This window comes from Oncorhynchus masou, chromosome 23, assembly GCF_036934945.1.
Source record: "Oncorhynchus masou masou isolate Uvic2021 chromosome 23, UVic_Omas_1.1, whole genome shotgun sequence".
Taxonomy (NCBI): Eukaryota; Metazoa; Chordata; class Actinopteri; order Salmoniformes; family Salmonidae; genus Oncorhynchus; species Oncorhynchus masou.
In genome coordinates, this window is record NC_088234.1 from 56,066,606 (window position 1) to 56,594,105 (window position 527,500).

A 527,500-nucleotide genomic window follows, 5' to 3' on the forward strand; every position below is an offset into this window, starting at 1 on the left:
TGTACATGTTACCAGGTCAAAATTCCTGACCTACGGTTTGCAATGCTCCCACATAGGTACATAGAGACTGCGAAAGAGCCCTGTTGCTTCAGGCTATTCGGCGAATGGAAAATGGAAAATTTAGGGGACACGGTGTCCAAGTATGCTACACGTAACTATGTGTGTGGAAATTCTTTAATCACAGGTGATACATTTAACTTGTTTAGTACAGTCAGTTTGTAACCCCGTTCACTACTTGTAGCTGGATAGTCCATTTGTTTGTGTTGTTGGTCTTGGCTAGCTTAATGTTCTGGTCGGTAACTAGCTAGCACTCACGTGGCTGCTATCACCATCATGAACAGGGGCATGAGGGAAGCCCTACAATATAATGTTTCCTAAGTAGTGAGAACGCTTCGGAGCAGGCAATATTGAAAAGTCATCTTTAGACATGTTGTACTTTTTAAAATAGTTATTGAATGACTAAAATAAGCAGACAACAAGAAAATTGCATTTGAAAAAGGTCACGTTTTTGCTGTGAGGCAATGGGGTAACCTACTGAAGGTAAACACAGGTTGTTAACCCCACAGGTGGGTAAGGCCTTCAATGTTCTATCTAATATTGACTGGGACTATTGCAGGTGTTTGAAAAATTCACAATTCTCCAACTAGTCCCCCTCCAGACCAACCCCCAGTCACACTCACGTACTTTGTGCCCCCTAAGATATTTGGGGTTTATGACGTCCCTGTGGTAAGTGTTTGGTGTTATGACGGTGACCGTTACAGCTGGGTTTTAGATGATAAGAGGCAACAGTGTGGAACTGGGCTACAACAGCCTGTTCTGAGAGCTTCATGTTGAGCTCAACATGTAATGGTGGGACACAGAATTGAGTACCGCTACTGTTTGTATTATTTTAAAGATGCATATAGCACTACCAAGCTATAGTTGGAATGAACCTACAGTATTAAATCTGAAATAAATCTGTTTTGCTTTGGGCTGTGCTATAGTGTAGGGTGACACTCTGTCCAAGGTTGAGGTTGCTTCCTCCAATTATCCTCATGTTGTTCTTTATTTGTCCACTAACTTGCATTGATGGATTAGGCTTAGGGATTTCATATGACATTCTATGGTCTCACCTTGATTTTCAAAGTGAAAATATGCTTTCAAATGTGCTTTCAAACCATACACAAATGTTTTGCGGCAGCCATTTGAAGGAAGGTAAAGTAATCTGGCCCTCAAACCATCACGGTCACCTAATAAGCCCCAGTTTACAATTGGCTCATTCATCCCCCTCCTCTCCCCTGTAACTATTCCCCAGGTCGTTGCTGCAAATGAGAAAGTGTTCTCAGTCAATTTACCTGGTAAAATGACAGATAAATTAAAAATAATCCACTTTCTATTACAATTAAAGGGGAGAGAACGTGACAAAAATAAGTATGATTCAGGTGAACCCACTCACTCTCTATAGTCATTAAAATATTCAGAATGTTGAATGGCCATAGGTTTCATAGACTTTCTTGACACTGTGAGTGATGGTGATTGTATCCATGTCCGACATCGTAAGGGTCACATGCTATAGACTTCCTGAACAAGCTAAGTAGAACTGTGGATTGTAATTCCCACTACACCTTTCCAACAAATGAAAATCGTTGAGTCAATTCTTAGTGATTTACCAATTTGGCTTCATGTTGATTCCATTATGTTTTATTGTGAGGTTTTGCTCCTTCCACTTTTAAAATCAGTGCATGGTTTGCAGCTTGCTGAATGAAAATGTAGGAAATTGATTAGATGTTCACAGATCAATAAGATGTGAATTGTGAATCAAGAAAATGTGCTGAATACCATTTATGACGGATGGGACCCCTGAAAGGGGGAACAATGCTCTGTGATTATGCACATGCAGACTAAAGTGTCTGCTAGGATGTGACAAGCAGAATGAGTGGACTGAAAATCAAGTAAATTCATACGATTATTCCATCAAGTACCAAACAAAGATCAAACGCTATATAGCCTCAACACATGGTTAAAGCTATAATTTTATATTGTGAATGATCAGTCCATGCATAGCTCTGTTTTTTTATTTGAGAGTGTTTCCATTTCTCCAGCTCGGTTCCTCAGATTTCTACCAAAACAGTGGCGGGGAGTTCGCTTTGTTATTGTTTCAACAGATAATTCCCCCTTTAAAGTTTTGTGAGCACAATGTTTAATGCACCCATAGAGAAAGTGTGCCTGACAGTCAGTCAGTATTCAGACATGAATCATACCGACTTGTGATCAGTGTTTGAATGGGACTCCCATCCCATAGTAGCGCTCTAATAGTGCCCTAGACTGTATGTCTGGGTGTGTTCCCAGCTCTGCTTCATGTCACACATTATTATTAACCCCCGGGCAGGCCTTTGATAGCTGGGGCTACTGTCCTATAGAAGGCCCTTACAATCAGAGCCCCCATAGAAAACAGAGAGGTCCTGCAGAAAGGGAACTCTCTGAAGCTCACGAAAGCTGCTTGTATGCTAACGGGAATGACATGGAAAAGGATCAGAGAGAGAGAGAGAGAGAGAGAGAGAGAGAGAGAGAGAGAGAGATGAGAAGTAGAGGGGGAAAACAGTAGTGAGTGAAAGAGAAAGTATGGTAAGTAGAGATGGAGAGGAGGAGAAGTGTCAGAGAGAGACTGAGTCAGTAGGGCACTGTCACTATGATGGAAGCGAGAGGACACTGTCACTATGATGGAAAGCGAGAGGACACTGTCACTATAATGGAAAGCGTGAGGGCACTGTCGCTATGATGGAAAGCGAGAGGGCACTGTCGCTATGATGGAAAGTGAAAAGGGCACTGTCGCTATGATGGAAAGCGAGAGAGCACTGTCGCTATGATGGAAAGCGAGAGAGCACTGTCGCTATGATGGAAAGCGAGAGGGCACTGTCGCTATGATGGAAAGCAGGAGGGCACTGTCGCTATGATGGAAAGCGAGAGAGCACTGTCGCTATGATGGAAAGCGAGAGGGCACTGTCGCTATGATGGAAAGCGAGAGGGCACTGTCGCTATGATGGAAAGCGAGAGGGCACTGTCGCTATGATGGAAAGCGAGAGAGCACTGTCGCTATGATGGAAAGCGAGAGAGCACTGTCGCTATGATGGAAAGCGAGAGGGCACTGTTGCTATGATGGAAAGCGAGAGGGCACTGTCGCTATGATGGAAAGCGGGAGAGCTCAGACAGAAAGGAGAGGAAAGGATATGTATGGAGAGAGGTTGGAGAGAGAAACAAAGACAGACACAGAGATGGATCAGAGCAGCTTTGGTTTAGTATTCTGGTCCAACAGTGAAATTCAATAACTCATATCTCATATTTACAAATTATGCCGAGGACATACAGCAGCTATCCCTTGCCTATGAAGGAATAATTATTTTTCTAAAAATACATGCCTACCAAATTGGATGCCCTCCACAAAATGAATGTACTGCTCAGCGAGCATTCTGAAAGGGACTTTCATTGTCACAATAAGGTGATGTTATTAATATTTTGTATACCCTGTATACTTTAGAAAATTAGATACATGGTTTTTCTTTTTAATCTACAGTAACATACAGAGTTTGAGTCAGAAGTTTACATAGACTTAGGTTGGAGTCATTAAAACTAGTTTTTCAGCCACTCCACACATTTCTTGTTAACAAACTATAGTTTTGGCAAGTCAGTTCGGACATCTACTTTGTGCATGACACAAGTAATTTTTCCAACAATTGTTTACAGACAGACTATTTCACTTATAATTCATTGTATCACAATTCCAGTGGGTCAGAAGTTTACATACACTAAGTTGACTGTACCTTTAAACAGCTTGGACAATTCCAGAAAATGATGTCATGGCTTTAGAAGCTTATGATAGGCTAATTGACATAAATTGAGTCAATTGGAGGTGTACCTGTGGATGTATTTCAAGGCCTACCTTCAAACTCAGTGCCTCTTCACTTGACATCATGGGAAAATCAAAAGAAATTAACCAAGACCTCAGAAAAAAAATGTGTAGACCTCCACAAGTCTGGTTCATCCTTGGGAGCAATTTACAAATACCTGAAGGTACCACGTTCATCTGTACAAACAATAATACACAAGTATAAACACCATGGGACCACACAGCTGTCCTACCGCTCAGGAAGGAGACACATTCTGTCTCCTAGAGATGAACATACTTTGGTCTGAAAAGTGCAAATCAATCCCAGAACAACAACAAAGGACCTTGTGAAGATGCTGAAGGAAACAGGTACAAAAGTATTATTCATCCACAGTAAAACGAGACCTATATTGACATAACCTGAAAGGCCACTCAGCAAGGAAGAATCCACTGCTCCAAAACCGCCAGACTACGGTTTGCAACTGCACATGAGGACAAGGATTGTACTTTTTGGAGAAATGTCCTCTGGTCTGATGAAACAAAAATAGAACTGTTTGGACATAATGACCATCATTAGGTTTGGAGGAAAAAGGGGAATGCTTGTAAGCCGAAGAACACCATCCCAACCGTGAAGCACGGAGGTGGCATCATCATGTTGTGGGGGTGATTTGCTGCAGGAGGGCCTGGTGCACTTCACAAAATAGATTGCGTCATAAGGAAGGGAAATTTTATCAATATATTGAAGCAACAGCTCAAGACATCAGTCAGGAAGTTAAAGCTTGGTCGCAAATGGGTCTTCCAAATGGACAATGACCCCAAGCATACTTCCAAAGTTGTGGCAAAATCGTTTGAAGACAACAAAGTCAAGGTACTGGAGTGGCCATCACAAAGCCCTGCCCTCAATCCTATAGAAAATGTGTGGGCAGAACTGAAAAAGTATGTGCAAGCAAGGAGGTATACAAACCTTACTCAGTTACACCAGCTTTGTTAAGAGCAATGGGCCAAAATTCACCCAACTTATTGTGGGAAGCTTGTGGTAGGCTACCCAAAACGTTTGACCCAAGTTAAGCAATTTAAAGGCAATGCTACCAAATACTAATTGAGTGTATGTAAACTTCTGACTCACTGGGAATGTGATGAAAGAAATAAAATCTAAAATATATCATTCTCTCTACTTTTATTCTGACATTTCACATTCTTAAAATAAAGTGGTGATCCTAACTGACCTAAGACAGGGAATTTTTACTATGATTAAATGTCCGGAATTGTGAAAAACTGAGTTTAAATGTATTTGGCTAAGGTGTATGTAAACTTCCGACTTCAACTATACAGAAGGATGCAACTGGCATACATATTCTCTCTCAGCCACAGACGTAAATATTTAGCGGCACACAACTTTTATGATTGTATACCTTAGTAAAATAGGATGACATATGATAGTGATTTTACCTCATAAATATAATATATGCTAATTATGTGATCATATGCACTGATTGACAATGAACATATACTGCTTTGCCTCACTATACTCTGATGATTCTATGAAGAGTGTGTTCTTGTGCCTAGATGTGAGTAGTGCTGAGCATATTCTCATCACAACCAAAGTTCAAACATGGCTAACATGCTGACCACACCGCTTGCATCGTGTGCTGGAGCATTGCAAAATAAATTTACACATACATGTTTTTCAATCATTGCACCCATAGAGCTTGCGTGCGCCAACGAGTGTCTGCATTGCCAGGCGTTAAAATAGATGTCAGTTCCTTTTGTGATGCTGAACGCAGTGCAAGTCCTGCCTCTCCCATCTCCTCATTGGCTTATAGAAGCAGATACCCACGTGCCGTCTCCTCATTGGTTGTCCCCACGTGGGTGATTAAAATATATGAACTGAGGTCGGTCAATCGTGGTAATACATCTATGAAAGTTGATGCCAATCGCCATATAAAATCCAAAGAAGACAAAGCCTGGAAGTAGGAGAGATGACTAAAAACGATTCGGTTGGCCGTTTTATGTGTGGATTAATTGTCGGAGTAGAGGACCTTGTGCATTTCAGGTAAAATAACAACTCAACGTTTATATCCCAGGACAAATTAGCTAACAACAGCAAGCTAGCTAAATAGAACACATTAGCTAGCAACTGCAAGCTAGCTAGCTAAATTGCCATACATGTTTAATGCTTTTCGATCTGTCCCCAAATGAATATAATTGGTTCAGAATTTGTTTTGATATTTCAACCTGATTGTCGTGATCGCGTTTGGTGTGGGGGGACAAAATCTATATGTGCACGATGGCGCATGCGCTCGTCCGGTTTGGGTATGGTGTTAGAGGAAATTATGTTTACCATTACAGTGGCAATGCCATATTACCCTCTATTTTACAGATGAATGAGTATCATGAAATCCACCAGGATGACACTATAAAAGAGTATTGAAGGAGGGTAAGCTCCTGACCTTTGTTGTGAGGTTACAGACAGTGGGTCATATTTGTGTCCATACACAAACACAATACTCCACAACCCCGAAAGAAAGCCTGGACTCTGTTGCACAATGACAAGAGTGTGTGGAAAGCCACTGGTCCAACACTTTTGCCTCTGACCAAATGACCTGCCATAGCAATGGTGGGCATGGGTGTAAAATTGGAAAAGTGTGAAATTGAAGGATGATGGGCTCACAACCTAATTTTCAGCTCTAGAGTGGGAAGGGGGGATGGTCAATTATCTTTCTTAAGGCAAGGGGAACCTCAATTTAAAGACTAAGTACTTTCTACCATGTAATCTGATAGACAATAACTACTGATTATTATGATACACCTATTATTTATTACAAATGCAGCTGCAGCAATCAATATCTTTTTTGCATCTTTTTTTGGGGTGTAGTTTTTTATAAATTGGTTTAATATTTGTCCTTGTTCTATTGTACTTTCTTTCTTTGTTTTTGTGTTTATTTCTTTCTGGTATCGCTTTCTTAAATATCTACAAGCATACCCACAGGATTTACCTAAAATCTAGGGACTATCTGAGCACATGGTGAAGTGCTCACTCCAAAGGGCTCAGACACACCAATAGCGTTTTCTGGCCACTTAAAACCTCTGTAGGTAATTTGTGAACCGAGTGCACACCGATTATCACCAATGTCCGTTTCACCATCATGTTGCTGATTAATGTTGCAGTGTATCATTGTCATATTCTCTGAAATTACAGAAAATGTGATAATTATAATATTTGGAAATTGTTTAGTTGTGGTCCCTAAAACACAGCGCGCTGAACTATTGGCAGATGAACGCTAACGTTAGACCGTATTTGTTGCAATGTGTGCGAGCCTTAAAATATACATCGCTCAATGACCTGAAGAGTCAGCCCACATACAGCACTGCACTGTCTCAACATGTCACACCCGCGCACGCGCACGCACACGCATGATGATGACGATGATGATGATACGGTGTTTATCAGAAATGATATTTAGATTATATAATTAAACCATGGCTATACATTAATTTTGTCTCATTGTCAAATGAATATAGACGTTCTGAATTTAAATATGGCGGTGGGGCTGGGCAACAGTCTACGCTGGATAAATAAGTAGGGCGAGAGAGCCCATTCCCCAAGTCTCTGACAGTATTTATAATTGGTTTACACATTCCACTGCGGATTAACATTCACTTCTTGTTTGTGTTTTAATCAATCAATTAAAACATTTGGTTTGGCTTCCTGTCTTGCACATGCTCGTGTCAAACCACACTTAATCATATCTACTGTAAATAGATCGTTTTATTTCAACGGATTCATGTACTAAACACTAAATTATTGGAAACAAGGTTGTGAGTGCCTTGGACACTGCAGCTTTGTTATTATGTTCACACAAAAAATACATTTGAAAATATGAATAGGATGGTAATTACAGGATAGTAATTCAACGCACAATACGTGTCATTCCTCGCATAATTTTATCACTGTATCAAATGTTTCATCCACTAGAAATCATTGCATTCCACACAGAGCTCCTGGAATGATCAATGAATTCTCCATAAAACAACGGTTGTGCCACCTGCTGGCACGTCATTGTCCTCCTGGCCAATCACACTAATGTACCCGGAGAGACACTTCCCGTGCGCTCCTGGAGATTCCACAGCCTTCCGTAATTAGTGCCCGGTCCTTGGCGGGTACGCTGACCCGCGAACCGACAGACTACAGTTAAGCAAGGCGCGAGCGGCAAGGCTGGGCACACTGTCGGAGGGCTTCAACGACTTTGTTTGGACTGACCTATGAAACTGTGGCGAACTGTGGACTGCGTCCTTATGCCAAATATATCGTCCTCGGCTTTATCCGTCAATTAATACCGTTGTTTGTAAGAGGTAAGTACACGTGTGTGAGTAATATTACAACGTGTGTTTTGTAAAAAATATTTTATTTTATTAGGTTATATACTTTTTTTCTTGGTCACGGTTTCTTGAATTTCTTTCTAATAACGTTATATGCATAACGTTAGTTGTACGCAGTTTCACCATTATATTGCTGATTAATGTTGCAGTGTACCATTGTCATATTCTCTGAAATTACAGAAAATGTGATAATTATAATATTTGGAAATTGTTTAGTTGTGTCATTTGCTGTTACACACCTTTTCTATAGTGTCTACGTTCTAATATCGCTCTTTTCTAAGTTCGAGAAAGCAAGCGCTAGCGCATATAGCTATAGCTTTTATTTTAATGTGCTGACGTTACACCCCAGCATCCTCTACTGCAAACTGGCCCCTGAAAATAAATGAAAAAATGTTGCTGCCTCGCTTCATCATTTAATTTCCTTCTATTCGTGCATGATAGTTATGTGCATTGTTAGAGAAATGGAATTGAATTGTGCCCTTACATGGCATGTGGCAGCTTTCATGTATTGTGGTTACTGTTTATTTACTATGTCCAAAAATGGAAAGGCAAAGGAATGTTGCTTTTTTTACTTGAGGGTACTTTGACGTAGTGTCAGATAATGTCAAGCTTTATAGCATTGGTAACAAACTATGTAATCTACAGCCACCCCAGTGGTAACTATCTTATTCAAGCTTTATATAGGTTGTTTAAAGATATTTTTACATTATTCCAAGCCAGATGTTTCACTCATATGTTTAGAGGCTTAAATCATATCTGCTTGCCATTATTTGGGAATTGTTGCATGATATACAAACTGTCAGCTATACCTGGAAAGTGTTTGAGAAAATATGTATTTACATGCAGAGACTGAGCCAGTTGACTGAATATTAGAGGTACAGGTTTTGTGGTTTGGTATTTGTTACAGTTGCTATACTGTAGGTAAAGTGGCTTTGGCCTATAGATGGAAGGTGCCATGGGAATGTTGCGACAGCCTGAGATGATCATTGTTGACTAGATACAGATTCTACCCCAGATAATGTGATATAACCAAAGATTTTTGGTCTCCATTACTGGTCGTTACAGGAAAGCCCAACATTTTTTGTTTTCAATTTGGCCAAAGTGGTATCTTATAAATGTCCATGTCCAGTTGCAGGTGGTTTGTTTGAATTTAGTCACCAACCTATCTCCATCAATAAGATAATATTTGAAATAGGCAAGATGGTGGCGTATACATTGTTGGATTACTTCATGGAGCATTTTCAAAAATTCAAATTACCGCCTGCAACTGGACACAGACATATATATATAAGGTAGTTCTTTCGGGGTGGCAGGTAGCCTAGTCGTTAGAGTGAGCTGACAAGGTAAAAATCTGTTGTTCTGCCACTGAACAAGGCAGTTAACCCACTGTTCCCCTGTAGGCCGTCATTGTAAATGAGAATTTGTTCTAAACTGACCTGCCTAGTTAAATAAAGGTTAAATAAATAAGAAAGTATCACAAAATATCTATAGCGGCGGTTTGTATGGGGCTTTCCTGTAACGTCCAGTAATAGACACCAACAATCTTTGGTTATACACTCTAAAAAGAAAAGGTTCCTGGAGTATCCTTTAGGGGTTCTTCAAATTGAAACTGTTGGGGAACCCCTATAGTTCTTCAAAGAACCCTTTAAAAGGGTTGTTCAAAGAACCTTTTGTAATGGATCCTCGAAGAACCTTTTGGGGTTAATTATGGACATACCGTGTCCATAATGTAAAGTCCTTTGGGATATTAATTGAAGAGTTAAGGGAGGAGGATGGTAAATGTGATCTACATAACATACCAATACCAATTCACATACCTTTGTATGCCTCCTTGTCTGTATACCTGCAGAGAGACACAAAGGTGAGCAGTTCAATCATCTGCACCCAATACAGCTAGCCTTCAACATATTCTTATAGCCTACATATTCTTACCTCTATGTTAATTGATTGAATTGTGTCCATTCTATGTTTTAGAAAGTTTTGCATAAATATGAAAAGATAGATGCTATCATCATAAAACAATGTCAATTTAGATCATACAAGGGACTAACAAACCTTACCTTAAATTGAAGAGATCTTTACATTTTTCAGTTAAGTGCTGTCCTTTCATATTCAAATCGAAATATTTCAGTTGGGCAGTTAGGTTCCTGCAAGAACCCCCACCAACTAAGGAATTTCCTCGATAAACCCCACCTCCTATGGGGTTCTTGGAAGAACCTTTTGGGTGCCATTTTCAGTGCCAAGAACCCTAAGGTTTTTCAAAGAACTTTGAGGATTTTAGAAGAACCCTTGTTGAACCCCTCATTTTTAGTGTATCACATTATCTGGTGTACAATGTGTAGCTAATTTCTGACATGTTTTCATGGTGTGGTACTGAAGGATATACTGTACAATGGGTGGGTTTAATCCTGGATGCTGATTGGTTAAAACCATGTTCCAGCCAGTGTCTATTCCAGAAGATAGCACCGGCTAAGGCAATGAGGTTGAAATGCTTACTTACTGTTCCATCTCATTGCGTAATCCACGGTCTCATCATCCCAACCAGGCAATTTATAAACTTGATCTCCACTGTAAGAAAGCATATAGACATTCTCCTCTTTCTTTTGGTTTTCAACAGCAGAGATTTGTATAAACCTCGCTATCTGTCTCTCCAACATTTGCAACATTGTTTCAATATTGAAATCTCCAGCTGGCCCATAGTAATAAACATGTCGGGAGTTGGGATGAGACAGACAGGCAACTTCTTTCAGCCAGTCGAAATCATGAATCAGCTTCATTTTTATGTATATAGACAAGGAAATGTCAATAGAAATACAGGTCAAACAAAACAAAATGCAGATAGTTTGCTGTTTTTCCAGCAAACTGGGAGGGGGGGGTGGCTTGTGGTGGCTATTCAGCAGCCTGATGGTCTTGGGGTAGAAGCTATTGGCCAGTCTGAAAGCTTCTGTAGAACACTATGAGGGCCCTCGAGGACAAGCAGGATAATGCCCTCGAAGCCCATGTTTGGAGGATATATTGGCATGTTTTGGTCATTATCACTTAAATAATACACCCTTTGATGGCCTTAGTGGGGCTGGTTAGCCAATTGTTGCTCAGACAAAACTGCATTGCTGTTCTTGCTGTAAAGGTGAACTTTTCAATGCATTATAGTGAAAATATTTCAGTCCTTGACCTACTTCATTGTAACCATACAGGTTCATTGTACTGTATATTGGCACAATTGTTGCATTTATTTGTGTTTTCCTGAGGAAATATGAGGGAGTGTGAAGGTCTCAAACTACTTTCCTTCACAATTGCATTTTTGTTACAATTCCTAAACCACACAGGCGTATCTTGAGGAAAGGTCTCATTCATGTTCCAATTATTTTATGGTACATTGCAGTAGGAAGCTCTGTCTAATTTTAGAGCAGCAGTTATGGGCGTACTGCAGTCAGATGGCCAGACGCATCATCTATTTCACTCATTGAGCTTAATTAGTCTTCATCTTTATGTTAAATCCACTGTAATCCACTTTCCCAGGACTTCAGAACAGACCAGGACAGAGTGGCTATATTTAGACAGGCCACCACTCAATCCATGCCACTGCTTTTGTTTGTGACATCTCTTTTCAGATAGAAAATCTAAGGGCAATCTTGCTTTGTTGGAAAACTCCTCAGCTATTGGGGATATTGCTTTTGAGCACTTTGATACAATTTCCAGGTAAGGGCAAAAGCATTCTGGGAAATTTAGATGGAATGGTTCAATGGGAAGAGAAAAGAGGCGGTTAGGTTGAAATACCTGTGAAGTATTGGAGAAGGTGTTGAAAGTCTGTGCAGATCATTCCTTTATTGTAAACACATGTATCAAGTATGAAGGTAAGACCCAGATGCAGACAACATCAAATTAACCTCTTTGGGGCCACCTGGCCAACATCCGGGGAAATTGCAGAGCGCGAAATTCTAAATACAAAATACGTAACATTAAACATTCATGAAAATACAAGTGTTATACATCAGTTAAAAACTCAACTTCTTGTTCATCCAGACGCTTTGTCAGATTTCAAAAAGGCTTTACGGTGAAAGCATACCATGCGATTATCTGAGGACAGCACCCCGCATACAAAAGCGTTAAAACATTTTCCAAACAAGCAGAGGCGACACGAAAGTCAGAAATAGCGATAAAATAAATCATTCATATCCCCAAAAGGTCAGTTTAGTTGGCACGCTTGATTTAGTAATCCACCGGTTTCCCTCATTCAAAATGCATACAAATGAATCCCGAAAGTTACCAATAAACTTTGTCCAAACAAGTCAAACAACGTTTCTAATCACTCCTCAGGTAGACTAATATGTAAATACAATATGAAATTTAAGACGGAGAATAGTATGTTCATTACTGGAGATAAATAACAAAGTGCGCACCCTCACCGACGCGCACCACAATACTACAGCCAAAATGGGAGACACCTAGAAAAACTACAAATTCTAGCAAATTTTTCAAAAAACAAGCCTGAAACTCTATCTAAAGTCTGTTGACATGTATTGGAAGTCCTAGGAACTGCAATCTGGGAGGTATTCCTTTGATATTCCCATAGACAGCCATTATAATGAGTGGTGAACTAAAAAAAAAAAATCCCGGATTGATTCTCCTCGGATTTTCATCTGCTATATCAGTTCTGTTATACTCACAGACATTCTTTTAATAGTTTTGGAAACTTGTGTTTTCTATCCAATACTACCAACTATATGCATATCCTAGCTTCTGGGCCTGAGTAACAGGCAGTTTATTTTGGGCACCTCAGTCATCCAAACTTCTGAATACTGCCCCCTTCCCCGAAGAAGTTAACAATGGTTTAATAATCCAACAGGGGCAGGCAATAGACAGGTCAAGTCAGGCAGAGGTTTGTAAACCAGAGGTGGGGCAATGGTACCGGACGGCAGGCAGGCTCAGTGTCAGGGTAGACAGAATGGCCAGGCAGGCGGGCTCAGAGTCAGGACATGCAAGGGTCAAAACCAGGAGGGTGAGAAAAAGAGAGACTGGGAAAAGCAGGAGCTCAGACACAAAAACACTAGTCGACATGACAAATAAGATGAACTGGCAACAGACAAACTGAGAACACAGGTATAAATACACAGGGGATAATGGGGAAGATGGGCGACACCTGGAGGGGGGAGACAATCACAATGACAGGTGAAACAGATCAGAGTGTGACAGTACCCCCCTCCCCTCCTCAAGGGGTGCCACCTGGTGTCCTACCTGGGCGCATACCTGGTTGACCGGGGTGCTGGTGGTGGAAGTCGGCGATGAGGGCTGGGTCCAGGATGTCTCTAGCAGGGATCCAGCACCTCTCCTCCGGGCCATAACCTTCCCCAGTCAACCAGGTACTGGAACCCCCTGCCCCAACTCCCCCCTGCAGGTTTCGGGTGGAGAGCCATACACTCTGCGTGGAGCAGGGGTCCGGTGGCAATCCGCTTGTCGCCTATACCTGGAAGTGGTCTTCAGATTGGCCCGGGCTCTCTTCCAGGAACGGCGATAGTATTGGATGAACATCTGGGCAGAGGGATTGCTGACTTCCTCCTCTTGCTCGGGTGAGAGCAGAAGCTGATATCCCAAGGAACACTCGAATGGCGAGAGACCCGTGACAGAGCAAGGAAGGGTGTTGCTGACGCCAGGCAGTAGGGTTGGCGGAGACGAGGCAGTAAAGAGTCGTCTCTAAGTCCTGGTTAGCTCGCTCCGACTGGCCATTGGACTGGGGGTGGAATCCGGAGGACATGCTGGCCGACAACCCAACCGGGACGAGAACCGGAAGACCTCCTTGGCCGAGGGTACTTTGGAGAGAGGAATGAAGTGGCGGCTTTGAAAAACAGGTCGACCACAGTCAGGATGGCAGTGTTGCCCTCAGACGGGTGGAGACCTGTGACGATATCCAGGGATATATGGGACCAGGGACGTTGAGGGACAGGCAGTGGTTGGAGAAGACCAGCCAGAGTTTGCCGAGGAGTCTTGTTCTGTGCGCAGACAATGCAGGCGGCGACAAATGCGAGAACATCCCGAACCATAGTGGGACACCAAAACTTTTGACGCACGAAGGCCAGGGTCCGACGAGAGCCCGGTTGACAGGCAAGCCTGGAGGAATGGGCCCATTCCAGGATCACGGAGCGGACAGCATCAGGCACAAACATCCGGTTATCGCCCCCCCAGGGGTCGGCTGGGATCGCTGCACCTCTCTGACCTGTTTCCCTATATCCCAGCTGAGTGCCGTCGCCAGGCACGAGGTGGGAAGCATGGTCTCGGGCTCTGGGGTGGTAACCGTGGGGTTATAGCGGCGAGACAGGGCATCCGACGTTCTTGGACCCTGGCTAGTAGGAGAGGGAAAGCTGAACCAGGTAAACAGCAGGGCCCATCTCTCTTGCCTGGAGTTGAGGCGCTTGGCAGTGCGGAGATACTCCAGGTTTTCGTGGTCGGTCCACACAATGAACGGATGTTCCACCCCTTCCTAGCTGGGGCCTCCGTATCCTCCAACACCATCTTCACCGCGAGATGCTCCCAATTCCCCACATCGTAGTTCCTCTCAGTGGCGTTGAGGTGGTGGGAATAGAAGGCGCAGGGATGCAGCTTAAGGTCCAGGGCAGAACGTTGGGACAGAACACCCACCATACCGACATTTCCGAAGCATCGGCCTCCACCACGACCTGAGGGGAAGGGTCAGGATGAACCAAAATAGGAGCAGTGGTGAAGCGGTGTTTAAGGTCAGCGGCAGAGGACCACGTGAATGGAACCTTGGTATAGTAGAGGTGAGTGCAGACAGGGGAAGGCAAGGGTCCTGTAACCCCGGATAAAGTGTGATATAAGTTGGCTAACCACAGGAAGCATTCCAGCTGCTACCTGGATGTAGGCTGAGGCCAATCCACCACCGCTCTCACCTTCTCGGGATCCATCTGGACACTTCCAGCAGAGATGATGTAGCCCAGAAAGGGAATGGTAGAACGATGGAACTGGCACTTTTCCGGCTGGAGAACCTGTCGGAGGTGGAGCACATGTTCTTGGTGGGAGCGGGAGAAGACGAGGATGTCAATGTAGATGAAGATGAACCGGTTCAGCATGTCACAGAAAATATCATTCACCAGAGCTTGGAACATGGCAGGGGCGTCGGTGAGGCCAAAGGGTGTTGATCAGATATTCGTAGTGGCCGCTTGCCGTGTTGAAGGCAGTCTTCCACTTGTCCCCCTCTAGTATCCGCACCAGATTGTAGGCGTTTTGTAGAAAACAATGGCCCCCTGGAGCGTCTCTAAGACCGAGGAAATGTGTGGTAGAAGATAACAGTTCTTCACAGTAATGTGATTGAGTCCCCGGTAGTCAATGCATGGCGCAGGGTCTTGTCCTTTTTCGCCACGAAGAAGAAACTTGCACCAGCGGGAGAGAAAGCGGAGCGGATAAATCATATTTCTAGGGATTCCTCAATGTAGGTCTTCATAGCCTTGGTCTCTGGTCCTGACAGAGAGTACCGCCGGGGCGGCGTGGTGCAAGGGAGAAGGTCAATCCTGCAGTCATAGGGGCGGTGCGGCGGAAGGGAAGTGGCCCGGGACTTGCTGAACACCTCCCGGAGGTCCTGGTACTCTACGGGACTGGCGGAGAGGTTCGGAGCAACTTCCGAACACCCAGGAAGACGTCCCGGGGCAGGTTGTGCCGACTTCAGACAATGGGCATGGCAGAATGGGCGTCGACCATGATAGCACACGTAGACCAGTTCAGTTGAGGAGGGGATTGTGTTGCTGGAGCCAGGAGAATCCCAAGACCACGAGAATCTGGGGGGACTTGATGAGCAGGAATTGAATGGTCTCACTGTGATTCCCTGACACACGCAGGTTGATGGGAGTGGTGATATAGGTGACCCGACCTATAGAGCGTCCAACCAGCACTCTAACATCCATGGGAATGGAGAGGGGCTGAGTGGGGATGTTCAGCTCGGAAGCCAGTGTAGCGTCCAAAAAGCTCTCATCGCCCCCAGAGTCAATGAGGACCCAGAGAGATGTTGACTGGTTTCCCCACAACAGAAGACATAAAAAGGGGTGCGAGTAAGGGAAGCAGAAAAGTTCTCCATATGGCCCACCAGAGTTCTCACTCCTACCGGTGAGCCTGGTCTTTTACCGGGCAAGAGGACACAAAATGACCAAAAGTCCCGCAATACAGACAGCTCCTTGTGTTGTTCCTGCGTTGCCATTCCGCTGGCGAGAGCCCAGGAAACCTTGGGTGCTCTCAGCAACGGGACCATCGGGGACTTCCGGGATGACTCTGGGGCGAGGTGGAATCCCTGGACGCAAAATCAAATTTCCTCTCCATCCGTCGTTCTCACAATTGGCCATCGATGCAGATGGTCAGAGTGATGAGGGAGTCGAGATCAGTGGGTAACTCCCGAGCAGCAAGCTCGTCCTTAACCTCCTCCGAGACGCCGTGCAGACTCACGCACATGGCCGGCTGTTGCTCCCATATAGGAGGGTTGAAGCTCGAAAATTAGGACACACTAAGCTAAAAACGCCTAACAGGTGCTCTGCTCTCCATTAAAGCGTTCCGGGGGATGTAAATGGGGTTCCCAGGAATCTGGAGTGGCCGGTGGAGCGGCGCTGCTAACCGCAGAGTTACTGAGTGGCGGTGGGGGTACCACTGTGGCAGGCTGCCCCCCAGACAGCAGCATGTCCAACGCCCATTCATGGCGCTCAGCCCATGTTTGGACCCCCTCCATAAGACATTGAAGAAATTCCTTGTGCCAAGCAATGGATGCTCCTTGGGAGGAGATGACATTGCGCAGCTGGCCCAGGTCTGCTGGGTCAGTCATGGCCAGTTCATACTATCAGGTATGAAGGTAAGACCCAGATGCAGACAACGTCGAATTAACAATGGTTTAATAATCCAAGAGGGGCAGGCAATAGACAGATCAAGGCAAGCAGGGGATCAGTAAACCAGAGGTGGGGCAATGGTACCGGACGACAGGCAGGCTCAAGGTAGGTAGAGGTCAATAATCCAGAGGTGGGGCAAAGGTACAGGTCAACATGCAGGCTCAGGGGAAGGCAGGCGGGCTCAGAGTCAGGACAGACAAGGGTCAAAACCAGGAGGACGAAAAAAAGAGAGACTGGGAAAAGCAGGAGCTGAGACACAAAAATGCTGGTTGACTTGACAAACAAGACGAACTGGCAACAGACCAACTGAGAACACAGGTATAAATACACAGGGGATAATGGGGAAGATGGGCGACACCTGGAGGGGGGAGGATACAATCACAATGACAGGTGAAACAGATCAGGGTGTGACAACATGGTTGGTGGTTCATCAACGTAGTAGCAAAATGCTCAAATCAAATTTATTTATATAGCCCTTCGTACATCAGCTGATATCTCACAGTGCTGTACAGAAACCCAGCCTAAAACCCCAAACAGCAAGCATTGCAGGTGTAGAAGCACGGTGGTTAGGAAAAACTCCCTAGAAAGGCCAAAACCTAGGAAGAAACCTAGAGAGGAACCAGGCTATGTGGGGTGGCCAGTCCTCTTCTGGCTGTGCCGGGTAGAGATTATAACAGAACATGGCCAAGCTGTTCAAATGTTCATAAATGACCAGCATGGTCGAATAATAATAAGGTAGAACAGTTGAAACTGGAGCAGCAGCACGGCCAGGTGGACTGGGGACAGCAAGGAGTCATCATGTCAGGTAGTCTTGGGGCATGGTCCTAGGGCTCAGGTCCTCCGAGAGAGAGAAAGAAAGAATTAGAGAGAGCATATGTGGGGTGGCCAGTCCTCTTCCGGCTGTGCCGGGTGGAGATTATAACAGAACATGGCCAAGATGTTCAAATGTTCATAAATGACCAGCATGGTCGAATAATAATAAGGTAGAACAGTTGAAACTGGAGCAGCAGCACGGACTGGGGACAGCAAGGAGTCATCATGTCAGGTAGTCCTGGGGCATGGTCCTAGGGCTCAGGTCCTCCGAGAGAGAGAAGGAGAGAATTAGAGAACGCACACTTAGATTCACACAGGACACCGAATTGGACAGGAGAAGTACTCCAGATATAACAAACTGACCCCAGCCCCCCGACACATAAACTACTGCAGCATAAATACTGGAGGCTGAGACAAGAGGGGTCAGGAGACACTGTGGCCCCACCCGAGGACACCCCCGGACAGGGCCAAACAGGAAGGATATAACCCCACCCACTTTGCCAAAGCACAGCCCCCACACCACTAGAGGGATATCTTCCAACACCAACTTACCATCCTGAGACAAAGTAGAGTATAGCCCGCAAAGATCTCTGCCATGGCACAACCCAAGGGGGGGTGCCAACCCAGACAGGATGACCACATCAGTGAATCAACCCACTCAGGTGACGCACCCCTTCCAGGGACGGCATGAGAGAGCCCCAGTAAGCCAGTGACTCAGCCCCTGTAATAGGGTTAGAGGCAGAGAATCCCAGTGGAAAGAGGGGAACCGGCCAGGCAGAGACAGCAAGGGTGGTTCGTTGCTCCAGAGCCTTTCCGTTCACATTCCCACTCCTGGGCCAGACTACACTCAATCATATGACCCACTGAAGAGATGAGTCTTCAGTAAAGACTTAAAGCTTGAGACCGAGTTTGCGTCTCTGACATGGGTAGGCAGACCGTTCCATAAAAATGGAGCTCTATAGGAGAAAGCCCTGCCTCCAGCTGTTTGCTTAGAAATTCTAGGGACAATTAGGAGGCCTGCGCCTTGTGACCGTAGCGTACGTGTAGGTATGTACGGCAGGACCAAATCAGAAAGATAGGTAGGAGCAAGCCCATGTAATGCTTTGTAGGTTAGCAGTAAAACCTTGAAATCAGCCCTTGCTTTGACAGGAAGCCAGTGTAGGGAGGCTAGCACTGGAGTAATATGATCAATTTTTTTGGTTCTAGTCAGGATTCTAGCAGCCGTATTTAGCACTAACTGAAGTTTATTTAGTGCTTTATCCGGGTAGCAGGAAAGTAGAGCATTGCAGTAGTCTAACCTAGAAGTGACAAAAGCATGGATTAATTTTTCTGCATCATTTTTGGACAGAAAGTTTCTGATTTTTGCAATGTTACGTAGATGGAAAACAGCTGTCCTTGAAATCGTCTTGATATGTTCTTCAAAAGAGAGATCAGGGTCCAGAGTAACGCCGAGGTCCTTCACAGTTTTATTTGAGACGACTGTACAACCATTAAGATTAATTGTCAGATTCAACAGAAGATCTCTTTGTTTCTTAGGACCTAGAACAAGCATCTCTGTTTTGTCCGAGTTTAAAAGTAGAAAGTTTGCAGCCATCCACTTCCTTATGTCCGAAACACATGCTTCTAGCAAGGGCAATTTTGGGGCTTCACCATGTTTCATTGAAATGTACAGCTGTGTGTCATCCCCATAGCAGTGAAAGTTAACATTATGTTTTCGAATAACATCCCCAAGAGGTAAAATATATAGTGAAAACAATAGTGGTCCTAAAACGGAACCTTGAGGAACACCGAAATTGACAGTTGATTTGTCAGAGGACAAACCATTCACAGAGACAAACTGATATCTTTCCGACAGATAAGATCTAAACCAGGCCAGAACTTGTCCGTGTAGACCAATTTGGGTTTCCAATCTCTCCAAAAGAATGTGGTGATCGATGGTATCAAAAGCAGCACTAAGGTCTAGGAGCACGAGGACAGATGCAGAGCCTCGGTCCGATGCCATTAAAATGTCATTTACCACCTTCACAAGTGCCGTCTCAGTGCTATGATGGGGTCTAAAACCAGACTGAAGCATTTTGTATACATTGTTTGTCTTCAGGAAGGCAGTGAGTTGCTGCGCAACAGCCTTTTCTAAGATTTTTGAGAGGAATGGAAGATTCGATATAGGCCGATAGTTTTTTATATTTTCTGGGTCAAGGTTTGGCTTTTTCAAGAGAGGCTTTATTACTGCCACTTTTAGTGAGTTTGGTACACATCCGGTGGATAGAAAGCCGTTTATTATGTTCAACATAGGAGGGCCAAGCACAGGAAGCAGCTCTTTCAGTAGTTTAGTTGGAATAGGGTCCAGTATGCAGCTTGAAGGTTTAGAGGCCATGATTATTTTCATCATTGTGTCAAGCGATATAGTACTAAAACACTTGAGCGTCTCTCTTGATCCTAGGTCCAGGCAGAGTTGTGCAGACTCAGGACAACTGAGCTTTGAAGGAATACGCAGATTAGAAGATTAGTCTGTAATTTGCTTTCTAATAATCATCATTTTTTCCTCAAAGAAGTTCATGAATTTATCACTGCTAAAGTGAAAGTCATCCTCTCTTGGGGAATGCTGCTTTTTAGTTAGCTTTGCGACAGTATCAAAAAGGAATTTCGGATTGTTCTTATTTTCCTCAATTAAGTTAGAAAAATAGGATGATCAAGCAGCAGTAAGGGCTCTTCGGTACTGCACGGTACTGTCTTTCCAAGCTAGATGGAAGACTTCCAGTTTGGTGTGGCGCCATTTCCGTTCCAATTTTCTGGAATCTTGCTTCAGAGCTCGGGTATTTTCTGTGTACCAGGGAGCTAGTTTCTTATGAGAAAGGTTTTTAGTTTTTAGGGGTGCAACTGCATCTAGGGTATTGCGCAAGGTTAAATTGAGTTCCTCAGTTAGGTGGTTAACTGATTTTTGTCCTCTGGTGTCATTGGGTAGACAGAGGGAATCTGGAAGGACATCAAGGAATCTTTGTGTTGTCTGTGAATTTATAGCACGACTTTTGATGTTCCTTGGTTGGGGTCTGAGCAGATTATTTGTTGCAATTGCAAACGTAATAAAATGGTGGTCCGATAGTCCAGGATTATGAGGAAAAACATTAAGATCCACAACATTAATCCATGGGACAAAACTAGGTCCAGCGTATGACTGTGACAGTGAGTGGGTCCAGAGACATGTTGGACAAAACCCACTGAGTCGATGATGGCTCCGAAAGCCCTTTGGAGTGGGTCTGTGGACTTTTCCATGTGAATATTAAAGTCACCAAAGATTAGAATATTATCTGCTATGACTACAAGGTCCGATAGGAATTCAGGGAACTCAGTGAGGAACGCTGTATATGGCCCAGGAGGCCTGTAAACAGTAGCTATAAAAAGTGATTGAGTAGGCTGCATAGATTTCATGACTAGAAGCTCAAGAGACGAAAACGTCATTTTTTTTTGTAAATTGAAATTTGCTATCGTAAATGTTAGCAACACCTCCGCCTTTGCGGGATGCACGGGGGATATGGTCACTAGTGTAGCCAGGAGGTGAGGCCTCATTTAACACAGTAAATTCATCAGGCTTAAGCCATGTTTCAGTCAGGCCAATCACATCAAGATTATGATCAGTGATTAGTTCAATGACTATAATTGCCTTTGAAGTAAGGGATCTAACATTAAGTAGCCCTATTTTGAGATGTGAGGTATCATGATCTCTTTCAATAATGACAGGAATGGAGGTGGTCTTTATCCTAGTGAGATTGCTAAGGCGAACACCGCCATGTTTAGTTTTGCCCAACCTAGGTCGAGGCACAGACACGGTCTCAATGGTGATAGCTGCCTGGCCTGCACCCTATTTCATTGTGGAGCTAGAGGAGTTAGAGCCCTGTCTATGTTGGTAGATAAGATGAGAGCACCCCTCCAGCTTGGATGGAGTCCGTCACTCCTCAGCAGGTCAGGCTTGGTCCTGTTTGTGGGTGAGTCCCAGAAAGAGGGCCAATTATCTACAAATTCTAACTTTTGGGAGGGGCAGAAAACAGTTTTCAACCAGCGATTGAGTTGTGAGACTCTGCTGTAGAGCTCATCACTCCCCCTAACTGGGAGGGGGCCAGAGACAATTACTCGATGCCGACACATCTTTCTAGCTGATTTACACGCAGAAGCTATGTTGCGCTTGGTGATCTCTGACTGTTTCATCCTAACATCGTTGGTGCCGACGTGGATAACAATATCTCTATACTCTCTACACTCGCCAGTTTTAGCTTTAGCCAGCACCATCTTCAGATTCGCCTTAACGTCGGTAGTCCTGCCCCCCGGTAAACAGTGTATAATCGCTGGATGATTCGTTTTAAGTCTAATACTGCGGGTAATGGAGTCGCCAATGACTAGTGTTTTCAATTTGTCAGAGCTAATGGTGGGAAGCTTCGGCGTCTCAGACCCCGTAACGGGAGGAGTAGAGACCAGAGAAGGCTCGCCCTCTGACTCCGACTCGCTGCTTAATGGGGAAAACCGGTTGAAAGTTTCTGTCGGCTGAATGAGCAACACCGGTTGAGCGTTCCTACAGCATTTCCTTCCAGAAACCGTGAGAAAGTTGTCCGGCTGCGGGGACTGTGCCAGGGGATTTATATTACTATCTGTACTTACTGGTGGCACAGACGCTGTTTCATCCTTTCCTACACTGAAATTACCCTTGCCTAACGATTGCGTCTGAAGCCGGGCTTGTAGCACAGCTATCCTCGCCGCAAGGCGAGTACAGTGACTGCAATTAGAAGGCATCATGTTAATGTTACTACTTAGCTTCGGCTGTTGGAGGTCCTGACGAATCGTGTCCAGATAAAGCGTCCGGAGTGAAAAAGTTGGGGGGGGATATATATATATATATATATATATATATATATATATATATATATGGGGATATATATATATATATATATATATATATATAATTAAAAAGTAAAAACCGTAAAGTTGTCAGGTAGCAAAATAGCTTGGCAACAAAACGCACAGCACAGCAACTCGAAAACAGGTCTGCAAGTTGTGACCGGAAATGACGTGGCAAGGATCCACCCATGCAATCGATATGAAAGATCCGGCAGATAGCATAGTATGGTGGCAGGTATCCTAGCAGTTATAGTGCTGGGCCTTTAACCGAATGGTCGCTAGTTTGAATCCCAGAGCTGACATGGTGAAACAGCTTTTGATGTTCCTTGAACAAGACACTTAACCCAAATTGTGCCACGGTTGCCATTGATAATGGCTGACCCCGGCTGTGACTCCACTCTCGGGGAGTTGGAATATGCAAAAAATAAATGTAAAATATAATCACCCACCTAAATGTTATTCCATGAAAGTCTATAAAAATATCCCTGTTGGCATAGTGGATGAAATCAGTATTAACTGACTGACTAGCAAATATCCCTACTTTTTAAAAACTGGTCTATGGTATATTGCCTGTTGTAAAACAATGATCAATCTGGTGTACAGTACCCTTTTCTTTACAGAGTCTCAGTAGTGTACTTAGACCCCGAGGGCATGATTGTAGCGAGGCCTTGTGAGGTGACTGGCTGCTGTCTGTGCTGTTTCTGCTCATGCTCTCACAAGGCCTGCTTAGCTTCACAGAAACTGGGAAAATAGACATTGCATCCAGTAGCATGTCGTTCCCCTCCCATATCCCAAACACATTTCAAAACACACAGCCTAGCTATGTCTGCAGCCGATGTATGGGCTGCATTTAAAAAGAGCAATGATTACAATGGAGTTTAATGCACAGTTTTACTGCATCATTAACAACTTCAGACAATGAAAGGCCTCCTATAGTCAGGGGCATTCAGTGTAGGCTATAGTTGATTGGACTATTGATTAGTTAATTAAATTGTTTTAGTAGTTGCAAAGTGCTCATCATTCATTGACCTTTACCTCCAGGATGTGACTTGGTGTGAAGTGTACCCTGGGCTTATAGTTAAGTGCTTTTATGAGAGCAGTTAAAGGAGCTTATTTTTTGTATTGGCATATTGTACTGTATCTACAGTTGGCTACTTAGAGATCCCCGACCAAAGTCAGATAATGAAAAGTGTTCAATGGGCAGATTTTTGGGAAAATGGGAAAATGCATTATGGTAAGAGAGTGGACATCATCAATCAGGACATTTTATAGCCAATGTTTTCCTTCAGTTGAAATCCCCACATTTCTTTGAGAACAGCACATCCAAAACAGCACATTGGATGTGCTGTTTTAACTGTAATGGAGACACTCCACAGTGCTAGTATTCATATTTCTATATTTATCAAATGTAAGTGTTGAGGACTGGTCCCTTCAGGCAGCTCTTCTGTGCTGATGCCTTTCTCTGATAGTGCGAGTCGAGGGAATGTTGATTCATGGTTAATATACTGTATGGAGCCCTTTTTGTGCCTGCTCTGTCTCTTCTATGTACATAAATCAATAAGGCCAAGCTGTCCATCATTTTGTGAGGAAGAGAGCAAGAGAGGTGTAGAAGGAAAGAGATAGAAAGGGAGAAAGGGAAATAGGGAGTGAGTGAGGGACAGAGAGAGGGAGTAAAAATAAGTGAGAGAGGGGGAGGGATAGACAGACAGACCTGCTGTACCCTGGCCTTATATGACAGCCTGTTAATCCAAGGCAGCCTCCACTCCAGTCAAGGCGAGTCTAGGGCCAGGCAGCTCCACTCCAGGCATGGCGAGTCCAGGGCCAGGCAGCTGTGTGTGGAGGGACAGGGTACAGTGAGAGGGTGGAAATTAAAGGGATAGAGTTAGTGGAACAGACAGAGAAGGAGCGCGAGGTGGTGAGAGCAGCAGAGGGACAAAGCAAAAACACTGACAAACTCTCAATTACAGTGATTTGCTACTGTGTTTTCATCAAACAAGCAGCTGACTGTATTAGACGGTTTGTTTATTATTCCGAGCTAATGTACTGGCTCACAATACTGATATGATAAAATATTACTTTCCAAAGGAAACTTCAATAGGTTGTTTCTTTTACTTCTTTGTGGCATACTAGTCAGTCATATTGTTTTGGCTTTTTTTACTCCAAACAATTGTTGCATACAATTCTTTTCTCTGGGTATATTTCCAAGTAGGAATAGCAAAGTTTATTTTCCGAACGTCTCCAATATTTCCTTTGTGAGATGTACTGTAGCGTAAGCAACTAATTTGATCAGAATGTGCGGAAGATAAAACGGTGAAAAACCATGTTGTGTGTCAATCCATGGGTTTCCCATTTGGGTTGTCTTTTCTCCTTGATTAAATAAACACCCAGTGTTAATCAGGCTGCCCACACACCCTCGTGTCTCACACAATAGAACCATCTAGAACACACATCTACTGCTTTGTGAGTCATCAGCTTAGAGGGAGTCAAGCTACAAAGGAAACCAGTGACAAATGGAATTCTAAGGTAATGAGCTTTAAATTTATTGAATTGTTCCCCACAGTGAAATCGGGGCAGGGACTGTGGGTCTGTCTCAGTCCGTTTGTTCGTACGTTAGTCACACGCGATATCTCAGACAACACTGGCCCGATTTTTACAAAACTTGGGTGAATGATGTGTCTTTCCATAGTGATCCGGCATTTTACACTGATTGGTCAAATGGTGGCGCTATAACAAGAGATGAAAATCAAACTTTGAAAGGTCATGCTCCTCACCCCATTTGACCTAAAGTCATGGAATTCGGTACATAGGTCCCTCTTCTCACAAGGAACAAATTTGCCTTAGGGAACCAGAAGGTCCGCCATGATGGATTTACCGCCATTTTGAATTTTGTGGAAACACTTCTGGCACTGAATGACTATGTGGCATTTATGGACAAAGGTCTCAGCGAAATATTTTCCAGACTAGTACCTAAAACAACATGGCCACTATTGACCAATAAATATTCACATGGGTGTGGTCTGGCACATAAATAAATATAAATTAGTCAATGATATTGGTATTGCAACACAATTTGGTACACATGTTGCAAACACTGTCAAGACTCAGCATATGCAAGAACATTCATATTGACCAAACAGTGGCACTATAACGGGCACATGTTTATATATTTTGATCTGTTTGACTGAGTGTGAAACTTGGCACACATGCTGAGGGATGTGAGTCGAGCTAACCCACACGATATCTCAGAGATAACTGGCACAAATTTGACGAAACTTGGGTGAATGATGCATCTGGCCATAGAAATCCATCATTTACAAAATGACATTGATTGGCCCAAAGGGGGCGCTGTATTATTCGTAGGGGACAACATGTTTACTGTTGTCTTGTATGTTATTTCGAGTAACGTTTAAAAAAATGAAAATTAACTGTAGCTTATAATTCAGAGTTTTCAGTTTATTAGATGTTGAATTATTCCACAAGACTACATTAAATGTAAAATCATTAGGTTTTTGTCAAACGAATCCAGGAGAATCTGTAGTAGAGTTTCTTTCAATTAAGCTGTGGCATATTCAATTTGAAACATGTCTCCTGCTTGTTTTCCTTGTTGCCTAGCTGTGTTTGTTTCTCTTCACCTCTCTGGTTCTTTGATGACACAACTCATCAACCACGTCTTCAGCATGTCAAACATCATTTCAGACTGCTAGAATGCATACCTGAATTACATTTTCTTCACAAGTTTTCGCATTCAATTTTTTAAAAATTGTCTAGTGAGGTGAAGTGTTTTGTTGATAGACACTGATTCATTTATGCACCTTCTGCACCAGACATTTCCTAATATCTGTCTTGTCATGTTTTTTGTGGAGGAAGAAAGTAAATGTCCAGAGAAGGAAATATGCACAATATTGGATTAGTCCACAGAGCATTTGATCACTACTAGGGTTGCAAAGGGAGGGTATATTACTGGAAACTTTCTAAGGTTACCAGTAAACTACCAGAATTTGGGTATCTTTCCGGGATTTTAAGCGATTTATCTCAAGACATCTAGTGCAACTTTTGCGTAATTCAGATTATCACAGGTGTATGTAATTATTTCTGGCCTTCTCTCTGGCCTTGTCACATGCAAAACACATAAAATAGACAAAAAATAGAATGAAAAGGCTGTAAAACATTATCCTAAATATAAACCATGAACTAAGTGAATATCATTGGTGTTTAATATGCGGTTTTAACCATGAAATATATTTAATTTTAATTTTATACACTTTTATTTATTTTACTATAACAGTATGTATTTGTTGTTAAACTGGTGGCAGTTGTGAACAAATCAGTAGTTGGATGAGTTGCAGAGGTAACTGAAAATAATGCTTGTTGATTAGATGTTTTTTTTCATTAATTAGGCTGTTTTCTCTTGAACCGTATTGTCTGTCTATTAGAAACTCATGGATAATATGAATACAGATATAAAAACATGAATGCCATGTATGAATAAAAAAACAAACAAGTTATTTAAGAATAAATAAGCAAAATTACGATAGATGGCCATATATTTTCTGTTAATTACCAAAATTACTGAAGATTCCAGTAACTTTGGTAAATTACCAGTAGCTTTGCAACCCTAATCATTACTATTCCTCTCAAAGGCTGCACAGTTTGTCTTGTCAAAGCCTCCATCGTACCTACCAGTAAGAGATAAGAGATATAGACAGTCTGTAATATGCTCTCACTCCTTATGTCATGACGTCAGTGATATTCAGTTCGGAAAGTTGTAGTTTTAGAAAGATGCGCGAGTTTTCAACTTGGAATTTTGATTTGGATGACTGTTCAAAACGATTTTCCCAGTCAGAGCGAGTTTTTTTATTTTTTGAATTCCCATTTGTTTTGAACACTGCAGTTTGTATTGTTCTCCCGTTCTGTTCTCTCTGGGAGCACAAACCAACACCTGTTTAGAAACATCACCGTGGCTATGTGTGATTGATACATGCATGTCTATCAGTGCTACCAGGAGAGAGAGAGAGCCCTCTGGCCAACTCCTGGGAAGTACATTAAACAGGGAGAACTGTACCAACTAGCCTGGGGGCTTGGGAGATGCATTCACTTTTCACAAAGAAACAGCCGTATTGGGAGCATTGCACATGAACATATGGAACTAGTTTCCTTCTCGTCATTGTAGCTAGCTATAAAGAAACCACTGGGGTTAAATGTTCTATTGTTAGATAGACAACCTACTATGTAAAGACGGAATGTATGTTTCCCGGATATATGATGACACATTGTACAGCAGAAGGCCACCTATGATTTCTATGACATTTTACAGCTACAAATCAATAGAACAGGATTAGTAGAATGCAGATTTATTATCCACTTGTATTGGGAGACAAACAGTGGAGCTCAGTCTCTGTGTACATTCCCACGGTTGCCCCTGGTTATTCCAATACAAGTCGGTCGATGAGCGGCCAATGATAAATCAATTGGCTTTCCCTGAATTACTGCAAGATTAGATGTTCTTTTTACAACCCCCATCAGATGTTACAAATGCAAAATTATCCTGATTTGGGAGAATCTATTGGTATCAGTCTGTCTTGTGCATAGGGTTGCAAAGCAGTTATTTTGATAATTAACAGAAAATCTAAGGCAATCTATCATCATTTTGGTAACTCATACTTGAATAACTTAATACAAAAAAAAAAATATATATATATATATATATATATATATAGTATTCATTTTTAAATCTGTGTCCATATTTTCCACAAGTTTCTAGTAGATAGATCATATGGTTCAAGAGAAAATAGCCTAATTAATGAAAAAAGCATCTGCAACTTGTCCAACTATTGACTGTTTTGCAACTGCCACCATGTTGATGCCAAAACATTGACAACAAATAAATAGACATGGTCAAATAAATACAACTGTATAAAATAAATATAAAATATATTTTATGCTGAAACCCTCATATTAAACACCAATGGTATTCACTAAATTGATGGTTTATATTTAGGATAATGTTTTACAACTTTGTCATTCTATTTTTTATTAGAAAATCATTATTTAATTATTTCTTATATTTTACATATGATAAGGTCAGAGAGAGGGCCAGGGATAATTACAGACACCTGTGATCATCTAAAAAAACCAAAAGGGCCATGAGATTACATAAAAACCTTGAAAGATACAAAAATTCTGGTATTTACTGGTACATTTTGAAAGTTTCCAGTAATACACCCTTCCTTTGCAACCCTCCTTGTGCACAATCACATTTCCTTTTCTTTATTCTTTCACCTCTTGACTGCCAGATCATAAAAACATTTAACACACCCAGGGAATTGTCAGCGCTCCACAAATATTGTGATCCTACGATGCTGAAGGAAATTCTGAGCAAAGATTCTGAGCAATAATTAGGATCTGAATTTGCTGAAGTGGAATCTTTGGATTGGACACAGTCCCCGAACAAGAAGGAATTAAATGGTTTGGCAAGGCTCCAGCCAGTGTATTTATGGCAGACATTCACTGGCAGACAGAAGTAAATAGTTTATTGCTTTGATGCTCTCTTGTTTTTAAAAGTAATCATAATCTGAGCTCACTGCATTTCTTTATACAACATGGACACACACTGAATGGAGTAAATGCAAATTACTATCATTCAGCCAAAACATAGAGCATACACATAAATACCACATTTAATTTTAAGCAACTTTCACCACCCTACATAAAAGCTGACAGTATTAGAATCTACAAAAATATCATTGCTTAATTTCTTGTGTCATAAAGGTAACATAGAAACACAGTTTTGAATATGAACTGTAGCTGACCTACAGTAGTTTGCCATGTAGATCAAGTTAATTGTAAAGAGCTTGTTTACAGCAAGCTTATACTTCAGAGTTTTTGTCAAAAGAACCCAGAAGAATCCGTTGCGGTTTCCCTCGCTAAGTCATTGCTTGGTTTGTTTCTCTTCACATCCCTGGTTCTTTGATGACACACCTCATCAACCACATCTTCAACATGTCAAACATAATTTCAGGCACTGCTAGAATGCATACCTAAATTACATTTCCTTCAGAAGTTTTCAACTTCAGACGTTGTTTTAGGGTGAAGTGTTTTGTTGATTGACACTAATTAACTTATGCACCTTCTGCACCACACATTCTCATTTCTTGTTCATGTTTTTTTGTGGATGAAGAAAATAAATGTCCCCGGAAGGAAAGATGCACAATATTGGAATTGTCCGTACGACGGCTGCACAGTTTGTGTTGCCAGAGCCTCCACAGTCTATACCATTCAGGGATAATAGTTATAGACACTGTGATGGTTACTCCTTGTGTCCTTATGTCACCAACCTACATAACAGCTGGCAGTATTAGAATCTACAAAAATATAATTGCTTAATTTCTTATGTCCAATGTTGTTTATAGGATTAGTTTGTCTTCCAAGAACTAGCTCTTGATAATTTGGTCCAGATCTGCATTGCCCTATCATCTAAAAACTGCTCCTCACAGGCTCCATCTTTAGTGCTTCAAAGTCTGCCTTCCAGGATGCAATCATCTGGCCTATGTAAGTACTTACAGTACATCAGTCAATCCCTTAACTGCTGCAAAGTGTCAGGGGAGTCGGACGTCTTTGTGACCCTGTTGCTGCTCCTCTGACGTTTATTATTTACTTATAAAGATATCATGATATTATGTGATGTAATTAATAAATAACGAAAGCCTATTTAGAGCTTGAGGGAGCAGCTACGAGTCTGAGTCATTTCCCTGTCTTCTTCGTAAAGACTCATTGAGCCCAGGCAGGTCTGTTTCTAATAACCGAGAACTCCAGCCTTACATCATAATCAGGAGATATCTGGCTTTATTTACATAGTTCCTAATCAAGTGTTGGGACCACCTTTTTTGGGGTGTGTTTCATGGCTTTGGTATTGTTAATGTGAAAAATAAAAGGCCCAGATGCATGTGGTTAGGGTTCAGTCAGGTGTTTAATTGTCTGCTCGCCTCGGATGGAAAATCCTTAACTATTAAACGGTACACTTAATCAGTGCCAAGAAGACAGAACCTACAGTTGGCTTTCAAGAGCCAGCCATTAACCAAATTCCTCGATTAACCCTCACCTTCACACATATTGTGTTTGGTCATCTAGCTGATGAAGCCAATCCATTTCCCCGTGTCAAAAAAACATGTAATGAAAAGAGAAATCTTTCACAATGCCCAACACTTGGCAGCATTCTGAGTAGTGCATAACCAAAATACTGTCCTCTGAAAAGGCAGTCACTTCAAAATGTTGTTTGTATCTTGGTACACTGCCCAGGTAGCCAGAATGGGCCTTCTTTTTTGTTTCCTTTGATTAATATACAGTGGCAAGAAAAATTATGTGAACCCTTTGGAATTACCCAGATTTCTGCATAAATTGGTCACAACAATAGACAAACGTGGTGTGCTTAAACTAATAACACACACATTATTGTATTTTTCTTGTCTATATTGAATACATACATTAAACATTCACAGTGTAGGTTGGAAAAAGTATGTGAACCCCAGGAGAATGACTTCTCCAAAAGCTAATTGGAGTCAGGAGTCAGCTAACCTGGAGTTCAATCAATGAGACGAAATTTGAGATGTTGGTTAGAGCTGCCTTGCCTAATAAAAAACACTCACAAAATGTTAGTTTGCTATTCACAAGAATCATTGCCTGATGTGAACCATGCCTCTGTAACGCTTCTCGTCAGTGGAAGGAGAGGAGGACCAAAATGCAGCGTGGTAAGTGTTCATCATGTTTTTAATAGAACAAACTGAACACTACACAAAATAATAACAAAGAGAAAACGAAACAGTTCTGCCAGGTGAACAGACACTAAACTGAAATTAACCACCCACAAAACACAATGGAAAACAGGCTACCTAAATAGGGTTCTCAATCAAGGACAATGATTGACAGCTGCCTCTGACTGAGAACCATACCACACGAAGCAAGAATGGTGTTCATGGGAGGACACCACGGAAGAAGCCACTGCTGTCAAAAAAAAACATTGCTGCACGTCTGAAGTTTTCAAAAGTGCAACGGGATGTTCCACAAAGCTACTGGCAAAATATTCTGTGGACAGATTAAACTACAGTTAAGTTGTTTGGAAGGAACACAAAACACTATCTGAGGAGAAAAAAAGTTACAGCACACCAACATCAAAACCTCATCCCAACTGTAAAGTATGGTGGTAGGAGCATCATGGTTTAGAGCTACTTTGCTGCCTCAGGGCCCGTTTAGCTTGATATCATTGACAGAAAAAATGAAGTCCCAAGTTTATCAAGACATTTTGTGTAAGAATGTTAGGCAATCTGTCCGCAAATTGAAGCTCAACAGAAGTTGGGTGATGCAACAGGATAACGACCCAAAACACAGAAGTAAATCAACAACAGAATGGCTTCAACAGAAGAAAATACACCTTCTGGAGTGGCCCAGTCAGAGTCCTGACCTCAAGCCGATTGAGATGCTGTGGCAGGACCTCAAGAGATGAGTTCACACCAGACATCCCAAGAATATTGCTGATCTGAAACAGTTTTGAAAAGAGGAATGGTCCAAAATTTCTCCTGACTATTGTACAGGTCTGATCCGCAACTACAGAAAACATTTGGTTGAGGTTTTTGCTGCTAAAGGAGGGTCAACCGGTTATTTAATCCAAAGGTTCATATACTTTTCCCACCCTGCATTTTGAATGTTTACATGGTGTGTTCATTAAAGACATGAAAACATATCATTGTTTGTGTGTTATTAGTTTAAGCAAACTGTGTTTTTATGTTGTTGTGACCTAGATGAAGATCAGATTAAATTTTATGACCAATTTATGCAGAAATCCAGGTATTTCCAAAGGGTTCACATACTTTTTCTTGCCACTGCAGAACAAATATAAACATGGTTTGTATTGATTGCTTTTCTGAAAATAGCCAACTCGTTCATGTCTGTTATTGGACCCTGTCATCGTGTTTAAGTGGTGGTTAAGTCTTTGTGCTCACACTCAATGAGTCCATCAGTCAGTGGGTGTGACTTGCAAAACGTAAACATGACACAGGCCGTGTCTGAACAGCGGGCTCGGTTGATTCCTGCACCAAACACATCCATCATGACGACATATGCAAATTATCCTAGCGTACTAGGTCTGACATCGGTACCCTTCCTCTAGCCTGTTCATAAGTCTTGTCAGAACACAAGCTGAATAAAACAAGCAAGCATACACTTTTTTAGCCAGTTTTCTTCATCAGCATTAAAGGTTATAAATTGTCCCCAAACATGATAATAAGCTTAATCATGAAAGGTTGATTTTCAGTTTACAACCATCATCATCATCATTATGGCTCTTAAAAAGCCAGAGAACTGTAGCTTAACCTTTCACAGTCCTATCAACTCAAGTGCTAAAGAGCCCTGGTCTGGGTCAATGTAACTTCAATGCAACAAAATGGAAAGTTAATTTAGAGTCGGTCCTGTGACAGCTTAGCAAACAACAGAGATCATATTCATGAGCAAACTTAGATGTTTAAGCTCTTGGTAAACTTTAAATTCCCATTTTTTCTGGGAAGCAAAGTTTGTTCGATACATTTTGGTGGATTCATACAGTCAACACATTCAATATTTATTTTATTTTATGCACCCTATGGTTATACAAGTCAACGCTTCTTTACACTTTTCCTGCATGCATAGCTGGGGGCTTTTCTAATTTTCGGACTGATGTTATGTCTGGCATGGATGGGACAAAAGTAATTTTCCTCCATCACAGGCTCTCTGTTTGCTTACATTGGGCATAATGAACCATTAATACACTGCTGTCGCCTGCAGACCGCAGTCATTTTGAGAAGAATTAGCTCTTGGAGAGACAGGGCAGATACAGAAAAACTAAGAGTCAAGGCATATAAGAGTTTCCATATACCCTGTGCCACAAGACACTGGTCATTTTAGTTAAGATGGGCATTTGTCTTAATGTGGGATACATACAGTGGGGCAAAAAAGAATTTAGTCAGCCACCAATTGTGCAAGTTCTCCCACTTACAAATATGAGAGTGGCCTGTAATTTTCATCATAGGTACACTTCAACTATGACAGACAAAATTAGAAAAAAAAATCCAGAAAATCACATTGTAGGATTTTTGATTAATTCATTTGCAAATTATGGTGGAAAATAAGTATTTGGTCAATAACAAAAGTTTATCTCAATACTTTATTATATACCCTTTGTTGGCAATGACAGAGATAAAACATTTTCTGTAAGTCTCCACAAGGTTTTCACACACTGTTGCTGGTATTTTGGAGACTTACAGAAAATGTTTTATCTCTGTCATTGCCAACAAAGGGTATATAATAAAGTATTGAGATAAACTTTTGTTATTGACCAAATACTTATTTTCCACCATAATTTGCAAATACATTCATTAAAAATCCTACAATGTGATTCTGTGTTTTTTTTTTCATTTTGTATGTCATAGTTGAAGTGTACCTATGATGAAAATTACAGGCCTCTCTCATCTTTTTAAGTGGGAGAACTTGCACAATTGGTGGCTGACTAAATACTTTTTTGCCCCACTGCATATTCATTTATGCCTGTTTATTTACAGTGTAGTATACTTGTGATTGTAAGGGGGCATTATTTGCAGACCCTAACCAGTAGGTCCAAGCCCAAAGGCGTCATACACCTTAGTAGTGATTGCCATATTTGGTGTCTTTCTCACTATGTTATACTTTGTTGGTTATACATGTGGATGAAAGTGAGGGGGCCCATTCCAACCAGCTTGAAAGAGCTTGCCCCTGACCAGAACAACACAATATTAGAGCTAGTCTTAAAGCCCTCTCTCCCTGTAGGGCCCAGTCTGTCTCTGTTCCCTCTGTGAATTCTCTTTATTAAGTCCTCATCACTGCTGACTCTCCCATCTCCAGTTGACAGGGTTCAGCTGTTCTTTCCCTCTCAGTTGACCCAGTGAAAACAGCCTGCTTAATTAGTATTAGAAGGGCCTCAACTATCTGTCACATCTGAGAGTCAATGCTGTTGGTTTAAGGTGTTGGTTTAAGGATCTGTGAGTATCTATATACTTGCGTGTCACTGAATGTGACATTGTGACAAGTTATTGAAAAAAATAAGTCTTCTAAAGGGTTTTAGTTAGGAGTGGTGTAAAGGAATCATTCTTATCTTTCTCAGTCAGGTAAGTTTGAAATGTTTAAATAGATGCCGTTCTTGATTGAAGGCGGTACCACTTGCTGCTAATCCCTTGTACAGTACAGTATATCCTTCTGTACTTTTTACTTAGTAAGCGTTTACGTAGCCACTGTTGCCACAGGTCTTCAATAATGTTTTTTAGGATCTAACAGTCTGACATATTCTTTGACGAAGACTTTGTAAAGACAACCAACAAAACTTTCAATATTTCTGTTATCTTTTCATCTTCTCTCAGTTTATACAATTTGTGTTGTTTGATGTTAAAGGTCTGGGAGCATAAGAAAGATATTGCATTGGAACATCAACTTTTTGTTCTTGTCAACACTGCATGTCTAAATGAAATACAAATACACTTTTAAAAGCAAAATAAAAAGCCCTAATATGCTGTTCCCATGATATCAGAATATTGACTTTGAATCCTACATGGCAATAATGATATGTGCGAAAGTCTCAGCAGAGATGATTTGAAAACACAAACACTTCCCACTAGTGAATGTGCCTTACTATGGAAAACGTATATGGGAAGGAGTTAACTAATAAGTCCTTCGGATGCCGTGAGAAAATATTGCTTGAGGATGGTTTTGTAGTGAAGTGTTTGTTTTAGTGACATACTATTTAAAGGGCCCCAAATGTCATCCTTCGACTGTCCTCCATGCTGTTTGATTCCTCTCTCAACCTCTGACCTTTTTTCCCCAGTTTTCCATTTCACAAGAAAACCTCCACAGCGTCTTACACAGCCTTTAAAGATCTGCAGTAGAAATAGTATGTCTCTGAGTCTTTTGATTGACTCTGCTAAAATACTTAAAGGGCAACTGCACTGCCTGATTTGGCCTCATTTTAGATTTGGTTCATTAAGAAAAGCCAGCGGCCATTACTGAATTCAAACATGAGTTGGTTTCGGGGTGTGGTTTGATGTGGGTGTCTCTTGTGTGTGTTCACAGGTGGGAAGAGTTAGTCGAATTATTTAGCCAATTAGCTTCAGCCGGCTGGTGTGCGACCGTAGCAAAATTTGTTTGACTGTGGATAGCCTGTCTCTGGGGATAGTTAAAGGCTGTCAATAAATTACACAATGTAAATGGAACAATATTTTAATGTTGCACATCTTTTAGTTGTCTCATTAAATTCTTTCAATATTTGCATATGAATTTCTATTTTTGGGGGGGAGGTTTCTGGTTTTTAAGTCATTGAAATTGGAGCTATTGACCTTTTAAAATATTGTCTCATGTACATTGTGTAATTTACTGATGGTCCCTAACCAGCCCCGTAGGGATATGGAATGTCAAACTAAATTTACCATGGGCATTACGATCGAGTTGTGTGCAGCTGCGCCCCGAATTGATGGTTACTTTGGTGTTGCCAGCTGTGGGCATGTGGGCAGGTTTGAAATGAACCCAAACCACAGAAAACAGTTAGGATATCCTTCATTCCGTGACATACCATTTTTTCCTATCATCTCACAAACCTCCGTTTTGGACGAGACTGACTTTATGATCAAAGTTATCCTATTTACACTTGGTGGTCAATTTTTACACTAGAATAAATGTTTCTTGTGGATATACAGTGCATTCAGAAAAGTATTCTGACTCCTTTTTCCACATTTTGTTGTTACAGCCTTATTAAAAAAAATCATTAATCTACACACAATACCCCATAATAACAAAGCGAAATCAGGTTTTTAGGAATATATATATATATATATAAATGAGGTATTTACGTAAGTATTCAGGCCACTTGCTATGAGACTCGAAATTGAGCTCAGGTGCAGCCTGTTTCTATTTATCATCCTTGAGATGTTCCCATCCATTTGATTGGAGTCCACCTGTGGTAAATTCAATTGATTGGACATGATGTGGAAAGGCACACACCTGTCAATATGAGATCCCACTGTTGACAGTGCATGTCAGAACAAAAACCAAGCCACGAGGTTGAAGGAATTGTCCGTAGAGCTCCGAGACAGGATTGTGTCGAGGTATAGAACGGTACCAATTTTTTTTTGCAGCATTGAAGGTCCCCAAGAACACAGTGGTCTCCATCATTCTTAGACTCTTCCTAGAGCTGGCTGCCCGTCCAAAGCAATCGGGGGAGAAGGGCCTTGGTCAGGGAAGTGACCAAGAACCCAATGGTCACTCTGACAGAGCTCCAAAGTTCCTCTGTGGAGATGGGAGAGACTTGCAGAAGGACAACAATCTCTGCAGCACTCCACCGATCAGACTTTTATGGTAGAGTGGCCAGACGGAAGCCACTCCTCAGTAAAAGGCACATGACAGGCCGCTTGGAGTTTGCTAAAAGGCACATAAAGACTCTCAAACCATGAGAAACAAGATTCTCTGGTCTAATGAAATCAAGATTGAATTCTTTGGCCTGAATGCCAAGCGTCACGTCTGGAGGAAACCTGGCACCATCCCTATGGTGAAGCATGGTGGAGGCAGCATCATGCTGTGGGGATGTTTTTCAGCAGCAGGGACTTGGGGACTAGTCAGAATGGAAGGAAAGATGAACGGAGCAAAGTTCAGAGAGATCCTTGAAGAAAATCTGCTCTAGATTGCTCAAGACCCAGACTGGGGCGAAGGTTCACCTTCCAACAAGACAATGACCCGAAGCTAACAGCCAAGAGAACGCAGGAGTGGCTTTTGGTGTGCCAAGCTCATGGTGTCATACCCAAGAAGACTCAAGGCTGTAATTGCTGCCAAATGTGCTTCAACAAAGTACTGAGTAAAGGGTCTGAATACTGATATTTCATTTTTTTTATACATTATTTGCATATTTTCCCCAAAATACAGTTTTTGCTTTCTCATTATGAGGTATTATGTATAGACTGATGAGGGGGGGAAACTATTTAATACATTTTAGAATAAGGCTGTAACGTAACAAAATGTCAAAAAGGTAAAGGGGTCTGAATACTTTCCGAATGCACTGTACATAGACTATTATCGATACAGGAAGTTGCATTTTAGGGGTAGTTGGTCTTTAAACACTTGCTCTGTTGGCATTGGCGCAGCAACAATTGCTTAATTATCTTTGAGAATTTAGAACAGGTTCTGTCTCCGTTGGGTCATGGATATTGGCATGTGGGACATTTTTAAGAGTTCTATTCAACCCTTGAAATAACTGAAATTGGAGTAGAAATGACCCATGCTCTGATATTCAATATTATTCCTTTTATTTGCTGCATGGTGCTGAGATGAAAGGAGTGGTGTAAAAAAAAGCAATATCCCCCTCACCCCTGCCCTCCCCTGCACCCCACCCTATATCACCTCTGCTGTAGCTTCCCCTCAGACAGTCACATATGGATGAGAGAGCATGGATCTCTGCACACACACACACAGTGATTCAGCTAGGAACTCTGTTGGAATGTTGGGTGCTGTGAAGCAGTGATGATGAACGCCTTGATGACAGTTGGCTCAATGGAGCATGCCGTCAGGATTATTAATTAAGTGTCAAAGGAGCTCGACTGAGCTGTGTTCAATTACCCACCACAGATATCATATTATAAGCTACATCAGTTATCACATATTACTTTTCATTTTATCCATCCCTTTGTAGGATGTGTTGGTATAAGTGTGAGGTAGTTTGAAAGTTAACTCCAAATACCAGAGCAAAATCAATGGTCTGTCTGGTCTATTTTACTTGAATAATTTTATGCACCCTAGCCAGTGCTTGGATTTCATTGGGGCAAAGAAAGTGTGGTTGTTCAGTCAAAATCTCAAAAGCGTAAATAGTTCTTGCTTTTATCTCTTTTTATTGCCACCTTGATCATTCACCTGTATTTCCCTGAGCTCCCGGCTCTCACAACAGGATATAGTCTGTTTCTTTTTAAACTTAGCCTCACAAATGGCTTGTGTAAGATTAAAAAAAGGCTAAAACGCAACAGTACCTCAAAGCGTCTCGGTCCTGTGCCGTGTCTATATGCCCCCCTCCTTTCATGGTATTATCTAATAATGACGAGTAGGTCCATGTAGCACGGCAAGGTTAATGAGATACTGTAGACTACATGTTCTGCTTAGTTATTCATGGATACAGTAACACTAAACTTGACACCCAGTGTCATATCACTTTATGACACAGTCATAACTATGTCATAATATAAAAGCCAACACTAAAAGCTGACATAACTTGTCATAACCTATCATAATATGGTCATAGAACTGTCATGACTCATATATTTACACTTGTTGTGGCATATATTGCATTATTTTATGGCTGGTTATGACACCTACAGTGGGGCAAAAAAGTATTTAGTCAGCCACCAATTGTGAAAGTTCTCCCACTTAAAAAGATGAGAGAGGCCTGTAATTTTCATCATAGGTACACTTCAACTATGACAGACAAAATGAGAAAAAAAATCCAGAAAATCACATTGTAGGATTTTTTATGAATTTAATTAGCAAATTATGGTGGAAAATAAGTGTTTGGTCAATAACAAAAGTTTATCTCAATACTTTGTTATATACCCTTTGTTGGCAATGACAGAGGTCAAACGTTTTCTGTAAGTCTTCACAAATCAAATTTATTTATATAGTCCTTCGTACATCAGCTGATATCTCAAAGTGCTGTACAGAAACCCAGCCTAAAACCCCAAACAGCAAGCAATGCAGGTGTAGAAGCACGGTGGCTAGGAAAAACTCCCTAGAAAGGCCAAAACCTAGGAAGAAACCTAGAGAGGAACCAGGCTATGTGGGGTGGCCAGTCCTCTTCTGACTGTGCCGGGTGGAGATTATAACAGAACAAGGCCAAGATGTTCAAATGTTCATAAAATGACCAGCATGGTCCAATAATAATAAGGCAGAACAGTTGAAACTGGAGCAGCAGCACGGCCAGGTGGACTGGGGACAGCAAGGAGTCATCATGTCAGGTAGTCCTGAGGCATGGTCCTAGGGCTCAGGTCCTCCGAGAGAGAGAAAGAAAGAGAGAATTAGAGAGAGCACACTTAAATTCACACAGGACACCGAATAAGACAGGAGAAGTACTCCAGATATAACAAACTGACCCTAGCCCCCCGACACATAAACTACTGCAGCATAAATACTGGAGGCTGAGACAGGAGGGGTCAGGGGACACTGTGGCCCCATCTGAGGACACCCCCGGATAGGGCCAAACAGTAAGGATATAACCTCACCCACTTTGCCAAAGCACAGCCCCCACACCACTAGAGGGATATCTTCAACCACTAACTTACCATCCTGAGACAATGCTGAGTATAGCCCACAAAGATCTCCGCCACGGCACAACCCAAGGCGGGGCGCCAACCCAGACAGGATGACCACATCAGTGACTCAACCCACTCAGGTGACGCACCCCTCCAAGGGACGGTATGAGAGAGCCCCAGTAAGCCAGTGTCTCAGCCCCTGCAATAGGGTTAGAGGCAGAGAATCCCAGTGGAAAGAGGGGAACCGGCCAGGCAGAGACAGCAAGGGCGGTTCGTTGCTCCAGAGCCTTTCCGTTCACCTTCCCACTCCTGGGCCAGACTACACTCAATCATAGTCTTCAGTAAAGACTTAAAGGTTGAGACCAAGTTTGCGTCCCTGACATGGGTAGGCAGACCGTTCCATAAAAATGGAGCTCTATAGGAGAAAGCCCTGCCTCCAGCTGTTTGCTTAGAAATTCTAGGGACAATTAGGAGGCCTGCGTCTTGTGACCGTAGCGTACATGTAGGTATGTACGGCAGGACCAAATCAGAGAGATAGGTAGGAGCAAGACCATGTAATGCTTTGTAGGTTAGCAGTAAAAACCTTGAAATCAGCGCTTGCTTTGACAGGAAGCCAGTGTAGGGAGGCTAGCACTGGAGTAATATGATCCATTGTTTGGGTTCTAGTCAGGATTCTAGCAGCCGTATTTAGCACTAACTGAAGTTTATTTAGTGCTTTATCCGGGTACCCGGAAAGTAGAGCATTGCAGTAGTCTAACCTAGAAGTGACAAAAGCATGGATACATTTTTCTGCATCATTTTTGGACGGAAAGTTTCTGATTTTTGCAATGTTACGTAGATGGAAAAAAGCTGTCCTTGAAATGGTCTTGATATGTTCTTCAAAAGAGAGATCAGGGTCCAGAGTAACGCCGAGGTCCTTCACAGTTTTATTTGAGACGACTGTACAACCATTAAGATTAATTGTCAGATTCAACAGAAGATCTCTTTGTTTCTTGGGACCTAGAACAAGCATCTCTGTTTTGTCTGAGTTTAAAAGTAGAAAGTTTGCAGCCATCCACTTCCTTATGTCTGAAACACATGCTTCTAGCGATGGCAATTTTGGGGCTTCACCATGTTTCATTGAAATGTACAGCTGTGTGTCATCCACATAGCAGTGAAAGTTAACATTATGTTTTCGAATGACATCCCCAAGAGGTAAAATATATAGTGAAAACAATAGTGGTCCTGAAACGGAATCTTGAGGAACACCGAAATTGACAGTTGATTTGTCAGAGGACAAACCATTCACAGAGACAAACTGATATCTTTCCGACAGATAAGATCTAAACCAGGCCAGAACTTGTCCGTGTAGACCAATTTGGGTTTCCAATCTCTCCAAAAGAATGTGGTGATCGATGGTATCAAAAGCAGCACTAAGGTCTAGGATCATGAGGACAGATGCAGAGCCTCAATCTGATGCCATTAAAAGGTCATTTACCACCTTCACAAGTGCAGTCTCAGTGCTATGATGGGGTCTAAAACCAGACGGAAGCATTTCGTATACATTGTTTGTCTTCAGGAAGGCAGTGAGTTGCTGCGCAACAGCCTTTTCTAAAAATTTTGAGAGGAATGGAAGATTCGATATAGGCCGATAGTTTTTTATATTTTCTGGGTCAAGGTTTGGCTTTTTCAAGAGAGGCTTTATTACTGCCACTTTTAGTGAGTTTGGTACACATCCGGTGGATAGAGAGCCATTTATTATGTTCAACATAGGAGGGCCAAGCACAGGAAGCAGCTCTTTCAGTAGTTTAGTTGGAATAGGGTCCAGTATGCAGCTTGAAGGTTTAGAGGCCATGATTATTTTATTCATTGTGTCAAGAGATATAGTACTAAAACACTTGAGCGTCTCTCTTGATCCTAGGTCCTGGTAGAGTTGTGCACACAAGGTTTGCACACACTGTTGCTGGTATTTTGGCCCATTCCTACATGCAGATCTCCTCTAGAGCAGTGATGTTTTGGGGTTGTTGCTGGGCAACACAGACTTTCAACTCCCTCCAAAGATTTTCTATGGGGTTGAGATCTGGAGACTGGCTAGGCCACACCAGGACCTTGAAATGCTTCTTACAAAGCCACTCCTTCATTGCCCGGGCGGTGTGTTTGGGATCATTGTCATGCTGAAAGACCCAGCCACGTTTCATCTTCAATGCCTTTGCTGATGGAAGGAGGTTTTCACTCAAAATCTCACGATACATGGCCCCATTCATTCTTTCCTTTACACGGATCAGTCGTCCTGGTCCCTTTGAAGAAAAACAGCCCCATCATAATTTGCAAATGAATTAATCAAAAATCCTACAATGTGATTTTCTGGATTTTTTTTCTCTAATTTTGTCTGTCATAGTTGAAGTGTACCTATGATGAAAATTACAGGCCTCTCTCATCTTTTTAAGTAGGAGAACTTGCACAATTGGTGGCTGACTAAATACTTTTTTGCCCCACTGTACATAAGAGTGCACAAACATTGTCTGATCTGTTTATTAGGCCTACAAAAATGGGAGACACAAATATAATATGATGTCCGTCTAACCTGGAGAAGGAAATTACTGTTGAAATACAAAAAAAGTGGCACTGACCCAATGATAAAGACAGTGAATATGCACCATATGGCCGATGTTCTCCACTAGAGCTAATAATACTTTTTGCTGAAATTGAGAATTTTGATAACTAAAAGACAGATTGGAGTCTTTTTATTGTCTACTCCTTACAGCAATAGCCATTTGTTTTCCAAACTGTTTTTCAGCAATTGTATTTTTAAATATTGCGATATGCCTGGCTGGGTCTCTTAATTTTTTTATTTTTTATTTAACCTTTATTTCACTAGGCAAATCAGTTAAGAACAAATTCTTATTTACAATGACAGCCTACCAAAAGGCAAAAGGCCTCCCGCGGGGATGGGGGCTGGGATTTAAAAAATAAAATTAAAATTAAAAAATAGGACAAAACACTCTGCTTATCACAAGCAGTTGCAACTTAACCATAATCTATTTGGTATTTGCCACGTTTTCTGCCCAAATTGTGGGCCCTTCCGACTGTGGCCAAATCATGCTTTCTGGTGTAGTAGCCTATTTGTAATAATTTTTTTAGATTTCTGTATAGACAGGATATCCCTGTTTCGAATTGAACGAATCATAATAAATTGTTTTACATAGGCCCGCCCCAGCCTTTCCGCTTCTTCCAGCCAGCCCTTCCGGGTTAAGAAACACAGCTAGCTAGTTAGCTAACACAGCTAGCTAGCTAGCACAACACTTGGGACATTGTTTGCCACTAACATCATAAATATGGAGCATAAATCATCACAAACATTTTCAAAATGTCCTCTGTTTTAGTAGACGCTCTTATCCAGAGTGACTTACAGGAGCAATTCGGGTGAAGTGCCTTGCTCAAGGGCACATTGAATGATTTTTCACCTAGACAGCTTGGGGATACTGCTAGGCTACCTGACACCCATGTAGTCTAGCTACTGCCCATGTAGTCTGTACTGCCCATGTTTATTCTGGAAAGTTTCCTCTGCCCCCGAGTACGAAGTTCCCTAAACATCACCATAGGCTGGCCCAAAAAGATCAGCAAGTATGACCAACAAAACCAAAAAAGATATGAATCCTCTTTCATCAAGTCATCCTACAATTTCTATCTAATGTAACATTTACTAATGTAAAGATAAAGAAAAGAGAGGGCATGTAAAAAGTAATTTTTCTCAGCATGTTATAAGGCATGAAGCAAACGTAGAGGTGTTGACTCAGTGAAGATCTAAAGTGAAGTTGTCTTTTATCTCTCGCTGTACCCTGGTGCAGGGAACAATTCCTGTTCAGCCTCAGAGAAGCATGATTCTGGTTCTTATTCTGGATAGCTCAACTCCTGTAAATACGGAAAGGGCATTTGGATGTCTATGGGACCGTTTTCCAATCATAACATTGTAAAACACTCACAGTGGGATATGAGTTTTCCCAACTTGAGACTCTAGGGAGGATGAATGACCTGTCGAACTAGGGTGTCCCTTAATTAAAATGTTATTCACACAGTATGTCATCGCTAAGTTGATATGTTCATTTCAGTTAATGATTTGTAATGAAAAGGTCTACTTGCCAGCCAGTGCATATGTGACACGTCTCGTATATCAGTGGTTGACGGCTGGCTTGGGTCTCTCTGAGCTGTTCTGCTGTCTATTGTCATCCACATAACCCTCTTGCAGGTACTATCTTCTTCATCCTCTCTGCATCCTACAGCAGGAGAAGTGGAGAGAAGAGAGAGAGGGGAAAAAGAGGTACCTGTCATGCTAGGGGTCATGATGTATGCGCTGAAAGGCGAGTGGGCAGGCATCGACCACAGACACCCACACGGGCTTAAGTTAAACCACCTCTGCCACTACTTCTTGCAGTACATAAGTTTCCATTTACCATTCCATAGACATTAACTTCCTAAACCAGACTATACATGTATAGTCTTGAGTCTCTCGCTCTCTCGCACTCTCTATCTCTCAATTCAATTTAAGGGCTTTATTGGCATGGGAAACATATGTTTACATTGACAACGCAAGTGAAATAGATAATAAACAAAAGTGAAGTAAACAATAAAAAATGAACAGTAAACATTACACCTACAAAAGTGTAAAAAAAATAAAGACATTTCAAATGTCATATTATGTCAATATACAGCATTGTAATGATGTGCAAATAGTTAAAGTATAAAAGGGAAAATAAATAAACATAAATATACAGTTGCTTGCGAAAGTATTCACCCCCCTTGGCATTTTTCCTATTTTGTGGGGGTTTGTATTTGATTTACACAACATGCCTACCACTTTGAAGATGATAAATATTTTCTTTTGTGAAACAAACAAGAAATAAGACAAAAAGCAGAAAACTTGAGCGTGCATAAAAATCCCCTGCCTCGTGGTGTAATCATAACAACAGTCAGGAACTCAAGTCCTTTTGTTCACCTGACCTAGAATTCCTTACGATCAAATGCCGACCGCATTACCTACCAAGAGAATTCTCTTCGACTATAATCACAGCTGTGTATATCTCCCCCCAAGTAGACACCTTGACGGCCCTGAAAGAACTTCACTGGACTCTATGTAAAACTGGAAACCATACTGTATATCCTGAGGCTGCATTTATTGTACCTGGGGATTTTAACAAAGCTAATCTGAAAACAAGGCTCCCTAAATTTTATCAGCATATCGAATGCGCGACTCGAGCTGGCAGCATTCTGGATTATTGCTACTCTAACTTCCGCGACGCATACAAAGCCCTCCACCACCCTCCTTTCAGAAAATCTGACCACGACTCAATTTTTTTGCTCCTAGCTTATAGACAGACACTAAAACAGGAAATGCCCGTGCTTAGGTCTTTTCAACACTGGTCTGACCAATCAGATCCCGTGCTTCAAGATTGCTTCGAATCACGTGGACTGGGATATGTTCCGGATAGCCTCAGACAACAAAATTGCTGACTCGGTGAGTGAGTTTATTAGCAAGTGCATTGGTGATGTTGTGACTAATAAAACCTTCCCCAACCAGAAACCGTAGATTGATGGCAGCATTTGCGCAAAACTGAAAGTGCGAACCACTGCTTTTAATCATGGCAAGGCTACCGGAAACATGACCGAATACAAACAGTGTAGCTATTCCCGCCGCAAGGCAATCAAACAAGCTAAGCGTCAGTAGAGGGACAAAGTAGAGTCGCAATTCAACGGCTCAGACACGAGACGTATGTTGCAGGGTCTACAGTCAATCACGGATTACAATCAGGAAGCCAGCCCTGTTGCAGACACCGACGTCTTGCTCCCAGACAAATTAAACAACTTCTTTGCTCACTTTGAGGACAATACAGTGCCACTGCCGCGGCCACAATCAAAACCTGTGGGCTCTCCTTCACCATGGCCAACGTGAGTAAAACATTTAAACGTGTTAACCCTCGCAAGCCTGCCGGCCCAGACGGCATCCCTAGCCGAGTCCTCAGAGCATGCGCAGACAGGCTGGCTGGTGTGTTTACGGTCAAATTCATTCAATCCCTACCCCAGTCTGCTGTGCCCACATGCTTCAAGAGGGTCACCATTGTTCCTGATCCCAAAAAACTAAGGTAACTGAGCTAAATGACTATCACTTCTGTCATGAAGTGCTTTGAGAGACTAGTCAAGGATCATATCACCTCCACCCTACAGAGACCCATTCCAATTTGCTTACCGCCCCAATAGGTCCACAGACGACGCAATCGCAATCACACTGCACACTGCCCTAAACCATCTGGACAAGAGGAATACCTATGTAAGAATGTTGTTCATCGACTACTGCTCAGCACTTAACATCATACTCTCCTCCAAGCTCGTCATCAAGCTTGAGACCCTGGGTCTCGACCCCGTCCTGTGCAACTGTGTCCTGAACTTTCTGACGGGCCGCCCCCAGGTGGTGAGGGTAGGAAATCACATCTCCAACCCGCTGATCCTCAACAATGGGTCCTCACAAGGGTGCATTCTCAGCCCTCTCCTGTACTCCCTGTTCACCCATGACTGCGTGGCCATACACGCCTCCAACTCAATCATCAAGTTTGCAGACAGCATTACAGTGGTAGGCTTGGTTAACAACAACGATGAGACGGCCTACAGGGAGGAGGTGAGGGCCCTCGGAGTGTGGTGTCAGGAAAATAACCTCACTCTCAAAGTCAACAAAACAAAGGAGATGATTGTGTACTTCAGGAAACAGCAGAGGGAGCACTCCCCAGCCACATCGATGGGACAGTAGTGGAGAAGGTGGAAAGTTTTAAGTTCCTCGGCGTACACATCACGGACAAACTGAAATGGTCCACCTACACAGACAGCGTGGTGAAGAAGGCGCAATAGCGCCTCTTCAACCTCAGGAGGCTGAAGAAATGTGGCTTGTCACCGAAAACACTCACAAACTTTTACAGATGCACAATCGAGAGCATCCTGTCGGGCTGTATCACCACAACCATAAGGCTCTCCAGAGGGTAGTGCGGTCCGGGGGCAAACTACCTGCCCTCCAGGACACCTACATCACCCGATGTCACAGGAATGCCAAAAAGATCATCAAGGACAACAACCACCCGAGCCACTGCCTTTTCACCCCACTATCAACCAGAAGGCGAGGTCACTACAGGTGCATCAAAGTTGGGACCGAGAGACTGAAAAACAGCTTCTTTCTCAAAGCCATCAGACTGTTCAACAGCCATCACTAACATTGAGTGGCTGCTGACAACATACTGACTCAAATCTCTAGCCGCTTTAATAATAAAAAATTGGATGTAATAAATGTATCACTTGTCACTTTAAACAATGTCACTATATATAATGTTTACATACCCTACATTACTCATCTCATATGTATATATTGTACTATACCATCTACTGCATCTTGCCATTGCCGCACGGCCATCGCTCATCCATATATTTATATGTACATATTCTTATTCATTCCTTTACACTTGTGTGTATAAGATAGTTGTGAAATTGTTAGATTACTTGTTAGATATTACTGCATGGTCAGGACTAAAAGCACAAGCATTTCGCTACACTCGCATTAACATCTGCTAACTATGTGTATGTGACCAATAAAATTTGATTTGATTTGAAGGTTTTCATTTTGAGCCCTGACCCATACAGAAAGATGCTTGAGTGCTGCGATAAAAAGTAGGCTATAGGCTATAGATTCTTAATTCCCATCCTAATTCAGAAGAAATGTATAATTGGTGACATTATAAAGAGATAAAAGCACATTTGATTACTATGCACTTCTTACTCATTACGTTTGTACAAATAGACAACTTTCAATCAATCATTCACTGGTGTGTCATCACTATGATTTTGGAGCTGTATAGGACTGAGGCCATCACTTCTCTCCCAGTCATCGCCAACCAGCTCTCCGGACTTTCGAAGACAAGGTCATATGCACCCTCCCATATAGCATTCTTGTCTTCCTCCACAACCACTGCTCTAAAACCTGTGGCTGTTGCCTTGTGGATTTGGTAACTTCATCCAGCACAGCCTTTAGCGGTGACACAACAGTCAGAATTGGAGTCTCTTTTCCTAGCTACTTGAAGACTAGAACTAGCTTGTTGGAAAATTAGGCTTTTCCCAAAGCCTGTTGGCAAGACTGCCATTACATCCTCCCCTCGCACAAATGATCAAAATGGTGAAAAACAAAAAATGGTTGGTCGTTACTATGTGGCATCTCCTTTTCAGAAAGCTCCATCAGAGTTTTCTAACTTTAGCTACTGGCTTGTTTACTTATCTCTGGTGGGGGGGGCGTAGGAAATTGACGTGGATGCGTGAGGGACATTGCACATGCAGATAGCGTGCATAAGAAGACCAATCAAAACATTTGGTCAAATTCTGAGTGAATATCTAATTTTACACAACCTCCTGTCCAGACCAGTGAGTCACAGCTCTTCTTCACATTTACATTTACTTCACTGTGTAGTCACTAGTCACGTGGGTTGTGCCAGCCAGGCTAATACTTTACAAACGTTCTGCCTATGGACCTTCCTCATTAGAATTCGTATAGTGGTTGAAATTAGGCCTGTCAAACAAATAAAATAATTAATCAAGTTAATGGTATGAGTTCATTGTGATTAATCACAATTTTTTAATTTGCTCACATTTGGCCCTAAATATGAAAAAAATCTCAAAAGCAGTGCATTGAGTTATAGGCATACTATGTTTTGATTGTAAGAGAAAGAAACACAAAATAATCTGTATCAGAATGTTTTTAATGGAATTTTCACCATAAACAACACAACAGTCATCACTATAAGGGATAGTGTAGGGCATTTATTATTGTAAAGGAATTATTCCTAAGTTGTTTTGTTATGGGATGCTAAGTCTATCCTCCAATGGTCAGCACTGTCATACTAAGGATCTTGGCTAGGCAGCAACCACATTCAAGTTCTTCATTTTACAGCCCAGTCCTACAGTTCTATATTAAAAGTGTAATGAGAAAAGGTTCCGGTTGGTTTTTGAATTGAAAAATGATATCCCCTACAATCTGTCTCACTCGGTCTCTTTCTCCATTTTCTGTATTAAAGTAGAGTATTTTGGGACTGCAGGACCCAATATCAAGATTTATACTTAGCTTTCATTCCCTGCCAAGGAGATAATTTGTAATCTATTGACCTGAGCTGAGTGAGGCCAGCCAGATAAACATTAGGAGCGTGTGTAACTTCAGCATTATGCTTATGAGTTATTTCCCATTCTTCCCTTGCCTGGCTACCCATCCACATCTCTCCGGCCAACTGATGTTTCTTCTCCACCATGATGCTGGATTTGCCTCATTCCACTACAATTACTAGAATGCGAACACATTCTAAATGTTCCAATTGGTCCCTGAAACTGATGGGTTGGGCCAGAGCCGGCCTACACGATGACGTCATCAACTTTGATACTCTGATTGTTTGTACCTGTTAAAGATTATCCAATCGCTGATGAATTTGTTCTTGTGCAAACAATGCCCCTCACTTTGAAGTTCAGAGTGAGTCGTTAGGCATCCTCTTCCTTCAGATGATGTGGGAAGAGGTTGAAGTCGTGAAGTCTGATGTGATGGTTGCATTTTTATCTCAGTGGCTGGTGACTATTGCTGACTGTCATATCCACCTCCTGGCAGTATATACCACTATGATACTTGACTTTTATACACTGTCAATTATTCCTTCAGTGTCAGTTTCATACAGGGCAAGGTCAGTAAACACACCTATGAACATGCTTTAAGCCCACTCCACGGTTACTGCCTTAGCCAGAAGGGAGGATTTCACCTTTGGAACACCCAGTAGAATTCAAGTGTAAATGAATCCTCTGTAAAGATTTGGAAATGCAGTTAACATTTAACATCCAATTCATGAAGAACAACCCACTGGGCACACACTGGTTGAATCAATGTTGTTTCCTCATCATTTAAATAACATTTTGTTGAACTAAAGTGGAATAGACATTGAATTTATGTCTGTGCCCAGTGGGAAGTTGAAAGTGGAGGAGCTCTCCATCGTGCCTTCTAACCAAGCACTTTCAAATCCTTCAGTGCATCAACCAAGCAGTGTTCCTAACTGCATTTTGTATTGTAAATGTTTATGTACAGTGTTAGGCTTTGAGAACATGTATTATATCCCTGTCCATCTGTGGAACCTGCACTGCTATCCTTCCTTCAAATAGCCTCCAAGTAATCCCTAAGGATAGGTTCATTTTCTTTTAACATTCAACATTTGGCCCTAAATTGACTGTGACAGTGGAGACAGTGGGTTTGTTTGACCTTCCTCAAGATAAAGAGCTTTAGAAAACAGAATAAAGATGTATGCCTCACTTTGGCTAACACTCAAAGTATCTCCTTAGCTCTCTTTGAAGGATTATGTAAAGTAACACTTTCAAGGATTATATTGATATTAGATTATTAAAGGTATTCACTCAGATATTAGCATGCTCTCTAATAATGGGTAAATGGGATTTTGCTAGAGTTCTGATTATTCATGTTGTTTATGAAGTTCATCATGAGGGCATCAGAGAGTAAATAAAGTTTATTAACATGGACTGACAGCAACATCATTTACCGGATTTTCACTGCAAATGTTATATTTCAGTAACATCATTCATTTGTATCATTCATGAATATGCCAGGACTCAGTATGTCTCTGTGGCTAAGGAAAGAAGGAGTCTATCTGCCTTGGAAAATGATCCTGACATGTCTCATGTCAGCTGGAGAACCATTGCACCTGCATTTCAATAGAAGCCCAGTACAATTTCAGCAGAGGGTGGGACTTGACTGACACAGGTTCAAATATCCCACATTGATATTCCCTTCTCAGTTAAAAGCAGTCTAATTAAACTGCATGCCAAACTGTAAGGGTGGCCTGGTCAATATCGTAGTGCTTATTTGCTGTCACAAAAGCCATTGATAAAAGCTCTCTGATTCTTGCCCACACAATTCAGAGACAGGCTTATAAGTGGATGGATAGTTTTAAATTCATGTCTGTTGTGTTTATGTTACATTATGAAACATGGCTGTGACTTCAAGACCGCTAGCACCACTTTCTCTGTCATGAGGTTTATATAGTCGCTCCTTGAAGTAAACAGAAGAGGAGACTGATGTGGGATGCTACACATGGCTGAGTGTTGTATATGGGTTTTCCGTATGGCTGTTGTATCCTTATGTGGAGACCATTACTCATGGAATTAACATCTAAGTGATGAAAACATTAACTCATAGGATGTACTGTAGCCTACATTATAACATGTTATTTTCAGAGATGTGACTGTTTTTTCTTGAGCGGATAATTTGTAGTCTGCAAATTGACTGCAATAAGCCCAAAACAAAAATGATATTTGACTAAAACAATCATTTCAAACCTTGCTTACGATCACATATGCAATATCTCTCTATTATGCTTGGGAATACTTTGGAACAGATTTCCAAAATTAAAATCCTTGGAGCTGGTTGGCTGGTGGTTTTACAGTCTTTATGTCTTTTAATAATAATAATACAATTGCTTGTGGGCCGCCAGTTGGGGAACCCTATTATAGAGTAGAATAGCTTTTGGTCAGTGAGACTGACAGTTATGTAATTTGGATTAGAGAAAGTGATTCAATTCACACAATCATTCAAGGTGAGTGATCAAACATAATTGGATTGTAACTGATTCTATATTCCCTTACAGGACCCAGAAGGGTCTGTGGCATGCTAAGTAGGTCTTATCTGTGCAAACAGATCGGTTTAACCCACTGAGTTCCAGGCAGTCCGTGTCATGACTATAGAGATGACCATGGGTTTCTCTGGAAACAGGGGTCTTCATTCCCCACCATCAGCCACACTCTCATCCCCGACTCACCCCCTCTCACACATTCCTCTATGCGGTAGCACAGCTGGACAGAATATACACCTCAGTACGCCATCACTTCACCATAATGAGGTATTTATTAGACATGCACTAAGCCCTGACTTACCTTGGTTATTACCTATCAACGAATCAAGTAAGCATCGTTGTAGGTGGTTTAACACATATGTAAAATGTGGGTGTTATCTTGTCTTAAAAGCTTTTAGTTAGGAGATATCCAATACCATGTGTGCCCTTGTTGTTGTCATGAAGGTTTCAGGTTTGAGGCCCTTTTTTATGTCACATTGGACCTCAGACCTCTTAAAGTGGAACAGTCAACGTTTTGACTACTTTGCAGATATGAACAAACAGACAATCATAATATCAGTCAAAAATATAAAATTCTCAGTTTATGCTTCAAAACCAACTTTATAAGAGGTTTTAAGAGTAGGTTCTATTTGATGCAAAATCCCATGATGTACAGTAAGGCAATAGATGGATGCAGTTCAATGCATGAATCATATAATTTACCAATACATTTCTTGGTAGTCCCAAAAAATATTGCAGGTTGTAAATCACAGCTGGCCTGGTACATTGTTTGCTTCCTGCATTCAGGATGCACTGTTTCAGTTTCAATGACTCAATACTTTGAACAAAAACGGACAACTGTAACTCAGGCTGGAAATGTCAATACAATCAAATTAGCAAGGGCAATGATCACAAGTCAGTCATAACATGGCTAATAGGCTAGCGCACATGTCAGACACAAGACCCGTGGGTCGAATAGGACACACAAGCGATTATAAAGGAGTCAGCAGTTGAGTCATCTACTTTATGAAATTGCAGCCTGATGCCCTGGCATCAGTGCATTCAACTTCAATTGTGCCACTTTTGTGTGTCCCCTTTACAGCAAGCAGAGGAAGTCCTAGCTAGGCTACTAAAATGTTGTAGACTGGCTTTGGTTTTTAAAGCTTGACCATGAATACCCAAAAAACTAAACCTGCAACAAAACACCATGCAAAGGAGAAACATGTAGGCCTATTACAGCAACATCTGAGCAACAGCCTTGCCTGGCTACTTGCTACTCAACTACAAAGGCTTAGTTGTCAATCAAATGTATTATTTAGCTCTTTTCTGTTTTAATACATTAAAATGCTATATATGTACATACTGTAAATGGACATTATAAAGGGTCATATTTAAAAAAATACATTTAAAAAATGGCACGTTTGGGTAGCAGTTGCATGTAAAAAATAAATAAATATGCTATATCTGGCCCGGCGAATTAATTGTTTTTTCAGTGCACTGATTGAGTTTGACACCCCTGGGCTAGCGTTTCTATTGATCTAACTAGCTATTTATTTAGCAAGCTAAAAACGCAGAGCCTAACGTTAGCTAACAAGCTGCTGAGCGACTTTTTCCCCTCATATCATTTTTCTTTGGGTACAGCTAGAGATGCTGCAGGTGTCATTTAGTTAGCTAGTAATAAATGTGAATCGCTAACATATCTCTTAGTTGTCAATCAAATGTATCAAATGCATCCATCAAATGAGCAGGCAGGCAAGTTCCCATTCAGTTGTCAAAACGTGGTTTGGGACGAGCATGCATTGGCACAATTTGGCAGGCAAACTGCAGAAGGACGATGTGCATAGACAACTGAGGGAGAGAGTGATTACCTTTTTATGGTTGTTTGATCAATTGGATTGTGAAGTTCCAAAATGTCAGAGGACTCCCGTGGTGTTTGCATATTTGCAGAATATTCAGGTGAGTTTTGTGGAATTTTTCTACTGCATGTTAACACACAGTGCAGTTTAAAGTTAATTATTACAGGCCCATGTGGCAAATGGCTTATTTGCAAATAGGCCTACTGTAGCTCTGATTGGCTATGGTGCACCGGTCTGTGTAGACACCAGTCCTGGACAGGACAGATGTTTTTATTCGGTTTTATTTACTGCAATGTCTATTAATTGTCCAAACGCACGTCCGTTTCCTACTCTATATTGCTATTGAGTTTTCACAAATGCCTTGCTATACGTCATTCCGAAACATTCTATGAATTTCTGAAAATGTGAAAATTAACATATCTAGGTGCTCACTTGTACTCGCTTGTATATGAAAATATTTTAATAAGATTGAATGTTGATAAAATGCTGTCAGTTCCACTTTAAATCACTGTGAGCCCAATGTTTGACACTGCAAATGGTAGGTCCCAAAACATGTGGTTTCATACAGTTTTTCTCCCTCCAGGGTAAGATGAAGACAAACAGTCAGTGAAATGGGTTATCAACGTGGTATCAGCCAGTATATGTGCAGAGCAGATTGAAGTTATACCCTAGTTGGGCAAGATAAGACTACTCTTTAAAAAAGGAATGCCTGAGCTTACATAAATACGACCCAGCTTGTGAATTCTCCTCTAGCTGTGTGCTGAGAGAGAGGAATATGGGCTCGCTGAAGCTTAATTAAAACCAAGGTTGTGTCCTGTAGATGTTACGCTCCCCCGAACTGTCAACTGAATTCGACAGGCCGTCTGGCTAGAGCACAGACAGACAGCCACTGTAGCTTATATTTCGAGCAAGGGTAGCTGTGTGTTACATATGTTATGAAAATAATGAATGAAACTAATGAGATAATGTCAAGAGGACTATGGACATGTCCCGTTTAGTTCATTTAATGTTAATGACCAATACTCCCTGAGAACCCTTTCGATGATAATTCGGACCAATTATAAATACTTAAGCTTAAATAAGTTATTCTTATAACCTTACTATGACCTTATTATGACGTGAATTCACCCACCCACGCGCACACACACTCACAGGCACTTACACACAAACACATGCTCACATGGACACACCTCACACACACATGCACACTTAGATTAGCAATGGCCTATTGTGTTAGAAAGTCTCATGTCAGATGATTTCCATTTCTCATTATGGAGGAAAAGTCATCCTATTCATGCTTCACGCATATTAAGAGTCACATTAGCCTTTCTCTTCAGATTAAGGAAGGAAGCTGGGAACATGTTCATTGTCTCATTTTAACTCCATATCCTTTTTATGGCAATCATACGAATGTCTTTGAATACTCAGCCAAAAGCTGCCTATAATTAGCTAAGTGAGGTCACTGATCTTAAAATGAAATACCATGTCTTGTTGGAATGCACTAACTGTAAAAAGACTGTTTTTGGGGAGAATGAGAATTGGTCATACAGTATGTCAATAGACAACCAATTCATGGTTACAAAGTAAGTGGAAAATATTTAGCTACATACAGAATTTGTGTTGATGATGATGTTTGTCAATACAGAAGCTATTCCTTTTTATTATCACTAATATGCAGCAATATTGATCTATTGATCTAGCCCATCGTTCAAGTGCAACATGCGATGAAAGGACCTTCCAATACAATCAGCACAGGAAATTAATTGTTTTACATCTGCTGTAGTACTGTTACTATAATACTGTAGTCAGCTACCTGTATAGAAATCCTATCTGTGCTTCTAATAAGGTCCCATCCAGCTTGTCATTGGCCCATTCTCATTGAGTGTCTCCCGCAACAGACCCTTTCTTTAGCAAAGATGTTTTAGTCTTGGAACTCATTCATGACCAGTGGTATTTTTTTATGGGTTGATAGGGGGTTCATATTTTCTCTTAACTAGAAGACTTATTTAATCAGATGTCATAAATTCTTTCTCCTTTGTTTGCATATCAAGCAATGCAGAGCAAGTATCAGTAGGTGTCACGCTGTATAAATCATTGGATTCAGGCACAGGAATTCGTAATGGGGGGGGGGGGGGGCGAAGCCCTAAGGCATGGGGACGAAGCCCAAAACAAACACCTGTACGAAAACACAGGAATGTAACCCCAACATAATGAGCGAGATAAAGCCTCTAATAAATACACGGGACGAGACCTGCAATACACTACACGGTACGAGATCCGTAATAGAAAATGCACAACAATACACAGGACATGACCCGTAATAACAAGGGCACAATACACGCAGCACGAAAGACGAAAACACAAAGCACAGGTACTCACAAACCAGCTGACATGGGTACAATAACCAACAAAACAATGGTGAACAGAGGGCACATATATACAATTACTAATCAGGGGAATTGGAATCAGGTGTGTGTAATGAGACAGTTCGGGGATGCCTAGGGTCCGGTGACATAGACCCCCGGAACTGGTGCACGGGAGTCAGTGACAGTAGGTCTATGAAGAGACTGTTTGTTTGACATATGCAACCCAGTGGGCAATGGAAGCCATTTGAAGTGAGCTTCTCGTGGACCTGTGAAAGGTTCAACGAATTGTGTGAGGGGTAGAAATGTACGGATTTCTCCATTCCCTCCGGCCATTGCGTTCAGCAGTTCAATGACGAGACATGTCTCAGTCCCTGGAGCAAAAACTTTGTGCTATACAGGATCACAAGTACAGAACATCAATAAGCTGCTCCCAAACATTTTAAAACAGCATCAGGAAATTGAGTCTATCATAGTTCATGTGGGATTCAATTACATTATGAAGGGCAGCTCAGAACAGCTCAAGATGGATTTTAAAGAACTGATTGGGTCACTGCTTGACACCAACAAACGCCCTATAATATCTGTCCCTCTACCCTCCCTAAATCGTGGCATTGAACGTTTCAGCAGACTTTTAGCCCTCCATAACTGGCTACGAGACTACTGCACCTCTGTGGGTATAACATTTATTGACAATTTTGCTTCCTTCTGGAGACAAAGCTCGTTTTATAATTACGATGGTATCCACCCAAATCATTTGGGTTCCTGGATCCTTTCACAGCGACAATGATTTATATAATGGCCTTAAGCCCAGCTCAGTTAATCCCTTCCATTGTGTTGATCAGTTGTCATAATGTTTCAGCAAATGTACATTATCCCAGGGGTGTTGGAAGACACAATGTAAGTAACCTAATTTTTGTCCCTCTAAATGCCCTGAATGTCTCTGCTGACCCCACTGCTATTGTATACAGTAATCATGTGCCTATAAACAAGAGTTATACTTTTAGCACTCAGGTGGTGTGTCATAGTAGGAAGTCCACTGTGTGCAGCTCACCCTGCACTAACATAAATAACATGAGCATGTCTACTTCTGCTAAGCTTCCCAGTAATGACAACAATCAAGCATCCCAGAAAAGTGCTAAAAATAGCCCACATTGACATTTGTAGCCTAAGAAACAAGGTTCATGAGTCAATAACTTGCTAGTAACAGATGATATTCATATTCTGACTATCTCTGATACAGTGGTAGCAATACATGGTAATAACATCTACAGAAAATACAGAAATGCCAATGAGGGCGGTGTTGCGGTCTATATTAAAAAACACATTTCTGCAAATGTTATAGATAATCTCATGTTAAATACTGTTGAAGTAATATGGCTAGGTTCATCTGCCTGACCTAAATCCATTCTTGTGGGAAGCTGCTATAAACCACCAAGTGCTAACAGTCTGTATCTGGATAATATGTGTGAAATGCTTGATAATGTACAGTATGTGATATTAACAGAGAGGTATATTTTCTGTAACCAGTGCCTGCAACCTGGTTCAGGTTATCAGTCAACCTACCAGGGTAGTTACAAACAGCACAGGAATTAAATCATCAACATGTATTGATCACATCTTTCCTAATGTGGCAGAAATTTGCTTTAAAGCAGTATCCAACGCAAATTTATAAAATTGCTTATTCCAGTTACTAATAAGCATGCACCCATTAAGAAAATGACTGTAAAAACTGTTAAATTCCATTGGATTGATGAGGAATTGAAAAATTGTATGGTTGAGAGGTATGAGGAAAAAAGGTATGGCAATATGTCTGGCAGCACAATCGATTGGCAAACATAGATTGAGAAATCATGTGACTAAATCTAATAACAAAAAGAAGAAGACACTATACTATGAAACAAAGATAAATTATATATAGAATGATAGTTAAAGTCTTTGGAGCACCTTAAATTACATTTTGGGCACAAAGGCAAACTCAGCTCCATCATTCATTGAGTCAGATTGCTCATTTATCACAAAACCTACTGATATTGCCAATACTTTAATTGCTTTTAATTGGCAAGATTTGTAAACTTAGGCATGACATGCCAGCAACAAACGCTGACACTACACATCGAAGTATATCTGACGAAATTATGAAAAACAATCATTGTAACGTAATGTGAGTGTGGAAGAGGTGAAAAAATTATTGTTGTCTGTCAACAACGACAAGCCAACTTGGATGGAAAATTATTGAGGATAGAAGCGTACGATATTGCCACTCCTATTTGCCATATCTTCAATTTAAGCCTACTAGAAAGTGTGTGCCCTCATGCCTTGAGGGAAGCAAAAGTCATTCCGCTACCGAAGAATAGTAAAGCCCCCTTTAGGGGCTCAAATAGCAGAGCCAACTTTTGGAAAAAAATTGTGTTTGACCAGATACAATTCTATTTTACAGTAAACAAATTGACAACAGACTTTCAACACGCTTATAGTGAAGTACATTCAACAAGCACTTACACAAATGACTGATTATTGGCAGAGAGAAATTGATGATAAAAAGATTTTGGGGGCTGTTTTGTTAGATTTCAGTGTGGCTTTTGACATTATCGATCATAGTCTGCTGCTGGAAAAACGTATATGTGTTATACACCCCCTGCTATATTGTGGATAAAGAGTGACCTGTATAACAGAACACAGAGGGTGTTCTTTAATGGAAGCCTCTCCAACATAATTCAGGTAGAATAAGGAATTCCCCAGGGCAGCTGTCTAGGCCCCATACTTTTTTCAATCTTCACTAACGACATGCTTGAGTAAAGCCAGTGTGTCTATGTATGCAGATGACTCAACACTATACACGTCACTCAACAAAGAGCTGTAGTTAGTTTCAGAATGGGTGGCAAGGAATAAGTTAGTCCTAAATATTAGTCCTAAGCTAAAAGCATTGTATTTGGGACAAATCATTCACTAAACCCTAAACTTCAACTAACTATTGTAATGAATCATGTGGAAATTATTGCTTGGAGTAACCCTGGATTGTAAACTGTCATGGTCAAAACATATTGATACAACAGTAGCTAAGATGGGGAGAATCCATAATCTATCCATAATATAGCGCTTCTCTGCCTTATCACCATTATCAACAAGGCAGGTCCTACAGGCCCTAGTTTTGTCGCACCTGGACTACTGTTCAGTTGTGTGGTCAGATGCCACAAAGAGGGACTTAGGGAAATTGCAATTGGCTCAGAACAGGGCAGCACGGCTGGCCCTTGGATGTACTCAGAGAGCTAACATGAATATTTTGCATGTCAATCTCTGCTGTCTCAAAGTGGAGGAGAGTTTGACTTCATCACTACAATGTACTTGTGAGAAGTGTTGACATGTTGAATGTACCAAGCTGTCTTTTTGAACTACTAGCACACAGCTTGGACACAGTCTCTTCACAGTCCCCAAGTCCAGAACAGACTACACATTACTACATAGAGCCATGACTACATGGAACTCTGTTCCACATCGAGTAACTCATGCAAGCAGTAATATTAGATTTAAAAAACGGATCAAAATATAACTTATGGAATAGAGACACAAACCCAGGCACAGACACACAATACATATACACACACGATTATATATGCACTATACACACATTTACACATGGATTTTGTGATGTAGATATGTGGTAGTAGAGTTGTGGCCTGAGGGCACACACTTAATGTGTTGTGAAATCTGTTGTGAATGTATTGTAATGTTTTTAAAATTGTATAACTACCTTAATTTTGCTTCCTTGGCAGCAGCTTATGGGGATCCATAACAAATACAAATACAGATAGGCGTGATGTAATCAGATGAATTGAGTCTTCTGAGAGCTGATTTACGTAGTGACCCAAAGAATGTCTACAGTCACTACTGAGCCTGTATCTCAGCTTTAACGGCAAATCAACTCCAGCACATATCTGAAAGGCATCAAAGATTTTTTTGCCTTCTAAAGGTGACGGAGAGACATTTTTCTGTAGGTCCAGTCCTTTTTTAGGGACTTTTGTTATTGTATTTCAACACAGTATTCCAAGGTTCTCTGTTCAGTTCATGAGGTGTATTGTTAATGGGTTATAACCCTTTTAGGTTCTATATAGCCTCTTAATTCTATGAGTGTACAGTAGTTTCAACAAGGACTGATCCAAACTTCAATTTCGTCTCTCTCTTTCTCTCTCTCTCTCTCTCTTGCTCTCTCTCTTGCTCTCTTTCTTCTTTCCTCCCCCTCTCCCTCCCTCCTGCCCCCCCTCTCCTCCAGACACCATGACCCAGTTGGAGGATAAGCACTCACAAGTGGACGGCACAGATACTAAAATGGACGTCATAGACGCTGAAATGCACTCCACTGAAAGGTGACTTCCAGCCACTTCACCTTCCCAAACTTTTGGTGAGTAAACTGAATCCTTCACAGCTCTGTGGACGGATAAGAGACACATGTTCCTTCCCCCTGCCTGTCGCTGTCTACTTGTTTTCTCATAAAGACCTTACTGTATATAATGGTAATCATAGAAAGACTTTATGTTCCAACTGAGGAGAGCTGTCTTCAGCTGAATCAATCATCTTTTTCATGTTTTTGTCGTTGTTTTCTGCCGGCCCACACTCTTAAATGGCAGTCAGCTGACTAGGCCTAAACCTCTCTTGCTTTAAACTTGCAGTATTGATTGGCTGGCCCCAGTAGAATTGTGTTTTCATCTGGGTGAGAAACATGCCTGGGAAAAATCTTTATTTCTTAATTAAGACGCAGTCTCATCATACACCGTTTCATTCCCTTTTTTTAGAATGACAAAAAATATACATCATCATCAATTTGAGATTGCCTCCATCTGGAGAATAGGCCTTTATGACATACAGACCCCCTGTTGTGTGTGAGTGTGTCAGACGAAGGGGATACACACCCCTACTGTGTGTCAGACAAGGGGCATGTGGTGATAGATATTGATCGGTGATCAGATGCATTAATGTGGACTGTTTCTCACACTGGGTCAATGTGGGATTGTGCGTGAATGTGCATGTGTGTTCATGCTTGTGGGTGTGTGTGGGGGGGGGGGGGTTTGTACATGTCTGTAAGTGTGATTGTACTTTTCACTTGCTCCCCTCAGAAATCAATTCATGGAGAATGGAGAGATTCCAGACCATGTGGCATTCAGATTTTTTATTTTTTTTAATTATTTTACCCCCTTTTTCGTGATATCCAATTGCTGGTAGTTACTGTCTTGTCTCATCGCTACAACTCCCGCACAGACTCGGGAGAGGCGAAGGTCGAGAGCCATGCGTCCTCCGAAACACAACCCAACCAGGCCGCAATACTTCATAACACAGCACGCATCCAACCCAGAAGCCAGCCGCACCAATGTGTCAGAGGACACACCATACACCTAGCGACCTGGCCAGTGTGCACTGCGCCCGGCCCACCACTGGAGTAGCTAGTGCGTGATGAGACAAGGATATCCCTGCCGGCCAAACCCTCCCTAACCCGGATGACGCTAGGCCAATTGTGTGCCGCTCCATGGGCCTCTCAGTCGCGGCCGGCTGCAACAGAGCCTGGGCTTGAAGCCAGAGTCTCTGGTGGCACAGCTAGCACTGTGATGCAGTGCCTTAGACCACTGAGTCTCTGATGGCACAGCTAGCACTGTGATGCAGTGCCTTAGACCACTGAGTCTCTGGTGGCAAAGCTAGCACTGTGATGCAGTGCCTTAGACCACTGAGTCTCTGGTGGCACAGCTATCACTGTGATGCAGTGCCTTAGACCACTAAGTCTCTGGTGGCACAGCTAGCACTGTGATGCAGTGCCTTAGACCACTGAGTCTCTGGTGGCACAGCTAGCACTGTGATGCAGTGCCTTAGACCACTGAGTCTCTGGTGGCACAGCTAGCACTGTGATGCAGTGCCTTAGACCACTGAGTCTCTGGTGGCACAGCTAGCACTGTGATGCAGTGCCTTAGACCATTGCGCCACCTGGGAGGCCTAAAGTCCGATTTTTAAGGATTGCGACCTACGTAGAAAGGCTAGTTACGTGACTCATGTTCAACATTGTTCAATCAACTGGTGTCCTTCAAAATAGCCTCCAGATATAGTTTATTTATATGATTATGCATTGGCTCAGATTTGTGTCAGACACTGACCTATGGGTTGATATAAGTGCAACCCCCTACCACACAATATCATTCGGACTTGATTGACATTGGCAATATACTCCCAAATATTTTGTGCTTACCTAACCACTCAAATGGTGGCCTAAATTGATGATGGACGTCTGTCAGTTCAATGAAAACAAAAAGAGAAGGGCCATTCAGTTTTATATGAAGACTTTTCCATCCATACTGACAGAGATGAGTTTCAATTGTATTTCAACAGAGGCTTGCAGGGCCTTGGCTATTTGAGGCAATGTTCTGTACGCTAAACAAGATTGACTTCATGATCGATAGAACAGGCCTTACATCAGGCCAAAATAATTGTTTCAAGCTCTGCTGGGGTATACATGGGCTCTCCAATCTGCCTGGTTATAAATCCGATAGAACTGTGTCAACATCCGTTTGTGAAACTGAGGTAGCAATATTCACCAAGTGATGTAATTAAACAGTTTTTGTCATTTCATTTTTGTGAATATAATTACTTGTCCAGAATAATGCCTGGAGTCCACTCATTGTTTGGATCTCAGCGGTGTCTCCTATTAAAGTAACTGTTTCCATATTTCTATGAAATATGACCTAAAATGAATTACAATATGAGTGAAATAGTTTTCCTTCCAAAAATAGGTATTTCAAGTATTTTAAAAAGCATCTTTCCTGTGTTATAATGGTGTGGGCATACCCCAACAACAGACTGGTGTGGACATATACTGGTCATTAAAAATAGTCATGCATTTTGAGCACTAATTGGCAAGCTCAGCCAATGAGCCAACATAACATCATGTTCTATGAGGAAATAGCAAGCATTTTTGAAACGGTCTGTTTGAAATACATGTTTTGGGTGGGGGTTTTGAAGTGTTTTTCTCCAATTTATGCTTTGGCCACAAATACGAGTATAGGACGAGTCAACAACAGTATTTGGGTATAAGTTAATGGAATATTAACTCAGCGGCGTGGTATACTGTATGGTTATAGTATCTCATGTCAACCCATGTTATATTCTTCATTTTAGTCTGTAGTAACCAGTAGAAACCGGGTCTCATTCCGGATAATAAGGTTGGGGACAAACAGGGGCTGTATGAAAGGTTAATATGAGGACTCAGTGTTGAGATAATTGGAACCGCTGAGACATCATTAAAATGGGTCTTGCATATTAGAAATGATGAAGGTTAGGTTAGGTGACTTTGTTTTGATCTGGTTCTGGAATCTGATAAAGCTGTTTTATATCGTTGTTTTTCATACAAACAGAATAAACTAGTCATGATTATTTTATAAATGTTGTGTTCTTTGCTGGGTTGTTGGTCACGGGTCTGTACGTGTGTGCTTTTGGTATTCAGATGCAGTCTTGAACCGCATTCATTTGCAACTCTTAAATATTCACTATGCTGCCTACAGTAGATTTTGGTTCAATGATGTTTTCCAATGTGATTCTTTTTTATACACCAATTAAGTATGCAATGATGAGTGACAGGGCAGATTATTGGGGAACAACAAAGCCACAAGGCTGTAGACATGTCGGTCGATCAGAACACAGATTTTTCTAAACCTATTTTTTAATGATTGTTATGGACTCAGTGTTTTGCTGTGTACTGCATTATGAGTTACTGTTAAAATTGCAGGCATTGATTGTCTGTTTATAACCTAAAAAAACATCCCCTCCTCCTCCTCGAAGGAACACTTATTACGATCCGTCCTCGCAGCCCAGGAGGGGTATTTTTCATGCATGACAAGACTGCAAAAGTACTCACCTCAAGGAATGTTGCCATCGTCTTGGTAAAATCTTAAGGTGGCATTAGTTCTTATGGAGGTACAAATTAAAACTTAGCCATACTGTTGTATTCCAAGCGTTCCTGTCTCTCTTCCCTTCAGGGCATCTATAGACTCTGTCATGATCAATAGATGTAGAATTTGAGCCAGTTTGCCATATCAGGAAACATTTTCCTGCAGCAACTAGACATGTGAATTATTATGTGGCCTATAATTAATGGACATTTTTGTAAGGGTTGATACATTTTTCATATGGGAAAATCAAGTCTGAAATTTTAATGTGGAAATTACAAACTTCAGAAAACTTTAACCTCAAATACACTATAATGTTCTAAATGTCCCGCATTGCATGAAAGTTCTCCTGCAACAGGGTGATCAAATTAAGATCCTACATCTGTATATCATGACTGCCATTAATTAAGACCAATGGGTAGAGGATGGCAGAACATGACAATGAGAGATGAAGGGTATAGAGGAGTAAGGGAGCCAGAAGCCCACGGTGTGAGTCTACCCTTGATTACTTTTTAATTGGCTACTTGTAAATGCCCCAGGGCTGTTGTCACCAGACAAAGTAACTGGCAAGGCAAAGTGATTTGAATTCCATGTCAGTCTTGGGAGTGGATAAGGGAACTGGCAGGTATACAGAAGTGGGTGAAGACACATTCTGTCAATCCCCTAGTCAGTGGAGCTGCTATGTTCTGAATAACTCAATCTGGGACCTTTTAAAAAGACAGATAGTGGCGCTATCATTTCCCTTCAGTTATTCAGTTAATCTGCCCAATCAAATAGAGATTTCAAAAATACTATTAGCCCTACAGCCATGATTTATGTTCCTCACAAATGAAAACTTATCGCCGTACTACATTGCATTCGGAAAGTACTTAGACCCCTTGACTTTTCCACATTTTGTTAATTAAGTTACAGCCTTATTCTAAAATAGATGAAATTGTTTTTTTCCCCTCATCAATCTACTCACAATACCCTATAATGGCAAAACAAAAACCTTTAAAAAATATCACATTTAAGGATTCTGTTACGGTTTTCTTCCTGGGAAGGAGAGGAGGACCAAAATGCAGCGTGGTTATGGTTGAACATCTTTAATAAAGATGATAACGTGAACAATATACATATACAAAACAAGAACACATGGGGAAAAAACTGGTGCAAAACACAGAGACAGGAAACAATCACCCACGAAATATCCAAAGAATATGGCCGCCTAAATATGGTTCCCAATCAGAGACAACGATAAACACCTGCCTCTGATTGAGAACCACTCTAGGCAACCATAGACTTACCTAGAATACTACACTGAACACAACCCCATCAATCTACAAAACCCCTAGACAAGACAAACACATAATCACCCATGTCACACCCTGGCCTAACCAAAATAATAAAGAAAACACAGAATACTAAGGCCAGGGCGTGACAGATTCAGACCCTTTGCTCAGTATTTCATTGAAAAACCTTTGGCAGCATTTACAGTCTTGAGTCTTCTTGGGTATGACGCTACAAGCTTGGCACACATGTATTTGGAGAGTTTCCCCAATTCCAATTCTTCTCTGCAGATTATGTCAAGCTCTCTCAGGTTGCATGGGGAGACTAGGCTATTTTCAGGTCTCTCCAGCGATGTTTGATAGGGTTCAAGTCCAGTATTTGGCTGGGCCACTCAAGGACATTCAGAGACTTGTCCCGAAGCCACTCCTGTGTTGTCTTGGCTGTGTGCTTAGGGTAGTTGTCTAGGCTGTGTGCTTAGTGTAGAGGTCCTGAGTGCTCTGGAGCAGGTTTTCATCAAGGATCTCTCTGTACTTAGCTCTGTTCATCTGTCCTTTGATCCTGACTAGTGTCCCAGTCCCTGCTGCTGAAAAACATCCCCACAGCATGATGCTGCCACCACCATGCTTCACTGTAGGGATGATGCCAGGTTTCCTCCAGACGGGACGCTTGGCATTCAGGCTGAAGAGTTCAATCTTGGTTTCACCAGACCAGAGGATCTTGTTTCTCATGGTCTGAGTGTCCTTTTGGTGCCTTTTGGCAAACTCCAAGAGGAGTTTCTTCCGACTAGCCACTCTACCATGAAGGCCTGCTTGGTGGAGGGTTGCAGAGATGGTTGTCCTTCTGGAAGGTTCTCCCACCTCCACGAAGGCACTCTGGAGCTATGTCAGAGTGACCGTCAGGTTCTTGGTCACCTCCCTGATCAAGGCCCTTCTTCCCCTATTGCTCAGTTTGGACGGGCGGCCAGCTGTAGGAAGTTTTGGTGGTTCCAAACTTCTTCCATTTAAGAATGAAGGACGTCACTGTGTTCTTGGGGACCTTCAATGCTGCAGGCATTTTTTGGTATCCTTTCCCTGATCTGTTCCTTGACACAATCCTGTCTCAGACCTCTACGGACAATTCCTTAGACCTCATGGCCTGGTTTTTGCTCTGACATGCACTGTCAACTGTGGGACCTTGTATAGACAGGTGTGTGCCTTTCCAAATAATTTCCAATTGATATAATATACCACAGGTGGACTCCAATCAAGTTCTAGAAACATCTCAACGGTGGTCATTGGAAACAGTGTGCACCTGAGCTCAATTTCGAGTCTCGTAGCAAAGGGTCTGAATACTCATCTACACTACCGTTCAAAAGTTTGGGGTCACTTCGAAATGTCCTTGTTTTTGAATGAAAAATCACATTTTTTGTCCATTAAAATAACATCAAATTGATCAGAAATACAGTGTAGACATTGTTAATGTTGTAATTGACTGTTGTAGCTGGAAACAGCTGATTTTTATTGAAATATCTCCATAGGCGTACAGAGGCCCATTATCAGCAACAATCACTCTTGTGTTCCAATGGCACGTTGTGTTAGCTAATCGAAGTCTATCATTTTAAAGGCTTATTGATCATTAGAAAACCCTTTTGCAATTATGTTAGCAGAGCTGAAAACTGTTGTGCTGATTAAATGAGCAATTAAACTGGCCTTCTTTAGACTAGTTGAGTATTTAGACACTAATGTACTTGTCGTCTTCCTCAGTTGTGCAACGGGGCCTCCCACTCCTCTTCCTATTCTGATGAGAGCCAGTTTGCGCTGTTCTGTGAAGGGAGTAGTACTCAGTGTTGAACGAGATCTTCTGTTTATTGGCAATTTCTCGCATGGAATAGCCTTCATTTCTCAGAGCAAGAATAGACTGACGAGTTACAAGCATCATGAAACCACTGGTGAAAATCAGTTTTTTGGACCTAACTTGTTTAACACTTTTTTCATGTGGTTTCATCTTCCACAGACTCCATGAAATGATGATCTCGTCCTAAATATTTGGTCTAATTATTTGTTTTGTGTGTAGTTATCTAGAAACAAGGGTAGCTCAACTTACCCCTTTGGCTCAACTTACCCCTCTCTCCGCCTATTTGTTCTACCCAGTCTTCAGTACAAGATTGAATTTGAACTTTGTTACTTCAGGGCAACCAGGTTTTGTTTCATGTGCTCTATTTCAAGAACGCACAGTTCCCTTCCTGCTTGAGACCGTGTCCAAGTAATCTGTGTCTCTAGAAGTGGATTTTTTGGTGGGTTTCTTTAAATTCATAAATCCCTTTAACATTCCAGCAAAAGTAGCACCAAGAAATTCCTCATTGTGAAACCACTTCATTACTGTAACGGCTTTCCTCTTCCTCTTCTGAGGAGGAGTAGCAAGGATCGGACCAATATGCAGCGTGGTAAGTGTTCATCTTGGTTTTTAATAAGAATAATGAACACTGAACAAAACAATAAATGACAACTTGAAAAACCGAAACAGTTTCGTGTGGAACAAAACACTGACACGGAAAATAATCACCCACAACTCAAAAGTGAAACCAGGCTACCTAAGTATGGTTCTCAATCAGGGACAACGATTGACAGGTGCCTCTGATTGAGAACCATACCAGGCCAAACACAGAAATCCCAAATCATAGAAAAAAGAACATAGACAACCCACCCAACTCACACCCTGACCATACTTAAAACAAAGACATAACAAAAGAATTAAGGTCAGAACGTGACAATTACTGGAATATGAAAGCTTTTCTATGATCTCTTTCAGGACTACTCTTCTTAGAATGTTAATATGTAGCCTACATTAACCTTTTCTGATATCACTCTTTTATTGACCAGAACGTTAAAATATGTAATCTTATATTTTCCCAATTTACATGTATGTATGCGTACATTCATGAGGATTATCGTAAAGTCTCCTGTGATCTACTATTCATATTACATGCATTATGCAACTTCAAGGTGACTGATCTGAGACAATACCATGAATGACATGGCAAGGTCATTACCAGAGGATTAACAGACATTACTTTGACGAAAACCCAACCACTATGGTAGCTTACTAAAAATGGGGTGTATCTATTATCACATGTCACAAATGTAGGCCTACTTGCTCGTTGTCTTTTACTTTGAAGAAAATTACAATTGGAACATTGAGAGAAGGTTTCAGTGTCTGTGGCAGGCCATCAATTTACTGTCTCAAAGGAAAACAAAAGAGCTGTCATAGTTCACACCCACAATGGAAATCTTGTTTGGCCCTCAACATAAATAACCCCCAGTGTTCTTTAAAGAGTTGTTTGAAAGGGTTGAATCTATTTCAGAAGATTGGCTTCCGATACCATCTTCTCTGTGTCATCTCTTGACTGAGTCATTTTAGGGCGGTCATTTTCTTCATCCCAATAGAGTATCCATGGGAAAACCTGCCAATAAATGCTGGATCTTAAAGTGATGAATGATGATACATTACATGTACAAGCCCATGGACTGTAAAGGGATTTTTATCAAATCAAAAGGATTTTCTTGAGTGCTATAATCTTTGTAGCGCTTGATTCCGTTAAAGCATGTTTTATTCCAAAAGCCACCCAGACAGACATGCCCAAATACTTTGAATCACTATGCAAATGTTGAGTCCTAACTATTTGGTAATTAATGGTTCTGGTTCTGGTTCTGTTGAGTGTTTGGCAGTGTGATTAATACAGGGAACTTCATGTTTCTACTCTTGGCTTCAGATGGACAGCATTCTGGTAAATTGTACATCTCTGCTCCTGACACCGTTCATCTCTTTTGTCATCTCTCTGTCTCTCTCTCTCTCTCTCTCTCTCTCTCTGTCTATCTCACTCGCTCTCTCTTTCTCATTCCCTCTCCCTCTCTCTCATTCATTTTGTGTGGTATGTCATTTAGAAGACATAGGTTGCAGCTGGTATGTGTGTGGTATAATTCACTGATATGACGCCTGGCGGTGAGATAAAGATTGTTTGAGGAGAGGACAGAAACAGAACAGGACATTTCTCATCCTGACTACTGAGTCTGTACTGTTCTGTACTCAGCTGAACGGTATGTCTCAGTAATTGCTACAGAAAAAATAATGATAAAGATACTAAAGCAAGACACAGGAAGTTGCACGTTCCGTGGTGAATATGAATGTTATTTTATCCAACTATATCATACTGTAGATACATTTGTAGACTTACTAGACTATCACCAGATAAACTACAAGATTAGAGGAGAGGTTAACATCTGTCATCCATTGCCATCCAACCATCCTATGATGCTAACTGACACAACATTTCTCATTTTGCAGTGTCTCTGTCCAAGTGAATGTTTTTCCATTTGGGGGCTGAAATCTGAAGATCTTGAATTGATGATTCTGGCTTTAATTAGTATAGCCTGTTTTAGTGATCTCAATAATTCTTTACATGCTATGCTAATCTGGGCCAGAACCAGCAATGCTTTGGGATGGACAAATTCACCAGACTCTTTACGATGTGCCTACAATGTTTTCATTTTGTAAATGTAGTTTTTTTATGGCTAAATGCTCAAATACGAATGACTGGATAGATAAAGTCCACCTGCTAACCTCTGCTTTTGGTTTTGTAAGGTAAAGATATCACTTAAAAATCTGTGGGTAAACTCCCTATATTTTCTATACATTATTTATGCGTTAGGTGGGTAAACGCCTATCCATTACACCACTAATAGGTGGGTAAACGCCTATCCATTACACCACTAATAGGTGGGAAAACGCCTATCCACTACACCACTAATAGGTGGGAAAACGCCTATCCACTACACCACTGATAGGTGGGAAAACGCCTATCCACTACACCACTGATAGGTGGGTAAACTCCTATCCATTACACCACTGATAGGTGGGAAAACGCCTATCCACTACACCACTGATAGGTGGGAAAACGCCTATCCACTACACCACTGATAGGTGGGTAAACTCCTATCCACTACACCACTGATAGGTGGGAAAACGCCTATCCACTACACCACTGATAGGTGGGTAAACTCCTATCCACTACACCACTGATAGGTGGGTAAACTCCTATCCACTACACCACTGATAGGTGGGTAAACTCCTATCCATTACACCACTAATAGGTGGGAAAACGCCTATCCATTACACCACTGATAGGTGGGTAAACGCCTATCCATTACACCACTGATAGGTGGGTAAACTCCTATCCACTACACCACTGATAGGTGGGTAAACTCCTATCCACTACACCACTGATAGGTGGGTAAACTCCTATCCACTACACCACTGATAGGTGGGTAAACTCCTATCCACTACACCACTGATAGGTGGGTAAACTCCTATCCACTGCACCACTGATAGGTGGGTAAACTCCTATCCACTACACCACTGATAGGTGGGTAAACTCCTATCCATTACACCACTGATATGTGGGTAAACTCCTATCCACTACACCACTGATAGGTGGGTAAACTCCTATCCACTACACCACTGATAGGTGGGTAAACTCCTATCCACTACACCACTGATAGGTGGGTAAACCCCTATCCACTACACCACTGATAGGTGGGTAAACTCCTATCCACTACACCACTGATTGTATCGTTATTGATTTGTTACAGATAGCACCATGTAATGTGTGAAACTATCAGTGTGTCATTCAGGACAAACATGTGGTTACTGTGGGGGACCGCTTTGGCATCAACTACATGGTCAGTGTAAATTTCGGTATCCTCATCACTATCTACCGTTACCAGTTATGGCAGGAGTCATTTTCTCCCCTAGCTTTCTCGATTTGCTTCTGTCTCTGTGAGGGCAACAACGGCAAGTAAAAGTATTGATGACTAAATCTAGACTCCCCACTAGTGGAGGCTGGTGGGAGAAGCTATAGGTGGATGGGCTCATTAAAAAATATATATATTTCACCTTTATTTAGCCAGGTAGGCAAGATGAGAACAAGTTCTCATTTACAACTGCGACTTGGCCAAGAATACAGCAAAGCAGTTTGACACATACAACAACACAGAGTTACACATGGAATAAACAAAACATACAGTCAATAATACAGTTGAAGAAAATCTATATGCAGTGTGTGCAAATGAGGTAAGAAAAGGGAAGTAAGGCAATAAATAAGCAATAAATAGTAATTACAATATATCAATTAGACACTAGAGTGACTGATGTGCAGAAGAGGAATGTGCAAGTAGAGATACAGTAATGGCTGGAATGTTATAAATAGGAGGGAGTCAAACATGTATTTTCCATATGTTTGATGTGTTTGATACCGTTCCATTAATTCTATTCCAGCCATTACAATGAGCCGTCCTCCTATAGCTGCACCCACCAGCCTACTCTGCTCCCCACTATAGTGCATTCTCGATTAACCCAGAGGTCACAGAGCGGTGTGGATCCTTTGGACAGGTAATTTAACAGTATGCCTCCCCTTTAACAAAGTCATTATCTCCTTTAAGATCCTCTGACCTTGAGGGGTGAAATAGTGAGCACAACTCATGATTTAGTGTTTTCCTTACAGTGTATAATTAAAACCAGTCAGGGTGCTGAGCACAGAAAATGGTGTGATCAACATGCTACATTCTATTCTAGAGGTATTCACAGCAGTTTCTCATGTGTTGTGTTTGGAGATCTATTGCTGCACAGGGTCCTGTGTTCCCTGTTGTCTTATAATATTATCTGCATGACATCGCCATTTGTACTGTATCAGCTCGTGCCAATGGCGATTCCCTTCCATCATGTCAATGATGTGTTGATATTGATGCATACTGTTTGTTGAACTCTTTGACTGTATCCTTTCTTTTTTAAACTCTAGCCAAGTTTTGTTTTGGTCAGTCCGTGTTGCTGTTGCTACAGTATATCCATGCATGATACTGTCCATATGCAATGCGGGTTCTCTGATAATCCTGAACTTCAACCTTTAAAGCTCCTGTAGTGTTGCAGACTGGAGCCTCTCAGCTGTATTCATGAGGCACAGTGTGTTCAGTCACTGGGTCACTGGGGACTGGCTTTCTGGCTTGGCCCTTAAGTGGCAGGGGAGTAAACGGCAGAGGTGTCTGACTCTGCAGGCGTTTGGCTCGAACCTCTCAACCTCCTCCCACCCTCTTATCTCTCTGGCGTAGGCAAGGGATATCAAAGGACCTGTATGGTGCCTTAGGCTGTATGTTTATCCCATGCAGAAGGGAAGGGGGATAGTTACATAATCGCTACTGCCAGTGAAATAATGTAATGATAGTGCACATTCATTACCTTTGAGGTTATTAGTTCTGGTGTTTTTCTATTCTAATCTAGTGTAGTATATAGAGTGAAATATCAGTGTGATAATACACACAACTTTGATATAGCGTTTATAAACTCAGCAAAAAAAGAAATGTCCTCTCACTGTCAACTGCGTGTATTTTCAGCCAACTTAACATGTGTAAATATTTGTATGAACATAACAGGATTCAACAACTGAGACAGAAACTGAACAAGTTCCACAGACATGTGACTAACATAAATGGAATAATGTGTCCCTGAACAAATTTGGGGTCAAAATCAAAAGTAACAGTCAATATCTGGTGTGGCCACCAGCTGCATTAAGCACCTCAGTGCATCTCCTCCTCGTGGACTGCACCAGATTTGCCAGTTCTTGCTGTGAGATGTTACCCCACCCTTCCACCAAGGCACCTGCAAGTTCCCGGACATTTCTGGGGGGAATGGCCCTAGCGCTCAGCCTCCGATCCAACAGGTCCCAGACGTGCCCAATAGGATTGAGATTCAGGCTCTTCGCTGGCCATGGCAGAACACTGACATTCCTGTCTTGCAGGCAATCACGCACAGAACGAGCAGTATGGCTGGTGGTATTGTCATGCTGGAGGGTCATGTCAGGATGAGCCTGCAGGAAGGGTACCACATGAGGGAGGAGGATGTCTTCCCTGTAACGCACAGCGTTGAGATTGCCTGCAATGACAACAAGCTCAGTCCAATGATGCCTTGACACACCGCCCCAGACCATGACGGACCCTCCACCTCCAAATCGATACCGCTACAGAGTACAGGCCTCGGTGTAACTCTCATTCCTTTGACGATAAACGTGAATCCTATCATCACCCCTGGTGAGACAAAAACGCGACTCATCAGTGAAGAGCACTTTTTGCCAGTCCTGTCTGGTCCAGCGACGGTGGGTTTGTGCCCATAGGCGACGTTGTTGTCGGTGATGTCTGGTGAGGACCTGCCTTACAACAGGCCTACAAGCCCTCAGTCCAGCCTCTCTCAGCCTATTGTGGACAGTCTGAGCACTGATGGAGGATTGTGCGTTCCTGGTGTAACTCAGGCAGTTGTTGTTGCCATCCTGTACCTGTCCTGCAGGTCTGATATTTGGATGGACCGATCCTGTGCAGGTGTTGTTACACGTGGTCTGCCACTGCGAGGACGATCAGCTTTCCGTCCATCTCCCAGTAGCGCTGTCTTAGGCGTCTCACAGTACGGACATTGATATGTATTGCCCTGGCCAAATCTGCAGTCCTTATGCCTCCTGGGAGCATGCCTAAGGCACGTTCACACAGATGAGCAGGGACACTAGGCGTTTTTCAGAGTCAGTAGAAAGGCCTCTTTAGTGTCCTAAGTTTTCATAACTGTTACCTTAATTGCCTACCGTCTGTAAGCTGTTAGTGTCTTAACGACCATTCCACAGGTGCATGTTCATTAATTGTTTATGGTTCATTGAACAAGCATGGGAAACAGTGTTTAAACCCTTTACAATGAAGATCTGTGAAGTTATTTGGATTTTTATGAATTATCTTTGAAAGACAGGGTCATGAAAAAGGGATGTTTCTTTTTTTGCTGAGTGCTATTATTTGTTGATGAATGTTTCTGACTTTGTAGCTGACCATAATTAACTTGCCTGTTTAATATGATATTCGTCTTCTTCAACTGTGTTCAAATGCTTAATACGGTCTATTAGAGGGGGAGCTTTGCTCTACAGAAGGCTATTGATTCCATTACTGCGTTCCCCGTACATCAGCTTTGTCCTAATAAAGTTAACGCTCTCAATTATCTCTCTCCGCTGAGGCTTTGTTCTGTCTTGATCTTGTCTCTACTCAATCACCCCGTCAATGAAAATGATGTCCAATTATGTCAGGTAATTACATTAGCTTGTCTTGGGGAGAAATCAAATTATGTTCACTTTTTCCTCCTGCTGTCCATTGCTTATGTTACCTCTGCATGTGTTTATGACATGCCATTGTAAGTATTCTTTCTTACTTCGGCAAGTCTTTTTATGTTTGGCACTTTGTAATACTGTATCTGTGCCCTATTCAAATTCCGCCAACCTTTGTGACCTAATTTAACCTTGAGGAAAGTGCACTCGGATGCATGTTGTTAACCAACATAACAAATCTTATAGCTATGGCGGAGGGAGCTAGGCGAGCAAGGCGTCCTAAGGTCACCTTATCACATTGTTATATCCCAGAGCACCAGACTTCTCTCATTTAGCTCAATTACTGATTACAGTATGGGGAAAGTGATATGGCTGCTCTGCTGTGTGGTCATGCTTTATAAGGAGGTGTGTAGCTCTCTCACCATGCACTGATACGCACAGGGTTTGAATTTCCCTGTTTTGCAACATTGCCAGAAGCAGAATAAATAAACGAACAAATGTAGGTTTTCGCATTTCATTTGGACAAATTCAAGACTGACCACAGTCCATGAGAGCTCATTTGGAGTCTCACTCATTTGTTAGCGTGTCAAGAAAAATAAACACAGAATATCAGTTACTAAAGACAGAATTTTTGTTTAACCCTTACTGTGTACGCTATGTGTGTAATTGTAATGCAAGTCTTGTGTGCTTTGCAGTTAAACGCTGTTGGAAAAAATTGTCTTTTGAAGTTATATCTGTTGCATTTTTTTGCTGGAGGATACCGTAACGATGCCTCTCCAGGCAGGTGAGGTTCAATATCTCACGCCATTGGTTTTCGTGTGTGTGTGTGTGTGTGTGTGTGTGTGTGTGTGTGTGTGTGTGTGTGTGTGTGTGTGTGTGTGTGTGTGTGTGTGTGTGTGTGTGTGTGTGTGTGTGTGTGTGTGTGTGTACGTGTGTGTACGTGTATGAGTGTGTGCGTGCAGGAGTACATTCTTGGAGCAGAATATCCAAGTAAACCAATCTGATTTTAATGAGTCCTAACATTACAGGGTGTTTTCTTGTTCATTTCTCAGCAAATTCAGACTTTGTTGCCTTGTGTTCGTCAGCTAACTATTGGAGTGATTTGTGAGGTGGAATAACACTAACAGCCATTTTCTCTGTGAATTATTGAAGCCAAGAATACTACCCTGTGCTGCAATTCATGACAGTCCATTGATTTGGCTCTTTTTTATTTGGATAAAAAAAGGTATTCAAATATATAGGTATGTTTTATTCCCCATGGGATCCTTTTCAATTCCATTTTTCACTGCAGACTTTTTACATTTGTGTCTCTGAGCACTTAGCAAAATGCAAAGACTAGACCCAGCTACATCTCCCAGACCCAGACAGTAGTCAAGACCAGCTCCCCAGTGAAAATACTATTTCTTTAGATATATTCTGCAGACTGATGCCTGTGCCGGCCCTCTTGCTGCAGTCAATGATGTGCTAAACAGGGATTATGTGCATCATCAAACATGGCTCCTATTTTGCATATATTTAACATTTATTTTTATACTAACTACAGACAAAGCTATCTCAATGATAATAGAAGAGATTATGCAGGCAGACCTGAATATTTATCCATCCTAAGTAGTGTCATTGGGACAAAAGATAACCATCCTTTTTACCCTTGAATTTCAGTTCACACAGAGTCAATGAATGCACATATTTAGAAAATGCTACTCAGATTGTTGGGATTATTTCTTATCACATTGGATTTCATGAGAGTTGCTAAGATCCCTGTCTTTCAGACATATTTTATGGTGCATCTATGGCAAGTTTTTTATCTCTTCTCTCCATTACCTTGAGGAATGACAGGGAGTTTAAAAAAGGAAGGATCATTATCACACACCTATCCCTGTCCTTCATCCTCTTTCTCTCTCTGTCTCTCTCCCTCTCTCTCTCCAGTCTCTCTCTCTCTGTGTCCTCTGCCATGGTATGTTTTATAGGGGCAAGAATAACCCCTACACACAGTTGGCAGCCTACCATCAGCATTATGGTGGAGGTATATTTGCTATTGGTCAGCATAAAATCCTGTTGAGTCTAGTGTCCCACTGTATGTCATTGGTCAAGGCTATGGGTGTGTAAAGGCAATGTGTAATGAGAGAGGTTAGAGATGGTGGTTTTTGACTTATGCAGGTTGGCTATGGGGACAAGGTTACTGTAATGTAAGGAGAGAAATGGATCCCTGGACTTCAAAATAGACCTTGGTCACCTTTTCCTTAGTTATACTGGGGAAATGCTTTTACTATTGGAATATGAGACTGTGTATTATTGATATCAAGCCCTATGACATTGTACTGTATCATCCCTGCAAACCACTAAACTGAACCACTGAACTCGTTATTTCTTGGATTCCACTTGGAAATGTGTTTCTGTATGAATAATAGAAAATAATTAATAAACTTAATCACACACAACAGCAAATGCTGCTCTCCGTGCACATAGTAATTTCCCCAACTTCCCGTCAATGAAACGACCACGTGGCTAAAAATAATTAATCTTCTCCAGAATTCTAGTATTGGTCTGTTTATTTTTTATCTTCAAAATATTTCCTTCACTAGCTACGTTTCCATCCAATTGGCAACAGACTTTCATGTGAATACTCTAAAATCTACATAAAAACAGTCCCACCAGAGATGTGTTTCCATCAAATTGACTTGTTGGGGATGAAATGCTGTGCGTGATGAGGTAGTGCACATGAAATGACCTTTTACAGTTAAATTCGTACCAAATAAAAAATACAATTTAAATGGGTTTCTGTAGCATTTTCAACTCTACTGATGGTTTCCTCACACAAAAAAGCATTATATAGCGAGTGTGCCCATTCTGGCATTGGCACATGCGCTCTAGCCAATAGCTCACAGATACAGTGTGGGTATAGCCTACATGATGAGATTATTGTGGACAAAAAAGCAAGATTTTATTTGGGTAGCTAAGCTTCGATGATTATGTTACCATTATAAGACCCTTGATATTTATCGGAAAGGAGCATCAAGCTCATCACCATGCACTTCCACCGCCCTGTGAAGTTCATCATAACTTATATCTGTTTATTTGTAAAAAAAAAAAAATACAAAATTAAAAATGTACACTCCCTTTTTTCCCCAATTTTGTGATTTTGATCTTGTCTCTTTGCTGCAACTCCCCAACAGGCTTGGGAGAGGCAAAGGTCAAGTTATGCGTCCTCCGAAACATGACCCGCCAAGACACGCTTCTTAACACCTGCCCGCTTAATCCGGAAGCCAGCATCACCAATGTATTGAAGGAAACACTGTTCAACTGATGACCGAAGTCAGCTTGCAGGTGCCTGGCCCACCACAAGGAGTCGCTAGAGCACGATGAGCCAAGTAAAGCCCCCCCGGCCAAGCCCTCCCCTAACCGGGACTACGCTAGGCCAATTGTGCACTGCTTCATGGGACTCCTGGTCACAATCCTGTCTCGGAGCTCTACGGACAATTCCCTCGACCTCATAGCTTGGTTTTTGCTCTGACATTCACTATCAACTGTGGGACCTTATATAGACAGGTGTGTGCCTTTCCAACTCATGTCCAATCAATTAAATATACCACAGGTGGACTCCAATCAGGTTGTAGAACCTCTCAAGGATGATCAACGGAAACAGGATGTACCTGAGCTCAATTTCAAGTCTCATAGCAAAGGTCTGAATACTTATGTAAATAAGGTATTTCTGTTTTTGCTTCTTCATTATGGGCAATTGTGTGTAGATTGATCAGGATTTTCTTTTAAATAAGGCTGTAACGTAAACAAAATGGGGAAAAAATTAAGGGTTCTGATTACTTTCTGAAGGCACTGTACTTTGATCTGATTACAGCATTGCATGTTAAAAGGCATGAACACTGTTGTGATGTCAATTAGTTTAATTGCCTAACATTGTACCCAAGTTGATCTACAGCACATGGTGGTGTGCTTGTCCCTGTGAAGATACAAAAGGTGATATGAATGACACATTTATCACATTAAATCAATGCATATGAACATTATCGTCGTTATACACATTAGTCTCCAGCTGACCTAATCAAATGCTCAGCATGAGATAAATCCAATATTCACAGTTGGTCCTCAATCTAATGGTTGGAACAACTTCTGAAATGTTTTTCCTCCAACCAGCCTCAGCCCATGTAGTAAATTATTACTAAATGCAAAATCATGTTGCTGTAAGTGTGAAATTACCTTGTGCATTACCATATGCAATATCTAGTACATTACTGTAGCAAATCATGGGGTTAGTCATGGAGAACAGTCAAATCATGCAGGTGCTTTGCACATGCTGAACCCCAACACACTACTGGCTACACCAAAATAGCGTGTTGGTGTTGGTAAAGTTACACTGTGCCAAGTGAAGAGATGTGGCCGCTACACTGATAGTGTTACTGGTTTGCTAATCATAATGAATAAAACAACCCTTTAAGTTAAATACTTACCCAGTATCCCTGCAGCTCTCTCCTCTCGCTCTCTCTTTCTCGTTGGTATTTGGTATTTTATTAGGATCCCTATTAGCTGTTGCAATAGCAGTGGCTACTCTTCCTGGGGTATGCACACAACATGAAACATGACATAATACAGAACCTTAACAGACAAGAACAGCTCAAGGACAGAACCTCTCTCTCGCGCTCTCTCTCTGGGTGAATGAGGAGTCTGAAAAACTCCTGTGTCAGCATCTCTGAAGAAGAAACAACAACATTCTGTTTTTTTAACGCCATGCAGGATAGAGCAGAGAGGCAAAGGAAGTGTAGATGCTGTTTGTCAGACTTCCTGGTTTGGAAGCAGACTGATCAATATGCATAGTTGTAGGGTCCTGTAGCACAGCGGGTAGCCAGGCCTACACCCCATATTAGTTATAGGTGCTCCTTGTACATAATTTGATCCCATATAGTACATGACATGCTAACAAAGCCATAATACCAGCCTGGGCCAAAAATAGCCAATCATTTGTTTGTTCCCAAACCACACGTGTCACGTGCAATAGGCCTAATCATTAAATTCACGTGGAGGATGTGGAAAAGTGGAGCAGCTGAACAGCCGTAAAATGTGTCCTTAGAAAGCATCTCCAGGTCAGGAATCTGACTTCCCTAGGGTTGCATGGGTAATTTATGGTCCACAACAGTAAATGTCGAACACGTCCGTATTTCAATAGGCGAGGAGAGCGGTGATAAATTGCTTACTGTTGCCTCACCTCCCACAGTTTGAGACATATTTCACCCTTACATGAAACACTATCTGAGGCTCTCATCAACAGCTTAAATCCATGTTCAGTTCACCCTGATTTACTAATGAAACAACATGGAGAAGGGCCATGGTAACCAATAACACAGTGAATCCATTGTTGTTGTTTCCATCTCTGAACATTGTAGAAAATCAGAGGTATTTGGCACAGTGATATCACAGTTTTTTTCCTCCATTTGTCATTTGCTGTTTTAGAGATTAGGATGATCTCTTTTGAGAGTATTAGCTACCTTTATAGATTTTCGCTTTAAGAAAATGGCTTTCAAAGGTAATATAATTATTTAAGTCTGGTCCCCAGAAATGGTGTGTTGTCTGTAATTTAAATGAGACTATTGAGTCTATTTTATCTACATTCTTTGTAATGGTCTCACATTTCTAGAATATTATGTGTGTTGAAACTGTCACAGAGTCACAATGATAGCCTATGAACTTGGGATCATTCACAATGTTTCAGAGAAACATAGTTTCTGGGAAAACCAGAACAAAAATGATGCGTAATTGCGTCAGATACTAGATAAAGCTCTCAGACAAGATGTAAAGAGAAAGATACTAATGCGACTTGCAAAGTCTCCACCAGTGGAGGCTCCTCAGAGGAGAAAGGGGAGGACGATCCTCCTCAGTGAATAAAAAAAAATAATTGTGAAACATTTAAAAAGTTATCATTTTTTGAAAAAAACTACTAAATATAATGACGTCACTAAAAAATTGATTACAACATTATTTTGCAATGAAGGTCGACAGTAGGCTCAACAGCACTCTGTAGGGCAGCACCATTGTGTAGCCGGAGGACAGCTAGCTTCCATCCTCCTCTGAGTACATTGACTTCAAAACAAAACCTAGGAGGCTCGTGATTCTCACCCCCCTCCATAGATTTACACAGTAATTATGACAACTTCCAGAGGACATCCTCCTACCTATCAGAACTCTTGCAGCATGAATTTACATGTCCACCCAATCAAAGGATTAGAGAATGAATCTATACTGTTAAAGTTCATATTAGCAAATCAGTCAATTTAAATAAATTCAATAGGCCCTAATCTATGGATTTCACATGACTGGGCAGGGGCCTGGGAGGGCATAGGCCCATCCACTGGGAGCCAGGACCTAGCCAATCAGAATGTGTTTGTCCCCACAAAAGGGCTTTATTACTGACAGAAATACTTTTGAGTTCCATCAGTTGCCCGGGTGGCTGGTCTCAGATGATCCTGCAGGTGAAGAAGCCAGATGTGGAGGTCCTAGGCTGGCATGGTTACATGTGGTCTGCGGTTGTGTGGCCGGTTGGACGTACAGCCAAATTCTCTTAAACGGTGTTGGAGGTGGCTTATGGTAGAGAAATGAACATTATATTCTCTGGCAACAGCTCTGGAGGACATTCCTGCAGTCATCATTCCAATTGCACGCTCCCTCAAAACCTGAGACATCTGTGGCATTGTGTTGTGTGACAAAACTGCACATTTTACAGTGGCCTTTAATTGTCCCCAGCGAAAGGTGTAATGATCATGCTGTTTAATCAGCTTCTTGATATGCCACACCAGTCAGCTATATGGATTGTCTAGGCAAAGGATACATGCTCACTGTAATGAAATTTGTGCACAACATTTGAGAGAAATAAGCTTTTTGTGGTGAGTAGTTGACTCAAAGAGAGAGAAAGACAATAGTTTAATAGTTTTGAACAAATTGTTGTCTTCAAAAATTAAGGAAGAGAGAGAGAGAGAGCCTACTCAAACACCCGGACCTGCCTTGTTGATAGTGCTGTTAAGAAGGTAGAGCAGCACTTTATTATGGACATACTTCTCCCCATCTAGCTATTGTTGTGTCAATATGTTTTGACCATGACAGTTTACAATCCAGGGTTACTCCAAGCAGTTTAGACACCTCAACTTGCTCAATTTCCACATTATTTATTACAAGATTTAGTTGAGGTTCAGGGTTTAGTGAGTGATTTGTCCCAAATGCTATGCTTTTAGTTTTATAAATATTTAGGACTAACTTATTCCTTGCCACCCACTATGAAACTAACTGAAACTCTTTGTTAAGTGGTTAGTGGCTAGAGCATTGGGCCAGTAACCGAAAGGATGCTGGCTCGAATCAACGAGCTGATAAGGTCGTTCTGCTCCTGAACAAGCCAGTTAACCCACCGTTCCCCGGTAGGCCGTCAATGTAAATAGGAATTGGTTCTTAACTGACTTTCCTAGTAAAATTAAAAGTGTTGCAGTAATTTCAGTCGCTGTAGTAGCTGGCATGTATTGTGTTGAGTCATCTGCATACATAGACACTGGCTTTACTCATGTTGTTAGTAAAGATAGAATGTTTCAATGGCTGTCACCTTGATCACTCAAATGTCTCTTGACCTGTGTACACCAACTTTGTAAACGTTCATTCATAGGCTAGGTTGTAGCAACCTCATGATGGTTATAGGGTAAATGTTTGTATCATGTAGTAGCCTAAACCTATCAATGTTACATTGAACTGGGTGAATGGAATATGAATGAGATTCATCCAATATACTGTAATGGAAATAAGGCCATGCTCATAGACACAAATATTACCCTCCCTCATCTTAAACGCACTGACCATTTACATTTTACATTTAAGTCATTTAGCAGACGCTCTTATCCAGAGCGACTTACAAATTGGTGAATTCACCTTCTGACATCCAGTGGAACAGCCACTTTAAAATAGTGCATCTAAATCATTAAGGGGGGGTGAGAAGGATTACTTATCCTATCCTAGGTATTCCTTGAAGAGGTGGGGTTTCAGGTGTCTCCGGGAGGTGGTGATTGACTCCGCTGTCCTGGCGTCGTGAGGGAGTTTGTTCCACCATTGGGGGCCAGAGCAGCGAACAGTTTTGACTGGGCTGAGCGGGAACTGTACTTCCTCAATGGTAGGGAGGCGAGCAGGCCAGAGGTGGATGAACGCAGTGCCCTTGCTTGGGTGTAGGGCCTGATCAGAGCCTGGAGGTACTGCGGTGCCGTTCCCCTCACAGCTCCGTAGGCAAGCACCATGGTCTTGTAGTGGATGCGAGCTTCAACTGGAAGCCAGTGGAGAGAGCGGAGGAGCGGGGTGACGTGAGAGAACTTGGGAAGGTTGAACACCAGACGGGCTGCGGCGTTCTGGATGAGTTGTAGGGGTTTAATGGCACAGGCAGGGAGCCCAGCCAACAGCGAGTTGCAGTAATCCAGACGGGAGATGACAAGTGCCTGGATTAGGACCTGCGCCGCTTCCTGTGTGAGGCAGGGTCGTACTCTGCGGATGTTGTAGAGCATGAACCTACAGGAACGGGCCACCGCCATGATGTTGGTTGAGAACGACAGGGTGTTGTCCAGGATCACGCCAAGGTTCTTAGCGCTCTGGGAGGAGGACACAATGGAGTTGTCAACCGTGATGGCGAGATCATGGAACAGGCAGTCCTTCCCCGGGAGGAAGAGCAGCTCCGTCTTGCCGAGGTTCAGCTTGAGGTGGTGATCCGTCATCCACACTGATATGTCTGCCAGACATGCAGAGATGCGATTCGCCACCTGGTCATCAGAAGGGGGAAAGGAGAAGATTAATTGTGTGTCGTCTGCATAGCAATGATAGGAGAGACCATGTGAGGTTATGACAGAGCCAAGTGACTTGGTGTATAGCGAGAATAGGAGAGGGCCTAGAACAGAGCCCTGGGGGACACCAGTGGTGAGAGCTCGTGGCGAGGAAACAGATTCTCGCCACGCCACCTGGTAGGAGCGACCTGTCAGGTAGGACGCAATCCAAGCGTGGGCCGCGCCGGAGATGCCCAACTCGGAGAGGGTGGAGAGGAGGATCTGATGGTTCACAGTATCGAAGGCAGCCGATAGGTCTAGAAGGATGAGAGCAGAGGAGAGAGAGTTAGCTTTAGCAGTGCAGAGCGCCTCCGTGATACAGAGAAGAGCAGTCTCAGTTGAATGACTAGTCTTGAAACCTGACTGATTTGGATCAAGAAGGTCATTCTGAGAGAGATAGCGGGAGAGCTGGCCAAGGACGGCACGTTCAAGAGTTTTGGAGAGAAAAGAAAGAAGGGATACTGGTCTGTAGTTGTTGACATCGGAGGGATCGAGTGTAGGTTTTTTCAGAAGGGGTGCAACTCTCGCTCTCTTGAAGAGGGAAGGGACGTAGCCAGCGGTCAGGGATGAGTTGATGAGGGAGGTGAGGTAAGGGAGAAGGTCTCCGGAAATGGTCTGGAGAAGAGAGGAGGGGATAGGGTCAAGCGGGCAGGTTGTTGGGCGGCCGGCCGTCACAAGAAGCGAGATTTCATCTGGAGAGAGAGGGGAGAAAGAGGTCAGAGCACAGGGTAGGGCAGTGTGAGCAGAACCAGCGGTGTCGTTTGACTTAGCAAACGAGGATCGGATGTCGTCGACCTTCTTTTCAAAATGGTTGACGAAGTCATCTGCAGAGAGGGAGGAGGGGGGGAGGAGGATTCAGGAGGGAGGAGAAGGTGGCAAAGAGCTTCCTAGGGTTAGAGGCAGATGCTTGGAATTTAGAGTGGTAGAAAGTGGCTTTAGCAGCAGAGACAGAGGAGGAAAATGTAGAGAGGAGGGAGTGAAAGGATGCCAGGTCCGCAGGGAGGCGAGTTTTCCTCCATTTCCGCTCGGCTGCCCGGAGCTCTGTTCTGTGAGCTCGCAATGAGTCATCGAGCCATGGAGCGGGAGGGGAGGACCGAGCCGGCCTGGAGGATAGGGGACATAGAGAGTCAAAGGATGCAGAAAGGGAAGAGAGGAGGGTTGAGGAGGCAGAATCAGGAGATAGGTTGGAGAAGGTATGAGCAGAGGGAAGAGATGATAGGATGGAAGAGGAGAGAGTAGCGGGGGAGAGAGAGCGAAGGTTGGGACGGCGCGATACCATCCGAGTAGGGGCAGTGTGGGAAGTGTTGGATGAGAGCGAGAGGGAAAAGGATACAAGGTAGTGGTCGGAGACTTGGAGGGGAGTTGCAATGAGGTTAGTGGAAGAACAGCATCTAGTAAAGATGAGGTCGAGCGTATTGCCTGCCTTGTGAGTAGGGGGAAGGTGAGAGGGTGAGGTCAAAAGAGGAGAGGAGTGGAAAGAAGGAGGCAGAGAGGAATGAGTCAAAGGTAGACGTGGGGAGGTTAAAGTCGCCCAGGACTGTGAGAGGTGAGCCGTCCTCAGGAAAGGAGCTTATCAAGGCATCAAGCTCATTGATGAACTCTCCGAGGGAACCTGGAGGGCGATAAATGATAAGGATGTTAAGCTTGAAAGGGCTGGTAACTGTGACAGCATGGAATTCAAAGGAGGCGATAGACAGATGGGTAAGGGGAGAGAGAGAGAATGACCACTTGGGAGAGATGAGGATCCCGGTGCCAACACCCCGCTGACCAGAAGCTCTCGGGGTGTGCGAGAACACGTGGGCGGACGAAGAGAGAGCAGTAGGAGTAGCAGTGTTATCTGTGGTGATCCATGTTTCCGTCAGTGCCAAGAAGTCGAGGGACTGGAGGGAGGCATAGGCTGAGATGAACTCTGCCTTGTTGGCCGCAGATCGGCAGTTCCAGAGGCTACCGGAGACCTGGAACTCCACGTGGGTCGTGCGCGCTGGGACCACCAGATTAGGGTGGCCGCGGCCACGCGGTGTGGAGCGTTTGTATGGTCTGTGCAGAGAGGAGAGAACAGGGATAGATAGACACATAGTTGACAGGCTACAGAGGAGGCTACGCTAATGCAAAGGAGATTGGAATGACAAGTGGACTACACGTCTCGAATGTTCAGAAAGTTAAGCTTACGTAGCAAGAATCTTATTGACTAAAATGATTGAAATGATACAGTACTGCTGGAGTAGGCTAGCTGGTAGTGGCTGCGATGTTGACACTACACTAATCAAGTCGTTCCGTCGAGTGTAATAGTTTCTACAGTGCTGCTATTCGGGGCTAGCTGGCTAGCTAGCAGGTTAATTGCGTTACGTTACCTTAAAAGAACGACAATAGCTGGCTAGCTAACCTAGAAAATCGCTCTAGGCTACACAATTGTCTTAGATACAAAGACGGCTATGTAGCTAGCTAGCTACGATCAAACAAATCAAACCGTTGTACTGTAATAGTTTCTACAGTGCTGCTATTCGGGGCTAGCTGGCTAGCTACGTTAAAAGAACGACAATAGCTGGCCAGCTAACCTAGAAAATCGCTCTAGACTACACAATTGTCTTAGATACAAAGACGGCTATGTAGCTGGCTAGCTACGATCAAACAAATCAAACCGTTGTACTGTAATGAAGTGAAATGAAAATGTGATACTACCTGTGGAGCGACGCGGAATGTTGACCGGGTAGTTGAAGTTCAATTCGGTAGAGGTTGGCTAGCTGTTGGCTAGCTGGCTAGCAGCATCTCCTACGTTAAGGACGACAAGTAGCTGGCTAGCTAACCTCGGTAAATTAAGATAATCACTCTAAGTCTACACACTCTAAACTACACAATTATCTTGGATACGAAGACAACTATGTAGCTAGCTGACACTACGCTAATCGAGTCGTTCAGTTGAGTGTAATAGTTTCTACAGTGCTGGTGGACAGTGGAAGTTAGCTAGCTGCTTAGCTAGCTGCTGGGCAGATACGTTAGGACGACGAAATACGATAATTATGCAATTATCTTTGATACAAAGACGGCTATGTAGCTAGCTAAGAAGAAATTGCTTAGATTAGACAAATCAAACCGTTGTACTATAATGAAATGTAATGAAAAGTTATACTACCTGCGGACCGAAGTGTAGATGCGACCGCTCGCTCCAACCCGCGACCGCTCGCTCCAACCCGCACCACCTCCTAAACGGGAACTTTCTCCAAGTTTCAGGAAAGTCTATGGGCCAAATGTCCCCTGCCCTTCCAAAATTCAAAAGATTTGAGCACCTATGAAATTGTGATTTGTCCAAATGATAAATTAAAATAAAATCTGCATACCAGAGCTAACATCCTTGTTAGTCATCACATTCCACAGTCCGTTGACAGATGCTACTACCATTTATGTTATGTACGTATGTCCAGAGAGATCAATAGTGTCACAGTGTCAAGGAGGTGCAACTGCTGCTCGCAATGGTTGTTATTTAGTAATTCTAAGACAGTCACACTGCTTAATCATATGGAAGCCCTGTGCAACCCCAGCATGACTAGAACAGTAGTGTTGTTGTCATTGTTATTGGCATGAATCTTCTGGTAGATTGCTGTAGTAATTATAACTGAAAGGCTTCGGTCCCACTGATGTCACCCTGCATTTATATCCTCTTACCTGCCACAACAGATTTTCTTTAAAGTAGATCTTTATTTTTCTTATTTGTAACTTCTGATAATAATCTCATAATTAATAACATGGTATTAAGAACACACTCTTAGTTTGACTGGCTATTTTAGTTTTTTGCTTTCTTGCATTATTTGGATAAATGTCCAAAACAATGAGCTAAATGGATAACTTTTACACAATGTTTGGCTATTATTTACACCGATGAGTGCTGGACTGTGTCCTCTTGTTTTGAGGAATTTCAAATAACAGTGAAGGTCTACCTACCCATGTCTATCTATGTCTACTTATGTCTACCTATGTCTATCTATGTCTACCTATGTCTACTTATGTCTACCTACGTATGTCTACCTATGTCTACCTATGTCTACTTATGTCTACCTATGTCTACCTATGTATAATTATGTCTACCTATGTTTACCTTTGTCTGCTTATGTCTACCTATGTTTACCTACACTCGCATTAACATCTGCTAACCAAATTTGATTTGTCACGTACACATGGTTAGCAGATGTTGATGCGAGTGTAGCGAAATGCTTGTGCTTCTAGTTCCGACAATGCAGTAATAACCAACAAGTAATCTAACCTAACAATTCCACAACTACTACCTTATACACACAAGTGTAGAGGGATAAAAGAATATGTACATAAAGATATATGAATGAGTGATGGTTCAGAACGGCATAGGCAAGATGCAGTAGATGGTATAGAGTACAGTATACACATATGAGATGAGTAATGTAGGGTATATAAACATAAAGTGGCATAGGTTAAAGTGGCTAGTGATACATGTATTACATAGAGATGGCAAGATGCAGTAGATGCAGCAAGATGCAGCAGTTTAAATGAGTACATTATATACAGTGGGGCAAAAAAGTATTTAGTCAGCCACCAATTGTGCAAGTTCTCCCACATAAAAAGATGAGAGGCCTGTAATTTTCATCATAGGTACACTTCAACTATGACAGACAAAATGAGAGAGAAAAAATCCAGAAAATCACATTGTAGGATTTTTTTATGAATTTATTAGCAAATTATGGTGGAAAATAGAAGTTTGTGAGTGCTTTTGGTGACGACTAATTTCTTCAGTCTCCTGAGGTTGAAGAGGCACTGCTGCGCCTTCTTCACATCTGTGTGGGTGGACCAATTCTCCACTACTGTCCCGTTGATGAGGATAGCGGGGTGCTCCCTCTGCTGTTTCCTCAAGTCCACAATCATCTCCTTTGTTTTGTTGACGTTGAGTGTGAGGTTATTTTCCTGACACCACACTCCGAAGGCCCTCACCTTCTCCCTGTAGGCCGTCTCGTCCTTGTTGGTAATCAAGCCTACCACTGTAGTGTCGTCCTCAAACTTGATGATTGAGTTGGAGGCGTGCATGGCCACGCAGTCGTGTGTGAACAGGGAGTACAGGATAGGGCTCAGAACGCACCCTTGTGGGGCCCCAGTGTTGAGGATCAGCGGGGTGGAGATGTTATCTACCCTCACCACCTGGGGGCTGCCCGTCAGGAAGTCCAGTAACCTGTTGCACAGGGCGGGTCCGAGACAAAGGGTCTCGAGCTTGATGACGAGTTTGGAGGGTACTATGGTGTTAAATGCTGAGCTGTAGTCGATGAACAGCATTCTCACGTAGGTATTCCTCTAGTCCAAATGGGTTAGGGCCGTGTGCAGTGTGGTTGCGATTGCATCGTCTGTGGACGTATTGGGGCGGTAATCAAATTGGAGTGGGTCTAGGGTGTCAGGTAGGGTGGAGGTGATATGGTTCTTGACTAGTCTTCCAAAGCACTTCATGATGACGGAAGTGAGTGCTATGGGGCGGTAGTTGTTTAGCTCAGTTACCTTAGCTTTCTTGGGAACAGGAACAATGGTGGCCCTCTTGAAGCATGTCGGAACAGCAGACTGGTATAAGGATTTATTGAATATGTCCGCAAACACACCAGCCAGCTGGTCTGCGCATGCTCTGAGGACGCGGCTGGGGATGCCGTCTGGGCCTGCAGCCTTGCGAGGGTTAACACGTTTAAATGTTTTACTCACGTCGGCTGCAGTGAAGGAGAGCACGCAGGTTTTGGTAGCGGGCCGTGTCAGCTTTGTCCTCAAAGCGAACAAAAAAAGTGATTTAGTCTGTCTGGGAGCAAGACATCTTGCGTCTTCTTATGTCTACTTATGCATACCTATGTCTACCTATCTCTACCTATGTCTCATATGTCTACCTATGGCTACCAGTTAAATGTTTGGACACACCTACTCATTCAAAGGTTTTTTATTTATTTTTACTATTTTATAGTGAAGACCTCAAAACTATGAAATAACACATGTACTAACCATGTAGTAACCAAAAAAGTGTTAAGCAAATCAAAATATATTTGAGATTTGAGATTCTTCAAAGTAGCCACCCTTTGCCTTGATGACAGCTTTGCGCGCTCTTGGCATTCTCTCAACCAGCTTCACCTGGAATGCTTTTCCAACCGTCTTGAAGGAGTTCCCACATATGCTGAGCACTTGTTGGCTGCTTTTCCTTCACTCTGCAGTCCAAGTCATCCCAAACCATCTCAATTGGGTTGAGGAAGCCAATTGATTGTGGAAACCAGGTCATTTGATGCAGCACTCCATCACTCTCATTTTAGGTTAAATAGCCTTTGCACAGCCTGGATGTGTGTTGGGTTTTTGTCCTGTTGAAAAACAAATGATAGTTCCACTAAGCGCAAACCAGATGGGATGGCGTATTTCTGCAGAATGCTGTGGTAGCCAGGCTGGTTAAGTGTGCCTTGAATTGAAATTCAAAATAAATCACTGACAGTGTCTCCAGCAAAACACACACTCCGGTTACTTCCTTTGCAAACTTCCCATGAACTCTAGAAGTCGCAGAGACAGTACAGTCCACATCTTTATACACACCACCTCATACAGTACACAGCCCTTAAAACATACCAGCCATTCCTTATTGTAAAGTCACTTACAATGCAGAAAGGAGATAGCACCTCTAAGTCGAATGGGTAAAAATTTATACAGAAAACATCAATCAACACTTTAACTTATCATTTATATTGCTCACTGGAGTCATAAGTTAGCATCATTTTTGACTGAGGAGGACAGTGCATTCAGTCAGCTGGAACTACCTGTAATGAGATAATTGAGAGAAATGATGGTAAAGCAGAGCAGGATGCCAGGCAGTCACAGCCAATTTAACCAGGATTTAACTAGCACCCAGGCTGCATTCCCTGGGTTTCTCCCCCTCTCTATCCTACACCACTCCCCTACTCTCTATTCTGTCCTTTTCATTTCTACACTTTGAGTGTGTAGTGTTGTACCCACTACACCTCTTATCTCCCTCTTTTTCTAACACGAATCCCCTCAAACTATTGACTCTATTTTCTCTCTCTCTCTCTCTCTCTCTCTCACACATGCTTTACTTGATCTGTGTTTGGACTCATTCCCTATTTCCAACCTCACATATCGACTTATATAACACAAGGCAAGTCATGTTCTATCTAGACTTTTTTCTACTGTATGCCTATTGCTAAATTAGTACAATGTTGCCCTGTGCCTTCAAATTCCTTTTCAAAAGTCAATTTGGAGAAAATGGAACTTTGGTCCTCTGGGAGGTTTAGAGAACGCATGACTGAGTGAAAGTGATGATCTGGATTTTGTAACTGTCATATGGCATGAGATTGGTATGCTTCCACATCTTTTCAATGACAGACACTTCTGTTTAACCCATTGAGATTCACAGCACTGACTCATCAATAATGTAGGTCAGTTGTGTATAGGACCATTCTTAGTAGCAGCACAACAAAAGTGCAATGCCAAGCTGTTGAAGATATCTTAGGACATTTCTTCTATGGTTTTTGTCACAGTAATGTTCCATCCATGTCATCATTTATGTGATGCATGATGATCAACCTTAGCTCCTTAAGTGCAAAGAGGCCTTAAGTATTTAATTGCAGTACAGTATTGCATTTCTCCAAAAACAGTCTCGCTATCCATCACACAAGCTCCAAGGTAGAAATGATTTATTATCGCTCTAGAAATTACACTACATGATCAAAGGTATATGGACATCTGCTCGTCGAACATCTCATTCCAAAATCATGGGCATTAATATGGAGTTGGGACCCCTTTGCTGCTATAACAGCCTGCTATAACAGCCTCCAATCTTTTGGGCACATGAATGTACACTACCGTTCAAAAGTTTTGGGTCACTTTGAAATGTCCACTGTTTTTGAAAGAAAAGCAAATGTTTTGTCCATTAAAATAACATCAAATTGATCAGAAATACAGTGTAGACAGTGTTAATGTTGTGAATGACTATTGTAGCTGGAAACGGCTGTTTTTTAATGGAATATCTACATAGATGTACAGAGGCCCATTATCAGCAACCATCACTGTTCCAATGGCACGTTGTGTTAGCTAATCCAAGATTATCATTCTAAAAGGCTAATTGATCATCAGAAAACTCTTTTGCATTTATGTTAGCACTGCTGAAAACTGTTGTGCTGATTTAAGGAGCAATAATACTGGCCTTCTTTAGACTAGTTGAGTATCTTGAGTATCAGCATTTGTGGGTTCGATTACAGGCTCAAAATGCCCAGAAACAAATAACTTTCTTTTGAAACTCGTCAGTCTATTCTTGTTCTGAGTAATGAAGGCTATTTCATGTGAGAAATTGCCAAGAAACTGAAGATCTCATACAACGCTGTCTACTACTCCCTTCACAGAACAGTGCAAACTGGCCATAACCAGAATAGAACGAGGAGTGGGAGGCCCCAGTGCACAACTGAGCAAGAGGACAAGTACATTAGAGTGTCTAGTTTGAGAAGCAGATGCCTCACAAGTCCTCAACTGGCAAATTCACTAAATAGTACCCGCAAAACACCAGTCTCAACGTCAACAGTGAAGAGGTGACTCCGGGATGCTGGCCTTCTAGGCAGAGTTGCAAAGAAAAAGCCATATCTCAGACTGGCCAATAAAAATAAAAGATTAAGATGGGTAAAAGAACACATTGGACTGAGGAAGATTGGAAAAAACAGTTATGGGCAGACAAATCTAAGTTTTAGGTGTACGTATCACAAAAGAAGAACATTTGAAAAGATCCTGGAGGAGTGCTTGACGCCATCTGTCAAAAATGGTGGAAGCAATGTGATGGTCTGGGGGTGCTTTGATGGTGGTAAAGTGGGAGATTTGTACAGGGTTAGAGGGATCTTGAAGAAGGAAGGCTATCACTCAATTTTGCAACGCCATGCCATACCCTGTGGACGGTGCTTAATTGGAGCCAATTTCCTCCTACAACAGGACAATGACGCAAAGCATAGCTCCAAACAATGCATGAACTATTTAGGGAAGAAGCAATCAGCTGGTATCCTGTCTATAATGGAGTGGCCAGCACAGTCACTGGATCTCAACCCTATTGGGCTGTTGTGGGAGCAGCTTGACCGTATGGTAGAAGTGCCCATCAAGCCAATCCAACATGTGTGAGGTGCTTCAGGAAGCATGGAGTGAAATCTCTTCAGATTACCTCAACAAATTGACAACTAGAATGCCAAAGGTCTGCAAGGCTGTAATTGCTGCAAATTAAGGATTCTTTGACGAAAGAAAAGTTTGAAGGACACAATTATTATTTCAATTAAAAATCATTATTTATAACCTTGTCAACGTCTGGACTATATTTTCTATTCATTTTGCAACTCATGTTTTCATGGAAAACAAGGACATTTCTGAGTGACCCCAAACTTTTGATTGGTAGAGTATATCATTAATTTAAAAGACCAAAAATGGATGTAGCAACCAAGGATTTTACCCACTATGCAAAAACTGGTTGAATCAAATCAAATCTTAATTCAAATCAAATCAAATCTTAATTCAAATCAAATCTAAATGTATTAGTCACATGCGCCGAGTACAACAGCCTTACAGTGAAATGCTTACCTATGAGCCGCTAACCAAAAAATACAGATAAGAATAAGAAATAAAAGTAACAAGTAATTAAAGAGCAGCAGTAAAATAACAATAGCGAGACTCTATACAGAGGGGTACCGGTACAGAGTCAATGTGCGGGGCCACTGGTTAGTTGAGGTAATATGTACATGTAGGTGGAGTTATTAAAGTGATTATACATAGATGATAACAGAGAGTAGCAGCGGTGTAAGGGGGTAATGCAAAAAAGTCTGGGTAGCCATTTGATTAGATGTTCAGGAGTCTTATGGCTTGGGGGTAGAAGCTGTTTAGAAGCCTCTTGGACCTAGACTTAGCGCTCTGGTACCGCTAGCCGTGCGGTGGCAGAGATAACAGTCAATGACTAGGGTGGCTTGAGTCTTTGACAATTTTTAGGGCCTTCCTCTGACACCGCCTGGTATAGAGGTCCTGGATGGCAGGAAGATTGGCCCCAGTGACGTACTGGGTCGTTTGCACTACCCGCTGTAGTGCCTTGCGGTCGGAGGCCGAGCAGTTGCCATACCAGGCAGTGATGCATCCAGTCAGGATGTTCTCGATGGTGCAGCTATAGAACCTTTGAGGATTTGTGGACCCATGCCAAATCTTTTCAGTCTCCTGAGGGGGAACAGGTTTTGCCATGCCCTCTTCATGACTGTCTTGGTGTGCTTGGACCTTGATAGTTTGTTGGTGATTGTAACGGTCTTCTTCCTCCTCTGACGAGGAGTAGTAGGAAGGATCGGAGGACCAATGCGCAGTGTGGTAAGTGTTCATGATACTTTTAATAGAACACAGAAAAATACAAAATAACAACGTGAAATAACAAAAACCGAAACAGACACAGGAACACAGACACAGAAAATAATCACCCACAAATCAAGGGTGAAAACAGGCTGCCTAAGTATGGTTCTCAGTCAGGGACAACGATTGACAGCTGCCTCTGATTGAGAACCATACCAGGCCAAACACAGAAATACCAACTCATAGAAAAACAAACAGACAACCCACCCAACTCACACCCTGACCATACTAAAACAAAGACATAACAAAAGAACTAAGGTCAGAACGTGACTGTGATGTGGACACCAAGGAACTTGAAGCTCTCAACCTGCTCCACTGCAGCCCTGTGGATGAGAATGGAGGTGTGCTCTGTCCTCCTTTTCCCTAGCCCACAATCATCTCCTTTGTCTTGATCAAGTTGAGGGAGAGTTTGTTGTCCTGGCACCACACGGCCAGGTCTCTGACCTCCTCCCTATAGGCTGTCTCGTTGTTGTCTGTGATCAGGACTACCATTGTTGTGTCATCTGCAAACTCAATGATGGTGTTTGAGTCGTGCCTGGCCGTGCAGTCACGAGTGAACAGAGAGTACAGGAGGGGACTGATCACACACCCTTGAGTGTCCCCTAAGTTGAGGATCAGCGTGGCAGATGTGTTGTTACCTACCCTTACCACCTGGGCGCGGCCCGTCAGGAAGTGCAGGATCCAGTTGCAGGGGAAGTGTTGAGTCCCAGGGTCCTTAGCTTATTGATGAGCTTTGAGGGCACTATTGTGTTGAACGTTGAGCTGTAGTCAATGAATAGCATTCTCACATAGGTGTTCCCTTTGTCCAGGTGGGAACGGGCAGTGTGGAGTGTAATAGCGATTGCGTCATCTGTGGATCTGTTGGGGCGTTATGCAAATTGGAGTGGGTCTAGGGTTACTGTGATAATGGTGTGATGTGAGCCATTACGAGCCTTTCATAGCACTTCATGGCTACAGACGTGAGTGCTACAGTTCAGTAGTAATTTAGGCAGGTTACCTTAGTGGTCTTGGGCACAGGCACTATGGTGGTCTGTTTAGAACATGTTGGTATTACTGACTCGGACAGGGAGAGGTTGAAAATGTCAGTGAAGACACTTGCCAGTTGGTCAATGCATGCTCGCAGTATATACGTCGTGGCAATCCATCTGGCCCTGCGGCCTTGTGAATGTTGACCTGTTTAAAGGTCTTACTCACATCAGTTACAGAGAGCGTGATCACACAGTCTTCCGAAACAGCTGCTCACATGCATGTTTCAGTGTTATTTGCCTCGAAGCATAGAAGTAGTTTAGCTCGTCTGGTAGGCTCGTGTAACTGGGCAGCTCTCGGCTGTGCTTCCCTTTGTAGTCTGTAATGGTTTGCAAGCCTCCAACATCCGACTAGCGTCAGAGCCAGTGTAGTACGATTTGATCTTAGTCCTGTATTGACGCTTTGCCTGTTTGATGGTTCGTCGGAGGGCATAGCGGGATTTCTTCTAAGCTTCCGGGTTAGAGACCCGCTCCTTGAAAGCGGCAGCACTAGCCTTTAGCTCGGTGAGGATGTTGCCTGTAATCCATGGCTTCTGGTTGGGGTATGTATGTACAGGCACTGTGGGGGCGATGTCATCGATGCACTTATTGATGAAGCCAAAGGCTGATGTGGTGTACTCCTCAATGCCATACTTACGTGATTGGAGCATAACATATAAACTTCATGTCACAATATTGCTTCTCTGACAGGGTCATAATTTGAAATTGATTGCAGGTGAACATAGACAGACTAATGGGTGTTTTAGAATGTCCAAGGCTGTAATAGCATGAATGACAATGAAAGGGTAAATTATAAGAAAACTTATCAGCTCAGTAAATTGCTTTTATTGCATGTGATGAAGCCGATGACTGATGTGGTGTACTCCTCAATGACATCGGAGGAGTCCGGGAACATATTCCAGTCAATGCTAGCAAAACAGTCTTGTAGCTTATCAATTGTGTCATGGCATCTGTGTCGCGTACTGCTGCTCATTTTGTTCACCGGTTCCAGAGGTCAACGTCACTGGCACTGGCACTCTAGGCTGCATTGAATGGTGTCGTTACACGCACCTGGTTCTAATTCCTCACTGATTGTGTTTGTATAAATGTGCCCTTTGTTTCCCCATTATTATAAATAAATATTTACCTTTATTTAACTAGGCAAGTCAGTTAAGAACAAATTCTTATTTTCAATGATGGCCTATGAACAGTGGGTTAACTGCCTTGTTCAGGGGCAGAAGGCCAGATTTTTACCTCGTTAGCTCAGAGGATTTGATCTTGCAACCTTTTGGTTGCTAGTCCAATGCTCTAACCGCTAGACTACCTGCCGCACCATAGGGCTGTCCGTTGGTTGTGTGAGTACCTATGCGTTGTCTATTACGGTCTCGTCCCATGTCGTTCAACAAGGTTTACCCTCGCTTTTTTGTTTGAGCACATCCCAGTGTTTTGTATACATGTTTGTTTTAGGTGTATTAACAACCCAGTTTTGTAGATTTCATGTTGAATTCAGGTTAGTTGACAACTCAACCAAATGTATATCAAAGGTAGACATTGATCTGACGTCTGTGCCCAGTGGTTAACTGTAATGAGGCCTGTGTAATTAAGATCTGCTTCCTGAATGTTAGGAGGAGACACTCTGCCACATGCAATTTGGCTAATTTAATCTTTTTCCCGGTTGTTATTTTTGATCTAATGTGCCCTCTTCAGGATATTGCATCAATGTTGTGTCATATGCAGGTAGCTTGGAGGGAACCGAAAGGTTGCTGGATCCAATCCCCGAGCTGAAAAGGTAAAAATCTGTTATTCTGCCCCCGAGCAAGGCAATTAACCCACTGTTCCCCGGGTGCCGTGGATGTCGATTATGGCAGCCTTCTGCACCTCTCTGATTCAGAGGGGTTGCGTTAAATGCGGAAGACACATTTCAGTTGAATGCATTCAGTTGTACAATAGACTACGTATCCCCCTTTTTCATATGAAAGCACCATTTTGCTTCTGATCAGTTTAGAGAATCTTTTGACCATCATTATAATTAAAAAACAGAAGGTCATGCAGAAATGTCCAGATATGTGGGCCTCAGCCAAGTTCAAAGTCCATGTGAAATCTAAGCAAACAGCATGAGCACTATTTTTTCACAGACCTCAAAGCAGGCAGAACCTCACAAATGAGAGACATGCGTGGAGGGTGACTTATTGGATTGCAAAGAGAAGAAGTAAATTTCATAATATAATGAGGTCATTTCGAGTGAGCATTGAGAGGGCAGCTATACATTTGATCCAGAATTGAGTAGAATTGAGATCCAACTCCTTCAGGATGTTTATGGTTCAATTTCAGATTGCGCTGGAGCTTTAGATATGAAGCTGGTATGGATTGTTCTGCATTATTTCAACCAAGTGTTCAACCATACTGACTTGTTGATATTGATTGTTTTATAAACGTCATTTTAATGGACTGCCTGGTGGTTGAGTTTCCTCTCCTCTCTTTCTCTCTAGATACTTACTTACATGATTGGAACATAACATATAAACTTCTCTGACAGGGTCGTAATTTCAAATTGATTGCAAGTGAACATAGACAGACTAATGGGTGTTTTATAATGTCCAAGGCTGAAATAGCATGAATGACAATAAAGGTGAAAGGGTCAATTTTAAGAAAACTTGTCAGCTCAGTAAATTGCTTTTATTGCACGTGAAGGACAGTTCACAGGAGGACAGTTAAGTAAGATCAATGAAAGAAAAAATCTCTTTTAACTGGTGCTTCATGCTCTCTCTTTTTCTGAAATGATTTTCTGAATGGATAAAAGGACAAATTGCATCTATTATTACAGTGTTATGAGTCTTTGTGAAACCAGGACAAAATGCCACTCTGGCACTTCACAGTACCATTTGTCAGAAACAAGGAACAATATGTTTTTGAACAAGCTCAAGTAACACAATTACAACACTTGGACCTATTGAAGTGATTATTGACACTGCTGAATGCTTGATGAGTGACATTAGATTTTGTTTGATGATTAATCTAACGTTAGATTCCAGGTGTACAGTTGTCAGTGACTCAAGAGATTCTCCCTTGGGCTGTTTAAGCCACATTCACCTATTAAAAACAATACAAAGCAAGTAGTGGGGAACCTATAAGTAGGGCCTGACATTGTATTTTTATTTTCAGACAAACTGCATCTCTGCATGTTATCATTTCCTCTGTTAGCCAGGTCCTGGCTGCATGAAGAGTTGACTGTGTACATTTTTCATATAGCTTATGCTGTGATTGGCACAAAATAGTGTGGGGTAACAAAATGATCCCTCAAGTCCCCAAAGCCTGAAGGCTCGTCCATCAAGAAGTGTTCACTGAAGCCCAATCTGTGTGCGCAGTGCTGTGCCAAGCATAGCAAGGGCATTTCACATTACTGTTACCTTGGCCTTAAGATTTACACATGAGACATAACTGTGACCTCACAAGGGGGGAAGACCCCCAACACGGCCAGAACTTCTTGATGATTACAGTTTATGATGCACAAAGGCCATTTAAGCCATTTTGTGCACACGAGTGGTGCAGCAGTCTAAGGCACTGCATCTCAGTGCAAGAGGCGTCACTGTAGTCCATGGTTCAAATCCAAGGCTGCATCACATCCGGCCGTGATTGGGAGTCCCGTAGGGCGGCACACAATTTGCCAAGCGTCATCCAGGTTTGGCTGGGGTAGGCCGTCATTGTAAATAAGAATTTGTTCTTAACTGACTTGCCTAGAGATTAAATTAATGAAACGTTTTTAAAAAGTATAGTAACTTATAGCCCATAGGTGAGCCTGACTCATCAATAGGTATTGGAAGCTGTAGAAGAATCGAAGAAGAATGAATGAGCATCTGATTTATCTGCTGTGCTTTACTGAGCTGGATGAGGATGATGCTCATTAATATAAATTAGAATGTATAAGCGCAGCACTCGCTGCATCTATATTGCATTCCTCTAGTGGAATGTACTGTTTTGGACTGAGTGAGGGTTGATTTTCCCAGTGGGATTCATTTAATGCTAACTTTCTGTTTTGGGTTGTTTTCCCATGGTGTATATTTATTTTTTCTGCCACTGCAAAAACTCAGCTGATCAGTATGTTGTCTGGCACAGCGAGTGTTGCAGTAAAAATTCAGTGAGTTGATGAGCCGAGATGAAAGTTGTGTTCACTACTGACCATCAAAAAGCAGGATGGAATAGTGCTGTACTCTACTCTATGTCATTTTGTTTTAGGATGGAATTATAATTTGAAAGGTTTTAATTCCTTTCAAATGACTCACTGTAACCCCCAATGATTGCAGTGTACAGTAGCAGGAAGCCAAGTCAAGGGCGTGAGCAACCTTTCGATAGACATTTTGGCTATATTTTTCCTCATGAGTTTCTTCCCCATCCTATTCTAGTTGTCGCACCTTAGGGTACATTTATAAAGGAAGTTAAGGCTGAATTATTCATTTGCTGCTATGAATAGACAAGAACACTGCCATTGAAAAAGACAGCAGCAAACTATTTTAACTTCCTAAGTGGTCTTCTCGCTATCTCTCTCTGTCTCACCCTCTCTCACTGTCTTATTCTGTCCCTTGCTCCCTTAGAATCTCTCTCTGTTTCTCTCTTTATAAGTTTCCCCTTTCCTTTGATATTAAACAAAGACACTGAATATAGGTTTCAAACCTCTCTGATATTACTGTGGAGATTGATTCGGGTCGCATGCTGTCTGTTAGGGGAAAGAAGGGCTGGCTATGTAAAGTAGCATTGATTAGATGTGACTGACCAGTGATTACTTTAATCAGGCCTCTGATCCAGCTGTAGGTTATGCCCAGTTCAATCTGTCCCCTCACTGTACCACAGCTGTAGGTTACGCCCAGTTCAAACTGTCCCCTCACTGTACCACAGCTGTAGGTTATGCCCAGTTCAAACTGTCCCCTCACTGTACCACAGCTGTAGGTTATGTCCAGTTCAAACTGTCCCCTCACTGTACCACCAGCTGTAGGTTATGCCCAGTTCAATCTGTCCCCTCACTGTACCACAGCTGTAGGTTACGCCCAGTTCAATCTGTCCCCTCACTGTACCACAGCTGTAGGTTATGCCCAGTTCAATCTGTCCCCTCACTGTACCACAGCTGTAGGTTATGCCCAGTTCAATCTGTCCCCTCACTGTACCACCAGCTGTAAATTATGCCCAGTTCAATCTGTCCCCTCACTGTACCACAGCTGTAGGTTATGCCCAGTTCAATCTGACCCCTCTCTGTACCACAGCTGTAGGTTACACCCAGTTCAATCTGTCCCCTCACTGTACCACAGCTGTAGGTTACGCCCAGTTTAATCTGTCCCCTCTCTGTACCACAGCTGTAGGTTATGCCCAGTTTAATCTGGCCCCTCACTGTACCACAGCTGTAGGTTATGCCCAGTTCAATCTGACCCCTCACTGTACCACAGCTGTAGGTTATGCCCAGTTCAATCTGTCCCCTCTCTGTACCACAGCTGTAGGTTATGCCCAGTTCAATCTGTCCCCTCTCTGTACCACAGCTGTAAGTTATGCCCAGTTCAATCTGACCCCTCACTGTACCACAGCTGTAGGTTATGCCCAGTTCAATCTGTCCCCTCTCTGTACCACAGTTGTAGGTTACACCCAGTTCAATCTGTCCCCTCTCTGTACCACATTCTTTATTTGTTGTCCATTGGCTCCTCAGTACTCCAATATTATGACTGTCCTCCTTACCTCACTCCTTAAACAACCCGTCAGGACAAGACCGATAAAGAGGGATAGTAGTGTTCTCTCACAGCTTTGTATATACAATGTATCTGGACGTAGCAGGGTTTATCATTTGGGGAGGGTGTTTAGTTTACATTCCCCAACTGCTGTTTCTCTGGGCTTTTTATAGTACAGAGGACAACCTTGGTGTCACGCTGTCACTCTTCCTGACTGTCTGGCAGTTATAAATATCAGGTTCCATCTGAGGGATGAGCAATGAGTCTGAATGCTATTAAGTGTAAAGAACATGGAGGGTAAGGTCACCTTCATAAAGCTGGCCTCAGTAGACACACCAGACATGATCTGCCTAGCTAGGAGATATGGTGATAAAACATATGCATTCTTAATTTGACTTGATTTACCCTATGCTGTTGATTTTGAGCAGCTGTTGAAGTGAATTGGGTGATTCTTGATACATTTATGTTGTGCTTTCAGTATTTCAAAAACAGGAGGTGCATATTATGCAGTCCTAGTTATGACCTTGGACATTTTTCATGATCACCGAGCAGATCCTGTGTCCGAGCAGTCCAAACGAGAATCATATTTCTCAAGGGGACAAAGATCAAGAATGCTCATGATGCCATGATTCTAAAACAGCTTGTTTTACATAGTCATTTCCATCATTTAGGGTGGTTATTGGACAGCCCTGATAGAATAGGGCAGTTGGGTATGAAACGTGTATGACTGGTAACTTTGAAATGGAATCCACTTGAATGTAACACCTCCTTCCATGAGCCATTATGGTGGCCCTTGCGGACCCGTGGAGATAGTGTCTATTAGAGTACATTGTGGGCATTACATAAAAAACACAATGACTGAAGTATTTATGGTTTTATCTCTCCTGGGATTCATTGGGTATTGCATCTAGTCCCTCCCAGGAAATGAAAAGAGAAAGACGGAGGAAAAACTCAGAGAAGTAATGTCTGATGTTTGCTCGGTGTTCACTCACTAGTCTCAGCACTCGATTTTTACCTGACAGATCGATACAGATTGGTGGTTTTTACAGAGGACCCTGTCATGATTGACAGGACCTTTCCGATGAACCTGCTCCTCATCCACAACGGACTTGAGAGGAAACACAGGTTCCTCACAGTTAGTTTTGAGACTGGTGCAATGGAAGTGCATCAGATTCTCTCTGAAATGTAAAGGTTGATTTGACATAAGGTTGAAGGAACTTTACAACTCAGGACTTCAAAACTCAGAAAGCCTACAGCTATTGTCTAATTTTAACTCCAGAGAAGAGAGGACAAAAACAAGCATCTCACCTGCTTTTTTTACTATAATGCTTAAAATTGAAGGGAGATTGTTGTGACAAGTTGACGACTTTGAGGTTTTTCATAAATGTTCCTTTTCTAAACTCAGCGAGATGATGATTGTGATATGCATTTTGGAACTTGCTACCACACCATTGTCACCATTGGCCTGGTCATATTTCTAGCTAAACAACTCACAGCTAATTAACATTTACCTCATTCAGAGTGGCAGTCACAACAAATCATTGAAATATATCACATAAACTATGCAAACAGGGGAGGGGACATTTATGTACTTTTCTGACAGATCCCGGATGTGGGTTTAAAATAAATTCTAAGTACATAAAACACCTAAGGTCAAGTGAATAGCCATGTCTCTTCTTAGATCAGCTGAGTGTTTCAATGGCCACTGTAAAGGGGTTACTGATTAACTAAATACCTTGAGCTCTGTTTAGAATAATGTAATCGCGCTAGCACTGTCGCCGCTGTGCACACATCAAGAAAAACATATGCTGGCTGCTCATTGATATATGTCAGTTCCATGGTAATACAGATTTTATTTGTCAAGTGTGTTTCCCGGACTCGCTGGTGATGCTGGATTAAATGTGACTTCTACCTCTGTCCGCCCAGATGTTTAGCTTTAGCACTTTGATGTCAGTTGGGTAAGAAACAGAAGGTACAAGGGCAGTATTCATGAAGGTGAATGGGGACATTATTTGAAAGCACTGATGTCATTTAACCTAGTTAGGATAATGTGCTACATAGAAATTCCAGTATTTTCTAATAATTTAAATGCCCTCAGGTAAAAAGGCATCATTGTTATTTTTTTAAACTGCAATAATTGCTGAATTGTTTGCCCATTTAAACAAATACCTAGACGGATCTTTGAAGTGATCTGCGTACTAAAGAGTTCAGGAAGAAAGGAATGACGTTTTCCTGTGTATTTGGTTTCTCTGAGAGACCACTCGCCCTCGCTTTGTTTGCCACCCCAGCAGTTTGGTCCAAAGCAGGGGAAACTAACTGACTTGTTTTGACTCAGATGTTTTTATGTGCCTTTGGGATAGACCTGAGGAGAGAAGTATAACTTATTATCAGTGTCTTTAGAAATAATTTAAAGAAACAGTGTGTGTGGGTGGTGATGAATTAGAGGAACTATGATAGATAATGAAAATACAAAACACATGAAGTGTGCAATTATATATTTATTTATTTTCTCTACAAAATGATCACAATTAAATCTTGTGTTTATTGATTGATGTTATTCAAGCAGCAAAGTAGTGTTATTTTCCTAGGTAACCTTATTTTCTCTGAAGATATCCCAAATAACTGGAAGCAATCTGCTGCCTTGGTAATCTGATCAAAGATCCTGGAGGTTGAATCAATTTGCCACAACACCAATTTAACTCTTATCTTGCCGATTGTTGTGTTGAAACACTTCTGTCTTTGATTTGGTATGACGAGTTTCATCAAAGCTAAAGTCTAATTATAGGGACTCTGAGTAATTGTCGGCCTCATTACCAAAATGTTATTGTTTGTTGCTTATTTTAAGTTGCTGTGTTTATACCAATTACGACCTCCATGCAAGACTTGATATGCCATCATCATGCTTCGTGTCCTCCTGTTTGTGTGAGAAATTATTCGTCACACTTGATTCACTAAAATCTTGGAGCTTTCCACGCCCCTGTTGACATTGGAGCTAGATTAGAAGATATACAAAGGACTGTTGTTGCCCTCAGTACATCATAGTGTTGGTTCTTGGGCGTGTCCAATATCTGTACAAACACTTCACAAAACAAGCATTTGGAATAAATGAACCCAATACAAATACTGTGGAGTAGAGCTCATCTTAAACACTCATGTTTCACAGTCTGCGTGTCTACTAGGAGATCATATCAGTGTGGTCATGACGAATTGGTGCAAGGAACTTTCATTCCAGGCGGAGGTCACTCTGGGACATGGGTGGGGAAGCAGAGAATAATTGTATAATGGCTTTGGTCTTCCCGCCAGGGGATTTAGTGTTTCTCCCACACTCTCCAGACACTTATCAGTACATAATGTATGAGACAGAGATAAACACGGAGAAGTAAAAGATAAGTCATAATCAGATTTTTATTTTGGGAGGGGGTACCAAATGGCTACTGCTCTCGACTCCTTGGTGCTGCAGGGATTGCCAAACCGCCTGAGCATTTACAGTCTACCATGTTTACCTACTGATCTCGTCATTGAGTAATACACTCACTCTGAAGGCTGTTTAAAAAAGTTTAAGGGCCACCTTGATCGGTTGTGACGTCTGAAAACATTGACTCAAGAGGGGCTCTTAAGGAGAAAACGGTGCTGTTGATAAAGAGGGAAGCGGTTTAGGGCAGACTTCCAGAGAACCTTCAACCTGTGCCAGACTGCTGGGGGCATATAAGTCATTTATTTTACTAGAGTTGGAGACCAACTTTTACGCTTTTGGATCAACTACCGTGAAGGGAAAAATACACATTGGGTACAGTATGAGGGGTCTGGCGGGCAACTGGCTATGTGGTTGCGGTGTTGTAGCCTACAGAAATTCTGAAATGGTATTTAACCCTTAGAAAATTGTCACAGTGGTGAGTGTAACACATATGACACAGTGTTAAATGAATAAAGGGTGTTAAAAAGTTATGACTACAAGCTCAACCTGCGGGCTTCCTGGCTAAACTGTATGTTTTTATAGATGGCGTGAGAGCCACCTCATTTTACGTACATTACCTCTGACCAGACACTACATTACTATAAGCACCAAGATGAAAATACATAGATTTAACACTTACAGAACATGTCTCTGGGTTCTGGCCTGCTGTGTGGTTCTCCTCACACTATGTGGCTATGTATTAGGCTACTACTCATATTGTATATTAGCAGTACCACTGACCCAGTAGAGATGAAGACTTTTCCCTCTCATCATGGCGCCATGCTGTGACAACAGTCAAGAGGAGTCATTACTCTCCATCCTCGTAATGTCTTCATAGCAGGACCGTACGGTCTCTATTCCACCACTTATACTCCCCGCACGCCAAGGCACCAACAAACTCTTATTGTTCTGTACGCTAGTAATGAGAGTTGCTAACTGGAAAATGAGCTCAGGCCTTGTTCCTGATGCTAACTAACAAGACTCTCTACTGGCTATTCTCCTATCACTGTCGGGAACAGTGAAAGACAGAACACGCAACACTGTGTCTGGCAGCTCTGGCAGGGCAGCAATCGGTAAGGTTAATCTATCACTCGCCTGTCCCCATTGGCATTCAAGGCCCATTAGCTTGTGAGCACCCAATGAAACATACAGTTGTAAGTGATAAAACAACTTGCTGTGCTGTAGGACTGCTAGGCAATTGGATGTGTATAAATTGTAACGCTTTTGTTCGGGTTTCAACTGTAGGTTTGGAGAAAGGCATGAAATAGCATTTTGAAATAAGTCTTTACCCTGGGTGGTAATCTATAAGAAATGTTGTCTCACCCACAGACCTTTCTATTTGGCTTCTAATCCTTTGTTTTTAGTGATTTTGTAATGTATAGCCTCTTATGCTGTTTCCTTCAAAGCCTCTTAGCAATCTGTGACTTCTGTGTGAGCTCATGGTGTCACTGCATGCATTCATACTTTATTTGTTTTGAACATTCAATTAAAGAACAGCTACTATAAATAAGATCACACACCCGTATCAAAACATCTAAAGAGCACATATTAATATTGTAAGAGGCAAACAAACAAACCAAAGTGAAAGCAGCAGTGTTGACTATGTACTCAAAGTAAGAGAGAAGCAAGTAATTCAAGGACACTAAGCTGTCTCGCTCTGTGATTCACAGTAAAATGCAGGGATCCTGTAAGCCAAGTCTCTGCCAATACAGAGATGACTTTCACCTGTTTTTTTTCTACTATGAGGCCTTACTGAGTGTCCAATACATAGTCTGTTACATCTGGACATAATTGTACCTCCGAGTTAGTACTCTTCCCAAGTGGTCCCAAGTGGGTCCTTTGTATACTTGGCATGTGTGAATAGGATTGGAATGCGACAGACCGTCTGGTACACTGCATGCATGCTTGTGTGTGTGCAGGTGGAGGGTATAAACTATTATAAGCTGGGACCTCACGATACGATACTATCATGATACTTAGGGGCCGATGCGATATGTATTGCGATTCTCACAATATGTTTGGAACATCAAATCGCAATAAAATCACAGTATCGAATCAAAATACATATTGATACATATTGATACATATAGATACATATAGATACATATGTATTTTGATTCAATACTGTGATTTTATTGCGATTCGATGTTCCAAACATATTGCTCACCATATGTCTGCTGCAGAGGGACAAGAGAGAACCATGAGAAAATGAGTTTTGATCAGTCATGGAAATAAAAGTGTTGAAACAAATTTGCTCCCTATTTAAAAAGAAGATGGAGAACAAGCTATGAAGGAAAATACTGGAGTTTTGGTGCAGGTACAGCCAACTAGCGCAAAAATAATATTGCGATTTTGTCAAAACGATACAATACGATATAGATTTTTTTTCCCCATCACTACTAGAAGCATACTTTTTGTGTGGCATGGTGACAAAATTGGGGCCATGCTCATTATGAAAAGGTCAACTGAAAATAAGAGATTGATTCATGGGTAGACAGATGTGACTAGCAGGCACCTTTACAGAAGGTAATCATATAGGGCTATATTTGGCTGTTCAGGAGGAAGCAGTGACTGAGATGATACAACAGGATACACCCTGGCCAACTGCAGCCGTGTGTGTGTAGATGAGAATTTATCTTAGTTACATTTTACGACTTTAAAGTTTAGGTTCACACTTATTTTAAGCATAACCCTGTCATAACAGCTGACATAACTCATCATAACCTGTCATAACATTGTCATAACACTGTTATGACACTTATTTAGACACGTTGTGACATATTGTGATATTTTATTTCCTCGGTATGACACCTACATAAGAGTGTCAAAACCCACTGAATCTGGTTTGTCCATACCGTTGAAGATAGTTTAATAAATACTATACATTAACCCTATAATAGGCCAAGTTATAAAAAACCTTTATCCATTTCTTTGGTCTAAAAAATTATCCTACACATTGAATTCGCATTTCAAATTGCATTGCATGTCCAAGCCATGGACATTGTCTACCAAATAAGATTAGCCTACCTTTTAGCTGCTGATATGGCCTGTATAGGGACTTTGCCACATACAATAATATTAATAATACTATTTATTCATATTTGGGGGTTGCTTATATTTGTCCTATTTTGTGAATAATTGTAAACGTAAACAAACAAACAGGCAAATATCAGTAACGGATTTAGCTCCACGGCCGACAGAGGAAAGTGGTCAAATAAAATCAATAATCAGTCTTATATAACAACATGGTGTTTCTCAACTAGCTTCCTACGGTCACTGGCGTCTTTATTTTCATGGGAATCGCACATAATGAGTCCAAACTTTTCATTGAATCTGGAGAAAATATATGTAAACAGTTTTGCTGCTCCCAAAGGTGATATTTTTTTTAAATAAAACATTGGTGATAGGATACTGATGAATTAGGCTACTGTGCACCTCCTCTGGCAAAATGTATGTCATAACCAACTTCCTTACCGCGAAGGCCAGCTTTTGGAGGGTCTAAAATATCCGAAGACAAGGCTAAACTTCTCTGCTGTTTTGATCCCTTCTCTACCACATTGTGGCAGCGTGACGCGCACCCGTGCACATGCGCAGATACTCCATGTGACTGTGTGAGTGAAAAGTGTTGCGTCGCACTCATCGAAATATCTACGTGATGTTTGTTGCAACGTCATCTCGCTGAGTCTACCTTTAGCATCAGCCTAAAATAGATCCCCATACAGTAAGTCCTAAAAACAACAACTATTGTAGACCAATAGCCTTCTCTTAACATTCTGCATGAGCCTTACTTAAAACCTTTAGAAATAGTTGTATTGTATTCCAGCCAAGTTGCCACGGACTACTCCCACTGGTCAATCGAGCTATGATAGATGAATTATTTTTGCCAGGACTCTCTCTGTGTCCTCTGCTGTGTTTGAGCGAGGGTGAACAATGGTGCGTGTAGAGGGAGAGATGGGGGAGCGAGATAAAGTATACAGGAAAGCGCTTGTAGACATGGTGTCCATCCCGTCACAGAGAAAAGGGGTGGCTGTCCTAGCCCCTAAAGAGGGATCCGTACCTCTCTTTGCACATAAACACAACAAGGTGTTGTTGAGATGAGTTACACTCTCTGTTCAAGGAGGTGATCACTCGTGAGTTTCTCGAGCAAATTCCAAGCTCATATTTAAAGAAACCTTTCCCTGTGCTAAGGGGTGTTTACATTGGAGGGAGTGTGTTTTTTCCCTCCTTCGAGTGCCTGTTCAATAGGCGACTGGCCACACTGCCTTTTAAGGATGGATCGTGATAGTGTATCGTTGGAATTGAAACGTGTATAGAATCTCACGCTTTATTGTGAGAGGGGTATGACTGCACACTTTGAGATAATATCTTAACAAATGATTATCTTTAGTAATTGATAGTGCACAGAGAGCATTTCAGAAATGAGTTAGAACACGCATCAAGAGGTAGGCTATAATCTAGATAGACCATACTATACTTTACACTCAAAAGGGTTATTCGGTTGTCCCCATAGGAGAACTCTTTTTGGTTCCAGATAGAACCTTTTTGGGTTCCATGTAGAACCCTCTGTGGAATGGGTTCTACATGGAACCCATAATGGTTCAACTTGGAACCAAAAGGTTCTACCTGGAACCATCAAGGGTTCTTCAAAGGGTTTTCTTATAGGGACATAATATTGATTGATATAATTAATAGTTGTTTTTTCCTCGCCTCCATACGTAGATAGCAAGCTTAAAGGGATACTTCGCGATTTGGACAATGAGGACCTTTATCTTCCCCGACTCAGATTAACTTGTGGATACAATTTTTGTCTCTGTGTGCAGTTTGAAGGAAGTTGCTAACTAGCACTAGCGCAATTGCTAACTATCGTTAGCGCAATGACTGGAAGTATATGGGTATCGGCTAACATGCTATAGACCCATAGACCTATCAGATACCCATAGACCTATGGCTCGCAAAACTACCTCTAACTTCCTTCATTTTAGATACAGAGACATAAAAATGATATCCACAAGTTCATCTGACTCTGTGGTAGTAGATAAATGATGATCCCTTTAAGGTCTGGTCTAGAAGACTGTGTGTGCTGTACTGTCAGAGTGAAGGTCCTAGCCTTGTGTTTGATAGATCCCTGACTGAGCCTGGCGCGGGAGGCTTTGTGGATTCCACCAGACTCTTTAGGGAGGCTGTCAGGAACCGTGAAAATCCCATGATCCTTTGGCAGCTGCTAGAAATGGGACAACATCCTTTTCGTTTTGTTCTTCTCATTGAGCTCTAGTCGACGCAAATGTTCCTGTTTATAAGTAATGATTCCAATGTAAGCATTCCAGAGGGAGACATTGTTGTAGTACTTTGAGTCTCTACTAAATATGCCACAATAAAAAGTCCTTTCCTTACTGCCTATTATAATAAAAGAGCACAAACAAAGTTAGCCAGACTTTATAGTGGACTGTTTATAGTGGGAACATTTAAGTCAATGAGGGATACAAAGTATATTGAAAGCAGGTACTTCCACACAAGTGTGGTTTCTGAGTTATTTAAGCAATTAGCATCCCATGCATCCCATGTTTAGGGTCATGTATGAAATGTTGGCACCTATGGCTAGAAGAAGAGATCTGTGACTTTGAAAGAGGGGTCTCAAAGGGAGTTTAAAGGGAGTGTGTGTGTGTGTGTGTGTGTGTGTGTGTGTGTGTGTGTGTGTGTGTGTGTGTGTGTGTGTGTGTGTGTGTGTGTGTGTGTGTGTGTGTGTGTGTGTGTGTGTGTGTGTGTGTGTGTGTGTGTGTGTGTGTGTCTCAGTCACCAGATCTCAACCCAACTGAACACTTATGGGAGATTCCGGAGCGGCGCCTAAGACAGCGTTTTCCACCATCATGAACAAAACACCCAATTATGGAATTTCTCCAGTTCCAGACACTTGTAGAATCTATGCCAAGGTGCATTGAAGCTGTTCTGTCTTCTCGTTGTGGCCCAACACCCTATTAAGACACTTTATGTTGGTGTTTCCTTAAAGACCTGCCCTGATGCTAAACTGGAACTGTAGCCTTCTGGATTCTCCTAAAATAAACGTATTCTGCTTGGGTTTATCACAAGAAACAGCACAGATAAAGTCATCCTATCGTATTTTGGGAAAAAGTGTGTTTAGTCTTACAAGCTCAAATACCTTTGTATACAGTATGTTTTTAATATATTGTTAATCAGCAAATTTAACAGCTAATCTCAGTGAATGTGTTGACTGCTCCAAGAACAAATATGTTCTATGCACAAATCGCAATTTCAGTATACTAGACAGTATTGGATATAAAGATAAATAATGTATATTCAGTCATTGAAGTGAAAGCATTGCCTCATAAGGATTGAAACATCCAATTTCTAAGAAATGTGGGTCATTCCATGGTATTGTGTTTGTTAGACAGGATCAGACTTATTGTTCAATAAAGCAGGTTCGCTGACTCCACAGTGACCACAATCTGCTCACATGATCTCGTTTCACCCTCGAATATATCCCACTGACTGAATTTACTATTCATTTTGGCAGGAAAAAACAATTACCTTTGTCTTGTAATTCTACATGCTCCAGTTTGGGTGTATATCAGTCTGGCCATTGGTTCTATGTAAAGCCAAGCTCCCATGATCAATGCCATGCTGGTAAATATCTATTATATGCTCCAGAATTCATTGGTAGTTCATTCATTGGGACTGAAGGGATTTTATAAACATAATCCAGTGCACATTTTCTCAGATCACCATTAGTGCTTATTCACACTGGCAGGATTCACACTGCACACTCAGTTTTGCATCATCATGGCTCACACTTTCTAGACCATCCAGTAATTGGTATTGTATGTGCATATGTGGGCATGGTATAGTCATGGTTGAAATTCAAAGCAATTTTAATCAAGGTTTATTAAATAAACTGCTATGTACTTTAGTGCAAGTGTATGTCCGGTTCATGGTTTGAAATGGTGCCATAATGTCACTCTGCAGCACACTGTAACAGTGTTTCCCTTATATTAATTTAGCAAAAAATATGATGCATTTGTATTATATATATATATTTATATATATATGTATTTCTGCCAAGATGCGCTTTTAAATGGATAGTCGTTGGCCACTGACTGGAAGTATGGGAACAGCTAGAAAAGGGGCTGCTGTAAATCACCCATGCACTCAGGTGTTATGCATTGGTGGTGCAAGGTGAATCCCCCCAAAGTGATTTAGTTATTATCATATCTCTTTTATTTTTTTCATATTTCTGCAGGTTTCTTTTACTGTGTTGATGAAATGGTCCAGATTTGTCCATTCGGCCATCAAGATGGATTCCTGGCTTTTGACATACAGTATGGGATTGATGTGTCTCACCATGCAGTGATAAATGCTTCAAAATGTCAAAGAACAGGTCGTGTAAGGATGGGGAAAACGAGTATCGATCACCTATGTCTCCAAAAAGACCAAAAAGTTTTTATAAAGCAGCTCGAAGCTAGGCCTATGTATTTAAAGGGGCAATCTCCAATTGGTACATCCATTTTGGACTTTTAAATAATACCCATTGATTATTGAAGATTATAAACTTTGTGGTTTGAGTCCTGACTGCTGATTGGTTGACAGCCATGGTATATCAGACCGTATACTACGAATATGACAAAACATTTATTTGAACTGCTCTAATTACATTGGTAACCAGTTTATAAGAGCAATAAGGCATCTCTGGGGTTTCTGTAAAAAAAATGTAAAACTATCATTTTGATCTCATGGATGGTCAGATCTTGTATCCATAGCTCTGTCTATGAATTTGACAGTGGTTACATTTCTCCAGTCCCATCCCTCAGCTATTCACCAAAAACAGTGGTGGGGTGTGCAGAACTGCATATTTCCCCTTTAATGAGTCAAAAATAGCCATCCTGCTTGAGCACTTCACCACAGCTGAGATATAGCAGAATTCTAACTGACCATGACAGAAAACAAGGTAATCATTTGCCTCTAGTGCTTGTCTGCCAAATGCTCGATAAAGTACATTTCAGTGGAAAATACTGTATTCTCCTCTCCCCAGCCATTTTGTTGAGTTAAGATTTGTTGTGTGACAGAAAGACGACAGTGTTTCTCGTCACTGTTATTGAGTGTCCCTGTGTTGAATCGCACTTTATTCAAATTTTGGAATGTGAGGTCCTGTATCTCTGACCCCATGGGGTAATTCTTTGGTGTGGTGGTTGTCACGTGTCAGGTTAAACTAGGAGTAACCTGGTATTCTGGCATTGTGGCTTATTCCCTCTGGACTTAGAATAACCACATCCTGTGGGCCTGGTACAGTAGCCCCAGGGAGTCATAATCCTCTCTTTCTCTCTCTTTCTCTCTCTCTCTCTCTCTCTTTAATGAGAAGTTGACGATGAAAGCACATTTCCTTATGTTCAATCAGTAATCCTTACAGAGACGCATTTTCTCTTTCAGGTATTTTGCCAATTTAAAGATGTTTAGCCCTCATTAGTGATACCTTTATATTCAGTGGAATTTAGTTCATATAGAATTATGTGCGTTGTGAAGGCTTTCTTTGTTTTTTATTATAAAGAGGAGGAACTTGGTGTGTGTGTGAATGAGAGAGTGTGTGTGACGTGAGTGTGTGGGTGTAAGAGTGGGGGGCAGGTATGGTTTCTTTGAAAATCTGTTTCAATGTAGGCCCACTGGTCACAAACATCTATTCTACGTTGGTTCAATGTAATTTTTTTGAAATGTCGTAGAAACAATGTTGATTCAACCAGTGTGAGCCCAGTGGGTGCCTACATTTGTGTGTGTGTGTGTGTTTCTGAACATGTTACTCTTCTTTCCCTTGCCACAGATGGCTGAGTGCAGCTTGGGGCACATGGGGTAAAGCAGCAGTGCATTGTGGGGCGGTGGGGGTACTGTCAGGGCACAGGTGTGAGGCATCAAAAGAGGTGCTCTAGGGGGATGTGGCTGAGGGTGGCAGGTGTGCCTACTGGTGCCAGGTCAACTCTGGTGTCCCACACCTAGTCTGGCCCAGGGTAGCAGCTGAGGCCAAGAAAGCCTTCAACAGAAACGTCAGATAAGGTTATATACAGAATTCAACAAACTCAAACTGAGATTTAGAATTGTAATGGGTACCATTTTAGTATGGCATGAAAATAGTTTATATTTAAACATGTGCACTATTTCCATCACTCTCCCAGAAAATATAATTGGACCATTTCTTAATGAAATTGCATTCATCGGGTTGTCTGCCTGCCAAAGGAAGAACTCTCCTCAATGGTTTCATATCCAGTGGGCCATCACAGCAGCAGAATCCAATAACTAATTAGCAAACATCCTCGGGAAAACAAACCGCTCTCTGAGCTTTCAGACAGCGAGACGGGGAGATTCAGAGCCAAAGAACTGGGAGTGGGAATGCTCCCTCCATCCATTTTCCCCTCTTCAAGCCCGTACTTGGTTTGCCCAAGAGATCCAGATGTAGACATTGTTCTGTGAGTGTGAGCACATAATGTGATGGAGTGCAGAGTGCTCTAGCTAGCTTATAACTTCATTCTCACTCGGATTCAGTCCTTGGCATTGTGTTCTGTGGCGTTGTTAGCCTCTTCTCTGCTCTTCTCCTCTCTCCCCTCCAGCCCCCTTGTCTCAGCTCACTTTCTTTCCAAAAATTACAGCAGGCAAAATGTTTGTTGTAGTCAACTTTAGTTTTGAGGCTGGAGGCTCCCTTTAGCTCTAAATATAGTAAGATGGCGCCGGAGAGAATGGCTGCCGTTTCATGGGCTCTTAACCTACCTTGCTATTTTGTTTTTTGCATTTTTTGTAACATATTTTGTATATAATGTTGCTGCTACCGTCTCTAATGACCAAAAAGAGCTTCTGGAAATCAGAACAGTGATTTCTCACCTTGAACTGGACGAAGAATTTCTCTTTAATGAGTCGGACGAGAGGGATATACTCCAGACACCCGAACATGCCCTCATCACTATCGTTCGCAAGAGAAAGATACAGAAAATATATCGTGGAAAGAGATCGAGGTGCCTTGTGAGGATCCGTCGACGAGTGGTTAATCTGCCCTTGCCATCCAAACTACTGGCCAACGTACAATCGCTGGAAAATAAATTGGACGAGCTAAAAGCATGTATATCCTACCAACAGGACATTAAAAACTAATATTTTACAGAGTTGTGCCTGAACGACGTCATGAATAACATACAGCTGGCGGGTTACACACTGCATCGGCAGGATAGAACAGCAGCCTCTGGTAAGACAAGGGGTGGCGGTCTATGTATATTTGTAAACAACAGCTGGTGCACGGTATCTAAAGAAGTCTCAAGGTTTTGCTCGCCTGAGGTAGAGTATCTCATGATAAGCTATAACCACACTATCTACCTAGAAAGCAAACAGGAAACCGCTCATCCAGAGGCAGCGCTCCTAGTGGCCGGGAACTTTAATGCAGGGAATCTTAAATCCGTTGTACATCATCTCTATCAGCATGTTAAATGGGAAAAACGGGGAAAAAACTAGACCACCTTCACTCCACACAGAGCTCTCTCTCTCGCCCTCCATTTGGCAAATCTGTCTATAAGTCTATCCTCCTGATTCCTGCTTACAAGCAAAAATTAAAGCAGGAAGCACCAGTGACTCGGTCAATAAAAAAGTGGTCAAATGAAGCAGATGCTAAACTGCAGGTCTGTTTTGCTAACACAGACAGGAATATGATCCGGGATTCTTCCGATGGCTTTGAGGAGTATACCACATCAGTCACTGTCTTCATCAATAAGTGCATCGATAACGTTGTCCCCACAGTGACTGTACGTACATACCCCAACCAGAAGCCATGGATTACAGGCAACATCCTCACGGAGCTAAAGGGTAGAGCTGCCCCTTTCAAGAAGTGGGACTCTAACCCAGAAGCTTAGAAGAAATCCCGCTATGTCCTCCGATGAACCATCAAACAGGCAAAGCTTCAATACAGGACTAAGATCGAATCGTACTACACCAGCTCGTCAGATGTGGCAGGGCTTGCAAACTATTACAGACTACAAAGGGAAGCACAGCCAAGAGCTGCCCAGTGACACGAGCCTACCAGACGAGCTAATTTACTTCTATGCTCGCTTCGAGGCAAGTAACACTGAAGCATGCATGAGAGCACCAGCTGTTCCGGAAGACTGTGTGATCACACTCTCCACAGCCGATGTGAGTAAGACCTTTAAACAGGTCAACATTCACAAGGCCACAGGGCCAGATGGATTACCAGGACGTGTACTCTGAGCATGCGCTGACCAACTGGCAAGTGTCTTCACTGACATTTTCAACCTCTCCCTGTCTGAGTCTAATACCAACATGTTTCAAGCAGACCACCATAGACCCTGTGCCCAAGAACACTAAGGTAACCTGCTAAATTACTACTGACCCGTAGCACTCACGTCTGTAGACATGAAGTGCTTTGAAAGGCTTGTCGTGTCCCACATCAACACCATTATCCCAGAAACCTTAGACCTACTCCAATTTGCATACCGCCCCAACAGATCCACAGATGATGCAATCTCTATTGCATTCCACACTGCCATTTCACACCTGGACAAAAGCCACACCTATGTGAGAACGCTATTCATTGACTACAGCTCAGCATTTAACACCATAGTGCCCTCAAAGCTCATCAATAAACTAAGGACCCTGGGACTCAACATTTCCCACTGCATCTGTATCCTGGACTTCCTGACGGGCCGCCTCCAGGTAGTAAGGGTAGGTAACAACACATCCGCCATGCTGATCCTTAACATGGAGGCCCCTTAGTGGTGTGTGCTCAATCCCCTCCTGTACTCCCTGTTCACTCATGACTGCACAGCCAGGCACGACTCCAATACCATCATTAAGTTTGCCGATGACACAACAGTGGTAGGCCTGATAACCAACAACGATGAGACAGCCTATAAGGAGAAGATCAGAGACCTGGCCGTGTGGTGCCAGGACAACAACCTCTCCCTCAACGTGATCAAGACTAAGGATATGATTGTGGACTACAGGAAAGGAGGACCGATCATGCCTCCATTCTTATCGACGAGGCTGTAGTGGAGCAGGTTGAGAGCCTCAAGTTCCTTGGTGTCCACATCACCAACAAACTAACATGGTGCAAGCACACCAAGAAAGTCGTGAAGAGGCCACGACTAAACCTATTCCCCCTCAGGAGAGTGAAAAGATTTGTTTCAAGATTTTATCCTCAGATCCTCAAAAGATTCTATAGCTGCACCATCGAGAGCATCCTGACTGGTTGCATCACTGCCTGGTATGGCAACTGCTCGGCATCCGACCGCAAGACACTACAGAGGGTAGTGCATACGGCCCAGTACATCACTGGGGCCAAACTTCCTGCCATCCAGGACCTCTATACCAGGCAGTATCAGAGGAAGACCCTAAAAATTTTCAGACTCCAGCCACCCTAGTCATAGACTGTTCTCTCTGCTACCGCACGGCAAGTGGTACCGGAGCTCCAAGTCTAAGCCCAAGAGGCATCTTAACAGCTTCTACCCCCAATCCATAAGACTACTGAACATCTAATCAAATGGCTACCCAGACTACTTGCACCCCCCCCCCCCCCCCTCTTTTACCCTGCTGTTACTCTCTGTTATTATCTATACATAAGTCACTTTAATAACTCTACCTACATGTATATATTACCTCAATTACCTCGACTAAATGGTGCCCCAGCACATTGACTCTGTACACGTACCCCCTGTATATAGCCTTGCTATTGTTATTTTACTTCTGCTCTTTAATTATTTGTTACTTTATTTCTTATTTTTGTAGGTATTTTTCGTTAAACTGCATTGTTTGTTAAGGGCTTGGAGGTAAGCATTTACTTACATTTGTCTACACCTGTTGTGTTCGGTGCATGTGACCAATAAAATTTGAGTTGACTTAAAATGGTTTTGTTTTTCATTATCCCTGTAAAGGTCAAGTTAGAATCATCTTTTCATATCTCTTGAAATAGAGTTTCAATATTTCCCTCTATAATTCTGTAGTGTTTATCTGTATTATGCGTGTGCGTTGGTGTGTGTATGTGTGTGCACATATTTGTGTTTTTCTGGGCAGGGGAGGTACCTCTTCTAACACTCACTGGCCATGGCTGTCCTTGGGCGAGAGAGCCTGTAATGTTCTGTTCTCTATCCTATCAGTGAGATTAACAGACAGGCCATGAATGGTGGTCGGAAAGGACTGTAATGTATTTTACTTAGACACAGGAGCTGAATTGAAATAAAGGATACCACCTGTATGCTAAGTCACACCAGCAGTCTGACAGGAGATGTGTCCGAGCCTTGGTGTTGTTTACAGCGTTACTGTAATTGTGTTTTTAAAGATGCTCCTTGCAATCAGATTGAGGCTGTGGATGTATCACACGATGGCATGTTGTGCTGCGCTACTGTTCTGGCAATATGCAAGATCAGAGGACTGTTTTTGTAATAGACACTCCTACAAAAAACTTCATGTGACTTTAATCTTCAAAAGCTAAATTGCTTGTGTAGCGTAACTGGGGAAAAAAATTGCAAAGGTTAAACACAAAACGTATGATTAGAAATTGTTTACAAACAATCTTGTTTGTCTAGAAAATCATCTCTTTAACAGCCAGTCCACCTACAGTAAATGTGAAAAACTGTTCTGTTAGCCTCACCTGCTGTATATTGTACTGTTCTCAGTATATTGTAGTAATCTATCTCTCTCTGTGTTCTCCCCAGAATATGCCAGGACTTCATGATGAGCTCCAACAGCACAGACCCTGGCCTCTACCTGACCATCAGCTCCCCAGGAATGGGCATCATCTACCCAGACACCAACACTCTCCACAGGGACCCCTGGCCAGAGCTAACCAGCCCGGATGACAAGGACTCCTTCCTCAGTGGCCTCTTCAACCTCACAGGCTCGCTCAATGAGACAGTGACCTCTCTGACCTACGACCCTCTGGGGGGTCACACAGTGTGGCAGGTGGTCCTCATTGTCTTCCTCACTGGCCTCCTGTCCCTGGTCACCATAATTGGCAACATCCTGGTGGTGGTATCCTTCAAGGTCAACCGCCAGCTCAAGACTGTCAACAACTACTTCCTGCTCAGCTTGGCTGTGGCTGACCTCATCATCGGGGTCATCTCCATGAACCTTTACACCACCTACATCATCATGGGCCAGTGGGCCCTGGGCAACTGGGCCTGTGACCTGTGGCTGGCTATTGACTATGTGGCCAGTAATGCATCCGTCATGAACCTGCTGGTCATCAGCTTTGACCGTTACTTCTCCATCACCCGGCCCCTCACCTACCGCGCCAAGCGGACCACACGGCGGGCTGTCCTGATGATTGGCCTGGCCTGGTTCGTGTCCCTGGTCCTTTGGGCCCCAGCCATCCTGTTCTGGCAGTACTTTGTGGGGGAGCGCACAGTGCCCCCTGATAAGTGCTACATCCAGTTCCTCTCAGAGCCCATCATTACATTCTGCACCGCCATGGCTGCCTTCTACCTGCCTGTCACTATTATGAGTGTGCTCTACTGGCGTATCTACAGGGAGACACAGAACCGCGCGCAGGAGCTGGCTGGCCTGCAGGGCTCAGGGAGCCGAGGCAGGGGAGGGGAGAGGGCTCACTTCGTCCACCACCAGGCTGGTAGTGCCAGGAGCTGCAGCAGCTATGAGCTGACCCAGTCGTCCCAGAGAAAGAGCCCTGGCCGGGCGCTGGCCGCACGCTTCCACTGCTGGCCCATGATGCGCTCCTGGAGGCCTGGCAGCACCCGGCCTGGGGAAGGGGACGCTGACCACAGCAGCAGCGACAGCTGGAACAACAACAATGCCAGGCTGTCAGTGGACCACTCAGGCTCGTCTGATGACGAGGAGGGAAACGGTAGAGGGATGATGCCTCAGGACCATGCCATCTTCTCCATAGTCCTCAACCTGCCGGGGATGAAGGCAGCCGTCAACTCCCACCTCACCTCCTGCGAGGACCTGGACCTAGCCTCAGAAGAGGACCCGCTAAGGGGGGAGGAGGACAGCCGGGATGGCCTCTCTACCACCACCACTACTACCACCCCTGATGGGGCCAACACAGACAACAGCAGCTACCACCAACGCTTCCCCTCCCGGATATCCAAAGTCCAGTCCATGCCTGCCCTCCAGGCCACCAGAGTGGGGCCGCTCTCTGGCTCCTCTGCCACCACCACCAAATCACCCTCGGCGCCCATCTCCTTCAAAGACGCAGCTCTAGCCAAGAGATTCGCCTCCAGGGCAAGGACGCAGATCACCAAGCGCAAGCGCATGTCTCTGGTGAAGGAGAAGAAGGCGGCACAGACCCTCAGCGCCATCCTGTTTGCCTTCATCATCACATGGACACCCTACAACATCATGGTGCTAGTCAACACCTTCTGTAATGGCTGCATCCCCGAGGCTCTGTGGGCGCTGGGCTACTGGCTGTGCTACGTCAACAGCACCGTCAACCCCATGTGCTACGCTCTGTGCAACAAGACCTTCCGCACCACCTTCAAGATGATACTGCTCTGTCGCTGGGACCAGCGCAAGCGGCGGAGGAAGCAGCAGTTCCAGGAACGGCAGTCCGTAGTGTTCCACAGGAGAATTCCTAAAGACTCAACGTAGCGGGATATAGACAGAGGATGGATGAGGCATCCTAAAGGTTCTGTCTGTGGTTTTTAACTGCACAGAGATTCCCAGGGAGGCGGCCATATTGTTGCTGTGGTGTCTGATGTTCTCTGTGGAGCCACGACCTCCACAGTGACATATTCCTCTGTTTCTTCAAGAGAGCTCCCGTGGTGAAAGCTTCCTCTAGATTGTTCCAGTTGTCAGCATTTCAGAGAAGTGCAGCTGAAAGGACTGACAGTGAAAACCAATAGAACAAGGGCTTAAAATGCAATGAGGGGACAATTCAAAGTGCAATTGATACCTAGGAAGATAATATGATATAATATGTGTTATGGATTTGGGGTTTTCCATTTCTTACCATTTTCTTCTCAGTGGTTGAGCTGTATCGTGCAGAGCAGTTGGGGTTTTCTAAGTAAACTGTACATCTGTTATATCGCATTGAAAGCCAAGTCCAAAACATTGTGCGTCAATAGACTGCATCGTATTGATTTTGAGCTCCCTTTTGGCTGAGCAAGATGTTTTTGTTCTTTTTTACTCTGACTTCTGTACATTGCCTTCAACTTGGTTATAGCTTTCTTGTGTCTTATAAAATGAGAGAATTTAAAACAAAACGGTGTCCTATTTGTGACAACCGGTGTTTCAAAGTTGATGGTTATTTTTGTGTAATAAATTGGTCTATAGATTTTCGTCTATAGATTGTGAGCCAGTCTGAAAATATTTCTGAGTACCTCAGTGAGCTGGTATTGTGTTCAATGTGAGTTGTGGTTTACATGCTGGAGACAGTAAGTGCATCAATTTATTCAATTGTTGTTAATGTACCCGAGGTTTTTGAGTGATGGTAATATGATATTTCTAACTTGATACCTAATGATTAATTGTACGCTAAAAAGATTGGTCATTATGAATTGTAATGTTTTGATTATATTTGAAATAATATTTGAAAAGGTTTCTCCATTTCTTCTCACTGGCTGTCCAAATGTAATTCCCTAAGTAAAAGATTGGTCTGTGGTCTCTAGATGAAGTCTCTAGCTCCTAGAGGATTTAGCAGTGCCAGAGCAGCATCTGCTGGATGAATATAATTCTACACTCTAGTAACTTCCAGCTTACTTCCATCAGGTAAATGCTGTTGTGGGTCCATAAGACAGTGGGAGATTCAGTTTTGGATCAAAGTCTGTCCTCCAGTCCTCCGCCCTCCTCTCCTCGGTGACACAGAAACCGAAAAGTGGTAGGAGAGTTTCAATTCAGAGGATGCTCAGCTGTGTCCTTACACGGAAGAGTTTTGAAATCTACCACACACCCTTTGAAACAGCAGTTGTTTTCTCAGAGGAGAAAAGCATGCACACATTTAAAAAAGGATGTGTTACTTGTCCTTTCATCTATAAAATGTCTAGTTCAACTCGCTACATGTTTAACACTTTACACTGGTATTTTGGGATTCCACCTCTGTAAACATTATTTGCATGATGATGCATTAGAGAGAGGAGAGTCTCATTTCATATCAGCGTCATGTTTCCACATTCTCATCTTGCCTCCTCGCCTCAATTCTCTATGAGCTTTTTCTAAATGAGGTGAGGAGAGGACAGAAGAGAGGAATCTAGGAAATCCACAGAGATTCTCCCAAAGCTGAGAATAGGTAAGAAACTTAAAAGAAAATGGTTAGACCAGTTTAGGCCTGCTACATATGGCATATGGATGGTTAGACTAGTTTAGGCCTGCTACATATGGCATATGGATGGTTAGACTAGTTTAGCCCTGCTACATATGGCATATGGATGGTTGGACGAGTTTAGGCCTGCTACATATGGCATATGGATGGTTAGACTAGTTTAGCCCTGCTACATATGGCATATGGATGGTTAGACTAGTTTAGCCCTGCTACATATGGCATATGGATGGTTAGACTAGTTTAGCCCTGCTACATATGGCATATGGATGGTTAGACTAGCTTAGCCCTGCTGCATATGGCATATGGATGGTTAGACTAGTTTAGCCCTGCTACATATGGCATATGGATGGTTAGACTAGTTTAGCCCTGCTACATATGGCATATGGATGGTTAGACTAGTTTAGCCCTGCTACATATGGCATATGGATGGTTAGACTAGTTTAGGCCTGCTACATATGGCATATGGATGGTTAGACTAGTTTAGCCCTGCTACATATGGCATATGGATGGTTAGACTAGTTTAGCCCTGCTACATATGGCATATGGATGGTTAGACTAGCTTAGCCCTGCTACATATGGCATATGGATGGTTAGACTTGCTTAGCCCTGCTACATATGGCATATGGTTGGTTAGACTAGTTTAGCCCTGCTACATATGGCATATGGATGGTTAGACTAGCTTAGGCCTGCTACATATGGCATATGGATGGTTAGACTAGTTTAGCCCTGCTACATATGGCATATGGATGGTTAGACTAGTTTAGCCCTGCTACATATGGCATATGGATGGTTAGACTAGTTTAGCCCTGCTACATATGGCATATGGATGGTTAGACTAGTTTAGCCCTGCTACATATGGCATATGGATGGTTAGACTAGTTTAGCCCTGCTACATATGGCATATGGATGGTTAGACTAGTTTAGGCCTGCTACATATGGCAAATGGATGGTTAGACTAGCTTAGGCCTGCTACATATGGCATATGGATGGTTAGACTTGCTTAGCACTGCTACATATGGCATATGGATGGTTAGACTAGTTTAGCCCTGCTACATATGGCATATGGATGGTTAGACTAGTTTAGCCCTGCTACATATGGCATATGGATGGTTAGACTTGCTTAGCCCTGCTACATATGGCATATGGATGGTTAGACTAGTTTAGCCCTGCTACATATGGCATATGGATGGTTAGACTAGTTTAGCCCTGCTACATATGGCATATGGATGGTTAGACTAGTTTAGCCCTGCTACATATGGCATATGGATGGTTAGACTAGTTTAGGCCTGCTACATATGGCAAATGGATGGTTAGACTAGCTTAGGCCTGCTACATATGGCATATGGATGGTTAGACTTGCTTAGCACTGCTACATATGGCATATGGATGGTTAGACTAGTTTAGCCCTGCTACATATGGCATATGGATGGTTAGACTAGTTTAGCCCTGCTACATATGGCATATGGATGGTTAGACTTGCTTAGCCCTGCTACATATGGCATATGGATGGTTAGACTAGTTTAGCCCTGCTACATATGGCATATGGATGGTTAGACTTGCTTAGCCCTGCTACATATGGCATATGGATGGTTAGACCAGTTTAGCCCTGCTACATATGGCATATGGATGGTTAGACTAGTTTAGCCCTGCTACATATGGCATATGGATGGTTAGACTAGTTTAGGCCTGCTACATATGGCATATGGATGGTTAGACTAGTTTAGGCCTGCTACATATGGCATATGGATGGTTAGACTAGTTTAGGCCTGCTACATATGGCATATGGATGGTTAGACTAGTTTAGGCCTGCTACATATGGCATATGGATGGTTAGACTAGTTTAGGCCTGCTACATATGGCATATGGATGGTTAGACTAGTTTAGGCCTGCTACATATGGCATATGGATGGTTAGACTAGCTTAGGCTTGCTACATATGGCATATGGATGGTTAGACTAGCTTAGGCCTGCTACATATGGCATAGGGAGCTGAAAAGTGGTGCTATTTTCATCTTACGTCACAAAGCCAGTGATTTCCATCAAGTTGTTTGACCGCGCAAACAGTGTGATTTAAGGTGATTTGTCTACATGTTTTTAATAATACCCAGTGCTAAAACAATGGAAGAGCTCCATTTTAAAATGTATTGTCATACTATGTGATGCACCATGCTTCAGGCCTGAACCGGATGAATACCGTTCTAAAAAGAAGATATGAACAACCCAGCTTCTTTTTGTGTATGGATTTTGCTGTTTAAGTGTATGTATTACACTTAGGTTTGTAAATGGATAGTGAAAGCAAATAACATACATGTACCACAGGCATGTTGAGTGATGACTATGTGGTATTGAGAAGAATGGCAGAATGCTACCGTGTGGGGTAACACTTTATAATAATGTTCACACAGGAACATTATTATAAAGTGTTACCCAGTGGGGTATGTAAGCCAGATAAAGATGAAAAATGAGAGAAATTATTCAGTGTCTGAACTGCCAATGGATATTTCTTCTACTTTCAATATGTGATACAGTGTTACTATACTCCTGATAAAGTGAGGTGTTTGTTTGGGATGTGAACTACAGTACCTGAAGTAAGATCAAATTAATAGCAAACTATAACTTTTATTGTTTTTTGTTACATTTCAAGTATGCTAATCGTACCCATGTTATAAGTGAATAAACAAAAAATATTTTTATTGACAGATATGGTGTGTATCATATTTACAGCTCAAAAACATTTTCATTTGAATGTTTATGAAATCATTGTATTCCTCCACTATCTAAGTGAAATTTGCAATCACACAATAATGAAGAAGACGCCAATGCAGTGCAGCACCGTAGGCCTACTGTACAATTTACAGTATAAGGACCACTTTAAACAGATGATGATGGATTTTTTTCGGGAACAAGTATCTCTTAATGTCTTAGCAGATTAGTAGGAGCATGCCAGTTAATACACTGTAGATTGTCATCAATAGTATCTCCAGTAACAATATGCATCAGCACGTTAATGGGAGAAGCAGCTAACATATTCACTTTCAGACAGGAACACTTTCCACGTTGTCAAAATGTAACAATTTCCATAGGCCTAACACTCAACAAACAGTTAGATGTAGTTTAATAAGTATGCATAATGTGTTTTGCTTCTGAACATCCTTGCATTGCATTTTGTTATGTTGAAATTCTTCATTGGTCTTCATGGCAACCATGCATGCTCCTCCGTAGTGCAAATCTTTTGTGAACGCTTCCACCATAATCGTCTGCAGGAGGCTGAGGGAACTGTTGAGGCAGTGAACTCAAAGTGGGCCCCTCTGGGGAAGACCAAGCAGAGGCTGCAGGGAGAGGTGGAGGACCTCATGATTGATGTGCAGAGGGCCAACGCCTAGTCCGCCAACCTGGACAAGAAGCAGAGAAACTTTGATAAGATCTGGCAGAGTGGAAGCAAAATATTGAGGAGTGCCAAGCTGAGCTGGAAGGAGCTCAGAAGGATTATTGATCTCTCAACACTCAGCTCTTCAAGATGAAGAACTCCTATGAGGAGGATCAGCTGGAGACTTTGAAAAGGGAGAAGATTAAAAAATAATCTGCAACTTGAGCAAACTACAACAATACTGTGTATCAACCATGTATGTCCCCTGAAAATCTCCTTATTATAAACCAATGCTGTGTTTGTGTGTGCAGAGGAGATCTCTGACTTGACTGAACAGATCGGAGAGACTGGCAAGAGCATCCGTGAGCTGGAGAAAGCAAATAAAACTGTGTAGACAGAGAAGTGAGATCCAGACCGCTCTGGAAGAGGCTGAGGTAGAGCCCACTGCTGTTCCAAAAGTATAAACACATTAAACTGTTACATGTTGAAAATGCTGTATAAACACATTTAAACAACTACTTTGCTTTGTCCATTCAGGGTAAACTAGAGTGTGAGGAGTCCAATATCCTGCAGCTGGAGCTGAACCACATCAAAAGAGAGGTGGACAGGAAGCTGGCGGAGAAGGACGAGGATATGGAGAAGATAAAGAGTGAGGTGGACAGGAAGCTGGCGGAGAAGGACGAGGATATGGAGAAGATAAAGAGTGAGGTGGACAGGAAGCTGGCGGAGAAGGACGAGGAGATGGAGAAGATAAAGAGTGAGGTGGACAGGAAGCTGGCGGAGAAGGACGAGGAGATGGAGAAGGTAATGAGGTGGACAGGAAGCTGGTGGAGAAGGACGAGGAGATGGAGAAGGTAAAGAGGTGGGCAGGAAGCTGGCGGAGAAGGACGAGGAGATGGAGAAGATAAAGCGAAAGAGCCAGAGGTTGGCAGAGTCCATGCAGAGCACTCTGGACTCTGAGGTCCACAGCAGAAACGACGCAATGAGAGTGAAGAAGAAGATGGAGGGAGACCTGAACAAGATAGATATCCAGCTGAGGCACTCCAACAGGCAGACCACTAAGGCCCAGAAACAGGAATGTCTTTTGACAGCTCAAGTTACAAAAGCCATGACATCAGGTTAAAAAAACTGAAAAATAGTGAGGGAATTGTCTTGATCAGTAGCAAATATTGACTTTCTTGACTTAAATAATTTATTCTGCGAGTAGCATACAGTGTAAGTCCACAAATTATGGTTTGGCCAGTTGCTCGAGGGTTTTCCTTGAGTTCTGTGAGTTTTCTAGAATGCACTGTGTTCCCTATATGTCGTTGTCCCAGCATGCCACTGAAGACATGAAGGAGCAGGCCGCCATGGTTGACCGCAGGAACTCTCTGATGGTGGCTGAGATTGAAGAGTTGTTCTGGAGCAGACAGAGTGGGCGAGCACAAGCTGGTAGACGCCAACACTCACAGCTAACACGAGTGAAAAGCCATTTCCAGTTCAAATCATTTTATTTTTTATTTTACCTTTATTTAACTAGGCAAGTCAGTTAAGAACAAATTCTTATTTTCAATGGGTTAACTGCCTGTTCAGGGGCAGGATGACAGATTTGTACCCTGTCAGCTCGGGGTTTGAACTTGCAACCTTCAGGTTACTAGTCCAACGCTCGAACCACTAGGCTACCCTGCCGCTCCCATCATGTGACTTGTACATTATCTTCTCTTGAGATTATCTTGAGATTCAACTCATCATTAATAAATTATTATTCCTCCAGTACACCAGACTTCTGAACACCAAGAAGAAGTTGCAGACTGACCTGGTGACAGTGCAAGGTCAGGTGGACGACATCATCCAGGAGTCCAGGAACGTAGAGGAGACCAAGAAGCATATCACTGATGTGAATCCTCATAATGTGGCTTGTATGGTAGTCTACAACCCCAGGCAAACATCTGAGAGGACTCTCTTCTAGAGAATGTAGGTATGATGACACACTATACAATCTGATTGTCCAATTCAGAGTTTTATGCTCAATTGTAGCACATTATATTAAAGAATATAGCATTTCTCTGGCCGGTACAGATACCAAATAATATCTTGGTGATAATCATGGTTATGATGCCATGTATAAAAGCCAGTATATATAATTTGATTGAGTATTGATTACACCCTCTCAAACATTGTGTCCATGTCCCCTGTGCTACAGGTGGGTGATCTTGAGACTGAGGTGGAGACCGAGCAGAGAGGAGGTGTGGATGCTGTCAAGAGAGTCTGCAAGTATGAGCGCAAAGTCAAGGAGCTCACCTACAAGGTAAGAGAAACACCTGCACACACTCTCGCTCACACACACACTCACACAAACACACACACATGACTTGTGAGCTTTGACTATTATCTCACACAGACTGAGAAAGATAAGAAAATCGTCAGCAGACTGCAGGACCTGGTGGACAAGTTGCAGTTGAAAGTGAAGACCTACAGGAGGCAGGCTGAGGAAGCAGTGAATCACAGTAGACTTGCAGTCAAATACTCACTGTATAAGGAGAATCATTACATTGTTATCTGGTTGTCTCCCTCCTTACCTGTTCTTGTATCCTCTTGCTCACTCCCTCTCACTTTCTCTCCCTCCAAGGAGGAACCATCCAACTCCCACATGTCTAAGTTCAGGAAGGTGCAGCATAAGCTGGATGAGGCAAAGGAGCGTTGTGGCATTACTGAGACCCAGGTCAACAAGCTCATGGCCAAGGGCCGCTATGCCAGACACGAACACATTACAGATCTGCTGTTACACCTAGGCTGCATCGGAAATGACCCATAGGGAATGCGGTGCTATTTCAGACGCAGACCCAACACACATGTCCTCATCATCCTCACCACTTGATGGTTCAGTGTATACAGGTCGATATTGACCTAATAACTTTATTGGAGCATAAGGACTTAGAGGTCTCTGAGAAACCTATACTTAGAGAAAATTGATGCAGTTTCTAATGTTAAAGAATATAAGACAACTCCTACTAAATGTATAAATGAAATTTAAAGCAAAGCTGAGCACAGAGGCTTACAAAGGAGTACCTTATCACATCCATTGTATTATTTCAAGTGTTCATGTGTGGATTATGGATGAAAAGGATGATGTTGATCCCTTCTTTTCTCTTGTCACAGGCAGCTGGAGCTGAATAAACAAGACTGTCTCATTTTGTTTGTTTAATAAAAAGAAGATGTTTTTTTTATTCAGAGCCAACATTAAACATGTGTGGCCACACTAGTCTCCCTGGTTACACATGACACAGTACTATACCCAGAGCTTGAAACAAAATCACACCTCTCAACTAACTGAGTATACTGGAGTTGAACTATTACATTTAGGGTTTAGCAAAACATCCAAAATGATCTGAACAATGAAGATCGCAAATTGTCCATCAATTAGTAATTGTATAATTATAAACAAGAGATCTCATCACTCATGAAAGTGGTCCTCTGTAGTTAGTAGAGCATGCTGCTTGTAATGCCAGAAGAGTGGTTTCGATTCCCAGGACCATCCATGACATGACATGCATGACTGTAAGTCGCTTTGGATAAAAGCAGCTGCTAAATGGCATATATTATTATATTATATATTATATTCTCTGTACAAGTGAAACGTTTTTATTCATTACGTTCCAGAGAGCAAACACTCTGAAATACTTACAATGTACAGATTAAAAGACTCCAGCTTTCTGACCTCACCTTGCAATTAAATGACAAATAAGTACATGTATATTACATGTTTCACCCCAATTAAAACATCAAGAGATATTGGATACAGAGTAATCTAAACTATACTAGAATATGATACCGGCTGACTGACTGTATGTCCGCTGCATTTCGGGTTTTTTTTGGGGGGGGGGGCATTATAATACAATTATCTGTATACATTCAGTGCATGGTTTGTATTGGAAAATGTGTTAGGCATTAGCATTAGTGCTAATCACATCATAATGAAATAGTTTGCCTGTCAGCAGGCTGTGTTCCTAGTAACGGCAGGATGTTGTTGTGTGTTGTGAAGGAGGAGCAGAGTGAGGTTGAGTATGACCAGGATCAGGACATGTGATGATAAGTACCACTTCTTCATGTGACCGAGGAAGAGGAGCAGCCCAGTGGAGATTACAAACACTTGATTGTGTTCCACTCAAAACTGGAGAAAAAACACTCAGGAAAGGACTTTCTCTTCTCTCTATATATATATTGAACTGAAGGTATGTATAACTTGTATCTTATTCATGTGAAACCGTTTAGCAGATTTTCCTTTTGGCCCAATGTGATAATGTATTTTGTTCTATGTTGGAAGATAAACAGTAGCCTTCCGTCTTTGTGCAGACAGTTGTTAGTGATAAATTGCTTAAACAGTTTACTGGGCAAGTATTTAATTGGTTGGACTATACTGTATCACAGTGTACGGTAGGCCTAATCTTGTCGTTCTATTACTACACAGATAATAATTCATATTAATAATCAAGAAAGTGAATCTTAAAGTAGTGAAGTTGCATACATTTTTTAAAATAATTAAGTTGAAAAGTATTATTCTCAGGTAAACATATATGCATTGCACATCTGAGTTCAAATGCTGATCATTGATAGATGTACCGTGGTGGCCATTTTCTTGCCAAGCATTCTCCAGAAATGATCTACCAATGAGCCACACCCAATGTTCAACTAGTAATCACTGTTTGAATTAGATGTATTGATTACAGTGTCTAAATGATAAGAGTCAACAGAATACCCTGGAATAAATATTTAGCTACATGGACCTACCTGGAGATGTCAATGTGGAAGATGTGTTACAGGTGGACCAATTTGTAAGTCGCTCTGGATAAGAGCGTCTGCTAAATGACTTAAATGTAATGTAATGTGTTAGTTCAGGGTCATAGTAATATACTGAATAAAAATATAAATGCAACATGTAACAATCCCCCCCCCCCCCATTCTGGACCTGAGGCCGGTTGGACATTCTGCCAAATTCTCTAAAACTACGTTGGAGGCTGTTTATGGTCGAGAAATTAACATTTGATTATCTGGCTACAGCTCTGGTAAACATTCCTGCAGTCAGCGACATTCCTGCACGGCCCTCAAAACATGAGAGGCATTTGTGGCATTGTGTTGTGTGACAAAACTGCACATTTTAGAGTGGCCTTTTGTCCCCAGCACAAGGTACAGCTGTGTAATGATCATGCTGTTTAATCACTTCTTGATATACCACACCTGTCAGGTGGATGGATTATCTTGGCAAAGGAGAAATACTCACTAACAGGGAAATTTGTGTACAAACTTTGAAGGAAATTAGATTTTTGTGCCTATGGAACATTTCTGGGGGAAGAAAATTCAGCTCATGAAACATGGGACTAACACTTTACATGTTGTGTTTATGTTTTTGTTCAGTGTACTAAAACACAGACTAAACACACAGCTATTCATAGATATGTAGGCTGTAGAGATTGGAACTGATTACTTGAATCATATTTCCACTGGGACTATAGACATGACGCAAACAACTGCTGACATATGTGTAACAGTACAAGAAATACCCAGGAGAATAAAACATGAGAAAAAACAAGGCAGTGTTAAATACTGGGTTTATAACGGGTAAACACCACAATGGATATGAAATGTTTATAATGCTGTTGTAGCACAAACCAAAGAGCTATTATTATATTATATTTATCCTCCAGATGATGGATTAATGATAATGGCATTAGCAGACACTTTGAAAGCATAGATTAGGGTCTAACTATATTACATGACAAAACGTGATTTGAATAGGAATTTTGCCTGGATTTTTTTTCCAGTCTTCCCTATAGGCTCCATTGAAAACAAAGTGCCTCTGATCTTACTGTAAAGAATTATGTTTCAATATAAACTGACTGAATGGCTACTGAATACTTCCACTCTCTCTGTTGTTAATTTAGACTGCCCAGCTTGTACCCTCCTGCAGTTAGGATGCAGACCATTCAGACTGTAGAGACCCAGGTACCTTTCCTGAAGGAGAGCTTCTTCACCACAGCGTTTAAAGACAGGAGGAAGAGTAGTGTGACTAACCTGCTCCGCAGACAGCAACAACAACATCAAACTCACCATCCGCTTCCGCCTTCTCTGGACGGGGAGGAGCCTCGCATTGAGCATGCTCGACTGGGTCGCTCATCCAGCAGCCCGTTATGCAACAAAGCAGAGCGAGCAGATAGGAGCAGGGAGGGGGAGGGAGACAGTGAGTCTGTCAGCCTCCTCTCAGCAGCAGCAGCATCCTCACAGCTGCTCCTGACACCGACGAGCAGGCAGGGATTAGTGCTGAGCTCCCGAAGAACCAGTTCAGCAAACCATGAGAAACAGCCCCAGCAGCATGGCCTGATCGCCAAGGGGGTCCACCTGTTTAGGAACATGGGAAACCAGGAGGCCAAGCAGAGGAAGGTGGTAGGGGTAGATGCCCCCTGTGATGGGGTAGCTGAAGACAGAGAACTGGAGTGCTCTAATAAAGGCAAGAAATCCAAAGGGGGAGATGCCGGCAAGAAGAAATCCAAATCGGAATCCAAAAGCTCTGTGTTTTCCAGTATGCGGCTCAGGAAGAGTCTGTCGAAGGCTAAGGGGTTGTCCAAGGAGGATATCCTGGACAGCAAGGGATCCCAGCTGGAGGAGACTGGTGGGGTCAACAGCAGCCTCTCGGCAGATGAGCTGGGAATGATGTCGGATGGTGAGCCAGAACAAGGCCACTTGACAACATCGGGGCCGGAGGACGAGGGCCAGAGGATTAGTTCAGGATCAGACGGGGACCTCTACAGCTTCCACTCTGCTGCGGCTGATCATGAAGATCTGCTGTCGGACATCCAGCAGGCTATTAGGGAGCAGCATGGGACCTCTGACGGGGTCCTGGATAGGGTCACTCGCCCTTTGGCTGAGGAGGTCACCTCCCCCATCTCCGATGGTGATGTTGAACCCCTAGCCCCTGACCCCACTGACCCACAAGAGGTAACCTCCACTCAGGGGCCAGACCTGGACAAGGGACAGGTGGATGAGACACCTGTTGTTACTGATACTGTAGGAACAGACCAAAGTGCTGAGCTTGGAGAGTCAGAGGCAGAGGGAGGTGTTGCATCTGGGGAGGAGTCAGATTTAGGTTCACCAAGTGACAGTGGCCCCTCCTCGGCTGCCTTCGACACCGAGAGGAGCAGTGGAAGCCCCCTGCCCAAAACCACCAGCACCTACAGTTTCCCAGACACTACCGCCACCACCACATCCTATGAGAGCGCAGAGGAGCCCCAGGACGACCTGGAGAGTCCGGTAGTGACCTCCCAGCTGACTCAGAGCCAGAGCTTTGATGAGGGGGGTAGCACCATCGAGGGGGTCAGGTGCATCAGGTTGGGAACGACCTCAGGGTCACCCAGAAGTGTCAGTAACATGGACCTGACTGTGGAGAGGGAGGAGGGGGACAGGGGGAGAGACTTCCCGTCTATGAGCAGGAGGAAGAGTAGCTATTCTATCTCTCTGCTGACGGCTGACAGTTCTAAAAGAGCCCTTTCCAGAAGGATGTCCTCCACTACCTCCACTGTCAAGCCCTATCCTCCCATCCACCCTTCCTATGTGAAGACCACCACCAGGCAGTTGACATCCCCCATAGGCTCCCCCAGCCAAAGCCCCCTTATCCCCCGTAGGATGGGGCCAGGCTCTGGGGCAGGGTATGGGGGCCACAAGGCCCAGCTGTGGAGGACCACCAGGCAAAGGTCCTGCAGTATCGCCGGGCCTCTCAGTCATTCTGCAGACTGGACCAAGGATCTGGAAGGCCTCAGAGCTAGGCATGAGGATGCCGCTGACCTCCAGGAGCATGGGGGGTCAGAGAGAGGCATCCCAGGGGCTAGTCTGACCCTTGGCACCAGACTACGCCTCTCAGGTGTCCAGAACGCCACCACCGGGCCAAATCAAGATGTCTTCTCTGGTAAGTGACTGAGCATATAGGTGCTAAATGAGTTACAGGGTAACATTGGCATAAATGGGGTAAATATGTTGGTTAGATAATAATTTAGGCCTATTATGGCTGGGAATCCATGGAAGGCTGGTTGTAGTAAGCCATCATTTAGGGCTTTGAGCCTTTTTGCCAAACAGGGATTATGTGAGTGTGTAATGATAATTATCATCATGTACAATTACAATAACCATTGTGTATTTATAAATATAGGACCAATAGATATAAATGTATTTCTGTAATTATACCGTTATATTAAATTTGAATGTCAACCCCTGTAAGAACATACTGTGCTGTACCTTATGGAGCAATATGTTGACATGGATATCCTCCTCAGAATTATTAGACTACAGATGGCTGATGGTCTGGGGCTCAGCTGTTTCAGCTCTCTGCTCCCGCAGTGCTGATTGTGAAAATGATCACTCACCCATGGCAATGCCGTTCTTTGCCTAACTGTCTTGAGAGGGCTACACACACCCACACTCACAGAATGTTTGGATTACTTTTTAACGCTGCATTGTTGGGAAAAGGCTCATAAGTAAGCATTTCATGGTAAAGTCTGTGATAAATCAAATTTGATTGAACCCCTTCACATTTGCACAGCTGAACTGTAGCTAGATATTCAGATCATTCCTTGATACAGTGGTAGGTTGCTGTCTTGCCCAGGATTGAGCTGTCAAACTTGATTGTCAGTTTATCATTTTATCAACCAGACCATCTTGTTATCCAGTCTGGCCCTGGTTTGCCTCAGCTGTTGGAGCACTCAGTCATGTGACATGGATCTGTTTTAGAGAATATCAATAGGGACAGGGGTCACTAGCCTTTACACTGAGGGGAAGGAGATTCTTTGATGGTGCTGTTGTTGTTTGTGTTCATCTTTGTCACACTTTAAAGGAAACAAAAATACAGTTTCTTTGGATAAGGTTGTTCATCATACTGTCTGTGTATCTAAAAGAGGGTTGGCTATTGAACAGAGAGCAACGTCGCATTTGAACAAACATTTTGATTTCTTCATGTTCTTTAATCACACTGCTTAGATAAGCCTAAAAATAGCTTTGAACTATCCTTACCTTATTATAATCTAAAAAACATCCATTGCAAGAACAAGAAGAAGTTTTGTGTCACAACATTGAAAAAAACTACTTTTTGCAGCGTCGTGCGGCGTTAATTTAGATTTCTTTGCTATTAGTCCTAAGTAATTGACCTTTGGCGTTATTTGCAGTTGGCTCACGTGTTCTAGCTAATTCAAGTCATAACACGCATATAATAGCATTATAGATGATTAGTTTGACTGTTTATATCTCCTGCCAGTAGAACGTGGATCAGTAGAGGAGTAGGCCTACGTCTCCCCACCAAAGCTCCTCTGGTCACATTGCCATGACTTGTGACCTCTCTGGATTAGAAAACCAGGCCTTCCCTTGCTCTGTCTAGGCCATCCCTTTCGTAACATACACAGCTGAGCAATGTGGTAGGATTATTCCTCCCCACCTCCTATGACTCAATGACCAGGATGGTTCTGATAAATATCGTTATTTTGATGGTAGCCTAGAGTACTGTTTAAATGCCAGCTGTTAATGTGAAGGTTAAGCCATGGCATTTGCAGAAAGCATCTTCCATCATGTGATTTATAAGAAGGTGCCCTCTTTTGGCCACCTCAGGACCAATAGATGTTGCACAGAGAAGTTGAAAACACAGTATTTATAAAATAATAGTAGTAACACAATACTGTTTTGCAGTACTACATCTAGCTAACGTATCAATGTATAATGTTTGTTTTTAAAAACTGGGTGGTTCAAGCCCTGAATGCTGATTGGCTGAAAGCTGTGGCATATGAGACCATGTACCACGAGTATGACAAAACATGTATTTTTACTGTTCTAATTGTGTTTGCAACATAAGGGGGTGGGATATATGGCCAATATACCATGGTTAAGGGCTCTTCTTAGCCACAACACAGAGCAGAATGCCTGGATACAGCCCATAGCCGTGGTCTATTGGCCATATACAACAAACCCCCAAGATACTTTCAGGGCTCGAACCACCCAGTTTATAAAAACAAACATTATACAGTGATACGTTAGCTACTTAGTGATAACTAATATAAGCCATATATACTTTTGCTCCAGCATTTTCTATAATGATGTAGATTAGAAGTTTGAAACTGCTTGCACTTGTAGGTGCCAATTATCAAAACTGCTTGCACTCGTATGAGTCAATTATTGAAGCTGCTTGCACATGTAGATGTAGGTGTTAATTATCTTGTCTGAATCTGTGATCTACCATCTCACTCTCTATCTGTAGATCTTTGAATGTTAAATGTTTCTCTCTTCATTTTACATCTGTGTGTATCTCTATCAATTACAAAAATCCCTCTGCTGTCGCATCAATATCCTCTGCAGTATCTGTTTCTTCATAACGGTGTGTCTTCCCCAGATCTATTTTATGAATGTCTCTTTCTTTCTTTCTCTCTCTCTCTCTCTCTCTATTTTTCTTTCTTTCTTTCTCTCTCTCTCTCACTCTCTATTTTTCTTTCTTTCATTCTCTCTCTCTGTCGCTGTCTCTCTCACTCTCTTTCTTTCTTTCTTTCTTTCTTTCTTTCCTTTCTCTCTCTGTCACTGTCTCTGTCTCTATGTCTGTTGCTGTCTCCCCCCCTCGCTCTCTCTCTCACTCTCTCTCCCTCTTCCTCTCTGTGTCTCCCTCTCTGTCTCTCTCTCTCTCTCTCGCTCTCTCTCTTTCTCTTCCTTAGGACACACCCTGTTGGAGCGTCTATGTCTGCAGCAGCAGGGGAAGGGAGTGACGGAGGAGGAGGCGGAGAGGTTGTGTTGTCGTATGTTGGGCCTGGGGCTGCTGCAGCCCCTCAGTGACTGTTTCAGAGAGCAGCATGAAGACATTGTCACTCCAGCCACAGTCACCTTTAATGTGAGAACCAACCCTTTACTTACTAACATTGTTTCACTGCTGCCGTTTCAACAAATATCACACTGATCAAAGGCCGATCGCCTGAACTGGCTAGTATCACTCACTGGATGATAGTTTATTATGAACAAATTTATTCAAACAAATGTATTCTGGATTATGTTTCAAATATCCACCATCTCCCTATCTGGATGTTTTTATATTTGAGCGTTTCCTCATGTTGACAACAGTTCTCATGGTCAGCCTAACCATATGAAACTGATTTCATAAATGTTTAAATCCTTTTCCCAGTAACGCTTCACTCGGACGTAATCTCATGTTTGTGTGGTTATAATTTTCCAAGCAAAGTTCGTTGAGCGCGCTGTCAGTGCCATTTTTATCACATGCCCCTTGCAGCTGAATCCACTCAGCTGTAAGGTTCTTAGTCTGAGGATTTAAATATAGATTTCACGGCTTAGTAATTTTTCATAACTAGAAAAAAATGATATTGCGTGTGTACATGCATTCGTGTGTGTGTGTGCGGGGGGGGGGGGGGCTTCCTGTTGCAGTATCTCCATAGGGACTGAACATTGTGTTGTGAGGCAATGGGTTGTCATGTTTCCTTTCTTGATGTGCCATGTGATCAGAGCTGCTTTTCTTTTGCTCAGCCACCAAAGCAGATTTGTGTCTGAACAGATGAGCGTTTGTCTCTGGCTGCGCTGTGCACCTCCCCCCTTAGATACACTCACACACATAAACACACTGTCACAAACATTCAGTCATAACATGCACACAAAATCACATATAAATACAGTATGCACACACACACGCATGCCTTACAAACAGTCACTCTGTGACACACATACATCTGCTTGCGTAGACCATCTGCTGACTGCGTTGCATAAGAGCCCCACGTGCCCAGGGCTCAGGCTGCTCTTGAGAAGGCTCACTGTGGCTGGGTTGGTTCGCGCATGTCATCCCCTTTCACTGTCTCTACCTGGGGTTGGACCCGCAACCCTGCATTATTCAGCTTGACCAGAGTCAACCTCTAACCATGTCTATTGACAACGCTGCTCTCCTCCCTCACCTGCTCTCCTCCCTCACCCGCTGTCCTCCCTCACCCTTTTTTCTCTCTCTCACTCAATCTCTTGCCCTGTTTTATTTTCCTCCCTTCCATTTTCGAAATGCTCCTCTTTCATATTCACTCTCATTCCTCTCTCTCTCTCACTCTGTCTCTCTTTCATCTTCACTCTCATTCCTCTCTCTCTCTCTCTCTCTCTCTCTCTCACTCTGTCTCTCTTTCATATTCACTCTCATTCCTCTCTCTCTCACTCTGTCTCTCTTTCATCTTCACTCTCATTCCTCTCTCTCTCTCTCTCTCTCTCTCTCTCTCTCTCACTCTGTCTCTCTTTCATATTCACTCTCATTCCTCTCTCTCTCTCTCTCTCTCTCTCTCTCTCGCTCTCTCTCTCTCACTCTGTCTCTCTTTCATATTCACTCTCATTCCTCTCTCTCTCTCTCTCTCTCTCTCTCTTTCTCTCTCTCTCTCTCTCTCACTCTGTCTCTCTTTCATCTTCACTCTCATTCCCCTCTCTCTCTCTCTCTTTCTCTCTCTCTCTCACTCTGTCTCTCTTTCATCTTCACTCTCATTCCCCTCTCTCTCTCTCTCTTTCTCTCTCTCTCTTTCTCTCTCTCTCTCACTCTGTCTCTCTTTCATCTTCACTCTCATTCCCCTCTCTCTCTCTCTCTCTCTTTCTCTCTCTCTCTCACTCTGTCTCTCTTTCATCTTCACTCTCATTCCCCTCTCTCTCTCTCTCTTTCTCTCTCTCTCTTTCTCTCTCTCTCTCACTCTGTCTCTCTTTCATCTTCACTCTCATTCCTATCGCTCTCTCTCTCTCTTTCTCTCTCTCTCTTTCTCTCTCTCTCTCACTCTGTCTCTCTTTCATCTTCACTCTCATTCCTATCGCTCTCTCACACTCTTTCTCTCTCTTTCAACTCCACTCTCATTCCTATCTCTCTCTCACACTCTTTCAACTCCACTCTCATTCCTGTCTCTCTCTCTTCCTCCCTCCCTCTGTTTCTCTGTCCTCACTGTCCTCTCCCCTGTAAAAGTAGACAGCCTTTTTTGATTCCCTGAGATCTAATCACTCACTATAGTGCCACTATAATGAATCAGCATTGTCTCTATGGGGAAGATATTGTTGATGTGATAGAATAGGGGGCTATGACAGGTTCTGACCATGTTTTTGTCTCTGTCTGTACTGTAGTTGTGATTCTTTCTCCAGTTCAAACTGGAGTTCTGGTTAAGGTTTTGTTCTGGCATTGACTTCACAGAGAAAACAACGCCCCAGGCAAGCTCACAGACTGGAACAGAATGAATATGTGCTACGTAATGTGTAGACACCCACTCATACACACGCATACAGTACACACAAACACACACACTTGACATGCACAGTGTTGGAATGGCTTGATATTCTTACATAGATGGATAGCTATTATGTAGAGGTCTGTAAATTATCCGATTGATTTACAATATATTTAGATTCAGACTAAATTGGACCCTTAGAATTTCCCAATTGCATGTATTCAATATCATATTACCGTGCCGTGCTGGGACTGCTTGCTGCAATGGAATCATTCACAGCCATTTCCCAGGAAGAAAATGTGCTCAGTTGATAAGTAATAAGCTCTCATGCATTAAGCTGAACTAATGGAATATACACGGTAACAAGCTGAGTTTTCATATCTCAGATGAATGAGATTGGCTTTCTTTTAGCTTCTTGCAATGTTCTACATGTTCCACTGTACAATAGGGAGTCTTGTGCTAAGCAAACACTGTACCTTAGATCACTTAGGAAAAGTGGACGTTTTTATTGGTTCGATTAGTACAGTGAAAGCCCTCTCTGTTTAGCTAATGTTGGTTGATGTCCTCTGAATCAACAGAGGGCTTTACATAGGTTGCTTTATTGATTTATTCCTTGGAGTAAAATGTGATTAAATATGAAGGGAGTTCCTGTTTCTCTATCTGTATGTTAAATAGCTGTCTGCCTTTTTTTTGCACTTCCCTGTTTTGGCCTTGATTTGTGTGTATAAGTAAATGCCAAAACAGGGCAGTGCAAAAAATAAAAAATAAACTGAAAATTATGTAGGTCTAATGTCCCAGTTATATTCGCCTGGTTATTATATGGTGTTAATATATCATGTGAATAAAATTCTGTACAAATACTTACTAACATGATCATTGTTTGTTTTCCCTCCCCCAGGAGGACCAGCTGTATACATGGGCCACCTTCGGCCTGCCCTCCCACCTCTGGGAACCCCATGAAGGCCGTACCCCAGGCCGCATCCAGGACCTGTGGCCCCCTCCACAAGCAGCTCAGGTATGTTTTCAGCACTGTGTGTTTTATGTAGTGTACCACATCAAGCAGATGAGATCCAGAGGAGAACATTTATTCAAATAGTGTGACATTGAAAATGTTGCGTCAACTTCAACCGATGACTGTGTGCCTCAGAAGGACAACAGATCTTTGTAATCTTCTGTTTGCTATTACAACTGGAAGTGAATGAATGCCCAGACATGTTTTGTTACAATACTGTCCTCTTGTGGTTATATTTTGTATATTTTGTACAATGACAGCGCATGAGGATATTACTCTTGCTCTTCCAACAGAGGTCAGGCTTGGCTTGAATTCTTACGATAACTTTCATAGGTCATTGTCAGAAGCAGGTTAACTTCATATTCTGTCAAGCTCCTAACCTTGTAATGGTCTCCTGAACGTCACTCAGAAAGACTCGGACTGTAAAGTCAACACGAACTGTAGTATGCATAGACATGGGTGTTGTGATGTGCATCTAACTCTGGGCTCTGCACTCTACACATGGCCTCTTTGAAGATCATGGAGACTTTGATCATCTCGTGGGTCAAGTCTTTGAAGTCTCCCCATCAATGTTCTAACTACCCAGGTGCTGGAAGCCTGGCGTCTAGACATGTGGTCTTCCCTGACCTGACCCTGACCATGACCCTGACCCTCACTTTACCCTGACCTATAACCCTGGAACCAAACACCCTCAGTTGTGGGTGTTTGTTTACCCTTATTCACTCAGGTTGTGGCATCTACTAGGTTTGAAGTCTGAGGAAAATATTGCTTTTTTGTAAGCATGTATTTTTTTGTAAAATGGGCTTCTTCTATAGAAATAAATCCTACCTCTTGCTAAATAGTAGAAACCATATTATCTAGTCAACGTTCCTGTCAGTCCTAGACTATGGTGTCATCATCAATATGAACGCAGCTGCCACTTCATTAGAGCAGTTAGATGCAGTTTATCATAGCCCACTGTGCTTTATTAAGGGTGACAGTTTTACCACTCATCACTGCATTATCTAGCAGAAAGTTGGTTGGCCCTCTTTGATGTCACATACTGTAGGTTGATTGATACATCGCTATGTTTTCATTTATTAAGCCCTTTTACAAAAAGTCCCACGGTACCTAACATCTTTACTAAACTTTAGACATACGAGTTACCACACCCGCTCTCAGGGATGCCTAACTCTGGACATGACTTTGGTCTCTACTGCGTTAGGTAAATCAGCTTTTAGTTTTGTTGCACTTTATTTGTGCAACAGTCTTCAAAATGTTCTTAAATGTGATGTTCTGGTACCTCTAGGGCAATTCAGAAAGTTGATGAATGTGTTAGTTTTTTTCTTTCTGCTTGCATGTTGTATTTGGATGTGGGTAATGGTCTCGGTATGACTCCCTGATAAAATAAAGGTATAATAAATAGTCAACTTAAAAGCACATTCCTTGAAAAGTGTTAATGGCTTGACTGTTTACATCCATCAAAAAGGGCTTCAAACATCCCTTTATGTAATATTCAAATATATTTTGTATAAATGTATTTTATTGCTTCTGCTTGAAAGGTGGTCTGAAATCCTTTTTCCATGACAGATTTCGTCAAAGTCCAGGAATCTGTCACAAGAGGACAATGGCAGTGATATTCCAGGGCTGGAGAAGACCATTAATGACTTGAGGATAAAGATTGCAGCACTGGAAATCCAGCATGCATCTCTGGAGATGGAGATCGACTCGAAGAAGAGAGGAGACGGGGACAATACTGTGGCCTTGGGGGGTATCAGCCTCGCAGGAAAGAAGAGGATCGAGGTTTCCGTACAGACATCCCCTTTGGAGGAGGCCTTTAGATTTGAAGTGCCTTTCAGGGGAGGGTCAATCCCCTCCTCAGCCTCTCCCCCAGCAATCTCCTCCTCCTCCCTCCACAAACATGAGTTTGTCTGTACCTGCCAACAGCAGCAGCAGAGTGGTACCCAGCCCCCACCTTCTCCCACCCCAGGTATACCCCCTCCTCCTCCCCTTCCTCCTCTACCTCAGCTCTCTGGAGGGCCCCCACCACCACCACCCCCTCTCCCTGGTGGGGCTGGTCCTCCTCCTCCACCCCCTCCTCCTCCTTTACCAGGTATGGGCGGATCCTGTCCCCCACCTCCACCCCCTCCTCCTCCTTTACCAGGTATGGGCGGATCCTGTCCCCCACCTCCACCCCCTCCCCTGCCAGGCTTTGGACCTCCACCTCCACCCCCGCCACCAGGTATTGGCCCCCCTCCTCCGCCCCCACCCCCCGGCGGTGGACCTCCACCTCCCCCAGGATTTGGCCCTCCTCCCCCTCCCGGTGGATTCATGGCCCCCATGGCCCAGGAGGCTGTCCCACAGAAGGCACCCATTGAGCCCCCCAAGCCCATGAAGCCTCTCTACTGGACCAGGATCCAGCTGCATGCTAAAAAGTAATTACTAGTCCACTTTAGTCCAATGACTCTTCGTACATATACAGTATGTTTATCCAAAGCTTCCTGTTTAACTACAGTATATGAGATATCCATAAACATAACGCATGAAAGAGAACGTATGCAAAAGATAGAGATAGATCATTGACATTCATGGAGGCTATAGAATGGGTTTTCTACTGAAGATAAAGATCAGCCTTGTAAACCAATGCTACACAGATGGTAACCCAGTCTAAAATCTGAGAAAGATGTGGGGAAAGAGTTTGGTGAGATGTTGTTTGAGTTGAAACAGATGTTGAGATGTGCTTTACAGTGTTGGGGAAGCTTCTCTGAAATCATAGTTTCCCAAACTACCAACACTGGAAGAAGTTAAGCTACACTAAAGCCACCTTAAGGAAAAAATAGTTTCCTGAACTAAAACTAATTCGAAAAAGTAGTTCATTACATCCAAGCTACTTCGGGAAAAATTGTCATATCTAAATCTGAAATGTCATAGACTACAAATTGCAAAAACAGATCACTCTGGGGTCAGGTGTTAACAGAATGTGTCATTTAGCCTATTAAACACAAAAACTATGTTTCAACTGTGATTTACGCAAGTCTGATGCCGAAAAACAAAGGAAATTCTTCCCTACTTCACAAATATTTTCTTTTCTTTTTGAAATAAAAGTAGTGTGTAGTTTCAGTAGTTAACTACACCACTACATGGCCAAAACGTTATTAACTACTGAAAACACTCCCTGGATTTGAATTTAGTTCAACTACCACCAAGCTACTGCAAAATGAAGATACATTTCTAGTTAAACTACATGTATGTTGACTTCTCCCTAACATTGGCGGGTTGGTACTGATGCACTTGTTCAGACTCCACACATGTAAATTAGTCTTATAATAGCCTTCAAATTGTACTGTGAAGTGTAAATAAGTCCATCTTATGATAATCAGTGGGCATGATACATAGTGGTGTTTTTATTTATAGTTATTGGAAATGTAATGTACTGTACATTGTCTGAAGAGATGCTATAGTGCTGGTCTTCCTGCTTTCTGGGGCTCGGTAAAGCATAACATGCCATACATTTTCAGTTGTAGGTTTGAGGTATACATCACCAGGATAAAGATGAAATGAAAGTGATGTAATGCAGATCTTTCTCTCTTCTACCTGAGGGATGCGAGTGGTTCTCTGGTTTGGGAGAAGATCGAGGAACCGTCAGTGGATTTTGATGAGTTTGTCAAGTTGTTTTCCAAAAGTGCTGTGAAGGAGAAAAAAAAGCCAATATCAGACACCATCACCAAGTCCAAGGCCAAACAGGTACTGTACATTGTATGAGCTTGTGTCTGCCTGTCTGCCCTTGACTCTCTTTGGTGCCATCTCTGTCTCTTCCTCCCCTTGACGCTCTTTGGTCCCATCTCTTTCTCTTCCTCCCCTTGACGCTCTTTGGTGCCATATCTGTCTCTTCCTCCCCTTGACGTTCTTTGGTCCCATCTCTTTCTCTTCCTCCCCGTGACGCTCTTTGGTCCCATCTCTTTCTCTTCCTGCCCTTGACGCTCTTTGGTCCCATCTCTTTCTCTTCCTCCCCGTGACGCTCTTTGGTGCCATCTCTGTCTCTTCCTCCCCTTGACGTTCTTTGGTTCCATCTCTTTCTTTTCCTCCCCGTGACGCTCTTTGGTGCCATCTCTGTCTCTTCCTCCCCTTGACGTTCTTTGGTCCCATCTCTTTCTCTTCCTGCCCTTGACGCTCTTTGGTCCCATCTCTTTCTCGTCCTGCCCTTGACGCTCTTTGGTCCCATCTCTTTCTCTTCCTGCCCTTGACTCTCCTTGGTTCCATCTCTTTCTCTTCCTGCCCTTGACTGTCTTTGGTTCCATCTCTGTCTCTTCCTGCACTTCTCTCCGTCACATTAATCCCCTGCCTGTAAATGACATGAGGAAGTGATGTAGCCAGAGACTGATTATGTGGTGTGAGGTCTGGCTGCCCCTGGATTCCAGGCCCAGCGAAACTCGGAGCCAGTGTGTGGCGTGTGGTTCGCAAACCCACACTGATGACTGGGAGACACTGTGGCAGCCTCGTCTGTCCTGTGATTCCTCCCCTGAGACCGCTGCTCCGTGGCTCAGATCCAATAGTCTAGCATAGCTTCCCTTTCAAACTTTGTACTGTACTTTTCTGTCACAGCCAATGATCTGATGGATTTAAGTACCATGGTGGAGAACTAGCTAGCCAAGCACTTCCGCTCTAAGTGGTCACAGGGGAAATTAGGATAAAAAATAGGGTTTAGTAGAGTATTGGGACAGAGCCTTTCGTGTGCTCTTCCCTCTTGTGTGAGAGGGACTTCCTCTGTGTATTCAGTACAGACAGACTTGATGATTGATGAAGAGCAGAAAGCTAGGCTGAGTCACTTTTTATACTCACTCTCAGTCAGACCTCATTATGTCTGGATTCAATCAACCTACCGACCATACAACATTCATTCATCACTTGGATATGATTAATACCTTTTTTAAAGTAATAATGGAATAGCGTTTGCAAAGCATTTTTTATGCGTTATGTCGAACGTGTTAGATATTTGGATATACCTTGTTATCATCTTTCTTCCCTCTCACACCTTCTGTCTTTGTTATGACTGGATTTGTGTCTTCAGTGGACTGGCTACTTCACATTGTACTAGCCCACTTTGTTATATTCAATGTTAAATGGGAAACTGTAGAGAAAGAATACTGTACTCAGGCCTTTAGTTACATTAACAGACGTCTGCGTTTCTCTTCTGCCTGTGAGTACTTTTTCCACATCAACAAATGTTGTTTTGTGATAATTTATTCTCTTTTGTGGTCTAATGAAGAACAAATTTTCCCTCTGGGTTTATTTCTGGCATGTGATGCAGGGCTTTGTGGGTTTCGTAGAAATATGTGTAGGCCAACATTGAAAACACAGTATTACTGGAATGATTGACTCATGACAGGGAGGAGACACAAATAAAACATCAAACGATGATTGACAGGAATGAAAGATCTTTTAAAACCTAGGATTCAATTTCTGCACATGGTTTGTATGTAATATTTTCATTGAAACCATGTTCCCATCAGGAAAACGTTTTTGAATGGATAATGAACTGTACATTAATAAACAGTTTATGATAAACTAGTTATGATATACTGCAGGAGAATAGTTATTCTGTAGATCCTGTCAAAAGGATATCAAATGTGGTAGAATGATCTTCAAAAAGGATATCCAATGTGGTAGAATGATCTTCAAAAAGGATATCCAATGTGGTAGAATGATCTTCAAAAAGGATATCCAATGTGGTAGAATGATCATCACTATAAACACATCAGACAATATTATACTGCAGTGTAATATCACCATTATGCACCTGCAATAGGAGCTTGGCCAACTGATATATTACTACTTTAATCATTGAAAATGACATTCTATGAAGTCTACAGTGTGTTGGAGGCAGGAGGGCAGTGATGTAACTGTGTCCATGTTCTATGTTGTGGTTTGTGTGATCTGGAGCACATGAAATTGGTCTGTTTGAGTCTGGGGTTTACTAGTTACCCTCCCCACACCACTTTATAACCCAGAAGCCACTCTGCTTTCTCAGTCTGACTGTGGTCACCTGGCTACTCCACAGGAGGTTGGTGGCACCTTAATTGGGGAGGACAGGCTTGTGGTAATGACTGGAGCAGAATCAGTGGAATGGTATCAAATACATCAAACACATGGTTTGATGCCATTCCATTTTCTCCGTTCTGGCCATTATTATGAGCTGTCTTCCATTCAGCAGCCTCCACTGGTCTACTCTACTGTGAACCGTACATGATACATTCCGTGTTTTCACCAAGGCTGTTGGCTGTTGGTTTATCCATATACAGTGGCTTGCAAAAGTATTCACCCCCCTTGGCATATTTCCTATTTTGTTACCTTACAACCTGGAATTAAAATAGATTTTTTGGGGGTTTGTATTATTTGATTTACACAACATGCCTACCACTTTGAAGATGCAAAATATTTTTATTGTGAAACAAACAAGAAATAAGAGAAAAAAACAGAAAACCTGAGCGTGCATAACTATTCACCTTCCAGAGTCAATACTTTGTAGAGACACCTTTTGCAGCAATTACAGCTGCAAGTCTCTTGGGGTATGTCTCTATAAGCTTGGCACATCTTGCCAAGGATTTGGGATTTTTTGGCAATTCTTCAAGGCAAAACTGCTCCAGCTCCTTCAAGTTGGATGGGTTCCGCTGGTGTACAGCAATCTTTAAGTCATACCACAGATTCTCAATGTGGAGTGTTCAGCTTAAAGTGGTCCTATGGACAGATACTCCAATCTCCGCTGTGGAGCTTTGCAGCTTATCTTTTGTCTCTTTGTTGCCCATCTGATTAATGCCCCCCTTGCCTGGTCCGTGAGTTTTGGTGGGCGGCCCTCTCTTGGCAGGTTTGTTGTGGTGCCATATTCTTTCCATTTTTAATAATGGATTTAATGGGTGCTCCATGGGATATTTTTTTATAACCCAACCCTGAGCTGTATTTCTCCACAACTTTGTCCCTGACCTGTTTGGAGAGCTCCTTGGAGAGCTCCTTCATAGTGCTGCTTGCTTGGTGGTGCCCCTTGCTTAGTGGTGTTGCAGACTCTGGGGTCTTTCAGAACAGATGTATATACAGTGGGGCAAAAAAGTATTTAGTCAGCCACCAATTGTGCAAGTTCTCCCACTTAAAAAGATGAGAGAGGCCTGTCATTTTCATCATAGGTACACTTCAACTATGACAGACAAAATGAGGGAAAAAAATCCAGAAAATCACAGTTTTTACCAAAAAGTTATATTTTGGTTTCATCTGACCATATGACATTCTCCCAATCTTCTTCTGGATCATCCTAATGCTCTCTAGAAAACTTCAGACGGGCCTGGACATGTACTGGCTTAAGCAGGGGGACACGTCTGGCACTGCAGGATTTGAGTCCCTGGTGGCGTAGTGTGTTACTGATGTAAGGCTTTGTTACCTTGGTCCCAGCTCTCTGCAGGTCATTCACTAGGTCCCCCCGTGTGGTTCTGGGATTTTTGCTCACCGTTCTTGTGATCATTTTGACCCCACGGGGTGAGATCTTGCATGGAGCCCCAGATCGAGGGAGATTATCAGTGGTCTTGTATGTCTTCCATTTCCTAATAATTGCTCCCACAGTTGATTTCTTCAAACCAAGCTGCTTACCTATTGCAGATTCAATCTTCCCAGCCTGGTGCAGGTCTACAATTTTGTTTCTGGTGTCCTTTGACATCTCTTTGGTCTTGGCCATAGTGGAGTTTGGAGTGTGACTGTTTGAGGTTGTGGACAGGTGTCTTTTACACCAAGTTTACAGCCAACACTAGACACTAGCATTTGTGTACGTTTATCATGGCATAATGCTATGCTAGGCTCTGCTACCAACAGGCAACATTTTCACGAAAATAAGAAAAGCAACCAAATTAAATCATTTACCTTTGAAGAACTTTGGATGTTTTCACTCAGGAGACTCCCAGTCAGATAGCAAATCTTCCTTTTTTCCAAAAAGATTGTTTTTGTAGGCGAAATAGCTCCGTTTGTTCTTCACGTTTGGCTGAGAAATCGACCGGAAAATGCAGTCACTACAACGCCAAAATGTTTTCCAAATTAGCTCCATAATATCTACAGAACCATGGCAAACGTTGCTTATAATCAACCCTCAAGGTGTTTTTCACATATCTATTCGATAAAATATCCACCGGGACAATTGGTTTCTCATAAGAAGCGATTGGAAAAATGGCTACTTGTGTACTTTACGCAAGAATTTATGCGGGAGCCATCATGTGACCACTTGCTAAAGGTGGTCCCTTACGGCTATTCTTCAACATAAATGCGTAAAAAGACGTCACAATGCTGTAGACACCTTAGGGAATACGTAGAAAGTGTAAGCTCATTCGTAGCTCATTCACAGCCATATAAGGAGTCATTGGCATGCAGGTCTTTCAAAAAATGGGGCACTTCCTGGTTGAATTTTTATCTGCGTTTCGCCTGTAACATCTGTTCTGTTGCACTCACAGACAATATCTGTGTTTTTTTCTATCCAAAGCTGTCAATTATATGCATAGTCGAGCATCTTATCGTGACAAAATGTCTTGTTTAAAACGGGAACGTTTTTTATCCAAAAATGAAAATACTGCCCCCTAGTTATAAAAGGTTAACCAGCATGGCCACCACAGCATTCTGCAGCAATACACCATCACATCTGGTTTGCGCTTAGTGGGACTATCATTTTGTTTTTCAGCAATTCAATGACCCAATACACCTCCAGGCTGTGTAAGGGCTATTTGACCAAGAAGGAGAGTGATGGAGTGTTGCATCAGATGACCTGGCTTCCACAATCACCTGACCTCAACCCAATTGAGATGGTTTGGGATGAGTTGGACCACGGAGTGAGGGAAGAGCAGAAAACAAGTGCTCAGCATATGTGGGAACTCCTTCAAGACTGTTGGAAAAGCATTCCAGGTGAAGCTGGTTGAGAGAATGCCAAGAGTGTGCAAAGCTGTCATCAAGACAAATGGTGTTATTTCATAATTTTGATGTCTTCACTTTTATTCTACAATGTAGAAAATAGTAAAAACAAAGAAAAACCCTTGAATGATTAGGTGTGTCCAAACCTTTGACTGGTACTGTATTTGTGATGTGCCAATCTATTCTCACATTGTTGTTGTGACATTTTACTTTTAAATAGTGAAGTCTCGCCATTGATACGAACAGGCCTTTAATGCATTTTTTGGTTTGTGAAAAACTTAATTTGATAAACAAACAATTACAGAGAAAAGAGCACAGTGGACGTACACTACTGTACACTTAGTGGGCCTTCCCTACTGATCTCCATATGAACTCTATTATCACTGTAACGGGTTGAAGTGATAAGTTGAGATCTAAGATCTACGCATTCTGGATCCTCCCATTGAAAATATGATGGATGTGGAGAACTGAACGAGAGGGGGAAATGTTCAATCACTTTATTATTTGCATAATGTTTGTGGGTGAATTGGCAACAGTGCTCTTCCCATAAAAGGAAATGATAGAAATGAAGGAAATGATAACGGGACATTGAGCCTCATTGAGCCTCAGTTCTGCCCTGTTTTGTACTTATTTTATATAGAGCCACAACTACAGGGAACTCTCTTCCACCTCAACTCAAGCTAGCAGTAAAATCAGATTTAAAAAACAAACAGATAAAACAGTACCTCATGGAACATCACGGACTGTGAAGAGACACACTCTAACACACACACACACACACTCTAACACACACACTACACACACCCAAACATTGTAATATTGTACATTTTATATTGTAAATGTGTAATATCTGAGCATTGTTACTTTTAATGGACAATGTCTTGATGTATTGTTGTATTTATGATGTAGTCTGTTGTTTTACTATGATGTATTAATGTATTTCTGTTTGGACCCCAGGAAGAGTAATAAATACTAAATACTAAATTAAATAAATAATAAATAAATTAAAAAGTTCTCTGTTCTCTCTGTCTCTCTCTCTCTCTCTGTCTCTCTCTCTCTCTCCCCCTCTCACTCTCTCTCTCTCGCTCGCTCTCTCTCCCTCTCGCTCTCTTGCTCTCTCTCTCTCTCTCTCCCTCTCGCTCTCTTGCTCTTTCTCTCTCTCTCTCCCTCTCGCTCTCTCGCTCTTTCTCTCTCTCTCTCCCCGGCTCGCTCTCTCTCTCTCTCTCTCTCTCTCTCTCTCAGGTGGTGAAGCTTTTGAACACCAAGCGATCTCAGAATGTGGGGATCCTCATGTCCAGCATCCACTTGGACATGAAGGACATTCAGAATGGTGAGCGGTGATGTTCCAGCTCAACACAGCATAATGATGTTAATGCAACCGGCTACGCCCGCTCTGTAGTTACCTAAATTCAAGTTCGTTCGGACAAAGCATTGAACTCGCTAGACTTCTGATGGATCTAGTCATAATTCATGTGTGTTATTGCCTCAAGTAAGATGCCTCATTATTGAGTTATCACTAGACTTTCAAGTAGGTAGGATGTGGTATTCTGTTTCTCTCTGTGTGTTTCCATCTTTCATTTGGTTTACTATATTCTATTTTATCCCGCTTTCTCTCGTTCTCTAATCTATTGTCAGTCTGTGTCCTAGTCTAAATTGCCTTTTTAAAGGGGAACTACTCCAGACTTAACTGAGAATGGAATCTCCTCCTGTTATAGTCCTCTGATTGCCTCGCCATTCATCCCTCATCCGTGTGTCTAAACACGCCTTTTAAGATGTACGCTGGGGAGGGTCTGTCTATCCTATAAGTTCTCTTCATAGGCTTATCTCAACGGGAGGAGGTGGGCCATACTCATCAGTCGCCAGTGTTAGGACTTTCTTTCAGCATACAGCATTAGTGTTGATTAGAGGGTACAGTATATCATGGGGTGATGAGATAGGGAAAGAGAAATACAGTGCTTCACATGTTCAGAATGATCTGGGAACCATCCACGTAATGTTACACTGTTTGGGATTGTAATATGTTCTCTAAACCCCACATCTAAAGAGACAAGGGAGAAAGAGACATTTTCTGAATCATAGTTTTGATGTTCTTTTTTATGACTGCGGCATTGTTTTATAGAGAGTCATAATAGCTCACCATTGGTGGTTATTTAAGCAATAAGGCACGATTGGGTGTGGTATATTGGCCATATACCACAAACCCCCAGGTGCCTTATTGCTATTATAAACTAGTTACCAACATAATTAGAGCAGTAAAAACAAATGTTTTGTTATACCTGTGGTATACGATCTGATATACAACGGCTGTCAGCCAATCAGCATTCAGGGCTCGAACCACCCAGTTTAGAATTAGTCTTCTATTTGGCTGACACTTTCATAAGACACCTCCGTGCGATGTGGGCTTCCTGTGGGCTTTTAGAGGGCTAGACATGGTGCTAGGTGCCAGGGTTGGAACCTGGCTCATTGTGATATGGAGGATGCTGGAAGTTGCTGCTGGGTTTGGTCATGGATGGGAGAGATGATACAGGCTTTTCCTCTCTGTCAGATACTCAACCCTGTTTGAGTCAGTAACTTAAACCAAATGAGTGAGAGTGAGAGAGCAGGCAGAGAGAGGGAGAGCAGGCAGAGGAAGGGAGAGGCTGGCCCTGTGGTGAATGTGGAGGGAAAGAGAGTGTGAAAGGTTTTAGGGTGAAAGCTAAATAAAGAGAGAGAGAGAAACTGGCAGACAGAGGGTAGGGTGTGAGAGAGATCGAAATGGAGTATGTGATGGAGTCACTTGGGGATTGAAGAAGAGATAGAAGGATTCATATTATAGAAGAAGAAAGCTGTTTGAGGATTGTTCATTTTCTCTCACAGCAGTTTTCTGTTGACAGACATGAGATAACAAAATAAAATAAAGATCTGACAGTTTTGCTTGTTTGTCCAGACTGACCACAGTACAGAAACACCAAAAGGCCTTTACACAGCAATTTCCAAATCCCCAATGATTTCCTACAAATCAAGGCCAGCAATATGAATGATTGGAAGAAGATCACAACTGGGTTGATGCTGTGTTTACTTGTTTTCAGATCCCCATTAGCTATTGCAAAGGCAGCAGCTATTCTTATTCTTCTGGGGATCCACAAAAACACAAAACATGACAAATAATGAAACACGGGCCTCCCGAGTGGGGCAATGTTCTAAGGCACTGCATCACAGTGCTAGAGGCGTCACTACAGACCCTGGTTCGATCCTAGGCTGTGTCGCAGCCAGCCGCGACTGGGAGACCCATGAGGCGGCGCACAATTGGCCCAGCGTCATCCGGGTTAGGGGAGGTTTTGGCCGACTTGTCCCATCGCACTCTTGCGACTCCTTGTGGCGGGCGCATGCATGCTGACTTCGGTCGCCAGCTGTACGGTGTTTCCTCTGACACATTGGTGCAGCTGGCTTCCGAGTTGAGCGAGCAGTGTGTCAAGACGCAGTGCGGCTTGGCAGGTCGTGTTTCGGAGGACGCATGGCTCTCGACCTTCGACTATCCTGAGTCCATATGGGTGTTGCAGCGATGGGACAAGATCGCAACTACCAATTGGATCTCATGAAATTGTGGAGAAAAAGGGATAAAAAGTACCACAACAACAAAAACATTACGAAACACTAGTTCACTGATAGACAAGCCAGCAAAAATACCAATTGTTTACACATAGTTGTATGTGTTAGGTCAGTGGTTAGGTGGTGAATAGAACACTCATTCAACTGATTTATCTACACTTATATTCCAGGGAGGGTTACATTCGGCTTCTATTAAATAGGAGATTGTGTGCAAAAGTTTCAGCTAGGAATGCATGTGTCATGCAAGTTCATTAACCTTTCGTAATCAGACGTACTGCAGGAGAGCCTGAATATGTCATGTTTATTATATCCTGTTCCTTTTTAGATGAGCTTTGTGACAGTACTTCAACATAGATCAGATGATATACGTATGTGGTCTCTCTGTGCTCAATGCATACCTCAACCCGCCAACTGGGTGGTTCGAGCCCTGAATGCTGATTGGCTGACCCTCAGGCTCTGTTTATCTTTAACATTTACTTTCAAAGGATTACACTCACAGGTGTGAGGTCCTTGCGTTGAGACAAAAAGGTGACATCATACACTGAAATTCAAACACAGCGCTTTTTACCTTGACAGATTTTTCAAGAACCCACATTTATGTTTTAGTTTATGACTTCCAGTGTTAAAGGGGAGGGATGACAACTTGGATACTCAGTTCCAGTAGTACCTGTGGTGTGAGAAAGCAGTCTGTACTGCAGTGTGTGAGATGTGTCACCAGCTCATCAAATGGCCAGCAAGAACAGCCCTTGTACCAACAACCTAGAAACCAAGTGTAATGTATATTATTTTGTTTTCACCTTTAGGTAAGCTAGTTGAGAACAAGTTCTCATTTGCAACTGCGACCTGGCCAAGATAAAGCATAGCAATTCGACACATACAACAACACAGAGTTACACATGGAATAAACAAAACATACTCAATAATACAGTAGAACAAAAGAAAACAAAAAGTCTATATACAGTGAGTGCAAATTTGGTAAGATGAGGGAGTTTAGGCAATAAATAGGCCATGGTAGCGAAGTAATTACAATATAGCAATTAAACACTGGAATGGTAGATGTGCAGAAGATGAATGTGCATGTAGAGATACTGAGGTGCAAAGGAGCAAGATAAAGAAATAAATACAATATGGGGATGAGGTAGGTAGATAGATGGGCTGTTTACAGATGGGCTATGTCCAGGTGCAGTGATCTGTGAGCTGCTCTGACAGCTGGTGCTTAAAGCTAGTGAGGGAGATATGAGTGACCAGATATGAGTGGGCAGCAGAGAACTGGAAGGAAAGACGACAAAAGGAGGAATTGGCTTTGGGGGTGACCAGTGAGAAATACCTGCTGGAGCGCGTGCTACAAGTGGGTGCTGCTATGGTGACCAGTGAGCTGAGGTAAGGCTGGGCTTTACCGAGTAGAAACTTGTAGATAACCTGTAGCCAGTGGGTTTGGCGACGAGTATGAAGCGAGGGCCAACCAACGAGAGCGTACAGGTCGCAATGATGGGTAGTGTATGGGGCTTTGGTGACAAAACGGATGGCACTGTGATAGACTACATCCAGTTTGTTGAGTAGAGTGTTGGAGGTTATTTTATAGATGACATCACCGAAGTCGAGGATCGGTAGGATGGTCAGTTTTACGAGGGCATCTCTGGCAGCATGTGTGAAGGATGCTTTGTTGCGATATAGGAAGACGATTGGAGATGCTTAATGTGAGTCTGGAAGGAGAGTTTACAGTCTAACCAGACACCTAGGTATTTGTAGTTGTCAGAGCCGTCCAGAGTAGTGATGCTGGATGGTCGAGCAGATGCGGGCAGTGATCGGTTGATCGGTTTTATTTGCGTTTAAGAGCAATTGGAGGCCACGGAAGGAGAGTTGTATGGCATTGAAGCTCATCTGGAGGTTAGTTAACACAGTATCCAAAGATGAGCCAGAAGTATACAGAACAGTGTCGTCTGCGTAGAGGTGTATCAGAGAATCACCAGCAGCAAGAGCAACATCATTGATGTATACGGAGAAGAGAGTCAGCCCAAGGATTGAACCCTGTGGCACCCCCATAGAGACTGCCAGAGGTCTGGACAACAGGCCCTCCGATTTGATACACTGAACTCTGTCTGAGAAGTAGTTGGTAAACAAGGCGAGGCAATCATTTGAGAAACCAAGCCTGTCGATAAGAATGTGGTTTGACAGAGTCAAAAGCCTTGGCCAGGTTGTAGAATACGGCTGCACAGTAATGTCTCTTATCAATGGCGGTTATGATGTCGTTTAGAACCTTAAGCGTGGCTGAGGTGCACCCATGACCAGCTCTGAAACCAGATTGCATAGCGGAGAAGATACGGTGGGATTCAAAATGGTCGGTAATCTGTTTGTTGACTTGGCTTTCGAAGACCTTAGAAAGACAGGGTAGGATAGATATAGGTCTGTAGCAGTTTGGGTCTAGAGTGTCACCCCCTTTGAAGAGGGGGATGACCGCGGCAGCTTTCTAATCTTTGGGAATCTCAGACGATACGAAAGAGAGGTTAAACAGGCTAGAAATAGGGGTTGCAACAATTTCGGCAGATCATTTTAGAAAGAGAGGGTCCAGATTGTCTAGCCCGGCTGATTTGTAGGGGTCCAGATTTTGCAGCTCTTTCAGAACATCAGCTATCTGGATTTGGGTGAAGGAGAAATGGTGGGGGCTTTGGCGGATTGCTGTGGAGGGTGCCGGGCAGTTGACCGGGGTAGGGGTAGCCAGGTGGAAAGCATGGCCAGCCGTAGAGAAATGCTTATTGAAATTCTCAATTATAGTGGATTTATCGGTGGTGACAGTGTTTCCTAGCCTCAGTGCAGTGGGCAGCTGGGAGGAGGTGCTCTTTTTCTCCATGGACTTTACAGTGTCCCAGAACTTTTTTGAGTTAGTACTACAGGATGCAAATTTCTGTTTGAAAAAGCTAGCCTTAGATTTCCTAACTGCCTGTGTATATCTGTTCCTAACTTCCCAGAAAAGTTGCATATCACGCGGGCTATTCGATGCTAATGCAGAATGCCACAGGATGTTTTTGTGCTGGTCAAGGGCAGAAAGGTCTGGAGTGAACCAAGGACTACATCTATTCCTAGTTCTACATTTTTTGAATGGGGCATGCTTATTTAAGATGGTGAGGAAGGCACTTTAAAGAATAGCCAGGCATCATCTACTGATGGGATGAGGTCAATGTCATTCCAGGATATCCCGGCCAGGTCGATTAGAAAGGCCTGCTAGCAGAAGTGTTTTAGGGAGCATTTGACAGTGATGAGGGGTGATCGTTTGGTCGCAGACCCATTACGGATACAGGCAATGAGGCAGTGATCGCTGAGATATTGATTGAAAACAGCAGAGGTGTATTTGGAGGGCGAGTTAGTTAGGATGACATCTATGAGGGTGCCCGTGTTTACGGATTTGGAGTTGTACCTGGTAGGTTCATTGATAATTTGTGTGAGATTGAGGGCATCAAGCTTGGATTGTAGGATAGCCGGGGTGTTAAGCATGTCCCAGTTTAGGTCACCTAGTAGCACAAGCTCAGAAGATAGATGGTATTTTTTACTGTAGATTATGCATGTATTGAAGTCACTGTGCGCTTACCAGCAACAGGCCAAAATCTGTTTCTCATATTTCTCATGGATCAAATTAATTTAGTAGGGAAATGGGACTGTAATCAGTCTAGATATCTTGACATTAGTTATCTTTTAGGCCGAAATTAATGATAACTCAGTCGGGGGGCTAAATGTACTGTATGAGTGTATTGGCAGATCTGCCAAGGCTGAACACATGCTGTTGTTGTTCTTGTCATGACTGGTTAATATTTCTTTGTAAGATGGGACCAAAATCTTTTATCAAATAGGAACTCGGCAGATATTATCATTAAATGCTACCTATTCTTTCCCTTCCTTTCAAGCCATTCTGAACATGGACAACACTGTGGTGGACCTTGAGACCTTGCAATCCCTGTATGACAATGTAAGTTGTTTGAAATATATTAATGATTATACACTACGCTTTTTCATTGGTAAACGTTTGATGACACGAACTGTCACTGAAGGAAAAAACAAACATGTTTTGGGCAGTGTTTCTCAACCTCCGGTCCGTGGACCTGTGGCGGTCCTTAAGATTTTGCTGGCTGCTGGTCCCTGAGCTGGTTAACTGACACTAATTTAGTCAGCACTACAGTGAAAAAATATAACTTGCCGGTCCCTGACAGAGGAGGGACCATGGCTTGCCGGTCCCTGGTATCAAAAATGTTGAAAACACAGGGCATGTGGAATATGAAAGGTTAATCAATGGACAGGCAAACATGTCTACATTTACCACAAGTCATGTAAGATTCACCAACTCACACGAGTTCCATGTAGAGGTTATTGCACAACAATATCAACTAGATTTGGAGCTTTTAGACTCCAAATGTAGTGGTTTACAACGAAACCATCGTTGTTTAAGTTTCATGCCATATAGTTACAGAAAGCTACAGTACTAATGTAGTCAAGCCACAGTATTAGCAACTAGTTGTAAATCAGTCAACGGTTATTCATTTTGTTTTATTTTGACTACTAAACAAAAACTACAATTCCCCTCAATTATATGCACCTTCCTTGGAACATGTGGGAAGGCGGGCTTTTCATAAACAGTCTTTGAATCTTTAGTCATTACCTAAGTCTTTATAGTGTTTCCAGAATAGTTGAATGATTTTGCTGTGGATGTCAGTTCCACAGCGTCTGCTCTGAACATGCCTCTGTATCTGGAGTTCATGTTCCATCTGGTCCACTTGAAAGGCCAACTGAAGGAAATGTGCTTGAAATACCAAAACAAACATGGAAGCCACAATCCCTATTGGTATGTGTGGTGTTTGGCCACAGAGTCAGCCCTATGTACTGTATGTATGCTGGAAGGGGATAGACTTTTCTCTAGTAAACATCTATTGTCATTTAAAGAAGTTGGCTCCTCTCTTGTAAGACATGCATTATCATATAATCATACATATTATCTCTATTGGATTTTAATGTATTTCTCTACACTGGTATAATAGGCACTGTTTATTATAAAGTACAATGGGATAATGTAATAAAGTGTGTTGTTATTTAATTACAATAGCCACATCATTAGTCCTGCAAGACGTTAACCGGCCAGTGGATGGCTCATAATAATGGCCAGAACGGAGCCAATGGAATGGCATCAAACACATGGAAACCATGTATTTGATGTATTTGATACCGTTCCACTGATTACCACGAGCTCGTCCTCCCCAATTAAAGTTCCCCCAACCTCCTGTGGTTTAACCTGTCTCTTTTAGCTGAACATTTGGATCGTTATGTCAACAAAGAGAGACGCATGAAAAGGAACATGTTTTTTCAATTTCAACCTTGATACAGGTTTAAGATACTATGACATTCCTGAGAAGCTTTTGGCTGGGCAACACAAGAGGCCCGTCCTTTGACTTCTAGAGCCACATTAATAATATTGAAAATGACTGTGGCTTAAGACATGGTGTAGTTTTGAGGAAATGTGTCATAACCCATAAGAGTCTAAGTTCTGTCTAAACCGGAGTTGGGGGGGAAGTACTACTAAGCTATGTGGAATTGTTTTAACAAGGTCATACCAAGGATCATTTTGCTATTTGATTTAGAATTTTAAGACCACTTTGAAGAATCCAAAAAATATATTCTAAAATTATTTGATGAACATTTTTAATTGGCCTTACTGCTATTAGCACATACAAATGCATTTAATAACAGATTCACTACATGGAACAACAGACATAACTCTCAGGTATAGGATAGACACTTCAGAACAAACTTTCTTTAGATTTGTTTTGGGGGGGGGGGCTAAGAAAGATCAGGAAACATTTATAAATATAAAACCCCTTATTTTTGTCACTAAACGGTCTCCATATATACTTCCATAAATTTTTTCAACTGGTACCGGGGGACCTTCAGACGAGCCTTGTGAGGCCTGTGGGCGAAACAACCGACGAACTTGTTCGTGAGAGTCTCACCTTTACACAGACTGTTCTTATTAGTGTGTAGCCCAAACTGTTCAGATGCTACAGACAGAAGTTGACAGATCAACTGTACCGATTTCAGACAAAGTCCCAAGACGCTTGTGTGGGTTGGAGAACACCATTGTGTTCTTGAGCGTCTCATCTTTCCATAGAGGGGTCTTAATAGTTTGTAGGCCAAACCGTTCGGTAGCTACAAACGATTTTGTGAGAAGAGCGATTTTCGGGATGTCTCATGGTCTTTCAAACACCGCCCTAGCTCTGTCACCTCTCACCGCAGATGCGGAAGTGTTACATCGGCAGATGTGGTGGATTGAGACACATCCAATGCAATATTGGATGTGTCTCAATATCTGTAGCTTAAACTGGCAGATTTATGGGTATTTTTTAATTACGCTAATTAGATTTCCGCGTGGACATCGGCCTTAATAACAGAGGGTCTGCTCAACCCAGGAGTCAAATTGAGTAGCCAAATTGTTTCTCTTTTGTATTGCAACTCCATCCTGTCTCCTAGTCTCCAACCCCTAACCACAGTTGGCAGTGTAGCCACCCTGCCTTCGGAATAAGGGGTTCTAATGGTTACACCCTCACAGTTCTAGAACACACTCACAAACACAGAGCCATGGAGAAGGTCACTCCTCACTTCACAGTAAGACGTGGAGTCACCCTGTCTGTGGGCTCTGAAAATATAACCACTACTGCTCTCACAACACAATCCCACAGGAAGGAAGAGGTCACTGTGAGGTACCCCTCCCCACAAATATCAGGAGTCATAATCATCTGACACGACACTTAGAAGTTCAGGGAACCCCTCCCAACACCACATTACTGTGCACGTGATAAGCATCAGCATGACAAACCCCAACACTTGCGCTCATGACATCTACTCAGAGGCTGAGACTGCCGAGGTTGAGGAACATTATAACAACACTGTCACCTTGTATGAATAACACAGGATTGGTGACAGTGACATGGGTCAATACGATAATAGCACCTCAGGCTAGGTTCTCGGTCATCAGAAAACAATCTTGACTTGATGTTTAGTGCCATACATGGGAGGTTTAGAAAAACACAGTTGACCAGAAATAAAGGATTGGTCACACAGCAGTTGCCTTTCTCTGGAATGTTGCATGCAACTTTCTCTCATACTATCACAGCCAAAGAGAAATGTACAAATTCATAGATCTCACCATCATATCGTCTTGTCCACAAATTACTCCTCACGTTGGTACACCCAGAAGTTAAAAAAGGACCTGTTTCATGTTAAATGAATTTACACTTTAAAACATATCGTTAACCAGAACCAGAGCTTACCCTGGCAGACCCAAGGCAGAGTGTGTTGAATACTAATTTGCCCTGTGTTTGATCTGCTGCTGCTGAGTTATTCCTGGGCCAGACTGGAGTCAACGTCAGCTCCCCTAACCTGCTTCCTCAGACAAGCCTGAAGTCATGAGAGACTTAAAGAGTTTACATTTCTCTGTGTCGGCCGTTTTATGGTTTTGCCATTTTGCATCAGGCCTGTCAACCTCTATTGTCTTCTTGCTTTTGTTAAATGATACGCCATCTCTGGCCTGGTTTATTTTTGTTCGATCACCTTGTACTAAACTGTGGTTTTGTGTCGGAGAATATGAAAATATCTTATAAATTGAAACCATACTATAGTGTTCATAAAGTATCTACAAAGGCTGTATTTGACCACATTCAGTTCCCTTCTATGTGCAAGAACAGGGTATGTGTGCATGTACAGTATATCTCAAGCACAAGGTACACTTTTGTGTTTCACTTACTGTTACCCAATATCATTCTATTTACCTATTTCAGAGAGCCCAGCAAGATGAGATGGAGAAGATTGAGAAACACATCAAGTCATCCAAAGATATAGACGACGCAAAGCCATTGGACAAGCCTGAACAGTGAGAGCAAATGTAGGCCAAGAAAATCACCATTTCAAAATGGTGTCTGCCTTTTATCCCTATCATCTTGTTCTTGTACTTTCCTCTTCCCTAAGGTTTCTCTTCCAGCTGTCCCAAATCCCCAATTTCTCAGGAAGGGTGTTTTGTATCCTCTTTCAATCAACCTTTGATGAATGTATCTCCTCCATCCTCCGGAAAGTTGAAATCCTTCAGAGAGTGTGTACGGTGAGTCTCCTCTACACTCTGTGTGAAAACAGCCTGTGGTGTTAGCGGACAATGTAATGTACAGCCATGCATCGAGAGTGTTCAGTACATAAGGAATGGAAGCCAGAATCTCTGGCGAGGGATAATATACAGTATGCCTCCGAGAGACCAGATGCACTGAACTGAACTATCTCTTGCTCTTCTTCAGTTTGTCTATTTCCCTTTCTCGATCTTCTGTTTCTCTATCCTCTTTTCTTTCTTCTTCTTCTTGTCACTTTGCTTCCCGCTTCTCTACCTCTCTCTTATATATTTCCCTTTCTCCTTCTCGTCCCTTCTCCACCCCTTCCTCAACTCCTTGTCTCTGTCTTTCCCCATGCTGCGTATCAGACTCTGCAGAGAGGTCAGTGTGTGATGCAGGTGCTAGGTCTTGTCTTAGCTTTTGGGAACTTCATGAACGGAGGGAACCGATCGCGCGGGCAGGCTGACGGCTTCACTCTGGACATCCTGCCCAAACTCAAGGACGTCAAGAGCAGTGTGAGTGTATGTTAAGCTCTGACCGTAACTGCCTTATTACGATGCATAGGGAATGTCTTTGTCCCCAAATGAGTGAGTGACTGACTGCTTGTTAGATGTTTGGTGTACTGCCAGTGCTGTCCTGTAAGAACATAGTGCTCAGTGTTTTCAGTATTGGAATCCCAGAGAGGTGCCCATAAAGAATATAAGACAAGTTACCAGCGTTAAGTTATGACACTTTCCCCAGCAGAGGTTTCACTTGTGTTTGATGCATTGCTTCTAAGTCCTCTTTAGATGTTTTCTCCATACAAATTAGAACATTCTGCTCTAAAATGATTAGAATAATGACAAAAAGGATTTACAGTTTATTTATTTGGATCTTTTCAACTGTCTCTCTTTCAGGATAACTCTCAGAGTCTTTTGTCATTCATCGTTGCTTACTATCTAAGGCACTTTGATGAGGTATGTTCTAGTTCCTGTTTATTTGAATCACTTTCTGATTTACTCTGATTTGCTGGGATATCTTTCCAGAGCCCTTTTCATCTTCTCTCTCGCCAGAGGATAGCGTGGCTTATTTTTTTAATCAAATTATTTATTTTCCTTTCCTTTTCTCAGTTCAACTCGACCTGTAGCACGTTAGCTGGCACAGAATCCAAAGGGGGCCTATTGTAAATAATTAGGTTAGCCAGATGAGATGAACTCAGGCGAGAGTATGTTGCCAAAATCAACCTACACGACACTGTTCTGGGCTCCTAATGGCTCCCTGGTAACACTGATTGACAGGATAAACGTATTCTTTGATTATAATGGCTCCTCTCTAGCTGACAACTATAACCACTACCACCATTGCAACCTTATCTTACTGGGAATGTTTGGACTACTGATAAGAATGGTCGAGACATCCAGCCCAATGTTAACTGAGATGTATGCTGGAGAGGGTTGTTCTGGTCTTTGATGATGATTGACTTTGACTGTGTGTCTGTATGTTGTCAGGACGCAGGTAGAGAGACCTGTGTCTACCCTCTCCCTGAACCCCAGGATCTCTTCCAGGCCTCTCAGATGAAGTTTGAGGACTTTCAGAGAGATCTACGCAAGCTAAGGAAAGACCTCAAAGGTGAGACTGGATCCCACAAATATATTATCTCCATTTGGAGCTCCACTGACAAACCTTGGACTGTATGTCACCAACACCAGGTAGTAAACCTGAGTCAATGTTGATTATGACAGGTGTCACATCATATTTATGACCCATTGTGTAGGATTTATGAAAGTATAACTCAGGTGAAATGCATACCTGTATCTCTATCATGGGAAAATCTTCCAAGTGTGCCCAGCCATAGTGATGTTTTGATCACAGCACAGGGCCAACAGATAGCATCTGTTTGTCGTACAGACCACCAAACCAGATGGAGAGTCAGGAGCAGACTCCTGTAGAATCACAACACAGAGAGCCAAACAAGCCAGGTTCAAGGGGCTTCTCCTACCTGTGTGCCCCAGCTCAGGCCCCTCAGAGTGGGTCAAGGACCTGGAGAGGCCGCCTTATTTATGCTACCCCCTGCATACTCACATTACAAACCATAAGATCTGAAGGTCCCATAATTAAACCCTTCAAAACTATCAGTGTACTGGGTGGGTAGCAATACTGTTTGACAGTCATCCAGTTGAGCAAGAACAGAATATAGTCTGTGTATCCTTTTCATAATAGTTCAACCTAAATACTAGGTCACTTCGCATAAAATACAAGTCCAGGTAGCACTTACAAAAATGTTTTAGAGGTTTACAGGGAATTACTGACTAAGGCTGAAGTCTGTCAAGTTTTTTCCCAACAAAAAGCCCTGATGAAGTGTGGAAATCAGATTACACACTTAAAGCCAAGTTCATTGGTTGAAAACAAAATCCCTGTGCGACCGATTGAATGACTGAATGGGGAAATACTTATCATATTCATTAGTCAGTACTGACTCATTCAACACTTACAGCACATTATATGGGTCTACAGGTGGGGAAACATTAACGCTAACAGAGTGCATCTATTTTATATGTGTCAATCAAGAATAATCACCCAAATCTCCTCTCTTCTCTATCATGTTTTATGTATCTTACTGTTAAACCAAGGCTCCTATTGTTTTTTACTGCACTGCAATCAATCTTGTGAAGCTTCCGATTATCAGGTTTCCAAGGTCCACTGGGAGACTGACTCATGTCCTCATTCCCAATGGCAGAGTACCATGATGATGAACATAAATGCTTCATGACATACTGTAGGAGTCTCTTTACTTTAGAGGGAACAGCTGAGTGTTGCAACAGATGTGGGCTTCGATGACAGTTGCCTGGGGATTAGGTTAATTAGTAGGCATCCCACAGCAGTGGGCTTGGATGGCCCTTAGGACAACAGCTAGCTCCACAGAGGGGGCCATATGGTCAACCAATTAACTCTGAGAACTCTGGCAGGCATGTTTTGGATTCATCATGGGCACTGATGGACCGTGACTCTGGGGTGCGCCAAGGGACGTTTAAGGGGTCTGCAGGTTCCATGGGTATCACTCATTGTTTGGAGAAGAGTATTAGGGTGAATGGGAATGCATCATTACTGGTTAGTTTGCCTTTGCCCAATCCACATCAGTTATGCACATTATGTACAGTAATTAGCCCCAATTACACAAACAGGTAGAGTGTAATACTGTAATGTCAAAAATAGTCTTTACAAGCTGTCTCGTTCTTTTTCTTCCTTCTTTGTCCTCCTCCACTCCAGCATGCTCGGCCGAGACGGAGAAGGTCTGTCAGGTCTCTTCTGAAGAGCACCTGCAACCCTTTAAAGAGAAGATGGAGGGGTTTCTGAGCCAAGGTGATTTTGCGAACACAGAGTACAGACAGGCAAGAGGTGAAGGTGCCCCAGTTGTGGTTACTTGACAAATGACTCAACCATCACTTAGGCCATTTTGGGTTGTGGCTGAGACAAATGGACCATTGATCAATGACAAAGGACGCCATTTTGGTTCTTCAAGTAGTGAGAGTCAAGTTTCGAGAAGGATCATTGATACCCCTTATCCTTGGTGCAACTAAAGTGTAGCTGCCCCAAAGATGAAGGCTAATGCCTCAGATATTTCACTGGGTTATGTTCAGTGTCAGAATACCTGACATGAGGAAGCCATCTTGGATCTGTGTTAGAGAATAAAGTGTAGAGATGGGCAGTTGATCATCATGCTAACCTTTGGTTAGACTGCACTGCATCTGTCCTGCCAAGACTGATGTCTCAGTTGCTCTTCTGGTTAATGTACAGTGTTTGGAAGAAAGATGTGCAGAGATCATCATTCTACCTGCTCAGACCTGCACCTTGTGACTATTTGCACTGACTCTCCGCACATCAAACCCTTACACACAAGCACATGCGCACACACACAGACACACACACACATGCACATACACACACAAGCACATAGACACACACACACACTCACACACACACTCACACACATACACACACAAGCACATAGACATATACACACACACACTCACACACACACAGACACACACACAAGCACACACACAGACACACACAAGCACACGCACGCACACACAGACACATACACACACAAGCACATAGACATATACACACACACTCACACACATACAAGCACACACACAGACACACACAAGCACACGCACACGCACGCACACACAGACACACACACGCACACACAGACACACAGACACACACACACACACACACACACACACACACACACACACACACACACACACACACACACACACACACACACACACACACACACACACACACACACACGCACACACAGTCAATAACGCTGTTCTATTATATACTATTTATTCAACTGAACGACCAAGTCACTTCCCACTTTATATTGTAAATACACTCATAATCTATGCTGTATATTGTATACAGGTTATTGCAATGCATATTACCTTCTTATAACTTATTGTATTATTGTACAGCAATGTTGAGGGAGCTAGCATTTCACTGCACATTTTATACCTGATATAAACTGTGTACGTGACAAATACAGTTTCATTAGATTTTTATTTGAATCAACGCAGTTTCCATGGAGACCTTTGCTTACACCAGACTGCATTGAATAACTCAAGGCTATTGTTTCAGCTTTGTGCCTGTTATGATGAGCTGCAGCAGCACCTGTTAGCTGAGCCTTTGACCTCTGTCTGAAAGGCATTTCAAGAGCAGACGTACTTCCAGGCCAAACATGAACACATAATGAGGGCTATATGACAGGATTGGACCCTGACAGGTTAGATAGTGTAACTATAATAGCAATCTGGTTTGTCCTTGTCTTCCTCCTCCTGTTCATTCTTCACCTCTTTTCTTTCTCTTTTTACTTTATGGCCTCTGGAAGAGCCTCCTCTCTCAACCTCACTCGTTTACTCTCTCGTTCTCTCCATTCCTCCCTCTGTCATATCAGGAAATCAAATAAACACTTGGAGGAAGCTGTTTACCCTGGGAACAGTTAAAACAGGGATGATGAATTAGCAGTGGAACGAGCGCTGATGATGAATCCACCTAGCGCCTTCCCTTTGTGATCGACCATGTTTGTTTTCATTTGACCACAGTGTGTGTATCACCCTCCCTCCCAGACCCTTTCAACAACCTCCTGTAAAAGGGTACCTTCACCCCTGCATCTCAGTCCTTTTAACTTACTTAACACTGAGGTAAAGCGTAGAAAATCTGTTTAAAAGAATGGAACTTGCTCATCATAACAGAGAAAATTAGGTTTGGTTTTCATGTCTATTAAAACATGTAGGATATCATTCTAGGCAGTTTTACATAGCAGGCTATTTCTAGTTAACTGTTCCCATTCTTCTTGTAATTCTGAGCTCACTGGCCCCTTCTCAAGTGATGTTGTATTCAAATGAGAGTTGGTAATCTATAACACATGCTCTTCTGCTATGTTGCTCACTGTCCTTGAGTCCAACTTTAAAGGAAGCCTGGATGAAAGCGTCTCTCTGAAATAAATATTGGGTTTTCCCTTTGATGCAAATGACGAGGTTGTCCTCCGAGAGAGGAATGTTCGGCGTAACACTGACATGTGACTTGGAAGGCTCCAGACTAAATTCGCTGGTTGCCTCCAAGGCGGCAAAAAAAAGCAACAACAGCAATGTCTTATTTGTGTTATTTCTATCATTTCAGACCCTGGAGTTAAACAGTTTCTGGCTCCACAGTTTCCACCACTCTTGTTTATTTTCTGACCATGAAACTAACCACAGAATAACAGTGAAAGGGGACTCGTAGGAACGGCACTGTTTGGTCGAGCTCCATTTTCCCCGCTTGTTTCACAGATTCTCATGCATGCGATGCCTTTGATGGAGTCTCTGTGCCTCCCAACAGAACATTGGCCATGTGATTATCTGTTTCTGATGGAAATATTAAGATTACTAATATTGTCTGCGTGCTCTCTTTAGGGGACTGATTACTGCCTTGGTTACAAGGGTTGCCTACTCATACCATGTCAGATAAGATTTATTCGGTGTTGTCCAGAATCTATTTTTAAACCTCTAGACAGGTACTTACGCTACCGTTTCAAAGTTTAGGGTCACTTAGAAATGTCCTGCTTTTTGAAAGTAAAGCTCATTTTTAAGTCCATTAAAATAACATCAAATTGATCCGAAATACAGTGTAGACATTGTTAACGTTGTAAATGACTATTGTAGCTGGAAACGGCTGATTTTTTATGGAATATCTACATAGGCGTACAGAGGCCCATTATCAGCAACTATCACTCCTGTGTTCCAATTGCATGTTGTGTTAGCGAATCCAAGTTTATCATTTTAAAAGGCTAATTGAGCATCAGAAAACCCTTTTGAAATTATGTTAGCACAGCTGAAAACTGTTGTTCTGATTAAAGAAACAATTCAACTGGCCTTCTTTACACTAGTTGAGTATCTGGAGCATATTTGTGGGTTCGATTACAGGCTCAAAATGGCCAGAAACAAATAACTTTCTTCTGAAACTCGTCAGTATTTTCTTGTTCTGAGAAATGAAAGCTATTCCATGCGAGAAATTGCCAAGAAACTGAAGATCTCATTCAACGCTGTGTACTACTCCCTTCTCGGAACAGCACAAACTGGCTCTAACCAGAATAGAAAGAGGAGTGGGAGGCCCCGGTGCACAACTGAGCAAGAGGACAAGTAGATTCGAGAGTCTAGTTTGAGAAACAGATGCCAGTCCTCAACAGCAGCTTCATTAAGCAGTACCCGCAAAACACCAGTCTCAACGTCAACAGTGAAGAGGTAACTCCGGGATGCTGGCCTTCTAGGCAGAGTTGCAAAGAAAAAGCCATATCTCAGACTGGCCAATAAAAATAAAAAATTAAGATGGGCAAAAGAACACAGACATTGGACAGAGGAAGGACATTTCTAAGTGACCCCAAACTTTTGAACGGTAGTGTACATGTGTATAGAAGGCCTGTATTAACTCACCACATACAGTCCATGTTGTATGACATTTTGGATGGATTTAAAATGGATTCCATACTTCTTTGCTGATTCTTATTCTGTTGCATTGATCTGATGATGTCCATCCTGTTCAGATGTCTGATTGGTTATTGATGAGCAATAGGAAGCAGATGTAGAAGAGAGGATCAGTATTAGAATGATTTAGTACAGGGAGCCGTGGACAAAAGTGATCGTCCCATTGGACATGTCAAGGTTTCTTAGATGTCGCTCTGGCTTCAATTACACGCAGTGATTTGATGTTCCCTCGATAAAGACAGGCCGAAGATCCATGCCAAGAAAGATTCCTACCCGTCTACTTTAGTGGATGTCTTGGAAGGCTATGAAGAGGCTATAGGTTTTAGGTTGCTATGGATTTGGAAGCTACCCTTGAAGGCTACTAACAACATGTCTTATATGGTATCTATCTACCATATAGGATTGTGTGTGAAAGCAATATAGCTGGAGAAACACTCAGATGAGATTAAATATGTTTGAACCTGGGTCGCATGCATGCCACAAGACTGTTGTCAGTCCAAGAGCAAGCGTGGTTCACCAAACCACCTAAGGTGCAGTTCACCTTCGCTTTGACATCCTCGTCTGCATACTACAAGACTGTGTTAGCCCACTCAGCTAAAACGTTGGCCTATAGGCATTTTCTCAGGGAGCTAATGCAAGTCATGTCTCAGACAAAGACTGGTTCACCAGAACACCTTGGTTACAGTATCACAGACTTCCTCAATATCTCAATGAAAATGAACTGCACTGTACATACACATTTTTTTATAAGATGTTGATTCGTTGTACATTTGTAAGGCAACCAGCTGCGATAGGATTGTGAGTTTGCTTAACACAATTTTTTTTGCAAACTCACTATCCTATTGCAGCTGGTTGCCTTACAATTGTACGTCGAATCAACATCTTTATTTATACAGGGTGGAAGAGAGAATTAGAGAGCGAATTATGAAAAAATCCTCCTAAGGCTAAGGATATCTTGTTTGAGGATATTCCACAATAATTCCCTGAACTCATTAATACTAAATGTACACAAAGAACACTTGCCTTGAAAACCATGGTGTTCATTTGCCAGTGGTGCCACCGCAGTCAGTTCAACACGCAATTACATGAACTAACCCTGAAAATGACAGCAAGTGTTATTAATGTTGATGTGTGAAATCCTGTGTAAACTGTCTATACAGGGGAAACCCAGTCATTCTGCCTATATGAGAAATTGTATAAGCTACACTAGAATGGACAAAAGTATGTGGACATCGAACATCTCTTTCCAAAATCATGGGCATTAATATGGAGTTGCTACAACTGCTATAACAACCTCCACTCTTCCGGGAAGGATTTCCACTAGATGCTTGAACATTGCTTCCATTCAGCCACAAGAGCATTAGTGAGGCCGGGCACTGAAGTTGGGAAATTAGGCCTGGCTCGCAGTTGGTGTTCCAATTCATCCCAAAGGTGTTCGATGGGGTTGAGGTCAGAGCTCTGTGCAGGCCAGTCAAGTTCTTCTACACCGACAAAACATTTATGTATGGCCCTCGCTTTGTGCACGGGGGCATTGTCATGCTGAAACAGGAAAGGGCTTATCCCGAACTGTTGCAACAAAGTTGGAAGCACAGAATTGTCTAGAAAGTCATTGTATGCTGTAGCGTTAAGATTTCCCTTCACTGGAACTAAGCATACAAACTGCCCCAGACCATTATTCCTCCTCGACCAAACTTTACAGTTGGTACTATGCATTGGGGTAGGTAGCGTTCTCCTGGCATCCGCCAAACTCAGATTCATCCATCGGACTGCCAGATGGTGAAGCGTAATTTATCACTCCAGAGAACTGCTTCCACTGCTCCAGAGTCCAATGGCGGCAAGCGTTACACCACTCCAGCCGACGATTTGCATTGCTCATGGTGATGTTAGGCTTGTGTGTGGCTGCTTGGCTGTGGAAACCCATTTCATGAAGATTCCAATGGACGGTTCTTGTGGTGATGTTGCTTCCAGAGGCAGTTTAGAACTCTGTAGTGAGTGTTGCACCTGAGGACAGACGATGTTTATGCACTACACGGTTCAGCATTTGGCAATTCCGTTCTGTGAGCTTGTGTGGCCTACCACTTCGCGGCTGAGACGTTGTTGCTCCTAGACGTTTCCACTTTACAATAACAGCCCTTACAGTTGACCGGCGGCTCTAGAAGGGCAGAAATGTAAAAAACTGACTTGTTGGTAAGGTGACATCCTATGACATTGCCACGTTGAAAGTCACTGAGCTCTTCAGTACAGTTCATTCTACTGCCAATGTTTGTCTATGGAGATTGCATGGCGGTGTGCTCCATTTTATACACATGTCAGCAATGGGTGTGACTGAAATAGCAGAATCCACTAATTTGACGGGGTGTCCACATACTTTTGTGGCGTATTTATCAATACTAATAATTAAACCTTGTTTATGGCTTATGTGTAACGCGTCACATTGTTATCATCATCGCATTGTATCTTCATGTTGTCCATAGTTACTGAACTGGTAACTACAGTAGCTTATGGGATGGAGTGCCACATGGTTCTATAATGATCCATTACTGCTGACCTTTGCCTACTGTATGATGTTGTCCTGTTGAGGGGCTTATTATGCCTATATTCTGACTATTTTTCTCTCACAGCAAAAACTGATCTGGAGGCACAAGAAACACAACTAGAGAACACTCATAAGATGTAAGAATACACCTGATTATATTTTTTCAGCTGTTAGAGCTTCGGTATGATAACATTGTGACAATGATCATTTTGTAAGTACAGCTTACAAAATTATCAGCTAAGTTCACTCTTTTACTGTCCTTCATCAATGTTTAGATCCCCAGGCTACATGGAACATGTACCTCTACCTATAGATGGCCTTTACTGTGGCTCCTGTGATAGACTGAAGACATCCAGTGTCTGGGTTGTTTATCCAAGCAGAGACAGAGTAGACAGCGTTGGCTCCAGGCTTCTGTTAACACTAGGCAGGAATGTGTTCCCTCCAAACTCCCGGGTATTGATCAAGCACAAAACCAGGGCATTTGTCACTTTCACGTGTGCTCTCTCTTCCTCTATTTATCTTTCTCTCCTGTTTGTCTCTCTCTTTCTCCCTTCCTTTATGTGTTTGTCTCTCTCTCTCCCTTTCTTTAAGTGTTTGTCTCTCTCTCTCTCCCTTTCTTTGTGTGTGTCTCTTTCTCTCCCTTTCTTTATGTGTTTGTCTCTCTCTCTCCCCCTTTGTGTTTGTCTCTCTCTCCCTTTATGTATGTGTTTGTCTCTACTCTCTCTCCCTTTATGGGTTTGTCTCTCTCTCCCTTTCTTTATGTGTTTGTCTCTCTCTCCCTTTCTTTATGTGTTTGTCTCTCTCTCTCCCTTTCTTTAAGTGGTTGTCTCTCTCTCTCTCACCCTTTGTGTTTCTCTCTCTCTCTCCCTTTCTTTGTGTTTGTCTCTCTCTCTCTCTCTTTGTGTTTGTCTCTCTCTCTCCCTTTATGTGTTTGTCTCTGTCTCTCTAACTTTATGTGCTTGTCTCTCTCTCTCTTTCTTTGTGTTTGTCTCTCTCTCTCCCTTTCTTTATGTGTTTGTCTCTGTCTCTCTCCCTTTATGTGCTTGTCTCTCTCTCTCTTTCTTTGTGTTTGTCTCTCTCTCTCCCTTTCTTTATGTGTTTGTCTCTCTCCCTTTCTTTATGTGTTTGTCTCTCTCTCCCTTTCTTTGTGTTTGTCTCTCTCTCTCCCTTTATGTGTTTGTCTCTCTCTCTCTCCCTTTCTTTGTGTTTGTCTCTCTCTCTCCCTTTGTGTGTTTGTCTCTCTCTCTCTCTCCCATTGTGTTTATCTCTCTCTCTCTCCCTTTCTTTATGTGTTTGTCTCTCTCTCTCCCTTTCTTTGTGTTTGTCTCTCTCTCCCTTTCTTTGTGTTTGTCTCTCCCTCTCCCTTTGTGTGTTTGTCTCTCTCTCTCTCCCTTTGTGTTTGTCTCTCTCTCCCTTTCTTTGTGTTTGTCTCTCTCTCTCCCTTTATGTGTTTGTCTCTCTCTCCCTTTGTGTGTTTGTCTCTCTCTCTCTCTCCCTTTGTGTTTGTCCCTCTCTCCCTTTCTTTATGTGTTTGTCTCTCTCTCTCCCTTTCTTTGTGTTTGCCTCTCTCTCTCCCTTTCTTTGTGTTTGTCTCTCTCTCTCCCTTTGTGTGTTTGTCTCTCTCACTCTCTCTTTGTGTTTGTCTCTCTCTCCCTTTCTTTATGTGTTTGTCTCTCTCTCTCCCTTTCTTTGTGTTTGTCTCTCTCTCTCCCTTTGTGTGTTTGTCTCTCTCTCTCTCACCCTTTGTGTTTGTCCCTCTCTCCCTTTCTTTATGTGTTTGTCTCTCTCTTTCCCTTTATGTGTTTGTCTCTCTCTCTCCCTTTCTTTGTGTTTGTCTCTCTCTCTCCCTTTGTGTGTTTGTCTCTCTCTCTCTCCCTTTGTGTTTGTCCCTCTCTCCCTTTCTTTATGTGTTTGTCTCTCTCTTTCCCTTTATGTGTTTGTCTCTCTCTCTCCCTTTCTTTGTGTTTGTCTCTCTCTCCCTTTATGGATGTCATAAGGTGAATTCACCAATTTGTAAGTCGCTCTGGATAAGAGCGTCTGCCAAATGACTTAAATGTAATGTAAATGTATGTGTTTGTCTCTCTCCTTTTATGTGTTTGTCTCTTTCTCCCTTTCTTTGTGTTTGTCTCTCTCTCCCTTTCGTTGTGTTTGTCTCTCTCTCTCCCTTTATGTGTTTGTATCTCTCTCTCTCTCCCTTTGTGTTTGTCTCTCTCTCCCTTTATGTGTTTGTCTCTCTCTCTCTCCCTGTGTGTATGTCTCTCTCTCCCTTTCTTTGTGTTTGTCTCTCTTCCTTTCTTTGTGTTTGTCTCTCTCTCCCTTTCTTTGTGTTTGTCTCTCTCTCTCTCTTTCTTTGTTTGTCTCTCTCTCTCCCTTTCTTTATGTGTTTGTCTCTCTCTCCCTTTGTGTTTGTCTCTCTCTCTCCCTTTATGTGTTTGTCTCTCTCTTCCTTTCTTTATATATTTGTCTCTCTCTCCCTTTCTTTATGTGTTTGTCTCTCTCTCCCTTTCTTTATGTGTTTGTCTCTCTCTCTCTCCCTTGCTTTGTGTTTGTCTCTCTCTCTCCCTTTATGTGTTTGTCTCTCTCTCTCCCTTTCTTTGTGCTTGTCTCTCTCTCTCTCCCTTTATGTGTTTGTCCCTCTCTCTCCCTTTCTTTATGTGTTTGTCTCTCTCTCCCTTTATGTGTTTGTCTCTCTCTCTCCCTTTCTTTATGTGTTTGTCTCTCTCTCTCCCTTTCTATGTGTTTGTCTCTCTCTCTCCCTTTCTTGTGTTTGTCTCTCTCCCTCCCTTTCTTTGTTTGTCTCTCTCTCTCCCTTTCTTTGTGTTTGTCTCTCTCTCCCTTTCTTTATGTGTTTGTCTCTCTCTCCCTTTCTTTGTGTTTGTCTCTCTCTCTCTGCCTTGATGTGTTTGTCTCTCTCTCTCCCTTTATGTGTTTGTCTCTCTCTCTCTCTCCCTTTGTGTTTGTCTCTCTCTCTTTCCCTTTGTGTTTGTCTCTCTCTCCCTTTCTTTGTGTTTGTCTCTCTCTCCCTTTCTTTGTGTTTGTCTCTCTCTCCCTTTCTTTGTGTTTGTCTCTCTCTCCCTTTCTTTGTGTTTGTCTCTCTCTCTCCTTTCTTTGTGTTTGTCTCTCTCTCCCTTTCTTTGTGTTTGTCTCTCTCTCCCTTTCTTTGTGTTTGTCTCTCTCTCCCTTTCTTTGTGTTTGTCTCACTCTCTCTCCCTTTCTTTGTGTTTGTCACTCTCTCTCCCTTTCTTTATGTGTTGTCTCTTTCTCCCCCTTTCTGTATGTGTTTGTCTCTTTCCCTTTCTTTATGTGTTTGTCTCTCTCTCTCCCTTTCTTTGTGTTTGTCTCTCTCTCTCCCTTTCTTTGTGTTTGTCTCTCCCTCTCCCTTTGTGTGTTTGTCTCTCTCTCTCTCCCTTTGTGTTTGTCTCTCTCTCCCTTTCTTTATGTGTTTGTCTCTCTCTCTCCCTTTCTTTGTGTTTGTTTTTTCTCTCTCCCTTTGTGTGTTTGTCTCTCTCTCTCTCTCCCTTTGTGTTTGTCCCTCTCTCCCTTTCTTTATGTGTTTGTCTCTCTCTCTCCCTTTCTTTGTGTTTGCCTCTCTCTCTCCCTTTCTTTGTGTTTCTTTCTCTCTCTCCCTTTGTGTGTTTGTCTCTCTCTCTCTCCCTTTGTGTTTGTCTCTCTCTCCCTTTCTGTATGTGTTTGTCTCTCTCTCTCCCTTTCTTTGTGTTTGTCTCTCTCTCTCCCTTTGTGTGTTTGTCTCTCTCTCTCTCACCCTTTGTGTTTGTCCCTCTCTCCCTTTCTTTATGTGTTTGTCTCTCTCTTTCCCTTTATGTGTTTGTCTCTCTCTCTCCCTTTCTTTGTGTTTGTCTCTCTCTCCCTTTATGTGTTTGTCTCTCTCCTTTTATGTGTTTGTCTCTTTCTCCCTTTCTTTGTGTTTGTCTCTCTCTCCCTTTATGTGTTTGTCTCTCTCTCTCTCCCTGTGTGTATGTCTCTCTCTCCCTTTCTTTGTGTTTGTCTCTCTCCCTTTCTTTGTGTTTGTCTCTCTCTCTCCCTTTCTTTGTTTGTCTCTCTCTCTCCCTTTCTTTATGTGTTTGTCTCTCTCTCCCTTTATGTGTTTGTCTCTCTCTCCCTTTATGTGTTTGTCTCTCTCTCCCTTTCTTTATGTGTTTGTCTCTCTCTCCCTTTCTTTATGTGTTTGTCTCTCTCTCCCTTTCTTTATGTGTTTGTCTCTCTCTCTCTCCCTTGCTTTGTGTTTGTCTCTCTCTCTCCCTTTATGTGTTTGTCTCTCTCTCCCCTTTATGTGTTTGTCTCTCTCTCCCTTTATGTGTTTGTCTCTCTCTCTCCCTTTCTTTATGTGTTTGTCTCTCTCTCCCTTTCTATGTGTTTGTCTCTCTCTCTCCCTTTCTTTGTGTTTGTCTCTCTCTCTCCCTTTCTTTGTTTGTCTCTCTCTCTCCCTTTCTTTGTGTTTGTCTCTCTCTCTCCCTTTCTTTGTGCTTGTCTCTCTCTCTCCCTTTATGTGTTTGTCTCTCTCTCTCCCTTTCTTTATGTGTTTGTCTCTCTCTCCCTTTCTTTATGTGTTTGTCTCTCTCTCCCTGCCTTTGTGTTTGTCTCTCTCTCTCTTTTTGTGTTTGTCTCTCTCTCTCCCTTTGTGTTTGTCTCTCTCTCTCCCCCTTTGTGTTTGTCTTTCCCTTTGTTTTGTTTTTCTCTCCTTTCTTTGTGTTTGTCTCTCTCTCCCTTTCTTTGTGTTTGTCTCTCTCTCTACCTTTCTTTGTGTTTGTCTCTCTCTCTCCCTTTCTTTGTGTTTGTCTCTCTCTCTCTCCCTTTGTGTTTGTCTCTCTCTCCCTTTCTTTGTGTTTGTCTCTCTCTCCCTTTCTTTGTGTTTGTCTCTCTCTCCCTTTCTTTGTGTTTGTCTCTCTCTCCCTTTCTTTGTGTTTGTCTCTCTCTCCCTTTCTTTGTGTTTGTCTCGCTCTCTCTCCCTTTCTTTGTGTTTGTCTCTCTCTCTCCCTTTCTTTATGTGTTGTCTCTTTCTCCCCCTTTCTGTATGTGTTTGTCTCTTTCCCTTTCTTTATGTGTTGTCTCTCTCTGTCTCTCTCCTTTTCTTTGTGTTATATATTTGTCTCTCTCTCTCTTCCTTTCTTTGTGTTGTCTCTCTCTGTCTCTCTCCTTTTCTTTGTGTTATATATTTGTCTCTCTCGCTCTCTCTTCCTTTCTTTATGTGTTTGTCTCTCTCTCTCTCTCGCTCTCCATTTATTTATGTGTTTTTCTCTCTCTCCCTTTATGTGTTTGTCTCTGAGACTTGAGCACAGTGAGATTCATTCCCTTTAAAGGGTTTATAACCTATTAATTTGGAATGTTATGTTTAGAGGGATAATATCACTTTATGTTATTGAGTTAGGAAAGAATGTGATTGTGCCAGCTAATACATTCTAGTATTTCTTTGTGTTCTGAAATGCCCAGTCACCTTTACTTAGCATACTTCCATATCAAGTGTTTTTCTGAAATGCTCTTATTTTTCCAAGATTAACTTTCACATTTCACATATTTATTATAAGCCTATGTGGTTTCACAATAACTTAGTGTTTCTGTAATCTACTATTGTAATTAGTGTATTGTGGGTTTGATGTAATGTTTTTGTTCTCTCTATCCTCAGTTTTTTGGAGCTGAGCATGTTCTTTTCAGTCAAGGCCAAGGCGGGCGAGAAGGAAGTCTCTCCCAACACGCTGTTTTCTGTGTGGCATGAGTTCTCCACTGATTTCAAAGATCTTTGGAAGAAGGAAAACAAACTGAGGTTACAGGAACGGTAAGGATTAGTGCAAGCGGTGTTTTGCAGTTCTTTTATGTGTGTTGAGTCCATCCTATTCAATGAATGCCACTCTTTGCTGGGTCTTACTTTGGGGAGGGTTGTACAATATATGTTCTGAACTTCTACAGACCTACCACAGGTCGACTGTACGGTACAAATCTACATGTCTACTTTTACTACTATAGTGCCTTCGGAAAGTATTCAGAGCTTTGACTTTTTCCACATTTTATTACGTTATAGCCTTATTCCTAAATGGATTAGAAAAAAGAGCAATCTACACACAATACACCATAATGACAAAGCAAAAACTGGCTTTTAGAAATGTTTGCACATTTATTAAAATATATATATATATATTTACCCTTTGCTATTAGACTCGAAATTGAGCTCATGTGCATCCTGTTTCCATTGAGATGTTTCTACAACTTGATGGGAGTCCACCTGTGGTAAATTCAATTGATTGGACATGATTTGGAAAGAGACCGACCTGTCTATATAAGGTCCCACAGTTGACAGTGAATGTCAGAGGAAAAACCAAGCCATGAGGTCAATGGAATTGTCCATAGAGCGCCGAGACAGGATTGTGTATTTATTTATTATAGATGCTTAAGTTTAGCCAAGATCTGCAGAGAATAATGGGAGAAACTCCCCAACTACAGGGGTGCCAAGCTTGTAGCATCATACCCAAGAAGACTCGATTCTATAATCACTGCCAAAGGTGCTTCAACAAAGTACTGAGTAAAGGGTCTGAAAACGTATAACTTATGCCATATTTCAGTTTTTCACTTTTAATAAATTAGAAAAAACATTTCTAAAAACCTATTTTTGCTTTGACATTATGGGGTATTGTGTGTAGATTAATGACAAAAAAACATTTAATCAATTTTACAAAAAAGGTCTGAATACTTTTCCCGAAGGCACAGTATATCTCCCTGGAACACAAGGAACCTACTGTTTCACATTCACCTTCAAGCACACCAAGCACATTACCTTGACAAGCCATGTGAAGCCATCTGTCGGCTTAATGTGAAGAATAAAGCACCTTGACTGAGGTCAAATGTCGTGCACCTTGAGCTCTTCGACTCCCCTTGAAACAATAGAGAATGCTATGTGTTTTAACAACCAAGGATGCTGAAGCAACCGAACACCATTAATCCCAGAATGCAGTACATGTTTTACGTAATAATCTCGTAGAAGGGAAATGTATCAGACAAACTTACATTTTGATTCATATAGATATACTCATATTTCTATTGAACCTACCCTGTGAGGTAAATATCAAGCAGAAAGTCAGGAGTTGTCATAGATGAGTGTTGAATCTTCAGTGTTGGAATGAATGATCCCCAAACATGAGTTTTCAATAGCATGCATCACATGTTCACTATTAGATCCTATCAGAGTCATTCAAATTCATAGACAAGATAAGAAAGAGAAGAGTTGAAACGACCCAGATCGGTTTCATAACCCCAATAATGAAAAGAACACATGAGCGATTCTGTTAGCTTCCAGTGGTTTGATGGTTTTGGAGATAACATTTGAAAAGTCAACAAATGCTAATTGTTTCGTTCTGCTGGATGTAGATTACATTGTGATATGTACTTGTAAAAATAAAGAGTAATGTCTTGTGTTTTGTTAATTTGCGGGAAATGATTAAAACAAAGTTGTAATCATTACGTATTTGGCCTACCACCATCTAGACAATTGGGAAATGTAGAGCCCCCCCAACCTGACTTACTACAAAGGCATACCAAATTTGGACAAACACGCACACACGTGAATGTACTGGTCTAGAATGTGTTTTTTAAATTTTTTTTACAGTGTGCAGTGTTGAGAGTCAGGCCACTGAATGTTTTAAACCTGTCTCTATCATCACAGTGGATCAGAAATGGGCTTCTTAAAACATTGGAACTGGTCACCCATAACTTTCTCCTGTATAAACAGCAGAGACCCAAACCTTGCCTGGAAAACCTCACTGCTGAGTTGCCTGGCCTTTTACTATTGCAAACATACCTTATCTCCATTTCTAGGAGAAGGTACATTTCAAATGCAAGCGTGTGTATATTACAAATGGCTGAAACGAGTGGTGTCTTTTCAGACTGAAAACGGCAGAGGAGGTTTTCAAACAAGCCAGAGAGAAGGTCTCGTACAGCGTCAAACCCAAACAGTCCTCTGGAATAGTGAGTTCTCTTTAAGTCTCTTTTTCCTTCTTCCTAAACCATTTTCTCGTAACCGCTTTCTGTATATCTTCTGTCTCTTTATTCCCCATAAAACACAGATGTAGGAACTTAATTTGACCTTTACTGTCACAGAAAATAATCATGCAGCAATAGGATTTTAATGAATAGTCGATTTATGTAAATCACGAAGCTCATCTGCATGGAAAATTCTCAACAACAAAGGAGTGATCAAATTAAGATCCTACAACTGTATTTTCCCCCTTCTCACTCCTAGTTTTTAAAATCTCTGTAGAAATCCCCCCTCCACCCCCGTTACCACTTTATTTTAGTGTCAAAATGCGTGGGTGAATTCATTTATGTGCCCCATTGTAATGTCTGAAACTCACTTCCATCTGTTTTTATTCCACAGAAAGCCAAACTCGGTCAGAAGATCTGAGCCAATGGACTGGAGAAGTCTTACCCAGGAAAAGTTTGCACAAGTGCGATCAACACAATCTGATATGTCTTTTTAGCTATTGTATTTAAAAAAATATGTTATGTTCTTTTATTTTTTTAATAGTTTATTTCTGTCATCCAACTGGTTATACATGTAAGTATGCCCAACATACTTGTTGGAAAGTTTGATATAAACCCTGTACCATGCTTTGGCACTATCTGTCAATGAGAGATTTCTCCCAAGTCCAAAGTAAGTATTGTAGAATTAATTAAACAGTTAATTATTTTTGGACAGATGCAATTTTAAAGAGAAATGCATCGTTTTACAGTGCGACACACATGTTCTGGTATCCAGCCTATCCCCTGTAGCATTTGATAGAAGACACCAGTTAAGACAATCATGTTTCAATAAGCCATTTCTATCCATCCCTGCACTGCCTTCCAGTATTAAAAGGAGAACAAGAGTGAGCTTGTATATATATTTGCTTACCAGACAGCAAGTCAAGTGCCTTTATAGCACACTGAGCTAGTTAATGACAAATGAGCCAATTCAATTAATCTACATTACAACCTGTATGGAAACCAGACCTGCTTAGTGAAAACTTGCATTGTGACAATAATCCGTTTATCATACACTGTAGTTTCATAGAAGGATGATACGTGATGTACAGTTGTAGTTTATGCAATAAATCATGAACTTAACCATGACTTGAGTTTAGCTGCTAAGGTATTTAGTACCAAGGTATTTAGTAGGTCATGAGGATTTCACATCATCCTCTATTGTTTTTTTATTATGGAACCATAGCTACATATTGAAATAATATTACAACTTAAAAAAATAACCTTATCCACATTACATGTAAAATGATATGCAATCTGTATGTGACATATCCTGTATGATGTGTATGTTTGAATTGTTTTCCTGTTCCATGTTCTGTATGAGCCTTGTAGAGCTGTTGGTGACTGTGTCTCCATTTGCGATAACGCCTTTGTTCCTGATAAAATACTATTTATTGAAGATGAATCATCCTGAAAGTCTTTATCTGGATAGTTGTTCTTCTCAAACATCATTAGTCAACTGTATCCTTTATTGCCACAACATTTGCATTCAGACCACACAGATGTTTCACATGAAATAGATTTTATATATATTTATAGCTACTTATCCTTTGACATATACATATATATTTATAGTACAACAGTTATACATAAAATAGTAATATCATTTCTTTACTGGCTAGCTTGATATTTGTGTAAATTATTTCACAGGTGGTTCTTAAATCCACAGGCAGATACTTAGACAGACTAGGTTATTTTTTCTCAGTCTGAAGCCCTATTGCCTGGACAGTTCCCCCAGGTAAGCCCAGTCCACAGCATGCCATAGGCAGCTTAAGAGCTCCACTTTCAGTCTAGAACTTGGTGCTGTGCTTATGGTTTTATATGTTCCAAATGTCCAAGGACCCAGTTGTTTAATATGACTGACTGTGTTTAACTGAAACATGTCTGTGCTTCAGTTGGTGTTGTGCAATGCATCCATTTATGTCTGCAATTTGTAGTTTTTACCATAGCTGTCCATATAGTCAAAGGGCTAATAGATGGGCCACTCTGTACTACCAGTACCTGTAGGGTTCATTTTGTGTGACCTGTGTACAAGGTGATAATGCAGCATAGTCCAATATAGGGGAGAGGTACCACTAGCTTGTCCCCTGTCATGTCTACGGTATTCATGTTCATGTTAACGTTCACTTTCACAGTCACATTAGTGTCCATGGTGACTGTCATGGTCTGGTTCCAAAGAATTCCTCACAGTTTTCCATTACCACTCACATCCACCGACATACAGCGACACTGTTTGACACGCTGCACCTTGCGATGGCGGAAGGCTGGTTGCAGCCCTGGACAGTCCAGCTGCACAGTGAGCTGGGTGATGCGGTGCGGCCTGCAGAAGGAACAGGACTGGAAGGGCTCTTGGGCCTTGTTGTGGTTCTTCCGGCCGGACCCCAGGCCTCGAATTGAGCTAGGGCTCATGTGGCGGGGGATGTAGAAGGAGTTACACTGGCCATAGCAGAAGCGGTTGACCACCGTGCGACTCCGACAGCCCTCCTCGCTCACTGTCTGGCGGAGGGGTTGTGTCTTGCACCAGTCACGTCGGAGGTACCGGCGCTCCGTGACCACCAGGGCCTCCCGACTTGACGAAAGGACTTCGGGTTTCCGCGGCAACAGGCGCTGACGCTCCGACAGGTTGCCTTTGGTCTTGAAAAGTGAGGGGATGGAGCCCTGGGGGCGGGGCTTCCTGGAGTCTGTGGCAACGCAGAGCACCCCAGCCAGTAGGACCGGGAGAGTGATTCTCCAAAACATTCTGGGGAAAATTAGACAGAAAGGTTAGTTTCAGTGCTACAAAACTAAGATTGAGCCTTGTACATAAACAGTGACTATACTGTGACTAGAATGTATTGGTTTAAGCGAGGTTGAGTCTACTGGGTATGTCTCAATCTACTGGGTATGTCTCAATCTACTGGGTATGTCTCAATCTACTGGGTATGTCTCAATCCTGAAGTTATTCCAGTGTAACAACATTCCGTCTGTGTGTGTATGCTTTGGTGTTTAGCCTATGTATGTGTGTGAATGTTCACGTTATATTGAACTTCCCCCTCCTCTTCACTCTGCCCTTTAAGGTATCATTGAGTTAATCAATCGATCATCTTGTCAACGTCTGTGTCAATACTTATATTTGCTTTCTTCTCAGCTACAGAACTCTTCCAAAAATAAACATGTCTTGCCATCAAAGGAAACCCTTAAACACCCATAACGAGAAAAGGAAGTTGATTTTATTGGTCTCGTCGCCGGGTAAAATAATTAGGGCTTTGCTTACTCTAGTCATGAACTATGCCGCAGATATGTAAACATGCATTAGCAGGCCCATCTGAATGTTATTAGGGGAGGAGAAGAGTACCCTGTGGGTCTCCATTCCCACTCTGTGACCAAGCCCTAAGCCCTATGAGCACTATAAACTGCTCTGTCTGTGTCTCTCTCCACACTGCCGACTGGCAGATGTGAGACCGAGATGAAACTCTCCATAAACACACATAAACACATGCCTAAACGCTCACACACACATACAATTCACAATGTAATCCAAAAAAAAGTTATTTAGAATTTGTCTTTCTGATTTTTACTGGAAAAAGGAAGTATGATTTAAGTTGAATACATTTGTTGGGAAAGAAAATTACTGGTATGTATCTGTATTAATGCCAGTACAATTTGTCAGTCACTCAAAAATCTTTGCAACAGATGTTGTTCTTGAATTGCATATACAGTATAAAGTAAGAATTCTGAATGCGGACCAAAAGCCCTCCAAAGCCATTGGCTGCTCCAATTCCCTGAAAGACTTTTTTGCTGTGCAAATTGTGCATCCCTTCTCCATTTCCTGGACGTGGGACAACACAATTGGACGTGGGACAATGACTTTATCATGATCTACTTTGGGTTTCTGTCTCTGTTTAGTTTCTGCTCTTGAACCTGGGTCATGGCACTCTGCCCTGTTAACCTCTCTGTCTCAATGAAACTGTCCCAATGTTCACAGTAATCTATTGGGCAGCTGTGTCTATGACCAGAAGGTAATGAAGTATAGAACAGTCGAGCCAGGAACCATGAGGATGGTGGAGAGCTAGGTACTGGTATACCCAGGAACCATGAGGATGGTGGAGGGCTAGGTATTGGTATACCCAGGAACCATGAGGATGGTGGAGGGCTAGGTACTGGTATACCCGGGAACTATAAGGATGGTGGAGGGTTTAGAGAAGAGGACTGAATGGATGGTGGATGATGTTGGTCATGAGAAGGACAAGGGGGAGTTAAACTTCACCTCTTCAGTGTCTTCCAGAGCAACTGATGTGTGATAAGAATGTTTACAAAATTCATGCATTGATGTCAGTAGGAGATTTCTGTGAAAGTTCAAGTTACGCACGACTAAGTCTGGCTCAACTCTATCATAAGGACACATCTCTTACACACACACACTTGACCACACAGTGTCAAATGTAATGATGATGTTTCCTTCTGTCCCCACTGCATCTCAATGTCATGACCCTCCTCCATCATTCAATGATCTACTCACCAGTTAAACATGCTTTTGTCCCTAAAAACATCCAGTGACTACTGATCAGAATGGATGAACTCAATCCAACACAGTGGGCTTCCTGCAAAGTTTTCCCTCTCTATTTCCTCTTCATTAGTAGAAGTAGTAGAAGTAGAAGTACAAGAAGACTAGCCCAGGTCTGGTGAGTTTAAAGGCCCTAGGGGTTGGAGGGATATCCTGACTGTGTACACAGCAGATGACAGATATGTTATACAGTCAGTGCTTCAGTCCTTCTCCACTTCCAAACTTTGCCTAAGTATGATACAGACGACCCTGCCAGCTATCGTCATCAATCTCACAGCAAGACAAATTGCGGTTTGGAGGTTGGGTGGGGAAGTGGGGGGATAATGATAGTGTACAGAGAGACTGTTGGAAAACAAAACAAACTCTTTAGCCCTGACTTTACTGCTTGCAGCCCCCCTCATCCACCCCCCTGACTCTCTCTCTCACCAATCATCATGGAGTCTGAGCCGGAGGGAGACTGTGGTTTTTGTATTATCGGTGAGACAGAGCTGAACTGGACCATGCTATCTGTCCACTTACAGGGCCACTGCATGTTATATCACAACCACAAATACCAGGCTCTATACGCTTGAATGAACCATCTCAGACCTCAGGTCTACAAATAATGGACTCCAAAAACAGAACTGGGATAGCCATCTCCCAGAGTAAGAATTGCCAATGGCAACTTGAGCTTTACTGACCGCAGTGGGCGGCTACACTTGGATGAACTCTCCGTCTGCACCAAAGTACCAGCGCCTCTATCGTAGCAGATCAACCATTTTAGGTCAAGGGTTCTTCAATAATGCAATCTGCTAATTATTCAGTCAATAAGCTCAAAGCAGTACCTTCCACATGGGTCCTGAGATAAAGTGTTAGCAATGACAAGAACAGGATAACTGACGTCAATTATTGTATTCAATTCAACAGGCCAAAGCTCACACACAGAAAACAAAACTCTGTGTTTTTACATGAAGGCAATTACATTGGACATCATTATCTCCATGTGTGGCTTGCATTTCCCCAAACTGGCCTCTTCTGGCTCATTAACTGTGAAAATGTGCATTTTGAGGAGCTTGGGTTGAATGTGTTCAACGCCAACATGCCCCTGAGCTGTTTGGACAGCCATTTGTCACCACAATCCATTTTCATAATTACTGCCAGCTGAGAGATGCTCTACTGGTCTCCAAGTCTCCAGCAGTTAGGAGAGGCACTTTGCTCTCCATCCCCCTCGGTATTAGTAGAGATATTTACCCCGCACTTAACAGTAGACACAGAGTGAGAGCAACATATTGTAGAGAATGACCAGGCAGGGAAGTAAACCCGGCTTGCTGGCCTGAAAGACTAACTCCCTACACATCGCACCAATAGGGTTAACTCACATGGTGGGAATTGTAACATGGCTCATATAGGACCCGATTCTAATTTGGGAAATTACGCCTTTCTTACGCACGCCTTTCCTACCCACTTCTCACCAGCTGGTATTAGCTTATGAAGTTGTGTAACGGGTTTTGCAGGCGTTGTTCCCTTGCGCGCGCTGGATAAATGTAATTCAACTGCTGAAAACACTCCCAAGTGCTTGCCAACACATTTTCTCTAGGAGTTTTCATTCAATAGGGTTTTCATTACATTTATCGTAAGCCATTCCTTTAAATGCTATGTATATTTAATTAGGTACACAGTATTTCTGCCACCTCTGGTCTCTTGGCCCTCCCAACCCTACGGGAGGGCAGCTTCCGCTCAGCCCAGTCCAAGCTCTTCTCTGTCCTGGTACCTCAATGGTGGAACCAGCTTCCCCCTGAAGCTAGGACAGCAGAGTCACTGCCCATCTTCCAAAAGCACCTGACCCCCCAATAGGGGTTGAACAATAATCCTATAAATCTACCCTAATCATCCCTAATCATGGAACTGTATATCAACCGTCCAGTCGTTGTGAACTGTGCGTCAGGCTCCAGGTTGAACCTGCTACAGTAGGTGTGGTCTGAGTTCCATAATGATTCAAACAGACTACATGTTCCAAATTACTGCACAACGTCATCCTAACATTATGCACTAATAGCGACCCTCAGGAACAACTTGGACATGATAGAGAAAAGAAAAGTCAACGGAATGGAAGGATGCAAAATGTAAACTACAAATTAAAGAAAACGAACACTAAAGTGACAGCTATAAATGTATGTGGGTATTACTGATGGTGGCTCCCGATAATGGCTAATATTTAATATGATACAAATTGTATAATAAAAATTAGAAATTCAAAAAATCAACTCGGCAGACTCAGGTCTAAAAGAAACCTACAGCTTGGGTGTACTCATACTCATTTAGCTCTTAACAATAGCTCTTAAACACTTATAAATTCCAGTGCAACGAGAATGTTGTTAATTCAATCGCAAATTAAATGCTTTTTCCACTTGGAACTGGCAGGTTCGCTCAACGTTATTCATGGTTTCCTTTGCTTGTAAAGGAGGTGGAATTATGAAGGAATGAAATATAAATATGGTTAATCTGTAGACACACCTTCATTTCTTAGATTTCCACCCTGAACGAATAGCAGGTGAATAGCATGCTAAATGCATTGTTCCAATATTACAAACATACAGTGTTCGGACATTTAAATCTAATATTAATTAACAAAAAGCTCTTTGGATTAAACTGGAAATAATAGAGTGTGTGGAAGGGTTTATATCAAAGGGTTTATATCAGGACAAAGATGTGTCCTGCCTAAATCCTCTTTGGAATCAGAGCTATCAGTCCAAGGTGGAGCCGTCACCGGAGCAGTGAATCGGATCAGAAGCCAAGCTCACTACTCACACAACGCTTACACACGCAAACTCTCACCCACACATGTAATTCATCTGTCTCTCACATATTCACAAGTCCCGTTAATACCTGCTTCTAACTTGCATAATTACTCCTGATATTTTCCACATTCTGATTGTGCCCACATTATTAGACAGGTGGAGACAATCAAAAAAAAACATTGTGATCTGATTGTGATCAGATCATCCTGTCCACCTCCAGAAGTAGTCAGACATGCATGGTGTCTGGATATCTTACAAGTGTAGACAGATCTGGACAGAGAAACCATTTAAATCATTATTATTCCACTCTCTGAATGCATTGACAGGTGGCACTATTGACTGACTACATCAATATGTATCTTACAATAAATAAATACATATTATTTTGAGAGATTATCTGTGAAATGTGCGTAAAAGAAGGGACCAGGAAATCTGGTCACAATGCAGACACGGTGGACGGATAGCAGACACATTTTAATACCATGTGTAGACACATTTCTGGAAACGTGGGCACAATCAGAATTTAGACAAGATCAGGACAAATGGCCCATGTTAGCACCAGGTATAAACAAGGCTACAGTCTCTCTTACACACTGATGGATTTACACTGTGACACAAAGTTACATTCTTACCTTAATGCTCTAGCTTCTCCCACACCTACACACGCCAAATAATGTATCACTAGCCAAATCAACAAACACCCACACACCCATTAACTCACTGAAAGCACTAACTTCCATAAACATTCAGGAAAATTCTTCCTGTGATTGAATCTCACCCTCTATATCTGTTGTTCTCCAGCCTGAATAACTGACAAGTCACCAAGACTACTGTATGAACAGAAGGAGGAAGACAGTGACTGTACCTCTTGCCACAGTGTCCCAGGACAGTGGGGTGATCCTGTCTCAGTTAGGGGTAGCTGTCCACCCTTACTGGTCCTGTAGAGGGAATCCTGGTGTTGGTTTCCATTGGAACAGCAGGGGTACCCGAGGTGGACTTTCAGCTGAGTGTCCCAAGGTCTGTGGTCCTGTTTCTCTCCACTGAGTCTGTATCTTTGAGTTTATTAATAATCCATATTTATCTCAAAATATGTATATATCTTTTTCTCCTCTCTTTGTAATCTGTCTTTCTATGCCATTGGGTTTCTGTGTCTCAATATTCTAGTTCGGTGTCTCTGTGTGTTTCCAGCTGGGTTTGGAGTCGCACTTCTGCTTCCCCCTAGACATAGATGGGGGCTTTCTATTGGCTCTGACCACAACATGAATCAAACCAAGCCTCACCTCTCTCCCATACCCTCTCTGTTTCTCTGCATACTTATCCTCCCTCCTGTTTCCACAAACATACTCACTGCTGACTCTCCACTCTTGGAATCCCCTGTCAGTCTTGCTCATTCCCTCTTCCCTTCTTCACTCTATCACTCCCTCGCGTACTCTGAAACCCCAAATCCATCTTGCTCTCCCACTATCGCCTCCTTCACGCAATTTCCTCCCTCACTTTCCCTGTCTCTCCTTCACTTTCATACTAATATCTCTCTCTCACTCTCTCTTTCCACCTATCCACCTTTCTTCTCCCTTGGCCATGAGGTGGGTTCAATGATTAGGTGTTCCAGTACCACTGAAAGCCTTCAACACACACCACCAAAGAAACAAAGACCGGTTCAAGGAAACTTTTATCTGACACATCCATCTCAGCTCTCTCTGAGACTCTCGTAAGACCACAACACATTGTTCCTTTTTCCCAAACATGGGTGTGTGAAATCACATAATCCATAAATCATTCTTACTCCTGCCTACTCACATGTCAACAGAACCCTTTGAAATTGCCATTCCCATTATTTTGGTTTAGGTATAAAGAAGAAAGACAATGATGTACTGGGAACTGGAACTGAGACAAAAACACTGGCTGTCATTCACCGTCAAAGATCTGAAACATCCGCAAAAAAAACTTCACTGTCTAAACAATTACCATCTGATCCTACCAGTAGAGAATAGCAGGAAACTATAGCAGCTGAATTCAAGCCTCAGTCTTTGTCCATACTATGACTAATATCTTAAGTCATGGTTTCTCATGGCTTTAATATACTGACTGACCTGAACTGACAAGGTTATGTTTTGTAAAACTTTGTGATATTAGCCATTAAGCCTTAGGGCTCAATTCACTTCGTAGGGCAGAACACCCACGCTCTGGTGCGATATAGTGCGACATAGGCAATGTTCCTGCCTTTCGCGGAAATTGAATTCACGGTAAATGCTGCATATGTCGGCTCAATCGGAAATTACCTTTCAATTTCAATCGCGCTATAAAGCAGATCTTCAGCGCTACTGATTGAATCGAGCCCACAGGGCTCTAGAAATGTAAAGGTCATTTCTGATTGAGCAGACATATGCAGCGTTTACGGTGAATGCAGTGTCCGCTAAAGCGGGAAAATTGCCTTTAAATGTCCATCACACTAACGCTGAACTTCCTCAATACGGATTGAATAGAGCCCTTACTTTTTGTGGTAGCATATTTTGTACAGTATAATAAAATGTCTAAATTGCTAACAAATAACACATTTGAACAAAATCAACAAACAAAGCATTCTTTTTTTGCAAATGTACAACTTATTCCCTTAAATTATAGTCAAATAAGCGAAGACCAGTTCTAATCTAACGGATACCCAAAACTACTGTATGTTATGCTCTGTTAAATCTACCACCATCTAGTGGCAACACCTAAACTGCAGATGACAGTCTGTGCCCTTAGCAGACAGATCAGTGAGAATAATCATAACAATGACTCCAGATCAGTATGTTCATCTACTCCTTGCTAGTCATTACAAAATGTATTAATTCATTACCAGGACAGTAAAAACAGATAAAGGGACAACTTTAATACATTTTTAAGTGTCTTTAAATATGGTATAAAAATAAATGCAGGAGAGAGTAACAAAGAAGTGCGTTCTACAGAAGACAACAGACAGCAGCTTGAATGAGACTTTACACATGTAATGAAAACTGTGCCAATTACTGTAGTGCAATAAAAGCAATGCAAAATAAACATAATCATTTATATATATATGCATACTGCACAACACTTCCCTTAGCGTGACAAAAGTAGGTGTGATTACAGATCGTGAACTGTATAGTAATAATATTTTTTATTCGATTTTACTGTTAAGCTGTCGTTTCTTAATTTTTTAAATTTCTGACATCATTAGCTCGGCTGGAGAGGAACACGCGTGTCCATCAGATATGGTGGAAGTAACTGGACACGGGCTTTCTGGAAAGGCATTATCCGTCTCAATGTCTGTCCTAAAATGCCTACCTGCCCCAAAATGAATGTCCTCGCCAATAGTAGATATAGATCAAGTAAAAGAAATAACAAGCCTTCTCCTTGGACATGCAACATCTGATGTACTGCCCTGCTCATCGTCTGAGTGGAGAGCAGACGGCGATGATGGAGAAATGACGTAGAAATGACGTAGAAATGGTCCTCTATATTGCAGAGTGGCTGTATTTTAGCATGATGGCACAAGGTTGGTCAGCCTCTTTGATGTAAGGGATTTCCCCTGGGAGAAGAAGAGGGATGGAGAAAGAAAAAGAAGGAGAATAAGATCACTTGTCTACTGTAATCTAAGATCCACTCTAATATCCTCCTGTAATCTAGCGTGTGGAAATGTCTGTGCAGAGTGAGAGTTCTACCTGGTCGGAATATGAAAGTGTGTAATGTCTGGATTATACTGACATCCTATGGGCATCAAGTGTACAACATGATTTTGCATCATACTGTGTTATTGTGTTATACCGTATGTCAGACATGCTGTAGGTTCCTTCATCTGAGTAAAGTTCATTCATTGAATACAGTTTACATCAAGAGCTGTCAAAAGAGCTGTCTCCATGCAAAAATGTGAGGGAGAACACAGAGAGGATGAAAGTCAGTGAGATGAGCAACCACATGCAATTTACTGTAACACTCTGCACTGAGTTTTGGAATTATTACCTGGATGTAAAATCCTTCAAAACAAGTTCTTACTTTTCTGTGGGGACAAGGAGAGAACACAGAATGAGGTAGGACATTTTGGCAGGTTGGTTTCAGGGACCAAAATGTGAGACATGCAGGAGAGGTCACATGCCTCTGTCCTCTAACAGCTCAGCTGACTCCTCTAAAGGCTGGATTCAATCTGAATTGCAGAAGCATCACAAAAGATCCACGTTATAGCTTGACAAAAATGTAAAGGCAATGTTCCCACGTTCGCGGAGACTGCGTTCACAGTAAACGCTGCATACAGCTGAAGTCGGAAGTTAACATACACTTAGGTTGGAGTCATTAAAACTCGTTCTTGTTAACAAACTATAGTTTTGGCAAGTCAGTTAGGACATCTACTTTGTACATGACACAAGTCATTTTCCCAACAATTATTTACATATTATTTCACGTATAAATCACTGTATCACAATTCCAGTGGGTCAGAAGTTTATATACACTAAGTTGACAATGCCTTTAAACAGCTTGGACAAAAAAATGATGGCTTTAGAAGCTTATGATAGGCTAATTGACATCATTTGAGTCAATTGGAGACCTGTACCTGTGGATGTATTTCAAGGCCTACCTTCAAACTCAGTGCCTCTTTGACATCATGGAAAATCAAAATAAATCAGCCAAGACCTCAGAAAAAATACATTGCAGACCTCCACAAGTCTGGCTTATCCTTGGGAGCAATTTCCAAATGCCTGAAGGTACCACGTTCATCTGTACAGTCAATAGTACGCAAGTATGAACACCATGAGCCCACGCAGTCGTCATACTGCCCAGGAAGAAAACACCTTCTGTCTCCTAGAGATGAGCGTACTTTGGTGCGAAAAGTGCACATCAATCCCCGAACAACAACAAAGGACCTTGTGAAGACGCAGAGGAAACAGGTACAAAAGTATCTTTATTCAGAGTAAAACGAGTCCTATATTGAGATAACATGAAAGGTCGCTCAGCAAGGAAGAAGCCACTGCTCCAAAACTGCTATAAAAAAAGCCAAAGCCAGGTTTGCAACTGCACATGGGGACAAAGATCGTACTTTTTGGATAAATGTCCTCTGGTCTGATGAAACAAAATAGAACTGTTTGGCCATAATGACCATTGTTATGTTGCAAGCCGAGGAACACCATCCCAACCGTGAAGCACGGGGGTGGTAGCATCATGTTGTGGGGGTGCATTGCTGCAGGAGGGACTGGTGCACTTCACAAAATAGATGGCATCATGAGGGTGGGAAATGATGTGAATATATTGAAGCAACATCTCATGACATCAGTCAGGAAGTTAAAGCTTGGTCGCAAATAGGTCTTCCAAATGGACAATGACCCCAAGCATACTTCCAAAGTTGTGGCAAAATAGCTTAAGGACAACAAAGTCAAGGTATTGGAGTGGCCATCACAAAGCCCTGACCTCAATCCTATAGAAAATGTGTGGGCAGAACTGAAAAAGCCTGTGCGAGCAAGGAGGCCTACAAACCTGACTCAGTTACGCCATTTCTGTCAGGCGGAATGGGTCAAAATTCACCTAACTTATTGTGGGAAGCTTGTGGAAGGCTACCTGAAACGTTTGACCCAAGTTAAACCATTTAAAGGTAATGCTACCAAATACTAATTGAGTGGATGTAAACTTATGACCCACTGGGAATGTGATGAACGAAATAAAAGCTGAAATAAATAATTCTCTCGACTACTATTATTCTGACATTTCACATTCTTAAAATCAAGTGGTGAGCCTAACTGACCTAAAACAGGGAATTTGTACAAGGATTAAATGTCAGGAATTGGGAAAAACTGAGTTTAAATGTATTTGGCTGAGGTGTATGTAAACTTCCGACTTCAACTGTATGTGGGCTCAAGGAAATTACCTTTACATTTTACCACAGATCTTCTGCTGTACGGATTAAATCCAGCCTTAAATTTCAGAGGAGTTAACAAATGCAACATTGTGTATCAAACTACACAAAAACATGATTTCACAAGAATAATAAACCAATATGTATAGGTTATATCCAGATATACCTATGCTCCTATTGCATCTAAGTCTTGAAATGGAATGATGAATGTCTAACTACCATTGTTGAATAAATATGTTTTTTATTAATTAACGTCTGATTAATCAGTTAATCATGAAACATACAGTGCCGTTCATAAAGTATTCACACCCATTGACTTTTTCCACATTTTGTTGTGTTACAGCATTTGGCAAGCCTAAATAAATTCTGGAGTAAAAATGTCCTTAACAAGTCACATAATAAGTTGCATTGACTCACTCTGTGTGCAGTAATAGTGTTTAACATGATTTTTGAATGACAACCTCATCTCTGTTCCCTACACATACAATTATCTGTAAGCTCCCTCAGTCGAGCAGTGAAATTCAAACACAGATTCAACCACAAAGACCAGGGAGGTTTTTCAATGCCTCTCGGAAAAGGGCACCTATTGGTAGATAGGTAAAAATAAATTTAAAAAAGCAGACATTGAATATCCCTGAAGATATTAATGGTGTCTCAAGACACCCAGTCACTGTAAAGATACAGGCGTCCTTCCTAACTCAGTTGCCGGAGAGAAAGGAAACTACTCATGGATTTCACCAATGGTGACTTTAAAACAGTTACAGAGTTTAATGGCTGCGATAGGAGAAAACTGAGGATGGATCAGCAACATTGTAGTTATCTACAATACTTACCTAATTGACAGAACAGAATAAAAATATTCCAAAACATGCATTCTGTTTGCAACAATTCAAGAGGTATGAATACTTTCTGAAGACACTGTATAGGCTAATTTCTCAAATGAAACACAATAATTCCTTTAATAAAACTCGTAGAAAAGCTTACTTGGTGCTATAACTGCAACATACAAATCAAAAGGGAAGGAAAGGAGAGGCACAGTACATGTTGACAAGGCCCTGAAAAAGATGGTCATGAAACGCCACCATGCCCGTGTCCAGGGGAGGTGACGGAGGGAAGGAGAGAGTGATAAAGCAGTGGATACGCTTTATCTGAACAGGCCCGTTGGTCAACCAGAAAAGTCCATGTCCTCTTACCACATTTCGAGTGAATTTCTCAAATGAAGTTCTGCGGTCCTGAATGCCTCCATACTTAACAACAAAAAAAGACCAAAAAGAAAGAGAAAGCCAGAAAAGAAGGACAGAGCTGAAACCAAAAAGTGAAGTAATGGGAAACAAACTGAACTGTGAGGAGAGGCCCTTTGAAAAATAATAGCAAAGATAAGGATATGCTGATGTGATTATGAAGAGAATTATACAGTGATATGTGACATAACACAAAACATAAGCCAAATCATAGAAAATCATGAATGAACTATCATTTTAATTATAAACTGGGTGGTTCGATCCCTGAATGCTGATTGGCTGACAGCCCTGGTATATCAGACCGTATACCAAGGGTAAGACAAAACATTTACTTTAACTGCTCTAATTACGTTGGTAACCAGTTTATAATGGCAATAAGGCACCTCGAGGGTTTGTGGTATATGGCCAATATATGACGGCAAAGGAGGGTATCCAGGCACTCCGCTTTGTGTCGTGCATAAGAACAGCCCTTAGCCGTGGTATATTGGACATATACCACACCCCCTCAGGCCTTATTGCTTAATAACCACATTATCACAACCATCGTTACAGGTCAGACACCTTATGAGGCATTTTCTTTGCATGTGAAAATGCTGCTACAATAGTTATTCCTTCACTGCTGGAGGCACCAATGTCATTGTTCCAGGTCCTAGGCAGGGCAGGTCAGAGAACAGCAGTGTACACAGCCATGTTTATTCTTTGAAGACCTTACCTTTTTCTTGGCCTGTAGCAGCTCCTGATAGGCACTGGAACGGATGAAGCGGCTGTAGGAGTCACTCTTCATCAGCTTGAAGATGTGATCCTGTCAACCACAAGGAAATGGTTCAACCACAGTGATGGTCACGTTGTAACTGTCTGTGGAGACAAATGTACTCAACAGTACAGTAGCTTATCCAGCAAACACACGACAGGCATAAGTCAGTAACCTGCCTATAATAACCCTACAGTTCACTAACATATTACTACAGTGTTACCTGTGCGTCCTCAAAGGCATAGCGTCCAGGGTCCTTGACGTTCTGGGTGGTCTTGTCATAGCTCTTTGAGTCAACATTGATGGCACTGGGAGCTCCAGAGGCCAGGAACTCCTGCCAGATCTCCTGAACCCGGGTCGGGACCTCCCGGATGGGCCTCTTCTTTACCTCCTGGACCGCTAGCCAGAACCTGCAAGACAACATGGGGGCAGGGAATAACACAGTTGTATTTGGCATCATCATCATCATCATGATGAGGCCGGTGACTTTGCTTCCTGAAAGTCCAATATCTTGAAAACTTGACTGCTGACATTGTCACGCTCTGATCTGTTTCACCTGTTCTGTGATTGTCTCCACCCCCTCCAGGTGTCGCCTATTTTCCCCAGTGTATTTATCCCTGTGTTTCCTAACTCTCTGTGCCAGTTCATCTTGTATTTTTAGTCAAGTCAACCAGGGTGTTTTTCCCCGTACTCCTTTTCTATTCTCTTTTGCTAGTCTTCCTGGTTTTGACCACTGCCTGACTCTGGACTACTTTCCCGCCTGCCTGATCATCCTGCCTGCCCTGACCTTGAATCTGCCTGCCCTTTGGTACCTATTGGACTCTGAACTGGTTTTGACCTTTTGCCTGTACACAACCATTCTCTTGCCTACCCCTTTTTGGATTAATACGCATTGTAAGACTCCAACCGTCTGCCTCTTGTGTCTGCATCTGGGTCTCACCTTGTGCCTTGATAGACATGCAAAACATTTTGGGACTGTATCAACAGTGGACTAATTACAAAATACCAAAATAATTTTGAGTGGATTTTCCCTTTAACTATAAACATGATCGCTTTAGCCCTTCCATTTTTGTCTTTCTCTATCACTATTTAGGCTAATATAGGACAAGCAACATATTGTACATTTGAATGCTTGTGCATGTCTTGTCAAGGATAAGCCGTTTTTCCAACATGGTTTCTTATGGAATTTCTGGATATGTACTGCAAAGATTCTGTCATATAAATTCAGTGCTCCGTTATGTCCTCTAATGGTGATAACATCACATCTAATTTTAGGGTAATTAATGTGACCAATTAGGTGTTAAATTCCACCTCTGACTTTGTTAGATAATAACAACACTCACTTAGTTACATTACCAGATTGACCTGAAGATTAGCTCTGGGCAAAACAGTTCAGACAAGTACCAGATGAGGAAGTACAGGAAGCGTGAATGAAGTGCAAGGATAGGTTATGATTGCGTGGGAGAGAAAAGAAGTGAGAGTGTGCATAGTGGGGTGTATGTGCGTTAAATGCGTGTGTGTGTGTGTGTGTGTGTGTGTGTGTGTGTGTGTGTGTGTGTGTGTGTGTGTGTGTGTGTGTGTGTGTGTGTGTGTGTGTGTGTGTGTGTGTGTGTGTGTGTGTGTGTGTGTGTGTGTGTGTGTGTGTGTGTGTGTGTGTACTGCATCCCCTACCTCAGGTTCTCTGAGCTGAACTCAGACTCCAGGAACTTGAGGAACTGCTCCCTCCCCACCTGATCCTTGAGAACCTCGTTGATGCCGAACGCCCACCTCTTCACCCTCTGCTGACCTGGCTCCTTACTAGGGAGAGACACACGCAGTCAGACATCACAGTGTACAGAGGGAAAACCTCAGTGAAAAGTTAACAGTACACAGTCCACACTACACAGCTACAAATACTTTGATTACTACCTGACATCCCTCAGGAGATGGTCTGATCCAGAGCAACTCACAAATCATTTACTGGTATCACTTACTACTTGTACCAGTGTAAATCAACACAGAATAACCACAGAGATTTAATAATAAACTTGAAAAAGACACACCTAGCCTCCAGCTCCCATACTGCAGTGTCATCTGAGATCCAGGGGTTGGAGGGGTCGGTCGACGTGATGAAGGGGTCATATTCCACATACTGCTCTGTATAGGCCAACAAACTGGGAAGAAAGACACCTTACTCTTCAGTTCAGGCAGGTAGAGTCTACAGAAAATGTGACAATGTATCGTGCGCCCTGGGGAACTCAGGATATGACTAACATCAATGCTACACAGTATTTGACCTTGAAGATAGCAGGAAGTGATGCAGTATCTTTGCTTTAACACAATAGTGTGTAACCCAGGCAGCTGAGAATGGGAATCTATGTTTAGTGTTATATAACAGCACAAGAAATGATAATTAGTCTTAGTGCTGATGATACACAGCATGTATTGTTTGGGCTAAACATTTTTCAAGGTTGCCTAAGCTCTTAATTACTGGCTACATTAAGTTTTAGAGAGTTCATGAAGGGATTAATGGGGGGGGAATGCAGAGACGGAGAACTTCGCTCACCTCTCAGCCACTTTGGACATTTTCAGTCGATGTCTGTCTAATTGCCCTCCCCAATAATTGATCTGGAACAACATGGGGAAACAATATTTTGTGAATTTCTGGAAACTGGTCGAACTGACAAGACAGTAACAGTATTGCTATCTTAAATGTAAATTTGGAAAGAACAGTTTCCTTCCAAACATACATTTTGCAATGCAAGAGAAACTACCCTGGAAGTCCAGCAGCTTCTACATTACCTGGTCCTGTAGCTGCTCCTCTGTGGCTGGCTTGGCCTCTGGGGCAGGGGTGTGGGTGGGGCTGTGGGTTCGCACATCATTCTGAGGCCCATATACTGACTGAGACAGAGAGACAATCAGAACCCACCCAAAATCAAATATTTTAAAATAACAGTGTTTCAGTTGACCTGTTATTCAGAATTAATGGATTTATAGAAAAAGTCACCTTTCTTGTCTTTTGGGGATTTTTCATTCTGGAGGACTTCTTTATGTCGACTTCTGTTGTGTTTACACATCCGGGCTGGAGAGCAACAGAAATTAACAGAAGAAAAACAAGCCCTTCAGGGAGCATTCTCTGCTTCTTCCTATTGATTCACTAGCAGCTCAGGTAGGACTGTTTAGGGAACCCAGAAAAACAGCTTCTTCTATTGCACTTTGCGACACACTCAGTCAAACATTATCTAGTAAAATATTAATGTAAAACATATTGTCTGTACGTCCTGCATGATCAAACAAGGGGCACAATTAAGGTATCCTCCAGGACCACGGTGGCTAATTGGTTTGACGAGGCTGCTGTGAAATCAGAAAGGAACCTGATTATAATGTTCCAAGCATGCATGAATTGATCCTGTTATTTTCCAATTAAGCTCATGGAGGTGGATTTTTCCAGGGAAGCAGCTCCATTCCCTAGTGGAAGATATTACTAAGAAGGAAGTGTATCTGAATGGATGATGAGGTCATAAAGACCACTGGAGAGCTGCAGGTGAATACATCATTTTTTAGGAATTGACGGTAGCTCAATAATAACATTTTGATATTATGGCAGGCAAAGAGGAAAGACAAAAAAATTACGATTATCAAACCCCTCACATTATTCATATTAAACATTATTCACGTTGAATAGAGAAATAAATTACTTTGTAGACTGAAGAAAGCACAGGTTAAGTTCTTTAACATTTACAAAAAACATCTAATAAAAAGAAAATCCATGACATGTATTTTGAATTTCTAAGATAAGATCAATGTAGGTTTTTGACAATGGATATTTCTACGCATGGTATGCATGACAATACACAACAATATCCACGAAACAGAAATACTAAGTTAGGGGCTCGATTCAATCCGTATTGCGGAAGTTCAGCGCTATAGCGCGATTGAAATTTAAAGGCAATGTTCTGCATTCGTGGAGACTGCAATCGCGGTAAATGCTACATATGTCCACTCAATCGGAAATTAACTTAACTGCAATGCAATAGCGCGATTGAAATGTTAAATGATACAGATTGAATCAATCCCTTGCATGCTGACCACACCGCTCACGTCGCGTCAGCGAGCGTCTGCATGACCAGGCGCTAAAATAGAAATTGGTTCTATTTGTGATGATCAACACGCTGCAAGTCCGGCCTCTCACATCTCCTCATTGGTTTTTAGGAGCATATACCCACGTGGGTGATTGAAAGATTAACTGAGGTCCGCACTGAAGTCGGTTATAGTAATGCACCATAAAATTGGTTGCCAACCGTCATATAAAGTCCAAAGAAGAAAAAGAAGCCTGAAGGAAGGAGGAGAGATGATGAGAAATTAATTTGGTTTATTGTTTTATCTGTGGATTAATTGTCAGAGTAGTGGACCTTGTGCATTTCAGGTAAAATAACAACCCAATGTTTATACACCAGGACAAATTAGCTAGCAACGGCAAGCTAGCTAGCTAAATTGCCATAAATGTTTCATGCTTTTTGACATGTCCCCAAATTATTATAATTGGTTTAGAGTTTGTTTTGATGTCCTGATCACTTCTGGTGTGGGTGAACAAACAAAAGAGTGAGGATCATCGGCACAATCCACAATGGCACGAAAGCCAAAATACACAGCACAGGTACTCACATGCACCAACGGACATTGTAACAAAATAATCGACAGCCCAATGGAAACCAAAGGGCACACTTATACAAGTACTAATCAGCGGGGACAGGTGTGCCTAATGAAAGTTCCGGTTTGGTCAGCATGTTAGGCTCCAGTTAGCTGTATTCTCCAGTGGAAAATTTGGCCAAACCTTGTAGCTAGGTTTTATGTTATGGAGATAACTAACTCTTGTAGCATGAGATTTTAAAAGCTCAATAAACTCACCACTGGTCTGTGCACATCCCAAAACGCTCTTTCTTGACTATCGAGAATTTTCCTCTCAATCTTATCTCTTTTCTTGTCAACTCTGAGGACAAAGGATACACAGTACAAGCAATTACTTTTTAGGTCTTTTCACAAAACCATATGTAATATTCATGTTTTTTTCTTTGACACTTCCCCTGCCTAAAATGTGGTGTTATTAGGAAACTGCTGAAAATGGTAGTTAAGAGATGATGGCACATCCGTTATAATGAGTAGGAGTGTGGTGATCAACTTAACACTCATCAACACATAGTAGATTTGTTTCATTTGGAAACTTACTTTGCTTGTGCTTCTGCTTGCATAAATATGAACTCCCATTTTCTGGCAAATGCTCTCTGTAGCCTCGCTAAGCTCTCCTGAAACAACAATGACCATAAAAAATCCAAATAGTAAATCTAGCCAAATAATGATTTGACATGATATATTAACACAATAATAGCAACAGAACAAAATGTTTTCACTTTGAAGATACAGGCTGATATCAGTGTTAAGGATGCTAGTGCTAACATACTAAAGATATGAAGATACAGGCTGATATCAGTGTTAAGGATGCTAGTGCTAACATGCTAAAGAGATGAAGATACAGGCTGATATCACTGTTAAGGATGCTAGTGCTAACATACTAAAGAGATGAAGATACAGTCTGATATCAGTGTTAAGGATGCTAGTTCTAACATACTAAAGATATGAAGATACAGGCTGATATCAGGATGCTAGTGCTAACATACTAAAGATATGAAGATACAGGCTGATATCAGTGTTAAGGATGCTAGTGCTAACATACTAAAGATATGAAGATACAGGCTGATATCAGTGTTAAGGATGCTAGTTCTAACATGCTAAAGATATGAAGATACAGGCTGATATCAGGATGCTAGTGCTAACATACTAAAGATATGAAGATACAGGCTGATATCAGTGTTAAGGATGCTAGTGCTAACATACTAAAGATATGAAGATACAGGCTGATATCAGTGTTAAGGATGCTAGTTCTAACATGCTAAAGAGATGAAGATACAGGCTGATATCAGTGTTAAGGATGCTAGTGCTAACATACTAAAGAGATGAAGATACAGTCTGATATCAGTGTTAAGGATGCTAGTTCTAACATACTAAAGATATGAAGATACAGGCTGATATCAGGATGCTAGTGCTAACATACTAAAGATATGAAGATACAGGCTGATATCAGTGTTAAGGATGCTAGTGCTAACATACTAAAGATATGAAGATACAGGCTGATGTCAGTGTTAAGGATGCTAGTGCTAACATACTAAAGATATGAAGATACAGGCTGATATCAGTGTTAAGGATGCTAGTGCTAACATACTAAAGATATGAAGATACAGGCTGATATCAGTGTTAAGGATGCTAGTTCTAACATACTAAAGATATGAAGATACAGGCTGATATCAGGATGCTAGTGCTAACATACTAAAGATATGAAGATACAGGCTGATATCAGTGTTAAGGATGCTAGTGCTAACATACTAAAGATATGAAGATACAGGCTGATATCAGTGTTAAGGATGCTAGTGCTAACATACTAAAGATATGAAGATACAGGCTGATGTCAGTGTTAAGGATGCTAGTGCTAACATACTAAAGATATGAAGATACAGGCTGATATCAGTGTTAAGGATGCTAGTGCTAACATACTAAAGATATGAAGATACAGGCTGATATCAGTGTTAAGGATGCTAGTTCTAACATACTAAAGATATGAAGATACAGGCTGATATCAGGATGCTAGTGCTAACATACTAAAGATATGAAGATACAGGCTGATATCAGTGTTAAGGATGCTAGTGCTAACATACTAAAGATATGAAGATACAGGCTGATATCAGTGTTAAGGATGCTAGTGCTAACATACTAAAGATATGAAGACACAGGCTGATATCAGTGTTAAGGATGCTAGTGCTAACATACTAAAGATATGAAGATACAGGCTGATATCAGTGTTAAGGATGCTAGTGCTAACATCCTAAAGATATGAAGATACAGGCTGATATCAGTGTTAAGGATGCTAGTGCTAACATACTAAAGATATGAAGATACAGGCTGATATCAGTGTTAAGGATGCTAGTGCTAACATCCTAAAGATATGAAGATACAGGCTGATATCAGTGTTAAGGATGCTAGTGCTAACATACTAAAGATATGAAGATACAGGCTGATATCAGTGTTAAGGATGCTAGTGCTAACATCCTAAAGATATGAAGATACAGGCTGATATCAGTGTTAAGGATGCTAGTGCTAACATCCTAAAGATATGAAGATACAGGCTGATATCAGTGTTAAGGATGCTAGTGCTAACATACTAAAGATATGAAGATACAGGCTGATATCAGTGTTAAGGATGCTAGTGCTAACATACTAAAGATATGAAGATACAGGCTGATATCAGTGTTAAGGATGCTAGTGCTAACATACTAAAGATATAAAGACACAGGCTGATATCAGTGTTAAGGATGCTAGTGCTAACATCCTAAAGATATGAAGATACAGGCTGATATCAGTGTTAAGGATGCTAGTGCTAACATACTAAAGATATAAAGACACAGGCTGATATCAGTGTTAAGGATGCTAGTGCTAACATACTAAAGATATGAAGATACAGGCTGATATCAGTGTTAAGGATGCTAGTGCTAACATCCTAAAGGTATGAAGATACAGGCTGATATCAGTGTTAAGGATGCTAGTGCTAACATACTAAAGATATGAAGACACAGGCTGATATCAGTGTTAAGGATGCTAGTGCTAACATACTAAAGATATGAAGACACAGGCTGATATCAGTGTTAAGGATGCTAGTGCTAACATACTAAAGATATGAAGACACAGGCTGATATCAGTGTTAAGGATGCTAGTGCTAACATACTAAAGATATGAAGATACGGGCTGATATCAGTGTTAAGGATGCTAGTGCTAACATCCTAAAGATATGAAGATACAGGCTGATATCAGTGTTAAGGATGCTAGTGCTAACATACTAAAGATATGAAGATACAGGCTGATATCAGTGTTAAGGATGCTAGTGCTAACATACTAAAGATATGAAGATACAGGCTGATATCAGTGTTAAGGATGCTAGTGCTAACATACTAAAGATATGAAGATACAGGCTGATATCAGTGTTAAGGATGCTAGTGCTAACATACTAAAGATATGAAGATACAGGCTGATGTCAGTGTTAAGGATGCTAGTGCTAACATACTAAAGATATGAAGATACAGGCTGATATCAGTGTTAAGGATGCTAGTGCTAACATACTAAAGATATGAAGATACAGGCTGATATCAGTGTTAAGGATGCTAGTTCTAACATACTAAAGATATGAAGATACAGGCTGATATCAGGATGCTAGTGCTAACATACTAAAGATATGAAGATACAGGCTGATATCAGTGTTAAGGATGCTAGTGCTAACATACTAAAGATATGAAGATACAGGCTGATATCAGTGTTAAGGATGCTAGTGCTAACATACTAAAGATATGAAGACACAGGCTGATATCAGTGTTAAGGATGCTAGTGCTAACATACTAAAGATATGAAGATACAGGCTGATATCAGTGTTAAGGATGCTAGTGCTAACATCCTAAAGATATGAAGATACAGGCTGATATCAGTGTTAAGGATGCTAGTGCTAACATACTAAAGATATGAAGATACAGGCTGATATCAGTGTTAAGGATGCTAGTGCTAACATCCTAAAGATATGAAGATACAGGCTGATATCAGTGTTAAGGATGCTAGTGCTAACATACTAAAGATATGAAGATACAGGCTGATATCAGTGTTAAGGATGCTAGTGCTAACATCCTAAAGATATGAAGATACAGGCTGATATCAGTGTTAAGGATGCTAGTGCTAACATCCTAAAGATATGAAGATACAGGCTGATATCAGTGTTAAGGATGCTAGTGCTAACATCCTAAAGATATGAAGATACAGGCTGATATCAGTGTTAAGGATGCTAGTGCTAACATACTAAAGATATGAAGATACAGGCTGATATCAGTGTTAAGGATGCTAGTGCTAACATACTAAAGATATGAAGATACAGGCTGATATCAGTGTTAAGGATGCTAGTGCTAACATACTAAAGATATGAAGATACAGGCTGATATCAGTGTTAAGGATGCTAGTGCTAACATACTAAAGATATGAAGATACAGGCTGATGTCAGTGTTAAGGATGCTAGTGCTAACATACTAAAGATATGAAGATACAGGCTGATATCAGTGTTAAGGATGCTAGTGCTAACATACTAAAGATATGAAGATACAGGCTGATATCAGTGTTAAGGATGCTAGTTCTAACATACTAAAGATATGAAGATACAGGCTGATATCAGGATGCTAGTGCTAACATACTAAAGATATGAAGATACAGGCTGATATCAGTGTTAAGGATGCTAGTGCTAACATACTAAAGATATGAAGATACAGGCTGATATCAGTGTTAAGGATGCTAGTGCTAACATACTAAAGATATGAAGACACAGGCTGATATCAGTGTTAAGGATGCTAGTGCTAACATACTAAAGATATGAAGATACAGGCTGATATCAGTGTTAAGGATGCTAGTGCTAACATCCTAAAGATATGAAGATACAGGCTGATATCAGTGTTAAGGATGCTAGTGCTAACATACTAAAGATATGAAGATACAGGCTGATATCAGTGTTAAGGATGCTAGTGCTAACATCCTAAAGATATGAAGATACAGGCTGATATCAGTGTTAAGGATGCTAGTGCTAACATACTAAAGATATGAAGATACAGGCTGATATCAGTGTTAAGGATGCTAGTGCTAACATCCTAAAGATATGAAGATACAGGCTGATATCAGTGTTAAGGATGCTAGTGCTAACATCCTAAAGATATGAAGATACAGGCTGATATCAGTGTTAAGGATGCTAGTGCTAACATACTAAAGATATGAAGATACAGGCTGATATCAGTGTTAAGGATGCTAGTGCTAACATACTAAAGATATGAAGATACAGGCTGATATCAGTGTTAAGGATGCTAGTGCTAACATACTAAAGATATAAAGACACAGGCTGATATCAGTGTTAAGGATGCTAGTGCTAACATCCTAAAGATATGAAGATACAGGCTGATATCAGTGTTAAGGATGCTAGTGCTAACATACTAAAGATATAAAGACACAGGCTGATATCAGTGTTAAGGATGCTAGTGCTAACATACTAAAGATATGAAGATACAGGCTGATATCAGTGTTAAGGATGCTAGTGCTAACATCCTAAAGGTATGAAGATACAGGCTGATATCAGTGTTAAGGATGCTAGTGCTAACATACTAAAGATATAAAGACACAGGCTGATATCAGTGTTAAGGATGCTAGTGCTAACATACTAAAGATATGAAGACACAGGCTGATATCAGTGTTAAGGATGCTAGTGCTAACATACTAAAGATATGAAGATACAGGCTGATATCAGTGTTAAGGATGCTAGTGCTAACATCCTAAAGATATGAAGATACAGGCTGATATCAGTGTTAAGGATGCTAGTGCTAACATACTAAAGATATGAAGATACAGGCTGATATCAGTGTTAAGGATGCTAGTGCTAACATACTAAAGATATGAAGATACAGGCTGATATCAGTGTTAAGGATGCTAGTGCTAACATACTAAAGATATGAAGATACAGGCTGATATCAGTGTTAAGGATGCTAGTGCTAACATCCTAAAGATATGAAGATACAGGCTGATATCAGTGTTAAGGATGCTAGTGCTAACATACTAAAGATATGAAGATACAGGCTGATATCAGTGTTAAGGATGCTAGTGCTAACATCCTAAAGATATGAAGATACAGGCTGATATCAGTGTTAAGGATGCTAGTGCTAACATCCTAAAGATATGAAGATACAGGCTGATATCAGTGTTAAGGATGCTAGTGCTAACATACTAAAGATATGAAGATACAGGCTGATATCAGTGTTAAGGATGCTAGTGCTAACATACTAAAGATATGAAGATACAGGCTGATATCAGTGTTAAGGATGCTAGTGCTAACATACTAAAGATATAAAGACACAGGCTGATATCAGTGTTAAGGATGCTAGTGCTAACATCCTAAAGATATGAAGATACAGGCTGATATCAGTGTTAAGGATGCTAGTGCTAACATACTAAAGATATAAAGACACAGGCTGATATCAGTGTTAAGGATGCTAGTGCTAACATACTAAAGATATGAAGATACAGGCTGATATCAGTGTTAAGGATGCTAGTGCTAACATCCTAAAGGTATGAAGATACAGGCTGATATCAGTGTTAAGGATGCTAGTGCTAACATACTAAAGATATAAAGATACAGGCTGATATCAGTGTTAAGGATGCTAGTGCTAACATACTAAAGATATAAAGACACAGGCTGATATCAGTGTTAAGGATGCTAGTGCTAACATCCTAAAGATATGAAGATACAGGCTGATATCAGTGTTAAGGATGCTAGTGCTAACATACTAAAGATATAAAGACACAGGCTGATATCAGTGTTAAGGATGCTAGTGCTAACATACTAAAGATATGAAGATACAGGCTGATATCAGTGTTAAGGATGCTAGTGCTAACATCCTAAAGGTATGAAGATACAGGCTGATATCAGTGTTAAGGATGCTAGTGCTAACATACTAAAGATATAAAGACACAGGCGGATATCAGTGTTAAGGATGCTAGTGCTAACATACTAAAGATATGAAGATACAGGCTGATATCAGTGTTAAGGATGCTAGTGCTAACATACTAAAGATATAAAGACACAGGCTGATATCAGTGTTAAGGATGCTAGTGCTAACATACTAAAGATATGAAGATACAGGCTGATATCAGTGTTAAGGATGCTAGTGCTAACATCCTAAAGGTATGAAGACACAGGCTGATATCAGTGTTAAGGATGCTAGTGCTAACATACTAAAGATATGAAGATACAGGCTGATATCAGGATGCTAGTGCTAACATCCTAAATATATGAAGATACAGGCTGATATCAGTGTTAAGGATGCTAGTGCTAACATACTAAAGATATAAAGACACAGGCTGATATCAGTGTTAAGGATGCTAGTGCTAACATCCTAAAGATATGAAGATACAGGCTGATATCAGTGTTAAGGATGCTAGTGCTAACATACTAAAGATATAAAGACACAGGCTGATATCAGTGTTAAGGATGCTAGTGCTAACATACTAAAGATATGAAGATACAGGCTGATATCAGTGTTAAGGATGCTAGTGCTAACATCCTAAAGGTATGAAGATACAGGCTGATATCAGTGTTAAGGATGCTAGTGCTAACATACTAAAGATATGAAGATACAGGCTGATATCAGTGTTAAGGATGCTAGTGCTAACATACTAAAGATATGAAGATACAGGCTGATATCAGGATGCTAGTGCTAACATCCTAAAGATATGAAGATACAGGCTGATATCAGTGTTAAGGATGCTAGTGCTAACATACTAAAGATATGAAGATACAGGCTGATATCAGTGTTAAGGATGCTAGTGCTAACATACTAAAGATATGAAGATACAGGCTGATATCAGGATGCTAGTGCTAACATACTAAAGATATGAAGATACAGGCTGATATCAGTGTTAAGGATGCTAGTGCTAACATACTAAAGATATGAAGATACAGGCTGATATCAGTGTTAAGGATGCTAGTGCTAACATACTAAAGATATGAAGATACAGGCTGATATCAGTGTTAAGGATGCTAGTGCTAACATACTAAAGATATGAAGATACAGGCTGATATCAGTGTTAAGGATGCTAGTGCTAACATACTAAAGATATGAAGATACAGGCTGATATCAGTGTTAAGGATGCTAGTGCTAACATACTAAAGATATGAAGATACAGGCTGATATCAGTGTTAAGGATGCTAGTGCTAACATACTAAAGATATAAAGACACAGGCTGATATCAGTGTTAAGGATGCTAGTGCTAACATCCTAAAGATATGAAGATACAGGCTGATATCAGTGTTAAGGATGCTAGTGCTAACATACTAAAGATATAAAGACACAGGCTGATATCAGTGTTAAGGATGCTAGTGCTAACATACTAAAGATATGAAGATACAGGCTGATATCAGTGTTAAGGATGCTAGTGCTAACATCCTAAAGGTATGAAGATACAGGCTGATATCAGTGTTAAGGATGCTAGTGCTAACATACTAAAGATATGAAGATACAGGCTGATATCAGGATGCTAGTGCTAACATCCTAAAGATATGAAGATACAGGCTGATATCAGTGTTAAGGATGCTAGTGCTAACATACTAAAGATATAAAGACACAGGCTGATATCAGTGTTAAGGATGCTAGTGCTAACATACTAAAGATATGAAGATACAGGCTGATATCAGTGTTAAGGATGCTAGTGCTAACATACTAAAGGTATGAAGATACAGGCTGATATCAGTGTTAAGGATGCTAGTGCTAACATACTAAAGATATGAAGATACAGGCTGATATCAGTGTTAAGGATGCTAGTGCTAACATACTAAAGATATGAAGATACAGGCTGATATCAGGATGCTAGTGCTAACATACTAAAGATATGAAGATACAGGCTGATATCAGTGTTAAGGATGCTAGTGCTAACATCCTAAAGGTATGAAGATACAGGCTGATATCAGTGTTAAGGATGCTAGTGCTAACATCCTAAATATATAAAGACACAGGCTGATATCAGTGTTAAGGATGCTAGTGCTAACATACTAAAGATATGAAGATACAGGCTGATATCAGTGTTAAGGATGCTAGTGCTAACATACTAAAGATATGAAGATACAGGCTGATATCAGTGTTAAGGATGCTAGTGCTAACATACTAAAGATATGAAGATACAGGCTGATATCAGGATGCTAGTGCTAACATCCTAAAGATATGAAGATACAGGCTGATATCAGTGTTAAGGATGCTAGTGCTAACATACTAAAGATATGAAGATACAGGCTGATATCAGTGTTAAGGATGCTAGTGCTAACATACTAAAGATATAAAGACACAGGCTGATATCAGTGTTAAGGATGCTAGTGCTAACATCCTAAAGATATGAAGATACAGGCTGATATCAGTGTTAAGGATGCTAGTGCTAACATACTAAAGATATAAAGACACAGGCTGATATCAGTGTTAAGGATGCTAGTGCTAACATACTAAAGATATGAAGATACAGGCTGATATCAGTGTTAAGGATGCTAGTGCTAACATCCTAAAGGTATGAAGATACAGGCTGATATCAGTGTTAAGGATGCTAGTGCTAACATACTAAAGATATGAAGATACAGGCTGATATCAGTGTTAAGGATGCTAGTGCTAACATACTAAAGATATGAAGATACAGGCTGACATCAGGATGCTAGTGCTAACATCCTAAAGATATGAAGATACAGGCTGATATCAGTGTTAAGGATGCTAGTGCTAACATACTAAAGATATGAAGATACAGGCTGATATCAGTGTTAAGGATGCTAGTGCTAACATACTAAATATATAAAGACACAGGCTGATATCAGTGTTAAGGATGCTAGTGCTAACATCCTAAAGATATGAAGATACAGGCTGATATCAGTGTTAAGGATGCTAGTGCTAACATACTAAAGATATAAAGACACAGGCTGATATCAGTGTTAAGGATGCTAGTGCTAACATACTAAAGATATGAAGATACAGGCTGATATCAGTGTTAAGGATGCTAGTGCTAACATCCTAAAGGTATGAAGATACAGGCTGATATCAGTGTTAAGGATGCTAGTGCTAACATACTAAAGATATGAAGATACAGGCTGATATCAGTGTTAAGGATGCTAGTGCTAACATACTAAAGATATGAAGATACAGGCTGATATCAGTGTTAAGGATGCTAGTGCTAACATCCTAAAGGTATGAAGATACAGGCTGATATCAGTGTTAAGGATGCTAGTGCTAACATACTAAAGATATGAAGATACAGGCTGATATCAGGATGCTAGTGCTAACATACTAAAGATATGAAGATACAGGCTGATATCAGGATGCTAGTGCTAACATCCTAAAGATATGAAGATACAGGCTGATATCAGTGTTAAGGATGCTAGTGCTAACATACTAAAGATATAAAGACACAGGCTGATATCAGTGTTAAGGATGCTAGTGCTAACATACTAAAGATATGAAGATACAGGCTGATATCAGTGTTAAGGATGCTAGTGCTAACATCCTAAAGGTATGAAGATACAGGCTGATATCAGTGTTAAGGATGCTAGTGCTAACATACTAAAGATATGAAGATACAGGCTGATATCAGTGTTAAGGATGCTAGTGCTAACATACTAAAGATATGAAGATACAGGCTGATATCAGGATGCTAGTGCTAACATCCTAAAGATATGAAGATACAGGCTGATATCAGTGTTAAGGATGCTAGTGCTAACATACTAAAGATATGAAGATACAGGCTGATATCAGTGTTAAGGATGCTAGTGCTAACATACTAAAGAGATGAAGATACAGGCTGATATCAGGATGCTAGTGCTAACATACTAAAGATATGAAGACACAGGCTGATATCAGTGTTAAGGATGCTAGTGCTAACATACTAAAGATATGAAGATACAGGCTGATATCAGTGTTAAGGATGCTAGTGCTAACATACTAAAGATATGAAGATACAGGCTGATATCAGTGTTAAGGATGCTAGTGCTAACAACCTAAAGATATGAAGATACAGGCTGATATCAGTGTTAAGGATGCTAGTGCTAACATCCTAAAGATATAAAGACACAGGCTGATATCAGTGTTAAGGATGCTAGTGCTAACATACTAAAGATATGAAGATACAGGCTGATATCAGTGTTAAGGATGCTAGTGCTAACATACTAAAGATATGAAGATACAGGCTGATATCAGTGTTAAGGATGCTAGTGCTAACATCCTAAAGATATGAAGATACAGACTGATATCAGTGTTAAGGATGCTAGTGCTAACATACTACAGAGACAATGACAATGAAGAGAGAAGACCTACCGCCTCGTAGTCTGCCAGCTCCAGACGAGCTTTGTTTTGCATTGTTCTTTTGCAGAGGTAAACGGCTGGGGCACAGAACACAGAGGAAGAACAAATCAATCAGAAAACAGAGAAAACTACTGTTGACCAGATGCTGTTTTACAGATAACATTTTTACTTTGCCAAACCCTTTCTGCATCAGCTGCAGTCTAGGCCACAACATTGATGTCATTCCATAACCAGAGTACCATGTGGCATGTAAAATGGTCTTAACAACATCCATCGCTGCTTTGAGGATGCAAACGGCTATCTATATGGCTAGAGGGGTTGTAGCAACTTACATACAAATACATATATTCACACATTGAAATGAACAAACCACCATTGGTGGTTCTGTTTTCTTCTGCAAATCCATTTGGGCCACAATGTACTGCATGTCAGATGTTACACAAATAAAATCAATTTTGATATTATCATGTTGATGATTACATTCAATGCTCTGTACAGCCTTCCATTGTGTAAAACTATTCACTACTGCTAAGACACACTTACCATAGTCTGTATTCTCTGGTTCCCAGCAGTTTGACGGCCAGAAGTAGGGGGTCTGGGGACAACGATTGTGAGGAGGAAATAGTGAGGGACAAGGCAGCTAAAGAACTGAGACACCTTGATCTACGAACTGATCTAAGAACTGAGACACCTGGATCTAATAACTGATCTAAGAACTGAGACACCTGGGTCTAATTGATCTAAGAACTGAGACAGCTTGATCTAAGAACTGATCTAAGAACTGAGACACCTTGATCTAAGAACTGATATGAGAACTGAGACACCTTGAGCTAAGAACTGATCAAATAACAGAGACCACTGGATTTAATAACTGATCTAAGAACTGAGACACCTTGATCTAATTGATCTAAGAACTGAGACACCTTAATCTAATAACTGATCTAAGAACTGAGACATCTGGATCTAAGAACTGATCTAAAAACAGAGACACCTGACTAAAATCCCTGTTATTTCTCTAGAGTGAGGCACTTTAGTTGACCCAGTAAAACATCCAGAAATATAACTGGATTAGGTGTGAAATATAAAGCCCAATAAGTCCCTGTGGATAAGCGCTCAATAAAGACATATGAATCCTAGTCCTCCATGTGTGGTCTGATATGGATTGGATCAGATACGGTAGACAGTAGGAGTACATTATAGTACACATAAGAGCTATGCAGCCTATGAATTCACTGTACCTGAAACCTGTAGAAAGTGCCATCGTCTTTCAGTGTGAGTACATGGTCTGATATGGGGAAGAAGTAGCCGTGGGCAGCCATCAGGGTCCCCAGGTGAAGGGCCTCCACTGGACAACACAAATAAAATCCTATAATTTTCCACCATAACACCCCTAATATTCCCACTGTCCCCTTTGACACACCTCACTTCCCCCCTTCACCGGGGTATGGTAAATGAGGTCAGTTTAGTACCGATGGGGATGTTTACCTCATATGCCATACCCTTGTCACCTCTCCTAATGTAAAATTAAACCCATTCTATTTTTATCACTATTTCTCTGTATCTAGAATGTATGTAAGACCCAGCAATGCATCAATAAATTATCACTCATTCATGTTTAAAGACATGTTTACTGATAAATGTGAGTGCCCTTCAAGTGTATTTGCATGTGGATTTGTGTGTTTATGCATTTTGTGCTTGAATGAGATTGTTAGTCTGCATGTTAGATGCAATGTTTTGAAGCGAAACAGCAACATACTGTAGTGATATTAGCAATTACAGAAAGAACCAGATAGCTTCCCTACAGAAGACTACACACAGATTGCATATATTCAAGCATTCTGAGAGTGGATTTGCACATTCATCTAAATTAATGTCTGGTTAGAGCTTCACACACTGTGGATATCAAACAGGCTTGAAGACAAATCCACTCACCCACCCTTTAGTCTACTCAATGTTTATATTTCTTTACTTTTAACAACTTTCTGGATTGATAGCACATAGCCCTAAATCATGCATTTATTACCACAAATTGTGGTATACCCAGAAGTATACAGCTACTCCGTAGGCTAATCGGATTCATATCCTAAACTCAAGAGGGAAAAGGATGAAACAGGAAAATAAAAAATATTATTTCTTAAACTGGAATAGAAATTAGTGTCTGGCTTGGGAAGAGTATCCTCAAATTGTTATTCCTTAGCTAAAGTACAGCTGTCTGACTTGATGACCCCTGACTCTACTCGTATGCCCTGTAATAGTCTTTAAAATGGCTGAGCCATTCAAATGTACACTTCCTCCTAAATACCCTGCAGACTGGAGATTATAATTAATTTGAGGTCATTTCTGCACTAGTATGTGGCTATGGGTGTATTGGTACCGTCCATTTGTATTCTATAACATTTGTAACCAAATGTAAACTTTCCTCACAGAACCATTGCGGCCTCCAACAAGATTCTCTCAGGCTGAAACTGTGTTTCAGTGCAATTTCCTGCTCTTGTAAGACCTTGTCAGTGACGACACAGTAAAGTGAGATTCCTCAATCAAACCCCTTGAAGTCAAGCAATCAAAAGGCTTCACTCAGAGCTCTACCCTTTTCAGTCTGAACCTGTTTCCTGCTGAGGCATAGGAGCAGGTATTTCACCCTGGCTACAGTCCTTTTGAGAGTTCTCCAGTGCTCCAGAGTCCTTGCGTGGTTTATGAAGTACTATTGAGTCAGCTTTGTGTTAGAAAGTGATAAATGTGTCACTAATGCGGGGGAATCGACCCATCCATACCAACACATGCACCAGAATGTACACACACACGAGCTCTCCTCTAAATCAGTAATAGGGGTTATGCCTATTGCCTCCCTTTGTCCGCCATTGAAAAGCTTCCCTCTGAGTGACCTGACCTAAAGTGGCAGCATCTACTAGGTTACAGTATATACATGTCTTAAAAATCTATAGCTTTAGAAAAGCCTGCTACTGTACACTGAGGTTTTAGAGAAACAAAGTTCTCCACTATGTTACAATGATTCTAATTAGCCATTGACAGGGATGCTGGCCTTCTAGGCAGAGTTCCTCTGTCCATAAAAGGCCAGCATCCCGGAGTCGCCTCTTCACATATTGACGTGGAGACTGGTGTTTTGCGGGTACTATTTAATGAAGCTGCCAGTTGAGGACTTGTGAGGCGTCTGTTTCTCAAACTAGACACTCTAAACTACTTGTCCTCTTGCGCAGTTGTGCACCGGGGCCTCCCACTCCTCTTTCTATTCTGGTTAGAGCCAGTTTATATTGTTCTGTGAAAGGAGTAGTACACAGTGTTGTACAAGAGATCTTCAGTTTCTTGGCAATTTCTCACATGGAACAGTCTTAATTTCTCAGAACAAGAATAGACTGATGAGTTTCAGAAGAAAGTACTTTGTTTCTGGCCATTTCAAGCCTGTAATCGAACCCACAAATGCTGATGCTCAAAATACTCAACTAGTCTAAAGAATGACAGTTTAATTGTTTCTTTAATCAGCGCAACAGTTTAAGCTGTGCTAACATCATTTCAAAAGGGTTTTCTAATGATCAATTAGCCTTTTAAAACGATAAACTTGGATTAGCTAACACAACGTGCCATTGGAACACAGGAGTGATGGTTGCTGATAATGGGCCTCTGTACTCTTATGTAGATATTCTATTAAAAATCTGCCGTTTCCAGCTACAATAGTCATTTTCAACATTAACAATGTCTACACTGTATTTCTGATCAATTTGATGTTATTTTAATGGACAAAAAAGTGCTTTTCTTTCAAAAACAAGGACATTTCTAAGTGACCCCAAACGTTTGAACGGTAGTTTAACTGTGAATGATTCACTGTTTCACATATCTAGTGTCACATAATAGGAGACATAATAGGACACTAATAAGCATGCATTACCTTGATCTTCAATATTCAGGTTTTTGATCATCCACTGTACAATGTCAGAACCTGGAATGGAAAACCACACACATAAATACACCCAAAGCATACTGTATACAGCACCTTTTAGCCCAGTGATGTAAACTATAGACATTATTAAAGGGGAAAAATGGGATTGCTACATCTATTTGTGGACTTATAAATCAATGATATGTACCCACTAATTCTTGAAGAATATAATGTATAAATGCCTCATAAGCTTAGTTCAACTGTCATACCCCATCACAACCCAAAATATAAGCTTGTTTTGCTCCATTGTTTGTAAACAATGTTATTTTAAATAAACATTGCATACTCTCACAACATAGTTAAAACTATAATTTGGATAGTATTGACGGTCAGTCCTTGCATCCAAAGCTGTATCTATGGATTTAAGAGTGGTTACATTTCTCCAGCCCCCTCCCTCATTTGTTTGCAAAACATTGGTGTTGTAACGGTCTTCTTCCTCCTCTGACGAGGAGTAGTAGGAAGTATCGGAGGACCAATGCGCAGCGTGGTAAGTGTTCATGATATTTTTAATAGACCACAGAAAAATAGACCACAGAACAATTTGAACAATTTGAAATAACGAAACCGAAACAGTTCCGTGTGGAACACACAGACACAGAAAATAGTCACCCACAAATCAAGGGTGAAAACAGGCTGCCTAAGTATGGTTCTCAATCAGGGACAACGATTGACAGCTGCCTCTGATTGAGAGCCATACCAGGCCAAACAAAGAAATACCAACTCATAGAAAAACAAACATAGACAACCCACCCAACTCACACCCTGACCATACTAAAACAAAGACATAACAAAAGATCTAAGGTCAGAACGTGACAGGTGTTATGTTTGTTTTTGTTATTGTTTGAACTCCAGATTGCCCCTTTAATACACCAGAGTCGGCCCATTAATTACATGCAAATTCATAGCATGTGGGTGGGTAATTGGCAGTCCAACACACTATGCTTTTATTACCATTAGAAACCACCTACCTCTGTTCTCATTCATACAAATTACACCCCTGATAGTGGCTGGAACAGTCATGGCAGAACCTGTCTCACCAATGCTAAGGACAACATGGCTCGTACATATCAGAGCTATATATTTAGAATGGATTTAAAGCCATCATTAGTGCACGTAAATAAAAATGATCTTACAAGTAAATAATCTTAACAGCCCACAATATTGAGTGCAACATCTGGCCTCAAGCCATCTTCACACCCCAGCTCAACCACTGGTTTTCACATGGCTTAGATAGAAAAGTTATTATCACTGTGTCTCTCTCTCCATCTCTCCTCTCTAGGTGTGGTGTAAGAGATGGACAGAATGTATTAAGTGAAGAAAAGGGATCATCGGGGTCACCAAGAGATGGAGTGACTCTCCACACCTGTCTCTTTCTTCCCCTGTCTCTGAGATGAGCTCCTGAGGACTCGCCACGTCTTACCACAACTTCAGAAAAATAGGTGAATTAAAAACTGTGGATAAACTAACGCAAAGCAGAACAATAATGATCAAACGCTGAAATACATCTTCAGAATGCCTGATCCTTTTCTTGGTGTTGTAACTGGATTGCATTTCTTAGACCCACTTTTGCACAACTTGAAATACAATTGTCATCAATGAATACAAAATTCCCTGTAAAGTGTTTGTTCAAAGAATATCAACACGTTGTTTTCATCAGAAGAGAAAATATTGTGACCTATGTTGGTCTTGTAGTCTTAGCTGCTGCCACTAGACCACATATAATGCTGCAGCATGGGTTTGAATCCGGCCCACTACTATTTCAGCAATCCTCTTATTATTTTAAAAATATATAGGTCCAGTATCTTTTCTACATACTTTATATTTGCTTTTTTGTTGTTTATGTTTACAAGTGTGTATATGTACATTTTTTGTGTTGTAATGCACAAATCATTTAACCCTGCCACCTGACCCTGCCACGACCCACAGTTTGGGAAGCACTGTTTGAATTAACGCTGTGTTTCTGCTTGCTGATGGAAAGTCAAAAAACCTATGAGTAGACCAGCCTATGTATTGAATACACGAACATGTGTTGTGATGAGAATTGGATCCTGTACACTATGTGCTTACTTTCAATTTTCTGTTTTGAACATGAATGATATTCGGTTTGATGTGTATGAAATTGTTTGGTGAATTATGCATAAAAGGAGAGTATTTGCCCATAATTCTGCACATTTTAATTGTTGTATGTCCAATTGTGATCATCGACTGCAAATAAAATGTATTGATCAACTGGGATTTATTTTAAGACAGGGTTACTTTCTGTTTTGTCAGGTTAGACTCAAGAGAAATGTTTGTGTTAATCTTTTTTTCATCAAAAGAGCATCTGGTGTGTTCATTTGATGAATGTGTTTATCAAATGCATTTACTGTTTTGCAAAAGGCCACAAAGTTCAGTGTCTTGAGTACACTGTTTTGAAAATTGATAGCATTTACAGAAAACTGTAAGATAACAGCCAACTAGCATTAGCATATCCAGATAAGATTGATCATGGATTACCATCATTAATATAACCAGTAAAATTCACACCTTCAGCAATTACTCACTTTCTAGGAGGTTAAAATGGTGAGATGTGTGAGGTAATCCACTACAAGGCTATCCTGAAAATAGTGTAATGTTATGACAGCATGTATGCCTTCGGGAAAGTTTTTAGACCCATTAACCTTTACCACATTTTGTTACGTTACAGCCTTATTCTAAAATGGATTAAATTGTTGTTTTTTTTATCCTCGTCAATATACACACAATAACCCATAACGACTAAACAAAAACAGTTTTTTATACATTTTTGCAAATTTATTTTATAAATTTAATTTATTTTATACTTATGTAAATATCACATTTACATAAGTATTCAGACCCTTTACTCAGTACTTTGTTGAAGCACCTTTGGCAGCGATTACAGCATTGAGTTTTCTTGGTGCTACAAGCTTGGCACACCTGTATTTGGGGAGTTTTTCCCATTCTTCTCTGCAGATCCTCTCAAGCTCTGTCAGGTTGGATGGGGAATGTCACTGCACAGCTATTTTCAGGTCTCTCCAGAAATGTTCAATCTGGTTCATGTCCAGGCTCTGGCTGGGCCAAAGACATTCAGAGACTTTTCCTGAAGTCATTCCTGCGATGTCTTGGCTGTGTGCTTAGGGTCGTTATTCTGTTGGAAGGTGAACCTTGGCCCTAGTCTGAGGTCCTGAGTGCTCTGGAGCAGGTTTTCATAAAGGATGTCTCTGTACTTTGCTCTGTTCATCTTTCCATTGATCCTGACTAGTCTCCCAGTCCCTGCCGCTGAAAAACATCCCCACAGCATGATGCTGCCACCACCATGCTTCACTGTAGGGATGGTGCCAGGTTTCCTCCAGAGGTGACGCTTGGCATTCAGGCCAAAGGGTTCAATCTTGGTGTTATCAGTCAGAGAATCTTGTTTCTCATGGTCTGAGACACTTTAGGGGCCTTTTGGCAAACTCCAAGCGGGCTGGCATTTGCTTTTTTCTGTGGACTTGCTTCCGTCTGGCCACTACCATAAAGGCCTGATTGGTGGAGCGTTGCAGAGATGGTTGTCCTTCTGGAAGTTTTTCCCATCTCCACAGAGGAACTCTGGAGCTCTTTCAGAGTAACCATCACAATTGGTCACCTACCTGACCAAGGCCCTTCTCCCCCAATTGCTCAGCTTCCAAGCATTAGGAAGAGTCTTGGTGGTTCCAAACTTCTTCCATTTAAGAATGATGCAGGCCCCTGTGTTCTTTGGGATCTTCAATGCTGCAGACATGTTTGGGTACCCTTCCCCAGATCTGTGCCTCGACACAATCCTGGCTCTGAGCTCTATGGGCAATTTCTTCGACCTCATGGCTTGGTTTTGGCTCTGACATGCACTGTCAACACTGGTACCTTATATAGACAGGTGGGTGCCTTTCTAAATTATGTCCATTCAATTGAATTCACTACAAGTGGACTCCAATCAAGTTTTAGAAACATCTCAAGGATGATCAATGGAAACAGGTGCACCTGAGCTCAATTGCAAGTCTCATAGCAACGGGTCTGAATACTTATGTAAATAAGGTATTTCTGTTTTCTGTTTTTAATATATTTGCCAGAATTTCTAAAAACCTGTTTTCGCTTTGTCATTATGGGGTGTTGTGTGTAGATTGATGAGAAAATATACATATTTGATCAATTTTAGAATAAGGCTGTAGCGTAACAAAATGTGGGACAAGTCAAGGGGTCTGAATACTTTCCAAATGCTATGTATGTATGATGCATATGTATGTATGTATGTATGTATGTATGTATGTATGTATGTATGTATGTATGTATGTATGTATGTATGTATGTATGCATGTATGTATGAAAATACCCTAAATAAAACATTCTGTGACATTCTGCATTGTCGCTTCATACAAACATTTTATCTTACATTCCGAACGCTTGAGTGTAGAGTTGTATTTAAAATATGTAGCTTCACTGTCTAAATAAATATGGAGGGGAGTGTATACGTGACTCAATTAACAAACTATTGTACTGCAGCTACTACTAAATAGGGGGCATTTCATTTTAACTGAATGCTGAGCAGCACTGAATAAGACTGAACAAAACAGTTCCTCCATTCATCCTGTGGCTGTGCTGTTCATTTAGTCTTTCTATGGACTTCATCTTGGCTCCAGAGTACTTTACTGTTCCACGATCACCACTCACATTACATCAACTGTTCTGCTTGTATACGGATTCTAGGGAAGGTCACTAGTGACTTCCTGAATAATGGCAACTCATATCTGTTGTTTGCTAACCTGCAAAAGGAATACGCATGCTCCACTTTTGCATAAAGTATTAAAGAGAACAAGACACATTTAAAAGGCTATCTAGCCTTCAAGTTTCCATTGTGTTCAGTTTTGAGTGTCGTTTCTCAACTCTAGGTTCTCTTTTCAGAACTCTGCACAGCTCCCTGCAACATTATAATTCATTTTGGTATTCTGTTTCATCTCTGGTTTAGATGTATGGGTTTCCCAACCACAGACAGCTCTCCCAAGTCAGTCAGAAGCCAGAAGACTTTATTAGCTGGCATTACCATTTCACCGTTTACAATATATTACAACACAAGCTTTAGGTAAGATGTTTACCTGAAAAAACACTTGGAATCTTGGATAAAAAACTTTTCACAGTGCGGATAGGAATTCCATTCTTCTCATCCTGCATGCGGGCTATTACGTCCTCCATCTGGAAGAAAAGAGAGAAGACATAATGTTAGAAATTATCAGTGGAAATATAGTCAGGAGACTGGGGAAAGTGGCCGGAAAAGGCTGCTGTTGTGAATGGCCTCTGTGACACAGCTCTGGGACGTATATTTGCAGCAGACCCACTGGGCACAGACGGCAATTCAAGGTCTATTCCACGTTGGTTAAACGACCCTTCGTTGAAATGACATGGAAACAACGTTGATTCAAACAGACACTTCTCATATCAATGTCAGTTTATGTTACTGGATTAGTGATAATTTAGTTTATCAACCCTAATAGCAAAGTGTCTGCCTAATATTTCCCCATCCTATGTGTCTTAAAAAAACTGGACAAAACAAGATGTCACAAAAAAGACATCAGAGAAATATAAAAGGACATTGTGATGACTGAATCACACCTTCAAGCTAAAACCTAAAAGAAATGAGACATGACAACCTGGATAAAAACAGACATGCCACAGAAAGGCAGATCTGCATCGCAACTATCCAGGATTGGAGCATTGCTATGGCTCAGCTGCCCTGGCGGAAGGCCCTATTTCCAGAAACAGACAGGACAGAGTGAAGTGAAGCGTGGCCCGGATTCGTCAGCCTTCACGGATGGATGCCAAAAGATATCCCAAAGTAGCCCTCTGGCATAAATAAATACAATGTAACAATGTGACACACACACGTAAACACACACACACACAGACACAATGCAATGCCTGCTGTTCTATATCTACTCTATAGACTTCAATGTACTTCCCATATACTGTATCATATAGGATAACTAATTGGTAACCATTAGGGTTTGTTGGTTAGTGTTGGTTACAAAAGCTCATTTTCAACCCTCATTGATTGCATTTGGTTAATTTGACTGGCTGCCCTGTGCCTCGTCAACTTTCCCCCTCAGTCTATACAGTATCTTGACAACTACACTCTGTAAATATTTTCTTCTGGAAGCTGTCCCCTGGAAGGGATTTTCATAGACTGTATCTATGAAAGGAATCGCAGGACCACATTGTCTGATGCAACATTTGAGGGATATTTATTACAAATACATGGCCCTCAGACTGAAAATAACAAACACAATAAGAAGGCCTCCTTGCAGAGACACCTCCACTCATGTTCTCCCAGGCCCAGAACCCAGGAGACCTGCAGCCCCACTCCATAGCACTCTACTATAAACCATTCCCACTGGTCACAGGTACAGCTCGTCACCTGTGATGAGGGAGGAGAGAGAGGGAACAAAGACAGAACAAATGATAGCACAACATAATAACATCACATATCCTATTCATACACATACTTAAGAATAATGGATCAAGGTGTAATGATGAAAGTATGCATATGTCACAACCAGATCTGTTTCACCTGTCTTTGTGATTGCTTCCATCCCCCTCCAGGTGTTGCCCATCTTCCCCATTATCCCCTGTGTATTTATACATGTGTTCTCTGTTTGTCTGTTGCCAGGTCTTCTTGTTTGTGAAGTCAACCAGCGTTTTTGTATTCAACGCCTGCTTTTCCCCAGTCTCTCTTTTCTCGTCCTCCTGGTTTTTGACCCCTGCCTCTCCTGACCCTGTACCTGCCCGCCTGACCACCCTGCCTGCCCCTGAGCCTGCCTGCCATCCTGTACCTTTGCCCCATCTCTGGATTACTAACCACCCTGCCTGCCCCTGACCCTGAGCCTACCTGCCTTCCTGTTCCTTTGCCCCTGTTGCTGTAATAAACATTGTTACTTCGACACGGTCTGCACCTGGGTCTTACCTTGATTCCTGATACAAAAAACTGTCAATTTATGAAATATGGATTATGATACTGATTTATCTACTGACCAATAGAATAAAGGGTAAACACATAACAATAAATATTCATACCTCCACTCTGTCATATTCAGCCCCACTTCTAGATATAGATGGCAGGCACCCCCTGAAGGCCTCCCTTCACAGCAACATTACCATAATGTTATTCTTACAGTGGTCATTTGCAAAAATGCTGTGGCTGAGTACCTGAAACTGCCATGTTAGTCTCAGATACCATTACCTAAGCACTGGATCTTTGTACAATAGTCTAAGATAGAGGTGCTTACTGAGAAATGGTGTTCAATCTTCAGATACGTCCAATGGCAGTCAGTGCAGTTTAAGATGAGGGAGGACGGCCTTATTTCTATTACAGCATATTGGATTACTTTCATTCATATTCCATTCACCCAGTTCAATGTAACAGCAATAGGTTTAGGCTACAACATGATACTCTTAATTTTCTTTATACCCATCATGAGGTTGCTACAAGCTAGCCTATGAATGAAAGTTTACAACGCAGGTGCACACTGGTCGAGAGACAAATTCGAGGTGACAGACAGTGACATTCAATACCGCCTTGCACACTCTTGCCTGCATCTAGCTGATATAGGGTGTAATCATTAATCTAACAGTTGCAAACAAGAGTTTCTACCGGACAAATGTATACCCGTTTTGTTCCATTTGCTTCCGTTTAAGATACATTTTTCAACAGAATGGGCGGAATGAATACACCCCTGATCATGCATAGACAGAGTTCACTCTCATAACAGCCATGTTGTATTCCTTCTCGCATCTACGTTATGCGCTCTCCTCCACTCACCTCTTCCCTTCACTTGTGGACTTCAATGCACAACACCTCAGCTGTATGTGACCAGGCGAACAAAAACTTTCCAAGCCAAACCGCTACACACAGCCTACATTGTTGTCCCCATATTAGCTAAAGTAACGTCATAGTCAGCATAGCTAATGGGACTAACGCATTAGTAAAACCGCTACAATCATGCAGTAGCGTTAGTGTACAGTCAGTAAGCAGTAACACCAGCGGGCCCCGGTGGCAATAAATTAGTAATACCAAAAGCTAACCTTGACTTGGAAGAGTTCCAGTGTTGTGTTGGATAGTCCTAGCCAGCTAGCTAACATAGCATCCCCTCTGTTTGAGCAGGGTGTTACAGTAGGATAAACTAGCTATCTGCACTTTTTAAATGTTTTTTCCCGCCTCCACTGAAGGCGATGATTTCATTTGAAGTCACAATGGACTGTTTTGTTGTCCTAAGTATTTGATGACAATAACACATAATTGCAATTGCTGGACACAGTAGCACAGCAACCTAGGATGTACCAACGTCTCAACTGAAATAGAATATGGAACAGAGTAGAGAAGACACATCTGTAATCAAGAATAGTAAATACAACTGCATCAAATATAGATATGTAAACACACAAGTCCTTATTAAAATCAATTCACCAGGGCAACCAAGACATGCAAGTCACAACTCTTTTGAGAAAATGGAGAATCTTACAAAAAGTGCTTGCCTCATTTCAAGTACCCTGAAGCCAAAACCTATTGAGTAATTGGCTTGTAATGGCCTGAAAGAACACAGGTATTGAGTATAAAGAGTATGGGGTAACAGAGATGCCTATCTAACGTGTATGTCCTCCCTCCTCAACGGGTACAACTGCTGCCAGACAGATAGAGGATCGAACGCCTTGCTGAACAGCTCTCATCAGATCATTCTGAGCAAGTCTCTAACAAAGCACTGTCACTATGACAACAGAGATCCTTAGGTAAAAGACAGCTGCTACCAGTATTCACAATGCCAATAGATTATCCATACAGTAGCTAAATGACAGCAGGCACATTGAGAAATGAAACATCCTGACACCTTTTTAGAACTTAGTTACATGATTCACTGAGCTAATCGGCAGGATAACAGAGTGATGATCGATACTTCACACTGTCTCTCCCTCCCACTGAAAATTTTTTTCTGAGTACATATCATGAAGAAGAGTGTTTCTCTCTTGTACTGAATGCCTAGAACTACACCTTGCTGCCTTTTTACAGCGAATTGCCTGTTTTCTGAACACAAGTATGTAAATATGGAATGACTTACAAAAGCTCCAAATATAATAAAGGCTACCACTTTGCTATTCCAACTACAGATGTGGAATCTTAATTTGATCACTCTTTTGTTGCTTAGAAATGCAAACTTGTTGTATTTGAGCTTTAAAAAGTTTGTCATTTCCACTTTGACATTTCAGACTTGATTTGCCCTAATGAAAAATGTATTCATCCACTACACAAAAATTCCCCTTAATTATAATCCACATAATAATTTACATTTCCTGTTGTTACAGTATCATTTTCCTGTTGTAGCAACTGGCTCAAATGAAGATCCTACATCTGTAGTGTATAATGTGTCTCAGAATTTTCAAGGAGCGCCAATGAGCATTTGAGACAAAAGAACAAACATTCACTTTTTAATGAAGCACTAAACTTTTTACTCTGCTTCATACATCTACTCACTTGAACTGCTCGCTACCAGGAAAAAAGAGAGAAAGGAAAGAGTGGGTTTCTTTTACAGCATCACCAGCATGGAAGTGGGACAATCATCCATCACAGAGGAGAATAATGGAGGAGCTTTTCATTTCCTCACAGTGGGCCTGCTGCTCCTGTAGGGCTTTACAGAAGCTTCATGAATTGCCCATTTAACGACAATGGCCTATTGTGGCAGGTTTGTGTTATCTTGTAAACATTTACGTTTTATACTGCAGCACCATGATTGCAGATTTTGAATGAAAGCTGTGCATTCGGATTGTGTGTATTATGGGGCTTTAAGAAATGCTTATCCTGAGGGGAATGGAATTATCCAGCTAGTGTTATCTGAGGAGGACACAAGTGTAGATTTTTACACAGTTATAGTTACCCTACACACTTCTATCACAGTGTTCTAGAAAGGCAACACTGTTGCATGTCACACATATAGCACAATAAATACACCACACATTATGGAGCATACAGGCAGATTTAATGCAGATTTGAGTGAGAATTGGTCATGGACACTTCCTCTTCCCGTTCCATTTTTAAATCATCCACTACACAGAGAATTGCTCACAGTCCTCGGGCATGATTTGTGGCATTTTGAGTGAAAACACAGTTATGTCGACAAGCAAATAAGAAACACAGTGTTGAACAGTGTGATGCGTTTGCATAATATGGATTCATTCCAAAAACACAATGTTCTCCTCATGCCTTAGGCAAAAACAGAGCATAGGCTTGTTTGAGATCCTCATTCAAATGTACATGCCATATATGAACAGATCTAGAGAATAGAGTCAAATGTGAATAGATCAATTCTCTGACTTGGTGGCTTTATCAGCTAAATCCATCCAAGACTGTGCCCTTGTTAAATAAAGTGTTTTACATTCAAGCTCATATAGTGTAAATTATATGGAGAAATAAATTATTAATTTAATAGCCAATGTTATAAAGGTATGCTGACCTAAGATATTAAAATGGTCTTTATTCATAAGATACCTTTCTAGATTCAATCCCCCACGTTTTAGTAACCATTTTCACCTCATTTCAACAGGATAATTAACTTGCAAACATATCAGGCTTAAAACTCATCCTTCTTGCAGAGAACCGTCAAACATAGTGATATGAGCTTACTGTTTGAGAGAGAGGCATCATCAAAAAACACAAATGATAAATGATTGAAAAATAGAAAACCAATCAACTACTTTGATCATCATATTTGCAACCCCTGCATGTGTCACAATAATATTCTGTATGTCTATCAATCGACCGATGAGCTTCATTCAGCATATTCCATAATGCCACTCAGTGTCCAACTTTTCAAAATATGAAGTGAATAGAAATATATGACATGTTATAATGTCCCAATGCTATAACGGACATCTTCAGATGTAATATCAATTACATTTACACATGAAGCTGTCATCATAAAATATTCGCTCTGCATTGCCATAGCCTACTGTTTCATCATCTAAACTGGGTATTCTGAGTGAAGTATCTGGTTACACATATATTGATATTGCTCTGCCTCTGCAGCTAATAAAGATAGAAAAGCAATGATGCCAAGTGCCAAAAATACACTACTGCCTCTCCAAGAAACCCTCCCCCACCCCCCAATCCCCCTCCCACCACCCAATCCCCTTCCCCCATAAAGTGGCACAGTGGAATATTAACACATGGCAGACAGACATTGAAATGGCCAGTACCTTCAGGACAGGAGGGAGAAGTTATTGACCTCCTAGAGACAAGGTTAGTGCAAGAATGACATGAATTTTAAGTACCACTCTGTCTATGTCTCTTTGTTACTAAGGCAACATCGGAAGACGTAGTACTGCAACGACATCACAGTTTGCCAGTCGTTAACAGGAGACGGAGAGGGAGTGGGAGGATACTTAGGTCCTGTGAAGGAGAGCCGCTGTACCGGGAAAACTGGGAGGAGAAGGGAGTTTGGTTTTGTAACTGGAACTGTAAATACAGTCATACACATGACTGGCAGTATTTGGTTCTCTCTCTTCCTCCCTTTCGTAGGTACTAGTAAACCTGGAGCACAGTCATGCTGAAGAGGCTGCATTCTGGCTCACAGCAGGACTGGGCTAGAGAACATGAAGAGCAGATGCCTGAGTACAAATGGTGCCCGGATAAGAGACGCTTAGCCATGCAAATGAGAGGCTCACTTCCAGAGGCTTCTGTTTTGTCACACCAATTCAGGGAACTATCCATTTGTAGGAGAGTTATGCCACAACAAACATGAGGAAGAACAAGCAACATTCGCCCACATCAGTAAACGATATCATTATCATAACGTCATTGTCATTGTATTTTCCCTTTGAAGACACTGTAATGGACCATAAAATGAATAGTACATTCTAACCCAGTGGGCACAGCAATTCATCTAACCCAGTGGGCACAGCAATTCAACTCTTCTTTTCTTCTTTTGTCTCCTTTTGTAACTCTCCCTCATTCGACACAGCAGTTTCCCCTCTGGCCCCTAAAAAGTGCCATTTGAATTGACAACATGAACTTGCACAACAACCTGAAGTGGACAGACAATGAGCGAAAGAGCGACATGTCTGAACGTTCTACCCCAGTTCACAGTTAATAATATACAGGTGTGATTTCTAAGAGGGTTTTGACGATAGCGTTCTCACTCTGTATTCAATTTAGATTGTGTTCCAGATGGTTGCCCGACGGAGACACCAACGTTCCTATTCTGCTTCGAATAATTATTTTCAGCTCAGATGCTCATACATACCTCACAAGCCATGCCACCATGGGTTTCTTCACAGTCCCCAAGTCTAGAACAGACTCTAGGAATTGCACAGTACTACATAGAGCCATGACTACACTCATGCTAGCAGTAAAATCTGATTTTGCACACGCACACATTGTAATGTTGTTGTATTTTAGTATTATCCATTTTGTATCGTACGTTTGTAATAAGAGAGTAATAATATAATGAAGTAGTGTATGATGTATTGTTTTATTGATGATGTGGGCTGTTGTGTTTTTGTTGTGATATAATTGTTTTAATCCTGTTTGTACCCCAGGAAGAGTGCCTTGACAGCAGCTAATAGGGATCCTAATAAATACAAATAAAAAAATATACCAAGGCCTATACTCTTCTACAGTCAATCACCCATCCCTTTGAATTTTCAAACCAGTGAATTTTCATCAAAGGCAAGCGTTTGGAACATGCTGCCCCCATTTCTCCTACGTGTGAGCTTTCAGGGAGAGGGAGAGAGAGAAGAGAGAGAGAGAGAGAGAGAGAGAGAGAGAGAGAGAGAGAGAGAGAGAGAGAGAGAGAGAGAGAGAGAGAGGAGAGAGAGAGAGAGAGAGAGAGAGAGAGAGAGAGCGAGAGAGAGAGAGAGAGAGGATTGTGACTCCCTGGGTCTACTGTACCAGGCTCACAGGATGTGGTTGATCGAAGCTGGAGTCCAGAGGGAATAAGCCAAATGTCAGGATACCTACAGGGGATTGTTGAATTCTCTCTCCCCCTCACCCCTCCCCAGGGAGAATCCTGCCATTCCCTATCCCTGTATTGGAAGCTGAGCTGTGAATCATGGATGTGAGGTAGGCCTGCTGCCTGGAAAAACGGCAGCATTTATCCTCGTTTGACATTTTGTCTGATTAACAGGCGAGATATTCCTGGCAGGAGTTTTATGCCAGGTCGCTTTCTCATTTCTTAGCTGGTTTCTCCCCCCCCCTCCCCCCCAACACCACCATTATAATACACCTCCCTGTATTTCTGCCTGTGTGAATGGAAAGATCTCAGATAGACATGAAAACATGAAATGACCCCGGATTCGACAGAACATCGCTCAGGGATGCACAAATACAATACAACGTTCAAAATGCGTGAATATTTCCTTTAAAGGGTACTTCATTGAATATAACAGGCTTATTGGTGCATAATTTGAAGAGTTAATTTCCAAAATGTTATATCCACCAATTTGTCACATTTGTGTTTTTTCACCAGAAATGATTGCTTATGGATGGGTACCTTCATGTGTGTGTGTGTAGAATATTACTGTTTTCAGATTTTTTATTCATCTATTTAGTTTAGTAAAATGTGTTTTTTTGCTAAACTATATTTCCATAGATTTTTTTCATTATTTGTCATTTTTATGTATTATTTTTACTTTTTTTGTGTGTATATATATATATATATATATATATATATATATATATATATATATATATATATATATATATATTTTTTTTTAAATTATACCCCTTTTTCTCCCCAATTTCACGGTATCCTCAATTTGCTGATCCACAACACTGGGGCCCTACAAGGATGCATTCTCAGCCCTCTCCTGTAATCCCTGTTCACCCATAACTGCATGGCCATGCACTCTTCCAACTCAATCATCAAGTTTGCAGACGACACTACAGTGGTAGGCTTGATTACCAACAACGACGAGACAGCCTACAGGGAGGAGGTGAGGGCACTCAGGGGGTGGTGCGAGGAAAATAACCTCTCACTCAACGTCAGCAAAACAAAGGAGATAATCGTGTACTTCAGGAAACAGCAGAGGGACACCCCCCTATCCACATCGACGGGACAGTAGTGGAGAAGGTGGAAAGTTCTAAGTTCCTCAGCGTACACATCAAGGGCAAACTGAAATGGTTCACCCACACAGACAGCGTGGGGAAGAAGGTCCTCAAAAACTTCTACAGATGCAAAATCAAGAGTATCCTGTTGGGCTGTATCACCGCCTGGTATGGCAACTGCACCGCCCTCAACTGCAAGGCTCTCTAGAGGGTAGTGCGGTCTGCACAACAAATCATCGGGGGCGAAGTACCTGCCCTCCAGGACACCTACAGCACCCGATGCCACAGGAAGGCCAAAAAAGATCATCAAGGACAACAACCAACCGAGCCACTGCCTGTTCACCACGCTATCATCCAGAAGGCGAGGTCAGTACAGGTGCATCAAAGCTGGGACCGAGAGACTGAAAAACCGCTTCTATCTCAAGGCCATCATACTGTTATACAGCCATCACTAACATAGAGAGGCTGCTGCCAATATACAGACTCAAATCACTGGCCACTTTAATAAATGGATTAAATAATGGTATCACTAGCACTATAAATAATGCCACATTAATAATGTTTACATATCCTACATTACTCATCTCATATGTATATACTGTATTTTAAACCATCTATTGCATCTTGACTACCCCGCATGGCCATCGAGCATCCATATACAGTATTTATATGTACATATTCTTATTCCATCCCCTTAAATTGTTAGTCGTTGTGAATTTTTAGACTACTTGTTAGATAATACTGCATTGCTGGACTGGAAGCACAAGCATTTCGCTACACTCGCATTAACATCTACTAACCATTTGTAAGTGACCAATAAACATGTATTTGATTTGATGTGTTACAGTCCTGTCCCATCGCTGGGAGAAGCGAAGGTCGAGAGCCGTGCGTCCACTGAAACCCAATCCAGCACTGCTTCTTGACACAACACCCACTTAACCCGGAAGCCAGCTGCACCAATGTGTCGGAGGAAGCACCATAAACCTGGCGATAGAGACAGCGTGCATTGCACCCGGCCCGCCACAGGAGTCGCTAGAGCGTGATTGGACAGGAACGTTCCTGCCGGCTAAAACCTCCACTAACCCGGACAACGCTGGGCCAATTGTACGTCGCCCAATGGGTCTACGGGTCGCGGCCGGCTGCGACAGAGTCTGGACTTGAACCAGGTTCACTAGTGGCACAGCTAGCACTGTGATGCAGTGCCTTAGACCACTGCACCACTCGGGAGGCATATTTCCATTGTTCCATTGCTGGAATGAAATGTTCGTATCCTGTGATATGTGGTTATCTGTCCTAGCTATCTTAAGATCAATGCACTAACTGTAAATTACTAAAATGTCAAATGAAAATGTTTTACATACAGTACAGATCTCATATTACTCTATTGATTCATTTTTTAAAACATGTTTTTAAATATTAATGTCACAAATGTATCATTTGAACAGTTCTTTATGAAAAATGTAGTTATTTAGTGGATATATATCGTTTTGCAAACAATTATCATTATTTGTCTCTCTGAAATGAAAATATCAAGTGATAGATTTCAAACAAATCCATGTCTGTCACTGAACCACCCGATGCCATTGTTAGATACTGAAAAAAACATACCAATCTCTTTCATAAGTTCTTTAAACAGATAATTTACCAACATTTCTGAAAATGGATATATAGCGTTTTGGAAATAAACTCTTAATTTCTACTTAAAATATCAAAGGCCCTCATTTGGTGGAACGACCCTGATACTGCTGTTTCAGTTACTCTCCCAATAATCCATTTTGATGTTTCTAATGCTTTGCAGCCATTGATCCATTGTAACTGTTTCTATTGCTAAGTCTGCCTTTACAGCCACTGTTTATACCGGTATGTCCAATGCTGTCTCTGTTGTATTTGTATGTTGTTCTTTCTGTTTCTATTCCTTTGCTGTCGCTAAGGTGTCTGTTGATGGGTCTATGGTTTCTAATGTTGAGTCTAGGCTCTCTGTTGTTGTTTCTGCTGTTTGGACGGCTGTCTCTCTGGCTGATAGTGGGATAGAGATCCTGGGGCAAGGCCTCTCTCTCTCGCTGTGTCTCTCAGTGGGCGGACGGTGGGCGAAATGACTAAGCCAAGGTTGGTCGTGTGCTGGAACAAATTCCACTGAGAGCGTATAACGCTGCCCACCTACTGTGGTTTCATCACTCAAACAGCCTGCTGAAAATTAATAAATAAAGTAAAAAATAAAAGATGCATAATCATTTTCTGCAGTGTCTAACTGAGCTGGCTGAGCTGCACTGATGACAATTCAGCCACAGGAGATACTGATGAGAAAGAAACCAGAGAATATAACTACATGACATGACCATGACCATGTTTATGAGGGTATTCACAAAACATACAGTTAACCCTGGCCTATAAATTTATTTTATATTATTGATACTACTGTATGTATCTCTCTTGTACTCTATGAGAGCGCAATCTATTCATCAAATCCAGTTTTATAATGATGTGATGTAGCAGCACGGGGCATTACGTCCATATACACCAACCACAGTGCATCCTGGGGGTTAGCATCTGCTGATTAGCTATGACACAGCGGGGGGAGTTCATCAAACTTTAACCCAGTTTAAAGATTCAGAGATGGATGCATTTTAACAGTTACTGATCATGTGAAACAAGGAAATGTACCACAGCAGTAAGTTTTAATAAGTATGGCTCCACCCAAATTGGGGCAAGTACTGTATGTAACTACAGTCTAAATAGTCAGGGTTCACATCTAGAGCTTGGGACCATTAGGTTCTATCTGCAAAAAGATGATTCTGAGATAATTGGCTTTAACATTCTGAATCCTCATTGGTTTGAATGGTGTCAGCAATTTTTATCTTGTATTCTTTTGAACTTAACAACATGAATTGGGGTATATCGGTAGAGAACATTGAACAGAACAAGGCTAGGTCAATAACTCCTTTTTGACATGAATGCAGATAGAACCTTATAGTCCAAAGTTCTCAACATGTGAAGAGTCTCATCTTTGGACAAAAAAAGACAAGGAAGGAGAAGGGGGGAGGTTGTGGAGGAAAACACAGATGCATTGGGAGTGGAGGGAGAGGGGGATGGCTTCTATTTTTAGGTCCTGATAACATGAGAGAGAGAGAGGGAGAGAGAGAGAGAGAGAGAGAGAGAGAGAGAGAGAGAGAGAGAAGAGCATCTCTAGCCCAGCCAAGCCCCTCCTTTGCACGTGCAACAGACGCTCGGGAACGCTCTGTCTCTCAAATACCAATGAGTTGGAAGCAGCTGGATCCTAACGGGCATTCCAGGCCACATCCCTGTCTCTGGAGCAGAGAGGGACTGAGAGTCAGATGGGACAGACACACAGCCAATAACCTTAGACTGACAGGCCAAATAATGCTAAAATTGTATGGAGATCATAAGTGTTTTGATACACACTATTGATACATCTATACTGAACATTCTCATACTTGCTAGAGGGCTTGTGATGGTCTGTTGGAGAGCAGGTTGCATCAATAACATCCTTCCAGTTATTCATTCGACACACTCATGAAAGGACAAAGGAGAAGCAAGATAGCTGAAAGAATCCAAATCAATCTACAAATGCCGTATCTTAATTAAGATCCTCAAATTAAGATCCTACATTTGTATAGTAAGGCACAAAAAATAGCTTACCATCTCCTAATGCACTGCTTAAGAATCAACCTTGTTTTTACTCTGCAAGGTTTGCATGCTTCCATCAGCTCCCGCTGGCACTGTACTGAGAGGATAATACATGATCTACCGGTTATCTCTGGCACAGGGGGATATAGAGATGTAGGATCTTAATTTGAGCCAGTTTGCTACAGCAGAAAAATAATTCTGCACCACCAGGAAATGTGAATTATGTGGATTATAATTAATTAACATTTTTGTAGAGGTTGATACATTTTTCGTAAGGGAAAATCAAGCCTTTTTAAAACTCAAATACACTTTTATGTTTAGAAAGTTCTCCTGGAACAGGGTGATCAAATTAAGATCCTACATCTGTATAGGCTTTGTAAAGTCTGGGGCCTCTGTAGAGGCTTAACAAGAAGATGGAGAAGCCTGTTAGCCACGTCCAACAGGAGGACACAAAGTCAACCTGAGACACACAGGAAGCCCAGACAGAGGATTGTACATCTGATTTATATGGCATTGTACAAGGCTGCTCGGTAAGACGCGGCCCCTTGTCTCAAACTGAAGGATTGCTGACAGGGTTTTGTCTTTCACTTCTCCTCTATCTTGGAGAACTGTTTAATTGGTTGTTCATCAGCTTGGTTACAGCTTGGTTGTTATTTTTAAGTGTTTATGTGGGAAACTGGGAAATCATTGCATGCGCTTCTGGGTGCAGGCAAGCACACACACACATACACACATACTGTACACACACACACACAAACCCTGACACATTCCTCACACCCTCAGTTAGCCAGAGATCTGTTGGACACCCTGTTGAAGTGTTGGAGATAATAGCGTTTGACTGAGTGCTGGTTGTCATGGGAATGCAACCATCAGTAATCCCAGTGGAGAGTGGGGAAGAGTGAAAAAGCATAACTTTTCCAGACACTGGTATTGTCCACAGGAATGTCACTTTCCAATTAGTAGATAACCAAAGCAGGGAGACTGAAACACTCTGTGAGGAAAATAATGACGAGAAAAATGACTTGCGTTTTCCTATGGCGGGTACGTCTTGAAAACATCCTGGAGCATTTCTGCAACTGTTTAACCATCCTGAATGTAGTCTCTTTCATAGCTTCAGGATAATTTCTAGGGATTTGGACAGAGTTGCACACTACCAATTAATTTAACTAGGGAGGCTTTAATTAATTGCACCATGTTAAACTAATGAAAGTAAGAAAAGTAATTTTGATACCAATTATAAGGGTTCATTTTTAACAGAGCTGGAAGATGAATTTATCAAATTAATACATAGACTGGAGAATGAAAATCCCAATATAAGTACAAGTTTATCAATGTAGTTGACTTTTGTAGTAGTAGTAAAGTAGTTGGCTTTTGTAATACTAGTATTGTCATCATTATTAATATCAAAATCATGGTACATGTACGGACAGAAAAACACACAAATACTATTACAGCAAGACATTATATGGGTGAACAGAGACAATGCAGAGGCACAGAGAGCCAAGATGGAGACTGGTGATGTGAGCTAGGGCTATGGCTGCCAAGCTGAACTAATGGCATGAAGCAGTGAGCTGGGTTGCAGGTGGAGACAACTCGATGAGCTGTGACCGCTGGTCTATGACTAATGTGACTCCATATTGAGGTCACAAATAAGCACTGAAATATGTATGGTAATTAGTCATGTAATTGTCATAGGCATGATGCAATACAGTATTTATTTTAATTTGACTGTTAGTTATTACAAACCTTGTTTGGTTGAAGGACTGACTTATTCCAAAAATACATCATCATAGAACAGAATCAAGACAATCCCCTCGAATAACAGAGAGATTTGATGTGACTGCAACATAACATGCTTATTTAGAGTGTTCCTACCAAAAAAGCTGTGAATCATGGGTGAATCAACATTTCATATGGGAGGAAAAATAATTATGCTACGCAGCACCTCAATACATTCTCTCTCTCGTTCTCTCTTTGCTCTCTTTCTCTGTCTCGCTCCCTCTTTGTCTCTCTCTCTCTCTGGACTTCAAAGGAGAGAGAGAGAGGGATGGTTTGCTGGTAGGACTTCATACTGGGTTGGGGGGGGGGTAGAGAAAGAGTGAAAGAGAGAGAGAGTAGAGAGAGAGAGAGAGAGAGAGAGTGAGGAAGAGAGAAAGGAGAGAAAGAAGAGAGAAGAGATGAGGTGGTAGCAAACAGAGGAGAGCGAGTGAAATAAATAAAAGGAAGAACATTGCGAGAGAGAAGAAGCAGGATGGACACACCGACACATCTGAGATCTAAGGGGAAAGCAGAGAGACACAGTTAAGCCAATCCGTCAGTTTTTTTCCCTGCAGTCGTTAAGAGCTGACCATCTCTGAGCTCATTAAGCTCATCAGTGGTGTGGCCAGACCCTGCTAATCTGCCATTAGATGGAGAGTTGTAATTAAATGAATCAGACAGACAGACAGACAAGGCCTACGAGACCCTGAGTCAGCTATCCCTTTAATACCTAGACGTCCTCAGCCCCTTGTATAATACAGAAGGAAATACAGTTTAGTATGATTATAATGCTAGCCAACAACGGTTAGGCTTTTCACAGGAGAGAGAGGAGAGATGGCCAAATGTGTGGACACTCCCACTGCCATACCATGCCAGCAAGGGAAGTAATCTAGATGTACAGGCCATTCTGTATTTGGTGCGTCAGTAATATGCAACAGTCTGCCAAGGAATAATGATACATATTTTACCAATACTTTCATAATCTACTGATAGTGGTCTGTAATGTCCTACTTTTGGAGTAACATTTGGCATAGACTACTATAAAGACAAACTCAAGCTGTTCCATTTTCATAGACAGCAGGAGATACAATTTCTAGGATTGATGTCATACAGACATAGCATCTTCATTAGAGCCAGTTTGCCACAGAATAAAAATAATCCTCCAGCAACAGGATATGTGAACTATTATGTGGATTATAATTAATGGACATTTTTGTAGGGGTTGATACATTTTTCATAAGGGAAAATCAAGTCTGAAATTTCAAAGTGGAAATTACAAAAATTTAAGAAGCCTTTTTAAACTTTAAATACACTTTGATGTTTAGAAAGTTCTCCAGCAACGGGTTGATCAAATAAAATCCAAATAAGATCCTACATCTGTATAGGCTTTGTAAAGTCTGGGGCCTCTGTAGAAGCTTAACAAGAGGATGGAGACGCCTGTCAGACACGTCCAACAGGAAGACACAGAGTCGTCCTGAGACACACAGGAAGGCCAGACATTGCAGGAAAGTTCTCTTGCAACAGGGTGATCAAATTAAGATCTTACATCTGTATGAGTCCTAGCCTTATATGCAATAGTGGAAAAACACCAACACAGAAATGCCTACGCAATACAGCATCAAAATCACTATTTCCTTGTGAAATATATTTTCATCCCTTTTGAACTAGAGGTTGTATGTTTTCATATACACCCACATGAAAACATACCACAGTTTACTATAAATTACTACTACAAAAGCCAACTACTTTGATAAACTAAAATACTACTTACTTAATCATTAATACTGTTGAATACTATACAGACGCTGTAGTATACCTCAATCATGTGTAGGACTTACTATAGAATGGTGTAGTATACTGTAAAATACTATAATAAATATTACAGTATACTAAAAACCGCAAAAACACTACAGTATACATTAGATCATATATTGTGTTCCCTACAGGTTATAGAAAAGAGCAGAAGCAGAAGAAGTTCAGACCTCAGTCCTATCTACCTACAGGTTATAGAAAATTTGCTCTTTTAGTAGTTTGTCCAGTAGGCTTCCTCAAGGCCAAAGCCTCCACTGCTATGTCAAAGATAATAAAACAAAAACGCTGTAATAAATACTACAGTGATGTCCGCAAAAACACTAGAGTAATTACTATAGTACAGTTGAAGATGGGAGTTTACATACACCTTAACTAAATACATTTAAACTCAGTTTTTCACAATTCCTGACATTTAATCCTAGTAAACATTCCCTGTCTTAGGTCAGTTAGGATCACCACTTAATTTTAAGAATGTGAAATGTCAGAATAATAGTTGAGAGAATGATTTATTTCAGCTTTTATTTCCCAGTGCGTCAAAAGTTTACATACACTCAATTAGTATTTGGTAGCACATGTCACACCAAATTACGTTCATCTCTAGGAGACAGAATGCATCTTCATCCTCAGCTGTATGACGGCTGTGTGGTCCCATGGTGTTTATACTTGCGTACTATTGTTTTTACCGATGAACGTGGTACCTTCAGGTGTTTGGAAATTGCTCCCAAGGATGAACCAGACTTGATTTTCATATGATGTCAAGCAAAGAGTGACTGAGATTGAAGGTAGGCATTGAAATACATCCACAGGTACACCTCCAATTGACTCAAATTATGTCAATTAGCCTATCATAAGCTTCTAAAGCCATGACATAATATTCTGGAATTTTCCAAGCTGTTTAAAGGCACAGTCCACTTAGTGTATGTAAACTTGTGATACTGTGAATTAAGTGAAATAATCTGTCTGAAAATAATTGTTGGAACAATTACTTGTGTCATGCACAATGTAGATGTCCTAACCGACTTGCCAACACTATAGTTTGTTAACAAGAAATTTGTGGAGTGGTTGAAAAACGAGTTTTAATGACTCCAACCGAAGAGTATGTAAACTTCCGATTTCAACTGTATATACTACTTTTTTTACCACAGTATTTATACTATAGTAAACTATAAATAATACAGTATAGTACAGTCATGTCCGCAACACTACAGTTAATAGTACAGTATTCACTGAAGTGTTTATGCGGACTTTAGTCCGCAAAAACAGTACATTGATTACTACAGTTAAGTCCACAAAAACAATACAGTGAATACTATAGTATTTAACCATAGTATACTATAGCATTTTTTCATGTGGGCAGTCGTTATTTCCGCTGGCCTACATAGCACACAAAGGGCTTCACACAAAGATTCCTCGGATCTGCCAATTAATGAGCCTCTCACTGAATGAATTTGAATGCTGCTTGGGGGAGCTTGGCACTTCACAGCTCTTCACTCCGTTTCATATGATGTACAATTGCAAGGGCCTGAATAGACCTGATACCCAGTTGATGATTCACTGTAATATCTGTAGACAGGATTTGTTTTACACAGCTGTGTTACCATGGCAGAGGCAAAACTATAGGCTTGTTCCTACATAATGCCCTGCGTGTTCACCACAGTATGCTCTCATCAATCAACAAATCAATAATCAATAGTGCAATTCATTCACACATGCTGTATATGGTTTGTAAGCACAATAATATAAATGAGACCAATATTAAGTAAGAATAACAATAACGGAATCATACAATAACATTTGCTCAGCTGTGTATTTAATGGTCATACATGTACTCTAGAGAGTGGAGAGAAGAACTCACCATTCCACTCACTGGCTGCCAAGACATGAAAAACAAAAGCCTGAACTGCCATACACACAACACAAGATCAGCCCGCTTGAAAAACCTTTTCTGCAGATTCGAGCTTCTGGCTAAAGAGACAGAAGAAATGCAAATCAAAAGAAACACAGTCACTCACACCCTCAAACAGTCTCTCACGCCTTCAAACAGTCACACCCTCAGTCACTCACACCCTCAAACAGTCCTTCACACCCTCACACTCTCAAACAGCTATTTACACCCTCAAACAGCTTCTCACACCCTCAAACAGTCACACCGTCAGTCACTCACACCCTCAAATCAAATCAAATCAAATTTTATTTGTCACATACACATGGTTAGCAGATGTTAATGCGAGTGTAGCGAAATGCTTGTGCTTCTAGTTCCGACAATGCAGTAATAACCAACAAGTAATCTAACTAACAATTCCAAAACTACTGCCTTATACACACAAGTGTAGGGGGATAAAGAATATGTACATAAAGATATATGAATGAGTGATGGTACAGAGCGGCATAGGCAAGATACAGTAGATGGTATCGAGTACAGTATATACATATGAGATGAGTATGTAAACAAAGTGGCATAGTTAAAGTGGCTAGTGATACATGTATTACATAAAGATGCAGTAGATGATATAGAGTACAGTATATATGTATACATATGAGATGAATAATGTAGGGTATGTAAACATTATATTAGGTAGCATTGTTTAAAGTGGCTAGTGATATATTTTACATCATTTCCCATCAATTCCCATTATTAAAGTGGCTGGAGTTGAGTCCGTGTGTTGGCAGCAGCCACTCAATGTTAGTGGTGGCTGTTTAACAGTCTGATGGCCTTGAGATAGAAGCTGTTTTTCAGTCTCTCGGTCCCAGCTTTGATGCACCTGTACTGACCTCGCCTTCTGGATGATAGCGGGGTGAACAGGCAGTGGCTCGGGTGGTTGTTGTCCTTGATGATCTTTATGGCCTTCCTTTAACATCGGGTGGTGTATGTGTCCTGGAGGGCAGGTAGTTTGCCCCCGGTGATGCGTTGTGCAGACCTCACTACACACTGGAGAGCCTTACGGTTGTGGGCGGAGCAGTTGCCGTACCAGGCGGTAATACAGCCCGCCAGGATGCTCTCAATTGTGCATCTGTAGAAGTTTGTGAGTGCTTTTGGTGACAAGCCGAATTTCTTCAGCCTCCTGAGGTTGAAGATGCGCTGCTGCGCCTTCTTCACGATGCTGTCTGTGTGGGTGGACCAGTTTGTCTGTGATATGTATGCCGAGGAACTTAAAACTTACTACCCTCTCCACTACTGTTCCATCGATGTGGATAGGGGGGTGTTGCCTCTGCTGTTTCCTGAAGTCCACAATCATCTCCTTAGTTTTGTTGACGTTGAGTGTGAGGTTATTTTCCTGACACCACACTCCGAGGGCCCTCACCTCCTCCCTGTAGGCCGTCTCGTCGTTGTTGGTAATCAAGCCTACCACTGTTGTGTTGTCCGCAAACTTGATGATTGAGTTGGAGGCGTGCATGGCTACGCAGTCGTGGGTGAACAGGGAGTACAGGAGAGGGATCAGAACGCACCCTTGTGGGGCCTAGTGTTGAGGTTCAGCAGGGTGGAGATGTTGTTGTGTTGCCTACCCTCACCACCTGGGGGCGGCCCGTCAGGAAGTCCAGTACCCAGTTGCACAGGGCGGGGTCGAGACCCAGGGTCTCGAGCTTGATGATGAGCTTGGAGGGTACTATGGTGTTAAATGCCGAGCTGTAGTCGATGAACAGCATTCTCACATAGGTATTCCTCTTGTCCAGATGGGTTAGGGCAGTGTGCAGTGTGGTTGAGATTGCATCGTCTGTGGACCTATTTGGGCGGTAAGCAAATTGGAGTGGATCTAGGGTGTCAGGTAGGGTGGAGGTGATATGGTCCTTGACTAGTCTCTCAAAGCACTTCATGATGACGGAAGTGAGTGCTACGGGGCGGTAGTCATTTAACTCAGTTACCTTAGCTTTCTTGGGAACAGGAACGATGGTGGCCCTCTTGAAGCATGTGGAAACAGCAGACTGGGATAGGGATTGATTGAATATGTCCATAAACACACCAGCCAGCTGGTCTGCGCATGCTCTGAGGGCGCGGCTGGGGATGCCGTCTGGGCCTGCAGCCTTGCGAGGGTTAACACGTTTAAATGTTTTACTCACCTCGGCTGCAGTGAAGGAGAGTCCGCATGTTTTGGTTGCAGGCCGTGTCAGTGGCACTGTATTGTCCTCAAAGCGGGCAAAAAAGTTATTTTGTCTGCCTGGGAGCAAGACATCCAGGTCCGTGACGGGCTGGTTTTCTTTTTGTAATCCGTGATTGACTGTAGACCCTGCCACATACCTCTTGTGTCTGAGCCGTTGAATTGAGATTGTACTTTGTCTCTATACTGACGCTTAGCTTGTTTGATTGCCTTGCCGAGGGAATAGCTACACTGTTTGTATTCAGTCATTCACACCGTCAAACAGTCACTCACACCCTCAAACAGTCACTCACACAGCTGAAGCAGATCTTGGGAACCATTTGAGTGAGACAATTTAACAAATATTGAGACGTAAATACACAAAGTTTTAAAACCTGGTAACTAAAGATCCAGAGGTTTCCCCAGCCATTATATAGAGCTATAAAAGCTTACTTAAAATCCTGGCATGGACGGGCTTATAAAAGTGATTAAGTGGGTACTCAAATAATTGACATACAGGTTAAAATAATGGATATGCATGACCAATAATATCAAAGGTGTTTCAAATGTTATGAAAGAGCCCCAACCTTTCATCTGTTGTTCATCCTTTCCAAAGCCATTTTGGTGACAGGCACCCGTTGTATTCAATGAAAGCACTCTGATGTTTCAGATCAATCTAAGCATCTATAAGCATCTAGAGTAGACACATGCACGCACGCCCGCCCGCACGCACGCGTGCGCACACACACACACACACACACACACACACACACACACACACACACACACACACACACACACACACACACACACACACACACACACACACACACACACACACACACACACACACACAAACACACACACACACACACACACACACACACACACACACCTACTGGAGGAGGATGTTGTTCTATCCTCTGTGTGACTATGAGCGCCTCACCGGGGCTGCTTTTGTCCCACATACAGAACGCAGCAGAGCATTATTCATCATAGCACGTGACCAAGCTCAGAGAACCACACTCACAACCGCAATATTGACAGATGCTTTATACTGTATGTGACTGGAAAGAGTACATTACAGGGAGTAGGCAATGATTGGGTTGTGCCTGAAAACACCACGAATTGAAGTATGTGCATCGTAAAGGAGATGCTGCACTGTATCTTCTATTCGTATTTGACAGTTTGCTTTAACCCAGTGAAATGCTGTAACTTAAGTGTCAGCCAGGAGTGTTGTGAATAAATCAGGTAATCACAGCGCATGCTATTAATATGCTTGGAGGAAAAGCGGCACACAGCTCCACAGTAATCAGGTCAACACCTCTACCCCTCTTCCATCCATTTTCATTAGAAGTAAACGACAAGAGCTGAGAGAGGATATGGAGTGTTATTCCCAATAGAGTCCCTGTAAAACCTCCATCCACTATCAGCAGTAAAACTCTCCCTGGCCAGATTACAGAAAGTGTATATTTATTGGATGCCTTAAAATAGTGAGCAGAGACCAATATCTCATGAACATCTTTACAGGAAATTAATTTGATGACCTACAATTGATTTTGAAAAAGGGACTTCAAACAACTTAGAAATCGCATGACTGTGATAACATTGTGCAAGAAATTGATTACCTAATGAATAAAGAAAATTGTTCTGCGAAGGTTCTGTTACAGGCAGCGGTGGAAAAAGTACTAAATTGTAATACTTGAGTAAAAGTAAAGATACCTCAATATAAAATGACTCAAGTAAACGTGAAAGTAACCCAGAAAAATACTACTTGAGTAAAAGTCCAAAAGTACCCGATTTTGAATGTACTTAAGTACAGTGGTGGGAAAGGTATTACATTGTCATACTTGGGTAAAAGTACAAAGTAAAAGTAAATTCTATACATCAAATTCCTTATATTTAGCAAACCAGATGGCACAATTTTCTTTTGTATTACTTTTTTGACAGCTAGGGGCAACTCTAACACTCAGACATAATTCACCTTGTTAGTCAGTATGTGTTACACCTGTGCTGGTTGCCGTCTCATTAGTGGGAAAGTGTTTAACCTGTACTGGCCAAGGTGCTATTTAAGAGTGGCTGGCCCAGTGCTCCAGTTGTCTTGATAGATGTGGAGGGTTAACACCTTTAAAGGCACACACTACTTGATTTATAAAAAACATTGATTTCCCTGATTAGGTTTTGCTCCACCTTTTTGGTTTGCTTATTGTCTTTAGGTTTGGTGCGGGTTTATCTTTTGTTTGCCTCTTAGTGGGCAAATTTAGTGGGTGCTCATGGTGGGTGTATTTTAGGTCCCAGCTGTTGTTGCTATGCAGCTTTCAGTGGACACCCCCATGAGTGTCTTTCAGAACCCCTCCTAAAAACCACCTGTTTTGTTTTGGTTGTTGTCAGTGACTCTTTGTTAGTTCCCCTTTCTGTTTGAGCAACAATTTCTAGTTTCCTTGCTGGGGAACGTAACAGTTCCCAGAACATTGTTCTCATAACACAAACTGTCCAGTCGGGGTGATGATTTTAGAATGTTTGTATAAAACATTTGTCTAATGTTGCAAGAACGGTTCTAGAACACATTTAATCTCTTCTTTATAGGTTCCCAGAATGTTTCATTAGGTTGTGGGAAGAGTCTGGTGGGAACAATGTGGGGACATCACGAAATATATGTTCCATAAACGCCAAAACTGTACAGTTGTGCAGATTATTATAAAATGTTTATTTTAGGGTGCAAAAAACACTCAACTGATGTTACAAGAATGTTCCCAGAACACATTTTGTTTGTTTTTTAAAGGTTCTCAGAATGTTTCATTAGGTTGTGGGAACAGTCTGGTGCTTACATTGTAGGGACTACAGGAGGCTGCTGAGGGAAGGACAGCTCATCATAAAGGCCGGAACGGCAACCACAAGGACACCATGACAAAAGCTGTGGCCTTTTTATTTTATTTTTTTGTCAAATATGGTCAATCAGGACACAGAACAGTTATTAAAATGTTCCCATCCTCTTCATATGCTGTGTACTTGTAACACTGTATTTAATGCTTTTCTTTCTTAATCACATGTGGGGTTTGCAAGTTTAAAACTCACATGTGCAGATTGTCAATGTATGAAGTGTCAACATATGAAGTGTAAAAATTATGGATGTACTTGCATAATTAAATTCTGTTCAAATGTCCTATGAATAAAATGAAAATGCCATGTGTCTCTATATCACCTACAATACAGTCCTCAAATGCAAATTGCCATGAAATCTGGAGAGAAACAAAACAGGGCTGTAATTCCAATCTGATTTCTTATGCTTTAATTTGCATGCTGAGAATGCTGTGGTAACATTAGATCAAACTTAAATCTAACATTTTCTAAATGTTCTTGAAATGTTCTCAAGACCTCCATATCAAGGTAAGCTGTATATTGTGTGAACATCAATGGAATATGAAACCTAAAACAAATATGCTATGATGATCATAAAAAAATACTTATTTCATTCTTACAACTTTAAGGGAATGTATGTGCAACCTAACTTAAACGTTGTGTGAATGTCATCACAAATGAGCATATTTTGTGTTTTGTAATGTACCCACACTGTTCCCACAACCTAATTACATGTTCTGGGAACCTTTAAAGAACTCAGAAAGGCTGCTTTGTCAACATTCTTGTAACGTCAAAAGAATATGAAACAAACATTATCTGAATGTCAGCACAACTGGACAGTTTTTGCGTTTTGGGAACATGTCATGTCCCCACAATGTTACCAAAACCTTTTGAAACATTCTGGGAACGATTAAAGAACAGAGTAAATGTTTTCTGTGAGTGTTTTTGTAACATCAAGCGAATGTTTTTGCACACTAAAAGAAACATTGTAGAACAATCCACACAACTGGACAGTTATGGTGTTTTGGGAACATATCTGTTGTGATGTCTCCACAATCTTCCCATCAGAATGTTCTTATAACCTAGTGAATCATTCTGGGAACCATTAAAGAACAGATTAAATGTGTTATAGGAACGTTCTTGCAACATCAGGCAAATGCTTTACACAAATATACAAACTTTTGGAGAAGGTTCTGTGGTGGTTGTTACAGAGGTTGTGCACAACATTTTAGTGAACGTCAGGAGAACATTCAAAGGATTTCCATCTGAAACATTTTTGATAAATAGATTTGATTAAAAACATTCTCTGAATGAACAAAAATATAAATGCAACATGCAACAATTTCTAAGATTTTACTGAGTTACTGTTCATATAAGGAAATCAGTCATTTTAAATAAATAAATAATAAATTCACAAATAACTTTAAAAAAAAGTAGTCGTGTGGATCAGAAAACCAGTCAGTATCTGGTGTGACCACTATTTGCCTCTTGCAGCGGGACACATCTCCTTCACATAGAGTTAATCAGGCCGTTGATAGTGTCCTGTGGAATGTTGACCCACTCTTCTTCAATGACTGTGCAAAATTGCTGGATATTAGCGGGAACTGGAACACGCTGTCTCACATGTCGCCCCAGAGCAACCCGAACATGATCAATGGGTGACATGTCTGGTGAGTATGCAGGCCAACTAGGACATTTTCACCTTCCAGTGTAATAGCGAACACCCCGCCGGTAGGCGTCTGGTTGCCGTCATTTTCGTGCGATTCTACATGTACAATCGTTTTGCACTCGGATTACAAATTACGGACTTCACTGTGTTCAGAGGTGCTAAGTCAGGGGTTCCAAAAACATTTTTGGCCCGCAACACCATTTTAATATAAATTATTTTTCACAACCCCACCATGTAAAAAAAGTTATGTGATCAACGGCCAATGTTTACTTTTTTTATTTGGGCTTTGACAGTCTATTACAAATAAGTCTGACAGTATTTTTTACAGTATGAAGACAGTATGGTTTGAAGTGACTGAAATTCATCAGAAAGGTAGTGGGAAGTTCAGAAGATTATCAGGCAATAATGTTGTATGACCTTCTGTGTAGAAGTGTCAGGTTGTGTGCTACTGGTAAGAAGTCAGGTGGAGGAGAGCGGAGAGTTGTGATCAGGCGCACACTTTAATTGGCAGAAGTAACAACAGACGGACGCAACTGCGTCAAAAACCTCCAGCCAAAATGGCAAAAGTGCAAAGCGCGACAACAGTCAAAATAATGGAGAAGTTAAACAATTAAACACACTCGGGTTCAACATGGTACCTGGGGAAAAACCAGCCTGGCGCGTAACACGAAACATGTAACAAAACAATTCCACACAAAGACATGGGGGAAACAGAGGGAACATATAAGTAGTGTGATTAGGGAATGTAAGCCAGGTGTGCGTGGAAACAAGACAAAACAAATTGAACAATGACAAGTGGAGCGGCGATGGCTAGTAGACCGGTGATGTCGAACGCCGAACGCCGCCTGAACAAGGAGAGGAGCCGACTTCGGCGGAAGTCGTGACAAGAAGTCTGATTTAGTGCCTGCTCTTGTCCACACGGTTCTAACGGCTTGTTGGCAAACTAGAGGGGAAAAGTATGTTCATACGTGTTCATGAGGATCTTTCAGTGAAGGGGTCATAATATTTAGTAGCTTAAAACACTCAAAAGATAGAGCCACATTTGTAGGAAGAAGAGAGAAACCGCTTTGTTTATTACAACCCTATCTAGCAGCTACTGGAGGTTACTGACGTAACCCTGGTTCTATGAACAAAGCTCAAATTTCTCTTGCTGCCCCATTTTCAAATCAGGTGACCCCTAGTTTGGGAAACCATGTGCTAAGTACTCTCGGCCAACTAACGCTACCAGTGTGTCTGTGCCATTAGGCCGCTTAGAAAAGTCTCTGCATTGACCATCTTGTTCAGAAGTGTAAGTGGGTCATCCAGCAGTTCAGCGGCCACATGCAGTCAAGAAGTGACCGAATGGAAGAGTAGATGAGATCAGGGAAGATCACAGTCATAGAACAGCTGAGAAATAGATCTGGTAATACATTATGAATGATATCTCTGCCATGTGAAAGGAGGTTGCTTAGAAATGTATTTTACATACACTGGTGCTAATTTATTTCCATTACCAGAACAATTTTTTACCCTGACAAAAATTAAAGTTCAAGAGATCAATAGCGGAAGGAAGGAAGCAACATCATATCTGGAAATGAGTTGCCAAAAAGACCACAAATCAATAGGTCTGGGAGTCTTTGTTACTGTTTCTCCAAACCGCTTCCTTTATTTAATCAAATAAGTAACACAATTCCCCTCCCAACCAAATTAGGAATAACAAATCCATTCAAAAATACCCACCCAACCCTCTCACTCTTAGTGTTTGCCCGTTTTCAAATAGTCAAACTTTGAATGCCATTCTCTTCCAGTGGAGTAGGAGGCTGCAGTATAAGGAGGACATTAAGTACTGTACCTTTGTTTTTCACATGTAGCTACAGCATGAAAGGAGAAACTTCCACCAAATCTCTCTAAAAGGACTGTAAATATAGCACAACATCCCACAGCTATGAAAGACAATACATGGAATAGTTTCCCCACATTCTTCTAGCTTTGTAATAGAAAACAAGAGCTGTTGCAGAGGAAATGTGAAAATCCACTGATGGGTGAAGGAAATGAAATGAAGAAGAAACCCCGATAGAGAACAGACCACAAGGGTCTGTGATGGGAAAATGATCACTTTATTGATGGATTTGACAACGTGAGACAGAGCCTTTCCTGCTCTGGTTATGTGGTAACATACAAACAGCTCGCACATGTGATTGAATTCACAGACCCAGAGGTTTGTGACTGTTAGGCTGTCTCTAAGGATCAGCTTCAAGTTGTAATGATACGTGTACCGGAGAGTTGATTGAAATAGTAGGGAACCATGTTTCCTCTGAGTCCTCACACAAAATCTGTCATATGTTTACCTACAGAATTCCTTAGAATTCAATTGAGCCCATCTCTGTCATTTTTATACCTAATTTTGTTTCCAACTGCCTACACACACTCTGAAAGCATCTACCTATGGAGAGTACCTGGTAGTAGAAGTAAATTCTTACAGTTCCCTAAAAACACTGAGATTTCATTTGACCAGGGACAAAGAGCTACAGTACACCATAATATGTTTCACATTGAATTGAGACCTCATTTTTCACATTTAACCTCAGCATTGAATGTACAGAGCAATGTAACTAATCTGACCTCTCTGCTAAAAATATGTGTCAGAGAATAATGTAGAAAAACAAAACCCCAGCTACTGTCTCTTCACTTATGTTCTGCCATTAACCTGGCAAATAATATTAACAGAAAACAGTAAACACAAGTCATTTTTACTGTGCAATTAGTAAGTTGGCTTTTGGTCCATTGCAAATAACATCAACAACATGCATGACAGTCTTTCATGGTTGAGGGTTGACAAGAGATTAACTGCTACTCTTCAAGTTTTTATGAGAAATATTAATGTGATGAGAATTACAAATTGTCTGCATAATCAAATAACATTCAGCTCAGACACCCACACATACCCCACAAGACATGCCACCAGGGGTCATTTCAAAGTCCCTAAGTCCAAAACTAATTAATGGCACTGCACAGTATTATACAGAGCCATGATCCCTTCCATTTCTAATTATTCACGCAAACAACAAAATTTTAAAAACAGGATTAAACAACATCACATGGAACAGCGGGAACTGTGAGGGGACACACACAATCACACACACAAACGCTCTAACACATATTTGTTTTTGTTGTATTGATTGTATATCGTTGTATTGTAAATGTGTGTGACTGTCCTTGTCTATCAGTGCATCAGTGTTTTGTTACTTGTCATGTTTTGTGTTTTTTTGTGGATCGCAAGAAGAGTAGCTGCTACTTCAGCAAAAGCTAATGGGGAGCCAAATAAACAAATAAATACTCTCTTCCATAGAAAACAAAACAAATAAACAAATAAATACTCTATTCCATAGAAAACAAAGCAAATAAACAAATAAATACTCTCTTCCATATAAAACAAAACAAATAAACAAATAAATACTCTATTCCATAGAAAACAAAACAAATAAACAAATACATACTCTCTTCCATATAAAACAAAACAAATAAACAAATAAATACTCTATTCCATAGAAAACAAAACAAATAAACAAATAAATACTCTATTCCATAGAAAACAAAACAAATAAACAAATAAATACTCTATTCCATAGAAAACAAAGCAAATAAACAAATAAATACTCTCTTCCATATAAAACAAAACAAATAAACAAATAAATACTCTATTCCATAGAAAACAAAGCAAATAAACAAATAAATACTCTATTCCATATAAAACAAAGCAAATAAACAAATACATACTCTCTTCCATATAAAACAAAACAAATAAACAAATAAATACTCTCTTCCATATAAAACAAAACAAAATAGCTGAATCCAAATCCCCACAAGCCATATACTCTGCAGCTATGAAAAATGCTAAATCATGCTAAATCACATGCACATGCACATTCACTGAGTAAAATACACAGAAAAAAGTTAATCTCATTGTTCTCCCTACTTTTCATTATATTTTTTCAAGCTATTTTGAAGCTTGAGGTAAGAATATATTAATAAGATATCCCTACAGATCATCAATACATTTATCTTTCTCAGTGGGGAGTTGCACTGATGGACTAGATAGATTTAACTGAATCTAAAGAAATACTGCATTGACAACATACTAGACATTCTAATGCATTTTCCTTCCTTTTGCTCCAAAATGTATAACTCAACTGGTTAAAATGGCTGAATGTCATACATACACAACCAGAGCCTCTGGAACAAACCAGACCATGTAACCTAAGTGTGTTTGCATGTAAGTACAAGTGTCTATATGCATGTTTGCATTTATGTACAGTCATGTGCATCAGTGCACATGGTGACACCCCCGTCATACACTCATTTCGATGCCACATACCTGTAACTAGCTATTGCTACAAAACCAAATCAAGGACATGTATTTCAGTAGAGTCAAAGCCTTCTAGTTGTACATGTGTGTCCTTTAGCATTGGGTTTGTATCAGCCTGTATCAGTCTGATCGCTACTGAAGTGCAGCACAAAAAAAGTGCACTGAGGTTGAATGGGTTTTCACCCAGTTTGAACACTGTTCTGCACACCTTACCTTTCTGTATACAATCATGTTGGGTGATTCATCGGCTACTCCATTGCTCCCCACACTGTTGGTCTGTGCCATGATCCAGTAGGGTGAACAGCCTCAGTAATGCTCAGGTGCTGAAGCAGAGAGATAGGACAGTGGAGAACATTATGGCATGGAAACATTAAAGAGGAATCCTACAGGAACAAAATGTCCCTTACCTTTAAGCTACATACAAAATAGAAGAATCCTTTGAGTGCATATAAATTACCTATTAGATGTAAGTGAGTCTATTTCCAATCATAGGCTAACATGGTAGAAATGTTAATATCATCAACTAATTAATGTATTAACTAAATGTTTTGGCTGGTTAAGTTCAATACAAATAGCAGTAATTACAGTGATGTGATCATCATTATTATAATCATCACCATCATTCTCCTCCTCCTACTCCTCATCATTTCATATTTTACCATTATATACATTCCTTCACTATTCAACCCGATTAACTTATGCACAATATCGAGATTTAATAAAAGCTTACACAAAGGCCTTATTGATTTCTGCCTTGCTATCGTGCTTATTGACATTGGAGAATTCAATAGCTCCTGAGATGCGAAAAGGCAGCACGTTGGCAAGAAAACGTGCAGGCAAGCTCTAAATCAAACACAGTGGATGTAGGGGACTTAACGAAATAGGCTCGGGTTGTTTCTCAAAGGGAAAGTAAAGAACAATGTGTAAAATAAATTTAATTTAGTGCCATTGAAATACAAAACGTGAATACAAAGTATACAAAATACCCTTTCATTACAAACGGTGAGAAATGATCGAGGGCAATTTTGTGTGCATCCGAGGTTCCGTATCTAATCTTCGCCCAAAACGACACCCACCGTATCCTTTCAAGGATTATTCCAAAATACATAGCATATGTAAATATCATAGTCTTCCCTTAGCTCCCATCATCACATAGCTAATAGTCAATGAAGTGTTTCCATCAAGCCAAGACTCCTATAATTTCAGCACCATGGACAGCTACAGCAAAAAGCCCCGCTCCCTTGATCACTTGTCTCGATCTATCGTGAATAAAAGGAAAATATGTAAATAAGCAATCGTTCTTTGATGATTTACCTGAAAAAACGCACAGCCTGCGAATATCCTGTTTCTTTGCAGAACTGGTGTGCAGTGCGTGTGATAGGTTAGGCTATGTCAACTGGCAGACATAGGAATTCGAAGATAATTCATTGGCAATTGTTAGAGACAGGCATTCGATGCAGACTTGGTTGTTACCGCTTCCCTCTTCTCCAAAATGATGCTGAAAGCACGGGCGCGCGGCACCCACAGAATAACGTGAACGTGCATCGATCCATGACCAATCACGTGCAAGGAATCCAAACCCCTATCTGGCACATTTACAGGGGACCGTTAGATTGAAATAGCACTGTGTTGTTGTTATAAAACAGTAATGGTGGTCACACATTTCTTTAAACACATTTTGGTGAGCTGAGCAGAGAAACAGGCATACTACTGAGGATGATAATGATGATAATGATGATGATGAATTGGGAATACACATTTAGTCAATTACATGTAATGGTGTAATGAGTACCCACCAAAACCTATAAATAAATGTATCTGTGTAATCTTTATGTATTGCTTATATTTCTGTTACACACTGTGACATTTTGCATATTCAATAGTCATTATAATTTGTCTTTTTAGCCTACCTTGCTAGAATGTTAATCATATTGACATAGCCCAGAGATATCTGATTAGCATTTAGGCCATTAATTGGATGGCCAATGTCATAAAGCTAATAATGATATTCTCATCTGTAGCCTACAAAACATCGTCCTTCACTTCATTATGCATGCACAGTATGCATATCTTTTAGGTTTAGGTGACACTGTGTCCAAACTCTTGTTTGTCTTCAAGTCATGTTTGCTGCTGTGGTAATAAAATAATGCATTATACTCAGTCTTGAATATCCAGAAATGATTAACAACCTCATTTGATGCAGCATCGTTGGCTGGGTGGCACACCACTGTCAGAGCGCAAAGGATTTACAAAGAAATGAGCTTCAAGATTCATGTGTCACACTCATCCCAACCCAAATCCGGTTCTTCCATCTCACTTTCATATTTCTCCTCAAGCTCACCTTACATCGAATCAGTTTTAATATTTGAACACATTTCTTAAAAGGCTGAACATTTATGCTCATCATTTATTTTGAAAAAACAGAAGTATCTGATACGCTGAATACTCTCAATCCATATGATACATTCGTTGGCGTGTATAAATCCACTACTACTTTTCAATAGAAATGTTTATGGTACATGTCCTCTCAGGATAGCAAGTTACTATAAATGTTCATTTTAATACATGCAGTTAACACAGAATACCTAGACCTGGCAATATACCACCAACAGTTTGTCTACAATCATATCAAGGGGCTTCTCCTTTCATCAAGCAGAATAGTTTTCTATAACCCTTTCTCCCTCTCCCATAATTCCATATCTATTTGAGGTGCCTGTACTCAGTTCCAGTGGGCTCCTGTCCAAGTCAAGCACTGCCTCTATGCAGTATTGACTGGATGTCACCGGGGATCTCCCTATATTGAACGCCTTATCAGTAGAATTCACTAGAAAGTCAGGCCGGGTCAACCAAGGGCCCCTTAGGTCCCTTCTAAGAACTGGAGCCCATCCTGTGAGAAAACCCTGCAAGTATAATATGTGTCATATGCCCTGCCTTCTTCTTCCCCACGTGTCAATGTAACAGACATCACGCTGCTTGCTTAGCAAGTACCACATCCTCCTGACGAGGCTCACACCGTGGCTCGAACCCAGGACCTCTGCCTTGCTAGCACATGTGAACGCCCTCAAAAAGCGTTTTACCAGTCGGCGACATCAAAAACTTAGCTATTTGGTAGCACTTCAGAATGAGGAGTGAGTTTCACACATCCACATGTGCTACACCAAGACTTAGGTTCGGTAGGTTACTTTATAAATGTAACAAGTTACAGTTCCTGACCAAAATTGTAATCCGTAAAGTAACATTTGGATTACCCAAACTCAGTAACATTATCTGATTACTTTCAGTTAGTTTTGGATTACCTTCCCTTTATTAATATTGATGTACCCGTGCTTCAATCTATGTAACATTATAACATTTGCCAGTCTGAGATAGAGATTTCAGTTTTTTTGCATGGGCTGCATCTCAATCCAGCGCATCCACCTATGCGGCCTTCCCTATCTGCAGTGGAAAGTTGCTGAGCGACAACACTGTTTGTCAGACCAGGAGACACCTGAAAATCGGTCTTCTCAGGAAAACGTCCGTAACTAACATGGCACTCTATAGAAAGATGAGACTCTCACGAACACGATGGTCTTCTCTATTTTGATTCTTGACTTCCATAAGCTCCACGGGACTCGTCTGAAGTCCGTTTGAGCTACAAACTAATATGTGTCACGGGACTTGTCTGAAGGTACTGGTTTAAAAACATTATGGACGTATGGAGGTAGTTTTGTGCCAACAAAAAAAGGGTTAAATATGTGTAAAAAATATATACATATACAGTATATACCTATAATATATATATATATATTTCCTGAGCTTTCTTATATTTCCTAGATATAGGACAAACACTTCAAAACCTCTTATGAGTTATACTTTTTTTGTATTTTTTTGCAATTTATAATTGTGTTATTAAGTGCATTTCTGTGGGCTATAGTAGTAAAGGACAAGTTCAATAATTTATCAAATAATTTTCTTATATGTATTTTTTCTATACCTAAAGGGGTCTTAAAATTACAAATAAAATAGTTAAATGATCCATAGTATGACCATCTTAAACAATTCCATATGTCAGTTTAGACGCCTCCCACCCCTTATGCACTTATGTCCTTTTATTTAAGATGTCTATGTTTTTTAGAGGATGATCCACAGTTCAGTAGTCACGCAGTCAAGAACATTAGAGCCATCTGGTGGTTCAAGACAGAACACTGCCCAAACTAGTGCAACGATATCAGAATTACTGCTAGACAACATCCAGACATAGTTTTAGAATACTAAACATGCCTTATTTGATTGATGCTTACAAATGCAGAGATCTAATGTAGTAGGCTAGCTCTGTTAGGAAAAATCTATGAGAGTATCATTGTATCTAGTTGTGTGGAAAAGCATCACCCCAGTAGGTTGATGGTGCATAAATAAACATGATTGGCTATTTGGTATTCAATATTAGCATTGTTCACATCATGTCCAAATCATCCGAAAGTATTTCAAATTGATTGTGAAGCAAAAGTCAACAAAGTCACTTGTAGATGATTTGAACAAAACGTTTGGAAACAGTCCCAGCGAAACTAAACTAAAGCATAGATTGCTGTCATACCACAGAACAATGAGACAGATATTTCACTGAATGTATAAATGTGAAGCGTCCGCTTGGCTTTTTAACTCACTACAAAATATGGTAGTGAGAGGAAGACCAGTGGCAGACAGTGGGAGAAGATGGAACAAAATGGATTTTGGCCGACATTCTGCAAATTTTCTCATTGATGAAACCTTTGATCTCAAAACAGTTTTCTGCTACCAAAACTATAATCTGTTACGAACAGTGGATTAAGTTTTGTAGACTTTACACTTTGTTTGAATTTCCAATTGAGTTGTTTAAAAGGCATGGAAAGGCAAATTGAGTTATTGCACAAGCACACATTACACAGTAGGCTAATTTATTCTCATTTGAAATGACAGGCTGTGGTCTATCTTGGTTTAGTTATAAAAATATTTGGTCATGCCTTGTCCATAGACTGGTTACAGGGTAAGGAAACCAATGTCATTTTGGTAGCTATCCCTTTAATTTATGTTACGTGCATCTGTCCACGAGAGACTAGCAATGTGCCACAGATAAAGAATTTATTATCGTAATCTTTGAGTGTACTGTCACTTTAACAGGCCGATGTTCAACGTAAAAACTCAAATCCCCAGAATGCACAGTAGTTTGAGTCCTCGTCAAAAGGGTCATGGTTAGAAGGGATACAGATTTTATCAAATTAACGTCAAAAGTAAACATTTGGGGGATTTTAGCTAACCAATTTCGTAACCTTGATGTAATTATCATAACCGCATACGTTAATTTCCCAAACCTGCTGCGTAACATGGTCTCCTAACCTGTTACGAAAAGTCAAATCTGACAAAAGCCGTATCCTCTCTAGTCAAAACCAACAAAAAGCGGAAACAAAAGAAATCGCAAATTTCTAGAAACAAATTTTGGTGAGCTGGGCAGAGATACAGGCATACAACTGACAGCGTTCACTGTTAACACCATACACCTAACTCAGGAGGGCTGACATGGCTTTGAAAAGAATACAGAAGGTGAGTGTGTCCATTAATTGTATAACGTCGTCATGTTCATAAACGGTTGGTCAATGTCCTGTCACAAAATTCCACGATAGCATACTATAGCTAGCTGACTCATTTTAGCTTTGGACGTTAGCTTTGTCACAAAATTCCACGATAGCATACTATAGCTAGCTCATTTTAGCTTTGGACGTTAGCTGCGTAGCTATGTAACGTTCGCTAGCTACCTATCTAGCTAAAACATTGGCTACTTTGTCAACAATGGTTTAACTTGTCCGTTATTCCGAACCAACGAAATACAACATTTTCATCGCAGCAATAATGACAATAAAACGTTAGCTAACTGTTAATGTTTTACCTTGTCAGGCTGGCAAATCAAAGCTTGCTAATATTAGTAACGTTAATTTTACCTGTTGGCTATTGGCCTACCAGCATAATCATCAGTCAATCAATAACGTTAGCTAACTAAGTTAACTAGTTATCGGTGTAACGTTAGCTAGGTAAGTGAATGGTATCAACGCCATAACTAGCTAGTTACAGTAGCTAGTTAGATACTCGTAAATTAGCTAACCAACTGGTCTGTTGGCTACTCGAACTTGTAAGCTAGTTATGTTAATATTCTGGTTATTCCTGTCTGTCAATGAATAAAAACGCTTCTGGAATCCTCATCACCACGAGTGGGCTATTGTATCTTTACTTGTTTTACTTTCAGTGCATATTTCAACAGAAAATTAACGTTAATGCGCCTTTATATAATTCATGAAATTCAGCAGTAGCTAAATTATGGATATATGGGGGTCAATTCCTAGTTATATATGTAGCTAGCTACATACCTTGTTGTTTACTTATTTAACCAGGAAAAAAACATTGAGACACGGCGTCTCTTTTGCAAGGGAGATCTGGACAAGAAAGCAGCAGCTGTCAATAAACATTACACCATGTAAAACATACAGCACAACATGTCACCTAGCTAGCTACTTGAATTCGTATAAAGCCATATAGACCACAAGACTGACTTGTCAAAGCAGCTAACAATGTTGGGTAGACAATGCACTATATGTATGGCAGTTTCCCCCTGTGCATAATTCATTGTGCTACATTTAATTTTATTTTACAGGAGCTACATGACTTGCAAAGGGACCCTCCTGCTCAATGCTCAGCTGGACCAGTTGGAGAGGACTGTATGTTTCACTACAGCCTTTGTGGCCAAGTTAATTAATGCAGAAATACAATTTGATGCATATGGAAATTAAGGGGTATTGACCTCAGTCGATTAATTCCTTTTGGTGCCATTTTGTATTTTATTATTGTCAATAATTATATGATTTGATGTGATCTAATGTCTCTATCTTTTACAGTGTTTCATTGGCAAGCCACAATCATGGGACCTGTAAGCCCTTTTCTAAATTCTCATTGTTGTCTATTAAAGATTTAGAAACAGTGTGTCAATATTGTGTTGATTTCTGATGGAAGCTATTTATTCTGCTTTGGTCCCATTGTTATAAGCTCAACCTTCTTGCACCAAAGGAACACGTGTTAGTCTGCTTGTCTTACTATATAGCCTACTATAACAGAGTTGCTTGGATGTGTCCCCTCCAGTAAATCCCATCACACTTCTGTTACTGTAAACAATGACAAGTAAAGGGAGGCTGTCTGTGGGCTTTAACATTCTATGGAGTATTGGGTGTCACTTTACGGTTCACAGCACTGTTTTAACAAGGAACCTTTCACCCCTCTTTTAGACTGACAGCCCATATCAGGGAGGAGTGTTCTTCCTCACCATCCACTTCCCAACAGACTATCCCTTCAAACCACCAAAGGTTTGAAACACCTCTTCATGTCCTGTTACACAATATTCCCCTAGGTGTCGAGTACCCTAAACCACATGCAGTATGTATGCCTGACTTTCTTTTTCTCCATGTATTTTCTTTCCATAGGTAGCCTTCACAACGAAAATCTATCACCCAAACATAAACAGTAATGGTAGCATCTGTCTGGATATCCTGAGGTCACAGTGGTCCCCAGCACTTACAGTTTCAAAAGGTAAGACAAACTGGCTTACATGTGTGGTTTGTAAACCAACTTGTTTTTCTGTGTATCTTTTGTACCCTCATGAAAGTTAGTTGAAAAATGCATCTCAAAAGTTTGTCTAATTTGTTCTCCAACTGTTAAGCTTGACAATATTGATCATGACTATTATTGCTGGTGTAATTGAGAAATAAACTCATCCTGGTTATCCCTGCCTTTTTGTTCTTCCAGTTTTATTGTCCATATGCTCTTTGCTATGTGACCCAAACCCAGATGACCCCCTAGTCCCAGACATAGCACACATCTACAAGCAGGACAAAGAAAAGTACGTTTACACGCTCTCTCACATGCACACCATTCTTCTTTTAGCAGGAAAAATATATGAACATGACATTCCTTTCATGTGTACAGCATGTAGTCAATTATAGAATAAACATCTCTTCTGAAAGTGCATACTCCAAGATACTGTATCTACTGTATAATGATATGGCTGCTTAAAACAGACTGGCTGAATGTAAGATTTGGCTGTAAATGGCTCAATAAGTCTTTGTTAAACCTGGTTTACATTTTATTTTGTTTTTACAGGTACAACAGATTAGCAAGAGATTGGACTCAAAAGTATGCAATGTAAAGGACTGAAGTTTGAGACAACGGAAGAGGTTTAAGCAAATTAACTTCATGGACACTTCTGAAAACAGTACTGTTGCCACCCCTCATCCACACTGGTTCAAGAAGAAGTGTTGTATATGGGAAGCACTTTCTATCCCCAAATTAACTGCTTTTATGCTATGAAGTCATTATTTTCCTTTTGTTTGATGTTCCCAATGTTATATAACTTATTATTGAGTTATTTCTGAGATGACCCATACAAAAAACAGACCAATTATGACTCCACCACCTCCATCTTATAGTTTTTTTCTCCTTTTAGAGATTTTTATTGTGTAGTATAAAGCTATACTGAATCTATTTTTATTATTTTGCATTAAAAGTTAAACAAAACGATCCTGTCTTTATTGTTATTCTAGGGAGACCTATTTTTGATTAGGGCAGTAGAATTCAGAAATTCTTCCCATATCATTTTGTATTTCACCACTAGATGACAGCATTTACCTCTTCTCACCTACGACACAGGAGCACGGCTCAGTTGAATGCAAATTCGAATTAGGGCTATAATCTGGCAGGTTACGCAAATGGATTACACAGTTACCTTGTTTTTCCCAAATCTATAACTCCACAGTTAATAGCATTTTTATATTTTTTTATATAAATTTCAGCTACTATCAGGTTTAATTATGACAGTGCGTTCTGACTTTTCAGATGGGATGTCTAGATGGAATAGGGCTTTTGTCAAATTGACATCAAAAGCAGATTTTTTTTTGGGGGGGGGGGTTGGTATTTTGGCTAAATGTAATCCTTTTCCTTACCAAAGTAATTCTCCACACCTACGTGAAGTAACTTTCTACATTAATTATCCTACTAAAATTCAATTTTGACCAAAGCTGTATCCATCTCGACAACCACTCTAGTCCTACGTAAGGATGAAAGTTGACCCTATGAACTTCAACATCTGAATTAAAGCCTAATGATAAGAGATGCATAATATTTGTTCAGTCTCCTTGTATGTATGCTGTGGAATAGCGCTGTAGGCTTACATATAAATGAGATGAAGCATATTGACTAAATGTTTCAATTTCACAGAGGCAACTCAACTGTCTAAACTGAAATTCTCCATTTTATCTCAGTGTATCAACTCTTACAGAAGTGGTTCTTGTGGGGTGGTGTTGGGCCATTGTGTAGTTTTGTTGTTACTATATTGTTTCTTCAGGATGTGAATTGCTTCCTCAATGTTTCTTAGAACTCAAATGCTTCCTCTGGCCATTCTCTTACAGTACGGTTAATTTACTGTATCTCATCGGTGCCATAGAGTGACATGGAATTGAGTCATAAATAAAATACGCATAGTAATGAACTTAAGTAAATGTATTAAACCTAGTCAAATTAATAAAATAAACCTACCTACAGTGCATTTGGAAAGTATTCAGACACCTTGACTTTTTACACATTTTGTTACATTACAGCCTAATTCTAAAATTGATTAAATGTATTTTCTTCAAACTACACCCAATACCCCATAATGACAAATTGAATACAGGCTTATAGAAATGTTTACAAATGTATTAAAAATAAAAGACCGATACCTTATTTACATAAGTATTCAGACCCTTTGCTATGAGACTTGAAATTGATCTCGGGATAATCCTGTTTCCATTGATCATCCTTGAGATGTTTCTACAACGTGATTGGAGTCCACCTGTGGTAAATTCAACTGATTGGACATGATTTGGAACGGCACGCACCTGTCTATATAAGGTTCCACAGTTGACAGTGCATGTCAGAGCAAAAACCAAGCCAGGAAGGAATTGTCTGTAGAGCGCCGAGACAGGATTGTGCCGAGGCACATCAATGGGGAAGGGTACCAAAAAATGTAAGGTTCCCAAGAACACGGTGGCTTCCATCATTCTTAAATGGAAGAAGGTTGGAACCACCAAAACTCTCCCTAGAGCTGGCTGCCTGGCCAAAATGAGCAATCGGGAGAAGGGCCTTGGTCAGGGAGGTGACCAAGAACCCAATGGTCACTCTGACAGAGCTCCAGAGTTCCTCTGTGGAGACTGGGAGAACCTTCCAGAAGGACAACCATCTCTGCAGCACCCCACCAATCAGGCCTTTAAGGGAGAGTGGCCAGACCCGAAGGCACTCCTCTGTATAAGGCACATGACAGCCCACTTGGAATTTGCCAAAAGGCACCTAAATGACTCAAACCAGGAGAAACAAGATTCTCTGGACTGATGAAACCAAGATTGAACTCTTTAGCCTGAATGCCAAGTGTTACGTCTGGAGGAAACCTGGCACCATCCCTACAGTGAATCGTGGTGGTAGTGGCAACAGCATGCGGTAGGGATGTTTTACAGACTGGTCAGTATCGAGGGAAAGTTGAAACGAACAAAGTACATTGCGATCCTTGATGAAAACCTGCTCCAGAGCACTCAGGTCCTCAGACTGGGGTGAAGGTTCACCTTCCAACAGGACAATGACCCTAAACACACAGCCAAGACAATGCAGGAGTGGCTTCGGGACAAGTCTGAAAAATTGTCAAAGAATCCAGCCACCCTAATCGTAGACTATTTTCTCTGCTACTGCATGCCAAGCGGTACTGGAGCACCAAGTCTAGGTCCAAAAGGCTTCTTAACAGCTTCTAACCCCAAACCATAAGACTCCTGAAAAGCTCATTAAAGGACTACCCAGAGTCCTCTTTTACACTGCTGCTCCTCTCTGTTTATTATCTATGCATGGTCACTTTAACTCTACCTACATGTACATATTACCTCAATTACCTTGACTAACTTGTGCCGCCGCACATTGACTCTGTACTGGTACCCCCTTTATATAGCCTCGCTAATGCTATTTTGCTGCTGCTGTTTAAATATTTCTTACTTTTAATTTCTATTTAATTTTACTTAACATTTTTCTTCTTCTTAATTTCTTAAAGCATTGTTGGTTAAGGGCTTGTAAGTATGCATTTCACTGGCACATGGGACAAATACAATTTGATTTGATTTGAATGTCCTTGAGTGGCCGAGCCAGAGCCTGGACCGATCAAACATCTCTGGAGAGACCTGAAAATAGCTGTGCAGCGACGTTCCCCAGCAACCTGACAAAGCTTGAGAAGTTCTGCAGAGAAGAATGGGAGAAACTCCCCAAATACAGGTGTGCAAAGCTTGTAGCATCATACCCAAGAAGAATTGAGGCTGTAATTGCTGCCAAAGGTGCTTCAACTAAATACTGAGTAAAGGGTCAGTACCGGTCAAAAGTTTGGACACACCTACTCATTCAAGGGTTTTTCTTTATTTTTACTATTTTCTACAATGTAGGAAAATTGTGAATACATCAACACTATGAAATAACACATATGGAATCATGTAGTAACCAAAAAAGTGTTAAACAAATCAAAATCTATATTATATTTGAGATTCTTCAAAGTAGCCACCTTTTGCCTTGACAGCGTTGCAAACTTGGCATTCTCTCAACCAGCTTCATGAGGTAGTCACCTGGAATGCCTTTCAATTAACAGGTGTGCCTTCTTAAAAGTTAAATTGTGGAATTTCTTTCCTTCTTAATGCATTTGAGCCAATCAGTTGTGTTGTGACAAGGTAGGGTGGTATACAGAATATAGCCCTATTTGGTAAAAGACCAAGCCCATATTATGACAAGAACAGCTCAAATAAGCAAAGATAAATGACAGTCCATCATTGCTTTAAGACATGAAGGTCAGTCAATACAGAAAATGTCAAGAACTTTGAACGTTTCTTCAAATGCAATTGCAAAAACCATCAAGTGCTATGATGAAATTGGCTCTCATGAGGACTGCCAGAGGAATGGAAGACCCAGCGTTACCTCTGCTGCAGAGGATACATTCATTAGATTTACCAGCCTCAGAAATTGCAGCCCAAATCAATGCTTCACAGAGTTCAAGTAACAGACACATCTCAACATCAACTGTTCAGAGGAGACTGTGTGAATCAGGCCCTCATGGTCGAATTGCTGCAAAGAAACCATGACAATAAGAAGAGGCTAGCTTGGGCCAAGAAACACGAGCAATGGACATTTGACCGGTTGAAATTTGTCCTTTGGTCAGGAGTCCAAATTGGAGATTTTTGGTTCCAACCACCATGTCTTTGTGAGACGAGGTGTTGGTGAACAGACTATCTCCGCATGTGTATTTCCCATCGTAAAGCATGGGGGAGGAGGTGTTATGGCGTGGGGGTGCTTTTCTGGTGACACTGTCTGTGATTTATTTAGAATTCAATGCACACTTAACTAGCATGGCTACCACAGCATTCTGCAGCAATACGCCATCCCATCTGGCTTGGGCTTAGTGGGACTATCATTTGTTTTTCAACAGGACAATGACCCAACACACCTCTAGGCTGTGTAAAAGCTATTTTACCAAGAAGGATAATGATGGAGTGCTGCATGAGGTGACCTGACCTCTACAATCCCCCGACCTCAACCCAATTGAGATGGTTTGGGATGAGTAGGACCGCAGAGTGAAGGAAAAGCAGCCAGCATATGTGGGCATTCTCTCAACCAGCATATGTGGGAACTCCTTCAAGACTGTTGGAAAAGCATTCCAGGTGAAGCTGGTTGAGAGAATGCCAAGAGTGTCCAAAGCTGTCATCAAGGCTATTTGAAGAATCTCAAATATAAAATATATTTTTATTTGTTAAACACTTTTTTGGTTACTACATGATTCCATATGTGGTATTTCATAGTTGTGATGTCTTCACGTTTATTCTACAATGTAGAAAATAGTAAAAAGAAAAGAAAAACCCTTGAATGAGTTGGTGTTCTAAAACTTTTGACCAGTAGTGTATGTACATGTGACATGACCGTTTTCAATTTTTAATAAATGTGGAAAAAAATCGAAACCTATTTTTGCTTTGTCATTATGGGGTATTGTGTGTAGATTGATGAGCGAAAAAAACTATTTGTTGGTGTGACCCTGGATACCCATGAATAAAAAATAAAAAAAATAAAATTGTGCCGTTTGGTTAATATAAGAAATATTAAGTATATTTAAAACCAAATACTTTAGACTTTTACTCAAGTAGTATTTTACTAGTTGACTTTCACTTTTACTTGAGTAATTTCCTATCAGGGAACATTACCTTAACTCAAGTATGAAAATTGGGTACTTTTTCCACCACTGCCTATGCTTTTCATACATGATAGTCAATAGTGATGATCTGAAAAGGGTTCATTTGGACAAATGATGGGAAGGAATGCAATAAACTACATTTGGGAGGAGTCCCACGTCTTCGAGTTGTGCCTGACACGTGAAACTTTTACTTGTGCTCTAGACTCAGAAAATAAACTGTAGATCAGACTATTTTTAGAGCGGTACTCTATGAGGACATCAGAGGGGGCTCGAGGAAATGGTCGAGGAATAAGTCACTGCGCAACAATGAGTCTGAACACAATCTCGAAGTGATACATGTAGGGAAGTAGCTTTTACAATCCACAACTTGGTAGTTTACAATTAGTTCGAAACGTTTCTGCGCAGCGCAATGGCTGCCCAGTGCGACTCTTTGAGCGGATACTTGCAACAGTCCGACCAGGGCTCGAACAGCGAGCGCAGTACCGACTCCCCGGTCGCCGGCTCCGAGGATGACTTGAGCGGACCCCATGCCTTACCAGACCCGGAGTGGACGGAGGAGAGATTTCGAGTGGACCGCAAGAAACTGGAAATCATGTTATTAGGTAGGCCTAAAGAAAAAACACAGGCATATGGTGCTCTGTGTTGCTACATTTTAAAACTTTGACTACATTTTAAAACATTCCTTTGTTATGGAAATGGGAACTATGCCAACTGTATGCTTCCAAAAACAAATTTTCCCCCTTCATATGGTACTTGCAGTTTTTTGCCATTAACATTATTTGTCTATATTTCGTGTCTGCCTTGTCCGGGAATGTGTAGGCCTGAAGTTACTTTGTGGCTCGTTTACTTGTTTTTAATGTATTCGGAGACTGTCCGGTTCCAAGAATTTTGGCCATAATTTGAAACATTTCTTTGTAGTTTCTTTTGATCACCGAAAACAAATGACACATTGTGGTTCCCTCTGCTCGGTTGGTATTGAGATGTAATCAATGGCATGTATTTTTCTAGAATGGGCATAGTCTTCTATAGAAAGTTACCTCAATATTACATTAATTAAAACAAACGTTAGACACGGTACAATTGTTTATGCAAAACTAGTCATTCAATTCTGACTGCAGTCTCGGTCACCTCACCTGCATCTATAATGTTTGTGCCATGGTCAGCAGTTGAGAAGCATGAACACGACTCGACCAATAGGAGTCGCTATGAGCACGTGTTATGGTCATCGCTGAAGTTTTACGTTCTGATACCCCAATAGCTGAAAACACTTCTATCGATGAAACCAAACCAACCTGAAAATATTTCCTGGTCATTGGTAACCTATAATGATGCAAAAGCCCACGTTGTTTATGGTTATTTAACCTAATTAAAAGTGTTTAAGAATAATATTTTGTCAATATCTCATGTAGTCTGTATGTGCAGTACTGTACAAACCTATAGTCAATGATCTGTCTGAGATACAAAGCGTATTTGCATCCACTGTTTTCCAGATGGTGATAAAGTTGTATTCCCATTCGTAGCTACTCCAGCACAATCTCTGCCACCGTCATGTCTGTGAATAGTTAAACGACTGACATAAGTCCCCTGGAATGTAAAGGGTGAGATTCTCATCGGTTATTGCAAAACGCATCTTGTAGAAGAAGAAACCAGCGTTATGTAACTGAAGACTCTATCAATCCCACAGGATGACTGTGAGTTGCCATCAGCTGGAGAAACAGCCCAACAAGGCCATACAGGGAACATTAACAACATGAGATAATGAACCCAATGAAAACAACCCATGGAAGCTGAGATATCATGCAAAACAATGGGTTTCCTATTCAGCTTGACACGAGACAACCCATGTCTTTGTCTCTCTTGACGCTTCTTTCTCATCCTGTTGGATATCTACTCAGTGGGCTACTGATTGATCTACTCTCCCTTGATAATCTTTCCTTTCATTACAGTACTCTTTTGATTATAATAAGTTAACCTCTGATGAATGTTGTTCCGAACTTCTCTTCTGTGTATGCCCAAGATAATCTAGATCTGTGTGGGTGGACATTATTATAAAAATGCCTGTTTAATTGGAGCACATTTATCAAACCTGCTCTGTAGTTGAAGTTGAAGAAAAAACTGTTATAGTTTTCCTCTCTGTCTTTCTCTCTCTTTCACCCACACTTCCAGCTCCTCATGGTTGTGGCCCTGTTGCTGCTGTGCTACTCTACAGTCCTTAAAGTTCCATGTCATCTCTTCCTTTTCCAGGAAAACAACTTAACCAGAGGCTGTCCCTAAACTGAAGTCTTCTGCACATACTGTGTGTGTGTGCCTGCGTGTGTGTGGCAGTGACCATCTCTTTAACATGTTGTTTTCTAGTAGTTTCTATGATCATGGCAGGATTTCTCCATGTTAACATTCAGCCAGTGGCATGAAGTGAATATTACTATTTGTTTTGTCTGTGGTCAGTCGTTGGCCTTTCTCAATTGGGCAAAAGTCTGTTCTCTCCTTGAGTCCTCCGTGACCCAGTAAACCTATAAGTGGTGGCCATGAAGGAGAGGGTCAATTTGTTTATAGAGGAACAGAGGAGTTTGCTCCTCTCCCTCAATTGCCACTTCCGGGGGAAGATGCTCAGGTGTATCCTACCATGGAGGCGTTTTGAAATCACCCACACCCCCTTTGAAACAACTGTTGTTTTCTCAGATGAGAAATGCATGCACACATTTAATAAAAGGGTACGTTTATCATTTTATCTATAAAATGTCTAGCTCAACTAGCTCAAAATTCTATACCACTTTACACAGGTACTTGGGGATTCCAGTTCTTTAAACGTCATTAGCCTAATGACATTCTAGTGGAGAAGGATAGTCCAATTTCATACAAGCACATTTATTTCCACATTTCCTTTCCTCGCCTCCTCGATTTACCTTTTACCTTTTTCCAAAGGATGTGAGGAGAGGAGGGAGTATATGACATGCGGAATTAAGGAAATCCAATTTGAGATTCAATTTAATTGAACCCTTATTTTACCAGGTAGGTTGCTTGAGAACACATTCTCATTTACAGCAATGACCTGGCGAATAGTTACAAGGGAGCAGAGGGGGGATGAATAAGCCAATTGGAAGATTCTCCCAGTGGTTCAGAGTGAGTCATCGTGCAACCTCAACCATGAAACCGCATTAGACATGAAAAAAAAATCTCGTTTCTCTATTCTGGAAGAGTTGAAGGATGTACTCTATCCCATAGGGCGTGCAGACATTTCTTCAGACATTCAGTCTTCATCAGTAGTAAGAGCATCCTTGTGTGGTTGTTTTTTTTAAATGCATAATTAACCAATATACCGTATATTTAACTCCAAGCCTGTTTAGGATGCTTTGATTGGTCATTGCGTGTTACCGTCAGCGCTGTAAAATCTGTTTTCATTGGAGGAGAGGGCTTTGTTGATGTGGGACTCGGTGTCCTGAAGTGGACACAGCCCAGAGTTTGGCCTATAGTTAAATCATTGTGTGGGAACTTCAGTATATTTTCCCTCCAGGTTTTATCAGCTGTGACGGTATCTCTGGCCTCCAATGATTGGAAATGTGTGTAACCTGCATTATGCAAAAGGGAAAGGTCCTGCATAAAGCCTTGTTAATGTTAAAAGGTGCTTCAAATAACATTTCCTCCCATCTCAACTTCCACTTTTGAGGAAAAGTTTTGGAAGACTTAATTTAGAGTGAAAAAACACCTGTTAGGAATGTGTGTAAGCTTTTATTTAGTGAAGTAATGAGTCCTATCTGAATAGCCAAATGTAGGCCTCCTCTTGGCTTGCAGTGCAGTGTGACTTCTTTCCAAGCCTCCCTATAATATCCATTAAGCCAGTATCCGGATGGTGTTGAAATATACAGTATGACAGATGAGCATCTCTTTCCCATGCACAGTTGAAGTCTGAAGTTTACATACACTTCGGTTGGAGTCATTAAAACCTTGTTTTTCAACCACTCCACAAATGTCTTGTTAACAAACTATAGTTTTGGCAAGTCGGTTAGGACATTACTTTGTGCATGACACAAGTCATTTTCCAACAATTGTTTACAGACAGAATATTTCACTTATAATTCACAGTATCACCATTCCAGTGGGTCAGAAGTTTACATACACTAAGTTGACTGTACCTTTCAACAGCTTGGAAAATAACAGAAAATGATTTCATAGCTTTAGAAGCTTTTGATAGGGTAATTGACGTAATTTGAGTCAATTGGAGGTGTACCTGTGGATGTATTTCAAGGCCAACCTTCAATCTCAGTGTCTGTTCACGTAACATCATGGGAAAATCAAAAGAAATCAGCCAAGACCTCAGAATTATTTTTGTAGACCTTCACAAGTCTGTTTCATCCTTGGGAGCAATTCCCAACGCCTTAAGGTACCCCGTTCATCTGTACAAACAATAGTACACAAGTATAAATACCATGGGACCACGCAGCCGTCATACCGCTCAGGAAGGAGATGCGTTCTGTCTCCTAGAGATAAATGTACTTTTCTGTGAAAAGTGCAAATCAATCCCAGAACAAGAGCAAAGGAGCTTGTGAAGATGCTGGAGGAAATGGGTACAAAAGTATCTGTATCCAGAGTAAAATGTGTCCTATATCGACATAACCTGAAAGGCCGCTCAGCAAGGAAAAAGCCACTGCTCCAAAACTGCCATAAAAAAGCCAGAGTACGGTTTGCAACTGCCCATGGGGACAAAGATCGTACATTTTGGAGAAATGTCCTCTGGTCTAAAATAGAACTGTTTGGCCATAATGACCATCGTAATGTTTGGAGGAAAAAGGGGGAGGCTTGCAAGCCGAGGAACACCATCCCAACCGTGAAGCACAGGGGGGGGGCATCATGTTGTGGGGGTGCTTTGCTGCAGGAGGGACTGGTGCACTTCACAGAATAGATGGCATCATTAGGGTGGAAAATGATGTGGATTTTTTGAAGCAACATCTCAAGACAATTTAAGTTAAGGCTTGGTTGCAAATGGGTCTTCCAAATGGACAATGATCCCAAGCATACTTCCAAAGTTGTGGCAAAATGGCTTAAGGACAACAAAGTCAAGGTATTGGAGTGGCCATCACAAAGCCCTGACCTGAATCCTATAGAAAATTTGTGGGCAGAACTGAAAAAGCATTTGTGAGCAAGTAGGCCTACAAACCTGACTCAGTTACACCAGCTCTGTCAGGAGGAATGGGCCAAAATTCACCCAACTTATTGTGGGAAGCTTGTGGAAGGCTACCCAAAACGTTTGACCCAAGTTAAACAATTTAAAGGCAATGCTACCAAATACTAATTGAGAGTATGTAAACTTCTGACCCACTGAGAATGTGATGAAAGAAATGAAAGCTGAAATAAATAATTCCCTCTACTATTATTCTGACATTTCACATTCTTAAAATAAAGTGGTGATTCTAACTGACCTAAGACACAGAATTTTTACGAGGGTCAAATGTCAGGAATTGTGAAAGCCAAATACATTTAAACTCAGTTAAGGTGTACATTATGTAAACTTCCGACTTCAACTCTATGTCAATATTCGCCAACACTCACACAGATCTGTTCTATCGGTCAAAGGTCTGTTTTTACTATCAGACACATCTCCTATGACGTGTACTGTAAGTGGGGCTGAGGATACAATGGCTTTTACAGTGTCCTCTGTTTTGTTTGTTTCCCCTGCTCTTTGTTTTTGAGGCTTTGAGCTGAAGAAAGTGTGTAAGATTTGAAGTTGGAGGAGACAAGGGTTGTTGTCTGAGAGAAGCACAGTGGGTACATTAGAAACGTCATGATGACTCCACCGTGCATCACCACATTAGAAGGCTATATCCACTAACACTCACTTTGTTTAGCACAGTTCCTTTCTGGAGCAATATGGAAATAATGAGCTGAATAGAAATGGTAATACAAGCCCCCCCGTGCATTGCCTCCGTTGCAGATTATCACAAGTTGTTTTGGTGCCCTACTTCTAAATTAAATGACATGGTCAAATTGAAATGTCTTGAATTGGCAGTCAATGGATAACCAGTTTTAAGTCAGGTAATGATTTTAAGTCTGTAAATGTTTGCAAAAATATCTCAGTAACTGTCTGCATACCTCAAGTTGTTGTGTGTTGGTGCAGGAGGAAAACTTGAATGAAGTGTAAACCTCTTTATGGTTCTCTGGTCACATAAACTACCAATCTCATTAAAATTATTTTTTTTATTAACTAAAGTGTGGGAAAACATTTCCTCTTAGTCATATATTCCAAATCAAATGTGTGTGAATATGTCCATGTATGTGTAGTTTCCATAGTTACAAGCAAGGTAAACATGTGTATTTGGCAAGTGTTTTGGAGACTCTCAATTGGCCTTTGTTTATTTGGGTTACCTTTTTCCTAACAACATTTTATTGTTAATTTGAAGTTAAGTGAAATCATTGTATAGACTTCTGGTGGCCTACAGTATACAGACTATATGTTAGCTGACTAACTACACCCCCCCCTCCTTTTTGTTTCCCTCCCCTAAACCTCTACCTGACAATTTATTGGGTAGTTGTATCTTGGCCTTTAGGTGTAAAAGCGCTCTTCGAAAACAAATGGTAAACGTGCAGATTTGCTGCTACCTTGTAGCCTGCAGGTTTACTTCAGTATTCTCATGCATCCTAAACAAATGGCATTTGTTAACTGTACAATGTCACCAAGTAGGCTATGCCTTGCAACATTATACACTCTGTCCCCCAGTAGGGATGGAACTGAGTACATTGAAGGAAATGTAAAACTGATCCTGTATGAAAAGAAGCACAAACTGGGTCGAAAAGCAGAAAAGGGGTCTTCTCTCTGCGGCACGTCCACATTCTGTCCTGAAATAGTGTATGGGTATAGGCCCCCATCCTCGTCTTCCTCCTGGGTGCTGAGTAAGAGCTTCAGACAGGAAGTGAGTGTTGTGTGGGGGAATGTGCTGCAGCCACCACTCTCTACTGTAGGAGAACACAGGACTGTTTCAACCTCCAGAACCACATACTGTTAGACCTTGAAAGGGTTCATATCCACAGTCCATAGTCATACTATTAAACTAATGGGCTGTTTTAAGTGGTGTTTACTGAGGACATTACAGGGACTCATCATGGGGGAGCTCAAAGTATGTCAAGTATGTGGTGTAAACCTGAATATACTTCGGTATAATGTTACTCAAATGTTTTTTTCAATTGGAGCTTTAACATCACTCTATACTCTGCTCCTCAACATCATGGCAATCAGACATTATGCCAAAACAGTATGTGATAAAGTTTTTGTATACTGTAGCTCCTCTCTCTGAATCCTCTAGCTCTCCTCTCTGTATACTGTAGCTCTCCTCTCTGTATACTGTAGCTCTCCTCTCTGTATACTGTTGCTCTCCTCTCTGTATACTGTAGCTCCCCTCTCTGCATACTGTAGCTCCCCTCTCTGTATCCTGTAGCTCCCCTCTCTGTATACTGTAGCTCCCCTCTCTGCATACTGTAGCTCCCCTCTCTGTATCCTGTAGCTCCCCTCTCTGCATACTGTAGCTCCCCTCTCTGCATACTGTAGCTCCCCTCTCTGTATCCTCTAGCTCTCCTCTCTGTATCCTCTAGCTCTCCTCTCTGTATACTGTAGCTCTCCTCTCTGTATACTGTAGCTCTCCTCTCTGTATCCTCTAGCTCCCCTCTGTATACTGTAGTATACTGTAGCTCCCCTCTCTGTATACTGTAGCTCCCCTCTCTGTATACTGTAGCTCCCCTCTCTGTATACTGTAGCTCCCCTCTCTGTATACTGTAGCTCCCCTCTCTGTATACTGTAGCTCTCCTCTCTGTATACTCTAGCTCTCCTCTCTGTATACTGTAGCTCTCCTCTCTGTATCTGTAGCTCTCTATACTGCTCTCCTCTCTGTATAGCTGTAGCTCTCCTCTCTGTATACTGTAGCTCTCCTCTCTGTATACTGTAGCTCCCCTGTAGCTCCCCTCTGTATACTGTAGCTCCCCTCTCTGTATACTGTAGCTCCCCTCTCTGTATACTGTAGCTCTCCTCTCTGTATCCTCTAGCTCTCCCCTCTCTGTATCCTCTAGCTCTCCTCTCTGTATACTGTAGCTCTCTGTATACTCTCTGTATACTGTAGCTCTCCCTCTCTGTATACTGTCGCTCTCCTCTCTGTATACTGTAGCTCCCCTCTCTGCATACTGTAGCTCCCTCTCTCTGTATCCTGTAGCTCCCCTCTCTGTATACTGTAGCTCCCCTCTCTGCATACTGTAGCTCCCCTCTCTGTATCCTGTAGCTCCCCTCTCTGCATACTGTAGCTCCCCTCTCTGCATACTGTAGCTCCCCTCTCTGTATCCTCTAGCTCTCCTCTCTGTATCCTCTAGCTCTCCTCTCTGTATACTGTAGCTCTCCTCTCTGTATACTGTAGCTCTCCTCTCTGTATCCTCTAGCTCCCCTCTCTGTATACTGTAGCTCCCCTCTCTGTATACTGTAGCTCCCCTCTCTGTATACTGTAGCTCCCCTCTCTGTATACTGTAGCTCCCCTCTCTGTATACTGTAGCTCCCCTCTCTGTATACTGTAGCTCTCCTCTCTGTATACTGTAGCTCTCCTCTCTGTATCCTCTAGCTCTCCTCTCTGTATACTGTAGCTCTCCTCTCTGTATACTGTAGCTCCCCTCTCTGTATACTGTAGCTCCCCTCTCTGTATACTGTAGCTCCCCTCTCTGTATACTGTAGCTCCCCTCTCTGTATACTGTAGCTCTCCTCTCTGTATCCTCTAGCTCTCCTCTCTGTATCCTCTAGCTCTCCTCTCTGTATCCTCTAGCTCTCCTCTCTGTATACTGTAGCTCTCCTCTCTGTATACTGTAGCTCCCCTCTCTGTATACTGTAGCTCTCCTCTCTGTATACTGTAGCTCCCCTCTCTGTATACTGTAGCTCCCCTCTCTGTATACTGTAGCTCTCCTCTCTGTATACTGTAGCTCTCCTCTCTGTATATTGTAGCTCCCCTCTCTGTATACTGTAGCTCTCCTCTCTGTATACTGTAGCTCTCCTCTCTGTATACTGTAGCTCTCCTCTCTGTATACTGTAGCTCCCCTCTCTGTATACTGTAGCTCCCCTCTCTGTATACTGTAGCTCCCCTCTCTGTATACTGTAGCTCCCCTCTCTGTATACTGTAGCTCCCCTCTCTGTATACTGTAGCTCCCCTCTCTGTATACTGTAGCTCTCCTCTCTGTATACTGTAGCTCCCCTCTCTGTATACTGTAGCTCCCCTCTCTTCCAACCTTTTCTGAAACATACTGATACAATTTAACAATTATATTGAACTTTGCTTACACATTGAATTCCTTTATCCCAAGCATGATGAAGTGTTCAGGAGCTCTAATATAATTGAGGTCTTTTCTTGTGGAAAAACCTGCATGTCATTACTCGAAAATAAAACCTGGAATCATGTTTCAACGGTCCGACTTGACTCGAGCTCTCTGACCCATTTCTCTGCTTCTGAAACTGTGAAATTAATAAAAAAATGTAAAATAATATTTTTTTACTTCACCTAGAGCTCTTTTTCTTCTGCACCTTTAACGTGCAGATTTACATTCTGGCTGGTTTGCGGCTGCTATAATTGTACTTTTCTTTAACTACCACTCTCTCCCCTTTGAGTGCTGTGTTTATCTTAAAAGGACCTCGCTTCGTGGTTAGTTGTTCTTTCACTTCATTCAACATTTAGTACAATCTGCTTTTTCTCCACATGCCCTGATTGGAGAGAGTGCTCTTGGTTGGTGGACCTGGTCCTGGCTGTTGCTAGAATATTCTTCAATGGGATCAAGGAAAAAGGAAAGAAAGGGAACAGAAACGTTATGTTTAGTTTGATGGAGAGGGCTGGACGGTGGTCATTTCAAAAAGGCCCTAATTGAGTTACTTTGTTGATTTGGCTGTGTCTGTGTGGACTGCGGATGCCGTTCGTCAGTCATCAAGGAATGAATTCCCACACATTCAGATAACAAAACAAAAAAAGTGTAGATGAAAGATGGTTAATTATGTGAGTGAATTTGGTATATGAATTCTACTGTCGGCTATTAGCTGTGTTTAGGGTACTATGTCTCCGTCTGTTTTAGTGAAACCGACTTCTCCAGCCCCTCCGGAGTAGGTACTTACGCTACTTACCAGGTACAAGGGGAATGCTTAGGTTGTGAAATGTTTCTGGCAAGTTTGCAACAACTCACCCCCAATTCACGAATGGGGGGAGATGGGAAGACGCCCGCAATGTGATAAAGCATCATTCCTGCACCTCATTCTAATGCCTCTTCTTAGCAATTAAACCAACAGACTGACTCAGTGGTTGTAAATTAGTTTGTCTGGGTCTCCTATTTGTTTGTTCGCTGACTTGTATTTTTAGTTAGAAAAAGGACCAATTTGTTAAGTGTGTTTTATACTTAACTGTTTGTGGTATGTCTTAAACTGTCTAGTGTTTTATGGTTTGTGAGTTGTGTAAGCTTTCTGTATCATATTTTATTTTCTAGGGCCGTATCCACAAATCATCTCAGAGTAGGAGTACTGTTCTATGATCAGTTTTGCCTTTTAGATCTTAATGAGTAAAATGGTATTGACAGATCCTAGATTAGCATTCCTACCCTGAGGCGCTTTGTGAATACGGGCCCAGTACTGGCAGTCTGTCAACTCCACTGCAACATTACACATCTGGGAGTTTGTTTATTCATTTATTATTTCACAGTTGCCTGGCAACTGCACATGCCTTCTTCTCCTGTGAAAGAAGTAATTCGGAGACGACAGCAGCCTGTGTTCTGGACAGGAACACAAGAATAAGGGTTGTTTGAGCTGTTGCCTTTCTAACAGCTGTTGCCTTTCTTGCAAAGTGCATAAGTGATTACGAATTTAAGAGGTCCCACAAAAGCAGACGAAATAACAAATATGGAGGGCTTAAAAGAAAATGGCATGGCCATGGATGTAATGGTTTTTCTCTGAGTCTCCAACATTTGGCCAGCAGCAGTGACCGGAGGTTGTTGACAACTTGTCTGGCTGTAGCTACTACTTCCTGGGTCCTTCCGTCCTTACTGATTTAGATACGATTGTGTGGATAGTGCGGGAGTCGAGAGCTACTCAGGAACTGAAGTTTAGTGAATGGATGCTAACCTGTGTGATGGTTTGCCAGAGGACCACATAGAGGAAGACTCAATAGTGCTCTGTCTGTATCTCTTTTCTCAAGTGTTGCCAGCAACTTGTCTGTTGAAAGGTGATATACTGGATGGAAACATCACAGCTTTCATCCTGCTCATTTAGAGTTGAATTATTTAAACAGGCTTGTCAATGAAAAATAATGTTTTTGGCAGAAATCGTTAGTGTTAAACACATCCTTCTGTTTATCTTCTAAACATTCCAGTGGTCCTCTCTTATAGAGCTAGATCAATCTTAATGCCGCCCACTGTCATACCATTTCTCAGAGAGATTGATGGGGATGGCAAGATTCAAGAGGCATAGTATTGCGTGCAGCACAGTTCTAAATGGTGAATGATTTCACCAAACTTGTCTTAAGCAATAACTCAAGTGGTGCGGGTGCAGTTTGGGCATGCATGCAGATGGTGTGTGTGTGTTTTTTAAAGACTCCCCCGTGTGTACTGTCATTTCCATGTTGAATCAGCTGAGAGGTGCTGACGCTCATAGTGTTCTGCTTGAGAGCATCTGGTGGGTGGAGAAACATGGTAAGAACATCCTGCTCTCGCTATATTCCACTCCATTCTATCTGGAAGTGGTAGTAGTTCATTCAGACTTGTCCTAAGGGGCTATTTCACACAGCTGGTCTAAGGACTTAAAGCCAGCTAACTTTCACAAGTACATGCAAGAGTGTTTGGACAGACATTTTGGAAACCTGAAATTTGGACAGCGGTTCAAAACAAAAACAATTTGGCTACAGCTTTAGGCAGTTCCACCTCGGTCTTTATATGCTGACAGTGATTTCCTTGTCTCTGTGATATATTGTCTGTTGGTAATTTAACCACCATAAGCATTTATCTTGTATTAATTTACAACGGTCCTTCTCTTTTCTCGTTTTAAACCAGTGATTACTGGTTACCGTTTTAAACCAGTGATTACTGGTCAGAGTATATTTTCCTGTTTGTGTCAAAGATAGTTTTATGTGTTCTGCTTTAGTTCTAATGTCCATAAACATACTGTGAGTACCAAAGCCTTGCTCTAGAGTCTACACCCCAATGTCCTAAGAGCTCTGTGCTTAAGTCACTCTGTTACTGCTGCCCCACCAGGATTTGTCTCGCCAGGCATTGTGATTTAGATGGTGCCTTTGGGTTTTCCTCTCTTTTCATGCTCCAAAAAACTCCAACCATCATCCTTAGATTTGTTTGCGCTGTTTTAAACTTTTTTTGGACATAATAAGGTTCTAGACATCAGAAGAGCGATTACTCACCTCGAACTGGACAAGGATTTTTTTTTCTTTAATAAGTCGTACGCGAAGGATATACTGCTCATCCCGGACCGGGCCCAAATCTTGGTCATTCGAATGCAGAGGGGACGCCCTTGCAGAGGTCGTAGAGCCAGATGCCTGGCAAGACTGTCGCTGAGTGGATAATTGGCCTTTACCCTTCGTGCTGTTTGAATGAATGCTTACGAGCCTGCTGCTGCCTACCATCGCTCAGTCAGACTGCTCTATCAAATCATAGACTTAGTTATAACATAATAACACACAGAAATACGAGCCTTTGTTCATTAAGGAAGTCTTGAGGTTTTGCCCACCTGAGTTAGAATACTTCATCATAAGTTGTAGACCACACTATCTCACGAGAGAGTTTTCATCTATATTCTACGTAGCTGTCTGTTTATCACAGGAAGTGGTCCGATGAAGCGTATGCTAAGCTATAGAACTTTTTCGCTAGCACAGACTGGAATATGTTCCGGGATTCATCCAATGGCATTGAGGAGTATACCACATTGGCTTTATTAATAAGTGCATCAACAACGTCATACCCACAGTGACTACGCACAGTACATATCCCATCCACTAGCCATGGATTGCAGACAACATCTGCGATGAGCTAAAGGCTAAAGCCTCCGCTTTCAAGGAGCAGGATACTAATCCGGACGCTTATAAGAAATCCCACTACACCCTCGGACAAACCATTAAACAGGCAAAGCATCAATACGGGACTAAGATGGAATCCTACTACATTGGCTCTGACTCTCATCCGTATTGGCAGGGCTTGCAAACTATCACTGATTACTAAGGGAAACCAAGCCGTGAGCTGCCCAGTGACTTAAGCCAACCAGACAAGCGAAATGCCTTCTATGCTCACTTCGAGACTAGCAACACTGAACTATGCATGAGAGCACCAGCTGTTCTGGATGACTGTGATAACTTTCTCCATAGTCAATATGAGTAAGACCTTTAACTTCTTTAACATTCACAAGGCCACAGGGCCGAAAGGATTACCAGGACAGGTACTCAGAGCATTCTCTAACCAGCTGGCAAGTGACTTCACTGACATTTTCAACCTCTCCCTGACCCAGTCTGCAATACCTACATGTTTCAATCAGACCACCATAGTCCCTGTGCCCAAGAATGCCAAGGTAACCTGCCTAAATGACTACTGCCCCATAGCACTCACATCTGTTGCCATGAAATGCCTGGAAAGGCTGGTCATGGCTCACATCAACACCATCATCCCAGAAACCCTGGACCCATTCCAATTTGCATACCACCCCAACAGATCTACAGATGACACAATCTCTATTGCAGTCCTCACACCTGGACAAAAGGAACACCTACATAAGAATGCTGTTCATTGACTACAGCTCAACGTTCAACACCATAGCTTAGGGATGAGCTTGGAGGGCACTAAGGACTCTGGGACTGAACACCTCCCTCTGCAACTGGATCCTGGACTTCCTGACAGGCCGCTCCCAGGTGGTGAGGGTAGGCAACAGCACATCCACCACGCTGACCCTCAGCAGAGGCGCCCCTCTGGGTTGCGTGCTCAGTTCCCTCCTGTACTCCCTGTTCACCCACTACTGCGTGGCCACGCACGACTCCAACACCATCATTAAGTTTGCAGAGAACATGACTGTGGTAGGCCTGATCGATGAGACAGCCTACAGGGAGGAGGTCAGAGACCTGGCAGTGAGGTGCCAGGACATCAACCTCTCCCTCAATGTGAGCAAGACAAAGGAGCTGATTGTGGCCCCATTAACGTTGATGTGGCTGAAGTGGAGCGGGTTGAGAATTTCAAGGTCCTTGGTGTCCACATCAATAACGAACTATCATGGTCCAAACATACCAAGACAGTTGTGAAGAGAGCACGACAGCACCTTTACCCCTCAGGACACTGAAAAGATTTGGCAAGGGACCCCAGATCCTCAAAATTCAACAGCTGCACCATTAAGAGGATCCTGATTGGTTGCATCACCGCCTGGTATGGCAACTGCTCGGCATCTGACCTTATGGCGCTACAGAGGATAATTTGTTTTTGATTTCATCGTATGTCGAATGAGGTCATAATTCTACAGCTTCAACACTATTTACTTGTTTTGGAGGGTAAGAGGAATGTAATCATCTCTCGCTCTGTACCACATAATCAAATCACATTTTATTGATCACATACACATGGTTAGCAGATGTTATTGTGAATGTAGCGAAATACTTATGCTTCTAGATCCGACAGTGCAGCAGTATCTAACAGGTATAGTATAGATAGTACATTATATACAAATGAGATAAGTAATGCAAGATATGAAAACATTCTTAAAGTGACATTATTAAAGGGACAGGTGTTCCATTTATTGAAGTGGCCAATGATATCAAGTCTGTAGGTAGGCAGCAGCCTCTCTGTGCCACAATCTGATGGCCTTGAGATTGAAAAACAGCTTCTATCTCTCTGTCCCAGCTTTGATGCACCTGTACTGACCTCGCCTTCTGGTTGGAAGTGGGGTGAACAGGCAGTGGCTCGGGTGGTTATTGTCCTTGATGATATTTTTTGCCTTCCTGTGACATCGGGTGTTGTAGGTGTCCTGGAGGGCAGGTAGTTTGCCCCTGGTGATGCCTTGTGTAGACCACCCTCTGGAGAGCCCTGCAGTTGTGGGCGGTGCAGTTGCCGTACCAGGCGGTGATACAGCCAACAGGATGCTCTCGATTCTGCACCTGTAAAAGTTAGTGAGGGTTTTCGGTGACTAGACACATTTTTGCAGCCTCCTGAGTTTGAAGAGGTGCAGTTGTACCTTCTTCACCACACTGTCCGTGTTCGTGGACCATTTCAGTTTGTCTTTGATAGGTACACCAAGGAACTTAAAACTTTCCACCTTCTCCACTGCTGTCCCGTCGATGTGGATAGGGGGGTGCTCCCTTTGCTGTTTCAAGTCTACGATCAATTCTTTTGCTTTGCTGACATTGGGTGAGAGGGTATTTTCCTGACACCACACTCCGAGGGCCCCACCACCTCCCTGTAGGCTGTCTCGTCGTTGTTGGTAATCAAGCCTACCACAGTTGCGTCATCTGCAAACTTGATGATTGTGTTCGAGGCGTGCATGGCTACGCAGTCTTGGGTGAACAGGAAGTACAGGAGAGGGTTGAGAACGCATCCTTGTGGGGCCACAGTGTTGAGGATCAGCGGAGTGGAGATGTTGCTTCCTACCTTCACCACCTGGGGGTGGCTTGTCAGGAAGACCAGGACCCAGTTGCACAGGGCAGGGTCAAGACTAGAGGTCGAGCGATTATGATTTTTCAATGCCATTACCGATTAATCGGCTTTTTTTTATTTATTTTTTTTATTTTTTTTTATTTTAAATTTTATTTATTGGTAATAATGACAATTACAACAATACTGAATGATCACTTATTTTAACTTAATATAATGCATCAATAAAAATCCATTTAGCCTCAAATAAATGAAGCATGTTCAATTTGGTTTAAATAATGCAAAAACAAAGTGTTGCAGAAGTAAAAGTGCAATATGTGCCATGTAAAAAAGCTAAGGTTTGAGTTCCTTGCTCAGAACATGAGAACATATGAAAGTTGGTGGTTCCTTTTAACATGAGACTTTAAGTTGTAGTTAATATAGTATTTATAGGACTATTTCTCTCTACCATTTGTATTTTATATACCTTTGACTATTGGATGTTCTTATAGGCACTTTATTTAGTATTGCCAGCATAACAGTATATCTTCTGTCCCTCTCCTCGCCCCTATCTGGGCTCGAACCAGGAACACATCGACAACAGCCACACTCGAAGCAGTGTTACCCATCGCTCCACAAAAGCCGCAACCCTTGCAGAGCAAGGGGAATAACTACTCCAAGTCTCAGCGAGTGACGTTGGAAATGCTATTAGCGCACACCCAACTAACTAGCTAGCCATTTCACATCGGTTACACCAGCCATTAGGCTGATAGGCTTGAAGTCATAAACAGCTCTGTGCTTGCGAAAAGCTGCTGGCAAAACGCACAAAAGTGCTGTTTGAATGAATGCTTACGAGCCTGCTGCTGCCTACCATCGCTCAGTCAGACTGCTCTATCAAATCATAGACTTAGTTATAACATAATAACACACAGAAATACGAGCCTTTGTTCATTAATATGGTCGAATCCGAAACTATCATTTTGAAAACAAAACGTTTATTATTTCAGTGAAATACGGAACTGTTCTGTATTTTATCTAACTGGTGGCATCTCTAAGTCTAAATATTCTTGTTACATTGCACAACCTTCAATGTTATGTCATATGTCATACCTAAAATTCTGGCAAATTAGTTCTCAATGAGCCAGGCTGCCAAACTGTTGCATATACCCTGACTCTGCAATGAACGCAAGAGAAATGACACAATTTCACCTGGTTAATATTGCCTGCTTACCTGGATTTCTTTTAGCTAAATATGCAGATTTAAAAATATATACTTCTGTGTATTGATTTTAAGAAATGCATTGGTGTTTATGGTTAGGTACAGTCGTCCAACGATTGTGCTTTTTTCGCAAATGCACTTTTGTTAAATCATCCCCCAAGATTGCATTGATATGCAATGCAGGACACGCTAGATAAACGAGTAATATCATCAACCATGTGTAGTTATAACTAGTGATTATAATTGATTGATTGTTTTTTATAAGTTTAATGCTAGCTAGCAACTTACCTTGGCTTCTACTGCATTCACGTAACAGGCAGGCTCCAATGAGAGCAATGAGAGGCAGGTGGTTAGAGCGTTGGACTAGTTAACTGTACGGTTGCAAGATTGGATCCCCCGAGCTGACAAGGTGAAAATCTATCGTTCTGCCCCTGAACAAGGCAGTTAACCCACCGTTCCTAAGCCATCATTGAAAGTAAGAATGTGTTCTTAACTGACTTGCCTAGTTAAATAAAGGTATTAAATCAAATTAGAATATTTTAAAAATCGGCAAAATCGGCGCCCAAAAATAACGATTTCCGATTATGAAAACTTGAAATCGGCCATAATTAATCGGCCATTCTGATTAATCGGTCGACCTATAGTTAAGACCCAGGGACTCGAGCTTAATGATGAGTTTGGAGGGTACTATGGTGTTGAATGCTGAGCTATAGTCAATGAACAGCATTCTTACATAGGTATTCCTCTTGTCCAGATTGGATAGGGCAGTGTGATGGCGATTGCATCGTCTGTGGCGGTAAGCAAATTGAAGTGGGTGTAGGGTGACAGGTAGGGTGGAGGTGATATGATCCTTGAATAGTCTCTCAAAGCACTTCATGATGACGGAAGTGAGTGCTATGGGGCGATAGTCATTTATTTCAGTTACTTTCAGTACCTTAGTTTTCTTGGGAACAAGAACAATGGTGGCCATCTTGAAGCACGTGGGGACAGCAGACTGGGATAGGGATTGATTGAATATGTCCGTAATACACCAGCCAGCTGGTCTGCGCATGTTCTGAGGATGTGGCTAGGGATGCCATCTGGGCCGGCAGCTTTGCGAGGGTTAACACGTTTTAAATATTTTACTCACTTCGGCCACGGAGAAGGAGAGCCCACATTCTTTGGTAGCGGGCCGTGTTGGTGGCACTGTATTGTCCTCAAAGCGCGCAAAGACATTGTTTAGTTTGTCTGGAAGCAAAACGTTGATGTCTGTGACGGGGCTGGTTTTCTTTTTGTAATCCGTGATTGTCTGTAGACCCTGTCACATACTGTACGTCTTGTGTTTGAGCTGTTGAATTGCGACTCCACTTTGTCTCTATACTGATACTTTGCTTGTTTGATATCCTTATGGAGGGAATAACTACACTGTTTGTATTCGGCCATATTCCCAGTTGCCTTGCCATGATTAAATGCGGTGGTATGTGATTTGCTGCCATCGCGTATGCTGCCATCAATCCACGGTTTCTGGTCAGGGAAGGTGTTAATAGTCACAGTGGGTACAACATCTCTTATACACTTCTTTATGAACTTGCTCACCGAGTCAGCATATGCGTCAATGTTGTTCCCTGAGGCTACCCGGAACATAACACAATCCACGTGATCGAAGCAATCTTGAAGCGTGGAATCTGATTGTTCAGACCTGCGTTGGATAGACCTAAGCACTGGCGCTTCCTGTTTTAGTTTCTGCCTATAGGAGGGGAGCAACAAGATGGAGTCATGGTCAGATTTGCCAAAAGGGGGGTGGGGGAGGACCTTGTATGCATCATGGAAGTTAGAGTAGCAATGGTCGAGCTTGTTACTTCCTCGTGTACTGCAATCAATATGCTGATAGAATTTAGGTAGCCTTGTTCTTAAATTAGTTTTGTTAAAATCCCCAGCTACAATAAATTCAGCCTCAGAATATATGGTTTTCAGTTTGCATGAAGTCCAGTGAAGTCCCTTGATGGCTGTCTTGGTGTCCGCTTGCGGGGTGATATACGCGGCTGTGACAATAACTAAGGAGAGTTCTCTTGGGAGAAAATACGGTCGGCATTTGATTGTGGGGAATTCTCGGTCAGGTGAACAAAAGGACTTGAGTTCCTGTATGTTGTTACAATTACACCATGAGTCGTTAATCATGAAACATAAATCCCCGGCCTTCTTCCTACCGGAGAGATGCTTATTCCTATTGGCGCGATGCACTAAAAATCCCATTGGCTGTACTGACTCCCGACAGCATGTCCCAAGCTAGCCTTGTTTCCGTGAAACGGAGTATGTTATAATCCCAGATATCTCTTTGGAAAGCAACCCTTGCCCTGATTTTGTAGACTTTGTTAACTAGGGACTGGACATTAGCGAGTAATATATTTGGAAGCGATGGGTGTTGTGCGCGCATCCGAAGCTTCACTAGAAGACCGCTCCGGCACCCTCTCGTCTGGCGACGTTGTTTTGGGTCGGCTTCTGGAATCAGTTCAAATTCCCTGGGAGATGCAGACAATGGATCCGCTTTGGAAAATTATTCCTGGTCGTAGTGCTGGTTGTGCTGTTAAGTTGACGTCTCTCTGATATCCGATAGTTCTTTCCGGCTGTATGTAATAACACTTAAGGTTTTCTGGGCTAAAGATGTAAGAAATAATACATCAAAAAACTAAATACTGCACAGTTTCCTAAGGACTAGAAGCGAAGCTGCCATCTCTATCGGTGCCATCTTGTCTCGTACCAGGCTAAATTCATCTGTCCAGGCCATACTGCTTCCAGGAGCTGTTTTATAGTGACAGGATGGATGCCTTGGTTAAGATTAGCTGAAGTGTATATAGTATCTAAGTTTTGAACTAATGGGTGTGTGGGTTTGATTCATTAGATCCTATTTGATGGTTTTTGGGAAATGGCAACATAGATTACTAACTCATAAATTGACTTCATATTTTGTTCCATATTTCACAAACACCCCAGACATATTGGTTGCAACATCCCGTTTGTTCTCCGAGGTCTCAATGTTGAAACCCATAGATTCCTCCTCCTTTCTTGCCTGATGCAGTACATAGTGGTGCCAATGTCAATATGAAACTCATGATATGTTCTGTTATTATGTAACGCGCTGGCATGTAATGATAAAATATGACTTTATGTTGTCACAAGTATGCCATAACAGATCGGCATATCCAAGGTCGTCAAGACGGCTAACGCCAATCTAAAGCAACTGATTTAGGCAGCTCTGGCATGTAAGACTCAGCTGAAGTACTGATGTTCTCCACCCCCATAACAAACCCCAGAGGTTCGTGGAGCGCCCACCCGTCACTCCCCTGGTTCTCCCACGGCATGTCTTCATGCCATGCATCTGCTGACAGGATGTTTTTCCCTCCTTGCATAGCCCTCATGTCCTCTTCTACAGATGTTTGCTAAAGCAGGAAAATAATCCTGCAGCAACTGGGAATGGGGATTATAATTAATGGACATTTTTGTTGGGGAAGATCAAGTCTGAAATTATAAACTTCAGAAACCTTTTTAAACCGCAGATATACTACATGTTTTACATTTCCTGCATTGCAGAAAAGTTATTCTGCGACAGGGTGGTCAAGTTAAGATTAAGATCCTACATCTGTACACCACTGTCTCCACTCATACTGGGGCGGCAGGTAGCCTAGTGGTTAGTGTTGGGCCAGTAACCGAAAGGTTTCTATATCGAATCCTCAAACTGAAAAATGTACAAATCTGTCTTTCTGCCCCTGAACAAGGCAGTTAACCCACTGTTCCTAGGCCGTCATTGTAAATAAGAATTTCTTCTTAACTGACTTGCCTAGTTAAATAAAAAATAAATAAGTACTCCAAGAGATTAATTTCAGTTCCTCTAGCTGGAAATGCTGTTTTGCGTTCCATATACAGTACATGTGTTAATGTTATTATTAGGAAAACACTTTGGTTTGTATTCATCCACTGAGAATGAGTTGATGAAGTGCAACACATACCCACTTGTATGATTGGTAGGCCTTTTATGTCAAAGCATCTTCATCTGTTCATCTTTGCCTGCCAGCATCTTCAGAAAACAGTGTTGCTGCACACTGTTTAGCAGTTTTGCATCGTTTCAAATCAAATGTTATTGGTCACATGCAGATGTTATTGTGGGTGTAGTGAAATGCTTGTGGTCATAGCTCCAACAGTGCAGTAGTATCTAACAATTCACAACAATACACACAAAACTAAAAGTAAAACAATGGAATTAAGAAATGTATAAATATTAGGATGAGCAATGTCAGTGGCATTGACTAAAATACAGTAGAATAGAATACAGTATATACATATGAGATGAGTAAAGCAGTATGTAAACATTATTAAAGTGACTAGTGTTCCATTATTAAAGTGGCCAGTGATTCCATGTCTATGTATATAGGGCAGCAGCCTCTAAAGTACAGGGTTGAGTCACCGGGTGGTGATGGCTATTTAACAGTCTAATGGCCTTGAGATTGAAGCTATTTTTCAGTGTCTCTCCCAGCTTTGATGCACCTGTACTGACCTCTCCTTTTGGATGATAGTGGGGTGAACAGGCCGTGGCTCGGGTGGTTGATAATCTTTTTGGCCTTCCTGTGTCATCGGGTGCTGTCGGTGTCCTGGAGGGCAGGCAGTGTACAGGGGCCTGCTCCCTCTGCTGTTTCCTGAAGTCCACCATCAGCTCCTTAGTTTTGTTGACGTTAGGTTATTTTCCTGGCACCACTCCACCATGGCCCTCACCTCCTCCCTGTAGGCTGTCTCGTCATTGTTGGTAATCAGGCCTGCTACTGTTGTGTCGTCTGCAAACTTGATGATAATATAGTTACTGTCACTGAGATGGTGGCTTTCCTTCTACCAGTGCCTGGGTTTTGACCCCTGTTGTAAATTCTGATTGTACCACTTGAATAAAAACTAAAATGTTGTGGACATTGAGATTTGATTAACAAAATGTCTCATTGAGAACATGACAGAACAGTGTTTTTGTGTGCTTTATTTCTTTCTTGTTTCTGTATGTCATGGAGAGTTGTAGGTTAAATCTCAAAGTGCTAGGCTAAAGTACACCTGCTGCTGTGCATGTCTCCATTGTCCCATAACAACCTACAGAGCTAAGACAATGTTAGTATTTTGGTGAAGTGTATATTGTTTTGACAGTATAGAAATCAACCAACTGAAAGCTATCAATCAGTACTGTATGTTACCCACCCACTACCAGAGGCTTAATCTTTCCCAAAGTCACACACGCTAGCCCAGTATCATCCAATCTCCTAGTGTTGCCCAAATAGGTTGTTTCATCCACCTCATCCCTTGGGCTTCCAATAGAAATACTCCCGCCTCTCAACAGTGTGATTCACCACATTCCTCATCCACAAAGTCCAGTAACTCCCACAGGGCATCCTGATTCCTGACCCCTGGCCCCAACCTGCTCCTACTTCTGTGGAAACATCAAACATCATTAACCTTTTGGTATTTTCTTTTTAAATTCTGTTCCCTGTAAGTAATCTAATTTGTTTTCCAATTTCAGACTAGTCGGGGACTGTGAGTGTAGAAATAGTATTTCATGTGAAATTTATGGGCCACATTCTTCCGAGTGAAGCAGGGTTTCTTGTGAAACATTTTGAGACGTGTTTGCGGGGGAGTAAGTACAAGGATGTGTGAAACTTACTTTCTGTAGGCATTACTCCATTGCCAAAGGACAGTTAGTCTGGACATTAAAAACACCACCAGTTGGGGTCATTTGATCCCTATCTAATGCTTACATTTGTGCTTACCCAGGACATGTTACTTTGAGGAAGGAAAGCAAAATCCATTTTTCTTTTCAAATCATGTCAAGACACTAGTATTGCATTTTACCACACATTATGCAACTCATGGTGATCCTAACTGGAGAATGAAGGAAGTGCCTTTGCACATGTTTGCATATTAAGGTTTAAGTCTAATGAAACTGTGGCTAGGTTGTAGGGAACCAACCTGGATCAATCTCAGGATCATTATATATTGATATTCTGTCATGTTGTCAACCCTTCCACAACATCAACTACATTTGTGTTGATATCAAGAAAGCAAAAGTACTTTCATTTCAATAGCAAATCATGGTGACATACTATATGGCATTGTCCTGCAGTCTTTTTCCAAAGAACACATACTGCGTGTTTCCATGGACCAATTCTAGCCAGTTAATCATTCTGAATGTTGACCTTTTCAGTAATTTTTCTATAGATAATGCATTGCTCTCCAGAGGTAATACTAAACAGAACATTGGGCTAGGTTAAGGGCAATTCCACGGTAACAGAGTGACACTGAGACTCAGATGTTTCACTTCAAAATGTATGTCAAACAAAAACCAATGATTGCAAAGTTAAACAAACCATACAACTCTATGCGCAAATGACAGTTTCCACTGAAATGTTACAAAAACACATGGCAGAATTCATCTTGCAGGAACTGCTGACACACTCCAGCCACATGAGGTCTTGCATTAGGAGGAACCCAGGGCCAACCGCACCAGCATATGGTCTCATGGGTCTGAGGATCTCATCTCGGTACCTAATGGCAGTCAGGCTACCTCTGGCGAGCACATGGAGGGCTGTGCGGCCCTCCAAAGAAATGCCACCCCACACCATGACTGACCCACCGCCCAACCGGTCATGCTGGAGGATGTTGCAGGCAGCAGAACATTCTCCACGGCGTCTCCAGACTCTGTCACGTCTGTCACGTGCTCAGTGTGAACTTGCTTTCATCTGTGAAGAGCACAGGGCACCAGTGGCGAATTTGCCAATCTTGGTGTTCTCTGGCAAATGCCAAACGTCCTGCACAGTGTTGGGCTGTAAGCAAAACCCCCACCTGTGGACGTCGGGCCCTCATACCACCATCATGGAGTCTGTTTCTGACCATTTGAGCAGACACATGCACATTTGTGGCCTGCTGGAGGTCATTTTGCAGGGTTCTGGCAGTGTTCCTCCTGCTCCTCCTTGCACAAAGGCGGAGGTAGTGGTAACGCTGCTGGGTTGTTGCCCTCCTACGGCCTCCTCCACGTCTCCTGATGTACTGGCCTGTCTCCTGGTAGCGCCTCCATGCTCTGGACACTACGCTGACAGACACAGCAAACCTTCTTGCCACAGCCCGCATTGATGTGCCATCCTGGATGAGCTGCACCACCTGAGCCACTTGTGTGGGTTGTAGACTCCGTCTCATGCTACCACTAGAGTGAAAGCACCGCCAGCATTCAAAAGTGACCAAAACATCAGCCAGGAAGCATAGGAACTGAGAAGTGGTCTGTGTTTACCACTTGCAGAACCACTCCTTTATTGGGGGTGTCTTGCTAATTGCCTATAATTTCCACCTGTTGTCTATTCCATTTGTACAACAGCATGTGAAATGTATTGTCAATCAGTGTTGCTTCCTAAGTGGACAGTTTGATTTCACAGAAGTGTGATTGACTTGGAGTTACATTGTGTTGTTTAAGTGTTCCCTTTTATTCGTTTGAGCAGTGTATACACACACACACACACTGTGGGGAGAACAAGTATTTGATACACTGCCGATTTTGCAGGTTTTCCTACTTACAAAGCATGTAGAGGTCTGTAATTTTTATCATAGGTACACTTCAACTGTGAGACGGAATCTAAAACAAAAATTCAGAAAATCACATTGTATGATATTTAAGTAATTAATTTGCATTTTATTACATGACATAAGTATTTGATCACCTATCAACCAGTAAGAATTCCGGCTCTCACAGACCTGTTAGTTTTTCCTTAAGAATCCCTCCTGTTCTCCACTCATTACCTGCACCTGTTTGAACTTGTTACCTGTATAAAAGACATCTGTCCACACACTCAATCAAACAGACTCCAACCTCGCCACAATGGCCAAGACCAGAGAGCTGTGTAAGGACATCAGGGATAAAATTGTAGACCTGCACAAGGCTGGGATGGGCTACAGGACAATAGGCAAGCAGCTTGGTGAGAAGGCAACAACTGTTGGTGCAATTATTAGAAAATGGAAGAAGTTCATGATGACTGTCAATCACCCTCTGTATGGGGATCCATGCAAGATCTCACCTTGTGGGGAATCAATGATCATGAGGAAGGTGAGGGATCAGCCCAGGACTACACGGCAGGACCTGGTCAATGGCTTGAAGAGAGCTGGGACCACAATCTCAAAGAAAACCATTAGTAACACACTACGCCGTCATGGATTAAAATCCTGCAGCGCACGCAAGGTCCCCCTGCTCAAGGCAGCGCATGTCCAGGCCCATCTGAAGTTTGCCAGTGACCATCTGGATGATCCAGAGGAGGAATGGGAGAAGGTCATGTGGTCTGATGAGACAAAAATAGAGCTTTTTGGTCTAAACTCCACTCGCCGTGTTTCGAGGAAGAAGAAGGATGAGTACAACCCCAACAACACCATCCCAAACGTGAAGCATGGAGGTGGAAACATCATTCTTTGGGGATGCTTTTCTGCAAATGGGACAGGACGACTGCACCTTATTGAGGGGAGGATGGATGGGGCTATGTATCGCAATCTTGGCCAACAACCTCCTTCCCTCAGTAAGAGCATTGCAGATGGGTCAGCATGACAACGACCCGAAACACACAGCCAGGGCAACTAAGGAGTGGCTCCGTAAGAAGCATCTCAAGGTCCTGGAGTGGCCTAGCCAGTCTCCAGACCTGAACCCAATAGAACATCTTTGGAGGGAGCTGAAAGTCCGTATTGCCCAACGACAGCCCCGAAACCTGAAAGATCTGGAGAAGGTCTGTATGGAGGAGTGGGCCAAAATCCCTGCTGGAGTGTGCACAAACCTGGTCAAGAACCTCAGGAAACGTATGATCTCTGTAATTGCAAACAAAGGTTTCTGTACCAAATATTAAGTTCTGCTTTTCTGATGTATCAAATACTTGTGTCATGCAATAAAATGCAAATTAATTACTTAAAAATAATACAATGTGCTTTTCTGGATTTTTGTTTTAGATTCCGTCTCTCACAGTTGAAGTGTACCTATGATAAAATTACAGACCTCTACATGCTTTGTAAGTAGGAAAACCTGCAAAATCGGCAGTGTATCAAATACTTGTTCTCCCCACTGTACATACATACTGTTGAAGTCGGAAGTTTACATACACCTTAGCCAAATACTCAGTTTTCACAATTCCTGACATTTAATCCTAGTAAAAATTCCCTGTCTTAGGTCAGTTAGGATCACCACTTTATTTTAAACATTTTATTTGTAAAAAAAAAAAAAAGAGGGAGCTTTTACCAAAATCCTGTTACCAGATTTTGCATATGCACTGTTCTTCCAGTAAATGTGTTTTGTAAAATGTTCAGTGGGAATTGTTAAAAGTAGTCCTTGTGCATAGAATTGTATGGTTTGTTTAACTTTGCAATTATTGGTTTGCTTGACAAAGATTTTGAAGTGAAAAATCAGTCTTAAAAGTAGTCCTTGTGCATAGAATTGTATGGTTTGTTTAACTTTGCAATTATTGGTTTGCTTGACAAAGATTTTGAAGTGAAAAATCAGTCTGTGTCAATCTTTGACTGTGGAATTACCCTTAACCATAACATCATTCTTGTCATTACACCAAGGCCAATATGTATCACTGTACACCAGTGCTGCGGTGCTCCTGACCCAGTTTCTCTGAAAACGTGGTAAATCTACCAAGAAAATAGAGAAACGCATCATTACCAGCTTTGCATCAACTGCCTTAAATGACGGATGAACATATGAATGCACTCAGGAGAATAACTATGTATTTTACATCAACAGAAAAGCCACAGGCCAGACAAATGGATGTGTAGATGTATCTGTATCATAAACAAAGTATTGTATTCACTGTGGTTAGGAAACTGTTCCGTGCCATATTTTACAGAAGTCTTGAGTATTTTTTTCATTGCAAGTATTTAAAATAATAGTTGTTGTACTCAGGGATATCCCTACAAAAGTGTGTGCTCTGCCAGATATGTCAGTAATGTCTCTTGTAGCTAACATTTCTAATGCCACCCTTATGATACCACAGACATTGTCTGTCAAATTGTGTGAATATCCCAAAAGGATGGATCTCCCATCATGGTAGTATAGCACTGAGACCTTTTATACAAAGTTCAGCAATTTGTTAGAAGGAAGCTGTATCTAATTTTAAGGTTTATCAAGAATGAATTTGACTTCTTTCTAAATCCAAAAATGAGATACTTTTGGGGATTTAGTCCTGTTATCCACACATTCTCAGGACATTAGTTAACCCGAGTGTGAATGTTCTACATTACTGTATAATTTAACAGTTGGTGGTTTCATGAATTGTTCCTTTTTCCTCTCCTCTACAGCGGCAACTGAGGGAAGAGTCAATGGTGGCGAGGACTTCTTTCAGAAGGTAAGTCTCGAGTCGGTATTGTTGTGTTTGGATGTCCAGAGGAGAACACTCAGGTGGTGAAATTAGAGAAAGTGGCAGGTGTTCCCCTAATAGGGTCCTGATAACAGAACAAAGAATTTCAGATAAGTTAGTATTACTTTTTGTTGAAACTATTGTACCTGATATTATTGTGGACATTGCACTAGTCAGGCTTGTGTTTGACAGGCTGAGGGTGCACATTCGATAGAACAAAAATGGACTACTCTCCACAATTAGGGAATGTACAGACAGAGACGGATGCAATACGCATTCATACACTATACACATTCATCTGTTTTGTTGTCATACTTTGTTAACATTAAATATTTTCCTATTTTTCTACGACTCAGTTTAGTTTGTACTAGTCTGCTCTATGCTATTGCATAGGAACCTAAGTAATTGCCTGAAAGAAAATGGAAAAGTGTTTGAATGCACTGCTCCTGTCTAAAGTGCTGTTTCCTGAAGTGTTTGAACTTCCTCCACATAGTATGTTAATGGACTTTAATTAACTAAGTTGGCATTCTTTGTCTGGTTTTGAGGCAAGTTTATTTAAATGTCAAAGCAGGAAGCAATTTAACTGTCCCTACAGCCATTTCAAAACCAAGAATGCAAACCATGCGTCATCCCATAATTTTTTTTACCATAAATTCTAGACATGTTTTGTCTCTGTAAATATGAAGCTCAGTCAATTAAACTTATCTGACATAAATGTAGGTGGTGCCTTGGCTTGCCAATCATGCTTTTCCAAAGCCACGGCCCTGTCTTCACAGTTCACATGCAATCCTCCCTACGCCAACTCGCCATTCCAATGGATGCCTGTCAGAAGTTAAAAGACAAGTAACACAGACAGTGACGTTTTTATTGAAGAATTTCCATTCAAATGGGTCTGTAATTTTCCTCCGATAGCATGACAACCACAGAGACCCAATTAATGTCAGTAAAATAAACTATCTCTAGATCTGGAACACTTTATTTGAAAGAAAATGTATGAAGTTTGTGTGGACTACCTTGAAGTTGATGAAAATGTAAAGTGTAACTTGACCCTTTCCTTCCTCAAACACACCCATGCACCACACACACATTTATGAATTTCCTCATGTCACACACAATGATTTTCTCTCACCCCTCCACGACACTCACACACATTGTCTTTTTGTGGTAAGCAGTTTGCAAAGAAAAAAACTACACTTGCAGGGATTTGCCTGTGGTAGATCACCCTCTTACTCACTGTCTGTTCGTCTTCCGTTCAGTCCAGGCCAGCTCTCAGACCCCCCCCCCCCCTCCCTCTCTACCTCTCATGCCGGGTCCAAGCATTGTTTCCCACTCAGATCACTGTATTAAATCATTTGTAATGTATTGTTATATGGATCTTTGGTGTATTTGACTGATGGACAACATGCTTTATGTGTAGGCTATTATATAATCTCTCATTGACAGATTATGTGTGTAAAACAGGAATTGACAGACTGAGAATTTTACTTCTGGGTAACCAAGATTAGCTATAATAAAATGTGAACTGCATTTTAAAAAATATATTTATTTTACCAGGTAAGTTGACTGAGAACACATTCTCATTTACAGCAGTGACCAGGGGAATAGTTACATGGTAGAGGGAGATAAATGAGCCAATTGGAAACTGGGGATGATTAGGGGGCCATGACTGTATGAGGGCCAGATTAGATATTTAGCCAGGACACCGGGGGTTAACACCCCTACTCTTACGATAAGTGCCATGGGATCTTTACTGACCACTGATTTCCCTATCTGAAAGACGGGTGACATTTTAACTCAAAGACCATGGACCATTGAACAGTTCAACAGGCTATTAGGCCATCTAATTTCGGACCGTGAAGAGTTGGAATGGTAGACTATGGACCATAGAACTTTAGTGGAGGCTTTTGTCAAATGTCTTTCAGTGCTGAGCCAGTCCCTCCCTCCTTATCCCTCGCCTGTGGTTCTGTAAACAACGCCAGCTTGATATACGAGCACTGATTCAGTGTGATCTGAGGCCAGGAGGATTCTACTTCATTTGTTCAGGAGTACAACGCAGCCCTGTAGTTTTGTGCTGCTAAACTAGTGTGAAAGGAAACTATTTAGATCATTTTTGTAGAAACTAGAGGGATAGAGTGAGGAAGAAATTGGAGAAAAGGTGAAAATGAGTCATCACATTGCAGTGAAGCGATCAGTGATGTCTTTGTGAGGTGTCCATTGCAGCAATCCGATAGCCATCTAAATTGGTTCGTTCCTCTGTAGATACCTAGTCACTTTTTATGTTGTAACAAGTGAAAAGAGTACTGAAATATCCTACTCCACTAGAAGTACTGTTACTGTTGGAGCTAGGAACACAAGCATTTCGCTACACCCGCAATAACATCTGCTAAATATGTGTATGTGACCAATAAAATTTGATCTGATTTGTTACTTTAATGAAATTTTACTCAAGCAAACTACTAGTATAAAAAAACTACTCAAGTAAAAGTACAAAGTAGCTCATTTAAAAAGTACTCCGAGTAAAGGTAATTTTGTAACTTTTAAAATAAAAACATTGACCTTTTATAGCTAATTTCGCTAAGGTTACTTGAACGTTGTTACACATTATATTTTCCATGCAATACATTGAAAAAGAGTGTAAAAAATAACTGGATTTTTCAATACTATTCATATTTGAAAATAAATCATGTATTGATTAATTATAAGCATAAAGTACATATACAAAATAATCACCCATTTACGCCCTTCACTCACTCACCCATACAAAGGCCAAAGGGGGAGTGCTGGGACACTGGACATACCTAAAGGATTTGATGTCAAATTAGCTCTGAAGGTAATCACAGAACATCATGGAAATAGAAATGTTTGAGAAAGCCCCTTCTCTACTCCAGGAGGGTTATCGATGTTGGGGGCTATAGATATTGTATTAGATTGATTGATTAACTATATATAGGCTACATACAGAGTACATTTAGGTGATGTAGTGTTCCTTGAGCAAAAACACAGGTGTTATGTTCTAACGCCGTCACGTTTCTCTGAACTTGCTGTTCAGTTTTATCAGGGCCTGATTTTGTGAATCGAGTTTATCCGGGCTCGCTTTGCAACAAAGAGCAGTCCAACACAGCTAAAAAGACACTCACAAGCGTCAGAGGCAGGCAGGCCTGTGTCCAGTTTGAGGGACAGCTTCTTTATGTATGGAAAGGAATGAAGCATGTTCATCTTGTCTGACACACATGCAAGGTACCCATCCAGCTCCCCTGTACCTTGTGACCTTCTCGGTACCTTCTTCATCAGATGAATGCTGTCTCTGTTGCTCTGTCTCAACCTCTGTCATTGTGTCAAGATGATGCTTCAGATAGACCAAATCTGTATAGTGTCAAATACACAGAATATTTCAACAAATTCTGCTTCATGTGGCAACTTAGTTAATCATATCACTGACATTATAATAGACCACACAGACTTCCATTGTTATTATTCCCAGTTACTGTGACTAGAGTGACCTTTGTCAGTTGTTCTCAGACCTAAAAAGTTGTCTAATGTTGAGATGAGTCCATGTCTAGCTGTACCTACTGTGTCCACTCACACAGGTATTTTATGCACAGTTAGACTTACTGAATCTCTGGCTTTTAGATGAACGGTATTCTAATTTACACAGACAAAATAGCTACAGTACATAGCAAAAAAATCCTAGGATTCTCTAAATACTGAATGTCATGACCAAGCAAGCCAACGTTAACTAGCTAGCTCACTACGTCACTTATGGATGTTAGACTAATGTTGTTAGCTAGCCCATATAACTTACATGGCTGGCTAGCCACCACCACACATAGTCATATCGACGTGCTAGCCATAACGGCTATCATCATCAGGTGGTGGTTAGCCATGTAGCTACCTTAACTGCAAGGATAGTTTGCTAATGTTAGCATGCTAGACAACTAGGCTAACAGTAATGTATTGCAGTGACCCTGATTTATACGCGCTTTTGTGGCAGATTAGTTGGCGCGCTGGGTTTGGTGCCAGAAGGTTGAGGGTTCAAGCTGCACTCCATGCCTGTTTCAATATTGGTGTCGGAAGTGATCGGACCTCGCATCCACGACAGAGCGTGTGCTTGACCGGTGAACGCGCTCCTGCAAGACTGTGTCCTGTGAGGTCTAGCATGAAGGTAGTAGTGTAGCGACCCTGGTTTATGAGCGCACACTTGAGCATGCTTTTGTGGAACCGTCGCTGGCTCGCTGGGCTTCGGGACTGAAGGTTGAGGGGTCGAGCCGCACTCCCTGCTTGTTTCATTAGAGCAGTGGTTCCAAAAAATGTTATAGTCCCGTACCCCTTCAAACATTCAACCTCCAGCTGCGTACCCCCTCTAGCACCGGGTCAGTGCACTCTCAAATGTTGTTTTGTTGTTGCCATTGTAAGCCTGCCACACACACACACTATACGATACATTTATTAAACCTAAAAATTAGTGTGAGTTTTTGTCACAACCTGGCTCGTGGGAAGTGACGAAGAGTTCTTATAGGACCAGGGCACAAATCATAATATTATAATAATCAATGCTCTTTATTTAACCATCTTACATATAAAACCTTATTTGTTAATCGAAAATTGTGAGTAACTCACCACAGGTTAATGAGAAGGGTGTGCTTGAAAGGATGCACATCACTCTGCAATGCTGGGTTGTATTGGAGAGAGTCTCAGTCTTAAGTTTTCCATACACTGTCTGTGCCTGTATTTAGTTTTCATGCTAATGAGGGCTGAGAATCCTCTCACATATGTAACAGTGTTGCTTCCGTCCCACTCCTCGCCCCTGCCTGGGCTTGAACCAGGGACCCTCCGCACACATCGACAACAGTCACCCTAGAAGCACCGTTACCCATCGCTCCATAAGAGCTGCATCGCTTGCAGAGCAAGGGGAACAACTACTTCAAGGTCTCAGAGCAAGTGACGTCACAGATTTGAAGCGATATTAGCGCGCACCCCGCTAACTAACTAGCCATTTCACACCGGTTACACAGGTACGTGGTTGCAAAGGGCATCAGTGTCTTAACAGTGCGATTTGCCAAGGCAGGATACTCTGAGCGCAGCCCAAACCAGAAATCTGGCAGTGGCTTCTGATTAAATTCAAACGTTTCCTCCCTTTCACGATATGTCTTAAACTAAACTAAGTTCTTTCTGAATTTTTGAAAATCTTTCGACCCATCATCGTTCAGTTTGTATGCACAGCTTGATTTGATTGACCCTGTATTGGCACAATGTGTGAAATTTGGATTTGATTGGACAATGATTAAACAATTAGGTTTTTTTCTGCCTCCAAGGGACTAGCAATCTTTCCATGTCCTCATAATCATCTATCATGGATAGCCTCCAAAATTGTACTCTGTAACGGATGATTTTAAAAAGGTAGCGAAATACAATGCTCCATTCAAAACTAAAGTAAAAGTTAAATTACTTACTTTGAAAAATACTTAGTCATTGAGTTTCAGAGTATTTGTACTTTAACGAGAGTATTAGTATAATCTCTGGTTTGAAACAGTAGAAGATATTATGCAGTAGCTCTTAATTTTGGATTATTTTTTAAACTATGCACATATTAGTTGAGTGCCTTAAGGATAATGTCTTCTCCCCAAAAATAATGGCGCTTGTGAGAGTTAGCACATGGATTGTTGGAACACGTTCAATTCATCCGATCAGTCTCATTGGATGAAAACCGTGGATGGATCACTAACTAAGATCCTCTGCTCTCAGTTCTCCTGTTTCAACAGAAGCGATCTCTCAATTCCCACCCACATCGCTTTACCTTCCTAAACCCTCTCTGTTTCACTCTAACACACACACACACACACACAATCTGAATCCACAGCTGCACCAGATACAGGAAGAAAGTCCACTCCATCCATGTTGATTGCCATCGTGCCACACACACACACACACACACACACGTATAAACTCACGTGCACCGAGCACATGTGGCTGTTTTTACGACACTGCCATAATGACATCCTGTTCGATTTGGGTTACAGTATGTAACTGCACCTCCTGCAAGATCCGATCATCATAACTTGTTATGAAACTGATCATAACGCTAGACGTATGCATTATTTGAAAAGGGTGTGGTAGGAGAAAGACTAAAGAGCGGAACATTAAATGTATAGTTAACCTAATTTGTGCAAATATCTGACCCATTTGAAAGGTATTTGCTGGCGCCTTCATAAAAATAAACGCCATCCACCCTTAAAATGGTGTGTGGTCTGTCTGAAATCACTCCCATCTGTATGGCCTTGCCAAGAACAGCAACTATGAAGAGGAAGAAAGTTCCTGAACAAGACCCTATAGAGAGAGATAAATTGAATGGGCCGTAAAGTTTGGACTTTGGAAACTATATAGTTGCATATACAGTGCCTTGCGAAAGTATTCGGCCCCCTTGAAATTTGCAACCTTTTGCCACATTTCAGGCTTCAAACATAAAGATATAAAACTGTATTTTTTTGTGAAGAATCAACAACAAGTGGGACACAATCATGAAGTGGAACAACATTTATTGGATATTTCAAACTTTTTTTAACAAATCAAAAACTGAAAAATTGGGCGTGAAATTATTCAGCCCCTTTACTTGAAGTGTAGCTACAATGCTGGTGTAGCTGAAGAACTTAAAAGTGCCACATGGAGTAAAAAGACGAGTTGGGTTTCTTCACCGGGACAATCATTTTGTGGAATTAAGATGAATACCTCGGTGACAAAAAATAGAAACCCCATTTATTGGCTCATGAGACTGATACAATTGGGGAGGGAAAGGTCCAAATGGGGGAGGGGATCAGTGCCGAAATTCCTGAAAAACAAAATGTTCTAGAGATGTCTTAATTATACAGTTGAGTGGGAGCACGTGTTTATGGAAGAAAAGTATATGGGGGGTTCATATAAAATATACGATAAGAGGCTAACTTGTGTATCATGATGAAGACAATGTGGGAAAGAAACAGAGATGCATCTCTGCAAATCTTGGATTTGGATATCCCTGGGGCTAGATTTTCCAGTGTAAAATGGTACAACGGAGTCCACGATTATTAGAGGTCAACTGTATACCATGTCGTCCTCATAGTTGGAAACAAAACGTTGTTTCCACAAAGTGCTAGCATGTTAGAATCTGGTAAATTAGTATCTGTCCAATTCAGAAAACAAACTGCTCTATTCAGTTCGTTAGGAAGGAAATACATCCAAAATGATGTTTATTTTCCCTTCACCCAAAAGACTACCTTCCTGGATCTCTATTTTATTGGTATTATCCTGTAAAATGGTTAGAAGTGCCACAGCCAAGAGCTTTCATGAGAACTCCAGCTTGGCAGGGGCTTTTCCTGCTATTAGATGAAGATAATACCCAAGACCAGTAACATGAGCCAAGGTCTTTAGTGAGAAAGGGAAAAATGCAACTCAACGAGACACATTTGTTATACTGTAGGAATGTGATATATATGGTGGAAGCCTTTTTTTGGCTGCCAATACTGTAGTGGATTTGTTTTTATAGGTTTCAATGAAGAAGGCAGAGACATAACAACCAGGTTAAATTGAGACTTTTCATAAAAATAGTCTTTTTTTTTCTTCCAAAACATAAGTTTGTAGCATTTGTATTGTGAATAGGCTCCACAATCAGTTATGCTACATAGAAGAACTACAGTGCCTTGCGAAAGTATTCGGCCCCCTTGAACTTTGCGACCTATTGCCACATTTCAGGCTTCAAACATAAAGATATAAAACTGTATTTTTTTGTGAAGAATCAACAAGTGGCACACAATCATGAAGTGGAACGACATTTTATTGGATATTTCAAAATTGTTTAACAAATCAAAAACAGAAAAATTGGGCGTGCAAAATTATTCAGCCCCTTTACTTTCAGTGCAGCAAACTCTCTCCAGAAGTTCAGTGAGGATCTCTGAATGATCCAATGTTGACCTAAATGACTAATGATGATAAATACAATCCACCTGTGTGTAATCAAGTCTCCGTATAAATGCACCTGCACTGTGATAGTCTCAGAGGTCCGTTAAAAGCGCAGAGAGCATCATGAAGAACAAGGAACACACCAGGCATGTCCGAGATACTGTTGTGAAGAATTTGGATACTAAAAGATTTCCCAAGCTTTAAACATCCCAAGGAGCACTGTGCAAGCGATAATATTGAAATGGTAGGAGTATCAGACCACTGCAAATCTACCAAGACCTGGCCGTTCCTCTAAACTTTCGGCTCATACAAGGAGAAGACTGATCAGAGATGCAGCCAAGAGGCCCATGATCACTCTGGATGAACTGCAGAGATCTGCAGCTGAGATGGGAGACTCTGTCCATAGGACAACAATCAGTCGTATATTGCACAAATCTGGACTTTATGGAAGAGTGGCAAGAAGAAAGCCATTTCTTAAAGATATCCATAAAAAGTGTTGTTTAAAGTTTGCCACAAGCCACCTGGGAGACACACCTAACATGTGGAAGAAGGTGCTCTGGTCAGATGAAACCAAAATTGAACTTTTTGGCAACAATGCAAAACGTTATGTTTGGCATAAAAGCAACACAGCTCATCACCCTGAACACACCATACCCACTGTCAAACATGGTGGTGGCAGCATCATGATTTGGGACTGCTTTTCTTCAGCAGGGACAGGGAAGATGGTTAAAATTGATGGGAAGATGGATGGAGCAAAGTACAGGACCATTCTGGAAGAAAACCTGATGGAGTCTGCAAAAGACCTGAGACTGGGACGGAGATTTGTCTTCCAACAAGACAATGATCCAAAACATAAAGCAAAATCTACAATGGAATGGTTCAAAAATAAACATATCCAGGTGTTAGAATGGCCAAGTCAAAGTCCAGACCTGAATCCAATCGAGAATCTGTGGAAAGAACTGAAAACTGCTGTTCACAAATGCTCTCCATCCAACCTCACTGAGCTCGAGCTGTTTTGCAAGGAGGAATGGGAAAAAAATTCAGTCTCTCAATGTGCAAAACTGATAGAGACATACCCCAAGCGACTTACAGCTGTAATCGCAGCAAAAGGTGGCGCTACAAAGTATTAACTTAAGGGGGCTGAATAATTTGGCCTGCCCAATTTTTCAGTTTTTGATTTGTTAAAAAAGTTTGAAATATCCAATAAATATCGTTCCACTTCATGATTGTGTCCCACTTGTTGTTGATTCTTCACAAAAAAATACAGTTTTATATCTTTATGTTTGAAGCCTGAAATGTGGCAAAAGGTCGCAAAGTTCAAGGGGGCCGAATACTTTCGCAAGGCACTGTATGTGGATGCATCAGTCCATCTGTGATTTGTTAACACTGGAAATGAATAACTAAGCCCAACTCCTACCAGATATTGAGTTGTATTATGTATAGGCTACTTTTTCACAGGTACAATAAATCTTACCTTTGCAACTGAATTGACTAGATCATTTGAAATGGTTGAAATTCAATATTGTTATGCATGTTTACATGGGGCCCTGCAATAACTAGGATCAATATTTTTTGTCAATCTTATTGCAAGCTCAAAGTAAGATTGTGAGGCATGCAATTACCCCATTATTATGTAGCCATTCTTTATGCTCCACTTCACTTTCCATATTTGTGTGATTATAGTATGTTTGAGAAACTCAGTGAGGCTTGAAGGACCGTCCGCTCAACCGTCAGTGGTCCTTAACAGTGTGGAATACCAGAGTGAAAATGCACACGTTCAACTAGCACTGCCCTACTGGTGTTTGAGACTGGTGCTGGAAAATCTGTCAGTCAGTTTGGAGGGTGTTTAGAGGATACCATGCAGGCCCACTTCCCAAACATATGGAGGAATTTGGACATTTCCCCTATGAATATTGTGCTGCATCAAGATAGGAAATTGTAGAATGAAGGCTGTTCTTTAGTATTCTTCTTAGAAATGCAGTTCAATACATAAATAGGGACCATAGATCCAGCAATGTGGCAGTTACTCTAATGAGTAAATACTGTACAATCCTGACCATAGACGGGGACATTTACAGTAAGCATGTTGTCCCTCTCTGCATGGGTTTCCATGTGAGGTCCTTGCATAACCACTGAAGCCCAGGAAAAACATGGATCAGCTTCATACTGCATGAGGGAACAGTCATAAGGCGCTCACGTGTCCAAGCCAGTCTCAGTTCATTCCTTCTCCATCCAAAAACACGAGCCCCCGGTACGCGTTAAAGCAAACAATCACGACAGGACCTTTTGTAAAAACAAGGAAATTGAGGACAAGGACAGATCTCTGTGTTTTGGAGATGAATGGTTTTGAGAAATATTCATTTCTAATGTGAACCACCAGTCAGCAGGTCTCCATAAGGCGATGCAGATGGTTCGTGTTTCTCAGGGCTTAACTGTGTGATCCCCAGTCAATGTTCAGGAAGTTAGGCGAAGGTGAGCGGCCTCATGAGCTTGTGGATGAGGAGTGTAGTACCTCAGAATAGCATACTCTGTCCTCTTGGACTTTGCTCTTTCTTTTTTGGGGTTCTTTTTTGTTTCACATTCGTGCAAATGCTCCTGGTTACAATGGGTAGGCTAGTCAACAGGCTCTCACAGAATGCAGCTGACACGTTTCACGTTTTCCTAAACCACCCAGTCCACTTCAGAAAATATGTAGATGTCAGCTTTTTTCGTCGCTTAGTACCGACGGGAAACATTTGTTTCAGTAAGTTTTTATAACAAAAGGCACGTTTTTGCTTGATCGTACCATTTCTCCACCGTTCTGGTTCATTTCTCCAGTTTCCTTTTTTGAGTTTGACTTTCGCGCATGTTCTCTCCTTCAGAGTGCAAGGCCTTTTTAGAAAATTGTTGATGGTAGACCTCTCTTCGTAGGTGCTCTCAAGTCAGCATGGCAAGAGGTTAGAGGAGGTGTAAGGCAGTGAGGCATTGTCCCAAGTTTAGACAAGCTTCAAGCCACATTCAATCAGCCATTAAAACTGCAGAATTGTGAATGTTTCTGGCCAACGCTGACGAGAACGTGGTCCTCATTTAATACTGTTTATTTGAAGTGAGGCTGGATCTCATATGTTTAAAATAATCTCTCTTAACCCTGAAGTAAAATATTGCATAATTTGATCAGCTGCGTGATTAACTTTTGTGTTCGTACATGTTAGAAATTGTGAGCTCCGGCAAAATGAAGTCTCCACCCTCTCAAAAGGAAACTCTCAGCCCCCCCCACACACACACATGCGCAAAGCACAAGAGTTGAAGCAGTTGAAGCACCCCCTTCGTCCAATCCTGATGCGTCCAAATAACCAGTGAAGAAAACCCCCCAAATGTAATGATGCTAGTTATCTCATGCATCACATTCAGTCCCTGCAGATTCTTCAGTCTACACGCAAAATCTGCCCACACGAGATTGTTTAAAATGGCACCTGTGTTAAGATGTGTGTGTGTATAGCAATGTGTACCATGCAGTTATCATCTGTCATGTAAAATTGGTCATCTAAACAGTCTACAGTATAGGCACTCTCAAGAAGAATTATGGCGCAATTATCGGTTTGCTGATCTCCATTTCTGTACTATTGAACTAAGATATGTAATAACACTTTATTTTTCCTTTTATTAAATATGACCAATATCTATTTCAGGTCATGGATGAAACCAAAACACAGATAGCGTGGCCTTCCAAACTGAAGATCGGCGCCAAGTCCAAAAAAGGTGAATGTTTGTTTGTTTTGATTCTACAGATACAGATCAGCTGTAATTATATAAAAATGAACATCCCTCCTGTTTACTGCCCTACAATTCACTCCACTGTTGCTTTTTCATATCCGGGTGTAAGTCTTTAGGTTTGTTTGTGACAGATATATGCTGATTATGTCTATACAGGAAGAGTATAAATCGGTTTATTTGCAAGGACAACATATGCTTGCTTGATTTCCCTCTGAAAGACCCCCCCTAAGTCATTTTTCTAATCAAGAAAAAGGTCACAGCAGTTTATTCATATTTTGACCACTTACTCCTCTCTCTGGTCAGTCATTTACACCAGACTTTACACCAATTTGTAAGTTTGTTTGAGGACCCTTGAGTTAGAAGTTATATCCATGTAATGGCTGAGTTGTTCCACTGCTCTGTTGTTCCACTGCTCTGTTGTTCCACTGCTCTGTTGTTCCACTGCTCTGTTGTTCCACTGCTCTGTTGTTTCACTGCTCTGTTGTTTCACTGCTCTGTTGTTTCACTGCTCTGTTGTTCCACTGTCCACTGCTCTGTTGTTTCACTGCTCTGTTGTTCCACTGTCCACTGCTCTGTTGTTCCACTGTCCACTGCTCTGTTGTTTCACTGCTCTGATGTTCCACTGTCCACTGCTCTGTTGTTCCACTGTCCACTGCTCTGTTGTTCCACTGTCCACTGCTCTGTTGTTTCACTGCTCTGTTGTTTCACTGCTCTGTTGTTTCACTGTTCTGTTGTTTCACTGTTCTGTTGTTCCAATGTCCACTGCTCTGTTGTTTCACTGTTCTGTTGTTTCACTGCTCTGTTGTTTCACTGCTCTGTTGTTTCACTGCTCTGTTGTTTCACTGCTCTGTTGTTTCACTGCTCTGTTGTTTCACTGCTCTGTTGTTTCACTGCTCTGTTGTTTCACTGCTCTGTTGTTTCACTGCTCTGTTGTTCCACTGCTCTGTTGTTCCACTGCTCTGTTGTTCCACTGCTCTGTTGTTCCACTGCTCTGTTGTTCCACTGCTCTGTTGTTTCACTGTCCACTGCTCTGTTGTTTCACTGTCCACTGCTCTGTTGTTTCCCTGCTCTGTTGTTTCACTGCTCTGTTGTTTCACTGCTCTGTTGTTTCACTGCTCTGTTGTTTCACTGCTCTGTTGTTTCACTGCTCTGTTGTTTCACTGCTCTGTTGTTTCACTGCTCTGTTGTTTCACTGCTCTGTTGTTTCACTGCTCTGTTGTTTCACTGCTCTGTTGTTCCACTGTCCACTGCTCTGTTGTTCCGCTGCTCTGTTGTTTCGCTGCTCTGTTGTTTCACTGCTCTGTTGTTCCACTGTCCACTGCTCTGTTGTTTCACTGCTCTGTTGTTTCACTGCTCTGTTGTTCCACTGCTCTGTTGTTTCACTGCTCTGATGTTTCACTGCTCTGATGTTTCACTGCTCTGTTGTTTCACTGCTCTGTTGTTTCACTGCTCTGTTGTTTCACTGCTCTGTTGTTTCACTGCTCTGTTGTTTCACTGCTCTGTTGTTTCACTGCTCTGTTGTTTCGCTGCTCTGTTGTTTCGCTGCTCTGTTGTTCCGCTGCTCTGTTGTTCCGCTGCTCTGTTGTTCCGCTGCTCTGTTGTTCCGCTGCTCTGTTGTTCCGCTGCTCTGTTGTTTCGCTGCTCTGTTGTTTCGCTGCTCTGTTGTTTCGCTGCTCTGTTGTTTCGCTGCTCTGTTGTTTCGCTGCTCTGTTGTTTCGCTGCTCTGTTGTTTCGCTGCTCTGTTTCGCTGCTCTGTTGTTTCGCTGCTCTGTTGTTCCGCTGTCCACTGCTCTGTTGTTTCACTGCTCTGTTGTTTCACTGCTCTGTTGTTTCACTGCTCTGTTGTTTCACTGCTCTGTTGTTTCACTGCTCTGTTGTTTCACTGCTCTGTTGTTCCACTGTCCACTGCTCTGTTGTTTCACTGCTCTGTTGTTCCACTGCTCTGTTGTTCCACTGCTCTGTTGTTCCACTGCTCTGTTGTTTCACTGCTCTGTTGTTTCACTGCTCTGTTGTTTCACTGCTCTGTTGTTTCACTGCTCTGTTGTTTCACTGCTCTGTTGTTTCACTGCTCTGTTGTTTCACTGCTCTGTTGTTCCACTGTCCACTGCTCTGTTGTTTCACTGCTCTGTTGTTCCACTGCTCTGTTGTTCCACTGCTCTGTTGTTCCACTGCTCTGTTGTTCCACTGCTCTGTTGTTTCACTGCTCTGTTGTTTCACTGCTCTGTTGTTTCACTGCTCTGTTGTTCCACTGCTCTGTTGTTCCACTGTCCACTGCTCTGTTGTTCCACTGTCCACTGCTCTGTTGTTCCACTGTCCACTGCTCTGTTGTTTCCCTGCTCTGTTGTTTCACTGCTCTGTTGTTTCACTGCTCTGTTGTTCCACTGCTCTGTTGTTCCGCTGCTCTGTTGTTTCGCTGCTCTGTTGTTTCGCTGCTCTGTTGTTTCGCTGCTCTGTTGTTTCGCTGCTCTGTTGTTTCGCTGCTCTGTTGTTTCACTGCTCTGTTGTTTCACTGCTCTGTTGTTCCACTGTCCACTGCTCTGTTGTTTCACTGCTCTGTTGTTCCACTGCTCTGTTGTTCCACTGCTCTGTTGTTCCACTGCTCTGTTGTTCCACTGCTCTGTAGTTTCACTGCTCTGTTGTTTCACTGCTCTGTTGTTCCACTGCTCTGTTGTTCCACTGTCCACTGCTCTGTTGTTCCACTGTCCACTGCTCTGTTGTTTCGCTGCTCTGTTGTTTCACTGCTCTGTTGTTTCGCTGCTCTGTTGTTTCGCTGCTCTGTTGTTTCGCTGCTCTGTTGTTCCACTGCTCTGTTGTTCCACTGTCCACTGCTCTGTTGTTCCACTGTCCACTGCTCTGTTGTTTCGCTGCTCTGTTGTTTCGCTGCTCTGTTGTTTCGCTGCTCTGTTGTTTCACTGCTCTGTTGTTCCACTGCTCTGTTGTTCCACTGTCCACTGCTCTGTTGTTCCACTGCTCTGTTGTTCCGCTGCCCTGTTGTTCCGCTGCTCTGTTGTTCTGCTGCTCTGTTGTTCTGCTGCTCTGTTGTTTCGCTGCTCTGTTGTTTCGCTGCTCTGTTGTTTCGCTGCTCTGTTGTTTCGCTGCTCTGTTGTTCCACTGCTCTGTTGTTCCACTGTCCACTGCTCTGTTGTTCCACTGTCCACTGCTCTGTTGTTTCGCTGCTCTGTTGTTTCGCTGCTCTGTTGTTTCGCTGCTCTGTTGTTTCGCTGCTCTGTTGTTTCGCTGCTCTGTTGTTTCGCTGCTCTGTTGTTCCGCTGCTCTGTTGTTCCACTGTCCGCTGCTCTGTTGTTCCACTGTCCACTGCTCTGTTGTTCCACTGTCCACTGCTCTGTTGTTCCACTGCTCTGTTGTTCCACTGCTCTGTTGTTCCGCTGCCCTGTTGTTCCGCTGCCCTGTTGTTCCACTGCTCTGTTGTTTCACTGCTCTGTTGTTTCACTGCTCTGTTGTTTCACTGCTCTGTTGTTTCACTGCTCTGTTGTTTCACTGCTCTGTTGTTTCACTGCTCTGTTGTTTCACTGCTCTGTTGTTCCACTGCTCTGTTGTTCCACTGCTCTGTTGTTCCACTGTCCACTGCTCTGTTGTTTCGCTGCTCTGTTGTTTCGCTGCTCTGTTGTTTCACTGCTCTGTTGTTTCACTGCTCTGTTGTTCCACTGTCCACTGCTCTGTTGTTCCACTGTCCACTGCTCTGTTGTTTCACTGCTCTGTTGTTTCACTGCTCTGTTGTTTCACTGCTCTGTTGTTTCACTGCTCTGTTGTTTCACTGCTCTGTTGTTTCACTGCTCTGTTGTTCCACTGTCCACTGCTCTGTTGTTCCACTGTCCACTGCTCTGTTGTTTCACTGCTCTGTTGTTCCACTGCTCTGTTGTTCCGCTGCTCTGTTGTTTCGCTGCTCTGTTGTTCCGCTGCTCTGTTGTTCCGCTGCTCTGTTGTTTCGCTGCTCTGTTGTTTCGCTGCTCTGTTGTTTCACTGCTCTGTTGTTCCACTGCTCTGTTGTTCCACTGTCCACTGCTCTGTTGTTCCACTGTCCACTGCTCTGTTGTTTCACTGCTCTGTTGTTTCACTGCTCTGTTGTTCCACTGCTCTGTTGTTCCACTGCTCTGTTGTTCCACTGCTCTGTTGTTCCACTGCTCTGTTGTTCCACTGCTCTGTTGTTCCACTGCTCTGTTGTTCCACTGCTCTGTTGTTCCACTGCTCTGTTGTTCCACTGCTCTGTTGTTTCACTGCTCTGTTGTTTCACTGCTCTGTTGTTTCACTGCTCTGTTGTTCCACTGCTCTGTTGTTCCACTGCTCTGTTGTTTCACTGCTCTGTTGTTTCACTGCTCTGTTGTTTCACTGCTCTGTTGTTCCACTGTCCACTGCTCTGTTGTTCCACTGTCCACTGCTCTGTTGTTCCACTGTCCACTGCTCTGTTGTTCCACTGTCCACTGCTCTGTTGTTTCACTGCTCTGTTGTTCCACTGCTCTGTTGTTTCACTGCTCTGTTGTTCCGCTGCTCTGTTGTTCCGCTGCTCTGTTGTTCCGCTGCTCTGTTGTTCCGCTGCTCTGTTGTTTCGCTGCTCTGTTGTTTCGCTGCTCTGTTGTTTCGCTGCTCTGTTGTTTCGCTGCTCTGTTGTTTCGCTGCTCTGTTGTTTCGCTGCTCTGTTGTTTCGCTGCTCTGTTGTTTCGCTGCTCTGTTGTTTCGCTGCTCTGTTGTTCCGCTGTCCACTGCTCTGTTGTTCCACTGTCCACTGCTCTGTTGTTTCACTGCTCTGTTGTTTCACTGCTCTGTTGTTTCACTGCTCTGTTGTTTCACTGCTCTGTTGTTCCACTGCTCTGTTGTTCCACTGTCCACTGCTCTGTTGTTCCACTGCTCTGTTGTTCCACTGCCCTGTTGTTCCACTGCTCTGTTGTTTCGCTGCTCTGTTGTTTCGCTGCTCTGTTGTTCCGCTGCTCTGTTGTTCCACTGTCCACTGCTCTGTTGTTCCACTGTCCACTGCTCTGTTGTTTCGCTGCTCTGTTGTTTCGCTGCTCTGTTGTTCCACTGCCCTGTTGTTCCACTGCTCTGTTGTTCCACTGCTCTGTTGTTCCGCTGCTCTGTTGTTTCACTGCTCTGTTGTTTCACTGCTCTGTTGTTTCACTGCTCTGTTGTTTCACTGCTCTGTTGTTTCACTGCTCTGTTGTTCCACTGCTCTGTTGTTCCACTGTCCACTGCTCTGTTGTTCCACTGCTCTGTTGTTCCACTGCCCTGTTGTTCCACTGCTCTGTTGTTTCGCTGCTCTGTTGTTTCGCTGCTCTGTTGTTCCGCTGCTCTGTTGTTCCACTGTCCACTGCTCTGTTGTTCCACTGTCCACTGCTCTGTTGTTTCGCTGCTCTGTTGTTTCGCTGCTCTGTTGTTCCACTGCCCTGTTGTTCCACTGCTCTGTTGTTCCACTGCTCTGTTGTTCCGCTGCTCTGTTGTTTCGCTGCTCTGTTGTTTCGCTGCTCTGTTGTTTCGCTGCTCTGTTGTTTCACTGCTCTGTTGTTTCACTGCTCTGTTGTTCCACTGCTCTGTTGTTCCACTGTCCACTGCTCTGTTGTTTCACTGCTCTGTTGTTTCACTGCTCTGTTGTTCCACTGCTCTGTTGTTCCACTGTCCACTGCTCTGTTGTTCCACTGTCCACTGCTCTGTTGTTTCGCTGCTCTGTTGTTTCGCTGCTCTGTTGTTTCGCTGCTCTGTTGTTTCGCTGCTCTGTTGTTTCGCTGCTCTGTTGTTTCGCTGCTCTGTTGTTTCGCTGCTCTGTTGTTTCGCTGCTCTGTTGTTCCGCTGCTCTGTTGTTCCACTGTCCACTGCTCTGTTGTTCCACTGTCCACTGCTCTGTTGTTCCACTGCTCTGTTGTTCCACTGCTCTGTTGTTCCGCTGCCCTGTTGTTCCGCTGCCCTGTTGTTCCACTGCTCTGTTGTTTCACTGCTCTGTTGTTTCACTGCTCTGTTGTTTCACTGCTCTGTTGTTTCACTGCTCTGTTGTTTCACTGCTCTGTTGTTCCACTGCTCTGTTGTTCCACTGCTCTGTTGTTCCACTGTCCACTGCTCTGTTGTTTCGCTGCTCTGTTGTTTCGCTGCTCTGTTGTTTCACTGCTCTGTTGTTTCACTGCTCTGTTGTTCCACTGTCCACTGCTCTGTTGTTCCACTGTCCACTGCTCTGTTGTTTCACTGCTCTGTTGTTTCACTGCTCTGTTGTTTCACTGCTCTGTTGTTTCACTGCTCTGTTGTTTCACTGCTCTGTTGTTCCACTGTCCACTGCTCTGTTGTTCCACTGTCCACTGCTCTGTTGTTTCACTGCTCTGTTGTTCCACTGCTCTGTTGTTCCGCTGCTCTGTTGTTTCGCTGCTCTGTTGTTCCGCTGCTCTGTTGTTCCGCTGCTCTGTTGTTTCGCTGCTCTGTTGTTTCGCTGCTCTGTTGTTTCACTGCTCTGTTGTTCCACTGCTCTGTTGTTCCACTGTCCACTGCTCTGTTGTTCCACTGTCCACTGCTCTGTTGTTTCACTGCTCTGTTGTTTCACTGCTCTGTTGTTCCACTGCTCTGTTGTTCCACTGCTCTGTTGTTCCACTGCTCTGTTGTTCCACTGCTCTGTTGTTCCACTGCTCTGTTGTTTCACTGCTCTGTTGTTTCACTGCTCTGTTGTTTCACTGCTCTGTTGTTCCACTGCTCTGTTGTTTCACTGCTCTGTTGTTTCACTGCTCTGTTGTTTCACTGCTCTGTTGTTTCACTGCTCTGTTGTTTCACTGCTCTGTTGTTCCACTGCTCTGTTGTTCCACTGCTCTGTTGTTTCACTGCTCTGTTGTTTCGCTGCTCTGTTGTTTCGCTGCTCTGTTGTTTCACTGCTCTGTTGTTCCACTGCTCTGTTGTTCCACTGTCCACTGCTCTGTTGTTCCACTGTCCACTGCTCTGTTGTTCCACTGCTCTGTTGTTCCACTGCTCTGTTGTTCCACTGCTCTGTTGTTCCACTGCTCTGTTGTTCCACTGCTCTGTTGTTTCACTGCTCTGTTGTTCCACTGCTCTGTTGTTTCACTGCTCTGTTGTTTCACTGCTCTGTTGTTTCACTGCTCTGTTGTTCCACTGCTCTGTTGTTCCACTGCTCTGTTGTTTCACTGCTCTGTTGTTTCACTGCTCTGTTGTTTCACTGCTCTGTTGTTCCACTGCTCTGTTGTTCCACTGTCCACTGCTCTGTTGTTCCACTGTCCACTGCTCTGTTGTTCCACTGCTCTGTTGTTCCACTGCTCTGTTGTTCCACTGCTCTGTTGTTCCACTGCTCTGTTGTTCCACTGCTCTGTTGTTCCACTGCTCTGTTGTTTCACTGCTCTGTTGTTTCGCTGCTCTGTTGTTCCGCTGCTCTGTTGTTCCGCTGCTCTGTTGTTCCGCTGCTCTGTTGTTCCGCTGCTCTGTTGTTCCGCTGCTCTGTTGTTCCGCTGCTCTGTTGTTTCGCTGCTCTGTTGTTTCGCTGCTCTGTTGTTTCGCTGCTCTGTTGTTTCGCTGCTCTGTTGTTTCGCTGCTCTGTTGTTTCGCTGCTCTGTTGTTTCGCTGCTCTGTTGTTCCGCTGCTCTGTTGTTCCGCTGTCCACTGCTCTGTTGTTCCACTGTCCACTGCTCTGTTGTTCCGCTGCTCTGTTGTTTCACTGCTCTGTTGTTTCACTGCTCTGTTGTTTCACTGCTCTGTTGTTCCACTGCTCTGTTGTTCCACTGTCCACTGCTCTGTTGTTCCACTGTCCACTGCTCTGTTGTTTCACTGCTCTGTTGTTCCACTGCTCTGTTGTTCCACTGCTCTGTTGTTCCACTGCTCTGTTGTTCCACTGCTCTGTTGTTCCACTGCTCTGTTGTTCCACTGCTCTGTTGTTTCACTGCTCTGTTGTTTCACTGCTCTGTTGTTCCACTGCTCTGTTGTTCCACTGCTCTGTTGTTCCACTGCTCTGTTGTTTCGCTGCTCTGTTGTTTCGCTGCTCTGTTGTTTCACTGCTCTGTTGTTCCACTGCTCTGTTGTTCCACTGTCCACTGCTCTGTTGTTCCACTGTCCACTGCTCTGTTGTTCCACTGCTCTGTTGTTCCGCTGCTCTGTTGTTCCGCTGCTCTGTTGTTCCGCTGCTCTGTTGTTCCGCTGCTCTGTTGTTCCGCTGCTCTGTTGTTCCGCTGCTCTGTTGTTCCGCTGCTCTGTTGTTCCGCTGCTCTGTTGTTTCGCTGCTCTGTTGTTTCGCTGCTCTGTTGTTTCGCTGCTCTGTTGTTTCGCTGCTCTGTTGTTTCGCTGCTCTGTTGTTCCGCTGTCCACTGCTCTGTTGTTCCACTGTCCACTGCTCTGTTGTTCCGCTGCTCTGTTGTTTCACTGCTCTGTTGTTTCACTGCTCTGTTGTTCCACTGTCCACTGCTCTGTTGTTCCACTGCTCTGTTGTTCCACTGCCCTGTTGTTCCACTGCTCTGTTGTTCCACTGCTCTGTTGTTCCACTGCTCTGTTGTTTCGCTGCTCTGTTGTTCCACTGCTCTGTTGTTCCACTGTCCACTGCTCTGTTGTTCCACTGTCCACTGCTCTGTTGTTTCACTGCTCTGTTGTTTCACTGCTCTGTTGTTCCACTGCTCTGTTGTTTCACTGCTCTGTTGTTTCACTGCTCTGTTGTTTCACTGCTCTGTTGTTTCACTGCTCTGTTGTTTCACTGCTCTGTTGTTCCACTGTCCACTGCTCTGTTGTTCCACTGTCCACTGCTCTGTTGTTTCACTGCTCTGTTGTTTCACTGCTCTGTTGTTTCACTGCTCTGTTGTTTCACTGCTCTGTTGTTTCACTGCTCTGTTGTTTCACTGCTCTGTTGTTTCACTGCTCTGTTGTTTCACTGTTCTGTTGTTTCACTGTTCTGTTGTTCCACTGTTCTGTTGTTCCACTGTCCACTGCTCTGTTGTTCCACTGTCCACTGCTCTGTTGTTTCACTGTTCTGTTGTTTCACTGTTCTGTTGTTCCACTGTCCACTGCTCTGTTGTTTCACTGTTCTTTTGTTTCACTGTTCTTTTGTTTCACTGTTCTGTTGTTTCACTGTTCTGTTGTTTCACTGTTCTGTTGTTTCACTGTTCTGTTGTTTCACTGTTCTGTTGTTTCACTGTTCTGTTGTTTCACTGTTCTGTTGTTTCACTGTTCTGTTGTTTCACTGTCCACTGTTCTGTTGTTTCACTGTTCTGTTGTTTCACTGTTCTGTTGTTTCACTGTTCTGTTGTTTCACTGTTCTGTTGTTTCACTGTTCTGTTGTTTCACTGTTCTGTTGTTCCACTGTCCACTGCTCTGTTGTTCCACTGTCCACTGTTCTGTTGTTCCACTGTCCACTGTTCTGTTGTTCCACTGTCCACTGTTCTGTTGTTTCACTGTTCTGTTGTTTCACTGTTCTGTTGTTTCACTGTTCTGTTGTTTCACTGTTCGGTTGTTTCACTGTTCGGTTGTTTCACTGTTCGGTTGTTTCACTGTTCGGTTGTTTCACTGTTCGGTTGTTTCACTGTTCGGTTGTTTCACTGTTCGGTTGTTTCACTGTTCGGTTGTTTCACTGTTCGGTTGTTTCACTGTTCGGTTGTTTCACTGTCCGGTTGTTCCACTGTCCGGTTGTTCCACTGTCCACTGCTCTGTTGTTTCACTGTTCGGTTGTTTCACTGTTCAGTTGTTCCACTGTCCGGTTGTTCCACTGTCCACTGTTCTGTTGTTTCACTGTTCTGTTGTTTCACTGTTCGGTTGTTTCACTGTTCGGTTGTTTCACTGTTCGGTTGTTTCACTGTTCTGTTGTTTCACTGTTCTGTTGTTTCACTGTTCTGTTGTTTCACTGTTCTGTTGTTTCACTGTTCTGTTGTTTCACTGTTCTGTTGTTTCACTGTTCTGTTGTTTCACTGTTCTGTTGTTTCACTGTTCTGTTGTTTCACTGTTCTGTTGTTTCACTGTTCTGTTGTTTCACTGTTCTGTTGTTTCACTGTTCTGTTGTTTCACTGTTCTGTTGTTTCACTGTTCTGTTGTTTCACTGTTCTGTTGTTTCACTGTTCTGTTGTTTCACTGTCCACTGCTCTGTTGTTTCACTGTTCGGTTGTTTCACTGTTCGGTTGTTTCACTGTTCGGTTGTTTCACTGTTCTGTTGTTTCACTGTTCTGTTGTTTCACTGTTCTGTTGTTTCACTGTTCTGTTGTTTCACTGTTCTGTTGTTTCACTGTTCTGTTGTTTCACTGTTCTGTTGTTTCACTGTTCTGTTGTTTCACTGTTCTGTTGTTTCACTGTTCTGTTGTTTCACTGTTCTGTTGTTTCACTGTTCTGTTGTTTCACTGTTCTGTTGTTTCACTGTTCTGTTGTTTCACTGTTCTGTTGTTTCACTGTTCTGTTGTTTCACTGTTCTGTTGTTCCACTGCTCTGTTGTTTCACTGTTCTGTTGTTTCACTGTTCTGTTGTTTCACTGTTCTGTTGTTTCACTGTTCTGTTGTTCCACTGTCCACTGCTCTGTTGTTCCACTGTCCACTGCTCTGTTGTTTCACTGTTCTGTTGTTCCACTGCTCTGTTGTTTCACTGCTCTGTTGTTTCACTGCTCTGTTGTTTCACTGCTCTGTTGTTTCACTGCTCTGTTGTTTCACTGCTCTGTTGTTTCACTGCTCTGTTGTTTCACTGCTCTGTTGTTTCACTGCTCTGTTGTTCCACTGTCCACTGCTCTGTTGTTTCACTGTTCTGTTGTTTCACTGTTCTGTTGTTTCACTGTTCTGTTGTTTCACTGTTCTGTTGTTCCACTGTCCACTGCTCTGTTGTTCCACTGTCCACTGCTCTGTTGTTTCACTGTTCTGTTGTTCCACTGCTCTGTTGTTTCACTGCTCTGTTGTTTCACTGCTCTGTTGTTTCACTGCTCTGTTGTTTCACTGCTCTGTTGTTTCACTGCTCTGTTGTTCCACTGCTCTGTTGTTTCACTGCTCTGTTGTTCCACTGCTCTGTTGTTCCACTGCTCTGTTGTTTCACTGCTCTGTTGTTTCACTGCTCTGTTGTTTCACTGCTCTGTTGTTTCACTGCTCTGTTGTTTCACTGTCCACTGCTCTGTTGTTTCACTGCTCTGTTGTTTCACTGCTCTGTTGTTTCACTGCTCTGTTGTTTCACTGTTCTGTTGTTTCACTGTCCACTGCTCTGTTGTTCCACTGTCCACTGCTCTGTTGTTTCGCTGCTCTGTTGTTTCGCTGCTCTGTTGTTTCGCTGCTCTGTTGTTTCGCTGCTCTGTTGTTTCGCTGCTCTGTTGTTTCGCTGCTCTGTTGTTTCGCTGCTCTGTTGTTTCGCTGCTCTGTTGTTTCGCTGCTCTGTTGTTTCGCTGCTCTGTTGTTTCGCTGCTCTGTTGTTCCGCTGCTCTGTTGTTCCGCTGCTCTGTTGTTCCGCTGCTCTGTTGTTCCGCTGCTCTGTTGTTCCGCTGCTCTGTTGTTTCAATGCTCTGTTGTTTCACTGTCCACAGCTCATTTGTTTCACTGCTCTGTTGTTTCGCTGCTCTGTTGTTCCGCTGCTCTGTTGTTTCGCTGCTCTGTTGTTCCGCTGCTCTGTTGTTCCGCTGCTCTGTTGTTCCGCTGCTCTGTTGTTCCGCTGCTCTGTTGTTCCGCTGCTCTGTTGTTTCAATGCTCTGTTGTTTCACTGTCCACAGCTCATTTGTTTCACTGCTCTGTTATTTCGCTGCTCTGTTGTTTCGCTGCTTTGATGTTTCGCTGCTCTGATGTTTCGCTGCTCTGATGTTTCGCTGCTCTGATGTTTCGCTGCTCTGTTGTTTCACTGCTCTGTTGTTCCACTGCTCTGTTGTTCCACTGTCCACTGCTCTGTTGTTTCGCTGCTCTGTTGTTTCGCTGCTCTGTTGTTTCGCTGCTGTTGTTTCGCTGCTCTGTTGTTTCGCTGCTCTGTTGTTTCGCTGCTCTGATGTTTCGCTGCTCTGATGTTTCACTGCTCTGTTGTTTCACTGCTCTGTTGTTCCACTGTCCACTGCTCTGTTGTTCCACTGCTCTGTTGTTCCACTGCTCTGTTGTTCCACTGCTCTGTTGCCAATAAAACACTACAGCTATTTAAAGCTTGTCCGGGGGAGGGTTGGTTTTGACCTGCCCTCTTTGTTGTCCTCAAGGGAATGCCAGTGTGTCTTCATGCCAGATGTAAAATTCCAAAACTTGATGTAACTTCCTGGAAACTTTTTAACAGCTCTTCTACCCCCAGTTGATTTAAAGTGTGCCCCACCCATACTCCCAAGTTCATTCACAAATCTAATTTCCATTGAGAGACCATTTTGTCCATTTAATTTCCGCCCTATGATTTGTTGGGTGTCAGCCTTTTAGTATTACGTAAACCAAGAAGAGGCATGAACAATTTCCACTAATGTCTTCCAGTTATCTCATGAGTGCATGCATTGCATTTTTGTGCCTTTGGAAGAAAAACACATGTATTTGTGATCATATGTGCTTCACAACCAGAGGGGAGAGAGTACTTCTTGGTACTATAATCAACCCTGTAATCTACCCAGAATGACTGGATAGCCTACACCTGTGAGTTTGATCTGAGGTTAGCCATCAACACAACTACTAGAGACAAAATGTTGGATCCCCATTCCATTCAGCTTCTCCACTCTCTTATGTCTTGGATATCTGGAACATTAAACTACCATTTACATCACCAGCTGTCTATGAAAGTCAATCATTTACAAATTGGGGGTTGCTAAAACTCAAACTATTTGTCTCACTTTATGTAATCATGATGTGTCGCCATTGTCTCTGAAAAGCGACTCTTGTAGTATTTTACTCTGCCCTCTTAATGCCTGTGAGTCATGAGCAAATGTGAGAGTTGTTTGCAAGGCCTCCGTTAAGGTCCCCTCAGCCTCTCCATCAAAATGTCAGGCCTTAACACCTCCAGCACCACTACCACCTGCACCAGTGTGATAAGACCAGAGTCCGGCCCCTAGAACAGCCCGTCATCAATATACCGTCAGGTGATTCATAGCAGAAGTATCTCTCAGTATCTCTGAGATGCAGGCAGGCTCATATTACACTTTACCAGAACATGTCACCATGAGAATAAATGGCTAATGTCCTTACACATTTATATGTATGACCAGTGGGAAATGCTCTGACTAGCCATCTTAGGATATGTTTTGAATTGACAGCATTTTATTGTTTAACTGTTTGTTTGGTTTTCACATTATTTTATACTTGGTTGTTTCCCATTTGACCGATACACTTTCTGTTCAGAATATGCAATATAGTAACCTATCAGTTAATTAAATACATCCTTGTATGACAATGGAAGACTTCATTCCTGGGTAGTCTTTATCACTACTCTCGACACATAGCCACAGAGTGGTGACTTACACCTTTAATATACACATGTAAAACATTTATGAAAGATGTCACAAGTTTGTCAATACAAAACAACGGTAGAGCATATCAACAGTGCCTACTGTAGTACTGAAGGTCAGACCGAGCCTCGTGATCAAGAAAAATATTTCATTTGGCCTACTCATTATGAAGTTGGGCAGTTAAATGTCACCCAACATCAGTGTTGGGTTAGTAGTGAACTACATGTAGTAGTTTCCTCTCCTTATGTTGAAGTGGCCTATGGCCGTGAGTTTTTAGGAAAACATATTTGTGTCCTGCTTCTTCAGTTCTGACAGTGATCACAGGCAACATGTAATCAAAGTTAGAAATGTATGTAGGGCTTTATTCTATTCCAATCAACATTGGAGAGGTTAGACATACAGTGCCTTCGGAAAGTATTCAGACCACTTTACTTTTTCCACATTTTGTTATTTTAAAGCCTTATTTTAAAATGGATTAAATAAATCCTCAGCAATCTACACAAAATACCCCATAATGACGAAGCGAAAATAGTTTTTTAAATTTGTTGTAATATTTTTGCAAATGTGTACTTATTTACATAAGTATTCAGACCCTTTGCTATGAGACTTATAATTGAGCTCAGGTGCATATTGTTTCCATTAATCATCCTTGATGTTTCTACAACTTGATTGGAGTCCACCTGTGGTAAATTTAATTGATTGCACATGATATGGAAAGGCACAAACCTGTCTAGATAAGGTCCCACAGTTGACAGTGCATGTCAGAGCAAAAACCAAGCCAGTGAGGTCAATGGAATTGTCCGTAGAGCTCCGAGACAGGATTATGTCGAGGCACAGAACTGGGGAAGGGTGCCAAAAATATTATGCAGCATTGATAGTCCCCAAAAACAGAGTGGCCTTCATCATTCTTTAATGGAAGAAGTTTGGAAACACCACGGCTCTTCCCAGAGCTGGCCGCCCTGCCAAACTGAGAAATCGGGGGAGAAGGGCCTTGGTCAGGGAGGTGACCAGAGCTCCGGAGTTCCTCTGTGGAGATGGGCAAACATTCCAAAATGACAACCATCTCGGCAACACTCCACCAATCAGGTCTTTATGGTAGAGCGGCCAGACGGAAGCCACTCCTCAGTAAAAGGCACATACCAGCCTGCTTGGAGTTTGCCAAAAGTCACCTAAAAGACTCTGACCATGAGAAACAAGATTCTCTGGTCTGTTGAAACCAAGATTGAATTCTTTGGCCTGAATGCCAAGCGTCACGTCTGGAGGAAACCAGGCACTATCCCTACGGTGAAGCATGGTGGTGGCAGCATCATGCTGTGGGGATGTTCTTCAGCGGCAGGGGCTGGGAGACTAGTCAGGATCGAGGCAAAGATGAACGGAGCAAAGTACAGAGAGATCCTTGATGAAAACTTGCTCCAGAGCGCTCAGGACCTCAGACTGCGGTGAAGGTTCACCTTCCAACAGTACAATGACCCTAAGCATACGGCCAAGACAACGCAGGAGTGGCTTCGGGACTCTTTATGTCCTTGAGTGGTCCAGCCAGAGCTCGGACTTGAAGCCGATCGAACATCTCTGGAGAGACCTGAAAATAGCTGTGCAGCAACGCTCCCCATCCAACCTGACAGAGGTTGAGATTATCTGTAGAGAAGAATGGGAGAAACTCCCCAAATACAGGTGAGCCAAGCTTGTAGCATCATACCCAATAAGACTTGATGTTGTAATCGCTGCCAAAGGTGCTTCAACAAAGTACTGAGTAAAGAGTCTGAATACATATTACATATGTAAATGTCATATTTCAGTTTTTATGTGTAAAAAAAAATGTGCAAGAATTTCTCAACCTCTTTGCTTTGTCATTATGGGTATTGTGTGTAGATTGAGGGGGAAAAAAACAATTTAATACATTTTAGAATAAGGCTGTAACGTAGCAAAATGTGTAAAAATTCAAGGGGTCTGAATACTTTCCGAAGGCACTGTATTTATCTTTTGTGCAAGTAGTCCAAGTTCATGGCATTCGGTCAAGGCAGGCACTCTTTACACGCTGGAATCATTTGGAAAATGTTTTGCTTTTCGGGACAGCAGCAAGCCCAATAACCTGAACTCGACTTCCAACTTTTTATGTTTGTTCAGCCGCCATTCTTTCACCAATCTTTCTTCGTCTTTCAGTCATTTTGCAGATGTTTTTAGAGGTACCTAGATCCAAATTTACTTTAATTCTGAGCGTTTGTGTTATACTTCAGGGTGGAAGCCCATGCTGGAAAAAAGTATTTGCCAGTAAGCAGAGGGGTCAAATTGTTATTTTTTTTGTCAAGTGTCAACTACCAAGACTTTTTTATTTTTAGCTGTATTGCCATATTTTTGCTTTTCTAGGTGTTTTGTGTGCCAAATTAACACTTAAGGTGTTCCACAGTCAATCATATGAGTACACATCGCTCACTTAAAAAATGTGTGGGTGTTCCAACGTCACACATAGCAAAACTCATTTTGCCCCACTAATGAGTACCAGATGTGCAGGTTAGGCCAGTGGAAGGCCAACACGCCCTCTGCTGGTGAGATGCCACCAGAGGAAGTAGATGTGGACTTCAGTCTCTTGTCACAGCTGTGTGTTTGGAATGTTTCCTTGAACCAAAGCTGTGTCAGTCACCTCTAATACTGCTGTGTTTTTCCTTTGTTTTTCTGTCTGACTGCGCCTACTCCTATCTTGATGTAACCCAATGTGGACTTGAGGCATTTGGGTTGTTTTTGTTTCGTTTTTTTGTCTCACAGCATTTTTCTTTTCACTCTTCTGTGATCTTGCTACAGCGTTGAGGCCACGGAGGTCCCATGTCGCACTGACGAGATCCACACGGCCTTCCACTGCTCCCACAATCCCTCCCCAGGCCCATTTAAAAAATGGAACACTGAGGCTCCTAAACACTTCCCTGCAGCAGCATTCCAGAGCCTAGCCAACCCAGATCTCTCCTCAGTAGGGCCCAGGGCCAGTTCATGTGCTTTCCTCTTAGTTTTTGTTTTGTGACTCTATGGAGAGTTTCTGTTTGGTTGTGTAATTGGAGCTTTGATGTGGTGTTCAGCCTATACAGCACAGGATACAATAACGGACTGTTCTGTTTATTTGAATGATGGTTTCAGTAATAGTTTACATTTGGATGAACTCTTCTGTTCTACATTATACAGTTTTACCTGCATTTCCCTGCTCATTACCTCTAAAATCTCTAAACCCAACCAATGTCAATGGGTTTTATAAAGTGTCTGTAAACAAACTCTGAATATAAATATTTTCTTCTGTAGGAGTATACAAAGTAAATCGGAGCTATTTGGGGTGAGTGTGTGGGGAGGGGGGTTCCTGGAAGGCGCTTAACTGACATCCTGCCCCTCCGTACAGTCAAGAAAGGGGGGCTCCTAGGAGCTGGCTCGCTGCATGCCCAGATGGACTCTACAGCCATAAGCATTAGCAGCACTGTGTATTTATGTTGTGAATTGCTGTACAAGAGCTGAGAGGGTCTCTACAAGTGCAGTTTACTCAAATAATTGACATATTTGCCCAGATAATGTATTATGATGTGCAGATATTTTACATTTTTTCTGCAGTTTGTGAACTGAACAGTTGTGATGTAGTAGACACACGTGTAGCCGTTTAGATAGTATTTAGTTTAGCTTGACTCAGAGGACACAACCTTGGTGTTTGACAACTGGAGGATGATTTCATTTATTTAACCAGACAGACAGAAGAACAGTGTTACGCCTTTGGCACTGATCGACTGGATGAGGTTTGTAGGAAGGAAGTGAAACACACGGGACTGCCTTTATCTCTGGGCTAATTTAAGGGGTCATTATTCTGTCTTTGTATCCAGTACTGTCTGACTGATAGTGATACAACATTGCTGTGTAAGAGCCTATAATGAGAGTCATCACATCTGAAAGGAGCATTTACGGTAGTGCTTTATCTGATGTCACAACGGATCCCATCAACTCATAGGCTTGGGAAAAGGTGTTCAAATAGTCTCTTCTTGAGATCTTGATCTCTCCACCATTTTCTCTTTGTCTCTTTTTGTTCTCTCTCTGAACCTCTCTCTCTCTCTCTCTCTCTCTCCAGATCCGCACATTAAGGTTTGTGGAAAGAGAGACAACGTGAGGGAAGCCAAAGACCGAATCATGTCAGTCCTCGACACAAAGGTATGTATGAATGATGGAAAGGTTTTTGTTTTGTTGTCATGGCAACACCAACACTGACCTCCCTAAATGATCGACTAGAGGGTGGTAGACACAGATGGATCTAATAAGTGTCTTATTTCATTCTCTAGAAAGCCTTGGTTTGCTTCCTCTTCAATTTGAGAATCTCAGACTTGTAATATGACTTGCCACCAAGGTGGCCAGTGCTTAATTTCCTGAGTGTGTAATGGCTTGGCATGGTGCAAGTCTTGTCTCTATGGCAACAAACATCCTCATCCCAAAATGGGCACACCATAGCTCCCCCTGTGGGCGAGTTTTATCATAACACACCAAAGTATTTTCTCTGCACACGGTAGAGGCCTTCACAAATCGCGTCTGGGTCAGATCTGATAGTCACGGTTATGTTTAACTTTAACTGACTTGACGGAAGGAAGGAAGGAAGGAAGGAAGGAAGGAAGGAAGGAAGGAAGGAAGGAAGGAAGGAAGGAAGGAAGGAAGGAAGGAAGGAAGGAAGGAAGGAAGGAAGGAAGGATATTCTAAGTGGAGTTAATATTTGTAACTGTAGGATGAGAGAGCGTATGCACTGCAGCTTCAATTAGCCTAGCTAGCTAACGTTAGCTAGCTTAACTAGCTTCTGGTTTGATGCAGTCGATATTTGATGATAAATAACCTAGCCATGGCAGTTATTAGTCTACTATAGCGCGAGTCAGCTTGGTTGGTTGCGGTCTCTCCCTCTCTGCTCAGTGTCACTCGCTTACAGTACAGCCCTTCCCCGCCAGCTAGAGCTGGGTGGTGGGTACTCTCTTCATTCGCTGGACTTGATCCTGCTAACTGTTCCAAATGTTTGAACTGAATTTGGAAAAGGGGCTTTTATGTACTCTGCGCCATCGTCTTGGAACACCTTACAAAATTATTTTAAACTGGAAGAACTTGTCCCGATTGGTGTTTGTAAATCACTGATGAAGGATTTTGAGCCTGATTCCCTGACCTGTCAATGTTTTTAATTTGCTGTTTTATACTCTTGTGAATTCAATGGTTTTTACTAGATTACTTGTAGTTTTTCATGTTGTCTGTCTGTATTTTTTTTGTAATGACTTGGGGCTGCCTATCTTGGCCAGGGCGCTCTTGAAAAATAGATTTTAATCTCAATGAGCTCTTCCTGGTTAAATAAAGGTTCCATCAAAATAAAATAAGAGTGGCACCTCTCCCTCCCTCCTCTCACGCTGTATCAGCTCTGGTTTATAAAGTAGCTTAAATGACTTTTCTGCTGCTTCCTTCACTTGGATCGGACCAGGTCTGGATCCAACCAGGTCTTTACGGAGTGGGCCTACTTGTCCTTGGGTCTATTCGGAACGGGTCTCCTATGTTCTTTAAATAAATGTATGCATATAGGGTCCGGGTGAGAAAGCCCCAGGTCCGTTTCGGAACAGGTCCAACTTTTAGGACCCATGAAGACCTCTAGCACATGGTCACCACATGATCGGCTACATATTGTACCCCAATGAGTAGAATAAGAAACATCTATGATTAGCTGGTAATTAATATCAATGGATTTGTCAAGTGAAACTTTTTTAAACAACATTTGTAAACAACATACTTTTAGGCTTATCTGCTTTAGCTCCATGTAATTGGATGTGATTCCTCACGCCTCTAAGTGGAGCATTGGGGACTGAGATTAGCTTCTCGTGGTGGCAGTGGTGTTGTACCAGAGCCGTGGGTGTGGGTGGAAGAGATGCATCATATTTGTCTTCAAAGTCATTCTACTATTATAGACTGATAGTCTAGTTTTGTTCTGGCCCGTTTGCTTATTAGCCGAGGAGCATTCAAGCTATGTCAATATATTTCTATTTTTTTATTTAACCTTTATTTAACTAGGCAAGTCAGTTAAGAACAAATTCTTAATTACAATTATGGCCTACACCTGTCAAACCTGGACGACGCTGGGCCAATTGTGCGCGGCCCTATGGGACTCCCAATCACGTCCGGTTGTGATACAGCCTGGATTCGAACCAGTGTGTCTGTAGTGATGCCTCAAGCACTGAGATTCATTGCCTTAGACCACTGTGCCACTCGGGAGCCCCAATATTTAAGCTGTGTCAATATTCACAACATTGTCATGGTTTACAGTCATATGTTGGTATAGAATTGAATATTTACGCATGTTAGATTTCTATCATATCATTCACTATTAAGTGAACATTGTCTGGCAGGCCATGCTTAAGAAGAGTGTCTCCGCCTCCTTCCTTTCCCCAGCAGAGTAACAGGGTAACCCTTAAGATGGACGTGTCCCACACAGAGCACTCCCACGTCATCGGCAAGGGAGGCAACAACATCAAGAAGGTGATGGAAGACACGGGCTGCCACATCCACTTCCCAGACTCCAACCGCAACAACCAGGCGGAGAAGAGCAACCAGGTACAGAGAGCGATACCACCGTATATGTACAATTAACAATGTATACTGGATCTGATAGACTGAATACTAGTAAATGTGCTGTGCCATCACCAACCACATTTGTGTGGGACTGTCATGGCTTCTCTGTTTGCACAGGCTGTATTTACTTTTTTTAACCACATGGAACTGGTATACAGTTGAAGTCAGAAGTTTACATACACTTCGGTTGGAGTCATTAAAACTTGTTTTTCAACCACTCCACAAATCTCTTGTTAACAAACTATAGTTTTGGCAAGTCGGTTAGGACATCTACTTTGTGCATGACACAAGTCATTTTCCAACAATTGTTTACAGACAGAATATTTCACTTATAATTCACAGTATCACCATTCCAGTGGGTCAGAAGTTTACATGCACTAAGTTGACTGTACCTTTTAAACAGCTTGGAAAATTCCAGAAAATTATGTCATGGCTTTAGAAGCTTCTGATTGACATAATTTGAGTCAATTGGAGGTGTACCTGGGGATGTATTTCAAGGCCTACCTTCAAACGCTGTGCCTCTTTGCTTGACATCATGGGAAATCAAAAGAAATCAGCCAAGAACTCAGAAAATAATTGTAGACCTCCACAAGTCTGGTTCATCCTTGGGAGCAATTTCCAAATACCTGAAGGTAACACGTTCATCTGTACAAACAATAGTACACAAGTATAAACACCATGGGACCACGCAGCCGTCATACCGCTTAGGAAGGAGACGTGTTCTGTTTTTGAGTATGTCCCATTTGCTAGTTGCTAGAGTGGCATTCAGTGGCCATGTTGCAGAGAGCCGTTGTAATTTGCTGTTTTGATTGGCTGCACCATAGGAAGCGAGTGTGTTTGGGCTGGATTGAATAGACGAGCAGTAGGAACCAGCTGTAATTCCGATTTACATACACCTCTGGAGGAGGCAAGCTGCCAATTTATTTGTTGTTGTATGATTATCATTTTTTTAACAATACAAAACATACAAACGACAGCATACAAACGCTCACAAAGATTAACAAAATCACACTTGCCCAGACCCACCGCCTCACGCCCTCAGCGCCCGCATTGCCTCAAACTACACCATTTTGTTTCTCTCCGTAGCTCAAGCACTTTCAACATTTAGATAATAACGCATTTGACCTTTCCATTTTGTTAACGATGGAGGATTGGTTGATTTCCAGTTAAGCAACGTTTTTTCAAGATGATTTTCGAGAAAAGTATTTTCCAACCCATTGGGTATCTCACTGCCCCCTCATATGCCATGTCTTTAAAAATATGCAGACAGACGGATTCAAAGTATATTGACATTGTAATACTTTTGACAGCCAACTTTCAAACTCCGCCCATAACTTTTGGACTTTATGGCATTCCCGGAAGGCATGGATTATTGAATCATTGTTAGTTTTACACTTAAGAGTTGACTCTGCCGTTGTGCTGTAGAAATTGTGAATTTTTTCATTAGTTTATACTGGATTAAGCATACATTTTTGTTCACTGTAATTTGGTTAGATATGTTACAACATTCCCTCCATCTTGTAACAGCATCAGTTCTTTTTAAGTCTTTGTTCCAATAGTTTATGTTTTCTAACAGATTGTCAGTTGGATAGGCTCTCTGCAATGTTTTGTATATCTTACCTATCATATGAATATCCTTTTCTGACTCAAATAGGATACCCTCAAGATTGCTTGGATATACAAAAGATTTCGAAATAAATGTTGTGATATTAAACTTCTATGTTGCATGTATTTGAAAATATCTACATTGGTCAGTCAAAAATGGCTTTTTAATAAATGTATTTCCTATTACCAAGTCATTTCCGGTTTCTATGCCGTTAGTTTTCCATGTGGACCAATTTATCAGAGAATTCTGAAAAGCTATCCAAGGATTGAGGTTGTTAATGTTCTTAGCTTTATCCTTTTGAAGATAGACGTGAAAAGATTCAGCATGTGCATCTTGAAGATGTACCCCATTGTTCCTCTTTAGTGCATTTAACAATATGTCGCAAGTTAAAGCTCTGGGTGGCGAGTTGATACAATTCTAAGTCTGGAAGGTTAAAACCACCCTCTGACTTGGGAAGATGTGAAACTTTCCTTTTTATTCTATGAGTTTTATTTGCCCATATAAAGTTTGTTATGACTGAGTAGACTTTTTTAAAGAATGTCTTCAGTGGGGTGATTGGTATTACTGAGAGAATAAGTCTGAAAACGTTGGTTTATTGTACCTGTAAGATTTATGGGAAGATTATTCCATCCGGAGTGATGGCTCTGTCGGCCAAAGCCTGGTTTGTGACGTTATGGTGAGTTACCGATGAAGGGCTTGAAAAGGGAGAGAGGAGGAGAGAGATTACCGATCCGCTGGCAGGATATCTAATAAAGGCTTTTATCTTTTTTATTTTATTTATGTCATAATTATTTTAATCACAGGCCCACAGTCAGGATGTAAAGTGATGAAAGGCAATGACTGGGGCTGGGTTCTTAAAGATGGTAAGAGTCTCCAAACCACCTTCCTCTTTATGGTGTTATTCTGATTGGGTTGTGATGAAAAACAAAATATTTGGGGGGGGGGTTATACACCTAGCCAACACTTGTACTTGACCCCCCCCCCCCTTCTAGCTCTGACTCTATTGACAGCTATATTACTGAGGAAAAATGTACTTTCAATGCCTGTGATATGTGGTTGTCCCACCTAGCTATCTTAAGATGACTGGACTAACTGTAAGTCACTGGATAAGAGTGTCTGCTACATGACAAACATGTAAAGGAAATGAGAATGACGGGACTAAATGGACATTTTGCCAAAGGTTCTCTTTTCACGGCTTTAGATTCCAGTTTTGATGTAACGGTAATAGTTAAACTATAACAATGACTTCTGTCTGTCCATCTGAACAGGTGTCCATTGCAGGCCAGCCAGGAGGGGTAGAGGCAGCTCGATCCAAAATCAGAGTAAGTTGGATGTCATTTCTATGGAGGTCTCTCTGAGGTCTGAGCTATAGAACTCTGAACAGGCTGTTATTGTAAGCATGTGTCACTACAGTCATCCTTTAGTTGTCTTTTAACTGCATGTGTTAGCTGTGGAGCCTGTGAACTCTGTGGTAATGCTCTGGCCGTAAACCATGTGGAACAGGGTACAGAGCAACCGGTTCAAGCCCAGCACACAGTGCGTCTGGCTTGGTAAAGCTCCTGATCCATCTCAGAGGAAAGAGGGCCATTCCACTCGTGTGAGCCTCTGCGGTCCAGACCTTCCTCTTGTTTCTCCGCCATCACAATTCTTTGCACGCACGTGCTCCCTCTCCGAGTGGACCAAGACAAATAAGCTGAGTGCGAGAGAGTGCACGAAAGAGTGTTTTTACAGACAACAGGGCGCAACCCAGTTCATGCACTTCCTTGATAAAAAAGTTAACAAATGGAATTTGGAAGTAGCATTTGAGGGTACCGTTGTTGTAGGAAGGGGTTTATAAAATAAGCTGTAATAGCCACAGGATCTGTTCTACCCTCCAAAGAACACGCAGCCAGCGGATGAGTGGGGAGGATCAAAGACCACTTTCCTCTGACATCCTGCCTGCTTCTGTCAGTCCAAGCAGGACTCCTCACCTCCCGAAGCCAAACACCTAGCAACCACACTCTACCAGTCCACCCAATCACTTAGCACCCCTCGCCCCAAACAGCAGCCCAGCTACTACCCAAACCTGCACCCTGTCCTTAACGCACTCAGTATAACTATTCACACCTGTACCCTTTGGCATATTCTTTTCATACTGCCCAACCATATGACAACATCTGTACAGCCAACCCACATACGGTATTAACACCTACCCAGCTACCCTTAACCCAAACATCCAACAACCCTTCACCCCTTCACCCAAATAAAAACCCTACTCTGCTTCGTACTGATGTTGCCTGCCATAAAAAATGTAGGAAAATAAATGAATCGTCGCCACTTCGATATACACTATCCTCTAGCAGCAGGGTTTAGAGACGACCTTTCATAGTTTGTTTGTTCCGGAGCAGCCTCTGCTGTTTTGGTTAACAGTACATGATCCTGGGTGGCCTCATCTGTCTCTGCCTGGGACCAAAACAATGATTGAATGGATTGGATGGGTTTTCCCTTCCCTGTAGTGCAGATGTGGAACATCCCTTGTTTGTCCCGGAATGTTGGTCTTCTGGCTGTTTTAAAGGGAAGGCTCAGATTGAGTTTGACCCTTAAACTTGATTGTGCATAATGAACGCTTTTGTCTGTATGTAGTCTTTGTAGTCGTTATACAGTCTTTAAACAATGTCTTCCTTTCTGTCCTTTTGTCTGCTTGACTCATTCACACCTCCAGATTGAATACATTATTAAGTTTAAAGTTGCCTGGAAGACCTGTTTTAAAAAGTTTATGGTAGTTCTATCTAAGCTGTTCTTCATTCAGAGCGCCTGGTTGGGCCGTTCCGTTCGTCCACTCTGTGTTTCCATACTCATTGGCTCTGAATTTACAGTGGAACTCCTGCAACATGATATAAAACTAGGCCCAGAAACATATGGGATTAATCATGGGTGCATTTCTTTGGTCGGAGTAATTCATGCTGTTTGTCCTTCTCTGGCAGCCTAAGCTATGGCGCACTGCCCAAGACTGAGTGTTTGGATAAGTCTGCCGTGTGTGTGTGTGTGTGTGTGTGTGTGTGTGTGTGTGTGTGTGTGTGCGCGCGCACATACATGAGTAGACTTATGTGTATGTATGAACTTGTCAGCAAATTCTCCTGGCCTCCATCCAGACTGTTTGAATGACTGCTGTGATTTGAGTGATGGAGTCCACTTTTAGTCTCTGTTCTCTGTGATGGCTTGACTTGATGTATTATTTAGTGACTTTACCTTAACATTCACAGTCTGAGTATGAACAGACTGTCTAGGAGCAGACATGATCTGCTACTACAATGTTGTACTGTATGTTTAATCAGCTCCCAATGGAAGCCTGCTGTAGCATGTGTGTGATGAAGGGCCTAACGCCTCCGGTCCCTACTGAGTACTGGTACAGTTGAACCCATTGTGATAGACAGCAGTCAGTGGTTTTATTGTGTTAAAACATTTATATGCCATGTTTGGCCACTCCCGGCTGAAGTAGAACATGTAATGTCTGTGTAGATGTGTACATGCCAACCCTGTCCTACCTGAGCATTCCAAACTAGTACTTTTTGGTGCCAGGGAAAATGTATGGGAGTAAAAAGTGCATCTTTTCTTTAGGAATGTAGTGAGGTAAAAGTTGTCCAAAATATAAATAGTAAACTACAGATCCCTCCAAAAAACAACACAAGTAGTATTTTTACTTATTTACTTTACACCATTGACTGCATGTATTTCGCTCTCTCTTGCCCTTCCCTCACACACTCTTTCTCTTGGTCTATTAATCTTTATCATTCTCAGGAGCTGCTCCCTCTGGTTCTGTCGTTTGAGCTGCCAGCCATCGTGCAGCCTGACCCAGGCTCCCCCACAGTGCAGCACATCTCCCAGACATACAACCTCACCGTCTCCTTCAAGCCCCCCACACGTCTCTATGGGACCACCGGAGTGGTCCGCGGCTCCCAGAACAACTCTAGTGCCGTCAAGGTGAGTCCCAGCAACACCCCTCACATCTACCCACCAACATACCACAGTGAACAGCAGGGGTTGGGGCCTAGTGGTTAGAGAAGTGGACTGCTGTGACCAGAGGGTTGCTTGGTCAGCTCCCTAGTGGGAATTACAGTACTGTTGCCTTTAAAACCAAGCACTGTTCTCTAGCCCATGAGCAAGTAAATGTCTAATATAAGTTGTCTGGAGCTCCCTCTTCCTCTCCCCTTCTCCCCTGGGTCTCAGAGCTGTGGCTGGTGCTCTGGAGCCTTTTTCACCACTCAACCCAACACCCCCACCACCCACCTAACACTGACCCACCCGCACTCTAGCCATCAGTACAACCCAGCCTAGGGGAGTTGGTGGACGGGGTCAGTTTAACTTGGGATGCTGGCCAGATTGGGGCTGGGGTTTTGGGGGGAGTATGTATGCTATGTAGTGAGAGACCTTGCTCTGTAAAAGGGGTCTGCCAAAGCCACTGTAGATTACTGTGCTGGCCTCAGGCTGGAGTTCCATCGGAAGGCCTTCTAATTCATCTAATGATTGTTTGCGGAGGCCTAGAATCAGACCATTCTGTTGGCTGCCAGGTGGCATTGAAAAACAGTGGTTTACTGTGGTGTAAACTATGGTTGAAATGTTGTTGGTTCACTAACTGAGAGTGAACACTCTTTTCATTGGTTTTTCTTCCTGCACTTTTGCCATATTTGGATGTGCAAAATGAATCTCCTTTTTTATCTTGTGTTTTCCCTTGCCCCAGTTGGTAACTTTAGTTGAGAGTGCTGTCCACACACCTTTGCTAGCTCCTTTGAACAGAGTGCCTGGACATTTAAAAAATTCTCATTAACAACTGTGACCTGGCCAAGATAAAGCAAAGCAGTGCGACACAAACAACAACACAGAGTTACACATGGAATAAACAGGCGTACAGGCAAAAGAAAATAAAAGTAAATAAAAACAATATGAGGATGAGGTAGGTAGATTGGGTGGGCTATTTACAGATGGGCTATATACAGCTGCAGCAATCGGTTAGCTGCTCAGATAGCTGATGTTTAAAGTTAGTGAGGGAAATATAAGTCTCCAACTTCAGAGATTTTTGCAATTCGTTCCAGTCATTGGCAGCAGAGAACTGTAAGGAAAGGTGGCCAAAGAGGTGTTGGCTTTGGGAAGACCAGTGAGATATACCTGCTGGAGCGCATGCTACGGGTGGGTGTTATCGTGACCAGTGAGCTGAGATAAGGTGAAGCTTTACCTAGCATAGACTTATAGATGACCTGGAGCCAGTGGGTCTGGCGACGAATATGTACCAAGGGCCAGCCGACTAGAGCATACAGGTCACAGTGGTGGGTCGTATAAGGGGCTTTGGTGACAAAATGGATGGCACTGTGATAGACTGCATCCAGTTTGCTGAGTAGAGTATTGGAAGCTATTTTGTAAATGACATCGCCGAAGTCTAGGATCGGTAGGATAGTCAGTTTTACGGGGGTATGTTTGGCGGCGTGGGTGAAAAATAGGAAGCCGATTCTAGATTCAATTTTGGATTGGACATGTTTAATATGAGTCTGGAAGGAGAGTTTACAGTTTAGCCAGACACCTAGGTATTTGGCGTTTAAGAGCAGTTGGAGGCCACTGAAGGAGAGTTGTATGGCATTGAAGCTCATTTGGAGGTTAGTTAACACAGTGTCCAAAGAAGGGCCAGATGTATACAGAATGGTGTTGTCTGCGTAGAGGTGGATCAGGGAATCACCCGCAGCAAGAGCGACATCGTTGATGTATACAGAGAAAATAGTCGGCCCGAGAATTGAACCCATAGAGACTGCCAGAGGTCCGGACAACAGGCCCTCAGATTTGACACACTGAACTCTGTCTGAGAAGTAGTTGGTAAACCAGGCGAGGCAGTCATTTGAGAAACCAAGGCTGTTGAGTCTGCCGATAAGAATGTGGTGATTGACAGAGTCGAAAGCCTTGGCCAGATCGGCTGCACAGTACTGTCGTTTATCGATGGCGGTTATGATATCGTTTAGTACCTTGAGAGTGGCTGAGATGCACCCGTGACCAGCTCGAAAACCGGATTGCACAGCGGAGAAGGTACGGTGGGATTCGCAATGGTCAGTGATCTGTCTATTAACTTGGCTTTCGAATACTTTAGAAAGGCAGGGCAGGATGGATATAGATCTATAACAGTTTAGGTCTAGTGCCACCCCCTTTGAAGAGGGGGATGACCGCGGCAGCTTTCCAATTTTTAGGGATCTCGGACGATACGAAGACAGGTTGAACAGACTGGGAATAGGGGTTGCAACAATGGCGGCGGATAATTTTAGAAAGAGAGGGTCCAGATTGTCTAGCTCAGATGATTTGTACAGGTCCAGGTTTTGCAGCTCTTTCAGAACATCTGCTATCTGGATTTGGGTGAAGGAGAAGCTGGGGAGGCTTGGGCAAGTAGCTGCAGGGGGTGCGATGCTGTTGGCCGGGGTTGGGGTAGCCAGGAGGAAAGCATAGCCAGCCGTGGAGAAATGCTTTATTGAAATGCTCGATTATCGTGGATTTATCGATGGTGACAGTGTTTCCTAGCCTCAGTGCAGTGGGCTGCTGGGAGGAGGTGCTCTTATTCTCCATGGACTTTAGTGTCCCAACACTTTTTGGGGTTAGAGCGACAGGATGCAAATTTCTGTTTGAAAAAGCTAGCCTTTGCTATTGTCTGCACACTGTAAGAAAATACTAATCTACATATTGCTAGATTCTGCAGATTGACTGATTGTATTGATATATTTATTGATTGATTTTCATCTCATCTCAGAGAGGCACTGCCATATTGCTGGAGCACCTGGCGGGCAGCCTGGCCAGTGCCATCTCAGTCAGTACCCACCTGGACATCGCCCCCCAGCACCACCTCTTCATGATGGGCCGCAACGGCAGCAACATCAAGCACATCACCCAGAGGACAGGAGCCCAGATCCACTTCCCCGACCCCAACAGCCCCCAGAAGAAATCTACTGTCTACATCCAGGGAATCATCGAGTCTGTCTGCGTGGCGCGCCAGTACCTCATGGTATGTGTACATGCTTGGTTTGTATAGATTAAGTAATTGCCTTGTTTCTGTTGGAGAATGACCCTGCGTATGGATTTCTGTTGAATAAGAATTTTATTGTGTTCTGACCCTGACCAAGACACTTTCAGGTATGTGGGTGTCTTGGTAAAATGTTATTCATTCAATTGTCCTTGGGTAAAAACATTTGCTGAGCAAGATGTCAAAGACATTACATTTAAAGATGTTGGCATCTTGCTTAATGCAACATTAATCATAATATAAGGCAGCTATGCTAGTTTTGATGTCCTTTGTCTGTGGCAGTTTTGCCCAAAGACTCTTGAAAAATGCAGAAGTCCTTTTGTAAACATAACTTTTTTTGTCTGGACAAGGGACACACAAGAAGAGGCCCCTCTGGTCTGCCTTGGGAGAAACGAGTCATTTGACGAGGAGATGAGCCTCCCCCACAGAGGGCCATGTTTAGACCATCGGACTGTAAATTACAGCTCCGGCCCCGGCCTGTCACCACCAGCTTGGCCCAACTAGTTTAATTACACACAATGGGAAGGCCTCTCTATCGCTCAGATGAATATAACGTAGGAATGAGGTTGTGGTGGGATCATGCAAAACAGGCATTTTTTGGTCAATTGTTTTGGAATTTCTGAAGTAGTGGTTTTTCAACTGAGCCTTCGCTCTTAATTGAAATGTCTGGTCAGAAAGAAATGTCCCTGTTGTATTCTATGAGTGTTAGTTCTGTAACAAGGGTCTGTTTCATGGAACGTGATGATGATGATGATGATGATGATGATGTGTGTGTTCCACAGGGCTGTCTACCGCTGGTGCTGATGTTTGACATTAAAGAGGACATCGAGGTGGAGCCCCAGTATATCACCGCTCTGATGGAGCAGCTGGATGTCTTCATCAGCATCAAGCCCAAACCAAAGCAGCCCAGCAAGGTACTAAACTAAAACATGGACATCTAGTATGTTACACAGTGGCCTTAACACAAATCCAGGAAGCTACTTTACCAGGGTAATGCTACAGCTAAGATCCAAGGTTTTTCTCCTGGCCCTGACTATAGTGCTGGAAAAAATCGATACAGTTACATAGAGCGATATTATTTTTGGACAATATATTGATATTTGACTCTAAGACTCCGGTATTTTTCATCTTATAGCTTGTTCTCATCTTCTTTTTAAATAGTGAGCCAACATGTTTTCAGCACTTTTATTTCCCTGACTGGTCAAAACTCGTTTTCTCATGGCTCTCTCATCTCTCTGCAGCAGATATATGGTGAGCAATATGTTTGGAACAACAAATCACCGTAATGAATCACAATACATATCCCATCGGCACCTAAGTATTGTGATAATATCGTATCGTGAGGTCCTTGGCAATTCCCAGCCCTATCTAACTACAAAGCACATTGCGTTATAAATCCAAACAATATAGTAGGCACATCAAATTTGCTGGGCCCCAGCCTAACCACCTTCGCCAGGTGCCCTTTCCTCAGTGTGCCCGGCATGATGCCCAAACCCAGACAGGCCAGTGGGGAATGGTGGTGTGGTGCCAGTGTAAACGCAGCCCTACCCAGACCTCTCTTCTTTAACGAGGTGACACTACTAATCCAAACGGCCTTCCAAACACCGCTTTGCTTCTGGCTATTTGGCTACTCCATAAAGGAGGGTGTGGAGACAGAAAAATCGTGACTGGACTCGGTTTGGCAGGACCAACTTTGGCAAGTTTAGGGCCACAGAAATGATTTGTGTGCATGTTCATTCTTTATTCCTCACTGTTTTGTAAGCACTCTTAATGGTAATGCTGGAACTGGAGAAAGTTGAATATCCTTTCCAAACTCCCTTAAGCTTTCTCACGCGTGAATTGAAATGAACCACTTTATAAAAAATTATGTTTTGACATTTTACTAATCCCTTTTTGATTCCACTGTTCATTCCATTAAATAAACAATTAATTACGTTGCTGAAGTGCATTTCATGCTGACAACAACCTGCCATTTCGTTTTCTCTTTTTTTCCTTCGTCTCTCTCTTTCTTCCACTCTCTCTTTCCCAGTCTGTGATCGTAAAGAGTGTGGAGCGGAATGCAGTGAACATGTACGAGGCCCGGAAGTTTCTGCTGGGTCTGGAGAGCAACGGCGTTTCATCAGCCCTGTCCCCCTCAACCATCGGCCCCTCCCCCACTCTCATCTGTCCCGTCGGCCTAGACATCCTGGCCTCAGCTGGCCTGGGGCTGAGCAGTCTGGGTAATGGAGTTCCATTACATCAGCCTCTTACACCATTATGAGTTCTTTAAGAAAATGAACCAGGTCAACCCAAGGCCCTTTTCCACACACGTTTATAGATCAGGGATTGAAAAAGAGGTTTGAGTGTAATATGTAATTCAACTTTATTGTTATCTTGTGAAAGGAAACAAAATTACAATAATAAATAAGAGACAAACCCCTTTACAACAGAATGAATCAGGAGTTCTGTATCATGGGATAAACTGTTGTGTGTATGAGGTTTATGTCTGGAAACTGACCACATTGACAGTGTGAATGATTGTCCTGCTTAAGCCATCTCTTCCTGGGGTGTACAGTATGAACCCAAAGGCCCATGGGTAAGATATGGGCCTCCACAGCTCGGCCTGTAGTTAATTACTACATCCCTCTCCATCAGATTACAGCTCAGCCTGCCAGAGAAATCCAAGCCTTATTTCTGGAGTCAAATGAGCCGTTTGTCAAACCCACAAACCTGTTTCAGTCTGCTTTGATATGTTTGGGTTGAAAGTAGCATAGTTTAGCATTAAGTTATTGACTGTGTTGAGTTATATTTGTCAAAGGCCCAGTTCTCTCAAATGTCTCTCTCTCTTATTTCAATCCTGACCACTGATATGAAAGGATTTGATGAGCGATGGTGGTAGTATGCAATAATATCTATTACTGGTGTGTGAAGAAATGAATTGTAGAGTGATACTGTAATGAGACACCGTCTTAAACTGTGTATTTCTCTCCTCCAGGCCTCCTGGGGCCGTCAGCGCCCCATTCCCTCAGTAGCTCCCCGGCTCCAAACTCTGTCCTCAACAGTCTGAACTCTTCCATAAGCCCCCTGCAGAACCCCCCGTCTCCCTCCCCCTCACTGTGGCCCAGCTCTCTCACCAGCTCACAAGGTAAGTTACAGTTGGCTGGTGCATAATCGCTCACGGTCTCACCTTGATCACAAATAGCTAGAAGGGATTGATATGATATTGGGGCGGCAGGGTAGCCTAGTGGTTAGAGCGTTGGACTAGTAAGCGAAAGGTTGCAAGTTCGAATCCCCAAGCTGACAAGGTACAAATCTGTCATTCTGCCCCTGAACAGGCAGTTAACCCACTGTTCCTAGGCCGTCATTGAAAATAAGAATTTGTTCTTAACTTACTTGCCTAGTAAAATAAAGGTAAAATAAAAAAAATGTAAATGATGAAAGTGTTACAATAACACCAAGGAATTTCCTCCCTCATGTGTCCAGGCTTCTCGTCTCAGTTGATGATGCACCCTGTAGCCCAGGCCACTCTGAGCAGTATCCTGCTCTCTGGGGTCAAGGGGTACACCCAGAACACTCCCTCCCCTCCCCCAGGCCTCACCCCGATCGACAAGCAGACCAACGGAGTCCCTGACTGCTCCAAAGGCCCCTGTACCATGAATGGACATGTAAAGGTGGCGGATTTTTATAGACACATATTCACTAACTGTTACATTGAATGTATGTATACCTTGCCTATAGTGAGTATTCTTTATAGGGCTACATTGTGTGTGTGTGTGTGTGTGTGTGTGTGTGTGTGTGTGTGTGTGTGTGTGTGTGTGTGTGTGTGTGTGTGCGCAGCACCCTGGCTCAGTCTATGGAAGGATGTCCAGTGCATCTCTGGCAGACACAGTTCTGAACCCCAACCAGTGTGACTCAGTTCAGGAGGCCAGCGTACACAACCAGTCAGAGCCCCGCTCCAGCAAGTCCAACCAAGACGAAGGTAACACGTACACACCGCACCTACAGACAACAAGGAAATGTGTAACTCTTGTAGCTATACTTTAAAAAGGTTTATAATACTCAAAAGACAGCCTTGGTATTTGGCCTTATTACCTGTAAGTGAATTTTTACCATAATATATTTGTCTTGTTCTTATACGTAGATCAATATGCGGTCCAGTCCCTATTCTCAAACACCTTTTCTAAGGTTGCAGCAGGGTGACATTGATGGCTGGTATTCCAGTGGTTGAGGTCCCTAATTTCCTGCGTCTCTAACATGTGTGGTTTGAGTGTAGCCTAGCTCTCACGCTCCTCACATTCCCGTGTTGTTGGAACTGGAGCTCAGTGGGCTCCCCAGCCTCCGCCTCCAGCCTGGCTGGTCACAGTAGTAACTGTTTCCTCTCCCTGACCCCCTCCTGTGTTCTCCATCCTGTTCCAACTGGCTCTGCTCCCCATAACCATCAAGACCAGGGAGAAACAACCGAATAAAAGCATATCGTGGAGGCCTACACTCTCACACACACAGATCCTATTCTGCAGGCCGGGTTACTGCCTGGAAGAGTGGGACAAGAAGAGAAAAGCTCCTTCATTAGACTGCTTCTGTTTTTTATTAACTCCGGGGCCAACTGTACGTTTTAGCAGCTACATTTAGTCACGCTCAAGCCATCATGCAGAGTGACTTACAGGTGCAAACAATGTACTGAAATGTATACATGACAGACAATGGAAAGCTGAGCAACAAGGCACTCGAGAAAGAAAAGGTTGCTTTGGAAGAACAAAAACTTGGTTGTCAAGCACAGGGATGATACAAGAATGTAAAGAGTATAATAGCACAGTCAGATATATAGCCTATTGACTAACTTCATTAACTCACGAAGGAAGGAATATAATATCCCACGTTACTGTTTCTTCACATATGCTCTTTTACTTTCTCTCTGCCAGGCTCTGACACCTTTGTGGAAGTGGGCATGCCCAGAAGCCCATCTCACTCAGCCAATGGGAACGAGCTAAAACAGATGCTGGCTTCCTGTAAGACATCAGGGAAACGGCATGCGGTTGAGCTCCTCCAGGGGACAAAGAACTCTCATCTCCAGTATGTCTGTCCAGAGCTACAGTAAGACTATAGAAGTCCTCACTCTTTCATTCCTATGCCTAAAGGGTACGACAATACGACTGGAACTCATTCCGGTTCACTCATTCCGGTTCATACATTCATAGAATAGAAAATGAAAGAACTTTGTGACAACTGCTGATATACAAAGGGCTTTATAAAATATGTTTGTTTGGTTGGTAAGAAAAGAATAGTAAATAGACTGTCCTGTATGTCTTGTCTGTGCTGAAAGCTTCTCTGTTGTGACGGGGTTTGTACCTTGCTGTTTTTCTAATATGATCGTAGCTCTCTGTTGTCCCCCCCCCACAGCTCAGACTGCCTCCTGTCAGACCCAGAGTCGAGTGCTTCAGACGGCCCTGTGACGGATAAGAGGGCGCCGGGCAGTGAGCGGGCAGCAGAGAGGGCAGCAGAGAGGGCAGCACAGCAGAACGAAAGGGACAGGATCCGCTTGGCACCACATTCCTCCTTTGCCAACATGCAGGTACAACTAGAGGTATTCCAACTCCACTTCTCTCTCTCACATACACGCGCTCACACATCAGCGGATGGCTCAAGTGAATATGACAGGTAGAAAAACTGACACTGACCTTCCTCTCCGTTTCAGGTGCTTGAATATGAACAGAAAAAGCTGTTAGCAACCAAAGGTAAGTGTCAATCTTTCAGGCAGTTCCTGTCTAGTCTCAAGGGATACTGTGTTAATTTTTTTCAGACCTTTCTGATAACAGGTTTTATCTGTGTCTTGTGTCCAGCTATGTTGAAGAAGCCTGTTGTGACTGAGGTACGGACCCCAACTAACACGTGGAGTGGTCTGGGTTTTTCCAAGTCCATGCCAGCGGAGACCATCAAGGAGCTGCGCAGGGCCAACCACGTTTCTTACAAACCCACAATGAGTACCACCTACGAGGTAAACTCTGACTATGAGGTAAACACAAATGGAGCACTCAGCTGTTGAAGAGAATGTGTTTTTACTAACATACCTGATATAAAAGCTTATGTGAAGACTAATATGAAACATCATAATGAATACAAATAAAAAAAGATAAATCTGTAAAGCAAAAAAGTTAACTGAATTGAACCATTACTGAGAGCTTATAACTGCAGCCCATGTATCTATCAGTAGGATCTGATATCCCCCTTCTCTCTCCCAGGGCTCCCCCCTGTCCCTGTCCCGCTCTGGCAGCAGAGAGGGCGTGGGCAACGGCAGTGATTCTGACAACTGGAGGGACAGGAACGGGGTTGGGAACGGTCTTGTCAACCACGCCGAATTCCCAGCGTCTGTTAGCAGTCCCAAGAGGAAGCAGAACAAATCTGGTGAGCTACCCAGCAGATATTTGTCTGAGCTTTCTTTTTTATGAAATCAAAAGGAGAAGAAAGAGAAAGGGAAGAAAATCAACACACCCACTCAGTCAACTCTCTCAAAAGTGTTGATGAGAAAGTTATGATGATGATGACATAAGAAAGAAAGGGAACAAAGTCTAACCTTGAACAGCAGATGCTGTGTGAAGATTGCCTTGTTCATTAAAATGTGTATAAGTGTGTAGGAGTAGATGTGTTTAAGTGTTCCTTCCTCCTACACACCTGCACTTAGCAAAGTTGAAGAGACCAGATACGTCTGTTCATTTCCAACTCATGTTCTTACCCTTGTATCAAATGATTTGTTATCATCAAAGCCAATCATTACTGGTAATGCTGTAGAGAAGCACACATTTATTCTACAGTATCTTGGCTTGTATTGCACACATTAAAGACTCAAATGGCATACTGTTGCTTTAATAGATACAAATGTCTCAGTCACAACAACGTTTCAGCAGCAAGATGCGGAAGGGTTTATTTTATGTTGAATTAATCTTTTTTTTTACAACGATAACTGTCTATGAAAATCTCCTTCAATATTGACTGTCTGGGACTCCTGAGTGGGGTAGTGGTCTAAGGCACTGCATCGCTAGCTGTTCCACTAGAGAACCTGGTTCGAGTCCAGGCTCTGTCGCAGACAGCCTCGACCAGGAGACCCATTGGCCCAGTGTCATCCAGGTTAGGGGAGGGTTTGGCCGGCAGGTATGTCCTGGTCCCATCGTGCTCTAGCGACTCCTGTGGCGGGTCGGGTGCATGCACACTAACACGTGTATGGTGTTTCCTCTGACACATTGGATGTGGGCATTGTGTGACGAAACAGTGCGGGTTGTGTTTCGGAGGACGCATGGCTCTCGACCTCTCGCCTCTCCCGAGTCCGTACGGGAGTTGCAGCGATGAGACAAGACTGTAACTACCAATTGGATACCATGAAAAGGGGGTAAAAGTTATATTTATTTTTTATTATTATTATTTTAAACGTCATTGACTTGTCATCTTCCTGTGACTGCTTCTGACTGACAGCTGCGGAGCACTATCTGAGCAGCAGTAACTACATGGACTGTATCTCCTCGGTCACCGGGAGCAATGGCTGCAGTCTCCAGTCCTCTCTCAAGGGGTCGGACCTGCCGGAGCTGTTCAGCAAGCTGGGCCTGGGGAAATACACTGACGTGTTCCAACAACAGGAGGTACTGGCCTATAGCCGCCGTAGCAAAAAATTATAATAAATAAAATGCTTTTCGTGAACTAACATTAAGATATACATACACTTATTTGAAACATCATATTAAAATATAAAATCGATTTTGAAAGTTGTCTAATAGCATAAGCATGTATAGAAATGTTGTAGCCCACGAAGCCCAGAGTGCTCCAGCTGCCTAGGCTAGAAATGGTGTAGCCTCAATGCATTTATAAAATAATTATTGTATCGTGCGCTTTGGGTGACCTTTATACGTGTATTTCCTTAACTAACATTATAACCTCATTCTAATTAAAACCTTTAACTGATAAGTTACATAATAGCAATTATGTGGATAAAGTGCTAGACATATTTGTTCACCAAATCTACTTCATCAAACAACGGTTAGAAGTCTGATACGATCAGCGCTGTCACTGTTGACGGTGAAGTAGGCTATTTTCAAGTTTTCACACTGGTAGGAAATTGGACTAATTTGATTTGACATAGCCATTGGTGGAAAAAATGCCCAACTGTCATAAAAGTATAGAGACCTTTAATAGAAAATGGCTCAAGTAAAAGAGAAAGTCACCCAGTAAAGTAGTACTTGAGTATAAGTATTTGGTTTTAAATATACTGAAGTATCAAAAGTAAATGTAATTGCTAAAACGTATGTAAGTATTAAAAGTACATTCCTTATATTAAGTGAACCAGACGGTATCATTTAAAAATATATTTATATATACGGATAACCAGGGGCACACTAACACTGACATAATTTACAAACAAAGCATTTGTGTTTAGTGAGTTACCAGATCAGAGGCAGTAGAGATGACCAGGGATGTTCTCTTGATAAGTGTGTGAATTGGACCGTTTTCTGTCCTGCTAAGCATTCAAAATGTAATGAGTGCTTTTGGGTGTCATGAAAAATGTATGGGTGTCAGTAAGAAGTACATGCACTGCGCAAATAAATAAAGGGAACACTTAAACAACACAATGTAACTCCAAGTCAATCACACTTCTGTGAAATCAAACTGTCCACTTAGGAAGCAACACTGATTGACAATAAATTTCACATGCTGTTGTGCAAATGGAATTGACAACAGGTGGAAATGATAGGCAATTAGCAAGACACCCCCAATAAAGGAGTGGTTCTGCAGGTGGGGACCACAGACCACTTCTCAGTTCCCATGCTTCCTGGCTGATGTTTTGGTCACTTTTTGAATGCTGGCGGTTCTTTCACTCTAGTGGTAGCATGAGACGGAGTCTACAACCCACACAAGTGACTCAGGTGGTGCAGCTCATCCAGGATGGCACATCAATATGGGCTGTGGCAAGAAGGTTTGCTGTGTCTGTCCGCGTAGTGTCCAGAGCATGGAGGCGCTACCAGGAGACAGGCCAGTACATCAGGAGACGTGGAGGAGGCCGTAGGAGGGCAACAACCCAGCAGCAGGACCGCTACCTCCACCTTTGTGCAAGGAGGAGCACTGCCAGAGCCCTGCAAAATTACCTCCAGCAGGCCACAAATGTACATGTGTCTGCTCAAATGATCAGAAACAGACTCCATGAGGGTGGTTTGAGGGCCCGACGTCCACAGCTGGGGGTTGTGCTTACAGCCCAACACCGTGCAGGACGTATGGCATTTGCCAGAGAACACAAAGATTGGCAAATTTGCCACTGGTGCCCTGTGCTCTTCACAGATGAAAGCAGGTTCACACTGAGCACATGTGACAGACGTGACAGAGTCTGGAGACACCGTGGAGAACGTTCTGTTGCTTGCAACATCCTCCAGCATGACCGGTTTGGTGGTGGGTCAGTCATGGTGTGGGGTGGCATTTCTTTGGGGGGCCGCACAGCCCTCTATGTGCTCGCCAGAGGTAGCCTGACAGCCATTAGGTACCGAGATGAGATCCTCAGACCCCTTGTGAGACCATATGCTGGTGCGGTTGGCCCTGGGTTCCTCCTAATGCGAGACAATGCTAGACCTCATGTGGCTGGAGTGTGTCAGCAGTTCCTGCAAGAGGAAGGCATTGATGCTATGGACTGGCCCGCCCGTTCCCCAAACCTGAATCCAATTGAGCACATCTGGGACGACATGTCTCGCTCCATCCACCAACGTCACGTTGTACCACAGACTGTCCAGGAGTTGGCGGATGCTTTAGTACAGCTCTGGGAGGAGATCCCTCGAGATCATCCGCCACCTCATCAGGAGCATGCCCAGGCATTGTAGGGAGGTCATACAGACACATGGAAGCCACACACACTACTGAGCCTCATTTTGACTTGTTTTAAGGACATTACATCAAAGTTGGATCAGCCTGTTGTGTGGTTTTGGAGTGTGACTCCAAGTCCAGACCTCCATGGGTTGATGATCAATTTGATTTCCATTGATAATTTTTGTGTGATTTTGTTGTCAGCACATTCAACTATGGAAAGAAAAAAGTATTTAATAAGAATATTTCATTCATTCAGATCTAGGATGTGTTATTTTAGTGTTCCCTTTATTTTTTAGAGCAGTGTATATTTTGGGGGGGAATGGAGTAAAGGAAAAGTTGTCAAAAATATAAATAGTAAAATACAGATACCCAAGAAAACTACTAAGTAGTACTTTAAAGTACAGAAGTACTTTACATCACTGCATATAGGTTAAATTGTATATAATTGTTGTTGTTGTTGAGAAGTAGCATAATGGTCATTAATGACTTGTCATTTAGTTAATTGTATGTCCCACTTAGAATTAACCATAACTGAAGCCTTCACAAATCCTTTATAATACCTAGTATATTTAAGCAATAAGGCCCGTAATTAGAGCAGTACAAATAAGTGTTTTGTCATACCCGTGGTATACAGTCTGATATACCACCGCTGTCAGCCAATCAGCATTCAGGGCTCGAAAATGCTGATTGGCTGACAGCCATGGTAAATCAGACTGAACACCACGGGTATGACAAAACATTTATTTTTACTGCTCTAATTACATTGGTAACCAGTTTATATTAGCAATAAGGCTCCTCGGCCGTGGTATATTGGCCAAATACCACACCCCTTCGTGCCTTATTGCTTAACAGGTGGGTCTAATCCTGAATGCTGATTGGTTAAAACTGCAACTTTAAATAAAAAAATACTAGCTGTGACTTTGCTGATAGTTACTGTATTGAGGAAACATTTACTTACTATGACTGTGATGTTGTTGACCCACCTAGCTATTTGAAGATTAACACACTAACTGTGAGTCGCTGTGGATAAGAGCGTCTGCTAAATGACTAAAATGTGAATATAAAATGCATCATGGGTTAACCACATTAACACAGGAGCAGGGACCTTCATCCATCCCTGCTTGGCTGACGACAGCATAGTAGAGATATGCTTCCCTAAGCCTTGGCTAGAATTTATGGATGGATCCGTCCTTTTTATGGTGCTATTCAACGTTTTAGCTGCCTGTTGCAGCTAGGCTAAGCTTTTTAGCTGCCTGTTGCAGCTAGGCTAAGCTTTTTAGCTGCCTGTTGCAGCTAGGCTAAGCCTTTTAGCTGCCTGTTGCAGCTAGGCTAAGCCTTTTAGCTGCCTGTTGCAGCTAGGCTAAGCCTTTTAGCTGCCTGTTGCAGCTAGGCTAAGCTTTTTAGCAACATATTATGCAGTGGACTTCATGGGCTAGTGACTAGACTTATATTTATATACAACTAATAGCTTTATTGATATTAGAGCACATGGAAAATATTTGATAAGGGATGGGCATTAGTTATTTTATGTTGCAATGGGGGATTATATTGTAAAATATATATATATATATATTTATTATAGTGTATAGCAGGGATCATCAATTCGATTTCTTCTTGAGTGGATGAGTTTCTGGTGTTTTTAGTATTATTTCTTTGTACAGAAAACTTGGGTGGGCCAAATAAAATCCCAAATGTTTCTAATACCGCCAGTTGGGGAACCCTGGTGTATAGTGTGAAGTGGCATAATAAAGATATTGACTGTGAACATGCACTCTTTTCAGATCGATCTCCAGACCTTCCTCACTCTGACAGACCAGGACCTGAAAGAGCTGGGCATCACCACATTTGGAGCACGCAGGAAAATGCTGCTTGCCATCTCAGGTGTGAATGACTATGGTAATGTACAAACGTGTGTTTGTGTGTATGAGCGTGTGTGTATGTGAACCCAGTTCCAATGACGTGTGCGATCAGGCTGGTCCTGCTGGGCTGTACGTGGTGATAATAGCTCCTGTCAGAAGTCTGTCAGAAGTGTCGAGGGGGGTGTCGGGCCGTGCCAGAACCTCTCCTCATGGCGGCAGTGTGAAATTGACTTCTATTTTCATTTGGCCTCTATTGTCTGGCTCTGCCACTTGCCTGAGTGGCAGCCAGTCTGACAGCCAGCGAGCTGATGGGCTGTGATACAACTATAGCCAGGCCCCATAGCTGAACATTCATTGCAATCAATCTCTACTGCCATCCATTGGTTTCAGTAGTCAGTGGTGCAAATCGTGTTTTTCTTTTTGGCTGACAGAAAGGAGCTCAGATCCTCTCATACTGTTCCAAGGCAATGAAAGCCCCACATGTTTGTTGTGACATGAACTAATCCTTGTTTATAAATGCTGAACTACAGGAGTAATCATTTTCCTCCACCAGGAGTGAACATGATTCAATGAAGTGGCATTTTGATTGAATATATGAATATTTATGTATTCCTGTAGAATAGGACTAGAACATGTTTTGTACCATCACCGGTATGATCATTTCATGGTTTTGAATTAGAGAGAAGGGATCATATCTATATCAAAGTTTGCTGCTCATTTTTGTAGTGTGTCTTATTGATGCAGTAGGGGGTCACATTGAGGTTTGGAGATGGAGGTGGTCTGTCTTAATGATGCAGTAGGGGTCACATTGAGGTTTGGAGATGGAGGTGGTCTGTCTTATTGATGCAGTAGGGATCACATTGAATTTGGGAGATGGAGGTAGTCTGTCTTATTGATGCAGTTGGGGTCACATTGAATTTGGGAGGTGGTCTGTGTTCTGTTGTGAGAAGTGCTTAAGGCGAGAGTTGGTTCCACTGCTGCACTCCGTTGCCAAGCTCAGATCAATTCTAATATCTGCTGAAGAAGTCAGTGAGCTCCAAAACAGGAACACACTCCCTTTCCTTCTCTCCACACTTAAAGATGCTGAACCATTTTATTGACACATTTTTAAATAATTGCGTTCAGTAGATGGGTGATCTTCCTGGCAAACCAATGGGTCACAAAGAGAGGTCTTGTTGACGTTCAATATGTACTTTCCCTCCAATTTTGTTTACAGTTTGAATTGACTTGTCGTACTCTTGATGAATAAACATAGTATGTTATTGAACATATCTGAAACAATTGCAATTATACAGTATTATGTTCTTTTGTCTTTTCCAGAACTGAACAAGAACCGAAGGAAGCTGTTTGAGCCTCCTATCAGGTCCTCCTTCCTGGAAGGGGGTGCCAGCGGGCGTCTGTCTCGTCAGTTCCACGCTGACATGGCCAGTGTCAGTGGCCGGTGGTAGAGCTCCACTCCCCCAGAACCTAACACGACAGAGACCCAGCCTTCAGTGCCTCTCTCTGGGCTTCTGTAGCCCAGTCTCCAGCCTCTCTGGGTCTCAGTGGTCCACCCTCCATCTTATGCTTAACAATGACTGTTAAACTCTTTTGGGGGGGGGGGGCATAACAAAAAGCCATTGTTTAACCAGAAGTGCCAAAAAAGAGATCTCAGTGGTATAGAAAGTCCAGTGTTCACTCCACATAGTGCTAAAATGTTTTTGTGGAGTATCTACACATGAAGGGTATTTGACTAGTTATGAAGGACAGGTACTGTAATAGTTGTCATTTTTTGTTGAAGGGAACAGGCCAAATGATTAGTACGAAATAATTACATTGATACCGTCTGCATTCGTAGTATGCTGTTGTATCAATGACATGCACTTTAACAATACTAGAATTTTGCCTGTGAAAGCCTGATTCCTCATATTGGAATACCTATGCATTTTGTATTAACTCAAAGCACAGATGTATTTGTACCAAGCCAAATGTAAGCACTTAGTGAGATGGGGGAATGAAGTTAAAGTTCAAAGGTAAAAGTGCCCAAGTGACATCATCAACTAAACACAGAACCTAGAGAAATGACCTTTGACCCCTCAGTGTTTTGATTGATGGACATTCCACGAAAGTCAGTGTTGTATCCACCAGCAGTTGGGCAGCAGTCTGTCAAGGTCCTATGTATTTAGACAATTATGATTTTGTATTTGCATTATGATTTTTTTTTTTATCATAATTTTTGGGGGGAGGTTTTAATGATAATCAGTGTACATGTATTTTTTTTGTATTTTCATTATTTTATACAGTCATGAATAAGTTCCTATGGTTTGTAATTTGTATATTATTAGTCTCTTTGATAATTACTTTTGCCCCATAATCTGTGGAGCGGTCAGGCTGTGCCATGAGACAGCAGCAGATAGAGAGAAGTGATTGTCAGAAGTGATTCTGTTTGTTGGCCTCCTATGGTTTTCTTAGTCCTTGTCATTATGTCTCCTGTTAACCTTTCTGTGGTCTCTACTCTATGTTGAATCCCACTGTGTTCCTCTATTGATTCAGGAGACCAGTCACTATTCCCAGACGGGGTGCTTTTATCCTTCCATTCACTTGGACTGCCTTTAGAGCTGCGAACAGAGCAAGAACCTACTACAATGTAGAATGCCTCCACACTACTACAGTATAGAATGCCTTTACTTCTCTCTCTACAGTAAGTTGCTCAGCAGGGAATCATTTCTATTAGAATATTGCCATTTTTCAGAACAGGACTGACACTACTGCTCACCTGGGGGGGGTACACCACACCGTCGGTGGAAACTCAACTTTGTTTCATATGACAGCCCCTAGTCTAGACACGTTTCTCGACATTTACCAAGATTGTGTCCTCATGGAAGAGTCTAAAGTCTTCATAACATTTATTCTAGATTAAATTAGCTATAGTGGAAATATACAATTGTCAGTATCGGTTGTGAAATCAGATATCCGGGAATCTTGTAAAGCTATATTTGATGAAGTAACAGGATTATGTGTGCAGTGGTGCTGCTTATCAAAGGATGGGCTCACTGAGCGCTGTGTTATGTTTGGGTTCATATAATGGCACAGTATACTCATACCTTTTTGTTAATGTTGGCTGACTCTGGAATGTGTATTTGCTATAACTGCTTCCAATTGAACCCCCAGATTAAGCCTGGAAGTTGAATCTTTTTGCATTCTATCATATACAGAGTGTTCGTGTGAAGTACTCACCATCTTCATGTGCAGACCGTTTGTTGGTAGATGGTACAGCATTTGACTGACAATGCAGTGGACCTGTATGTAGAGCCCAAGGTGTGAGTCTAGAGGCCACTCAATCTTCAAACTAGATTCTAGGTTCAGAGTGTTGAAGTAGATGGAGAGAACATTTCAAAGCAACTTGCATGTCAAATTTGTTCTTCAATGTTGTTTCCGCACAGCAGCAACATCACTCTTAGCATCAACCGTTCTGTAATCACGCACAGAGAGAAGTCATTTGTTTTTCGTTTTGCATGCTTTCTCTCTTGGCCCTCTGTTGTATCATGTGTTTACACTATACCACTTTCCTAACTGATTTGAGCCATTCTCAATGTCGTTGTTGTATTAATATAACATATTCTGACAAGGTTGTCATTTCCGACCAGTAGTGTAGTGGTTCATTTTCTTAGACATTTTAAAAAGAGACAGGATATAAAAAGGGATTTGTTACTCCACAAAGAAATATGGGGTTTGTTTAACCCTTTTATAATGGTACTATATTGAAGCTGTTCAGCATTGATTTATGTCAGTGCAGTTATGTCGACCCATGTACCTACAGTGCAGACGACAGTGTTTGTTTTCGCCTCTGTAAAGCCTCTGGTCATTTGTCTGTTTGGAGGGCAATAGAGATTGTTTTCTGTCAAGTGAATGTTAAAGTGAGAATTATTGATGCCTTTTAATCTAGTTTAATGAAGGGAGTCATTTGCAATCAGTTTACCGCCGACCTCCTTTCCCCACACCCTTTACAGAACCGTTATTTCATGTTTGTGTTTAGTCCTTGTTATTCCTAAAGGGATACATTTGAAGGGGTCTACTTTGTACTGAGATAGATCAAATGGGTCAACATTTCTAATGAATGTAAACCACTAAGGAATTAATGTATGTATTGCTTTGCGCTTCTATCCTGTGCAGCCATGCTTGTTTTTTAGCAGTATATCTCCAGTTTCCTGTGAGAGAGGTACAGTTCCAAAAAATATTCCACAAAGAATTTAAGGAGTGATATCGCCTTTTGCCATAGCTATTTTCCTTTTGTTGATAGGATTGTTGAGCAGGACATTGTTTTAGCTCTTTTGTTAAAATCTGTAAATATAGTACAGATAAAAAAAGTGTTTGAGGAGTTATCAAATGTTATTACAAAGGAAATAAATGTATGCAGTAAAATGTTTCCTTTTGTTTTTGTTCATAGCACATACATTTTGACTGTTATAGTGAAGAATGATATTCAATGTGTGAAGACAGTGAATTTGATACAATACTATGGTAACCATAGCTGAGGAAAGCCTGTGTGAGGCCCACTCTCATAATCTGGAATATAATCCAAGTCTTGGTATGTCCGATTTGGTGATAAAAACGGACATGTCCACTAATCCCGAGGCAGGATCTATCTAATCCCAGAGAGTGAATCGACAGAGCACTAGGAAACACTAACCCATACCAACCATCCTGCCTGTATCACCACCGAACTAAATAAGGAATGTATTGTCTCTCCAATGTAACGCTCCACCCCCGACTCTCTCTTTCCTCAGATTCACTGTAGTGAGGAGGGAGAGGGAGTAGCAGCAGCTGGCAAATGTAATCCATTCCCATGTAATTAAGTGGCCCTAGGGTCAATGGTGGGTGCGCTGTTCTACTCTCTACTGAATGCATCACCCTTCCAGTCAGGTCACAGCTACATTCTCAGCTGTATTGTGTTTTGGCTATATACCTACCCTTTACCACTTTGACAATCTATTGTATCACTCTTTCTTTCTTGCTCCAACTGATGTGTGATGAGCTCTCTGGAGCAGAATAGCTGCCATGGCATTACCCAGGTGGGTGCTACACATTAGTGGTGGATGCAGGGAGTTTCTGCTGCATGTAATGTAAAGCCCTATGGGCACCTGGTGGAAAAAAACACTATGTAAATCCCATCTGTTATTGACTGAATATTTAGATGTTTATCTCCTCCAGGGGGCACTACAGTAACAAAACTCCTCTACAAGGCCGGTGTATTGAGCTAAATTACAGAAAAACATTTATTTGAATCATTCAGCTTTACCTAGTGGCTATTATTAGAACATGCTCCTTGAATTTATTAGGCTTTTACAGAAAATTGCTTCTAAGAGGAAATAGTGGCTCAACCTTTTATTGGTGTGAGCATTTCAAATTATTAGATGTAGTCCTATTTATGGTACATCTCATTTAGCTTAGTCTATTGAATTATTTAATTTTAATTTGAGGCTGTAAAACAGTCTAAGGCACATTCATTGCCCTCCACTTTCCCCATAGCAGATGTATGTGCTCTGTGATGTAGAAATCATTCATCCAAAGCAAGTGGACCTTCTCCGTTCACAGCAGAAACAGCTGGCCTCATTGAAATGTTTTCTGAACAAGCATAGCGCGTAGACTATGATTCCCCTCGTTATCTCATAAAGCATCATTATCCCCTGCTGGGGAGAGAAAGCTGAACAATATATCACTACCTTTCATGTAAATCTATATGTAAAGTTAATGTCCAATGGTTGTTCTGTGAGGATGTGTAAGGAGGAAAAATTTCTCCTGGAAATGTCATTAACATGAGAAAACAGTTCTCTGTCCTGGAAACAGTGCTGTCATTTAGACATCAATGAAGATGGTGTGATGGCATCTAAAAATAAGAGTAAAAAAAGATGGTATCCAAAAATACTTTCTCCCTCGCAAAATGTCACTGAGGATGGTTACAGACAGAAGGCTTTCCAGACAGTGTTGTCACCTCACCTCTTGTCACCTTTAGTAGCTTCACTATCAGAATGTCTGACTGTTGTAGAAATACTCTGCATTATCTATGCATGATCTATGCAACATCTATGAGGATGTTTTTTTTAGAACAGTAATATGTTATTTTGGGCAGCTGCCACATGAATGAAATGTAATATCTAATCCTAACTCTGAAGTCGGTATTACATAATGGACTGCAGGACTGCGGGAGTTATTACATTGTTGTACTAAAAGTCTCTCACACTCTCTTCAGGTAATTGCCTTGCTGCAGGCAGAACAATAAAATGTTCTTTGTGTGAAAATGTCCATTTGAAATGCTGCTCCAAAGAGAAGCTGCTTCTGCTCGTCCTACATTAGCATCACAGAAGAAACCATGAAGACTTAAAGCTCTTTTAATTACAATCTAACTATGCGTTCAATGAATCCCCTGGCTCTTACTATTTAAAGAGCAGCAGCATACCCACACCAGACCACTACTCTGAAAGACAGAAAGGAGATGGGTATTTGGGTGGTGTTCATTTCAAGTACAATGTCATCTGTATACTAGGCTATGCAGTGCATTTAGATACTATAGTTACAGTACTCTTTTTCCTTTGATGTAATTCCCAGAATTCTTAGAGCAGATAATCAGATTTGGCCATGAGATTGTTTAGTCAGAAGATCCCAACCACACTTGGCTTCACAGAGCTCTGAACACTGTTAAATCACTGTATGTTGTGCAACAGTGCTCTTTGATTCTGTCCTCATCAGCTCTGGCTCACAAAGTCGCCCTTTCAGCGTCTATGCCAGTGTTTCCCTGGACAAGCACACCTGATTTAACTTGTCAACTAATCATCAAGCCCTTAATGAGTTGACTCATGTGAGTTTGTCCAGGGCTACAACAAAAATTTGTGCAGTGGGGGGTACTGGTGGACTGGAGTTGGGTAACATTTGTCTAAGACAAGGTCACGTTTATTTAGTCTACATTTAATTTAAACCAAGACCATCCTCATGATTCATAGTCATGTTTGAAATGCTGTCATTTCAATTTACTCCCACATTCAATCCTAGGAAATGACTCATACCCTCTGTCATGACTGTCCTGATCAGGTAAGGTTACAGGAGACCACAACCCTACAGATTATCTCTCAACCACAACAGAGGAGGAGAGATCTAGGGGTCTGAAGATGTGTGGGGGTTTTATGACCCCTCACGCCCCTGGTAACTCTCAGGCCACAAACAAATTCCTTTGTCCTGTTACTATGGAGAACCAGCCTCAGAACATTAACATTAAATAAAGGGACATTGGAACAATGGTTTCTGTCAGCCACAATGGTGGTCATGACGATAGATGGAATATGAAAATGTCATTTTTGTTTTGTTATTAAAGGTTAATAGATGACGTTATTACGAAAACATTGTAATGTGAAGAGTTTGCCTAGTAGATGTTTGATGTTTATACATTGTACATTGTATGGAAAATATCCAAATCAAAGAGAATGTTTTGGGGAAGATGAAATGTTAAGCTAGTTGTCTAAAATTGGATTTGAATAAAATCTAGACCTTGCCTCATTAACTTGGTACGCCCAGAGAACTGCCCTAAAGGCGGTTACGCACACTTCTGACCCAAGGGTATAAAACCTGTGAGTATAAAATGTACAGGAGGACTACGTGACCCCAGCTGCAGCAAGGTCTAAATAACATTCAACCCAAGCTACGGATGAGTAGCTGTGTCTAAGCGGGTGAATTCAAGTCGAACCACCTAGACTCCATCTCCCATCGAATCATGGTATCTAAAGGGTTTCATTTCTATGCTGTGAGCTCTGAGCTACAGAGCTCTCTGTCCTCAGAAGACCCCTTCCAGAGCAAAGGGTGAGGGAACAGACTCCTAAGCCAAAAAGGACACTGACATCGGAGAGGTGCGCCGGAGTAGTGCGTCATCAAACAGCTGAAGGCCTACGCAGAGAATCCTCAGAGATCATCCCCACGTAATTACATCATTATATTCTGACCCATAAGAGCGGCAGTTTGGGGCAAAGCTAGGGTTAGAATAGCATAGCTGACAAATTCACCCAAATGTATTTTTCTCTTGTGGACTTTCTTTTTTCCCCTCTATTGAAATCCCCATCGTGGGTAAGCACGTGCCATAGTGTGTTCGCCCGTTATACTAAGTTCTAATCAATAGCCTATAATGTGTTTTGTCTATGTGTATCTTTTATCATTTTAGTTTTTAGTGAATAAATATTCAACTAAAATTGGTGTGGTACGAATTCATTGGTGAGACCCGGGTCCGTGCAGATTCATGGGCTATACGAAGTTCAGAACGAGATTGGTAGAGGCAACTGGTTAATTAGCGGCTGTTGTAAAATAGATATTCCGATACTCTTTGAGTTAATTTGGGAAATAGAAACTCAATAAAAACTAGTTTTCCCATGGTGCCCCGGGTTAATGAGTTAATAATTGCTTGATTCAGTTAATCACGCAATTAGAAACTTTAATCATTCCATGAACAAGTCGTCATATTAACTAATACAACGTCACGACAACTCATTGTGATAAAAGCATTTATTCGCAGGGAATCTTCCTTGCATCTATCTTTCGCTGCTTATTTATAGCTGCTTATTACTAGATGTTCACTTATAACTTGGATGGAATGACCACTGTCAACTCACTTTGTGCATGGCCATTAATCCAACAGCACAGACTGAGCTCACTGCAAATCGATGACAAGCTCCATTTCACTCACACATTACCACCATTTGGACGGACTGTGTTGGTAAATCAACACAGCACAATACGACTGTGACCCAATTGCATGTCCGGTGTTCACCCCCAGGGGAGGCAGTTAAGTGTTACACCCTTAGAGTACGGTTGCTGGGCTCCTGCCAGTCTCCACAGTGTGTGAAAAGACCAGATTAGCTCTCTGGTCCAGATAAGATGGGAACTAAAGCAGTCCATAGAACCATACATGTTTAGATACACATACCAACACCCCAATCCCTCTTTAAACCAACCATGTCAGGCTGCCTAAAGCCAACACACACAGCCTTCAATCTCTAGCATATATTTTTTACTATTTTTATTTAACCTTTATTTGACTAGGCAAGTCAGGGATTTGATCTATCAACCTTTTGGTTACTGGCCCAATGCTCTAACCACTAGGCTACCTGCCGCCACACTATGGTTTGGTGAGTCTCCTTTTTTCCCTTGTTTCTCTCCTCTCTGTCACCATGGTCTCAAGTGGACTCTGATCTAAGTGCCACAGAGTGAGCAATATGACAATATGACACACAAACACAGGCTGTGTTACACAAGTGTGCATTTAGTAAGAGCCTCTGCAATGAGGAGAAAGGGGGAGGGAGAGGGGATGGACGGACTGGTGTGGCCACAGATCAGTGTGGAAGGCTCAGCGGAATCCCCTCCCGCGTAAGGCTCTGATGCTAACATAGGATGGATCCCCCTAGGGGTTAGCATGGGAAGGGGGCTGCAGGGAGGGCTGCAGAATCACCCATCCTCATCTCCCTCCTCTCTAGAAGCAGATGAGTGTGAGAGCGAGAGAATCATGTTAGTTAACTTATCTAGTAGAGGCTATAATGGCTGTTTGGCTGTAGATTACTTAACTGTTAGTTAATTACATGGAATTGTTATGTAAATAGACAAATCCGAAACAGATGCTGTCTTAATCTGTTTTCTCTGTTAATTAAAGCACTGCAATTAAACAACATGGGGTCATTACCAATTGTCTCACAAATACTGGCCTGACACTGTGGACAAACACACAGAAACTACTTGTCTGGACCACACTCAAGAGGCTAGTGTAGTAGGACTCCAGTTGATATGATGTGCCAGTTTACACATGTCATAACACACACTGTATGTATTTGGTTATATTTGGTTATATTTGAATTAATGGCTTGGTTTGAGAGTAGTATTGTCCAAATTTTCTCATACAAATAGCTGTGTAGAGAGCAATAAAACCTTCAATTTTAATGAGATATATTTTTGGCCAGGGCCGGCGTTATGGGCGGGCGTTAGGGGGCCTGGCCCAACCTACCGCTCCTCCTTGCCAGTCCAAATAATATATTTGACCGAGACGCGCACCAACAGAAAGAAGCATCAATCTCAGTTAAAGCGAGAAAAACAGCATGTGGCAATAGGTCTAGCTCAGTTATTCCCAGACTGGGGTATGCGTAATGCTGTCGGGGGTACGCCAAATAAAATTAAATAAATAATATTCTTCACATTTATAAAACAGTCCATTGATATTTTCCAACTGGGCTATACATTTACGTTTTTTTCACGCCTGAGTAGCCCCGTTTCACTGTCAAAAATAAAATTAAACCATCTAGTGTTCAGCAAAATAACAACATGATGTCAAATACAGGTATCCTGGTCAAATAATTAACATCCAATCACATTGACCGTTACTCTCTTGCGGGAATTCGACTAATAGTCCGTATGTAGCCAAACATAGCTGCTGCTCATGTTGGTATCTGTCCTGATGGTGCAAAAACCATGACAGGGAGACATAGTGGATTGGTAACGTGTACACAGCTGCATCCACCGAGAGACTCTTGCTGCCAAGGGAATGCCTGACAGCTTGAAAGACTTTTGGACACTACAGTGAAAATGGTTAACTTTGTTAAAGCAAGACCCTTGAACTCTTGTGTATTTTCTGCACTACTTTCTACACTCAACATTCACGGCCCCTCTGCAGTGCAGGGGCGGTACCTCCTGCAGGCAGAGGAGGGTCGTTAGTGATTGGAGTCACCTGGGCCAAAGTATTTAAACTGTTTCACTAATCACTCTTGTCTCTCTCTCTGCTCCTCCAGGTATGATCCAGTTTTGTTTGTTCCTTTGTTGTTTTGCATAGTTTTCACTCAGTCATTCACACACACAGATTCACGCATCCCTGCACTTTACAAACACCTTACATTATGATACTTTCACACCTCATTCCTTTTTCTTTGTTTAAAGTTAATAGTTTGGTTTATAATAAAGAACCTTTTTGATTGGCCTATACCTGTTTTTCGTGTCCCCTCATTTTTGCCACAGGCTATGAGCCGGCCTGTGACAAATGATACGGGCAGTGACCATGTAATGCTTTTACAACATACAGAAACACTGGTTATTAAGGGGCAAAATATTGGCACTTTTTTTTAATCGAGAGAGGAGCTTATAGTTTTCTTTTCTGACCATAATTTTCACTTGTCTGACCACTTGCATAATGACAAGGTTCTCACAAGACTGGCCTGTCTGGGTGATGTTTTTTCTCACCTGAATGATCTGAATCTAGGGTTACATAGACTCTCTGAATCTAGGATTACAGGGACTCACCGTAACTATATTCAATGTGCGGGACAAAATTGAGGCTATGAATAAGAAGTTGGAGCTCTTCTCTGTCTGTGTTAATCAATCAAATGTAAATAAATAAATAAATAATAATAAATAAAGCACTTCTTACATGAGCTGATGTCAGAAAGTGCTGTACAGGAACCCAGCCTAAAACCCCAAACAGCAAGCAATGCAGGTGTAGAAGCACGTTAACAAAAACAACACACAGGTCTTTCCATCATTGTATGATTTTTTTGTGTGCAAACGAACTCAAGCTTACGGACAATGTCAAATGTGATATAGCGAAGCACCTGAGTGAGTTGGGTGCGCAATTACGCAGGTACTTTCCCAAAACGGATGACACAAACAACTGGATTCTTATCCCTTTCATGTCCTGCCTCCAGTCCACTGACGATATCTGAACAAGAGATTCTCATCGAAATTTGAACAAGTTGTTCTGTGAAAATTTAATTTAATCAGAAGCCACTGACAGATTTCTGGATAGGGCTGCACTCAGAGTGTCCTGCCTTGGAAAATCGAGCTGTTAAGACAGAGATGCCCTTTGCAACCACATACCTATGTGAGAGTGGATTCTCGGCCCTCACTAGCATAAACTAAATACAGGCACAGACAGTCTGTGGAAAATTATTTAAGACTGAAACAGCCTTACGGTTGTGGGCGGAGCAGTTGCCGTACCAGGCGGTGATACAGCCCGACAGGATGCTCTCGATTGTGCATCTGTAGAAGTTTAATATTAGGAAATCAGTCAATTGAAAATGCCATAGGCCCACCCACTTGGGAGCCAGGCCCACCCACTGGGGAGCCTGGCCCAGTCAATCAGAATTAGTTTTTAACTCCTCAGTTTCATCAGCTGTCCGGGTGGCTGGTCTCAGACAATCCCGCAGGTGAATTAGCCAGATGTGGAGGTCCTGGGCTGATGTGGTTACACGTGGTCTGCGGTTGTGAGGTCAGTTGGACATACTGCCAAATTCTCTAAAATTACGTTTGAGAAATTAACATTACATTCTCTGACAACAGCTCTGGTGGACATTCCTACAGTCAGCATGCCAATTGCAGGCTCCCTCAAAACTTGAGACGTCTGTGGCAACGGTTGTGTGACAAAACTGCAGATTTTAGAGTGGCCTTTTATTGTCCCCAGCACGAGGTAAACCTGTGTAATGATCAGCTTCTTCATATGCCACACTTGTTAGGTGGATGGATTATCTTGGCAAAGCAGAAATGCTCACTAACAGGTATGTAAACAAACTTGTACACAACATTTGAAAACTAAGCTTTTTGTGAGTATGGATCATTTCTGGGATATTTTATTTCAGCTGATGAAACATAGGACCAACTCTTTATATTTATATTTTTGTTCAGTATATTTGACTTAGTTGATGATGGAAGTTATAGGCCTTCTGCAACATTGGCCCATAGGCTATCCATGAGTTCTATGCTCTAATTTATTTAGCCGCTAATCTTTGGCTATGCCGGATTAAGTGATATGACATGCTATTCTATAAAATAATTTCTCTGTAATTAATATTACCTGATTGAGCTAATCATGTAAATGTAATTAACTAGAGAGTCGGGGCACCACAAAATAATATTTATAGAGCTGTTATCTTCCGAATAAACTCTTAAAGACCGAGTAATATTTTACATCAATAGCAGTCAATATTAATCGTCACCTTAATTCAGTCTCATCTGAAAATTGTAAATTATTGGTTATCTTCACAAACCCTGGCTAACAAGCTGAATCAGCAATACAAAATTGGGTTTAATTATTTATTTACTAAATACCTAACTAATCACACAGAATTACACATACACATAATTAATCATAACTTGATTACAAATTACGTCATAAATGAAAACGTCCCTCGCGGAAGGAACAGATATGACAGCTTGTTACACAAAAGAAAATGGGCTGGGTTTGAGTGAAAGAGCGGGAAGACTGAGGAACAAAGGGCGACACTGTGCTATCGTAAATACAGTATCTTATGCATTCTAAATTACCGCCCATTTGGAAAAGGAAAATGCAATAATTATTTACTATGAGCTGCGCTTCGGTAGGTTGGTGGTAGATGGAAGGCGTGTTGCCAAACCGAGTCCTTAGTCATTTGAAGAATGTCTCTCGTGGTCAATTGGATACGTTGTAGTAACGTCGTTGTGTGATAGATGGGATACGCTGTCTGTTCCTTCCTAACCTGCATTTGCAGCTGCTGTTGCTAACTCAATGGCTAGGAGGTATCACTTCTGTAGTGAAAAAGAGTTCAAAGTTCATAACATTCGCAACCAAAGCTCACGCTGATGTTGGCTTCGTTCTGTAGTTATTATCTGAACCATTCTGACATCGGACCGTCGTCCTCACATCCTCAGAACAGGAGGTTATATTGTCGTCAAGGCTTTATATAGGAAGGGAGAGGAGGGCGTGTTTGAAAAGTTTTATAGCCCATGTCCCTTCACACTGATTGAGCAGAGCCCTAACCTTATAAAAACCCAATTCTCACATTTTAGAAGCTAAAATCACATTTCATCCCATCACGAATAATTTACTATTCAAACATTTAAATTGAACAACAATTCCATGTGAATCCGATAACTCTGATGTGTAGACTTTCCACTGTAGAGTTTATGTCATCTTATCATTGATGAAAATGTCTCAGATGACAACCGAACTGACATCATATTCATTAAGTACCACAGCATATGTTCAATTGGTCGGATTACCAGAATATAGTTCATTTCCCCCCACCTTCTGATGTTCCCAGAATCTCTATGTTAACCAAGCTGTTTGTAAATGTAACATCAGTAGGGTAGAGAGAGGAAAAAGGGGGGAAGAGGTATTTATGACTGTCATAAACCTACCCCCAGGCCAACGTCATGACACTTGTAAGCTTCCCCAAACTTCAAACTCACGAGCTGCTTATGGTCTTTACCAATACACCCATTTAAAAAATTGTGAAAGCGCAAGCGCGCGACACATAGGAGGTCCCGTGAAAAAAACGGACCCGCCTATGGAAATCAAATGCACTCCAACTGATTCATTCTAGCGCTGGGCCGGTTTTAAACCAGTTAATCTCGCTACTAAAAAGGGAGGACTGGCCTTACTGAATCAGAGTGCGGTATACCGTTAGAATCTCATCAGAGTGTGCTGCATTTGTACTGCCATGGTGATTATGGGCTTATGAATGTTTAATTCGCCTGCCCATAACCCCACTAAGTAATCCTCCTCAAAATGAATGCACATTAATATGCAGACAAACTATTTGTCCTCCAAAGCTCTCCAGAGGTGTTCATATGCCCTGTATTGGACCAAAAATCAGAAACACATTGATAATAGACATGGTTACCTACATTATGAACAGTTATATATCCTCAGTTGACATTGAATCTGCTGCAAGAATTGGCATGCGACGTTGTTTTGTGTTTCCACACGGTGTGGGTTTACAAGCACACGCGCATCCTTGTGTGCATGCCTGCGTGTATCTGTAGGGGGGTTTAGGGCTTCCCTATTTCCAAGTGTATAAATTACATATACGCTGCAGTTACTTCCTCTGCCTCCTCAGCAGAGTGACTCAGTAGTCCTATCAGTATCGGCGCAGACGAAGACAGAGCAGCCGGGCCTGCTGAAAAGATACCACACATCTTTGTCCAAATACCCCATGACGCTCAAGCCAACCGTGAAATGCAAAGTGTCACCGCGCTCTAATGTCGCGTGAAGCGCAGAGTATCCTTTCACAATGGAGATTGCTCGACAGAAAACATATATGTCTGCCGATCATCATACATAGGGCCTCCAGTTTTTCTATTGGAATTAACTATTAACATATAGTTAAATTTTAATAATATTGCCAATTGCATATTTTGTTTTGCTTCACCGCAGTCTTGAAGGCTACTATCATGCTGTGTTCATAACAACTGGTAACTCGGAGATCAGTGCGTTCAAGACACCTAGGAACTCGAAAAAAAAACTCAGACTGTGAAAAATCATTTTAAACGGACACCCAACTCGGAATTCCAAGTTCGAGTTCCAAGTTGTTTTGAACGCGCCATTTCATGAGTTCCGACTTTCCGAACTGAAAAAAAATGATCATGATTTGACCTCCTATTTTTTCGAGTTCACAGTTGTAGTATTAAAAGCACCATCAGTAGCAGCGCTTGACGTTGGGATCTGGAGCGACCGTGTCATTATAGCCAGCTCAGTGGGCGTTGCTGTCACTGTGGCCCACTGATAGACTGGGGAGAGATACTGACACACACACACACACACACACACACACACACACACACACACACACACACACACACACACACACACACACACACACACACACACACACACACACACACACACACACACACACACACACACACACACAGAGAGAGAGAGAGGGAGTGACCACTGTTAGGTCATTATTAATCATCGCAAGGCAATTACATGGATCAATACATTTATAATTTGTAGTCTTCATAAATGTAGAATGACAAAATCTTGTTTGCCTGTAAATCCCGCCTGTGTCACGTTAGACTCAAGAAAGGGCCCGTGGCTAAAGGATTGTGGCAGAGATGGGCCACGGCTGTTTAAAATAAATTATTCTTCTTGTCATGATAGGTGAGGGGTCGTTACAGCTTCATTAACGCATGGGCCACTTGCACCTGCGCTCCTGTGGAGAGCGCGAGTCGCCGAGAGAGCTCCAAATAAGGATATATATATATAGGATATATATATATAAGAATTGGCATGCGGTGGTCCATACATATATATTTATATATATGTATGGACCACCTCGTTTGGCTGACGTTAGCAGAAACGGAACGCAAAATAAAGAATGTGTATAGAGATTTAAATTGCGTTTTAAACCGTAGGGGGTGGAAGGTGTAATGTGGTTACATAAAAGCCCTTAGAAATTGCTCCCTCGCCCCTAATCCGCTATTCATGTTCCACTGTCCTGCGGCTGAATAGGCGAAACACTTGTGGCTTTCATTGAAAATAGCGCGCGCGTGGAACCTGTTAATTGGAAAAAAATATATATAGCCAAACATTAAAAGGATTGGCATATCTTCGTAGTATTTATTCCTATCACGTTGCAGCGTCAAATCGGCGGTGTGCTATGCGCTCGTGACGATTTGCTGACGCGCTTTTAGCCCCCCTCCCCCGAAGAGTGAAGCTGCGAGAGAGCAAAGAGGCTGGGAACCGGTCACTCTCTCTCTCGCTTTCTTCACCGAATGTGAAGGAAGGCAAGTCCTGCGGCAAAAATCAGCGAAATTCCACCGATTCCAGGAGAGGCATCCCAGCTCTGTTGCAGAAATGGAGGTTCCAAACTTGGGACACAACCTAACTAGCCCGATGAGTCCGTGTGAGGGCATGATCAAGAACCTCAGCTTGGATGCGATACAGTTATGCGAACGAGAGGGTAAGCGCAAAATAAATGTAGTTTATGCGTTGTAATTCCAATGATCACCCCCATCCCTTTCCACAAATTTCATTCTGTGTACATTAGAAGATTCCCTGACATCAGATAATGAAAGATGATAGCCACCTATAGTAGTGCCACAATGTATATATAGGTGTCCAAGAAGTGCATAACGCTTCTGTTTGGCCCTTATTGTATGATGAAAATGTAACAATATGGGCATGTTTACAGTTTATCTGGATTGGATGGAGACCGGTGCGCTGCTGCATCAGCGGCATAGCCGAGGGCGTCAATGCACAGCTTTTTCTTCACATAACCTACCCTATCTATGGAGCTTATGCATTTAGGTTTTCACAACGAAACGAAATTGTCATATCAGAAAAATGCTAGGAAAGCAATTTGGCGCAACGTGGGGTTTCACCATTTCAGAACCATGGACGTGGACAGCATTCGGCAAAGAGCTTTTACACAGGTTCCAATGGATATAGACTAAGATAAGGATATTCTTGCCTGGAACAGCTCTGAACAAAGCTTCAAATTACAAATATATAGTCTATATTGAAGTAGCCTACAGTTAGAGCTGTTTTCATTTCAGAAACCACATCCACAAGCCCAATACAAGGATAGCTTTGAATTGCATTATTTAACAGGCTCTGACTAAGAAAAGCTACATGATTTGATGATTCAGCTGGTTGAGAAGACAACTATTTACATATGCTACAGAGGCATCGCTTTACAATGGCTCAAACACTATGGTCTGATCATTAAAAGGCTTTGTTGAAGTTCACATTTCGATACCAGGCCTATTAATTGTAGCTTAATATGACAATTTTATGTGAACATTTCAATACTGGATGTCAAATGCATGATGTAGCCTAGGACCTACGCCTACTAGGCTTATATGTTACCAGGATGGATTTTTATTTTTGCAACATTGAGATCATTTGGAGAAATACATGCAGATGGAGGCCAGCTGTTGCTAGGCCTAGCCTAGTCTACGTTTCTCTAAGTGTAGGCCTATATCCTACCATGGCTGATTTGAATGGAAAAAATAGCAAGTCATGATCACTGGAAGACTGGGCTCAAAGATGGCTGCACCCATAGAAAGGAGTGTGCAGACAGAGATGGAGCATCCACACCCTTCACTCTAATTCCTTAGATCATTTTACAACAGAGTGAGAAGGAACATGGACAAATCCATTTGTTCCATAATATGCTAGATGACACATACTCAATGCATTCATTGCATTACAAGACAATAATAACAAGACAACTATAAGGTATGGCCTAGTCACAGAAATACTAAAGATGTGTTTTTAGAAAGATCTTGGTAGTGAGCATCTTAAACTGAGCTTTTGATTTGTACATAGGGGGGTGTTGTCTAGGGCCTGTGTAGTCAATGGTGGACTTCACAAGACCACACAAGCAGGGCAGTTAGACCCTGCCAGCATCCTTTGGACTGGTTCATTATCTCATCTGCTGCTTAGTGGGATGCAGTTGATATCCTCTTATACAACTCTGGCCTGATTTAAAAGCTGTAATTTTAGTAATGGTAAACGCTGGACTTTCTGAGGGACGTAGTTGTTGGTGCCAGCTCTGTTCTTTGTACTTGTATTGGCCCCTCTGCAGCAAACTAGCACTCTCCTATTTGTCAGGCAATACTGGGTAAATAGTGGCTAAGTGTCCTTGAGCTGCCCATTGTTTATAGTACAATAGCACAACAATCTCTGTCATTACTTTACAGATCCTGAGGGGAAATGACAGGGTTATAATCAGGCGTCTGCATCCGTTACACAACATTGTCATTTTAGTATGAAGCTCTTTTCCCAAGACAGGTTAATTCTTCACTGGCTTTGATGATGCTTGATATAGCCTACATCAGCATCATGGGTTTGTGTTTTTCAACACTCCTATTTCCATGTAGATTTCAATATCTCTGATCCAGGGTTATTGATAATAGGGTCAATGCCATGATAACAATAAAACCATACCTACTAGACAGACCATATAAACATGAAAGCAGTTTAAACCATGGTTTTAGAATAAATCAGGTGTAGGACAGGATGATCTCCTGAAAAAGCATTCTCATTAACATCACAGACAGCTTTGAGGTCTTATACCTCAACATCACATGTAGTTTATTCTGCTTTGACAGACTAAAGCTTGAAGCAAGTTGTTTTGATGGGTTAGTATCATTTTAAATCTTCATGGTTGTGTTTTCCTGTCATTTTCTTAGGCTTATTCAAATGTAGGGACTGTGTCCAAGCTTTTAAGAACGGTTTGCCTTATACAAATACAATACATTCAGTTCTCTTGGAAATGTTCCCCAATGTATTTATAAAACATTACATTTCATATTTATTTTAGTGCTGCAAACCTGTCAAATTATCCAGCATATGATCAATATTTAATCGTCAACACAAACGTGAGGAATCCCAAATATATATATATATATATATATATATATATATATATATATATACACCCCTTCAAGTTAGTGGATTCTGCTATTCTGCTATTTCAGCCACACCCATTGCTGACAGGTGAATAAGATCGAGCACACAGCCATACAATCTCCATAGACAAACATTGGCAGTAGAATGGCCTTACTGAAGAGCTCAGTGGCCTTCAACGTAGTACCATCATAGGATGCCACCTTTCCAACAAGTCAGTTAATCAAATTTCTGCTCTGCTCGAGCTGCCTCTGGCAACTGTAAGTGCTGTTAGGGTGAAGTGGAAACGTCTAGTAGCAACAACGGCTTAGCCGCGAAGTGTTAGGCCACACAAGCTCACAGGACGGCAGAGTGCTGAAGCGCGTAGTGTGTAAAAATCTTCTGTCCTCGGTTGCAACACTCGCTAACGAGTTCCAAACTTCCTCTGGAGGCAACGTCATGTCAAGAACTGTTCATCGGGAGCTTAATGTAATGGGTTTCCATGGCCGAGCAGCCGCACACAAGCCTAAGATCATCATGCGCAATGCCAAGCGTTTGCTGGAGTGGTGTAAAACTCACCGCCATTGGACTCTGGAGCAGTGGAAACACGTTCTTTGGAGTGATGAATCACACTTCACTATCTGGCAGTCAAACTTAGGAATATGGGTTTGGCAAATGCCAGAAGAACGCTACCTGCCCAAATGCATAGTGCCAACTGTAAAGTTTGGTGGAGGAGGAATAATGGTCTGGGGCTGCTTTTCATGGTTTGGGCTAGGCCCCTTAGCTCCAGTGAAGGGAAATCTTAACGCTACAGCATACAATGATATTCTAGATGATTCTGTGTTTCCACTTGGTGGCAACAGTTTCGGGAAGGCCCTTTCCTGTTTCAGCATGACAATGCCTCTGTGCACAAAGCGAGGTCAATACAGAAATGGTTTGTCGAGATCGTTGTGGAAAAACTTGACTGACCTGCACAGAGCCCTGATCTCAACCCCATCAAACACCTTTGGGATGAATTGGAACGCAGACTGTGAGCCAGGACTAATCACCCAACATCAGTGCCCGACCTCACTAACGCTCTTGTGGCTGAATGGAAGCAAGTCCCTGCAGCAATGTTCCAACATCTAATGGAAAGCCTTCCCAGATGAGTGGAGGCTGTTATAGCAGAAAAGGGGGGGGGGGGACCAACTCCATGATTTTGGAATGAGATGTTCATCGAGCAGGCGTCCACATACTTTTGGCAATGTAGTGTATGTGAGAAGGTGCACGTAACTGAGCCTTTCTCCTCTGTCTCAAGAGGAGCTCTGAGAACTGCATAGAGAAATAAAACAACTGGAACTGACATCATCATCAGAAGGAGCCGTTATATATTGTTAAAAAGTCAAACATCCATTTTGAATGCTGTATAAGAAATTCAGGCCCACTTGTCTACTAAATCAAATGTGTGCCAACCAGGTCTAATCTCAATATAAATGTATTCCGTCTATGTCCAGTGGTCACCAATTCAGTAAGTTACCATGATGGATGGGTGACATTAATTTAACCAAGTAGCTGTGTCTGTTCTCTAAGAGACCTCCCAACCGCCATCCCCCCATTCCAGCTGTGACACCATCATAGCTAGCCTCACTGTCAGACACTGGCCGTGTATGTGTGAGTTGAGCCTACCATCTGTCTTTCAGCAGCACCAACTAAATGAACAGTAGCCATAAGACCCCTCCCCAAGAGCCCAATATTACCAAACATTATCTCAGGCCTGATGCCATTTGTTTTTCTAAAATATACTAACAACACTAAACAAGAGGCTTAGACTCAAATCCCCTAAAAGCCAGTGGAAACCATGGAGAAACCTTTAAGAGAGAAATCCAGGAACTGAAAGGGGAAATGGAGTCATACTCTTGATACCATACCAGTGGTGTTTACAAATCAGAATAAAGATTTGTTATGATTTATTGTCCTGGCACTCTGACAACTCATCTGAGTAAGCAGGCATGAGAGCACATATTTTGTGTGGACAGTTGCCTTGCCGTGTCTGGCAGTAGCCTTGTTTACACATTGCACCAAAATGTGGGTTTGTGATCTGCTCAAACCGAACAAAGTTAGTCAATGTTAAAATGTGTCTCTTATCCATCCACTGTGTGGCCAGATTTCCTGGTGCAGTCCTGTATGCAAATGTTTTTTTTGTTTACCCCTTTTTCTCCCCAATTTCGTGGTATCCAATTGTTGTAGTAGCTACTATCTAGTCTCATCGCTACAACTTCCGTACGGGCTTGGGAGAGACGAAGGTTGAAAGTCATGCGTCCTCCGATACACAACCCAACCAGCCGTACTGCTTCTTAACACAGCGCGCAACCAACCTGGAAGCCAGCTGCACCAATGTGTTGGGGGGTACACTGTGCACCTGATGAGACAAGGACATCCCTACCGACCAAGCCCTCCCTAACCCGTACGCCGCTAGGCCAATTGTGCGTCGCCCCTCCCGGTCGTGGCCGGTTACGAGTCCCTGGGCGCGAACCCAGGGACTCTGATGGCACAGCTGGCGCTGCAGTACGGCGCCCTTAACCACTGCGCCACCCGGGAGGCCCTGTATGCAAATTATTTGACTGATATTCTTTCAGAATAATATTAATGTAATATGTATTTATTTTATGGCATTTTATTGATGCCATAAGTCAATGGTGCTACCTGTCAATTATTTTAGAGGCCGGTATAATGATAATTTAAATGGTTTGACTATCAAGATCTGTTTACACTTGATTGATATCCAGATACAATCGGTGCCTGACTACCTCCGGAGGTACACAATGTGTATTTTAATCATCTACACCTGTATCAAAATGTGGGCACAATCAGAATGTGCACAAGATCAGGACAAAGAAAGCATGTTAGCACTAGGTGTAAACGGGGCTTATTACACTGCTGCTGCTCTCCACCTCATCCAGACCAGACACTGCACTTCCAGCTCTCTGGGGATTTAACCCTTTGCTGTGAACAGATTGTGTAACCTAGTTGGGGGGACAAAATTATGTTGGAATTGAAATGGTTATTTAGGTAAAAGGGTCTTGATAAAAATGATAAATGACGTATATCAACAATGCTATGTAAACAGTTCCATAAAATATTGATTTTTACACCAAAGTATTCTGTTGAGGGATTTAACATAATTTCCTCTCACTCTGGTTAAACATGCTAATTCTATGCAAATTAAACACAATGACTCACCTCTTCATCCTCCCCTAAGAGGCCTTTTGGCTTTAATGAATTTGCTAGAACAGCTGGGTATATTTAGAGCTGAATTATTATATATATTTTTTAATTTAGTCATTCACTCCGCATTCTTACTCATTGTTTTCTGTTTTTGTCTCTATTTGATTGTTTTCTTTGTTGCTCAATTATCCTGTGATTTGATTAGAGTAACACACAGTATCTGTATGGAGCCATATGACCAGAACTTTGTGTTTGCTTTTAGTAGGATGCTATCGCTTTCACTGTCAGCCTGTGCTATCTTGCCAGTGTATTTTGAAAGTCTTGCACTGAATCGTACTTGGTGTTTATAGTGTTGTGTTGGAGTCTTTTAGCGTGATAATGAACCAAAAATAAATGGTCTGTCTAGACATTACCTCTGGATTTCCAACCACCTATAATGTTTCGACTGACTTCATGGTAGTGGATGCTGCTGAGGGGAGGATGGCTCATAATAATGGCTGGAGTGGAGCGAATGGAATAGCTTCAAACAGATGGCAACCACGTGTTTGATGTATTTGATACTGTGAGGGAAAGTGTTGTCTGAAGAAATAGCATTGAATTGTACACAGCATCTCCTCACATTCTATCTTGGTTTGTGTAGGTGACTGTGACATCCTTCTCAGACCAATTGTCAGGACACCCAGAACACTGTTCTGGGAACCAAAAGGAGTATCTCAGTTTCAAGGCCCCAGTTGAGAGATGAAGCCTCGTCAGTCACTTGCAGGAACCAACATTAATAATGAATAATGTAAATCATGCTTATATGAATTGTTTGTGTAGCAGTAATAAAGGACTGAGAGGGAACATCCTTGTCAGAGTTTTCATCAAGTTAGGATTGAGTTTGTGAACATCTCCGGCCGTAATAAAGATTGATTCATTTACATTGAGTTTGAGTCCTTAGTGGTGAATTTCCATGACAATACCATTCCACCTATTCTGCACCAGCCATTACCACGAGCCCAGCCTCCCCAATTAAGGTGCCACCAACCTCCTGTGATTTATAGCCAATGGGTCATGTCGTCAATCAGGAAAACTCCTCGCCCAAATCACAAGACAAGCCATGTATAGACAGTGGGGAGAACAAGTATTTGATAACCTGCAAAATCGGCAGTGTTTCCCACTTACAAAGCATGTAGAGGTCTGTAATTTTTTTAATCATAGGTACACTTCAACTGCGAGAGACGGAATCTAAAACAAAAATCCAGAAAAATCACTGTATGATGTTTAAGTAATTAATTTGCATTTTATTGCATGACATAAGTATTTGATACATCAGAAAAGCAGAACTTAATATTTGGTACAGAAACCTTTGTTTGCAATTACAGAGATCATACGTTTCATGTAGTTCTTGACCAGGTTTGCACACACTGCAGCAGGGATTTTGGCCCACTCCTCCATACAGACCTTCTCCAGATCCTTCAGGTTTCGGGGCGGTCACTGGGCAATACAGACTTTCAGCTCCCTCCAAAGATTTTCTATTGGGTTCAGGTCTGGAGACTGGCTAGGCCACTCCAGGACCTTGAGATGCTTCTTACGGAGCCACTCCTTAGTTGCCCTGGCTGTGTGTTTCGGGTCGTTGTCATGCTGGAAGACCCAGCCACGACCCATCTTCAATGCTCTTACTGAGGGAAGGAGGTTGTTGGCCAAGATCTCACGATACATGGCCCCATCCATCCTCCCCTCAATACTGTGCAGTCGTCCTGTCCCCTTTTCAGAAAAGCATCCCCAAAGAATGATGTTCCCACCTCCATGCTTCACGGTTGTTATGGTGTTCTTGGGGTTGTACTCATCCTTCTTATTCCTCCAAACACGGCGAATGGAGTTCAGACCAAAAGCCTCTATTTCTGTCTCATCAGACCACATGACCTTCTCCCATTCCTCCTCTGGATCATCCAGATGGTCATTGGCAAACTTCAGACGGGCCTGGACATGCGCTGGCTTGAGCAGGGGGACCTTGCGTGCACTGCAGGGTTTGAATCCATGAAGGCGTAGTGTGTTACTAATGGTTTTCTTTGAGACTGTGGTCCCAGCTCTCTTCGGGTCATTGACCAGGTCCTGCCGTGTAGTTCTGGGCTGATCCCTCACCTTCCTCATGATCATTGATGCCCCACGAGGTGAGATCTTGCATGGAGCCCCAGCCCGAGGGTGATTGACCGTCATCTTGAACTTCTTCCATTTTCTAATAATTGCGCCAACAGTTGTTGCCTTCTCACCAAGCTGCTTGCCTATTGTCCTGTAGTCCATCCCAGCCTTGTGCAGGTCTACAATTTTATCTCTGATGTCCTTATACCCTCTCTGGTCTTGGCCATTGTGGAGAGGTTGGAGTCTGTTTGATTGAGTGTGTGGACAGGTGTCTTTTATACAGGTAACGAGTTCAAACATGTGCAGTTAATACAAGTAATGAGTGGAGAACAGGAGGGCTGTGAGAACAGGAGGGCTGTGAGAGCCGGAATTCTTACTGGTTGATAGGTGAATACTTGTTCTCCCCACTGTATGTTAAGTAGGTTGGTATTGATTGTTGATTTTGTTTAACTTCACCATAATCGCTCAAATTAAAGAGCAGTACTCAATTAGTTTCATTTGACAAGGTTAAAGTAAAGGACACATTTTCAGCAAACTGTGATTCTTGGCCATGCTTCCTGGCCTTCCATGGAACTGGTGAGATTGTGAGCCATGGATTCAATGAATTAAATGCAACCTGCTATACCAATGTTCATGTATTTATTTACAAACCTCTGTCTTATTTACAGAGCAGACAGATTGTATTCTGAAAGCTACTGCATAAAGACGGCAATGCGAATTTCATTGAAACCTGCATCATGCCAATGTTTCTATTTCAAAATGTGGCAAAGTGATAAACACCCTGTTGCACCTGTGGGATTGTGTGAATAAGCTTGCAATCTGCTGGTGACATAACTGTGAGCTGTGTCTTCACAGACCAGACAGCTGGCTGGCTTAGAGCCTTCAGTGTGACAAGACTCATTTATAATCCTCTGAAATGATGGACCAATATATTGCATGCCATTTCAGAAATGGAAATAATGTATACACTATGTCGCTCCTTGTCTCCCCACCAGGCATAATTCTCTTTTCCACGGATTCCTTTCTCTTGGGTTTGATGAGCTATTGAGCTGTCTGAGTTATGCTGCATTGGTAAATGCCTTTTTAATGACCCAACACCGAACATCATTATGCTCACTATGTGAGCTCACCATTCGTCTGGCAGTCAGGGCTAGTTTGGGAAATTCCAGACCTAGGGTGTATGCTGGAACATTAATACATTGTGGGAGGCAACCTGTCCATCTGAGAGGCTACGTCACAGCCTCCATTACCTAATAGGCATATTGATTCCAATGACCTCCAAGCCTGTCGAACGGAACAGGCCTTAAACACAAATTGTCTGTGACCATTGCTTGATGTTAATTATGGGAGCCAGCTAGTTCTAGGCCTCAGGCTAGGATCACCATCACACTAGGTTAGCTTGGGAGAACACCTATAATTCTCAACTACAGCAGTCCTGCCTGACGCAGATACAGTACCACAAGGCCTGGGCCAAACGGGCGACAGCTACATCAACGCAAGACAAGCGTTCTATCATTCATACAGTATAGTAAAATGATAACAAAATAATGAATGTTGAATCAATTAGGTAATGCTCGACTATGTTTTATTAGAACATTAAAGGGTAGGTAGGATGAGTTTTTACTCAAAGTAACAGCGTAGTGTGGTCAAAGACTTAGTTACTTAGTTGTAGTCACAGTGTGGTTACCGACAGTGGGGAGAACAAGTATTTGATACACTGCCGATTTTGCAGGTTTTCCCACTTACAAAGCATGTAGAGGTCTGTAATTTTTATCATAAGTACACTTCAACTGTGAGAGACAGAATCTAAAACAAAAATCCAGAAAATCACATTGTATTATTTTTAAGTAATTAATTTGCATTTTATTGCATGACGTAAGTATTTGATCACCTACCAACCAGTAAGAATTCCGGCTCTCACAGACCTGTTAGTTTTTCTTTAAGAAGCCCTCATGTTCTCCACTCATGTATTAACTGCACCTGTTTGAACTGTTACCTGTATAAAAGACACCTGTCCACACACTCCAACCTCTACACAATGGCTAAGACCAGACAGCTGTGTAAGGATATCAGGGATAAAATTGTAGACCTGCACAAGGCTGGCCATTAGGCAAGCAGCTTGGTGAGAAAGCAACAACTGTTGGCGCAATTATTAGAAAATGGAAGAAGTTCAAGATGACGGTCTATCACCCTCGGTCTGGGGCTCCATGCAAGATCTCACCTCGTGGGGCATCAATGATCATGACGAAGGTGAGGGATCAGCCCAGAATTACACGGCAGGACCTGGTCAATGACCTGAAGAGAGCTGGGACCACAGTCTCAAAGAAAACCATTAGTAACACACTACGCCGTCATGGATTAAAATCCTGCAGCGCACACAAGGTCCCCCCGCTCAAGCCAGCGCATGTCCAGGCCCGTCTGAAGTTTGCCAATGACCATCTGGATGATCCAGCCAGGGCAAGTAAGGAGTGGCTCTGTAAGAAACATCTCAAGGTCCTGGAGTGGCCTAGCCAGTCTCCAGACCTGAACCCAATAGAAAATCTTTAGAGGGAGCTGAAAGTCCGTATTGCCCAGCGACAGCCCCGAAACCTGAAGGATCTGGAGAAGGTCTGTATGGAGGAGTGGGCCAAAATCCCTGCTGCAGTGTGTGCAAACCTGGTCAAAACTACAGGAAACGTATGATCTCTGTACCAAATATTAAGTTCTGCTTTTCTGATGTATCAAATACTTGTCATGCAATAAAATGCAAATTAATTACTTAAAAATCATACAATGTGATTTTCTGGATTTTTTTTAGATTCTGTCTCTCACAGTTGAAGTGTACCTATGATTAAAAATTACAGACCTCTACATGCTTTGTAAGAAGGAAAATCAGCAGCGTATCAAATACTTGTTCTCCCCACAGTATAACCACACCGTATAATAGTTATGTTTTGGGATTTAGAAATATTTATTCATATATATATATATATATAACATCAATTCAAACATAATTGAGCAAACTTTTTCAGATGAATAGTGAACACAGTTCTTCACAGTAGTGGAACTTGGTGGGATCTGCAGAACCAAGGGATGTTTCACTTGCCGCTCTCTTCCTCTCTGATTCTGTTGGGTTAAATGCGGAAGACACATTTCAGTTGTACAACTGACTAGGTATCCCCCTTTCCCTTTCTGCCACTGGAAGAAGAGCACTACCCACCACTGTTGCTCCACCTTCATTCTATGGATGGATGTTGCTGTTTTTTACTTTTTCAATCAAACCTGAAATGTAGAAACATTCAGATACTAAGCAACAGGAAAAGACAGGAAATGAGAAATTACAGTTGTGTATTATTTGACAGATGTGCTCACACCATGATTTATCCTCCCTCTTCAGGAGGCTGATGACCCACAGCAGCAGGGGAGGATGTGTCTTGGGTATTCAACAGCGCCAAGTAGTGCGACTGGTGGCCAGTGGCATGACGCGACAGGAAATACATATTGCCCCTGATCAGACAGTGAGAGACACATGGAAGATGGGAATTATACGAGTAATGCCTCTACCTGATGTATAGACAGAGCATGCTGCTGATCACAATACAAATGTTATATAGACCTACATGTACATTTTCTTTACTTTAGCTAGCTATGGATTAGGTGCCCCAACCACAGATCGCAGCAGCTGTTCCCTCGCTGCCCCAAAGCCAAATGGATTTCATAAAGCCCTTTTTACATCAGTGGTTGTCACAACGTGCTTTACAGATACCCAGCCTAAAAGTCTGCTGGAACTGTGTATCAATGTCTTTAAAAAGTAGTCTCATACAGTCGACTTTGGAGGTCCAGCTCTCTGTCTTTACCTTCTTTGATTTTAGTCATGTGTTTTGTTAGCTCAATTTATTTCATGCCACAACCTTGCTAGCTGCGGGGTAAATTACTGCACTTCTGACAAACGTAAATAGCACATTTGTTACTTTAACTATTGTTAGTAGGCCTACCCGTGCACTGCTTTGATGGCACATGGCTAGCTAACAAGCTCGACCTTGTTACATTTTTACATAGAGGTAAAACGATGAAAGTTTATAGTCCGTTAGTGGGACTATAAAAACTAGCTAGCTACGTGTAAATGCTGCTGGGTAGTTATTTCGTATGTTTACTTAACTTCCTTACATCCGGACTGGAGCAGATAGCTAGCTAGCTGCCCAACTTGGCTTGGCCTGCCGCCTGCATTGCTTCATTGGTTTGTGTGGAAACAGGTAAAAATAGGATGGAAGATTAGATTATTGTTCTTGCATTCTAGCTAGCTAGCTGACTGTCATAGTTTGGAGGACAAATGTTCATACGAAATCCATCACATTTCCATGTTGGGGGATGGGCATATCCTGCCAATTGTTACAAGTATAACGTTAGGCCTATACTTAGCTGTACATTTTCATTTGAATTAAACCAATGGACTCACCTTTACATTGACTGGGATTATGATATTCTAGGCCGAGTGGGATTACATGGGTTGAATTGTGTTTACATTTCTAGAGGCTGTTTATAATGAGTGACGTTCTGTTGGACTGTATAGTGTAGTCACAGAACGGTTCGTTACCAGTAGCTTTGGTGTGGTGAATCTAGGTCCAGGACTGAGCAGACTGCAGCCCCACAGGAGGGCTTTTTGGAGAGGAAGGCAGAAGGAGCTGGTGCTGCTGAGTCAAACACGGTCTGTGTTAGACCTTCTCTGTGCAAAAAGGAGGTCTTTAATCCCATCATCACCTGACCCTCTCCTCCTGCTTCCATTTATCCCTCTTTCTCAGGGGAGAGGGCCAGACAAAGTAAAGAACCTCCACAGACTGTGAAGATGGATCACATCAAAAGGATCATGCATTTAGGCCTATTTGTCAGGAGGATATAGCCTACGTAATGCAATGGTTGACTAGTTGGTACCCATTTAGTTTAGTAAATGTACAATAATTCAATATTGCTCAGCAAGTACCTACCTACTGGTATCAGCTTCTTTAGAAACAAAGGTATAATATTTTACAGAGCTGTGTGTGTCCCTTTAGTTGGACATAATTTGCCACACCTTTTGAGTAATTTAGCACAGCATTATCACAGTTTAGTCATAGTAGGCCTAGACCTAATTCTGTGTGATTAGATCGCCATAGGCTAACGAAAGCAGTTTGTAATGCTGTTATGTGGGCAAACGTGGGCAAAAGCCAGGCTTACATTTGACATTTTAGTCATTTAGCAGACACCCTTATTCAGAGTGACTTACAGTTAGTGCATTCATCTTAAGATAGCTATGGGAGACAACCGTTATCACAGTCGTAGTACCATGCCAGTGTCAGTGTAATTCCTCTATTTGCAGGTTAATGAGGTGGGATTAGTGTAAACAGCTGAATAGCTAAATCGGCATTCTGGCACAGTGGCTTGGGCTGTGTGGGATGGGTGCTAAACAGCCATCCAAAATCTGGTTGGGTTTTACTCTGTGCTTTGCTGTTGGCCAACACTTCATTTTCTCAAACCAGTGGTCAGTTTTTGCAGATATCCTAGTGGTTATAGACGTTTGTTTAGCACAGAGCAAAATACCTGTTTTGAAAAATGCCCCTTGACAGAAACCCATTTTTGTATGCCTAGTTTAATAACCTCAGTATGAATGATATGGTTTATATGTTTTTAAAAACTCCATATGAACCAATTTGTGGAGATACTCAATTATCACTTTGCCTCAAAACTCATGGTCTGAGATAGGCGTTCCATGGTCTGCTTCTTTTCCCATTGATAAATGATGCATTACCCCAGAATTCCACATTCTTGCTCCTGTATTTAGTTCCTGTATTCAGAGCTTGCACAGAAAACAAATTGTTGCCATGCCTTGAGTAGGTGTTTTAGTGTGTAGTGGATTCTCATGGCCATGTTACAAAGCTCTTATTCACTTTTGGTGTATAAGGCTATTTGTATTCCTGTGCGTCTTTGTGTGTGTGTTATGACATTTTCATTAACACGTAGACATTCTGTAGCACCAAAAGGTGTCTAAACATGCATTTAGTGAGGAAATGGTGAATTTGTCCTTGCTACACACAACTGTTCAAAATAGGGAGTATTGGACTAGATACAGAGGAAAATGGTCTGACAAACCCTGAACAAAAGGCTTATCAGAGCAATCTTCTATCTACTTTCATTTTCTTTGTGTGTGACAAAAGAAAAATGTCCTCCATGAAAGAGAAAAGCGAGGCTTTATTAAGAGATCCATCTGTGTTGGGTTGAGTCACTATAATCATCAGCGTTTGAAATATTTAATACCGTATGTGCTTGTAATCTGAGGGGATTGCAGCGTTGCCATGACAACAGATACATGGTGGAGCTCCCGCTCTTTGGTAAATGCTCCACAGCACAGAGTCAGCTGAGTGGTGGAAGTGTTCCCTGTAGGGGTTTGTAGGCCCCCTCTTATGTATTAGATGTCTCAAATTAAAAAAACGTCAGTAGTTCTCTAAATTGTAAAATATCATTGAGACATTTCTCATCTCCTTAAGCATTAAAGCCCAACCAATCCCTTTGTCCCTGTGCCACAGGCAATAAATCACAGGACAGCGGCATCGTAGAGATGGAGGAGCTCCCTGTCCCTCAGAACATCAAGATCAGCAACATCACATGTGACTCCTTCAAGATTTGTTGGGACATGGAGCCCCGAGTCAAGGAACGTATCACTCACTACTTCATCGACCTCAACAAGAAAGAGAACAAGAACTCCAACAAGTTCAAACACAAGGTAAACTATTAACACGCACACAACAACAACTAGGCTATTTCAAAGGAAGAACACACAGTTTATAAACAATCAAATGTATTTAATAAAGCCTATTTTACATCAGCAGTGGGCACAAAGTTATTAAGATACCCAGCCTAAACCCCCAAAGTGCAAGCAATGCAGAAGAACAGAGGCTAGAAAAAACTCCCTAGAGCCTGAAGTTGTCTATAAAATAGTTTATACATGATAAGGCCAGTTGTTTAGTTTGAGCTATAACACAAACCAGTATGTAGCCACATTGTAACCTTTATACCCCAAACAAGTACTGTAACAGGCGTAATGAGTATATCTTAAATAATTCATCACCCCCCACAATATTTTTTTGCTTAACTAACAATCGCACTTTACTTTTTTCCAGCTTGTTATCTCTGACTTTGCTGATAGCTCCTTTAAAGTGGGAAAATGTACTTGCTATTTTAAGATGAATGTACTAAGGCGCTCTGGATAAGAGCATCTGCTAAATTACTCAAATCAAAATGTAAACAAAGGGTAGATAACCTTTTACCAGAGCTCAGAAGCAGAACTGACACTCCCACACTCTAACACTAGGGAACCTTTTGTATTCTAACAGATTAAGCCCTGAGCATGAATGATATCACACAGCGCGAGCAGAGACTAATTGCACAAATATGGCTGCTGTTTCAGCCTTGCATCTAATGCATCTAATGTAACATTTTTGCAGATCTATTTCATCAGTCTCCCATTCACATGAACCCCCCCTCCCCCCCAAAGGAAGTGGTTTTCTTCCCATTCTCTGTGTGAATATACATAGATAGAATGCATTTATTTTCATTACAGCACACAGGGCTAATGTTGTGCATTAATGTACTGCTGTTGTCGCTACACAAGGCTGGTGTAATATTGCAGGGCGGGCCCAATCTATGTCCTGCTAATGCATAGAGACAGGAAGTGCTAGGCTCCATGGCATACATTAAATCAATATTGAGGAGATGGGGGAAGGGGAACGCCACAGGAGTCTATACATGTTGTTCATGCAGCTTAAATGTCAAATTCAGCCGTTTTTTTCTCAATATCAAATAATTTCTCGGTAACAATGAAGTACCTTATTGTGATTGTTTTCAATTAAAATGGTCAAAAATAAACAAATAAACTGCATAGCAAAGAGCAATTTCTCAAGCAAGAATTCTTCTGGGACTATCTGGGCGTTGTCTGACTGAGGAGGGGTAAACTGAAAACTAGCTGTTATTGGCAGAGCGGTTTGGAACTCTTTCTTATTCGTCTATTAACTAATTTACCACCTGGTGATGTCACCAGACAGGCCAAAACTTTATCTCACAAAAACAGGCAGACATTTCAGGTAGTCTTTTCAAACAGCTCTTACAGTAAAAGGGTAATATCATAATTTTCACAGTATTATTCCAACCTAATAGTGTGGAAATATATATAAAACAGAAAATTCATGTTTTTGACTGCACTGGGCCTTTAACACTAAGCATTGTATTTATGCTGATTTAGTGTTTTGGTCTGTGTGTGGCATTAAAATATACTGTATCAATAGTGAGGAGGCCACTACTGATATGTTGCTTTTGCAGCTGAACGGTGAATAATGTGTTTATTCAGAGTTTGTGTTTTGTATGTAGAGTTGTAAACTTTGTGTATGTTGAGTTTAAGCTCTGTCTGCCGGTGTCCCTGTCCAGGATGTCCCCACCAAACTGGTGGCAAAGGCAGTGCCTCTGCCCATGACGGTGAGGGGTCACTGGTTCCTCAGCCCGCGTACGGAGTACACCGTGGCCGTCCAGACTGCCTCCAAACAGAGTGACGGAGACTACGCCGTGTCAGAGTGGAGCGAGATCATCGACTTCACCACCGCCGGTAAGGCAGGGGGCAGAAGAGGGACAGGGGAAACAAAGCATTTATTTTATGGCCTATCCCTAAAACCTTCTATCTTTATTTGATATAGGCCTACATGCTGTTTTCTCTCATTAATGGCTAATCCTAACCCCTGTTTCCAGATTATTCCACGGTGCATCTAACCCAGCTGCTGGAAAAGGCTGAGGTCATCGCAGGCAGGATGCTGCGCTTCTCTGTGTTCTACAGGAATCAAAACAAAGAGTACTTTGACCAGGCCAGGTACGTACGAACGTCTGCACAGCTGCCCTAACAGCCAGCACAGTTTTATTCTGACGCCATGATTCAGTATGTAAAAAAGGGTTAATACGGGGAAATCACGTAATATAGAGATACATGACCCTTTGCTGTACCTCCTTCCCTTGTAACTGAAATCGTCATAGGCTTTTCTCAAAGCTCAAAGGCAGTGGTCCAGATGGTATGGCTTAATGCTTTAAAAAAATATATACTCAGATAGTATAGGCTGTGCATGTGTAGGTCTAGTTCTGTATTGGGGGAGTTAGTCTAAGCTCAACAGAAAGGTATTATTGCAAAGAACTGCCTCCAATCCATAAAATAACTCTGCTTACATTGCATCATTCAAAAAGTTAAGTATCTGGGTTAGCAGATTATATTTGGGTTAAACAGCCATTCCGGATATTTGTTTACCTATAGGATTTTCTGCATTTGGAACTAGAAGTGTACCATGGTCAGGAAACCTCTGAATTACTATTTTATATAACAGCAGCTTGCACAAGCTAGGTAGAATTTTTTTGGTTCCCATTTGCGCATATGTTTGCTGGAACAAATGACCTCCCCAATGACTGCATGCGTTGGACCAAAATCTCAAAACGTATTAGCTTTAATTGCTGGATACAAAGCCTTTTAAAGTATATTCTGATGAAAGAGGAAGCTGAGTGTGTATCAAGCACCTGACTGGAAAGCAAGATGGAAAAGGGGGAAAGAGAGAGGAACAGCGTGTAAGAGAGGAGAGAGACAGAGAGGAGAGAAGTCTGGTGTATTTTCAGTTGTTTGCTGATGTGTTAACCGATTATGTATTTTTTTCTTCTTGGGGGATAAGAGCACCTTCTGTTCTTTAGTTTTATCTTCTCTTATTTTCATTTCTCTGTGATGTAGCATGGTGAAAAACTACACAGAAACGGCTTCATCTCGTGGAGAATACACCCAAGGACAGTAAAATGAGGCCTTTCCTATGATGACCCGAATGGGACCATAATAATTAGATAGTTACCATGACAAAGAGACAATTATGGTTATAATGGCAACCTTTAAAGTGTTACCAATGTAATTACGCCAATAATTGAAGCCTTTGGAGCTCAGATTTGCATCATAGGATATCTGAATGCCGAATACAATCTATCTGTCAGTTTTTTTAGTCTGAGTTCTGTCTAGGAGCAAAGAAAGGTCTGTTTGCCAGTGAGAACTGAGGAGCAAATCATTTTTATAGTAGATTAACTAGATGAAATTGATTAGATCAGTCTTTTTACTCATTGTTTCTGAAATGCATCCTTTCTGAATAGGTTGTTTGCGTTGTCAAGAGACACATTGACAAGCTTTCAGTAGGATTCAGCTGCTACCCAAATCCCTGGTTGTATCAATGATACATTTATTGTAATAACCTATAGTATAGTGATTACTCAGACAGTTGTCCATGTCTCCTCTCCAGGGAGGTCCATGGGAACCACATGCTGCCAGCTGTGAAGGACAACAGTGGAAGTCATGGCTCACCTATCAGCGGGAAGCTGAAGGGCCTCTACTTCAGCTGCAACACAGAGTTCAACACAGGCAAGCCCCCCCAGGACTCCCCCTACGGCCGCACACGCTTTGAGATCCAGGCTGAGACCCTGTTCAACCCCAAGACTAACCTCTACTTCGGGGACTTCTACTGCATGTACACGGCCTACCACTACGTCATCCTAGTGCTGGCCCCACAGGGCTCGCCCGGCGATGACTTCTGTAAGGCAAAGCTGCAAGCACTCGACATCACCAACAACCACTTCCTGACTTGCACGGTGGACGAGGAGGCGGGCGACGGGGCACTGGTTTTCCGGCACGCCCAGGATGTGATCCTGGAGGTGATCTACACAGAGCCCGTAGACCTGGTGCTGGGCACGGTGGCAGAGATCAGCGGGCACCAGCTCATGAGCCTGTCTACCGTCAACGCCAAGAAGGACCCCAGCTGCAAGACCTGCAACATCAGCGTGGGACGCTAGTGGGAGACTGGACTGCACCTGTGCTACACACACGCAACCCCAACCTATATCCTCAAAGGACCACCCTCCCAAAAGAAGAACATTGCAGGAGAGGGACCCAGACTGTGAAAGACATTTAACAACAGGGTAGGGTGCTAGAATTCCCAGTCCATATACACACGCACATCATCCATTTTCCTTTTCAACCTCATAGGAACCACCCTTCCAAAAGTGTGGCATTCTGTTCATCCCTCCCGTTGTCCCCATCAGAAGAGAAACCATGCAAAAGAGGGAGGAGCCCCAACTGAAAGATCTACAGCTGAAGTGTGGGATCCTAACAAGCCTTGGTCAGCATCATCCAAACCGCTAGCCAAAACTGACTGATCCGAACAAGCCTTGGTCAGCATCATCCAAACCGCTAGCCAAAACTGACTGATCCGAACAAGCCTTGGTCAGCATCATCCAAACCGCTAGCCAAAACTGACTGATCCGAACAAGCCTTGGTCAGCATCATCCAAACCGATAGCCAAAACTGACTGATCCGAACAAGCCTTGGTCAGCATCATCCAAACCGATAGCTAACACTGACTGATCCCTTTAAATGTTCTAACCAAACATTGTTCCATGCATGTATTCACACAGCTTTTCTCATTGATTTTCTCTTCTGTTGTTTTTCAAACGTTTCCTTTTCCCGTTGACCTCTTCAAATGTTCTGTTGTTCACTTCAGTCCAGGTAGACAGATGGTTGTGTTCCTGTTTTCCCATCTCTCCTGGAAGGCGTTCGAATGGTTCAGATCCGACAGATCTAAGTTACTCCTCCCTCTATCGGCAGAGACTGGTACTAATTTAGAGCTGCAGTGTCATCATCTTTATGCCAAAGGTAACACAAAAGGACAACTTGCTGTAGAATAACAATACTAATGCAACAGCCACTAAAAGCATATTAACTCGGAGATCAAGTTGAACTACTTGGTAACCATTAAGAGCATGATGCAGTATGTACAGCATGACTTTGAAAACTGAGTCTGTCAGTTCCTCTACCATAGCTACCCCCTTCTGCAATGTTATGTGGCGGTGACGTCTCACTCTACCATAGCTACCCTTCTGCAATGTTACGTTTGATTTATTCTAGTTATAAGGAAACCATAAACTGTGTTTAGTAAAGTAATGTGAAAAAATATTTATTTTTTACTGATATATACACATATAAACCAGAAGTGCACAATGTCAAAAGCTCTGATCCTAGTAAACAATTGCATTTTTGGATGAAAAACACAAAAAGGAGAAAACACAGATTTGAGTAACTTGCACTATGCCAACATTCACAAGTTATTTTTTTTCCAAGGTAATGTATAACTTGAATTGCCACAATTCATCATATCAACTATGAACTATTACATATCATAGTACAATGTGGGACTAAAAACGGATTGACATGCACAAACATTCTACAGGATTGTCGGATTGTGTATTCGGATGACATATCCCCCTTGCCAAGATTGCACTTTTCAAAGAGCAGCATTTTAACGTAGTAGACCACGTTACGTACCTGTTATATCGACATTAGTTTGGCAAGAACAAAATGCAAGTAACAATAAAGTGCCATAAAATAGCTTAGAATAGCATAAAATAACATTTATCTAACATCAACCGTGATATATATTTGTTCTCTTTTTTCCTTAAAATGAAAGTGTTACACTCGCTACATCAGTTGCAGAAAAAAAGTATAATTTGTCATGAATAACAAAGGACTTGTTAAGGGACTAAAAATAGCTGGATGTGGCCCAGCAATTCTTGCATCATCTTGCCATCACTCTTAACCAAAGTGTGAGTCAGTCAACATCAAAGTCATTTAAAGTGCATCACCATGTAAGCATCGCATGAAACATGACCAGAAGTACCGGTATCTCACTTTGAAATTTGTTCTGGAAAAAAAATGATCCAATAAAGTGAGCCAAAAAAAAACTGTTTCAAAATAAAAGTCCCACTGTGAAGGAAGCTCAAACAGTCTTCGGAGTATCCCGTTTACTGAGCAGGACTTCCAGCAAACGGAGTTTAGCTTTTAAGTTCTTGTACTCGCAGTACTCCTCTGCCATGGGCCCACGGTCCTCTTTCTGGGCAGCCCTTTAAAGACGAGGAAGAGAAAAATACTAACTTAACATTTCAGATAAGCTGCAGCTTTCATTACTGGTATAGTCCCTGTGTTGCCTTATTCAGATAACTTTGTACAGTAAGTATTGTAATCGGAACATTTTATTTTACTTTCAAAAACCGCTACATGTACAACATATGTGTATAGTTCAGAGCAGTTGTCTCTCTCTCCGTCTCTCTCTCAAGTACTTCTTTGTGTCGTATTAACGTCAGTAAATGTGCATCACGCTGTTGTGATTCTGCTGAATTCTTCTGGTGGATGTTTTATTTTATTTTTCACAAGGCGTTGTTGAACTATGAAAACCAAATGTTCCAGTTTATTAAAGGAAAAGCAAACAGTGAAGTGTAACGAGTCTTACCGGCCGGTCTGTGTGTAGAAGTGGTCCTCAAAGGCTCGGAGAGCTGAACGGAGTCTCTTCTTCTCAGCTCGCGTCACCCTCAGCTGCTCCAGTAACTCTGACCTACAGTACAGTAGAAGTGGTCAGGGAGAGGACTGAATACATACAGCAAGGCCTCAACACTTCACTTGCCCAATCCCAAATCAACCCCTATGCACTGGCGAGAGAAGTTACAACTGGGAGAGAATACCTTGATGCCTCGTGCAGTGTTGCCGTGGTGACATTGGGCGGCTGTAGACCTTTGATCTCCTCCAGAGGTGACACCAGGGGCATATTAGCCACTTCACTATGCGGCAGACGCAGTGACTCATCTGAAGACACAAAACGCAGCGCTGTATGAGGTAGCCAGGTGCTGTCCTTCACACACTCTTCATCAGAACCCTCCTCTTCCTCCTATAGGGAAACAGAGCACAGAGGCTGAGAGACTGTAGTTAGTGTGTGTGTGTGTGTGTGTGTGTGTGTGTGTGTGTGTGTGTGTGTGTGTGTGTGTGTGTGAGTGAGACAGACTCACTATGGTGGTGATGACAGGGATGGTGGTGGGTGAACACAGAAGCTGCTGTTTGACCTGGCGGTAGCGATCATAGAGAGGCTTCATCAGAGTCTTCTCCTGTCTGGTGCTCTGAAAACACACACATACATGGTTAAAAAAAATGTCATTGAGAAGCTACACAAAATAGGACATTTACAAGGAACACTGGGCAGTCTTACCGGTCGCCCATACAGGCTCTCAAAGTAGAGCAGACACTTCTGCAGGGTGACCTTCTCCACAGCCATCTGAGCTGGAGTCATCTCCTGCAAGAACACAGCAGTGGTAATACAGTCAGCCACCAGGCCAGAACCAAACTCATACACAACACCACAATTACACTGACAGAATAACACCCTCTGGTGGGTGGCGTGCACACCACCCACAGCTTCCAAGTATATTACTAGCTAATAGTATGTTACAATCCAGAGATAACAAGGTAGACGAAATTAAGGCAAGGGTTGCTTTACAGAGAGACATCAGGGATTGTAACATACTCAGTTTCACGTAAACATGGCTCTCTCGGGATATGCTGTCGGAGTCGGTACAGCCACCGGGATTATTTTTGCGTCGCACCGACATAAATTAACATCTCTCCAATAAGAAGAAGAGTGGGTGTATATGTTTCATGCCTAACGCTCGTGGTGTAATTGTAACAACATACAGGAACTCATGTGGCCAACAACCTCCTTCCCTCAGTAAGAGCATTGAAGATGGTCGTGGCTGGGTCTTCCAGCATGACAACGACCCGAAACACACAGCCAGGGCAACTAAGGAGTGGCTCCATAAGAAGCATCTCAAGGTCCTGGAGTGGCTTAGCCAGACCTGAACCCAATAGAAAATCTTTGGAGGGAGCTGAAAGTCCGTATTGCCCAGTGACAGCCCCGAAACCTGAAGGATCTGGAGAAGGTCTGTATGGAGGAGTGGGCCAAAATCCCTGCTGCAGTGTGTGCGCAAACCTGGTCAAGAACTAAAGGAAACGTATGATCTCTGTAATTGTAAACAAAGGTTTCTGTACCAAATATTAAGTTCTGCTTTTCTGATGTATCAAATACTTATGTCATGCAATAATGTGATCATTATCAGGATGTGATCATCCCCCCCCCTTGGGTTGTGCCGTGGCGGAGATCTTTGTCGGCTATACTCAGCCTTGTCTCAGGATGGTAAGTTGGTGGTTGAAGATATCCCTCTAGTGGTGTGGGGGCTGTGCTTTGGCAAAGTGGGTGGGGTTATATCCTTCCTGTTTGGCCCTGTCCGGGGTGTCCTCGGATGTGGCCACCGTGTCTCCTGACCCCTCCTGTCTCAGCCTCCAGTATTTATGCTGCAGTAGTTTGTGTCGGGGGGCTAGGTTCAGTTTGTTATATCTGGAGTACTTCTGTCCTATTCGGTGTCCTGTGTGAATTTAAGTGTGCTCTCTCTAATTCTCTTTCTTTCTCTCTCTCGGAGGACCTGAGCCCTAGGACCATGCCTCAGGACTACCTGACATGATGACTCCTTGCTGTCCCCAGTCCACCTGGCCGTGCTGCTGCTCCAGTTTCAACTGTTCTGCCTTATTATTATTGGACCATGCTGGTCATTTATGAACATTTGAACATCTTGGCCATGTTCTGTTATAATCTCCACCCGGCACAGCCAGAAGAGGACTGGCCACCCCACATAGCCTGGTTCCTCTCTAGGTTTCTTCCTAGGTTTTGGCCTTTCTAGGGAGTTTTTCCTAGCCACCGTGCTTCTACACCTGCATTGCTTGCTGTTTGGGGTTTTAGGCTGGGTTTCTGTACAACACTTTGAGATATCAGCTGATGTACGAAGGGCTATATAAATAAATGGTATTTTATTTGAATAAAATGCTAATTAATTACATAAAAATTATTACAATGTGATGTTCTGTATTTTTGTTTTAGATTCCGTCTGTCACAGTTGAAGTGTACCTATGATAACAATTACAGACCTCTACATGCTTTGTAAGTAGGAAAACCTGCAAAATCATTTTATCAGCATATTGATTGTACTCTTAACTTCTGCGATGCATACAAAGCCCTCCCTCGCCCTTCCTTTCGGCAAATTTGACCACGACTCCATTTTGCTCCTACCTTCCTATGGGCAGAAACTCAAACAGGACGTACCCGTGATGAGGACTATTCAAAGCCGGTCTGACCAATCGGAATCCACGCTTCAAGATTGATTACGGGGACTGGGACATGTTCCGGGTAGCCTCAGAGAATAAAATCGATTTATATACACTGATTCGGTGAGTGAGTTTATAAGGAAGTGCATAGGAGATTTTGTACCCACTGATTATTAAAACCTACCCTAACCAGAAACCGTGGCTAGATGGCAGCATTAGTGCAAAACTGAAAGCGTGAACCACCGCATTTAACCATGGAAAGGTAACTGGGAATATGGCCGAATACAAAGTGTAGTTATTCCATCTGCAAAGCAATCAAACAGGCAAAATGTCAGTATAGAGACAAAGTGGAGTCGCAACGGCTCAGACACGAGATGTATGTCGCAGGGTCTACAGACAGTTACAAACTACACGTCTTGCTTCCAGAAAAACTAAACATGCAACAGCGCCTCCTCAACCTCAAGAGGCTGAAGAAATGTGGCTTGTCACCTCAAACCCTCACAAACTTTTACAGATGCACAAATGAGAGCATCCTGTCAAGCTGCATCACCGCCTGGTACGGCAAATGCACAGCCCACAACCGCAGGGCTCTCCAGAAGGTGGTGCTGTCTGCACAACGCATCACCGGGGGGAAAACTACCTGCCCTCCAGGACACCTTCAGCACAGGAAGGCCAAAAAGATCATCAAGGACAACAACCAACCGAGCCACTGCCTATTCACCCAGCTACCATCCAGAAGGTGAGGTCAGTACAGGTGCATCAAAGCTGGGACCGAGAGACTGAAAAATGGCTTCTATCTCAAGGCCATCAGACTGTTAAACAGCCATCACTAACACGGAAAGGCTGCTGCCTACATACACACTTGAAATCATTTGCCACTTTAATAAATGGATCACTAGTCACTTTAATAATGTTTACATATCTTGCATTACTCATCTCAAATGTATATACTGTATTCTATACCATCTATTGCATCTTGCCTATCCTGCTCGGTCATTGCTCATCCATATTTTTATATTCTTATTCCATTCCTTTACTTAGATTTGTGCGTATTAGGCAGTTGTTGTGGAATTGTTAGATTACTTGTTAGATATTGCTACACTGTCGGAACTAGAAGTACAAGCATTTCGCTACACTCACAATAACATCTGCTAACCATGTGTATGTGACCAATAACATTTGAGCTAATCAAGAGTAGCCTAATCTTTGTTAGAGAATAGGTCCTTTCACAGCCTATATGCACATTTCCATCGTATTACCACTATGTGGGGTTTTACCTTGATGTTATCAGGCAGTTCCTCCTCCTCTCGTTTCTCCATCAGTCTCTTCATCAGGCTATCAATGGTCTCCTCCAGTGAGGGTTTGTTGTTACTGTTGTGGTAGTGTTCCATCGGCCCCTTGGGTTCACTTGTGGACCTGCATGTCCCTGTGTTTCCCCCTTTGTGCTGCTCTCTGAGCCCCTCTGCACACTGTTTCAGCTTCAGCTCTACACAGGTTTCCATTTGATAATATACAACAGCCATACAAATATCAATATAGATTCAGAATACATGTCCTTCCTCCACAAAGAAAAAAACATAAAAAAATAATGAATATAAACAACATTCTACAGCCACCAAGTGGTGTGTCTTGGTGTTACATTCAGCATCTATTCACACATGGGTTTCTAAACACATCTGATTGCACCTCGTCAAGGACTCACCTTTGAGCTGCTTTCGAGACTTGGTGAGGTCCCGCATCAGTCTAGACACCTCAGGATGGGCAGTCCTATCATTGTGTGCTGGCTGTCACAGAAAAACAACACACACCTCATGAATATATTACACATAGAAAAAAGTATGTTCATCATACTGTATCTGGCAAACTATATCCTATCATTATTATCAGTCCATAAACACTAGGTGGAGCCACACTAAATATATGCGCTATACTGGATGAAGAAGTACAGCCCTGGAAAAGACAGAAGTGTAATGGTTGTAAACGTCCAGTAGGTGAAGTCTTGTCCTTGAATCGGTCTACAATTTTTCTCATTTGTGTACAAGCAATTTTTGGATCTGCGTTGAAAAGTATCTATAGCAGAACAGCAATAATCAAATGCTTGAATACATTTACAGAACTTCTGATAATTGTCTTGCCTTAGTACCTGATTGGCATATCTTAGAACACCTTTCACAAAACTTTAAATGTCATCAGTGGGGGAAAAAAGCAATGTTAAGTGTTCACAGAATATAACGCATTGTTTTCATCGGAAGAGAAATGTGTGTAATTGTGTTCACTGTCTCCGCAAACAATATGCTTATTTTTTTTAATCAGGAATAATATTTGATGTGTATGATATTTCTTGGTGAAATATGCATAAAAGGAGTGTAAATCCCCATAATTCTGCACCTTTGTAGCTGAACATTTTGAAAATCTACAACATTTTTGCAAAAAATGCTGGATTTCATCTTCCAAAGGCTCTGTGCAGCTGGTATTGGGCTGACTTTGCGCTTTAGGAAAGGAAACTGAAGTTAAGTCTGCTTCTCAGCCCCAGACAGCTGAGACAGACAGAGAGGTAGAAAGAGAGCGTGATTTGAACAGTCTAAACTGGCCTGGCATAGAGGGAGAGGAGATATGACTGTCTGGCTTTGATTCTCTCACTCAGCAGAAGAAAATACATTCCTTTGTCTTTATGTGACAGTCTTCACTAAAACCATCATCAGTCAAACCATGGATTCATTCAGAAACTAAAAGGTTGGGCTCTGGGCTACAATGGGGTTGTAAATAATGTTTCACGGTTTCACTGTCTCACCCTGTACTGTCTCTCTTGCTCAAAGTGCTCCTCGAAGCGTCTGATCCTCTTCCTCACGTTCTGGATGTGTCTGTTGAGCGTTGTGACCGATGGAGCCTTGTTAGCGCCCTCTGCTGGTTCAGTCCTCACTGTGTAGTGAGCCCTGAGGAGGGAGGGAGAGCTTGAATGGTAAATTACCATTATCCATTACATACCGTACAAACACATCCAGCACCACCACACACACACAAATACAAAAACTGAACAAACACACAACACTTGGACACGGTCTCATACATCCTGATGTGTTGTGAGCAGGGTGGGGAGGGGGCCGTTTCAGGGTCCGTGTTGAAGCGATGGCCCAAGCTGAGGTTGTGGCTGCGGGGGGACGGTACGGGACAGTCACCCACTGCAAGACGCTGAAGGAGAGGACTGGGACTAGGGGTCATCAGACACTCACTGCTACTGCCCTCAGAGAGAGACACGGAGGGCCTCTGGACCGGACTAGCTTCTGACAGAGAGCAGAGGGAGGAGAGAAAGAGACAACAGTGGTCAAAGTACATCAATTAAATGAAGACCAACAGGTTTGAAATGATATAAAAGCTAGCAATGTAATTGTGCACCTGTCCTATTCACCCTCTGGATGACAGACATACATAATCCATGTCTCAAGGCTTACAAATCCTTCTTGAACCTATCTCTTCCCCCTCATCTACACTGATTGAAGTGGATTTAACAATTTACATCAATAAGGGATCATAGTTTTCACCAGGACTCACCTGGTCAGTCTATGTCAAAAACAACGGACTTCACTTCAGTCCTTCACTTTGGTCCTTTGTAGCTCAGTTGGTAGAGCATGGTGTTCACAACACAAGGGTAGTTGTTTTGATTCCTGGGAATACCCATATTGTAAAATGTATACACGCATGACTGTAAGTCACATTGGATAAAAGTGTCTGCTAAATGGCATATTTTATATTATACACTGAGTGTACAAAACATTAGGAATTGCTCTTTCCATGACATAGACTGACCAGGTGAATCGAGGTAAAAGATATGATCCCTTATTGATGTCACTTGTTAAATCCACTTCAATCAGTGTAGAACGGGAGGAGACAGGTTAAAGAAGGATTCTTAAGCCTTAAGACAATTGAAACATAGATAGTGTATGTGTGCCATTCAGAGGGTGAATGGGCAAGACAAAAGATTTAAGTGCCTTTGAATAGGGCCTGGTAGTAGGTGCCAGGCGCACTGGTTTGAGCATGTCAAGAACTGCAACGCTGTTGGGTTTTTCACGCTCAACAGTTTTCTGTGTATATCAAGAATAGTCCACCACCCAAAGGACATCCAGCCAACTTGACACAACTGTGGGAAGCATTGGAGTCTACATGGTCCAGCAAGTGCCTCCCGGGTGGCGCAGTGGTCTAAGGCACTGCATCACAGTGCTAGCTGTGACACCAGAGACTCTGGGTTTGAGCCCAGGCTCTGTCGCAGCCGGCCACGACCGGGAGTCCTATGGGGCACCTCACAATTGGCCTAGCGTCGTCCGTGTTAGGGAGGGTTTGGCAGGCAGGGATATCCTTGTCTCATCGCGCACTAGCGACTCCTGTGGCAGGCCAGGCACAGTGCACGCTGACCAGGTCGCTAGGTGTACGGTGTTTCCACCGACACATTGGTGCGGCTGGCTTCCGGGTTGGATGCGCGCTGTGTTAAGAAGCAGTGCGGCTTGGTTGGGTTGTGTTTCGGAGGACGCATGGCTCTCGACCTTCGCCTCTTCCGAGTCCGTATGGGAGTTGCAGCGATGAGAGGATACAGTTGGAGTATTGGCCCACATTCACAAAGAGTGAAGGAGTGCTCGTCTATGATCAGTTTTGTTTTTTAAATCAAGATGAATAGGGGGGGGGTGGCTGATCCTAGATCAGCACTCCTACTCTGAGACGATTTGTGTATACGGACAAGACAATAACTACTAACAATTGGATACCATGAAATTGGGGGAAAAAAGGGTGTAAAAGTTAATTAATTAATTAAGAATATAAAAAAACATGGTCCAGCATTCCTGTGTAACGCTTTCGACACCTTGTAGAGTCCATGCCCTGATGAATTGAGGCTGTTCTGAGGGCAGAGGGGGGCTGCAACTCTATATTAGTAAGGTGTTCCTAATTTGGTATACTCAGTGTATATTACTTCATATCCAGAATATATTAAAAATATATCCGCCCGTATACACAAATCGTCTCAGAGTAGGAGTGCTGATCTAGGATCAGCCACCCCCCCCTATTCATCTTGATTTAAAAAACAAAACTGATCATAGACGAGCACTCCTTCACTCTTTGTGAATGTGGGCCAATACTCCAACTGTATCCTGGTGCATCGTGACTCAACTAGCAAGCATGAGACACACCCACCCAAAGCGAATACTGAGAGAGCTTATATCATCCATAAGACTGATACTATTCATAAGACTGATACTAACCATAAGACTGATACTAACCATAAGACTGATACTAACCTTAAGACTGATACTAACCATAAGACTGATATCATCCAAAGGACCGATACTAACCATAAGACTGATATCATCCATAAGACTGATACTATACTAACCATAAGACTGATACTAACCATAAGACTGATACTAACCTTAAGACTGATACTAACCATAAGACTGATATCATCCATAAGACTGATACTAACCATAAGACTGATATCATCCATAAGACTGATACTAAACATAAGACTGATACTAACCATAAGACTGATATCATCAGTAAAAATTATACTAACCATAAGAGTGATATCATCCATAAGACTGATACTAAACAAAAGACTGATACTAACCATAAGACTGATATCATCCATAAGACTGATACTAACCATAAGACTGATACTAAACTTAAGACTGATACTAAACATAAGACTGATATCATCCATAAGACTGATATCATCCATAAGACTGATAATAACCATAAGACCTATATCATCCATAAGACTGATACTAAACATAAGACTGATAAATCTAATCTAATCAAATCAAATTTTATTTGTCACATACACATGGTTAGCAGATGTTAATGCGAGTGTAGCGAAATGCTTGTGCTTCTAGTTCCGACAATGCAGTAATAACCAACAAGTAATCTAACTAACAATTCCTAAACTACTGTCTTATACACAGTGTAAGGGGATAAAGAATATGTACATAAAGGATATATGAATGAGTGATGGTACAGAGCAGCATAGGCAAGATACAGTAGATGGTATCGAGTACAGTATATACATATGAGATGAGTATGTAAACAAAGTGGCATAGTTAAAGTGGCTAGTGATACATGTATTACATAAGGATGCAGTCGATGATATAGAGTACAGTATATACGTATGCATATGAGATGAATAATGTAGGGTAAGTAACATTATATAAGGTAGCATTGTTTAAAGTGGCTAGTGATATATTTACATCATTTCCCATCAATTCCCATTATTAAAGTGGCTGGAGTTGAGTCAGTGTCAGTGTGTTGGCAGCAGCCACTCAATGTTAGTGGTGGCTGTTTAACAGTCTGATGGCCTTGAGATAGAAGCTGTTTTTCAGACTCTCGGTCCCAGCTTTGATGCACCTGTACTGACCTCGCCTTCTGGATGATAGCGGGGTGAACAGGCAGTGGCTCGGGTGGTTGATGTCCTTGATGATCTTTATGGCCTTCCTGTAACATCGGGTGGTGTAGGTGTCCTGGAGGGCAGGTAGTTTGCCCCCGGTGATGCGTTGTGCAGACCTCACTACCCTCTGGAGAGCCTTACGGTTGAGGGCGGAGCAGTTGCCGTACCAGGCGGTGATACAGCCCGCCAGGATGCTCTCGATTGTGCATCTGTAGAAGTTTGTGAGTGCTTTTGGTGACAAGCCAAATTTTTCAGCCTCCTGAGGTTGAAGAGGCGCTGCTGCGCCTTCTTCACGATGCTGTCTGTGTGAGTGGACCAATTCAGTTTGTCTGTGATGTGTATGCCGAGGAACTTAAAACTTGCTACTCTCTCCACTACTGTTCCATCGATGTGGATAGGGGTGTTCCCTCTGCTGTTTCCTGAAGTCCACAATCATCTCCTTAGTTTTGTTGACGTTGAGTGTGAGGTTATTTTCCTGACACCACACTCCGAGGGCCCTCACCTCCTCCCTGTAGGCCGTCTCGTCGTTGTTGGTAATCAAGCCTACCACTGTTGTGTCGTCCGCAAACTTGATGATTGAGTTGGAGGCGTGCGTGGCCACGCAGTCGTGGGTGAACAGGGAGTACAGGAGAGGGCTCAGAACGCACCCTTGTGGGGCCCCGGTGTTGAGGATCAGCGGGGAGGAGATGTTGTTACCTACTCTCACCACCTGGGGGCGGCCCGTCAGGAAGTCCAGTACCCAGTTGCACAGGGCGGGGTCGAGACCCAGGGTCTCGAGCTTGATGACGAGCTTGGAGGGTACTATGGTGTTGAATGGCGAGCTGTAGTCGATGAACAGCATTCTCACATAGGTATTCCTCTTGTCCAGATGGGTTAGGGCAGTGTGCAGTGTGGTTGAGATTGCATCGTCTGTGGACCTATTTGAGCGGTAAGCAACTTGGAGTGGGTCTAGGGTGTCAGGTAGGGTGGAGGTGATATGGTCCTTGACTAGTCGCTCAAAGCACTTCATGATGACGGAAGTGAGTGCTACGGGCGGTAGTCGTTTAGCTCAGTTACCTTAGCTTTCTTGGGAACAGGAACAATGGTGGCCCTCTTAAAGCATGTGGGAACAGCAGACTGGTATAGGGATTGATTGAATATGTCCGTAAACACACCAGCCAGCTGGTCTGCGCATGCTCTGAGGGCGCGGCTGGGGATGCCTTCTGGGCCTGCAGCCTTGCGAGGGTTAACACGTTTAAATGTTTTACTCACCTCGGCTGCAGTGAAGGAGAGACCGCATTTTTCCGTTGCAGGCAGTGTCAGTGGCACTGTATTGTCCTCAAAGCGGGCAAAAAAGTTATTTAGTCTGCCTGGGAGCAAGACATCCTGGTCCGTGACTGGGCTGAATTTCTTCCTGTAGTCTGTGATTGACTGTAGACCCTGTCACATGCCTCTTGTGTCTGAGCCGTTGAATTGGGATTCTACTTTGTCTCTGTACTGACGCTTAGCTTGTTTGATAGCCTTACGGAGGGAATAGCTGCATTGTTTGTATTCAGTCATGTTACCAGACACCTTGCCCTGATTGAAAGCAGTGGTTCGCGCTTTCAGTTTCACGCGAATGCTGCCATCAATCCAAGGTTTCTGGTTAGGGAATGTTTTAATCGTTGCTATGGGAACGACATCTTCAACGCACGTTCTAATGAACTCGCACACCGAATCAGCGTATTCGTCAATGTTGTTATCTGACGCAATACGAAACATGTCCCAGTCCACGTGATGGAAGCAGTCTTGGAGTGTGGAGTCAGCTTGGTCGGACCAGCGTTGGACAGACCTCAGCATGGGAGCTTCTTTTTTTAGCTTTTGTCTGTAGGCAGGTATCAGCAAAATGGAGTCGTGTCAGCTTTTCCGAAAGGGGGGCGGGGCAGGGCCTTATATGCGTCGCGGAAGTTAGAGTAACAGTGATCCAAGGTTTTTCCGCCCCTGGTTGCGCAATCGATATGCTGATAAAATTTAGGGAGTCTTGTTTTCAGATTAGCCTTGTTAAAATCCCCAACAACAATGAATGCAGCCTCCGGATAAATGGTTTCCAGTTTGCAAAGAGTTAAATAAAGTTTGTTCAGAGCCATCGATGTGTCTGCTTGGGGGGGGATATATACGGCTGTGATTATAATCGAAGAGAAGTATCTTGGTAGATAATGCGGTCTACATTTGATTGTGAGGAATTCTAAATCAGGTGAACAGAAGGATTTGAGTTCCTGTATGTTTCTTTCATCGCACCATGCCTCGTTAGCCATAAGGCATACACCCCCACCCCTCTTCTTACCAGAAAGGTGTTTGTTTCTGTCGGCGCGATGCGTGGAGAAACCCGTTGGCTGCACCGCTTCGGATAGCGTCTCTCCAGTGAGCCATGTTTCCGTGAAGCACAGAACGTTACAGTCTCTGATGTCCCTCTGGAATGCTACCCTTGCTCGGATTTCATCAACCTTGTTGTCAAGAGACTGGACATTGGCAAGAAGAATGCTAGGAAGTGGGGCACGATGTGCCCGTCTCCGTAGTCTGACCAGAAGACCGCCATGTTTCCCTCTTTTTCGGAGTCGTTTTTTTGGGTCGCTGCATGCGATCCATTCCGTTGTCCTGTTTGTAAGGCAGAACACAGGATCCGTGTCGCGAAAAACATATTCTTGATCGTACTGATAGTGAGTTGACGCTGATCTTATATACAGTAGTTCTTCTCGACTGTATGTAATGAAACCTAAGATGACCTGGGGTATTAATGTAAGAAATAACACGTAAAAAAAACAAAAAACTGCATAGTTTCCTAGGAACGCGAAGCGAGGCGGCCGTCTCTGTCGGCGCCGGAAGTAAGTAATACTAACCATAAGACTGATATCATCCATAAGACTGATATCATACATAAGACTGATACTAACCATAAGACCTATATCATCCATAAGACTGATACTATTCATAAGACTGATATCATCCATAAGACTGATATCATACATAAGACTGATACTAACCATAAGACTGATATCATCCATAAGACTGATATCATACATAAGACTGATACTAACCATAAGACTGATATCATCCATAAGACTGATATCATCCATAAGACTGATACTAACCATAAGACTGATACTAACCATAAGACTGACACTAACCATAAGACTGATATCATCCATAAGACTGACACTAACCATAAGACTGATATCATCCATAAGACCGATACTAACCATAAGACTGATATCATCCATAAGACCGATACTAACCATAAGATTGATACTAACCATAAGACTGATATCATCCATAAGACTGATACTAACCATAAGACTGATACTAACCTTAAGACTGATACTAAACATAAGACTGATATCACCCATAAGACTGATATCATCCATAAGACTGATACTAACCATAAGACCTATATCATCCATAAGACTGATACTATTCATAAGACTGATATCATCCATAAGACTGATGCTAACCATAAGACTGATGATAACCATAAGACTGATATCATCCATAAGACTGATATCATCCATAAGACTGATATCATCCATAAGACTGATACTAACCATGAGACTGATACTAACCATGAGACTGATATCATCCATAAGACTGATACTAACCATAAGATTGATATCATCCATAAGACTGGTACTCACCATAAGACTGATACAAACCATAACACTGATATCATCCATAAGACTGATACAAACCATAAAACAAACGAAGACAGATGAAGAGACACGATTGATTCACTGAAACAAGCACTATATATATATATCATAGTGTACAAGATATCACACAGTGAAAAAATAACAAATATGCTCACAAGGAGATGAGAGTTTATAAAAATATGGAGAGAGAAGGTGCTGTTCTCCTACCTGTCAGTGAGGTACTGATGATGTCCTGTTCCTGTTTTGGGAGGGAGTGGAGGGATGGGGTTAGGTTCTGGTGGTCCTTGGTACAAGGGGGGTGATCCAGGTCCTCCTGAGGGGTTCCGGGTGGCGAGGGGCACAGCTCAGCCTCCAGAGCTTGCTGCTTGAGGGAGGGGCTCTGGAAACAGAAGCAGAACATGTCTTCAGAATGAGGGTTCTGGGGGAGGGTGCTGACTCTCTGTCTGGGGTTGGTGGAGAGGTTGGAGAAAGCCTGATGCTGGCCCTGGGCTTGTCCTGAGGGGAAGCGATCCTGTGTTGTGTCCGTGTGCCCCACACCTCAGTTATCAAAGTGTAAGACGTGACGTTAACGGTCACGTAATGGGGCTCGTCTCAGTTCAGCTCTCTCCTTGGCTTCATCAGATCTGGGTCCACATGTGATCCCAGTTGTTCGATCCCTGTGTGTGCGACAGCGTTCTCCGATTCCTCAGAACGGTGAGATCCCTTCGGGCGTAGTATCACTGTGTGTTCTCCTTATCACTCCTCTATTCCCTGATTCAGTAGAATCCATAGATGTGTTTTCCCGGTCTGTCTGCTTTCCCAGTGATCCATCTACTGCTCCAGCTCTCCTCCACATGGATTATTCATAGCGCCAGGGAAACGTCAGGAAAACCACGCGTGTGGGAATATGATGTGGGGGGGCGTCTCCGTGGTAACGTTGTGAGGCTGAGCATTCTAACTGGAGAGCAGAGGCTGACGTTGTTAGCTCAGTGTGAGCAGCAGTACTAGGATAAAATGTCTTTATATGCATAAATATGGGCTAGGGTGGGGGAAAGAGTGGTTCATTTAGTTTCGTTTGACATCATGATTTGGTGATGTTCTAGAACCTCCCGCTCGGCGTGTGCGTCAGAGGAGAAAGATGAGAGGGAGGGGGCTGTTACTCACACACATACACACGCACAAACGCTAACACACACTAACCAGTATGGACACACACTAGCCTTTAGCCAATGCAAAAGTATTCCACTTCAGAAAAAATATATACTGTAGTATGAATTAAAAAGACACATCTTTAATTAACTCATTATCTAATATGAGAACTGATGTAAACCATTATATTTTGAGCTGTTCAAAAATACCCATACATCAACATGTTTTTGTCGTTGTATTTGTCACTCTTCTCATTATAAATTATAAGATGTAGCTTGATATCGTGTCTCATGTCATAAATGAAATACTATCTTGACTTTCAGAGGATATAGTTACCTTTTCAGAGTCAGACAGGTTTATTCCATCGGCCATCTTTATTCGGGTCATGCTGAAAATTAAACATATTACGTTGAAAGAAATCAACTGCAAAGCTATTACAGTAAATAAATAAAACTGTTATATGATTCCATTTGTTACAGGTCAGAATGGGCATATTAAAATAATATTTAATGGGATATCATAATATCTGACTATCATAAGCGGTTTTGACGAAGGATGCGTTTACACAGGCAACCAATTAGGATTTTTTTTTTCAGTTTTGAAAAAGATCTGTTGTGAAAAGATCTGATGTGATTGGTCAAAATAACAATTAGTGGAAAAAAGATCAGAATTGGGCTGCCTTTGCAAATGCAGCCTAAGAGCCCTGGGTGATAAATAATATAATGCTTTTCAATTAATGGTGATGGCTACAATTATCATAAGTTAAATCAATGAAGAATCTAGTTCCATACAATAACAATTAGTTAAATCAATTAAGAATTTAGCTGCATTTAGCAGCAGTACATTACAGGCAGTAGGCAGTGCTGTGCCACCCTGGTACTGGGTAAGTGTATGTTCCACGTGACTAGATATGACTGTCGTTATTTGGACTGGAATTATATCCGAGTCATGACTGTAGGCACTGCTGTGTTCTGTTAACCTACTTCTGCAGTACTGAGCTCAGCTAGTGGAGAGAATCTGATCTGCAGGAAACCAATGCTGAATTCAAAACAACATACAGAGAAAAAGGCATTGCCACAGATTTGTCTGGCCAGTCCAAATTTAGAACTCCTGTTTCTACACAACTATGTCTGACCTAGCTACAATTGTTGTAGCCTTGTCATGAGTTTTTATTGGTTATTGCTTTTGGAGCGCTTTGAGATTTTTTTTGTAATGAAAAGCGCTATAGAAGTCCAATAAATACATTATTATATGTCCTTATATTCTTAACATCAGTTAATACCTATTTAGTGAAGTGGGCTAAGAATATATTAAGAATGAGGGATAATGTTTCACAAACTGAATACATTATTTACGATTGTTTTGTAGAATTGTTTTATTATCCATTTTCTGTGACGCTGTAATGATGACAATCAGGCTAGTTCGTTTCCAGGTCCATTATTTGGAATCTTGGTCCTACGTTCGCTGTACCTACATTGACATCATACAGGTTTCCCTTATGCATGTCAGTGGTACACTTCAACTGTGACAGACAAAATGAGAAAAAAAAAACTGAAAATCACATTGTTAGGATTTTTAATGAATTTATTTGCAAATTATGGTGGAAAATAAGTATTTTGTCACCTACAAACAAGCAAGATTTCTGGCTCTCACAGACCTGTAACTTCTTCTTTAAGAGGCTCCTCTGTCCTCCACTCGTTACCTGTATTAATGGCACCTGTTTGAACTTGTTATCAGTATAAAAGACACCTGTCCACAACCTCAAACAGTCACACTCCAAACTCCACTATGGCCAAGACCAAAGCGCTGTCAAAGGACACCAGAAACAAAACTGTAGACCTGCACCAGGCTGGGAAGACAGAATCTGCAATAGGTAAGCAGCTTGGTTTGAAGAAATCAACTGTGGGGGCAATTATTAGGAAATGGAAGACATACAAGACCACTGATAATCTCCCTCGATCTGGGGCTCCACGCAAGATCTCACCCCGTGGGGTCAAAATGATCACAAGAACGGTGAGCAAAAATCCCAGAACCACATGGGGGGACCTAGTGAATGACCTGCAGAGAACTGAGACCAAAGTAACAAACCCTACCATCAGTAACACACTACCCAGCCAGGGACTCAAATCCTGCAGTGCCAGACGTGTCCCCCTGCTTAAGCCAGTACATGTCCAGGCCCATCTGAAGTTTGCTAGAGAGCATTTGGATGATCCAGAAGAAGATTGGGAGAATGTCATATGGTCAGATGAAACCAAAATATAACTTTTTGGTAAAAACTCAACTCGTCGTGTTTGGAGGACAAAGAATGCTGAGTTGCATCCAAAGAACACCATACCTACTGTGAAGCATGGGGGTGGAAACATCATGCTTTGGGGCTGTTTTTCTGCAAAGGGACCAGGACGACTGATCCGTGTAAAGGAAAGAATGAATAGGGGCCATGTATCGTGAGATTCTGAGTGAAAACCTCCTTCCATCAGCAAGGGCATTGAAGATGAAACGTGGCTGGGTCTTTCAGCATGACAATGATCCCAAACACACCGCCCGGGCAACGAAGGAGTGGCTTCGTAGGAAGCATTTCAAGGTCCTGGAGTGGCTTAGCCAGTCTCTAGATCTCAACCCTATAGAAAATCTTTGGAGGGAGTTGAAAGTCCATGTTGCCTAGCAACAGCCCCAAAACGTCACTGCTCTAGAGGAGATCTGCATGGAGGAATGGGCCAAAATACCAGCAACAGTGTGTGAAAACCTTGTGAAGACTTACAGAAAACATTTGACCTCTGTCATTGCCAACAAAGGGTATATAACAAAGTATTGAGATAAATTTTTGTTATTGACCAAATACGTATTTTCCACCATAATTTGCAAATAAATTCATTAAAAATCCTACAATGTGATTTTCTGGATTTTTTTTTTTCTCTAATTTTGTCTGTCATAGTTGAAGTGTACCTATGATGAAAATTACAGGCCTCTCTCATCTTTTTAAGTGGGAGAACTTGCACAATTGGTGGCTGACTAAATACTTTTTTGCCCCACTGTACCTGTTTTTGTGCTGGTCTTGGTTCTGGGTGTCCTGAGCCTGCCAGCTCACTGCCACACACCTGATGCGCTCAGAGCTGGAGAGGTCATGATCCTAAAACCCAATACGGACCATGTCTTTATCAATAGACTGTACACAAAGACTCATTAAATGAAACACACCATACCATTATGTACTCTGAGAATATTGGCATAAATTATTGCTGCAATTTACCCATTCTGACAAATTCATATTTCACCAAACATATCTCAGCGAATGTGCACTTCTGCTCATTAGCTAGTTATTTATTTCTATAGACTGCTTAATAGGGAGCCGTGTTGCACGTCATAATTACACTGTGGTTTAGAAATAGCTCTGGATGTGTGACGATGTTAACATCGAGTCTATCACTGAATAATACAGAGTGGTAAATACATGTATACACTTAAAGTGTGTTGAGCTGAGGGTGAATCACCAATCATTTGTTTTCAAATCAAATCAAAGTTCATTTGTCACGTGTGCCGAATACAACAGGTGTAGGCCTTACAGTGAAATGCTTACTTACAGGCTCTAACCAATAGTGCAAAAAAGGTATTAGGTGAACAATGTGTAAGTAAAGAAATAAAACAACAGTAAAAAGACAGGATATATACAGTAGCGAGGCTACATACAGACACTGGTTGGTCGACCCAATTGAGGTAGTATGTACATGAATGTATAATTAAAGTGACTATGCATATATGATAAACAGAGAGTAGCAGCAGCATAAAAAGAGGGGTTCGGGGGGGCACACAATGCAAATAGTCAAGGTAGCCATTTGATTACCTGTTCAGGGGTCTTCTGGCTTGGGGGTAAAAACTGTTGAGAAGCCTTTTTGTCCTAGACTTGGCACTCTGGTACTGCTTGCCATGCCTTTTGCATTGTTATTGAGGAAAGAGATGTGTGAGAGAGAGAGCAAGAGAGGGAGAGGGAGAGAGATTGAAAGAGAGAGCGAGAGAGCGAGTGTGTGGAGGGAGATTGAAAGAGAGAGAGAAAGAGAGTAGGGGAAGAGAGAGGGAGCTCTATACACACCTGGTAATAGTCTTCTTTACTGTGGTCCATGAGTCCACAGATGGCTAAACGGGTTGTGCCCCGCTCCTTCTCTTTGTCCTCTTCCTCCTTTATGCTGGAGGAGGTAGCTGGGTCTTCCTCCTGGTGTGACCTTGTCCTGCTCAGGAAGAAATATCCAAGCTGAAGTGCATTCCTCAATACCTTTACCATAATGACCTGAGACTTGAGCAGGCAGGATAAGGTGGATCACCTGGATCTTCTCAGTAAGGACATCACAATAAAGCATTAATACATTAATAAACTGCATGTAAAGTAAGTGAACTAATGCAGGGGTCATATGGGGGAGGGTAACTAAGTGACATCATCTTCAACCTCCCCGGGGACTCTGGGACAGAGAGGGGAAAGCTCAGGAGGTATGAAGGACGGGCCACAGCACCACAGAGACCCACCTTCCCCTGAGACATCCAGGATTCTCCTCCTCATGTTGGCTAGGCTCCGCAGCTGGTCCAAGATCCTCCTCCTCCTGTTGGCTAAGCTCCCCAGCTGGTCCAGGATTCTCCTCCTCCTGTTGGCTAAGTTCCACAGCTGGTCCAGGATTCTCCTCCTCCTGTTGGTTAGGCTCCTCAGCTGGTCCAGGATCCTCCTCCTCCTGTTGGCTAGGCTCCTCAGCTGGTCCAGGATACTCCTCCTCCTGTTGGTTAGGCTCCTCAGCTGGTCCAGGATCCTCCTCCTCCTGTTGGCTAGTCTCCTCAGCTGGTCCAGGATCCTCCTTCTCCTGTTGGCTCGTCTCCCCAGCTGGTCCAGGATCCTCCTCCTCCTGTTGGTTAGGCTCCTCAGTGGGTCCAGGATCCTCCTCCTCCTGTTGGCTAGTTTCCTCAGCTGGTCCAGGATCCTCCTCCTCCTGTTGGTTAGGCTCCTCAGTGGGTCCAGGATCCTCCTCCTCCTGTTGGCTAGTCTCCTCAGCTGGTCCAGGATCCTCCTTCTCCTGTTGGCTCGTCTCCTCAGCTGGTCCAGGATCCTCCTCCTCCTGTTGGCTAAGCTCCCCAGCTGGTCCAGGATCCTCCTCCTCCTGTTGGCTAGTCTCCTCAGCTGGTCCAGGATCCTCCTTCTCCTGTTGGCTCGTCTCCTCAGCTGGTCCAGGATCCTCCTCCTCCTGTTGGCTAAGCTCCCCAGCTGGTCCAGGATCCTCCTCCTCCTGTTGGTTAGGCTCCTCAGCTGGTCCAGGATCCTCCTCCTCCTGTTGGCTCGTCTCCTCAGCTGGTCCAGGATCCTCCTCCCCCTGTTGGCTATGCTCCTCAGCTGGTCCAGGATCCTCCTCCTCCTGTTGGCTAGGCTCCCCAGCTGGTCCAGGATAAGTGGAGCAGGTGAGAACACAGCCAGGTTCTCCATCCACAACATCCTCCAACAGGTCTGGGAGCAGGTGCTGGGTGTGGGTGGTGAGGTGCGAGCCAATGTCTAAAGTCTCAGGACTACACAGAGGGGATCATACAAGTGCAATGTTAAAGGTACGAGTGATATTTGTGTTTAGCTGGAGGACATAATGCTTATTATTGTCCCCTTTTCCTCCAATAATAGCCCAAAATAATATACATTGTAAAAATTTGAGTAACAAGTTCAAGAATGGACAACAATATTCTGAAGATCCACTTGAATTAGGCTAAATTAAGCATACACCAACGCCTTTGTAAAGATTGACTTTCACAAAATCAAGAACTGTCTTCCTACTTCTGGGTGAGAACACAAGTTTTTTACTTCTTTCAGACCTCCAATTATCATCAACTCCCTGCTCTCAGCGAAACAAAACACAACTGATCTCCCAAGGTAGATATGTGTTGCCAGTAGTCTGAGAACGTAAACAAAGTGGTCTAACGCTTATGCACAGAGTTAGTAGCAGCAACTAGCATCGTGTCCACGCCGTCTCACGGTACAGAATCACGAGATAGGCTCCTGCCCCTATGGGCCATTCTGGTTCGGACAAGGCTTAGGGGAGATCGGGGTTGGTTGTCACAGTGCTAATTACTCTATATCTAAATGGTGCTCTGTAATTAATTTTAAGGTTAAAATGTGTGAATTCTTTTAAATAACTCATCCACCTGGTCAATTCACATCAGCATGAAAAAACATTGAGGTGAGGAGAATTTCTGTTTTCATAAGTAAAAAATTAATAATAATAATAATCTTTGTAAATGATTGCTATTAGGGAGTATCCATGAGTTCCTAGGTCAGTGTTTTATTCACTGTTTGAGCACACTCTGCCATCCCGGATGTCCTAGCCGTGTCTGAATCCTGGCTTAGGAAGGCCACCAAAAATCCAGAAATTTCCATCCTAACTTTAACATTTTCCGACAAGATAGAACTGCCAAAAGGGGGCGGAGTTGAAATCTACTGCAGAGATAGCCTGCAGAGTTCTGTCATACTATCCATGTCTGTGCCCAAACCATTTGAGCTTCTACTTAAAAATCCACCTTTCCAGAAACAAGTCTCTCACCGTTGACGCTTGTTATAGACCACCTTCAGCCCCCAGCTGTGCCCTGGACACCATATGTGAATTGATTGCCCCCCATCTATCTTCAGAGCTCGTACTGTTAGGTGACCTAAACTGGGACATGCTTAACACCCCGGCCGTCCTACAATCTAAACTAGATGCCCTCAATCTCACACAAATTATCAATGAATCTACCAGGTATAACCCCCAAATCGGTAAACATGGGCACCCTCATAGATATCATCCTGATCAACCTGCACTCTAAATACACCTTTGCTGTCTTCAACCAGGATCTCAGCAATCATTGCCTGCGTCCGTAATGGGTCTGCGGTCAAACGACCACCCCTCATCACTGTCAAACGCTCCCTAAAACACTTCAGCGAGCCTTTCTAATCGACCTGGCCCGGGTATCCTGGAAGGATATTGACCTCATTCCGTCAGTAGAGGATGCCTGGTTATTCTTTCAAAGTGCTTTCCTCACCATCTTAAATAAGCATGCCCCATTCCAAAAATGTTGAACCAGGAACAGATATATCCCTCGGTTCACTCCAGACCTGTCTGCCCTTGACCAGCACAAAAGCTTCCTGTGGCGTACTGCATTAGCATCGAAAAGCCCCCAAGATATGCAACTTTTCAGGGAAGTTAGGAACCAATATACACAGGCAGTTAGGAAAGCAAAGGCTAGCTTTTTCAAACAGAAATTTGCATCCTGTAGCACAAACTCCAAAAAGTTCTGGGACACTGTAAAGTCCATGGAGAATAAGAGCACCTCCTCCCAGGAAACACTGTCACCACCGATAAATCCACGATAATTGAGAATTTCAATAAGCATTTTTCTACAGCTGGCCATGCTTTCCACCTGGCTACCCCTACCTCTACCCCGTTCAACAGCTCTGCACTCTCCACAGCAACTTGCCCAAGACTCCCCAAATCCAGATAGCTGATGTTCTGAAAGAGCTGCAAAATCTGGCCACTTTTCCATATGTTTCCATCCATTTTACCTGAAATCAAAAGCCATTGCTTATTCCTATTTTTTAAGATAGAAAATGGTTGAAAAATGCATTAGTATGCCTTAGTAAATAAAATAAAATATATAGTCTTGACTCTTAGCTCATTTGACACCAAATGAGCTATGTCCGTGCTCATTGGGCCTTTTACATGGAAATACCCTTGTCACAATCCAACCCATTGTAACCATATTGTTCAGGGACACTGCCACTGCTAGGATACAACAAATCCCAAGGTCCTTTGTGCTTCTGCTATAAAAAGCTCCCATCATTTCCTCTTTTTCTGTCACACACCCACACAGACAAATTTACTCAAAATGTCATGTTATTATCAAGGCATAAAATGCTGAATTTTGTTAGGAATATGGTTAAATCAAAGAAAGGCTATTTCTAAGACTGTATACTATATTGTTAATTTCCTATTACAACAGGAAGAAGCTACTAGCAAACACTGACAACCAACCCCACGATTGGTCTGGTTGTCACAAGTGGACCGAGTGTGTTTGATTGCGTATAACGCCATGTAGGTTTGGGCAGTATACCATATTTTATGATATACCAGTATTGATGCAGGGACCGGTTTGGGTTTTTACTTTACGTTCTATACCGGTATTTGAATGTTTGGTTTGTTAAATGTGATACGCCACGTGTAATGTCAAATGTTATAGTTTACTTCGCTACTTGAGTCATCTCTCCGCGATTTGTCTCCGTGCCACTTTCCCTTTTGTTCAAGGAGCGCACTTGATGATCCTCAACCACGAGACACTTGCGTTCAGTCTGCGTGGTCAATGCAGCACATGCAACAATGTTGATGACAACAATGCTGTTTTCAATTGGCTTCTTAATATATATCCACTGGTGTTCTATATTAGTTTGTGTTTCTTACATCAGCAAACAGCTAGTTTGTCTTTTCTTAGCAAGTTACCATACATCTTGTGAGACGCTAATTGTTAGCCGCTAATGCTAAAAGCTAGCTAGTTAATAAATGTACAAATCAAATCAAATTTTTTTTGTCACATACACATGGTTAGCAGATGTTAATGCGAGTGTAGCGAAATGCTTGTGCTTCTAGTTCCGACAATGCAGTAATAACCAACAAGTAATCTAACTAACAATTCCTAAACTACTGTCTTATACACAGTGTAAGGGGATAAAGAATATGTACATAAGGATATATGAATGAGTGATGGTACAGAGCAGCATAGGCAAGATACAGTAGATGGTATCGAGAACAGTATATACATATGAGATGAGTATGTAAACAAAGTGGCATAGTTAAAGTGGCTAGTGATACATGTATTTACATAAGGATGCAGTCGATGATATAGAGTACAGTATATACGTATGCATATGAGATGAATAATGTAGGGTAAGTAACATTATATAAGGTAGCATTGTTTAAAGTGGCTAGTGATATATTTACATCATTTCCCATCAATTCCCATTATTAAAGTGGCTGGAGTTGAGTCAGTGTCAGTGTGTTGGCAGCAGCCACTCAATGTTAGTGGTGGCTGTTAAACAGTCTGATGGCCTTGAGATAGAAGCTGTTTTTCAGTCTCTCGGTCCCAGCTTTGATGCACTGTACTGACCTCGCCTTCTGGATGATAGCGGGGTGAACAGGCAGTGGCTCGGGTGGTTGATGTCCTTGATGATCTTTATGGCCTTCCTGTAACATCGGGTGGTGTAGGTGTCCTGGAGGGCAGGTAGTTTGCCCCCGGTGATGCGTTATGCAGACCTCACTACCCTCTGGAGAGCCTTACGGTTGAGGGCGGAGCAGTTGCCGTACCAGGCGGTGATACAGCCCGCCAGGATGCTCTCGATTGTGCATCTGTAGAAGTTTGTGAGTGCTTTTGGTGACAAGCCGAATTTCTTCAGCCTCCTGAGGTCGAAGAGGCGCTGCTGCGCCTTCTTCACGATGCTGTCTGTGTGAGTGGACCAATTCAGTTTGTCTGTGATGTGTATGCCGAGGAACTTAAAACTTGCTACTCTCTCCACTACTGTTCCATCGATGTGGATAGGGGGGTGTTCCCTCTGCTGTTTCCTGAAGTCCACAATCATCTCCTTAGTTTTGTTGACGTTGAGTGTGAGGATATTTTCCTGACACCACACTCCGAGGGCCCTCACCTCCTCCCTGTAGGCAGTCTCGTCATTGTTGGTAATCAAGCCTACCACTGTTGTGTCGTCCGCAAACTTGATGATTGAGTTGGAGGCGTCCGTGGCAACGCAGTCGTGGGTGAACAGGGAGTACAGGAGAGGGCTCAGAACGCACCCTTGTGGGGCCCCAGTGTTGAGGATCAGCGGGGAGGAGATGTTGTTACCTACCCTCACCACCTGGGGGCGGCCCTTCAGGAAGTCCAGTACCCAGTTGCACAGGGCGGGGTCGAGACCCAGGGTCTCGAGCTTGATGACGAGCTTGGAGGGTACTATGGTGTTGAATGCCGAGCTGTAGTTGATGAACAGCATTCTCACATAGGTATTCCTCTTGTCCAGATGGGTTAGGGCAGTGTGCAGTGTGGTTGAGATTGCATCGTCTGTGGACCTATTTGAGCGGTAAGCAAATTGGAGTGGGTCTAGGGTGTCAGGTAGGGTGGAGGTGATATGGTCCTTGACTAGTCTCTCAAAGCACTTCATGATGACAAAGTGAGCGCTACGGGGCGGTAGTCGTTTAGCTCAGTTACCTTAGCTTTCTTGGGAACAGGAACAATGGTGGCCCTCTTGAAGCATGTGGGAACAGCAGACTGGTATAGGGATTGATTGAATATGTCCGTAAACACACCAGCCAGCTGGTCTGCGCATGCTCTGAGGGCGCGGCTGGGGATGCCGTCTGGGCCTGCAGCCTTGCGAGGGTTAACACGTTTAAATGTTTTACTCACCTCGGCTGCAGTGAAGGAGAGACCGCATGTTTCCGTTGCAGGCCGTGTCAGTGGCACTGTATTGTCCTCAAAGCGGGCAAAAAAGTTATTTAGTCTGCCTGGGAGCAAAACATCCTGGTCCGTGACTGGGCTGGATTTCTTCCTGTAGTCCGTGATTGACTGTAGACCCTGCCACATGCCTCTTGTGTCTGAGCCGTTGAATTGAGATTCTACTTTGTCTCTATACTGACGCTTAGCTTGTTTGATAGCCTTACGGAGGGAATAGCTGCACTGTTTGTATTCAGTCATGTTACCAGACACCTTGCCCTGATTGAAAGCACCTGCACAGGATTGGTACATCCGAACAGCACACCTGCGGGACAAGAATAGGATGGCAACAACAACTGCCCGAGTTACACCAGGAACGCACAATCCCTTCATCAGTGCTCAGACTGTCCGCAATAGGCTGAGAGAGGCTGGAATGAGGGCTTGTAGGCCTGTTGTAAGGCAGGTCCTTACCAGGCATCACCGGCAACAACGTCACCTATGGGCACAAAACCACCGTCGCTGGACCTGACAGGACTGGCAAAAAGTGCTCTTCACTGACGAGTCGCGGCTTCACTAGGTGTGATGGTCGGATTCACGTTTATCGTCGTACAATGAATGCAGCCTCCGGATAAATGGTTTCGAGACGGCCTACCGGGAGGAGGTGAGGGCCCTCGGAGTGTGGTGTCAGGAAAATAACCTCACACTCAACGTCAACAAAACTAAGGAGATGATCAAGGACATCAACCACCCGAGCCACTGCCTGTTCACCCCGCTATCATCCAGAAGGCGAGGTCAGTACAGGTGCATCAAAGCTGGGACCGAGAGACTGAAAAACAGCTTCTATCTCAAGGCCATCAGACTGTTAAACAGCCACCACTAACATGGAGTGGCTGCTGCCAACACACTGACACTGACTCAACTCCAGCCACTTTAATAATGGGAATTGATGGGAAATTATGTAAATATATCACTAGCCACTTTAAACAATGCTACCTTATATAATGTTACTTACCCTACATTATTCATCTCATATGCATACGTATATACTGTACTCTATATCATCGACTGCATCCTTATGTAACATGTATCACTAGCCACTTTAACTATGCCACTTTGTTTACATACTCATCTCATATGTATATACTGTACTCGATACCATCTACTGTATCTTGCCTATGCTGCTCTGTACCATCACTCATTCATATATCCTTTATGTACATATTCTTTATCCCCTTACACTGTGTATAAGACAGTAGTTTAGGAATTGTTAGTTAGATTACTTGTTGGTTATTACTGCATTGTTGGAACTAGAAGCACAAGCATTTCGCTACACTCGCATTAACATCTGCTAATCATGTGTATGTGGCAAATAAAATTTGATTTGATGTTACACGTGGTCTGCCACTGCGAGGACAATCAGCTGTCCGTCCTGTCTCCCTGTAGCGCTGTCTTAGGCGTATCACAGTACGGACATTGCAATTTATTGCCCTGGGCACATCTGCAGTCCTCATGCCTCCTCACAGCATGCCTAAGGCACATTCACGCAGATGAGCAGGGACCCTGGGCATCTTTCTATTGGTGTTTATCAGTCAGTAGAAAGGCCTCTTTAGTGTCCTAAGTTTTCATAACTGTGACCTTAATTGCCTACCGTCTGTAGGCTGTTAATGTCTTAACAACCGTTCCACAGGTGCATGTTCATAAATTGTTTATGTTTCATTGAACAAGCATGGGAAACAGTGTTTAAACCCTTTACAATGAAAATCTGTGAAGTTATATGGATTTTTAGGAATTATCTTTGAAAGACAGGGTCCTGAACAAGGGACGTTTCTTTTTTTGCTGAGTTTATGTGTTGCCACCCTAGGATCACTCACTACTCATTAAGAAAATGTAGAACTTTTATAATTCAAAAACTAAAAATACCGTCAAATACAGTCATGCCGTCCAATTTTTTAAATACCATGATATAATATTTTGGCCATATCGCCCAGCCCTAACACCATGTTGGAATAAGATGTGAGGATAAAAAAAATGTCCCTATTTCAAACCAATACCTTGGTCTTTCTATTAATACTGAAAAAAGCCTGGTAAGATATACTGGTGCTGAGAAATAAAAAGTGTGACAACCAACCCCGGTCTACCCTACTTATTTTATTTAGCAGCAGCAACTTCACACTGAGTTCACCTCATTCAACTCAACTGAGTAGCAAAACATACAGTACCAGTCAAAAGTTTGGACACACCTTGGTGTGGGGTGTTGTCGGAAGGATGAGACCAAGGCACAGCGTTCTTTGAGTTCCACATAATGTATTAAGGAAGTGAAACTTTAGAAAAGACAAAACAATAACGAATACAATGACCGAACAGCTTCGTTGTGCAAACTACCTGCACACAAATAAAATAACAAGATCCCACACAGAAGGAGGGAAAAGGGCTGCCTAAGTATGACACCCAATCAGAGACAACGATAGACAGCTGCCTCTGATTGGGAACCACACTCGGCCAGAAACAAAGAAATAAAGAACATAGAATGCCCACCCAAATCACACCTTGACCAAACCAAAACAGAGACATAAAAAGGCTCTCTAAGGTCAGGGCGTGACACACCTACTCATATATATTTTAGATTATTCAAAGTAGCCACTCTTTGCCTTGATGAGAGCTTTGCACAGTCTTGGCATTCTCTCAACCAGCTTCATGAGGTAGTCACCTGAAATGCATTTCAATGAACAGGTGTGACTTGTTAAAAGTGGAATTTCTTTCCTGTGTTTCAGCCAATCGGTTGTGTTGTGACCAGGTAGGGGTGGTATACAGCAGAAAACCCTATTTGGTAAAAGACCAAGTCAATATCATGGCAAAAACAGCTCAAATAAGCAAAGAGAAACAACAGTCCATCATTACTTTAAGACATGAAGATCAGTCAAACCGGAGCATTTCAAGAACTTGAACGTTTCTTCAAGTGCAATTGCAAAAACCATCAAGCCCTATGATGAAACTGGCTCTCATGAGGACCGCACCAGGAAAGAAAGACCCAGAGTTACCTCTGCTGCAGAGGATAAATTCATTAGAATTAACTGCACCTCAGATTGTAGCCCAAATACATGCTTCATACAGTTCAAATAATAGACACATCTCAACATCAACTGTTCAGAGGAGACTGTGTGAATCAGGCCTTTATGGTCGAATTGCTGCAAAGAAACCACTACTAAAGGACACCAATAATAAGAAGAGACCTGTTTAGGCCAATAAACATGAGTAATGGACATTATACCAGTGGAAATCTGTCCTTTGTCCTCCAAATGTGAGATTTTTGGGCCCAACCGCCGTGTCTTTGTGAGACGCAGAGTAGGTGAACAGATGATCTCCGCGTGTGTGGTTCCCACCGTGAAGCATGGAGGATATGGTGTAATGGTGTGGGGGTACTTTGCCAGTGACAATGTCTGTGATTTATTTAGAATTCAAGGCACACTTAACCAGAATGGTTACCACAGCATTTTGCAGCGATATGCCATCCCATCTGATTTGCACTTAGTGGGACTATCATTTGTTATCAACAGGACAATGACCCAAAACACGCCTCCAGGCTGTGTAAGGGCTATATGACCAAGAACGAGAATGCTGGTGCTGCATCAGATGACCTGACCTCCACAATCACCTGACCTCAACCCAATTGAGATGGTTTGTGCTGAGTTGGACCGCAGAGTGAAGGAAAAGCAGCCAACAAGTGCTCAGCACATGTGGGAACTCCTTTAAGACTGTTGGAAAAGCATTCCTCATGAAGCTGGTTGAGAGAATGCCAAAAGTGTAAAAAAGCTGTCATCAAGGCAAATGGTGGCTACTTTGAAGAATCTCAAATATATATTTTGATTTGTTTAACACTTTTTTGGTTACTAAATGATTCCATGTGTTATTTCATAGTTTTAATGTCTTCACTATTATTCTACAATGTAGAAAAAAGTAAAAATAAAGAAAAACCCTTGAATGAGTAGGTGTGACCAAACTTTTGACTGATACTGTATGTATTGTAGAAATGCTACTAGAATGTCTTGAAAGCATCCTACAAAAATTTTCAAGAACAGTCATCTAGCCTAATCTAAAAATAGGATAGTAATTACACTAACAAATACATTTTTAGGAATGCAATGTAACATTGCAATTTTTAAACATGCAACCAAACAAGTTTTATTCACTGTAAATATTCAGTCTTTACTCGCAAAGCACTGTAGCTCAATTACTTTTTCCTGGGATGCTGAAGCAGAAAACACAGGAGAATATTTAGGACACTCAACCAATTCCAACCAACTAACTAGCCAACTAGCCGAGTACATCTGATGTACTGCCCTCTCAACCCAGTCACACATAAACACACAGCGTGCATGCGCACACACTAAGGATAGCCCACTCGCCTCAGAGTGCAATTAGCAATTGGATATGCTGCTCAGGGTAAAACATTATAAGCTGTGAAACCCAGGTGGAAGTAGGTCAGAGGCTGTCAAAGAGAGAGAGAAAGCAACGCCACTTACCCAGACCCTCAGTCAGAATCCCTGCTGAGTACTACCCTCAATGCAATGTAACAAGGGACAGAAGGGATTTAATAATTTAGTCTGTGTAGAGGGATTCTCCTAAAGATATTTGATAAATATGATTCAGACTACATACTGAAAAGTCATAAGAGGTCCACATATCTAGACACAACATCATTATGCAAATGACTAGGATACAGCTCTATAACAAATATCATCCCTTAATATAAAGTATCTCATGATGATATCTTATCTATTTACAAAGCCCCTCTCACTAGTGTAATGAGAGGCATCTGTAAAAGCCTTGGTGAAATCAACTTGACAGTTTCCGACTCTCATTTGCCAATAGGTAAGACACACACACAAACACACAAACACACAAGCACAAACACCAGCTCTGAGTCATTCCTGCTAGTTCCAGACGGTGTTGTCTGACTTTAAATTGTCCTTTGACAGCCTGATCCCCAACCAGCCCAGAGAGGGTGGCTGGTGGCAGTGGTCTGGGAGCATGGGTAGCTACCCACACCGAACATGCCCACATACTACCACACACCAAACACACAAACCAACACACACGCACAAGGAGGGTGAACTCTTTGTGTTGACCCTACCATGTGTCAAGTGAGCATCTCGGTCAGGGGTCGGCAACAGGCGGCCTGCGAGTGATTTTGGGGGGGGGATTTTAGGTCAAAAGACTAACATCACCAGGAACTCAGCAAAAACAAATGTGTAATTTAGGAAATCTGTTCCCAAGCACCTCTGTGAAAAAAAAATAGACGTGTTCATGTCTCAATGTAATCAATGTATACAATTATTGTTATTTTCAAACACAACCTCTTTTTGTGCTTAGTTGTGGTCAATTTTCAGTGTATAAATTATTATAATTATGTTCCGGCCCTCCAACCATCCACTCTGACAAAAATCGGCTCGCGGCTGAATCTATTTACATACCCCTCCTCTAGGCTATCTGGCAAAGGAATGAGGCCACTGCTGACACTGGGAGTTCTAGTATGGTCCAGTTACCCTCTGATACACATGACTTCCCAAACACACACAACTTTAATTGACCTTATTTAGGGCTGTGGCGGTCAAAACATTTTGTCAGCCGGTGATTGTCAAGCAAATAACTGTTGGTCTCACGGTAATTGACCGTTAATTAACATATACACATTTAGTATCTCCTGGCTTCCACACATAGCCTACAAGCCATGGATGAAGACCTTTGTAACATCTACATTTTAAAAAGTTGAATAAATCCATGTAATATAACCTACAACTTCACAATAAATCCCTAATTTATTTTAGACAGGTCTACAGGATTATAAAAAAATGTAATCTATTTCAGAAGAACAGAATAGCATACTCTGAGGTGTCCTTATTTTAGGTCCTGATCTGGCTATGCCATATGGCTGTGGGCTACACTAGTTCATTTAGCAGACGAGACTTGGTTAGAATTATGTGGCATTATTTTATAGTTTGAAGAATACAATTCAACAAGGCTGAATAAAATAGAAAGGATATTTTCTCCAAATGATTTCAGGGAGTGCACACATGCGGCTATTCTGTTTGGAGCGGTTAACAAAGAAATATGTACTCCTATATGTTTCATTTAGAGTTATTAATGTAACTTTAGTTGTTCTACAAACGTTGGGCTTTATGTTTTGATTTTTAATACATTATAAGGCTGCATGATGCGACTCTAATGATGATTTGAAAAAAGTAGCTTGAAAGGAATGAGCTCTGCTTTGTTTTTTGAGCAGGCTGAACACACTTCATCAGTCTCTCTTTCACAATTTGACAAGCTATTGATAATGTCTCAAATTTCCCGGCGGCATCCCCTTTGTGTGGCCGTAATGCACCCTAAAAAAATCTATGCCGTTGTTCCCTTCTCCCTGAGTGCTGCCAGCTCCTGAGCACCTCTCACTCACTTGGCTCTTCATCACGTGATCGGGTCTTTCTCACAGGCTACAAGTCCTTATCCAATTCCGAGGTGCATATTGAAGATATTGGAAGAACTATCCACATTAATTTTTCGTCAGCCAAAAAGATGAGAAGCCCTAACGAATAGCAAAAGCACTAGCCTATGTCAATCCACCCATAGTACAAAAGTTGACATGTTCTATTCTGTGCCATAGATAAATATTCCAAACATAGTCTGGGACAGTTAAATACAACCACTAGCATCAAAAAAAATGTTTTACCCAATGAGGCTGACACAACAGATCAGAATGTTTAGCTTAAAATGTGATAAACTATTAGGCTATTTCTTGACATTATAAGCGTAGCAATGTACACACGGCAGAAGGCTATAAGGAAAACACCATTATCAAAAGTGACCGCAAATGCAATTATGCATGTAATGCTTTTATTATAAAGGCGCATTTTTATGGTGAAAATGATCTTCCCCAAACTTGAAACTCACGCATTGCTTAGAGCCAGTTAGGCTCTACACCCCATGTTAAGCGGATGAATGTGCATCATTATTTTAAAAGTTTATTCTGTGATATCCAATTGCGATCCAATTACGATCTCGTCTCATCGCTGCAACTCCACCAAACCGCGCTCCTTAACACCCACCCGCTTAACATGGAAGACAGCCGCACCAATGTGTCGGAGGAAACATTGTTTAACTAACTACTGAAGTCAGCCTGCAGGCACCCGGCCCACCACAAGGAGTCGCTAGAGTGGGGTGAGCCAAGTAAAGCCCCCCCAGCCAAATCCTCCCCTAACCCGGATGACACTGGGCCAATTGTGCGCCACCCTATGGGACTCCTGGTCACGGCCGGTTGTGATACAGCCTGGAATCCAACCAGGTCTGTAGTGTCGCCTCTAGCATTGAGATACAGTGCCTTAGACCGCTGCGGCACTCGGGAGCCCATCACTAAGGAATTATTATGGTCCACACACCAACACAGTCGTGAAGAAGGCACAACAATGCCTCTTCCCCCTCAGAAAGCTGAAAATACTTGTCATGGGCCCTCAGCATCTCAAAACGTTCTACAGCTGCACCATTGAGACCATCTTTACTGGCTGCATCACCACTTGGTATGGTAACTGCTTGGCATCCGACTGCAAGGCGCTACAGAGGGTAGCGCATTCGGCCCAGTACATTACTAGGGGCCAAGCTCTCTGCCATCCAGGACCTCTATAGCAGGTGGTGTCAGAGGAAGGCCCTAAAAATTGTTGAACACTCCATCCACCCAAGTTAAAGACTGTTCTCTCCGCTACTGCTGTGTGCATCAGGTTGTTGTCCTGTTGGAAGGCGAACCTTCGCCCCAGTCTGAGGTCCTGAGCGCAAAGAGTTCAACCTTGGTTTCATCAGACCAGAGAATCATGTTTCTCATGGTCTGAGAGTACTTAAGGTGCTTTTTGGTAAACTCCAAGCGGGCTGTCATGTGCCTTTTACAGAGGAGTGGCCTCCGTCTGGCCACTCTACCAAAAAGGCCTGATTGGTGGAGTGCTGCAGAGGTGGTTGTCCTTCTGGAAGGTTCTCCCATCTCCACAGAGGAACTCTGGAGCTCTGTTCGAGTGACCATCGGGTTGTTGGGAACCTTCAGTGCTGCAGAAATGTTTAGGTACCCTTCCCCAGATTTGTGCCTCGTCACAATCCTATCTCGGAGCTCAACAGACAATTCCTTCGACCTTGTGGCTTGGTTTTTTGCTCTGACATACACTGTCAACTGTGGGACCTTATATAGTTCAATCAATTGAGTTTCATAGCAAAGTTTCGGAATAATTATGTAAATAAGGTATTTCTGTTTGTTTTTTTGCAAAAACAATCTAAAAACCTGTTTTCGATTTGTCATTATGGGGTATTGTGTGTAGATTGATTAGGAAAATGTTTTATTTGATCCATTTTAGAATAAGACTGTAACGTAACAAAATATGGAAAAAGTAAGGGGTCTGAATACTTTCAGAGAGAAAAACTTGAGTAATCAAGGTGACAGACAGTGACACATTCAATACCACCTTGCACACTCTTACCTGCATCGAGAGTGTAATCATTTGTCCAAACAGTTGCAAATGAAAGTGTCTATTGGACAAATTCAGGTATGTTTATCCCCGTTTTTGTTCTGTTTGCTTCCGTTTAAGAAAAGTTTTTCAATAGAATTAGCTGAATGATCATGGGTGAAGAGAAGAAGATCAAACTTGACTATCTAGAGGAAGTAAAAGTCGTAACAAACACAGTTCACTTTCAAAGCAGCCACATACAAACAGCATGATCACTTTGCTCGTTGTACAATTCCTTCTCGCATCTATGCGCTATTCTCCTCTCACCATTTCCCTTTGCTTGTGAACTTCAGTGCACAACACAACAGCTGTGACCAGGCAAAAAAACCTTTCCAAGCCAAACCTTCATACCATAACCGCAACACACAACCTACATCATTGTCACCATGTTAGCTAACATAGCTACTAGATTCTAATGCATTAGTAAACAATCATGCAGTACAGTGTACAGCAAGCAGTTTAGCAGTTACACTGGCAGGCCCCAGTGGCAACAAATTAATAAAACCAAAAGCATACCTTGACTTGGAAGAGTTCCAGTGTTGGATATCCAGACCTAGCTAGCTAACATAGCATCCCTCTCTGTTCGAGCCGGGTGTGTGAGTAGGCTCAACTAGCTAGCTGCATCCACAACCTCAGTAACGTTACATAAAAGTGAAAAAATTAAACACAATCTCTCTCTGTCTCTCATTTTTCAGTAAATTAATTTGTTAAAATCTGTTCAACTATTGTGAGAATGGCTTACCAAGAACATTTTCCAAAATTACTAATTTGAGGTAAAAAGGAGTTGGATCACTCAACAAAAAAAGGTAAAGATTGATTCCTTTATGCTCACTGTAATCCATTGTACAGGATGCAAACAGGTGACTGACATTTCAACATCAAGCTGACGTCTTCCTCAGAGAAGACGTCAACTCTCTCTTTGAGTCAACTACTCACCACATTTTATGCACTGCAGTGCTAGCTAGCTGTAGCCTATGCTTTCAGTACTAGATTCATTCTCTCATCCTTTGATTGGTTGGATAACATGTAAATTCATGCTGCAAGAGCTCTGATAGGTTGGAGGACATTCTCCAGAAGTTGTCATGCTACCCCAGAGAGTGCTGTTGAGGCTACTGTAGACCTTCATTGAAAAACAGTGTGTTTTAATAAATTATTTGGTGATGTGAATATATTTAGTATAGTTTTATCTACAGTAAAAATTATAGCTTTTTTATTGTTTCACTACTTAGATTTTTATGTACAGTACCTCAATTACCTAGTACCCCTGCATATAGCCAGGTTATCGTTACTCATTGTGTATTTATTCTTCGTGTTATTATTTTTCTATTATTTCTGTTTTTCTCTCTCTGCATTGTTGGGAATAACCCGTAAGTGAGCATTTCACTGTTATTCTACATCTGTAGTTATGAAGAATGTGACAAATACATTTGATTTGATTTAAGGAATATATCAAATATCCTTGATGACTGGGAATAAACAAAATATATGAATAGTACTTTTCAAAACAGAACTGTGAGACTAACATGATTTCAGTAAATACTTTCAGACATTGGCACAAGTTGAGAGGTGAACCATCAGTGAACCTTCGCTGGTGTAGTACATTGAATTGTACATACCGGTTGTCTAAATAAAGCTTTCTTTGATTTACAACAGGAATAATAGAGCATTACAAGGAGCTATGTGAAGAGTAAAGCTTCCATCAGATCGTATCATTATAAGACCTCAGTGAGAGGGCACTGAACCGTGGTCCTTCTCTGTATCCATTCACAATGTATGTCAACAAGAGAGTTGGAGTGAGAGAGAGAGACAGGTGGGGAGTGAATGAGAGAGAGAGAGAGAGTGGGTGGGTGAGTGAGTGAGAGAGCAAGATAGAGAGCGAAGGAGTGAGAGAGAGCGAGACAGGGGGATTGAGAGAGAAAGCCGAGAGAGGAGAGTTAGAGAGAGAGGGGGGGGTGAGAGAGAGAGAGGGAGTGTGAGAGAGAAACTGAAAGACTACCTCAGTTTCTCTCTCATACATGCAGAAACACACAGCAAGGTCTCACTCTCTTTCCTACTAGCTCTTACACCGCTCTCACACACATGCACAAAATCACTCATAGCTAATAATAACCTAGGAGTCACATGCAGAGCCATGGGGAAAGGAATAACAAATATAGTCAATGAACATTTCTCACTGCATCCAAAATACTTCGCACCCGCATCCAAGTCTCCAAAATAGATATTTCCACTTGCTAAGGGGCAAGGCCTCTTCAGTTCGGTGTGGAAACCTTATGTTGAAACAGATGGCTGTATTATGTATATTTTTCTTAGGAACTAATTAGTAATTTTCCACTTTTCTACACTTTCCAATAGTGAGGCAGAGACAATTTTTCTTAACGTAGGAGGAAAGAAGTAGGTGATCAACCAACGTGAGTAGAGGTGCAACTTACAAATGTGTAGACATCTTTGGACAGGAAAAGGCGCAACGCTCGCTCACCCAATAAAAAATCCTACTTTTATTAGACAAGTTTAAAAGAATCTGAAGGTCATTGAATGCCGAAACGTCCTGGTGAGCAAGCGTTACGCCTTTTGCTGTCCTATTAATGTAGGAGGGGAATTCCGAAACTACAGTCCGCTACAGATGCCAATAGGTCCATTATCTTTCTCACTGGATGTATTGAGAAAGGTTCATTGACTATATATTTTATTTCTTTCTCCATGGCTCTGCATGTGTCCTCCACCTGTAAGTGTGAACACGTTTTCAGCTACTTGTCATCTCTCCTGTGTGGCGAAGAGGTCTTTCGAAGAGACCAGGTTTAACCAGGACAAATGTCAAATGAATGTGTTGCGGCAGAAGCATGTTTCACTAAAACTGAAGCCAATGATAACGGTAATCCAGTAAAGACATCATATTTCAATGTATCTAATCCAAAGAGGAACAGTATAATTAAGATAGACTATAGGCAGTTCCTTCCCACTGGGCACACCATGCCATTTCAACACGGAAGTGTGGGTAATATTTTCTTGACATGTTGACGTTAAATGAGATTTCCACCTTTTTTCACCAACTCAAAAAGACAACAGGAGGAAGTTTGTTGAATTCCCAATGTGTTATCACTATGCTTTCAACCATCTAAAAGCACAACCAAATTCCAATGGAAAAACAACATATGATTTTGGGTTAAGTTGTCATCTAAATGTGTTATCTGCACTTTCAACTATAAAAAAAAGGTTAAACGAGAATACAATTTAGTATTTATACAACCTAATGTGTTATCACTGTGCTTCATCAAATAGCAGAGCCAAATGACTTGGATTGTAGTTGAGATTACATTAAAGTACATAGAATAAGTGATGAATGTAGTTCAAGATTCTGCACAGATTATTATAGCGATTGTGAAGATCTCCACAGACATGCAACCCTTGCATACTATCTTGAACTTCCACGCATTCTGTGATTACATAAGAAGACATGTATAGTTACAGGAGGCTAACCTCAAAATGTGGCCATGGATGTGTTACTAATTTTAAGGTTGAATAAGGTTGAATAAACATTGTTACGTTAGTTTGTAAGATAGCCTTTGGTTTAGTTGGAGACATGAATCAAATATATAATTTGTTAACTTGTCGACAAGTTAATAGGCAATTGACTGTATTGCTAAAGTGATATTGAATTGCATTTGGTTGTAAACAAATTCCAGTTTGTCTACAAATTATGTTGTATTCACGTCTCCATCTCAACCAAGAATCAACGTTAAAGAATACGATTAACTCAGTGGCACAGATTAAAAAATCCAAGCAGAAAATACATTTCCTTCAAATATTGATATTTGGTTGCGTTGACAACCAAACACAATTCAATATCCAGTTTGTCTACAAATTTATAATTGATATGTTGGATTCACGTCTCCATCTCAACCAAAAATAATCGTCAAAGAATAGGACTACATCTAATCTAATCAAACTTTAAATGTGCTTTATAAAGTTGGATTTGATTGAAGTCCTATGCTTCAACTTTCATTTTTGGTTGAGATGGAGACGTGAATGAAACATATTAATGATTAACTTGAAGATTCCATTTGAAATCAACCAGAGTTTGAAACCCTAGGCTTATATGTATTGTCTATTTTTAGTTGAACCCTGGGTTGAGTTGAAACCATATCTTTTGATGACATTGCAACTGCTATATAGGCATAAATAGTATTATTGATGATATACACCACATTACCAAAAGTATGTGGACACAAGTTTGTCAAACATCTGATTCCAAAATCATGGGAAAAAATACATAGTTTAATAAATAATAATTTAAAAAAATAATACAATCTGATTCTAACCTTAACCACAATGCTAACCCTAATGCCTAACCTTAAATTAAGACCAAAAAGCAATTGTTTGTTTTCATGAATGTTGACAATATACAGTCGTGGCCAAAAGTTTTGAGAATGACACAAATATCAATTTCCACAAAGTTTGCTGCTTCAGTGTCTTTAGATATTTTTGTCAGATGTTACTATGGAATACTGAAGTATAATTACAAGCATTTCATAAGTGTCAAAGGCTTTTATTGACCCTTCTTTTTCAAGACCTCTGCAATCCGCCCTGGCATGCTGTCAATTAACTTCTGGGCCACATCCTGACTGATGGCAGCCCATTCTTGCATAATCAATGCTTGGAATTTGTGGGTTTTTGTTTGTCCACCCGCCTCTTGAGGATTGACCACAAGTTCTCAATGGGATTAAGGTCTGGGGAGTTTCCTGGCCATGGACCCAAAATATCGATGTTTTGTTCCCCGACCCACTTAGTTATCACTTTTGCCTTATGGAAAGGTGCTCCATCATGCCGGAAAAGGCATTGTTCTTCACCAAACTGTTCCTGGATGGTTGGGATAAGATGCTCTCGGAGGATGTGTTGGTACCATTCTTTATTCATGGCTGTGTTCTTAGGTAAAATTGTGAGTGAGTGACATGAATGGCCTCAGGATGCTTTACTGTTGGCACGACACAGGAAGTGACAGAGTGATGACGCATGACAGAGTGATCTCCAGCCTTGTCCTCATCAACACTCACACCTGTGTTAACGAGAGAATCACTGACATGATGTCAGCTGGTCCTTTTGTGGCAGGGCTGAAATGCAATAGAAATATTTTTGGGGGATTCAGTTCATTTGCATGGCAAAGAGGGACTTCGCAATTAATTGCAATTCATCTGATCACTCTTCATAACATTATGGAGTAGATGCAAATTGTCGTCATACAAACTGAGGCAGCAGATTTTGTGAAAATTTATATTTGTGTCATTCTCAAAACTTTTGGCCACGACTGTAACCTTTGCAACTGGCCTATCTAAGAAGAAACCACTCAGTTCTGCCTCCAGAACAAGACTCATGATAATAAATGTCAACCCGGGTCCCATACAGTAGTGCAGCATGGTATGTTACAGGGGCGGCAGGGTAGCCTAGTGGTTAGAGCATTGGACTAGTGACCGGAAGTTTGCAAGTTCAAATCCCTGAGCTGACAAGGTACAAATCTGTCATTCTGCCCCTGAACAGGCAGTTCCTAGGCCGTCATTGAAAATAAGAATTTGTTCTTAACTGACTTGCCTAGTTAAATAAATAAAATAATGTGGAAAGTTTTGGAACTGCACAAAGTCAGGGCTATAGTGCAACCATTTTTTTATATTTTACCCCCTTTTTCAATCTTGTCTCATCACTGCAACTCCCCAACGGGATCGGGAGGCGAAGGTCGAATCATACATCCTCCGAAACATGACCCGCCTATCGGCACTTCTTAACACCCACCCACTTAACCCGGAAGGCAGATGCACCAATGTGTCGGAGGAAACACTGTTCAACTGATGACCGAGGTCAGCCTGCAGGCGCCCGGCCTGACACAAGGAATCAGTAGAGCATGATCAGCCAAGTAAAGCCCATCCAGCCAAACCCTCCCCTAACCCAGACGATGCTAGGCCAATTGTGCACCGCCCTATGGGACTCCAGATCACAGCCGGTTTGAACCCAGGTCTGTAGTGACACTCCTAGCACTGTGATGCAGTGCCTTAGACCACGGCGCCACTCAGGAGGCCCCCAATATGACCATTTTACTCGTATATGTGCCTAAATATATATTTGTGAGACCTGGAATTTTTATTTAGTAGCAACCGTCCGTGCACCCAGAAAAATTAGGATTCTAGCTTTATTACCTAAAATATTTGTGTGTGCCTACATTTTTCCCCTTGGGCGCACACGTGCTCCTTGTAAAATAGGTCAGTGTAGAGCCCTGGTGTGTCAGTTGAGGGTTTTCTAACACTTCCTGTGACCAATGTCAGAGCAAATCAACTGACACCATACAAATGTTTCCCTGAGTTTTTGTGGCCACAAAGCCAGAGTGCTGATCAGACATCATAACATGCTTGGTGACAACATCCAGGGAAGCAAAGCCTAACATCCACAGGCACACACAGGAGTGGCCTCGGTTTCTGCAGACACTGCACTAATAAAGTTATCAAAACAATCATAAAATTATATAATGTACATAACTGAAGTCCTCAAATGGAATCATAAATTATTATTTGTATTATTATTTATATATATAAAAGGATTATAAAAATATATAAATGCTTCGTAGTGTGCATTGAGGTAAGGTCAAAGTTCAGAAATGCTTGTTTACAGTTATTGCTAATAACAATGTTTTACATTCAGCTGACAAGTAACAAGTACATGATGTAAGCAGAGAAATTAAATGTTCTAAGAGGTGTGACACAGCTTGTAAAGATGTGTGACTGAATTATCCAGAACAATGAACAGAGAATGTGGCATGATTGTTCCATATATTACTGCATAAATGCACATACCTGGCATGGCCATTTAGAAAGGAATGTTGTACATCCCGGGTACACTGTATGTTTACCTTGTGTAGACATTCTCAACATAAAACCACTTTTGTTCTTGCTCTACAATTTCATATTATTCCATCTCTCGAATGGCTCTCATATGGGCTCTTTCAGAGACGTCCAGGTGATACTATGCAGGGGACTGTACCTGTTCAGGTTAGATGGCGTCCATGCCTTTCTGGGTGTGTTGGTAGTAAGACTTCCTGTCTCTGACGTGGTGCTGTCTCCGTCAAACCTTCCCACACTGTTACTCTCCTCTGACCGAGAGGTGCTGGTAAGACCCCCCAGTCTCTCCTGCAGCCGGGACTATAATGACACATTACTCCCTGAAATGTCCTCTTACCGTACATGACACAGCACTATACAATGCTTGATTACTATGTAAACATACTATTGGAGATGTTTGGTTTGTTCTGTATAAGCACCAATGGCATGTGACTTACATGGAGAATTTCCAACCAATACTTACCCCACACCAGTGTTTATGTTAATGTCAGCTCTAATGGTTTTGTTTCCATCAGGAGTGTGACACTAAAGACTTGGGGCGAGCAGAATAAACAACCTCTGCATTATCAAGACAGTTGCTTTTTTACCTTTATTTAACTAGGCAAGTTAAGAACAAATGTTTATTTTCAATGGGTTAACTGCCTCGTTCAGGGGTAGAGCGACATATTTTTACCTTGTCACCTCAGGGATTCAATCTTGCAACCTTTCGGTTACTAGTCCAACACTCTAACCACTAGGCTACCTGCCGCCTCTTTGTGAGTTGCTTAGCCATTGTTATGTAAATGCCAGCTGAAAAGTACCAGTGGCCTGGCCTTGGCCCTAAGTCAGAGCAGGTCCACTGAGGCCATGGCCCTGTGAGACACTGGAGCTGGGCCGTGGAGGTGGAAACACAAAAGGTTGAGCCTTTGTGGTAAAACAATGGGGTAAGTTTCAGGTGGAAATATGCCATAATACTGTATGATATTATCTATTGTTGCAAAGTAAACAGAGTTCACTGATGTGGGATGATGCATAATGAAACCCATCACCTGTTTTCACAGGGGTCAGGGGAAGCAGGGTATCCTGTCATTTCTTAAAGATAACAGCATTTGAAGGTTTAAGGTCAGATTCAGGGCTATTGTTAATTTAGTGAAAACATTATGAACCTCTATAAGCCTATCCTCAGACGCCAAGCAGAGATGTACAGTATAAATCACTGTGGAGAACGGAATCCATTATCATGTCTCACCTCAAAATGGGACAGGGTTGCGAGGGGTGGGGGTGGTGATGGGGTGTCCTGGCTAGGAGGCGGGTGTGGAAGGTCCGGGGGACAGATAAAGACAACAGATTGATGTCTCAGGAGGTGGAGCAACAGGGCATTACACACACTCTGCTCTTCCAGCATCCTAGGCCCTGATGGAACACTGTACAGAGAGAGGGAGACCAAGCGTTCAGTAAAATGCTGTGCTTATCAGAGAAAATGAAGACTCGGCGATTGTATGCCATTTTCAACTATTTCATTCACACCATTACTGTAAAATGAGATTTGCATCTCCATGCAATTCAATGTCAAGAGTAAAAACCAGAGCCGGCCATATTTGGTTGGGGGCCCCCCCACCTCACAGGGAAAACATTTGGTTGGCCACCCTCTTGACAGTGGAGATTTCAAAAAATATGTTTTAAAGTACATTTCTTGCAATTCTACTCATTTTACCATGGGGAGTAGAGAAAATGTTGCAGCTATAAAGCAAAGTTTCTGCAATTCTACACTTTTTGACATGGTGCAGAGAGAAAAAAAATCATGCAATTCTACCAATTTTGCAGTGTGGTGGAGGGAAATGTGTGCAGTTTTAAAGCTAATTTCCTGTAATTCTACACATTTGCAAAGATGTATGCCATGTTAATGATATCTGAGTGAGAGTGACTAAAAAAATCAATGGGGCCCCCTGCATGCCCGGCTGGTATTCTGCCATGATTACTACACAGAACAAAAATATAAACGCAACATGTAATGTGTTGGTCCCATGTTTCATGAGCTGAAAGATCCCAGAAATGTTCCATATGCACAAAAACAGCATTTCTCTCAAATTTTATGGCGTTGGGGTTACGGAATAGGTAGGCATAAGCTACGGACAACGAACACAACTGCATTTTATCGATGGCAATTATAATGCAGAGACACCGTGATGAGATCCCGAGGCCCATTGTTGTGCCATTCATCTGCTGCTATCACCTCATGTTTCAGCATGATAATGCATGGCCCCATGTGGCAAGGATCTGTTTTCAATTCCTGGAAGCTGAAAATGTCCCAGTTCTTCCATGGCCTGAAAACTCATCAGATATGTCATCCATTGAGCATGTTTGGGATACTCTGCATCAATGTGTACGACAGCATGTTCCAGTTTCCGCCAATATCAAGCAACTTTGTACAGCCATTGAAGACAAGTGGGACAACATTCCACAGGCCACAATCAACAGCCTGATCAACTCTATGTGAAGGAGTTGTGTTGCACTGCATGAGGCACCAGATACTAACTGGTTTTCTGACCTACTCCCCTACCTTTTTTTTTTAAGGTATCTGTGACCATGGCTAATTGAGTGACTGTCAGTGACTGACATAACAAGATAAAACTGGTGATGCGCAATACATTTTCGAAATTGCACCTTATGTATTCTACTATTCTAATTCTCACCAGTAAATGGGGGCCACTTATGTGGCTTATGCCTGTAGCCGGCCCTGCTGAAAACTTTATAACTGAAAACAACACATAGGTAAGCGTCATGTGAATCTACTTAATGGTTCCCCCTAGTGAAATTCAACATATAGTGCAGTTTGCCATGGAACGTAAAATAGTGGTGAGTACTTGTTGGGTACACTAAGTGGAAAATTAAAATCAACACAGTTCAGACTAAGAAATCCTAAAAGCAATGTGGATTATCTTGTAAAGCCAAATATCTTTTAACAAGGATTGCTGAACACTTGACCCGGTTCCAAAGTTTTCACCGTGAGCATTCAATTCCAAAAAACGAATCCTTTCAACAGCCTCCACTTGTCCTACATTTCAGAGATTTGATTAGCTCATCCAACCTTTCCAGAAGGAAGTAACTTGAATGCCGGGCAGGAACATTCCAGCAGCATAACACCCTGCATTCCACTGCTGGCTTGTCTCTGAAGCTAAGCAGGGTCAGTCCTGGTCAGTCCTTGGATGGGAGAACAGATGTTGCTGGAAAGTGGTGTTAGAAGGCCAGTATGGAGTTCTCTTCCCTCTAGTCTTAAGATAAATGCCCAAGGGCAGTGATGGAGACATAATCTAATTCCTAACTCTCCAGCGGATGTGTGGTGAGTGTTCTAGTGCAAATTGGTTGCTATGCGTAACCCAAGTGGGTGCTACACTTGGGTTAAAGTGCTTTTGGTGTCTAGAAAGTATTCATACCCCTTGACTTATTCCATGTTGTGTTACAACCTGAATTCAAAATGGATTAAATATAATGTTTTCAACACACAAAAACCCATGATGACAAAGGGAAAACATGTTTCTAGATTTTTTTAGCAAATTTATAGAAAATTAAATAGAGAAATATTTCATTATATAAGAATGCAATACCTTGTAGAAGCACTTTTGGCATTGGTTACAGATGTGAGTCTTTCTGGGTAAGGCTCTAAGAGCTTTGCACACCTGGATTGTACAATATTTGCACATTATTATTTTAAAAATTATTCAAGCTTTGTCAAATTGGTTGTTGATCATTGCTAGACAACAATTTGTCATGTCTTGCCATAGATTTTCAAGTAGATTTAAGTCAAAACAATAACTCGGCCACTCAGGAATATTCAGGGTCTTCTTGGTAAGCAACTGCAGTGTAGATTTGCCCTTGTGTTTTAGGTTATTGTCCTGCTGAAAGGTGAATTAATGTCCCAGTGTCTGGTGGGACTGCACCAGGTTTTCCTCTAGGATTTTGCCATTCTGTTTATTTTTTATCCTGAAAAAATGGAGAGTGGTACTCAGTATAGTGTTTAATGGATTTGCCCCCTAACATAACACACAACAAAAATGTAGTTTCTTTGCCACATTTTTTGCAGTATTACTTTAGGTGCATGTTTTAGAATATTTTTATTCTGTACAAGCTTCCTTCTTTTCACTCTGTCAATTAGGTTAGTATTGTGTAGTAATTACAATGATGTATATCCATCCTCAGATTTCTCCTATGACAGCCAATAAACTTTTTTAAAGTCACCAATGGTCTCATGGTGAAATCCTTAAGCAGTTTCCTTCCTCTCCAGCAACTGAGTTAGGAAGGATGCCTGTATCCTTGCAGTGACTGGGTGTATTGATACTTCATCCAAAGTGTAATTAATAACTTCACCATGCTCAAAGGGACCTTAAATGTCTGCTTTTTTATTTTTTACCCCATCTACCAATAGGTGCCCTTCTTCGCGAGGCATTGGAAAACCTCCCTGGTCTTTGTGGTTGAATCTGTGTTCGAAATTCATTGCTCAACTGAGGGACCTTACAGATAATTGTATGTGTGGGGTACAGAGATGAGGTAGTCATTCCAAAATCATGTCAAACACTTATTGTGTCCATGCAACTTATTATGTGACTTGTTAAGCAAATGTGTACTCCTGAACTTCTTTAGGCTTGCCATAACAAAGGGGTTGAATATTTGTTGACTCAAGACATTTCAGTTTTTCCTTGCTCAATTGTAAAAATTTGGAAATTGTGTAGAAACTAGTGACAAAAAATTCCAATTTAATCTATTTTAAATTCAGGCTTTAACAAAACAAAATGTGGAAAAAGTCAAGGGGTGTGAATACTTTCTGAAGGCACTGTATATACAGTATATACGTATATGTATATACAAGTCCAATCAATCAATTTACGTGGAAACATTCTCTTTTTACGTCTTTTTGTTTTTCTTAGAATGTTTTTGCTGTTACCACCTATCTTTTTTTGGGGAGCTCAGGTCCAGCAGAACCATAGGGGAGAGTAGGCTTTGTTAAGCCAAAGGGTTAGTTGAGCCACCACTTGTTTCTAGGAAACTATCCACAAAATGAATCATGTGATCAAACATTTAGGAAGAGGTCATCATTTCAGGGTGTCTGTGAATGAAGAAACCACATGGAAAAAGTGGTAAGCAAGGTAGGTCCAAAAAACTGATTTTCAAAGTCAAATTAATTTATTGTTATAGGTTTCATGATGCTTGTATCTAAACCAAAGTAAATTGTTTTAAGATTGTTTTATACATCAGTTGGGGTCTCTATAGGATACAATATGGGGTTCTAAACCGAGCATGAAAGTGCATCCTTGCAGCTGTGTGGGCTAATATAGCCAAAATATCTGCATTAGAGTAAGTTGAGCCAATGGCCTATACAAATGATGATGACATTTTTTTGGCTTTATGCCTAGTATTTTTGCAATGTGTCATACATATGAACTCAAGTGCATTTTTAATGTTACAGAGCAGACATCATCATGCCCCGTGTATACAAACGTAAAACAAGCAGGGGCCTAGCCTTCTTTGAGGTTCTGGAGAGAGCAGCCAAGGAAGTGAGAGAAGAGGAAGTCCATTGGAGCAGCAGCAAGGATGAATAAATAGACTGAATTACACTGAAGAGGTACATTGACAAAAATAATGTACCTGTGTGAAAGAGATGCTATGACAGAGTAGCAGAGAAACACACGGTCTTATCTGAAGACATGGAGTCTGAGCTTGCTAAACATTAAACAATTTCAAGGACCAGTTTCATGGGCTTAGTAGCCTCAAATGCAGAGAACTTTCTGACAAATTAGCACATCAAAACAACATCCCTGTCCCTGACAACTGGTCAATAAAGGCAAGGGTAAGTGATATTGAACAGAGAGATCTATATCTGAATGTAGGCAAACATTTAAGAGATACAAGATACCACATATGCAAGATACCACATTTCATTAATTAAACATTAACCTACAAGCACCATCACCCAATGTCACAGGACACCATCACCCACTTACCCCAAGGCTGCTCAACTTATCCTGCCCCTATGCTCAACTTACCTCATACCCGGGTAAATTGTTCCAAGATACCACTTTTTTTTGGACAAGCTATGTTTTCTAAACCTTTATGTTTACATGAATTCTGATTATCTCAACATCTTGAAATATTTCCAGATGTCTATGTTAGAAGAATACTATACTTCCCTTGACGTAGTGATGCTGAATGTAAAAAAACTTACCCCACTCTCCCAAGTGTATGGCACAACTTTAGAGTAAACGGAGGGAAGAGAATGTGAAACATTGGGATGTGTCATGACTGTCTTGATCAGGTCAGGTTACAGGAGACCACAACCCTACAGATTATCTCTCTCAACCACAACAGAGGAGGAGAGATCTGTGGGTCTGAAGACGTGGGGCTTTTATTGCCCCCACGCCCCTTGTAAATCTCAGGCCACAGACAGATTCCTTTGTCCTGTCACTATGGATGACATATGAGACACCAATGAGACATAGTTCAACTTTTCAATGTTAACTTAGAGATAGCAACTCTTTCAGGCGAATTAAAGTTAAAATTCCCAAATAGCCTATACAGGTTAGATTTATCATTAAAATCGATTTAATCAATTAAATCTGCTTGGCAAGTTCAGTAATAACCAAATCACATTACTGACCCAGTCTTGATGATTCATTGATGTTTACAAACTGAGTTAAATTGTGTTTGCAGCCTCCAACTCAAAAACCCAAACATTACGTAAATTGAAATAACTGATAATCATAACAATGAGCAATCCATCAAATGGCTTCCACCCATTTCCCCTCCAATCAGTGGACCTTCACCCATGGAACGATTGATCGCTGACCTCAGCAACGATGCAAATCCTAACTATACCAAGGGGCTGGAAATGTTAGATTTCGATGCCATAAGCGAGGAAAACGCAGACATTGCGACAGATGATCGCCTTGACAAAATCTCCAAAAACTTACGCCTCTTTGACCCCTTCCGGGAAAGCCAAACGACACTGAGACATTCTTAGCAGACATAGAGGACGCCTTGGATGGTTACCCAAATGCTACGAAGGCAGACAGGCTCTACCTTTTGAAGCGAACATCCAACAGACACGTGACATGGTTCATCTGTCTACAAGAGCAACACGTGCAAAACAACTATGCTTGCCACGGTTTTGAAAATAGGATTCAGTGGTTCTGCGACTCGCAAACATGATAGCTCGTTGGCTAACAATAGCAGACAAGCTCGAAATGAACATCCACAAGCCTACTATCACCGGCTTTGTTCAGCTTACTTTGGCATGCTCATTGAAACCGGAATGGAAGATCTATTGCCATTTAAACAACTGTTCCTGTCAAACATGTCTCCCAACTTCATTAACTACTTGGGCCCTACTGCCCACGTTGGGTTGCCAATCTCTACGCTCTGAGAACTTGCAAGCACCACTTTTGAAGCAAGCTAGGCTAAGAGCCCGGACCCCTCGACTTTCGAGCTTAGGCGCAAACGATCACTCGAATTAGAAGGTGCTGCATCGGGGACATGTGGGGTAAAAGATGACGATCAAAGGGGGTGGCTACCACGTAACCCCCTCTTTGACAACCACCGCCGTAACAATAGCTATGAGGAACGTCCCCAATCTAACAGGTCCCGTAGAGATCAACCTAGCCGAAATGCCTCTGCGCCTAACTCTCACAAAGGGTCAGGACCTAAGGATAACAGGGGCAACAAAGTGTTCAATGATCTAAACGGTAACAGAAATGATCTAGAAGCTCTGATAAGAGATGTACTACATCGTAAGAAATCTGACAAGGATGACAAGGATAAGTCAGCATGACTAGGCGTAAAATCATTGGAAACCAAGTCCGCCGAAATTCATGAAATTCGAGAGGACGCAAACATTTCCATTACCCCCGCCCCCACTCAAATCCCTGTCCCGGAACCGCTCGCTCTAGACACAAGCCCGCAGGTTTTGTCTACAGACTTGGATACGGATGTGGAGATGCACATGATGAGCAGCTTTGCAACAGATGATTCCTCTCCCATTCCGATAGAGGACCCACTGGGTCACGTAGGTAACTTTTCTGTCTTGAAAATCGACACAGATTACAACCCGCTCCGTTCTCCCAACCCACTCAGTTTTGTTGGGGATATGACGAGAAAAACCAACTCGAACAGTCCTGGAGGACTGTTTGACCTGTCACGCTCTGATAGATTCGGGTTCGACAATTTCCCTCATATCTGAAACCTTGCTGGATGAACTAAAAAGGGCAGTGGACTCTGTAAAACGTTGGTTGGAAATGGAACATTGCGATACGAATCTTTGAGGTTTCACTCAAGCTACCTCGCCCCTAACCAAACGGCTCCTACTTAAACTCAACTTCGAAAGCGTGTCACTGATCCACCCTGTGTAAGTGACTAGCATCGAAATTGAATGGATGCTGATTGGGATCGATTTGATTGACCGTTTGGTACCACTGATGGATTGGAAAACCAATGAAATCTGGTCACAAATACCTATGCCATCTCCGTTGACTTCACCGCACTCTTCAAAGGCTACCTGCCATACATTGTGCAACGACGTGGGTTCAACGTCAGCATCTGACGCAAAACCGGTGAACTTCTCCATGAGCCCGCCATTGGTGGCAAACGACAAGGTGAGTTCAACTCAGAACTTAACCGAACATGAGGTTTTCCTATGTGGTTTGGGTGACTCACCAGCCGACACTTACCACTCTCCTCTGATAGGGGCGTGTGCCTAAACGGTACTATGGTTGAGGATGCCAGACTGGCAACCTGGTCAGAAAAATCCGCAATCAGTTTGGAAATGTTCAACAAACTTTCGAAAACAGCTAACTGCCATCCCCTTGTGCCGAAAATGTTTAGATTTCCACTGGGAACGACTCCCCAGACGACGCTCACCGCAATAGGGGTGTGTGCGCTATCGATCCGCATTGGAACCAAGGAAATATCTCACTACCTACTGGTTGTCGCGGACCTCCCACATACAGTCTATGTGTGAGCAGACATTTTAGGAAGATTGGGTGTGAAACTCGATACCATACACCGAGTTCTTTGGTCTTTGGCACAGCCAAACCAACATGCCTTGTCTTTCGACCCGGTGCGAATGGCATCCGGGCAGACTATTCCTGAAGCTTGCAAGGTGATAACTGAGTCCGCTATGTTGATTCCGGCAAGAACCACAGAGGTTTCTGTAAAACTGAACCTGGTGCCCGGATACCGGATGGAAGGCACCACTGCGTTCTTCCAACCCTCTCCGCAACTATTCGACTTGGGGCTAACTATCAATGGCAACCCTCTGTTGGAACTAACCGCTTGATCCACTTACCTCCTGGTACAAAATCTGACTCAAGCGGATATTTCCATTTCTCGGCACACTCAGTTAGGAACATTGATCAATTACTCCTTCCATGATTTTGAACTGGTTGTTCCCGTGATTGGGCCTCTTCCGTCCTCGCTTGACCTAGATGGAGAGGGAGGCACACTGTTTACTTGTCAGTCAAAAGCAATCGCACTAACTCCCGTATTGCCACTCGACGACACATCTACGTTCAGGCTGGATGTCAATTCTGACAGCAACCTGTTAATATACTCCATCGTCACGGAGGATGATATTGTGTCTCCTCCTGCATGCGAAGTACACTCTTGTGAGGTAACAACCGATGACTCTCCCAAAGGTGACATGCAATCACCACCCAATGAAGACCTGTACAATGTCACCGAACCATATCTTGGTTTCCATGCACAGGTAATACAACTACTGTCGGAGGCTGATGCTCTTGTCAATGACACTGAACGCCATCAGTTGAGAGAATTGTTCAACAAACACAGTGAGATCTGGTCAACAGACTCACTGGATTGCGGGGTTACGGGTATCCATGTGGTGCGTATTCCTACGCCACCCGGAGCAACTCCTACGTTTGATAGACAATACAAAATCCCGCTCGCAGCATACACAGCGGTACAAGAGATTATCGATTCCTTATTACCTAAATGGATAATCAGGAAATGTAACAGTATGTACAGCGCTCCCGTGTGGCCCGTTCTAAAACCAACAGGTAAATGGCGTCTTACAGTTGACTATAGAGAACTGAAACAAACTTGTTCCGTTGTCTCGTTGGCCAATGTCACAGCTAGACCAAGAGTTGCCAAAGGTGGCAAACGCCAAGTACTTCTCCACCGTCGACGTGGCTAATGGTTTTTGGACCATGACAGTCGACCCTCGTGACCAACACAAGATGGCTTTCTCTTTCTCGAACAAGCTCTTCACGTTCAATTGTTGCCCATTCGGGTATGCGAACTCCCCCTCAGAGTTCAACACCTTCCTGCACAAGGCAATGCCAGATGCAGCCTCTAGGGGGATGATAATCTACGTGGACGACGTTCTCATGAGAAGTGAGACTTGGTCACATCACCTCAATGAAATGGACCAAATCTAGCCTTGCCTCATTAACTTGGTACGCCCAGAGAATTGCCCTAAAGGTGGTTACGCCCACTTCTGACCGAAGGGTATAAAACCTGTATAGTATAGAATTTACGAGAAGACTACGTGACCCCAGCTGCAGCAGGGTCTGAAAAGTCAAACAACCCAGAACGCAACGCAAGTTTGAGGACAAAGAAATCCTTTTCTACCCAAGCTACGGATGAGTAGCTGTGTCTAAGCGGGTGAATTCAAGTCGAACCACCGAGCCTCCATCTCCCATCTAATCGTGGAATCTAAAGGGTTTCATTTCTATGCTGTGAGCTCTGAGCTACAGAGCTGTCTGTCCTCAGAAGACCCCTTCCAGAGAAAGGGGTGAGGTAACAGACTCCTAAGCCACAAAGGACAAGGATACCGGGAGGACGAGCAACGAGTTGCGCAGGAGAAGTGCGTCATCGAACAACGGAACAGTCCACCCAGAGAATCCCCGGAGATCACCTCCCACGTAATTACGTCATTATATATTCTGACCCATGAGGGCGGCAGTTTGAGGCAAGGCTAGGGTTAGAATAGCATAGCTGACAAATTCACCCAAATGTATATTTCTCTTGTGTACTTTTTCTCTCTCTTCTGAAATTCCCATTGTGGGTAACACGCGGCATAGTGTGTTGGCCTGTTATACTAAATTCTAATCAATTGCCTATAATGTGTTTTGTCTGTGTATCTTTTATCATCATTTGAGTTTTTAGTAAATAAATATTCAATTAAAATTGGTGTGGTACGAATTCATTAGTGGGACCCGGGTCCGTGCAGATTCAAGGGCTATATACGACGATCAGATTATGAGACTGATAGAGGCAACTGGTTAATTAGCGGCTGTTGTAAAATCGATATTCTGATATTCTTTGAGTTAATTTGGGAAATAGAAACTCAATAAAAAATAGTTTTCAAAATGGTGCCCCGGGTTAATGAGTTAATAATTGCTTGATTCAGTTAATCACGTCATTAGAAACGTATAATCATTCGATGAGCAACAGTTGCCACATTAACTAATACAACGTCACGACAGGTGTATAGAGTTTGTTTGTGCGGAACCAAAGCAGGTACACGTCATGACTATAATGTCATGCCAGTTACATAACAGATGTATAAGCAACAAGAGACGCATGTTGTGTGAGCGCAAAGGGGGTGGTACCAGCCCTTTTGAAAGGGCCAGATTAAAGCGTGACAGTTAAAGAGGAGGTAAGCCAAGAACATGAGGTACAAGCACATGTGACAAGTATGGGGGACAAGAGGGTTTTTAAACCCTGAGTGTGAAAGTATGGGGGGGTGAAGCGGTGGGATGCTAAATGGGAATACCCTTGTGACAGCTGCTGCTGCTTTTCTTTCTATCTTTCTCCTTCTCTCTCTCTTTTCTGCCATTTCTTACCAGTCTTGCCCTGGCGGGCTGAAAGCGCAGGACATCCGGACCGGAACTTCATACTCCTCCTATCCCCTCCCTACTTCAATCTGTTGTCATTTTCTCTTGCATCCCAAAATGTACAACAAACTCTGCAGGCCAGACACTTCACTCTTATTTCCAGTACTCAGACAGACGTAGGAGAGGAGTGAGAGGAGAGTGGGGGGATAGGGGGTGCTGACTGCTATAACAGTTGCAGCCAAATACTGTATATTGGCACCATTGCACTTGTCTTAAACAATTCTGTTTCTTCTAAAATAATTGGAAATTGAACACGTTGTTATTGGATTATCAACATTGCAGAACCTATTTTTTTCTGGGGGGGTGGGGGGGGCTTAAGTTTACTATGTTAATGAAGAAAATTCTAACAAATGGCAATGACAAAATTATTGCCACCCTGGAGCTAATACTTAGTTAAACAGCCTTTGGCAATGATAAAAAATACATGTAAAAAAATTAGCTTGCTGCACCTTTCTACTGGCAGTTTGGCCAACTCTTCTTAAATTCTTCAATGTTGTGTGGTGCCTTCCACCAACTACTGTTTCCAGATTTCGTCATTGTTTTTTGATGGGATCTGGACTCATCACTCTGTTATTGAACCTCTCCTATGTTTGATTGTAGGGAGGGTGTTATTTTGATTGAATATTTAATTTGGTAATCTGTAAACATATCACTGATCTGTACTGCCAAAAAGAGCTAATTTTGTTTAATTGGTCCACAGAACATTTCCCCAGGATTTAATGCTTGTTTAGGTGGGTTTTTGCAAAGTTCAATAGGGCTTCTTGTGTCTCAGCAGTGAGGTTGTCCTATGTTTACCAATGACCAAATTAAGCATTCAAAGAAAAGAACAATCAAACATGGGGGAGGTTTGATAATGCTGTGGGGTTGCTTTTCTCCGTCTGGCACTGGGGGCCTTGAATGTGCAAGACATCATAAAATTACGGTAGCAGGTGTTTTGGAGTGCAGTGTTCAACTCAGTGTCCAAAAACTGGGTCTCTGTTGAAGGTTGTTAGTCTTTCAGCAGGACAACAACCCAAACACACATAAAAAGTACCCAGGAATGGTACAAGAATAAACACTGGACTGTTCTGGAGTGGCCAGCGATGAGTCCAGACTTGAATACCATCACAAACCTATGGCAAGATCTGAAAACAGCAGTTGGTGGAAGGCACCACTCAAACATTGAAGAATTTGAGCAGTTTGCAGCTGAAGAGTGGGACAAATTGCCATTAGGAAGATGCAGCAAATGGATAGCTACAATAAACTTTTTTTTGCAGTTATCTTTGTTAAAAGTGTATTCGCTCAGGGACCAATATTTTTGTCCATGAGATTATTTACAGAGCTCTGTAAACTGGTTAACTACAGCTGTACAATAACTTCTGTCGGCCACTGCTTGTCCTGCTCTATCGCCCCACTCCACACCCATTTCCTCAATTGTGTCAACTCCCCTCCACCCTTTCCAGCTCCTAATTGTGCAACTGTTCTGATATGTCTTAATTTCTTGTTATTTTTTTACTATTGGATTATGTGTGTATTGTAATTGTAGTGCTAGATATTGTTGCATTGTTGGCGCTAGAACCATAAGCATTTTGCTGCACCTGCAATAAACATTTGCAAAACTGTGTAAGCACAATAAACTTTGATTTAATCTGAGGATTGGAACTGCAAATCATGTGTAATTGTTATAAACTAATGTTAACCTGAAGTAGGACTAACCAATTGAATACAGTGGAATAATGCTTTAGTCTCTTTTATTAAGACAACTAGCAATTATGACTGATCATTTCCCCCTTGTAATGTTTGCCTAAATTCTATGCCCTGAAAATGTCTCTGGGGTGATCTGTGATGAGATGAATAGGGTTGCTATTGGCAATGACTCACTGGAATATACAGGGTCCAAAGACTGTGGCCAGGTTCTCCACGGGCATGTGATTTGATTGGCTGTGAGAGGCCACCCTTGACAGGAAGTGGAGGAGGTAAGACAGGATGCTGTGGTTGTCGACAGGTAGGCTGCTGAGTTTCTCTTTCAGAGCCGCGTTCAACTCTGCCTCATTCTTACATTCTAGAGAAAATAAAATAAAATCTTGACATGAACATTAGCAACACTTCATATCAAAATTCAATACCTTCTCATCGACGGGGCTGTAGTGGAGCAGGTTGAGAGCTTCAAGTTCCTTGGCGTCCACATCAACAACAAACTAACATGGTCCAAGCACACCAAGACAGTTGTGAAGAGGGCATGACAAAACCTATTCCCCCTCAGGAGACTGAAAAGATTTGGCATGGGTCCTCAGATCCTCAAAAGATTTTACAGCTGCACCATCAAGAGCATCCTGACGGGTTGCATAACTGCCTGGTATGGCAACTGCTTGGCCTCCGACCGCAAGGCACTACAGAGGGTAGTGCGTACGGCCCAGTACATCACCGGGCCCAAGCTTCCTGCCATCCAGGACCTCTATACCAGGCGGTGTCAGAGGAAGGCCCTAGAAAATCATTAAAAACTCCAGCCACCCTAGTCATAGACTGTTCTCTCTGCTACCGCACGGAAAGCGGTACCAGAGCGCCAAGTCTAGGTCCAAGATGCTTCTAAACAGCTTCTAGTTATTATCTATGCATAGCCACTTTAACAACCCTACCTGGATGTACATAATTATCTCAATTACCTCAACACCGGCGCCCCCGCACATTGACACACTGACTCTGTACCGGTACTCCCTGTATATAGCCCCGCTATTGTTATTAATTATTTGTTTTTCTTATCTTACTTTTTCCTTAATTTTTATTTTTTATGTTCTTAAAACTGCATTGTTGGTTAAGGGCTTGTAAAGTAAGCATTACACTGTTCTATTCGGCACATGTGACAAATACAATTTGATTTGATTTGATAGCACCAACATCAATAGCATCATTCTGTAGAAAATCTAGGCTTAATCTTTGGAAATACCAATTTACTTATTTTCAGAGTAGTGTTTGAACCGCACGTAAACAAGTGGTGCACTTTGGTGAGATCTTTTACCCACATCATAAAGCGAAATTTGCAGAGAACGGTGAGAAGCATGTTTGTGGGGACTAAAAGTCAGACTGTGATATATTAACAATCTGCGATTTTCCCCATGTGTGTCCTGGTCTCACTACTTATGTCAGCTATAGGTTAGCAGAAACACACATATCATATGGAAACTGTGACCTGGATTTAACATACAGTATATGGCATGATAAATCTGAGTGATAAAATCTGTGCATGATAAATGACACCTTGTCCGAAATGTACACAATTATCAAAAAGTCACGCCAGGGTAAGCCTACACGAAACGCAGCACTTATTTTAAGTGTTTCTAAAATCCCCTATGGGAAAAATTAGTGGTGGAAAAAACGATTGGAACCATTTCCCTGTTTGACCGCTAGGTTTTATGGGTATTATGACACCCCCACTCTGGGGTTCTATTTGCTTCCATGCTTTTAAAAAGTGAGCTTGTCCGAGATGTCGGACTCGACAACAGTTACTATCCATAGAGGTGTGGTTTTTGGAGGGTTTTTGGATAAATCCTGAAAATAAGGTATTTGGTAAACATAGGTTTAGGAGATCTTATACGTTTTGTTTTATGAGATCATTTTCATCAGCTCACTTTTTGTGAATTTTGAAACATTTATGTAAAAACAAGCACATAGAGCACAAAAAGGCTTCATAATTCATAAAATTTATGTTAACTGTCTGATCGTATCTCAGAGAACAAAACGTATAAAAGATTGTGTTAACCTTATTTTCAGTGTTTATCCCAAAACCCCATTCTTTGCCCATTCAATTCATCCATATGAATGGCTGAAAGAACCAGAAGTAGAAAATGCTAATACATTTCCATTTTTTAGGACTACAAGCTGGCGAGCTCTATTGGATCGCTGCGATTGGTTGCCCCAAATTCTGTGGCGGGCCCTAGCGAAGGATCAATTGCCATACCTGTGAGGCTGAGAACCAGGTCCTTGCGCTGAGGCTCTGGTATGATGGGGCTGGGCAGCTCCCTGAAGAAGAGCTTGAGCAGGGAGGCCACAATTGAGACATCCTCCTCCACCAGATCCATTCTCTCTCCCCTGTCCCACATCAGCCTCAACTGCCTGGTCCTTACCACAGAGCCAGACAGACGGAACAGACCCCTCTGCTGCACACCTGGAGTAAGGGCAGGGGATGGACTGTGAACAAAGTAATGTGTGTGTGCGTGTGCGTGTGCGTGTGCATGTGTATGTGTATGTGTGTGTGTGTGTGTGTGTGTGTGTGTGTGTGTGTGTGTGTGTGTGTGTGTGTGTGTGTGTGTGTGATGCTTTACCATTTCTGTCCAGGAAATCCACCATGTGTCGCAGCATGTGGGGCACTCCACAAACAAGCTGTCCATCTTCCCTCAGCCTCTCAAGGGTTACCCCAAAGACAGGACTGGTGTCAGGGCCTGGAACAGTCGGCTCAGGGCTGATCTTCGCATTGTGCTTCCGAATTCTCACAGCAGATGAGTCGCTCTGCATAGAAAAGACACCAAAACTTTAAGCTGTAGGCATTTTTGGCCTTCTTATCATTATTTCCTAAGGCTTAGGATAAGAGGCAACTGGATGGAGTCGTCAACACAGTATAAGAGTCAGGTATCCCACAGGCCTATCCACAATTGTAACTCCTCATTTTTAATTTTGGGTAAATCCATTTGAATTCAATCACTTTTTGACATAAACCCTACCATACCATGAGACATCCATGTCTTCCTCACTGGAAAAGATAAAAGGTTGAGATTTATATAATTTAAAATCTTACAAACAGGGTTGTCAAACTAATTGTATAATTTCTTGAATTAAAAAAAATATAAATCAAATTCAGATAAAAATGTTAACCTTAAATGTTAATTACTTGAAAATGCGTAAACTCAGATGTTTTTTTTTTTACATATGTTGTAGCTTAGACTCTATTCTACATCATCTGAGGCTTTTGTTTTGTGCAAGGTAATCGTTGAGACACAACATGCTCTTGAATACAGGGTGGGTGTCAAGTTTTGGCTGACACATTTACTAAAATGGGAATAAAATAAAAATGTCTACTTTCAAATGGTACCACAAAGATGGTTGGAGATCCAATGGTGGACCAGTTAAATTGTATGGGTCTGAAGGGATAGGTCCATTCTATTAATTTTATTTATGTGATTGAAATGACACCCACCCTTATTCAAGAGCATGTTGTGTCAACCAATGTCGGGCACAACACGAAAACCTCATATGATGTAAAGTAGGGTCTAAGTTACAACATATGCGAATATGAAAGTTTAGATAATTGATGTTAAAGATGCACTATGCAGAAATCGCTTCGCCATTTCCTGGTTGCAAAAATTCTAATAGTTTGCCTATTTCAGTTTATGTGTCAAACAAGCAAGTATAGTAAAGATAATCATTGTACTATCTAAACCGCTGAGAAATATATTTTCAATAACCAAAAATATTGCATATTCAGCTGTTTGAAGTTGTTGTACAAAACCAAAAGTAGAAGACGCAAAAACAAAACGTAAGAACGGGAAGCTTACAAACAGCGCACATAAAACAGATCAAACGCTTCTTAGACTTGATTTCAACGAGAATGACATATCTAGAACTGAAATGAATTTGACCTGGTAGCCCCAAAAGTGACATATTGCAGCTTTATGGTTAAAAAAAGTCATACTTTTATTTAAAAAATTATAATAAGCGAGGAAGACATGGATGTCTCATGGTATGTTTGTATGTAAAATGGTTAAACTTTGAGCACCTTTATCTCCTGAATGTTTGGCATTCAGGCCCAAAAATTCCCTTTCTGACCACTTTTTTTCCGTAGGCAAACGTGTATGGAAAGTTGTATTTAAATCAAAAGGGATGCTGTCAAAAAGTGATTGAATTAAAAATGGTTTTACCCTTTATAAAAGCCATTGAAAGCCATGCTAAAGTGTAATCTCTCTGGGTTACTGCTTAACTTGCCCTTAATTAACATTAAGCCTACACAATTAGGACTTTTAGTGAGGATTTCCACAATTAAGAGACAAATTGAGGAACAAAGTGTTTGCTCAAATGGGAAAATTGTCTGACGTTACGTAACTTTTAATATATTTCCTGTAAAACAGATGATATACGTTAGCTGACTGAGAATTCCCAATTTGGCTGGTGCATTCACTGACAATTCAGTTTTCACTTGCCTGTCTTTTATTCACTAACAAACTATATCAAATACTGAATTGCACTGTATGACTTGTAAAATAAGAAATTACTCAAACTTACACAGAGCGATATCGAGGCGCTTGCTCCCATCTCAAGTCGATTTTATTAATTGAAATGTTCTTCCTCCCGATATCTATCGGAAAGTTTGATATTTGAGGCAAAAAAAAAATAATCCATCGCCCACACACGTGTGTATATTTACAGATATGAAGAACTATACCTTGCTTTACACTGACAGCAAAATAAATAAAGAAATATTTTACTGTAGGCCTTGGCTAGTATCCTCTGTTTACATGTTTGTGTCATGTGACAAGTATTGTAACTATGGAGATTCCGCAGAGGGTGCATTCAATTTCCCAACCCAGTCAGAATGCGGGTAATTTCCTCAGAACTGTAACATGGAGGTGGCATTATAGCCGGCCTGCATGTGCATACTACCTGTTTTTTTTTTTTTGGCCAAATATATAATGAGAAAAAATATTAATGCAATATGTAAAGTGTTGGTCCCATGTTTCATGAGCTGAAATGAAAGATTCCAGAAAATGTCCATACAGACAAAAAGCTTATTTCTCTTACATTTTGTGCACACATTTGTTCACATCCCGATTAGTGAGCATTTTTCCTTTGCCAAGATAATCCACCTGACAAGTGTAGCATATGAAGAAGCTGATTAAACAGCATGATCATTACACTGGTTCACCTTGTGCTGGGGACAATTAAAGGCCACTAAAATGTGCAGTGTTGTCACAGCACAATGTCACAGATGTCTCAGGTTTTAAGGGAGGCCTGCATACTCACAGACATGTCACCCATTGAGCATGTTTGGGATGCTCTGGATCGAAGTGTACAACAGCGTTTCAGTTCCTGCCAATATCCAGCAAATTCGCACAGCCATTGAAAAGGAGTGGGACAACATTCCACAATCAACAACCTGATCAACTCTATGCGAAGTAGATGTCGTGCCGCATGAGGCAAATGATGGTCACACCAGATACTGGCTGGTTTTTTGATCCACTCCCCTACCTTTTTTTTGTATGAAAGTGACCAACAGATGCATATCTGTATTCCCAGTCATGTAGATTAGGGCCTAATGAATTTATTTCAATTGACTGATTTCTTTATATGAAATGGAACTCAGTAAAATCTTTCAAATTGTTGCATTTATATATATTTTCAGTTCCACTGAGATGATGCAAAGTTTTTTAGTGGGAGGATGGTGTATTACTGAATTATGTCAAACTTTCCAAGTAGTGCTCCCTCGCCAAAATGTTCACCACATGTGCTGAAGTCAAGAGAGGTCTTCAGTGAATCATATTTTATGTTAGTCAGACAGCATTTAAAACCAATCCAGAATCACAATATTGAATTTCATTTTATTGGCACTTTCGTTGAAAATAACAAAATAGAAGAGAAATATTGCAAACATAAATCTGTAACACATTAAAAAAATAATAAGAAAGTGGTCCAACATCATATAAAAGCTCTACTGTTTCTAGCCTTTTTGGATCACAGATATTTTGTATTTTATACCCTGTAAATACTTCTACAAAGACGCTTGACTGAGAATAAAACAATATTATTATATATTGTGGTACAGTTTACATACAAAAATCAGATGTTCAACTGACTAACAAAGCAGGAATCACAATCATTCATTTATTTAAAAATAGAAAATCATAACTACAAAATATAGTGCTGTTAAAAAACAAAAAACAAAGACAGAAAAACAAGATTTTAACCCATCTGCTGAACAAATGCAGGAAACCGGTCATGCCACACAGAACCAGCATGCATTAGAGGAACTGGGCTTTATTCCAGTACAGTCTCTGGTATTTGCAGCGCATATTCTTCAGCAAGTTCTTAGTCAGGTCAAGACAAAATGAGGTGTTCAGTACCTCCCGAACTCAAACAAACACGTTTGGACAGTACAAGTAAAATACAGCACAATGCCAATGAATTTAAAATCAAGATCTATCTATCCTTTAAAAGCAAGGCTTGTATTCATCAGGCATAACGTGTTGACAGGCATCCACCATCCTGGTGCTTTGGTAAGATAGAAACAAACAGTTTGTTCGGCTAGATTTAAAAAGAGTACATTCCCTTGTTTTTTTTCCCAATCCGTGTATTTTTCACTAGAGGAAATACCTGGTAAATTCTCACAGGCAAAGTACACAAGTATTTTCCATTTGAGCCCAGTGGAGATCCGGAAAAGTAAAAAAACAGCATTCATTCTAAGTAAACATAATCTATTGTATTCATTTGTTTAAAAAACATTTTTTGAATAGGCCTCTTAAAATGAGACCGTAATTAAAATGTTCAACATAGGGATCTTTCAAAATTCTGTAGTATAATGCAAGAAGTCTTAAAAACACTAAAGATGTATAGAAAAGGCCTAATCTTCCTCAATACTCTACTCAGGTATGTGAAATCCGGCACTAGGAATACTTCTCAACAACCTCTTGAAGGGTATAACATTTATCAGCAAAGATTCCTGGGAACACTGTAGAGCAAGGTTGATGTGAAAGTTGGTGTTCAGGCTACAGAGGCAACTTTGTCACAGTTGCTGGTGTACTGAATGTCGAACCTGTCGATATCAGCCTTCTTTTTGTCCCACCTTGGCAGAGCACATAGAAAGAGTGTGACCCCACCCAGGAGCACAGAGCCTCCACTGAAGTAAAAGGCCAGGTCATAGGACTGGGTCCAGTCAAAAAAACACCCTTGAACAGGAAAAGTGAAAAAAAGAAAAGAAAATTGAATTAGAAACAAAATATCTCGACAAAGCATGAGTCAGCTAAAGACTAGCTAAAGGCAAACATCTTGAGTTCAACATTCTCACTCACACATTAAGATGACAATCTGTAAAATGTTTTGACATATGGCAGAGTGAATCTCTGTAAAAGCATGAATATGAACCTGTACCATCTCTAAACTAAAAACTAAATCAGGACCACACACACTCCGCAATGATGTTGACTAAAGGTGTCAGAAGTGGGATCTTTCTTACCAACAACAGGGGGCCCGAGCACGATCCCGAATCCACCGAAGAACATGAGGATCCCATGGGCTTGGGTCAGTTTGTCCAGCCCCACAATCTTGGTGGTGATGTATGATGTTAGGGACCAGTTCCCAGAGAAGAAGCCCACCACAGCTGAGAGGATCTGCAGGCCTACATAGCTCTTGGAGATAGGGATGAGGAGAAGGGCCGCCCCAGTCCCCAGCAGGGTGAAGGCGTATAGGAACAGACTGTTGATCCACCTCACGTCTGCTAGTATGCCCAGGGTCAGCTTGCCCATGCCGGCAGTGACTGCTACAATGGAGACCAGGGGGATGATGCTGACCTCGTCGATGAGGCCCTCACTCATGGCCACGTCCTCCATGAAGAGGACTGGAGGGAAGGCTCCCAGGCTAAAGAGGAAGATGGCGATGCAGAGGGCCATGAAGTTTCTGTCGTGCAGGAAATCAGCTGTGGAGTGCATGTACTTTGAGTAGGCCTGACGCTTCTCCTTGATAATTTTCACAATGGCTGAACCTGCCATGAAGCCCCCTTTTTTGCTAGTTGTGGTGATGGTGATGTCTTTGGCGTCAATGATGATCAGGAGATCCTTGACCGTCAAGGTTCTCTCGCCGGTGCCTGGTGTAGTCTTGAAGTCGTCAGCAGGCAGGTTCTCAAAGAGCTGCTCCTCTGTGCGCTCCAGAGCAGCCTTTTGTTTGAGGTAGTAGGCAGGCATGTTCAGAGGCCTCATGAAGCCGGCACAGGCCATGAGGTTGAGGGCCAAGGCCCCGATGATCAGCAGGCAGCCATCCAGATCAAAGAGAAGAATCAGTTCATTCTGAGCTGTGGCATAGAGGAACCCTCCCACACTTGTGCCTAAATGAAAGAAAGGAATGATTTAGTGTTGGCATTCCAGAATAATCCATTAGAAATACCTTTATATTAATTCAATAAAAGCTTTGCTTAGTGGCACATCTTTGTCTAAAGCTACCCTCCCTGTTCTCCATTGATACTGCTGGATATTCCCTAAGGCAATTCACTTCAGATGTGAATGTGTTTTCCTCAAATGGACAAAAACAGAATGCTCCAGAACAGCGTTGTATTACCAGTGTTCTCCTTGTCACCAGTCCACTTCCCTAACCACAAGGCTGCACTGTTTTTAGACTAGAATGTTTACCTTGGCATTCCAAGACTTCCATCTTCTGAAACAAGAAAGAAGTGAGCATGGAGACTTGGTGTGAACCCAGTAAGCGCAGAGGGGGGCTGAGGTACCTGTGGTGACTATGCCGAGGGCGAGGCCACGTCTCTTGTCAAAGTACTGACAGGTGATGGTCAATGTGGCAGCATAGACAAGACCGCAGCCAAGACCTGCGGACAACAAAAACAGCAGAGGTAATGTTATTAGCACATTGTAGAGGAGCATTTAGATACAGTACCTTAACCACAATGAAGAATATATTTAATGTTCTGAACAAAGCCTTGCACAGTAAACTGTGTACCTTAAAATGTAAAACTCTGACTAAGGCCACCTTGGTCATGTACTGTAATAAATTCACCATGTTGAAAATATGTTGCTCTCTGATAATGTCGTTACATATTATTCACAACACAAATAATTTTTGTCTAGTGTAAAATCACCACAAGAGACTCTGGTAATTTGATCCACAAAGGATGATGAGGGTGGGGGGTGGGGACTGAGCCTTATGGTCTGAAAATAGACACCTTTCTTCAAATATGCATGGCCTCGCTCTCAGGTCAATGCCACAGGCAGTGTTGACAGTGGCAGTCTATAGGGCTCTATCCCATCAGCATGGAACAGTTATCACTGGGTGTTAGATAAGTGGCTGTAATGGGGCCGTCAAACTATTTGGGGTGCACCAGAGGCATCTGGCAATCTGACTCTGCCTTGTTTTATATCTCTGAATACATCCTACATATACCCTCATTCAACACCAGAGGAGGCTGGTGGGAGGAACAATAGTAGGGCAGGCTCATTGTAATGGCTGGAATGGGATTAATGGAACAGTAGCAAACAAATCAAACATATAGAAACAACTCAGTTCTATGTATGCCATTCCAGACATTACAATGAGCCCGTCCTCCCCCACCAGCCCCCTCTGTTCTACACATATCTTCAGTGCATGTGTGCTTGAGCATAGGCATGAACCTGTTCACTTACTGCTCCAACTTAATTCTTCTTTATGTGTCAATTCTTTTCTTTGAGGAAGTTGTCTTATCTATCAGTGAAAGACTGGTTATTGTGTAATATTTATATGTAATGGTGAGTTAAAAACAGTTCACTCCTATGGAACACATTTTGGGTCTTTGCGTGTCAAAAAACATACATGTCAAATAACACTATTTGACAAGTCAAATAACACAGTTCTACTGTAGAATGTTGTTGACCGCAACTTCTGGGGTAGCTAGCTAGCTTTAGCTTGGTACCTAGCTAGCATCAATACAACCAGCCTGAAAATAATGAACAGTAGAAACTGCAGTCATTTGTCTTTATTCTTAGCAATGATTTAGGAATCCTTGTGAGTATTAGCTAGGTAGCCACTTGTTGTTTGCCTATTGAAATTGAACTTCAGTTCATGAAAAGAAATAGCTAGCCAGCTACTAAACCCTGTTGCCCAAAGCTAAAGTTATAAGCAGCCAGCTAGCTTCATGAGGCTCGACCGGACCGATAGTGGAATTTGCCTTCAAAATAAAAATATCATGCCATATTTAGACTAGATCATGGTAAACAAGGTTGGAATGTGAAGCAATGAAATGGGGTATCAGTCTACTCAGTGACACCCACAGAACACAACTGTTTAGAGTTTATGTAATTATTAGCATTGTAGCTCTTATCACGGGACTGTGAATGTGTGAAATCACCTCCAGTCAGCCTATTGTATGTATTGACATTCATATTGCACTGTACAGCTTTACCTAAGGATTGGGGAACAATGAAACGGGGTATCAGTCTACTCAATACCCAAGATATTATTTCACAATGTCCTCCTTAGAGTTATCATACACTAAAACATCCACGCAGAATTGTTTTTCACCTGGAATAGTGTTCAATACACATTGGTTGACAATAAATGTGGCGCAATTCACAGTTGTTTCGGTCCCACAATAAGAGCTACGATGCTAATGTTCTCTGGGTGTCACTGAGTAGACTGACACCCCATGTCATTGATCCACAATCCATAGTTAAGGCTGTAAAATGAAATAAGTATGCCCCCAATGCAATTCTAAAGTCTAGTACATCCATTGTGATTTCAACAGATTTTTGTCAAATTAACAAACTATTATCTTTTGTTGATTTTATATAACATTCCAACCTCGTTTAGCATGATCTATTCAATTATGGCAAAATTCTTCTATTTGTATTCATCTCAGTCACTGTCGATGACATACTTTTATTTTGAAGGCAAACCACTTGTGGCTAATTCTTATTGTGGCTTGCTTCACAACCCAACCCGGTCTGGTTGAGCCTCATGAAGCTAGCTGGCTGCTTATAACTTTAGCTTTGGGCAACAGGGTTTAGTAGCTGGCTAGCTATTTTAATAGGCAACCAACAAGTGCCTACCTAGCTAATACCTATGTAATAGTGGGCCATACAAACCGCAGATCTGCTTCAGCAGTAAAAGATCACCATAAGGTTCTCACTTACCAACGACGATCCCGTAAGAGAAGATGAGGAACTGGACGTTAGGGGCGAAGGCACTGAGCATCAGGCCCCCTGCCACCATGACCCCACTGAAGATGGTCACAGGGCGCGCCCCAAAGTTATCCACACAGGCACTGCAGACTGGACCTGGGGAAGAACACAGGACAGAGAGGAAGTGTGAATTAATTGTGTGTGTGTGTGTGTGTGTGTGTGTGTGTGTGTGTGTGTGTGTGTGTGTGTGTGTGTGTGTGTGTGTGTGTGTGTGTGTGTGTGTGTGTGTGTGTGTGTGCGTGCGTGTGTACGTTGCTGAATATGCTCAGAGACTTAGGGAGGGGCAAAAATGTGATGACACAAACAAAGACATAAGATGGAATTAATATGGTGCTTTCAGGATCCATGTAGTGTAAGCAAGATGAAGTTCCTAAACAATAATAAACTAACCAAAAGGAAAGTGATCCCAGTAAAGGTGAACTGTACATGTGGCAGGAAAACATGATGTATTGTATCAACACTAACCTTGTGACATGGTCCCCTTTTCTGCCCTGATATTATTTTGACCTTATAATTGTCATTTTTTTATGGTTCCCTATTTAGGACAGAGTGTTCATCTGTGCTCTTTAGCCTCTGCCATAGGCGTGTGGTTGGCTAGGTTTGTGACTCCACTTGTTCTCCTCACATTTCCCCTGAAAACTAAATGCAGCACTAGCTAGTTATTAGACACCTGAGCAGAGGTTACAGGTCAGGGAAAAGGACAGCGTTTGATGCTCATTCATCATCCTCACAGCATAACAAATTTAAAAGCACACAGAGTTACAGAAATATATCTATTTATGGCAAATGGGACCACTTCTATCCTGATTGATGGACCTTTTAGGGGGGACAGTAAAAAGGTCTGGCTGTGTATTTCAAACAAGGGAAATAGAGGTCTGGTTAGGACAAATTGGATCCTTCAGTGGACAGAAGCGAGGACTTGGGCCAAGCTTTGGAAGATGTTATCATCTGCTGCCAATTTATTAAAGACTGCTATGTTTCCCTAGCATCATGCCAAGTCAAATACAGCCCAATCCGATTAGCTTCCAAAGCTATACACTGCACTGTTTGTATAGGTCCTTGTGTCTTATGCACATTAAAATTGACAACTTGATTCAGCAGAGTCAAACTATTTGTTGTGCGGAGACATATTGAATTCCTAGTCAGACCACTGAAAACCCGAGGGTGTCCTATTGAACCCTCTCTCCCCCTCCTTTCCATTTCACCACCAATTAAAACAGCCCATGGTTTAAGGCTGCATAGCTCAGCTGTCAAGCCCCACACGTGTACTGGGAGCCATCAGTATAGTCATGACTTTTACCTGACCTCTTTGAAAAAGTGACAACGTGAAGGGAGGCTTAGCCTGGCGGTGAACCTAGACCATAATATCCCATCTCTGATCCTGTTTTGCCAAAATAATTCAAACCAACTAGAATCAGTGAATCTCTCCCTCCCTCTCCCCTAAGTGCTCCTCCTGCAGGTATGACTGTGCTGACTTGTAGATGATGAAATCAATAAGCACAACTTAGTGTTAAGAGCACCACAAAGTGCATCCATATTGCACGGTTCCCTTCATCTACTTAGGACAAGTCAGCACTGCACTTTCACATCTGTTGATATGTCCCAGGCAAAATATGTATTTTCCCGTCTCTGACCTCCAAACAAGATTACTTGGCAAGATAACTGGTCTGTGACTTTACCTATAATACTACCATCGTTGTATGTGTTCATAGTCAGTTAACGACCAGGAGAGTTGTTTATTGCCTTCAGTTGCTTTTTAATTATACAACAGATGTCAGACATGCATACCAGGTGAGACTAATTTCAAGACAATGTAGCTGCAACTGTAAAGTGCATTAATAAGTCAATTCAGGTCTAACTACTGACATGATGTTTAGCATATCAATTCAATGCCACGCCAAGCAAATCAACATGGACAGCTTGAAGAGATGTTCTGATGCTGAGTTGAATACATGCTACAATTAAAAATAAAAACAATTCAATAAAAATCAAGTAACTAAAACACCACATCTATAAACTCATACAACGATGGTGGCATTATGGGTAAAGTCACAGAACAGTGAGCTCTGAAGATATTCCCTGTCTTTGGATGAGAGCATTAGTCTATACCCATACAGTGTCTAAATGAATAAACAAAGGTGTTTGAAGAATACTTACTGGCTATAAGTCCCACTCCAGAGACCAGGGAGCCAACCCAGGCTGTCATGCCTTTCCCCTCCTGGAAGGCATGGAGCCACTCCGGGTACAGGACGCCCACGGACTGGGGGGAGCCGTAGGCCAGGAACTGGGCCACGAAGCAGGCCACAACAATGACCCATCCCCAACCTCCATCCAGCACATTATTTGAGCTCTGAAGACTCATGCTGTCAACAGGGAGGGTTCCTGGGGAAAAAAGGGGGAAAAGTGTTAAAATCACAGGTGGAATGGACAAGCAATGAAACATTGCAATTTACCAAATGCATGAGAATACAGACAAAATAAATCACAAGCAAGTTTGGAGACAAATGATAAATGTCCTCAGCTACTTTCTAAAGTCGTAGATAAATGCCAAATAAACACTCACGTCATGATGTTGATGCTGCTCTTGTCTGGTCTACCAGGCAGGTCATCTGTTTAAAACAGAGTGCAACCTTCTCATCCTGCTCTGACCATGTTGTGCCATCACAAAGACCACACCTTGAAGGCGGGGAGTTTGGCATCTGGACTGCCTACCTTCTACTTGAACCTGGCTTTTGTCTATCTCCCCTCAGTTCTGGCACGAAACACTGAACTTTTAGAGGCCCACACTTTCCAGTGCTAACAAGAATAAGATATAAAAATCACCATTCATATGAGCACTACTGCAGCATCCTCTCTTCTACCTATTAGTTTTTAAAAGCAAAAGTTGTACATCTATCAATTTGCGGGTAGGCTAAACACCATTATATTGAGGAACACCGTGCCATCTACACATAGACTATATACATAAATGTATGTGGACACCCCTTCAAATTAGTTGATTTGGCTATTTCAGCCACGCCTGTTGCTTACAGGTGTATAAAATCGAGTACACAGCCATGCAATCACCAAACATTGGAAGTAGAATGGCCTTACTGAAGAGCTCAGTGACTTTCAACGTGGCACCATCATAGGATGCATCACACCATGCAACTGTAACGGATGTGAAACAGCTAGCTAGTTAGCGGTGGTGCGCGCTAAATAGCATTTCAATTGGTGACATCACTTGCTCTGAGACCATGAAGTAGTGGTTTCCCCTTGCTCTGCAAGGGCCGCGGCTTTTGTGGAGCGATGGGTAACGATGCTTCGAGGGTGACTGTTGACGTGTGCAGAGCGTCCCTGGTTCGCGCCCAGGTCGGGGCGAGGGGACGGACTTAAAGTCTATACTGTTACACAACATCAGCACAAGAACTGTTCGGGAGCTTCTTGAAATGGGATTCCTTGGCCAAGCAGCCGCACACAAGCCTAAGATCACCATGTGCAATGCTAAGTGTCGGCTGGAGTGGTGTAAAGCTGGCAGTCTGACCGACGAATCTGGCTTTTGGCGGATGCCAGGAGAATACCACATGCCCCAATGCATAGTGCCAACTGTAAAGTTTGGTGTAGGAGGAAAAATGGTCTGGGGTTGTTTTTCATGGTTCGGGCTAGGCCCCTTAGTTCCAGTGAAGGGAAATCTTAACCGACAGCATACAATGACATGCTAGACAATTATGCGCCTCCAACTTTGTGGCAAAGTTTGGGGAAGGCCCTTTCCTGTTTCAGCATGACAATGCCCGCGTGCACAATGAGGTGCACACATAATGCATACAGAAATGGTTTATTGAGATCAGTGTGGAAGAACTTGACTGCACAGAGCCCTGACCTCAACTCCATCGAACACCTTTGGGATGAATTGGAATGCCTACTGCGAGCCAGGCATAATCACCCAACATCAGTGCCCGACCTCTGCTCTTGTGGCTGAATGGGAAGCAAGTCCTCACAGCAATTTTCCAACATTTAGTGGAATGCCTTCCCAGAAGAGTGGAGGCTGTTATTACAGCAAAGCGGGGACAAAGTCAATTTTAATACCCATGATTTTGGAATGAGACGTTCGATGATCAGGTGTCCATATATACACATGTAGTGTAGCTACCTATTTTTCTTTATGAAACAATATGGGTTTTATCAGCATCTGCAACAAAGGAACTACACTGATATTCGTCACCCATTACACATAGCCAACAAAATATATAACGCTGTATATAGCCACAGGCCTGCAATGCTATAATGTTGTGATATAGTAGCCTATTGTTATTTTATTAACAAGAGGAAATACATGCGACTTACCTTAACATCAACAACAGCCACATGCACAACAACAGGCAACTGCAGGATAAGTGCGCGTTCGCCTACAGGGAGTTGCCATGAAGGATGGTCTCCCTATAATAACTATTTGTATAGAATCTAAAGATATATATTTTTTAATTAACAGACATCACATGCAGATGCCGAGCTTCCGCAAGGCTATATCTGAGATGTGAGCAGACCCGGGTGCCAGAAGCTCTACGCGCATCGTATTCGTTTATACGGTTTATTTGCCGGAGAACAAACCGGTTTAAAGCTGTTTTTGCTGGTCGGGCTTTATACGCCCGCTACCTACGTTGAGGAACTCTGCTGCCTCTTCATCATGCGCGACTGTGTGAAGCTATAAAGAACAATGCGCACTGCTCCCCACTGCCACAGAGTACGCACAACTGAGAAGCCCTATCAATTCATGATAAAACTGGCCATAGGTGGGGTGGGAACCATGTAAACTTTTCTTCGACTGCATACAAAGACTCGACTTGCCAATCAATTCCAAAATTTAGAATTAGTAATTGGCTTACCTGATGATCAGATAGCACTTCAAAGTATTTAAAGTCAAATCAGATTGAATGTGCGTTTCAAATAGTCTACTGTAAAATCACCGTCTTTGAATTTGGAATAACTAAATTGAGTAATTATTTGTTATCTTAATGAAAAATAGCTGTTTCTTTTCTCTTTACATGTAATTCACATTAAGACCACACGATTTCACCAAATTATTTTCCAAACACTTCCCCTGGCTGCCTCTTCTCTTACTATCCATAAAAAAAAGTTTAACATATTTTCCAATGAATTTAGATCTATAATTGTTTTTTAAATATACAAGTACGAAAGCCTAAAGATAAATAATGCACTTGATTAGAGAGAAATTTAGATCATTTTCGAGAAAAGTAGTAATATGTTGGATGAGTGTGTTGGGGGCAAAACTGGTCCCTGGGGCCCCTTTATGGTTATAACCCCTTTATGATTATGAATGTGTTTCTACCTGTCATTTAAAATTACTAGTCCAGTTAGCGCTAGTTTATGCTAACTTGCTAGTTAGCAACTTCACTAGCAGTAAATGCTAGCCAGCTAGCTAGTTACCATAAGCTGCTAGGAGTGATGGATGAACAATAACAAAAAAAAGTGTAAACTGTAGTCATTTATTTCCCTTTCTAGTTTATTCGCCTAAGCATGACATTCATCCACATACCAATTTTTTTCCAAACGTTGCTTTTTTGTGACAGCAATTAAACATTGTTCTTAGTAGGGGCTAGTTACCCCCTAGTACTCTAATCTAAATGAAAAGTACTGGGATCCTCTGGAGTTTAGTAAAGAGTTATTTTGCCGGTGATGCTTGGTGTGTGAAGTCTGAGCAATAATTGCCGGGAACATTGTTATATTCCATATGGTCCCGTCAGAACTGGTTATTTGATGGCAAAAATAGCCTAACAATGATGGAGTTCTATTAACCTGAGCCGCAGTGCACCGGCCTATGGCCCTTGACATGGACGGGCAAAAGAGTTAATGTTGTAGGCAGCATGGTGTATCAACCACTTTTGAGGTTTGGGAAAAATCAAAGAGATTTTTGAGTGTAGTTACCCTTTAATTCAAGTGTGCAGGTACGTAGCACTGTTATTTGGTTAGCTGTGTGTCTGTTGCGCATGAAATGGAGTAGGCAAAGGAGATGGACACTGGATTAATGCAAATAATCATGGTATCATTCTGACAGGTAGGCATAGGCTTTGTAGCTATTTAACATTTAGTAAGAAGGTTTTGGGGGAAAGCCTTTCCATCTACCTATCATTAGCATTAATATATTTTTCCTATTCCTTAATTGTTTGACACCTGGAGATTTTATTCAATATTTTTTCACATTTGGCTATAGGCTTCTTTATAAACGTGGAGGCAATTATTTTTATAAAGATTTACTCATATGTGTTCTCCTGTTCTATTGGTTTTCTTTCACTGTCTAGCAGCCAAAGGCATTATCCTAGTCATATTAGCAACCCATGATAATCAAATCCAATTTTATTTGTCAGGTGTGTCGAACACAACCTGTGAAGACCTTACCGGGAAATGCTTACTTACAAGACCTTAACCAGCAATGCAGTTTTAAGAAAATAGTGTTATGAAAATATTTACTAAATAAACTAAAGTAAAAAATAAATAATGAAGTAGCACAATAAAAGAACAAAAATGACATTATATACATGGGGTACCGGTACCGAGTCAGTGTGCAGGGGTACAGGTTAGTCGAGGTCATTTGTACATGTAGGTAGGGGTAAAGTGACTATGCAAAGATAATAAACAAGTGGTAAACAGTTTATAATAGCAATAAGTCCCCTCTAGGGTTTGTTCTATATGGCCAATATATCATGGCAAATGGCTGTATCCAGGCACACTGCGTTGCGTCGTACATAAGAACAGCCCTTAGCCATATATTATATATTGGCCACATACCATACCCCCTCGTGCCTTATTGCTTAATCATAGCGGTCAAACAAGTTAAATCGACATCCATTGATGGAAAATTATCTGGCGAATTTAATAAAGACAAATTATCTTTCCTTTGCGACGTATTCAAATTCCTTTATTACGTCATGTCATAGCTAACAATAATATATATATGTTTTATGAAAAACAAATGTAGATTCTAATGTTGTTTCAAGTTAAGTCAATATTCCTTTGCATATGACCTGTTGTTACCGTGACAACCACCCCAAAAATTAAAGGAACAGTGACAGGAAATGAGCATTGCATCTATGTGCTACTTCAGAAGCTACATCAGCGTGAATGTGCAAATCTGATACGGATAACAAGTAAAACTGAGTGTGGACAACCAGAAAAAAGATTGGATATAGAAAGAAAATCAGTTTGGGGTTCTTAGGGTGGCTATGTAAACACAGCCTTAGATTGACAGGCAGTGCACTTCAAAATTGACCCACAGGTAACTTGAAATGCTTGAGGGGCGTCTAGAAAGGAATGTTGGCAATTAGCAACACACAACACATTCAAGCTTTCAAGTTTTCAAGACATTAAACCTAATAGTGCTATACTGAGTCAGCAAAATCCTGGTTCAACATAATGAGGGTAATTTAGTGACAATGCCTCAAGTTACACCCATAACCAATAATGTGATTTATTCCTCATGCACACGTTCGATAATCACAAATCAGCCAGATCTGTCATTGGTTTTGCAGAAAGTTAGTTTCCAGCAACTATGTTACATTTGATTGATGATAAGGACTTTTAATTGTGTCCTTTAAGAGTAAATTCTTTCCTCAGCTCACCACAAATTGAATGCACAGTATTGCAACAATTGTACCACACCAGAGAAGGCCAGTAGAAGGCATACAGCTCCATTCTGGGTTATAGTCCCGACTTTTGAGGGATTTGGGAAGAGTGGAGATATAGGCACGTTTTCTTACACTGTAGAACCTAATGTTCCAAAGGAACAAGTTCCCGCCCAGGTTTTTTACTCGGTAGAACCTAATGTTCCAAAGGAACTTTGATGCAGTTTCCCACAGGCTCTTACGGGATTGACATAGAATTTGTAATCCCCTTCTCCTTGAAAAGAGAGGGAAGTACTGAGAGTGGAGTACAGTTAATTGCATTTTTCTCTGGCATTGCAATAACATGTTACTTCTGACCAGGTGACTTAATAAACTATATTAAAGAAAGTTCAATAAAGCTTTAAAATACATTATTATTATTTTAATTTTATATTCAGCAATGATAAAATCAAATCATGTTACACTCAATATTGATCTCTGACTAGCCTGCAGTGCATTCGGAAAGTATTCAGACCCCTTCACTTTTTCCACATTTTGTTACGTTACAGCATTATTCTAAAATTAATTAAATAAAAAAATGTCCTCATCAATCTACACACAATACCCCATAATGACAAAGTGAAAACAGGTTTTCAGATTTTTTGCAAATGTATTAAAAATAAATAAAAATACCTTATTTAAATAAGTATTCAGATCCTTTGCTACGAGACTCGAAATTGAGCTCATGTCTCCTTGAGATGTTTCTACATCTTGATTGGAGTCCACCTTTGGTAAATTCAATTGATTGGACATAATTTGGAAAGACACACGCCTGTCTATATAAGGTCCCACAGTTGACACTGCATGTCAGAGCAAAAACCAAGCCATGAGGTCAAAGGAATTACCCTTAGAGCTCCTAGAAAGAATTGTGTCGAGGCACAGATCTGGGGAAGGGTACCAAAACATTTCTGCAGCATTGAAGGTCCCCAAGAACACAGTGAACTCCATCACTCTTAAATGGAAGAAGTTTGTAGCCACGAAGACTTCCTAGAGCTGGCCACCCGGGCTAAACTGAGCAATCGGGGGAGAAGGTCCCTGGTTAGGGAGGTGACCAAGAACCCGATGGTCACTCTGACAGAGCTCCAGAGTTCCTCTGTGGAGTTGGGAAAACCTTCCAGAAGGACAACTATTTCAGCAGCACTCCACCAATCAGGCCAGACAGAAGCCACTCCTCAGTAAAAGACACACAACAGCCTGCTTGGAGTTTTCCAAAAGGCACCTAAAGGACTCTCAGATCATGAGAAACAAGATTCTCTGGTCTGATGAAAGCAAGATTGAACAATTTGGCCTCAATGCCAAGCGTCAAGTCTGGAGGAAACCTGGCACCATCACTGCCATGAAGCATGGTGGTGGCAGCATCCTGCTGTGGGGATGTTTTTCAGAGAACACTTTCTGAATGCACTGTATGGAGAAATAATGACGCTTACACAACCAATATCATACAAACGCAGCCTGGGTACCAGTCGGTTTAGATATTCCCCACCTTGTTCTCTGTGTCATATGCATGTTTGGCAGATGACACAGAGTACAAGGAGTGGAATGTTATCAGAAATTGACTGGTAGCCAGGCTAATACAAACGCATATACTATAACACCAAAACCAACCAAATCAAGTCCTTACATATGGCCCATATTTAAGGACTTGATTTGTCATTTTGATATTACAGTATGTTCTGGACATGAGGTACCAATGTTAGTTTGGTCTGAAAACCAGTCCAAACCAGCTATGGAGATCTCCATTATGCTGCTGATATGACCCTCCAAAGGTCAAGGGAGAGTGGTGATTGACACTTAAGCAAATGTAGGCCTCTTATAACTTTAGTTGGAAAACATACTTACACACTTTTCCCAGCAGCTTTGGGAAGATGACCAAGACTGACACCTTTAGAGAGGCTAAATGTTATCCCTTTCTCGCAGCAGCATCTGTCCACATTCACACTAATGGAGACCTCAAGAGCAGCAACCAGCTGTTCAGTTCCATGAAACCCATCATGGTGAGCGGGTCTGTTGTTGAAAAAACAGAAATTCCCCGCAGGGTGAATAAACACCAGTTTATGCTCTGCCACCAGGTTCCGAGAGCCCAGATTAAAGGGCATGAAGTTCTCACAGTATGGCTCCTTTCAGAGTCCAATCTGGATTCCTGCTTGGATTAGTTTGAGTTACTTAGCTCTGCATGATTAAAAAATTACATGCAGAGGTGTCTACCATATAACATGTAAAAAAAACATTAAAAAAAACAATTTAAAGTTTAAAAAGCTCTTTCAACATGGCTATCAAAAACATTGTTTTAATGTTTTTTTTGTTGGTCCAAATGTGTGAATGTGAATCAGTCATCTCCTGCCACCCGACCTGAGGCCGAAATCTGTAGGATCAAGTTCCCGCCCAGTCCTTGGGGTTATTGCAATCATATTTAATCTCCCTGGAGAGTGGAGTCATGAAAAGCTTTCCCCACTGGCTTGAATCAGTCCAAACCAGCCAGACTTGACGTTTGGGTGTGGGTGCATAGCCAGGGGGCGAGAGGCGAGCTATTGAGAGAGCTGCTTGAAATTAAATATTTTTGAAGCTAGATGAACATCTAGTTTAGGGTGCTAAGGGGTAACAGGAGAAAGCTGGGCTATTTATCTAGTATCACACACACACAGCAGCTCAAAGGTAGAGGGGATTACTCAACAGTCTGAGTGGTTCTGGTATTGGGAATAACATAGTTCCTTGCCAGAGTGGGATAGCGTTTGACTGAAGCCAGTTGACGATTGAATTGCCCATTGTCCTCTGCTTTTGCTGTTCCACCAAGAAAACATTTGAATGTTGGAAGTGAGGGTCTGTTTTCAGGACTCAAAGGCGGAGACATTCAGGACATTACGCATAATTCTCCTCAAATTAACACACAGACAGCACATTCACACCTTTGAAAATATAATTTCCAGTCAATTACTTTATTAGTGCCAGAGGTTCATTTTAACTTAATAGAAGTTCAGCTCAGGGTTATGCCTAAAACAGGAGGGACTGAAATACATTTTACAGAACAGTGCATACCTCAGATAAGCCACAGTTATGTGTATTCAATGCTGGTATTAAAATCTAAAATCTGTCAGAATGAGGGATATACACTGCGTGTAGAAAACAGTGACACCAGGTGAAAGTTATGATACGTTTTAAATCCACTTCAAATCAGCGTAGACGAAGGGAAGGAGACAGGTTAAAGAAGGATTTTTAAGTCTTGAGACTATTGAGACATGGATTGTGTATGTGTGCTATTCAGAGGGTGAAAGGGGAAGACAAAATATTTGTGCCTTTGAAAGGGGTATGGTAGTAGGTGCCAGGGGCACCGGTATGTGTCAAGAACTGCAAAGCTGCTGGTTTTCCACACTCAACAGTTTCCCATGTGTATCAAGGATGGTTCACCATCCAAGGGACATCTAGTCAACTTTATACAATTGTGAGCAAAAGGGAGGCGTGAGAAGGAAACAGCAAGATAAATTGTTTTAATAGGGCGTTGGACAACCACGAGCAGAACAGCTTCAATGGGTCTGGAACTCTACTGGAGGGATGCCGACACCATTCTTCCAAAAAAAATCCCATTGTTTGGCATTTTGTTGATGGTGGTAGAAAACAGCGTCTCAGGTGCCGCTCCAGAATCTCCCATAAGTGTTCAATTGGGTTGAGACCTGGTGACTGGGATGGCATATAGTTCACCGTTTTCATTCTCATCAAACCATTTAGTGACCACTCATGCCCTATGGGTGGAGGCATTGTCATCCTATGGGGGGGCATAGCCATGGTAGTCAAAATGATGGCCTACCCAGCATTTTTATACATGACAAAACGTTAATTGCTGAATTAAATTCAGGAAACCAAACCTATGCGGAAGTACTTCTTTCAATATACTTTGTATTCCTAATTTACTCAAGCACTTCCATTATTTTGGCAATTACCTTTATACACTTTCACACAACAACCTCCAGTAAAACATGAACAGTCAAGAAATGCCACATTGTGCAAAACAAACAATCAAATCAGAATAAATCTTCAAGAGCTTTTAATCATACATAGAAATGTAGTTCAACAGTACCATTCAGTTAGAATGTTATAGCAGTATACTTAGTGTAAAGAGCATTATGTTGTTTTCTGACGAGGAATATCCACAGAGATGATAGAAGCTTCTAGAACTACATGAGAGCGAGAGAGACAGAAACGAGTACATGACTACATACATTGTTACACCTCAGACTACATTTTAACACCTCAAATAGGCAACATTTATCTGTGGTTTATGTACCAGTGTCCATCTTCCTTGTTGTAGTTCTTTTTTTGACGAGCAGTGTGGCATTAAAATTCTTTCAGGAAAAAAAAACAAATTTGCGCTAGCTCCCGCTGATCACCATCTGGGATACAATACAACTGACTTCAGCGATTCTTACTGGGATGCAACTGCTCAACTTGCTTTTAAACAAGGGGGGGGTGCACATTAATGCAGTTGAAATGTGGTATTGTAGACATGGAAGGGATCCAACACACCCTGCCCACAAACACCACTACAGACGTTGTTACCATACATGTTGGTTGTCAGCGCCACAATAACAATTCCAATCGGGGACAGTTCTAAGCAAAAAACAAATGTACAAGACAAGGTGAATAGATATGGGCCTACAAATCCCAGAAGCGCTGTTAAAGTCAATCAATTCCTCATAGAACGTCCTGTGTTGCTTCAGGTCTTCTGCCAGCTCATAGAAACTTGCTCTGTGGGGTTTCAACTCCCAGGTTGTCGAAGTAGCGTAGCATGAAATAGCACACATTTTAAGGCTGGGAGGGGGGATGCGCTGCATGCTGCGACATAGCTGCCGGAGAGGACATGGACTGGACCATCGGCTGGGCCGGCGGGGGGAGTGGGTGCAGAGGCTGCGCCCCTGAGTGTGTATTAGGGGAGGGCGGTGGTGTCGGACGTTTGAACTTGTCGGGGCTGTTGCTTCTTCTCGGGGAGGGCCTCTGTTTTGAAGAAAAGAGGGAAGACAGATGGATTAGAAACATTCTCAGTTAAGTCAATTCTCTTTCAAAATATCCCTTTCTCAAAAGCTTGTACCAAAAAACGTAAATAAAAACGCAGTCTCAAATAGCCGCCTATCCCTTTTAAAAGCTGGGCAACGGAACCCATATCAAACATCAAAACCTGTTTAAAATATACGCTGGGTCTAAATGAATTGTCAACGAAGTTACCATGAAATGTATACGAGGTTCAATGATTGATTTGTTACATTAAATAATTTAGTAATGACTCAAAAAACATTGTTTTTAAAATCGCCAGTAAGAAACTGCTAGAAAATTGCTAGCTAACTTGTAAGGACAAAAAGAGTTAACTTCAGGAGTACAGACCCCCAGAAATGGGTTGATCTCTAATAAGCCTGTTGTGTTCAGTGATTTAAGCAAATAAACTCCCGGGCTATTAATTGAAGATTTACAGTATTTGAAATCGAACACCATCAAATACTTTTCCTGTAAACAGTAACCCTCTTGTGTAAGCATTGGCGAGTCAAACAAATTCAAAGTGCTGGCGAATAGCTGGTGAACAGACTCTGGCTTTGATGAGTGTCCGGGTGGCTGGCCTGAAGCTCCCAGTCACCACCACTTAGTGCTAATGAGCTCTAGGGTCTTCGTAATGACGGCTGCCACCCAGAAACTAACACACTTCAGAGGCACACGCTGACATAGTGCTCCATGGATGAGTACTCAGTGTTACCATGGAAACACTCAGGAAAAAAATAGGAGCGCTTGTTTCTTTTCCTATGGGAGATCGCAAGGAAACCGAAAACTAATTTCAGTTGGAGAAAAGAAATCTTCAGTTCAGAGTAATCTCTCTGAGCCCTGACTGAGCTGAAACCAGTTTCAACCTCAGGGTGTTCCTGGTACCTGATGAGAGGAGCCAGTCAGACACATGGAAACAACGTTGGTTAACCTGTCTCCATAACCACAGGGAATGGCTTCACTCTACAGAGTGAATGTTGACATTGAGCCGGGAGGAGTCAGCAGCAGAAAGTCACTGATGTAATTACAAGATGTTCTACTCAGTCTCCTACTCAGAACGTTTGTATATTTTAGTGTCCATTTGCAATGAATTATCCATATTGCTCTAGACTGCTCCCAGGTCTGTCTGTGCAGCAATGGAACAAATGACAGTGACCTGCATAGGGAAGGGAAGTGCAAGGGAACGGAACATCCTAAAGCCTGTGGTAATGAGAGAGATGGAACAGCAGACACACAGGGGTCCTTCTGGCACTGGGAGAGGACCTGCTGAGTTTAACACAAGCACTGGAAGGACACTTAAAGACAGGCAGGAAGGTCCCACAAGATTGTTACCAATGGTATGGGGAAAAGGTAATCTTTGGGCATATAGGCTATGGAACTGAAATATACTACACGGAACAGAAATATAAAAACGCAATATGCAAAGTGTTGGTCCCATTTTTCATGAGCTGAAATAAAATAGTAGAAATGTTCCATACTCACAAAAAGCTTGTCTTACATTTTGTGCACAAATGTGTTTACATCCTGATTAGTGAGCAATTTTTCCTTTACCAATATAATCCATCCACCTGACAGGTGTGTCATATCAAGAAGCTGATTAAAACAGCATGATCATTACACAGGTGCACCTAGTGCTGGGGACAATAAAAGGCCACTCTAAAATGTGCAGTTTCGTCACACAACACAGTGCCTCAAATTGAGGGCGCGTGCAATTGGCATGCTGACTACAGGAACGTCCACCAGAGCTGTTGCCAGAGAACATAATGTTAATTTCTCTACCATAACCCACCTCCATACTTTCAGAGAATTTGGCGGTACTTCCAACTGGGCTCACAACCACAGACCACTTTTATGGCGTTGTGTGGACTAGCAGTTTGCTAAACTGTGGGGTTATGGTATGGGCAGGCGTATGCTGCGAACACAATTTAATTTTAATCGATACCATGAGATCCTGAGGCCCAGTGTTTAAAGGTATCTGTGACCAACAGATGTATATCTATATTCCCTGTCATGTGAAATCCATAGACTAGGGCCTAATTTATTTATTTAAATTGACCGATTTCCTCATACAAACTGTAAATCAATGCAATTGTTGCATGTTACAATTATATTTTTGTTCAGTATAGATCAATAGCATTCTACTACCTTATCAATGGACTTGAGAGTGTCTACATTGTCCACCATAGGTGTATTAAATAGGTTTGACAATACAAGCACAACGATGCGAGTTGGGCAAAATTCTATATGCCGATCGATTAGACCGGATTTGATTCATATAGTCATGTGGAATACCATACAGGCTAGTTATGTCAAATGACTGACACAAGAGCAAACAAATGACAATGTGATCCAGATTAGATAAACACAACATAAAGATTAATGGGCCACATACTCCAAGCCCTCCTCCATGTTGTTGGTAGGAGATCAAATAACGCTACATCTCAGCACGGATCAATGTATCTATGGTATCCACAGTCGGGGTATTTTGGGTTAGTGCCATTGAGCCATTTTAGAGGACAACTGGTATTCATCCATCTACACTTCAACCCCATTTATTTTCTTGGCGGTGTCATGGCAAATCCATGAGAAATAATCTGATACTGAAGATGAATGTATACCGAGGCACCAAATAACCAGCAGTACTGCTCACAGTCCTGATCAACACCCTAGCCAAACACTAGGTCTATTCACTACAGAACACCCTAACCGATCTGCTACACTAGACGTGTAACTTGCCAACCTAAGGCATAAGCGTAAAATTACAATCTGGTTCCATTTTCAAGAAGTCAACGAGCAGTTCACAACCGAGAACAATAGGATAAAGTGGCTCACCCTCTGCTTGCGCTGCCCATAAGTAACGCTTACATTTAAAAAAAATAATAATAATTTAGCTCCTGCATTAGCAATGCCCCAGTGTTGTGCCTGTTAGGAGTAAGATTAACATCTCATAAGACACTTAAATAACACTATTAAGTGCACTGTAAATGAAACCAAACTGGTTCAGATGTCCATTGCTGGTCTTGATAGGTGCGGAGCAGACTTACCGCTACGGCGTGGGAGGCACTTCCATGGACGTGCAGGGCGGGGGCGTTGAAGTGAGCAATGGCAGCTCTGGACAGGGTGGCCGGGGGAGTGAACCCAACTGTGTGACTGCCGTACGACAGACCTGGAGGAGAGGAGAAAACGTTATTGAGTTTGCAATGTGTTTTACAGGGCATTCAGAAAGTATTCAGACCCCTTGACTTTTTCCACATTTTGTTAAGTTACAGCCTTAGCTACACATGATTTCCTTCAACTCCATCTTATAACATAAACCACAGTTGCTTAGGTGTGATGAATACGGAGCCTGTGTGATGCAGGTAGGGCTGGGCGATATATTGTGAATACCGGTATGGATGTTTACAATACCATCTACAACAATGTTTCGATACAGTGCTAAATTAAATGAAAAGTTATACAAATTGGACTACTTCACTGTCAGTTGTCCCAGTAGACAACCATCAGAAAAAAGAGGCAATTATAATCACTTGTTTCCATTCTAGGGTCAAACACTAATCATAAAACATATTTAGAACTTGTATTATTCAGAAACATAAAATAGCATAAACATTTAAAAATATTTTGACATGATATTTTGGCTATATCACCCAGCCCTAGTTGCAGGATCACTCAAAGGGACTTGCTGCTGGCAAAGGATGTCACCGAAACAGACTAATGTCTCCTTCAATTGGTATTAACTTTGGAAACTGTCAAGAAATGTCTGTCATTTTCAGGGAAAACAATGTGGTTAGGGATAGACAGTGCATTCGGAAAGTATTCAAACCCCTAGACTTTTTTCACATTTTGTTAAGTTACAGCCTTATTCTAAAATGGATTAAATAATTTAAAAAAAACTCAATCTACACACAATACTTAATGACAAAGCAAAAATAGATAGTTTTAAATAAATTATAAAAAATGTCAAACTGAAATAAGTAAATGTGATAAGTATTCAGACCAATTACTCAGTACTTTGTTGAAGCACCTTTGGCAGCGATTACAGACTTGAGTCTTCTTGGGTATGATGCTACGAGCTTGGCACACCTGTATCTGGGGAGTTTCTCCCATTCTTCTCTGCAGATCCTATTAAGCTCTCAGGTTGGATGGGGAGCGTCGCTGCACAGCTATTTTCAGGTCTCTCCAGAGATGTTCGATTGGGTTCAAGTTCAAGCTCTGGCTGGGCCACTCAAGGACATTCAGAGACTTGTCCCGAAGCCACTCCTGCATTGTCTGCATTGTGTGCTTAGGGTGGTTGTCCTGTTGAAAGGCGAACCTTCACCCCAGTCTGGAGCAGGTTTTCAACAAGGATCCATCTGTACTTTGCTCCGTTCATCTTTCCCTCGATCGTGACTAATCCCCCAGTCCCTGCCTCTTAAAAAAAAAACACCCCCACAGAATGATGCTGCAACCACCATGCTTTAGCATGGGGATGGTGCCGGGTTTCCTCAAGACGTAACACTTGGCATTCAGGCCAAAGGGTTCGATCTTGGTTTCATCAGACCAGAAATAGACAGGTGTGTATATAGACAGGTGTGTGCCTTTCCAAATAATTTCCAATCAATTGAATTTACCACAGCTGGACTCCAATCAAGTTGAAGTAGCGTCTCAAGGATGATCAATGGAAACAGGATGCACCTGAACTCAATTTCGAGTATCATAGCAAAGAGCCTGAATACCGGTCTAAATATGTTTTGTTTTTTTATATTCCGAATACATTTGTAAAAAAATTCTACAAACTTGTTTTCGCTTTGTCATTATGGGGTATTGTGTGTAGATTGATAATTATTTAATTGTACTTTTATTTTTGTCCATTTTGGAATAAGGCTATAATCTAACAAAATGTGGAAAAAGTGAAGGGGTCTGAATACTTTCCAAAAGCACTGTAAATAGCATTTAATTTCAGGAGATAAGCCATGCGCTGCCTGAATCTGTTTACAATTGAACTTAAGAATAGATTTAATATTTTGATAGACCTGTTGACCCGACGTTCAAAACAAGCAGAGACCTTGCAACCGAGACAGGACTTGTACCAAGGGGACCTTAAATTCACCCAATTATCAGTAAGGATCTATCAACCTGTAACAGAGCGTTCCAGAGACACAGCTAGATACAATGTTACTTAATAATTAACGGAATACATCTATTCATATTACAATACAATATACAAAGGTGTTCTTTTTGTATGTGGACCTTTCTCTTCCTTCATTCAGTGACATAATAGATAACCACTAAACTCTGTTTTACGAGTATGAGGTGTTGAACATGGGCCATGGCTTCCTGTAACTATACCCTACCAGGTGATATGGGTCGGCTGGAGCTGGGGGAAGGAGTGTATGGGATGGGACTGGACACTGTCCGTGCTCGCAGGCCTTGCGCTGACATCTCATTGAAGTACCTGAAGGGTAAAAAGACCATAGAAGTTAATTGTCTAAACTGTCTCTAAATATCACTTCCAAATCCCCAAGCAATGATTTGCTGTCTGAAACAGAAAGGAAGTGAGAGTGTGGGGTGGGGTTGCTTATTGGATGGTTGGTTATGCATGGCTGACAGTGGAGCAAACACTAAACATTGGTTGGAGATGGTGAAGTTGGACTAGAGGGTTTTGTGGGTTGTCGTTTCATGTCTACCTCTCGTCGTCCATCTCCAGACTGGACTCGCTCTCAGACAGCTGTCGACACAGGGCTTCGCGGCGCTCCATCTCTCTCTGCAGCTTCCTCTGCAGACGGATGTTCTCCTCACGCATGTGCCGCTCCTCCTCAATGTACTGGGCCCGCTTCTCTGTGTCTGGGAGGGGACGGACAAATAAAGTTTCATCAAAAACCAATGCAACACCATTACACAACAATGAGTCATTACACAACAATGTATTTTTCTGAGAGAGCAAAGATGCAACAGTATTTCCCAAAAGTGCTCGTCTATGCTCGTTATTGCTGTTGTAAAGCAGCTATTGCACCTAAATATAATAGGTCAAGTCTGGTCTCTAAGAACAGAGGTTTCTGGTATTTAAGTCCATGATTTCATCAGCTTGTTAGTATTTTGGTCCAAGAGCTTTAAACAAATAGATTGATATGACAGCTCCCTCTGGTGGCCAAATATTTAAACAGAGCATCCTTCTGCTTAACTCATCTCCCTCAACCAGTGTTCCCCAACAGCACACGTTGTTGTTGCCTGATGATTAGTTGACAAGTTGAATCAGGTGTGCTTGCCTTGGGCTAAAACAAAATGTGTACTGTTGAGGATACACTAGGACTGGTGTTGGGAAAACACTGCCCTAAGCCAGGGGTATGCAAATAGTTTCAGCCACGGGCCGATATTTGTCAGAGCGAATGGTCGGGGGGGGGGGGGGGCAGAACACAATTATAATAATCTGTACATGGAAACTTTACCACAAATAAGCCCAAAAATAGATTGATTACATTGCGTGATTACATTGCGGCAAGATCACTCGCTGGCCAGCTTTGGCCTGTTGCTGACCCCTGTCCTAAGCCAACAGGTTGCCTCCCACAATGTAAACAATGTTCCATGCCGCTGGCCTAGGTCTAAGACTCTGGCTGAACTGGACTGGTCAACTACTAAAACAGAGTTATAGGTTTCACTGAGAAAGTTAAGGATATTTGAGAAGAAATTACAGATCTGCGCAGAGATAATATTGGGGGATTGAAAAAGAGCTTGAGTATGGTCTACTTGGAACCTGCCGTCGGAAATGTGAGTGTGTGTTCGGTCTGAGGGCGAAACTGTGCGTGTCCACATTTGTTTGAGTGATAATATTACCATTGTTCCCAAATTGAACATGCACCTGTAAAGAGGAGCACTCTACCGTGACCCACTACCACTGTTGTTCTAAGATCACATGGTAAAGCAACGCCACCGCCAACTCCATCACTAAGACGCGGGCAGTACAGGAGCATCATGTCAAACTGGAAGACTGGCCAATAGTTTCTACCATCAGGCTGCTGAATAGTCACCAGTAGCTGCTCCACCCGCTACTCCCCTTATGGACATGTTCCCCACACCCAACAGACTTTTACTCTGGCCCCACCCCAACGACATCCATCACCGGTTCAGTTGTTAATAATGTTTTATTTCACTTGGTCCCCACACCCCCTCAATGGTCATGCTGCTCCCCCACGGTCATTCCCCCAACCCCCTCAAGTCTACTTTGCCTCCATCCCAATGGATATATTTATTCATCATGGTTACTTTTTATTTATTTATTTCACCTTTATTTAACCTCTTGGAACTCTAGGGGCGCAATTTCATTTTTGGATGAAAAACGTTCCCGTTTTAAACAAGATATTTTGTCACAAAAAGATGCTCGACTATGCATATAATTGCTACTGTTCGAAAGAAAACACTCTGACGTGTCCAGAAATACAAAGATCTTCTCTGTACGTGCCCTTTAACGTGAGCTTCAGGCAAAACCAAGATGAGATGGCATCCAGGAAATGACAAGGATTTTTGAGGCTCTGTTTGTCATGATCTCCTTATATGGCTGTGAACGCAAGAGGAATGAGTCTGCCCTTTCTGTCGTTTCCCCAAGGTGTCTGCAGCATTGTGACGTATTTGTAGGCAGATCATTGGAAGATTGACCATAAGAGACCACATTTACCACGTGTCCGCCCGGTGTCCTGCGCCGAAATTGGTGCGCAAAGTCACCTGCCAGTATTTTTCCAAACAATACAGAGAGTAAAGCAAGCTTCCACGAACTGCATGTCAATGAAGAGATATGTGAAAAAACACCTTGAGGACTGATTCCAAACAACGTTTGCCATGTTTCGGTCGATATTATGTAGTTAATCCGGAAAAAGTTTTACGTTGTAGGTGACTGCATTTTCGGTTCGTTTCAGTAGCCAGGCGCAATGTAGAAAACGGAACGATTTCTCCTACACACAGACGCTTTCAGGAAACACTGCGCATTTGGTGTGTAACTGAGAGTCTCCTCATTGAAAACATCAGAAGCTCTTCAAAGGTAAATGATTTTATTTATTTGGTTATCTGGTTTTTGTGAAAATGTTGCGTGCTACATGTTATTCAAAATGCATTGCTAGCTTTGCATACTCTTACACAAATTAGTCAATTTCTATGGTTCAAAAGCATATTTTGAAAATCTGAGATGACAGTGTTGTTAAGAAAAGGCTAAGCTTGAGAGCAGATGCATTCTTTTCATTTTATTTGCGATTTTCAGAAATCGTTAACGTTACATTATGCTAATGAGCTTCAGGCTATAACTGTATACAGGGTTTTTTCATAGCCAAACGTGAACAAAACGGAGCGATTTGTCCTACACAAATAATATTTTTTTGAAAAACTGCACATTTGCTATGTAACTGAGAGTCTCCTCATTGAAAACATCCGAAGCTCTTCAAAGTTAATGATTTTATTTATTTGGTTATCTGGCTTTTGTGAAAATGTTGCGTGCTACATGCTACACAAAATGCTATGCTAGCTTTGCATACTCTTACACAAATTAGTCAATTTCTATGGTTCAAAAGCATATTTTGAAAATCTGAGATGACAGTGTTGTTAAGAAAAGGCTAAGCTTGAGAGCAAACGCATTATTTTAATTTTATTTGCGATTTTCAGAAATCGTTAACGTTGCGTTATGCTAATGAGCCTGAGGCTTTAGTCACGATCCCGGATCCGGGATGGGGAGTTTCAAGAGGTTACCCAGTTAGGCAAGTTGAGAACAAGTTCTCATTTACAATTGCGACCTGGCCAAGATAAAGCAAAGCAGTTCGACACAAACAAAGACACAGTTACACATGGAGTAAAACAAACATACAGTTAAATAATACAGTATAAACAAGTCTATATACGATGTGAGCAAAGGAGGTGAGATAAGGGAGGTAAAGGCAAAAAAAGGCCATGGTGGCAAAGTAAATACAATATAGCAAGTAAAACACTGGAATGGTAGATTTGCAGTGGAAGAATGTGCAAAGTAGAAATAAAAATAATGGGGTACAAAGGATGAAAATAAATAAATTAAATACAGTAGGGAAAGAGGTAGTTGTTTGGGCTAAATTATAGGTGGGCTATGTACAGGTGCAATAATCTGTGAGCTGCTCTGACAGTTGGTGCTTAAAGCTAGTGAGGGAGATAAGTGTTTCCAGTTTCAGAGATTTTTGTAGTTCGTTCCAGTCATTGGCAGCAGAGAACTGGAAGGAGAGGTGGCCAAAGAAAGAATTGGTTTTGGGGGTGACTAGAGATATACCTTCTGGAGCGTGTGCTACAGGTGGGAGATGCTATGGTGACCAGCGAGCTGAGATAAGGGGGGACTTTACCTAGCAGGGTCTTGAAGATGACATGGAGCCAGTGGGTTTGGCGACGAGTATGAAGCGAGGGCCAGCCAACGAGAGCATACAGGTCGCAATGGTGGGTAGCATATGGGGCTTTGGTGACAAAACGGATTGCACTGTGATAGACTGCATCCAATTTGTTGAGTAGGGTATTGGAGGCTATTTTGTAAATGACATCGCCGAAGTCGAGGATTGGTAGGATGGTCAGTTTTACAAGGGTATGTTTGGCAAAATGAGTGAAGGATGCTTTGTTGCAAAAAAGAAAGCCAATTCTAGATTTAACTTTGGATTGGAGATGTTTGATATGGGTCTGGAAGGAGAGTTTACAGTCTAACCAGACACCTAAGTATTTGTAGTTGTCCACGTATTATAAGTCAGAGCCACCCAGAGTGGTGATGTTGGACAGGCGGGCAGGTGCAGGTAGCGATCGGTTGAAGAGCATGCATTTAGTTTTACTTGTATTTAAGAGCAATTGGAGGCCACGGAAGGAGAGTTGTAAGGCATTGAAGCTTGCTTGGAGGGTTGTTAACACAGTGTCCAAAGAAGGGCCAGAAGTATACAGAATGGTGTTGTCTGCGTAGAGGTGGATCAGAGACTCACCAGCAGCAAGAGAGACATCATTGATGTATACAGAGAAGAGGTGGCAGTGTAGCCTAGTGGTTAGAGCATTGGACTAGTAACCGAAAGGTTGCAAGTTCAAATCCCCGAGCTGACAAGGTACAAAATCTGTTGTTCTGCCCCTGAACAGGCAGTTAACCCACTGTTCCTAGGCCGTCATTGAAAATAAGAATTTGTTCTTAACTGACTTGCCTAGTAAAATAAAGGTTAAAATTTTTTTTTTTTTTTTTTTTAAAAGAGAGTCGGTCCAAGAATTGAACCCTGTGGCACCCCCATGGAGACTGCCAGAGGTCCGGACAGCAGACCCTCCGATTTGACACACTGAACTCTATCAGAGAAGTAGTTGGTGAACCAGGCGAGGCAATCATTTGAGAAACCAAGGCTGTCGAGTCTGCTGATGAGGATGTGGTGATTGACAGAGTCGAAAGCCTTGGCCAGATCAATGAATACGGCTGCACAGTAATGTTTCTAATCGATGGCGGTTAAGATATCATTTAGGACTTTGAGCTTGGCTGAGGTGCCCCCATGACCAGCTCTGAAACCAGATCGCATAGCAGAGAAGGTATGATGAGATTCAAAATGGTCGGTAATCTGTTTGTTGACTTGGCGTTCGAAGACCTTAGAAAGGCATGGTAGGATAGATATAGGTCTGTAACAGTTTGGGTCAAGAGTGTCCCCCCCTTTGAAGAGGGGGATGACCGCAGCTGCTTTCCAATCTTTGGGAATCTCAGACGACACGAAAGAGAGGTTGAACAGGCTAGTAATAGGGGTGGCAACAATTTCAGCAGATAATTTCAGAAAGAAAGGGTTCAGATTGTCTAGCCCGGCTGATTTGTAGGGGTCCAGATTTTGCAGCTCTTTCAGAACATCAGCTGAACTGATTTGGGAGAAGGAGAAATGGGGAAGGCTTGGGCGAGTTGCTGTGGGGGGTGCAGTGCTGTTGACCGGGGTAGGAGTAGCCAGGTGGAAAGCATGGCCAGCCGTAGAAAAATGCTTATTGAAATTCTCAATTATGGTGGATTTATCAGTGGTGACAGTGTTTCCTAGTTACAGTTATGTATATAGTGCAATTTCTATTGTTGTTTTTTTATGACCATTTTCATTATTTTATTTAACTTAGACCTGCATGTTGGCGCTTAAGATTTTTACTGTACCCTGCAATCACACCTGCAACCATGTCCATGTGACTATTAAACACTCAGAATCTGAACAAAACACATTAGTTAAAATAACTGACAGTAAATCTACAGCAAAGCCATATAAAAGCCTCCTTGAGCACCAACATTTTTCCAAATTGTGGCAAAGACTACTGCATCTAGTTTTATGGGTTCTACGTAACCAGGTCACGTCGTGATAAATTCACTGTTGACCATTGGCCTTTGAAACTCACGTTGCAGCTCGGTGGTACGGAGGCTCTTCTTCAGCCTCTCCACTTCGTCCTTCAGGAAGCGGATATGCCGCATCATGTTCTCTGGAGAGTCAATCTCCATGGAAACATCCCTGGGGGAGGGAGGAGCAGACACAGGCTGGTCCAACTTCTCCTGGAGGATTCTGTCAAAGACAAGTGAGCTCCAATGAATCAACACAGGGAAAAGTCAACCGTTTACCAATGTATAGGTTATTCCTACAGTCCTAATCAAAGAGAATCAATAGAGAGCATACAAGTTTGAAGGTTCATTTTGTTTACTTTCAACCATTCCCAGACTCCAGCACCTAGGTTTTTCTAGATCTAAACATACTACTCCTAAAGAATATATGGTTGCTGCAGAACAAAAGCCTACCTCTTCTCTGCCTCCAATTTGTCCATGCGCTTCCACAGTCTATTGACAAGAGCCTCTTGTTCTTGCTCTAATGTGTTTTCGAGGTCAATCTTCTCACGCCTTAGCTGGAAACAAAGGGAACACAGCAAAGAGATATTCAGCTTGAAAACATCTTACCTTCCACAAAGAAATGCGCACCCACACACAAAATTCTACACCCCATCATGATAATGCACATGCCCTTAAGTGGGAGTGCCGACATTATGTCCGCAGGAGAGACTCAGCTGCACCAAGACAATGGCTGTCTCTGAAATCTGTCTTGCCTACCACTTACCAAAACTGTATACTGTGTACTAATGGTACTACATACTATTTAGAACGTACTGATAAGTAAAATTGAATGCAGTAAGCAAAAAATATTAACATACTAAGCTCATCCATACTGAGAACATGTCATCTAATGTGCAATTACGTTGATTCACACCATTTGTTAATTTTGGTACAGCGCGTCACCATATCTGATTAACAACTGTTGTTAAATACAGTGAAAAAAAATCAGAATCTACGATACTGAACTAAAAATATAAACGCAACGTGTAAAGTGTTGGTCCCATATTTCATGAGCTGAGATAATATGTTCCATGGGCACAAACATTTGATCTCTCTCAAAATGTTGTTTACAACTCTGTTAGTGAGCATTTCTCCTTTGCCAGGATAATCCACCCACCTGACAGGTTTGCCATATCAAGAAGCAGATTAAACAGCATGATCATTACACAGGTACACCTTGTATTGGGGACAATAAAAGGCCACAGATGTCTCAAGCTGAGGGAGCATGCAACTTGCATGCTGGCTGCAGGAATGTCCACCAGAGCTGTTGCCAGAATGTAATGTTAATTTCTCTACCAAAAGCCAACTCTAACTTTATTATAGAGAATTTAGCAGTATGTCCACAACCGCAGACTGTGCAAGTGTAACTACGCCAGCACAGGACCGCCACATCCGGCTTCTTCACCTGCAGAATCATCGGAGACCAGCCACCCAGACAGCTGATGAAACTGAGGAGTATTTCTGTCTGTATTTTTGTGAGGAAAATATATTCTGATTGCCCGGCCTGGCTCCCCAGTGGGTGGGCCCAGCTCCCAAAGCCTACCCTTGGCTGTGCCCCTGCCCAGCCACGTGAAATCAATAGATTATGGCCAAATACATTTATATATATTTCAACTGACTGATTTCTTTATCTGAACTGTAACTTTGTGGAATTTGTGAAATTGTTGCATGTTGGGTTTATATTTTTGTTTAGCATAGTTTCAACATTATTGGTCTATTTACATTTCTTTGAAGTTCTCTCTCAAAGATGTAACCCTTTTACCCCTTAAATTTCCACCTAAAATGTCAAACCCAAACCTGTAGCTCAGGACCTGAAGCAAGGATGTGCATATTCTTGATACCATTTGAAAGGAAACACTGAAGTTTGTGGAAATGTGAAATTAATGTAGGAGAATAACACATACTGTTCAAAATGTTGCATCAAGTCTGCCCAAATGTGCCGAAAGGATACATTTTCAAGTACATAACTATAGAGAACATATATAGAGAAGACAGCAGGGGTTAGAGACACAGCAGGGGTTCAAGCTGTAGAACACAGTTCTTACATTTGAGTATAAAAATTGATTGTATCAAACAAAACTATGGTACATTTATCTCTGGGACACTAAGGATGACAAATAAGAGCAAGATTAGTGAATGTAAGTATATTATTTACCTTCAGAGGTGAATGTATCAAACCAGTTGCCGTGATAAAGGTTTTGTTGTTCTGCACTCTCAAACAATATCATGGGGCGGGGGGGTGACCGAACCTGTAGAGGTTAACTTAGCTAGCTACCTACTAAATTAGCGAACCAAATGCACAACTGCAGAGCATTTAGCACATTTTAGACAGTTAACAGTGATAAGGCATCTAGCTGGCAAACATTTAGTTGTGAATTCCATACTGTAACTAGATCACATGTGAGTGACTGGGTCTCGTAGTTTTGTGCTTGCTAAACATACACCACCTGACGGGACTACCGGTAAGTTTCAAAATTATGTGATGGGTGAAATGAAGAACGTGATGTTCTTTATCTCCTAATGTATTGCACAAGTTAAAGGTATTTACTTTAAAAAAGTAGCAACAAATATTCACATTTAGCTTCTCCCAAAATCAAGCTCTGCTTGATTTGCGTGTTTAATATTTGTTTTGTGTGTACAGAAAACTGTAGCAATTTTGAATTACTTGTGTAACTTTGACCTGGGATGTCTGTCCTGCAATAGTTTAGGTCAGAGACTATAAAATGTTTGCAACGAGACCGTTAACATTCAGTTCGCATTCTCTATAGGATTTTACATGTACTTGTTACCATTGCTAACCTTTGGATTACGAGGGCTCAGTTTGGTTTGAAAATAGCACCCCTTGTGTTCAGTGCCAGTATTGGCACAAGGTCGGTATGAAGGTATGACAATCTGGATACCGCCCAGGCCGACTATTTAGAATGCAAGTATGGGTATTCAGACACTGTCAATGTCAATTCACATAGTGTCATTGTGTCACTGTACCTGCTCCAAGGTGAGCTGCTTTGATATAGTGTCATTCTCCATTTTTTTTATCTTCTTCATCAGTTTGTTGACCTGGAACTCCTGCTCCTGCTCCAAGTGCTGTTCCAACTCAGCCTTCTCATGTTGTAACTGTGGGAGCAGAAATCAATGTGACTAATAGAAACTAATGAAAAGATTTGCATTAAAGCACTGTGGGTAGATGTTGATAGATCTTTTTTATAGAGAGGGTAATAGGTTGGTGCTGCTTGTCTCTAAAATTATTGAGATCTGGAGAAGAATGTGTTGTGAAATGGCGGCAGTGCAGCTAGATATTGCCAAAAGCAACCAAAGTAACCACATTTGGCCATCTACCAATAAAAAGGGTGTGGCTCATAGCTTGTTAAAAATTAGACAATTGTGACTAATACCTAGCACTGACTAATCATCAGATCAAAATAAAACAAACATAGGACAATTGAGAAAGAGGGGGTTGAGCCATTTTAGTTGCATGCTCGAGTTCATTTTGACAGTCTAACCTCACGTTCCTCTGTTCTCGGGGCACAGACGGTTATAGAAACACCACAACAGACTGGAGTTGTGCAGCCAACATTCTCAGAGATGATCAACAGCTTCAGGCCACATCAAGTGTTAACATTCTCTTAAATTAGCCTAAAGACGCTCTGGTATTTAACTGCTATGCATACCATCTTACTGACAGGAGCTAAGAGTTGTGTTTGAAGATAAACATAATTTATGAAGCCTCAACAGTTTAGAAATGGGCAGCCCCACAGAGACCTGTGTCTGAAGGTGGATACAGGACATCTAGGGTATAGGTGGCCCACTCCTTATAGTAATAGTAGCCTATACCACTGAAAATAATAATACTATTAACCATTTACTGTTGAAGCCTGGGGTGTCGTGGAACAGGGTTTCCAGTACAAATTCACATTAGCGTTGTTCTAGCCTGGTGCCGTAAAAACATTTTACAAGAAAAAGTATGTCGGACATGTCTCCATGTTTACAGAAGTGGCTCCTTACCACAGACATGACTACCACAACTACCATTTTATAGCAACACTTGGGGGGGGGGGGCAAAGGAGCGTCTGTCGACACTAAAGAATAGGAGCAGAAGTAGATCTGTTTCATGTTAGGGAACAGGACCAATATCAATAGCCTGCAGACTGTTTGACCTTTAACAAGGGTCTGGTAAAACACATGAGTGGTCCAGTGAGATTCATTCTTCTTCTCACATCAAACCATTAGTCAGTACTACAAAAGGTCAACAGCTCATATTTGCCACAGAGCCACATGTGGGTCAGTTGCAAGAGAGACCAAATAGCCTAACCAAGGAATAGGAGGAGTCAGTCAAGAGTAATTTAGAGTCGCAATGAAGTTGGTTAATAAAATACTTAAGGCAAGAACCATTACTGCTGTTATGCGCTCCACCCCAAACACAAATCCTTACATTTTCACTCTGCGACAAATACTTGGCATAAGTGCCTCAGAGCCAGTTCTCTTTCGGCTGTCACTTACTTGCATGAGTTTTCTTGACAGTTCATTTGTGAGAAATTCCTCCTCTTTCTCATAGTTGACAGCGAGGGTCTCCTTCTCCTTCTGCAGGGCCTGGATCTTCTTGAACAGGGTGTTGCTGATGAACTCCTCCTCCTGCTCAGCCCTGGCTTGCTGCAGAGAAAGGTAACATTTACAGAAAAGACGAGTGCAGCATTCACAGCAAGATGGCTCACAGAATAAAACATGTCTTAATTGTGTTAAGACATTTTTGGAATGGGTAACAATGGAATGTTGTATGTATGAAGTTATTTGTCATTGCCAATCTAATGTCAACCTTTACCACACTGCTAGGCAGAGCTCACAGCTGTCTGTGCTAAAATATGGTATTCCTATTGTTAAAGACTTAATTAACTGCAGTAGCATCTGTGCAAAAACAAGGAATAACGCGGTGCAGGTTTGCTGCATTGAAGGTCTGTGTCAGCTGGAGAGGAAGCAGTTAGTCAGTCCGCCCCCCCACCCCAATGACTCAAGCAGTAGCCCATTGCAGTAACTGAAGGAGTGAGGAACGAGCTATTTTTTGTTTTACTGTCAATAGTCATAGCGACGAAATAAGAGACAGGGGGGTGGTGGGGGCGCAAAACAGGGGAACAAGGAGAAAGAAAATCAAAACCATGCTAGTCATACCGATGCATTCGACAGAGAGTAGGTGTTGTTGAACTAGGCTACGTAGCTACTGTATGTCATGATTCATTATAAATGCAACAGTTGTGTCAAGGGTTGGCTGTAAGGTTAAGCACAAAAACAACGGAAACGCCAAGCCTCAGCAGAGGATTCAGTGAATAAAAAATAAAGAAATGGTAAACTAACGTTTGATACAAACGTCAACTTCTTGGTCACCACTAACTGTTCAAATGGATCGATTGGTGTTAACAAATGAACCTGGCATTGGCGAACTAGCTAGCAACACCAAAACATAACGGGCTAGCTAACATTTAGGTTAGCTAGTTAACCATCTAGCTACGCTAGCTCGCTAAGCTAACTAATGCTAACTTCTTAACATGGCTAGCTACGTCCGTTGCCTTTATTTCGCTACTAGTTAGTTAACATTAGTTTGTTAACCTAGTTGCAATTTCGTACGTTTAACGTACATGTCTAGATGCATTTTTTAATGTAGCTAATGTCAGCTAGCTAGCTAGGCTAATCAACAAAAAAAACAAAACAAGTTACTCACAATGGTGACGCTGGCTTTACGCAGGTCCCTATTCTCCTCCTGTAGCGCCTTGCACTTGAGTTTGAACGTCTCTAGCTCAATTTTAAGAACTTTGTTCTCTTGTTGTAGTGAGGCTAGTCTGTTCGTTAACTCCTCTAATCGAAACTGTGAAATGACTACTCCCGGCTTGCTAGAATTTGAGGCTGAGGATGACATCAGGGTAACCGAGCTACTCCCTGCTCCGTCGGTGTCGCTCTCGCTTGCACTGTCCGCCATGGTTGTGTGCGACAGTGTGGAGGAGACGGGAGCTGCAGTGTTTGTAGTGCCTCAGCCTACGAACATTCGGTGTGGTGTGACCAAAGACTGAACATGGAGCAAGATGTTTTACCGGATGTATAAATCTGAAGCATCCGTAATGGTATTTCCACTCCCCACCAAATATGGCGAGGAGATGAAGCCCAGTAGTGGGCAGTGAGCGAGATGGAACTGGACTGAGTGGCTACTGATTTTCTCATCGAACAAAAGCCCGATTTCAATACAGTTTCTGTTCGAAAAACTAAAATATGTTAAGAACAGAGTACACTACGTTTTGTAGACGTGATCCCTTGACATTTTTTTTAAAATTGCAAAGAGTACAAGGGCGAATTTAGTTACTGCACACGCGCACTTCAAAGAGAAATTCCTTCGCTAACGGAAATATGCAAATACATGCTAGAACGCACCAATAGGATTTCGCTAACTTGCTCGTCCTTGGCTCTGCCCACACACTTGTTTGTGCTATGCGTAATTTGCTCCCATTGAAAACGACACGGATTAACTATCTGGTTAGTTATATCTTTGGTGTGACCTTGCTCTGGGTTTCAACCAAACGCGTGTTAAAATAGCGTCACCATGTGGACATAGCTCTGTGGGGAAAAAACGCGCTTGTTTGAAATGGAAAAGCGTTGTGGTAGATATTGATAAAGGAGAACATCAAGACAAAGCAGCTGCTTTTTATAGGTGGGATGTAGCGCTTCATCCCGAGGGGTTCATGTTGATTGTAACGGAGATTGTGACAGCTGGTTAAATTGCGTCCCTTGACAAGGCAAGAACAAGATGTATGTCAGGAGAAGTGCAGTATTATCATGAGAAGAGTCATACTTCGAGTAGGGGGGAGGAATGGAGGGGAGAAGAGAGGCATAGGGTCTAAGAGAGAGGGGCAGAGGGTGAGCTTGAATCGGTTAAAAAATGGCTGAAAATAAGGAGATGGTTTGTTAAAGAAGAATGGTAGAAAGTGTAAGCAGAGTGAGTTGAAGACAGGAGAAATGAAAGTGAATGAGGGAAATGTATCGGAGGTGGTAGGTAGGTAGTGGGGAAGTTCTTGGAGCCCGAGGCTTGCACCGAGGGTCGGGATAAACATGAGTTTGTGACCGGAGGGGGAACGTTTTTGGAAAAAGTCGATCCTTGCCTGAAGGGGAAGATTCACGATGGTTCACGGTGGTTGTGATGCACGTCGTTTGGTGTGACGCGGACAGGGTGGCGTGAGTGGTGAAACAGAGTCATTGTCACTTTTGAGTTTTGAGGTTGAGTCTTTCCCCGACAAAGTGATGTTAGGATATACAGTTGAAGTCGGACGTTTACATACATCTTAGCCAAATGCATTTAAACTCAGTTTTTCACAATTCCTGACATTTAATCCTAGTAAAAATTCCCTGTCTTGGGTAAATCAGGATCACCACTTTATTTTAAGAATGTGAAATGTCAGAATAATAGTAGAGAGTGATTTATTTAGTCTTTAATTTCTTTCATCTCATTCCCAGTGGGTCAGAAGTTTACATACACTCAATTAGTATTTGGTAGCGTTGCCTTTAAATTGTTTAACTTGGGTCAAACGTTTCAGCTAGCCTTCCACATGCTTCCCACAATAATTTGGGTGAATTTTGGCCCATTCCTCCTGACCGAGCTGGTGTAACGGAGTCAGGTTTGTAGGCCTCCTTGCTCGCACACGTTTTTCAGTTCTGCCAACAAATTTTCTATAGGATTGAGGTCAGGGCTTTGTGATGGCCACTAACATACCTTGACTTTGTTGTCCTGAAGCCATTTTGCCACAACTTTGGAAGTATGCTTGGGGTCATTGTCCATTTGGAAGACCCATTTGTGACCAAGCTTTAACTTCCTGACTGATGTCTTGAGATGTTGCTTCAATATATCCATATAATTTTCCTGGCCAAATAGTTCTATTTTTGTTTCATCAGACGAGAGGATATTTCTCCAAAAAGTACGATCTTTGTCCCCATGTGCTGCTGCAAACCGTAGTCTCTTTTTTTATGGTGGTTTTGGAGCAGTGGTTTCTTCCTTCCGGCCTTTCCGGTTATGTCAATATAGGACTCGTTTTACTGTGGATATACAGTGGGGAGAACAAGTATTTGATACACTGCCGATTTTGCAGGTTTTCCTACTTGCAACAAGCATGTAGAGATCTGTAATTTTTTATCATAGGTACACTTCAACTGTGAGAGACAGAATCTAAAACAAAAATCCAGAAAATCACATTATGATTTTTAAGTAATTAATTTGCATTTTATTGCATGAAATACATATTTGGTACATCAGAAAAGCAGATCTTAATATTTGGTACAGAAACCTTTGTTTGCAATTACAGAGATCATACGTTTCCTGTAGTTCTTGACCAGGTTTGCACACACTGCAGCAGGGATTTTGGCCCACTCCTCCATACAGACCTTCTCCAGATCCTTCAGGTTTTGGGGCTGTCGCTGGGAAATACGGACTTTCAGCTCCCTCCAAAGATTTTCTATTGGGTTCAGGTCTGGAGACTGGCTAGGCCACTCCAGGACCTTGATGTGTCTTACGGAGCCACTCCTTAGTTGCCCTGGCTGTGTGGTTCAGGCCGTTGTCATGCTGGAAGACCCAGCCATGACCCATCTTCAATGCTCTTAATGAGGAAAGGAGGTTGTTGGACAAGATCTCACGATACATGGCCCCATCCATCCTCCCCTCAATACGGTACAGTCGTCCTGTCCCCTTTGCAGAAAAGCATCCCCAAAGAATGATGTTTCCACCTCCATGCTTTACGGTTGAGATGGTGTTGTTGGGGTTGTACTCATCCTTCTATTCCTCCAAACACAGCAAGTGGAGTTTATACCAAAAAGCTCTATTTTTGTCCCATCAGACCACATGACCTTCTCCCATTCCTCCTCTGGATCATCCAGATGGTCATTGGCAACTTCAGACGGACCTAGACATGCGCTGGCTTGAGCAGGGGGACCGTGCGTGTGCTGCAGGATTTTAATCCATGATGGCGTAGTGTGTTACTAATGGTTTTCTTTGAGACTGTGGTCCCAGCTCTCTTCAGGTCAATGACCAGGTCCTGCCGTGTAGTTCTGGGCTGATCCCTCACCTTCCTCATGATCATTGATGCCCCACGAGATGCCCCATCATTGGAGCCCCAGACCGAGGGTGATTGACCGTCATCTTGAACTTCTTCCATTTTCTAATAACAACCAACAGTTGTTGCCTTCTCACCAAGCTGCTTGCCTATTGTCCTGTAGCCCATCCCAGCCTTGTGCAGGTCTACAATTTTATCCCTGATGTCCTTACACCCTCTCTGGTCTTGGCCATTGTGGAGAGGTTGGAGTCTGTTTGATTGAGTGTGTGGATAGGTGTCTTTTGTGCAGGTAACGAGTTCAAACAGGTGCAGTTAATACAGGTAATGAGTGGAGAACAAGCGGGATTCTTAAAGAAAAACTAACAGGTCTGTGAGAGCCGGAATTCTTACTGGTTGGTAGGTGATCAAATACTTATGTCATGCAATAAAATGCAAATTCATTACTTAAATCATACAATGTGATTTTATGGATTTTTGTTTTAGATTCCGTCTCTCACAGTTGAAGTGTACCTATGATAAAAATTACAGCCCTCTACATGCTTTGTAAGTAGGAAAACCTGCAAAATCGGCAGTGTATCAAATACTTGTTCTCCCCACTGTAGATACTTTTGTACCCGTTTCCTCCAGCATCTTCACAAGGTCCTTTGCTGTTGTTCTGGGATTGATTTTCACTTTTCGCACCAAAGTACGTTCATCTCTAGGAGACATAATGCATCTCCTTCCTGAGAGGTATGACGGCTGCGTGGTCCCATGTGTTTATACTTGCGTACTATTGTTTGTACAGATGACCGTGGTACCTTTAGGCATTTGGAAATGGCTCCCAATGATAAACCAGACTTGTGGAGGTCTACAATGTTTTTTCAGAGGTCTTGGCTGATTTCTTTTGATTTTCCCATATTGTAAAGCAAAGAGGGCTTGAAGGTAGGCCTTGAAATGCATCCACAGGTACACCTCCAATTGACTCAAGTGATGTCAATTAGCCTATCAGAAGCTTCTAAAGCCATGACATCATTTTCTGGAATTTTCCAAGCTGTTTAAAGACACAGTCAACTTAGTGTATGTAAACTTCTGACCCACTGGAATTGTGATACAGTGAATTAAGTGAAATAATCTGTAAGTAAACAATTGTTGGAAAAATGACTTGTGTCATGCACAAAGTAGATTTCCTAACCGACTTGTCAAAACTATAGTTTGTTAATTAACAAGACATTTGTGGAGTGGTTGAAAAACTAGTTCTAATGACTCCAACCTAAGTGTATGTAAACGTCCGACTTCACCTGTATAAGTTATCCTGTATGAGCTTTTGTGCCGACTACATTACGTTGTTACAGGTGTCAAGCTTATGGGCATGTGGCTACAATGTGTAGGAGGGAAGTTCCTAGGTGTGAGAAGTGTGCAGAAGGGAATGAGACAAAGGAATGTGTAGCATTGGGGAAAGTAGTGGTAGGGGTGCCCCATGGGGCTGGGGATCAGAAATGTCCAGTGCAAGAGAGGCAGGTTGAGGTTTCCAGGGTTAGAGAAGAACAGAAGTTGTCATATGCTGAGGCAGTGAAGAAAGTAGAGGAAGATGGGTCAAGGGGGAGGGATCCTGAGAGGAGTACATCGGGATAAACCAACAAGTGATATGTTTCTATAATATTGGATTTTTGGCATTTGTAGTAATTTATCAACTGTACTGCAGGGGTGGAACATAAGTCACAGAAAATCGAGGTTGTGGTGGCAGCTGCAGAGAGGTATTTGGGTGTGCAAGACTTGACATCAGAAGAGTTACAGGGTGTAGTAAGTGGTGGTGTCTCATCCTTTCAGGCTGTTGGCCTGAAGTAGGACTAAATAGATTTATATAGTGGAGTACTGTATTTATTATTAATGTAGTGTTAGATGGTAGAGTATTTGTTGTATTAAAAAAATGTTGATATAAAAATAATAAGCTAAGTATAATGGAGTTATACTCCAGTCTAGTAGGTGGCGGTAATGCAAAATGTATTTAATGCCAACCGCCATTAAACCTCATTGAAGAAGAAGAGCTAGCTCTGTCTTATTTTGTGCCAATGCTCATTGATGCCATAGGATACAGAAAAGTATATCAAGAAAAGTAAAAGTGTAGTATATTGCAATTAAGTGGACAATATTACTGGGGGAAACTAAAACCACTGATGTTTAGCTTTATCCAACAGTAGTCTAACAAAAAGGCACAATGCATGAACAGTATGTTTCTGCAGTGTGGGTTTGATTGAATATGACCCCTTATATCATCTTACCAGTCATGTCTGCGACAACATTTTAAATACACTCATAGTCCCAATTCTCCACCCTTCTCCCAAAGTGTGCACTGCCACACTTTCTGGCATGGATTTAACAATAGTGGAACCCCCCTCCAGCCTGTCCCCATATAATAGACACTTCTTGATGGCTTCTTGGGTTTTGTAGATCTGAAAAGACTATAGCCTGAGAATCCACCCCACCTACCCAAGGCTATGATAGTTTGAGAAAGACGTGTTCATCTCTGGCTTGGCTACTGATTTTTGCCATTTTTTCTGCATTTAGACTAACTTCTTTAAAAGGATAATGAATGTGCAAATAGCAGGTTTTCACTGTGGTGTTGTATTAACGGGGCAAAGAAAGACACTTTTATAGAAGATTTCAATTTTTTAAAATGTTATTTTGTTATTGATGTGTCCGGCTAATTGTTCAATCATACATTACATCATAGATAAACATGTATGTGGCCAATAAAATTTGACTTGATCTGCCATCCTCTTATCCCTTAGCCTAAACATTTGACAATCCATTGGAATTTATTCCAAACATGAGAGATTCAACATCAAATAAACAAACACAGAGATAAAACAGAAACAACTGATTGCAAAATCAATGCATTTTTATTTTGTTATTTTGTTTTTAAATTGAAACATTGTGGTGGCGTCATTACTGCTATGGCCTCTAAAAGAAGACTTTGAATAACCAAAGTGCTAGAATAGTTACATTTCAATGGCTTCACTCTGTTAGTAAGAATTGTACATCGAAAAATTAGCTCAGGTGAAAACACATATCAAACAAAATTGATCAAATTAGCCTCTACCCCCTGATTGACATGTAGGATGGGAGATATGATACAATACCCTAAATGACTTCACTTGTCTAAAAATAAAATCCTTTACTTGGTTGTTATGTCCACAGCATAAACATCATCACACTAAGTCTGAGCCTTCACACCAGAATAACACCACACTTTAACTACATGGGCCTCTAGTTAAACCAATACAAAGAGAAGATCTAATGCAAAGTAATCGCCAATGAGCTATCAAATGAATGCTAGTTAGACACCGCATACAGATTCTCAAGCCAAGAAAGATCACACAATTCATTTGATGCTTAAATAATCGTTTGACCATCCAGTGTTTTTGTCATACATATTCTATTAAGAGCTACAATCAAATCATGTCTTATGCCTTTATGTGAGTAGATTAAATTTAAGGAAGTACTTCACCATAGCCCAAAAGGAAATGACACCTTTTCTTTAAAACCACAGCAGCCTTCATAAAACCAAATGACACACCGCTAAAATGATTACAGTCTTACAGCGTACAGAGACCTCTACACCTTATAGCCAATACACACAATACAGTTATAGTTTTACGGCGAGCCAGTCTACTAGCATATACATTCAGATAACTTCTTTCTCATAGCATTTATGCTAATGCCAGCAGAAGCTGCCGTTCAGTTTTACATAGACAAACGGTAGACTACATTAAACCCTCAAGAAGCTATAGAACAAATGTTCTCCATACTGTTCCTAGTCCCCGACACAATAAATGCTTTTATGGTATTTTTTTTCCATTTCAAATATAAAACGGGTGACAAATGTAAGGACTATATGTGTACACAGATAAAGGGTTTTAATTCTCATTTTAATACAGTGTTTGCAAACTTGTAAAAATTGTACTTAAAATAATGTGAACGGCATGCATGAAAATATGAGTACTCTGCTTTTGCAGAATTAGATACATCCCCTTTTTAGGAATCACTTAAATTTGCAGAAGATTTTCTGGAAATGTCCTCTGTTAAAATCTAACCAGCTTTTTTCATATACAAACATTATACCTGCTATAATAATGAATTATACAAGAACGTGTGAAGTTACACTCAAATCTTCCTTAAAAGTGGAACCATTTTGATAATAATGTTGAAAGCACTTGTAAAGTTCTCTCCTGTGCATTATCATCCTGTAACTCATCATTTTTTTTATTGTACACATTGTAATTTATATACAGGAAAAAGCTGTGTATTATTTTTAGTTTTAAAAAGGAAAACAAACCCCACAGCAATTTACAACCTGACATTTATGGGTCCGAGAAAAAACTATAAGGCGAGTGTTGGATCAGAAGTGTTCCTCTAGTTTTTGTGTAATTTTGTTGATTTTCTTTCTCCTACTACTAGAATTGAGCTTTTGTGCCATCTTTGGTCACAGGTGTAAGTTCAGTTGCACCTGTAGTTTTTCTGTGATGGAGTCCTTTTTGTTGTCACCACAATACTCCTCAAAAGCTCTCACGACGCCAATGGCACGTTACGAGTCACAAACAGGAAGCAGAATTCTCCTGGTCCATAGACCACAGGAAGTGAGAGCCATACAATTAGAATTCAGATTCCATGGTAGGAACCTTCCAGGTCCCTCATTTGACAGGGAGGGAGATTTTCATGCTCATATTGAAATCAGACCGATCAAGTCCTGGCTGAAATTTCTTGAGTTTTTCAGTTTGTAACTTTCTGCCCTGGAAACAGATGAGAAGAATTCCTGCACACCTGAAAATTAAGAAAATATTACAATATATCAGATATTGACAGCATTTTGGGCAGCTGTTTGAAAGAAGGTAGCCATTATAGAGGACATAGCCCATGCATTCACTAATGCTTACGAGTCCCTTAGTTTACTGACTTTTACAAGTTCCATTTTGCAAGCCACCCACAAATCTACGGGAGCAATCACTCGACGATGCTAGAGAGCATCAAGAGGTATGTGGGCTACAATTGTCATGGTCACCCTGGTTGTCATGGAAATCATCAGTTGAGCCACAGTTCATTAGAGTGCCACTACTCTTTTTACTCAGGTTTGCTTAAACTGAATAATTCACTGATGCATATAGTTAACAACACCTTACAGGGATTAACAGTAACCAATCAGATAGCCACCTCTCTTTGTAATGTAATTCCTACAGAATGGGCTGTCTATGAGCTGGCCTGTGGGGGGGTTTAATGGACAAAGAGAGAGTTAGAGAGAGTATCTGTGTGACAATAGGTGTGTTTTGAACATCATCCATGTTCCCTTTGTGACTAGTCACCCACACACACAGCTGACAGGACAAAACGCAGCCAGAATCAAAACAGACAAGAGTCAGACTTTCAGTTGGAAACATGAAGGTCAGTTCGCGTGTGTGTACTGTTTGGAGTAGAATGAAGTACATTAATCAGAGCAGGAATGTAGATTGGAAAACAGAACAAGTATAGTGAAATGGAGCAAAGCTGTACCAGGTTTAGACATGTACATGGAATGGATCTGGAAATATTGAGCACTACCACTGAACAGTGTGGGGTATAAAACTGATGATTTTATTAGAGAAGTGGGGGGAGTAAAGTACCTGGTGGAGCACAGCTACCCCTACGATTGAAGCTTCCTTTCTCCCGACCTGCTTTTAGCTCCATCTCCTTGCTGAAACACACATACACATACGAGTGAGGCAAAGCCAATCTCAGAACCCTATCCTTACAAACAGCAACCTGAAACAGCAACCCGAGTGCAGCTCGACTAGAGGTGAGATGTTGTAACAATAGCAACCTGAAACCATCAACCTGAAAGCAGTAAACCCCACCACAGAAGCAAATGTTAGCATTACACACAGTTAGCAGGATACCATGAAGTGAAAGCACACAACATACTAGAGGCAAATTCCTGGAAATAAAATAATAGCCCAGAGGAGTTATATCACCAGAAACATGAAAAAATAAAGTGTCGAGGCAGTGTGCACCTGGTTCATGTCAGAACAATCAGTTCTCCAATTCAATGTGGGCCACAAACAATAGCGCAAGTTAACATAATTTATCTTGCCCTGAAGGCAGCTCTACAGAGTGGTCACTAGCTGGCACAGCCACAAAGTCATACAATCTGATTTTAAACCTTACACTAACCACACTGCTAACCCTAATGCTTAACCATAACCTTAAATTAAGACCAAAAAGCTAATTTTATCCCCATACATTTTTACAATATAGCCAATTTGGACTTCGCAGCTGGCTTATCTACAGGGAAGTTTCTCAGTTCTGCCTCCAGCACAAGACTCATGACAATAAATGTCAACCTGCAACAATAGCTGGGGCAACATCCTAGTCACTGAGCACCCATTAAATTCGCACACACACACGCACAAAGACACACAAACACACAGACACTCAAAACAGACATACACCCACTGGTAGCATTGGCCGCAGCACTCCACATCAGATCACAGCACCCCATACTGAGTTAAGGTCCAAAGGTTCTGACCCGCCTGTTTTCTGTTCAGGCTCAGAACCCTAGAACCACCCCTGGGGCAACTCTCTATGCAGCCTATTCCATCGTCATGCCAACCTCTAACTCCTCCTCCAGTAAGAAAGGGCAGGGCCAGGGTTCTCCTCGGCCCCAACTCCCCCTGTCCCCGCCCTGGTCGTCAGGCGTGGGCGTGGACACCCGGCGGATGACCTTTCTGATGACCTGGGAAATGGGGGGAGATAATGATCATGGTCAAGAAGGAGAGAGTATGACCGAGGGTTTAGGTCATTTTGGGAGGAGAGTTTAGAGGAGGTGGGTATGATAATTCAGAGGTGTGTTCTTAGGAAGACGGGTGAATCAGAGTGAAGGCAGATAGTTACTTTTCTAGTGATGATGTTACCGTCTTCATCAGTAAACTGTTCTTCTGTCACTGATTCGGCCGGAATATTCTTTGCCTGTTCTCCCTGTAAGTGTTCATGGTTAGGACTACAATCAGAACTGGTCCAAATTCACCTCAGCCAGTGTAACAGCAAACCAATAACACACTTTACATCACCAGCACCATCAAACTGCAAGCAAACCTCTAGAGAAGAGAGAATATCTTTGAATTCCCCAAGAGTTGTTGAGTCAAGCAAAATCAAAATCAAAGTGAAGTGTCCCTTTAAATGGCATCACAGAGGCAACAGTGAGACACAGAATGTTCCTTGATTTAAAGTCAAGCCATGAAAGCAGGTTACCAGGCCAGGACACACTAACACGCTCACCATTCAAACACTGTACACACACTGTTTGCAAACACACATTTCAGGCGTTTCCTTTTTCTCCCACCGCTTGCTGTCAGTGAAGAGAGCCACACCAGTCCACTGCACACCAGGAGGCAGAGTTAAATGAACTGTCTACCGCCAACCCAAACCAAACTTCACCCAGTCTCAGCAGGGTACCTTGAGAATGACCCGGCGCCGAAACACCCTGGTGGTGACAGTCCGCTCCTCGTCAGAGCCGGACTCACTAAAACGCTGCTGATGAATGCAGTTAAGTAACATTACAGATATTGAAAAGGGGATGGAAACACAAAATGCGTAGGTGGTAGAGAATCTTTTTTGCTTCACACAATCCCAAGGATCTTTCTTCTAACACCTACAAAAATAAACAATGGCACATCTGGAAAAATTGGTGCAGTTAAATTTACTGTTGATTTGAATATATAGACATCCACTTCATGTGTCACTGTAAAAAGGGAACAGTGATGCACCTGATGAGCAGTATTCACTGTCGTAGACACACATTCTAAAAAAAACATTTACAGTACACTATCTTGCATAGTCTTTGCAATTACCTGGACTTTCCTCTCAGATACAAGCGTGCCTTCTTCCTTCCCACGTCCAGTTCTTCCGTTGGCTGAGTCCTGCGATACAGGAAGTGACCCGTCCTGAGGTGGTAGCTCCGTGTTATCGCCATTGTGCCTAGACCTCGCTAGCTCTCCTCTAGAGGAAGAGGTGATGGAGTCACTGGAGTTCTCCTGGCTGTGGGGAGAGATTAGGAAAAAGGGTCAATTTGAGACTGAGATTAAATCTCAGATGAATGGTTTAGGATTATGATTGAGATCAACATTGATTAAGATAAAGAGTTAGATTGAGAATAGGATGGGATTCGTATCAAATTGAATGAATAAATTGTGACGAAGGCAGAAAGACTAAGGTGAAGATATGAAATCCCAGTTGTAGATATACATGAAAGTGTATTTATCCTTAATCCATAACTGTGATGGAATAATTTAGTTTTGTGTACCTATTTTCCTGGCGGTCTAGCAGGTCTGAGCTCACACTGCGGCCGGGTGTGGGGGGCTCCACGTTGACGCTGGATGTGTCACTGTGCCAACCTGGAAGTGAACACACGTCTTTTTCTGCCTGTTGCACCTGACTAAGAATCTCCTGAACCCTGGCCTCCGTCATTTCCTCGTCCTCCTCCTCTGAGCCTTCCTCCAAATGAATATCCTCCAACAGCGACTTTAACTTATCTTCTGTCTTCTCGTCTTCGTCTCCATCCTCTTCCTCGGTGGAACCAGACACACCCTGCTCCCCCAATGCCTCAGCCCAGGCCTGGGGGGAGAGATATGCAGCCCCTTCTTCCACCACCTCAGCCCCATTCTCTACTGCCTTACCCCCCTCCACCCCCACCTTACCCCCCTCCACCCTCAAGTTACCCCCTCCACCCTCACCTTAGTCCCCTCTTCCGCTAACTTAGCCCCGATCTTTGCTTCTACCACTTTATCCCCCTCTTCTGCCATCTCACCCACCTCTACCCCTTCCTCACCACCTCCCTTTACGACGTCCTCAGCCTCCCCCTCAGCCTCCACCGCTGATGCCCCTGTCTGTCTGCTGTCCTCCTGCTGTTGGAGGCTTATGTCCACTTTCTTTTTCTCTTCTTCCACCTGTACCATCAGCACCTGGTCACCTTCAGCCATTCCTGTGTTGGTGGCAGCGGTGGGATCTAAGTGAAGGGTGTGAATGGACAGGGACAGCTCCCAGGGCCTAAGGTGGGTTCTAGTGGAGGTGTCAGGCTCCACACTAGGCTCCATGTGGCCAGTCCAGGGCTCAGACTGGGTGAGGATGAGGGTAGGGGGGTGTGGGTGGAGCTGGACAGGGGTGGGGTCGATGGTGAGGGTAGGGGGTTCAGAGTGGAGCTCCGTGAAGGGAGGGTCAGAGTGCAGTTGGACTGGGGACTGCAGCTCCGCTAGGATGCTGTGATAATCTGTTGGGAGATGATATAAGCACATGGAAGCACTTGACACAAGAAATCCCACATAAAACACACACCACATGGACTGAGTGACATGGACAAATGCACAGAGACAGATAATAGAGCATGCCACGAAAAACACCCACTAATTGTGGTGACACTCAGAGGGGACACTGGTGTCACAATCACCAGCACTTTTGATTCACTTGAGAGCTATCTTAGAGAAACTCAAGGTAAAACTGTGATAAAACAATATATATTTATTTAAAAGGATCAATAGTTATGTCCGTGGCAGCTTTGAACAGTTTTATGACAAGTTTCTTCTGTTAAAGGGATGAATTCATATGCAGCCTTTGAGATGAGATAAGAAAACATAAATCAATTATATACACAACCGTTCAAAAGTTAGAAATGTCCTTGTTTTTGAAAGAAAAGCAATTTTTTTGTTCACTAAAAATCATCAAATTGATCAGAAATACAGTGTAGACATTGTTAATGTGGTAAATAACTATTTTTTATGGAATATCTACATGTGTTCCATTGGCACGTTGTGTTAGCTAATCCAAGTTTGTCATTTTAAAAGGCTAATTGATCATTAGAAAACCCTTTTGCAATTATGTTAGCACAGATTAAAACTGTTGTGCTTATTAAAGAAGAAATAAAACTGGCCTTCTGTAGACTAGTTGAGTATCTGGAGTATCAGCATTTGTGGGTTCGATGACAGGCTCAAAATGCCCAGAAACAAATAATGGGCCTCTGTACGTCTATGTAGATATTCCATAACAAATCAGCCGTTTCCAGCGACAATTTACATTAACAATGTCTACACTGTATTTCTGATCAATTTGATGTTATTTTAATGGACAAAAAATGTTATTTTCTTTCAAAAACAAGGAAATTTCTAAGTGACCCCAAACGTTTGAATGGTAGTGTATGTGAGGCATGCCAGGAATATGATTTTGCATATGTGCGATGAGTGGGTTTTATTAGTTAAGATTTGAGTGCGTGTTCAGTCATGCTCACACATAAAAGAAGAGAGGAGAGGGTGAGGGGGCCTAGATTCATATTTCCAGGATAGAGGTGTCGATGCCAACCCAAGGGAGAGGAGAAGAAGGTACGGGAGACACACAGGGACACTGACACACAGGAAAGGGGGACTGGGAATGGATGGGAGGAAGGGCCAGGAGAGACCCTGCAGCTGATTTTAGGGGGAGGACGGCAAAGGAGATGGGGTGGGACGAAGGGGGAAATTGGGACTGGCATGGGGTCATATCAGGAGACAGCTGGGGGGTGGGAGTAGAGGAGAGGGCTGTGGCGTCCCCAGTAGGTTTAAGACTTGGTGACTGAGCAGGAGGTGAGGGAATTAGCTGGGGTATAGGAGTAGAGGACAGGTGTGTGGGTTGACTGGGGTCCCCAGTGGGTTGAAGACTGGGGGTCGAGAAGGAGACACGGAAGAGGAGAGGTTGCTGGATCAGGCGGTGGGGACGGGGATAAAGGTCTGCTGAGGTCTCTGGTCCATAAAGGTCTCTGGACTATGAGTAAGACAGAGGACCATTAACTTGGGGATCGGCTGGGAGATAATGGACGATGTGGGGGTGAGGACTTAGTAAGGGAGTGGGGTGTGGAGGTCTGCAAAACCAAGGGGGAATCAGGGTTGAGGGAATGATTCTCAATTTCTCAATCGAGGGAGAAACTGGGAATGAAGAGGTGGAGGAGCTCTCAGGAACAAGAAAACATGCTACAGGTGAGGAAAGACGATTAAAGAGAAACAAAGACATACAAAAAAAATCTAACAAAAACGTGTTAGCAACACGAGACAATTATGAATGAAAGGACAGAGGTGATTTTGAGAGATTAGGAAACAGGGAAGGAAAAGGGATTGGGAAGAGCAGAGATGACAGCACAAGACTCTTAATAAGCGCTTAAGAGCTGTTATAAGCTGCCCTGGAGGTTGGGCTGTGGCGATGGACGAGAGCATGAGGGGAGGAAGGTAGTCTGGTTTCACAGAGGAGGAAGCTCTGTCATTCTATCCAGGGACGGCTCAGAGGAACTGGAGAGGAGACTAGAGAACTAAACAGATCTAGAGGTATTGATGAATTCAGACGGTTGAGTCTATGGCTACTCCATGCATTAGGGAACAAAGGTGTTTATACAGTAGTGTCCTGTTAAAGGTACAAGGTAATCAGGTAAAAGCAGTGTCTTACAGAATGCACCTGGTTAGCATCATGGATTGTTTTAGTGTTTGCCATCAATTCATCTTTCAAAATCCTTCATGCACAAATGCAAATGCGTTTTTACAGGGCTTAAATAAAATCAAAGTGGTGATTGGGTCATGGCAATTAAGACCTCTTTAGAAACGTTTTGGGTTTGACATGCTGCCTTCATCATCAGGGTTGATGTCAATTTAATAGTAACCCAGTCATTTCATAACGTGAATTATAATCAATTTCCTGAATTGACTAGGTTAAAAGTGAACCCATGGTACTCTGCATGCTAACATTTCCTCACACTCATTTGAGTGCATGTCAGAAAATGGGTATACTCAAGCTGGAAATAAAGCCATAAAACGAAGGGTCATACATCACCCTACTGTAGTCTCTGTAGGCAAATTGCATTCAATAGTATAGCCAGGCAATTTGTTCTTATTTTTGCTACAGTTCTAATGCAAAAACAAAAGAGTGGCAGCAGAGGTAAGAGGTCAGCTAGATGGAGCTAAACTTTACCATCAGCCTGATCCAGGTAAACAGCGTTATCATCGGCAAAACTTCTCGTGCCTGAAATGTTACCATAGTCAAATATCGGCCCCTCCAGTAAAGTCACAATATCCATCCGATTGACTTTGGTCAGCACTCCAGTTAAGGCATCCGCTGTAAGAAAAACAGACAACCCGAAAGTCAGTCAAACAAAGACAAGACACTATTGTACAATACGGCAGTTGTTTGTACAATACGCGCGAGGTAATCAATATAAATAGTTTACTATCACACTGCAGTGTGTGAAGACGGAAAGAGGATTGCCGTTGTCCACTTCTCTTGTACCAGGAAAATAGGTAAAATGTCCTTTTCCTGTACTGAACATAATGTACTTAGTAGTTCTAAAAGAATGTTGGAGCATGACAAGGATAGGTGACTTCATATGCAGCTGTTGGAATCTTAATAAACACAGAGGCCATTCTGCTTCTACACACAGTACCAGTAAAAAGTTTGGACACACCTACTCCTTCAACTGTTTTTCAGAATTTTTACTATTTTCTACATCGTAGAATAATAGTGAAGACATGAAAACTATGAAATAACACATATGGAATCATGTAGTAACAAAAAAAGTGTTAAACGGATCAAAATATATTTTATATTTGAGATGCAAAGAGAAACGACAGCATCATTACTTTAAAACATGGTCAGTCAATCTGGAAAATCTCAAGAACTTTTCAAGCTTCTTCAAGTGCAGTTGCAAAAACCATCTAGCGCTATAATGAAACTGGCTCTCATGAGGACCGCCACAGGAAAGGAAGACCCAGAGTTACCTCTGCTGCAGAGGATAAGTTCGTTAGAGTTATCTGCACCTCAGATTTCGGCCCAAATAAATGCTTCAGAGTTCAAGTAACAGACATCTCAACATCAATTGTTCAGAGGAGACTGTGTGAATCAGGTCTTCATGGTCGAATTTCTGCAAAGAAACCACTACTAAAGGACACCAATAATAAGAAGAGACTTGCTTGGGCCAAGAAACACGAGCAATGGACATTAGATCTGTGAAAATCTGTCCTTCTGTCAGATGAGATTTTTGGTTCCAATCGGCATGTCTTTGTGAGAGTAGGTGAAGGGATGATCTCCGCATGTGTGGTTCCCACCGTGAACCATGGAGGAGCAGGTGTGATGGTGTTGGTGATTTATTTATAATTCAAGGCACACTGAACTAGCATGGCTACCACAGCATTCTACAGTGATACGCCATCCCATCTGATGTGCCCTTACTGGGACTATCATTTGTTTTTCAACAGGACAATGACCCAACATACCTACAGACTGTGGCTATTTGACCAAGAAGGAGAGTGATGGAGTGCTGCATCAGATGACCTGGCCTCCACAATCACCCAACCTCAACCCAATTGAGATGGTTTGGGATGAGTTGGACCACAGAGCGAAGGAAAAGCAGTCAACAAGTGCTTAGCATATGTGGGAACTCCTTCAAGACTGTTGGAAAAGCATTCCTCATGAGGCTGGTTGAGAAAATGCCAAGAGAGTGACAGGCTTTCATCAAGGCAAACGGTGGCTACTTTAAAGAATCTAAAATATATTTGACTTGTTTAACACTTTTTTGGTTACTATATGATTATATATGTGTTATTTCATAGTTTGGATGTATTCACTATTATTCTACAATGTAGAAAATAATACAAATGAAAAATAACCCTTGAATGAGAAGGTGTGTCCAAACGTTTGACTGGTACTGTAAGTCACCTTCACAGATACAAATTAAGCTAGAGAGAGAGAGTTCAGAAGGAGAGTAGGATGAAACCGGGTTGTGAAGCTCTGTGGTACACAATCATACAAGTGCAATAGAGTGAGACGTGATATAATAACTGTTAATAGAAAGCCACAGGGGGTATAAATACTTTTGGGAGAAAGAGGGACACTCACTCGTTGCGTTTTTACCATCCCGGCTGACCCATTTCTTTAGCAGCATGAAGCTCTGCGCTGTCAGGGAGTTGGGGTTCTCCACTCGGATGTGGTTGATCTCGTCGACAGAAAAGTCCATTTCCCGAGCTAGCTCTGCAAACACATCAAAAAGCACATTACATCACATCAGTTCAAGACATCCATTTCTATATCATACAGGCTTACTTTTCTCTGATGTAGCTCTTGCTGCTAATGATTCTCTGATCCACCTCTAGGCAGACAACACCATTCTGTATACATCTGGCCCTTCTTTGCACACTGTGCTAACAAACCTCCAAACGAGCTTCAACGCCATACAACACTCCTTCCGTGGCCTCCAACTGCTTTTAAATGCTAGTAAAACTAAGTGCATGCTCTTCAACCGATTGCTGCCCGCACCCTCCCGCGCGACTAGCATCACTACTCTGGACGCTTCTGACTTAGAATATGTGGACAACTACAAATACCTAGGTGTCTGGTTAGACTGTAAACTCTCCTTCCAGACACACATTAAGCATCTCCAATCCAAAATTAAATCTAGAATCGGCTTCCTATTTCGCAACAAAGCCTCCTTCACTCATACCTCCAAACATAACCTTGTGAAACTGACTATCCTACCGATCCTTGACTTCAGCGATGTCATTTACAAAATAGCCCCAACACTCTACTCAGCAAACTGGATGTAGTCTGTCACAGTGCCATCCGTTTTATCACCAAAGCCCCATATACTATCCACCATTGTGACCTCTGCTCTCGTTGGCTGGGCCTCACTACATATCCGTCGCCAAACCCACTGGCTACAGGTCATCTATAAGCCTTTGCTACGTAAAGCTCCGCCTTATCTCAGCTCACTGGTCACCGTAACAACACCCACCCATAGCACGCACTCCAGCAGGTATATTTCACTGGTCATCCCCAAAGCCAACACTTCATTTGGCCGCCTTTCCTTCCAGTTCTCTGCAGCCAATGACTGGAACAAATTGCAAAAATCTCTGAAGCTGGAGTCTTATATCTCCCTCTCTAACTTTAAACATCAGCTGTCAGAGCAGCTGACTGATCAATGTACCTTTACACAGCCAATCTGTAAATAACACACCCGACTACCTCATCCCCATATTATTACTTACACTCTTGCACCCTAGTATCTCTACTTGCACATCATCATCTGCACATATATCACTCCAGTATTAATGCTAAATTGTAATTATTTTTGCCTCTATGGCCTATTTATTGCCTACCTCCCTACTCTCCTACATTTGCACACACTGTACATAGATCTTTCTATTTTTCTTTTGTGTTATTGACTGTATGGTTATTTATGTGTAACTCTGTGTTGTTGTTTTTGTCACACTGCTTTGCTTTATCTTGGCCAGGTCGCAGTTGTAAATGAGAACTTGTTCTCAACTGGCCTACCTGGTTAAATAAAGGTGAAAAAAATAAAGAATAAATAAACACTAGTATGCAGAGCTGCAGTGCAGGAAGTGTCACTCTGAAGAGGGCACTGTTTCCTTACAATAATACCGTGTTGGTTTCTTGAGAGAGGGGAAAGCAGGAGGATAGAGGGCCAGATGGCACTAAGACCATGGAGCACCATTTTCTTACCAGTCCAGCTAAGTCCCAGGTGGTCTGCCACGATGGCCATCCGCAGGTCTGTTCGCTCACAGGGACTCTGAGGACCTGAAGGGCAGAGAACATCTATTAATCAACACTGTTCAGTATCTTTTCTACTGACTGAAATTGGAGTACAGAGGACTCATTCCTTTTTTGGCCAAGCGTGGAATTTTCCAAATTCATACGGAGTGTCATGCAGCCTCTCCTCTGGGTTTAATATAGACATGTTTAATCAACAGGTTTACTGTGAATGTGAATTGTATTACTCAATGGATTGGATAGGCTGACAACACTTCAGATTTGGTTTCCAGAATGGCAAGAAAAGGCAGACTAGACACAATATGACCGACTATAGTGTGTTATTTGGACACAGGTGCTCTGTGAATGTTTGTGAATATGTATCCTCAAAGCAGGCAGTAATTGTCATAAGAACTATACAAACAAAATAAAGTAAAAACATTGGTCAAAAGAGTCATGTACTCGTAGGAGCTCTAGTGGACTCACAGTTCTTAATGGGACTACACAGTACACATGCGGTCAACCTTTGTGTTTCTGCTAAGGCTAATTAGCTCAGTGACACAACTTGAACATGAAATAGAATAAACTAGAACTGCTGTTTTCAGTAGCCACCCTGCACAGACAGACAGATAGACAGACTCAGTAGCCGTCAACAGGAAACTGGCTGTGCCAGTGCACCAGTCACTACTCTGGCATGCTGAGGTATCTGACAACTAAGGGATTGGGGGGAGAAGGAGGAGAGTCTGACAAGGACAAGTACAGTACACAGTACATAGATGACGATGACAGAATGACGGCTACTATTTTAAGAGAATGAACACGCCACAGGCAATCAATCACAACGACTTCATGCAACTAAGGTTTTAACAAGTGTGAAAGTTTTACAAACTAGGCTTGATCTCCGCGACGGGGGGCGCCCGAGGCCCCGCAACCTGACTGCCCTCCTTCCCACCAGTCCGCCTACTCCTCCTGCTCCTCTCACTGCCGGAGGCCCTGTCGACCTTTGCCCTTATGGACAAGGTCCCGGCCTCAGCTCTCGAGCCTCTACCAGACCTCGACGAGTGGGAGGGCTGAGAGGGGGCCGACAGAGAGGTGTTCCTGGAGGTGCTGTCTTCCTCGGACTGTTCTCCCTGTGTCTTTTTCTCTTCATCTGACAGGCGGTCGGCCAGCTTTAGCGTCTCCCCGCTAATGCCCTTAAAGTACTCAATGGTGCGTTTACAAACCTCGCTGCCGTTTTCCCTACTCGTCTCACCTGCCGAGCTAACCTGAGATCTGTTTTTAATGGGGAACCTGGAGGGTAACTGTATGGTTACTCTCTCCCTGGTAGACTGAGCTGTTACCTGCACTGATATTGGGCAGCTGGTTGTGCTGCTCTTTTTAATATCTTTGATTGGGATTCTAGACCTGGGCTCTACTTTGGCAATGACAGGCTCTGCTCTTCTCCTGACCTCAGCCTTGACAACCTGTTTGGGTTTTTGCTTCCCTATTGCTGTGTCTTGTGTACGAAAAGACCACCCTGGCGCTTTGACAGGCAGCCTAGACTTTTGCTGCTTCGTCTCAGCTTCCTTGATGGCTTCACTTTCTCTTTGTTCAGCCTGAACACTGCTTTCTTCTACTCTCTCTACAGAGTCACTACAGAACAAAGCTTCAATCCTACTGGCTTTCTGAAGTGTGGGTTCAGAAGACGACTGCAAATTAAACACGACACTGCCACACTGTATATAGTTAGCCTGCACGCTTGAGGACTCAAGGTTATTGTTGTTATTGCAGTTCTCTGCAGGGTAATCCCTTCTTTCTAACAGCTTTTGGTCTGTGTATCCGCTAGACTGACTCTCCACTGACTGGTTTTCCAAGTTAATGTACTCTGCCATCTGACTTTCTGACCTCTCTGCCTTACATTCTTTGAGATCCCCAGAGTCTTTTTTCACTGTAATGGAGACGGCTATTCCCATCTTAATGGGGGTGCGTAATTTGGGGTCAACTTTAGAGGCCGTAATGGTGCATGAGGATGTGGTCTCGGCTACAGTGACACCAGAAGGAGAATCGCTACAGCCAGTGCCAGTCTGTGCAGGGCTGCACTTTGCTGATGTGCTGCTGTCTGTGGCAGTCTCTACCTTCACCCCTTCACCCCTCTCCCCTGTTTTTGACTGAGAGGTAACTACCCCCGGATTCTTACCCCCTCTCCCCTTGTCCCCTGATTTCCCATCAGAGGAATGCTCACCAATCTGGAAAAATTGAAGTCTCTCTTCAACAAAGTCCCGCTTGCTCATGTCAATTGCACCACTGCGCGTCATCTCAAACATCTTCCCCTCGTGGAAGGGGAAAGGGTTAGGCTCGCTAGTCGGTGTGCTCTCGTCAGTCGGGGTTCTAGCAGGGGTAGTGTCTGGAGTGGTGGCTTGCGACTTGTCATCCACAGACAAACCGAAAGGCTTGGGATCTTCTTCTTTCGCTTTGGCATCAAAAACTCCTTCACCCCCTTTGCTTGACCAGGGGTCAAAGTCTAAGCCTTTCGTGGCAACAGTTTTGAAGGTAGAGTTTAACTCCTCCTCAAGTTGATAGCCAAAGAAGTTATCTGCAAAGCCTTGTCTATCGCACTGTCTATCTGGATGTCTTCCCTCGAGAGTGTAGTCTTTTTCATCTCCAATGTTTTGATCTGAGTTTGCTTTCCCATTATCCCCTCCATCCTCACTTGGTGTTTTCTCCTCCTCTATGACTTCAAGCTTTGATTGACTAAAGGAACGATCACATGTCTTGCCATCATTGGACAGGCTGGATGTCTTAGGGTCTTGCTCACTCAACCCATCATCCTCATCTTGAAGGTCATAGCCATCGAGAGAGTCTATTTCAGTAGCATCTGTGTCATGAGAGAACTCAGTTGTGGCTATGGAGCAGTCTGTGATTGACTGGTCATTTTGCTCCAAGTCTTCCTCCTCTGCTTTAACAACGCCATTAGTACCTGACTCCTTGTTGTTTCCGTTCCTCTCAGGCTTTTTGGGTTTCAGACGCTTCTCTCCTTCCTCCTTCTCCTTCATCTTGAAGGTGTACTTTTTGTTGGGGATGGGATGGAAGATAGACTCATCATCGCTAGAGTTACTGTCATCTGCTCCAGGGGGAACTGGAGACGGAGGCTGAACCCTGATGATGGGCTCTGCAAGGAGGTGCTGATCATGCTCCTCTTGGAGGTTCACCTCCATCATCTCTGTCTCAGCCTCTGAGGAGGCACAAGACCCCCTCTTCTCAGGGTCAGAATGCTCTGCCTCTAAAGGCGGAGGTGGGGGAAACTCAATGTAAGCGACTCGTTTCTCTTTGGGTCGTTTCAATGTTTCCTGGTTTCTGTTGGAGGGCTCTGATGAGGCAGGCTTGGTTTTCTCTGGCAGAGACTCCCTGTAGATGAAGGTCTTTCCTTCGTCTTCCTCAGACTCCTCTGCTATTGGACTGGGCATGCCGGGCATATATCCAATCACGGAATCTGTCTTTCTGGAGGCAAGGCTCACCTCCTCGGAGCTTGGTGCCTCAGGAGTAACAGGACTCTTGCCAGAGCTGTCCATGAATGTTACTTGCTCTAGAGTGTCATCCTCTGGGCTGCCTTGAGGAGATGGGGGCTGTTTTTGTTTGACAGTATAAAATGCTCCCCGTGTCTCGTGTACTGTTCGGCTCTCGTGACTCACTATTTTTTGGTATGTTCCCAGCAGTCCAGATGTTTCTTTTTCATATTGCTTACCCACTTGGATGTTCACATAAACTGGCAATGGTTTGATGTCTTTGAAACCCTCAGTGACAACTACAGGGGTTATGTTTCCCAAGTATTCTACTTGGTCGCTATCTATACCATTACATACTACAGTTGACTGACTACTATCATAAGAATCTGAGGATTTTTCTACCGATGAGTCGTTTGTAGATTTGTTGGCTTCAGAGCTGCCATGCAACCGATTTCTAGCTAAAGTAGGTATTTGTGATCCTGCCCTTTCACACAGTTTAACAGAGGTATCTAACTTTAATGATGTGGATTGATCATTCTCTGAAAAACTACATGGCATTCTAACAGGAATTTGCGATTCCGAGTTTTTTTTTTGACTACCGGTACGTACATCACTATTTGGGTTTTCTTGAACCACAAGCTCTGTGTAAATAGTTTTCTTGGTTGTCTCTTCTTTACTGGTTATTCCATCTCTAAAGCCCTGCAGTTCTCTTTGTGAATTTCTGTCATTGCCATGCGCATCTTGAACTAAAGTGTGAGCTAGTTTTGACACTTGGGGTTTATAGTTTCCATTTCCATGACATTCCCAAGTTTTTAAGGACTTTTTTTCTTCCTGTTCATTTCCGTTTGTGTCGTGTTTAGGAGATGAGCATATATACCTATTAGCACTGGGGCTTGGTCTACTAGATCCTCTAACCTCACTTTCTAGAACTTTCCTGGTACTTCCTGGACTGTCTGGTGATTTGGGGATATTTGAGCCAGCAAAAACTTGAAACATAGGCAGTGTACTTTCCTGGAGTTTTCTTACTGGGGCATTTGATGTTTGTCCCCATTGTGGACCCTTTTCTTGCTTCTGAGCCTCTTGTTCAAATTTTAGCCTAACAGCGCTGACTTTGGAGGATGACATTTGAAATGGTTTAGAGGCGTCACCTGCATTGCCCTGTGAAGTGCCATCACCTGGTTTTCTATTGTCATCATTATACTGTAGCAGCACTCTCCTCTCTGGGCTGCTCGGTAAACTAGCACATTTTCTATCATTGGAGCCAAACCTGTCCCTGAAACGTTCTCTACATTCCTCACCACTGCTCCCATTCTTATAGGTTGATCTTTCAGGACTGCTGTGCGTAGAGCTAGGCCCAGATCGTGTTTCCCTAAAGTCTGACCTGCGGGACTTCTTCTCAGGGGATGAGAGCTCATCGTTCAGTTTCTCTGTCTTATCACGAAAAAACTGAGAGACTTCACTAAGTTTTTCCTCTGCTTCCTTAACAGTTCTGTCTACTCTGTCTTCATATATTAGCTTTTCTCTATTCTGGCTCTGTCTGTCATCAGTGACACGCATCCAAACAGAGTGCTTTGGGCTACCAGGTTCTGAGGAATACTGCAATAGTGTTAGTTTGTCAAAGTTATCATCTACATTGGCAATTTGACCTGATTTCTCAATGTTTGATGACCTCAAAATATATTCTTGCCTTGATCCACTAGACCGTTCCTGACTATAACTACTCCTATCTGGGGAGTGAAAATGAGACCTGTCCCTCAAATACTCCTCGGTGTCAGAGTGAGAAGAGTCTGGTTTCTCAGAGAGAAGCATTTTGTCTGCAAAGTTGTAGGACTCCCCTCTGAGTTCTGATGATTCATCATCATTATATTCCACTGACTGCTGGCTGAGAAGCTTCAGGGCTTTGTACGAGTCATCTGCCATGAGCTGGGCAGAGCTTGGACGACTGTCGTCTTCCTGTGACATGGGCGTGTTTACTCTGGAAGACTCAAGGTAACAGGGGAGCGATTCTTCAGGCTCCTCCTCTCCCTGTCGTGACAGGCCACTGTTCCCTTGGTAGAAGTACATCTCCTTCTCTGGGTCATTTTTTGTTTCCCGGATGATGACCTCAGTTGGTTCAGTTTTGTTGCCCTTTTCAATATGAACCTCGATTATTCTTTCAACTTTGGGCTTTAAGTTTATATCCCTCTGCGATGTGTCATCATTGCTGGCCCTGTGCTCAAACAGTCCAGCAAGTTCTCTGGAGGGATCCCTGCCGGACTGGAAAGCTTTCATGATATCATGCACTGACATTGATTCTTCCATCCTCTCAGATGTATTCTCTTTACTCTGGGGTTTGTGGTACACCATTCGTGTGGTAGTCGTGATGTGGGTCTCTTCCTTCACACGCATGCTCTTGCCCATTGAGTCATCGTCCGGGCTGATTTTCATCTGAAATGATTTAGTTTGGTCCACATTGGATGCATTCAGACCTTTGGGTTCTGCATCAGTGTATCGAACTGCCCTTGTATCCTCCATCATTGGTTGCTTGTTATCTTCAGGAGACTCATAACTCCTAATAACACGAACAACCTCAGTCCTTGTCTCAGTGATTACTGGTGGAATATCCTGGAAAAGTGCCTTGGGTCCCATGCCTTCCGCACTCTGTGGGGCAGAGGGTGTCCTTTCACTCCTCGTCTCAAAGCCACTGTCTGAGAGGGGACTCTTGTCCTGGTCATGTGAGATGTCATCTGGAGATTCTAACATGGCATCAGGCCCAAATAGCACATCTGCTAGTTTACAGAGCTCCTTTTCTGAGGCAGAGGACCGCATGTTTGCGGGTGGCATTTTCAGCTTGTGCTCAGGTTTAAGCATTCGTTTTTGTTTCTCCTCTCCTTCCCTTCTAACCTCATCGGATCTATGCTTTGCATCTGCAGTTTTTGAGATAGAGCCACTGCCAATGTCATTTGTCAAGTAGTCTACTACCTTCAATAGATTAAAATCTCTGTCTGGTATAGTCTTAGTTTTGATTTGTGGAACCACTGTCTCATATCTTGGTGGATAACTCCAGTTGCTTGGCTGGGGATCCACTGGTGCTTGTTTAGAGCACTGCGCCTCATCTGTTTTATTAATTTTAATAGCCATCTTGCTATCCTTGGTCAGTATCTCACTAACTTTGACCAGGTCCTGTTTAACTTTCTCTACAATTCTGCAAGGCTCCTCGTCCTCTATTTTAGCCTCTTTGGGAGAGTCAGACTGGAAACCTTTGGAGGCTGAACTTGGTTCTGTTTGCAAGATGTTAGACATCCGTATCAAGTCCTCTTTCATTTCTGCCACGTCCTTCAGTATCTCTTGGCTGGAGGACAGCGGGGATGAGGTGGTGGATTTCAGGGCAGTCGGGGGCATAAATAAGGAGGATTTGATAGGTGACAGAGTTCTGGCAAAGGAAGACTGGGCTGAGTTTGTCTCAGCAGGCACAGTTTTTCGAGAGGACGAGAGGGCAGCAGCTGGCGTTGACACTTCAGGGAGCTTTTTAAATTGGGGCTCTGGCAACACATTTATAACCGAATACACTGGGACCGTCATGGTGCCAGATGTGACAGTGGTGGTAGAGTTTGGTGGAGACCTTAGAGTGGCATATAGGGAACTAGAGGCTGAGGATCTTATGGATTGGTAAGATGATGATGCTGAGGAGGACATGGACTTCAGAGTGCCATATCCAGAAGCAGAGCAGGAATTGAAAGTCTTTTCAACCTCGTCAAAGGCTGCATTTACGCTTGTCGTTGCTGCATTGGTGGTTGCCTGTATCCTCTCCTGTAAGCTGCTGGAGAGTAGGGACGTGGGCGAGGAGGAGCGGTACTTTGTAGGGGATACTGTTCCATTGATCAGAGCTGCAGCACTAGGAGGAGTGTTGGCTTTAATTGGTGAGGAAAGGGAGGAAAATAGACTTAAGGGGTCTGCATTGGAACGGACAGAGGAGAGGCCAGGAACAGTTTTTATAGGAGAGGACGATGCTGTGGTGCCAGTGCCCACCATGACACCCTTGAATGGCAGAGTTGAACTGTACATGTTCAGTGAGGATTTGGGCGAAGCAGGTGGGCTCATGGCGATTGATGACCTCTCTAGCAGACACCCCACACCAGTGGTGATGGGAGAGGTTCTAGAAGACAATGCTGCCAGTCCCTTGATGGAAACGGGGTCTGGAACGCTCCTGACTGGCGATGACAGGAGACTGGGGGTGACCTGAACTGGGTACTGGGTCTGCTGAACTACAGTCTTAATTGGGGATGAAATTGTCCTGTACGACCTGATGGGGGATGCTACATCGCTGACTGACTTGATGGAATGAGCCGGTGAACCGCCTATGTTGGACTTGATGGGGGACGCCGAGGTGATGGACCACACGGACTTCAGTGGAGAGGCATTGGGCGTGTTGGACGATGAACTGGAGTGGGAACCGAACCCAGACTTGGCTTGGCCAGGGACGGAGACAGGAACAGCCGACCACGCCTGATAAGATCTCGTTGAAAAGACAGGTTTGTGAGTGTAGCCAGTAGGCTGTGTTCTCTGCGAGCTCCGATCAGTTGTTTCTTGAATAACCAAACCAAAGATTGAACATAAATTCAACAAAAAAGAATTGAAATAATAAAACAGAGAAACCAGAGAGAGAAAGTTGGCGTCAGTAGGCCAATATTAATCAAAGCAGTAAGAATAATACAATGGTGAATTTATGCAATGTCAAATACTATCTAAACAAAGGTTGGATGAAAAGTGATTGTTTGAGGTCAATGATCTGTCACAAATAGAAAAGATACAAGATAACACACGATGAAGCATATGAGGCAACGAAATGCTTGAGATAGCTAAAGTGGAGAAGAAAATATTAGAAATGTACCAAGACAACAACCATTCTAACCATGTGTGACTTTCAATGTGCTTTGTCCGTTTGCCTTTTTGCTACAGTGCCTTTTATTTGCTTGGTGCACTTCATGATCATATGTTTTCAATGCCAACAATGATCCCACAATCATTTTGGTAGATTATGGGTGCAATAACTGTCTCAAGGGTTCACTTATTGATTGGTTCACACAAAATGAAAGAGGTCCCGAACAATCGCAAAGCCCATAAGAGTGAGGTGTTCTTCAAAAGAATGAAAAAGATACAAGACAATAATTTAATTTGACACAAGGTTCAAAATATATTTCAAAAATAATAAATTAACATTTGGACGTTGCAATGCCAGTTGTTTTCCCACAAATGTGATGAGACAACAAAAAACAGGAAAATAAATTTCACAAAATGGAGAGGGTCTGCAAAGTATAAGACACAGTAAACCATGCAGGTGTTGTCGTGGATGGATATGAATCATGACGTCCATGATGACAGTATGCAAAGTGCTCATAATTCTACACTATGGATGTATGGATATATCATAAAGGCAATATCTTACACTGCATATGAAGTTGTACAACATGACTGATATTTTGCATCAATTGAGGATTTATGAAAGTAAAGATGTTAAACTCACTCGCTGCAGGGTCGGTCAGATAGCTGTAGCGCTTACGCAAAGCTAAGGAGGCAAAGGTATGACGTCGGTCTGGTTTTTCAGTCTGCAACAACAAAAACAACAAAAGATGTTTTAACATAAAATATAGATTGGATTTAAAGGCCAAAAAGTTATCTTCCCCTTTTTCACACTACTGCCAGAATTTCTCCCATTTTGTGGTTTTGAAATAAAATCAAGATGATGCATTTAGATTTTCTGAAGTCCATGTTGTTGAGATAGTAGGCACTGCAGGTCACAGTGTTGTACGTCACCTTTGGCTGATGACTAAAATATCCATGCTTTCCTCTGATTGGATAGATTAAGTGTGACATTGGTGGTGCGATTTAAAGTGTATTTATCTCTCTAATTTTGAAGAAACACATGCAATATGTGATTATTAGATTTGGAGAACTCTGGTGAGATGTCCACAAGCTGACACTGAGAATGCACCTGATCTCTAAAATAAATGATTTAAAGAGGACTCACTCCGTTAGTCATGGATGAATGTTCTTTTGAGATCATGAGACGTAATGTAAATGAAGGAAAACACTCTTGAGCTATGGCTATAAAACATGAAACATTCATGTCCTCTTTTGCTGACTAGGTCATGTTGAGCTTTCCTCATGCAACGAATAACTCATTGGTCTTGTATAGGTGTGAACAAAGAATTGGCAGAAGATGGCTGAAACCACAACTAAGCTGGAGTACTATGCACTACGGCGCGGTTCATCCTCTATCTGCCATTCCGAAAGCACATATACTGTATGTCACGCTCTCTGAAAATAGTGTGGAGGGATGGTGTTCCCTACTAGCCTTACCTACTGAACACATATGGAACGGAAGATATGGAAAATAAGCCAGGGTGTGGTACACAAATTGCTCCACTTGGCTTGGGATGAGGACAATAATAATGAAACCTGTTGAATTGAACTGTCATTCATGCATTACACAAAGTCACCTGACTTCTAAGCAATGATATAGATCCATTAGGCTGCAGAAGCCTATATGTATCATCAGTCAAAGAACAATAATCACCACACATTCATATACACTATTGATGCTCGCGTTCACAATAACAAAGCAACGGAAAAACCTCAAAGCAGTCCATGCGATGAACAACCATGTGTTTACCTCATCATCAGGATCAGACTCCATCATGTCCTGTTTGTTCCCAAGATGCATTGCAGAGAAGGGGAAAGATGACACAATGACAGCGGGTGGTTTATAATGGGTGTGGTTGGAAATAAACATCAGGAAATGAAAATGTAGCAGCTGAGGGCAGCAAACCATATGGGCTTGGACAAAACCATAGAATGAAATAGTCCACAGCCCACCAAAGATCCAGAAAAGCAGCAAAAAGCACAGCAATGTAATTCAGAGTTTTTGAACACCACATAGAGAAATGCCTCCATAATGTAGGTCTATTACTCTCCCACAATTTGAGCCAGGCAAATGAGGAATATCCTGTGTATGACTGAATGTGTGTTTTGTGGGGGAATATAATTGGCATTGGCAATAAAAGACACAAGCAGCAGGCATTCTAACCAAACGGAGGTCAACCTCTCCACTCTGGTATCGCTGCTGTTACTGTACTCGGTCATTCAATTCATTTACATGAGGGTGACATGATATGGCCCAGAGAAGATATCATTCAAATATCCACCTACCTTCTTATGAGTTGGCAGTGTGATATTCAAATTGCATATGGCAGTCTGTGGAAGACCTTTAGTGGTTTTCGGCTCTTTCAAAAATGAGAGTCGACCACATGGTTCTTGGCCCATGTCTCTGACCTAAGGATCAACAACAACATGTCCAATAAAAACATTCATTGATTTCTATACAAGATATACAATAGAGTAGATCAGGGCTATTCAATTCTGGTCCTGGAGGAACAAAACACTTCTGTTTGTTGTTTCTACCTGGTAGGTAATTGCACTCATGTGTTGTCCCAGGTCTGAATCAGTCCCTGATTAGAAGGAGAGGATTAAAACCTTACGTGTTTCGGCCCTCCAGGACTGACATTGAACAGCCCTAGAGTAGTCTGACATTCTTTTTTTTTGGTGCTTAAAAAAGTAATACGTGCTAAAAATGGAAATGAGCATTAGAGCTTACAACATGTCAGTAGGTTTGAAGGACGATCAAACTCTGGCACACCTCTATAATAGAAAAGTGTGACCCTATTACATATAAGAAGAGGAGGAAAATGTGACGCTACCTTCACATTGAAAGGAAGCCGGTTCTCTTTGAAAGAGAAGAAGTTGAAGATCAGCTGCTGCCCACTCTTGGTAAGAGGAGATAAGTTGCCATAACAATCCACATGGATAGGCTTGCCCTCCAATACCTGTAAAATCATTATCAACAAGAGCATGTCAATTCAGAAAAACCATGTATCTGTGACCTGTGTCAACATATTTTGCGCATGTGTGCAGACGAGTGTGTTGGTGCAAGTGAGACCCACCTCAATGTCCTTGCTCCTGGCCACCTCTTCAAAGTTCTCCTGTTGTTCCAGAGTCTTGTCCACCTTGTCGTCCGTCATGCAGAAGCAGCGGAGGCGTGACTCCACAGGATCGTTCATCTTGGCAAACACCACAAACTTGGCCAGATACGGCACACAGATCAGCTCCCGGTATAGCTGAGAGGCCAGACCGACCGTCTCAGGAATCTGGTGGCAGTCTGCAAGCCAGAACCTGGAGGTAAGGAAGAAACAGAGGGCAAAGCTTAATTTGTTGATGCCAACCAGTGTCTTTTTGGCAAGAGCTTGGTTGATAGGGCCATAAAAATGATAATGCATAAAAAAGTTTCACAAAACTTTGTTGATAACTACTGACCTAAATCCAGACTTGCCAATGAGCGGATGGCTACACTTTCAATAGAGAGGCCGTATTATAGCTTACTCTTGGAGTAAGAAGAATTGGTGCTTACTACATCAAATAGCACGTAATGTTTAGATTGGTGATAGTATATTGCTCTGAGCTGAAATGTTCACCTCCATTCTATGCTCTAAAATATCTTCACCAGCTCGCACAAAAATAGTCACTACATAATTCAAATCTCCATGTTTATCAAATCAGAGGACATTCTGCAGCCTAGCAACCCTCTTAATGAAGGTCTAAGGTGTAAATCATATCAGTTTGGTCTGACATTGAAAAGTGCTGAGGCACATGACTAAAATAATCTACTGACTAAAGCCATGCAGTGCTCTCTGATAATATCCGGTTCTACACTGGCCACATGCTTCCCATCCTGTTAGAATTCACAGGACCTTATTTACAGTAACCCAGAATTCACTGTGGCCACTTGGTTAAGACTTGTTAGCGAGGTAAATCAATACCTGGGTGGCATGTTAACTGGTTGGGAGCATGTGAGAAAGCATGGCCTTACCTGGCCGACACGTTTGTGGTGAAGGAAACACAGTCTGTGACGAAGGACAGCGGAGTGGTTCCTGTTATGTCCTCCCACTGGGCAGGAGATGTTCCACCTGGATGGAAAACCACGGGAAAAGACAAATCCCCATCCCTGGTTAACCTTTCATCCACCTACTGCAAACCCTGTCCTCCCATCCTGTCTCCAAGTAGGAGTGAACCTTATTATCATTGAAGGTCTGAACCAATTTGAATAGAGGTATGTTCTCAGCCACAGAGGTTGTTCAGAACATGGACTTGCCTGTGATGCTGCAGAGGAGGCGCAGACAGGGGGTGGAGTCTCCCCTGGGTCCACTGGGGTGGCCCTCTGCCGATCGGGGCGGTACAGGGATCGTCATGGTAATGGGCTTGTGGAACTTCCTCCTCCTGGGCTCCACAGTAACGATAGGGCTGAAGGTGGCCCTGTTGCCGAGGAGATTCCTCACCATGTCATCTGGGACGGGCTGAGCCTGAAGAGAAGGGGGAAACGAGGGATGAAAGAAGTGAATCAATGTTCTCTCATTTGTTGAAATTAGCATAATACCTGTAGTACTGAGAAAAGACATTATCGTTTACAAGAATGTCATGTCAAGAAATTGCAATAGAATGAAAGTAGTCAATTCATCATGAATCAAAACCATGCTCTTAGCCAAAACGTTGCGAAATTAGGTCAAAGCTTAAAGCATAACACAAAACAGAGCCTAAAGGAGTTCCTAAACAGTACAGCTAACTGATTGACATGGTGTTCAGACCTGCAGGCCAACGCGTATCTTTTTGGTGAGCGCCCCCTGTGGGAAGGAGGCCTGGACCATGGGCACGGTTAGGCTGGTCAGAGTCCCGCCCTCTGGACCCATGTGGTTACTCTCCTGCTTGATCCTGGACACCACCGCAAAGTACTGGGGGAAGTCCCTGGTGATGATTCGACAGATACGCTTCTTCTCCAGCTCAGCATTGCTGTCCAGTTCTGTTGGAAAACACATTAACAAACATATATGGATGAAGGAATATATCCAATAAGTTATGTATGTGTGAATGACGAAGGAATGATTGGATGTGTCAGAGAGGGTCTTCAATTACATTAGCAATGTCGACCTGTGTGTAACGTACCTTCGTCCATCCCGTTGAGAATGTCTGTGATGTCACTTGGATGGCAGTCGTACTGGTGTTCCTTCCATGTGTCACCGTTGTCGCTCCTCAGCACGATCAGTTCCCTCTCCTTTCCCCTCATGGAGCCGAAATGAGGAATCTCCACGATCACAGGTCTAGAAGGGAGCAGAACACACAGAGCTAGTATAGAGCCCCCATAGAGCCAAAATGGTGGATCTTCACATTCAAAGAGCAAAAATGAAATAGAGTTCTGTGGCTTCGGGAAAGGAAAAACCTACCCCAGAAACTGGGCTCCTGCAGGGCCGACCTCCACCAGGCGGCTGACCAGGCCCTCTCCCTCCACCATGGGTGGGGGGTAGGCAAGTTTGTGCCTCTTGGCCAGGCGGCAGGTGATGCGGGTGGGAGCTGTGCACTTCCGGGGCGGGATGATGATACGCATGCCGTTGCTTCGACTTCCTCTCATGGAACCCCCACGGGCATCCACCATGAAGCTGACCAGGAATCTGCCGGCGCAGAAATACAAATATTAGACCAGGAAGTGGGAAGCGGGAAAAGAGAGAGAGGCTATAACCAATGACACGTGAGACGGACGAATCCCATGCTGTGACCACCTTACACCCAAACACTCCGAAAAGAGAGAGAGTAGAAAGAAAATACAAGAGAGAGAGAGACAGAGATAGGATATGGTGCTTCGAATTCTCAAACTTGGCAGGTCTCACCTCTGACACTTAACAATGTCTTAGAACAACCTTTAAGACACTGAATCTGTAAAGAACTAAGAGGTGATGTAATAGAGGGTAAAGGGGAACTTCCTGCCAAGATCAATCCCTCTGAAGCAGTGATTAGTGACTGGTATTAAACACCCTTACAAATGTTTCACCCCAAGTAGAAACTAAATTAATTCACAAATGAAAGAATGTGTTTAATACATGACGTGTTACATTCTAATAAATAAATGCAGTTTGGGCATCCCATGAATTGTGGAAACTGGCACCGGTATTAGTAAGCTATTAGTAGAGGAAACAAGGGAATGCTAAAGTGAAATGCCTCGTATAGTACGCCAGCTGTTTAGGTGCAATAAAGCCATAAAACCTTACCTAAGATAAAGGCACTATAATAAAGATACTGTACATGGCTGATCTGGTGGAGTTGTTACAGGAATAGTCTCTAACCTAACACCATACACAATGTTATGTACAGTGCAGTGGAGTATTTGATTGTCTACATAGTACTGTATGTTTGCCTAAGCTCGGCATCGTCTGTGTTCACTCGGCAGGCCCGCTCATACATTTTCGAGGGGCTTTATCCACATATGCAATGTCAGAGGCACCTTAGTGAGAAAATCCCAAACACATCACTAGTACTACAGCTACACAGCGCAGATGAGAGACCAGACCGCACAGATGACACGAGCACGGAGAGCAAAGAGGAAATAGTGGAAACGGTGACATCACGGTGACATCACCAGACACAATCATCACCTGGAGTCATACTGAGGGAGCGGGGAGGACAAGCTGCAAAATAAAAACCAAAACAGTGCAGGAGGCAAAAAAACTTGATTTAGTAATACAGCACAATCAATTTAGTTTTTCAGGGTCTGACGTATTTCGTCATGTAAGGCAAAGGAGAGGATGAAAAGGGTGGGACTGAAATCAAAGAGAACTGGAAAAATGGAGGGCATTGGAAGGGGCAGAAATGAATAAACGCTTATGGCATAACAGATAACAGAAAAAGGACAGTATAACAAAAAGGACCAGGCAGATTCCTGCACATACACTTCATCATATGTTACTTCACATGAAATTCTAAGCAAACACTGCAGGGTTCATTTGAAAGACCAAAGTTCACTTTTACAACAGCGATTGGCCTAGCTTGTATTCAAATTAAAGCAACTAGAAAGGAAGACGTCATCTTTTCACTCAACCCCAGTTCATGAGCCCTGACAAAACCCTAAACACGGTATCTTCCATTGGTACTGAGCCCAGGGCAGGACATTGGACTGTCAAGTACATTTCCAATAAGACTAAATCATGTAGTCTACAGTGCAAGTCCATTACTATTCATCCCTGTGGCTCAGCAAATGAAAATTTCACAACAGACTGCAGAAAGGAAAACCTCATAACAGTATTTCACTGCAGACAACTGCTAGCTGGGTCTTTCTTGGGCTGGTGAAATGGTGTATGAAGAGTAACATTCTCCTGTTTCTGGATTAGCTGTAGTCTGGCATGGCTAGAGCTAACTGTGGCTGGGTGTCAGACTGGCTGGCAGAGGCCTGGTTCTTACCCTGAGTGAATGGGGCTGGACACAGTGTTACTGTGATCTATTGTGTCTGGGGTCCAGCTGTAGCGCCTCAGACACTCTGCATCGTAGTCCCGGGTTACAGCCAGGTGCTGTGAAAAAGCACATGCAGGAGAAGGGTCACTGGGTGAGTTGTGAAGGAGACTTAATGGTTTACGACCTAACCTGACGGTGACACTCACTGATCTACAGACAGACAGAAGAAGTGATACCTTTTGTGACCGTCTACATTTCTAACACACAATAAGAGAATAAAACACCTTACCCTTACAGACAAGTGATCTAATAGGACTCATACATTCTCACAGAAACACGTTATTGTCATCTAAAACATTCAACATCACTTCAATGAAACATGCAAAATAGGATGATCCATTTAACCACAACAAGTGGCAAAAGTCCAAATGAAACAATAATTTGTTTGTATAAAAATGAATCTTGGGAATTTACAGTGACCAGAAGTCGCATGGGAAAATAAACAACTATTTACCTCACTGAGATGAGGACCAATGAATGGAATGAGAATTTCAGAGCTCAAAAAAAACAAACATGATTGAAACCAGAAAGATGGTCATAGAGCATGAGCAGAGCGAGGTAACCCTCTATTGATGTCATCATATACCTTATTGAGAGGGTCAATCAAGTAGGACAGGTCTTTACAGACACTCTGAAGCTTTAGAGGGCAGATGAGAAATCACAATTGGGACTTGAAGAGCCATGAGATTTTTCTACCCGTCCCTACCCACTGGGCACACGTTGTCTATTCCACGTTGGTTCAACGTAATTTAATTGAAATTACATGGAAACAACTTCAATTCAACCAATGTGTGCCCAGTGGGCAGTCATTGGCTAACAACTCAAACACGGAGAAGATGTTGCAGTAGATTTTACCACAAGATTGTCTTTAGCAAAGAGTGGCCTTTTTAAGGTTTCATAAAGACAACCTTATTTCTGATAAGTAGATCTGATTGTGCCACAAACATCACAACATGTGATCATCATAATGAAACAGATAAACGACAGAGCGTTCTATGATGCCTCAAGCTGTGGAAAAAGCACAGGACATGTCGCTTTAATCAGTTTTTACGACCAAGTTTGAGGAAACAAATGTTTTACTATTTGAGAAAACAAGATTTTACACGCATTCCAATACAAGGCTCCTCTTTGACCCAACATCTTTGCTTATATTGCAAGAGAGGTGGTGGAAGTTGTGCATATTTTCGCTTTCTATAGTCGCGAATCCTGGGAATTTGTTTGTCGAAGATGATGTCAGTGAAGTTGCAAATATTCTTTACGGTCCATCAGGTTAATGTTCCTGTTTTAGATCCTGCACAGTGATCTCACCAAAACAGGACAAATTAGGACACTGCAGTTTGGTTTTCCCAAGGCAGCTGGAAAACTTCAGTGGCCACAGGGAAGTTTGAAACAGCTCTTACAGAAAATGTCCTACATGGACTCAGCACTACAAGTGCCCAGCATAAACCAAATTAACAAAAAATACAAAAATAGGCACCGGAAATAAACTGTTACCACAATCCTGGGGGAGGCCAAATCCATCATTGACCCCATCTCAGAGTTCACATAAAAATGTTAATCGTTTCATGCAATACCTAGAAACAGAGCAAGGAGAAGAGAGGTGAAAGAGACAGACACAGAGAAACCAAGAGAGAGACCACAGAAAAAGAGATACAAGAAAGGGGTAAAGGAATGTTAGGAGTACGGTACCGTGTCCTTGGTCGGGGCGAGGATCTCCTCTATCATCATGCTGTCTCGCGCGTAGGAGCTGCGGTTGAGGGTGTTGGACCTATCCGAACTGAAGGAGCGGAGGCTGGGGTGTTTAAATGTTACCACGCAACACAGCGGGTGACAATGAACAGCAGGCCCAAACCAAAAGAAAAGCAAAACAAATCCATTACTACATGCAACCTCCAGGGAACTGAATCGGACTGTACAACGTACCGTATATAGTGCAGAGCAAGATTAGAGTCCCACAGCTGGGGATAGACGGATAGGTAGGAGTTATTCAGAGATGGAAATGAGAGTGAGGTCAGTCAGTTTTAACAGAGAGAGACAGCGAGAGAGAGGTAAAGGAGTTGTAGGTGTGTCTGTTTATCACGAACACAGACATAAGAGGTCAAATAGAGCCTGACTAGATGTTTCAGAGAGGACACTGGATGAACAATCACTTTTGATCTACTAACAAACAATAAGGTGGTATCTATACACTACATAAGAGTTTCGAACTAACTCAATTCAATAACTAAAACATCCAGATTCGTTATGGTTATTAAATAAAGATTTAGTTGTAACGGTCCCTAAAAATAATCTCAAACTACTTTGAAGTATCCTATTTTGTATTCAGTTAAAGTAATGTAGCTCATTCAATTAAATATTTGTTTTAGGATGGGCAAAGTTCTGTGTCTTTAAATTCTCAAATGACTTGGATCGGCAGGTAGGGCGGCAGGCAATTCACACATCCGTAATAAAACACACCTGCACATGTAAAACACACCTGCATGTGTGAAATATGACAAATATAAGCACCCACCAAATGTGTACTATTTATCTGTGTTAGTTTGGGTGCTACAGAGATGATGGTCCTCTGTCTTACTGCTCAGCTGTGCTGTGATGTGTTCCTGGTGTTGCAGACATACTGACTGAATGCAGCTGGTTGCTCCCTTTTGGCTTTTTCTCAAACTCTTCTTACTTGATTGTTTTAAAGGTCCAACGCAGCTGTTTTTTTTTATCCAACTTTCAAATCCTTTCTGGTTAACAATTAAGTTCCTTAATGTGATTGTTTTTAATTAAAATGGTCAAACAGTAACAAAAATAGCTTGTTAGCAAAGAGCAATTTCTCAATCAAGAATTTTGCTAGGAATGTCTGGGAGTGGTCTGAGTGGGAGAAATACAATTCTGAGAGTCGTCTGGGTGTAAAAAAAAATACATCTGAGCGAAAAACTAGCTGTTATTGACAGAGAGGTTTGGAACTTTCTTATTGGTTTATTAACTAATTTACCGCCTGGTGATGTCACCAGGCAGGCTAAAACTCCGTCCGACCAAACCAGGCAGAAATTTGGTCTTTCAAAAAGCTCAGTGGTCTTTCAAACAGCTCTTACACTAAAAGAGCATTATCATAATTTCCACAATTTCAGAGAATTATTTATTCAACCTCATAGTGTGGAAATATATATAACACACAGGAAAAAAATGTTTTTGATTGCACTGGGCCTTTAAACAATGTAGCCATGTTCTTTTAGAATAAATGTGTGTTTAACCTAGTCACGAGTGTGAGACTGCACTGTGTATGAGTGTGTGTCCATGCGTATGAACTGTGTGTGTGTGTGTGTGCGCGCGCGCGTGTGTGTGGAGAAAGGGAGAGCAAAAACGCAGAGCTCAGCGTGTTTGAGTGAGCATGCTATTCAGCACAGAGAGAAGCCCTTTATTCAGCACTGCAGCTGAAGTTTCTAAGCAACTCCACTCAGCCTGAATGGTCTGGCATCCTAAACCTGCTTTGCCTACTCTCTCTGTGTTGATGCCTGTGTTTGCTCTTCACAATTCTCCTCCCTCCCTCTTTAGTACCCCTTAATCTCTTTCCTCCTCTCCCCCAATCTTTCTCTTGCCAATTCAATTCCATTTTGTTTTATTTGTGCAGAGTTGCTTCACAGTTACATTTTCATGGGTGCACTTACCAGAAGTCTCCTCTCTTTTCCTTCACTCCCTCCCTCCTCCCTTACTCTGTCCTTCCGGCTTCATTCTGTACCATTTCATGCCTCTCAGTCGCTTTGATCAATCTGCCTCTGTCCCTCACCCCTTCCCTCGTTGCTATTCTAAACACTGCCATGCCTATTTCCCCCAATGCATTCTGCCTTCTCTCACCATCTCTACTCTATTTCACTCTTACTCTCTCTCCACATAGCCTACATTTTAAGCAGTGTTATTTGATCTGGAAAGAAAGTTAACATTTGCTTATCTGTGTCAGTTTAAAGAGTTGGTTGTGCGGATGATTGCTCTGTCATTCATCAGATAGATCCAAGGTAAAGTGTGTGTGTGTGTGTGTGCACGTGTCTGTCAGATAAGTCCATGCGGGATTTTTAGACAATAAGCCATTGAGGCCTTGAGGTTTCCATCTCTGCATACCAGAATGGGTCATTTTAAGGATTATAATATCTCCAATCCCTTTGTAAGCAATACTGCAGTACTGTTTGATTGGTACTGACTGAACATGGACTGAAACATATTGATCCCTGGAAGTTACATAAAGTGACACCTTCAAAGAAATGACAAAGGGGAGGGTGTCACCTTGAACCACACCATACAAAAAGATGGGTTAATCAACTCTAACCAAAGCACCTGCCATTATTAAGACATAACACAAAACAGTCACATTCATTTTCTAATGTACTCTATTCATAACTTGTATTAAATATTACTTGGTTTATTTGCAAATGATGAGGGGTTTATATTGACTGATGAGAAAATAAGGTGATGAAAAATATTAGTGAGGTCGAAAAAAGGTTTCCCAAATAAAGTCACCAAAAAACTCTGAGAAAGTATACCAGAAAGACTGACTATGGTTCATGGAGTCACAACGCACAGAGGATAGGTCGAGGAGGGAAATATGTTTGGTGAAATGTGCTTTCTGCTCTTACCTGATCCTAGGGCTAGAGTGAGAAACAGAGAGTGCAAGGGAAAAAAAAGGAAAAGGAAAGTAGAAGAGTGGTGAAGAGCAAAGCATTTTGAAAACGTCCAAGCAGAGAGGTGTTTTTATTTTCATGTGACATTGATGCTCTGCTTTTGCATGGGGTATGCTCCAAGCCTGGGCTTATAGTCTTTCTTTCTTTCTGTGTCTGTGTCGGAAAGTGTGTCTGCATTCGGAAAGTATTCAGACACCTTGACTTTCTGCACAATTTGTTACATAACAGCCTTATTCTAAAATGGATGAAATGTCCCCCCCCCCATCATCAATCAACACACAATACCCCATAATGACAAAGCAATGCACATTTATCAAATGTAAAAAACAAAACTGAAATATCACTTTCACAAGTATTCAGACCCTTTGCTCAGTACTTTGTTGAAGCACCTTTGGCAGATATTACAGCATCGCGTCTTCTTGGGTATGACGCTACAAGCTTGGCACACCTGTATTTGGAGAGTTTCTCCCATTCTTCTCTGCAGATCCTCTCAACCTCTGTCAGGTTGGGTGGGCAGTGTCGCTGCACAGCTACTTTCAACTTTCTCTCCAGAGGAGAGACCTGTTATCTTGGCTGTGTGCTTAGGGTTGTTGTGCTGTTAGAAGGTGAACCTTGGCCCCAGTCTGAGGTCCTGAGCACTATAATATATCCCATTTAGCAGACGCTTTTGTCCAAAGCGACTTACAAGTCGGCTGTGGCCACTACTTTTACATATTGGTGGCCCCAGCGGGAATCGAACCCACGACGCTTGGCGTTGCAAGCGCCATGCTCTACCGACTGAGCCACACATGGGACAGGATTTCATCAAGGATCTCTCTGTACTTTGCTCCATTCTTTCCCTCGATCCTGACTAGTCTCCCAGTCCCTGCCACTGAAAAACATCCCCACAGCATGATGCTGCCACTACCATGCTTCACCGTAGGGATGGTTCCAGGTTTCCTTCAGACGTGACACTTGGCATTCAGGCCAAAGGGTTCAATCTTGGTTTCATCAGACCAGAAAATCTTGTTTCTCATTGTCTGAGAGTCCTATAGGTGCCATTTTGCAAACTCCAAGCGGGCTTTCATGTGCCTTAACTGAGGAGTGGCTTCTGTCTGGCCACTCTACAATAAAGACCTGATTGGTGGAGTGTTGCAGAGATTGTTGTCCTTCTGGAAGGTTCTCCCATCTCCACAGAGGATCTCTGGAGCTCTGTCAGAGTGACCATCGGGTTCTTGGCCCTTCTCCCCCGATTGTGCAGTTTGGCCGGGCGGCCAGCTATAGGAAGATTCTTGGTGGTTCCAAACTTATTCCATTTAAGAATGATGGAGGCCACTGTGTTCTTGGGGACCTTCAATGCTCAAGACATTTTTTGTGTACCCTTCCCCATATATGTGCCTAGACACAATCCTGTCTCGGCGCTCTACGTAAAATTCCTTCGACCTCATGGCTTGGTTTTTCTCTGACATGCACTGTCAACTGTGGGACCTTATATAGAAAGGTGTGTGCCTTTCCAAATCGTGTCCAATGACTCCAATCAACTTTTAGAAACATCTCAAGGATGATCAATGGAAACAGGATGCACCTGACCTCAATTTTGAGTCTCATAGCAAAGGGGTTAAATACTTATGTAAATTTTTTTTTATTTAATCCATTTTAGAATAAGGCTGTAACGTAACAAAATGTAGAAAAAGGGAAGGGGTCTGAATACTTTACGAATGCATGTGAGTGTGTATAGACTCGTGTGTGGCCCAGTCCGAGAGCAAACCATGCAAGGCCGATGTCATGAACAGAAAGGTAAGGGGAAAAGAAAGCAGCTGCTCGGCACCATACGTTAACCAATCAATACAAAAGCAGAACATTTCCAGCACTGCAAAGAATCATGTCAGCAATATCTTTTCACCACACATATTCAACCAGTTAACTTTGCGATTCAAATAACAGCATAATGGCACAGGTGTATCATAGCACAGATTCCAGGAGAGTACATGGTAACATAGTTTATAGATGCAAAACGTTATCAGAGAAAGTCCTTGATTTAGACATCATCACTAACTTTTACTGACTAAGCAGCCGTCAATACATTTGTCACATGAAGTTCCGAAAGCTTCTCTAGAGATGATAAAAGTGACACAGCCTTATTCAAACACCCGGACTTGATTCATCAAACCAGGAACAGCTGAAATGAGTTCACACTTCATATTGAAATCATGTGTTAAACATCTCACACCATCCATTATAGCCTAAAAGCAGATCTAACTCCTCTTTCTTGATTTGTAAAACAGTGGTTCTGTTTTAAGGCCGTTTTTCCCCATAGTGTGCTGCTGCCTGACATCGTCGTTGTTTTTAGTCAGTCGACCATCTGCCAGCTGTCAGGGGCTCCACAATAGATGGCCAATGATGTGCTGTGGGTTATACAATACTGATCTACTGTGATTATGTATTTTCACCCAAGCTTGCCAGTTTTCTACTGGGTACTCAACTCTTCGCCTACAGCTGGTCATCCTCTCTTTGAATACTGTAGTGGGCAAAAACGTATACATATCTGACCAAAAGCCATGTGTATATGTGTAGGTATGAGTGACGTTGATCAATAGTCATTCTATGGCCCGTAAAATACTCAAACATGCTGAACCAAGTGGTAATAACATCTCTATTACATCTTCATAACATATGTTTCTATGAAGGACTCTTAACTCACCACAACTTCTTACAATTTCACTGCTCCCATACAGTATCATCAACATATCAGCACATCTTAAACCTGTGTATATGGGCTAAACAAACGCACTGGCAATGCCAAACATGACATCGCGGTCAAGAGCATATAATGCCATAAGAGTGTCACATACCTCGCTGAGCGGACTCCAATGCTGAACCCCATGTAGCCCTCCTGCGGGAGAGAGTCGTCCCCCAGCTCCTTGAGGTCCTGGGGCCGCAGATATTTGTCAGTGTCGCCGGTCATTGCATCCTCACCTGGTGGAAAAGTCCCCAATCATTACTGCAAAGGCAATCCGAGCAAGAAGTGTGTTGCAGTACTCCTAGAAAAATCTTACCACCACTTCATTATAACAGGCCTTGGATAATTCATCAGTGTCACGCTGATGACTAGTGGGCCAGAGTACTAGGCCCTATGCTCAGTTGGTAGGCTACTCATTGGGCTATAGTGAAGCTAAATAGCAGCATCAACACTCATAGGTCTAGGCTACTTGAAATGAATGACATGGTAAGAAATCCGTTTCAATCTATTCATAGGCTAACGAAGTCCACTAGCTTGGAGATAGACAAAAGGTACTTGCAGCATAGATCTTCTGTCCAGTAAAACCAAACGCAGTTTGTATTGACACTCAGGCCAAAAAGCGCTGGGTGTAATTAGACGCTAGCAGAACTCAAGCAAGCAAGAGCACCTAGATTATCAAGGTGAAAAAAAACAGCAATCCTTGCCGCGACAATGTATCCCCTTTCCCCCTTCTGACCGACCCCAGCCTGCAACACATCATTCCACCGCAGCCCCTCCCCCGGCAGCCCCAGTACCTCAGATAATGCCGCACTTTTGCTCGGATGGGCTACAATGTCGTTACAGCGCTTTGCTACATTGCAACACTGGTTCCTTCAAACACGCTCGCTTTCACACACTGACTGTATAACGTCAAAGGTGAGTAATGTTTTTCAAAGCCAATGCAGTACTGAAGGCTATACTGTATGTCATAGCAAGCAAGCGATTCTCTTCTCCCTCTCCCAGCTCTCTCTCACTCACACACGGCTCTCTCCCGCCTCAGCTACGCTGTAGCCTACAATAACTCGATTGCGTACGAAATGGCTTTATGCATCAGTTCCCTGTATCACCTCCATTCGACAGCACTTCTCCATGAAATATGGCCTTTATGACTTACATAGAAAAACAGCCATGTCCGTCACCACTCTTATTATATTCCAGTGTTTGTCTTTATTTTCCAATTATCTGCAGAACAGTTAACTCCCACCAATAAATCCAGAGAGAGACGAGAGGCGTAAAAAAAAATCAAATCCATTCATGTGGTTGCGGCTGAAAGAACTCGAAATCGAACTGTCCCGATTGTCTGTCCTTCCAGCCAGGGACTGTCCGAAAGCCTACTGTAACAGCTGCAACTGCACCTCTGCCGCTGCCGTTCCGTCTCTTGCTGCAAACAAAGTTTAAACTATGCGGAGTTTTCCGGGTAGAGCACATCCCTGAGCGAAAAAGTAAAAGTAGAAGCCATTTAAATTCGCGATAAGAGGTTTCTTTGCTTGTCGGCTCAGCTAAAACTCATATCATTGGATTTGGAGAGAAAGTCCACCAGTCCGGATAGCATCTCCGTCAATTCAGGCTGAATTGCACCGAAAACACAGTGGCAGAGGGATAGAGAGGTCGCGTTTGAATAATGTTTGTGGTTTGTATGTTGCGCAGTAATCTCAGTGTATTCCAGAATGTAAACAAATACTTATTTTAGGACACAGGATAAACAGTTTGGGGAGAATGAACAGAGAAAGAGTCTTTGAAGAACAACCCACTAGGTTTTTTCCTGAGGAGGGGGGTGGAAATATGGCTGCAATCCAAATGGGTGGACCAAAACTGCCCCCCAAAATGGATAATTGGTTCATCTTTTTGTCTCTCAAAGAAAGTAGCCTACATATACAGTGGAGCAAAAAAGTATTTAGTCAGCCACCAATTGTGCAAGTTCTCCCACTTAAAAAGATGAGAGAGGCCAGTCATTTTCATCATAGGTGCACTTCAACTATGACATACAAAATGAGAAAAAAAATCCAGAAAATCACATTGTAGGATTTTTTATTAATTAATTTGCAAATTATGGTGGAAAATAAGTATTTGGTCACCTACAAACAAGCAAGATTTCTGGCTCTCACAGACCTGTAACTTCTTCTTTAAGAGGCTCCTCTGTCCTCCACTCGTTACCTGTATTAATGGCACCTGTTTGAACTTGTTATCAGTATAAAAGACACCTATCCACAACCTCAAACAGTCACACTCCAAACTCCACTATGGCCAAGACCAAAGAGCTGTCAAAAGACACCAGAAACAAAGTTGTAGACCTGCACCAGGCTGGGAAGACTGAATCCGCAATAGGTAAGCAGCTTGGTTTGAAGAAATCAACTGTGGGAGCAATTATTAGGAAATGGAAGACATACAAGACCACTGATAATCTCCCACGATCTGGGGCTCCACGCAAGATCTCACCCCGTGGGGTCAAAATGATCACAAGAACGGTGAGCAAAAATCCCAGAACCACACGGGGGGACCTAGTGAATGACCTGCAGAGAGCTGGGACCAAAGTAACAAAGCCTACCATCAGTAACACACTACGCCACCAGGGACTCAAATCCTACAGTGCCAGACGTGTCCAGGCCCGTCTGAAGTTTGCTAGAGAGCATTTGGATGATCCAGAAGAAGATTGGGAGAATGTCATATGGTCAGATTAAACCAAAATATAACTTTTTGGTCAAAACTCAACTCGTCGTGTTTGGAGGACAAAGAATGCTGAGTTGCATCCAAAGAACACCATACCTACTGTGAAGCATGGGGGTGAAAACATCATGCTTTGGGGCTGTTTTTCTGCAAATGGATCAGGACGACTGATCCGTGTAAAGGAAAGAATGAATGGGGCCATGTATCGTGAGATTTTGAGTGAAAACCTCCTTCCATCAGCAAGGGCATTGAAGTTGAAACGTGGCTGGGTCTTTCAGCATGACAATGATCCCAAACACACCGCCCGGGCAACAAAGGAGTGGCCACGTAAGAAGTATTTCAAGGTCCTGGAGTGGCCTAGCCAGTCTCCAGATCTCACCCCCATAGAAAATCTTTGGAGGGAGTTGAAAGTCTCTGTTGCCCAGCAACAGCCCCAAAACATCACTGCTCTAGAGGAGATCTACATGGAGGAATGGGCCAAATTAATTAATTAAAAATCCTACAATGTGATTTTCTGGATTTTGTTTCTTCTCATTTTGTCTGTCATAGTTGAAGTGTACCTATGATGAAAATTACAGGCCTCTCTAATCTTTTTAAGTGAGAGAACGTGCACAATTGGTGGCTGACTAAATACTTTTTTGCCCCACTGTACCTCCCTAAACCATTGCTCCTCTAAAATCATGACTAGTGATCTCTTTTAGACAGGGTGATCTAAGGAATGCATAGTGGGATCAGGATGCCACTGCACTCTGACTACAGCAGGACAGGAATGACCTGTCATGGCCAATTGGATTGCCCTCCATAAACAAGATGGCATGCACTGTGACAGATTACTGGTGTAATGCATGGTCAAATGTAACACCATTATTCAGAAAGACTGTCAATGACACATTCCCAGAGGATAGGTTTTCAGCATAGAGCTTACATTACATGTTTTATCATTTAGCAGATGCTCTTATCCAGAGCCATTTACAGTAGTGAGTGCATACAATTTTGTGCTCTTATGTACTGGTCCCCCATGGGAATCAAACCCACAACCCTGGCATTGCAAGCGCCATGTGTTACAAATGTTGCCACATGGGACCATATCTGCCTCTGTCAATCTTACACCTAAGGCCATATAGCAATGTAGTAAACTGTGAGGATAACCTCAACAGCTGACATGAGGTAAACTATTTGTTACCAATTTGATTATAGCATGACAGTATTGTATGAGAGGCCATTACAATGTGGAAAGCATTGAACATGGAGAGCAGTAAACATTGCAGTGTGTGTTTATCAGCCCGGACGTAGACACCGTAAGCACTACCTCTGATCAGTCAGCAGGTGAGTGTGTGGAACTTGTTGAGTCCAGCAGTATCATCTGACACAGAAACTCCACACCCCTCTCTACAGTTACCTAAGCAACACTCCATGGACAAATGTAGCCATTTTACAGTAGTGTCTGTTAATTGCTTCCAAAACACTGGGTGACAACTGAAATGCACTGCAAAAAAAATGAAATCTAAGCATGATTAAATATCTTATATTGTCTTATTGTCCCACTAGTGAAAAAGGTTAACTAAAAAATAAAAAAAGGTATTAAGGTAATATATCTTGAAAAATATCTTGAAATAAGATACATTTCTTGTATTAAGCCTTTTTTTAAAGATAAAAAAATATATTAACAGCCAATGACATTGGATAATTTAGCTTGGTAAGAAAAAAACAAATTATCACTCAATATAAGCTATTTTTTTATTTGTTTTTATTTTACTAGGCAAGTCAGTTAAGAACAAATTCTTATTTTCAATGACGGCCTAGGAACTGTGGGTTAACTGCCTGTTCAGGGGCAGAACGACAGATTTGTACCTTGTCAGCTCAGGGGTTTGAACTTGCAACCTTCCGGTTACAAGTCCAACGCTCTAACCACTAGGCTACCCTGCCGCCCTTGCTTAGATTTCACTCTTTTGCAGTGCATTTCAGTTGTCACCCAGTGTTTTTGAAGCAATGAATAACAATGTTTTTCCTAACAACTATTGATACATTGGTATTCAAACAGTCAGCATAAGAGTGCAATTTGAGACCAGTAACCTGTAGCAACACTTGTCCCACACACTTTACTAGTTACAAGTAGTGTAACTGTATAGTTACAAGTAATGTATAGTAATTTATTACTGTATTTTTACCCAAGATATTGAAATACCATGTAACTATCATGCATGGTATTGTGGCAACAAAGTTAAAAGCACCATGAAACTCAGCTTTACTACAATAGGAAGCCCATCTTCTGAAAACACCAGAAACCCTACCTCGTCAAAAGTCTCTTCAATAACCCCCCCCCCCCCCAAAAAAAGGCTTGTGAACTGACACTCTCACTTTTTTCCCCTTTTCTAGGGGAATTGCTGATAGCTGACATTGCTGATAGCTACTTTATTGAAGGAAAATGTACTTACTATGACTGTGATATGTGGTTGTCCCGCCAAGCTGTCTTAAGATGCACTGACTGTAAGGTGCTCTGGATAAGAGTGTCTGCTAAATGACTAATATGTAAAAAATAAAATGTAAAAGGAAGGCCTGTCCCTCAAAGCACAAATTGCTCTAGGGCTCCAATACTTAGCTACATGCAGTGTAACCAGAATGACTGTGGATAAGTCACACTAAACCAACAGTATCTTATCACAAGCAAAATAAAAGTCCAAAAGCTCAAACACAAATGTAATTTGTGTCCGAGGCTTACTTTCTCTGCTGATTTACATTTGCTGACATCAACTACTGATATGTGGATCAAACAAGATACTCAGAGAAAGCTGCATTTCAGTGTAGGAAGCAGAGAGAAAGAGGTGGGTTCTGGCTAGTGTGTTCCAGATTGCCAGGCAAACCCCTAGCAGCAGCGGACAGTCAGTGAAGCAGCGTATCAGCAATGATGGCGAGATGGTTAGCTTTCCAACAGGTGAGGTGCAGGTGAAGGAATGGGGTTACGTGAAAAGAGTGAAACAAAAACAAAAGTACTGCGTAGAAAAGTGGGGCAAATACCTTCGTCAACATCTGAAATACAGTCGTCATTGAGAATTTCCGGCGCATTAGCCTTAGCTGTGTGATTTGAATACATACAGTTAATGGAATATTAATAAGGCATCAAATGGCACACTTTCACTAATATGAGATGCAGCCACGCATTACTATATGATTCACATGCCTTGAATACACAAAACACAGGTTAAACCCCGACCGGTCAACTCACTGTCAGCTTATGGGGTAATGCACGGCTTAGGTTGTCAGCGAAGTTTTGATTCAGTCATATCAACCACTTATACTCATACCTTCATCGTCAGACATGTCCAGAAACTCGTTCATGGTCTCAGGGATGTTCATTTTGTGTTTTTCTGTCGCAGTCTGTTGATAAAAGAGTCCGACATGAATAATGCAGATGAATGCTACTGTGCCCAGTGGCCCCTTATTGGCCCTGGGGGTCACTATTATTAAATCCCTCCTGACACGTCGACAGATCTATTTGAGGAGCAACAGGATATTCAACCTGGGCTTTTCACACAGTTAAGCATGTGAGAGAGCATTCCTGGAATCACATGCAGTTACTCTTGTATACCGTTTCAGGGCCAAGTACTAATTTGAGATACGCATACAGTAACTCATCCAGTGATGTCAAGGTTTGAGTTGTACACAATGTGCACACTTCATGTTAGGATTCAGCCCCATGTCATCAGAGGAATAAACAACTGTTTATTCATTTATTATGTACTTTCAGATCCCCACACACAGGTACACACATGAGGTTAGTGAACTGCAAGCACATGATCAGATGACAGTAACACATACTGTACATGGAGACAGACCACTAGTCTGGATTGACATGTTTTTTCATCCACTAGGAATGCTTTGCGTCACCATAACACACACGCAGAGATCAGCATGCTATGCACTGCAAACTGCCTCAAGAGTGGTACCCGGCCTACTGTTTGGGTGTGTGACCATGTGATCAACACCTTCAACCTGTACAGCAATGGAACACAAATCAAGTCTTCCACCGCTGCGGTGTCAGTTGAGATAAAGGCCTGTGTTCATGCCAGGTGAGTGGACTCTCCATTTCATGAGTTACAGTCAAATTGAGCGCCAGAAGCAATATTCCCTGGACAAAGACAAGCTGTAACATTGGGCTAGGCCCCACTGGTCCACATTCAATTACTTAGACGAGCAGGCAAACAGACAGACAGACAAACAAACCTACAGAAACCTAAATATACAGACCAATGAGACAGACAGACAGACAGACAGACATGGCATGGTGTCTTACCACAGAGGTCAGATTCTCATCAGTCACTGGCCTGAGAGTGTCGACCACTGAGATGTAACCAAGACGACAGGCAATGGACAAGGCTGTGCTCCCGTTCTGCGAAGAGGGGGGAAAGAAATGATGTAGGTTATAATATGTGTTTGTTTTTACTTTGTTAGTGTGGAAACATTAGTGCTGTGTGTGGGGGTGCATTTAGTGCTGTGTGTGGGTGAGTATTTCTGTGCTTTGTGAATGTACAATGATACTGTATATGTATGTGTGTGTGTTTCTGTGTAGAAGTCTGTTTTTAGTGTGTGTGTGTGTGTGTCTGTGTCTGTGTGTCCATTACTATGTATGTACTGTATACTATTGTGTGTCCTGCTGCTCTGTGTAGCCCTGCTGATCCAGGCCTCTGGAAGAGAGCTGCTGAGACAGCAGGTTTTCCCATCATGCCTCACTCACCATGGTCAGCTGATTGGCAGAGGCTCCGTGCTGCAGCAGCAGGTTGATGATGTGGGTGTGGCCCTGCTGCGCCGCCTGGTGGAGGGGCGTGTAGCCGTTCTGCAGACAGCGACAGAGAGAACGAGAGGGATGATAGTGAGAGGAAGAACGAGATGGAGAGAAATTGAGGGGAGTGGGGAAAGGGGATGCAAAGTGAAAACATGAGGGAGAAGACATAAACAGGAGGATAGCAAGAGAGTGACGGAGGGAGAGAGGGAGTGAGGAACGGGGAAGGAGGGAGTGGTATCAACACAAAGAGAGTGTTAGGGACAGCCAGCAAAAAACACACAAACTGACAAAGGTAAATAAGCTCAGCTCACATGAACACCACATGGGACAGACTTTCAGTTGTTTACCTTTGTTTTGTCATCAACTCTGGCCTGGTTCTGTATGAGGAAGTCCGCCATCTTGACGTTGCCATAGTGACAAGCCACATGCAGCGGAGTGTATCCCATCTGTTTTACCCAAGGACAAGGAACCGAGAGAGAGAGAGAGAGAGAGAGAAGAAAGGAAGATGTAAGCTTTTTACTTCTCGTCCTGTGACATCACAGCCCTTGTGTGACCAGGAAGTAACTAACATTACATTTACACAAGTGTAACACAAAAATCCTATTATACAACAAGAACTTCATAACACTTCTCTAATAGAGACACCTGATAGAAAATATGAATGAATGAACAGCCTTGGCTGTAAACCAGTGTGCTGCCAGCACAACACAGTGTGTGACCTTGTGCTACTGCAGATCTCTCTCTGTCTGTGTCCCTGTCTAGTGAACGTGAGCAGCCGATGGGCAGCCTGCTGCATCAAGCTGGGGAGGTTACTGGTAGTGACGCACATACAGACACAAACACCTGCCACTCAGGTGTCTTCTAATCCTTTATTCATTCCACACCTGAGAACACAGTGCTGCAGCCAAGTGTGTGTGGGGGCAGGTGTTTATCTTTCCTTCAACATTTTATCGACCAGTGTATAGAATGGTGGAGACAATACATGCACACACGCAACATCAATACATTATGTCTGTAACTTCATTGTGTTGTGGGTCTTTATCACTATTCTAAACACATTAATTAACCATCTACAACCCCTGGTCTATCATTGACAAGGAGAGTTGAAATCAAGGGCATCTCTCTGTCCCACAGGCTTTCACTCTGATAGTCTGTACAGTCTGTTCCCTGTGGTTGCCGTGGAAACAGCGTGACCTTCACCTTTGTCGAGGGGTCGACGTCCGCCCCCTGGTTGAGCAGGACTTCCGCCACGTTGACTTTGTCCTCCTGCGCCGCTAAGTGGAGAGGTGTGAGACCACTCTGAAAGAGATAGGCGCAATCGCACACACACACACATTTAGAATTCATGTTCCATACCGGGGGTTATCATAGCCATGTCAAAGCAATGGCTCTTTATTCATATTTGTTTTTAAAGAGTCACAGGGATAGTTAGCTAGCTAGGAGGTTGTTTTTAAAGAGTGACAGGGATAGTTAGCTAGCTAGGAGGTTGATTTTAAAGAGTCACAGGGATAGTTAGCTAGCCAGGAGGTTGTTTTTAAAGAGTGACAGGGATAGTTAGCTAGCCAGGAGGTTGTTTTTAAAGAGTGACAGGGATAGTTAGCTAGCCAGGAGGTTGTTTTTAAAGAGTCACAGGGATAGTTATCTAGCCAGGAGGTTGTTTTTAAAGAGTCACAGGGATAGTTAGCTAGCTAGGAGGTTGTTTTTAAAGAGTCACAGGGATAGTTAGCTAGCCAGGAGGTTGTTTTTAAAGAGTGACAGGGATAGTTAGCTAGCCAGGAGGTTGTTTTTAAAGAGTCACATGGACAGATATCTAGCCAGGAGGTTGTTTTTAAAGAGTCACAGGGATAGTTAGCTAGCTAGGAGGTTGTTTTTAAAGAGTGACAGGGATAGTTAGCTAGCCAGGAGGTTGTTTTTAAAGAGTCACAGGGATAGTTAGCTAGCCAGGAGGTTGTTTTTAAAGAGTCACAGGGATAGTTATCTAGCCAGGAGGTTGTTTTTAAAGAGTCACAGGGATAGTTAGCTAGCTAGGAGGTTGTTTTTAAAGAGTCACAGGGATAGTTAGCTAGCCAGGAGGTTGTTTTTAAAGAGTGACAGGGATAGTTAGCTAGCCAGGAGGTTGTTTTTAAAGAGTCACAGGGATAGTTATCTAGCCAGGAGGTTGTTTTTAAAGAGTCACAGGGATAGTTAGCTAGCTAGGAGGTTGTTTTTAAAGAGTCACAGGGATAGTTATCTAGCCAGGAGGTTGTTTTTAAAGGACTTGGTAAATCCAGTGGCTCCTTTTGAACTCAGTGAAAAGTGTCAGTGAAAATGAGAGACTCAGCTGTGGTCTGATCCGACATGCTAAAGACGGTGCTATACTGAGAAGTGTCATCTGCCTTCAACTCATTAGGATGACACAGGCCCTCTAGGCTCAAATCAGTGGGCTTAAATCAGCCTCTGAAAAGCCTGGCCATTGGTGTGTGTGTATGCGCCTTTGGTAACACATGTGTCTGTGGTTGTGCATGTGTGTATGTGAACAGTAGTATTCTGTATAAGTGTGTTAGTTTCAGTGTTGATGATGTCCGGGCCTTAATGCCTATGAGTTATACAATTATCCTTTTCACATAAGTTAACCCTCCTGTGAGGCCAGGTGAGAGTGTGTGTGCGTGTGTGTATGTGTTTATGTGAATGTAGTATAGTGAACCGTTTGTGCTGTGTATACACAGTGTGTGTGTGTGTTACCTTGTTGCCCATGTTGACGCTGGCGTTCTTGGTGAGCAGCAGAGAGACCAGGTCCACACTGCCCTCCTGTGCAGCCAGGTGAACAGGGCTGATGCCCTGGCGGGTCACAGCATTGGTGTCCGCCCCGTACTCCAGTAGGGTGGTCCCGATGTCCATCTGGTTCTTCTTGGCAGCTATGTGGAGGGGTGTGTAGCCATTCTGAGAGGACGAGACACAGAGAAAATGTATTCAGCAATGTGTCCTCTATTCTACTCTACTCTATTCTGCTCTATTATACTCTATTCTGCTCTGCTTTACTCTATTCTACGACTCTATTCTATTCTATTCTACTCTCATTAGGGTTCTAGATAAAGAGATGATAACACACAGTACACTGTAAACATCCCATAGTCTTAGCTAGATGCATGGTTTAGCTTAAGGCCTTGGTTAACAGAAACAACATGTTTCATCTTCTTCTCCCTTCACTGGACACACTACTAAACAACAAAAGCCCCAGGCAGGCAGAAAGAGTCTTTGGCTGGGTGTTAAAGCCGGATCCATCCCAACATTCCCAAAGGGTTTCCTTGGAGAGGATCTTTAGTGGAGCTCCACTGGCGGTATGACACTACAGTGGGGCTTTAACTCCATGAATAGTCCTGGGAAACAGGGCAGTGGGGGTGTAATAGTCCTGGGATGCAGGGCAGTGGGCGTGTAATAGTCCTGGGAAGCAGGGCAGTGGGGGTGTAATAGCCCTGGGATGCAGGGCAGTGGGGGTGTAATAGCCCTGGGATGCAGGACAGTGGGGTGTAATAGTCCTGGGAAGCAGGGCAGTGGGGTGTAATAGTCCTGGGAAGCAGGGCAGTGGGGGTGTAATAGCCCTGGGATGCAGGGCAGTGGGGGTGTAATAGCCCTGGGATGCAGGACAGTGGGGTGTAATAGTCCTGGGAAGCAGGGCAGTGGGGGTGTAATAGTCCTGGGATGCAGGGCAGTGGGGGTGTAATAGCCCTGGGATGCAGGACAGTGGGGTGTAATAGACCTGGGAAGCAGGGCAGTGGGGGTGTAATAGTTCTGGGATGCAGGGCAGTGGGGGTGTAATAGCCCTGGGATGCAGGACAGTGGGGTGTAATAGTCCTGGGATGCAGGGCAGTGTGGGTGTAATAGCCCTGGGATGCAGGGCAGTGGGTGTGTAATAGCCCTGGGATGCAGGACAGTGGGGGTGTAATAGTCCTGGGATGCAGGGCAGTGTGGGTGTAATAGCCCTGGGATGCAGGACAGTGGGGGTGTAATAGTCCTGGGATGCAGGGCAGTGGGGGTGTAATAGTCCTGGGATGCAGGGCAGTGGGGGTGTAATAGTTCTGGGATGCAGGGCAGTGTGGGTGTAAAGGTCATGGGATGCAGGGCAGTGGGGGTGTAATAGTCCTGGGATGCAGGGCAGTGGGGGTGTAATAGTCCTGGGATGCAGGGCAGTGGGGGTGTAATAGTCCGGGGATGCAAGGCAGTGGGGGTGTAATAGTCCTGGGATGCAGGGCAGTGGGGGTGTAATAGTCCTGGGATGCAGGACAGTGGGGGTGTAATAGTCCTGGGATGCAGGGCAGTGGGTGTGTAATAGTCCTGGGAAGCAGGGCAGTGGGGGTGTAATAGTCCTGGGATGCAGGGCAGTGGGTGTGTAATAGTCCTGGGAAGAAGGGCAGTGGGGGTGTAATAGTCCTGGGATGCAGGGCAGTGGGTGTGTAATAGTCCTGGGAAGCAGGGCAGTGGGGGTGTAATAGTCCTGGGATGCAGGGCAGTGGGGGTGTAATAGCCATGGGATGCAGGGCAGTGGAGGTGTAATAGCCCTGGGATGCAGGGCAGTGGGGGTGTAATAGCCCTGGGATGCAGGGCAGTGGGGGTGTAATAGTCCTGGGATGCAAGGCAGTGGGGGTGTAATAGTCCTGGGATGCAGGGCAGTGGGGGTGTAATAGTCCTGGGATGCAGGGCAGTGGGGGTGTAATAGTCCTGGGATGCAGGGCAGTGGGTGTGTAATAGTCCTGGGAAGCAGGGCAGTGGGGGTGTAATAGTCCTGGGATGCAGGGCAGTGGGTGTGTAATAGTCCTGGGAAGCAGGGCAGTGGGGGTGTGATAGTCCTGGGATGCAGGGCAGTGGGTGTGTAATAGTCCTGGGATGCAGGGCAGTGGGTGTGTAATAGTCCTGGGAAGCAGGGCAGTGGGGGTGTAATAGTCCTGGGATGCAGGGCAGTGGGGGTGTAATAGCCATGGGATGCAGGGCAGTGGAGGTGTAATAGCCCTGGGATGCAGGGCAGTGGGGGTGTAATAGTCCTGGGAAGCAGGGCAGTGGGGGTGTAATAGTCCTGGGATGCAGGGCAGTGGGTGTGTAATAGTCCTGGGAAGCAGGGCAGTGGGGGTGTAATAGTCCTGGGATGCAGGGCAGTGGGTGTGTAATAGTCCTGGGATGCAGGGCAGTGTGGGTGTAATAGCCCTGGGATGCTGGGCAGTGGGTGTGTAATAGCCCTGGGATGCAGGACAGTGGGGGTGTAATAGTCCTGGGATGCAGGGCAGTGTGGGTGTAATAGCCCTGGGATGCAGGACAGTGGGGGTGTAATAGTCCTGGGATGCAGGGCAGTGGGGGTGTAATAGTCCTGGGATGCAGGGCAGTGGGGGTGTAATAGTTCTGGGATGCAGGGCAGTGGGTGTGTAATAGTCCTGGGAAGCAGGGCAGTGGGGGTGTAATAGTCCTGGGATGCAGGGCAGTGGGGGTGTAATAGCCATGGGATGCAGGGCAGTGGGGGTGTAATAGTCCTGGGATGCAGGGCAGTGGGGGTGTAATAGCCATGGGATGCAGGGCAGTGGAGGTGTAATAGCCCTGGGATGCAGGGCAGTGGGGGTGTAATAGCCCTGGGATGCAGGGCAGTGGGGGTGTAATAGTCCTGGGATGCAAGGCAGTGGGGGTGTAACAGTCCTGGGATGCAGGGCAGTGGGGGTGTAATAGTCCTGGGATGCAGGGCAGTGGGGGTGTAATAGTCCTGGGATGCAGGGCAGTGGGTGTGTAATAGTCCTGGGAAGCAGGGCAGTGGGGGTGTAATAGTCCTGGGATGCAGGGCAGTGGGTGTGTAATAGTCCTGGGATACAGGGCAGTGGGTGTGTAATAGTCCTGGGAAGCAGGGCAGTGGGGGTGTAATAGCCCTGGGATGCAGGGCAGTGGGGGTGTAATAGTCCTGGGAAGCAGGGCAGTGGGGGTGTAATAGTCCTGGGATGCAGGGCAGTGGGGGTGTAATAGCCATGGGATGCAGGGCAGTGGAGGTGTAATAGCCCTGGGATGCAGGGCAGTGGGGGTGTAATAGTCCTGGGAAGCAGGGCAGTGGGGGTGTAATAGTCCTGGGATGCAGGGCAGTGGGTGTGTAATAGTCCTGGGAAGCAGGGCAGTGGGGGTGTAATAGTCCTGGGATGCAGGGCAGTGGGTGTGTAATAGTCCTGGGAAGCAGGGCAGTGGGGGTGTAATAGTCCTGGGATGCAGGGCAGTGGGGGTGTAATAGTCCTGGGATGCAGGGCAGTGGGGGTGTAATAGTCCTGGGATGCAGGGCAGTGGGGGTGTAATAGTCCTGGGATGCAGGGCAGTGGGGGTGTAATAGTCCTGGGATGCAGGGCAGTGGGTGTGTAATAGTCCTGGGAAATAGGGCAGTGGGGGTGTAATAGTCCTGGGATGCAGGGCAGTGGGGGTGTAATAGCCATGGGATGCAGGGCAGTGGAGGTGTAATAGCCCTGAGATGCAGGGCAGTGGGGGTGTAATAGCCCTGGGATGCAGGGCAGTGGGGGTGTAATAGCCCTGGGATGCAGGGCAGTGGGGGTGTAATAGTCCTGGGATGCAGGGCAGTGGGGGTGTAATAGCCCTGGGATGCAGGGCAGTGGGGGTGTAATAGTCCTGGGATGCAGGGCAGTGGGGTGTAATAGCCATGGGATGCAGGGCAGTGGAGGTGTAATAGCCCTGGGATGCAGGGCAGTGGGGGTGTAATAGCCCTGGGATGCAGGACAGTGGGGGTGTAATAGTCCTGGGAAGCAGGGCAGTGGGGGTGTAATAGTCCTGGGATGCAGGACAGTGGGGGTGTAATAGTCCTGGGATGCAGGACAGTGGGGGTGTAATAGTCCTGGGAAGCAGGGCAGTGGGGGTGTAATAGTCCTGGGATGCAGGACAGTGGGGTGTAATAGTCCTGGGATGCAGGGCAGTGGGGGTGTAATAGTCCTGGGATGCAGGGCAGTGGGTGTGTAATAGTCCTGGGAAGCAGGGCAGTGGGGGTGTAATAGTTGTGGGTGTGTAATAGTCCTGGGAAGCAGGGCAGTGGGTGTGTAATAGTCCTGGGAAGCAGGGCAGTGGGGGTGTAATGGTCCTGGGATGCAGGGCAGTGGGTGTGTAATAGTCCTGGGAAGCAGGGCAGTGGGGGTGTAATGGTCCTGGGATGCAGGGCAGTGGGTGTGTAATAGTCCTGGGAAGCAGGGCAGTGGGGGTGTAATAGTCCTGGGATGCAGGGCAGTGGGTGTGTAATAGTCCTGGGAAGCAGGACAGTGGGGGTGTAATTGCCCTGGGATGCAGGGCAGTGGGGGTGTAATAGCCATGGGATGCA

General features: G+C 42.3%; 11 protein-coding genes and 1 pseudogene across 38 annotated transcripts in view; 6 read left to right on the forward strand and 6 right to left on the reverse strand.

Moving 5' to 3' along the window:
• The first annotated feature begins 8,113 nt into the window (after positions 1-8,113).
• On the forward strand, positions 8,114-120,972 carry LOC135511081 (muscarinic acetylcholine receptor M3-like). The gene is made up of 3 exons (XM_064932591.1): positions 8,114-8,215; positions 60,277-60,405; positions 117,447-120,972. Exon 3 carries the CDS (start codon positions 117,463-117,465, stop codon positions 119,335-119,337), a length of 1,875 nt encoding a protein of 624 aa, XP_064788663.1. The 5' UTR covers positions 8,114-8,215; positions 60,277-60,405; positions 117,447-117,462; the 3' UTR covers positions 119,338-120,972.
• A 3,203-nt stretch (positions 120,973-124,175) lies between these two features.
• Positions 124,176-127,475, forward strand: LOC135510131 (myosin heavy chain, fast skeletal muscle-like; annotated as a pseudogene).
• A 939-nt stretch (positions 127,476-128,414) lies between these two features.
• Positions 128,415-178,210, forward strand: LOC135511082 (formin-2-like). Its single transcript, XM_064932592.1, has 18 exons — positions 128,415-128,583; positions 130,291-132,305; positions 135,079-135,251; positions 138,494-138,610; positions 140,177-141,021; positions 142,186-142,330; positions 148,760-148,847; positions 155,002-155,063; positions 158,917-159,008; positions 159,104-159,233; positions 159,600-159,746; positions 160,128-160,187; positions 160,719-160,839; positions 162,478-162,570; positions 168,866-168,917; positions 174,422-174,571; positions 176,670-176,751; positions 177,161-178,210. The coding sequence occupies exons 2-18, from the start codon at positions 130,322-130,324 to the stop codon at positions 177,185-177,187; spliced, it is 4,368 nt and encodes a 1,455-aa protein (XP_064788664.1). The 5' UTR covers positions 128,415-128,583; positions 130,291-130,321; the 3' UTR covers positions 177,188-178,210.
• Positions 178,211-178,310: 100 nt separating this feature from the next.
• LOC135511084 (gremlin-2-like) lies at positions 178,311-186,872 on the reverse strand. 2 transcript variants are annotated; one of them, XM_064932596.1, is made up of 2 exons: positions 184,991-186,872; positions 178,311-179,545 (listed from the first exon to the last, which is right to left on the reverse strand). In XM_064932596.1, the coding sequence occupies exon 2, from the start codon at positions 179,542-179,544 to the stop codon at positions 178,990-178,992; it is 555 nt and encodes a 184-aa protein (XP_064788668.1). In that variant the 5' UTR covers position 179,545; positions 184,991-186,872; the 3' UTR covers positions 178,311-178,989. The 2 variants fall into 2 exon arrangements, with proteins under 2 accessions (XP_064788668.1, XP_064788669.1); XM_064932597.1 differs by lacking the exon at positions 184,991-186,872 and adding an exon at positions 184,758-184,932.
• Positions 186,873-186,976: 104 nt separating this feature from the next.
• LOC135511083 (regulator of G-protein signaling 7) lies at positions 186,977-247,636 on the reverse strand. Of its 2 annotated transcripts, XM_064932594.1 has the most exons (18): positions 247,471-247,636; positions 246,370-246,479; positions 217,009-217,105; positions 211,853-211,903; positions 209,190-209,296; positions 208,495-208,546; positions 207,964-208,028; positions 197,183-197,259; positions 196,865-196,946; positions 194,964-195,038; positions 194,759-194,857; positions 194,523-194,584; positions 194,020-194,130; positions 193,649-193,774; positions 192,201-192,387; positions 191,939-192,028; positions 188,107-188,143; positions 186,977-187,675 (listed from the first exon to the last, which is right to left on the reverse strand). In XM_064932594.1, exons 2-17 carry the CDS (start codon positions 246,439-246,441, stop codon positions 188,123-188,125), a joined length of 1,374 nt encoding a protein of 457 aa, XP_064788666.1. In that variant the 5' UTR covers positions 246,442-246,479; positions 247,471-247,636; the 3' UTR covers positions 186,977-187,675; positions 188,107-188,122. The 2 variants fall into 2 exon arrangements, with proteins under 2 accessions (XP_064788666.1, XP_064788665.1); XM_064932593.1 differs by lacking the exon at positions 188,107-188,143.
• Positions 247,637-251,555: 3,919 nt separating this feature from the next.
• LOC135511085 (ubiquitin-conjugating enzyme E2 D4-like) lies at positions 251,556-255,751 on the forward strand. 2 transcript variants are annotated; one of them, XM_064932598.1, is made up of 7 exons: positions 251,556-251,712; positions 252,815-252,878; positions 253,056-253,087; positions 253,440-253,517; positions 253,635-253,740; positions 253,957-254,050; positions 254,311-255,751. In XM_064932598.1, exons 1-7 carry the CDS (start codon positions 251,689-251,691, stop codon positions 254,354-254,356), a joined length of 444 nt encoding a protein of 147 aa, XP_064788670.1. In that variant the 5' UTR covers positions 251,556-251,688; the 3' UTR covers positions 254,357-255,751. The 2 variants fall into 2 exon arrangements, with proteins under 2 accessions (XP_064788670.1, XP_064788671.1); XM_064932599.1 differs by lacking the exons at positions 251,556-251,712; positions 252,815-252,878 and adding an exon at positions 252,885-252,953.
• A 3,876-nt stretch (positions 255,752-259,627) lies between these two features.
• LOC135511086 (protein bicaudal C homolog 1-like) lies at positions 259,628-342,925 on the forward strand. Of its 8 annotated transcripts, none has more exons than XM_064932600.1 (21): positions 259,628-260,043; positions 286,569-286,615; positions 298,225-298,294; positions 315,715-315,794; positions 318,045-318,206; positions 321,099-321,152; positions 323,608-323,790; positions 326,585-326,836; positions 327,637-327,768; positions 328,884-329,073; positions 329,829-329,978; positions 330,317-330,504; positions 330,671-330,812; positions 331,753-331,924; positions 332,231-332,414; positions 332,526-332,565; positions 332,671-332,843; positions 333,070-333,232; positions 334,295-334,458; positions 338,443-338,557; positions 339,841-342,925. In XM_064932600.1, exons 1-21 carry the CDS (start codon positions 259,851-259,853, stop codon positions 339,966-339,968), a joined length of 2,982 nt encoding a protein of 993 aa, XP_064788672.1. In that variant the 5' UTR covers positions 259,628-259,850; the 3' UTR covers positions 339,969-342,925. The 8 variants fall into 8 exon arrangements, with proteins under 8 accessions (XP_064788672.1, XP_064788675.1, XP_064788676.1 ...); XM_064932603.1 differs by having other exon boundaries at positions 338,443-338,542; XM_064932604.1 differs by having other exon boundaries at positions 332,671-332,825.
• Positions 342,926-354,628: 11,703 nt separating this feature from the next.
• Positions 354,629-378,760, forward strand: LOC135511089 (phytanoyl-CoA hydroxylase-interacting protein-like). 7 transcript variants are annotated; one of them, XR_010451208.1, is made up of 6 exons: positions 354,629-355,229; positions 369,523-369,719; positions 371,417-371,591; positions 371,732-371,849; positions 373,294-374,699; positions 378,341-378,760. XR_010451208.1 is itself a non-coding variant. In XM_064932611.1 (5 exons), the coding sequence occupies exons 1-5, from the start codon at positions 355,124-355,126 to the stop codon at positions 373,838-373,840; spliced, it is 1,143 nt and encodes a 380-aa protein (XP_064788683.1). In that variant the 5' UTR covers positions 354,629-355,123; the 3' UTR covers positions 373,841-376,308. The 7 variants fall into 7 exon arrangements, 1 of the variants encoding a protein (XP_064788683.1); XR_010451204.1 differs by lacking the exon at positions 378,341-378,760 and adding an exon at positions 377,561-378,334; XR_010451205.1 differs by lacking the exon at positions 378,341-378,760 and adding an exon at positions 377,594-378,334.
• LOC135511088 (protein FAM13C-like) lies at positions 374,985-397,914 on the reverse strand. 2 transcript variants are annotated; one of them, XM_064932610.1, is made up of 15 exons: positions 397,783-397,914; positions 394,746-395,765; positions 394,318-394,453; positions 393,269-393,360; positions 390,570-390,621; positions 389,313-389,484; positions 382,087-382,297; positions 381,811-381,952; positions 380,722-380,803; positions 380,297-380,505; positions 377,077-377,160; positions 376,880-376,987; positions 376,559-376,761; positions 376,330-376,431; positions 374,985-375,943 (listed from the first exon to the last, which is right to left on the reverse strand). In XM_064932610.1, exons 1-15 carry the CDS (start codon positions 397,797-397,799, stop codon positions 375,820-375,822), a joined length of 2,754 nt encoding a protein of 917 aa, XP_064788682.1. In that variant the 5' UTR covers positions 397,800-397,914; the 3' UTR covers positions 374,985-375,819. The 2 variants fall into 2 exon arrangements, with proteins under 2 accessions (XP_064788682.1, XP_064788680.1); XM_064932608.1 differs by having other exon boundaries at positions 382,087-382,300.
• A 37,604-nt stretch (positions 397,915-435,518) lies between these two features.
• Positions 435,519-445,449, reverse strand: LOC135511090 (monocarboxylate transporter 9-like). Of its 3 annotated transcripts, XM_064932613.1 has the most exons (7): positions 445,193-445,449; positions 443,433-443,478; positions 443,027-443,251; positions 440,822-440,965; positions 438,430-438,525; positions 437,170-438,033; positions 435,519-436,882 (listed from the first exon to the last, which is right to left on the reverse strand). In XM_064932613.1, exons 3-7 carry the CDS (start codon positions 443,229-443,231, stop codon positions 436,698-436,700), a joined length of 1,494 nt encoding a protein of 497 aa, XP_064788685.1. In that variant the 5' UTR covers positions 443,232-443,251; positions 443,433-443,478; positions 445,193-445,449; the 3' UTR covers positions 435,519-436,697. The 3 variants fall into 3 exon arrangements, with proteins under 3 accessions (XP_064788685.1, XP_064788684.1, XP_064788686.1); XM_064932612.1 differs by lacking the exon at positions 443,433-443,478; XM_064932614.1 differs by lacking the exon at positions 445,193-445,449 and having other exon boundaries at positions 443,433-443,689.
• A 7,088-nt stretch (positions 445,450-452,537) lies between these two features.
• On the reverse strand, positions 452,538-470,899 carry LOC135511091 (coiled-coil domain-containing protein 6-like). Its single transcript, XM_064932616.1, has 9 exons — positions 470,571-470,899; positions 469,361-469,510; positions 467,849-467,977; positions 465,275-465,378; positions 464,884-465,044; positions 459,207-459,363; positions 458,874-458,974; positions 456,585-456,706; positions 452,538-453,507 (listed from the first exon to the last, which is right to left on the reverse strand). Exons 1-9 carry the CDS (start codon positions 470,823-470,825, stop codon positions 453,319-453,321), a joined length of 1,368 nt encoding a protein of 455 aa, XP_064788688.1. The 5' UTR covers positions 470,826-470,899; the 3' UTR covers positions 452,538-453,318.
• Positions 470,900-476,794: 5,895 nt separating this feature from the next.
• LOC135511092 (ankyrin-3-like) overlaps positions 476,795-527,500 on the reverse strand; it is a 125,028-nt gene continuing 74,322 nt past the window's right edge. For 2 of the 9 annotated variants that reach the window (XM_064932625.1, XM_064932623.1), the window contains 23 exons: positions 522,910-523,107; positions 521,389-521,487; positions 520,536-520,634; positions 520,141-520,239; positions 519,700-519,795; positions 518,711-518,783; positions 518,424-518,480; positions 512,818-512,941; positions 507,018-507,120; positions 505,278-505,384; positions 503,273-503,497; positions 502,995-503,149; positions 502,640-502,851; positions 502,150-502,357; positions 501,868-501,964; positions 500,945-501,173; positions 500,702-500,827; positions 500,154-500,276; positions 498,469-498,550; positions 489,457-489,531; positions 487,837-487,968; positions 485,917-486,060; positions 482,634-483,205 (listed from right to left, as the gene is read on the reverse strand). In XM_064932625.1, coding sequence (XP_064788697.1) covers positions 482,649-483,205; positions 485,917-486,060; positions 487,837-487,968; positions 489,457-489,531; positions 498,469-498,550; positions 500,154-500,276; positions 500,702-500,827; positions 500,945-501,173; positions 501,868-501,964; positions 502,150-502,357; positions 502,640-502,851; positions 502,995-503,149; positions 503,273-503,497; positions 505,278-505,384; positions 507,018-507,120; positions 512,818-512,941; positions 518,424-518,480; positions 518,711-518,783; positions 519,700-519,795; positions 520,141-520,239; positions 520,536-520,634; positions 521,389-521,487; positions 522,910-523,107 — 3,420 coding nt within the window. In that variant the 3' untranslated portion in view covers positions 482,634-482,648. Of the gene's footprint in view, positions 478,735-479,567; positions 479,639-480,553; positions 480,677-480,834; positions 480,919-481,790; positions 481,978-482,242; positions 482,334-482,629; positions 483,206-485,916; positions 486,061-487,836; positions 487,969-489,456; positions 489,532-490,372; positions 497,136-498,468; positions 498,551-499,617; positions 499,648-500,153; positions 500,277-500,701; positions 500,828-500,944; positions 501,174-501,867; positions 501,965-502,149; positions 502,358-502,639; positions 502,852-502,994; positions 503,150-503,272; positions 503,498-504,475; positions 504,509-505,277; positions 505,385-507,017; positions 507,121-512,817; positions 512,942-518,423; positions 518,481-518,710; positions 518,784-519,699; positions 519,796-520,140; positions 520,240-520,535; positions 520,635-521,388; positions 521,488-522,909; positions 523,108-527,500 lie in introns of those variants that run through there. The other 7 variants (XM_064932620.1, XM_064932622.1, XM_064932621.1 and 4 more) reach the window with 7 other exon arrangements.

Bases quoted from the DNA above. Each gene is read 5' to 3' on its own strand.
- LOC135511081 (XM_064932591.1), top strand. From the start codon at position 117,463: ATGATGAGCTCCAACAGCACAGACCCTGGCCTCTACCTGACCATCAGC.
- LOC135511082 (XM_064932592.1), top strand. From the start codon at position 130,322: ATGCAGACCATTCAGACTGTAGAGACCCAGGTACCTTTCCTGAAGGAG. The intron at 138,611-140,176 runs GTATGTTTTCAG...TTTCCATGACAG, and splicing joins CCCCTCCACAAGCAGCTCAG to ATTTCGTCAAAGTCCAGGAA. The intron at 159,747-160,127 runs GTGAGTGTATGT...TCTCTCTTTCAG, and splicing joins TCAAGGACGTCAAGAGCAGT to GATAACTCTCAGAGTCTTTT.
- LOC135511084 (XM_064932596.1), bottom strand. From the start codon at position 179,544: ATGTTTTGGAGAATCACTCTCCCGGTCCTACTGGCTGGGGTGCTCTGC.
- LOC135511083 (XM_064932593.1), bottom strand. From the start codon at position 246,441: ATGGCACAGACCAACAGTGTGGGGAGCAATGGAGTAGCCGATGAATCA. The intron at 209,297-211,852 runs GTAATGCATGCT...TGTGTTGTCCAG, and splicing joins CCTGAATATTGAAGATCAAG to TGGAGGCCCTTCACCTGGGG. The intron at 194,585-194,758 runs GTAATGTAGAAG...ATGTTGTTCCAG, and splicing joins AGGAGCAGCTACAGGACCAG to ATCAATTATTGGGGAGGGCA.
- LOC135511085 (XM_064932598.1), top strand. From the start codon at position 251,689: ATGGCTTTGAAAAGAATACAGAAG. The intron at 253,518-253,634 runs GTTTGAAACACC...TTCTTTCCATAG, and splicing joins ATCCCTTCAAACCACCAAAG to GTAGCCTTCACAACGAAAAT. The intron at 254,051-254,310 runs GTACGTTTACAC...TTGTTTTTACAG, and splicing joins TACAAGCAGGACAAAGAAAA to GTACAACAGATTAGCAAGAG.
- LOC135511086 (XM_064932600.1), top strand. From the start codon at position 259,851: ATGGCTGCCCAGTGCGACTCTTTGAGCGGATACTTGCAACAGTCCGAC. The intron at 321,153-323,607 runs GTAAGTTGGATG...TATCATTCTCAG, and splicing joins CAGCTCGATCCAAAATCAGA to GAGCTGCTCCCTCTGGTTCT. The intron at 331,925-332,230 runs GTAAGACTATAG...CCCCCCCCACAG, and splicing joins TATGTCTGTCCAGAGCTACA to CTCAGACTGCCTCCTGTCAG.
- LOC135511089 (XM_064932611.1), top strand. From the start codon at position 355,124: ATGGAGGTTCCAAACTTGGGACACAACCTAACTAGCCCGATGAGTCCG. The intron at 355,230-369,522 runs GTAAGCGCAAAA...CCTGTGCCACAG, and splicing joins ACAGTTATGCGAACGAGAGG to GCAATAAATCACAGGACAGC. The intron at 369,720-371,416 runs GTAAACTATTAA...GTCCCTGTCCAG, and splicing joins CCAACAAGTTCAAACACAAG to GATGTCCCCACCAAACTGGT.
- LOC135511088 (XM_064932608.1), bottom strand. The intron at 376,762-376,879 runs GTGAGTCTGTCT...GTTTCCCTATAG, and splicing joins TCCCTGTCATCACCACCATA to GAGGAAGAGGAGGGTTCTGA. The intron at 376,432-376,558 runs GTATTCTCTCCC...ACTGTACTGTAG, and splicing joins ACACTGCACGAGGCATCAAG to GTCAGAGTTACTGGAGCAGC.
- LOC135511090 (XM_064932612.1), bottom strand. From the start codon at position 443,231: ATGAGTCTTCAGAGCTCAAATAATGTGCTGGATGGAGGTTGGGGATGG. The intron at 440,966-443,026 runs GTAAGTATTCTT...GTTCTTCCCCAG, and splicing joins TGGAGTGGGACTTATAGCCA to GTCCAGTCTGCAGTGCCTGT. The intron at 438,526-440,821 runs GTAAGTGAGAAC...TGTTGTCCGCAG, and splicing joins CTCTTACGGGATCGTCGTTG to GTCTTGGCTGCGGTCTTGTC.
- LOC135511091 (XM_064932616.1), bottom strand. From the start codon at position 470,825: ATGGCGGACAGTGCAAGCGAGAGCGACACCGACGGAGCAGGGAGTAGC. The intron at 469,511-470,570 runs GTGAGTAACTTG...CTTTCTCTGCAG, and splicing joins GTAAAGCCAGCGTCACCATT to CAAGCCAGGGCTGAGCAGGA. The intron at 465,045-465,274 runs GTAGGCTTTTGT...TGTCTTTGACAG, and splicing joins AAATTGGAGGCAGAGAAGAG to AATCCTCCAGGAGAAGTTGG.